General features: G+C 40.7%; 1 protein-coding gene across 5 annotated transcripts; it reads right to left on the bottom strand.

Annotated features, from left to right (window-relative positions):
• Positions 1–2,557: 2,557 nt before the first annotated feature.
• Positions 2,558–460,370, bottom strand: LOC134210992 (band 7 protein AGAP004871). Of its 5 annotated transcripts, XM_062687488.1 has the most exons (8): positions 459,974–460,370; positions 441,666–441,905; positions 441,572–441,592; positions 35,814–35,923; positions 19,531–19,603; positions 19,356–19,438; positions 4,410–4,669; positions 2,558–4,302 (listed from the first exon to the last, which is right to left on the bottom strand). In XM_062687488.1, the coding sequence occupies exons 2-8, from the start codon at positions 441,871–441,873 to the stop codon at positions 4,002–4,004; spliced, it is 1,056 nt and encodes a 351-aa protein (XP_062543472.1). In that variant the 5' UTR covers positions 441,874–441,905; positions 459,974–460,370; the 3' UTR covers positions 2,558–4,001. The 5 variants fall into 5 exon arrangements, with proteins under 5 accessions (XP_062543472.1, XP_062543473.1, XP_062543475.1 ...); XM_062687489.1 differs by lacking the exons at positions 441,572–441,592; positions 441,666–441,905; positions 459,974–460,370 and adding exons at positions 299,270–299,287; positions 366,675–367,597; XM_062687491.1 differs by lacking the exons at positions 441,572–441,592; positions 441,666–441,905; positions 459,974–460,370 and adding exons at positions 60,976–61,008; positions 157,314–158,274.
• Between the last annotated feature and the right edge of the window lie 24,434 nt (positions 460,371–484,804).

Raw genomic sequence — 484,804 nt, 5'->3', positions numbered from 1 at the left:
CTATGGTTTAGGGTGATTTCAGTGCAAACGGCACTGATCGTTTAATTCATTTGGACATTTTGAAGGATAAATCCAGCACCGTTCAATTGGGTCATAGATCCAATTTTAAATTTGTTCAAAACAACGGTACAAAACATTCTTCCCATCTAAAAAAGTAGATGCTGACTAATGGCAAATCAAAGATCCCGCATCCTTTCCAATCCCCAGACCTCATTCCAATTAAAACCCATGGGATCCTTGCACAAAATGTTCGAAATCACACGATACAGGACTCAAACCATTGAATATCATGAAAAAGTGACGGTAGATTTTCTCGGAAACGGTAGATCTTCTGCGGAAAACTGTAAGAGAGTAGAACAGGCGGAAGATGTAGGGATTGAGACGGGTATGATAAAATAAATATAAACTGAACAAGAGGGCATATACATTGGACATGAGTGCCAGATGTGTGAGTGACAGATGAGCGGAGTTAGCCTTCAGTTTTGTGATGTATTTCGCGGGAAGAAGTAATGCTTCCGAGCTGCTGCGGATCGGGCAGCAGCTGGAGACGGCTGATTCGGATGAAGCCGTCTCCTCCGAACACGACACCCAAGAACTGGCAAAATCAATAGGAAGACCTCTTCAGAGCGTTATTGTAGCAAACAATGGGCTTACGAATAATTATTTTGCCAATGTTGTGAAAAATATCATCCGGAATTGCAGAAAAACGAATTTTACTCAGTCAGCTTGCAAATGTTTGTTTTTATTTCGTATGTCAAACGGCGTATTTGACATTTCAAAACAACAAATTATGTTCTGTTTCGTACAATACAACGGTCGACGGGCAGGGTACGGAAATCATCGTGCTATCGTGATACCAGCGTGATTCTGGGTGACAGACATATGATTTTATGACAGTGATATTGGTATCATATATGTGTCACAAGTAGTAAATCGAGGAGGGCCGTTTGGCCGAAAACAATTCGGCCGAATGCCATTTGGCCGGAAGTTGTTTGGGCGAATATATCATTTGGACGAACAGACCATTAGGCCGAACCAAAGTCATAGTTCGAAAGGCCGAATAGGTCATTTGGTAGAATAGGTTATTTACCTGAACAGGTCATTTGGCCGAATAGGTCATTATGGCCAAATAGGTCAATTGACCGAAAATGTCATTTGGCCGAAACAGTCACTTAGCAGATAGGGCCATTTGACTGAAAATGGCGTTTGGCCCAAAAGTGAAAAGTGAGAAATGAGGAGCGAGAGTGAGGCCTTAAACTTCTATCTTCTCACTTTTCACAGTGAGAAGTGAGTAATGAGGAGTAAGAAGTTAGAAGTGAGAAGTGAGTCGTCTGACTTCTTTCTTCTCACTCCTCATTTCTTACCTCCCACCTCTCTTGTGTGAAAGTGCGAAATGAGATGTGAGATATTAGATGTGAGAAATGATGAGTGAGAACTAAAAAGTGAAACGTCTCACTTCTCACCTCTCATTCATCAATCCTTCTCACTGCGAAAAGTGAGAAATGAAAAGTGAGAAAAACGAAATGAGAAGTGAGACGCATTACTTTTCACTCGTCATATTTCTTTTCTCACTTCTCACTGCGAAAAGTGAGAATTTCGAAATGTGAAGTGAGAAGTGAGAAATAATGAGTGCTAAGAGAGAAGTAAGACGTCTCATTTCTCATTCATTATTTTTCACCTCTTACTTCTCACCGTGAGAAGGGGAAAAGCGAAGTGTGACGCCTCTATTGTCATATCATATTTCTTACTTCCAATTTTTCGCAGTGAGGAGTGAGAAATGATGATTGCGAAGTAAGACGTCAAATGACCTATTCGGCCGAACGACTTATTCGGCCGAATGACCTATTTTTCCAAATAACCTATTTGGCCAAATGACGTATTCGGCCAAATGACCCATTCGATCAAATGACCTTTACGGCCGTATGACCTGTTCGACCATGTGGAATTCGGCCAGATGGGTTTCGGCAAAATATGTTCCGGCCCAAAGACCCTTCCTCGTTGAAGACCCATAACTACATGAAAAGATACCAGAAGCATCCGAAGATTCCATATCGACACATACAGGGAAGTGCATATCAAAAAGTGCTCTAATGCTCGTCAGAAGACAATCACCAACTTGGAAACACTTGGATCTCGCAATCACAAAATAATTTATTTAATCGACTCGCTTCCCTTAAAATTAAAAACATTTGAACGAAAGTTTTCCCAACCGGATCGCTCAGCAGTTTCTTGTATGCTTTCCGAGCCTACTTGAAAGATTCCGACCATGCTCAATGGCTTATGTTCCAACTTCTTCTGCACTGCTTCCTGTGCTTAGCCTAATCTGAATTTCATTTCTACAGAACGCAAAGGGCAAGTTGCTTCGAAAGCTTTCACAATGTGCAACGTTGTAGTATCAACGGCATCAAGATGGTAGATATCCATGCAATATTGTTTGATAGCAACTCAGTATTAAGACCCAGTTGGTTGAACGAGGATTTCCTAAAACTCAAGATCTGCGAAGTAGTATTCAAGTGGTCAAGTGGTCAAAGTGGCCAACGAGTGTTTTTATCACCTCTACCACCTTTAGCAGATAAAGGTTGGATGATTGCCTATGTTCAGTAAATTAAGATTTATGCTACTTAAGTATTCCATCTCCATCAAGCTGGAGCCTCTAAGATTGATAATTCAGCTTCACCAGATGATGTGATGAGCATTAGCGTCACTGCCGACAATTAGTGGAAGCGGAATGTGGCCGAACAGCCAAGGAACGATTCTAGATTTGGAAAATTATCCTCGAAGTTCTACACGGCTATTTGGTTTTAATTATGAACTATTGTAGGTTGCACCAAGCTGCTACATTACTTGAAAATTTTAACGATTTATGTTGAATATCTTTCTTGCAAAAATACACACAAAATGAATATATTTCTTGCAAAATTTTAAAAATCTAATTTCAAATCATCAAATTGTATAGATGTATCTCATTCATAGCAATATATTATGAAGAACGTATCTGAACACCCATAAAACACATCTTACAAATCTGTAAAAATAATAAAATTTTAGTGTACACAGTTCTGAAAAGTTAATTTTTCATGCAGATACTGTATTAAACTAATAAACAAAATTACAAGATGAACCAGCTGAAAATGATGCTGAAAATTTCGACAATATAGATAATAATAATTCTGAGATTTTAATACAACGATAGTATTGAAATCTTTTGCAATCAAATTTTTAAGCAGATTTAACTAACTTTCCTTGGGTGTAATGTTACAATCACATCGCTCAACTAAATGGAATAATATTTACTATTTTTTGCAAGTGAAGATATTCCTCTAAAAACTGAAAAAATATAATTTTCAGTACTACTCCACAGATGATATGAACTCTACGAATGTTCGACCATCAAATCGATGATCTCAATTACATTAAACAAATAGAAAAAATAGTAGCGAAGCAGATATCTCTGTGTGCACTGTCAAAAACCATCAACCGAAGCAAGTGTGTGATGGATATTCATCGCTTAAAAAATGTTTGATAAAGTACGTATAACAGATTAGAAAAGTGATCATAAAAATCGAATAAAGAAACATGTTGTCAATATGAAACCATTATGTCGTAATAGAAAGTCCATTTCATCAAAACTCCCGAGTTCCTTCGACATCCATTTTTTTTTCTCAGACAGTTTCTACGCGATATAAGAGTAAGAGGTTGCTACATGTGTATGATTCTTCGTTTGTTGAAGTTGATGCTGCATCTCAAAAGTTTCTCCAAACGAAAGAGCGAGATACCTACTGCCATAACACTACACAGAAATAGTTATAAAACTGTTAGTCTCTTAGCTACAACAGCACTCCTTTTCAATAGAAAAAGTCTCACTGTAAAATGAACGAGTCGATCCGAAAAACATACCAAACATGTGAAGAAAAACCTTCCGACCTCTTCGACTGTGGGTGTCTTCGTTTTGTTCACTCCCAGATGTTGCTGTTGAACAAACCCTACCGCCGCCCGCCAGCTTACGAGTGCGAATGCGACGCTTCATAGCACTCCTTGGACTTCATGAAGTAGGTCAGGATGTCGATTGGCAGCGGGAACACGATGGTGGAGTTCTTCTCCGCCGAGATGGTGTTCAGTGTCTGGAGGTAGCGCAGCTGCAGGGCAGCCGGTGAGTCGCCAATTACCTCGGAGGCTTCACGCAAGGCGCGGGATGCCTTCTGTTCACCCTCGGCGGCAATCACCTTGGCGCGGGCTTCACGGGCGGCCTCCGCCTCGGCAGCCATAGCACGTTGCAGTTGGACGGGTAGACGGACGTCCTTGCTGTAAGAGTTAGTGGAAAGGTCGAACATCAAAGTTACGGTTAAATACATTGTAATCGTTTCAGTGACGTGTGCGAAAGATATGGAAAGGGGTAACGCAGGACTTACATTTCCACACGTTCCACTTTGATTCCCCAAGCCTCGGTCGCTTCGTCTAGCGACAGTTGCATGCTGCCGGAGATTGTCATTCGTTCGCTGAGAATTTCATGCAGGTGTCGGGTACCCATCGTATTACGGAGGGTTGTCTGTGCCAGGAGCCGGGTCGAGTGATGAGCATTTTCCACATTGGCAATCGAGACCGTGGCGTTCGAGACACGGTAGTAAACAACGGCATCCACCGACACCGTCACGCTGTCCTTCGTCAGTACCTGTGCGACGAGAGAGATTGAAATGGAAAGGGTATGTGTTATGAGCTGTTGAATTCATCATTGTGATGAAGGGGCAATTGTAAACGTTGACGTTAAACATGAGCTATAGACACATTCCGGCGTGACGTTACAACAAAATCGAACCACCTTAATGTGGACCTTGTGAGGATTATAAAAATATTTCTCTAATACAATCTCGATTGTGAGTGCGATTGTTACCTAAGTGTTGTCTTAATATTTTCACCCAATTTTAATGCTTTGTAGATTTTGCTGTCATTGTAACGAATATTCTCTAGTTTTATAATATTGAATAGGTGTTTGGGAATTTTGAAAGGATTATTAAAGTATTTAATGGAAGGTTCATGAGTTCCACGGATTTAGAAGGGAATTCTAAGATATCCTGAAGCTACATAAAATTCTACGTGAATTTCTCCGAAATTTTGGTCGTAGTTTTAATTTTTATGATTTTTATGATTATGTATACTGAGATTCCGAAAGCATTCTGAATCCATTTCACTTGAAATAATTCAAACAGTTTATAAAAGTGGTAAATTCCCTATTCATATATGTTAAGATATAAGTTCTACGACTGTAAGGTCGAAACAGGGATGTCTTCCTGTGGCAGAATTATATTGAATAGCGAAAACAAAAAGCTTCTTAAGAACTTGATCATTTGTGTTGCGGAATAACTTCCGATTGACTCGTAGATTTTCGAAATAATGATCGTTCGAAATTTCATTGCCGGATTTATGTTCATGTGCTCATTTTGATGTACTTTTAAAATTATGCAGTCTTTTGCGAAGCGGATTGGAGCTGGTAGTGTAATAGATCCGGAATGTTTATATCTTTAAACAATTATGTTTCTGAACTTGGAACAATTAGAGGAACTTTCTAATGTATACAAAATAAGGTGAAAGCTTAAGCGTGACAAGCTATGAAAATAGAAAAAAAATTTAACGTAAATGTCGATATTGGAACCTTAGAAAAAGTGCTTCCGAATAACGGCTTGAATCTATCTAAGAGCAAGTTTGAAACAAACGGAAATCACGCTATACCACGGATGGAAAAATTTTATGAAATAGTAATTTGAGATGAGTATCAGTTTTTGATCAGCCTCAACTAAATCTTTTAAACAACGCTTGAGAATGTTACGATTATTTAATTAAATCATAATATTTAAGTAATAATTTCATAAAGACCAAGATGTCAGATGGAAATATTAAATATAGATATAAATTAATGTCCCAAAATTGAACACATTTTGGAGTTAAAATCTCCCAACTTAATCCAATTATCATGTTCCGTTGGTTGAATAATCCAATGCATATATGCTATAGTCTTATCTTTCCATTGTCATACATCAATAAGAAGATTACTGCGTTTAAAATTCACAATTTCGGCATGAGCTTATTGTGTATCCATTCTCAGATTTTTAACGAACACGTTAACGAAGCAGGATTTGAAAAGTAACGCGTTGTAAGGCTTACCTTCATAAACAAACTGATCCCATTAAAATATCATTTAAGTATCGGTTTCTTCGACCAGGAAACTAGTCTAAGAGTAAAATCAGCAGTGATTCAAATCGTTCGGGGCTGTCAGTTTGAATATGAATCTGAAACATTCATTTTCCCAGCAGCTGTTCTAGATTCATTTTTTATACCAGTCAAATCTCAAAAAAATAAAACTGGTATAACGCTCCGTTCTATTTTCTGCAGATTTGAACCACGATTGAATCACACGTTTAACACGAGATGAACGAGACTATCCATCAGCATAGGCTTGCTTGGCAGTCACGCATCTTCCCGCACTGCTAAGGAACGCCTCCCAGAATATTTAGAAGTAGTTTTCAAAATTTAAATTGCCCCTTATACCGGGCAGATACATCCATTTAAAGAAGACGTTACCCCTCCTTTCGCCTAATACCGAGCAGACGGGTTCATCTAAAGAAGGCATTATCAACTACTTTCGCCTTATACGGGCAGATGCATTCATTTAAAGATGGCGTTACACCCTCCTTCGCCTTATACCGGACAGACGCGTTCCTTTGAAGAAGGCATTATCAACTCCTTTCGCCTTATACGGGCAGATGTATTCATTTAAAGATGGCGTTACACCCTCCTTCGCCTTATACCGGGCAGACGCGTTCATTTGAAGAAGGCATTATCAACTCCTTTCGCCTTATACCGGGCAGATGCATCCATTTAAAGAAGGCGTTACACCTTCCTTCGCCTTATACCGGACAGACGCGTTCTTTTAGAGAAGGCATTATCAACTCCTTTCGCCTTATACCGAGCAGATGTATCCATTTAAAAAAGGCGTTACCCCTGTCTTCGCCTTATACCGGGCAGATGCATTCTTTTAAAAAAGGCATTATCGCCTTATACCGGGCAGACGCGTTCATTCTAAGAAGGCATTATAAACTACTTTTGCCTTATACCGGGCAGATGCTTCCATTTAAAGAAGGCGTAACCCCTCCCTTCACCTTATACCGGGCAGACGCGTTATTTTAAAGAAGGCATTATCAACTCCTTTCGGCTTATATAGAGCAGATGCATCCATTTAAAGAAGACGTAACCCCTCCCTTCGCCTTATACCGGGCAGACGCGTTATTTTAAAGAAGGCATTATCAACTTCTTTCGCCTTACACCGGGCAGACGCATTCTTTTTAAGAAGGCATTATCAACTCCTTTCGCCTTATACCGGGTAGATGCATCCATTTGAAGAAGGCGTTACCCCTCCCTTCGCCTTATACCGGGCAGACGCGTTCTTTTAGAGAAGGCATTACCAACTCCTTTCGGCTTATACCGAGCAGATGCATCCATTCAAAGAAGGCGTAACCCCTCCCTTCGCCTTATACCGGGCAGACGCGTTCTTTTAAAGAAGGCATTATCAACTCATTTCGCCTTACACCGGGCAGACGCATTCTTTTTAAGAAGGCATTATCAACTCCTTTCGCCTTATATCGGGCAGATGCATCCATTTTAAGAAGGCGTTACCCCTCCCTTCGCCTTATACCGGGCAGACGCGTTCTTTTAGAGAAGGCATAACCAACTCCTTTCGGCTTATATAGAGCAGATGCATCCATTTAAAGAAGGCGTTACCCTTGTCTTCGCCTTATACAGGGCAGACGCCTTCTTTTAAGGAAGGCATTATCAGCTCCTTTGGCTTATACCGAACAAATGCATCCATTTAAAGAAGGCGTAACCCCTTCCCTTCGCCTTATACCGGAAAGACGTGTTCTTTGAAAGAAAACATTAGCAACTCAGTTCGCCTTAAAACGGGCGGTAGATACGGTGGGGTTTCAGGTTTTGAAACCCACACCCGAGTCGAACCCGTACCGGATGGGTTCGGGTTTGAAAAATTAGTACAATATCGGGTTCGGGTCGGGTACGGGTTTGAGAAATAAAGTACTGCAAATTATTGAATTCAGTTTTGTTAATTGTGAGGCTAGTTTGTTGTTTGGGCTTACTTTTTTTTTCAATTTAAAAAGAACCAGAAAATATCTGATAATATTGAATTTTTCGGGGAAAATTTTGTGCGGCCTAAAATAATTAAATTATGTTGGGTTCGGGTCGAGTACGGGTTATGTCGGGTTCGGGTTTGCATTAAATACAAAAAAAAGCCCGGATTTCATGTAATTAAGCAGAAATCGGTAATTATTTGAATGATAATTATTCTAACTGAATTCCGCCAAATGGCATTCCGCGGAATGATTTTCGGTGAAAAGGTACATTCCGCGAAATGGCTTTCGGAAAAAAGGTGCATTCCGCGAAATGTGTTTCGGAGAGTTGATACATTCCGCGAAATGTCGTACCGCGAAAAAAAAAATCCGCGAAATGGTTTTCGGCGAAATAGTATACAACCGTTTTGGTGTATGAATGCGTCATTTTATCTACGGATCAATCCACTTTGCAATTACGGCGCCTTTCTTGGCAGCAACATAATGATTTCATTTAATTGAAAATTTGAAAAACATGGATGGAACACTGCTGGGGAAACCAGCGAATTTGTTTTATTTTGCTCCAGATTCAAACTAGATTAAAACCTGTCCACGTTCAATTTCGGACACCCATCTTCCAATGCGATTTTTTAAAATTTTCACAAACCGCAGAGAAGATCAATTTCCGCATAGCCGAATATATCCGCTTTATATGATACATTTAGGGGCCGCACACTAATTACGTAAGCACTTATAGGGGGAGGGGGATTTGACATTTTCTTACGTTCCATATAAAAAAATGATTTATATGAGAAAAATATACATGAAAACCCCAGAAAAATTGCTTACGTAATTAGTGTACAGCCCCTTAGCACGTTTTCATTTTCGTCCAATTTGATAAAATGGCAGAAAAACATTTGGACATTATCTCAGTGTCCAAAATTTAACGTGGACAGGCTTTAGTGGTCAAAAATTTAGAATGAAACTGAATGATTTCACTCTAACAAATTCAGAACAATTTTTTAAGCCAGCGATGGAATTAGCAGCGGCATTGATTTTAGATTAGAAATCGGGAAAATGTTGCCAGGGGTCCTACTCAATTTGGCTACCCTACTTGGACTTAACATATTGCAACAATAATTTCGATGCTCGAATTTTCTTTTATAGAATTCAAAATCAAAATCGCCGCCGACATTTTTGCATCGGCGCACCGCCGTTTAAAATTTGTCACGCCGCTGATACAAAATGTTCACGCCGATTCAAATTTGAAGAAGTCCACAAAATTTTCAGTGGAAATTCCGAAGATTCAGTGGAACTTCCGTATAATTTCCTGATAGATCTTTACAACATCACGTTGAAACTGAGAATGTTTCGCGAAGATACCAATAATTTCCATGAAAATTCCATACAATTTCTTGTTCAAATTTCAAAAAGCTTTCCGTAAAAACTAAGCAAAACTCCCTGTGAAAAATTGCGAAGCATTTCCCGTGGAAATTTAAAAAAATCTCATTGAAATTAAATTTTTGAATGGCAAAAAGTCGTTCCTCAGAAATCCATTTGGCTGAAAGCCACAAGGCTGAAAGTTGTAAGAAAGAAGTCTACTCGAGCAAAGATTGAGAGCAAATCAATAACTTGTTTTAATGTTGTGAAATCATCGATTATGTTTACTTAATTTGATAAGTTTTTGGACGTTTTAACGGTTAAAATAACAAACGTAGGTATAGCAGAAAAATCTTACTGTGAATCAAGTAAAAAACTATTCTTGTTGTCGATGAGAGCAAATCAAAAACTATTTTTGATATTGGTTTCCGATAACAAAATAAGTACACAGTTTGATGTCATATCATTCAATTTAGTAATCTCCAGCAATATTTGTAAACAAATCTTGAATCAATTTGATGTCAAAATCAAAATATGTTATTTGGCCAAGAATGTCATTTCGTCGAATAGTTCCTTTGGCTGAAAAATCGGTTGGCCGAATAGCGTAATAGCCGAATATGCTCTTTGGTCGAAATGGACATTCGGTGGAAAGTGTCGTTCGGCTGAATTGATCATTTTGGATATTTAAAAAAAATAACGGGAGAATATTTTGTGCTTCGCCTAAAAAAAAATATGAACTTTCTTAGAAATTTTTTCAAGCTTTTCCAGAATGTTCATTTGGATTTTCAACAAGAACTACTATCAAGTTTCCAGAACTCTTTAGAATTACCAAAAGGAGCCCTTATTGGATTTACCAAGAAAAACTGTTTGGAATTTACATGAGAATCTCTTCAGAGTTTTCACGGGAAGTTGTTCCAAATTTCTACAGGAAAATATTCGGAATATCCACGGAAAGTTCTTATTGAGTTTCTGTTGAGTATTCTTTGAAATTTACACAGAAAATTGTGACTTGTGAAAGGGACGCTTTAACGTTGACTTTGTCAATCTAGATTATTTAAGACGGGAAGTTTTTTTAATCCTTAACAAAAAGTTCATCACTAGACGGCTAGTTTGGTCTAGCCAACTTTAAAACAACGGAAAAATGCTCGGAATTTTTGAAGATTTTTTTTATTTCTTCAGAAAATTCTTTCTATTTTCGATAAGAAATTCTTGGGAGATTCCATTGACCGAAAGCGACAGACGGCCGAACTGGTAACTTGGCCAAAAAAGCCGTTTGCTAGTAGGTCATCTGGCCGAAACGATCGTTGGCAAAAAATGCCGTTTAGCAGAAATGTTTTTTTGACAGAATGGTCCATTTGCCCGAAAATGTAATTCGGTCCAACGGGACATACGGTCAAATATTAATGACACTGAACCTCGGACTTAACGGGTAATATGATCAAAAATGGTCACTCGTTTGGTTAAATAGACTTTTTGTCAATTGACCATTGTCGTGTGACTTGAGAACCTCTGATCACCTAAACCCAAAAACATAAACAAACCCAAACACCATCCAATACAAACCGATCAATGCACTTGAAAAGTGCAAGAGAATGAAATTACATTCATATGCAACATATGTGGCTCATCGCTAGTTGCTATCTATCTATCCTTCCTTGCCCCGCGTGAGGTTCGATACCAAGCGCACTTGAAACGATAGGCGTCAAATTGCACAATCGGGTCCGAAAGTGCACCAAATTAAACTGACTCAGTAATGAACATTTTTGGTAGTCACTCCAGCTGTCTCGTTCTATCATACATAGGCATTGGGATAATCAAATTGTGAAAACTCTATTTAAACCATTGAACGACAAAAATAAAGAACACTCTTTCCAACCGAGAACTCTCTGTTAGTCATTCGGTCCGAACCGGAGGTTACTTTTCGACGCCCTCCTTAGTTTGGATACCGACTCGATTAATAGAAAGCCTATCCCGTAACACGGTAGATCACTTTGACGTAGTGTGTTGCGGTGTAAGATCTACCAAACAGAGCCCTAGCTTAATCCATTTTCTAGCTAGGGCAATGAGTTGTGGTAATTAAGGATTCATCGTATTTAGTCCCCGCTACCAACAGCAGTCTCAGAAATAAAACATAATTAATGTTACCTTGCAGACAGTTGAAAGACTCGAATTCCTCTTGTTTGAGGCTAAACTGTATGCAGCAGAAACAACTTTTCAAGCAATTAGTTAAATAACCTCGGTATCCGTCCCTAGGCTAAACTGACTGCTGGAAAAATCGAGTTAGGGGTTTAAATACGTACTAACTCTTCTTGAACTGGTGAACAATGGTAGTGAGAGGAACACACGGAAGTTCTTATTACTGAACAAATTCTCTTGCTTGAAATGGTCTTGTAGACAGAGCTAAATCCCGGGTTTGTAGCTTTACTGGTGATATTCTAGTGGCTAGGGTTCCGATGCATGGCCAAAAACAGTATTACTGTTCTGTTTTCTCAAGAAAGGATTTATTTCCTACTGATAAGGTGCGCGCCTGCAATGGGATTGCTGCCTGTCAAGGGTCTAAATACCGGGACCTTGTCATGGTACTATTGAGAAAACAAAACAACAACTGTATAGAAACCGATACTGCATTGCTTATCAATAGTAATGTAGTAATTCGACATGCACTTAAACACTAAGGATACGGGTAACGCTACAATAGATCTAATAACTGGTCGCAGTGGCACACCCGAACAGGAAAAAAAAATAGAAAGCCTTCTCCAAAACACCGTACTCGCTACACCATTTAACAAAATTCCTTAGCTTATTTATTTTTGAGTCGATACTGGCCCTTAGGCCAAAAGACATCTAGCCAAGCACCATTTAGCAAAACTAAACGTTTAACGGAAACTGTTATCAGGTCAAGACTGGTTTGACCGAAAATGTAGTTTGGCTGAAAGCAAAAAGAAAATTTGGCCAGACTTGTAAAAAGTTATTTGCACTAACAGTTCATTTAACTGAAAATGACGTTCGACTGAAAAAGTCGTTTGACCGAATGTGGATCATTTGACCAAAATTGCCAGAATTGTCATTTGGCAGAAAATGCCGTTTGGCCCGAGAATGACCTTTCTGCAATCTTACTTACTAACTTACTTACTGACTTCTTTGAAAAGTGTCGTTTGGCTCAATTGATCATTTTCACAAAAAGACGTTTAGCCGAATAGGTCATTTTGACAGGATGACCAGAAGGGTTGATTTGCAGAAAAGACATTTTCGGTCCAAATGTCCATTCCTACCAAACAGCATTTTCGGTCAAATGATCTATTCGGTTAAACGACTTTTTCGGCCAAATTAACATTTCGGCTGAATTTCCATTTTGGCTGTATATAAATTCGGTCAAAGTGCATTTTTGGCCAAACCATTTTCGACCTGATAACAGTTTCGTATAAACGTTCATTTCGGCTTAATGGGAATTGGATGACTTTTAACTTAAAGGCCAGTATCGACTTGAAAAGTAGAGGTTAAGAAATTTCTTTCAAAGGTCGTTTGATAAAAAGGCCTTTTCAACGTAAATGTCATTAGGCCAAACCGATAGATATTTTTGACTAAATTACTAAATTAATTTTTAAATTTTGCCCAACGTTTCGTTGCTCTTTGGGTCTGTATTGCGTAACGCGAAAAACGTTGTTTTTGAGAACCCCCCACCCCCTCGTAACAATCTGTAACAATTTCCAGAACTACCCCACCCCTATGCGTAACGCGTAACAAACAGTTTATTGAGAAAAAAAAATTGGTAGGATTTAAAACACGTTACAATAAATTATTATGCATTAGTATATTTTATGCTATTTTAAAGAAAATAAACATTTTTCAACATTTTAAATTTATTTTCTATGCAATTAATTTGTTACGCGTATTACAATATCCCGAAGGACAACCCCCCACCCCCTATTGCGTTACGTTATATTTGAACAGACCCTTATTGACATTTGGCCGTATAACCTGTAGACCCAAACGATATTTTTGGCCAAATGACCCATTCTGTCAAACGACCATTTCGGCCAAACGGCATTTTCGGTCTGATGACATATTCGACCAAACGACCTGTTAGGGCAAACAACTTTTTCGGCCAATTTACCAGTTTGACCGTATGTCGCTTTCGGCCAATGGAATTTCCCAAGAATTTCTTTTGGACAATACACTAGTCGTTCAAAAGCTGCAGCATGTTTTCGTTTCAGTTAGCGAATGCCATTCGATAACCGCGACGCATTCTTGCCGTCAAACAATTGTCAGGCGACGTCCGACGAAATGGAAGTGCACCTGATTGTGCAGCGCAATGTAGATCATAGACTTTGACATCGTTTTGAAGTTCAGCTTTCCGAAAACTGCAAACTGATGTAACTATTGAATTGCAGTTAAAAGCATTGCAGTTAAATTACTTTTGGTTATCAAACGTCTACTGTACAAAGAATTTTCAGTAGAAATCCAATAATTTCTAACAATTTTCCGTTGAAATCCAAAGATTTTTTTCATTGAAATCTACATGTTGAACAATCCTTTAGAAATTCTTTAGAAGTTTACTTATGGAGAATTTCTCGTGAAAATTCCAGAAAATTTTCCTTGAAAACTCCTTACAGCCTATCGCGAAGATTCTTAAGAATTTACTGTTTACTGTTATTTAGTATTTAGAAAATTTGGAGAAGAATTAAAACTGCATTTTTGGACATTGGAGGATGGAGGTTAATTAAAAATCGCGATTAATTCATGTGTTTCCTAGGAAAGTTTCCCCACAAGTCATTCCAGGAATTTCTTGAGAAATTCCTCCGAGAATTCCTCCGCAAGCTCCTCCAGGAATTCCTTCATGAAATCCTCCTAGACTTCCTCCGAAAGTACCTCAAGATATTCTTCTGAAGCTTTCTCAAGAAATCCCTTCGGCAGCTTCTCCAGGAGATTCTCCACAAAATCCTCCAGAAATTCCTCCGAGAGTTTATCCACAAGTTTCTCCTTTAATTCTTCTAGAAGTTCCTCTAAATATTACTAAAAAGTACCTCCAGGATTTCCTATAGAAATGCCTACAAAATTTCCTCCGAAAGTTTCTACAGGATATCCTTCAGAAATTTCCACATGAATTATAAATAGTTTATTTAAAAATTTCTTCGGATTTTTCAAGAATACCTCGAGAAGTTTCTCTAAGAATTTCTCTGGAAGTTTCTTCAGAAATTTTTTCCAAAAAATACTCAAAAAAATTCCTTTAGAAGTTTCTATAGGGAGTCCTCTAGAAATTTCTACAGGAATTCCTTCGGAAGTTATTACCAAAAATCATTCGGAAAATCCTCCGAAAAATCCACTAGGAATACCTCAGGAATACTTCCTGCTTTGGAAGCTCCTCCAGGAATTTTTCCGGAAGTTCATACAGGGATTGCTCCCGAAGCTGCCCCAGGCATTCCTCCGGAAGTTTCTCCAGCAGTTCCCCCCGAAGTTTCTTCAGTAATTCCCTCGCAAGTACCTCCAAGAATTCCCCCAGAAATTCCTCAAACATTAACTTCGGAAGTTTTTATAAAGAATTCTTCAGAAATTTTCGGAAGTTCCTCCGGAAATTCCTCCGAAAATTCCTCCAGAAATTCCTCCAGAAGTTCCTCCGTAAGTTCTTCCAGGAATTCCTCCAGAAATTCATAAAAAATACAAAAAATCATTAGGAAAATCTTCCGAAAATTCCTCTAAAAAATCTTCCGGGAATTCCTTCGGAAGCTCCTCCAGGAATTCCTCCGGAAGTTCCATGAGGAATTCATCCGTATGTTCCTCCAGGAATTCCTCCGGAAGTTCCTCCAGGAATTCCTCCGGAAGTTCCTCCAACAATTCCTCCAGCAATTCCTCCGGAAGTTCCTCCAGCAATTCCTCCGGAAATTCCTCCAGCAGTTCCTCCGGAAGTTCCTCCAGCAATTCCTCCGCGAATTCCTCCAGAAATTTCTCCGGAAGTTCCTTCATGAATTTCTCCGGAAGTTCCTCCAGGAGTTCCTCCGGATATTTCTCCAGAAATTCCCCGGGAAGTTCATTCAGGAATTTTTCGGGTAGTTCTTTCAAGAATTCCTCCGAAAGTTCCTTCAGTACATCCTCCGGAAGTTCCTTCAGGAAATCCTCCGCAAGTTCTTTCAGAAATTCCTCCGGAAGTTCTTTCAATAACTCTTCCGGAAGTTCCTTGAGGAATTCCTTCGGATATTCCTTGAGGAATTTCTGGAGAAACTTGCGGAGAAATTCCTGGAAGAATTTCCAGAGGAAGTTCCCTGGAGGATTCCCTATAAAAACTTTCGGAGGAATTCCTGAAAGAACTTCCGAAGGAATTCTTGAAGGAATTTCCGGAGGAATTCCTGTAGAACTTTCCAAAGTCTTCCTGGAGGAACTTCCAAAGGAATTTTTGGGGAACTTTCCTCAGGAATTCCTGGAGGAACTTCCGAAGGAACTCCTGGAAGAATTACGTCTGAAGGAATTCTTGGAGAAACTTCTGAAGGAGTTCCTGAAGGAACTTCCGGAGGAATTCCTGGAGAAACTTCCGGAAGAATTCCTGGAAGAACTTCCGAAAGAAATCCTGGAGGAACTTCCGGATGAATTCCTGAAGGATTTTCCAAAGAAATTCCTGGAGGAACTTCCGGAGAAATTCCTGGAGGAACTTCCGGAGAAATTCCTGGAGGAACTTCCGGAGGAATTGCTGGACGAACTTCTGGAGGAATTGCTGGAGGATCTTCCGGAGGAATTGCTGGAGGAACTTCTGGAGGAACTTCCGGAGGAATTGCTGGAGGAACTTCCGGAGGAATTGCTGGGAGAACTTCCGGAGGAATTGCTGGAGGAACTTCTGGAGGAACTTCCGGAGGAATTGCTGGAGGAACTTCCGGAGGAATTGCTGTAGAAACTTCCGGAAGAATTGCTGGAGGAACTTCCGGAGGAACTGCTGGAGGAATTTCCGGAGGAATTTCTGGAGGAACTTCCGGAGGAATTGCTGGAAGAACTTCCGGAGGAATTGCTGGAGGAACTTCCGGAGGAATTTCTGGAGGAACTTCCGGAGGAATTTCTGGAGGAACTTCCGGAGGAATTTCTGGAGGAACTTCCGGAGGAATTGCTGGAAGAACTTCCGGAGGAATTGCTGGAGGAACTTCCGGAGGAATTGCTGGAGGAATTTCCGGAAGACCTCCGGAGGAATTGCTGGAGGATTTTTCGGAGAAATTCCTGGAGGAACTGCAGGAGGAATTTTTGAAAGATTTTCCAAAGGATTTTTTTGTAGAAACTTTCGAAAGAATTCCTGTAGAATTTTTTGGAGGATCCCCTATAAAAACACCCTAAGGAAATTTTTAAGGAATTTCTGGAGGAGTTCCTGGAGGAGCTTCCGGGGGAATCCCTGGTGGATTTTCTGGGGAAATTCCTGGAGGAACTTCCAGGGAATTACCTGGATGATCTTCGGGCGGAACTCCTGGAGGAACTTGAGGAGGAATTACTGGAGGAATTTCCAATTCTTGGAGGACCTTCTGGAAGAATGTTCGGAGGAACTTCCGGAGAAATTCTTGGAAGCACTTCCGGAGGAATTCCTGGAGGCACTTTAAATTTCTTACGATTCACCTTTTGAATTTCTTGCTATATCCAACGGAAATTTAAAAAAATGTCTTGTGAAACTTCCTTGGAATTTCCGTTGAAATATCTTTCAATTTTCGATGAACATTCGTTAAAATTTCCAATTGAAATTTCTTTCATTTTCTTATGGAAATTCCCAAGAAAATTCCTCACGATTTCCCATGCCAACCCCTTACAGTTTCCCATGTCAAACGTTAACAGTTTTTCATAGTAACTCCTTGCCAGTCCTTTTGGAAATTTGTTACAATTTCCCATTGATGTTCTTAACAATTTTCTTATTGAATTTTCTTACAATTACGTTCACAATTTGCCATGGAAATTTCTTCGAATTGCCCTATGAAATTTTAAACAATTTACTGTTGATATTCCTAACAGTTTCTCATGGGTATTCCTTACAAATTCTCTTAAAAGTTCTTTAGATTTCCCCATTGAAATTCGTCACAAATTTACTAGCAGTTTGCCAATTGAAATCTCTCAAGTGTTCTTATAGAAATTCCTCTAGAAATTTCAATCGAAATTTCATACAATTCTCCATGGTTTCTCATGGAAGTTCCTCTCTGTTCATGGTTTTCCATGGACATTCCTCAAATTTTTTCATGAAAAATCCCATAACGTTTTCTCGTGGAAATTCCTAACAATTTCACATAAAAATCCCATATAATTTCCCTTAGAAATTCCTTTCTATTTTCAATAGAGATCCCTTGTAATTTGCCATTGGTATTATTTAAATAATTTCTATGGAAATTTCATACGATTTCCTATGGAAATCCCTAACAATTTTCGATAGAAATCCCTATCAGATGCTAATGGAAATTTCTTTCAAATGCCCGAAGAAATTCCTTCCATTTCCTGTTTAAATTCCTCGCTATTTCGTATGGAAGTTCCTTACAATTTCCCCTGAAAAATACTTACAACATTTTCACGAACATTTCTTACAATTTCCCAGGAAATTTCCTTAAAGTTTTCCGAGGATATTCTTTTGAATTACCCGTTGAAAATCTTTATAATTTCCATAGAAACATACTTACTTTTCCCATAGAAATTCAACATATTTATTTAAGTTTTATCTCCTTGAAATTTTCAATGGAAATTCCTTGCAATTTCCAGTGGAAGTAAAAATGAATAATCATTTCCTCGTGATTTGTTTATTTTTTGACGCAAACCTGTCCGCAAAGTTTGAGATTGTTCAAATGGTGCGGACAGGTTTGCGGTTTACTTTGCGTTTAGTACAATCCGCAAACTCATTCCGGATGCATTGTGCGTTGCTACGTTTGACTGCATGTATGCAAAGTAGCTGTCAAATTTCCGGATTGCCTTCCGGATCCATTGTGCGCCGGCCTTTAGTTCTGAAAATGTATTGCGAGAGCTTGGCTGGTGGCCCGGTGCTGGTAATTTGATTTAATCAGTACTACTAAGCTACGAAGGACCTCTGTCGTCCTCCGCAGCTTAGCGGAAAGCTCCTGTCTAGCGTACTGGGGTCGTGGGATCAAAGCCCACCGAAGGGGCGGTTACCCTCCAATACCTTTTCCGAACTAAATCTATCACATGTTGTGCATATGCACAATCGAGTTTCAGACATAGTAAGTATATGATTGTTTGTTTCCAAAAGCCAAACGCCTACTCCCTTGCAATGTTAATGAAACATTGATCACAATTCGAAAAGTTTTGACATCTTGATGCAACTTTATCGTGCTTTGATGTTTTTCCAATGCCTTTAATGAAAATGAATAGAAACAAGGTGCTTTTTGGAAGATGTTGCGTGTGCTACTTGGGGTAGTTATAATGGTAAGGCGATGGCGTAGCCAGAAAATCAGAAAATTGGTCTGGGGAAGGGTTGGTTTCTGAACATTTTTTTTAATTTGAGAGGGTTCAAAAAAAATTTCTTCTAAACATTTTGTCTGGTTTTGACCACCTAAACAATGTTTAAGAATATGGCAGTTTTATAATTCCTACAAATTCCGAGGTATCTGGCCAAAAATGGTGGTAACAACTTTCAACTATCACTTCGTAACATCGGATTTCCAGAGTTTGCTTCAGTAAATTGTCCCGTGTCACCTAGTTATGGCCAAAAATAGCCGGCAATTTTTCTATACTTAGCCTACGAAACATCAAGCACTCGCCGCAGGCTGACGCATCCCTTCGACAATTTACTGACCATCAGACATTCATCAGAAGTGGAAATTCACTCGGGATAGCACATTCCCTCATCAAATAACGCGCCCGTGGAATTGACCGACATTCGATGTGTTGAATGCGTGCGTGGTGCGAACTTACCTCTTGCGGTGGGACGTCATAGGTGCGGGTACGCAAGTCAACACGTGCGTACGCGTCAATGCATGGCAGGATGAAGAAAATTCCTATCGAGGGATGGGAAAACAAACAATTTGTCGGAATTAGGTTTGCGTTTTGCGGTGTGACCTAGAAGGGTAAATGGCTCGGTAACACATACCTGGGCCTTTCGCACCACCATGAACCAAACGACCTAGACGAAATATAACGGCACGCTCGTATTCTTGCACGACCTGGAAATAGATGTATCGAAATTGTGAAATTAGAAACGATTCTTGGTTTGTAAATATTTGTTTACTGGGTAGATAAAATTATTCCATTTCCGTTATCCAATGCCCTCCCGTATTTGTCAAATATGTGTATTTCCGCCCTATGTGAATAAACAAACGACATTAAAAGAAACAATACATATTCAAACGACCATAAAGGCAACAAAAAAGGAATCGATTTGAATCAATTGCGTCCCATTAACTTTTTGCTAAACTGTATCGTCATTTGCAACACACTCGATGTTGAAAAATCTTCCAATCAATTTACTACGATCGAAAACTTACTCTCGTGGCTGGAAAAACTTGTGCATTCGAAAGTTTTTCGAAGTTTAGAGATGGTCCCCTCGGAAAATCGAAGTCGTTATAGCGGCACCCAGTTTAATTAAAACATAAAACTTTCTCCCCAAGTCAAGCCAAACTCATGAATAGGCAACCAAGTGTGTGTGGTCCCGCAAAGCGAAGTACTCGTTTTGCTGTTTAATGTGCTGTTGCCATGGCCGGGAGGTCTCTGTCCCAAAAGAGCATAGCGAAACAGCTTTGCAGCTTGTATTATAAATAATGTACAATTTCAGTTCATAGCCACAGAGCGGCGATACGATATGGTGGATATTCTACAGAATATACTGCTGTAGTAGCCATCGTTGTTTTCCCTATACTATTGCACTGTGGCTTTGATCTACTTTATTTCGAATTTATTAAAAAACTAAGTAAAAGTAAAAATTAAGAAGAACTTCCAGAGGATTTTTTGTAGAATTCCTCGTAGAAATAAAAAAAAACCATTGATAGTCCAGAAACATAACCATTAAAATCCCAAATAAATCATCCGTGAGAATTAAAAAAAAAACTCCATGTAAATTATGAATAATTTGTGTATGTGTGTTTATTCCGAAAAATATAAAAAGCATACGTACAAATGTCAAACAACTCCATGTAGAATCTCTAAAGAATTTCCTATGTAAATGTCAAATAATGTTCCGTGGTAAATTCCGGTTGAAATCCAAATAATTTCTCGTTGAAATTAAATATTTGAATGGGGAAAGGCCGTTTGACTGAAATTCATTTGGCCAAAGACCACAAGGCCGACTGTGTCAATAAATCATTTGACCAAATTTAATCTGGTAGAAAGTCATTTGGCCGCAAATGGCCTAACAGGTGTTTTTAGCTTGAGCTTTATAAAACCAGAAAACGTGATTAACCAGAACAATCGTAATTGCATGGGACCAACAATGAAAAGTGCCATTTTGAAAAGAGCCAAACATAAATAATTCGGCCGAAACCCACAATGCCGAAAGCGGTTTGGCTGAATATGTCATTTACTCGAAAATGTCGTCTGGCCGTAAAGGTCATTTGACCGAAAATGTCGTTTGACTGCAATAGTCGTAGCCAGAAAGATCAATTTGACTGAAAATATCTTTAGTCCGAATTGGACATACCGCCGAAAATGTCGTTCGGCTGAAGAATCGTTCAGTAGAAAAAGCCGTTAGATCAAAAAGGTCATTTGGCTTAAATTGACGTCTGGCAGATTAGGTCAAATAGTCAAACAGATCGAAATTTTTGGTCATGTTGTCCGTTCAGCCTAATGACATTTTCGGTACAATGGTCTTTCCTGCCAAACGAACAATTGGGCTGAACGGAATTATCGGCAAAATGGATTGTATGACATTTTATTATTTTTCGATGATGCATTTTAATAATTAGGGTAAAACTTCCTATCGTTGTGGTATGTCCTAATATTGCGGTAGTGTTAAAATAGTCCATTTTGGGTATGATAGCATCAAACACAATTGTGGATCCGCTAAAGCTCTTCGAATTAACCACTAGAACACATTTTGTTTCAAAACACCCATTCAAAATGATGAAAAATCAACATCTTTCTTCATAAAATTGAGTCTTTTGAGCCTATTATTGCGGTAGTACTAAGGTCCTATTGTTGCGGTATCGCTCTCCATACGAAATACAGCCAATACCGCAACAATAGGACTGATCTTCAAAAAATATCGCAACGAAAATGTGTCCTACTATTGCGATAGTTTGTTTTTATTGTGACAAAAATAAAACAACATAAGCTTGGCACAAATGATATAATGTTCACCCTATTCGACTACTGCAGTGTGTAAAAAGATATTAGTTCATTTTTGAATATTTTTCAAAACCAATTTTGTTTTGACGCGTTACCCCTCTATGATAGGCCGTTTTACCCTTATTGGATTGTTTAATAATGCACGAGGAAAGCATAATCTCTGCTAGGTGGATTAATCTAGGTTTTTAGCAATCCTGTCGGACAAATGCGCTATTTTAAAAAAGGCAATATCATCTCCTTTCGCCGTATACCGGGCAAATGTATCCATTTAACAACGTTAACAACTCCTTTCGCCTTATACCGAGCAGACGCATCCACTCAAAGTAGGCATTATCTCCGGGTGCGGTCATTCAAAGATGGTATTATCTTCTTTCATTGTTTTAAATCACATTCCAAAAGAACTTAGCCCGGATTGCGTGTAAAAAAGCAGAAATCGGTAAATATTTCAATAATAATTATTCTAATTCAATTTTGCCAAATGGCATTTCAGAATTCGTTTTCAGTGAAAAGGTATATTCCGCGAAATGTCTTTTGGAAAACCCAGATTAATCCACCTAGCGGTGATGATGCCTTTCTCGCTCGTTCAAAATGGTTGATAAACATATCATATACCTATGAAAAGTCTAAAATAACACTAATTGGTGAATAATACTTATTTTTCACATTTTCACATTCTCGTAAATAAAGATAGATAAATAAAGATAGATTGAATTGAAAATTCACATTTGTTTATACACATTGTAATAATTGCTGCCGGATGCAATTTGTTGCAAGCAAATCGGATGAGGTTAAGTGCCCTGAAAATGTGATGAGGTTGAGCAATTGCACAAATCGAGTTTCAGACATAGTATAAAAATTTGTATTTTGGCCATAACTTTTGAGCCCATTCCCAGTTCGACCTGATTTTTAATGTGAAACAATGGGACAGGATTCCCCGTTCAAATAATCGGTTCAGGATAAGATTTCGACAAATGAGTTAGATTTTTTTTGCACACACACATTCTTCTGAAAATTCCGTTTTGAAGCCAGAATCCAGCTGAAATTTTTGTTTTAAATAATATGATTCTTCATATAGATAAAATTCAGTTGACCATCCCCGTCAAAAATTGTATTTCGTTTCATTGTTTCAGTCGAGTCTTTGGCTTATTTAAGGTCAACTTTCCCAAAGAAAATATGGGTTCTTTGAAGCCTCTAACTATTAAATCGAAAACAAAAACCAGCCGCTGCAAACTAATAGGCCTGGAGACACTTGCGCTTCGTCGGACTAATCTGCAAAGGCTGTTTGTTTTTGATATTTTAAAAAACGTCGTGCAGTGTCCATATTTATTGCAAAACGTTACGTTTTGCGCTCCTTCTCGGCATCTGCGTGAACGCGATCTTATCATGATTCAGCGTCACAGGACGTCATATGGTTTTAACAACCCTCTGGAAAACTGTTTTCGGTCGTTTAATAGTGCAAGTGCTGTTTTTGATTTTAATGTGTCTAAACTAGTTTTTAAGAATAGAATAAGAAATATTAGAAAAGAAGCAGTCTGAGGAGTTTTTCATAATTCAAGACGAAGAAATAAATAAATGAAAGCGAAATAAGAAAAACCGAAAACGTGTGCACGTGTTAACCGATCTGAAAAAATCACTCGATGTTCGACAGACAGACAGCACTTTTTCGATTTTGTTTTAAATTCAAAAAATACTTAAGCGAATAAAAATTTTTGACGGGAAAGGTGAATTTTGCTAATGAGTAGTTCCGTTTTGTCATTATCATTCAAACACTTTTCAACAAGATTTATGAATTTGATCTGATTTAAAAAAAATCTGATCAGAATTCTACTGGGGTTGCTTTTCTTTATATGGAAAGCATTTCGCCATAATTATGAATGTATGGTTAAAATTGATTATTTTGATTTCTAAACTGATCCAAAACTATTTATCAGATCACTCTACAGGTAAACTATCCAAGTACAAAATCTGATAGATTACGCGTGACAGAGCTAGTGTTACCAAAATCAGCATTTTTGAGCTCATATTGTGCAATAATTTACATCGTAATGATTACATACCTGATATACTATCAGAAAATCGAAAATCGTTGCTTGCCTTCGGGTAATTTGTTATGGATTGTGGCAAGGATGTTTTCGATCATTAGTATTGTGCCTTGCAACAAAATGACAACTTTCGTGATCATTTTCCAAGGCTCTCAAAGATGTGAAAAATTTCTCCGCAGTACAAATAGCACGTGCTATCCAAGCATTCACCGCCGGAAAGTACCACGTGGCGGCCAAATTAAAACAAATATCGAATTGGCTTTTTTTCTGGAGAGTGGAGGTATGTTGTTCTTAGGCGACTATCTGGCGCGTACTTTTCGTTGCGACCAAAAATGAGCGGAGGAGTAGATTTTTTTATGAGCGGTACAGTAATATAGGTTTGATAATTTAGTAGTTTGTCAATAACTCATTCCAGAGGTTAAATTTCAAACGTGATATGTGGAGGACTTCTAAAGCGAAGGTTTTTACAACTCTGCCTAATGTTTGTTTCTATTGTGCTAATGAATCAGTTATAGCGCTAGTTGTAGTAACTTATTATACAGACTGATCGAAATTTTGTTATCATTTAGTATTAGTAACTAATGCTTAAACTCTATTATTAGTTGAATCAAAACAACAAACTATTAGGCAGAGCTGTAGAAAAATATTCGCACTAGAACTCCGCTGTAACACGTTTTGACATTTAACCTCTGGAATGAGTCATTGTAGTTTGTCAATGGTCGAACTAAGACTATTAAATGATCTAATACATACTTGGATTATAGAAAAGTTTGGATACTTTTCTACTGACTTCCTAAAATAAAATTTTTTCTCCGAATCCTTCCAAAACTCAGTTTCTCCTACATAATCCGAGTGCTTTACAAACGAAATTAATATCCTATGGAAAGAACCACGCGAATAAGGTTGATATAGCCATTTAAATGCTAGTGTTCGGAATATGAGTCATTTTCGGGACTTGAGTCAAAACGGTTTATATTTTTCAACGTCCGATTAAATGCCACCGAACCAAAGCACAGCACCCGGTGCGTTACCGCACGTATGCACAAGCAGCCGATGTCTTGATGCAGTGAAATAGTTATTTATTGCAAATCGCGTAGCCTCTTGTTCTTCGAACACTGCCCTCTCAAGAAACAAAGATAGTTCAGGGGTAACGTTATAGGCTCTCAACCAGAGGATTTATGTTCGGTCCTCTTGTAGCCATCTTATTTTTTTCCAAACCCATATTTTCTAGGAATGTGGTATAATATTACGCATTGTAAGAAAAGTTTTGAATACTAGAAAAATCAAACAAAATTTTTGTATTTAACATTTTCCATGCTAATAATCAATGGAACCTAATGCTGTGTATTGTTTATATTTATATTCATGACATTTCTATAATTGAATCCATCTGATTATTTGGGATATTTGAAAGAATTCAGGTCTGAACTTCAGATGATGGAGGAGGTAGGAAATGAAACATAAATGCATAAATTGAGAATCGATATGTACTCAACATTTTTCTTTAATGATTGTTAGCAGAAACAAAATAGCTTTTGATTTACCTTGGTAGTAATCAAACTTGCCCACCGAGTTTCAATAGAGAGTAAACATAAGTGGAAAATTATATTCGATTGCTTCAATGCACAAAGAAAAGATGCCTTACTGAATAGAAAAGACATAATTTTCAATAAAATTAGAAGTCTGCGAGTTTATGGGGCAGCAGACGCTATATCCAAGGAATTAAGACCGAGTTTCCTCTGCGCGTTATTTCCGCGCAGACATCTAAATTTTTTTTTCCGTGGTACTCATGAACCAGTTTCCCCAAATCTCATTTGCTCGGATCAACATTCAACCCAGCTGAGCTAAAAATAGAACATTGCCGCACGCAATGCGATGTGTGTTGGTAATGCTTCATACGGCAATATTCATCCGACGGCAAGAGACTGAAGCGAATGCGCATGCGTCCCACGTCTTCCCGCACACCAGCTGCGCTCCCATATGCTGATTGAACGCCACAAAGAATGATGCATATGCGTAAAAATAGAACAGAAGCACGGCTTGCCGCTGATGCTACGATGGTTAAGCCGACCGATCCACAGTGGCGGAAATCCAGACAAAACCTAAAACAAAAATCGTTCTTTCGTGAAGCTGATATTATTTTAATTTTGCACATTTAGTCAAGGATAATTCCTCAGTTTGTTAATTGTAGTTGGTAAATTTAATTTTTGGTGACTTGGCTCAAGTTGATGCTGTAAAGTATCTCCTAAACATATATGTATGGGAAAATTAAATTTGACTAAATTTTTTATCGGGAAAGATTCGGAAAGAACTGATATCACGCATTGAAATATATATTTTGTCTACTTAACAGTGGTTAATTTGGCGAATTGCGCTTTGCTGCACCAAAGCGGAAAATTTACTGTTTCAAGGTTAGAATTAAGACGCTACTGTGGCTGCAGATCCTAAGTCATGGGCTTCCGTAAGTCTTTGGATAGCATAGCATATGTCGGAACTATTTATATTTCAAAATGAATTCAGCGTTACAAGATTACTGTTGCTAATTTTAAGCGCAATCGTAGGTTTAGTCGAGCATTTGTATGGGGGACCACCACTGCGCGACGGCACATTGCCATTCCTTCTTTTAGGCGCATTCGTACGGGAGAGCGTTGAACGTGTTGAACAAAGCACGATGCTTTTGAAATTGCTACATGAGGATTATTTACAGGCTGTTATATAGGGTATTTGTGCTTTTCTTAGCGCTTGATAGCAAAAGGCATGAGAAAAGTTATGTCTAACGTTTAGCAGAGAAGATGATTTTTAATTAATGAACGGATATCCTATCCTAAAAAGTTTTGCATTGATTTCCTCGCATCATAGTGAATCTACTTTTATCTCCAATAAATGAACAGCGTATCCAAGCGATCTAAATAGTTTATATATTAGAGCATCATTACTAGGTGCGAGTGTTTTGATCACCCTCGCTGCTCTGTCATTTTAGTTTAGTCACTCTTTTCGCACCGGTCGCTATTTTCGGTTATCATTTTGGTGGCTGCATTCCGTACCGGTAACGTTTAATAGTTCATCAAATAGCAGAGCTGTTTATCGCGCTACCAAATTTGATCACCTGTCCACTGCGCTACTGTTTTAGCAACGCGTTTAGTAGCGACTGATAAAGTGTCAAGTAATGATACTGCGTTGCTAAACGGCTTATACTCACCACGGCATCTTGTTCTAAGTCAATGTATTGAAACTGTACATTTTAATAACCAACGAGAAACATTAATATTTTCTTTTCTCAATCCATTAATACTTCCAGTATAGGAAACGATACCCTAGCAAGATGAATTCTGTTGCTTATAGAGGCAATGAATATATGCCCAATTCGATGATTTATATTTGTACGTATCTTCTCACATCTTATGTGTATCGATGGTACAGTGGTGTAGTAACCGCTTCCCGTTTCAGAGGTCACGAGTTCGAATCCAGAGTAGAGCGTTTTGCTTTTTTTTGCACGTTAAAACAGTTTTTTGGCCATAACTCCGAAGCGCAAAGTTCGATCGATCTAATTTTAAATAGGAACCAATGGGACTGTATTCCGCGTCAAGTGCAACTTGTTGCGAGCAAATCGGATGATGCTAAATGCCCAAAAACGTGTCTCACATTTTTGTACACACACACACACACACACACACACACACACACACACATACATACACACATACAGACATCACCTCAATTCGTCGAGCTGAGTCGATTGGTATATAACACTATGGGTCTCCGAGCCTTCTATAAAAAGTTCGGTTTTGGAGCAGTTCTATAGCCTTTCCGTATATATAGTATACGAGAAAGGCAAAACACACACACACACACACACACAGAGACAGACACACACAGAGACAGACATCACCTCAATTCGTCGAACTGAGTCGATTGGTATATAACACTATGGGTCTCCGGGCCTTTGTTTGTTTGTTTTGGAGCGATCATATAGCCTTTACCGTATACTTAGTATACGAGAAAGGCAAAAAATGGTATGATTTTCAATCCCATAGTCCGATATGGCCAATTTTCAATAGGAAACAACAGGACAGGATTCTACGTCGAATGCAACTTGTTGAGAGTAAATCGGTTAAGGATATGTGCCCGAAAAATGAGTGACATTTTTTACGCGATTTTTACGTATGAATTTGTATTTTGGCCATAACTTTCGATCCCATAGTTCGATCTGGCCAATTTCAAATAGGAAACAATGGGACAGGATTCTGCGTCGAATGCAACTTGTTGCGAGCAAATCGGTTGAGGATAAGTGCCCGAAAAATGAGTGACATTTTTTACGCGATTTTTTCGTATGAATTTGTATTTTGGCCATAACTTCTGATCCCATAGTTCGATCTGGCCAATTTCAAATAGGAAACAATGGGACAGGATTCTGCGTCGAATGCAATTTGTTGCGAGCAAATCGGTTGAAGATAAGTGCCCGAAAAATGAGTGACATTTTTTACGCGATTTTTTCGTATGAATTTGTATTTTGGCCATAACTTCTGATCGCATAGTCCGATCTAGCCAATTTCAAATAGGATACAATGGGACAGGATTCTGCGTCGAATGCAACTTGTTGCGAGTAAATCGGTTGAGGATAAGTGCCCGAAAAATGAGTGACATTTTTTACGCGATTTTTTCGTATGAATTTGTATTTTGGCCATAACTTTTGATCCCATAGTCTGATCTGGCCAATTTCAAATAGGAAATAATGGGACAGGATTCTGCGTCGAATGCAACTTGTTGCGAGCAAATCGGTTGAGGGTAAGTGCCCGAAAAACGAGTGCCATTTTTTTAGTACTATTGCGCCCACACACACACACACACACACACACACACACACACACACACACACACACACACACACACACACACACACACACACACACACACACACACACACACACACACACACACAGACATCACCTCAATTCGTCGAACTGAGTCGATTGGTATATAACACTATGGGTCTCCGGGCCTTCTATAAAAAGTTTGTTTTTGGAGCGATCATATAGCCTTTACCGTATACTTAGTATACGAGAAAGGCAAAAAGGTACATTCCGCGAAATGTGTTTCGGAAAGTTGATACATTCCGCGGAATGTCGAACCGCGAAAAAAAATCCCGCGAGATGTTTTTCGGCGAAATAGTATACAACCGCAAAATGACCTTTTCGATCAATGACCATTTCGGCCAAACGACCTATTAGGGTAGACGGGGTTTTCTCAGCCAAATTACCAGCTCGACCGTATGTCGCTTTTAGCACAAGAGAACCCCTCGTATATCTCAAGAATTTTCTGATGAAATTACGAATAATTTTCTGTCAAAAACATTTAAAATTTCAAAGAAAATCAAACAAGAACAGTTTCCAGTGCAAATTGGCCTTAATTATCGAAGCTTCTTTGAAAATTCTAAAGAATTTTCCGGGGAAGTTTTTATGAATTTCCCGTAGAAACTTCAAAGTATTTTCCGTGGAAATTAAAAAAAAAACATTATTCTAAATATTTTGGGAAGGCTTAGAATATATTCCTGAAGAATTTTATTGGATTGGTGAGTTTCGATTTTTTTGTTCAAGTCTTGAAAATATCTAGGAGAAATCCAAAAAAAAAAATAAAAAACGAACACAATGAAGAAATAGCAAAACTGACTTTCATCGTGATGCTTCCGACCAAAATGATGAGAAATGCCGCCTACCGCGACATTCGGGCCGGCGCACAGCTCTATGTATTTGTACCCTCAACCTAGGATCCCTTAACGGCAGTCGTGTCCTTGACGCACTTACTGGCGGTCATAGTGAAGCCCACAGAGCTGGCCTAGCGAAGCACGGTACTGACGGTGGATTGTGTTCTTATCTGCGTGCGGCTTGGAATGTCGCCAACGGCTACCAGCAATATATCGTCGGCATGGACGAAAATGTTAATGTTCGGGGGAATCGGATGACATATATCGTTAATGGTGATAAAGAACGGAGCCCTGGGGTCCTCCAGTCTCCGCCGGAAAGTCCTCGAACTTTGATTCCCGATAAGGGAATGAAAGGAGCGCCCTGTGAAGAAATTCCGCGCAAAAAAACAAGGATGTTGCCGAAAAATTAAGCTCCCTCATCTGTTCAACGTGGAAGACGGTTCAAGTCCTGTTGAAGGTCTTTCAGATTTCCAAAGATACCAGATCGCCGTGTTTTCCTTCGTTGTGAGCGTCCTGGACAACGTTTTCCAAGTATGTGTCCGTACCTTACCCTAGGCGGAACGCGTACGGCCAGAATCTGGTTTTACCAACTGCTTCTAGTGTGCCACACAGCCACTGGTTCACCCACCTTTCGTCGACCCTGGACACACTAGAGGTCATCGGGATTGTTCGGTACTTGTGATATTCTGGGAGAATATGCTGTTCTGAGGAATGGGGATGACCAACCTTCTTCGCCACTGATCCAGGAAGGTTGGTCAGCTAATATTCGGTTGACAAGACCATCTCTAGGAACTGGATCGTGGTGGAAGGCGATAGGTTTTTGAGTGTAAAGTACCCAATCCCGTCGGGACCGAAGGATTTCTCATTCTTGTTGGAGAGGGCGAATGACAGCTCGGCAGCAGAAAACGGTACACAATGGAACAACTCTGAAAAAAGACGGTCAAAACCACTTTGAGATGTTTAATACAGATTTAGATCCATGATTTGTTCATAAAGTTGCCCGACAACATTAAGAGCGTAAAATTCACTTTTAGGTTTTATTGCGATACCCGAGCAAAAAAAAATTTCTCCGATCTTTTTTTGTTCGATTTTTTGACAGTGTTCTAGAATATTGTGTTTTGAGAAACTTTGCTGAAGATACTATATGTTTGCCTCGTATTTTGAAGGGTTGAATCTTTGTTTTTCGATATTACAATCCAGAACTACTGTTAAAATTCGATTTTCAATATTTATAAACTAAATATACAACATATGGACCCGTTTTGTATCACAAAACATTGAATGGCACTAATTTACGATAATCTGCAGATAGTATTGTGGGTTTGATTTAAATTTCTATCAAATGGAACAGTTTAATTGAAAAAATAGGCCAATTTCATGATAAAATATCTGCCTTATAGGCACATTTTGGCAGTTAGATTTGCGTTATTCTGAAAGCTTTTTTTTATACAGATGAAGCCAGTGGCTAAAGCTCAGTTGGGTCTGATGAGGCTCATTGATTTTTGTTCCAATTTTTAAAGTGTACTTCTAAAAAAAACATATTGTATTTCAATATTAGACCCAGTTTGTACTAAGACTTTTAAAAAAAGGTAAAATTGCTAGAGCTCCCGCTCACAAATAACATTCTTTTTCCCTGAAGATATGGAAGAGAGAAATATGTGCTCAAACATGATAAGTAAATAAAAGATAAGCACTGATTTTCTTGTGTCAATTTTATTTGCTTTGATTGTTTATCAAGCAGTTATTTCCACATTATCGATTAACGTTAAGATGCAAGTAATTTAATCAATCATGTATTATACGAATACTGTACCGATTTTCGGCTGTATCGTCATTTATTAGACAATTTTTAGAAATATTGGGGATGTTTTAACTCTCATTTCGCCAAATTCACTTCTGAAACTCATCGATTTTGTTTGAAAACAATGTTTTAAAAAGTTGACCAAATTGGGCACCCGTACACTCACCCAACTAATAGTAAATACAACAATAAATAGATCCACAATAAGGTCGATGGAATGGATATATGTTGAGAATTTTTTTAATTTCTTTATTATAGTGATATGTTGAGAAAGAGAAATATTCATCGAAAACTAATATTATAAAAATTGGAACAGAAATCAGTGAGCCTCATCAGACCCAACTGAGCTTTAGCCACTGGCTTCATCTATATAAAATATGCTTTCAGAATAACGCAAATCTAGCTGCCAAAATGTGCCTATAAGGCAGATATTTAATCATGAAATTGACCTATTTTTTTCGATAAAACTGTTACATTTGATAGAAATTTTAAACAAAACCACCATACTATCTGCAGATTATCGTAAATTACTGCCATTCAATGTTTTGTGATACAGACCGGGTCCATATGTTGTATATTTAGTTTACAAATATTGAAAATCCGTTTTTATATTAGTTCTGGATTGTAATATCGAAAAACAAAGATTCAACCCTTCAAAATAGAAGGAAAACATATAGTATCTTCAGCAAAGTTTCTCAAAACACAATATTCTAAAACACTGTCAAAAATCTGAATAAAAAAAAATAACTCAATTTTTTGTTTTGCTCGGGTGCTTCATTCTAACACAATAGTGGATTTTATGCCCCAGATGTTGCCGAGCAACTTTATGAACACGTTCTATGATCTATAATCATAAATCTAAAACAGTATCAAACGTCTCAAAGAGGTTTTGACCGTCTTTTATCAGAGTTATTCCATTGTGCGGTAGGTTGAAGCCAGAACTTTGTAAATCCGGAGGATCTGAGGTTGTGAGGGATGAAGTACTACCAGTGATTGTCCGCTTCACCCGGTGGAGTAGTTGTTTACTGACGCCAGCCCGGCAAAATACTCCCCAAGCGTGTTGGATACCTTGGGGCGATACGACCAGTTGTAACGAGGTGGATGGGGAAGATCTTTACTTGCCCCTACACTGCCAAAAATATCTATATAAGATATATGTGTCGCTGTTATACATTTTTGCAATAGCTCCACCCTAATATAATCGATATAGAACCACACATAAATTATATAATTGCTAATTCGAGACCACTCATAAATTTTATATGGATATATATTTTATTAGTAGTTCGCGTGGAGAATGGTTATCCCAACTAACATTTTTGGTGCTAAAAGCTTCAACTTCTAGCCTTTGGCTGTATAATATTTGAATAAAAGCAGCCAATGCTGAATAAAGAAAAGCCTCCACAAATAATCCCTTAAACTTCAACTCGACTATTACCCAAATACCTATCAGCTAGTCAGTGTGCCGAATATATTCAATCTTTTATCGTTTATGCAGCTTTCATATAGTCATAAAACAGCTCTGTCTGAATTAGCAACAAAGCTTATCGGTTAAGAGCTCATGTATGTAACTGAGTTGCTTGTTAGCAACTTCCCATATTACGGTGAGTAGCATTCACAATGAAAATGTTTTTGCTGTTGTTATAGCACTAACAATATAGCGTAATGGCGCTATAAATGAACTAACGAAGCTTTTAGGCAGCTTCTGTACCTTTGAAGATTACACAACGTTTAAGTAAACCTATTACTGCTTCTTTTAATATCATATCAGTATGGAACGTCAAAACCGCTATGTTTACATTTGATTTTTTGTTGCCGGATCTGTGTATGAGCTATTGATTTCTGTAATGCAGCTACAAAGATATTCACCTGCTCTTATAGCAACTGACAAAGCGTTGTCATTAATGCTAGCAGATAGCGTAAGAAAACAAGCCATTTAGAAGCGATATTTCTGTTGACGGCTACTGTTAAACGATTAGCAGCAAAGTAGCATCTATACAGGTCGAGAAAATGTTGCCTAAAAACAATTTCAGGGATTGATGATGGATAAAAGTTAGCCAACAGAACATGCTGATAGATGTTTGAATAATGGTTGAAATAATGCTGAAAGCATAATTTTTAAGCTTATGTGCTGAAAGCAGCATGTAGGCCTCTTTCTAACGTTTATACAGCATGAATCTGAAAATAGCGTTAGTAAAACAACCTATAGGGTATGCGAAGAAGCACATCCATAATTTTCTTTGTTATTTACATATGTCAAAGTGACGGTGAAGACAGAGCAGCGGCCATTGAATCAGGAGATCAGGAGTTCGAATCTAGGTAGCAACAAAATTGATATTTGAGTTTTCACAAAAAAATTATAATTGAATAAACTCCCGAAATTTACTCTCCTCTCAAATAATATTTAATCAAATTGAATTCAGTGGCTGTATAAAACTTATTTAACAGATTCAAAAAATCTGAATAAGCGCCATTGAAGCGAATTATATTACTAAATGGTTTAGTAAAGATTGAGAAAAAATGTGTAACATGCTGTAAAGTAGTTGTGCAGACACGTCAAAAACAGCTGAATAGATTCGCCAGATTTGCTGGTAAAAGCATTGAATAGAAGTTCTTGATCATATGTATAGCACACATATTCAGCTTGAAGCCGTATAGACGAGTTGAAATAACATTTACATTGACATTAAATGTTAGTTGGGATGTGTGCGCTGATATACATCATAAGTTAAATCTATGGATTTTTGCCAATAAATATGTGTGGATTTTTGGTAGTGTAAGAACGTTAACTTTCCCCCAAAGTACTGCAGTTAATTGAACCGGATTGATCGAATCGTCGGTGGCTACCATAATATTGGAGGATTTCAACATTCTCCGTTGATTGCATCCAGCGTTACGCATCCAACGATTTGGTTTTACTGACATTGATGTCGAAAACTGCCAATGTTCGCTAAGGTGGTTGTATACTCCGCATATCAAAGTGCCGTTGGGAGTATAACGCTATCGGTCAATTCGAAGTCATTTAGGTCCTTCATGATGATAGGCTGCCAGGCACAGTTGCTCACAGTCTGGTTCAAGTTTGGCGCAGCACTTTGCATAAGATGGCCTCGTACTGTGCCTCGACGATTTTCAAATGCACTCCCTTACGTCTCCGGGTGCCCCACATATTATCGCGAGTCGAGGTTGAGCTTTCCCAGAGACAGAGGGACTCTTTGAATTCGTTGAGTAGCTCAAGAATGATATGGAGCGTGACAATGTGTTCCACATATGATCTTTCGACACGAAATTTGACCTGCTAGTACCGGAGAGACGCATCAATTCTCTCCTGAATCCGGTCTAGGGTCAACATGAATAACACGTTCAGAATAGTACGCAGTAACATATTGCCTCACCAGTTATCACATATAGTCAGGTCACCCTTCTAAGGCACCTTCTGAAGCAGAGGGAAAAATAATGGTGGTAATGATATGGAAATGCTAATAAACTTAGCAGACATGTTCATGACAGAATTAGAGGCCTAAGTTTGAAAGATGATATTAGCATTTCCATATATTTTTTAATCCGTATATTTATTTGGTAGGCACTCTGTGTTCTTAGCCGCTACTGTGCCGTGATCTACTGTGGTACTCTGCTGTACAGAATCAGAATCCACACAGAATCTATTTTTTGATGTCCATAATTCGTTATCGTTGCCAGTACATATCATCGTGAGTCCATTGTGTTCATTTGTCCATGTGGTGAATCCAGTGATCGTTGCTTTGTTCGGTTGCCATTAATCTAAGTACGTTGGAGGAATGCCTCCGAGAAGAACAGTTTTGTCAGTCGTCATCAGACAGCCGTGTCGGTGAGGCGCGTTCCCCAAAACGCCACTGTACGGACCGCGCTTCTGGGGACTGACGAGGGTTTGGTGGAGGGGCTGGGAATCGAACCCATGACCATTCGCTTATAAGGCGAACGTGTAGCCAACTACGCTACGGCCCCCCTGCATTTCAATATAATTGTAAATCGTTTAACTTTACATAGAAGTAATACACTCATATCATTAATAATGGTGGTAGTTAATTTGAATCCAAGTAGAGAAGTATCGATACCAATGGTCATATTGAGCATAAAGATCTCATCGTATCTTAACCATTGTGCACCGTCGTTTTCACCATATTCGCTACTCTGAAAATACGCTTTCAATAGAGTAGCAACTTTCAAAACCGAGGAAATTTTTTATGAATTATATAGTACCTACTATCCAACGATTTCCTGTTCACCGAAAAAAAAACATTGTTTCTGTTTGGATTACCTACAATGTTTTGCCGAGTGCTTTTGAAAGCTTTACCAAGCTGCATATTAATTGCTTCCACGCTTCATTAGAGTTACAAATGGGCTCATTGGACCAAAACAAAATATGAAAGTCCTTTCCTTAACCAAGTGAAATTACAGTTTGAGGCTCAAATGCGACACAGTTATTTCCGCTTGACAAGCAAACGAACTCCCAACGCTTCGGGTGTGCCATTGGAATGGAAATGAATTAATAACCTCCCGGTCTCTATACCTACCTTGAAGCACACCAGCAAGCTAAAGGGCATCGTCAGCACCACCAGGACCCAAGAGAGAAAGATGAGAATACGGCCGCACGTCGAAGCTTCCCCGTTGGAGTCATCCTCGGCTGCAATGGAACGGAAAAGAAAGTTTTCTTCAGAAGGATACATCGAGGAGCGGGCAATAAATGTGGCATAGTTGTCGTCAGCTTGTGCGAAGTTTAATTGCAGCGCTCGAGTGGAATACGTAATGGTGAGCGAGTTGAAAGTTTTAGGTGAAATTTTTAATTTGCGCTATAATAATGTTTGCTGCAAGGCCGGAATGTGAAATTAGAGTTAGACAACTTGGAAAAATGTTTGCACTAAATTAGAAATGTGTGTTCATGAAACAACTTTTCGATGATCAACAATGTTAGGTTATTATACACTAAGGTCATTTATTGTACTATTAGAATAGATTAACTAGGGTAAATGTTCCCATATTGATAACAACCCGTAAATTCATCACAACCGTCGATAAACCAAATTAAAAATAGATTTCATCATAATGTCTCTCTTCAAATATTCACAAAAATGAATGGAATCCAGTCTTAATAGTTCAGACTATTATTTGAAATTTTGTTTAAGAAATGTATCAGTCCACGAGAAGTAAATCAATAAAAACAAAATAAGAAATCACATTTATTCACATTTTCCCATCTCCAAACTTAATTATTATTAGCAAATGTATCTTTTTTCACAGAGGAACAGAGCCGCCCGCAGCTTAGTGTTCATTAAGCACTTCCACAGTTGTTAACTGCGAGGTTTCTAAGCCAGGTTACCATTTTTGCATCCGTATATCATGAGGCTAACACGATGATACTTTTATGCCCAGGGAAATCGAGACAATTTCCAATCCGAAAATTACCTAGACCGGCACCGAGAATCGAATCCAGTCACCCTCAGCATGGTCTTGCTTTGTAGCGGCGCGTCTTACCGCACGGCTAACCTAATATTTCATAATTCAATTATAATAGACAGGGAGTTCGAAGCGTATCATTAGGTTCAAAATACATCATTACTGATGTGATAGATATGCCATATTCCTAAGTGCCTAATTTCTTTCTTTCTTCATATTTACGAAATATGCAATGTACTTTGGCAAACTTAGCATAAGTGTGTTCGAAAAAAAAAATATAGCATCATGGTAGGATGCAATACGAAACTGCCTTCTCTTACCTGAAAATGTACCATTGATGTACCAGTGGATCTGGGTCAGATTGTAGAATGCTGGAGGTTCAATGCCGTAGTCCTAGTCAACTGAATCCAACAGTGTTCTTCCGAATGGCTCCAGTGACCCTGTACAACGGATGGAGAAAAGTCGATACCCTAGCTTTGATCGACGAAGGATCAGCTGTAACCTTGGTGAGCAGGAATCTAGCGAAATTGTAACGAGCAGATGGACCGATAACAACCACAGCGAATGTATTGGACGAATGGCATACAGCAGAAGGAAAAACAATCGAAGATTGTGAAGATCAAGATTTCCGCCAGAGGTTCCACGAAGCTGTTTGATCTAGTTGATGCTCGGACAGTGGAGAATTTACAGCTGGAAATTCCTTGCTACGGAGAAGCATCTCTACAGGTGCTCATAGGATTTGACAACTTGCACCTGATAGCTCCACTTGAGTCGAAGGTTGGAAAGTCGGGAGAGCTCGTAGCTGTTCGTTCTCAACTCGGCTGGACTGTGTATGGTCCTCGTCTGAGGATAGGAGCAAAATTGAGAGTGCTCAGAGGGCAAAGATTGCGGCGGAGTCGCACTGAAAGCAAGAGCTCGGAGAGTAAAAATGGCGGCGGAGTCGCACAAAGCCTGATTGATCGTGCGACAGAGTCTTCAGTCTGTATAGGGAAGCCGCCTGGCAAAGCAGTGGGTGAAAGTTCTGGAGAAGGAGGAAGGTATGTGCATGTCGAATGTTCAGTACCACATTAGTATGTAGCTACAACAAGCCGATGGCTGAGACAAGAAGTTAGGAGTAAACTACGTGCAGTTAGGAGCCACCACAGGATTTACGGGTGGGGGAATATTGCCGTGGGTAATTCCGACGGGTCTGAAAGGGTGAATGATGCGAACGCGACCGACCTAGGATGCGGCGAACGCGTTTCGTTGTCGTTTAGCGTCTTTAGCGTCACCGCAGCACATACAGTGCGGGACGGCCACAACAAGAGCAAAAAGGAATGAAGGAAAATGTTTTTTTTCTCCATCGTATATGAAATTGCGTGTGACTGTTCATTGTGAAAGACTGAATGTGAGAATTTTTTTAGTACTGTAAATGTCTGTGAGTAAGTACATGTAGTACAGAAGTGTTATTTATGTAATTTGCAGATCATTGCTGTTACTAGAGCCCAAGCCCAAGTCCTGGTGTTAGGTGGGACGCTCCGACGAGACAGGAGGTTTGCGCAGGCCCAATAAGCCGCTAGGTAATCCAATAATTATGTACAATATAAGAGATGATGCGACTCGCTACACTCGGCAAAGACCTAGGCGACGAATAAAGGATCACGATTGGAAGCTTGGAACATGGAACTGCAAGTCGCTAGGTTTCGCAGGTTGCGACAGGATGGTCTACGATGAATTACACTCCTGCAACTTCGACGTCATGGCGCTGCAGGAGATTTGCAGGACAGGACAGAATGTGTGGAAAAGTGGACATCGAGCGGCTACCTTCTACCAAAGCTGTGGGAAACGAGCGGGAAACCGGCTTAATAGTGCTAGGTAAGATGTGCCATTATGTGATTGGGTGGCAGCCCATCAACGCAAGGATGTGCAAGCTGAGGATTAAAGGCCATTTCTTCAACTATAGCATCATCAACGTGCACTGCCTACACGAAGAGAGACCCGACGACGAGAGAGAAGCGTTCTACGGCCAGGTGGAGCAGACATACGATAGATGCCCACTGCGGGATGTCAAAATCGTCATCGGTGACATGAACGCACAGGTAGGATGGGAGGAAATACATAGAGCGGTCATCGGACCGGATAGTCTGCACACCGTATCGAATGACAACGGCCAACGATGCATAAACTTCGCAGCCTTTCGCGGAATGGTAGTCCGGAGCACCTTCTTTCCCCGCAAAAATATCCACAAGGCCACATGGAGATCACCTAACCAAGAAACGGAAAACCAAATCGACCACGTTCTAATCGGCGGTAAATTCTTCTCCGACATCACGAACGTCCGCACTTACCGCAGTGCGAATATTGAATCCGACCACTACCTCGTTGCAGTATCCCTGCGCTCAAAACTCTAGACGGTGGACAACACGCGTCGGAGTCGGACGCCGCGGCTTGACATTGGGCGGCTACAAGACGATAGACTAGCCCAAGAATACGCGCAGCAGCTGGAAGTGGCACTCCCAACGAAAGAGCAGCTCCAGATGGCTGGAAAGACATTCGATCCGCCATTGGTAGCACCGCAACCGCTGCACTTGGCACGGTGCCCCCGGATCAGAGAAACCACTTGTATAACGGCGAATGTGAGCAGTTAGTAGAAGAGATAAATGCAGCATGGGCGAGATTGCTGCAACACCGCCCGAAGGCCAACGAGGCACGGAATAGACAAAACTCGATTTCCGGAGGAAACAGCGCCAGCAGGAAGATCGACACCGTGAAGAGATGGAGCAACTGTACCGCGTTAATAACACACGAAAGTTCTATGAGAAGTCAAACCGTATACGTGAGGGCCACGTGACACAGCCTGATATGTGTAAGGACATAAACGGGAACCTTCTTACGAACGAGCGTGAGGTAATCCAAAGGTGGCGGCAGTACTACGAAAAACACCTGAATGGCGATGTGGCTGGCGAAGATGGCAGTATGATGATGGACCTGGGAGAACACGCGCAGAACATAATTTTACCGGCTCCGAATCTCCAACGCTGCACGCTCCACCACGGACCAGGTGTTCGTTATTCGCTAAGTACTGCAGAAATGCCGCGAATACAACGTGCCCACACATCATCTATTCATCGACTTCAAAGCCGCATATGATACAATCGATCGGGACCAGCTATGGCAGCTAATGCACGAACACGGATTTCCGGATAAATTGACACGGTTGATCAAAGCGACGATGGATCGGATGACATGCGTAGTTGGAGTTTCTGGAGCATTCTCGAGTCCCTTCGAAACCCGCAGAGGGTTACGGCAAGGCGATGGTCTTTCGTGTCTGCTATTCAACAACGCTTTGGAAGGGCACGGCAAATGCTGGGTAAAGCGTACCATTGGTACTTCGCGTACCTGAAGGAATAAAATAGACCCCATCTCGCGGTCCTTAGCCTCTTACCCAGCAACTCCTATCCCTACCTCCCGCGGTGCTGGCCGGGATACGAGCAACCTTAGGGAAGATCGGGTAACCAACCCCGGTGGGAACTATGGTCGTATGCTGACAGGGAAGGGGGTTTGCTCCTCTCCGGAGGTGCAAATCTTATTGAGCGTCTGTTCTCCATGTCAGGATCGGCTCACAACAGCGTCTGTTCTCCATGTTAGGGGCGGCTGATCATCGTCCGAGTGCCAGCGAGGGACTCTAAGTGAAACTGTGCACCATGGTCCACCGGAAATAAGGAGAAATGGTCCTCCGGAAATTTATGGTGGTTTGGTGTCAGGCCCTGCAAGCCAGCCTTTAAAAAATCATAAGCAACGAACAATCAACAAGAGAGTACGGACCGGAACCATCGGCGAAGACCACTGCGACGAAAAGGGACTAGCGATTGGAAACTCGGTTCGTGGAACTGCAAATCTCTCAACTTCATCGGGAGCACACGCATACTCGCCGATGTGCTCAAGGACCGTGGATTCGGCATCGTAGCGCTGCAGGAGGTTTGTTGGAAGGGATCAATGGTGCGAACGTTTAGAGGTAATCATACCATCTACCAGAGCTGCGGCAACACACACGAGCTGGGAACAGCTTTCATAGTGATGGGCGATATGCAAAGGCGCGTGATCGGGTGGTGGCCGATCAATGAAAGAATGTGCAGGTTGAGGATCAAAGGCCGGTTCTTCAACTTCAGCATAATCAACGTCCATAGCCCACACTCCGGAAGCACTGATGATGATAAGGAAGCATTCTACGCGCAGCTGGAACGTGAGTACGACAGCTGCCCAAGACACGACGTCAAAATCATCATAGGAGATTTGAACGCTCAGGTTGGCCAAGAGGAGGAGTTTAGACCGACTATTGGAAAGTTCAGCGCTCACCGGCTGACGAACGAAAACGGCCTACGACTAATTGATTTCGCCGCCTCCAAGAATATGGCCATTCGTAGCACCTACTTCCAACACAGCCTCCCGTATCGGTACACCTGGAGATCACCACTGCAGACAGAATCACAAATCGACCACGTTCTGATTGATGGACGGCACTTCTCCGACATTATCGACGTCAGGACATATCGTGGCGCTAACATCGACTCTGACCACTATCTGGTGATGGTTAAACTGCGCCCAAAACTATCCGTCATCAACAATGTTCGGTACCGACGACCGCCGCGGTACGACCTAGAGCGACTGAAGCAACCTGATGTCGCCACTGCATACGCGCAGCATCTCGAGGCAGCGTTGCCGGAAGAGGGTGAGCTCGATGGGGCCCCTCTTGAGGACTGCTGGAGTACAGTTAAAGCAGCCATTAACGACGCAGCGGAGAACAACGTCGGGTATATGGGTCGAAGTCGACGGAACGATTGGTTCGACGAAGAGTGCAGACAGATTCTGGAGGAGAAGGACGCAGCGCGGGCGGTTGCGCTGCAGCAAGGTACCCGGCAGAACGTGGAACGTTATAGACGGAAGCGGAGACAGCAGACCCGCCTTTTTCAGGAGAAGAAACGCCGCCTGGAAGAAGCGGAGTGCGAGGAGATGGAACAGCTGTGCCGTTCTCAAGATACACGCAAGTTCTATCAGAAGCTCAACGCATCCCACAAAGGCTTCGTGCCGCGAGCCGAAATGTGCCGGGATAAGGATGGGAGCATCTTGACGGACGAACGTGTGGTGATCGAAAGGTGGAAGCAGCACTACGAGGAACATCTGAATGGCGCTGAGAGTACAGGCAGTGAAAGTCAAGGCAGCGGAAGAGATGCCTACGTCAGTTCAGCGGACGATGGAAGCCAACCAGCCCCCACCTTGAGGGAAGTTAAGGATGCCATTCAACAGCTAAAGACCAATAAAGCAGCTGGTAAGGATGGTATCGGAGCTGAGCTCATCAAGATGGGCCCGGAAAAGCTGGCCACTTGCCTGCACAAACTGATAGTCAGAATTTGGGAAACCGAACAGCTACCGGAGGAGTGGAAGGAAGGGGTTATATGCCCCATCTACAAGAAAGGCGACAAACTGGAGTGTGAGAACTTTCGAGCGATCACCATCCTTAATGCCGCCTACAAAGTGATATCCCAGATCATCTTCCGTCGTCTGTCACCATTAGTGAACGAGTTCGTGGGAAGTTATCAAGCCGGCTTCGTTGACGGCCGCTCGACAACGGACCAGATCTTTACTGTTCGGCAAATCCTTCAAAAATGCCGTGAATACCAGGTCCCAACGCACCATCTGTTCGTTGATTTCAAGGCGGCATACGACAGTATAGACCGCGTAGAGCTATGGAAAATTATGGACGAGAACAGCTTCCCTGGGAAGCTTACCAGACTGATCAAAGCAACGGTGGATGGTGTGCAAAACTGTGTGAAGATTTCGGGCGAACACTCCAGTTCGTTCGAATCGCGCCGGGGACTAAGACAAGGTGATGGACTTTCGTGCCTGTTGTTCAACATTGCGCTAGAAGGTGTCATGCGGAGAGCCGGGTGTAACAGCCGGGGTACGATTTTCAACAGATCCAGTCAATTTATTTGCTTCGCGGATGACATGGACATTGTCGGCCGAACATTTGCAAAGGTGGCAGAACTGTACACCCGCCTGAAACGTGAAGCAACAAAAGTTGGACTGGTGGTGAATGCGTCAAAGACAAAGTACATGCTTGTGGGCGGAACCGAGCGCGACAGGGCCCGCTTGGGAAGCAGTGTTACGATAGACGGGGATACCTTCGAGGTGGTCGAGGAATTCGTCTACCTCGGATCCTTGCTAACGGCTGACAACAACGTTAGTCGTGAAATACGAAGGCGCATCATCTGTGGAAGTCGGGCCTACTACGGGCTCCAGAAGAAACTGCGGTCGAAAAGATTCGCCACCGCACCAAATGTGTCATGTACAAGACGTTAATAAGACCGGTAGTCCTCTACGGACATGAAACATGGACAATGCTCGAGGAGGACTTGCAAGCACTCGGAGTATTCGAGAGACGGGTGCTTAGGACCATCTTTGGCGGTGTGCAAGAAGACGGTGTGTGGCGGCGAAGAATGAACCATGAGCTCGCCCAACTCTACGGCGAACCCAGTATCCAGAAGGTAGCTAAAGCCGGAAGGGTACGATGGGCAGGACATGTTGCAAGAATGCCGGACAGCAACCCTGCAAAGATGGTGTTCGCTTCCGATCCGGCAGGTACGAGACGGCGTGGAGCGCAGCGAGCGAGATGGGCAGACCAGGTGCAGAACGACTTGGCGAGCGTGGGGCGTATCCGAGGATGGAGAGATGCGGCCTCGAACCGTGCATTGTGGCGTCAAATTGTTGATTCAGTGTTATCTGTTTAGATGTTAACTAAATAAAAAAAAAAAAAATTGGAAGGGGTAATACGAAGAGCAGGGATTAACACGAGTGGTACAATTTTCAATAAGTCCGTCCAGCTATTTGGCTTCGCCGACGACATAGATATTATGGCACGTAACTTTGAGAAGATTGAGGAAGCCTACATCAGACTGAAGAGGGAAGCCAAGCGGATCGGACTAGTCATCAACACGTCGAAGACGAAATACATGATAGGAAGAGGTTCAAGAGAAGACAATGTGAGCCACCCACCACGAGTTTGCATCGGTGGTGACGAAATCGAGGTGGTAGTTTATGTACTTGGGCTCACTGGTGATTGCCGTACTTTGGACTCCGCAAGACACTCCGATCGAATAGAGTTCGCCGCCGTACCAAACTGACAATCTACAAAACGCTCATTCGATCCGACGATCCGACGGGCACAAGAAGGCGAGGTGCGCAGCGGGCAAGGTGGTTCGATCAGGTGGAAGATGACTTGCGGACCCTCGGTAGACCGCGTGGTTGGCTACGTGAAGCCGTGGACCGAGGTGAATGGAGAAAACTCTTATATACCGCACAGGCCACTTCGGCCTTAGTCTGAATAAATAATAATAAATGGTGTTACGAGAGTTGTGATTAGTTTAAAAAAACACATTAATAAAGATTAAAAAAAAAGTTGTGATTCATTGTATTGAAATCCCTGCTTCGTCATTGACTTACATAAATTGTATTACCGTTCTTTACCGTAAGTTTGTTTCTTGATAGTTGGTAGATTTGTTTGTAATTGAAATTAATTGTTTATTTAGAATCGTCCGCTAGCCAATAAGCTCAGAGCAGAAGAAGGTTTGTTTATGGGGAAGAAAACTAGATTATATGTTTATTGTTTTATTTGTTTATGTTTAATTATCAATTATCAAAGAAAATATATTTTTAGTTGAGTTCGTTCACCAACTCACTTGAGATCGTTTTCTTGCACCCGCAGGGTGTAACAATAACCTACTAGCTTTTAGGAAAATTCTCATATTGTAATAAACATGTGGCTTCGTAAGAATTTTCGCAAAACCGTACACATTTTTTCAATTAAAAAACGTTAGAAATTTTACGGCCTCTGTGGCATAAATAAAAGTGTATAACTGTAGAACCACTGTAGACAATGCTCGAGGAAGACTTGCACTCGGAGTATTCGAGATATGGGTACTTAGGACCATCTTTGGCGGTGTGCACTAAGACGGTGTGTGGCTGCGAAGAATGAACCACGAGCTCGCCCAGCTCTATGGCGAACCCAGTATCCAGAAGGTAGCTTAACCCGGAAGGGTACGATGGGCAGGGCATGATGCAAGAATGCCGGACAGCAACCCTGCAAAGATGGTGTTCGCTTTTGATCCGGCAGGGACGAGACGACATGGAGCGCAATGAGCGAGATGGGCAGACCAGGTGCAGAACGACTTGGCGAGCGCGGGGCGTATTCGAGGATGGAGAGATGCGGTCTCGAACCGTGTATTGTGGCGTCAAATTGTTGATTCAGTGTTATCTGTTTAGATGTAGACTAAATAAATGAAATGAACTGTAGAAACATCATATTACTTTTTTGACTGATAAGAATGGGCAGTTGCTACTTACGTTATTGTTTTCGCTACAAAAGACACACTCTCACCTACATTAGTGCCAGTAAATCAAGTCCGTTCCTAGGTCCGTTCTATCAGATCTTCAAAGTGCGGCATCAATACAGACGTGGCATCTCACCTGGATTTACCCTACTTTAAAAGTGTGATAATAATGAAATTTTATACAATACAAATTTTGGAAGTCGCAAAATAGTTTTCAATTGACAATTAGGTGAGCTGAGTATAATTATTCTCATAGTTCTTGATTATTGGATGGGAAAACAATGTATCTTATGTGCACATGGCGAAGGCAGAAAGTTTCAAAATTGCAAGCACGGTTTGAAGATAGACGCACCAGAAAAATATTGGCACGGATGGCGTTTCTAACGTTTCAGCGGCAAATCAGCGAGTGGCTGATATTGGCGTCAGTAGTAGCTAATTGAGAAAAAAAAAACAATTGGAAACGGTGGTTCTATACCGACCCCGGGTCTTTCTCACAGATAATGTTGTCGGTGAATAAGCTACCACAGTACTACTAATGTTAAGGTAGACAATTATCGCATATTTTCGTGTAGTTCTGTTTTTCAACCCATATTGTGTTTTGACTATGTTTTGACTGCAGGAGATAGCAGCAAAACATTTTTTAACGTAAATTGTAAAATGTTACAATAAGTTCTAGACCAACATTTGAAAAGGGCGTAACAGCCAAAAATAATTCCTTCTGATTCTTCGTTTACGTATATAACTATATATGAAGAAAAGGTATCAGAAGGAATAAATTTTGGCTGTTACGCCCTTTTCAAATGTTGGTCTAGAGTTATCCTTATTGCTTATGGCCTTGGTTACATTGCATACTATTTCAAGACAAAATTTTCAAAACGACTTATCTGCTTTTGTAAACAAAACTTCCAACGACGATTTGACGAATCTGATAGCTCTCCCACGCAAACCAACACCATCAATAGGTAGGTGAAGGATTCCGCTACCTATTGATGGTGTTGGTTTGCGTGGGAGAGCTATCAGATTCGTCAAATCGTCGTTGGAAGTTTTGTTTACAAAAGCAGATAAGTCGTTTTGAAAATTTTGTCTTGATTTAGCTTAGATCATATCGACGGTTTCGTTAAATACAGGCACAACTCGAAATTTGTAAATGTTCAGAAACAACGTTTCAAAATGTACACTCAAAAAAAAGCTTTAATATTTGTGTGAATATTTCGAATTCCATGGATATTTCTGTATGTGTTGACACAAATGGATTAATTTTGTTTGTAGTATTCCGCAAAAAAAATCACTATATAGGGGGAAAGACGGCTTTGGCAGGTTTTGTTCTATTATTGGCAGGGGGTTATTGTCGACCAAATTTTATGAAATTTGGCCACAATATTCTTTGATATGCAAAGAATGTTTAGGCCAAATTTGAGCCTAGTCAGTCATAAAAAACCCCTCTGCCAATAATAGAACAAAACCTGCCAAAGCCGTCATTCCCCCTACATAATTTTGAAATTTTAATTGTAAAAAAATAAAAAATCGTTAAATTTTAAATTTAGAATATCTTTTGATATATTGTGGATTTCGACCTAGGTCTTTGTCAGGTGGAACGTGGAACTTCATTTTAATATGCGTGCTTTGCCATTACAAAAAAAATGAGTTGTGCATCACTAAACCGTCGATATGTGGTGTATTATTGAACGGCGCGTTATAGTGCGAGAGAAACCAAGGTGTGGTACTAACTGACCCCCATTTTATCACGCTCTTCTTGAGAGAATTATAATTAATGTCTTCCTTTTACAACATACAATGTTTGTGGCTTCACGAATGTTGTAGAAAAGTTCTCTTGGAAAACTTTGACGAAGACACGAAATTCGAAACTTAATTACTTTTGGAGTTTTTATTACTTTTTATGCTAACAAGCTTTAAATATGTTCATCATAAGCATACAAGTATATGGAGACGCATGATTCATTGATCCATCAACTACTTGTAACTAAACATTAGGCCGTTACAAATATTTAATTACCTTTTTGTCCTACTGGTCTCCGAAAGGTCGAGTGGGGAGGGGGGGTAATAAAATATTAAAATGAAAAAAATCGAAAAACTCCTCGGATTTGTTAAAGATTGTTTTGAAAATCCTCAAAATTATCCGAATTTTATTTTGTTGCCCCCTCAAAATATGATTTTTTGGCAAAAAAATCCGAGGCGGAGGGGAGACAATAGTAGTTTGTGCAACAAGTTGCAAAAAGGTGATTTTTTTCAGCACGAGTTGTACGTGGCTTGCCGAGTTGGATAAATACTACGAGTGCTGAAAAAATCGAGTTTTGCAACGAGTTGCACACGCTATTTTTTGCAATGATGAAAAATGGACTTAAATTTGATAGATCTGTACCAAAATTGTACAGTCTACTTTACTCCACATGATCATTCGTGCCAATAAATTATGTTGCCGCAGAAAACAATCAGATTCCATGTTACCGTGCCACATTGCATAGTTCGATAAGCCGTGAAGCGATAGATGTACTCGCTATGGAAAATTTTGATGTCATGTCCATCAAACTATTTCATTTATTACGCGACGGAGAAAATACACTATTTGAACACTTACCCAAGCTAATTCAGCAAAACGTAGTCATGTAACTACTGTTCTGATGTTGGTATTTCATTACAGCACCCAAATGAGTGCTATAATGAATATTATGCAACCCATTTGAGTTGCATAATGTTCATTAAAGCACCCATTTCGTTGGTATGGAAAAGTAGGCCGTTTTATCACTCAAAGACGAACTGTAAACCAGGTATTATGATCAGGAATTGCAAAAAATAGTTTTTAAATATTTGTATCGGCCTTATGTGTAAAAATAATAGTAGTTTGTGCAACAAGTTGCAAAAAGATGATTTTTTCAGCACGAGTTGTACGTTTATCTAACGAGGCTTGCCGAGTTGGATAAATACTACGAGTGCTGAAAAAATCGAGTTTTGCAACGAGTTGCACACGCTATTTTTTGCAATGACGAAAAATGGACTTTAATTTGATAAATCTGTACCAAAATTGTACACAATTGTACACCAAAATTTACTCCACATGATCATTCTTGCCAATAAATTATGTTGCTGCGGAGAACAATCAAATTCCATGTTACCGTGCCACATTGCATAGTTCGATAAGCCGTGAAGCGATAGATGTACTTGCCTTAGGAAATTTTTGATGTCATGCCCACCAAACTATTTAATTTATTACGAAGCACATAGGATACACTATTTGAGCGCTTACCCAAGCTAATTCAGCAAAATATAGTCATGTAATTACTGTTCTGATGTTGGTTTTTCATTATAGCACCCAAATGAGTGTTATAATGAATATTATGCAACCCATTTGAGTTGCATAATGTTCATTAAAGCACCCATTTCGTTCGTATGGAAAAGTAGGCCGTTTTATCACTCAAAGATGAACTGTAAACCAGATATTATGATCAGAAATTGCAAAAAAGATTTTAAATATTCTATAAACCAGATGCGCGGCTACAAAACAAGATCATGCTGAGGGTGGCTGAGTTCGATTCCCGGTCAGGTCTAGGAAATTTTTGGGTTGGAATAAAAAATATCATCGTGTTAGCCTCATTATATACGAATGCAAAAATTGTAACTTGGCTTAGAAACTTCGCAGTTAATAACTGTGGAAGTGCTTAATGAACACTTATCCGCGAAGAGGCCATGTCCCATTGGGTCATGTTATGCCAATAAGAAGAAGAAAAAGAACAGTGATGGCCATTTGCGTCATGTTACAATCAAAAATAACTTCTTCTGAGATTAAGGCCAACTAGAGGTTTCACAGGTTTGAAGCCAGAATACGGTAGATTTATTTCTGATTTGCATAGTAAGAAAAGGCTTTCGATTAAACATACGTTACATTCGCTTACAACAATGTTCGGTACCAACGACCGCCGCGGTACGACTTAGAGCGACTAAGCAACCTGATGTCGCCACTGCATACTTGCAGCATCTCGAGGCAGCGTTGCCGGAAGAGGGTGAGCTCAATAGGGTCCTCTTGAGGACTGCTGGAATACAGTCAAAGCAGCCATTAACGACGCAGCGGAGAACAACGTCGGGTATATGGGTCGAAGTCGACGGAACGATTGGTTCGACGAAGAGTGCAGACAGATTCTGGAGGAGAAGGACGCAGCGCGGGCGGTCGCGCTGCAGCAAGGTACCCGGCAGAACGTGGAACGTTATAGACGGAAGCGGAGACAGCAGACCCGCCTTTTTCAGGAGAAGAAACGCCGCCTGGGAGAAGCGGAGTGCGAGGAGATGGAACAGCTGTGCCGTTCTCAAGATACAACCAAGTTCTATCAGAAGCTCAACGCATCCCGCAAAGGCTTCGTGCCGCGAGCCGAAATGTGCCGGGATAAGGATGGGAGCATCTTGACGGACGAACGTGTGGTGATCGAAAGGTGGAAGCAGCACTACGAGGAACATCTGAATGGCGCTGAGAGTACAGGCAGTGAAAGTCAAGGCAGCGGAGGAGATGACTACGTCAGTTCAGCGGATGATGGAAGCCAACCAGCCCCCACCTTGAGGGAAGTTAAGGATACCATTCAATAGCTAAAGACCAATAAAGCAGCTGGTAAGGATGGTATCGGAGCTGAGCTCATCAAGATGGCCCCGGAAAAGCTGGCCACTTGCCTGCACAAACTGATAGTCAGAACCTGGGAAACCGAACAGCTGCCGGAGGAGTGGAAGGAAAGGGTTATATGCCCCATCTACAAGAAAGGCGACAAACTGGAGTGTGAGAACTTTCGAGCGATCACCATCCTTAATGCCGCCTACAAAGTGATATCCCAGATTATCTTCCGTCGTCTGTCACCATTAGTGAATGAGTTCATGGGAAGTTATCAAGCCGGCTTCGTTGACTGCCGCTCGACAAGGGACCAGATCTTTACTGTACGGCAAATCCTTCAAAAATGCCGTGAATACCAGGTCCCAACGCACCATCTGTTCGTTGATTTCAAGGCGGCATATGACAGTATAGACCGCATAGAGCTATGGAAAATTATGGACGAGAACAGCTTCCCTGGGAAAATTTACCAGACTGATCAAAGCAACGGTGGATGGTGTGCAAAACTGTGTGAAGATTTCGGGCGAACACTCCAGTTCGTTCGAATCGAGCCGGGGACTAAGACAAGGTGATGGACTTTCGTGCCTGTTGTTCAACATTGCGCTAGAAGGTGTCATGTGGAGAGCCGGGTGTAACAGCCGGGGCACGATTTTCAACAGATCCAGCCAATTTATTTGCTTCGCGGATGACCCAAGTAGCGCACATGTTTCACATAGGTTACCGCAACTGATATGTGACCAGTCACAATTAAGTTGCTGCAACTATTTTCGTCTGACTTGTGCTGCTCGGGGACATGGACATTGTCGGCCGAACATTTGCAAAGGGTGGCAGAACTGTACACCTGCCTGAAACGTGAAGCAACAAAAGTTGGACTGGTGGTGAATGCGTCAAAGACAAAGTACATGCTTGTGGGCGGAACCGAGCGCGGCATGGCCCGCCTGGGAAACAGTGTTACGATAGACGGGGATACCTTCGAGGTGGTCGAGGAATTCGTCTACCTCGGATCCTTGCTAACGGCTGACATCAACGTTAGTCGTGAAATACGAAGGCGCATCATCTGTGGAAGTCGGGCCTACTACGGGCTCCAGAAGAAACTGCGGTCGAACAAGGTTCGCCACCGCACCAAATGTGTCATGTACAAGACGCTTATAAGACCGGTTGTCCTCTACGGACATGAAACATGGATAATGCTCGAGGAGGATTTGCAAGCACTCGGAGTATTCGTGAGACGGGTGCTTAGGACCATCTTTGGCGGTGTGCAAGAAGACGGTGTGTGGCGGTGAAGAATGAACCATGAGCTCGCCCAACTCTACGGCGAACCCAGTATCCAGAAGGTAGCTAAAGCCGGAAGGGTACGATGGGCAGGACATGTTGCAAGAATGCCGGACAGCAACCCTGCAAAGATGGTGATCGCTTCCGATCCGGCAGGTACGAGACGGCGTGGAGCGCAGCGAGCGAGATGGGCAGACCAGGTGCAAAACGACTTGGCGAGCGTGGGGCGTATCCGAGGATGGAGAGATGCGGCCTCGAACCGTGCATTGTGGCGTCAAATTGTTGATTCAGTGTTATCTGTTTAGATGTAAACTAAATAAATGAAAATGAAATACATTTGCTTACAACTCGAAAGTTCAAGTATTAAATTAAAGCCAATTACTTTTGCTTTGTTGTGCATATGAGATTGTCTGTCTCAATTTTTCCCTTGTGAGTTGAAGTTATATCAAATATGACTAAAAAAAAATAATGAAAACTTCTATAACTTTTCATTTTTTTTAGTTGCAACAGTTTGCAAATACATGCAAACTGTTCTAGCCCTTGGAAAATTGAAAAAATCCCAAGGAATTACAAAAGGTTCTCCTGTGGAACTATAGAAACATTTCCGAAGAATTCTCCATGGGGAATTCAGGAGCATTATTTATGCTCATATTCACGACATCTGATAGGAGAATAAAACATACACGCACATAACATATGTGTAACTCGGGTTCAAAAAGATGTACCCAAGTACAGATACAGTACAGTACAGTACAGTACAGATACAGATGCTAACTTCACGTTCATCATTGGCCCGCTTGTCCCGGGCAATGATCCAGTATGGGATTATTGCTTACTTCTAATTGAACTCGTGGATCTGATTCTGTCTAAATCGTTCTCAGAACAAGATTTGTTCCGATTACAAAAGCTGATTGAACATCACCATAGCTCATACGTACATTTGTTTAATGATACTTTGAAACCAAAGCATCACTTTATCCTACACTATCCAAATGTTATACGGCAATGTGGACCAGTTAATAGAATGATGTGCTTCAGGTATGAAGCGAAACATAAAAGTCTAAAAGAATATGCTCATGCTATCTCATCACGAAGTAATATCGCTTTTTCTTTAAGTATTAAAACATGCCTACAATTTAGTTACGCTCTGCACAATAAAACATTCCTACAACCAGATCAGGAGAATAAATTTACTAATCAAGTGTTAGGATCAAGGCCGTATGTTGGTAAAATTGTTGGAAATTGCCCATTCTCTTCTAATGAAGTTGTCCAGTTTGCACAAAGTGTGAATTTCAAAGGCGCGGACTTCAAAGTCGGTAACTTTGTAGCAACAAACTGTAACCATGAACTGAGAATACATGAAATTGAAGAGTTTGTGAAACATGATAATGAGATTTACATAATATGTCGAAATTGGGCTGTAGGAGATTATTCAAAATTCTTTCTTGCATACGAGGCAATTCATCGATGCGAAACAATGAATGTTATTGAGCTTAAAGTTGTTGTAGGAGCTCCGTTCGGTATTCACGAGGTGAACAATAAATATTTGTTCAAAGTGAACAGTCAATTTTTGTGAATAAATAACACATAATGTATTAGTATTAAGGTACATTTAAGCTTATTCTGTTTGTAACTAATTACAAAAATAAATGTTATAAAACTAACAAAAACAAAATTTTTCTTTATTTCCTATACCACAAAGGTGAAATTTCACACTTTGATTCTACTTTTTCTCTCGATGACAGCTGGCGGTCTTCTCATCCCATATGAGGCAAAGCCTAAATACATATATAGAACAGTCCAAAATACGTTCGTTGCTTTATGATTTCAATTGGGGTTCAGTATAAACTTCTTAGTTTAGTGTATAAATTTTATAGTACTGCTTTGTGGAATTTGTCAGACATCAGTTTATTATTTATAATTAATATTATGAATCTCTTAATGCATCTCATTATTCTCATAATGTGGATATTGAAATCTATTTCAATATTCATAAGGTATAGTTATGGCGTTCATAACCAGCTTTATAGAAACATAAGGTATTTTAATGGATAAATTCATCCAGATTATGAATTATTCTACAAGGAAAAGATAGATTCATAATGTTATTACATGATTTTATGATCAATTCATATGGACACATCGGGATAAAATTAAACCTGTTTCATAAGGCGTTTTATTGACTTTGTTATATTATGCTTATGGCTAAATTTCAAAAGGCATGTTATTGGATTTCTTATGTTCATTTGGCTGAGTGTAGAGAACATCGTAATGCCAAAGGAATTATACCAGTTCACTTTCGAAACACGGAAAAATATATTGTAAACACAATCAAACCTTACACAGTTAGATGACTTTACTCATTAATGGGTACTGTTTTCATGTTGATATTATTCCCACAGTGAAAAAGTCACCCTTTCTCTCAAAAATGCCTCCCCCATTTTAATGAGGAGACATTCTACTTTGAAAATTTTGGTTAATTTACCCAAATTCCTCTGTTTGATCATTACAAAATTAGATTTGAAAGAACAATTGATTTTAGTTCAATCAAAGTTAATTGCCTATATTCCGGGTATTAAACCACCCGACTTGGACATTAATTTACAATGTTCTGAAAACTCATACGTGAATATGTACATAATGTGGAAGATTTTTGATTTGAAAAATGTATTGGAGGTAACCACTTTCCCTTCGATGGGACTCGAACCCACGAGCCTCAGTATGCTAGACTGGTGCTTTAACCAACTAAGCTACGAAGGACCTCCGTCGGCCTTCGCACAATTTACGATGAAGAACTATGATACACATCCAGTTCATCACACACATCCAGCAAGAAGATTAGTGTTTACTCGGTGAAGCTATTAGCATTTTTCTGCAGTGTGGTTTGAGAAAATTTCGTTTCTTTAACCCTAGAAAAGTAATAAATTCACCCATACAACACTCCAGCAAATAGCTAATAGCTTTGCTTAATTCTATATTAACTGAATTAGTATCACGGTTCTTCACCGTAAATTGTGCCATTTAACTGCAAATCACTGTTTTTCGATGCTTCTGCATACATTCTCCCATATAAACTTTCAACGAGTTTAGCACGGTCTAAACGTTGACCGATTTGGCTGAAATTTTATCCAGAGCATCAGGGCATCAAATAGAATCGCCCATCAAGAAATTTGAAAAAGTGTTTTGACGTAGAATTACGTCTTTCGGTAAGATAGGGGGGTCATTAAAAAGTTTCAAATTTGGGACCTTCACGAAAAGAGGTCAGGAAGTAAAACTCAATAACTCAGCCGTTTTTGAACGGATTCAAGCGATTTTGGTATGAATCGTTCAGTTTACTCTCTAAGATTTTATACTATTGTAAACTATTGTATAACTATTGTAAACAATTGATTCAATGCATTTAACAATTGAAAATCCGATTTCGACAGGTAGTGTTAAAATTTTACTTTTACCGTAAATTGCCTACATTTCGGCCATATCCATCCATAATGAACATGCAAAAACATATTGAATTTTGCCACTATCGAACTAAACGTAATTCAACGTTCAATTTGCTATCGTATCTTAATTACAACCTTCTATTTTTTTAGCCATTTTACCGTACAGGTACACAAATTGTCCGAAAAATAGATCACTGACTTTCGGGCGGATAGACCCGATTCACGAGCAGCAACCGAAGACCGCCTACTGTGGCCATCCAGCATTGCACAATGTCAATGAGAAAAAATGTCCATAACGCGAATAAATTCAATATCTCGGTTCCCTTAATCAGCCCTTGATCTGAATGAAACTCAAAGGCGTTCAACAATAGCATTTATTTTGGCTAATAAAGGCCTAATTTTGTAAAATTAATCTTTTTTGATACCCTAAAAACGAGTGAGTTATATGTATGTTTGATGCTTCAAGTACCATATATTTTATTGCATAATTCGAAACACGGCTACGTAGCACATTCAAAGTGAAAAACAGGCTTTTTCGTGTGGACGAGTCGCCAAGTAATATACAATTAATGTGACTCAAATTTTGAGTTAATTTATTTGTCAGTGCAGGGCCTAACTTTTATACCACTTTTTAGTGCCGTGTCGTTTTTCTCAGATGACAGAACGATGTTCCCTATACCAGTTAAACAACTTTGGCGAGAAGCAAAAGGGGGCCAACTTTTTGCAACGGTTTCGCTTCGAAGTTGCACTTATGTTATGTGATACACGCCTTTGAGCATGCTGTAACTTGAATGGTTATTGTAATCATAAACCAGATCATTCTGTCATAAAAAAAAACTTAGAAAAACAATTCGCACGCGAACAAAGCATAAGTCATCCTCAAACATCATATCATCGACTTCCGACAAGGGCCTGCCCAAAAGGATAAGAAACCTTGTTGTGACATCGTCGCGCCAGTTGGTGGCAGGTTTGCTTTCGCCTGGAAAACTTCCTAAACCCATCCGCCGCCGCTGTCGCCTTCCGACTGCCTTCCCCGAAGCCCGGAAATGGAAAGCTAATAACTGTTGCCTTCAATCAACCCACGAAGGGGACTTTCTACTTTTGCACGATTTTCGACTTGGGATAAGAAGACACTTTGATGTTTCAGGAAATAATTCGTCTTATCACGAGTCTCATTGGCACCGCAACCGGGAGAGTGTTACAAGTGCCACTTAATTGTCGGGGAAAAACAAACACCAGCTTTCAAAGGGGAGTTTCTTTGGAGATGTTTTGTCCAGTGGCTACTGGTACCAAGGCCATTTGAGGGGAAGTGGCAAAAGTGAAAAGAGTATTTAATTGGCGATAAAATTTTATTTCCGCGACTTTCGGGTAACCAAGAATCTTCCAGGAAATAAAAATGACATTTGGTAAATAAAGAAACCCCAATTAAAAAATGATGGAGTTTTTAATTGGTTCCGGGGGAACGTTTTATTACGCCACCAAACATGATTTTGGTTTTTTTAGGGTTGAATAAAAGTTGCAAATTGCTACGACTTGAATTTTAATTTTAAATGAGGCCACTGCAAAAACGCTACCAGCAAATACTACTTCAGGAAATAATTTTACACTTATTTGGAAATTAGGATGAAAATCAAAGGTACGTTTTATTGAATAAATTGAAGCTATAGCCAAAAAGTACCTTTATTTTACATATTCTAATCCAAAGAAAAGCACAGCAAGTTTTAAATTACAACCAGAAAATGTTTTCGTTCGATTAGAAAGCTATTTAGAGTTATCCAGAGCTTGGGGAATGTCATTAGATCTTCACTTGACATAAGACCCCATTTAATTACACCACTTGAGTGTTATTTTAAAGTTACGAATTTAACCTCAACAGTAGTTTCGCGTAAGTATCTCTGCTTACGGGTCCGCCACCACCGTTTTTTGGCCCTTCATACAGCAGTGAATTGAAATCAGTATGGTATTTAAATTCGACTGTACTATTAGGCGGAGCCATATGCAGAGCAAGACTCAAGCTAGGATGGGGGATAACTACATACATACATACATACATATGAATTTTGACCTCAACAGTAAACAGACAAAGTGTTTCTGTTCATGTTTCTCAACTATCTTGAATAGACATTTCATTTTTATCTTAATTAATCCATTCCATCAAAAACAAGCTGTAAGCCATAGATGATCTTAGAACATTAGCTTCTTTAAAAGCGTAGAAAGTTCATGGAAAAATGTACCCGACCATATTGCGTATATCTGGCTAATAGCTCACGCAAGTACACAATCTCTACTTGATCAGTGCATTTGCTGATGAAGAATATGTCTAGCTACCAGACAATTTAAAAACTCACGCTCACTCTAATGCGAACGTGCACTACACACATGTGGAAGTGTTAGATTGACAAATGGATTTTGAGTGCTTCGACTATGCGTCCGATTTGGGAATCTCGGGCTCATTCAGTAGCCGCTAAATTACGAAGGCCGACGGAGGTCCATCGTTGCTTAGTTGGTGAAAGCACCAGTCTAGCGTACTGAGGGTGGTGGGTTCGAGACCCATCGAAGGGAAGTGGTTACCTCCAATGTATTTTTCAAACCAAAATCTTCCACATAATGTACATATTCACATTTGAGTTTTCAGAACATAGTAAATTAATGTCCTAGTCGGGTGGTCCAATACCCGAAAAAAAGGCAAGTAACTTTGATATACTGGCAAGCAATTCATGGGGGAAATGATAACGGAACCCCAAATCTTGGTTTTGTTTTGTAGCCACGCATTTTGCCACACGGCTAAGGAGGGCTCCAACTTCCAAGTATATGTCGAGAATTGATTCTTATTTTCGATAAAGCCGTCTAATCAAAATCATTGGATGGCAACTGTTTCTAGCATGGAGCTGATTTCAAGCTAAATTAGTGCAAAAAACATTGTGGAAAAATGTCTTTGTAAGCCTAGATCCCTCCTATGCAACGGCCAAACATAAACATTTTTTCCCTGACATTCAATGTTTCAGAAATTGTTCTTCAGAAATTGAAGATTTTTAACACCACCGGAAATTTCTATAAGGATTCCTGCGGTATATCATTCTGAAATTATTTCAAAATTACATGTAAAATTTGTTCAGAAATTAAGCAAGATTTTTTAATTCCACATAAACTTTCTCTAAAAATACAAACTCTAGAATTTCTTCACAAACTTTTTGAGAATTTCTCCAGTAAGTCCATTTGGAAATCAACACATTACTTCGAAAATTCATTCAAGAGTTTATCCAAATAATCCTCCAGGGATTCAAGCCAGAAATTTCTTTGGAAATTTCATTAGTAAATACTCCAGGAATTGTTTCATGAAACCGTCCAGGTCCTCCTTCGGCCACAAAAATTTCATCATTAATTCTTCTTATAGAAAAATATCCCGGTGCCACTCATTGAATTTTCTAAGGAATACCTTGAGGAATTTTTGGAGAGTTTCAAAATAAGTTTCTAGAGAAATTTTCGGAGCAAACTCCGGGGAATTCATGGAGACATTTTTGAACGAATTCTTGAAGTGAATTCCGTATGATTTTTTTAAGTGAATACCTGAATATGATTCGGGGGAATTTTCAAGGTAAATTCTTAAGGATATTCAGGGGAATTTTTGAAGGAAATTAGCGGAAGAAATTCAGAAAAGTTTTCTGGGTGATTTCTTGACGAACTGTTTGGAATTTTTCAGGGGAATTTCGGCAGTAATTTATGAAGATGTGTAGAAATTTTCCATATAAGAGTTAATGACTGAAGTTGTACTTTTGAAATTGATGTCGTTCGGCGGTTGTTATGTTATCGATCATTTAGTAATTTGCGTTCGAACATTTAGTAGAGGCTAAATTTCAAAATGTGTTGTATGGTGGACTTCTAGTGTAAAGGTTTATCTACAACTCTGCCTAACAGTTCGTTGTTGATTTTCACTAATAACGGTGCTATAGCTCAATAAGCAGTAAATTATACTAAATGATTGCATTTCTGTTATAATATAGTATAAGTTACTGCTACTAGCGAACGCAGATTACTAAATGATCGATAACATCCTTGTGCGCAACTTTCGGGTAAATTTCTGTATGAACTTCCGAAGGAACTTTCGGAGAAAATCTTGTAGGAACTTTTGGAGACACTCCTGGAAGAACTTCCGGAAGAATTGCTGAAGGAACTTCCGGATCAATTCTTGGAGGAACTTCCGGAGGAATTCCTGGAGGAACTTCCGGATGAATTCCTGGAGGAACTTCCGGAGGAACTTCCGGAGGAATTTCTGGAGGAACTTCCGAAAGAATTCCTGGAGCAACTTTCGAAGGAATTCCTGGAGGAACTTCCGGAGGAACTTCCGGAGGAACTTCCGGAGGAATTCCTGGAGGAACTCCCGGAGGAATTCCTGGAGGAACTTCCGGAGGAATTCCTGGAGGAACTTCCGGAGGAATTCCTGGAGGAACTTCCGGAGGAATTCCTGGAGGAACTTCCGGAGGAATTCCTGGAGGAACTTCCGGAGGAATTCCTGGAGGAACTTCCGGAGGAATTCCTGGAGGAACTTCCGGAGGAATTCCTGGAGGAACTTCCGGAGGAATTCCTGGAGGAACTTCCGGAGAAACTCCTGGAGGAACTTCCGGAGGAACTCCCCCATTTGGGACACACCTGATTTCTACTGTCTACCGTTTCTACAAATTTTTCAAACTGCATTTTACATTCCTTATGGCATCAAATCAAAACAGGAGTCCAAAGTATTAGTAATAGAAATAGTTGTTCAGTGATTTTTTAGAATTTCAAGGAGACAGAAATTGTGTCGCCTAAAACGGGGTGGACTGTGTTGACTGTGTGGTACTGTGTTTTACGCTTTCCCAACCAGGGCTCTTCGATCAATTTGCCATAGATACGATGTAGTTTTTCGCTAGTATTTGTTAATATTTCTGGATACTGTCGAAAGTTTAGAGTTGGTTATTCCTTGGTTTTTACTGTCCGATCTGTTACATCAATATATCAATCAACTAAGTTTCTGAGAAAAAATATAAAAAGGACATACATGCCCTCAAATAATTCGGATTATTTCTGGTATTCGGTAATCTGAACATGCATTTGAAATTTGAACCAGTTTTCCAAAACTTAATTAGTTCTCCCATCGAAAGCTGCCAGATCAATATTTCACGAAGTTATGGTCATTCGAATTTGGTAAAATTCTGCCTGTCCCGACCATTCTGTCCAAACCCTGTAGATTAAACTGTGGTAATACTACGTTTGAGCTTCCTGTAAAATTCGGTATATTGATTTTGAAAAAGCAGTTTTATTTGCTTCTATCTGTACATGTTATGCTCATATTATTTGAATGGTAAAATAAACCGTATGCCAATAAAATCAACTCTGGAATTCGATCAAGGTGATTATATCTATATTAACATAAGTGCTTCGATTCGTCTGATGCAAACAATCAAATAGTTCCATGTTCTAATATAGTCATAGTACATGTGGATTGCGGATATATCATATGCTGTAAAAAGTAATAAGTGGAGAACCACATGATTACGAAAATATGGTTTTAAAAAATTCATATGATGTGCGATACGAAATCAAATGAAACGGATGAAAATAATGTACGGCATGCAATCTTTCGGAAATCAAATTACCTGCTCAGGTTGTGTAGTGGGTGCAACAATACTGGTCCTTGCTGAATCTACATAGACGATTAAGTTGCCTGTGAATAGCACAAACCGGATGGAAGTTGACAGCGAGCAAACATGCAACGACTACGAATAGAATCTGGAAAACTAGACGACGGAATCGAACTGATTCGTGTTGCAGGTGGAACATCATTTGAGAAAGCTTCCACGCCCAATCAGACGATTTGGCTGAAATTTTCAGTTCAGGAGCAGTACCAATAAACTGGGTTGTCTATTCAAAATTCTCGAAATTCATATACAAAATTTACGAAAATAATAACATACTGAAACCATACTGGCTACCGCACTTCAGCTTCTCTTATTTGATAAAAATGAAAATCAAAAGCGTTTAATTAAAATTACTTCTGCTACTTCAAATGATTCGCTTTTTATTTCACCTTTAGTTTATGCTATTTGAATTTTATCTCGCCCTAAGACGTAACGAAAATATGAACAAGTCTATTATACACACTAGAAAAATAAAATTGTGCTAAACTTCATGCGAAGGGGTAGGTTCTACTGTTCTAGTTGTTGACGATTGAAGGATGGTACAATGAATCGAAAGGTAAAACAAACAATCAAGGCAGTTGCCGTTTCTATAATAGCCCGGATGGCTGGATCTCCTCATTGAAGATTCAATTTCGAATTGCATTTGAGGAGGCAAGGCTGAGTGTGGAGAATGGTAATCTACTCATAATGGTGGCATGCAATGAATTTCAAGTAGAACTAAGTGAAAATCGTGGTGAGAATAGAAGAAAGAGAGTAAGTGAGGGTGGAGTGGTTTGGAATCAGAAAAAAAAACTTTTGACCGAGCAAATCGAAATAGTAGAAACGAAAAGGAGAATAACCAGAACCGGAAGATGCTCCGTCCTGTCCTGTCACCAGGATTCGACGAGGGCCAGGCTTTTCGACAGGGACACATCGCCGCCGGGACTTACCATAGAGCAAGAGGGACTTTTTCATTTTAACATCTATAAAAAAGACAGCAAGTAAAAAAGATGGAAGAAAAAAAGAGAATGAATTAGTCGATGTGATGGTTTGATTGGTTCGATGATTGTTTCATTGGACTAAATGGGAGCTATGTGATATTCGACTGATTGGTAGTTTTCGTCTTACTATTCATTAGAAATAATTGTGATGGTCATTGTAAACATGGAAACAATGTACGGTGATTCAAAATGAAAAACGAAGGAAAATGATTGATTGGCATGCGTGGAAAGGCTTGCATGCTTAATGCTTTAACAACTTAGTTTCAAAACTAATTGGAATAAAATGGAAATCAATTGGAGGGTTTGAATGTGTGTATAGTGTTGTACTGTTTCTGGCATGTATCTAACAGTCGCCTAACTAAATATAGATGGCATGGAAATTGTTTGTACATACTTATCTGGATTTATGTTTGATTCAGATGAGGATTGCAAACAGTCCACACCTTAGTTTAATCACATGAGTTATAATGAGTTATAATAATTTGTTTCGATAGATTTTCCTGTTGAAATGATTTTTTTTTATATATTTTTCAGTTTTCCTATTCTAAGTCATGTAGCATATATGCAATATATAACATCCCAAATTAAATTATAAAAGATTTGGTACAAGAACTGTCGAGCTCTTAGCACGACATATTAGGGCTTTATTGATCTGTCCTATTTGGATTTCCAAATTATTACAACCCCAAATACTAATAAATTCTTTATTACTTGCATTTTAGCCTCAACTACTGGAGATCGAATATCGATTTAAACAGGTAAAATTTTAAACTGTTTCATGATATCAAAGAACATTCAATGCATTTAGTGATTTATAATTAATGAATCTAAAGCACGCTATACCGAGAAAGGGATAATTAACCAGATACCAAGCAGCATAGTTCCAACACATAAACGGGCTCCAACCTTGTGACAGTTGTACCGTGGAATGTTTGTTCCGGAGCATTTGTCATTTCCTACACCACCTACATACTTCACGTGTTTCAGTAAAGTGCTACAAACACGATAATCGCACACGCCATCGCCGACTGCACCGTAATTGTGGTCTTCGTATCTGTATCAACGGTGGCTGTCGTTGGCAACACCCGCAACGATTCACAGCGTGATACCTCTGGTTCGTTCCGTTGAATGCATTCGTGCAGTTTCATAACTTCAGACTGCAGCTTCATAATAGTCCAGCATGGGTTAATGATGGTGATATAAGCTGGAGTGGAATGGGACACCTCTGCATGATGAATGTTGAAAACTTCAGAAGGCAGGAGTGTGGGACTACAAAAACGATTGAACCTAATTTGACTTGTATTGGAAAAAAAATCGTTAATTTTTTTTCCATTAGCCGACTGATTAAGATTGTATTGTCATCATCCCTCTAAGTAGAGTATTTAAAATTTTGCTCTCTTGTTGTGAAGTGAGCCTATCTATTCAAATATTCTCAAATTTCCGTGAGAATAGGGACATAACTTCTGATACAAAAGTCACCACGAGTGATATCGTCAAATGGCAGGCGACGACGATAGCAAGGCTAGCGGAATCCAACAAATGATTGCAAAAATCAACTATCCGCCATTCGATGCCGAGGACATTGAAACGTGGTTTCTTTGTGCCGAAGCTGGCTTTACTGTGAATCAAATGAGGCACGATAGAATGAAGTACAATACCGGAAATACAACGCCTAACTTATTTGTTATCAGGCATAACACTTGGCGATCAGAAAACCATTGTGATTTTTGGTAATACGCGTCGTTTGGGGGGCTTAGGCTGTATCGACAGTGTCCTATCTAGTAAGTGGCTACGTTCTCCACCGAGTACAGTGCATACGATTATTGTCGCAATGCGAAAGGCAAGTCTCGACGAACAAACTACGGTTGCTGATAAAATGATGGAAGCCCCATGTAGCGAAGTGTCCGCAGTGAAGTATTCTGAACAGCCAGTCATGACATGGTATCGACGCTTTATCACGTCACTTAGATGAAGCGTTGGCGGGATATTTCAGAAACCATGATCCTGAACGAAACCATTCGTGTATCGTGTAATCGTCTCTTTCATTCGCGATAAAGAGTACCATGCATAGAATGGCATTAGGGTTAAAATATGCGAAAATCAAGAAGTTTGTAGCGAAAACACGCTCCGTGCATTTTTTCGACCCTGTACACTTGTACATGAATTAATTAGTCAAGTCCAAACCCAAGGCAGTTACGAACTGAGCATTTATGCGAGCACAACTCGAGCTCGAAATATTTTTTTAGCGCTTTGTCACACAACACAATGAGCACTTTTGCAAGCACCACTCGCGCTCAAAATATTTTTTAGCGCTTTCTCACACGCACTGAGCACTTTTGCGAGCATCACTCGCACTCACAATATTTAAAATAGTTTTAGCGATTTGAATACGCACTGAGCACTTTTTCAAGCACCACTCGCGCTAAAATATTTTTTTGTAGTTTTATTGGGCATTTTTATTTATTAACATTGATCAGTCCATCCTTAATTTAAAAGACAGTCAGATTATCTGGTGAATAGAACGTAAGTTCTAAATTATGCCCGGCAAGGATCGCCAAATGTGTGGCCTCGTGCCGTCGGAAAAGGACCAGCCGAATACGTTAGGTAATTATCGGGAACAAGATAGTACTTACGTATTGTCCGTAACTAATCAGGGGAAAAACTGGTTGCTTTGCAAACGTGTTGTAATTCATGGCCTACTGACGCTGAATTCAAATAATGCCTCGTTGTTAGCGCGGTTGCGTATGGCGAGTCACGTGAGACGTAAGATCGCTAAGATAGATATCGGCTATGGATATTATGCATATTATTCACTGCCAAACGAGAATTCAAATAACTATAAATTCATGGCACACAAAATCTACAAGCAAGCGCTAGACTGGAATTCGGCAGGACATTGCAGCAGAGCCAGACCCAGGGAAACTCAAAGCTTCAGCCCAATCAGGTTGTACGCAAAGGTGACATAGAGCTACATAGCTCTATGTAATGGATATTATTGGAAATTTTAGTTTATGTGTCTTCAGTACATTGATATTTCAGTATTCTTTAAATCCCAGTATTAACCCTCTCTTGAATCTCTAGCCGACCTCCGACGACCGCAACCGATGCTGAAGGTTTACAGTAGCAACCGTTACCGACGCCATCGTTGCATTGCATTCAATTCCCTACAGATATTTCCGCTCTGCGTCCGTTGAACTGAATCGAAACTGAGCGCCCGCACGAGGCTTGACTTTGCGCCCATAACGATGTGACTTATGCTGATCCCATTCTTTTAATAAACTATATTTTTGAATGGATCAATCAAGGAAACTCATATTGCACGCACCGCATCAAAGCAGCGTCACTGCATATGTATATTACGTGTCGTTTTGACGGAGCGGGTCTGATCTATGACGGCGCCACCTGTTCATTTCATAGCGGAAGTTTTTTCGTACTCGCGCCGCGCGAGTTATATCAGATTACGCCATTTATGATCATAAATATCATGAATTCAGTGTTGGTAAAAACTCAAAATCTCTAAACTCATGGATGATTCAAATCAAGCGTGAGTTGAAACGCACCCAACTCAGCACCTAAAAACTGGATGAGTTGAATCACCCATTTGAATCATCGTAGATTTTCTTTTGTTCTCCTTCGTTAAAAACAGTGAATTGACGTTGGTCGCATAAAATATTAGACACTGTTTTATGTATAAGTAATAAATTGCCCCCAAATTGATTTCAAATGCGTTTTTAAACCAAAATGAATTTTTGGCAAATGAGTGAAATTATGCATTTTAGCATGAAAAATTCAAACCAACACTGCTCGCGCGTCAATTTGTTCGGGATTTCACGGGAAGCGGATGCAACATCCTCGGTAGCAATAAACCACTGTGGCAGCGAGTTCTTGCAACTGCTACTAGCGCAGCTACTGTCGGCACCCAAGCTAGAATTAAGGAGAAGCATCCGCCATGAAGCCAGTCGAAACCCCCTTGGTTCAAAATGGAAAAGCATATCGTTAAATCTAGGGGATTTCAACGCTAGGTGGTCATCCTACAAGGGAAGTCAGTGTAGACGCGAGCGCTGGATGCGACACGACAAGAAATTTGAAAGTTTATTGATAGTAATTATTATTCCTTCATGTGAGTAACGTCAAACGTCGCGTCTAATCTGACAGACACCTAACAAGCAGTAGAAACGAACCAAACGTTTCCCAGAACGCACACACTACAGCAGCAATAAACATTCCGAGCGGCTCCACTGGCACCAGCAGACGTGTGCGAAAAGCTGCAGTCAAGCAAAACGCCTTCAAGCTCTCTTCGATTTTCAATAATGCGTCTTCCGATCAATGAGAGCCGCCAAACCAAAATCTAAACATTGCGTCAAAATGTCGATCGCTAACGATGGCCGCCAATAATTTTCCACAAAATACCGAATCACCGACGCAACCGAAGCAAATACATTTTCAGCAGTTTTACTGAAACCGCTATAGCTGCAATCGATGCGAATCTACTGCAATCAGTTGTTTGATAATTTCTCTCCAACTATCTCTGCGGAATCTCTGAACAACGTCACCGATGGTAATAATTTTCCCCTGCCTATAAACGCCACTGATATCGCTACGTAACCATTGCCAATAACTGCCATCGATACTCGAGTTTTCAATGGTGGTGTAGGGGGTGAGTGCTAGTAATGGACCCCGTGCGTATAATGGACCCCCTGAACAAAACCCCAATTTAAACGCTGGAATCAACTATTTTCTGCAAACTTCCGTCGAAATGAGTTGCTTCATATAACAGGACAGCAGTTCCATACATTTGTTATGGTCTGGGAAGCGGGAATTTAGTAATATTAACTAATTTGTCAGTGTAAATACACTAAAGGGTCCATTACTAGCACATAAGGGGGGGGTCCTTAATAGGCACAAGGAACATGTGGGAAAAGAACATGTAAATCAATATACCATAATACGTATATAAACAAACTCGACGTTGCGTATTATGGACCCGGGGGTGGCCATAATAGGCATGCTAGCTACAGTATTTTAAAATGCATGCTTCAGTATAGTAAAAATGAATGTTTTGGCTAGTCTTATGTACGAATCACGTTGCTGATACTCGTTGCTTGTCATCTAGTGCAGCAGATCTACAATTCATCAATTAGGTGAGCCAGCCAAGGGCTGAAAGCCTCCTTAATAAAGATACAAAAAAAAAACAATTTATCAAGAGGTTCGCTTTAGCGGAGCGACTGAAGTAAATTTCAGTCGTTAAAGGGTCCATTACTAGCACTCACTCCCTAGTAAAAATTAATGTTTTAGCATGTTTTATGTACGAAACGCATTGCTGATAACTGTTACTTGTAACCTGGTGCTACAGAATGGCAATATGTCATGATTCTGACTCTGCCGAAGCGATTGAAGTAAATTTCCGTCCTTAAGTGGTCCCACGGTGCGCCGGTAGACCGTTATTATAAAATAAAAATGTCCATCAAAACCAAGTACAGGGCTCGATTCCTATGGTAATTCAGCACCTCTGGACCATTTTTTTAAAAAATCCCTAGGAGGAATCTCGAGAAATCTTGATTTAAACTTTTTTGTTAAGAAATTTCAAAAGAATCCATATAAGAATCCAAAAATATCACCAAAAACCCTGATTAATCCACCTAGACATAGACATCACTTCTATTCTTCTTGTACCTGCCGGGTCGGAAGTAACCACCATCTTTGCAGGGTTGCTGTCCGGCATTCTTGAAATATGCCCTGCCCATCGTACCCTTCCAGCTTTAGCTACATTCTGGGTACTGGGTTCGCCGCAGAGCTGGGCGAGTGCGTGGTTCATCCTTCGCCGCCACAAACCATTCTCTTGCACAGTGCCAAAGATAGTCCTGAGCACGCGTTGCCGTTATTAGAACTATAAATATTTATAGCTGACTTATCTTACCAAACAGGCTTAAGTATGTTTTTGTATGTCCAACTTGCACGAGTTTAGTATAAGTGTTGCTTTCCATGTTTAATAGAATGAAAGGTAAACATTAATTTTAATGTTGTGATTATGTTCACAATTGAGAGAAGTTAGACCCGAGTTCGTGTAGAATAATAGTAGTTAGAAGCTGTTATACTCGATCACAGCACTTATTAACCGATCTTTGCTGCCAAATCTCGTCAAAGTTCTATATGGACGGACTAGAAAAGCATGTTTGATATGTAAGCCAAGGCCTCTTCCGAACTCTGAAGCATGATAATTCAAGATATGGAACTTTGACGTGAATGGAAGCTACGGCTTTTTCAGCTGCTAGCAAAGCCATCAATTGCTTCTTCAAAACCATGCCCGAGCTTCAAAGAGCTGTATCCTGCATTCACGATTATGAAATCATTCAACCTGATCATTGAAATATTGATTAGAAAACTGTTAATGTTTAAGCAGAGTAACCGTAATCCAAAAGATCGGGATTTTAGTGAACCCTATGCAATTTGTTGATGCCTTATCTGTATTTATCTGTATTCACCCACAAATTTACTCAACATAGCGCTTCTCGAGAAACTTGAAAATCGTATTAACAATTCCGAACTAGATGTGTAGTGGCAGAGATGAGCAAAAGTTATTTTTTTCTTAATTAAAGTATTTTTAAAAGTTCAAAAATTCAATATTTTATCTTCGTCGTTACCAAAAACCAGAAGAATATGCACACAGCTTGTTATTTTTTTCTTTCTCTTGTGCATTTTTCCTTAATGTTTTCTTTGGTTCTCGAGATGTCATTCGATATGCCGAGCTCACTCTTGAAAATCGTACTTTTCTACGGGGATTTGTGAAAGTGCAATGATAAAAAGCATATCCTTACCGCCATCTTTGGAGTCATTACCGATGATCCTTTTGCGGGGAAATCTCATAATTTGATAAAGCTTCACCAATTCAACTGTTGCGGCATCTGACGAAGATTTGTCCTGTTATATAATGCTAAACAACTAAACTACTTTAAACAAATCTTTAAGTTGTTGGTTTTTTTTCACCAATTTCTTCCGTACTCCAAGTTTGATCTTTACTTATGATGCTCGAATACATTTGTGAATACAATAATAAAAAAAAATTTAAAAATTATGAAATAAAAATATAGTACAAACTTTAATCTTAATAGAATACTAATTTTCCAAGGATTGGATCATACTTAGAATGTTCTCGCCTTTGGCATTTAACAAAGAATCTGCAGCCTGCACAAGATAGATGGCTTCAAGCCATACAAGAAACATACCTAAGTCAGTTTGGTGAGTTTAGTCAGATGTAAAAATTTATAATTGTCATAAAGGCAACAAATGCAAACTGGTTGAAAACAACTTGGACCACTTTTTGGACCGCTTTGAAGGTATTTTGGGGATATTATTGAATTAAAATATGAATTCTTTTGAATTTTCTTAATAAAAAACTTCAAAGCAAGATTTCTCGAGATTCCTCCTAGGGATTTTTTAAAGAATGACCACAGGAATCGAGCCCTGTACTTGGTTTTGATGGACTTTTTTATTTTATATCAACGGTCTTGGTGGCGCACCGTGGCCATTACTAGCACTCACTCCCTACGGGGCTGTCCACAAACCACGTAGACCGAAATTTCACTTTTTCAAACCACCCGTCCCCCCTAGTAGACTTTTGTAGACTTTTCCGAACCCAACAAACAAACAACACGAAACAAAAACAAACAAACGAACAAAATCCAATTAATTTAATTACTGTTGAATTAAATTCCTCATAGAGGTGCGCCATCATCGCCGACACTTTTACATCGACACGCCAACGACAAAATCTGTCACGCGTCTGACCTATAATTTTCAACACCGGTTCAAAATTGTGAAAACCGAAGAATTTTTTGAATTTCGAAATATTTTGAGTTAAAATTTCGAGAATGTCAAGTCTCCAATAAGTTTTGAGTGAAAATTTCGTAAAATTTCCCAATTGATAACCTCGAAAGCTTCCAGGTAATACTCCAAAGAACTCTTCGTGATAATTCCGATGGTTTTCTCGAAAATTCCATGCTGAATAATCATCTATTGAAATCCCCAGATTTTTCTTCTGAATTCCAAAAGTTTCCCTGTTAAAAAAAACCCGAGTAATTTTCTGTGAAAATTTAAAACTATTTCCCATGGAAATTTAGAATGGTTTCCTACGACGTTTTTTAATTTCTCTTGCAAATTTGGAGCAATTTTTTGAGGAAATTAAAGAAAATCTAAAGGACAATCCAAAGAATTTTCTGAATAATATTCGCTGTAAATCATGGAGAATTTTTAGCAACAATTTTTGTGAACTTCTCGTAAAAAATTCGATTTTTTTTTCTGAAAATTAAAAAGCCAAATTTAACAAAAATTGAAATTTGTTTTGTGGGAGCTCAAACTGTTTTTGGTGGGAAATTCAAATAATTTCTCGTAGTAATTTTTAACAATTTATTTTGAAATTCCGAAAATTTTCCATTAATAATACCAAAGAATTTGCAATAGAACTGCCGAAGAAATTTACGAAGAATTCTCCACGGGCATTTCGAATAATTTTGCTTATATGTCCAAAGTATTCCTCGCGAAAATTCCGAAGAATTTCCGAAATTAAGAAAAAAATCTCGGGGACTTCCCATAAAATTTCCAGTGAATATTCTAAAGGGTTTCTAGTGGAAATTTCGGAGAATTCCCCTTACAAGTTCCAAAGAATATTCCAAAATGCTTCCTATGTAAATACTAAAAAAAAATCCATTGAAAGGCGACATGATTTCCATAGTTTGCAAAGAAGTTCCTGCCGAAAATTGAAAGAAATTCTAATAGAATTCGGCAATAAAATCCAAGTGAAGATTTTGGAAAATTTTCGAAAGTTTTTATAGAATACTTTGAAGAATTTTCCTGTTCAACACTAAAGAATTTCCTGGTGAAATTCATGATTGTTTTAACCGTAGTTCAGACTTTTGCGTGCTTTTTCTTCATTGAAATTCATAACATTTTTATGGAGAAACGCAAGGGATTATTTTTGTAAAGTCATGCAATAAACGGGAAAATCCTAAAAAAAAATAGTGAACTTTGCATAAAGCTGCTGTATAAATTCTTAAAAAAAAATAAAAAATAAAAAAGTATATGTAGACTTTTGGTATATTCCCCCGCCCTCCTTTGTAGACTATCGTAGACTTTTTTGAAGCCCCTTGCTCCCCTCAAGAGTCTGCGTGGTTTATGTACAGCCCCTACTCAATACGAAATCAACGCACAACTGTCATTTTTATTATTTCTGCTTTGTTATGCTATATGTTGTTGGCTGGCATGAGGTTTTTATTAATCTTCTTCGCTTGAGGTTCAACAACCGATTTTCGAGGAGACATTATCACCAACGGACACCTATCATCTGCTGTAAACCATTTTTTGAATTTAAAATTCTTCTAAATATCCTAGATTGAAAATATTATTTATTTGCTGAGTATGAAAAAACATCTACCGTGATTTGGAACCTATTCGCGAAGTCGAAGCAAAATTCTTCACACAAACAATGACAGTTCTTTATGGGTTTTTACAGTAGAGCAACAGAGAGGAGGGGATGGCGGCCATGTTTCACTCAAACTCTGACAGATAGCAATGGGATTTCCCATAGGAGGGAAGAGCAGAATTTGCTTCGACTTCGCGAATTGTCAATAGATGAATGAAAAACCGTGACAGATGGATAAACAAAATCAAATTCAAGGCTACTTTGATAAAAACTATAAAAAACTTTTCACTGTTCAATATTATGGCTAGTGTAAAAAGCTCGATAGAGAAGAGATGAACACCATTATTCTCGAACATAACCACAAAATGATTGAATCAGCAATGAAAAATATTTTTTGAACTATCGATCTTATTTATTTATTCCAAAGCAGTCAGTTCAACACCACCTCCATACTATATGATACTTTCACTTTATTACTAAAAATGTTTAAATTTCAAATTGTTCTACGAAGGCACATTTTTTATAGGAAATGTGTTTTGCATAAGAAACACAGCTGAAGAGCAGAACCAAATTATTCTTCTTACAAAGGCATAATCCCTTGTATATATCACAAAGAACCATGGCTCCGTAAAGTGTTATATATGCCTGAGCCTACCAAATAAACGAACTTGAAAAAAAAGGCATAATCTCCGCATTGAAACGAATACGGTGCTCAAAAACGGTATTGACCCTTCTTACCCAGTGACCCATCTAGCTCCACCTTACCCTATGCTCTGCATAGCAACTATAGAAAAAAATGTTTTTTTGGAGCTCTGAATCAAGGCTGACAATAGTCATTCTTGTCGTATGAAGAAAGCGAAAAAAAATTAGTCTTCGTCATAACATTGCACGACGCAACACCTATTCGTTTTCTTCGCGCCGCATGCGTACCACGACGATAGTCGCGCAGCCAAAAGTTATGACGATTTTCGTCGTCACTTCTTCACACAATTGATTGCACGTCACTAGAGATGGCCTGGTTAAAAACATAATAGCGTCTCAAATAAACAAATAGTAAGAACTTTGGTAACATGAATATATCGATAACATTCATAACGCTTTCATACGTTGCTTCAAATTCATTATTACAAAGAATTAGTAAAAATCTTCGCATGGCAGCTGCCGCCTGAAGAATAACGGTATGAAGTCTTCGTTCTTCGACGTCGTCATGACGATTTGGTTATACGACGAAAGCTAACATCATGCGCGTCATTGACGATGTGTAGAGTAGCAATGAAGACACTGCAACTCGTCGCTACTGTGGCATTTCGTGCTATGACGATGACTACGGTGGAGAATCAAATTTCGGACGCACTCAAACTTCGGACGCTTCAATTCGTATGGGAAATTTACTGAAATATTTCATCGAAATGTTTCGTCCAGCTGGGTAGAAAGGACTTATAGTTTTAGCTTGTTTTAGTATAGTTACATTCTAATAAGACATGTAAAAACAATGCAACGAAATGATTGAAAGACAGTCTGTGCTGTGCAGTGAGAATTGTTTTCAATTATTCTTCCCGGTACTGTGTAATCTGGTGTCCGAAATTTGAATCTTTGTGTCCGAAATAAGAATCCAACCCCGCCGGTGTCAGAGGTTTGATTCAAACAGAAGCCGGACATTTTCATAAATTGCAAACATTCTTCGCAATATCTTGCACATATTAAACACGTAGTCCAAAGATGAATACTTTACTTGATGATTGCAATGGAGATTTAAACAATGTGATTAAAAATGTGAGTAAACTGGATGATTTTATATCAGAAAGTGCTTAAGCGTCCGAAGTTTGAGTTTGCACGGTACATATTGTCAGCCCTGACCTCTGAATGTTCCCGGAAGTGGTAAGAAGCTGTGTTCTTGCGATTCGTTCATGAATAATAGTGTGATATGTTGCATGCATTTCTACTTGATACAAGTCTTGACACAGGGTTTCCGAAATCTGTTCTAGGTTTTTACGGATATGTCATATAATTCCAAAATGTTGAAAATTGATCTTTACAAAAAATCAGTTTTATGACACGATTCGTAAAAACAAAAATGAAAATTCATATGATTGATGCCATATTTGTGCACATTCGGATGCATGTTCTTACCTACAGCCCGAATCAAGCGACCCTCTAAAACTACAACAATTGATGGTATGTTTCTGAAGAGTTCAAGCTAATTTGTTGAGAACTGATTTAGCAAGAACAAAAAAATCATCGATATTCCGAATTTTTTTTATTGTTATCATCAAGAGCAACCGTTTCAACGAATCACGGTCCGTTTTTTCAGTCAGTTCACATTTTTTGTCCTTGCCCGATAGTTTGGCATGACTTCTATTTTCAACTACACTAGATGTACTTTTATCAAGTCAAGTGAATGTTTCCTGATAAAATGATTAACGGTTGTTAATCGAGTGAAGGTTCGATACAGCATTTGAAAACTCGAAATATTGAATTCGAAAATTGTATTGTGCAACCACTACTAGCTTCGGCTAAAATTCGGGTTCAGGTAACTTCTGGGCTTTTAAAAAAGGTGAAGTAAAATTGTTAAATTTCCGTCGGGATTTGTAAAATCCAGATAGAAACATCTCAAACAACACTTGCGGGACTGCAATCGCAATGGTATCAGTATATACATCGTTACAACAGATGACAGATTTCCAAGCAAAATTTCTAAACGAAACTCAATAGCGTATTTGCGAAATAGTTCTTCATCGTTCTTCCCTCTACTGTTGAACGTGTATAAATTCTCAGTGATGGTGACGCTTATTTGCAGAAAAAATCGACCAATATGCACTCTGATCTACAATAGTACGAATGCATAAAACTTTTTGACGACATTGCTTTTTTACGTTTGATAAAAATAGATTGAATATGTCTACGTACCAGACTGTTATTACATGGCATACAACAGACAAGAGCGCAGTTTCGTCCCCGTGGCTTTTGCTTTGAATTTGAACCCGAACGTCTATATTTTTGCCGTCCTCGTTCTGGTGTTCGTTATTTCCAATAGTGGTGATGATGATGGTGTCATGATGTCTAGTCTGGTCGAGCCACAAACAGTGTTCTCTTTATATTTACTTTTCACATTGTACACCATTCTACATTGCTGGCGAACAACAACACACTCGACTGATGTTGCTTCTGCTCCTGCACAAGGACAGACATTGTTGTTTCAGTTGGTCTTATATGGAGGGCTACATCAACTCTTAATCTCCATGTTTCCTTGCCACTGTTGTTAGGCAAGAAAGAAATTCTCTTTCGACGAGGCTTCTCAACTACCACCTCCATCCGACGGGGAAACTCAATGGAATGTTCGAAATTGAGTTACATGCAAAAGAGCTGGGGGTTGCTGTTCGTTCAAAATTTGGACTCAATTTTAAGTTTCTTTGTTCCAAGAGATTTGGGTTGATTCAGCGAAGAAGAAAAGAACGAAATTCAGAACTTTGATGTTAGGAAAACTGCTTTATTTACTATTTAATGGAAACAACATTATTTGTTAAATGGAAGCTAAAAATAGCAACCGTTGGTTACATTTTACCACAATGCGTGATCAGTTCTAAAAATGACACAAATTAGAAGTATGATCGATTTCCATACGATATATAAAAGGTATGTTTATTAATGTTAATCAATTTACGGAGATTATGTATAATTTTCATCAACATTCAAGAACATTTAAGGACTTCAGGAAAATCCAACGGTTATAGAGGTTTCTTACGTGTTTCAGAAATACTCACGAGCAGTCAAGAAGATCGTATGGAAATTTCAAGGAATTTAAGGCAGATGTCATTGACATACACTTTTATATTCCAAGTCTTCCCACTTTGATCCTAATTCAGAACAAAGACCAGCTAATGAGAAATGTACCGCTCATGTCGTATTTGTTCTTTTCAAATCCGTAACTCAACTTTCTGAGTCCCACTGCTTGATGGCATTCCCCAAAAAGTGGTTTTCTTATTGTCTTTTGTTCACGGCTATGATTCCGAAGCAGGGGGAACATCTGCCATATCGGTGTTGCACTGTTAGATTATAGGTCGCCGTTTCGCGCTATCCTCGCACAGCTTCCGCAATGCCAACGTGCCTCCGTCGGTGCTTGCAGTTCTCGCTATTTATAATTCGCAAACTACTTCGAACAGCCATAAGGATCTGGTTTCACCACGGTGCAAACAAAGCAAAAACACAACCCGGAATCGAGAGAAGTAGCTTTATTTACAGCCAACCCGACATGGGCTATAGGAGCGCTACGATATGTGCCATGTTGGTTGGTTGTTGCATCGCGCTCGTTCCATACAATGGCGCTGTGGTCTCGTTTTCAATTCGCTGCATTTCCCGTGGGATGAGCACCGTTGTCCTCCAACCTACACTTTTTCGGCGAACTCACGACCAGAAACAAGCTCCATCTCTATTGTGCACGCTCGTTGTTGTGTGTTTGTTTGTTTGTTCGGGACGGAGTTTGGTATAATGGAACCCACTCCAATTGAAATGACGGGCGGTGTGGTGGTGTTGCGATGTGCAGCATAGCTACAAATATTCTCTGGTCCGGAGAAAAGATCGCAGCTCGTTCCGGTTCACGACGTTTGCCGTAGTCGTTGTTCACACGCTTCGGCTTTGAATTCTGAGAGCTGCTCAGCGCCACTTTCTGTGGCGGTGATACGGCTGTGCTAAAAGGGCACATAATGAAGATAAAGAATGCTATTTATTGGGATTGGGAAAATAAAATAAATTTAGCGATTTCCGCATTTGGTTTTTCAATGGGTTCGCGTCTGTGTAGACTGGGTTCTGAACATTGTGTATCAGATATGGAATTTGACGACGTAGATTTTGGTGTGAGTTCGATACCGATGTTAAACTTTTTAATGTCGCAACTTTAGAAACTTTTTATTGGCTACTGTTGCAAATACAATATTCAGAAGCATGTTGTAGGCCTTTATTGAATAAACGCATGTAAATCAGAACAAAACGTCGATAGTCAAACGGTTAAGAAATATATCTCAAGTATCAAGAAATTAAAACCCATAATTTGCAATGTTCAAATATATCAATCTACCTGACCCCGTCTCGCCCAAAAATAATAAATTGACAGACGTAATTTCAAGACTTCACAAAGAGGACATAATGTGCGATGAATCGATTTATCGATGAGACATTATTTTGTTTCAGAATAATTAAATTAACCAATTTTTGGAATGACTGTGAGGTTTAACCTTGGGTTCAGCCATAAATCATCAATCAACATTGACCCATAGGGCCGAGCGATTGGCAGACAAACCAGTCCCGACCATCCGAGAAAGCACGGTAAGCGTCGAGAAAAACGAGTTTGTCTGAGTTGGCCCACCGTGCATCGTAACAAAAGTGAAGCAATCAGTACACGTTTCACCGAAGAAAGCATGATCCAAATCAACACTACAAGTCCTTCCTCTGCGAAGGCTTTTCTGTAACATAATTGAATTTTCTCGTCGCCCTTTTTCCGACGTGGTCATGAGCCTTAGAGCCCTTGACGGGATTATCCTACAATCAGATCCTCCAGGAGTTGGTTTGTCGCCTGCTTCAGATGGCTACAACCCGACAAACAATCTACCATTCCTGGACCATTTGTGAGACATCTACACGTCAGGTACATGAAGCATACTCCAACCCTTCAATTACATGTCCAGTTTCAGTCAGCAGTGGGCCACTCCAGCATCGAGAAATATATTCATCCAGAGACAGCAAGGCTTTCTAGATGGGCAATGAATTCGCTTAAAAATGTAATTACTCTGATTCGCTCCATCAATATGGATTCTTTCATCGGAAGGAATCGTCGATCATCCGTTGCTTGCTGTAAAATCCGTTGGCCGTTCTGCAAAAAGATTGCCTTCATCAGTCGACTGTCCGTGACCGGACATTTTGGTCCTTCGAGCCGGATCAGGTGGATCCGATTTCAGTATTTTGCAGACGCAACTGTGATCTGGTAATCAGCCCATTGTTCATCGTACACTTCCATCTTTGATCAACAGAGTTCATTAAAACAATTTCCTGCCTGCCATTATGAGAGAAACTTGTTGATGGAGTGTGACACCGGTGCATGCGCGAGCATTTGCTCGTTTGATACATATAAAGAAAGATTTAATAGTTGTAAACTTCTACCAGATCAACGAAGCTTTTTTGTTATTTCTGGAGAAACTGTAAACGTGTTGATAACGAATAAAGCTAAAAGATTATTTATCGATTTGAGAGGAGCTTATCAGCAACTTGTTGTATTGGAAGCTTCAAAGAAGTTGATGGTAATAAACACTCATAAAGGTCTGTATGCGTATCGTAGATTACCATTCGGAGTTAAACCAGCAGCAACAATTTTGCAATCGGTTATGGACAAAATTTTACAGCGAATCCCTAATGTTCAGGCTTACAGCGGTGATATATTAATTTGGGCTGAAACGGACGTGGAGCTTTTGAACACAATAAATGTCGTGTTGAGGAGGCTATTCTTTCAGTTAAATTTAATGCCGAGAAATGCGAATGATTTTTAAAGTTAATGCCGAGAAATGCGAATGGTTTGTTTCCCAAGTGGAACTTTTGGGTCACATTCTCTTGGAGGCAGGAGTTTTTCCGAATCCGGAGAAGGTGAAAGCGATTACGGCCGTGCCAGAGTCGAAAAGCAAAACAAAATGAAAGCATTTCTCGGCATGATAACGTTTTATACTATCACAGTGACATGCGATGCAAGTGATATCTCGGGTATATTGAGCCACACAGTGAACAATAGAGAAAAACCCTTATTTTTTGTAAATACGGGGTTTTCTCTATAATATAATTTTTATAAATATGTAGTAGGACAAAAAGTATCTAAAATTACGGATCACAAACCTTTATTAGGTATATTTAACAATAAAAAGGGAGGACCATCCGTGATATTTTCTACGACTCTCTATTTTCGATTTTAGAATTTTACACACGGCAGGTAAAAAAAATCATTCAGCAGATTGCTTATCAAGATTACTTTTAGATCAAGATATGAATGCTGCAGACTTAGAAAAAAGTCAACGTAGTTCATTTAGTCAATTAAAGTATCTGGTTGACGATCACAAAGTTAACCTTAATCCCAAGATAATCGAAAAAAGGTTCATTAGAGATCCGGTTTAATCTAAAGTTTTAACCTTCGTGAAAAACCGATGACCAAGCCATGTAAAAGACACACTTTTAAAATATTTTTATGCAAAAAGACATGAACTTGATATTGAATCAGGATGTCTTATATTTGGAGAACGAATTGTCATTCCCAATACTCCTAAGTTACCGTCTCTTAAATTACATTAAAATGAAACAAATTGCGCGAAAGTATTTATACCACACCCGTGGTACGGACATAGAAAACTATGTTTGGTCATCAGGTATCAGGTATCAGAACGTCGGCTTAGGAGGCACGTCACTGGCCTGTCTCATCTTTTACCTGACGGAAAAGGAAGTGAAAAAGGGAAAGGAAGAGGAAGTGAAGTTGGAAAGGAGAATGGAACAGGTTTTTGGAGAAGGAGGATACATTCAATAATACATACATACGATACATTTTGTAAAACGCAATGAAACGCGAAGCATAAAATATACTGGATAAGTCACACAATGCGAATGAATATGATATACCATTTATAGGAAAGCCAATTATGAACACATTAAACTAGGGACTATAGAGAGGTGTCACAAAAACATTGAGGACGTAACAATGGATGAACACCAAAGACGAAACACAGAGTGCACTGTGAAAAACGCATAATGCGAATCCATATAAGTGACAATTTGTTGAAAAACTAAGAAATAACATATTCATAACCCCATTCTTATTACCCCAAAGTTGATATCGATCAAGAGTAGCCGATTATCTCGGAGAAGCAAAACGTCAACTACGCCATAGCTCCGGTTAGCGCAGCGAGGGCTAAATACTGTGAAGGGGGCCCTGGTGCTTCACAGGCTCCGTTTTCGGTTAGGTTCTTATTAGACCCCCCTAACCATTAATTCGTGGGGCCCTCCTTAGCCGTGCGGTAAGACGCGCGGCTACAAAGCAAGACCATGCTGAGGGTGGCTGGGTTCGATTCCCGGTGCCGGTCTAGGCAATTTTCGGATTGGAAATTGTCTCGACTTCCCTGGGCATAAACGTATCATCGTGTTAGCCTCATGATATACGAATGCAAAAATGGTAACTTGGCTTAGAAACCTCGCAGTTAATAACTGTGGAAGTGCTTAATGAACACTAAGCTGTGAGGCGGCTCTGTCCCAGTGTGGGGATGTAATGCCAATAAGAAGAAGAAGAAGAAGCCATTCATTCGTAGGCACGGTAAGCATAAAGCCGCATCACACCAAGAATTAGGGGTCATCTGTATGGTGGACTTTTACCACTGGAACAGGCAATCCGTAATGTTATTCTTAGCCAGACACCAGCTGCCGACACCACACGGCTATCTAGTCCGTAGAGAGAAGTTGACATTGCCTTTACGTCAACTCTCAATGTAGCCGAACAGCCATAAGTTTGGTCATGCAAACAGTGTCAAATATTAGGGACTGATAGAACACCGAGAGTATATGGAAATTGGCCTAAAACATATCAACCATTTGAACGAAGGCACATTGACACATACAACTTCAAGACATATTGCGAATCGATGAACATTGAACATATGTTCAGCTCTCCAGTACCCAGCCAGTAACGGTTTAGCAGAACGGGCCGCACAAACCACAAAATCTGTGTTGAGAAAACTAATAAAAGAGAACGGTTCCTGTTCATCATTACAGATCGACCATGAAATCAACAATTTTTTGTTTCACCACCATCAAACTCCCACGACAGAAGATAATATAATCCCCAATGAACGTATTTTTTCATTCATACCACGTTCAGAATTCACAGGGTTTAGAAAATTACAAACAAGTTTTAGTTATTTAAATAACTCAAAAACGCATCCCCAATTAAAAAATAATAGCAAACCGTCTAAGACGAGTTAAGTAACTCCATTTAATTCCACCAATTATTTCGATATCTTTGCAGATACGTGTTTCGACCACACAGTTGTGGTGTGGACGGTTGAATACATTCCACTAAAAAGAACTTAAGATATTTTTTATGATAATAGCAAAGTCATTTACACGTACAAATCAAACGGTAGAGCTTTCCACACAGAAGCAATTATAATCAAAAAAAAACTACACTGGATTCTGTTTTTACACGTTTACACTTTCTCAATTTTATATCCATCCTAGGTGCTTAACGCATAACAATTACCATGTGATTTTTTTTAATTATTCAGTTTTTGCCTTTCTCGTATACTAAGTATACGGTAAAGGCTATATGATCGCTCCAAAAACAAACTTTTTATAGAAGGCCCGGAGACCCATAGTGTTATATACCAATCGACTCAGTTCGACGAATCGAGGTGATGTCTGTGTGTGTGTGTGTGTGTGTGTGTGTGTGTGTGTGTGTGTGTGTGTGTGTGTGTGTGTGTGTGTGTGTGTGTGTGTGTGTGTGTGTGTGTGTGTGTGTGTGTGTGTGTGTGTGTGTGTGTGTGTGTGTATGTGTGTGTGTGTGCGCAAAACTACTCAAAAAATGTCACTCATTTTTCGGGCACTTATCTTTAACCGATTTGTTTGCAACAAGTTGCATTCGACGCAGCATCTTGTCCCATTATTTCCTATTTGAAATTGGTCAGATCGGACTATGGGATCAGAAGTTATGGCCAAAATACAAATTCATACGAAAAAATCGCGTAAAAAATGTCACTCATTTTTCGGGCACTTATCCTTAACCGATTTGCTTGCAACAAGTTGCATTCGACGCAAAATCCTGTCCCATTGTTTCCTATTTTAAATTGGTCAGATCGGACTATGGGATCAAAAGTTATGGCCAAAATACAAATTCATACGAAAAAATTGCGTAAAAATGTCACTCATTTTTCGGGCACTTATCCTCAACCGATTTGTTTGCAACAAATTGCATTCAACGCAAAATCCTGCCCCATTGTTTCCTATTGAAAATTGGCCAGGTCGGACTATGGGATCAGAAGTTATGGCCAAAATACAAATTCATACGAAAAAATCGCGTAAAAAATGTCGCTCATTTTTCGGGAATTTAGTCTCAACCGATTTGCTCGCAACAAGTTGCATTCGATGCAGAATCCTGTCCCATTGTTTCCTATTTGAAATCGGCCAGATCGAACTATGGGATCGAAAGTTATGGCCAAAATACAAATTCATACGAAAAAATCGCGTAAAAAATGTCACTCATTTTTCGGGCACTTATCCTTAACTGATTTGCTTGCAACAAGTTGCATTCGACGCAGAATCCTGTCCCATTGTTTCCTATTTGAAATTGGTCAGATCGGACTATGGGATCAGAAGTTATGGCCAAAATACAAATTCATACGAAAATATCGCGTAAAAAATGTCACTCATTTTTCGGGCACTTATCCTTAACCGATTTGCTTGCAACAAGTTGCATTCGACCAGAATCCTGTCCCATTGTTTCTTACTGAAAATTGGCCATATCGGACTATGGGATCGAAAATTATACTAAGTATACGGTAAAGGCTATATGATCGCTCCAAAAACAAACTTTTTATAGAAGGCCCGGAGACCCATAGTGTTATATACCAATCGACTCAGTTCGACGAATCGAGGTGATCTCTGTGTGTGTGTGTGTGTTTTTTTTTGTTTTCCTCCTAAACAATGGAGGGGCAATCTGCTCAACAGACATCCTGGGTTGACCAGGAAGTGCTGGGTTAGGGGCCACCTCCAATGAGGAAGGCAGGACTGCATCCCCGACCAGCTAAACCGTTTCCATTGCCGCCAAGCCCATCGTCCCTTCGGTACAACCAGAAAGTAATGCTTCAAAGGGGGGCCAGTGCATGACGCACCCTCGAGGTTAGCTGCGTGTCCTTGCAGCATCGAACATCGTGACTCGCTTTTTTAGAAGAACACCATGGTATCGTGCCAGCGCATTGCCGGCTTTCCAGGTGGCCTTACCACGCCCTATGTCCTCGGAAGGTGGGCAGGGTCGACTTCGCGCCTGCTTCCCTCTGCACGACTGGTATCAAGAATGATGATGTCGCGTGCACCCCAAATTGACCTTTCTGCGATAGGGCCTATTCGCCAGCACACAGAGGGACTTGCCGACACGGTGCCTACGCCTGCCCCAGCCTTGACGAGGACCCCTTTCCGTCCTCGGGCTCGGAACCCGCCCGGTTGACCGACGCCGCGAAAGCGACGATACCATGTTGTTCTTCGCGCGGCCACTTGTTCGATAAAAGGATCGAGTTCGACCACAGAGCATGACCACCGGTATGACCCATGAAGCCAACTCCGATCCCTTGGACCACCTCTTATTTGCGCCTGAACTAGCCATCCTTGAGTCCACGCGCCACCTTCTGTGTAGCTCCGAGACGATTTGGGCGATAGCCGATAAAACGGCGTTCCAGCCAACTTCGTCTTTACACATCCTCCAAACTAGGTTGTCCGGGGTAGTGTCCAGACCACATGTGGCAAGCATGTGGTCACGCATTGCGCGAAAACGTGAGCACACGAACAACACGTGTTCCGCCGTTTCCTCTAAACCTGCGCACACCAAACACTCGGGCGAAGCCGAGCAAGCCAACTGCTTTACCTGCACTTTGATTTTGCAGCACGCTTAAACGCCGGACACATCGAACCCCCATCTTGCTGTTCGCAGCTTTGCTGGAACAAATCAAACAATTGGGAGGGTTCGTGCAGCATTGTGCCTTATGTTCCTCCAATCCGCAGCGTCGGCAGAGATTGCTTCTGATTGATTGACTTTGCAGTCCCATTGCTTGTGCCCCGGTTCCAGGCACTTGAAGCAAACTTCGGGTTGCTCGTATATGCCCACAGTGCATACCGACCATCCCACCTTGACGCTCCCTAATTTGACTACCTTGGAGGCGTCCGTGGCAGGTAGCCGAACCAATGCTACCTGCGTTCCTGCCGGACCTTTCCGTAGCCGAACGGCTGCGGTGGTCGTCTCCACTTCACACTGTCGCCGCAGTGCCGTGACGAGCTCTTCGACTTCAGTGATCTCGTCCAGGTCTTTAACCCTTAGATTTACCTCCGTCGTGAGTGCCCTCACCTTGACCGTCTCGCCTAGGACCTCCTCCGCCAACTTCTTGTAGGCGGCGCCCTTTTGCGAGACGCCCCGCTTCAGCTCGAGTATCATCTCGCCCATCCGGGTACGTCTTATTCGACGTACGTCGGCGCCGAGTTCACCGAGCTTGACGTCACTCCTCATCGCCTTCAAAACATCCGAGTACTTAGCCTCGTCCGCTGTGATGACTAGGGCATCGCCCCTGGAGCGATTGGCGCCTACCCTAGACTTCTTGCTACCCTCATTCGCCTGGGCCTTCTTTTCGGCCCTTGACGTCTTCGGTTTCCTCTTGTTCTTGACCAGGGTCCAGGAGGCGTCACCCCCCTCTATTTCCCTGGTCTGGTGCGGCTGAGAACTTTCAGCCTGCCATAACCCCTTACCACCGTCTTTCCTGGGTGGACGGACCTTTCCAGGTCCTTCCTCCCCCGGTTTTGGAGGTACCTGGCCGGGGTTCAGCTTCCCAGCACCACTATCCTAGTTCGTAACCCTCCGCGTTTTGGAGCGGCCCCCAGGAGCTCATCCCTGGAGACTGTCTCCCCGTTTTTGTGTCTGCTCCGTTGGAGCAGTCACCCCTGACGTACCCGCAAATACTTGAGCCTCAGTCTGGGTAGACTTTGGCACCACCGTCTTCGCTGGCACGCCTTCGGTCGATTCGACCTTGCCCGAGTCCCCGAATCCTTGGGCCTCAGTCTGGGTGAACCTCGACTCCACCGATTTCACGGGTTTACACTTGGCCGTCCTGACCGCCCTCTCCAGCTTGGCGTCCAGCATCGACTTTCGAAGTTTCTGCAAGCTCCTCTTGAGGTCCTTGCTGATATTATGCTTCGATGACGCAAAGTCGATGATGGCGTCCAGCTGTTCCGTCGCCACCTCGAAGGCCGAAAGCCCATCGCGTTTGCGGTTCATCGCCTCCACAAGCCATGGGCCGTCAATAACCCCTACCGGCGTTTTTATAGCCGAGAGGAAGGTTGAGTGACCCACGCTGGCGCTGCGCACTGAGCTGCCGACTATTGCCTCTGGCCTCCTAGGCGGAGACCTGAACAACCCACCTCTTGCGAAGGGGTTGTCGCCTACACTACTACCACTAATTGAAGAGTTGACTTGGTTTTCCATTTTGGTCCCGAGATGCTCGGGAAAAGAGGTCCACCACGCCAGAGCCCAGCATGACACGGTAAGGGACAATTACTGTGGAGGGTGCCCAGGTACCCCACAGGCTCCGTTAAAGGCCTAGCTTATTATTTCACCCCTGGCCATGCATTCCCTCGGCACGGGTCGCTTGACGCCTTGGGATTAGGGGTTAGGGACGATGGTCCCGGTCTAACTCGCAGTGGCCATGGGGAGGGGTCGTCAAGCCCTTGGACAAAGTCCCTGCTGCCCCCTGTGTGTGTGTGTGTGTGTGTGTGTGTGTGTGTGTGTGTGTGTGTGTGTGTGTGTGTGTGTGTGTGTGTGTGTGTGTGTGTGTGTGTGTGTGTGTGTGTGTGTGTGTGTGTGTGTGTGTGTGTGTGTGTGTGTGTGTGTGTGTGTGTGTGTGTGTGTTTTTTTTTTACGAGGGTTAAAGGCCATCAAAAATCTGCGCGACAGACACCTCGAGCATCCACACTATGCTCGAAGGCGAACAGGGATGGGCTCCTCCCGACCTGCTAAAATGTGCCTCCGGATAAACCGGGTCCCTTATCCTCCTTGCCTCGATCCCCAGGACCACTGGATGCTGCGACTACTTCGGGGGCTGTGCTCATGCACTTCTTCTAAAATTCCGGCCCCTAGCTTAGGCTAGTTCGCCGACTGGCTTGCTGAGATCCACTGCTACGTCTCGATCCCTCGGCGGTCGTGCCGCAAACTTCCTCACTCGAATCCTCCTGACTTCCCCCGGCGTCGAGGGTGGTCCACCAGTTCCGGTGAAGGAAACTTCCGCACTGATGGTGCCCCTGACTACCGGCGGCTATCGCAGGGGACGCTTTCGCGCATTGCGCCGACTTCGTCTTCGGGTTGCAGAGGTGGTCCGACAGTTCCGGTGGTGGATAACGTCCGCACTGGCGGTGCCCTACAAGCACTTCCTTCTTCTTTCTTCTTTCTTCAGCAGGTTGACGGTTCGAGTGCCGAGGTCGGTCCGACGATTCCGGTTGGCAGAAGACTTCCGGTTCGCTGGCGCCCCGACTCGAGACCCAACACTGCTCACTGTGCTGGATTTTGCTCCAAACCGACGCTTACTTGCTGGTCCCTTCTCCATCGACGCTGCAGCTCTGACATTATTTGTGTCACGACTCTGGTTACCGCATGCCACGTACCTTCATCGCGACACATTCGCTCTGCGATGTTGTCCGCCCTTATGGCAGGCATTCTCCTACGTGCCTCCGCAAACCTCGGGCAGTCGAATATCACGTGCTCTGGAGTCTCCTCTACGTCGATACACGCCGGGCAGAATGGCGATGACGCATGGCCACACCGGTGCAAATATTGGCGGAAACAACCGTGTCCGGACAGGAACTGTGTGAGGTAAAGTTCACCTCACCATGCTCCCTGTTCACCCACGTCGACACATTGGGGATGAGCCGATGGGTCCACCTTCCATTATCCGCATTGTCCCACTCCTGCTGCCACTTCACCATAGAGTCCAGTCTCACCGCCTTCCTCACATTTCTGGTATCCCTCCGTTGGTAGCACTCGATGTCCTCTGCTAGGGTTATGCAGACTGGAATCATCCTGCGATAACGCAAACTGCCTCCGACGAAATAGTTCGGTACGCACTCGCGACTCGAATGGCCATTAGACGAAACACGCTATTCAGCTTCCTCCGGTTACGTTTCGTCTTGAGCGCAGCTCCCCAGGCTGGAACTCCGTACCTTAGTATCGAGGATGATACTGACGCAAGAAGACGCCTACTGCTGCCTTTCGGACCGCCGACGTTCGGCATGATCCTTGCTAACGCACTGATCATTTGAGCCGCCTTTCACAGGAATAGTCCACGTGGGTGTTGAAGTTCAACCGGTCATCAATCATCACACCTAGATGTCTCAGAGTCCGCACCGACGGGATGTCGTGCCCTCCAATGGTAATCTGCATCCGCTGGATTACTTTGCAGTTGCTGACCAGCATCACTTCCGTTTTGTGATGAGCCAGCTGCAGCTTGACTCCATTCATCCAGGTTTCTACTGCGTCGGTCGCTTCCGCCACCAGCATTTCCACCTCCTCCAGTGACTCACCGGTTATCGTTAGGACAACATAATCCGCGAATCCATAAATCTTTATACCTTTGGGCAACTTCAGTGTCAGCGTTGTACATCACATTCCATAACGGGACTAGTATAGACCCTTGTGAAACGTCCGCCGTAACCCTGACCGACTTCTGCCCCGAGTTTGTGTCGTAAACCAGAATCCGGTTCTGGAAGTAGCTCCTAAGAATCTTACACAAGATCCGGCGATAGCCTCCCAATTGGCACTATTGAACGTGTTTTTACGTCAATCGTCACTACCGCGCAGAACCGATTGCCGCTCCTCTTCTTCTTGTATGCCCTCTCTGCATCTTCAATGACTTTCTGATTGCATCCACAGTCGATCTGCCTTTAAGGAATCCGAACTGTTTTTCCGATAAGCCAGTCTCGCTCTCCATGAATTGTGTAAGCCTCATTAAGGATAACCCTTTCCAGAAGCTTCCCCAGTGTATCCAGCAGACATATGGGCCTATACGATGCTGGATTCCCCGGCGGTTTTCCTGGTTTCGGCAGCAGCACCAGTTTCTGGATCTTCCACGTGTCCGGAAAATTACCGTCTACTAAACACTTCTGCAGCACCATCCTGAACAGATCCGGGAACGCCAAAATCGCGGATTTTAGAGCCACATTTGGAATTCCATCCGGACCCGGAGCTTTTTTCAACTTCAAACCTTTCGCCACTGATAATAGCTCGTCATTGGTGACTTGCATACCTGCAGCGGTTACTCGGTCTTCATCTTCGTACGGCGTACGCGGCCACGTCGTAGAACCATGCTGCGGGAAAAGACCGTCCACGATGATCTTCAGCTTGTCTGGACACATTTCGGCTGGCGTCGCTGGACCCCTGATCTTCTTTGTCACAACTCGATAAGCGTTACCCCAAGGATCAGCGTCAGCTTCCTGGCACAACTCCTTGAAGCAGTTAGACTTGCTGATTTGGATCGCCCGTTTGAATGCCGCTCTAGCTTCACGGAAAACTATCTTTCGCTCCTCTCTGACCATTTCAGACCGTGCCCTCTGAACGTGTCTCCTAGCTCTGAGACAGGCAGCGCGAAGGTTAGCAAGATTTTCGTTCCACCAGTAACTTGCCGTCGGCTATTCGTTGGCTCAATTTCCTCGGCATCGTCGCATCGCAAGCCCTCGCTAGCGTTTCCGTCAGTTGGTCTGCGTCAAGGTTTGTAGCGTCGCTGTTCACTCGAAGTGCTTCGATAAAAGATCCTTATCGAAGTCCTTCGTCTTCCATCTTCGCCAACTAGACCTTGTCTCCCGTCGTACCGTCGGCGTTCGCGTTCCAACACTATATCGGATCGCCTGGTGATCGCTATGGGTATATTCTTCACAAACTCTCCAGTTCATGTTCCTCGCCATCGACGGACTGCAGAACGTGACATCGATGATGGACTCCTGCCATCTCTGCGGAATGTACTAACGATACCTTCGTTGCACAATCTTACTTCCAGCTTAGCCAGCGCCTCCAGCAAACTGTAACCTCTGGCGTTAGTCAGTCTGCTTCCCCAATCCACTGCCCAAGCATTGAAATCGCCTCCGATGATCACTGGATTTCGGCCGATCAGCTTCTCCGTGAGTGAGTCCAGCATCCGGTTATACTGCTCCAAAGTCCACCTTGGGGGTGCGTAACAGCTACAGACAAAGATCCCGTTAATTTTGGCGATTACGAAACCCTCGCTTGAACTGTCTACCACCTCTTGGATAGGAAATCTGCCCATCACTTGGATAGCCGCAATCCCCGTAGCATCCGCCACCCAGTTGCCGTTGTCAGAAGGAATCCGGTACGGCTCAGCAATAATTGCCACGTCGCACATTGCTTCTGTTGTCGACTGCCACAACAGCTGCTGTGCGGTGTCGCAATGGTTGAGATTCAACTGGATGATCTCCATTAATCTCGGCCCGCCATCGCCTTCTTGTAGGCAGGGCATTGAAAGCCACCCGTCATGTGGTCGTTTCCATCCTCCGGTTTGCAGAGCAGGCATCTTGGTTGCTTTGTGCAGTCCCTAGCAACGTGTCCTTCTCCACCACATTTCCTACAAAGACCGGATCTGTCTGGGCCACTGCAGTTTCGCGCCTGGTGTCCAAATGCCATACATTTGAAGCATCGCTCCATCTGTTTGGTGATTCGAGGGGTGAGTCTCAACGGACACATAGACCATCCGACCTTCACCTTGGCCACCTCCACCATTTTGTTGGCGGCATCTACCGGTAGTCGTATCGCTGCTATTTGTGTACCACCGTACGCTTTCCTCAACCGAATGGTCATCTGAACTTCGCCCAGCATGCATTGTGAGATCAGTGCATCCCTCAGTTCGTCTATCGTGGTGATCTCGTCCAGGTCTCTGCATTCGACCACGGCCTCCTGCGTTAAAGCCCTTACGTTTCCTTCACTACCTAAGGAATTGGCAATGAGCTCCCGGAAGGCCGAGCTCTTGACCGTGGGATCCTTCTTCAGCTCGAACAGCAATTCCCCCTTCTGAGTACGCCTAGTCCTCACCACTTTTCACCCAAGTCCTTGAGCACCGGGTCTTCTCTCACCTTCCGTAATATCGCTGCGTATGTCGTCTTGTCGCTCACTTCGACTATCAAGGCGTCCCCTTGACCCGCTCACGAGAAGAGCGATGTTTTCTTTCTTCTTCTGCTCCTTCTTCTTTTCCACGTACTCCTTCTGCTTCTTTCTCTTCTCTCGCTGACTTTCCACGGTTTGCCAATCACCGTTCTTGACGCCTTCCTTCAGTACGCTAGCACTATCTTGCACGTTCCGCTGCTTCTTCGGGATTTCCTGCTCTCCTGGTGAGTCCCTACTTCGCTTCTCCGTGCGAGGATTTCGGGGGCTCATTGGCGTCTCGACTGTTGTATGCTCCGCTGCATCTTTCAGTGCTTTTTCAGCTGCTTCCGCTCTTCTTTTGAGCGCGCTCTGTTCGTGCTCGGCAGCTTTAACGGCGGATTTGATGCTCGTCACTAGAAGCTTGATCTTCGTGTGAACATTGTGCTTGTCCTTCACGAAGTCATAGAGCTCGTTGACTCGCTTCCGCACCTCCATCAGGTTGGACCTCCCAAATTGTAGATCCTCCTGAATAGCACTACTTTCCGATTTTGGGGTGGACACCCTATTTCCGGATCCTAGCTCCTGTTGGCCTGCCTGGTTCTCAGCAGCCTTGGCCATACTGCTGGTACTTGCTACTGCTGCCTGCGCCATCACTGGAGATCGCTGCAGCCTCCCACTCTTTGCGAAAACATTCGCACCGCCTGCTCCTTCGTTGATTGTAGAATTTGTTTCCATGTAAAAAGGGTCCCCCCTCCGGGCCGTTATCTCTTCCTGTTGTAGATAGTCGCCTCTTGTGATCCCATGGGTGCCTTTGTAACAGTGAGGTCCATGCAAGGGTTGACTCCGGTGCCTTATAACACCGTGTTCAGAGCCGGATCGGCGTAAATCAGGAATGGTGCATCTGAACCTACTACCCACCGGTATAGGTGACAAGTGTTGAGCGTTACCGGAGGCCTGCCAGGTTGTTTACCGGGACGGAGGCAGACGAACCATTAGCCTGCTTGCCATTTCAAAAGATGTCACTCTTTTTACTCAGGAAACAGAATAGCTCGACTGTCAGCCCATATACGCCTAATCCTATCCAAAAACCGAGAATCGTCCAATGTCGTTTGCCGTGACCAGTATACCATAATCAGGATCTTACTGGCATCAATCCTGATGTGCCGGTTGGCACACCTGTTGGGCTTGTGTGCTTTGAGCGGCGCACGGTCGCTGTGATAGGGCCTGCTTGCAAACACATGCAGCTTTTTATAGAGGTTCAACAGAGCCCACTGTCAAACCCCACCACGTTCTAGACAGGCCCCCTAACTCGCAGTGGCCATGGGGAGGGGTCGTCAAGCCCTTGGACAAAGTCCCTGCTGCCCCTGTGTGTGTGTGTGTGTGTGTGTGTGTGTGTGTGTGTGTGTGTGTGTGTGTGTGTGTGTGTATGTGTGTGTGCGCAAAACTACTCAAAAAATGTCACTCATTTTTCGGGCACTTATCCTCAACCGATTTGTTTGCAACAAGTTGCATTCGACGCAGAATCTTGTCCCATTGTTTCCTATTTGAAATTGGTCAGATCGGACTATGGGATCAGAAGTTATGGCCAAAATACAAATTCATACGAAAAAATCGCGTAAAAAATGTCACTCATTTTTCGGGCACTTATCCTTAACCGATTTGCTTGCAACAAGTTGCATTCAACGCAGAATCCTGTCCCATTGTTTCCTATTTGAAATTGGTCAGATCGGACTATGGGATCAGAAGTTATGGCCAAAATACAAATTCATACGAAAAAATCGCGTAAAAAATGTCACTCATTTTTCGGGCACTTATCCTCAACCGATTTGTTTGCAACAAGTTGCATTCGATGCAGAATCCTGTTTCATTGTTTCCTATTGAAAATTGGCCAGATCGAACTATGGGATCGAAAGTTATGGCCAAAATACAAATTCATACGTAAAAATCGCGTAAAAAATGACACTCAATTTATGGGCACTTATCCTCAATCGATTTGCTCACAACAAGTTGCATTCGACGCAAAATCCTGTCCCATTGATCCCTTTTGAAATTGGTCAGATCTGACTATGGGATCAGAAGTTATGGCCAAAATACAAATTCATACGAAAAAATCGCGTAAAAAAATGTCACTCATTTTCCGGGCACTTATCCTCAATCGATTTGCTCACAACAAGTTGCATTCGACGTAGAATCCTGTCCCGTTGTTTCCTATTGAAAAGTGGCCAGATCGGACTATGGGATCGAAAATTATACCATACCATTATTAAAAAATCGATACAAAAATTTTCCCTCATTTTTCAGGCACTTTTCCTTAACCGATTTGCTCGCATTAAATTGCATTCGACGCAGAATGTCTCATATTTTCTTATTGAAAATTAGCCAAAACGGACTATGGGCTTAGATGTTATGGTTGAATTACTATTTATTGTGAAAAAGAGTTCAAAAAAGTCTAGCTCACTTTCTTAGCATTTAGACTTCATCTATTCCCCAAGCAACACAATTTCAACAAATCTGGTTGCAGTAACCATATTGTGACTGAATCCGGTCATATATAAGTTACTGTGATTGATGTGCAATATGTGTGCTTCTCAGGTCTTTTGCAACAGATTGCATTCGACGCAGAATCTTGTCCCATTGTTTCCTATAGAAACTTGGCCGGATCGTACAATTGGGTCAAAAGTTATGGTGAAAATACTAATTTTAAAACTACTAAATAAAATGCCATTTTTTGCTCTTATGCTCATCCGATTTGTTGCAAACAAATTGCGTTTGGCGAGATTTTTTTTATGCATATAAACAAATATGAAAAATAAGACCAATCCACATATTGGTGTTATTTGAAATTTTTCCAAACCTTTTGAACGAACGAGAAAGGCACCATCACCGCTAGGTGGATTAATCTGGGTTTTTAAATAAGTTCCAGAGATTTTGGTTGCAAAATGAAGTCACACGATCAAAAAATAAAAACATAATTCTGTATACTAATTTAACATATTTAACAAACATAGATGTGGATTACAAGCCCACAAAAACCAGCTGAAAGCCGTACCGCAAAAACCGTTCGTTTTAAAACATAGCATACACGGTGAAACAGGACAAAACTGCGGGCATGATAGAACAAACTGCAATTTTCAAAGTAGGCTTTTTGCGTATCAACAATCAACGAACGGCACTCCAGTATATCCAAGGTGAAAGAAAGAGACATCGAAGCATGCGATGCTGCTCTGTCTTATGCAATGTTGTTCAGTAAAGTTTGACTTCCACCGATAGGTTCGCTAGTGTTTCAAAATCATGGAAGGACCACATTCCGTGGCGAAGATGCCTATATGTTATGTGCTGCGGGTGTCCCAACGATATAAAACAGGAAGCAGAGGAAAAAGTAAAAACGATCAAAGTATGATCTACATTAGTAACAACTCAAGCCTTGCGACGATCAACTAGAATTAGCAAATCCAAATATAGAAGTCTAAACGTAGGACATTTTATTAAAAAAAAAGAATACAAAATAAAGAGAACTAAAATGAAATCCATAGTACACTAACATATTTTGAATGTATATAAAATGATAAAATTAATTGAAAAATGAAGTTAAAATAGTAGCTTATTAAGTATATAAAACTGTTTGTATATCAAGCAGTGTTTACTTAAAAACCTAACTGGAAAGACGTAATAATATAGCCCAAGTAATCAGAACGCCTCATAGTTGTAGAATCCCTGTCATAGTAGTTCTCGGTCGTAACAAGAACCTTCAATCGGATTCTGTTTAGAATCTCAAACATAATTCTAAACGAACTCTGTTTGAAATTTCAAACATATTCCGAAAGGATTCTGCCCCGAATCTCGATCGGAATTCTGTTCAGAATCGAGAATGGATTCTCTTCAGAATCGCGAAAGGATTCTGTTTAAAATTCTGATAGGATTCGGTTCAGATTCCCGAACGAATTCTTTTCAGAATTTCAAACAGATTCTGTTTCGAATCCCGAACGAATTTTGCTCAGAACCTCAAACGAGTGCTGCTCAGAATCTTAATACAATTTTCTCAAAACTCCTACTTCGTTATTTGATGTTAAAAGTTATAATGAACAATAAATCTCGAAAATAAAAAAACCTAAAAAAAATTATAAAAAACAAAATTACAGAATCGGTTGCCACATGATCATTTAGGAAAACAGCATGGAATATGTTCTGCCAACTGAACCGAAAAGATGCTATGGCGAAAAAACATTTTCTCATGTCAAGTCCGCTACTGCAAAACCAGTACTATAGTCTAAAAGTCAGATGCGGCGATACAATCTGTAGAATGAAATGTCCTTACAAATACAGGGGTTAGACAAAAAGGTTGAGATAGGCGAAATTTTGTTGAAGTTCAAATCAGCAGAATATTGCGAAGAGTGATCCGATTTTGATGAAACCGGGACCATTGGACGCGGACACTCTTCTAGTATACAGTTCCCATGAAAAACCTGAGATAGTCTCTTGGCCACCGGAGATGTTCCGGGTTTTTTGAGGGTATGTTAAAAATGCATTTTTTATTGTGCTTGTAATTTTATGTGACGTTTACTGTCATTATGTTTCATGCTTTCCCCAAAAACTAGAACTAATATGCTGACCAATGCAGGCTGCAGACCGAAAATCCGTTGGGTATACGCAGAGATATGGCAATTTTCGTGAAAACGGTGCGGAATTGGCCTAAACAAATAAATGTCACTTTGCCAGAACACCCGGAACCTGTTACAAATTGGCCAAACAGTCTTACAGCCCTCAAAATGTATCTTTAATAAAGATCCTATATTCATCGTCTTGGGAAACATGAATTTTGACAACCATATATGCATGGTTCCAGATGATGCCAAAACCGGCCCCTCCTGGAAGGTCCATGGAACCTGCTATAAGGGTGGCACTGGACACTATTATTTTGAAAACGTTTCTGTGATCATCGTCTCGCAAAGCCATGAAGATAGATACCCATATATGCATTATTCCAATCTGTTATGTTCATTATGTTCCCGAAACCGTTTTTACGGAAATGGCCATATCTCTGCGTAGTTTTTTATGGATTCTCGATCTGCAGCCAGCATTGGTCGACATATTAGTTCTAGTTTATGGAAAAAAAAAACATAAAACATGATGAAAGCAAACGTCACGTAAAATGACAAGCAGTACAAAAAATGCATTTTGAACATACCATCGGAAAATCCGGAACATCTCCGGTGGCCAATGGCCAATCTGAGATTCTGCATAGGGACAGTATATTAGAAGAGTTTCCGCGTCCGATGGTCTCGGTTTTATCAAAATCGGATTTTTCTAGGCAAAGTTATGCTGATTGGAATATCAACAAAATTTTGCCTATCTCAACCTTTTTGTCTAACCCCTGTACATATTTTATTTGAAAAAGATTACCAGGAATAAAATATTTTGTTCAAATATACAATATTCTGTAATATCAAGCTCTATCTGGTAAAAAGGCGAAGGTCGCAAAAGAGAATTCTCTTCGTCGACCTCCCCTCTTTTAAATAAAAGTGACAAGCAGATGATTTCTTCGCGCTTTATCACATCAGAATAAAGTTTTCTTTCGTTCTTTTCTTTCAAACATGAAATTGGTTTTTCACAAGCTATCTTAGCTTCTTAAGTATCACAATTAAGACAAATTTAGTACAGGGAAGATCAATTTTCAGAATTCAACAGTTTGAAATACGATCTGTGGAGCCTGCTTTTATGACAAAGACAAACACAAACTCAAGATCCGAGGTACCGAAAAAGCTATTCACTACTGATCATTCAAGTTTGGAGAGGAGAAGGGTACAAAGTTCATTGCTATCCTCAAATGAATTCAAAAATGAAAGGTAGCTGTGTAGTGTGTATAAATGCTACGTGTGGAGTCATGCTCTCGACTTCAAGGTGCATCTGAGTCATTCGTGTAATTCTTCCAAAGCATATCCGCTCTGTTCCGATTCGCGACTGCACCACCTGTCCGGAACAGAACAGGAACAGAGTGATATTAGAGACACAAAAATGCAACTGTACTGTACGAAAAGCAGACCAGATGGAACAGGAAGAAACATAATCATAAATAAAATTTCTTCAAGCTACGATGTTTTATATTAAACCTAGTTAAGTGAACAATGAGTTCTTCTCTGCCTTCCATATCGTTAGTAAATAATTGATTAAACCACAGCAGATCATTTTTTCTTGCTCTATAGACATAAATGACCATAATTCACAAGATGCCACCCAAAAATGTCATATTAATCCATTTTTCATCGCTAGTCCAATCCGAAGAATATAGGTACCGAGAGCAGAACCCAATTATAGATTCCATTGTTGTAGCTTTTGTTGCCAAGTTGCTGCAGTCTCATACGGCATTCGCTGTAAACGCCCTCTAGCGAGAACAATACAATGGGACACATATGTAGTAGTACATGACCAGATTTCGATGGCGAGATATCCATTCCATTCTCGGGCTGTACGTTGGCTACAAAGACGTCACGTGTCTTGAAGGCAAAATAGCACACGAACAAACGGGGTGTACCAGCAGCAACATTCACCCCTCTTGCAGCCTCTCCTCACATAGGTCAACCGATATGTAACCATCGCATCACGTCAGCAAGGATCGTGGTCTCTTCCTTGACAAAATATTAGAATTTCGCCAATCACACCATTAGTATGCATTAAGCCTCGTGCTGCAACCAAACGCGGCGTTTTCCAACCAGGCGATAAATTTCGGGACAATTGCTTTGAATCTGCATACAGCCATGCGTGACGACGTCTGGGTGTAAGTTTGTGTGTACTTTGGTCCAGAGGACGGATCCGAGCAAAGTGGCGTGAGAAATTACGCTTCATGTTCGAGCTTTATGATGGCAATGTCACGCAGTGGCAGACAATAAAGCTAGATTTTAAAAATAAATAAGATTTCGATTAAGCATAAAGCTCGAGTCACCGAATATGTGAACTTCTTACTTATAGGCTTATTTTCTTACAGCGATGCAAATGAAAGGTGAAAGAAGAATATGAAAGACAAAAGAATGAAATAAATTCAGGACACCAACTTAAAAACATCCAATTAAGGTCAGGACTAAAATTTGCGAAATCTTTTAATTTGACTCAAATTTGGTAAAGTTTGATGTGGTCTTTAAATAAAGGCCTGCATGACGAAGATCACTCCGCTTCATTTTGAACCATCCAGCATTGCACATTATAGCAAATTTAGTTCCCGGAGGATGAAACGCCTGTCATCAGCGGTGCAATGGCACTCTACTCACCATTGTTTTTGGTACATTGGTTTTTGATACCTGATTTATGGATGGTATACCCTAATTCAGCTGCACATATTGGGTGATAGGCTCGTACGTAATTAGTGCTAATTATCGGCAATTAACTTTTCCTGACGAAAACTTGCCATTAGTTTAGAGAAATCTGAACAGCAGGCTTTGCCGCGAACGGTTTACTGTAAAATTTTCTGTCACGATTTTTGTCCATCTCCTAATTTGAGTGTTCTTTTACATTTCGAGTGGTCCGAATAACTATTACATGGTGAAGTTACAAAAGTGTAGTGGATTATGACAAGATCGCAGGTTTTGATCAAAAGCTGCAAGGATTACAATGCAAACAAAATTTAGTAATTGTCTCAAGATTTCCGGATAAATTTTCACTCAGGATATATGAAACATTTGAGGAATTCCAAGATTTCTCCGGAAATTTTTTTCTCTGTGGTCTGAAGAATTAAAGCTGGATGAAACTTTAGGCCCGTACTTTGCATTCTGGAGGATTGGAAAGGTGCTGGAGTGCAGTTGAATCAAGGATATGATCTGCCGAAAAACTAAACTTCGTTAGTGCGAAATTACCGAAAAATTGAGCTACAAATATGGTAAGTCCGTTCCATGACTGTACCTATTATTTAGAACTGATTTAACCTTTTGTAAGGCATACGAAACTCGAAAAATTACGATCTGTTCGTAAAAACTTTTTCTCAAATTCACGTAGTGCATTCTTATTTAACCTCAAATTGAGATAAAATAAGAGTTGCTGATTGACATTAGCTTTCCGATTACTATCAATGCCTTTGAACAACCGTGAATATCTCCTTATTTCCAATTTTAATTCCGTATCTTTTCTACTTTCCTTACGTTAAAGAAATTATATGACGCGGGCGCTTAATCCAAAATTCAAATGAACAATCGCTCACTTTGAGCGATTGATTGTTTATCCTCACGAAGGATGAACAATTTAACAAGATTAGGAAATGTTAATACTGTTGTATAGAAGTTGCATAGGTCACATCACTTTCCATGGTGCATCCCGATCTATGTTACTGATTACCCCACCCAACTAACACAACTTCCTTCCCGTGGTAATTGTGGAGATGCAGAGGTATTCTCGGTCTCTAGTAGCAACAATAACCACACACAAACTTTCCTTCCCTTTCCCAACTGACTGTAAGGACTTGGCCGGCGCCGTTATTGATCAACATTTGCGAGCTGCTGAAACGTGCACTTCGAGAATAGATGGTAAATCCCAACCACTATTCACTTGGATCGAAGTGCAATTTGCACCAGTTCTGATCAATCACGGAGTAGCAACCATTGATATGTACAGTCAGTCTAAGCTAAGCTAAGCTAAGCGAAAACTTGCCATTAGTTTAGATTTATCGAGCCTTTTGTGTTTGTATACCTATTTTGTGTCGAAAACTAGCACGTCAATACGTCTGAAGTTTTGTTATCATGAATTAAACGAAATAAAAACAAGAACATTGAACGCCATATATTGCTTGACTAATGGATAGATGTATAAGCCATCTCTTCAGTCCCCTGATATAATCATCAAATCAAGCTACATCCCCACACCATTAAAACAATGCTTGAAAAAAAACTTTCCATGAAAATGACAAAAACTAGAATCGATTCCTATAAAGAATAAAACGAGTACTGGTCCGTCCTCCGGTCACTATTCCTGAGACGCTGTGACATCTGTAGATAAAGCGACGCAAAGCTTCGCGCGAAATTCTATTTATAGAAACCTTTTATGGTGGAAAAGCTTGTGCAAAAGCTTGTGTGGTGGAAAAGAATTACATATGCTTAATTTTTTAAATTAAGGAAAAAAAGTAAAGAATAGAGGAAAATTAGCAAATATATCCCTATTATGATCTATATTTTAATAAGTTGATTGTATAATGTATCACGCGCCTCCATGAACCTCCACGCTCTTCCGAAACTAAAAGCAAAAAAGCGAACGAGTTTCAGTTTCAGCAAGCATCACCACTTTATTACGGATGTGAACGTAGTCACTATTATCGATCTCTATTGCAATTTTGAGAATAATCAAGACGAATGAAGGTACCTCTGAATAAAATATATGTTTCCAAGGCATGATTATTTTATTAATTAAGTTTAACTAGTCTAAAGTAGGATTTCTAAAGCAAATACCCTGATAAAAAGATTTTTTACCAAATTTATTCATTTCATTCTTCATCAACATTCAAGAATAAACTAAAAAAATGAAAAAACAATAAAACGAACAATAACAAATCAATACACTACTTATTCGTGTTAGCACTGTTTCGCTTTGTAGAGTTGATATTTATGTATAGTCGACATTGATCCTGCGGTTGCGATAATCTGAACCTCCACATAATACATGCAACTGTTACACTTCTCACTAGGTAAGAATGTGACGAATCAATAACCGGAGAACAGGCCAGGTAAGGACACGGCAGGAAACGATTGAGCGGAAGTCTTCAACCGTGAATTTATAAATCGATTTCCTAAACAGCGCTCACGTAACCGTTTCGACACTGAACGTGAATTCTAATCCACAAATGGGTCACCGAGTATGAAACTCGATACCACTCGTGCAGGGAATTGTGTCATGTGATTTCGCTGCCCTTGTTCGGAGAAAAGTTTAAAGGAAGCTCCGTTTGCATTAATCCCAATTTTGGCAAAGATTTCCTGACCTGCTCCACTTTGAATGGATATACAGAAGTTCTGGAATGCCGCTGCCTCTGCTTATTGTCTGTTTCTTTTTTCTTTAGGCAGGAACTTTATTTATTACTGTAAAATATTTGCTTCGTAAGAGTATGACTGTAAAAAGCAGTGTTTGGAGAATGAAATGTAGACTGTGAACAAGTTCAGTGCACTAATATTTGTATGTTACCGAGTTTCGGGAAAGTTAACAAAAGGCTATAGGATCGCTTCCAAAACAAAGTTTTTATAGGAGGCCCGAAGACCCGAGAGATAATGATATCTATAGGAGTTGGCTTAGCTGTGAATGGTGAGGTGATATCTTCACCGCTTTGCATTATAGACACTTGAGGTTTCATAGACGAGCGGAGACACGGTTGAGTAATTTAAATTTGGTGTGTTTTTTCGTTTTATCACAGTGTACCACGCAAACATGACGGCACACGCTCTGTTGCTTGGTTTGCAATCGTGGCGTGAGGCTCGTATTGCTACAATAACTGGCAGTTCGTTTGGCTATAATCGGCTTCTCCTCAGCGCGTCCATGGAATCTACAGTGTTGTATATACTTTGCATGCATCAAATTACATTCGAAAGGTATCAGGTATCAGAACGTCGGCTCCAGGCGCACGTTCACCTCAATTCGGGAGATTTGTGCCACAGCCTTTGTCATCACGCACCTGACGGAAAATGAAGTGAACAAAAAGGGAAGGAATATGGATGGGGGGAAAATGGAAAGTTTGGGAAAGGGACCCTTCAAAAGGGCATAAAACCTAAACAACACGTACAAAAGCATATAGCATTACCACAACGGCTTATGAACAACAGAATACTTTGAAGGTTCAGGTTTCTGTAGTCAATTTCACTTAGTAAGTGTTTACCGAATATTTGGAAACGCAGTTGCGCGTGAACTGGGCAGTTGCATATCAGACGATAAGAAGTTCCATAATCGGATTCACAACCATCACAGACAAAAGATTCAACGCGTTGAATATTTGTCATGTGATAGTGGAGTCGGCAGTGATCTGTCAAGGATTTGACTAAGACACTGCAATTCTGTTTAGACAGATTAGCTAAATAGTTTGCTACTATCGGAGATGGCTCTCGGATATACAATTTTGTTTGTCGACATGAATCCAAGCTACTCCAATATCGTTTATGCTGAGTGGAAGCCCAAGAGCTAATCAAACGCTTCACCCAACACTTAGATATTAGAATAACTGGCTCAGGACCAAAAAAGTCTTGTGATGCTCCATTGTGAGCTAACTTATCAGCCAATTCTTTTCCAGCTATGGAAGAATGGCCAGGTGCCCATAGATGTAACGTATTAACTGAATTTAGTTCCTCAATATGAGTTCGACATGCGATTACTAACTTCGACCTTGAGTTGGCCGAAGCGGGAGCTTTCATAGCTGATTGGCTTTCTGAACAGAAGTATATTACTTTTCTTATTATGTGTTTCTGTAGTGCGGATTGCACTCCACACATAATGGCAAATATTTCCGCTCGAAAAACAGTACAGTGTCTACCCAGTGAGTTGGACTGTTCCAATCTTGGCCCGCACCTGCATCCGCTCTACCTTCAAAGAGGGAGCCGTCAGTATAACAAACGATGCTGTCCGACATATTTCTCTCCAAATAGCCAGATTTCCACGCATCCCGCGAGGGGAATTGTGTTGAAAATATCCTATAAGGAAAACTACTAGCGAGTGTGAGATCACTAGGAGCCAGGACAGTTCTGTCCCAATCAACCATGAGTTGTAACAACGAAGTGTGTGTAGAACTGCGGTTTACAGGATTCTCTTCCATGAAACCGAGAACCCATAATCGGTATGTACAAGAAAATGCTTCTTGTTTGAGATGTATGTGTAGTGGGACCAAGTCGAAGAGAACCTCGAGTGCAGCCGTGGGAGTCGAAGAGAACGCACCAGTCATTGCCATTGGGCACATCCCTTGAAGATGGCCTAATTTAGACTGAATTGTCCTCGCTGCATCCTTTTGCCACCACACAAGACATCCATAAGCCAAAAATTGGTCTCACAACAAAGTTTTTATAGGAGGCCCGAGGACCCATAATGATATCTATAGGAGTTGGCTTAGCTGTGTATGGTGAGGTGATGTATTCTCCGCTTTGCATTATAGACATTTGAGGTTTCATAGACGAACGGAGACACGGTTGAGTAATTTAAATTTGGTGTGTTTTTTTCGTTTTATCACAGTGTACCACGCAAGCATGACGGCACACGCTCTGTTGCTTGGTTTGTAATCGTGGCGTGAGGCTCGTATTGCTACAATAACTGGCAGTTCGTTTGGCTGCAATCCGCTTCGCCTCATCTCTTCCATGGAATCTACAGTGCTGTATATACTTTGCATACATCAAATTATATTCGAAAGGTAATCCTATCCCAATTATTTCCTCTTTGAAGTGGGCCGGATTGGACTATGTGTTCAAAAGTTATGGCTAAAATACAATTCCTTTTAATGCAGTGTTGAGATAAGTAGTATGTGCATTTAGTTGCAAAAATACTACTCAGGCTGCATTCTGTCCTACAAAACCGTGGCGGGCCTTGTAGCACGCTGTACAATGTCACAAAGTTTTGCCTACTGGGTGGAAGTAGGCACAGATGTCCCCCCTGACTAGCGCTGAACTGGCTCTGAAAATGCAAGTGTCAACCTTCGCATGGCCTTCCTGCAAACCGCAAGTCATTAATAACCGTGGGATCACAAAGGCATCTACTCCAGCAGGATTCGACGGCAGCTGCAAGACGGACCCAATTACCACGATCCTTTTAAATAATTCTAAAAAGTTAAATGGACAGAAAATGGTGGTGATTACCGATGTTACGGACGTAATCCTGTCCTTTCTGGACAGCAACTACTTATAAGTATAGTAGGGATCTAAAACAGGCCGTACTGACCATCTGCGCTGTAGACGTGGAGGCGAAGTTGGAGTGGTATTACATTAATAAAGGAAAAAAAAGTTGGAGTGGAAGACCCTACAGGGGGATAGCAAGGAGATGGAATATATGATCCGCCTCCTTACTGAAGAGAAGGAGTTGGCTGTGCCAGGCAGCGAAGATCAGAGTGGAGGCTGAATTGAAGATTCGCCCTCTCACTGAGGAAAAGCTGCTGACAGACAGCCAGACTGCGGAAGGCAACTGATATTCGCCGAGGAAGGAGATTGAACTTCACCGCAGTCAAGACCTGTCTTGGAGAGAGGTCCCCAGCCAACACAAACTCGCATATGCTAGCGAATAAGTGTACAAGGTGGAGGCGATATAGGCGCATTCCTCAATTTGACTGCATGCAAAATGTATGTATATGGCCTCCACTTTGTACACTTCTTCGCTATGATATACGATCTTGTGTTTGCTGGGGTCGTAAGCCCCAAGCCGTAAAAGGTGTGGCAAGTGAAGCGAACCAGGTTGCGGCAAAGAAGAATATAGTCCATGTTAGAAAGGGTGAGCCTTGCAATGGCCGTGGCCATCTGGACTTGTGGATGGTACCCCATCCAGAAGGTATTGGCATCTCCTGACGATGCGTGTTTTCGTTATAGCAAAGGTAAACGGTGTTTACTCTAGGTAGTACTCTACTCTAGGGTAGTCAATAGACTTGCAGGTAATCAGGTATCAGGTATCAGAAAAGGAATCTTTCTTTCTTTCTCCTTCTTTCTTTTTCTTCTTCCTTCTTGTTTCTTCCACCTTTCTTCTACCTTCTTCCTTCTTTCTTCTTCTTTTTGATTTCTTCCTTTTTCCTTTTTCTTCGTCCTTCTTGCTTCTTTCTCCTTCCATCATCCTTATTCCTTATTTCTTCTTCCTTGTCACTTATTTCTACTTTCTCCTTCCTACTTCCTTCTTTTTTCTTCCGTTCTACTTCCTCACTTCGCACTACTCACTTCTCATTCTCTACTCCTCATTCGGCGTAATGGCCATTCGGTATACTTAATGACCGTTCCGTCCAATGGCCATTCGGCCTAATGACCATTTGGCTTAATGACCTTCGACCTAACGGCTTTCGGTCTAATGACCTAGCATCGGGTTTGTACTCATCATTCAATTTACTTCGCCTTCCTACAGTTTTTTTGCATATTGAATTGAAGCATGCTTTCTTCATTTCTTCTATACATTCTTCACCACTTTAGGTCGTTTTAAAAGGTGCTCCTTCATAATGCCCCAGTCTTTTTCTATTGAGCGCAGTTTCGGAGTGTTTGAGGGGTCTGGAGTTTTCGGCATTCGCCTTTTACCACTCCAGCATGTCCTTTGTGTAGAAGCATGATGCCAAATCCGGCCAGAAGACCGCGCTGTAAGCCGTCTCCTGAAGGCTTGTCCATTCATGGTGCTTGTGGTGACGAAAAGTGTACTTTGCTTTCCGCAAGTGGAAATCGCTTGCCAAATTACGATCTTCTTGGCGAACTTCGATATCACACATCACACTTTTCATTGGCAGTCACATATATCTCGTCATTCATTACGCAGCAGTGTGATTCAGTTTTCTGCTAGTCGTATAACTTTCGGTCACGGCTTTTAACAACCGTATTTTGTTTTTCTTCACGGTTTGGATACTTCTGATGTTTAAACGTACGTAGTCCCGCTCAAATTTGTGTATTCTGCACAATTTGCTCTCAAGCGCGCAGTCTGAACAGACGAGATATTAGGTACTCAGGTACTGTGCATTAATCCCAACATCTCCCATCTTCCATCATGTGCAACGACCAACAAGGGAATTTCCTGACAGATAAAACCGAAGTGGCTGCCAGGTGGAAGCAACACTTCGAGACTTTGTTGAATAGTGGAAGTGACGTTGCATCGGTGAGCAGAATAAATATTAGCTACGATGGACAAGCTGTGGAGTCGCCTACACTAGATGAGGTTAAAAAAGTTGTTAAAGAGCTGAAAAATACTAAGGCTGCGGGAAAGGATCAGCTCCCGGCTGAACTTCTCAAACATGGCAGTGAGCAGCTTAATGAAGTTCTGCACCATATTATGTCGAAAATATGGGAAGACGAGGAAATGCCTGCTAGCTGGTTGGACGGCCTCATGTGCCCGCTCTTTAAGAAAGGGCACAGACTGGAGTGCACCAATTACCGAGGAATAACCCTCCTTAATTCGGCGTACAAAATTATGTCCCGTATTCTGTTACAGATTGAGACCGCTTGAAGAGTCCTTCGTCGGCGAATACCAAGCAGGTTTTCGTGAGGGCCGATCAACGACGGAGCAAATGTTTACCCTAAGACAAATCCTTGATAAATTACGGGAGTACAACTTGCAGACACATCATCTGTTTATTGATTTTAAGGCGGCGTACGATTCAGTGAAATGGTATGAATTATGGCAAATTATGCTTGAACATGGTTTTCCGGTGAAACTGATACGGCTGATTCGTATAACGTTGGACGGAACGAAATCAAGTGTAAGGGTTGCGGATGAAATATCGACGTCATTTGTTACCTTAGATGGATTAAAGCAGGGTGATGCACTCTCGAATCTACTGTTCAATATAGCGCTCGAGGGAGCGATTAGGAGAGCTGATGTGCAAAGAAGTGGTACCATTATCACGAAATCGCATATGCTCCTGGGATTTGCGGACGATTTCGATATTATCGGGATTGATCACCGTACCGTGCAAGAGGCTTTTGTGCCTTTTAAGAGGGAGACAGCGAGGATTGGACTCACGATCAATACCAGCAAAACGAAGTATATATGGTCGCTGGCAATCAACGTGGGTTCATTAGTGGTGGTGGTAGCGAAATGGTGCTAGATGGTGAAAAGTTTAAAGTGGTGGAAGAATTTGTGTATCTTGGAACATTAGTGACGTGCGATGATGATGTTACCCGCGAGGTGAAAAGGCGTATTGCAGCTGCAAATAGGGCTGCAATTATGGACTTTGTAACCAGCTTAAGTCCCGTAGTCTGCAAACGAAAACAAAACTCACGCTGTATACTACTCTGATTCTTCCGGTGGCTTTATACGGCCATGAAACATGGACGTTAAAGGAGGGTGATCGGAGAGCTTTCGGAGTGTTTGATCGTAAGGTGCTTCGGACAATACTCGGCGGTAAACAGGAGAACGGTATTTGGCGGCGCCGGATGAACCACGAATTGTACCAGGTGTATAAAGGGCTGGTTATTATTAGGCTTATTCAACACGGCAGACTACGGTGGGCTGGTCACGTTGTTCGTATGCTGGAAGAACGTCAAGCGAAGATAATATTTAGTAGAGAACCCGGAAGAGGCCGCAGGCTTCGTGGAAGGCCACGTACACGATTGCTTTTTGCAGTTGAAGAGGTCCTGAGAGCGCTCAATGTTCAGGGCGACTGGAAGCGATTGGCCCAGGATCGAGTCCAGTGCAGAAGGATACTCCATTCGGCGTAGGTTCATTGAAGAGCTGTAGCCCATCAAGTATCAAGTATCAAGTAAGTAACTCCCTGCATCGTTTGCAAGTCCCGTATTATCTGAGTAGACATTGGTCATCAGTCAATTGAGGTGTCAGCGGGTGTTCTACAGAGATCGATCTTTAGACCGTTTCTGTGGAATATCAAGTATGACGGAGTATTTAGTTTAAATCCCCGGCCGGTGTAAACAGAGAAGGCTTCAGGGACGACGTTGTAGTAGAGGTCGCGGGCGACACTCTCGAAGAGGTTGAACTAAAATCCTCTCATACGATTGGTGGAGTAGATGAATGGCTTAACTCAAAAAGGTTGGAGATAGTGCACCACAAGACCGAGGTTGTCGTGGTGCGTAACATAATTTCGTGACAATATCTAATTTTAGATTCTGATTTGACATCCAGTATCAGCTCTATCAAACGTCTATTTTCGATCAATATGAATCCCTTTCTGAACAATTTTGCTGTTTGAGAAACGTAAAAACATCCAATTTGATTATATGTGACCTGAATTGACCTTTCCCGTCAAAAATGTTATCCCGTTCTATTGTCTCAGTAAATTCTTTGACTTCTTTAAGGTCAACTTCCCTAAAGAACCCCTGTTTTTTAAGCCTCTAACTACTTTTGAAATTTTAGATTATATGATAAGAAAAAAGCACCTAACTGCAGGATTCTTTTTATTCTTGAACGTGCACATTGCACGTAATATAATTTACATAGATAAAATAAAATACTGAGATTAAAAAAGATTTTTTGACAATTATTTCAATTTTGCACAAGAGATGATTATTTTATACTATCACATTGCCTAGAATACAGTGCAATACATTGTTCGTCACTCCCACCAGAGAAGCATACTATCCATGGTTCACAAAAGAATCCAATTCTCGAATCGAGACAAAAAGAGAAAGTGGACGGGAAATAAACTCGATAGCACTGATGGCAACATACGTTCAAAAATTAATGGAAAATCTACGCCTGAGTCCCTTTTCAACCACCACCGATCCATAGTGCCCACATGTCCATTCAAGCTGAAGATGATTTCCTCCCATATCGCTACCTATGCTATGGTTCAGCAAGCGCTGGCTGTCCCACAACAACGGCTATTGTTAGTTGCAGTCTGCTGACGGTGATGACGATGACGACATGGCTGGTCAGCATTCGAACCCTCCTCCCCATCCCACTCTGCACCATTTATCCTCCGGACGTATTTACGGTGCTTTCGACAGGGAGGGGTGGGGTACCGAAAATCGATACATGGGAAAATGACATAGACTTTTGTGTATCGTATTGTCTTTTTCCTCACGAGAGGACGGAATCGGAATCCATAAAACGAAAGTGACCGGTTCTTGATCGGGGGGCGCCTTTCTCGCGTGGGGCAATCAGAAACAGAATGCCAAATGGCAACTGTGTGGCCGAAGACTCGGAATTGTGCGATGTGGTTCTTATTGATGGGAATATCGTTACAGCTAATCGAAACGGCATTTCCATAGATTGCATTATGATAAGCGTCATTATCGGACTCATTTATCGCCGCGTAGGCTGAGATGTGGGTAGGATGTGGTGAAAGCGTTATTATCAGTAGTTATCTTTTGTACGGAATTAACGTCAAGATAATTGGTAATAATCATAACACGGATTGGCGGTTGCATAATGGAATGTAATTCAATTTATTTTGGATATTTCGAAATTCCAGATATTTCAAGAGTTCGTGCTCTTGAAGGTAACAGCGGATTCTCAAAATCTTAACACTAGACGAAGTATAATGGAGACCCGTGGTAATCCACTACAATTGTTGATAAGCAATTTCAACACACGGCGAAACATTCTGTTCGTAATTCCCCCTCTTTTAAATCAAAGTGACGATCAGAGGGTTTGTTTGCGCTTCACCAGCTAAGAACGATAACATAGAAACGTTGCGTTCTGGGGTATCAAAACGGAAGCAAATCCGCTACTTATTATGTTTATTCAAAGGGGTTTAATCGATGATGAGAAAACACTGCAGCATAGGGCAGTATAATACAAACATTTCCATAGATCGTCTTTGGGGTCGCAGAGATGAACATTTGATAGAGGGAGGTAATATCCCCTAGCTGAACAAATGTGACTACAATTTGTGTGGGTATTTTTATTCACGGGACAAATTATCAAATACGGTTAGATGGTGTCATCCAGAGATTCTGGATCGCCAAATCGCATCGTTCCGCTCATGTACCAAAAAATCATTTCGCTCAACAATGCGTTTAAAGCCAATTCACAGTTTTTAACGAAGGAGAATAAAAGAAAACCTCCGATGATTCAAATGAATGATTCAAATCAGCTATGAGACTTTAGGTTCTGATTTGGGTACGTTTCAACTCACGCTTAATTTGAATCGTCCATGCATTTTGAGATTTCGAGTTTTTCCCAACACAAGTCAAGTCGTTCTGTTATTGAAGAGTTATAGCAGATTTTTTTTCATACAATTTTTCATCACACTTCTAGTCTTCCAAGCAATCCAAGTGCCATGCGATGCAGTAAAATAAATAGTTACCCAAGAGCCCAATCAAGAGCTGGTTTGAGGTACTTATTTCAAATGTATAAAACCCAACCTAATTCATCGTGTAGTGATACTGCCTTTCTCGCATTTAACCAAGACACCAACCTTATATGGCGCTTATATGGTTCGACGTTACATTTTCTTAATAACTTTTAAATGCAATGGTCGATCGTTATCAAATTCAATAGTGATCAACAAGGCTTTGTTACCTATCGAATGCAACTTGTTGCGAGGAGCTTGAGCTTGAGCTTGATTGACTGCTCGTAGTTGCTATTCCATTATGACCAGATCAGCTGTTCTTGCACAGAGAACCAACAGATGTTTGCTTGGGACTAGCACACATCTTCAATGTACAAGTACTGGTGATCTCATTTGTTAGGTCATACTGGCGCCTGCCACGTCAGAATGCAAGTCAATATAGGGAAGGGGGAGGAAATGATGATGCAATCACTCGCCCACTGCAAGCCGAATATACCTCTGCACTTGCCACGAGTTCATGCGGAATTTGTTGGAATTTCTGGGTTAGGTTGGAGAGGCAGAGGTCCGTCTTGGTTAACGAGCTGCCAATGTGATAGATAGGAGAAGGTAACTGATGGAATTTCTAATTGGATGAAGGAAACGAGCTCTATAGTTCATTTCCAATTCTATCAGATTACTGATAGAATACTCAAGTTGAAGGTATAGGAATAGTAAGCGAAACGGCATGGAACGGCGATTGCTAGAACATGATAAAGATACAAAGATACAAAGTAGGAGAATGGAACGGACCTGGGATTGAACCCATGACCTCCTGCGTATGAGGCAGAAGCAGTAGCCATATGACTACCAAGCCCACTTCTCTATCGAATGCAACTTGTTGCGAGGATAAGAAAAACATTAGACAACTTTTCATCTAGCAATCGATGAAAAGTTGTCTAATGTTTTTCTTATCGTTTGTGCACACACATACATACACATATACGCACGGACATATAGACATTTGCTCAGTTCGTCGAGCTGAGTCTATTGGTATATAGGGTATCTGTTCCCATATTAATAACAGCCCGTATATTAATCCCAACCGTCGATAAACCAAATAAAAAATCAATTTATTTACAATTTCTCACATCGTATGTACACAATAATGAATGGAACACATTCTTGAATGTTTGGAATATTATTCAAGATTTTGTTTAAGTAATGTTTTAATTCACAAGAATCAAATTATTAGAAGATAAAATTATAAAGCACTTTTATTTTCATTTTCCTACCTCTGAGCTGATGGTTTGATGCAATGCTCCATTGCTACTAGCAGATTCATCTGTTTTCACACCGTTATTTTCCACTCAATTTCAAGCTAAAACAATTCTATCCCTTCAACATTCACTTCACAGCACATAAAGCACATCGCATTTTCACTATGAATCTAATTATATTTATAAAACCAGAGCGATTTCCTATAAGTTGATATAGGTTTATTTCGAACAACGTCTAAATTATCCTGGTCCGTATTCCAAACTGTTTACATGGCTTGCAGTACTCTCAAGGGTTGCCGACCTAGATTTTTATTTCAAAGCGCTTGAATGAACTTTCACTGTGAAATTCAACTCTTATGTTTGTAAAATAAATTATACCGAAAAGATAAATTATGACAAACACAAAATTGAACTGATAAGATTGAAAACTGCAACAAAAACAGCAATTGTGTAATTATATTTCAACTCAGATACAAAACATTGAAGAATTCGGCATCACTGCAATCATATCGTTACGTATACACACAAGTAATAGTGTGCGTATTTTATGTTGGAAACAGTATTATTGATATAGGTACAGGCATAGGATTAACTGTTTTTGAATGTTATTGAAATAGGTGCATGGCGGTGATGAGGTTTTTAGCTAAATACTTCTATAATGTGATGAAAATTCATTTTTGAAGTTACCAAATTGTTTTCAATTAAAAATTACATGAGCCGAGCATAATTATTCTCATGTTTCTTGATTATTGGGTGAGAAATCAATGCATTTCATATGCGCATTGCCTTATTGTTATTGATATAGGAACAGATACCCTATAATACTATGGATCTCAGAGGCCTCTATAAAAACTACGTTTCTGGAGTGAAATGGTAGCCTTTCGGTACAACTTTGTTGTACGAGAAAGGCAAAAAGGTGGGATTCTCAATCCATACCGTTCGAAATCCAAAACATAATTCACTCGCGTTTTCGAAGGCACACCACTCAATACGAAAGCAACGCACCACGGCATACAAAAACAAGACACCATCGACACGTACGTAAACAACAATTTTCACTGTAAACAATTGACGTCACTGCTATCGCTGCTTGGAACGAAGCAAGCCAACGCTCTACGATTTAGTTGGCCTTCTTTTGCACTCGTTCATACTGCGATAGCAATCAAGTCATTTTTGAACTGTCATTTTCTTTACCTTGATTCTGTATACCGTGGCAACGCACAACTGTCATTTCAACTATTTCAGGCATGCTGCGATGCAGCAGAGTTGGAATGAAGGGATGACAGATGTGCGTTGTTTCCGTATTGAGTGGTAAGCCCTTGAACACGCGAGCAGGCTTAAATTTGGATTCCGGGAGGCTTGTCATCGAACGGAACCTCACGGTTTTTAACTTCATTAAATAAAAAAGCAAACGATATCGTAATCTCCGATTTGAGAGCTAGTTCCGGAGAAAAGTCGTGTTTTAGGAGATTGCGAGTTCATGAGTTCAAATTTATGAGTTGCTCTGCGGCGATCTTCAAAATGTTGATTGGGACTGGTTATATGCGAGTCAGAATGTTAATGAAATGGCAAGTAAATTCTGTTTCATCGTTCAACAATGGTTGCAAGCAAATGTTCCTGCTCAACGGCGCCCAAAGTCACCGACTTGGAGTACCTCGTAACTAAGAAAGTTGAAAAGGGAAAGAAATGCCAGTCAGCGATAGCATCGTGTGCAACGGACTCTCGAGAGCAGACTCCGTTTCCAACGTGCTTACTTACTTACCGCAACTTAAATTCGGAATTATATAAGGCCCACGTTATGAGAGTACAAACCAATCTCAAACGTAATCCCAAAAGCTTTTGGAAGTTCGTTAACAGTAAAAGGAAAAACTCATCTATTCCAAAGAATGTGGTGTATGACAACGCTGAAGCGAAAACATCTGCGGAATGTTGTGAACTCTTCGCTAGATTTTTTGAATCCGTATTCAATCAAAGCTCTGCTACCGATGCCGAAGCTGAATCCGCCTCGCTAGACGTTCCTTTGGACTTGATTAGCCTAACAACATTCGTGGTCACCCCCGCAATGGTCATCGCAGCCGACAAGAAGCTAAAAAGCTCTCTTTTTCCCGGTCCAGATGGGATGTATTATTTTGTCGCTGTTCCTCTGTTTTTGCCGAGCCTCTCGCTTCTTTTTTCTCCCGCTCACTCGAAGATGGTGTCTTTCCGGAGATTTGGAAGCAATCCTATATGTTTCCTGTCTTCAAAAATGGTAACAGAATGGAAAACAGAAACTACAGGGGGATAACTAGCTTATTAGCTGCGTCCAAGCTAGTCGAAATAATCGTTAGTGAGGTGATTTTTAGTAAACCGAAGAATTACATCTCAACAGATTAGCCCGGTGTTTGCCAGGAAGGTCGGTCACTATGAATTTGCTAGTTTTTACTAACACCTGCGTGAATCCCATGGAAAGTAAGGCTCAAGTAGATGTTATTTACACCGACTTAAAAGCAGCCTTTGATAAAATCGACCACGGCATGCTGCTGACCAAACTTTTTCGTCTCGGTAGCTCCACAAAGTTTTCATCATAGTTGAGCTCTTACCTAACTGGAACGAAACTACAAGTGAAAATTGATTCCTCTGTTTCATCGTCCTTCTGCAGATCTTCTGGTGTACCCCAGGAAAGCTACTTGGAACCATTGTTGTTCACGTTATTCTTCAACGTTGTTGCTGCAAAACTTGGATTGCAAAATCATTTATGCTGACTATCTGAAAATTTATTTGGTAATTCTATCGGCTAACGATTGTCGCCGATTACAAAGTTTGCTGGATATCTTTGTTGCCTGGTGTCATCGGAACCGACTTATTATCAGTGTTCCGAAATATTCCAATATTGTTCGATTACCGGATAGACGGCACGATACTTGAAAGAGTTGAGATGGTTTCCGATCTTGGAGTCAGGCTGGATCCAAAGCTGACATTCAACTCTCATTATACTGCGATAATTTCCAAAGCAAATCGTCAGCTTGGCTTTATTGCTAAAATTGCCAAAGATTTTACCGATCCATATTGCTTCAAGTCTCTGTATTGTGCGCTTGTACGACCTATCCTTGAGACCGCTTCTATTGTGTGGACGCCAAATGATGTATCGTGGTCCCTAAGGATTGAACGTGTTCAGCGGAGGTTCATTCGGATGGCATTACGCAGTTTGCCTTGGCGTGATCCAATGAATCTTCCAGCATACCCTGATCGCTGTAAACTGCTTGGTATGGACACCCTAGAAAGAAGAAGAAGAGTGCAGCAGGCAACATTCGTTGCCAAGGTACTGAACAACGAAATTGATTCTCCGCAGTTGCTTGCGCTACTGGACTTCCGCGCAATTCAACGTCCTCTCCGGCAACGATCATTGCTACAGGACCGATTCCATCGAACAGCATTCGGCTACAATGAGCCGCTATCGTCGATGATCCGGACATTCACGGTAGTACGGTAGTACGATTTCGATCAAACAACCACTCGCTTCAAAAATAAGATTTGTCGTTCGTCATTGTTGTAGGAGTAATTGTTCGTGTGGTATTGCAAAAAATGTATGTTTTTTTTATTCATTAAGACATTGTAGTCAGATGGATCAGTACTAAATAAATAAATAAATAAATAAATTTTTGGTCCGGTCTAGGATGTTTCCGGGTGGGAGACATTCTCGACTCCCTGGGCATAGTGTATCCATTATGGTGGTTCAAAAAATCGCCTTGGTAAGCGACTAATTATTTCTTTTGAACGACGCCATATTTATGATGATACAAAAACGGAAAAGCAACGCGTGTCTTATATTAAAATCTACGATTTATACACATTTTTGAAAATTTTAGTGAGCAATTGTCCTCGCTGGGGAAGGGGGTATCTGAAACTGACCAAAACCTGTCCACTTGGTATATAAACACTTACTACGCAAGGAACATCAGCAGCGGAAACAATCCTCTACCACTACTTGTCCTATCCTTCAGGTGGTGGATCAACCGGCTTAGGAACAATCCGTCGAATGACTTTTTGTCAAATTACGTTTAGTCGAATGACATTTAGTCGAACGATCTTTTAATTGGATGGACATTTACTGCCGCTAACAGAAATTTAGTTGAATGGATTTTTTTAAAACTTTATTAAAGCGTTTTTTTAAATCTACAGATAGTTGAATGGACATTTAGTCGAATGGAAGTTTAGTCGAATTCTAAAAGTGAATATCAGCACAAGAATTTTATTTAATAAACTGGATAGTTGTTGGTCAATGGATTTTTGACTAAATTTCCCTTTTAACAAAACGAAACGTGGCTCTTTTAATTGAAAGGTAATTTGTCTCCTAGTTCAAATGAGATTTAGATGATTTTTTTTAGAAAAAATAACAAGTTAACAAAGAGATACACCAAATATGAGAATGTAGCTTTGTGACTGAAGCTAACAAGACAAATCGCCAATACATGAAAAAGTTGAATTTTAAATTCACCTAAATATTCATATCTGATAGCCATCATACTAAATGACAAGTATTTGAAAAATGCTCCTTGCCCTCCTTTGTGGCTGCAGATGGCACTTTGGTGCGATTTGGTTGGTGAGCAAATACCATCTGTTCTATTTTTTGACACAAGTTCAAAAACCGATGATATCAATGTTATTTGACCAATACTTGATCGTAGTCGGCTTTTGGATATTTCGCTGAATGACATTCAATCGAATGTCAATCAAAAGCGGGAGGGTGTGGGGTAAGAGTATTGTTTAGTTATTGATCAACTAAGTGTATCTTCTGAACCCCTTGGCCGATTTCTACCGAAGTTGGAACACACATTTTTTATCTTAAGGAGACGACGAAAGGGGGGTGAAAAAAAAAGAGCGAATCAAACTGGCAATTCCGAGCAAGGCCGGATACATACAGCTAGTTAGATATAAACAAGAAGAGTGAATTCTATTTCCATTCATAATAATCAGAGTTTGACCCAAAAATTGCGCAATTCAAGTCATTAGTTTGGTAATACATCCCATAGATTACAGCAAGCGGTCTGGAGGAACTCCATCTAATAAGCAACATAAGCTGCGCGTCAGGCCGCGGTCGATCCAAAAGCGGATAAGAATCTTTCATTGCTAAAAAGTTGGTTACTTTTACTAAAAAAAATGAGCTACAAATTAATTATAAAAAGATCATTTACATGGCAAAATAATGAATTGATCTTTGGGAGCATGATAGCAGCATAAGAAGCGTGTTGGCAATTTTTCGCAGAATTTGGCATGGAAACGTGCTCCGAAACAGCTAGTCCTGGGTGGAATATTCTCAGTCATTGGAAGGAGAATGATTGCATGACCGCCTGACCCGAATGATAATAGAGGAAACATTTTTTTAAACCACAAAACAACTAAAACTAACAATTACCTGGCAAGAATTTTTAAAGCTTTTCTTCGTGGCTGAACGACAGCTTTTGCCAAGCTCAACACTAAAAAAGTAGTGCGAAAAGCATTCAAACGATTATATTTAATAAAACATTACAATGCTTAAATAAAACTCTCACTGCGGATCTTTTATGTCAGGAATTATAAAAAAAAACTCAAAGGTGCAGCCCAATCGGGTTGTACGCAAAGGTGACGTAGGACTACGTAGCTATTCGAAATTGATAGTATTTGCCATAATAATTTGTGTCGTTTTATTAACATTGAGCAAACTGCTCGGAGGCCAACTGAATCAAGAAGTCGAATAGTTGTTCCCAGTTGGATGGACTTTGAGTCTTTAACCGTGGAATTAACATGACTCATTGGCCGCTGAAGCCACTCGACTGGCTTCGCGGGCGAAGACCAAACGTTGCATATAAATATATTTGTGTTTGGTTTCACGCCACTTCTGATTCTGCTTATTTCTCCTTTATTTCGGCCATTTTTTAGGATGGTGTCCTCCAAAAAGGTCTTTATGTATACAAAAGAAGGTTGAACCGACAATCCGATATGAACTTTCTTTAAAGTGCAAAACTCAATCGTAACTAGCAAATTTGAAAGCACGGTGGAGGGAGATGATGCAGTAAATTTGAACGGGTGGAATCACTAACATCAACCAAGCTACCACGCAAACCCGATGCCGCCGAAACAATCCATTTTCGCAATTAACTCTTTCTTTCCATAAAATGCTGGTCCTGAGAAGAAACAATATTTTTTTTCCAATGCGTCTTTCCAATAACTAACTGCATCCAAACGCTTGACAGTCAGTGTTGAGAAACTCACTCATATGAGTAAAAATTCCTCACTCATTGCTCATTTTTTCCGTGAGTACTCACGCGTGAGTTACTCACGACCTGTGAGTACTCACAAGTGAGCAAACGTGGATTTGCTCACTCACGAGTGAAGAATTTTCGCTCATATGAGTAATCCAATAAGATTAGTTTTTGTTTCTTCCACAATGTAGATCTCAAGTTTTGGTCAATTCTGGTAGTTGCCAAGAAGTACGTAAAAATTTGTGGCATGAATTTATGAAAAAACTAAAGAATTTATCAAATTATACGAATAAGAAATTGCTAATGTATTGGGAATTACTATCAACATGTTAATTAATTGCATAATAATAAATTTCGAAAGTATGTAGTGCAGGATTGTTACGACTGCGCGGATTTGGCGCATATGGCGCGGCTTTAGCTTCGGGTGAAAACTAAGTAAATAAAATTATGGATCCAAAATAATTGAGAATAAATGTGTTGAAGTCAATATTGAGATATAATTTACGTTTGAAATCAATGTTTATACATGTTTGCCTTTTTCGTACAGCGATATATTCACTTCAAAGAGGTTCTTTAGTAGAAGGCCCCGAGACTCATTGTGATTAATACCAATTCTAGGAACTTTTTTCAAATAGGCGTAACTCTATTTGACCTTGAAATTTGAAACGCTTAGTATTCTCTCAATTCAGCACATTTCGTTTAACTAACGTTACTACCAGATAGATCGGAATCTATTCTTTCTGTTAGGCACATAAGTTCACCAAAATAGTATAATTGAAGAGCACAGTCGCCGTTCCAAAAATCAAGGTCAGAATCATGTACGCCCATTTGAAAAAAGTTCCTAGAATTGACGAATATATATGATGGTTGTGTGCGCGTGTTTTTGTGCATATGCGTGTGCTTGTTTATGCGTGTGTGCGTAGGTTTGAATTTGCGTGTGTTTGAGTGCGCGCATATGTGTACGCGTGTGTGTTTATGTGTGCGCTTGTTTGGGTATGTTTGTGTGTGCGTGCATGTGTGTTTGTGTTTGCGCGCGTGTGTATTTGTGTGTGCCGTGTGTGTGTTTGTTTGTGCGCGTATGTGTTTATGCACGTGCGCTTGAATGTTTATTATATTGCTTAAACTCTATGCAAGTTTGTCTTTCAATTCATAATCTAGACAAATTACATAATTTATTGTTGTAGGGGAAAAGATGGCTTAGGCATTAAATTTTAACTAAAAATTTTAATAACAATAATATAAAGAACATGCAAAACAGTCACCATATCTTCAAAGCGAAGGGTTGTCATACTAATGGCGATTTGTTCACTTAATTTTGGTACAAGTGTGCCTAGAGCGGCAAATAAGAATGGTATGAAGAATACTAAATTACCAATATAGTCCATTATGGCGCTATGGTGTCACAAAAGGTAAGAAAGGTAGTAAAGAGACATTCCGAGAGGTGTCTCAACGTATGATGTAATCTCGGATGTAATATGCAATAGACCATGTCGAAATAAGGTAGTTGTAGGTAGATAGATAGATAGGTAGGCTCTTATATCAATAACATTTGCAAATTGAACAATTTTGGGTTAATTTGTGTCGTTTTAAGCACTGCTAAAAAAATCTCAAAAATTCTTTGTTACTAATTTGGGTGCAAGGAACGAATTCAAGGAGTGGTAATCCTAATATGCTAGAAATCGTGTTTTGATTTCAGAGTTTGTAAATAAAGTTTTGAAAAATGTAATTCAAATAGTTGACAACTGTTAAATTTGTGTAATTTTTCGATTAATGCACCCCTTGACTTTCGCTTTTGGGCCTTTTGAGACGCAAGATGCTGTCCGTTGCGTAATGTGGAGAGATTCACGAAGTGAACTATATTGTTAATCTACTATACATATCTGATGGTATTAAAAATCGTTTTTTATATAACGCACTTCAAGTGAAAATAGTCACAATTTTAGTGATAAAAAATTACATCTCACGTGTATTTGACACTAATTCAGTTCTGGGTCGTGCGGATTTAAGTTCATGCCGCGTAAATGACGCGGATCTGGTTTTGGCCGGCGTGGAAAATATTTCAAGGTCCCCATAACAATCCTGAATGAATATATAAAAAATATTATACGAGGTTACCGCTCCATGAATTCATAAATTGATGCGAATGTTATTGATATAGGAGCATGGTATTAAGAATGAAACGATCACTAAATATTACATTACTAAATATTACGATTACAAAAATAAAGGCATTTATTTGTTGTTTACAACAATTTTATTCATTAAATAAGGTGGTTTGAAGTATTATCTTTATTTATTATATTTACTTTTAGCCATATTTTTAAACCCCTATACCGTAAAAATAATAAATTAACGATTTTCTACTATTCGAAAAATACTGTAGAAATGATCAATTAAGAGTCGAAATACATATACATATCTTTATACGAAAACACATTGACAAAACTAGAGAATATACAGATCTCATATTTTTTGAATTAACACATTAAAGGGAAGATCCATTAATTACGTAACGCAAAAATTGGGCATTTTCAACCCCCCCTTCCCCCTATGTCACACTTTTTGTATGAAACATCTGAAAATTTTGTATGGATCGTCACACTTCGACCCCCCCCCCTTAAGCGTTACGTAATGTGTGGATGCTCCATACTGTTGAATTTAGCCAGCTTCGAAAATGATTTTGGTCTTGTTTGTAAAAGTGCTAAACAGTAAAAGCCGGCATCTTTAGTTCTCATGCTGCACTGCACGAACAGGTATAAAATAATAATATACTTACGGCATGATACGATCATTTAGTTCGAATTTGACTCATTTATAATGAATATTTATTTAATAAAATACTTGATATAAAACATTTTAGAGTAAAAACAATTGGCTATACAATCACATTTTAAAACTCGGCTTCTGAAAAAATGAGTAAAACTTGAACCACAGACAAAAAAACATAATACATTGAACATTCATTCATCAAATCCATCGTCTTTCAAACACTAACGACATCTGTTGACTTCAGCTAGCTGGGCTAATCACGAACTAGGTAGCGGTAGTGAGCAAACGTCAAAATAGAGTAAATTCGATGCACACGCCACGAGTGATCGATTGGCCAACTAATGATTATTTGAATTGACCAGTAAATCAGTGAACGATGGAAATTTGTCGAGTGTTATGTCTGTTTGTCTGTGCTTGAACTAAATGATCGAACCACGTCTGGTGGTACAGAAATTTATTGGAAAATTTAAATAATATTGAAGGCTTTGACTATAACGCATGTCCCTTCTTCTATTTTTATATTCGTAGTCTACGCACCCCAAACACAAACACAAACCAAAATACAAACACGCAACTAAACACAAACACGCACCAAAACATAAACACAAACACGCACCCAAAACATGAACACGCAACTAAATACAAACACGCACCTAAACACAAACACGCGCATAAATACAAACACGCAACTAAACACAAACACGCACCTAAAACATAAACACACAACTCAACACAAACACACACCCAAAACATAAACACAAACACGCAACTAAACACAAACGCGCACCCAAAACATAAACACGCAACTAAACACAAGCACGCACCTAAACACAAACACGCACCCAAAACACAAACACGCAACTAAGACAAGCACGCACCTAAATACAAACACACACCAAAATACAAACACGCACCTGAACACAAACACGCACCTAAGCACAAACACGCACCCAAAACATAAACACACAACTAAACACAAACCCACAACTAAACACAAACACGCGCCTAAATAGAAACACGCACCCAAAACACAAACACGCACCAAAATACAAACACGCACCAAAATACAAACACGCACCCAAAACATAAACACGCAACTTAACTCAAGCACACACCTAAACACAAACACGCACCTCAACACAAACCTGTACACGTATATTTCATGATCTTCAATTGACTTAGGAAATTCGCATTTTCAATTATTGCTAACCTTACAGTATATTTTTTAATACACCTATTTCCTCACTTACTCACCAAAAAATCGAATGAGTAGTTTTACTCACTCAGGCGTGAGTTTACTCACGCGTGAGTGCTCACCATACCTGTGAGTACTCACGCGTGAGTAGAACTGGTTCAACTCATATGAGTGAGTGAGTGAGGATGGAACGAACCATGCTCACTCATTTCCCAACACTGTTGACAGTACCTTGCGTTGAAATTGTCCGACCGCCTTCAAGCTGTTGTGTCCGCTCCGCTGCATCGAATGTCGAACCGAATCCCGATCAAAACGGCTCGCGCGCGCCGAATAGCAGCTTTCTTGTATTTAATAAATTAAGCCCGTTAGCCCCGCCCCTTTGTGATCTAATATGGGTGTAAATAAAATGTGCACTCATAACGATTAATGAAGGGGCGGGGCTAATGGAATTACTTCATTAGATATAAGAAAGCTGCTTTTGACGCGCGCGAGCCATTTTGATCGGGATTCCGCAGCAGACAACGGACCTTTCGGAGAATGACAAATTCTAAGAATCTTATGAAATTTTCTCGCAAGATTCTGAATTTGGTTATGAGCTGTTGGTTATCTAAGATGCGTATTGTTGTGAAGAGTAACAACATAAATTTGACTCAAGACGAAGTTTCTTCATATTACCAAACATTATCTCTTGGCATCTGTCTGTCCGAGCGACGTTCACCGATGGGTGGTTGCTGTAGAAAGTTTCCACTGAGGTGGCGTCTTCATTGATTTTATACAAAAGCCACCATTTTATACAAAAGAAGGCTGATCCGACTATCCGAAATAAACTTTCTTCAAAGTGCAAAACTCAATCGTAAATAGCGAATTTGATAGCGCGTCGGAGGGAGATTATGCAATAAATTTGAATGGATGGGATCACTAACAGCAACCAAGCTACCACGCCAAACCCGATGCCACCGAAACAGTCCATTTTCGCAATTAACTCTTTCTTTTCATAAAATGTTGGTCCTGAGAAGAACCAATTTTCTTTTCCCAATGCGCCTTCTGTCCAATAACTAACTGCATCCAATCACTTGCCGACACCTTTCGTTGCAACTGTCCGACCGCCACTTGATGATTTTTCGCTAAGCCTCCAAAAGTTGAAATAAATGTTCAGCATTGCCACCCACTCCGTGCTGCTGTGTCCGCTCTGCTGCATTAAATGTCGAACTGCTCTTTGTGGGATACCGATTAAAATTCCTCGCGCGTGCCGGACAGCAGCTTTCTTGTATTTAATAAATTAAGCCCGTTAGCCCCGCCCTTTGTGATCTGATATGGGTGTAAATATAATGTGCACTCATAACGATTAATGAAGGGGCGGGGCTAATGGAATTACTTCATTAGATATAAGAAAGCTGCTTTTCGGCGCGCGCGAGCCATTTCGATCGGGATTTCGCAGACAACGGACCATTCGGAGAATGACAAATTCTAAGAATCCTATGATTTTCTCGATTCTGAATTTGGTTATGAGATGTAGTTTATCTTAGATGTGTATTGTTACGAGGAATAACAGCAAAAATTTCACTCAAGACGAAGTTTCTCCATATTACCAATTATTATCTCTTGCCATCTGTCTGTCCGAGCGACGTTCACCGATGGGTGGTTGCTGTAGAAAGTTTCCACTGAGGTGGCGTCTTCATTGATTTTATACAAAAGAAGGTTGATCCGACTATCCGAAATAAACTTTCTTCAAAGTGCTAAACTCAATCGTAAATAGCGAATTTGATAGCGCGTCGGAGGGAGATGATGTACTGAATTTGAATGGATGGAATCATTAACAGCAACCAAACTACCACGCCAAACCCGATGCCACCGAAACAGTCCATTTACGCAATTAACTCTTTCTTTTCGTAAAATGTTGGTCCTGAGAAGAACCAATTTTCTTTTCCCAATGTTCCTTTCCAACTAACTGACACCACAATTTGTAATACATTTTCAGCATCGGCACTGGCGGTGCGGGATCGCCACAGTGCAATTTTTATGGTCAACCTTTTCTTCATATGAAATTCTGGTTTGTTGAGGTTGAATGATCTGCAGCAACACATCGAGCACCACCACCAATGCGACACTGCCAATAATATCTATATAAGATATATGTGTCGCCGTTATAAATTTTTGCAATAGCTCCACTCTAATATAATCGATATAGAACCACACATAAATTAAATAATTTCTAATTCGAGACCACACCTAAAGTTTACTTGGAAATATATTTAATTAGTAGTTGGCGTGAAGAATGGTTATGTGTGCGCTGATATACATCATAAGTTAAATCTATGGATTTTTGCCAATAAATATGTGTGGATTTTTAGTGGTGGATGGATTTCCTTTGAAAATGTCATTAGCGCCTCCGTGATGCTGTGTCCGCTCCGCTGCGATCGCTTTGATGCGTCTGCTCTGCGTAAAATCTTGTTCAAACTGAGGATTAGATCCAAACCCGCAAGTGATTGATTTTTGATGTCTGTGCTAGTGATGCATGTACGTGATTGGTTGGTTGACCTATTTCTAAACTTTTTATCAATTTTCGATAATAAATAGTTAAAATTCAGTATTTTCATATAAATAGAAAGAAGCGTTGACTCATCCTTGATCGAATGGTCCAAAAAAATTGAAAATCCATCGATAAACGGCTTAGATATTAAAGTTTAAAGACTATCATATTTTCGTGACGGTCCCCGATTTTCGCAATTGTAAAGTGTACCCCAATATAGAAAACACAGACGTAGTCCTACGTCAAAAAAGCTTTTCCGTACACTATTAATTATATGAGTGTTTTATTTCTACGTGAAGTTAAACGAACTTTCATGCACATGTACGTCTAAGTTTGGAAGATGATATTACCATTTCTATATCATAGCTTTTCTCTGTTTATCCGTGGAATCTTCCATTTTTGCAGCTTGTTTTTGTTTGAGGAAAAAACAACTTACAAAAATGATGCAGTCACAGCAGTGCTAAACTTTGTTCTAAAGTTACATCAATATATTACGTACTATGGCTAGCGAAACAGGAATTACAAAAATCGCAGCAAATCACATACAGTCAACTTCGACATCTCGATGTTCCATACCTCGATATCTCTCCTTATATCGATGGTTTTCTCGATCCCTTCAATCCTATGTCCAGGGAAAAGAAATGGGTTCGAGCTGGCTTTATTATTTCATGTCCTATCTACAAGAAAGAGCATGAACTCGATTGTGCTAACTATCGAGGTAGAACATTCCTCAACATCGTCTACAGGTACTCGCTCCAATTCTATTTAGCAGACTGCGCCCGTTTTCGCCTGGTTTTCAAGAAGGACGATCCCTAACGGACCATATGATTGCTCCGGACAAACATCATACCTATTAAAATTTCTAGGCTGCAAGACTATCCATGGGCAATAAAAAACACATTAAAAACAAAAAAAAAATACGTTCATAACAACGTTGTTTTTCATAACAACGAGCTTTTTATCAAATACCCATTTCAATGCTTCTTCCATTCCTCGATGTCTCCCTACCTCCATGCTCACCTTAAATATCGAGATGTAGAGAGTCTATTGTAGATAATTAGGTGGCGAATAGAAAATGATGCTAAATGATGTTTACAAAAAATGGATCCAAGCCAGTGTCGATGTCTATGAACGTGACATTTTAAACATTTTAAGGTGGACATTAACAAATAGGAGACGTTTTTCGGTAGCTGTTACGATAATGAACTGATTCGGGGGGCTACAATCGATGGTAAATTTCTTTCAATAAGCCCCAATTTCGGGGGGCGCCGGTTCTGATGATGCATTTCAACTTGCTTTACACAGCTGTGCGAAAAAAATATGGTTCCCAACATGAAATGTGCGATAACAAAGCATTTTATCAAACCCCATCGGTGGGGGCCTCCTATACGAATCAGTTTTTTTTCCAACTTGTATACAAGTGCGATAGTTTTGTTTTCATGGCTTTTTATGATTCGAAGAGGATTTACCTACCTCTCTTTTATCGTTGTTCGTTATCTATTGAGAGCGATTTCTGCAAACCCTGTTTTTAAGGCAACCTGTAATTCAAAAAGGTGACGCGCGGCTACAAAGCAAGACCATGCTGAGGGTGGCTGGGTTCGATTTCCGGTGCCGGTCTAGGGATTTTTTTTAAATGGAAATTGCCTCGACTTTCCTGGGCATAAAAGTATCATCGTGTTAGCCTCATGATGTACGAATGCAAAAATGGTGAACTGGCTTAGAAACCTCGCAGTTAATAACTGTGCTGAATGAACACTAAGCTGCGAGGCGGCTCTGTCCCAGTGTGGGGATGTAATGCCAATAAGAAGAAGAAGAAGAAGAAGAAGAAGAAAACATATTGAGTGGAATAGACCCTTTTCGTTACATAACATAAACTGTAACATTTGTATGATGTGTTGGCTTATAATCCCAGTACAATAAAAAATAAAAGGTTCAGGAATCATATAAAATTCTGCGATCACCTTTTAATTGCTCAAATAAAAGCATTCATAATACATACTATTAGCCTCTAATAACTGTGGTACAATGCAGTTCCATCAAGCACATTTCCTCCGATAAATGGACACGAATACACCGGCTGCCGTGCAGTCAATTAGCAATGTCAGGAACTAGCCCCTAAGTTACTTTGTGGTGGCCGGTGCATTAACGATTGTACGACTAGCGCCTAATGACATCCACTACTTCACCACTTCTTTCCGCAAAGCCCCAACACATATGCGACCCACCCATTCCGAACCTTCTGTTCCTAATTTGATTGTAGGGTCGCGATGTGAAAGAGTGGTTTGGTATGCACCGTTGAAACGAGGTAGCAGCAACGACTATCAGATTATTTATAAGAACCACTTGTTATGTTTAAAATAATATTAGTAACATATCTCTAAGGTTAGTGATTGGTGCACATTTTTGACTGATTTCTATTTTTTAGATAAAACTTGCTCTTCAACAGCTGGGACTAATGAGAGAGCATTATGAGTGGAAGGCTTGCTTATAAATGTTTCGGAAATCTCATTCTCTTAATGACGTCTCACGAGATTTCAAATTATTTGTACCAGATAATGTATAAGCATAGTGAACAGTGCAAATAATGCGAATGAAGCATATTAGACCACCCTCTTCCATGAAAATTGCTTGTGCTGCTGTGAAAATTAATCCCATGCACGATGGTGCATGGCTATGTAATTTTCTGCCACACATCACAAGCGACCTCCAACTACAACGACGCCGACGACGTTGACGGACGCCAGAAAGTCGCCCATAAGCCTCCTCCATATTCTGCTTCGCTCTTTTGCAACAGGACGGGACTCCACTTGAAGACATGCCTCACGCCAGCAGCGAGAGTGGAGTGTGTGTGCTTTGAATGGGTTCGTAGTGCCGCTTTCGAAGTGCCAACAGAGATCGAGTGTGGCATATGTGTGGCGATGAGTTACTTTTGGCCGGTCTATTTATAGCTTGCAGTGACACAGACGCGAACTTTAGAGCAAACGACTTTTGGCTGCACAAGAACGATAACCGGGTTTTCTCGGTGGATGCGGATCAGGAAATGGAAAGTTGAACGTGGTAAGAATTTTTGAATGTTATGAATTTGAGAAACGTGGCTTGAATGCTCGTATGTAGGTTAGTCTGTTATGCGAATATCAGTTTATTGTAACAGAATAATTGCTTCTACTTTTTAACATTGAGCTTGATTGACTGCCCGTAGTTGCTTCTCCATTTTGACCAGATCAGTTGTTTTTATAATGAGAACTAACATTTATTTACTTGGGACTGGCACTCATCTTCAATGTACAAGTATTGGTGATCTCATTTGTTAGGCGACGCCTACCACGTCAGAATGCAAGTCAATGTAGGGAAGGGGGAGGACATGATTAAGCAATAATTCATTCACTGAAAGCTGAATATACCTCTGCACTCGCCACGAGTTCATGCGGAGTTTATTGGAATGTTTTATTGGTTAGGTTCTAGGGGCAGAGGATCGTCTTGGTTATTTAACGTGCTGCCAAGTGATATGAAAAAGCAATTGATGGAATTTCTAATTGAATATAGGAAAACAAGCTTTTTTGTTCATTCTAGCAATTACTGTTGAAGGTATAGGATAGAAATGGAAACAGTATGAAAGCCCATTACCAGTTCTAGCGATTGCTAGAACATGAGTAATATAAAGAAGCATACAAAGTAGAAGAATGGAACAGACCTGTGATTGAATGCACGACCTCCTGTGTATGAGGGTGAAGCGGTAGCCATATGACTACCAAGCCCGTTAATAATTGCTTCTACTTTTCAACATTGCTATAAGACTAAGATGAAAACACAATTTGTCAACAATAAAGTTAGAGTGAACGTCTCAAATGAATCTCAATGGCTTGAGAATGCTTTCCGGTTCATAAAAATGCGAACAATGCTTGAACTGTTCTATCTTCCAAAGTATTTCGAAGCCGAAATTATGCTTTTATGACCTCAAATGAATCTCAAGAGCTTGAGAGTGCTTTTCGCTTTATTTTTTTTGTCTTTATTAGCGAGACTTTCAGCCCTAGGCTGGCTCATCTCGATATATAAAATAATGCGAATAATGCTTGAAATGTTCTATCCTCCAAAGTACTTCCAAGTCGAAACTATGCGTTTATGATCACAAATGAAACTCAAAGGCTCGAGCTCACGGATGGTTTTCGAATAATCGAAATTGTGAATAATATTTTAAATGTTCAATCCTCCAAAGAATTTCGGACTTGAAACTATGCTTTTATGATTTCAAATGAATCTCGATAGCTTGAGAATGCTTCCCGGTTAATAAAAAATGCGAATAATGCTTGAAATGTAATATCCTCCAAAGTATTTCGAAACCGAAACTATGCTTTTATGATCTCGAATGAATTTCAAGGGCTTGTGGATGCTTCTCGATTCATACAAATTCCGAATAATGATTGAAATATTGTATCCTCCAAAACTTGCGCATTAGACTGGCCCAGGAAGCAAAAAGTTATCGAATTCCACGGGACACCCTCCAGGATTGTGTCTTTGGGTGAGAAAATCAATCTCTCAAAATTTCAGCTCAATCGCTTGTTGCAAAAGCTGGCGCAATTGATTTAAAGTTTGTATGGGGATTTTAGTCAAAATATATAGGAAAAGACACTTCCGTCACTCATTCGATCTGAAAATTGGTTCTGATTGCTCGATTGAGCTCAAAACTGCAAAAAGGGCAGTTGGTATGCTACAGAACAATTTCACAGAACATTGTATGATGATTAAATGAACTTTTATATAGTTTTCAGCTGATACGATTCGATCAATAAACCCAAAAATACTCAATTCAGCTCCTAATAAATCATCTTACTCAAACCCCACTTTCCCCTTCTTCTCTCATTAAAAAACACAACAACAAAATTTCTAGCATAGGATGCAATGCAATCTCCTGGGTTATTTAAATGAGATAAAGGTGAACATCTATTGCATTTGAAAAGCCATTGAAAATTGCACACCAAAATAAACTTGTCTCAACATCATGGTTTTAATACCGTAACAATGATGTAGAATATGGGTTCCCAAACTGTGGGTCGCAAAAGATTAAACGTGATTCATACTTTCGTTTCTATTCCGTGCCACAAATTTCTACAAGCTTTTAGATTAGGATCTAAGTAATGAATGGATGATTAGAGAACAACAAACTTACGAAAACAATAACCTCCTTTTGTTATCCGAGATTTTAGAAAATAAAATTCAAATCCAATTCAAATACAATCCAAATTCGTACATTTAATCCAACTTTTAGTCTCGCGTATTAAACAGCATTAATCTGAACTTAAGCATATTGATGTTGACCTTCCTAGCAATGACTTGCAAATAACATTTATCTTAAATTTCGCAAAATCTGAGATATTATACATACCCAAATGAAAGACGCGTAAACTAGTACTGCTACCCAATAACTCCAAACTAAACTTATGCATAATAAATTCGAGCTTCCGAATTGCTTTGTGAAATCCGGCAACCTTATTAATTTGGCAAATTCCAAAATATCTGATCCTACAGGTAATCCCCCTATAGGTACTAAGTCAGTGCATTCCAAGATAATTTTTTTTTTTTTAACTATTTTTATTTGTTAATTATCTAATACATGCATTCATCTCTTAGACTAGGTGTTCCGTGTTTTCTTAACACTATCATCCTTATTTGCTATGTCATATTTTTAGTTATTATTAATACATTTCAATTGCCTCTGGCAGTTAGAATTTTTCCTCTGGTTGAATTGAACCATGTAGGAATTACAATGTTTTCAACTTATACTAAGGGTACAAGGAGCTAATCGTTACAATAGAAGATTGCAACGATTTTGTCTAAAATTGTAAATTATTTTGTAGGACATTTGTTGTAATGTCTCAATATTAGAAATTCTATGAAGATCATTGGTACTATACCACAGAGGGAACTACAGAATCATTTTCAAAATTTTATTTTGAATCCTCCATATTGGCACAGCATACAACATGGCTGGTCTAAAAATTTGTTTGTATATCGAAAGTTTGTTCTTAAGACAAAGCTTTGATTTTCTGTTTATAAGTGGATATAGACACTTAATATATTTGTTATGGGTTGAATGCATTCAATGTGACTTTTAAAAGTTAATTTTTGATCCAGCAGAAATCCTAAATATTTAGCTTCGCTAGACCAATTGATTGGAACCCCATTCATAGTGACAAAATGTCTGCTAGAAGGTTTCAAATAAGAAGCTCTCGGGTTATGTGGGAAAATAATAAGTTTTTTGGAAGGAGTTTTGGAAACATTTGGGGAAATTTTTCAAGTAAGTAAGCAAGTAAGTGGAGAAAATATCCAAACTTTTTTGCAATCTACTACAAATGACACGAAGGCTTCGCTCTTTGGCTGAGAGACCTGTGTCATCTGCAAACAAAGATTTTTGACACCCTGGTGGTAAATCAGGTAAGTCAGAAGTAAAATGTTATACAATATGGGCCCCAGTATGCTGCCTTGGGGACACCAGCCCTTACAGGTAATATATCAGATTTAGAATTCGGATAGTTTACCTGCAGTGAGCGATCTGATAAATAATTTTGGATCAGTTTAATAATGTACAGAGGAAAATTAAAATTCATCAATTTTACAATCAAACCTTCATGCCAAACACTGTCAAATGCTTTCTCTATATCAAGAAGAGCAACTCCAGTCGAATATCCTTCAGATTTGTTGAGCCGAAATAAATTCGTTACTCTTAATAACTGATGGGTGGTTGAATGCCCATGGCGAAAACCAAATTGCTCATCACCCAAGATAAATTTGGCTTTCCGAACAGTTTTGTAGCATAGAATATTTCTAGACCAACATTTGAAAAGGGCGTAACAGCCAAAATTTATTCCTTCTGATTCTTCGTCTACATATAAAGCTGTATATGTGGACTAAGATTCAGAAGGAATAAATTTAAGTAATCAATGCTCGCAGGAATTTAAGATTTTTTACCATTAAACCATTTTCCGTTGGTCTTCCATACGTACCTCGTAGTTCCACAAACTTTTTTCGGCTACCTTTCAGACACGTCTTATGGTTTTCTAAGCCACATACCATTTTCCGATGGTCTTTGAGATGCGTCCTGTGATTTTGGAAACAATAAAACCATTTTCCGACAGCCTTCAAGACGCTCCTTGTGATTTAGCAAACCACAAACCATTTTCCGACGGTCTTCGAGACGTGTCTTGTGATTTTGCAAACCACAAACCATTTTCCAACGGTCTTCGCGACGCGCTTTGTGATTTAGCAAACCACAAACCATTTTCTGACGGTCTTGTGATTTAGCAAACCACAAACCATTTTATGACGGCCTTCGAGACGCGCCTTGTGATTTTACAAACCACAAAACAATTTTCCGACGGTCTTCGAGACGCGCCTTGTGATTTAGCAAACCACAAACCATTTTCCGATGGTCTTCGAGGCGCGCCTTGTGATTTTGCAAACTACAAACCATTTTTCGACGGTCTTCGAGACGCGCCATGTGCTTTTCAAACTAAAATATATCATTTTTTACAATTTAACCACAAGAATTCAACTCACCTCATGAAATCAGTGACAGGGTCCATAAAGTAGACTGGCAGGATCGCCAAAAATGTGTGGCTCAAATGGCCGGAACGAAACTCTGTGACCGCGACTCTCCATTGATGCGTTCGCCACGGAGATCTGACTACAAGGGGCAGAGTCATGGCTTGCTGCTCGCCGATTGACACGCTGAGGTGTGAATCTACATATAAACATACGCTGAAGGCATCTTACTCAAACCCTACAGAACTCTTTATTAACTTCCCCCAGGAATTCTACCCTATAAAAGTTCACTTGCGAATTCCTCCAGAAAGTCTTCCAGCATTCCCTCAAAAAAAAATATTCCAGAAATTCCCCAGGGATTTTTTTAACGACTGCCTCTATTGCTTTTCGAGCTTTTTTCAAGAACTTTTCAAGATATTCTATAGAAAATTTCAGGAACAGAAATTCAGAAATTCCTCTATCCTGGTGGATTGTTTGTAGGAATATCCAAAGGAGAACGTGAGCGATTTCCCGAAGCAATTGCTCTAGGTTTTTTTGAGGAATGTTTGGATAAATTCTTTGGGCGTATTTCCAATGGAGACATTTTAATTAATGATTGTAAACCCCGAAGATTTTTTTTTATGAATTCCTAAAGGAATTTTGAGTAGATTCCTCGATGGATGAATTCTCGAATGAATCCCTAAAAGAGTTTCTGAAACAGAAGTATTTTCAAGGAAATCTCATAAAATATTTCTAAAAAAAATCTAGATGATTTTCTAGTTTGATTTTTAAAGACTATGTAATTTTCAAAATCAAATCAATGAAAGTTTTTTTTGAGTGATTGGAGGATAGCGTATATAATGCTTTATAAAACCATCAAAGAAATTGACTCTTTGAGTATTATAAGTATTTTATCACATGTGTACGACGAAATTCAATCAAATATGAGTTACTGCAACCAATTCGATCTGAATTGTGCTGCTAGGGATTAAATCATGGGGATTATAAATAATTGTACTAATCTCCCCTACCAAACAATTTAACGACTAGTTTTACCATACCTTTCCTTTACGATCGATGTTGTACTACTCACTGAAACGACTTTCTTGGCGAACAAAAGCAAACATAAGCAATAATTATGGTTATTACTTTTGCCGATTTATAACTCCTATCCCGAAGTTTACATAGAAGCCCGAACCTGCTGAATAATTCAATCAAATCAGCCGGAAGAACAATAAACCGAGTAACGACGCACGCTAATTCAAGGCAAAAGCTTTGCTTCCACCCATTGATTTACACGCCCATTATTGCGGCTCATCGGCACAATTGCCACGTGGAGGTCTCAGGACTAGCTCGGATAGAACGATACGCCCATCCGGCGGGCTCAGCACAAAACCTCACGGACCGCCATAAAGCCGTCCTCCCGGTTCGTTCTCCCTGAGGCTTATACCTCGTGGGGACGCAATAATTGCAACGAGCTAACGTTTCGCCAAAGCTTTATCCAAACGCTCTGTTTAATTATTCACTTAATTACAAATTTCTTCCTCCGGCAGTGTGCGATTCCCTGGAGAGCGATCAACTCGCATACTGGCACGAAATGAATCGTTAGCTCTACTACTGCTATCTTCGGTGACACCGCACCGGAGTCATCTTCTATTGCCGAAGGAAAAATTGTCGACCATTCCGAAATGATAATTTATTCAGAAGCTATCGTAGATATGCGAAGTTTTCCATTTAGCCATGGTTCGATGGGTGGCAATAGGGATGGCGAATAAAATTTCGGATACGTTCCTACTAATGTGCATTAGCTGGAATATTACTAAGCATTATGTTGTGGGTAAAATCAAAATTAAATAATCAAATTCACCATGTTTTCGCTTCGATGCTTTGCTTTTCTCGCGCTAAGTTTCACAGGGGCGAACTGTATTGATCGATTTCTTTTCGTCGATGTTTTCTTTTTATTATTGTAGCGAATTGCGCTAGTTTGTCGATGATTTAATGGTTTGGTGCGATTAAGGATGAATGTATCTTGCACCAGAATCGATAATCACGATTGTAGTTTTTGAAACAATTGAGTTATTAACAAAATATAAAATCGATTAAGAGAAATCGATCAATACAGTTTCGCCCCTATGAAACTAAGCGCGAGTTTTCATCAAAAACATACTGTTACGTAATTTACGTGTTATCATTCTCCAAATAGAAAATGATTGGCACCCCCACTGAGCAAACAAGCAACAGCGTTCCTAGGAATGATATCCACACCGATTACCATTTTCGATTTGATTTGATCACGTTGAAAGCGACACGCCAACCAGCCATATTTTTTCAACCTTTGCCGGTTCATTCAAGAAACTTTTTCCACCGCCCGGAAGACATGGTGGGTGCACGTGAGTCTCAAAACTGCCAGCAGCCAAGCAGCAATTGGATCCATTTGGGCCAGAGTGTAAATGAAAATCTGGAATGCAGGAACATAACGGAGGCTATGGTGGCGATGGTAACGGTTGAGGGAAACCATTTCGTTGCTATTTTAATGACATGCACATAGGATCAAGTTTTATGAGAGCGCAAGAATTTGGAAAAGTCTAGAGCAAAGCAAAATAATCTGATTCCCGTACGTAGTATGGTGTATTTTTGGCTGTAGAACCCTCTCTGCATAATGATTTGTTTTAGTGGAACAAATATGGTTTTGATAAATATGCGAAAAGTTCTTTTGCTTCTGATTTTCTTGCTCTATGTTTAAGCTTGAATTTTTCATCACTCTTTGGATGTTTCTTTGCTTGTTGAATAAAGAAAACTAATTCCACAAACAACAATATAAACAATCGTTAAGAAAAATGTTGACTGCAGGATTCAATATTACACATTTCATATGACATAATTGTTCTTCAAAAAATATTTTCGTCTATTCCAATCATTGCTAATTTTCAAAATCTCCATTTTAGCACCATTTTGTGTCGCATCCACATCGATATCAAAAAGGTTCACTCGTTCTAAATAATTAGTCGTAACAACATCTAATATAACTAACATTTTAATTAAAATATCTTGGTGAAAATCACTGCTAATTAATTATCGTCACCACAAAGGGTCCCTTGTTTTCGTTCACCCAGCCAGTGAGCTTTCCGTCAAGTTCGCCCGACAGAGCCATTTCAAAATGTGACTTTGATGATGATTTATTCCAATGGCGTTCCAAACTACACCAATTCATCACGTTATGCCTGTTCAGGAGGCGTCCGCACAAGAGCGAGTCTTGCGGAACGAACCACGCGCTATACGCCAGTTGCTTTCGTCCTTTATTTCGGTGGTAGACGCAGCATGATTACGTACACCATGGAACACCTTCAAATTTTAACGAAAAACTGAACCAATCATCCTAAAAGCCGTTCGCTCAAACTCGGTCTTGATGAATCGCGCTCTCCTGACCGTGGACTTATTTCTTATAGCTGCCGGCATCTGATCACAGGCACCGCTTTGTGCACAATGCGGATACGCAGCACTCCACTTTAATAATATGTACTTGAGCTAACGAAGAAATTTTCCCAAGCAATTTATGGGAATTGATCTTGATACGACGGATGTGGGCCACAACTGTTGATAGGAACATGGATTGGAAAACCACTCTGAGGCGGAAATCATGGGAAAACGGTCTGAAAGTGGGCTCACATGTTGAGTACGTATTACGCTTCAAATCAGAAAAAACGGAGAGAATTGATTTCTAATAATCGATTTCCGAATATAATCTATATAGAATTTTGTCAAAGTTTCAAACATATTTAAAATTAATCTATAATATAATTGACTATAGCTATTAACTATCACAAAATGACTTTGTATGGCTTCGGGATCAATATAGCTTGTGTCAGCACGAAATGGAAACGCATGGTGGATCACGCTACATACTTATGTTTTTTTTCATTCTTTATTTGAGTGATTTTTTCACCAGGAAAAGTTCATCGCTTAACTTACAGATGAGGATATGGTACAAATCTGTTAAAAAGGATTTTAAATTTCCTAGACATGATAATAAAGACAATAATAATTATATTTTGAAAGTTCTTCAAACTACATCTTGAGGAATAATCTGATCTGAACAAAGATTCGTTTACCATTATATTTTGTTAAACTTTCCTTTTCATACTATGTTCCTCAATATAAGGAGAAACAAAATATTCTACGTAAGAAGCTGATTTTTGCCACACCAAGCAACTAAATCTGGGAAGCTCTCGATACATGACCATGCGGCGGTCTTTGTGTATATATGTATACCTATATGCAGTTGTCTGGGATAGATGTTGCTGAAATATAAATCATAGAAGTTTTTGCCAATTAAAATGTCGAAATCTTATTATGCGTACCTACTTGTTCTTCTCGATAAAGCAAGATTTATCGCTTTCTCTGAGGCACTGATTTTGCAGTATTAACGTTTTTCTAGATTGAACGAAATATTTTGCAGTCCATGCATTATTCAATTCGACTGCTGCAGTGCTGCTTGATTAAAATCTTGTTTTACTTTTATTCTGATACAAACGTGCGTGGAAATGCTATAACTTCAAACAAGTTATATACAGGCATTATTTTAGTGTACGTACTATTGAAGCAAAAAAAAAATCGAATGCGAATTCCTCCAGAAATAACCACAGGATTTTTTTTTCTTTGTTTGGGATGAACCACTACGTCCATTTCATTGAACTTTTGTAGTAGGGTAATTGATCCGATAGTCGTAGATGTTCCTATAGAGTTGCGGTAGTGTAGTTTCTGTCAAATATACGCAATAAACGCAGCGACCCACATTATATATCTATTTGTTAACCTGTCATTACGTGAAAGAGACGATAACACTTTGGGATTTCTTAAATAATCGGTAAAGTATCACTGAAATACTATAATTTTTCTCAGCTTTGTGCCTATAGTTGTAGTGTTCCTATAGTTACGAGTCCCGTATGAAAACAATGGGATTCGCAACTATAGGAACACGAATTAAAAATATCGCAACTATTGGAACATTGCACCAATAATTGGAGGATTCATTTTAGGTGATAATGACGGGAGCTACTGCTATTGCAATACTTTATAATCAAAATACAAATTCAGAGCTTTCGGACGCACCATTGAGGTAAGCGAAATAATGTATAGTTTTTGTGCAAGCGAACAAATAGTGGTGGAACGTGCTTAGTTCCTCCACTATTGGGTCTTTTACCCTATACCCGTGTCATTTGTTTAGTGCATGTCTTTCTGCTTCATTTCTATTGAGAAGAAATGAAGTAGGCGTTTTTTATTCAGATATTATCTCAAGCTTAATGTAAGGCCTCTTTAGATGTACCTTAAAGAAATGGCTTATACCTACTCTCAAGGGCGCGCCCCTCAATTAGTTTCGGCTCAACAATAAGTGGGATAATACTGATTTTGGCCATGCATATCGGTACTGTAGTTCAAACATATTTGTGTTTCTTCTTATGACTTCCGTTTTCGTTTTCGTACAGAGATCTGATTTCATTGCGTTTGGCATTTCGGAATCTCACCTTTACACAGAGCTCTAATAAGTCAGAGGGTTCAGTTGATCCACCAAATTCGGTTCCGCTTCCTAATTAATCAGCGCTCTGGAGCTTGACGATTTATGTCGTCGGCTGCGAAACCAGCCTAAGACTTAGTTACGTTTTTATAATTTACTCCATTGACTCCATCCAAAAAAAGAAAAGATGAAACATCTAAAAGCAAATTATAGTCGTTCCATACTCTTCCGACCATCACTCATAAGTATTAACAAGAACAGTAAGAACTAGAGCACAGTGTGGTAAATCTTCCTCCGTAGTGCACCACGAAAAAGTGCCTACCCAGCATTACAGGCTCCGTTAACTGCCTGGCTAATTGTTTCACCCTCGAGGCCATTCATCCCCTCGGCACGGGTCGCCTGACACCTTGGGATTCGGGGTTAGGGACGTCATATTGTCAGTTTCAGTGTTTAACCGAGCCTGGCGATATGACCGGATTTACACCGTTACGCACTACTTCAGAGTATCCATATCCCAGCGTAACGGGAAAACGACAAACTTCAGTATATTCTCCAGGAAATCTTTTGAAAGCTCCTTCGGATATCCCCACAAACATTCCTCCGTCGAATAAGACGTACCCGGACGGGCGAGATGATCCTCGAGCTGAAGCGGGGCGTCTCGCAAAAGGGCGCCGCCTACAAGAAGTTGGCATAGGAAGTCCTAGGCGGGACGGTCAAGGTGAGGGTACTCACGACGAAGGTGAATTTATTGGTTAAAGACCTGGACAAGATCATCGAAGTCGAAGAACTCTTCACGGCACTGCGGCGACAGTGTGAAGTGGAGACGGAAAGGTCCGGCAGGGACGCAGATAGCATTGGTTCGACTATCTGCAGCGGACGCCTCCAAGGTAGTCAAGTTAGAGAGCGTTAAGGTGGGATGGTCGGTGTGCCCTGTGGGTACATATACGAGCAACTCAAAGTTTGCTTCAAGTGCCTGGAACCGGGGCACAAGCAACGGGACTGCAAAGGCCCTGATAGAAGCAAGCTCTGCCGACGCTGTGGATTGGAGGGACATAAGGCATTTTTTTTCTTGTTCGCATTTCTCCTTATTTGTTGTTTATTTACTTATTTATTCTCAGCCACGTAGTAGTTTGTTATGTATCGTCTTTATTTATTCTTGTGTTGCCAGTAGCTGAGAATTGAGTGTCCATTACTGTGGGGTTTGAGTTTGTTACCATCAGCGTGTCGATGCCATGAATCGGCCTCATCTGGTCAGACCTCCGTGGCGTGCACACGGAGAGCTGCTGTCTTAACAATTCGTCCGGCCTTTTGGGGCCACACATTTTGGCGATCCTGCCAGGTTATTTGTTGGACTCTGACGCTTATTTCAAAAGGTGAGTTGAATTCAATTTGTTAATGTGCTAATGTGTGGAAATATTTGATTATTAAAAATCACAAGGCAATGGGGTTGTATTGCTACAAAGCGCGTGTGGAAGAACGCTGCAAAATGGATTGTTGTTTGAATAATTATAAAGAGGGTGTTTCAAGACCGCTGGTAAATGGTTTGTGGTTTTAAAAATCACAAAGCGTGTCTGAAAGACCGCTAAAAAATGGATTGTGTTTTGAAAAATCACAAAGCTTGTCTGGAAAATCACGAAGCTCATCTGGAAAGCCGCTGGAAAATGGATTGTGGTTTGGAAAATCAGAAAGCATGTCTGGAACTGGAAGGCCGCTGGAAAATGGATTGTGGTTTGAAAAATCACAAAGCGTGTCTGGAAGACCGCTGGAAAATGGATTGTGGTTTGAAAAACCACAAAGCGTGTCTGGATGACACCTGAAAAATGGAGTGTGGTTTGGAAAATCACAAAGCGTGTCTGGAAGACCACTGGAAAATGGATTGTGGTTCGCAATACCACAAGGCGCGTTTGGAGACTGCCGAGAAACTTACTTATGGGACCTGTACACCTCCGGTGGTGCAAATGGCCGACTTGAAAGATCTCCTTTCTGAGCGTTGCCCGGCTATCGCTTTAACCTGTTGCCAGGTTAGATTTCGGTCGACTTCTTTTATTTCTTAATTGAGGCTTCGCTGCCATGAGCTTCTGGGTCTGCCTCTGCTGCGATGTCCCGCTAGGTTCCAGTCTAGTGCTTGTTTACAGATTTCGTTTCCGCCCCTTCGTAGAGTGTGGCCGACCCAGCCCCTGCCGAGAAAAGAACTGACAATCTAAAAAATCCCAAGGTGGGTCATGGAAGCATTGATTTTGGTTAAAATAAATATAGTTTGAAATGTATAACTTGGTGACTTTAGTGTACATGAGACTATCAGTTAAGCTAGTTCTAACGAAATCTGAGAGATATGGAGATCTATCGTATGCTACAAAGTTGTTTGGAAGGCTTAATATATTAGCTTGAAGTTTATTTTGGAATTTGCTAACTTAGTAGTCGCAGCGGATTTACCCGTTGGATGAGATATCCAACATTCATGAGGCTCAAAAACGTTGCCAGCATTCACAAAGTCATAAGTTTGGAGTTATTGGCTAATAGTACTGGTTAACATAAGTCTAAAATTTAGGTACATACTTATGTTATCTCATTTAAGTATGATATCTGCGAAATTTTCGATAAATATCATATCCTAGGCCAGATGTTCCCAAATTACTTGTACATGCGACCCACCTAGCAGAATCGCATATTGCCTGCGACCATCCTACATTGGCTTTTAGAATTTGGATAAAAGTGAGTTCGCATTAGATTGAACAAACCATTATGAATTGCTTCGTATCCCTCCCATCATTATATTACCTTGAATGGATTGAAAATTATTTGGAATTAGAACGGATTTATATGGAATTTGGATTAGATTTTGGTTGGATTGGTTGGAATGAATTTGAATTGGATTTGAATTGGATTTGGATTAGATTTTGATTTGATTGGATTTGGAATGGATGTGGAACGGATTTGGATTGAATGTAGAATGGATTTGGATTGGATTTAATTGGATTGAATGTGGCTTGGTTTTTTATTGGAATGGATTGAATTTGGATTGGATTTAAATTGTTTGGATTTCATTATATTCAACAAAATCTCAAAATTTATTGTTCTTCATTCACTACATAGATCCAAATCTAATGGCTGTGGTAGGTTTGTAGAACAAAATAGGGATAAAATTATGAATCAAGATAAGTCTTTCGCAACCCATCATTGATCAGCCCACGACCTGGGAGTCGCGGCCCACAGTTTGGAAACACATGTTTTAAGCGGTTGTAAGGAAGTTTAACATCGATATGTTGAAGGTCAGCTTGCTTTTATTACTATATATGAAGCTGATAGTTTGATTTTATGGACGGTATAAGATATTAGGATTATTGCTACAATATAAAAATTTTCTTGTGAGATACATACCACAACACTAGGTTCCAATTTAGCTAAACACTCAAACTATACAACCTATTGACTTGCATTTCGTTGTTCTGCTTTTTATTTTGCAAGTTTATTTTGGAGTTCAGTTTTCAAAGGAAGTTATCGGTTTCTCAAAAGCAATATGTTCATCTTCGTCTCGCATAAATAACTTTAAAAAATTGCGTTCTATGCTAGAGATTTTTTTTTGCCTTTTTAATGAGAGAAGAAGGGAAATGTGGGGTTTGAGTAAGTTACCATCAGTGTGTCGATCATTGCGCAGCAAGCCATGACTCGGCCTCTTCTGGTCAGATCAGACCAGGAATGGGAGGCCACCGGCTTACTGGTGGACTCAAGCAATTGCGAACCTGCACCGCGCGTGCCCACGGGCACGGAGACGGATGCAGCGAGCACGCACAGAAAAGGAGTGTGTTGAACGACGGGTGGCGTTCGTGGGTGCTAGAACCGCTCTGAAGACTGCGATTAGATCAAGCAAACAAGCCTGCTTCGAGGGCCTGTGTCAAAGTGCCAACGCGAATCAATGGGGTGACGCCTAGGGCGATGCCCCCACAGAGCGGTCTCAAGAGATGCTCGAGAGGATCATCGCGGGGCTCTTCTCACGTCATGATCCAAGTCCCTGGGCTCACTTTCTGGAGCTGCCAGGGGCCAGGGTGGCCGACCAGGGAAGAGTAACCATGGTGGAACTTGCGGGGATTGCACAGTCCCTTAGTGTAGGTAAGGTACCAGGGCCGGATGGTATTCCGAACATGGCCATCAAAGCGGCCATTGCTGAGGCTCCCGAGATGTTCAGATATGTCATGCAGAGATGCCTGGACGAGGGAGTCTTCCCTGAGGCATGGAAAAGGCAGTCCTATTGCCAAAGGTGGGAAAACCACCGGGGGATCCGTCGGCATATAGACCAATATGCCTGCTTGATACGACAGGGAAAGTGCTCGATGAAGATCATCCTCAACAGGTTGTTGATACGCACGGAGGGTGCGTAACCAGTAACCAGTTTGGCTTCCGAAAGAGAAAGTCGACCGTAGACGCTATCTTGTCGGTTACCAAATCCGCGTAGATAGCCATCCAGCGTAAAAGGAGGGAAGTTCGCTATATTGTGCAGTAATGACTCTCGATGTGAGGAATGCATTCAATAGTGCCTGTATATAACACTGTGAGTCTCTGAAGCTACCATTCCATCAATATTTTATCAAGGGTATCGAATCTCTTTGAAAAAGGATTTTCTTGACGGTTTCTTAGATAAGACGAACAAGAAAATTTCAATTTTCAAAATCTCAGCCAGGGCAGTTATCGACGTAGAGGCAGATTTCAACCTTGGCTTGGAGATCGTTAATAATTCAGTGTTCTTCCCCTTAAGATACAAAAAAAATAAATATGTTCTACAAGCATTGCATGTATTTATTTATTTATTTATTTTTGTCTACGTCTTCAACATTTGTTGCACAGACTGCTGTATCTTAAATCTAATGAAATGATCATAAACTTATTATGGAAAAAACATCATAACAACATAATAACATAATAAAATAAAACATCACTAAGAAACATATTCATTGGAAGTAGTCGCCAAGGTGTTCCATTAATTCAAGGCTTCCAGATATTATTTTGGCGTTGAATAAATTCACGGAAATTGAGTTCATCCGGCCAGGTTGAAGCGCGCATGGCCAGTTCTTTCCATCTACTTCTCAAGACAACTTTGAATGAGATAAATGTAGTTGAAACATTGACCCAGGTTCACCCCCATTTAACCCACTGTCACCCTCGACGGCGGTATATTTAAAAATAATAACAGGTTTTTCTATAAATAAAGCTAATGGAGCTAAAAAATGCTCACGTGAATTTAAATGGTTTGGTGACCCGTGGTTTTAAAGCAAAACATTTTTTTTTTCAACTTCAAACAACTGCGTTCCTAATTTTTATATTTCAGTTCGCTAGATATACAGCAGGGATAAAAGCTCCCTCCTTGCTCACCTCTCGACAATGTTCACTGCGTAAAGGACGCAGTCGTCGCGTGTTGGAAAATTTAAATGAAGCATGATTGTGTTAAGGTGATAAGATGTGGTGATATTTTTCGTACGGCTAGCGGTACCGTCTAGCGCCGCGCACTGCCGCCTGTAGAAAGGAGCTTTTTTTCTCCCATTTGCATAAACTAGTGGAACGACGAAGAAACCACATAGCGGTGTGTTTTTATTATTCATGTGCGGCGCAAATGGGTAGTGCCCAATGAGCTAGAGCGGCTCACCTGTTGCTAGATTTTAATGGTGACTCTTAGCGGAGTGGTAAATGTTATTCTTGTATAATCGCACACCTGAAGTGTGCTTTATGGCGAGTGTCTCCGTTCGCAGCTGTATATCCAATGTGGTGTCATTTTTTGGGTAATAATTACATCCAATGGTAGAGACAAAACACTTCGCTAGAACACGTAGAGTCGTTTTAATAATCAATAAATATCATTTGCACGTACCAATGTTCACGTGAGACCTACATCAATATTGAAACACGTAAAACCGATGGGTTATTTGAATAAGAATATGGAAATAAATATGCCATTATGTAGACTGCAAGGTCCAAACTCATACTAAAGTTATGTTTATTTTTAAATGCAAAATGAAATCAGTTCATACAATTGAAACAAATTTACAAACCTTAGAAACCAATCGTTTGATGCGATTTTGGATGTTCTTCTAGTGCCACATGCCTGAAGGGCAGCACAAAACGGCGAGCTGCCTTACCCTGGCCTACATATGCGATTGCGATACATATATAGAAATAATGGCCAATAATTACGGTCGTTAAAATGAGTGTAGCTATAATCGAATTCATTCATTTTCACCCATTTCGCAGTTGCTGCTAGTTGCGGCGGCAAATATAGACTTGACCGAGCCAATTTTGGTTCATGCTGAACAAACTATAATAATAATCGCTTTAAATGCTAAGTGTTATCAAGATAGTACCAGCTTCGTTCACCTCGAACGAGTTCAAGCTCTTTGAGGAAATTAAACAAGTAGTTGCAAATACCCGGGGCTGCAATCTTCATTACTGGCATTGCATCGGACAACAAGCAACATCTCTTAGATATAGTACATCCTTTGTCCGCGTTCTATTGCAAAACTTTCGTGGAAGAAAGTTTTGTGCCAATGAACCTAGGTAGCATGTCAAGTGTTCTGGTAACACTCAACAACGAAATATGGGATTGCATAGCATTTACATCCGCGGAAATAATTATTACGTTGAATGTTCAATGAGCAGAGATACTTTGAATTTGACTTTTTCACCGGGGCTTATAAAAGTTAAAAGGTTTGAAACGGGTGTACAAATTTGAAATGATGATGCACATCTGGCGGTTTTGTTAAATAGGAGCAACTGCATCAAGAAATTATTCGAGACTGACTATTTACTTTCCTTAAATTGTTAGTAGCGCATTAATTAATATAAGAAGAATGTCTTTAATTACGTTTATTTCGATTTTTCATCTTTACTTAAAATTGTAGGGCTCAATCAAAATTAATTGCCTATATTTCGTGTATTGGCCACCCGACATGGTCATTAATTTACAATGTTCTGAAAAACACAGATGTGAATAATTACCTACATGTGTACACTATGTGGAAGATTTTGATTTGAAAAATGTATTGGAGGTAACCACTTTCCTCCGATGGGACTTGACCATATTACCCTTCGTACGCTAGTACGCACAGTAAGAAAAGAGAAACGATGATACCCTGCAGTATCACACACCGTAGCTGGTCGGACGCACGTTGGCAAACGAGCCTTTGCTGTGTGGATGGATTCGTCGAAAAGCTGAAACCAATAAAAACTGAAACATTAAAGGTAAGAGAAAATAATTTACATAACTATTCATGCCCGAATCATCTAAGCAAGATACAGTATTCAGAAGGCCTATTTTTGAAAACTGTACAGAATGTTAGACAAAAGTTCCTATCTAACGTAATTATAACAAACATTCTTAAGCAGTTTTATCCAAGCTATACATAAGTTGAAAATGGAAATGTCTGAGAAATATGACTTTGCGAAACCCTAGAACTAATGTACAACTCAAACTGAACTTAATGTCACAGTTATGAAATGTTACGAAACATGAAATTGCTTGCAAATATGTGATCTGATGATCCTAACTGTATTTGTTATCTTTTATACGTCATTTCTTGGCAAATTTTTTGGAAGACAGCGGTCACCACATTGACCGATGTGGTGACCGCTATCTACCATGACGTGGCAATTGGACGGATTTTCACACAGAATGAATTCTTGAATAACGAGTTTGATGAACTAACGGACTGGACGAACTGGACGGAATGGACGGACTGGAAGAACTTGGTGTGACGGATCCGGACTTCGAACACCAGAACATCAGAGCTTGACGGACTAGACGACCTTGACGGACTAACGACTTAGACGAACGGAGTAGCAACCATTGATAATAAAATTATTTTGAGCTTTTAGTGGAATGTCTTTACTTGTCATAAGACAATTCCGTTTAATTTCACCACTTGATTGTACCTTTGACAGATACGTATTTCGACCTCAACAGTAAGCCCGTCTCCAGTGTCTCGTACTTGAGTACTTGACTTTTATTATTGTCATTGCATATCGCAGAGAATTTTCATTATCATATTTTTTTTCAACATAATTCACCCATATGTATGAAAGCGAAAATTAGCAAAGCTGTGGAATAAACTTTCGAAATTCACCATTTTCACTGATATTCCCGACCGAGAAGGACCATTTAGTGGACATTCAGACGTCACAGGAAATTCCCACTTTTGATTACATAATCACTTCCCCGCTATGGATGGTTTCGAAATAAAATGTGCAGCTCTGGGATAAACTTCTGGAATTAATAATTTTAACGAATGTCCCAAATTTTCCGGAGAACCGTTTTGAAATTATTGCCGATGAAAGAGGACTTTCACTGTCGATTACAGATGTAAGATGCCATTAATAATGTTTTCTAAAAAATTGATTGTAATTAGCTTTTGGTAGGTCACAGAGGATTTTCACTATTGACTTCACTCACAATTCACCGTTATGAATGCTAACAAAATTGCGCAGCTCTGGGCTGATTTTTAGGATTAACCTATTTTACAGATGTTCGGATTTCCTGAGGACCGTATTGTGGTCATTTCGGGTCACAGAAGACTTTCACAATGGGTTGTACAACTTACTTGATACTTGATGGGCTACAGCTCTTCGATGAACCTACGCCGAATGGAGTATCCTTCTCCACTGGACTCGATTCTGGGCCAATCGCTTCCAGTCGCCCTGAACATTGAGCGCCCTCAGGTCCTCTTCAACTGCAAAAAGCCATCGTGTACGCGGGCTTTCACGAAGCCTGCGGCCTCTTCCGGGTTATCTACTAAATATTATCTTCGCTTGACGTTCTCCGGCATACGAACAACGTGACCAGCCCACCGTAGTCTGCCATGTTGAATAAGCTTTATAATATCCAGCCCTTTATACACCTAGTACAATTCGTGGTTCATGTGGCGCCGCCAGATACCGTTCTCTTGTTTATCGCCGAGTATTGTCCGCAGCACCTTACGCTCAAACATTCCGACAGCTCTCCAATCAGCCTCCTTTAACGTCCATGTTTCATGGCCGTATAAAGCCACCGGAAGAAACAGAGTAGTATACAGCGCGAGTTTTGATTTCGTTTGCAGACTACGGGACTTAAGCTGGTTACGAAGTCCATAATAAGCCCTATTTGCAGCTGCAATACGCCTTTTCACCTCGCGGGTAACATCATTATCGCACGTCACTAATGTTCCAAGATACACAAATTGTTCTACCACTTCAAAATTTTTACCATCCAGCACAATTTCGCTACCACCACCACTAATGAACCCACGTTGATTGCCAGCGGCCATATTCGTTTTGTTGGTATTGATCGAGAGTCCAATCCTCGCTGTCTCCCTCTTAAAAGGCGCAAAAGCCTCTTCCACGGCACGGCGATCAATTCCGATAATATCGATATCGTCCGCAAACCCCAGGAGCATATGCGATTTTGTGATAATGGTACCGCTTCTTTGCACACCAGCTCTCCTAATCGCTCCCTCGAGCGCTATATTGAACAGTAGATTCGAGAGTGCATCACCCTGCTTTAATCCATCTATGGTAACAAATGACGTCGATATTTCATCCGCAACCCTTACACTTGATTTCGATCCGTCCAACGTTATACGAATCAGCCGTATCAGTTTTGCAGGAAAACCATGTTCTTGCATAATTTGCCATAATTCGTTCCGTTTCACTGAATCGTACGCCGCCTTGAAATCAATAAACAGATGATGTGTCTGCAAGTTGTACTCCCGGAATTTATCAAGGATTTGTCTCAGGATAAACATTTGATCCGTCGTTGATCGGCCCTCACGAAAACCTGCTTGGTATTCGCCGACGAAGGACTCTTCAAGCGGTCTCAATCTGTTAAACAGAATACGGGACATAATTTTGTACGCCGAATTAAGAAGGGTTATTCCTCGGTAATTGGCACACTCCAGTATGAGCCCTTTCTTAAAGAGAGGGCAAATGAGGCCGTCCAACCAGCTAGCAGGCATTTCCTCGTCTTCCCATATTTTCGACATAATATGGTGCAGAACTTCATAAAGCTGCTCACTGCCATGTTTCAGAAGTTTAGCCGGGAGCTGGTCCTTCCCCGCAGCTTTATTGTTTTTCAGCTCTTCAACAGCTTTTTTAACCTCGTTGCACATGACGGGAGATGGCGCTGTCTTTCTCCGCACGCCATTGACAGACTCGTAAAACCTCCGCATATCGTTCTGCTCCATTTTTTCCTGCGCCTCGCTAATCACTTGTTCTTCATATTCTTTCTTCTTCCTGCCCACCGCACATCATTATCGTTCGTTTTTCGGCTGATCTTGCTTCCTTGTACCGATCTCTATTCGATCGGGTACCCGACACCAACATCCGGCTTCTGGCAACGTTCTTGGTTGTATAAACCTTTCGCTAATTCAAACAGTTTCGGAAATTTGCTTTGAGATGAATTGCCCAGGGTCATTTATGGTCATCTCAGAAGACTTATACAATTTATTGCGCACACAATTTGCCCGTATGGATGGTTACGAATAAAATAGCGATGCTCTGGAATGATTTTTATGAATCGGCCACTTTCATGGATGTTCCGGACCTTCCAGAGGACCGTTTCGGGAGCATTTGCGGGTCGCAGAGGACTTTCACAATTGATTGCACAGACATTTCGTCGGCATGATTAATTATGGAAAAACAGCGAAGCTGTGGGATGTATTTTCGATGTATGGCCTCTTTTACGGATATTCCAGATCTTCCGAAGAACCGTTTCTGGAACATTTGGGTGTCACAGAAGACTTTAAATATTGATTGCACCCACAATTTTCCAGAATGAAAAAATCACGAAGCTCTGGAATGAACTTTTGAATTTGGTCATTATACGGATGCTCCGGATCTTCCGGAGGATCGTTGCTGTAGCATTTGAAGGTCACAGAAGATTTTCAATTTTGATTGCATTCCTTAATTCGCCAGGGTAGATTATTTCGAAACAATCGCGAAGCTCTGGGATGAACTTTTGGACTATTTTTACGGATGCTCCAGATCTTCTGAAGGACCGTTTCTGGGACATATGGAGATCACAGAAGACTTTCACTATTTATTGCACCCACAATTCGCCAGGACGGATTGCTGCGAAAAAATCGCTAAGCTCTGGGATGAACTTTTATAATTGCCCACTTTTACGGATGTTCCGGATCTTCCAGAGGCTTTCCGATGACCGCACAAGGAATAGAATTGCCAAGAAATGACGTATAAAAAATAACCAAAACAGTTGGGATCATCAGAGCACATATTTGCAAGCAAATTTTATGTTTTATAACACGAAACTTGACAATTAGTTCCCAAATTAGGAAGCTCAAATAGTACCTCTTTAGTATAGGTTCCCGCGGACCAGAGATGTCAATTTGGATGAATCTAGGGACCTACAGCTTTCGTTTGATGCCCAAAGATCGAAAATTGGTTGAAATTTGAGTTTTTGTGATCGTGATGAAATCTTGGGTCCAAATGGACCCTAATACACAATGTGTAACTTTTTTCTAATGCTTAGGAAAGCTTTGATCACCGCGTGACTTTATCGAAATTAATTTATTGGCTTTTTTTGGTGATAATTATACTACTCAAAGTGAAAGGGAGTAGATGAAAGTAATGAAAATACAGATTCGAATGACACCGCAAGCGAGCGGCAAGTGTGGAATGAATAGAAACTGAAGATTAGCAGAAGGCCATAGGAGAGAACAAGCATTGTTGGCCCTCTGCTAATCTTCAGTTTCTGTTCATTTCACACTTGCCGCTCGCTTGCGGTGTCAATCGAATCTGTATCTTCATTACTTTCATCTACTCCCTTTCGTTTTGAGTAGTATAATTATCACCAAAAAAAAGCCAATAAATTAATTTCGATTTTTTCTAATGCATTTGAAATGTTAAAAGAGGCGTGCAACATTGCTCTTGTCCTCACAATTGTCTATCTCACGCTTCCACAGGTCTACCGATGACAATTATTCGGCATTTAATAGTTGCATACTTAACTGGTACTGTAGCCTGGCATCCTTCTGACATCATCTAGAATAAAGGGTGCGACCTGCGGAGCTTGCCTAGAATGCGGTGGAGTTTGACAGAAGTGTGATCTGCCAACGGCATAAAGCAGCTTCTGATACGTAGCGGTCGACTGAACAAGAAATGCGTTGCCCCATCAGCTATCCCTAAGATATCATCCCCGGCTAGGTATAGCAGCAATGGTAAGGCAGCATACCTTAAAACAAGCAGGCAACCCCGAAAAATGGAATCCAGTAAACATCCTCTAAAATCGATACATAACATGGAAATATTAAACGGAAACTGATTGAAATCTTGGTATCTAAAACTAGTTAGAACCTATATGAATTGACTTCCTTGCTGCAAAAGCTGACGACGGTTATTGAACCACATTAGGAGGTTCGATATCGAGGTACAGAAGAACGCAGCAGATCCAACTGCGGGCACTTTAATCAAGTGTCATATTTACTAAGGCGGAACATGGGTTTGGTTTCCTAGGGCTTGGTAAGTAGCAGCTACGAGTTGATAGTTAAGGGCTCCCCAACTACACTTTGATCAATGCAGTTTTCATACCATAACCAATAATCGGTAATTAGTAGTTTTTTTGCCCTGCCATTGGGAAGGAGAACCCCCGGGAAACTTCCAACGACAACGACCTAAGACTAGTAAATTTTACCGCAGTCAGAAGAATGACTATCTGTAGTACCTGTAGGCGGCTTATGAAAAAAAAACAATCCCACCGGAAGGAACTGGGGTACGATGAAAAATTGTTCTTAGAGTCAGAGGATAGCTTGTGCTGTTTTTAAAAGCTAGATCATGACGAGAAGATGACATCCTTGGTTGCAAGCCGGACTTTTACGTCTGCGTAGCCAGCTAAGGTACCGCAGCTTGCAGACACGACTAATAACTAGCTCTGTACAAATTGTTGATTATCTAATCTCCCTATAGGGCCAGTCAACCGATAATGAAATTCCGATCAAACGTTTATTTGGCATAATATCCTGTCGACATATTTCGGCCATTTGACCACATGTCTATAGAAGAAATGGTATACCTACATTCAAATAGTTTAGCCAACATTCAATCGTCATTCAAATAGATGTTTGTCGATCAAATTGTGTAGATTCGGCGACACTGCGCATGACCATAACTGAATCTAATAAAGGTAATAATGATCTGGTAGGCATTTTTCAAATAATTTAGGCAAAACATACTTTTGCATATAAACGATAAAGACGGATCCATAAAAAAACTGAAAAACGAACCATAAATAACACCTGAATGTTCCTTAAAATGCTACCATAAATCCATAAAATAGTGAATGAGATTCCACAAAGAATAATTTTTCGATCCATAACTAAGCTAAAATTTAGCCATTAATTGGGAAATATGTTCCATTAACATGGTCAAGAAAAACAATACAATTCTTGCTATTTTCCCATGATAATATGACAAATGATCCATAAATCTTTGGAAAATGATCCATAAAAACTATATTTTGATCCATAAAACTTCAAATTTGCGCATTTTTTTATCGTGATGATGATCCATAATTTCAGTAATATGATCCATAATTCCGGCCATTTGATCCATAACTTCGTTCAAATGAACCATAGTTTTGGTGATATGATCCATAAGTTTTGATAAATGATCCATAGATTTTATAAAATGTGTGGATCAAATAATATAGTTTCATTGGCCTTCTTTCCAAGCATTATGGATCACATTATCATAATTATGGATCATATGATCAAAATTATGGATCATATGGCTGAAATAATGGATCATCATCAGGATATAAATTGCGCAAATTTGAAATGGATCAATAAATAGTTTTTTTGGAGCATTTTTCAAAGTTTTATGGATCATAAAAATGTTCTTTATGAAATCTCTCGAACTATTTTATGGATTTATGGTAGCGTTTTATGGAACATTCAGATGTTATTTATGGATCGTTTTTCATTTTTTTATGGATCGTTTTTCCACATTGAACGGTGCAAAGTAAAGGGCTGCCAATAATTTACAAACCATTTTTATTTAATAGAAGCATATTAATTAAAAAGTATTATCAGAAAAAAAATATTTAAGCTCTTTAGTGGAATGCCTGCAACTGTCTAAGACGAGTTAATTTCACCACGTTTTGTTATCTATGTCAAGTACAAGACACTAAAGAAGGCCTCACAGTTTAGGTTGTAATACGTATCTGTAAAGATAATCAAACTTAGTGGAATTAAATGGAAAGTACTAAACAAGTCTTAGACAGTTGAAGAAGTATTATGAAAGAACGCCAAAGTGTTCGGACCGCAGCTACTCCGCTTCCCGATTATGGATCAGTTTGATCCTCTTAAAAACAGTCATCAAGATTCAAGATACCTGTGAAACCTCAACCCTTCCAATGCACAGTCGTCTACCAACGAGGAAAGTATTCTATTCTTGTATTCTTGTATTCGTTAAAAAAAAATCGAACGACAGAATTTATTTCCCCAGAAATAGATTAATCTCCTCGGTCTCCGCAAACTCATTCCGTCCGACAACAATGGTAAACCAATTTCCCTGCCTCTCACGTCACGCACAACTGGAAACTATTCTCTGTGGAAAAGCTATCGTATCCGCCTGTGCGTTACCGCCCTACAGAAACACCACGGAAACCAAATTTCCTCAGAAACAAGGCCCGTAAAACCTTAGTCAGGTAGGGGAGAGTCGCATGAAATGCAACTTCAAGGTGAATATACAACAATGCCAAAAGAATCCGCGATCGACGGATTCTCTTATAGGAACTTCATTTCTTACTGGTTTTGGACGCATTTGCTCAAAATTACAAGCGGAGTTCCACAGTAAGCAACGCGCCGCGGTTTTTATACGAATCAAAAAATAAAAATAACATTCTGGTGTTTCCGACGACGTGGTTGTTCCTTTCGAATATGAAACTCCGCGGGGAATTTCGTGCAAATTTGCTGTTGTGAACAACAGCTGAGCAATGTATCGTATTCACAGCACCCCACAATTCTTGAAAGCATAGGCAAAGCATCAAATCACACACAAACTACATTTCTTGCCACGGACTTTTTGAGATTTTAAAGTCATTTTTGCTCACAGATGAATTTTGCACCTTTCTCCTCTACTGCTTTGTGGGTGACATTTGATTTTATCAAACTTTGTTGCATTTCCCCAGCGAAACCGCCTGTCACCGTAATACGGTACTTACGGCTGTAACACGTTGGCAACCGGAGATGGAATGCTCGGTCTCGCCTCTTACCGCCGAGCCTGCGTTCGGTGGGGACGGCGACGACAACGTCGGCGGTGGTCTTAAAGCGCTGCACGTGCGCTACCTTCCATCAAGCCCGCGAACAACCACAATAAAACGCAAGGAGATGATGTTGATTTTGGGTCCTTCCGAAGAAAATCCCTGCGCGGGAACGTAATCCTATTTGATACACGGTATTTTCCCATGATGGGTGGCGGTTGGTGAGGACAACTAAGACGGTGTTGCGCCTTGGTACCCCTGCTCGACGGCACCGTTTGCTATTTGGCTTTGCGTTTTCGGTGAGTTTTTCCCTGCTCTAAACAGGTATTTATTGCTAGTTGCAAAAATAAATATGTAAATACCTGATGGGAAATTGTGCTCACCATGTGAAACGTAAATCTACGAAGCTGGGGAGAGCTGGGTATTTTCATCGCAAACAAAAACCATGCGGGCAGTTATAGGTTGATGCTTGGTGCTATGCTTGATGCTGGCTTACATTGTATACCTTAGCTGAGAGTCAGCAAACGACTGATTTACTAAAGTTTCAAAAAAAAAATCAAAGAAAAAAGAAGACAACAATCGATCTCGAACAAGGATCTTTGTGAGAGGAAAATGTGTCCCACTACCTAGGCATTCCTTACAGGATAACAATTATCTTTTTAATCGTAATCGGATTTGGTCATGATAAAACAATGTTAGTCGGGTCGGGTCAAATATATCCAAAAACGTAGACTCTGGTATTCTGTCTCCTTCCAAAATCGAATATCGGTCCTCGGGCACTTGAGATGTGCCTGGTTTACCGAGGGTTCAAAATGCATTTTTTTATGCTTGTCATTTTGTGTGACGTTTAATTTTATCGTGTTTTATGATTTTTCCAGAAACTAGCACTAATATGCCGACCAATGGTGGCTGAAGATCAAGAATCCATTAATAATACGCCGAGATATGGCCATTTCCGTAAAAACGGTAAAATTTCAAAATGATCGGAATAATGCGATTATGGGTACATTAAGTTCTCTTTTTACGGCACTTATGGAGGGGCCGTAAAAAGAATGTGACGTAAAAAGAAGTTTTGGTTAAATTACTAGTTTTTTACTTAATTAATTGATTTTTTGACAATTTTAAATACGATACATAAGCATAGCAATCCAAAGACCCAAATTGGATATGTTATTATCACATGTTCTAGGGCTTCCAAGAGTTCCCTGGAGTTCAGGTTCAGGTTAACATCTATAGGTATTTTTGATATGGTACATGCTCTCAGCGGTCCAAACATCAATATTGCTTGCGATTGTTTTATCGAATTGAACATGCCTTCAACATCTGTCCTATTCCAAGCCATCCAAGAATTCCAAGAATTGAAGTACAGGCCTGTAGGTCAATACGAGTAATAATGAAAGATCTATCTGCTCCTTTCAGAAATGCAACAACAGAATCAAATTGGATAGGAAAGAAATGTACGTTCCATTCCGGGTCATTCGAGAATTCCATACATTGGAGTTCAGGTCTTAAGGTCAATATGCATAACGAAAGATCTATTTGTTTTTTTTTTCTGAAATGCAACATGCTCTCAACATGTGATCATTTGAACCAAATTGGAAATAGCTTGAATGCATGTTCCATTCAAGAACATCCAAAAATTTCAAGAATTGGAGTTCAGGCCTTAAGGTCAGAACGCGTAACGAAAGATCTATTTGCTTTTTTATAATTTGAACATGTTCTTTGTGATAATTTGAACCTAATTGAATATGAATTGAATACATTATTATTTCCAGGCTATCCAAGAATACCAAAAATTGAAGTACAGACCATAAAGTCAATACGCGTAACGGAAAATCAATTTGCTCCTTTTAGGAATGCAACAGCCTCTTAGTGATCATTTCAACCAAATAGGATATGAATGGAATTGATGTTCAATTCAACGCTATCCAAAAATTCAATGAATTGGAGTCCGGGCCTTAAGGTCAATACACATAGCGAAAGATCCATTTTTTCTTTTAAGAATTCAACGTGCTTTTAGTGTTTATTTAAATTAAGTAGGATTTGATTTCTTGTTTAATGCTTATCCAATTTGGTTGTATGGATTACTAAGAGCATGGACCATTTACAAAAGAGATAACAGCCCTTTGGGTACGCATGACGAGATCAAGACCAAAACTTCAGTGAATTTTTTAATGAACTGAAAAAGAACAATTGTTGAATGCTCATTAGAATGGGGCATCATGGTCAGTTTTTCAAATCAATGGTTCTAGAGGTTTCAGTTCATCGTAAATCATGTGGCACATTGTGTTAAAGTATAACCCAAAGGATGCCGAAAAACTTTGCTGAAGAAGGTACGTTGCTAGAACGTTGCTAGAAAGTTATAACCCTTCGAAGATTGCTTGTTCAAACCATATGCAAAAAATCGATTATTCTGCCAGCACTGCCGAACTACATGGACCAATAATTCAACTGAATGTTATTTCGAAATCATTGATCTTATAGGGCTGGGATGCTAATTGGGGTTATTCGGAATCATTTCTCAACGTTAAAATCAAGTCAAGAATAAATAGCCATAAGTAGCCTGGTAGTGCTGGCAGAAACATTGATTTCTTCCATATGGTTCGAATAATTAATCTTCGAAGCGTAATAACATTTTTTGTAGACGTTCCAGCAACGTACCTTCTTCAGCAAAGTGTTTCGGAATATTTCATACTATATGCTAACGAAATGAGTCACGTGATTGACGATACATTGAAGCCACTAAGAGCAAAAATGTTAAAAAGTACGATTTCCCATACTAATCTCCATATAAATTTAAAACGCGATCCGGAAAGCGAGGACGCAACAAATTGAGCTCATATCTTGCACAGTTGATTGGGGTCTTAAAACGATTCAGAAAAACCTTGATCCCACTTGATTGGATGAAGTTTGCCTTTTTCCATACAACTGCGCTTAGCTCTAATGCTCATCCAATTCATTTCAATTCATCGCAATCAGCATAAACGATCAAAAAGGGTAACAGATCTCAAGGAGCTAAAACCATACTTCAGATAATTCTTGGTTGAACTGAGATGCAACAATAGTTGAAAATGTATCCATTTTTTTTTCTATGGATAACAAGGGCATCAACCATTTTTAAAAAGTTATTAAAGACTTCTGGTTATGCGTGTAAAACTAAAGTTATGTACTCCAGGGAATTCTTGAATGACTCTTTACATCAGAAAGGGCACAAACTATTGTTAAAAGAGAAAACTGTTTTCTGTTTGCTACGCGTGTAGACCTTAAGACCCATATTGCATGGAATTCTTGGATGACTTGAAACGGAACGGTTATAGAAGGCGGCTCCAGGCGTAAATATTAAAAGGAGCATGAAAAAGGTCCAAGGTCTATATTCTAGTGATTCTTGGAGCACCTAGAGGGAAATAGCTATTGAAGGCATATTTAATTTGGTTCAATATATCAAATAGAGCATGAACCATTTTCAAAAAGAGAAAACAAACCTTTGGTTACGTGTGTGAATTTCAAGGTCTATACTCCAGGGAATTCGTGAATGGCCTGAAACGCAAGGTTATTGAAAGTGTCAAATAGAGGAGGAGCCATTTAAAAAATATAAAACATCTAGTAACGCATGAAGACCTCAAGGCCTCTACTCCAGGAAGCTCATGGATGACCTGGAAAGGAACAGCTATTGAAGGCGGATCCAATTTGATTAAACAGAATAAAACAGGACATGAACCATTTTCAAAAAAAGATAACAACCCTTTGGCTACATAAGTAGACCTTAGCGCTTATACTTCAAGGAATTCTTGGATGACCTGAACAGAACAGTTATTGAAGGGGTATCTATTTGGTTAAATGTAGACCACAAGACCTATACACCAGGAAATTCTTGGATGCCCTGAGATGAAACATTTATCAAAGGTATATCCAATTTGATTCTACATATTGGAAAGGGTATGGACCATTTACAAAAAGCGGTTACAACCCCTTAATTCCACATGTAGACCTTAAGGCCTCGACTCCAGGGAATTCTTGGACGATCTAGGACGGAACGGTTATTGAAGGCGTATACAGTTTTATTCAACGGATTATAAAGGGCATGAAACATTTAAAAAATCAGTCAGGTGGTGCGTATAGACCTTAAGACTAGACCTTTTTCAAAAAGAGATAGCAGCCCTTTGGATACGCGTGTAGACTTTAAGACCTATCTTTCGTACAATTCTTGGATAACCTAGGACGGAAGAGTTATCGAAGGCGAGTCCAATTTGGTTTCCTGCATCAATAAGGGCATGAATCATTTAAAAAAAAAGATAAAACCCTTTGGTTATGCGTGTAGACTTCAAGGCCTATACTCAAGGGAGCTCTTGGATGAACTGGGAAGGAATTGCTATTGAAGGCTTATCCCATTTGATTCACTAGATCGAATAGGACATTTTAACCATTTTCAACAAGAGATACTCAAGCAGCACACATGTTCCATATGACCAGATTCAGTCACAATTAAGTTGCTGCAACCAAATTCGCTTGACTTGTGCTGCTCGGGTAACAGCCCTTTGGTTACGCGTGTAGACCTTAAGGCCTATACTCCAGGGAATTCTTGGATGACCTTAAACGGAACAGTTATTGAAGGTGAATCCAATTTGGTTTCCTGCATCAAATAGGAAATACACCATTAAAAAAACGATTGAAACTCTTTGGTTAAGCGTGAAGACTTCAAGGCCTATACTCAAGGGAATTCTCGGATAAACTGGAAAGGAACAGCTATTAACGGCGTATCCAGTTTGGTTCCTGCATCAAATAGGGCATGAGCCATTGTAAAAAAAAGACAAAAACCCTTTGGTTACGCTACGCGTGTAGACTTTAAGGCCAATTTGGCTTCCTGGATCAAATAGGACATGAACCATTAAAAAAGATAAAAAAAAAACTTTGGTTACGCGTGTAGTCTGCAAGGCATATACTCCAGGGAGTTCTCGGATGACCTAGAAAAGAACAGTTATTGAAGGCGTATCCAATTTGGTTCACTAGATCGAATAGTCATCGAAAATTTTTGGATGACCTGAAACTGAACAGTTATTGAAGACATGTCCAATTTGGTTTTATGGATCAAATAGGACAAGAAACCAGTTTTTGAAAAAGATATCAACCTTCTATTATATGTGTAGATCTCAAGGTCTTGGTTACGCATGTAGACTCCAGAGAATTCTTGTATGACCCGCAATGGAACACTTGTTGAAGATGCAAAACAGGTACTTTCATTTATTTAGTTAACATCTAAACAGATAACACTGAATCAACAATTTGACGCCACAATACACGGTTCGAGGCCGCATCTCTCCATCCTCGGATACGCCTCACGCTCGCCAAGTCGTTCTGCACCTGGTCTGCCCATCTCGCTCGCTGCGCTCCACGCCGTCTCGTACCTGCCGGATCGGAAGCGAACACCATCTTTGCAGGGTTGCTGTCCGGCATTCTTGCAACATGTCCTGCCCATCGTACCCTTCCGGCTTTAGCTACCTTCTGGATACTGGGTTCGCCGTAGAGTTGGGCGAGCTCATGGTTCTTTCTTCGCCGCCACACACCGTCTTCTTGCACACCGCCAAAGATGGTACTAAGCACCCGTCTCTCGAATACTCCGAGTGCTTGCAAGTCCTCCTCGAGCATTGTCCATGTTTCATGTCCGTAGAGGACAACCGGTCTTATAAGCGTCTTGTACATGACACATTTGGTGCGGTGGCGAATCTTTTTCGACCGCAGTTTCTTCTGGAGCCCGTAGTAGGCCCTTCCAGGGACTTCCACAGATGATGCGCCTTCGTATTTCACGACTAACGTTGTTGTCAGCCGTTAGCAAGGATCCGAGGTAGACGAATTCCTCGACCACCTCGAAGGTATCCCCGTCTATCGTAACACTGCTTCCCAGGCGGGCCCTGTCGCGCTCGGTTCCGCCCACAAGCATGTACTTTGTCTTTGACGCATTCACCACCAGTCCAACTTTTGTTGCTTCACGTTTCAGGCGGGTGTACAGTTCTGCCACCTTTGCAAATGTTCGGCCGACAATGTCCATGTCATCCGCGAAGCAAATGAATTGACTGGATCTGTTGAAAATCGTACCCCGGCTGTTACACCCGGCTCTCCGCATGACACCTTCTAGCACAATGTTGAACAATAGGCACGAAAGTCCATCACCTTGTCTTAGTCCCCGGCGCGATTCGAACGAACTGGAGTGTTCGCCCGAAATCTTCACACAGTTTTGCACACTATCCACCGTTGCTTTGATCAGTCTGGTAAGCTTCCCAGGGAAGCTGTTCTCGTCCATAATTTTCCATAGCTCTACGCGGTCTATACTGTCGTATGCCGCCTTGAAATCAACGAACAGATGGTGCGTTGGGACCTGGTATTCACGGCATTTTTGAAGGATTTGCCGTACAGTAAAGATCTGGTCCGTTGTCGAGCGGCCGTCAACGAAGCCGAACTTCCCACGAACTCGTTCACTAATGGTGACAGACGACGGAAGATGATCTGGGATATCACTTTGTAGGCGGCATTAAGGATGGTAATCGCTCGAAAGTCCTCACACTCCAGTTTGTCGCCTTTCTTGTAGATGGGGCATATAACCCCTTCCTTCCACTCCTCCGGTAGCTGTTCGGTTTCCCAGATTCTGACTATCAGTTTGTGCAGGCAAGTGGCCAGCTTTTCCGGGCCCATCTTGATGAGCTCAGCTCCGATACCATCCTTACCAGCTGCTTTATTGGTCTTTAGCTGTTGAATGGCATCCTTAACTTCCCTCAAGGTGGGGGCTGGTTGGCTTCCATCGTCCGCTGAACTGACGTAGTCATATCCTCCGCTGCCTTGACTTTCACTGCCTGTACTCTCAGCGCCATTCAGATGTTCCTCGTAGTGCTGCTTCCACCTTTCGATCACCACACGTTCGTCCGTCAAGATGCTCCCATCCTTATCCCGGCACATTTCGGCTCGCGGCACGAAGCCTTTGCGGGATGCGTTGAGCTTCTGATAGAACTTGCGTGTATCTTGAGAACGGCACAGCTGTTCCATCTCCTCGCACTCCACTTCTTCCAGACAGCATTTCTTCTCCTGAAAAGGCGGGTTTGTTGTCTCCATTTCCGTCTATAACGTTCTACGTTCTGCCGGATACCTTGCTGCAGCGCGACCGCCCGCGCTGCGTCTTTCTCCTCCAGAATCTGTCTGCACTCTTCGTCGAACCAATCGTTCCGTCGACTTCGACCCATATACCCGACGTTGTTCTCCGCTGCGTCGTAGTAATATGCCATGGAAAAGTTTGTATTTGTTGTGCCATAGCTTAAACCGATTTATAGTTAAACGGTTTTAAGATTTAACTATCATTTAACGGTCTTATAATTAAAATCTAAAATGTTACATTCTACGGTTTTCCAATCATAAAGTGAACAAACAAACATTTATATATTATTTTTAGCCCAAAATCTATGCTGCATGAACTTTTGCCATGTCCATTTCAAAGCTAGTCATATAATTAAGATAGGCATCCCTCATTTCGCAAAACTCTCGTTGGTCACATTACCCTAGCATTTCTCCATTATTAAAGGTTATAACTGTTATTGCCATCCGATTAGGTGTGAGTATATGGTAGGAGGAACTCAAATTAGGCGTCCCCTCGAGAGACCCATCCGGGGCAGCTTCAACAGAACATAAAAAGTTACCGACACAGAGAGTGGAACGTAAACAAAAGGGGTCAAACTGAGATTAGTATAGGTTCGTTAGTGACCTGGTGTAGAATTGGAGCTTGTGGAAGTTTATAATTAGATTTGTCATAGTGCACTTGTTTTCACCAATCATTCGTTCGAGTGTAAACAAGGGAGACCTTCACAGCTCGAAATTAGTTCCTGTGTGGCATAAGAAAAATATGGGGATGGGTCTTACCTTCAACCATGACCGCACTATCCTCTGGCATACTACCGTTCTCCAGTCTGGTAGAGCGGCCCGCTTCGTGCTGGTTGGCCGTAGTTATTATCCTTTGTTCCTGTCGTCTATATTCCGATGTTTCCTTATTTGTCCGATGATTTGTTAAAACCACTTATCTTCAACCCTCCTTGCAGCACTACGGTCCGGGAAACGATGTATCCAAATCAATATTCTATAAACACACCCCCATTATCATTGAGAAGCACACTACTTAAGGGTTAGGCACACACGTTATAGACAACAGACTGAATATCTTCTGCTGTATGGCCATAAATTCAAGACACGATTGCTGGAGGCGATTGCGATATCTGCTGCCTAGTATCGATCACATTGACGGCATCAGTGCATTTCCCATTCCGAACCCGGCCATTTGACGGAGTATAAAAATAGCTTTGATAGCACTTTAATCCTTAACGTCACTCGTGACTAACTGATTGCTGAAATGTCTACATAAAGAGAACTACCATAGTGAATGGGTCTTTTTCACCGTGACCCCTAATTGGGAAGGGTGGTTGAACACATTTCTACCCACCCGACATAAAGGCACAATGCCTTTAAGTGGATCAAATCGACTTCATACGCAAATGATTTATTACAACCAGTACTTGGAGCTATTCCAATTAGAGAGTGACTTTTTCTTTAACCAAAAAAAATCTACTCATCCTTCTACTTCTTAGGATTTTTTCACAACAATGATCTCGAAAGAGGGTCATCTACCACAGATCTAGAACAGATATCCAACTGAGCCTTTCCCGAGCGGGAAAATAACCCTATTTTCTCACGGGCCGTAACTCACATTTTTTCCAACTACAATCCATTCTCTTCCTTCCCACAGCTATCAACAAAAAGCACGGACGAAAAAATCACTCGAAGTCCCGTTAAATGTCCTGAAAATCGAGACCAACACACACGAGGACCAGCTGGCTCCAGCTTCGAATGTAAACTAAACGCACCATCAAAGGCTAGCTGAGCTTTTCCACATGCCACAGACCAATCCGGGGATCCCTGCATGCATTGATATCATTACTGGTTTTCCCATTTTCTCTATCTCTCAATTATCCTTTCCACCTCTATGCAAAACACAAAGGAAAGAGAACCGAGCTTTTGAGAATAAAGCCATGCCAATGAAAGCTTCGTCTCACGCTCAGCCCCAGCAAAAGCTTTTGAAAAGCTCCTCCTGAAAGAGCGACCCCACGCAACTAGGACACTGCGATACGACAAAGTGTGGAAAAAAGCCCAAAAACAGAGAACTACTCCAAGAATCGAGAGTGAAAGCGTAGGGTACGGAAAAGCTTTTGCATGGTCCCGCACCGTTGCAAAACTGTTGATAGCAAAGCTGTTTCATCCCAACTCAGTGGTGGCGCTTTTCCTTTCCCTCCATCGACGGCGGATGGCAGCCGGAAAGCCCTCGGTTCCAGCTGATACCCGCCGCCATCGGCCTGGTGGGAAAACAAATCAGCATTGACGTGTCTTCCTCGTGCCTTGCGTTGTTGCTGTATTCGATGGCGCGGAGCTTGTGTCGGTACATTGGGTGCGTGCTGAGGAAATGCTTATTGCTCTTTGTTGATGCTTTCTCGTGCAGACGGGCTGAATGAGGAGCGGTTCCCGAAATTCAAAGTTTGGCGATATAAATATTTATTTTGCTTATTATAATATTTTTCATGCAATCAGCCATTCACAATAGACGTTAGACTTGTGTACCAATATAATTTTTAATTTGAGTCGACATTACGGTGGTTTGTATATCGACTGCAACGGGAAAAATGATTTTGAAGTAAGAAAAACTACACCAAAAAAAGGAATCTTATAATTTTTTATAAAGTCTTGGCATACACAGATTCTGTAAGGTTTAAATACAAAAATATATTTGCATTGTACTAAATTATTGCATTAAAGTAATACAGATTCGTGAGATTTGATTATAATGATTGTTCAAGAATCTTTCAAATTTATATATACAAACATTTTACACATTTTTTTTAAAGTTTCACAGAGCTGTACAGAACTGTATTAATATCTGTCATCCTCTGGTTGGGTGTTATTATTTGCTAAATTGTAACTAAACATTAAGCAAGGATGTTTTTTTAGAATAATGGATTAACGAGCTGAGAGAGTTATTCTGTTCACATCTCAAGGTTTGATTATAATTGCGATGATGATAATGATAACGATTATGATAATGTCAATAAATTGGAAGATGAAAATAACATAATAACAGAAATCTTGTCAACTGTAGGTTAGTTGGTTGGTTGATTTGGTAGACCATTTAATTCAAACTCCAGGACAATTTGGAGATCCTTTAACATCTTATATGCCTGAATTTGAGATGCAAATCAAAGATAAATACTCGGAAGCCATTATGAAGTTGATACCGTGGCTGAGGACATCATGGAAGACGTGGTTGGTTCGGTTGACCATTTGTTTCAAACTCCAGGAAGATTTGGAGATTCTTCAACATATCATATGTCTGGATTTGAGATGAAAGACAAATACTCGGAAGACATGATTGGGTTGATATTACGGCTGGGGACACCATGGAAGTCTTGAAGTTGATTCGGCAGACCATTTGACTCAAACTCCAGATCAAACTCCAGAACAATTTGGAGATCCTACCACATCTCATATGCCTGAGTTTGAGATGCAAATGAAAGAAAAAAAATACTCGGAGAACAAAATGAGGTTGATACCGATGCTGGAGACATTTTCGAAGTCGGTGTTGATTCGGTAGACCATTTGATAAGAACAATTTGGAGATTAAACAACATCTTATATGCTTGGATTTGATATGTAAATTAAAGAAAAATACTCGGAGCACATCATTGATTTGAAACCGGGGCTTGGAACATTATGTAAGTGGTGGTTGATTCGGTGGATCATTTGATTAAAAAAACTTTCAGGGCAACACGGAAAACATAGAACATCATGATTTATTATCATACAGGTGTTAGAGAAAAAGGTTGTGATAGGTAAAATGTGGTCGGAATTCCAATGAGTATAACTTTGCGTATAATAATCCGATTTCGATAAAACCGGGACCACCAGAAGCGGACAGTCTCCATGAAAAAACCCAGATTAGCCTGTTCATGCAAAACAACGTATTAATAAATGTAATCATATAATAAATGTAATCATATAAATGTATTTGTAACCCACTGTGATTCGTTCTAAGCATATGAGAAATAAATAGTCTACATACCTCCGCCATGGCAGGACGGTTAGAAAACAACCCGGTCTTATTTTATTATAAAATTACACAACGTAGGAATATCGCAACCCGTGCGCGATCATTGGCCACCGGAGATATTTTCCGAAAATTGTTGTTCAAAATTCATTTTTCTACTGCTGGTCATTTTATGTAACGTTTACTTTCATCATGTTTTATGCTTTCTCCAAAAATTAGAACTAATATGCCAACCAATGGTGGCTGTATATTGAGAATCCATAAAAGCTACGCAGAGATATGGCCATTTCGGTGAAAGCGGTTCCGGGAACATGATGAAATGATAACAGATCGGAATAATGCAAATATGGGTATCTATCTCCATGGCTTTGTGAAACGATGATACAGAAACATTTCCATGATGAAACTATCCACTGCCACTGATATAGCAGGTTCCTAAGGCCTTCGACCAAGGGCCGATTTTGACACCATCTGGAAGCAGGTGTTCTGCGAAAGTGACATTTGTTCGGGATATATGGTCAATCCCGTACCGTTCTCACTGAAAAGGCCATATCTTTGCGCATACCTAACGGATTTTCAATCTTCAAGCAACATTGTCCAGTGCATTTTTAACATACCTTTGGAAAACCCGGAACTCTCTCCGGTGGCCAAGGACCTATCTGAGGTTTTGCATAAGGACTATACTAGAAGTGCTGGCGCGTCCGATGGTCCCGGTTTCATCAAAATCGGATTATTCTACGCAATGGGATGCTCAAAATTAGCAGTTATTGAAGACTTAGCGTTTATTTGAAGGCTCAAGCGCTCGAAGGCATAACGGAGCCGAATATCAATTGAAATTTTATTACAATTTCATCACTTGCTTCTTATGTTCGTATGTTAGTGTTGGGGAGCCGAAAAACTCGCGGCTTGGTCGAGGTTAAGGAGTATATATAAAAAAAACTTGGATGGGGTAGGGGCTTGGGATTTTATTGGTGTACGTAGGTAGCGTTGATGCAGTCTTCCAATGATGATTGGTGTGGTGTAGAACAGGGACAAACTGCAAGGATACAAGCAAAACGTTTCTACCGAGCGGAGTGGGAGAATGGGTGGACATGGCCCTATGAATGGGGGGAGAGTGAATCAAACAATGACATTGATGCGCTTCAAAAAAATGTGAACAAGGGCCATGTAGTCAAGATCAAGCTTTCCCAACACATCTCTAATGTCCCCATTTTCTGGTTTCCCTCGGGCCCGGAGGGATACATGTAAATTGGACCTGGCAATACCGTATTCGGGACAGTTCTAGACAACGGGATTAGTATCAGGACAGCCTGCCCCACAACCGCATCGATTGCTGTCTGCGAGCCCTATTCGAAAGGAATGTGCGTTTAGTGAGTAGTGGTTGGACATTACCCGACACATTACCTTAATAAAGTCTCGGCTAAGGTCGAACCCCAGAATAAACAAGTTGTGTGACCCCTTCTTAGTATATGTTGGCTTTTCAAGTAGTTCTTGTAGCTGTCGTGGCTTTCAGGTAGTCTATGAACTTCTTCTTGGTATATGTTTGTATTCCAAGAAGTTCTTGTTGTTGTCATGGGCTCCAGGTTGTCTGCGAACTCCATAGGTTCGAGGTCTGTGGATCTGCCACCGTAATGGAGAGAGTTTTTGAAGAATAAACAAGTTGTTTGACGTTTTCTTGGTATATGTTTGCATTCCTAGTAGTTGTTGTTGTTGTCATTGGTCCCAGGTAGTCTACGAACTCCATAGAGTCAAGATCTGTGGATCAACCTCATAAATGGAGGCAGTTATCGAAGAATGGACAAGCTGTGTGACCCCTTCTTGGTATATGTTGGCTTTTCAAGTAGTTCTTGTAGTTGTCGTGGCTTTCAGGTAGTCTACCAGCTCCATAGAGTCAAGGTATGTGGATCAACCTCCGTAATGGAGGCACTTATTGAAGAATAAACAAGTTTTACGACCCATTCTTGGTATATGTTTGTAATTTATGTAGTTATTGTTGTTGTCGTAATTTCCAAGCAGTCTACGAACTCCATAGAGTCAAGGACCACAGATCAATTTCCGTAATGGAGACAGTTATCGAAGAAAGTACAAGATGTGTGACCCCTTCTTGGAATATCTTTGCATTCCAAATAGTTCCTGTTGTTTTCATTGGCCCAGGTAGTCTACGAACTCCATAGAGTCAAGGTCTATGGATCAACATGCGTAATGGAGCCATTTTTTTTATGAATAAACAAGTTGTGTGATCCCTTCTTTGTATATGCTTGTATCCCAATTAGTTTTTGTTGTTATCGTGGGCTCCAGGTAGTCTACGATCTCCAAGAGTCATGGTATGTGGATCAACCTCCGTAATGAAGACATTTATTGAAGAATAAACAAGTTGTGTGACCCCTTGTTGAAATACGTTTTCATTACAAGTTGTCATTGGTTCCAGGTAGTCTACGAACTCCACAGAGTCAAGGTCTGTAGAATAACCTCTGAAATGGAGGCAATTATCGAAGAATAAACAAGTTGTGTGGTCCCTTCTTGGTATCCGATTGCATTTCAAGCAGTTTTGTTGTTGTCGTAAGTTGCACGTAGCCTAAGAACTCCATAGAGTCAAGGTCTGTCCTACTTAATGGAGGCAGTTATTTGAAAACAAATTGTGTGACTCCTTCTTGGTAGTTATTGAACATTAAACACTTCATGTGATTCCTTCTTGGTACGGTAATATCCTGATTTTATCCCGATTTCAGGGTTTTCTTGGATGACCATGAACCTTTACAATGGACGCATTTTGTTCTACGTACCACAAAGGGCATGTACCACTTTTGAAACAATCCAGAAGATCTCTTCCCAGTAAACCACATATCGTAAATGAAATGATAAATTGCATCGCATATGTTGCTATTTTCTTTCACATTCGCTTATGACTGCTTATAAAGATGGCTAAAATATGAATAATATTGTATATGATACCTGCTTATGCAATATTTACGATTTCGTTTATGAAAGTCATAAACCTGTATAAACAATATCAGTTTAATCGGATCAAATCGGAAATATCGTTTATGTATACAAATATTGTCATGCAAATCATATACCGATGTGCGTTGTACGTATATAGCTTCCACCTTCTGCGTGTTGAGCACTGAACCACTGAACCTTACCGATTAAATTAATTTCAAAATTACTTACTTCACTCCATTCGATCTGCCAAAATTCCGATTATTGCCGGTGTAATTTTGTGCTGCCAACTAATTGAGCTGTAAGCACAGTTCGAAAGTAAACACGATGAAAGGCATTACTGATGTTGACATTTCAGAATCGTTTATACGTGGGTTGAATCGTTTGGAATGATGCGCAATCGTTGTTATGTACAAACATTATCAGGATAATCATAAGTTGTTATCATATACGATTCAAGCCACATTTGTACGTACAACAACAAGGCATCCGAATCGTATCAATGTAGTTCATATCGTAGACTGAGACTCTTGTCAATAATAAATCTCCGTCTAGATTATGATTGTCAAAATTTTGCTGCTTTTCATGAGTTGCTGAGTAGCGCAAGGGTAGAGCACCAGCCTTTAGTTCCAGAGGTCAAATGTTCGAGACAGGGTTGTTACCATTTATTTTTTCAAATATTCACTAAGTCGTATAAATGATCATGAAAATTCGAGAAAGTCCTTATTTAGCACGTACCATGAACCATGAACCTATGCAATGGACGCACTCTATTATATGTACCACAAAGGACTTCTTCCACTTTTGAAACAAGCCGAAAGATCTCTGGTTACGCGTGTGGATCTTAAGGCCTATTCCGGGGTTTTTTTGGGTGACCATAAACATATGCAATGAACGCGTTCTATTCTATGTAACACAAAGGGCAAGAACCACTTTTGAAATAATCAGAAAGATCTCTGGTTACGTGTGTAGATCTTATGGACTATTCCAGGGTTTTCTTGGATGACCATGAACATATGCATGGTTACATTCTATCCTATGTATCACAAAACACAGGTCCAAGCTCCAGGTTCAAACACAAAATTAGATTTTGCTTGTAGTTTTCATATCTTTGTTAGGGTATTTGATCCGATAGTCTAGGTTGTTCCTATAGTTGCGGTACTGCAGTTTTTGCCAAATATACGCTATAAACGCAGCAACCTACATTGTATATTTGTTGACCTGTCATTACATGGAAAAGATGAAAACAATTTGGGATTTCGTGAAAAAACGGTAAAGTATCACTGAAATACTTTAATTTATTCTCTGCCTTGTACCAATAGTTGCGGTAGTGTTCCCACAGTTGAGTCCCGTATGAAAACAATGGGATTCGCAACTATAGGAACACAAATTAGAAAATATCGTAACTATGGGAACATTGCAGCAATAATTGTATCTTCCATCTCGACACACCGGATCGTACCATCTCCGATCCCCCGGAGGTGGCCAATGCTCTCGGGGAATATTTCGCTGGTTTAGTCTCCGTCATCCACTATCCAGCTCATTTTCAGCGGACTGTTGCAAGCAGATCTTCGTCTATCTCCAACTTTCGAGTTCCTCAGAATTCACAAAATGCCGCCTTTAATTCTCCTTTTTTCGTTCCTGAGCTGTCGTTCGCCCTCTCTACGAGTAACGGAAAATCATCAGGTCCCGATGGGATTGGTTATCCTATGATCAAAAACCTCCCTCCCTGCGCCAAAATCCAGTTTCTGGAGTTGATCAACCAAGCATGGTCTGATCAAACCTTTCCGGACTAGTGGCGGAAAAGCATCGTTGTACCCATCCCCAAGAACAACATTTCCTCCCGAGATGTCACAAAGTACCAGCCTATTTCACTAACATATTGGGTCCCCAAGGTCGTTGAGAAGGTGGTAAATCGTCGTTTGAGAGATAAATTAGAAGCCGATGGTAGGTTCGGCTTCCACCAACACGCGTTCCGACCGGAATATGGCACGGGAACATACTTCGCATACCTGGGAGATATACTTCAGAACGCCTACAACGACGGCAAGTACGTGGATATTGTTTGATATCTTTAAGGACTTCAACAGGACTTGGACCCCTTACGTCCTCCAGCAGTTGAAAGAGTTGGGATTTTCCGTCAACCTCCTTGCTTTTGTCCGTAATTTCCCCAGAGGGCGCTCTTTTCAAGTTATGATTGGTAATCATAGTTCGAGGACCTTTCCGGTGGAAACAGGAGTTCCCCAGGGATCCGTTCTAGCCGTCACGTTGTTCCTCGTGGCTATGAACGGGGTGTTCCGTTCACTTCTCGCCAACATATGTATCTACACGTATATGTAGACGATATTCTGTTGGTTTTCGTTGGTGACAGTGCCGTCCTCCGGTGGGCTAACTCAGTAGGTTTTACTATGACAGCCAGCAAATGCGTACGAGGACACGTCTGCAGGTGGAGACATCAACTATTTGGGCCGAGCCTTAAATTGGGTGACCACCCCACCCCAACAAAAAAAATTGTGAATGTTCTCAGAGTGTCCATTGACCGGAGCTTCTTGTTCCTCCCGCACTTCCGCGAAGTCAAAGTAAGTTGTCGGACCAGCGACAACCTGGATCGGACTTTGTCTAAGCCTCATCGAACCAATAACAGGAAGCTCTGGTTAAAGATCGGAAAGGCTATTATTGATAGCCGCCTATTCTATGGCCTTGAACTGACCTGTATCGCCCACCGTAACCTCATCGAAACACTGTCATCGACTTTCAATTCCTACGTCCGTGCCGCCTCAGGATTGTTACCCTCAACATCAGCCGAATCTGTCTGTACTGAGGCAGGCATTCGACACCGTGCGCTGGCGGCCATCTGCCACAAAGCTCTGTGTCGCAGCCACCTCCGGGGAATATAGGATCCCTCTCCTTAGAGAAGGGGACCGGATTTTGCGCAAAGTGGCCGGATATTTATTTATTTATCATCAGACTAAGGCCGGAGTGGCCTGTGCTGCACATAAAAGACTTCTCCATTCAGCTCGGTTCAAGGCTGCATTTCGCCAACCACGCAGTCTGCGGAGGGTCCGCAAGTCGTCCTCCACCTGATCGATCCACCTTGCCCGCTGTGCACCTCGCCTTCTTGTTCCCGTCGGATCGTTGTCGAGAACCATTTTCACCGGATTACTGTCCGACATTCTGGCTACGTGCCCGGCCCACCGCAGTCTTCCGATTTTTGCGGTGTGAACGATGGATGGTTCTCCCAACAGCTGATGCAACTCGTGGTTCATTCGCCTCCTCCACGTACCGTCCGCCATCTGCACCCCACCATAGATGGTACGCAACACTTTCCTTTCGAAAACTCCCAGTGCGCGTTGGTCCTCCACGAGCATCGTCCAGGTCTCGTGTCCGTAGAGAACTACCGGTCTTATAAGCGTTTTGTAGATAGTCAGTTTGGTACGGCGGCGAACTCTATTCGATCGGAGCGTCTTGCGGAGTCCAAAGTACGTACGATTTCCAGCCACTATGCGTCTCCGAATTTCTCTGCTGGTATCGTTATCGGCGGTCACCAGTGAGCCCAAGTACGAATTCTTCAACCACCTCGATTTCGTCACCACCGATAGAAACTCGTGGTGGGTGGCTCACATTGACCTCTCTTGAGCCTCTTCCTATCATGTACTTCGTCTTCGACGTGTTGATGACTAGTCCAATCCGTTTAGCTTCGCTTTTCAGTCTGATGTAGGCTTCCTCCATCCTCTCAAAGTTACGTGCCATGATATCAATGTCGTCGGCGAAGCCAAATAACTGGACGGACTTCGTGAAAATCGTACCACTCGTGTCAATCCCTGCCCTTCGTATTACTCCCTCCAAAGCGATGTTGAATAGCAGACACGAAAGACCATCACCTTGCCGTAACCCTCTACGGGTTTCGAAGGGACTCGAGAATGCCCCTGAAACTCGAACTACGCACATCACCCGATCCATCGTCGCCTTGATCAACCGTATCAGTTTATCCGGAAATCCGTTTTCGTGCATTAGCTGCCATAGCTGGTCCCGATCGATTGTATCATATGCGGCTTTGAAGTCGATAAATAGATGATGTGTGGGCACGTTGTATTCGCGGCATTTCTGCAATACCTGACGTATGGCGAACACCTGGTCTGTGGTAGAGCGTTCACCCATAAATCCCGCCTGGTACTGCCCCACGAACTCTCTTGCAATTGGTGTTAGTCGACGGCATAAAATTTGGGAGAGTACCTTGTAGGCGGCGTTCAGCAATGTGATTGCGCGGTAGTTGCTACAATCCAGCTTATCGCCCTTTTTGTAGATGGGACACACGACACCTTCCATCCACTCCTGCGGCAGAACCTCATCCTCCCAAACCTTGGTAATCACCCAGTGCAGCGCTCTAGCCAGTGCCTCACCACCGTGTGATCTTCTATGTTGTTCGTAATGGTTGTTTTTAAAGGCGGCTTATTGGGCCTGCGCAAACCTCCTGTCTCGTCGGAGGGCCGTCGTGTCAGGGCTGTTTAGCGTCCCACCTAACACCAGGACTTGGGCTTGTGCGCTTTGAGCGGCACACGGTCGCTTTGGCGGAGCCTACTTGCGGATTCATGCAGCTTTTTATAGAGGTTTAACAGGGCCCACTGTCAAACCCCACCACATCCTAGGCAGGCGCCACAACTCGCAGATGGCCTGGGGAGGGATCGTCAAGCCCTTGGACATAGTCCCTGCTGCCCCGTGGCCGGACATGTGCACCATATTTTCAGCAGCAGCCGAAGGCTCGCGTTTTAAGTCATCCGTCTCGTTGGGTGACGAAAGAAACTGGATAAGGAAAGCTGTACGATAAAACTGAGGAATTTGCTGGATTGTCACAACTTCCGGATACCTTCGGAAGATTAAGGGGACCACATCGGCAACCTCAAAGAACAGCAAATCATCTCCCGGCTCCGAACCGGACACACACGGCTCTCGCATAACTTCGAAGGGAGCCCTTTTCATATAACCTGCGACGTCTGTGATGTTCGCAACACCGTGGAACATTATGTCTGTCGATGTCCCAAATATCCGGCTCTCAGGGATACCTTCGAGATATTTGCTAGCATCAGGGATGCACTAACCGACAACGCTGCTCGCATCGCCGATCTCATCTCTTTCTTAAAAGATGGGGGCATATACAAACTAATTTAACGGCTTCACTGGGACCCCGAGATCAATCTTGGGAGAAAGTTCCCATAACTCGAGGCTTTCGGGCATTCCATGGTTACCCCTAACAGCACCGTTCTGACCAAATTCGAAACTCATCTATGATAAGTGTGCTGCTCGGGACCCCAAGGCTATAAGTCCCCACCCCTTCAGTGACCGGGTTGCCCGGGAACCCCAATCCGGGTTCTGAGTTCCTCGCAACATTAACCTCCGATTTCAACAAGGTCAGCTGGGGGGCATCGCACTCCCCCAGTTCCATTACTGCCTCACTCGCATAGCCATCAATTCCCTGGTATGTTTACTGCAGCAATGCAAGATCGAATATGCTGAATTCAACAATGTCAGTGCTCTAGAGCTGTTATTCAGCGTTCTGATATTGTTTAATTCATTCTCCGGCGTTCTGTATACTTGCTATTACGGTCGCAAATATTGGAACATTTTCGGAATTTCACTTCCATTTCGAATTCGGATGGCCAGAGGGAATAAGAGGCTTGACCGCGACATTTGGGGTGAGTCTCCTGCCTCAAGCCATTTAAATTATCTCCGGAGAGCAGCGCACTCAACGTCACCTGGACCTATTTTATTACTACCAAGGTTTACCTGGATTCTCCGTACTTTCTTTCCTATAGTTAGAATTTTATTGTCTGTTGTGTTACGTCATAGTTTCCTCTCATCGACCATTAATCATTAATCACGTCTACTCAAATTTTAAAGTGTTAGTATTAACATTATGATTACCGGGTGAATACAATGCTGATAAATCGGACAACGTGTACAAATGACTTAGGGATTGAATTGGACCGTGGATTAACTTTTGTTAATCACACAGAAAAAGTGATTGCGAAGGCAAACGCAATGTTTGGAATGATCAAACGTCTTGGACATGATTTTGATGATCCCTATACTATAATCGCCCTCTACGTCGGACTGGTCCGTTCAAGTATAGAGTATGCAGGCATAGTTTGGCAACCGTATTACGAAACACACAAATCAAGAATCGAAAGCATACAGAAATTTGTGCGCTTCGCGCTTCGAAATCTGGGCTGGAGAGATGCTTTACCCAACTACAACTCGCTATGTATGCTGGTTGGGCTCGATACATTAGAAACCCGGAGAAAGGTAGCTGACGCGCTCTTTTTAAAGGATATTATTGACGGAAAATATGTGTCTCCTTACTTGTTAGGACAAGTTACTTTTTACGAGGGAAGAGTAGGTTTAAGATATTCTCGACAATTTCAAATTCCCAACAGATTTCAGAACTATGCTAGAAATGAACCGATGTATCGTATGATGTCTCTGTATAATGCAAACTGTGAACGTTTAAATGTAATAATGTCTAGAGAACAAATCAAACATGTACTTAGTCATAGTTTTTAGTTGAATGACCAATGAATGTATGTATTTTTAGAATAAGATAATGGGCATGCTGCCTACCATCAAATAAATCAAATAAATCAAACACAGACAAACAGACGTAACACTGAGGAAATGCCCATCGACCATGAGCTCAACTGTCGTTTTAAACTCAACTGCTTGCGAGTTTCACATCCAGCGCATCGTATACCTTTGTGTTTTACATCTAACACTAGCGCCTTCTGTTGACATCGTCGTGGTAATAAGTTTAAAAATGTTAATATTAAGTTCATTTGAATTAAAATTTGCCATTGGAAGGTCCCACGGTTGGACCTGAGGGTGTTTTGAAAATCCTCAAAATTATCCGAATTTTATTTTGTAGCCCACTCAAAATATTATTTTTTGGCAAAAAGAATCCGAGGGGGGAGACAAAATAGGTTTTGAATATTTGTATCGGCCTAAATAAAGGAACAAAAAGTTCTTGAATTTCGAGTTTTTAGAAGTAACATTATTTAAGAAGAAACAGCTTGTTAAAGATAATTTGATGCGCTTTCATGAAATAAAAATCCGTGAAAATTTAGCCGAATTCCCATAAAATGTAAATATCGCGTGACCTCTCTCAATGAAAATGAAAATCGCAGAACGGAAGAGTATATCACCAAAATTGCATTTTACAGAATCCGATGCTTTACTCCCACAGTTGTAGCGAATAATTAAACACCCCTAGACACAATATTTTGTATTGCCTAGATGGTTTCTGGAAGAGATGGTTAAGAGATTGGTGAAAATCGATTTAAAAAACGACTGAGATAATAGCCATTTGAAGGTTTAGTTACATACAGCAATGTTTGGCTCGAATGTATCTGCGTAAGTATTTTCAGTGAATGTATCCTAGTGTTAAAGATTACAACGTGGTAGAATGCAATTAAATATTACTAACTCGTCTTGTGACATTCCACTAAAAAGCTCAAAAGTTTTCTTTCAAAATAAATATTTTTGTTATTAATTTTATCAATTATTTGATTTATTTTCGGCATTAAATTCTAAGCTAATTGTAGTCTAGAGTTTATAACTGTTTTTGACATATTATGACTGTCCTACATTATTTTCCGACAAACGAACCTCAATTTATTCCAAAAGAAAAAGATTAAACCCCAAGAATAAACGTAAAAGAAATCGATTCGACGAAAAACCATTTCCGTTGCAAACAAAGATTTGTTTTGCGCAAAATGTACGAGTAACTCACCAACGAACACCATTCCACTGCCAAGCAAACCATAAGCCAATATTAACCATAAGGAAATTAAATCTCCGAACGATAGAAGATTTTCCCCCATGGTTCTAACTCGTGGATAAAACGATAGCGTCTTGCGAAACAGAGCTTGCCACAATCCACCTTCAAATAATCGATTATGTATGACGCTGAATTTTTCCCCAAATGGATCCTGTCGCGAAATCGAATGGCTCGTCCAAGCAATGTTCAACCATTCCCTCAGCAAATAATATCTGAAGCGATTAGTTGATTTGTCAATATTTATCGGATGCGTACGGAACACTTCGGCTTCCAAGCAGCTCCGTAAAATGGCATGACCCTTAGGAGCTGAGCCGTTTTCTCGCAGATCCCATGTGACTGCCGCTGATGACGTCAGAGCTTTAGGCAGAGTTTTCAGCAACGAATTCCTATTGTAATTGGGCAACGAAAGAGGGATCCTGGCTTCAACGAAATCATCGATGGTATCAATGTGACTCTCATACTTCGTGGTGCCCATGAAAGTTATCAGTTTTGCCAAATATCCTTGACAAAGTGTGAATAATAATACGGAAACAGCACAAAGGCTCAATCGTTCGATATATCCCATTCTATGTCCGGCGACTGACGTGCCAAAAATTGTTGTTTCTAAAACATTTCTAGGAAATAGTTTTGACAAATAACTATTCACTGCAATAAAAACTACACCAAGCGTCAACAGGAATAACCAAAGGTTGTCATCGAATGGTTTCATGAGATGATTAAAGTAGCGGATTGTCTGTTCTGGAATCAGTAGGCAGTTGCCACTTCTTATTGGAAGGACAAGCAAATCCACTAAAATAGCGGTTGATAAGTCATTGTATAGAAACAAGTTAATTCTCTCCATTTGAGCTAAGCGCAACATCACATCTCTACTACCACATTTCCACCATACGCATGAGGCATTCACTTTAGCACAAAATGATAGAACAGCTTCCGCTGTCGATCCATATAGTGTACTTCCGCGAAACAATATGAGCGGTATGAATTCGGTGACAGCCACATTGAATGGGTATCCAGCCAAATCGGCAAGGTGGTCCGAAATCAAGATGGAGACAACCGAGTCTAAGCTGTCCCGATGGTAATTGATAACTCTAGAAAAGTAGTGCAAATCAATCACAAGTTCAACTTGTGCTGTATTGGCTACATACAATATTTGTACAGAGTTCGCAATGCCCAAGCTAAGAGCAAATTTGGTATACGTGCTCATTACTGGCATTAGCTCGAACGACTCCGTCGATTGAATTGTAATAAATATGAACTTCCCAAAACGGTTCCATGATGGAATTCTGGGTAGGAGATAAATGATCTGTTGAACTTTAGCTTGGCTTTCACTGCTGTCTAGTTGAATCAAATAAATAAGGCAACGGCGCACAAGGAACGGGAAATTGTCCTTTGTGGAAAACACTACCGGACTGTGCAGAATAGAAACTCCTTTCGCGTATCGTGTGATTAATTCGTTCCACAGGTGGTTTGATTTTTCGGTTGTTACGACGCAAATATCACCAAAAAGTAGGAGCGGGTCGCGATGCTGTAATTCTGTCGTAATATTAGTAAGGTTTTCTGCGAACATGGTGATACTGAGTTCCTTCCCGTTGCTTGTTGAAATTGGTAATCCGAACAGCAAGAACACGATGAAAAAAACCATCATTCGAATGATCTGACGTGGTATTGACATGGAGTAGGGAATCAATATGGGTTTTATAACTTTGTATCTATTTGTATGACAGCTTTATTCCAGTCTGCCAGAAGGTGCATTTTAATAGGTCCCTGAAGAATAATGTCCGGTTTGTTTGTAGGCATGACGTGATGTTCGTAACCAAACCATAACATTTGTCGCAGTCCTGGTGGTGAATTATTGAAGCATAATTGTGTACACCATCAATTATTGTAGCACAATGGTCTTCAGGTAAACATGATATGTATTATCTCATCGAAAACATCATTGTTAATCCTTTTGGGTGTATAGATAATATTCCCATAGAAAGGTTTATTGAATGTTCTTTGTAGCTTTGAGCTTGAGTTTGATGATCGCACAAATTGTAGTTGCCGTCGACTAACACCAACGCTTCCGGGCCTCTTGAAAGGATCCTTCTATGCCCCTTGAAAGGAGGCTTCCGAGCCTTTTGAAGGAAGGCTTCCGAGCCTCTTGAAGGGAGGCTTCCAAGATTCTTGAAAGGAGGCTTCCGAACCTCTTAAAGGTAGTCTTCTGAGCTTCTTGGAAGGCGGCTTCCAAGACTCTTTAAAGGAGATACAGATACAGACTTCCGGGCTTCTTGAAAGGAGGCTTCCGGACATCTTGAAAAAAGGCTCCTGAGCCACTTGAGAGAAATCTTTCGAGCCTTTTGAAAGGAGGCTTCCGGGCCTCTTGAAAGGAGACTTCCGAGTCTCTTGAAAGGAGACTTCCGGGCCTCTTGAAAGGAGCCTTCCGGGCCTCTTAAAAGGAGGCTTCCGGGCCTCCCGAATTTAGGCTTCCGGGCCTTTTGAAAGGAGGCTTCCGGGCCTCTTGAAAGGAGGCTTCCGGGCCTCTTGAAAGGAGGCTTCCGGGCCTCTTGAAAGGAGGCTTCCGGGCCTCTTGAAAGGAGGCTTCCGGGCCTCTTGAAAGGAGGCTTCCGGGCCTCTTGAAAGGAGGCTTCCGGGCCTCTTGAAAGGAGGCTTCCGGGCCTCTTGAAAGGAGGCTTCCGGGCCTCTTGAAAGGAGGCTTGCGGGTCTCTTGAAAGGAGGTTTCCGCGCCTTGAAAGGAGGCTTCCGGGCCTCTTGAAAGGAGGCCGACCGGCCTCTTGAAAGGAGGCTTCCGGGCCTCTTGAAAGGAGGCTTCCGGGCCTCTTGAAAGGAGGCTTCCGGGCCTCTTGAAAGGAGGCTTCCGGGCCTCTTGAAAGGAGGCTTCCGGGCCTCTTGAAAGGAGGCTTCCGGGCCTCTTGAAAGGAGGCTTCCGGGCCTCTTGAAAGGAGGCTTCCGGCCTCTTGAAAGGAGGCTTCCGGCCTCTTGAAAGGAGGCTTCCGGGCCTCTTGAAAGGACCCAGTCAACATTTATATACGTATAGCTAATGATATAAGTAATAATATACAAGCAAACTAATTCGTATATAATGCACAAAATCGCTATATACCTACTAAAGTGGAGGCCATATACATACTGAAAAACGATTTTCCCGAGTTTTCTAAGGCATCAATACGATTCGGTGAAAATAATTAAAAAATAAATGTAAACAACACTGTCTCGTACATTCGACCACTGGATCTGAAGGCAGATGCTTTACCCATGTACTACTCAGCAACTCTTGAAAAGCAGTAGAGTTTTGACAATCATAATCATACAGTATACGATACATACTACATTGATACGATTTAAGTACCTTGTTGCTTTACGTATAAATGCAGCTTGAATCGTATTTGAAAACAGATTTTGATTATTCCGATAATTATCATACATAATAACGATAATGCAGCATTGCAAACGACTCTGCATGCATGTTAACAATAATGAAATGTCAGCACCAGTAGTGATATACATCCCTTTGATAACTCTCGATCTGTTTCATTCGGATGTTTTTAGTTGTTTTAGTCATTGTCGGGGAGTGATAATAGCGTAGAAGTGAAAGTTAGAATTCAAAAATATCGGATAGAGTGGAGTAGGTAAGTGCAAATGAAAATAATTTCATCGAAATGTGCAGTGCAGTGGTCTTTGATAAACGCTCTGAAGTAACAAAATATATAGGTACATCGCATATGAATATACGATTAACATGACAACACGCGTATGTATAAGCGATTTTTGTGATTCAATCCGATTACACTGATATTTTTTATACTGATTTATGACATTTTTGAAAACAGTCGCATATATTCCATTCCTAGGTATTATTTACGACAGTAATCATATTTTGACTATTTTTATAAGTAGTCATATAAGAGTGTGATATAAAATAGCAGTATATGCGATAAAATTTCTCCTTTTATATACGATCTGTGGTTGACTGGGGAGGCTTCCGGGCCTCTTGAAAGGAGGCTTCCAGGCCTCTTGAAAGGAGGCTTCCAGGCCTCTTGAAAGGAGGCTTCCGGGCCTCTTGAAAGGAGGCTTCCGGGCCTCTTGAAAGGAGGCTTCCAGTCCTCTTGAAAGGAGGCTTCCGGGCCTCTTGAAAGGAGGCTTCCGGGCCTCTTGAAAGGAGGCTTCCGGGCCTCTTGAAAGGAGGCTTCCGGGCCTCTTGAAAGGAGGCTTCCGGGCCTCTTGAAAGGAGGCTTCCGGGCCTCTTGAAAGGAGGCTTCGGGCCTCTTGAAAGGAGGCTTCGGGCCTCTTGAAAGGAGGCCTGGGCCTCTTTAAAGGAGGCTTGGGCCTCTTGAAAGGAGGCTTCCGGGCCTCTTGAAAGGAGGCTTCCGGGCCTCTTGAAAGGAGGCTCCTGGGCCTCTTGAAAGAAGGCTCCTGGGCCTCTTGAAAGGAGGCTTCCGGGCCTCTTAAAAGGAGGCTCCCGGGCCTCTTAAAAGGAGGCTCCCGGGCCTCTTGAAAGGAGGCTCCCGGGCCTCTTGAAAGGAGGCTCCCGGGCCTCTTGAAAGGAAGCTCCTGGCCTCTTGAAAGGAGGCTCCTGGCCTCTTGAAAGGAGGCTCCTGGCCTCTTGAAAGGAGACTCCTGGGCCTCTTGAAAGGAGGCTCCTGGGCCTCTTGAAAGGAGGCTCCTGGGCCTCTTGAAAGGAGGCTCCTGGCCATCTTGAAAGGAGGCTTCTGGCCTCTTGAAAGGAGGCTCCGGGCCTCTTGAAAGGAGGCTCCTGGCCTCTTGAAAGGAGGCCCTGGCCTCTTGAGAGGAGGCTCCTGGGCCTCTTGAAAGGAGGCCCCCGAGCCTCCTGAGAGGAGGCTCCCGGGCCTCTTGAAAGGAGGCTCCCCTGCATCTTGAACGGAGGCTTCCGGGCGTCTTGAAAGGAGGCTTCCGGGCCTCTTGAAAGGAGGCTTCCGGGCCTCTTGAAAGGAGGCTTGGGCCTCTTGAAAGGAGGCTTCGGGCCTCTTGAAAGGAGGCTTCCGGGCCTCTTGAAAGGAGGCTTCCGGGCCTCTTGAAAGGAGGCTTCCGGGCCTCTTGAAAGGAGGCTTCCGGGCCTCCTGAAAGGAGGCTTCCGTCCTCCTGAAAGGAGGCTTCCGGGCCTCTTGAAAGGAGGCTTCCGGGCCTCTTGAAAGGAGGCTTCTGGGCCTCTTGAAAGGAGGCTTCTGGGCCTCTTGAAAGGAGGCTTCCGGGCCTCTTGAAAGGAGGCTTCTGGGCCTCTTGAAAGGAGGCTTCCGGGCCTCTTGAAAGGAGGCTTCCGGGCCTCTTGAAAGGAGGCTTCCGGGCCTCTTGAAAGGAGGCTTCCGGGCCTCTTGAAAGGAGGGTTCCGGGCCTCTTGAAAGGAGGCTTCCGGGCCTCTTGAAAGGAGGCTTCCGGGCCTCTTGAAAGGAGGCTTCCGGGCCTCTTGAAAGGAGGCTTCCGGGCCTCTTGAAAGGAGGCTTCCGGGCCTCTTGAAAGGAGGCTTCCGGGCCTCTTGAAAGGAGGCTTCCGGGCCTCTTGAAAGGAGGCTTCCGGGCCTCTTGAAAGGAGGCTTCCGGGCCTCTTGAAAGGAGGCTTCTGGGCCTCTTGAAAGGAGGCTTCCGGGCCTCTTGAAAGGAGGCTTCCGGGCCTCTTGAAAGGAGGCTTCCGGGCCTCTTGAAAGGAGGCTTCCGGGCCTCTTGAAAAAAGGCTTCCGGGCCTCTTGAAAAAAGGCTTCCGGGCCTCTTGAAAACTTCCAGGCCCCTTGAAAGGAGGCTTCCGTCCTTCTGAAAGTTGGTTTCCGTGCCTTTTTTAAGGAGCCTTCTGAGCCTTTTAAAAGGAACCTTCCGATCCTCTTAAAAGGAGGCCTCCGGGACTCTTATAACGAAGCTTCCAGGCATATTGAAACGACTCCTCCAGGCCTCTTGAAAGAAGTCGTCCAAGCCTCTTGAGATAAGACTTCCAAACCTCTTGAGAGGCGGGCTTCGAGCAGCTTGGAAGAACGCTTCCGAGAAGCGTAGAAAGATGCTTCTAATCCTCTTGCAAATTTAACGAAATAACCGACCTTTTCGAAAATAAGCCTTTATGCCTCTCAAACGAAGGCTTCCGAAAATTCGAATTCTAGATTTTCTAGATTTTAGTTAAGAAGCATCGATCTGGTAGATTGCATAGAAGATTTTTCTTTTAAATGTGTACATTTGTTCGATGTTTTGTTCCGTATCCCTTGGTTGTGGAGGGCAGGATTCAATTGGCTTTGATTTACTGATCACTATACGTATTATGTACAAGACAGTTTATAAGTTTTGAAATTATAAAAATACAAAATTATCCAAACAATATGTTTTGGTTGGAATTGTACTACGTCCGCCATTACGCATTTTTATCCGAGGTACCCCCTGGGGTACATGTACCCCAGGTTGAGAACCGCTGGTCTAGACCGTAGCTGAGTGTGTCGCAATAGCCAAGATGAATAGTGCTTTCTATTGTATCCGCTATGTCCCACCAGGGTGGCCATTAGAACAGATCAACCAGATGATCAGGAAGGGGTTATATGCCCCATTGTACACAGTAGATTGTTAATGCAGTGTCATTGACGATACATATTTTGTTTCTTGAGTTGTTCACATAAAAACCTATATTTGCATTTTTTGAATTTTTGGGTTGGAAATAAGTATAAAGACAAGATAAATTTTTCAAAAAACAAACACTTTATTGACTTTTGTTCGATTAATAAATGTCTTCAATAATGTGTAGCATCGCCTTTTCTCATTATTACTTCTTCCAAACGTCGAGGCATTGAAGTTATGAAATTTTTCAATGTATTCGGATCCATTTTAGACCATTCATCTTGAATTGCCCTTTTCAGTTGGCCAGCCGTTTCATAAGTCTTTCCATGATTGAAAACATTATGTGAAAGCATCCCCAAACGTTCTCAATCGGATTGAGATCCGGGCTGCAGGCAGGCCACTCCAACACAGGGATGTTCTAATACTTCAAAAACTCTTTGGTCGATTTGGAGGCATGACAGGTAGCATTATCTTGTTGGAAAATCATGTTTTCATCCATTACATTTTCGGAAAACGGAATGAGAACTTCTTCCAAAAGCTGGCAATACATATCTGAATTCATCCGCGTCGAAATGAAACAGACTGGTGTTTTACCCGCCAAGCCCAGATCATTACCGTTCCTCCACCAAAGTTTCGTTTCTCTTTTCTTGGTCTCTCTTGCCTTCTGCCATGCCAGCGGCTACTAAAACCATCTGGTTCATCAAGGTTAAACTTGTTATCGTCACTAAAAAGCACGTTTGACTATTCTTCGTCCCAAAAACGATACTTTTCAGCGAAGGTAAAACGGGCTTTTTTGTGACGAGGCAGAAGCCTTGGTACAGGCGTCGCTGATGTAAATGAAATATTGGGATCCTCGTTTAAAACTTGACGAATCCGACGAGCAGAAACAGACAAACCCATTTCCGTTCTAATCTCTGTCGATGATAACTTCTCGTGGATCGCCATCCGTTTTATTCCCCTTTTGATGCGCGGTGTCAGGATGGATGGGCGTCCAGATCGCTTCTTCGTGGCATACTTTTTGCCCATACGGAGGTAATTATGTACAACATCCTTGCTCCTGCCAATCTTGATGCCGATTTCACGCAAGCTCAACCCTTGCTCTCGAAGATCGCCTACTCTACCCTTCTCAAAGTCGGTCAGCGGGCTGTTTTTCGGCATTTTTCCTTTAAGTTGCGAAAGTAATATAAATTGGAATGTAAAACATCATTTTCGTTTCCTGTTTACCTTATGTTCTTTATTTCAACCTTCTCGAACAACACTTTTCACTTTTGCATGAAACAAGCCTCCACGAAACGAAGCAAGGTGACGAAAAATACTGTCTTTATACTTATTTCCGGGCAAGAAAACAAAAAAAAGCGAAAAATTTAAAATACAGATGATTTTCATGGAAACAACCCATACAGAATATGCAATTCACTAATACATTCACATCGACACGAAGTAAGCTGGGGTAGCTTACACGGTAAACCTAAAAATAGTAAAATGTACGTTGTCTTTATACTTATTTCCGGCAGTGTACAAGAAAGGCGACAAACTGGAGTGTGAGAACTTTCTAGCGATCACCATCCTTAATACCGCCTACAAAGTGATATCCCAGATCATCTTCCGTCGTCTGTCACCATTAGTGAATGAGTTCGTGAGAAGTTATCAAGCCGGCCGGGAAGTTATCAAGTACATACGACAGTATAGACCGCGTAGAGCTATGGAAAATTATGGACGAGAACAGCTTCCCTGGGAAGCTTACCAGACTGATCAAAGCAACGGTGGATGGTGTGCAAAACTGTGTGAAGATTTCGGGCGAACACTCCAGTTCGTTCGAATCGCGCCGGGGACTAAGACAAGGTGATGGACTTTCGTGCCTGTTGTTCAACATTGCGCTAGAAGTTGTTATGCGGAGAGCCAGGTGTAACAGCCGGGGTACGATTTTCAACAGATCCAGTCAATTTATTTGTTTCGCGGATGACATGGACATTGTCGGCCGAATATTTGCAAAGGTGGCAGAACTGTACACCCGCCTGAAACGTGAAGCAACAAAAGTTGGACTAGTGGAAAATGCGTCAAAGACAAAGTACATGCTTGTGGGCGGAACCGAAAGCGACAAGGCAGTGTTACGATAGACGGGGATACCTTCGAGGTGGTCGAGGAATTCGTCTACCTCGGATCCTTGCTAACGGCTGATAACAATGTTAGTCGTGAAATACGAAGGCGCATCATCTGTGGAAGTCGGCCTACTATGTGCTCCAGAAGAAACTGCGGTCAAAAAAGATTCGCCACCGCACCAAATGCGTCATGTACAAGACGCTAATAAGACCGGTTGTCCTATATGGACATGAAACATGGACAATGCTCGAAGAGGACTTGCAAGCACTCGGAGTATTCGAGAGGCGGGTGCCTAGGACCATCTTTGGCAGTGTGCAAGAAGACGGTGTGTGGCGGCGAAGAATGAACCATGAGCTCGCCCAGCTCTACGGCAAACCCAGTATCCAGAAGGTAGCTAAAGCCGGAAGGGTACGATGGGCAAAGCATGTTGCAAGAATGCCGGACAGCAACCCTGCAAAGATGGTGCAGAACGACTTGGCGTATTCGTGGGGCGTATTCGAGGATGGAGAGATGCGGTCTCGAACCGTGTATTGTGGCGTCAAATTGTTGATTCAGTTTTATCTGTTTAGATGTAGACTAAATAAATGAACCAGATGATCAACAGACTATCGTCCAACCTAGTGGGTCGTAAGCCGATGATAATCATAGGAGGAGATTTTAACGCTCGGGCAGGGGAGTGCGGCAGCCGCTACACCAATCGAAGGGGTCAAGCGTTATTAAAGCCGCTAGCGTAGATCGATGCAGTACTAGTCAATGATGGTTCCGCTAAGCACGTTCAGAAGGAACAGGGTCGAGTCATGGATTGACGTAACGTTTATCAGTCCTATTTTTTTGTTTTTATCAAATTATCTGATAGTGGCTGAAAGGCAGTATACCGAAATGTCATGCAGAGTCGGAAGTAAATTATAATTGCCTACATTGATATGGATTGAAAAGTAAAGATAAAAAAAATAAAAAATTATTTATGTATTGAAACATTGAGCACTGTGAATAACTTGTTGCAAATCATCAATGCGATGGAAAGTTATTGGTCCGTGCAACAACATTGTAGTCAATTTCACGCTCGATTCTCAATAGAATAAATGTCCCATTCAAAAATTGATATGCTCCACATATCTCCATTCTTACGAATCATCAAGCGAGCGTAAAAGCTTTCTTGAATGAAGAAACAGAAAAGAAAGGAAATATATTCATCGCGAATGTGCTGTTTTACTTTATGGTTCTGGTATGCATTTTCTCCCTTGTTCAATGTTTCCTACTCCCGCACCGCCAAAAAGTCACAATCTTCCAGCAGGTTGTGGCTCACTGTTTTCCGTCTAACCCGTTGCAGTGTGCAAAGACTCCCAGACAGGCCGGTGTGGTGCACGAAAACATTCCATTCGGAAGCACACGAGCGTAAAAGTTGCTCTCAGTGTCAGTGGTCTGAAAACATTCTAGACTGGGGAAAGCATAAAATGAAAAACTCATCTCCCGAATAACCGAAAGAATCAAATCCAAAGCGAACCGAAAGCTGTCGTCTGACAAAGTGAGTCAGAATGGCTTTCCGTCTTGGTTCCGACCGGGCCGTTTCGTTCAAAATCTTAGACTGAGTCATAGTTTGTGGACACATGTCACAAATTGGATCTCTTACCAACAAACACCAAATGAAGTCTAGACTGTAAAAAAATAACAGCTTTTTGTTTTGTATTTAAAGTCTATGCTCCTTCCGAAGATACATTCGTTAAAAATTGATGACCCACCCTACAATGTGTGCAATGTGAAAACAAAAAGGACTTTCAAGCTGATTTTTTCTACTTTGCTCACTCGCTGACAAACGTAGGACGACCATTGCTCTTTAGCACAGCATACATCCTGAAGCGGGCCACCCGTAACATATTTCATTGTATTTATCTTCCTAAGTCTTGCCGGTTCGGGGCCGGCACTGACGGATGCCCAACTTCCCGTTTTTCTTCGGAATCAGCAGCCCGGAAAAAAATCGTACAATTATTATCTGAGCTTTTCACGTCCCATCCATGCGTGGCCATGAACGGAAGAAAACGACCATTCGTACTTTGGGGAATGATGTTTAAAATACTCCACAATTTCGAGGGATCACTTACTGTGAAATTACACTAAACTTGAAAACTGTTGACAATTAACATACCCTTCGTGATAGAATGATAGATAATTCATGTTCAATTATGCTGACTTTTACGTAGATATGTTTTGAAGAATTCATTTTGATCATTTACCCTCTAGAGAAGCTTGGAAGTTGAATACCACGAGAAGGACCCAACCCAACAAAACAACCAACACTTATAATGTAGACGGAGCGGTTGGTACAAGATGTCCCCGTTCTGTAGCTTAGTTGTGAAAAGACCATAAGAATTGATTCCCACAAGTATTTTCAATAAGCACACTAGGCCTGGTCGCTTCTAAAGCTTCGTTTCGTTATGTGAAAAGTAGTAAATCTTTCTCATGAGATGATGTGATTGTGCAGAGTGAAGTGAATTTCTGTTTACTTAAAACAAAGTTTGATATGTGGTGAGCTAGATTGCATTCCAATAAACAGGCCGTTGCACAGTGGGGAAAAAGCGACCCAAAAAGGTACCTATTTGTTGCGGCTACTTGCTGCGGCAGAGAAATACCCTTCCTTAAGGGAAAATTCACGACAAATCGAATGGTGCTATTTTCGTTCGCCGGAAATTATGGGAACTGGCCGTTTTGCCCCATTTATCCCTAAAAACATTTTTTTCCTATGGCAGCTATACTTAAAACCCGATTGGGGACAACTACTCGTATGTTTTCTAATGTTAATTTTGTAGAGAATATGTCTGGTATATATTCCGGCCCTGTAACGTGACTGGAAGGGGCTATTTTGCCCCATTTTCCTCTAATAAATGCATTTTTTCTATGACAGCTACTCTTTAAAACTAATTGCGGCTTATTACTCCTATGTTATCTGATGCTAATTTAGTAGAGAATAAGTATGGTATGTATTCCGACCCTGAATCATGACTGGAAGTGACTGTTTGGCCTCACTTTCCTCTAAAAATGCATATTTTCTATGACAGCTATGATTTAAAATCGATTGCGACTAACCAAATCTATTTTTTCTTATGATAATTGTGTGGAAAATAAGTATGATAGGGGAACTGTACCGGTTTTGGCTATGTTCCTAATTTGGCCAATTTTGCGAATAACTAAAAAAATAAAGCAATTCGCAAGGGTTTTATTAGTTCCAATAAAAGATATATCCCTCACGCTTCAACGCTGCTTTCAACTGATCGATTATTTTTAAAAAAAAATTATTTTTCAGGGTTGGCTAAATTAGGCACTAAGTTGGCCAAAACCGGTGCATTTCCCCTATATATTCCGGCTCTAGATTACGACTGGGAGGGGCTGTTTTGCCCCATTTTCCTCTAAAAATGCATTTATTCAATGCAGCTACTCTTTAAAACCATTTGCTACCAATTTTTGTTCTTGTTTTCTTATGCGAAATTTGTAGAGAATACAATGTTATACGTTCCGGATCTAGATCGAAACTGAAAGTGGCTGTTTTGCCCCTTTTCCCTCTACAAAACGCATATTCCTATGACAGCTACCATTTAGAACCGATTGCGACTATTTATTTCTATGTTTCCTGATGGTAGTAGAGAATACGTATGATATATCTGTTTTGCCCCATTCTCCTCTATAAAATCATTTTACTATGACAGCTATGACAATAATATTTAAAATAATCATAGTTTACTCCTATGTTTTCTAATGTCAATTTTGTAGAGAAACCGTATGATATATATTCCAGCCCTGGATCGTGACTGAAAGGGGCTGTTTTGCCCCATTTTCCTATGAAAAATGCTTTTCTTCTATGACAGCTACTCTTAAAAACCAATTGGGGCTAACTACTCTTATGTTTTCTAATGTTATTTTTGTATGGTATTTATTCCGGCCCCAAAACATGACTGCAAGTGGCTGTTTTACCCCATTTACCCCTAATAAACATATTTTGTCTATGGCAGCTATACTTAAAAACCGATTGCGGCTATTGTGTCGCCAGCACTAAATTGTATTCCGACTTCCGACGTTTTACTTCCGAACTTACTTCCGACATCATGAACGTCAGAACATAATTTGAATTTGCTACCAAAACATTGTCGGAAGTGTGGAAATCGACTTTCGAACCTCAATTTGGTGCCAGTGACGTTGTCAACGACAAAACAAGCTCGATTTTGTGACAGATGACACCGTGCAGTGCTGCATATTTTTTTATTTTTCCGTTTGAATCTCGTCGGAAGTGGGCCTTGCTGCCAGTTCATCATCGTCATATAAACAGTTTTGATCTAAATGCACAATAACTACTCTTATGTTTTCTGATGCTAATTTTGTTGAGAATGCATATGTCATACACTCCGAATCCAAATCTCAACTAAATGGGCCCGTTTTGCCCCATGTACCCTAGGAAAACTTCCTCTGTTATTTCTTGCTGATTCGCAGTAGTGAATAACAATTGATCAACAATAAGGGTTGCAATGTTTAGTTCATGGGTACTGAAAAGATAGGACTATAGGACATCTGGAACGGAATATGCACAATATGTATTTTCTTAAAAATGAATATAAAACTTTATTTTTCTTGGGGGAATATGGGACTAAACAGTCACTTTCACTCAGCCCGGAATAAATACCATACATATTTTCTACTTAGTTAGAATCAGAAAATATATAAATAGTTAGCTACAATTGATGTTGAATATTAGCTTTCATAGTAAAATGATTTTATAGAGGAGAATGGGGCAAAACAGCGAAATCCAGTCATGATCTAAGGCATGCATATATATCATACGTATTCTCTACTACCATCAGGAAACATAGAAATAAATAGTCGCAATCGGTTTTAAATGGTTGCTGTCCTAGAAAAATGCATTTTGTAGAGGAAAAAGGGGCAAAACAGCCACTTTCAGTTTCGATCTAGATCCGGAACGTATAACATATGTATTCTCTACAAATTTAGCATAAGAAACCAAAAACAAAAGTTAGTAGCAAATGGTTTTGAAGAGTAGCTGTCATAGATTAAATGCATTTTTTAGAGGAAAATGGGGCAAAACAGTTGCTTCCAGTCGTAATCTAGAGCCGGAATATATACCATACTTATTTTCCACACAATTATCATAAGAAAAAATAAAATTCGTTTATCGCAATCGCTTTTAAATCATAGCTGACATAGAAAATATGCATTTTTAGAGGAAAGTGGGGCAAGACAGCCACTTCCAGTCACGATTCAGGGTCGGAATACATACCATTGTTATTCTCTACTAAATTAGCATCGGAAAACATAGGAGTAGTAAGCCGTAATTGGTTTTAAAGAGTAGCTGTCTTAGAAAAAATGCATTTACTAGAGGAATATTGGGGCAAAACAGCTTCTTCCAGTCACGTTACAGGCCCGGAACATATACCAGACATATTCTCTACAAAATTAACATTAGAAAACATACGAGTAGTTAGCCGCAATCGGGTTTTAAGTATAGCTGCCATAGAAAAAGAATGTTTTTTAGGGGTAAATGGAGCAAAACGGCCAGTTCCCATAATTTCCAGCGAACGAAAATAGCACCATTCGATTTGTCGTGAATTTTCCCTTAAGGAAGGGTATTTCTCTGCCGCATCATGCAGCCGCAATAAATAGGTACCTTTTTGGGTCGCTTTTTTCTCCACTGTGCGTTGTTTCAACTTTGGCACTTCTCGATTCGGTTTTAAATTTGGAAAAGCATGAGTGGGGGATAATTGAACACTCAACAGTCAACAAACATTTTCGAAATATTTGACGATGATTCCGTGGAAATATCATCGGAACATAACGTTTCACTTTCGAAAACTGGTGTTCTATCCAGATAGAACAGCAGTTTTCGAAAGTGAAATGTTATGTTCCGTTAAGATTTCTACTGAAATATCGTCAAATGTTTTGAGAACGTTTGTTGAGTGTTTTATTATCACCCACTCATTCTTTTCCAAATTCAAAACCAAATCGAACAGGCGAAGCATGTACTACATTCCACTATTGACACGGATCCCTATGTTGTCAAGAAGTTGACACAGTTATTACTGGATGGCTTGGAAAGTCGTTTTCAGGAAGAGACGAAAACGAGATCATATCTCAGGTCAATTATCTAGACCCCCGGTCCGAAAAACATGGGTTTAATGTGGACGACAGTTCAATACGACTTATTTGCTTTTGTAAACAAAGATTCAAAGTAATCGGATAGCACTCCCTCGCAAACCAACACCATCAACACGTAGGTGAAGGCTTCAGCTACCTGTTAATGATATCGGTTTGCATGAGAGTGCTATCAGACTCAAATCTACGTTTGAATCTTTGTTTACAAAAGCAGATACGTCGTTTTGAAAATATGGTCAGAAAGAAGGTCGAAAGACAAAAGGTCGAAGGAGACAAAAAGTCGAAAGGGACAAAATATCGAGAATTTCAATGAATTATTGGCAGTGGCTGATTTTCTACCCGCCGCTATCACATCCAGGCGCAATAGTATATGCGCAAAATAGCCAGCAAGAGTTAACCACCTGAAGTTTGTATGGCGAAGGACATCTAACTCGGGTTTTCTCAACAGTAGGAACTTTTCACGAAAAACTATTTGGTACCAGTTATGTAGGAAGGTGTCCGCAACTACGCCTACCAAACATTTTTTCGATGAAGGTGCTTATTTTCGAGATATTAAACATTGGATGCCTTTCGCCGTACTGATTTCCAAAAGTTAAGTCTTAGTGTGCCGCTGTAAGCACGCTCAAAGCAGTCGATTCATTGATGTGACTTAGGGTAAAGTAGTATTTCGGCGATATCACACATTTCCGTCAGTGTATGCAGGACAAGTGAAAAATCTGTTGAATTATTCTCTGTAAAGTAATAAAGCGAGTAATAACAGGAATACACAACACAATACTTCATTGAATGAATAAAAACAGATATTTTCCACAGCACAAACAGCTATATTGACTTTGAATTATATTTGACTTCAGGGAATTGAAAAAAAAGCTCTTTTAGTGGCATGTATTGACCTGTCATAAGAATCAGTACTAAACAATTTATTCCACTACGGTCATCTTCATTGTCTCGTACTTGACTCGACTTAAAGCTTACAGTTGAGGTGGAAATACGTATCTGTAAAGATTCCACCACGTTGTAAAGAAATTAAATAATAGTGAACTCGTCGCATAACAGGTTCAGGAAATTCTTTCAAAGCTCGATGAAATGCGTTTTCACCTGTCAGACCCCGATGGCAGCGAAATTTGCTATCGAATGCCTTTGCATTACATGCATAACCAATAAAATCGTGAACGACTACTTCGATCAATATTAAAAAATAATAATAAAACTAATCAATAAATAAACCGTCGTAATCCATCTGATTTAGGCCTTTTTAATGATGAACTTATCTTTATGAAAAAACGAGCAATGGGTAATGTTTTCAACATAACCGCGAGTAGACGTAGGTCTTGTATAAACGTAACGTATTTACATTTAACTTTTAACTTTTGGATCTATGGAGTTTGATTATAGGTATTGATATTAGAAAGACAACTTCCATGCTGTGTTGAATTATTAGCAATTTGTGTATTCAAAACTTCTGGAAATAAAACTAATAATTAAATACATAATAAGAATTGCTTTGTTTCTAACTATTAAGCCCTTATTTACTCAAGCAAGTGTAGGGCATTTATAGATCTCTTATTGATGATAGTATTTGAAGTTAAACAATTCTATTTATAAAATTTTCAGACTTGGGCAAAATGTGCTATTTTTGGGGAACTGTCCCGTTTTCCAAACAAAGAAATGCAGCACCAATTTCGTTGCTTTTTTTTGCTACCATGCGTGCTTACTGATGAAAAAAATCACAACAATAAGAAACAAGTCAAGGAGCAGTGACCGTACTATAATAGAGGAGATACTGCTAATACATCAAATAAAAAATGATATAATGTTTTGATTCCAAACTCCATGTCTACGTCAAGTTTAATGATACAATTTTTCAGAAAATAAAAAACAAAGTATAAGATAAAGTTTATTTAAATATTCTTCTGGAAATTATTTTTTGCGGACTTTTTTTAAAACATGTAATTCAGCAAAGTTTTCTAATCTAAAATGGATATTAACACTATTGCAGATTGTGCATCTTTAATTGCTAATACCTTCTGCAAATAAATGAAAGTAATTATTTTAATCAAATTTTTATTTTCATCAGTGTAGTTGATTTTTTTTATATGAAATCAGAAATGTTTTAATGTACATGTCGTGTAGTACCAAGCACAACTTAACATATGGTCAGTCATATGACATGACTCGTACTCATCCCGGGATCATTTGAATTATGAAACCAATCACCTGAATGAGCAGACCAAATCTCTCTAATTTTATTCTTCTTCATCCACCACCGAACTCCGAGCGATGCGATGGGCGATTGCATCCATCGCAACCGACACCATTGCACGCGACCATCATCAAGCACAGAATGACAAAAAAAATCGCCCACTTCTTTCATGCATATTCGCAGACCCACCGGCAGTTCTACCGCTGGTGACTGCATGCTGTCGCTGTGTAGGTAAACACAGCGAACGAACGAACGAAACGAAAAATGCGCGAGCTAAAAGCACGTCAGTACGCGCTGCTGTCACAAATTGTAATGACTCGCACGCGGCACTGCTTCTTTTATACACAAAGAAAATCTTCCGACGGACCCGAAGGCCTGACATACCGCATTCTGATGTCCGTGTTAGGAATGCACGGGATTGGTTACATATGAAATTTTTGCTGGCTTTGACAAGAATTGAAATTTTCAATAGCTTATCGTTAATAATCTTAAGTTTCAGTGAAATAGGCAAAATGCTGGAAAGTGTCCGAGTCGATTGATATATAAATCTTCAAAATCCATCGAAAGATAAAGGCGCTAGCGCTATCATTCAAAATATTCCCTTCCAGCGTAACGCTCTCGATTTCCAAAAATCTAAATGACACCCAGTATAGTAAAGAAAGACGTAAGTCCAACGTCAAAATACTTAAAAAGGACTATTCTAAAATCTCAATGAACTCATTCGGTTTTCGTGTCGAATGATTTACAGTGGGTCCCGATTTTAACAGCCCCCTGATGATTTTAGGGCTGATAGGGACACTGATAAAATTGGGACATTTTTTCAAAACTATTTTTTTAAATATTTACATCAATAATAACATTTATTAGTTAGAAAATAAGTTCTAAAATATGAACGACCATAAATTACTTGCGAGAGGGAAGGGGGATGTAAAAACTCTGATTCTTAAGGTCACTCCTGACAGAATCCAAGTTTCAAAGTGCTCGCGTTTTCGGGGGCACACCACTCGATACGGAAGCAACGCACAACTGTCATTTTCATTTTTTCACGCATGCTGCGACGCAGCAAAGCTGAATAAAAAAAAATGACAGTTGTCCGCCGTCTCCGTATCGAGTGGTGTGCCCCCGAAAACGCGAGCACTTTGAAACTTGGATTCTGTCAGGAGTGACCTTAATGACATGAAAGCTGCCAGTTCAAATGTTCAACGGTAAGTATTTGATCTATATTGACATAAATGACACAAATGGGGCCCTCCTTAGCCGTGCGGTAAGACGCGCGGCTACAAAGCAAGACCATGCTGAGGGTGACTGGGTTCGATTCCCAGTGCCGTTCTAGGCAATTTTCGGATTGGAAATTGTCTCGACTTCCCTGGGCATAAAAGTATTATCGTACTAGCCTCATGATATACAAATGCAAAAATGGTAACCTGGCTTAGAAAACCTCGCAGTTAATAACTGAGAAGTGCTCAATGAACACTAAGCTGCGAGGCGGCTCTGTCCCAATGTGCGGATATAATGCCAAGAAGAAGAAGAAGAAGATGATGACATAAATGACACACCCATAAAATAAAGCGTTATAACGGTACTGTGCTCCGAACATAAAACGAAGTAGTGAGTTCGTTTCGCTAATCAAAGCGTCGTCAGTTCCGTTTCAACCATTATTCGTCTTATCGCTGTGTGTAAGATGCTCAAATGAATACACCATCGCAGAGGTCACACGTAGGTTTGTGTTTTTGATAGTGAAGTGTGATTAGTTATTTTGGCGTAAAGCTAAACTACCAAATGAGTTCTTTCAAAGGTTTGTAATTGCTATACAAACAATAGATTCTAGTTAGTTTTAATTCGCAAAAATCAATAGATTCAAATTATGACACCGAAGCAAGCAAACTTCGAGAGAAAGAAGCGTAGCTCTCTTACTCTTAAGGATAGAGTAAAAATTCTTCGAAACCTTGAGGACAAGGGAACAACTAAGGCAGAAATCGCTCTAAAGTTCAACATCCATCCCACAACTGTACGCAAAATACAGAAAAATGCGGAATCTATTCTTCGAGCTGACTCCAACAAGAATTGTCCCCGAACCAAAAGATTAGGGTAGCATTGCATTTTTCCTCGATCTTTTTCATGAAGAAATACAGCGCCGTAAATTAACTGCTCAATTATTGATCTACAATGCAGATGAGTCCGGCCTGTTTTTTATAAAATGCTTCCATCTGAAACACTCCTTGGCTCAAGTGAGGGAAATGCACCGGGTCGTAAGAAAATCACCTTCATGCCCTGCTGTAATGTGACAGGAAACCATAAGGTACGGATGGTGATTATTGGAAAATCTCGCAACCCCAAAAATGCCTGGATGACACACGAATTATTTAAAAATTGGGTTTTCAATGAGTTTGTGCCGTGCGTAAGTTTGCTGCTGAGCAAGACATTCCTTCAAAAGCTATATTGCTATTGGACAACTGCTCTGCTCATCATATGAATGATGAACTCAAAAGTGATGACGGCATGATCGCTGTATACTTTTTGCCTCCAAATGTTACTGCCATGATTCAGCCCATGGACCAGAACGTCATTCAAAACTGCAAACTTTTGTATCGCGAGAAGCTTTTGCTCCACGTCATGTCTCATGATTTGGAGGATAACATGGATCTGCGCTTAAAACAGATCTCCTAATCCACAACAGATCTTGTAATCCAGCAAGCTTGGAGGAAAATCGGTGTGATTTTTGAGAACAAACTGGTATAATGCTGAGGAGAGGTATGCAAGTAATGCACATACCGATGATGACATTTTGAAAATGGTTCTGGATGATCAATCAGCGATGGAGGAGGAGCTGGAACAGCAGGAACCGGACAACTCAGGAACCGCACCGGAGTGTGAACCACCAACTTCAACATCCCGCGATCTCCCTCCTCAATAAAGCTACAAAAAAAACATCCCGCGATCAAGGAAAAACGCCTGGAGCTATTAACGATATTGAAGCTGTGCGCATGTTCGACAAAATAGTTGACTGGGCACATTCCTCAGACCTTTCGATTGACGATGTCATCTTTCTGTGACGTATTAGGGAGATTGCAATGAAAAAATCGTTGAATAAATAATGCTTAAGTAAATTTTCTGATCAGTAAAATTTCCATAAATTTTCAAAGAACATTGTATTCTTGAATCATTTTTAAGTTTCGCCATGACTGTTTGCTGGAATCTAAAAAGCAGTTTTACCCAAGGCATCAAAAATACCAAAGTTTGTTTGAATGATAACACGATTATTGATAAATGAGTGGTTTCCAAACATACAGATAAGATAATTTTCTATCCAGTTATTAATTCTAACTATCTTTGATTTTAACCATTAAGTATTCTCATTCTATGAATCTTTTTTAACTCACCCAGAACCATCATGATATATTTCATGAAATCCTCTTTATAGAATAATCCTGTTGTATAAGAAAAGTCCTAATTGCCTTGATCAACATGATCGATCAAGCTTTCTTTTTTTGCATACCCGAACTATATCTCCTTTTCCATAAAATGGGGTCATCCACAAATTATGTAAAGGTTGATGTAGGAAGGAAGGGTTTGTGTTGATTTATAATCTATACATTTTTACGGACTGTATGAAATAACCCTGCAATTACAGGGGAAAGAACTACAAAAACACTACGTAATTTTTGGATGACTCCAGCTATCGTAATTTTGGAACGCTCCAACAAATTCTATTATCAAGCAATACTAATTGCCATTAAAAGTACTAAGTATTTAATAATATTTTTTGTTCATACAGGCTGATAAAATCGGGTGCAAAAAGCTGATAAAATCGGGGGCTGATAAAATCGGGTCACCACTGTATTCTAAAATATCGCGTACACGAACATATATGATCAACTAGATCTCGGTCAGGTTTTTGAAATTTCTGCCGAAAAAAAAACTGCCCGCACAGGTCCAACGGTGCCAGTTTAGTTAGGAACAGTACTATGCAACCATCAATGTGAGATTTCTCGGTGTAGAAGTCTGGACGTTAGTAAGTTGCGGCTGTATCCATAGCCTCCCGGGGCTCAGAAACCTCAAACCGCATTGAGAGTGACGTTCATGCGTCTGGTACCAAATGAAATGTGACCCACCTAGAATAAAATTATAAAATTTCTTCAACGATTGTATTGATAAACAATGTACTTAAAACATAACTAATGTTAGATTTCTTAAAGTATCTTGTATTTCACGTGGAATATATATGAATGTATATATAATATATATGAAGTCTAATTGAACACACTTCCTTCTACTATTATGATATTATTTATCTTTAGATATCAAACGTATTTTTTCATATTTTTTTTTTAATTTCAGTTATGCCGCATTTTTTACATAAAACCAAACACTATGTATTATGCTCAAACGATCTGCTTTTTATTTCTACTCGGTGCAATCTTACAAGGAAGCCAAAATATGTGTTCCTGTTTGCAAATTTGAGCATTGGAATAAACGCTCCGTGCCATTGATCAAAACCCAAAATTTCATCTAACGCATTATCGAACATCATATCTTTTTTATTTTCGTACAATACCATACTATACGGATCGAAAACTCATGTTAAAATTGATTTTAAAGTGGTATACTTTTCGTTACCACTTAAAATGGTAACGTGACGTTACAACGCATTGAAAACACTGTTTTTAGAAAACCTCGCGTTGTAACGTCACGAAATGTTGATGTCGAATAAAACGAACTTAGTCCATATATTAGGCATATTACCCAGTAGGGTCATCCATTATCCTCATATATTTGAAGGGTGTTCATTATTTTGGAGTAAAATATCGACCAGAGAAAACAACTAACCATGTCCATGTGTAAGTCGAGGTACAAAATCACGAATTCACGCGCGTTGTAACGTCTCGTAGCACATTGCATTCCAGAAAGCCATTTTCCTACACATATTCAGTATTTATATATCTATTCGATCCGAAATTTTATAAGGATTCAGAATTTGGAATAATATGCATATGTTTACTGATGTTTTATGCCAGCTTTCTTTAAAAGAACATTAAAAAATACGTCAAAACGTTGTGTCGGAATGTGTCTATTACAAATTTTGTCGAATGGTAAACAACTCGACAATGTTTTACAAATTCAAGCCGTCTCAATTTATTATTATTTTCTAAACTTATCAATATAAGATATGCAAACTGAGATCTCCTGTTATCGTTACGCAGTTTCACCAATCCAGAGATGGCGAGTTCGATTATCGACCCCAGTCTAGGAAGCTTTCGGGTAGGAAACATTCTCGAAAATCTGGGCATATTTTCCATTGTACTTGCCACATACACAGGATGCATAGTCAGGCTTTGTCTTGCCAATATTTTAATTAATAGCAGTGGACAGAACACTATGATTAAAAGTAGGCCAAGTTGTGTGGAAAGTCAAGAAATTTAATGCCATTGAACGAAATGCAAAATTTTATTATTATTATTATCTCTTAACATGACTTTGTAATAGCTCATTGAGCAATTAGGGATAATTCAAATTTAGCATGCACTCACCCCATTAAAGTTATTCAACATAAAAAAAATGCTTACAAAAATAGACCATGTACCAAGGACATCTCCTCGACCCACCTGTTCTGCACTGGGAAGCACACCTCTAGTGATTTCCATAACTAACTGTTCGTGCTAAAGTGTTTATTTTAAACCGCTTTCAAGGCAGGTACATGCACCTGTTTGCTTCCAACATAAAACTAGTACACCATTGTATCCTGTTGATTCTCGTCACTTTTTGCCTGTCACCGTCACTCCACCGTATAAAGCGAATCAGCATTTATAGCGTCGCATGCATGCCCACAACAGAACCGGCCCGCTTTATCCGATGAATGACGATGGAAAATCGCACGCGAAGCAACCATAAATTAATATTGTTTAGCCAAGGGAAAGAAAAGTGTGACGTTAATGGGTGGAAAACCATCCCTTCCTCCAACCCCACCCCGGGTCGCTGCGTTCGGTTTGTAAAATTATTGCTGACAAATGGGAAACCGCACTACCACACCGGCGCGGCGAGCAGCACCCTATCGACCGGAACTCACTCGAATCGATAAGAAGGCGAAACCAATTCCTACGTTGTAGGCCGTAAACCATCAGTAGCGAATCGAATCTGGGTTAAGGTCCCTCGATGTTGTCGTCTTGTCGTCACATCACAATCGGCCAAATTAATGCCAAAACCGTTGATTATTAAGATGAAATTGGGTCAATGTTGGGAAGTCGGTTCTTGACACGTGGGTTGCGGATATGGTATCGAGCATGACAAATAAGTCGTGAAATCAACGACCAGAAACAGCTAATTGGCTTATGCATTATAAATATTACTTGCCGTTGCTTTTTCTCGAACCATTTTGTAGTCAATGTCCAGCCGTACTGGATCATCTCAGTACAAAAATTTTATCCAAGTATTGTATAGGTATGTGTTGTACTCACCTGTAATGATTTAGAATAGAAGAAGAATACGTTATTATTTTTCAGTAACAAAAAAGAGGCTTAAACAAGTCTGATATGTATATGTACTACATATAAGAAATACAATGTACCTAAATGAAATAATATTTATAAAAAGAGTAATAAATTTAATTTAAATTCGTTTTCTTGTTTTATTTACGAGATAAAAAATTTTATGATGAAACCGGAATACTATGAAAATCAAAATCCAATTTTTCAAATTAAATGGTTTTGTATGAGATTTTTTTTTAATTTTGATCTTCTTTATATATACACTCCCGGCCAAAAGTTTGGGTTCATCCTTTACGAGCAGATCTTGCATTGTTGGTATTTGGAACAAATCGTTTTGATTTTTTATCTACTAAAATATTACCTTAAGATACACGTTTTTCTTATATTTATGTCACTGCCAGAAACACGCCAAGACGCCAAAAGGAAACAGTGCACGTAGTGGAAGGACTTCCTTGACTCCATCAATTCGGCCCAATCCAGCGCCGAACTATGGGGGAAAGTCAATGCGCTAAGTGGCAAGCGTAGATCTTCCCCCATCCACATCGATTCGCAAGATCGTTGGCCAAGGGAAACACGTCGATCTAGTGTTCCTGTATATTTCGAAGGCGTTCAACAGCGCTTTTACGGGCAGCAGGGACTATGTCCAAGGGCTTGACGATCCCTCCCCAGGCCATCTGCGAGTTGTGGCGCCTGCCTAGGATGTGGTGGGGTTTGACAGTGGGTCATGTTAAACCTTTATTAAAAGCTGCATGTATCCGCAAGTAGGCTCCGCCAAAGCGACCGTGTGCCGCTCAAATCGCACAAGCCCAAGTCCTGGTGTTAGGTGGGACGCTAAACAGCCCTGACACGACGGCCCTCCGACGAGACAGGAGGTTTGCGCTGGCCCAATAAGCCGCCTAGAAAACCAATCATTACGAACAACATAAGAGATAATGCGACTCGATATAATCGGCAAAGACCTAGGCGACGAATACAGGATCACGATTGGAAGCTTGGAACATGGAATTGCAAGTCGCTAGGTTTCGCAGGTTGCGACAGGATGATCTACGATGGATTACATCCCCGCAACTTCGACGTCGTGGTGCTGCAGGAGATTTGCTGGACAGGACAGAAAGTGTGGAAAAGCGGGCATCGAGCGGCTACCTTCTACCAAAGCTGTGGCACCACCAACGAGCTGGGAACCGGCTTCATAGTGCTGGGTAAGATGCGCCAACGCGTGATTGGGTGGCAGCCAATCAACGCAAGGATGTGCAAGCTGAGGATTAAAGGCCGTTTCTTCAACTATAGCATCATCAACGTGCACTGCCCACACGAAGGGAGACCCGACGACGAGAAAGAAGCGTTCTACGCACAGCTGGAGCAGACATACGATGGATGCCCACTGCGGGACGTTAAAATCGTCATCGGTGACATGAACGCACAGGTAGGAAGGAGGAAATGTATAGACCGGTTATCGGACCGGATAGTCTGCACACCGTATCGAATGACAACGGCCAACGATGCATAAACTTCGCAGCCTCCCGCGGAATGGCAGTCCGAAGCACCTTCTTTCCCGCAAAAATATCCACAAGGCCACATGGAGATCACCTAACCAAGAAACGGAAAACCAAATCGACCACGTTCTAATCGACGGTAAATTCTTCTCCGACATCACGAACGTCCGCACTTACCGCAGTGCGAATATTGAATCCGACCACTACCTCGTTGCAGTATGCCTGCGCTCAAAACTCTCGACGGTGTACAACACGCGTCGAAGTCGGACGCCGCGGCTTAACATTGGGCGGCTACAAGATGGTAGACTAGCCCAAGAATACGCGCAGCAGCTGGAAGTGGCACTTCCAACGGAAGAGCAGCTAGGCGCAGCGTCTCTTGAAGATGGCTGGAGAGATATTCGATCCGCCATTGGTAGCACCGCAACCGCTGCACTTGGTGCCCGGATCAGAGAAACGACTGGTATGACGGCGAATGTGAGCAGTTAGTGGAAGAGAAGAATGCAGCATGGGCGAGATTGCTGCAACACCGCACGAGGGCGAACGAGGCACGATATAAACAGGCGCGGAACAGACAAAACTCGATTTTCCGGAGGAAAAAGCGCCAGCAGGAAGATCGAGACCTTGAAGAAACGGAGCAACTGTACCGCGCTAATAACACACGAAAGTTCTATGAGAAGTTAAACCGTTCACGTAAGGGCCACGTGCCACAGCCTGATATGTGTAAGGACATAAACGGAACCTTCTTACGAACGAGCGTGAGGTGATCCAAAGGTGGCGGCAGCACTACGAAGAACACCTGAATGGCGATGTGGCAGACGAAGATGGCGGTATGGTGATGGACCTGGGAGAACGCGCGCAGGACATAATTCTACCGGCTCCGGATCTCCAGGAAATCCAGGAGGAGATTGGCCGGCTGAAGAACAACAGGAGTGGATGGAAAGTGTCGTGTGTCCCATCTACAAAAAGGGCGATAAGCTGGATTGTAGCAACTACCGCGCAATCACATTGCTGAACGCCGCCTACAAGGTACTCTCCCAAATTTTATGCCGTCGACTAGCACCAACTGCAAGGGAGTTCGTGGGGCAGTACCAGGCGGGTTTTATGGGCGAACGCTCCACCACGGACCAGGTGTTCGCCATTCGCCAAGTACTGCAGAAATGCCGCGAATACAACGTGCCCACACATCATCTATTCATCGACTTCAAAGCCGCATATGATACAATCGATCGGGACCAGCTATGGCAGCTAATGCACGAAAACGGTTTTCCGGATAAACTAACACGGTTGATCAAAGCGACGATGGATCGGGCGATGAGCGAAGTTAGAGTTACAGGGGAATTATCGAGTCTCTTCGAAAACCGCAGAGGGTTACGGCAAGTTGATGGTCTTTCGTGTCTGCTATTCAACATCGCTTTGGAAGGGGTAATACAAAGAGTAGGGATTAACACGAGTGGTACAATTTTTAATAAGTCCGTCCAGCTATTTGGTTTCGCCGACGACATAGATATTATGGCACGTAACTTTGAGAAGATGGAGGAAGCCTACATCAGACTGAAGAGGGAAGCTAAGCGGATCGGACTAGTCATCAACACGTCGAAGACGAAGTACATGATAGGCAGAGGTTCAAGAGAAGACAATGTGAGCCACCCACCGCGAGTTTGCATCGGTAGTGACGAAATCGAGGTGGTAGAAGAATTTGTGTACTTGGGCTTACTGGTGACTGCCGAAAATGACACCAGCAGAGAAATTCGGAGACGCATAGTGGCTGGAAATCGTACGTACTTTGGACTCCGCAAGACGCTCCGATCGAATAGAGTTCGCCGCCGTACCAAACTGACAATCTACAAAACGCTTATTAGACCGGTAGTCCTCTACGGACACGAGACCTGGACGATGCTCGTGGAGGACCAACGCGCACTTGGAGTTTTCGAAAGGAAAGTGCTGCGTACCATCTATGGTGGGGTGCAGATGGCGGACGGTACGTGGAGGAGGCGAATGAACCACGAATTGCATCAGCTGTTGGGAGAACCATCCATCGTTCACACCGCGAAAATCGGACGACTGCGATGGGCCGGGCACGTAGCCAGAATGTCGGACAGTAACCCGGTGAAAATGGTTCTCGACAACGATCCGACGGGCACAAGAAGGCGAGGTGCGCAGCGGGCAAGGTGGATCGATCAGGTGGAAGATGACTTGCGGACCCTCCGTAGACTGCGTGGTTGGCGACGTGTAGCCATGGACCGAGCCGAATGGAGAAGACTCTTATATACCGCACAGGCCACTTCGGCCTTAGTCTGATTAAATAATAATAATCAACAGCGCTTGGACCCCACTAGTGCTCAAGCACCTGGTGGACTGAGGTTTCACTGGTAACATCCTAGCTTTTGTGCACAATTTCGTCACCCGCCGGTCCCTCTCCGGGTCTTTATCTGAAATTCCGCCTCAAGAACCTTTCCAGGGGAGACTGGGGTCCTGCAGGGGTCTTTTCTGGCAGTAGCTCTGTTTCTAGTTGCTATGAATGGGGTCTTCAATGGCCTACCCAAGAACATCTACATCTTGGTCTACGCGGACGACTTCCCGCTTGTGGTAGTCGGGGACACTCCGGCGCGAACGCGTATCCCAACCCAAGCAGCGCACAATGGGGAAATCCGATTTCAAAGGTGGAAAAAATTGATAACTTTCTTGACGAACAACTTACAGAAGAGATCAAGAGCTTATTCGAAAGGGAATTTTGCAAAGAATTCAGTGAGTGCTGTTTCGTGGACATGTAACGCTGCTGTATGTAGTTATTGAGCTCGTTTTGCCCTAATGCCCCATATATCGCGTGTTTCCAAACTATTTGTCATTTTATCTTTAAGACATTGTTCTAAAATTGTGTTTATCTTTTCACTGTGGATCCATAGAAGGGCACTAAATATATTTTGTTGGTAAAAGTTGGAAATTTAAGGGATTTTGGGGTCAAATAAGCATCAAAGTGCATTTTATGTGCAATTTTCATGTATTCTGTAAAAAATAGTAATATTTGCAGTTAAGTGTTGATATTATTGTCCCAAAGTGTTGAACAGATATTGACAAATGTTTGCTGAACGAAAATTAATGAAATAAATTGTTTCACAAATGTTTTATTTGATTATTTGTTGAGTAAAAAACGATTTTTAAAAACTTTTGAATAACACCGATGCCATACATTTCCAAACCATACCTGATAGCACTACTAGACAAGAATAGTCATCTGTTATGAGTCTTGATGTGATCATAGATAGGAGGTGATGGGAGATACTATTTTTTCTTACCTTTCTGCCCAAATTCCCCTATAAAATAATATAGCTCAATGATTTCGAGCAAGGAAATGATGTAGTAATGTTAAATTAGTCGATATTTTCCAATGATATAATGAAAATAACAAATAATCATATAAGTCATTAAAAATATTGAATTATAGGGGATTTAGGGGTCATACAGCTCATTTAATGTAATTTTTTATTCAAAATGAGATAACATTTTTTACAGACGACACACATAGAAGATTAAGGGCTTATTCGAAAGGGAGTTTTCCAAGAAATTCAGAGAAAAATGTTTTGTAGACGTGAGACACTTCTGTATGTAGTTATTAAGCTCGTTTTGCCCCAATGTCGCATACATCACAGTTTCTCATATTTTTCGTGCTTTTATCTTCCAAGTATTGTACTAAAGATGTGTTCTCCTCTTCATTATAGATCCATTCATACCACTATACATATTTTGTTGGAAAAAGTTGGAAATTTAAGGGATTTTGGGGTTCAATAAGTACTAAATTGCACTTTACGTGAACTTTTCATGTATTCTGTGAAAAATAATAAAATTATTATTATTCTCCCAAAATGTTCTGCAGACATTGATAAATGTTTGCGAAACAATAACTAATGATGTTAGTGTCGCAAGTGTTTTGTTTTGTGATTTATTGGGTAAAACACGATTTTTTAAATGCTTCTGAAAAGCGCCGATGCCAATCATTCCCAAACCATACCCGTTTGCACAACTAGATAAGAGTAAATATATTAGTCGATGTGACAATAGATAGGAGTAAATAAGAAATATTCTTTTCTCATGACGTTTCACCCAAATTCCCCTTATAAAATAATATAGCTCAATGATTCTGGGTTAAGTAATGATGGAGTAACATTGATGCTGTAGATTTTGCCAAAATTGACCATATTAGGAGCTACTTCAATACTTACATGTTTTTAAACTACCGTATATTAACCCTAAATGATTATTTGACGTAATATAGTGCAAATGATTTCTTGGGTATTATTTTTTTTTACAGAATACATGAAAAATTCACATAGATGCACACTGATGATTACTTGACCCCAAAATCCCTTAAATTTCCAACTTTTTCCAACAAAATATGTATAGTGCTATGTATGAATCTATAATGAAGAGAAGAACACATCTTTAGTACAATACTTGGAAGATAAAAGCACGAAAAATATGAGAAACTGTGATGTATGGGACATTGGGGCAAAACGAGCTTAATAACTACATACAGAAGTGTCTCACGTCTAAAAAACATTTCTCACTGAATTTCTTGGAAAACTCCTTTTCGAATAAGCCCTTAATCATCTATGTGCGTCGTCTGTGAAAAATGTTATCCTATTTTGAATAAAAAATTACATTAAATGAGCTGTATGACCCCTAAATCCCCTATAATTCAATATTTTTAATGAATTATATGATTATTCGTTATTTTTATTATATCATTGGAAAATATCGACTAAATTAACATTACTACATCATTTCCTTGCTCGAAATCATTGAGCTATATTATTTTATAGGGGAATTTGGGCAAAAAGGTAAGAAAAAATAGTATCTCCCATCACCTCCTATCTATGATCACATCAAGACTCATAACAGATGACTATTCTTGTTTAGTAGTGCTATCGGGTATGGTTTGGGACAATACTATCAACACTTAACTGCAAATATTATTAATTTTTTACAGAATACATGAAAATTGCACATAAAATGCACTTTGATGCTTATTTGACCCCAAAATCCCTTAAATTTCCAACTTTTACCAACAAAATATATTTAGTGCCCTTCTATGAATCCACAGTGAAAAGATAAACACAATTTTAAAACAATGTCTTAAAGATAAAATGACAAATAGTTTGGAAACTCGCGATATATGGGGCATTAGGGCAAAACGAGCTCAATAACTACATACAGAAGCGTTACACGTCCATGAAACAGCACTCACTGAATTCTTTGCAAAATTCCCTTTCGAATAAGCTCCTGATCTCTTCTGTAAGTTGTTCGTGAAGAAAGTTATCAATTTTTTCCACCTTTGAAATCGGATTTCCCCATTGTGCAGCGGTTAGTGCAGCTCATCGGTGGTCTCGTCGGTCGGAAACTCGTCAAGGTCCTCGGAGTCTCCATCGACCGAGGACTGACCTTGTTCCCTCATTTCCAAGCGGTCAAAACGGCTGCAAATCAAGGATCAACTTTGTTAAAACTTTACCAAGACTACATACACACTTATTTTTCATTTCTGCAACTCGGCAACAATTCGCACAGCCGTGCGCCAACAAAATAAATAACCTTTTTTTATGTCTTTATTATCGAGACTTTCAGCCCAAGGCTGGCTCGTCTCGAGATAAAAAAAACTGATATTTCAGCAAAAATGGCGTTTGTTAGCTGATTTTCGGCAAAATATTTACTGATTTACAGCAATTTTGACAGAAATCTCGGCAAAACACATGTTTGCTGGGGCACTGCTGTGCGAATCTCGTTGAAAGTTCAACATTTTGCTGAGATGCCAGTAAAAAAAAATCAAGTTTGTAGGACGAACAAGGCCACTCGGTATTTTTATCGGCCAAGTACTGATTGACAACAGACTGCTGTACGGACTAAAACTGACTTGTGTAGCACGTTGTAAGCTTGTCAACATACACTCCCCAGTCTTCAACCAACACCTCCGCATAGCTTCCGGACTTCTTCCTTCCACACCCACTGAGGCTGCCTGCGCCGAAGCAGGAGTCCTTCCATTTCGTCATTGTGTGCAAGCGGCTATTTGCCTAAAAAGCGACGCATACGCTTCCGAGGAACCCTCTCCTTGTTCAAGGGGATCGGATCATGCACACGATGGCCGGTGTCAGTCTCCCCCCGGTGGCTAGGGTCCACTGGCATGGAGCGAGGAGCTGGCACTCCTCCACAGCCAACATAAACAGCTCCATTGCGAGGCGCTTTAAAAGAGGGGACAACACGGAAGCTCTTCGAAGATCGGTCGCCGAGTTGCTAAACACCGAGTTTAGGGACCATGAGCATCGATACACTGACGGTTCCCTTTCGAGAGAAGGGGTCGGCTTAGGCGTTACTGGGAGCAACCTAACGGTCTCGGACAGCCTTCCTGCATAATGCAACGTCTTCTCGGCGGAAATCGCAGCTATGTTGATTTCTGCTACTACCCCCTCCGACAAACCGGTCCTAGTTCTGACTGATTCCGCCAGTGCCATCGCTGCGCTACAAAGAAACCACCCTAAATACCCATGGATTCAGGCCATCATCGCTAGTGAACAACGATGGACAACCTTCGCCTGGATTCCCAGGCACCGTCACTGTGTACATTCTGGCTGGAGTCGGTCATCAAGGCCGGCGTTTCACAACATCGGTTCCCTCAGCTGACGTTAAAGCCTGGATCAAAAAGATCGTCAGCCAGAATTGGGAAAACCAATGAGCTGGGTCCAGAACCAATCAATTGCTGAAGGTCAAGGGATCAATGGCACCTTGGAACGACATGCTCAGTGTTAAGGACCAGTAAGTAATCTTCCGCCTCCTCACCGGCCACACCCGATTCTCACATAATTTCGGCGGAAGGCCCTTTCGCATATCTGTCCTCATATCCAGATCCAGCATGGACTTTCCGGTTACCCCAACCTGGATATAAGTCCCATCCTCGGAGGTGTGTGAGCCTCCCTGGTCTTCCCAGGGCTGTAAGTTCCCGAGCTCGCATTCCCCATGTCTGCGTTTCCTCCCCAACGTCGCTCTTTATCTTAATACCAACCGACCAAGTCCTATGTAGCAAGAATACGAAAGCTGTCGCTCTCAGATTGAGCCACGCTTTCTGCGATTTTTTTTCTCATTTGTTTTTAAATGCAATCTGAATATTGCCATGGTTTAACTGACTTCTTGGACCCTGGGGGTACCTCGTACTAAAATGAGTAATGGCGAATGTATTACAATATTAAAAACTTGTTGAGCACGAGCATGATGACAGTGCATTTCGTGAATTTATGACAAAAGGCCGAAAGGACAAAAGGTCAAATGACGAAAGGTCGAATGACGAAAGCTAACAAATTGATAACGAGTTGGGCGTATTCCAAAGGCTCAGAAGTGTCCTTTCATGATACTAAGAAGCTTACTTTTACTTGGCTCGGAAGCCACTCTTCAGAGATTTCAAGAGGCTTGGAAAAGGCTCCGAAGCCTTCTTTCGAAAGGCTTGGAAGCTTCCTTTCGAGAGACTTGGACCTCGAATGGCTTGGGAGCCTCTTTAGGAGGCTTGGAAGCCTCATTTCGAGAGGCTCGAAAACCTCCTTTCGAGAGGCTCTGAAGCCTCCTTTCAAGAGGTTTGGATGTTTCCTTTTAGAAGCTCAGAAGCCTTCTTTCAAAAGGCTCGTAAGCCTTTAAAGAGACTTTAGGTCTCCTTTCAAGAGGCTCGGAAGCCTCCTTTCAAGAGGCCTGGAAGCCGCCTTTCAGGAGGCTCGGAAGCTGCATTCCAAGAGGCTCGGAAGCCTGCTTTCAAGAGGCTCAGAAGCCTTCTTCAAGAGGCATTCAAGAGGCTCGGAAGCCTCCTTTCAAAAGGCTCGGAAGCCTTCTTTCCAGAGGCTCGAAAGCCTACTTTTAAGAGGCACGGAAGCCGCCTTTCAAAAAGCTCGGAAGCTGCATTTCAAGAGGCTCGGAAGCCTCCTTTCAAGAGGCTCAGGAAGCCTCCTTTCAATAGGCTCAGAAGCGTCCTTTCAAAAGGCTCGGAATCCTCCTTTCAAGAGGCTCAGAAGCCTCCTTTCAAGAGGCTCAGAAGCCTCCCTTTCAAGAGGCTCGGAAGCCTCCTTTCAAGAGGCCTCGAAGCCTCCTTCAAGAGGCCTGGAAGCCTCCTTTCAAGAGGCTCAGAAGCCTCCTTTCAAGAAGCTCAAGCCTCCTTTCAAGAGGCTCAGAAGCCTCCTTTCAAGAGGCTCCAGGCCTCCTTTAAAGAGGCTCGGAAGCCTCCTTTCAAGAGGCTTGGAAGCCTCATTTCAAGAGGCTCGGAAGCCTCTTTTTAAGAGGCTCGGAAGCCTCCTTTCAAGAGGCACGGAAGATTCCTTTCAAGACACTAGGAAGCCTCCTTCCAAGAGGCTTGGAAGCCTCATTTCAAGAGGCTCGGAAGCCTTCTTCCAAGGGCCTCGGAAGCCTCCTTTCGAGAGGCTCAAAGCCGATTTCAAGAGGCTCGGAAGCCTCCTTTCAAGAGGCTCGGAAGCCTCCTTTCAAGAGGCTCGGAAGCCTCCTTTCAAGAGGCTCGGAAGCCTCCTTTCAAGAGGCTCGGAAGCCTCCTTTCAAGAGGCTCGGAAACCTCCTTTCAAGAGGCTCGAAAGCCTCCTTTCAAGAGGCTCGAAAGCCTCCTTTCAAGAGGCTCGGAAGCCTCCTTTCAAGAGGCTCGGAAGCCTCCTTTCAAGAGGCTCGGAAGCCTTTATCCGAGGAACTCGGAAGCCTCCTTTCAAGAACATCAGAAGTCTCTTGTCAAGAGGCTCAGAAACATGCTTCCAAGATGCTGAGAAGTTTCCTTTAACAGAAGTTTCCTCGGAAGTTTCCTTTTAAGAGCTTCCCTATAATATAAGTTCAGTTTGAAACCAATATCGATTAATTTTAACACACGCATATGACGCAATTAACAATTAAGTAAAAATGTTAGATAGACAAAAATGAAAATTCAAACTAAATTGTTGCAACAAATTAACCATGACAATACGAGTTTACATTTCATTTCGAGATGATGTAACTTTCAAGATGAAGATGAAACAAAACTAATACTTATTGTGTGGCACACAATTCTCGTTTCAACAACAGAACCCTCGGGAAAACCGCATAAAAAGTTTCACATTTTTATCCATGAAATCTTCCTTTGGCTGTCGCTTCAAACTCAAACTGGTGCCATGGGAAATCCAAACGAAGTAAATATGCAGCACTATGCTAGCGGCAGAACATACAACTTTTAATATTGTTCCTTCCTGGCTACCAAGCAAAAAATTTGAAATTGAGTTCCCTTACTCGTATTATGTATGTATTATGTATGTATGTACTGCTGAAAGACTATTGTAACGTACGATGCCGTAAGACTTTCTACCGAGTAAACCACTAGACATTCCTCTTCACCCACAGCATCCGTGTAGAAATAGTAAGGAAGTTGTAAACATTATGCAGATTATGCTATGGGTGACCACTAACTTTTAACAAGTTTTGTGTGCTTATTCGAATGCTCAACAATACAATTTAAAAGCCATAACGCTTCTTATTTCACCACTAAATTTTGCAATTAAAAAAAACTTTGGAATGTTAAACTCTTTTGTAGCATCGAATTTTAGTTTAATTAGTAATAGCCCGGAACAAACACAGATTCAAGCATAAATTTCACTGAATATGATCGGCAACATATAATCTTATAGACAAATCTAGACAGACATTTGAAAAGGGCGTAAAAGTCATCATTCCAGTTGGTAGACTTCTTTATACACAGCTTTATACATAGACGAATCATTGGAATGATTACATTTTGGTTGTTACCCCCTCTTCAAATGTTGGTCTTGAAATAGTTATAAAGAAATAAGTAAATAACTGCTTTTAAATTTAAGCCAAAACGCCCCTTTTTCTGCGCCATGGCGATAGATACAGCCTTGAAGAATGTTCTACAATTTAATAAAAGCACTAGAGGCCAAGGAAGAAAAATGCAAAACAGATCTACGTGCCGGGTCGCCTGCTGCCAAGATGCTTGCTGCAGCTTCTCAACTTCGAACAGAAATTATGGTGAGTAATTTTTCTCCGGGATAACAAATATGCCGCAGATGCAAACTACATGAATCATAGTAAAAAGAGGAATTCTACAGCACGCTTTCAATCAGACAGGTGTTTATGAAAAATGGGGAAGCTTAAGATGTTCAATTAAGTTTCCAGAGTTTAATGAAATATTCTTCTCCAAAATTTTCGGAATGTGTTCTCCTAACATTCCGAAAATTTTGGACCAAGAACTTTTGAAACAAACGACCAACCAAACGGTACTTATGAACACTCGACATCAATTATATGCTGTCAATAATGGCACAAGACTGGAAATTTCATCGCACATCGGTTTCACTAGTTACCATCGAGGCAAACCCAAACAAGCGGAACTGTGTGCAGCAGCAACATAATGTACAATAACTGTCACCAGCTGTCAATACTGTTCTGGCTGATGTTCAAAAGTCGGTTATTCGATTTCGTGCTTCCGCCCACTTTTGTGATTTCCGATTCATTTTGTTCCGCATGATCAAGCAAAGCCCTGCTCTCGAGAAAAGCTCACAATCACAATTTAGTTCATGATGCCACCCAAATGAGATGAGGCATTTTCAAAAGCAGCTTTGAGCTAGAAAGAAAACGGTTATATTCAAGGATTCTCGATAGAAAATGAAAGAATCGGCAACCCATAATAATACCGAAGCCAATCCGGAACAAACATTTGAAGAAGCGTATCAAATGCGTTTTCTCCTTCGATCTCTCAACCACATGGCACACTATCTGTCTATGCCAGGGCGAAAGGATGCTTTTTTACGATTTTATTCCGTTTTTCGAAACCGGAACGCAAATGAGGAATAGAGGACGGAGGGAAGGCACGTCGTCGGCTAATGGAAGTAGGATGTGAGGGCAATTTATCTCGATTCTTGTTTTCCGCACCGACTGCTTCGTGAGTGTAACTATAGAAAAGCGTAGCAGTGACAGGTCTGTGGACAAGAGCCGGAAGAAACCACCAACGAATAAATTATTTTTAAAACTACTAAGAATGTCATTAGGCTTAACTTACTTATTACCATGCGTCTCCATCCACACGTGGAAAATAAAAATTAGGTTTACGTCATATAGGGTAAGACGGTATAATATGCCCCCCTAAGGCAATACCTATAAAAACTTTTTACTTTTCCACATAATTTATGCAAACTTTGTGTAACAAGTCGCAAATGCACTACCTGTGAGTAGTCATATAAAAATATTACTGAGAACACGTAAAAAAGCTTTTTTGAAAAATCGTGAAAAACTGGATTTCAAAAAGTACCTGAACAATACGCCCCACCGTAATCAAACACGTTTCATAGCCCTTCATTAGTATTTTATCTATCCCATAATAAAAAGGTTACAAATCCTTATGTGCTTGACATTAAAAAACCAACATTAGTCCATTTAAGCAGGAGTGAATTACATTTCAATATTGTCCATACAATTTGGAAGCAACTGCTGCAGGCTCGCTGCGCTTGTGTACAGTTGGTAAGGGCATACCGTCCTGCCTACACTGGGGCGTTTTGGCCAGTGAAACATGTTTTCGAAAATCGTTACATTTTTCAAGATGGAAGCAATTTTATATCATATTAACCACTGAGAAAAGTTATTTTGTTGCCCAACTGAGTGTTCCAGTGCAAGTTTTTCGGACAGTATGCTAGAGTCGCTCCAGAATGTTGAGCAAACAAACATGAAAAGTTACATCAAAACAGTAACTTTTTGTATTTTGCTATTACTTTCATTGTGTAATAGAAAAATACTTCCACATTCACATAGTATGATGGTTTTACAAATATTTATAGGTTCCAATTGATTTTTACCCTTAGTTAGGAATAGCTTTCTAGAAATCAAAGGGGGGCGTTTTGGCCAGGTGGGGCGCATTATACCGTCTTACCCTACAATGTTGGACAAATGTATTCCAATATTATAGTTTATTGAAGAGGGTTTCAACTTTTTTTTAGATAGATATCTTTATAACTTAGTCTTCTTGAACCAAACATGTTTTCCGTATCCATTCAAGAGTCGAAAATGTTTCATATATGCTATAAACAAATATTTAAATAAATAGTAACGTTTTGTCTTATTTTCGGTCACTGATGTATGGCTGTGCTTAGTGCGACTCGAAGATTGGTGTACGTTCATGGGTAGCAATGGAACGTCTAAAAGATGCGACTGAAAGAAGGAAATAAAGTGTTGGAAAAAACGAATCCGGTCACAATGGACGAGCTGAATAGTAAGCAGTCCGGTGCGGGTGCGCAGGAAGAGTTGTCTAGCCGCGTCATGAATGGATGGATAGTGTTCTAATTGATGATTATCATGCAAAAGGCGTTGCTTTGCAAGCGAAGATAGCTGCAATTGTTTGCTGTGCTAACAATGGAAAGCTTTTTAAATAATTACATTTCCTTCCACTCGTTTGTTGGACCCCTTCTGGAAAAAAGCGTTGAAATGAGAATTAAGGGTTTGCGATAACACACTTTTTCCTAACGAAACGAAACGAAATTTAAAATGTCTTTGTTGATTCGAAACGAATCGAAACGAAATATAGATTTACTTTCGAGATTTTGAAACGATACGAAATCAAGATCCATTGAATTCGAAATTTTACGAGACGAAACAAAATTATATTTTTTTTTTCCGCGGATTTTTTTTTTATTTGGTTTTACATTATATAGGGTAAATGATGTATCTTGGACAGGCGCAGGACATTCATTAGAAAATATATCGAGATTGAATAGTATTAAACAATTGAAAACCACTGCGTTCATCCATATACATAACCTATGATTAGTCTTGTGTCTCCATTGTCCAATTTTTGAGTAAATTACGTTTACTAGGTGTAAACTGTGATATACTGCGAACTGAAATATTTTCTTTTTGGACATCAAATATATAATTTCGACATGGAAAATGCATATATTTTGGACAGAGTCATTTTCTCATGATTTAAAAATGGCCACCTACAGATCTCAATGGTATGACTTACCTACACGTATCCACATTCATTTAAATGCATTTATTTGCTTAACTGACATAGTTTAAAGCAGAAATTAACATTGTTTCGCAATCTTATTGATAACATTGAAAACAGCCTGAATGTTGGCAATTAATGGTTCATCCATGTACTGTACATGGGGTGACCAAAAAATGTCTGATGAATAAAAACATAACTTTATTTTGGACACTCCTTTTTCATCCGTCTCAAGTTCATGTTAAGCGATTGGAATATGTTAGTATCTCAATTACAATCAAACTTTGGCCGCAGGACCTCAAGATTGCCGTTTGAACCAATTTAAACGTGTTTCAGGTGCATGTTACGAAGAGTCCTATAATGCATGTTCTCCTGCATACTGGCGTCCAGCAGGCACTTTGGTAGATAGCTTTACATTTCAGATAATTTTAAAGATAAATAATAGTTGATTTGTGAATTCTCATCAGGAGCCGCTAGAGTTGAGGTAAAACTATGCAATGATCATACTTACGATAAAAATTTCCCTACACATTATCTAAAATTGATCGAAGAAGCTCAGGCTTGTCCAAAATATGTACATGTCCAAAATATATCATTTACCCTACGCAATTCTAATTTAATTTTTTGAAGTAAAATATCTGTTTTGCAACCAATAGAGCTATAACTACAGAAGAAGCAGTCTATGATAAATTACCGCGTCCCCGTTTATATACTATTGGCGATAAGGCGATATCCCAGCATTTGTGTCGCTTTCAAATGCATTCATCGTGGAGCGAGTGGTCTTGGTCAATTTTTTTTTTATCAATTCAGTTTTATATCAGTAAGTATGTAAAAATATAGAAATTGTTGTATGTTTGTCCTTGTATATGTGTGTGCATATGAGGCATTCAAAAAGCTCACGACTCCGCAATGTTCCTTACATATTGTACAAATAGCAGGCGTCGGAATTCTCACTCATATGAATAAAAACCTGCGATTAATCCATTTAGCGGAGTGTGATTTTTCATGGTCCCCCTGTGAGGAAGTATTCTCACACAACATTTTTATCCGGATAGAATAGCGGGTGATAAATTCGTGAGCGCCAGATCGCCGGATAATTTAATTTTAATCCACAAATTTTCCTTCTCGTCGCCTCATCGGATAAATTTTACAAGCAAATTTACAAAAATTTAGGACCGCAACGGGATTCGAACCCAAAACAATTTTAAAATGTTCAGAGTGCCCACTAAAACCACACCACCACATGAATTGATTGAAAGCGAACGGAAAAACTCCTGTATTAAACCTTTTGCTTATCGTGGCGCATCGTTAGATTCAATCAGCTTGGAGTGGCAAAGCAAGCGGCATTTGTTGATTTTCGCGAAGCATGGGAAGAAGGATAACAATTTTTCGCACCATCGCTTGTGCCGGAGTTTATCGCACTGTAATTTATCCGGATAAAATGCATGGTGGAGTGATCAGTTGTCGCGTGAGTGAGTGAGAAATCCGAACCCTGACAAATAGTAAAAAATAGCGTAGCTTAGCTTGATTAATTGTGCACATCGTAGTTGCTAATCATGATTGGCCGAGAAACAGCGAATTTGCATAGCTTACCATTTGAATAATCTTCTTGGGATAAAAAAAATCAGAAGGGTTATATGCAAGATACGACCGCCCGACGTAAACTACGTAAAACAGATCATATGATAATTATTTTGGTTAGAGCCTAGAGGGATTGAAATTTTGACTTTTGCGCTTATCTATGCTTGAACGATAACATTTGCTGTTTTGATGAGCCTCCTACATTTTCAACTGAATTGGTTATAATTTAACTGAGTACGAGAAGTTTGAAGTTTGTATGGAAATTACTATAGAAATCGCTCCGTCTGTGAAAGATCGTTTCGTGAGGCGGATCATTAACTATTTAGGGGGGATCCCCCAGGGCTGGACACCTCTCAATATCGGACACTTCTTAAAACGATACTACTTGCAGAGGTCCCTCCTTCATCTTATTAAGTACAAAAGGAAGCTATTGAAAAGGCTTCTAACGGCAAGGAATATCAGCTCTTCATGTGATAAACGTTGTACCAAATTAGAAGTTGAATAAAAATTCTTCACACCTGTTTTGTTACACTTACTTCAATTCAATTGTTTCTTCTTGCAGAGAAAGCCACAGAAATTAGCAGAAACAAAAATTGAAGAGGACATTGAAAAAGGTGGGAATTTGGATTAGGATGTAAAAAATTTAGCTGAAGAGTCAAATAAGCTTCACTAAATTTTTTTAGTATTTACAACTTAAAGCACCTGAAAAATATTACTATTCTTAATGGTGTCATTACTCATGTAACAGGAACTTAGTCACATTTGAACATGATGCAATAGTGTCCAGTAGGCGACATTTTTCTGAACCGTGAAATTGTTCACCAAAACTCATCGTCGCAAAACGTGTTCAAATGACCAAATATAGTTTGTATGAATCATCAATGGTCAATGGTCATATTTTGTGTATCTTTCTTCTATCTATTTTCCTTTGAGACAATATAACTCACGAATAGGATGACCGATTTGCGAGATTTCCTTACTAATCGATTCGTATTGGGATCAGCTGTGTTTCTATATGTCAAAGGTTAGTAAATTTTAAAGGAAAAGTTGGGAAAATTGTCATAATACAATATTAGGGCGAGTTTGGAGAAAACCTAATGCGATCGCTCGAAAAATTATCTAGAGTACGGCGTCGCAATCAACGCAGAAAATGACATTAAACGTAAAAACCCGAGCAACGCAGGGTACGTTCTGCTGGTAAGGTATAAAAAGAAACATAATCCGGATAGTTAGAGTTTTTTGTTGTTAAATGGCTTATGTGTCCGGAACTTGAGGATATCCCCCTAAATATAATCAACCCGAAGACATCGCAGAATATTTCTAAATCTGTAAGACGGTTGTTGTTGCGAACCGATCGGATTTTCGTAAGCAAAGTTATAAAGAAAATAAAAATGCTCATGTTGAAGGGCCCTCCTTAGCCGTGCGGTAAGACGCGCGGCTACAAAGCAAGGCCATGCTGAGGGTGGCTGGGTTCGATTCCCGGTGCCGGTCTAGGCAATTTTCGGATTGGAAATTGTCTCGACTTCCCTGGGCATAAAAGTATTATCGTGCTAGCCTCATGATATACGAATGCAAAAATGGTAACTTGGCTTAGAAACCTCGCAGTTAATAACTGTGGGAGTGCTTAATGAACACTAAGCTGCGAGGCGGCTCTGTCCCAGTGTGGGGATGTAATGCCAATAAGAAGAAAAAGAAGAAAAATGCTCATTATTGATATGTTATTCTTTTACGTGCTCAATTAAATTTTCCACGATTTAGTATTTCCTTAATAATTTTTCTTGCAAGCAGCAAATTGTTTCGCAAAGACGATTCATTCACTTGCTAAATTTTCTATGTTGTCAACGTTCTCATATATTTTTAGATATTAATGAGCAACGTTGCAAAACGGTTTTCCAAAAAAAATTACTGTTTGCATAGTAATTCTCATACAAATTTCAAACCGCGCGTGCGTGCTTAGTCAAATTACAACCAATGGGATGTTGGATATACATATGTGGTCGGAAGGTAGCGAGGTTCGTTTTGGTAAACGTTTTGTGTAGTGTAATGTGTAGTTTTTCCGTAAATCATGTTCGATCGCACACCAATCCATTTATGTTTCGATCAAAATTGACGTAACTCACTATATGAAAATGGTTGGATATGACAATTTAAAATTTTCATTTAAAAACCCCAAATTTATTATTCCGCAGTGGAGATGATGCCTCTCTCCGAATGTTATTCGACTTAGAGTGATTAATACATCTCATAGTTAATTGCCTATTAAATGGCGATTAAATGCTTTTGAAGTGTTGTTTTAAGGGGTGCTGCCTAAATAGTAAGATAACCTTGTATAAAATTGATTATCAATTTTAATAATCACCTCTTGCTTACATGAACATGTCCAGCATCTGTAGCACTTTTTCATAAACACTACTTTTTTTTGCTCCGACCGTGGTCATTGCTCTAGTTCTATTGTAGCCTACTTTTTGTGCGAATCACCGCACAAAAGTAGAGCGCAAGAACCAACCGCAGAGGGCGGTCGTAACGAAATTCTAAAACTTTACTGAGTTGGTAAAGAATTTGAATTTTCAATGATTTTACTTTGATAATCAATAGATACAATGGGCTTGAATAATTGCTGGAGAGTTTCCGATTCGATTGATAATAAAATCTCGAAAATCCAATGAAAGATAAAGGAGCTATTAACGTTTGAAATCTTACATGATTTCGTGACGGTCTCGAATTTGAAAATTTTCATTTGTCACCCTGTATCCGAGTCTTCCCCATAGACGTAGTTTACGTCAAAATGTACTTGCTTCGGAGTTTCCAATTCATGATTAATAACGATGTCGGTCAAGTCCTTACAGTCATTTTAGGATTAGGAGAGGAAGTTTAGTTTCCCGAGCACATGAGGCACAACAACTTATGTCCTGCATAATCATGGACCATACGTAGACCGCATCTGTTATAATTGAAGAGAATAAGTGGTATTGTAGCGATGGTCTCACTAATAGTAGTCAACTATAAATGGACAGTCTCATATACTGTTTCAACAGTAGCTCAGATGGTAAACGGCCAAACTACCATATGAGTAATGGGCGGTTAAGTATAATTAACATTTAAATCTGGTCGTTTTTCGAACAAAATTTTCGATGTACCATACATCAGTTGGTAGATGTACAATTCAAGAACTATATAATTACACATTGACAGCATGTTACGTATTAACAGTAAGTGTTGATGTAGGGTTGGTATGGCGAATCAAACTTAAAATTGTATGCTAACAATGAAGTGAATAGTGACAATATATCTACACATATGTAATTTTGACTGCATGGCATGTCGTTTTTCATTATGCGGGGTGTCTTATACTCGGACTTATATACAACCGAATTTGATCACATTTGCTGCATTACCAAATCGGGAATCGTTGGCTAGTTGAAAAGATAATTCATGTGAAGCCACCTTGATAAGCGACTAAACGAAGTTATTTTGAAAACCCGAAGACGAAAACCGTGTTTCAAATCAATCCGACGCATAATCAATGTGCTTCGTTTAATAAGCCTCTACAACACGATCGATTCTGCACTACATAATTTTGTGCTCTTCGATGCAGACATTATTTTTTTAATCTCGTATTCTCCCGCACTAGCTAGCATGACCAACATCAACACGATCGATAGCACACTGATTAAAAAAATTCTGCTCGCGAGGCAGATTTTTTTCAGTTTGCGTTTCCGTCCCGCGACCTGCAGCAAAACGATCGATTCTGCACTCATACTGTGCAAATAGTCAAATAATATCACAGAGTTCAAATTTAAATCTTGGAGGCTATGTACATTTCGAAGATTCGCCAAATATTGACTGTTGTGTGAAGTACCTTCAATCCTCTGAAGTTTTTATTCTTACTTTTAGGTAAGATTCTAATTGTTGCTTGAACGTAAAAGGTTGCATTATGTTTTCATTAGGGCCATCCTAACTCTTAAGCGGTGCTTACTCATTAAACCTGGGTTGAGGCCTAAGCGGAATTGAAGAAATTGGCCTTTAATAAGAAAGAGGCGCTGAAAAAACTTCACAAGGACCCTAGGAATCCACGCCACGACTTTGACGCTTCAACAAAGTTATACTGATCTGATTTATATCCAATTAAATTTACACTCTAAGCCTGACGTTTTAAATATTGAGTCGGATTACTTTTGTAAAACATAGGTTAGAATAGTTGAAGATACTTTTCGTTTTCTTTTAGACATTTCTAACAAAACACTGAAGACGTTTCATAGAAGAAAACTAAACACGTATTTGTCGACTCATAATGGGATTACTACATATAAAACATGGTTCAAGTTCAAATTTGTTTCGAAATTCCGCGAAATTCCGTTAAATTTCGTTAGAAGCTATTTTTTTCTGGCGAAATTTTTGAAATTTTACGAAACGAAACGAAATCAAGAAATCAGATTTCGCCATGCTCAAATTCCGCGAAATTCCGCGGAATTTCGTTTCGAACCACCTGAAACGAAATTTTTCGAAATACCGCATATGCTTAATGAGAATGCTATCTTGAAGGTACATAAATTATTGGATTTAAATTTTTAAACTTTATTTTATGTTTAAATTTATCTGTACGCCAAAATTATGCGGAAATCAAACTAAAGGTGACATTTTCCCCATGGATTAAAGTTACTAGAATACAAATCTATTGATCCAAATCTCTTATCATATCCACAATTCAACGGGAAGGGTCTTGAGCGCTGAACGTTGGGTACAAAATGCTTCATTCTATAACCAGATAAAAACAGAAGCAACTAATAAAGTTGCATTTGTTAGTTAGCATTTCTGAAGAAGGTCATCTATAAAGTTACCATAAAGTAGTAAAATGATTGTAGTAATACTAACTGGTCTGGAAGCTATACTTAGAAATAAATTCAGAGACACAATGTGCCAGATAAAAGCACTTACTTTGGTCTCCATAAGACACTTCGAACGAATTTAGTTCGCAGAAATACGAAATTGAACAAAGTCGCAAAGGTCGTTAGGCTGATTTTTCTATTAAGTATTGAGCTTAAATTCAAATTGAATATGAAGTCTTTTAATACAAAAAATATTGCGGCTTTTTAAAGCCTTTGTTTCCTTTAAATTGTTTTGGGAAATTTCAATTTATCGTCTATCAGGTACTTTTGCTAACATGTGCAGCAACTACACCTCCTGCCACCTAAATCTCCTTCAAATAGACGGAACAAATTTAACAACCACATGTAGAGTTCTTCCCTACTTCCAGCTTCAGTACGACCGAACATTAGGAAAGTGAGCCTGGCACATGGCTTCTACACTTGCAGCACTTGATATACTCAATAGGACAAACACTTGCCGGCTCTTGCTGTGTATCGTCTGCTGTGTAGCTGTTGCGAGCTGTTTTACATTGACTCAAGAGATGTCGTCGGGCGGAGCTCCAACCAGAAAAGCGGGACGAGTAACCGACTGCACTTGCGACAATTTCTGATGCCTCTTTGCTCCTGACGTCAGTTGACATTGCCGCCCGCCACCACCGGTTCCTGGATAGGAATATGATGTAAATGTGCAGTGCTACATATTGATGCACATTCCTTTGCACCACTTTGCCTTCGCTCATATTCACCATGCTCCCCCGGTGGGTCTCTGCCGAAGGAGTAAATATTTGCCCGTCTCTTATGTATTATTTGCCCATAAATGTTTGCTTTAATTATCTCCTGCTATCCTTCGTAGAATGCCGTCACTGGCACCCGATGCGGGCGATGGTGGCATTTGTGAAAAGTGATTTAGTGGAGAGCTGTCCTGGAAGTGCACTTGCGGGTTACTCAGGGAAATTTGGCACAGTTGAAATCTGGTGCAGTGGATGAGTGCGGTTGAAAAACCACCCTACCCAACCCTGCATTGACTGATGTAGATGTGGCTTCGGCATTAAGCTCACGTCAGTGATTTCCGCCGGATTTTGGGTTTTCTGAAGTCAAATGAGGATATTTCGACCTTGCGCATTTAATTTAAGAGCTTCATATAATTTTACATTGTTTTAAAGTGGACATATACAAACCAAGTGAAAGAAGCATTATCACGTTTGATTGAAGTAGAAGATTGTTCAATTGATGACCCAAAAGATTTTCAACGAAAACATTATTCGGAAACCGGATACTTGCAAGTTGCAAGCAGTTGACCATTGTTCTAGTGTTACAATCACATCTTGCATGTTAAGTGTTTTCTGCCATGTATAATACAAGTGAGGTTTGGTTGGTTTGGTTCTTTATTATAGACCTTTTAACCGTATTGATTATTCGGGTCCGTTAAAAAAGAAAGGAGGAATACAGAGTTAATAATTCATTTTATCATTGTCACTGCTTTCTTTGCTTGCTGCATTGGCTGTTTCTCGATTGGCTTCGTCATGGTGATCCAGAATTGCGTCCTAACTATAATGATAATGAGTGTGGTCCGTTGGTATGCTGGTGTAAACTTCTAGCGTTTGGGTAATGGTGATAATCTGGTCTTCATTCACGGTTGTTTATTTTGGTTCGTTGATGTGGATACAGCGGTTAGTATAGAGTTCTCTATAAAGCTGGTGTGGCAGGTTTGCTTAGAGCAATTTCAGCAATTTTGCATCTTTTAAGAAGTTGATGGTTTTTCTAACGTTCTGGCGTCGTCTCCTAGTAAAACGTGGAGTGAGGATCCAAGTTGGTGTTTTTGTCTTTCTTGTTCGTAGAGTCGGCAATCTATCAGAATGTGTTCAATCTGTGATCCTGATGCCGCAAGAAGCACACATGGGTGGATCTTCTTTCTTTGCTAAGTGACCGTGCGTGAGTTTAGTGTGCCCAATTCTTAGCCTTGTGATTACTCTACCGATGAATCTGTCGCTATTGTAGGAAGAAGGCCATTCAAAAGGTATGTTTTGATCTGCCTTAGTTTACTGGTGTTGTTGTGCCATGTATTGCACCATGCAGTTGTTATGCGTGCACTTGTTAGTCGTTTGAAATCTTCGAGTGGGGTTTTTATATCGATGGGAGTATTTCGAGATGCTCCTTGTTTGGCTAGCAGATCCGCTTTCTCATTTTCAGTTATATTTACATGAGCTGGTACCCAGCATAGCGTTGTGCTTCCATGCTTCTCTTGTAACATATTTGTGATTTTAGCTATCCATGGGTGATGCGTGTTCTTATTTGCTACGGCCTCTATAACACTTCTTGAATCGCTGAATATGACGTTCAGTCCTATATTGCAGTAATCTAAAGCTGTTATAATGGCAAATGCTTCCGCGCTGAAAATTGATAGGTGTGAGGGTAGACATATGGATGTGTTTATGTTGTTGGAGTGAATTCCGCATCCGACGCCTTGTGTTGTTTTTGATCCATCTGTGTATATGTGGTTGTGGTGTTGATATTCAGTGTTACAGAGTTCCTTAAATTGAATTTGTTTAGCTTTCGGCGGGAGTTTGTCTGGAATACCTGTGTTAACTAATTTTGGCTGTTCTTTCCAGGCTAGTAGGTTTGAAGGATTTTCACTCTCAATTTCAATGTATGGTATGTAGTATTTGGTCATCATATTTCTTGTTTCTTCTACGATATGAAGCTCTGGAGTTAAAATTCCTCTGGCTAGCTGTCTTGTTGTATAGTTGATGATTTTTTCAGTCGTTATGAGATGCAGTGGAGGAGACCACTTTCTGAAAGAATACTGTCTATAGGACTGGAGTGGAAGGCGCCGGTAGCAAGGCGAATTCCTTGGTGATATAGGGTTCCATTTTGCATACGTTGTTTTTATTAGCACGCGTTGTTATAGTAGCTCCGTATAATAATTTTGGTAAAATAACCATTTGTAGAATATGTAGAAGGCATTTTCTATCAGCCCCGAAAATGGTATTGCTGAGACATCTCATTATATTAAGTCGTTTTTGACCTCGTCTCGTGTCGTTTTAATGTGAAGATTATAGTTGAAATTTTTGTCGATCCAAACACCTAGTAACTTTTGATGATTAGTGAGTGGAATTTCTTCGTTATTCAGAGTTGGGCTGGATTGATTGTTTACTTTCCTTCTTCTTCCCGTATGCATCACAGCTGATTTGGGGGCTGATATTTCAAAACCAGTAGCGTCGATCCAGTTTTGTATGGAGTCTAGGATTTTTGGACTTTTGCGCGAGTCCATTTGGCTGATTTAGAGATAACTGCTATTGTTATGTCGTCTGCGTACATTTTATGAATGCATCCTTTGGTAGAAAGTCTCTTACGCTGTCAACGGCGAGTAGGAAAAGGTTACGGCCAGTACTGATCCTTGTGGAACGCCGTTCATTTGAGTTTTGATATCTGATAGTTGATCTTCGTATCTCACTTGAAATTCTCTGCGTTCTAAAAAAGTTTGCAGAATTTTGCCATATTACCGGATATCCCTGCTTTTGCTAGCTTTTGCAGGATTAGACGACGCCAGGTTCTATCATATGTTTTGGATAAGTCCAAGAATATGATTTCTGCATGTTTTTATTGTATATGCAATCTTTTCCGAAGTTATCGATGAGAGTGAGAACGTCTGTTGTCTGGTGTCCTTTTCGAAATCCATATTGTGAATTTCCAAATATTTTGATTGATTCTAGATGTTCCATTAGACGTTTGTTTACCATTCGCTCGAATAATTTGAGTATGCAACTCGATAGACATATTGCTCTAAGGTTCTTTGCTGTATTTGGACATTTTCCTGGATTCGGTATTGGCATAAGAATCGATTTTCTCCATGATTCTGGAAAGATACCACAGGTCCATACGTTGTTGAATGCCGCGAGCAAAATCTTTTTAATGTAAAATGGCAATTGTTTTAACATTGCGTTGTGTATTTCGTCCGGGCCTGGTGAAGTACCTGTAAGTTTATCCAGCTGCACGAGAAGCTCATTCATCGAGTATGGTATGCATAGGCTTGAATTCTGGTTGCTTTTGAAGTGAATTGGATTTTTCTCTTCTTTCTGTTTTTTCTGTATGAATTTTGCGGAGTATGTTTCGTCGGAAGATTCTTTGTAAAAGTGGTCAGCTATGTGGTTTGCGATGTCAAGCGGCTTCGAAAGAACTTTATTGTCCGCAGCAATAGCCCATGTTCTTGATGGTGAGCCTTTCTTGGATATTGATCGGATGCGGTTCCAAATCTCTTTAGTTGGTGTGTTTTCGTTGATCGACGAGGCAAATCTTTCCCAAGTTTTCCGTTTTTCATCTTTAATGATTTTTTTGCATTCATTTCTGGCCAGTATAAATTCGTCATGAATTAATTGGTATGTTGGATCATCTGGTTTAATTTTTTGCTTCTTCCTCAAGGCTTTTCTCCTCTTCTTAACCGCGTCTGCAACGGTTGAGTTCCACCAGGGTACTGACTTTGGGTGGGCCTTCGTAGAAGATTTGGGTATAGATTTAGAGGCTGCTGTTTGTATCGCTTCTGTTATTCGTTCTATAGAGTAGTTAGTGTTTGGAAGAATGAGTTTCTCAATTTCAGCTTCATAAGTGCTCCAGTCAGCATTTTCAATTTTCCATCTAGCTGTGCGATTTCTGGTTTGTTTTTCGGTACCTATGATGATTGGAAAATGATCACTACCGTGCAGGTCGTTTGCTGTTGTCCAATTTAGTTTGTCGGCTATTTCGGTGGAACAACTGGTCAGATCAATGCAAGAAGTTGGGATCATGTTATTGTTATAGTTTGCTGAATGTATGAAAGTAGGGGTTTCATCATTCAAGATTGTTAGATTTCGATCGTTTACTGTAGATTCGACAATTTTTCCTCTGGCATCATCTTTTCCTGATCCCCATCGATTGTGGTGGGCATTGAAGTCACCAGATAGTATGAATGGTTTAGGTAGTGTGTCCAAAATAGTTTCCAATTCCTTTTTGTTGATTTGCTGGCTAGGTGAAAGATATATGCTACATACAGTCATCTTTCGCGGTATATTGACCTCCACTGCTACCGCTTCAAGAGTTGTGTTTAGTTGCACTGTTTTGTAATTGATCCCTGACTTGACTGCAATAGCTACTCCGCCTTGACCGGACGATTGGTGGCGGTGTATTATTTCATACCCAGTAAGGTGTATGTTTCGTGTTGGGTTTGTTCGGGTTTCCTGTAGCGTAATGATGTTTGGATTATATTTGCTGATTAATAACAAAAGATCTTCAAATTGGCTTCCGATTCCGTTGCAGTTCCACTGCAGTACTTCTGTTATTAGTGATTCATCGTGTAGGTTATATTTATTTGGGGTCATTTGGCAATGATGTGGGAAAATTACTTTATGAGGATTCACAATCGGAGTCCGGGAGCACTGTGCGTGTATTTTCATGTGAATTACCTTGGCTATCTTTATAGTTCCTTGTGTTAGGTCTCGTTGTGCTATTAGCACATATCTCTGCATCGTGTTGATCTGGTCTATTATTTTTTTCTTGTTGGGGATTGCTCGGTTGAATTTTGTTTTGGAACTTGTTCTCAGAATGTGCCTATGTTTCTGAGATTCCTTTTTCTGCTTTTGTGAGCACTCTGTTTCAACTTGCTTCAACAGCGCTTCGTATCCTTGCTTGGACCGTTTCCGAGCTGTTATCTTCTCAGTGTAAAGCATGTAAAATTTCCCAAATTTTAGTTTCAGAGAATGAAATTTTTCGTGGATTTTTTGTTTCGTCCTCCTTATCTTTTCTCTTTTAATGCTGTCTTCTAGTGTATCTGCCAGGTTTTTGATTCGATCATCTCGCATTTTGATGTCTTGCTGGTGTTTTTCTTCTAGGCTTTTCGTTATGGCTTCAACAAAGTTCTGTTTTTTATTGTCAATGACAATTTTCCGTGCTTCTTCGAACGAAATTTTCCGGTCTACTTTAACTTTGATTATGTTCGTTTCGTCGATCCATTGAGGGCATTTATTGCTTGTTGAGCAATGGTCGCTCGTATTGCAGTTGACACATTTTTCTGTTTTTCGCAATTGTTGTCGTGGTATGCCTCGCCGCACCTGAAACAGATTTGTTCGGCGGTACATGAAACGGCAATGTGACCGACTTTCAAGCACCTAAGACCCCTTCGCGGTCGGGGATCATACGGCCTCGTGGGGACCTTCATATACCCAATTTTGATACCTCCCGGCCCCCTTGGACTGTTGCTAGTCAACAATAGCGCGGCGGTGTTTCTCAAATCTCCGTTAACTTTTTCATAAGCCGACGTACACCAATAACTCCCTGTGATTTGAGTTCTTCTTCGATTACTGTTTCGTCTTCATCAATAACTTCACGGCACGAAACGATTACGCGACACTTATTCAGGGAGAGATGTTCTGTCACAGCAACGGGTGTATTGTCACCGAGCTTGGTAAGCTTCATCAAGTTTTTCGCTTGTTTCTCATTTTTGTGTGTACAATGACCTTTCCGTCGCGGGTTTTTTGATTTTTCCACTTCACCACAGTAACTAGACACTGTTTTTCAATTAAGAATGCGGAAACCTTTTCCAGGTTTTTCGATTCTGATGCACTTGCTATCACTAGAAATTTCCCATTTGTCGGAGGTTGGTGCCCCCCCAACGAGGGGAAGCTGTTTATGCCGCCTGTCGGCGGCATTTTCTTAGTTTACACTAGTTCAAGTATAATATTTTGATAAACTTCTTCTTAGTATCATACATTTGACACAATTGAACGCACTTGTTTTGTGTAGATTTTTGCTGAATGGATACGGTTACGGTTTGTGTCACTGCACTTGAAATACGAAACCGATTGCAATAATTGAACAACGATTCGCGAAAACGTCTTACCTCGGCAGGTGATCGAACGGTTCTGACAAGTGAGGTAAACTAAAACATATCAAAACAATCAATACATTTTTTTTTAAATGAGCGGAATTCAAGTGTGGTTGACTGAATTTTCAAAAGGAAAAGCAGTACCGTAATTCGGGGGACAAGACCATGCTGAGGGTGGCTGGGTTCGATTCCCGGTGCCGGTCTAGGCAATTTTCGGATTGGAAATTGTCTCGACTTCCCTGGGCATCCTCCTCCTTTTTTTCCTCGTTTGTCGGGTGAAGATCACTGCGTCCAGATTTTAGGACTATTGTGATATACCCTTTTGCTGTGAAATACGCAAGTTATCTCAGTAACATGTTTGTCACTGAGATACCTTGGTATCGACTGAACTCAAGACCATCTATTATTGATGAATAGGGATCCTGAGTTACAGTATGTGACTCCCCCATTCTGGCGAGACTAGCTTTATGAAGCCAACCACGTCCTTGGGGGATAAGATCCATATGTCAGCAGGCCCTAAAAAGGGCTTGCTGAGAACTTTGAACCTACGTTGGGTGAGTGCACTGCAATAGCAGAGGATGTGTTCTCTCTCCTCGTCACAGAAGCGGCAATTTGAGGTTTGAATTGCTCTTTTGCTTTTGTAGATGGTATCTGCAGGGGCAGTGTCCAGTTATTAGACCGGTGTAGATGTTGAGATCCCTTTTGTTGAGACCTAATAGTTGTTGGGTTTTCTTGAGGTTAATCGTTACGAGCCTTTTGGATTGGCTCGTATGGGGAAGTGCATTCCAGTTTGATGTGATTTGACTGACCATATATTTGTTCAGTTCCATTTTTACAGAGCAGTCTGAGATCCCGCAGAAGGGCTCAGGGCAAATGAACCTTTCATTAGATCCATTCCTGGCTAGCTCATCAGCAATCTCGTTTCCCTCTAGACCCGTATGTCCTGGGATCCAATATAGGTAGACTCGATTGCGTATGGATAAGTTTTTCAAAGCCAGAATGCATTCCCACACTAGCCTTGAGTTACAAGTGTAGTTATTAAGCGACTTAAGTGCCGCTTGGCTGTCAGAGAAAATACATATTTTTGCAAATCTATACTTTCTCCTCAGGCATAATAACACGCATTCTAATATTGCATATATTTCCGCCTGAAATATCAGGGCCACTGTCCTAAGTGGACAGACATTTTTGTTGTAGGGCCATAGATTCCGGATCCTGTCAGATTATTCATTTTCGAACCATCTGTGAAGAAATTTATAGAGCCTGTTGGAACGTTGGGTCCACCTCCTTCCCACTCCTGGCGGGAAGGAATGAACACATCGTAAGGTAAGTCATAATTGACTACCGTTTCCATCCAGTCACTACAAATTCCTATTGCGGGATTTATGGCAAATTCATTTAATATGCTGAGGTGACCCGTAAGGTCTCCCGACAGCAGTGTTTTTGTTCTCTTTAACCTTAGAGCACTTTTTCCGCTTCCAGCTTTATGAATTGATCTAACCGGGGCAGGTGAAGCATTGCGTCTAGGGCCAAAGTGGGTGTACTACGAACTGCACCAGTGATGGCTATGCAAGCGGTGCGTTGGATTTTGTTGAACTTAGCCCTTGCAGCAGCCTCATTAGTTTTAGGCCACCAGACAAGGGAAGCGTAAGTTGTCCTGGGACGGACAATGGTTTTATATATCCACATGATCATACTTGGTTTTAGGCCCCATCTTTTACCAAGGGTTTTGAACAAACCCAAAGTGTATTGAGACCTTTCTGCACAACTGATTGGAGATGAGAGTTCCAATTAAGCTTTGCGTCGAGTATGACACCTAGATATTTTACTTCACTTGAATAAACTAATGTGTTTGATTCAAGAATAGGGGTATCAGTTGTACCTTTCTCCGTTTGGTGAAAGGGATAATGGAAGTTTTTGTAGGATTTATGCCTAGTTGATACTATTGACACCAGGAAAAAGTGTGATTTAGGGCAGATTGCATTCTTTCCACGATAACACTTTCGAATTTGCCTCGTACAATAATGACAACGTCATCAGCATATCCAACCACTTCGAAGTCTCTTCTCTCTAAGCTGTCTAGAAGCTCATCCACCACCAGTGACCACAACAAAGGAGAGAGCACTCCGCCTTGCGGACACCCCCTTGTTGCTTTAACAGTGATGTATGAACCGCTAAGCTCAGAGGAGATTTTCCGATTAGATAGCAGCCCGGATTTGACGCCAATCGTTAGGTATGTGCCCCAAAATCAGACTCGCCTTAAAAATCTCAACCAAGGGTGGAACCAGTGTTTTCTCCTCTTTTGGATCAACGCTGGAAATATTCCATCCATGCCAGGAGACTTAAATGGCTCGAAAGATCTCACAGCCCTCTCAACCCTGGCCCGTGTGAAAGCGCCCTTTGCTACCTTTATTGCGTCTTTTTAGACCCAGAAACCCATGATTGGATCTCTTGTGGATCTGAGACAGCAATTCCAGTGCCTTGGTCGCCGATGCTCGACTCAGGGGATTGAATCAGGGAAGTGGATCTTTAACAATTCGCTCAGTGTATCGCTAGGCTCTACAGTGAGCGAACCATCCGTCTTTCGGAGGCTACCCACACCATTGGAGTGGTCTTTTGAAAGAGTTTTTTGGAGTCTGGCCACTACGGGTGTATTCTCTATGCTTTCACACATTAGAATCCACGATTTCCGTTTGGCTGACCTTATTTCTTTGTTGTAGTTCGTCAGGGCCTTTCTGTATAGGCTCCAATCGCCGGTTCGCTTAGCACGATTGAACTCCCTACGCGCAGTTTTCCTAAGCTTCTCAAGAGTTTTATTCCACCATGGAACGTCTCTACTCGAACTAGTTGATTTAGTTGGACAGCTCTCTTGGTAGGCGTTAAGGATTTTGTTTTTAATGGATTTGGACGCATCTTCCAATTGTGTTATGGACTTGATGTGACTTTCTATGATGTACTCTTCGGGTCGTAGGATAGCTGAGTAGGATTCCCAATCAGTTTTCTTAGGATCTTTAAACGTTTTTCCATCGTTAGACCCTTCCCATTCGAAGATGATGTGTTTATGGTCTGACATTGATATTTCTTCAGAAACATGCCAGTTTTTATTTTATCAGAGATAGACCGACTACATAGAGTCAAGTCCAAAACTTCCTGACGAATGGAGTTTTCAAACGTGGGCTTGTCACCAACATTACAAATGTCAATGTTCTTGGAAGAGAGAAACTGTAACAGGTACTCACCTCTGGTGTTTATATTGGTACTTCCCCATACGGTGTGATGTGCATTTGCGTCGCACCCTATGACGAAGGGGATGTTGTGTCGGTGGCTGTAGGCTACGAGCGCAGCTATTTCTGGAGGAGGGATTTCGTCCACGTCACCTGGGAAGTATGCCGAGACCACCAAGATCTCTACTCCCTCTGGCGGAAGGTACCTCCATCCTGACCGCTACGATGTCCCTTTTATGAATTCTGAGATTGGAAAGTATTTACAGTTGTTATGTAATAAAATAGCCGCTCTAGGAGAAAGCTGGCTGTCATCATATACCAACTTACATGAGTGTTGTGGAATACCTTGTATTCTGGATTTATTGACCCATGGCTCTTGAATGAGGGCCACGGTTAAATTCTCTTTGGTGAACCTCCGACAGAGCACACCCGTGGCGCTCTCAGCATGGTGGAGGTTCACTTGCAGAACTTTAGTCGCCATTTCCGGGGTTCCTGCTTTTTCCGGACGACGACTGTCCGGCTTTGGATGTTGCGGATCATCAGGATGTCGTTTGGTATTACAGTCTGGGTTTCTCTCTTCCCTGTAGCAACCTGGCCCGCCAGTTTCGCCTCTGTGGTCAAACTGTCGCTTTTGCACCCCTTTGCCCTGTTTAGATACCTTTGGTTTGGTACCACTAGAGCAGGGGGTCGCATGTAAGCTTCGAGCTTTTCCTTTAGAGGCGGACAGACTAGCCTTTATGGTGCTTTTGGGGTGAGATTTACTAACCTCGCCTGAACCGGAGGCTTCCTCAGATTTCTCTTGGGTCGGCCTTCCAGTTAGCCGAACCTCGCTTGAACAGGAGGCCTCCTCAGATTGCTCTTGGGTCGGCCTTCCAGTCGGATTGGCGGTAGCGGCAGTCGGTTGATCTGTAATCTTCCTTAGTTGGATTTCACCAAATCGGTAGTTGAGGGTGTATTTGGACTTCTTCAACTTTTCCATCGACGCACCCTCTACTGTGAAGATCCATTCAACATGAATATCTTTCAGAATGGATCGTTTCACAATACGCCAATTAGTTGTTGTGATGTCATTTTGGCTTTCTATGAGAGCCTTTATTCGGTCGTCATCATAGCTGGAGCTTTGTGGGAAGAATGCTCGGACCATCTCTGGACGTGGAATCGCCACTTCGTCCATTGTCATCAGCTCTGCACCTTCCCAGGGTTTCATGGATGGGGATATTCTCCTTAACCATTCAGCAGTCTCTTGATCCTTACAGATTCACCCTTTTTTGTTTGGGGTCCTCTGTGGCGGATTTGTCTAGATCGTTTCTCGAGCGTTTTGAGGAAGTGGGCTCGCTCTCCTTATTCAGGATTATGGACAAGGCCTCATTCCGGTCTTTTCCCTTCTCCCGGAGAGTTCTAAGCTGCTTCCTCTGCGAGCGTGTGAGTGTGGGGATTTTCTTTCTCGGAGCACCCTTGGCTTCCGTAGAACCCTTGTTATCTTCGGATCCTTTGCTACTTGCTAAAGATTTTTGGGGGTTGATGATGATCCTTATACCATCATCTTCGTTATCTTCCATGTCCAACAGGTTGGAGTCGGTCGATGAGGGGGTTGTAGATCTGGATCAGCTTTGTCGAAACATGTGCTGCTCCGGGAGATAGGCGTTGAGGGCAGGATATTTCCATCTTCTCCTGCGAACTACTGAGTAGCTGGTCTTCAGTAAGGCCAAGCTGACTCAGAGTATTCTCTACCTACCCTATTCTACCCTTGCTTTATTGTTTTTTTTCCTATTTATTTCGAGTTACTACACTGAGAGCAGCTTTGCAGTTAAATATACTATATTGAGGGGTTAAATTAAATGCACAACGCCACTAGATTTGTGCAGACTACATACCACATTTATATCGAATACATTGTGTGTTGATTTTTACTATGGCCACAAAGATGTGCAGGGCAGTAAGAATGACCACGGATTGCAATTATTTTAACAAAAAAATTGTATTTGATTATACTATGCAAATTTTTGAAATAAAAATAATTTGTAGTTAAATTCTCTGGCTTCCAATGTTTTTGTTTGCGTTCTAAAAAGCGAGATTTTATGCCAAAACTGCATTTATTTTCATAACTTTTTATTTACTGAAAATTATCATTGTCAGACAAAGAAGAATGTATGGGGGTATAACTGAAAATTAGCCATTCATTAGGTGCCTTAAAGTTTTAGCCGTTTCAACATCCGGATGACAAAGGTACTGAAATGGACCGGGTCCCTCGGAAGCCTGTTTCGTCACCAATAGGTTACATTCCGTCAAATGAAACGAACCCCTCGGGAGCATCCTTCTCTCCGTCTTTACGGCAGCGGCAGCAGCTATTGAAGTGCCAAATACTAATTCCCCGATGCTATGTTGGTGCCCAGATTCTCAACGTTGATGTCCTACAGAGCGAACTTTCGGGTCAGTGTGAATCGGTGTCGGCCTTGAAAATTTTCGAGAACGTCCTACGCAACCGCAGCACAACGAATCCGGCATTTCATGTCTGTAGGGCAATAGGGAACAAAAAAATTGCGGATTTTCATCCAGATATGTTGCCAATATAGAGCAGTAATGAATACTAACCTTTGATATAGAATTTCCAATTATGTTTTTTTTTATAATCTGACGAATCTAAACGAACTAAAACCTAACTAAAACTTTCCAGCAAATCGAATGCAAACCTTGTTGCAAACTCAAGATGGCGATTAAAATATTGACAGCTTTGCAAATTTTCATCACTATGATTTGTTGTTGTTTTAATCGCACGTATGGTAAAATTAACAACATTAGTGTTCATTCAACAACATATTTAATTATCTCGAATACATTTTAAAATAGTAATTTTAAATGCTATCCTGTGGTTAGAAATACCTCAACATTGTTTTCAGTGTACCCACAAACCATATTGATATTATACCAATTAAACTCATCTATCATAATTCATGTAAATTCAATGTGCGGCAAATCTCAACCTCAACTGCTAAAAGGTATGATGCTAATTTTCTGACCATTGTGATTCGTGAAAATCTTTATTTTCTCTTTGTAATCTTGACAATTTCGAGTGGATCTCAACACCCTATAAGACAATCAGTTATGAACTGCGCTTCGTTCTTTCATATTATCGACATTGGCCCAGTTCCGAATGAACCACATTATCATTCCACCCTTTCTCTCACAGTATCTAACGGTGAATCAGACACTTTTTTTTCGTTCCAAATAATATCCTACTAGGCATAAGGTTTAAATTTCCAATGAATCCCAGAGTCACTCTACCTGAAATATTAAATAACATATTAGTAGTATATTAACATATAGGTTCTAGAGTTTGTAAAGTATTTCAAAAACTTTCGAAAGCAAAACAGTGTTTTAAATGACGTATGGCATATTGGGTACAAAGCCACGGTAACCAAAATAAAATCCACGGCAAACCTGATTAGAATCTGATAGAACCATAAAATCTGTACACAGCATGTGTCAAAATTTAAGCGTCACAGTTGATTTATAGCCAGCGTAAAAACCTGGTATCAAAGTTACCCCAAATTGAAAAATACAAAAAAAATCTCGATAAAAAACATTTTTAAAACAATTTTAAATTTCATGAAAAACAGCCTTATACGTTCTACATGTAGCAGTTCTTGTTTTAAAAATATAAAAAACAGCTATGATTTCACAAAACAGTTGAAAAATTGATCAATGTTCCCCGGACTACGGTACACAGTTATTCGACTTTTGGGTAGAAAAAGAAAAATGATCATTTATACAGTATGATGTGCGTTTCTCAACCAGTGGTCTAGGGGGACCGTGACACCATACCAAGGGAGCCGTGAAACCTTTGGGGCCGGTCAAAAATTACGTCTATGGTTTTAAAGGGGGAGGGGTCCGAGTTTGTGACAGTTTGTTACAGGAGGAGGGAGGGGGTTGGTCTTATGTGACGTCCATCCACAAGAAATGCCGAATACCAGGTCCCAACGCACCATCTGTTCGTTGATTTCAAGGAAGCATACGACAGTATAGACCGCGTAGAGCTATGGAAAATTATGGACGAGAACAGCTTCCCTGGGAAGCTTACCAGACTGATCAAAGCAACGGTGGATGGTGTGCAAAACTGTGTGAAGATTTCGGGCGAACACTCCAGTTCGTTCGAATCGCGCCGGGGACTAAGACAAGGTCAAAGACTTTCGTGCCTGTTGTTCAACATTGCGCTAGAAAGTGTCATGCGGAGAGCCGGGTGTAACAGCCGGGGTACGATTTTCAACAGATCCAGTCAATTTATTTGCTTCGCGAATGACATGGACATTGTCGGCCGAACATTTGCAAAGGTGGCAGAATTGTACACCCGCCTGAAACGTGAAGCAACAAAAGTTGGACTGGTGGTGAATGCGTCAAAGACAAAGTACATGCTTGTGGGCGGAACCGAGCGCGACAGGGCCCGCCTGGGAAGCAGTGTTACGATAGACGGGGATACCTTCGAGGTGGTCGAGGAATTCTACCTCGGATCCTTGCTAACGGCTGACAACAACGTTAGTCGTGAAATAAGAAGGCGCATCATCTGTGGAAGTCGGGCCTACTACGGGCTCCAGAAGAAACTGCGGTCGAAAAAGATTCGCCACCGCACCAAATGTGTCATGTACAAGACGCTTATAAGACCGGTTGTCCTCTACGGACATGAAACATGGACAATGCTCGAGGAGGACTTGCAAGCACTCGGAGTATTCGAGAGACGGGTGATTAGGACCATCTTTGGCGGTGTGCAAGAAGACGGTGTGTGGCGGCGAAGAATGAACCATGAGCTCGCCCAACTCTACGGCGAACCCAGTATCCAGAAGGTAGCTAAAGCCGGAAGGGTACGATGGGCAGGACATGTTGCAAGAATGCCGGACAGCAACCCTGCAAAGATGGTGTTCGCTTCCGATCCGGCAGGTACGAGACGGCGTGGAGCGCAGCGAGCGAGATGGGCGGACCAGGTGCAAAATGACTTGGCGAGCGTTGGGCTTATCCGAGTATGGAGAGATGCGGCCTCGAACCGTGCATTGTGGCGTCAAATTGTTGATTCAGTGTTATCTGTTTAGATGTTAACTAAATAAATGAATGAATGAATAATTGGCATCCATGGATCGATATTCAGTCATAAATCATCGACTCATGGAAGTTTGATTTAAACTAAAAATGACTTTGGTTGAATCTTTTGACAACTTCTGGTCAAAAATTTCTTGCAAGATGATGGATTATGAAAAACCAATCTCATAATTTTTATTTTTTTTAACAGGTGGTCTATAATGGCAGCTTTTATCAAGTTGGACATAGGTTCAACCGCATTTATTTACTAATTTTTGAAAAATAGTACATGACATATATTTAATACTAAGAGTATCTTACTATTATTATTATTTTTCTTCTTTGGCATTACATCCCCCACTAGGACATTGGTACCTTGCAGCTTAGTGTTCATTAAGCACTTCCAGTCATTAACTGCGAGGTTTTTAAGCCAAGTTACATTTTTTTTTTATTCGTATACAGTAATATCTCGATTTTATCATCCCCTGAGTTATTTTCAATTTTTCAATTTGTCTTACAAGAATCAGCTAATGCCTTAGGAAAGAAATAGACGTGAACGGAACCCATAATTTCTTGTCGAAAAAGCTTACAAAATGAAAGTTATTTTACAAAAATCATGACATTTTGTTTACAAAATTTAAAAAAAACACATAGAATTTCATAAATTTTTGGGGTGACAAAATCGAGTCGAAAATGTGTTAAAACGGAACATGATATAATCGGGTCGAAAACGTGATAAAATTTAGGGTAGACAAAATCGGTGAGTGACAAAACCGGGTCGATACTTTATATAATTAAATAATTTATTAATTTATACAATTCTGTAAGCTTTTTATGCAGATAATGTATTAAAATTATACAAATCAGTGAGATTTCAATACAACGATTGTATTGAAATCTTCCGAAATTGTATATGCCATATCATTATACAGTTTCTGTAAGGTTCTTATGCAGACCTGTATTAAAATCTGCCATCCACTGGTTGAGTGTACGTGCAGCAGCTGGAAGTGGCACTCCCAACGGAAGAGCAGCTAGGCGCAGCGTCTCTCGAAGATGGCTGGATCCGCCATTGGAAGCATCGCAAGCGCTTCACTTGGCATGGTGCCCCGGATCAGAGAAACGACTGGTATGACGGCGAATGTGAGCAGTTAATTGAGGAGAAGAATGCAGCATGGGGAGATTGCTGCCACACCGCACGAAGGTGAACTAGGAACTATACAAACGGGCGCGGAACAGACAAAACTCGATTTTTCGGATGAAAAAGTGCCAGCAGGAAGATCGAGACCGTGAAGAGACTGTGAAGAGCAACTGTGCCACGCCAATAACGCACGAAAGTTCTATGAGAAGTTGAACCGTTCACGTAAGGATCACGTGCCACAGCCTGATATGTGTAAGGACATAAACGGGAACCTTCTTACGAATGAGCGTGAGGTGATCCAAAGGTGGTGGCAGCACTACGAAGAACACCTGAATGGCGATGTGGCAGACGAAGATATGGTGATGGACCTGGGAGAACGCGCGCAGGACATAATTTTACCGGATCTCCATGAAATCCAGGAGGAGATTGGCCAGCTGAAGAACAACAAAGCCCCTGGGGTTGACCAACTACCAGGAGAGCTGTTTAAACACGGTGTGAGGCACCGGCTAGAGCGATGCAATGGGCCATTACCAAGATTAGGATGGAGGAAGTTTTGCCGCAGGAGAAGATGGAAGGTGTCGTGTGTCCCATCTACAAAAATGGCGATAAGCTGGATTGTAGCAACTACCGCACAATCACATTGCTGAACGCCGCCTACAAGGTACTCTCCCAAATTTTATGCCGTTGACTAGCACCAATTGCAATGGAGTTCGTGGGACAGTACCAGGCGGGTGACTGCCGAAAATGACACCAGCAGAGAAATTCGGAGACGCGTAGTGGCTGGAAATCGTATGTATTTTGGACGCTCCGATCGAATAGAGTTCGCCGCCGTACCAAACTGACAATCTACAAAACGGTTATTAGACCGGTAGTCCTCTACGGACACGAGACCTGGACGATGCTCGTGGAGGACCAACGCGCACTTGGAGTTTTCGAAAGGAAAGTGCTGCGTACCATCTATGGTGGGGTGCAGATGGCGGACGGTACATGGAGGAGACGAATGAACCACGAGTTACATGAGCTGCTGGGAGAACCATCCACACATGCTTACACATGCGCCACGTACCATAAATTTTGAGCAGATTCAACTGTCGATGTCTTATTGTGATGGAAGATGATTTTGGTGGACTGAAAGAACATCTTCGTCTTGGTGTATGCAGACGACTTTCTGCTATTCGCTACCAGCAAGCTTCCAAGATCTGATCGATTCGGTTGAAAAATGAGCCACTAAGACGGGGTTTGAGATGTTCGCTGGACCCACGTTTGTACTTCAAAACACCAGCTAACTCGACAGGCCATAGCAATTGAAAGTATCAACATCCCTTCTAAAAACTGTGTGAAGCTACTCGGCCGCTAACGATCGCATATCAGTTCCATCTTTGCTGGGTTACCTATTCATATTTTATTTTATTTTTATTTTATTTTATTTTATTTGATTTCATCTGACAAAAAATGTCTTAATGAAATAGGGATGGGGAAAAGCCTATTTGAGATAGCGATGTGCTGTACTGTATAAATAAATAAATGTGCTGTACTGAAAGAGGCATAAAAACAGGCATAATAATGGTCTTAATGTTAAAATAAATGCATCTTTAGATTCATCGTCCAGTACTGATTCCGTTGCGTAACATACGCACCAGCCGTAGTCGGAAGGCGTTGGGCGTGGAGTTGAAGTCAAAGGCACTGTAGTACTCATTGAAGCGTAATGACATGTACCGAACAGGATCGTGCAGTCCATAATTTGCAACACGTGGTGGAAGGTAAAGGATGTTTCTGGTTCGTAGTGGTCGTTCTGGTGCATACATTTGAAGAGCAGCAAGCATTTCAGGAGAATCGATTTCACCTACAAGAATTTTCGCGACAAAAACAGCTTGAGCTATTGATCTTCTACGCTCCAGAGTGTCTAATCCTAGTAGCTGACATCGGTGTTCATAGGGCGGTAGGTTAACAGCGTCGTTCCAAGGAAGATGACGTAGGGCGTAGCGAACAAATTACTTTTGCACGGCTTCCAGTCTAGATATCCAAACTCTCTGATACGTGCACCAAATAACTGATAAAATTCGATAATCGATCGAACTAGTGAGCAATACAGTGCTTTCAGGCAAAAACGATCCCGAAATTCATCGGCGATCTTAAAGATAAATCCCAATTGTCTATTAGCTCTAGTAACAACATCCGAATAATGCGTTTTGAATGTAAGAGCTGAATCAATAGCATAATACCAAGATGTATGCTGTATCAACACGCTGCAGTGTTAAATCGTTAATTGTGTAATCGAAATGAATTGGGTTTTGCTTTCGGTAGTAACTAATCAAGTTGCATTTTTGGAAACTCAGCGTAAGGAAGTTTCTACTACACCATTCGCTGAAATCGTTGATGAACTGCTGTAGCTGCTGATATGGGATGACTGTGCGGGCAGTATTCTTTAAGGCTAAGGAGAACTGCACATCAAGAACAAACACGTCTAGAGCTAAAAATCCGAAATTTCAATGACCTACTACCCTAGCCATAACATACAACCAATCGGTACGAATAGTTTTCGAACACCAATGGAACAGAATCGTCATATTTAACGCGTTTGCGTTAAACGTAAAATTAGGATTCATTTAGCGGTCTCTGAAAACCACCAACCTTCAGGTTTAGTCCCAGCTTTAACTTTTTGTCCTACTGGTCTCCGAAAGGTCAAGGGGGGGGGATAATAAAAAATAAATATTAAAGTGAAAAAAATAAAAAATAAACTCCTCGAATTTGTTAAAGAATATTTTGAAAATCCTCAAAATTATCCGAATTTTATTTTGTTGCCCCCTCAAAATCTTATGTTTTGGCAAAAAAAATCCGAGGGGAGAAGACAAAATAGATTTTAAATATTTGTATCGGCCTAAATGAAAATTATTAAAAATACATATCAACGTGTTCTGTCTTACTGTCTACTGCCACGACTGCCACTTGAAGCAGTCTCCCCGATAAGAAAGTAAACGTGATCTAATGAGTCTAATGTACAACTCGTCTGAACAACCAACAATATAAATAAATGTAGGTCAGTTATGCTTGATTTATGGTACTCCATCAACGAGAAGACAGTTGCTCCTACCGAGAAAAGCTGAACTTTTGCCGTCGGGAAAACAAAGAGATAGGGAGGAGGGTGCAGAAGAACACACCTTGCCATTCACGCCCCCTAGATCGTGCCGTTCAGCGAGATAATTGCTAAAAGAGGAGAGTCCAACATAATCTGCTTCAACATTCTCTAACTCAATATTTGAAAAATGGTAAAATAGCTATGAAAAAACAGTCGTGATTTGCTGGTTGTAATTTTAAAAAATGGATCACTTTTTACTTGGCTCTCCGCTGGCACTAAAAATAAAAAGACAATGGACATCAGTTGTGGTGCTCAAGTCACAATAAACAAATAAAAACTTAATTCTTTATATAGGGTAAAACGTCCTATCGTTGTGGTATGCCCTAATGTTGCGGTAGTGTTAAAGTAGTCCATTCTGGATATAATACCATTGAAAACAATTGTGGGTACGCTAAAACTCTTCGAATTAACGACTAGAACAGCTTTTGTTTGACAAAATTTCGTTCAAAATGATGAAAAATCAACATTTTTCGTTAAAAATTTGAATCTTTTGAGCCTATTATTGCGGTAGTGCTAAGGTCCTATTGTTGCGGTATCGCTCTCCATAAGAATTACATGCAATACCGCAACAATAGGACTGACCTTCAAAAAATATCGCAACGATAGGCAACTGCGTCCTATTATTGCGGTAGTTTGTTTTTATTGTGATAAAAACAAAACAACATAAGTTCAGCACAATTCACATAATATTTACGAAACTATAGTTAACGAGCATCCTATTCAACTACTACAATATAGAATTCGACCAACAGGTAATTTTTGAAGAATTTTTGTAATTAATTTCATTTTGAAACGGTGCTTAACCCCTCCATAATAGGTCGTTTTACCCTAGTGCATCAAAAGACTGTATTTCGTCTAATTATAACTGATCGGTATTTGACACTCGGACCTCCGAGATTTCTATACCGAAAATAAAGTGATTTCATAATCTTTCGATAATCTTTGGTAATAGAAAATTATAAACGAAAACTCAATTATTAAATCTACTTGATGAATTACTTTTTTCCTACTTCTATGCTTTATAGACAACATCCCCTTTTTGTGTACCTTGCAGCCGGTACAGACTCACTTTGTCTCGTGATTGGTGATGGCCTTTTCGTTTGGTATTTCCTCTGCACTCGAGCGAGAGGAAGTCGGCGCGATTTTGATTGAATGCCCCGAGTGGGGGTTGGGTTAGTAGAACATTCGAAGGACGCTGCAGAGAGATGAATTTGCGCCCGGAGTGAGTGAAAGGACGGCAAGGAAGATAGGAAAATCATCATCATTCATCCGGCGTCGTTTCTGTTGGACGTCACCTTGGGTGTAGTCAACCAGTAGCATAAGACTGTGCCACAATTGAAGAAATAAATTTGTTCTTAAAAGTAGCAATTCAAAATTTACTATTCAACGGATGTTGTTCTCTTTGGAACATCAAATCAAATTCATCAAGACATAAAATTGTTAAAGACATGGTCTTCGAGTTGTCATTTTTTAATTCAAATTTAAATTACGAATTGGAACAGAGCCTAGGTACAGTGGAGAGATTCAATTCCAATGCCAATTGAAGCGCTTTCCGTTCGTTTCCCGGAATACTGGAAAGTCAAATGCCAGAACCTGTTACCATGTCACAACGATAGATCAATTAAAGCGGAAAGAAGATGCGGATTGATTGATGACAGTTCGCCGGGTCGGTTTCAAATGGTAGAATTGGAATGAACCAAAACTGAAAGGACAGCAAAGGCTCAAATAACCAAAACATTTGCGACGAAGCATCCCAACCAATCTAAGGTAATATGATTTGAAACGAGGGACAACCGAAAGGTATTCCTTTGTGGGATTCAGCTGTCCACATGAATTATTGATACAACCCCATTTAACATAAGGTTCAACTAACCAACGAAATAACAACCCAACAGTGAGTACCATCCATATCCATTATTTCCCTTTCACGTGTATAGTGAACTGGTGAACACAGGGAGCAAAATACAAAAAGTACATCTTTTGTGTCTGTGACGGGTAACACCACTTTCCTGACACTAGCGTCGAACGGTGCATAAACGTTCGTCAAAATGAATATTCATGTCAATTTTTTATCATTATTTTCCTTATTGATTTTTTTCCTCTCGGCATTATACAACTCCGTCAGCAGCAGAGTAGTGCCATGCAAACATGACACACACGCACTCACACACTTCAGCTTTAGTCAGACTGTGTTAAACGTGGCAGGCAGTAGGTCAGGAGGGCCACTAGTTGTCAATTGCCTGACGCCATATCACCATACCCTGGACGGCGGGGTGAAAATCGTTCTTATTTTGAGAAAAAAAATCAAATCTATTATTTATGAGATTGGAAAATATCTACTTTAGGCCTTGCCTTTATTATCATATATTTTCGTCATCTTTTTATTGGCCTTAAATCTCCAACTGGGACATTGCCGCCTAGCAGCTTAGTGTTCATTCACTACTTCCACCGTTTCATTCTTGCATTTATATATCCATTTTGCACTTATATATCGTAAGGCGAACACGACGATGCCAGGGAAATCGAGAAAATTTCAAATCTGAAAATGTGCTTGATCGGACCGGGATTCAAACAATGCCCCCTTCAGCATGATCTGTCCCGAAGCCACGCATCGTACCGCTCGACTGAGTAAGGAGTATTAGTTTTCAAAAATTATCATTTAATTGTAACACAGTGTGAGGGAAAAGTTTTAAATTAGAAAAATTGAAACTCCATAGAAAAAACTCCAGAAGCATATCGATTCTCACAGAACTTTGGAATCAAGTTGTAAATCAGTGGAGACGTTATATGTCGATTACAAGAAAAAAAAACAAACATCCACACAAAACATCTGCAGTAGAAAAAAATTTGAATTTTCAAACAAAGTTTACACATTTTTCTCCGCTGTTCTCAACAGAGGACAAACCGTTTCCGATCGGGTTGCCGATAGAAGATTGATAGCCAGCGAAGCCGTGGTGGCGCTCCCATTCAAGCAATCAGTATATGACCAAACCCAGCGGCCATGGCCGGACGGAGAACGAGGCGGGGCGGGCGCGTGACAAGCGGAAATTCGAGCAACCATGACATGAGAGGGCAGCAGCCGGCACATCGGAATAAGTGATGTTCAACGTGATGCCGGCAAACGAGCGAGGATTTTCATTTCATTCATTCGGAGTATGTAGTCGGGGAATGTCATTTTGTGGTTAGCCAGCCCTGACGTCCTGTCTGTCTGCCTGTCTGCCCGCATGCGGAACAGGATGTTTTTTGTCATCATTTATAAAGTGTTATATTAGCTATTTATGGGACTATCAAATTGATATTCAATCCGGCCCGGACTTGCCGGGGGATTGAGAGGAGGAGTAGTCTGACATGATGATCATAACAGTCCACAACTAGCTAAACCAATTCAATTAGGTAAAAAATCATTATCATAAGCAGATATTTTCCGGTGTACCTACCTATTTATACTTATGATGGTCGCACACTCCGTGTTGTCGTGAGCAAAACCGAATGTAATATCTTATTCCAGGTATCTCGTTCTTGGGCCACCAGTCGTCAGTCTCCCCGCACGCGCATCTTCCTCGATTGCACACAGCCAGCGAGTGCGGTGTCTTCCCCGGAGCCGACGTTCTTTTCAAGGTTCTCTGCTAATGAGTTTTTGGTCACTCTTTCGGCATACGTACTACATGTCCAGCCCACTGTAGTCTGCTGTATTTTATCAGCCCGCCTCATGTCTGCATTTTTGTACACTTGGTGCAACTCGTGATTCCTGCGTCTGCGCTATTCGCCATTTTTCTACAACGCCGTCAAGTATTGAGCGCAGTATTTTCCGCCAAAAAAACACTTCGAGAGTTCGATAGTTTGCAACTTTAACGTCTATGCTTCATGGCTGTGGAGGGCGACTGGACTACCCATGATCTCATGTAGTTGACGTATCAACCATTCGAAATTTCAGCGAATTTGACTTGTTACGCGTTTATGACGGTAATTCAACTTCTGCAACATCGATACGTTGCTTGTTCCAAACCTCATTCAAGTTCTTACGGGTTGAATTTGTTTAAATTTGCGATGTTTATACCTGAATTATTAGAAATACATGCGAAAGTGCAATAGTTGTTACGTCAACTATGAAATCATGGGCAGTGGACTAATCAATTATGTGACCAGAGCTACACCCAACCGGCGGTTGTTAGATTTTCTAACAATTTTGTATAAGAATCTAACACAACCTGTATAAGAACTGGGCTTATGCGAAATTGTTCGATTCTTATACAAAAAATGTAAGCTCTCAAACAAATATTGTTAGAAAAGCTTACAAAATTGTTAGATTCTTATACAATACTTGTATGAGAATCTAACAATTTCGCATATGCCCAGTTCTTATACAGGTTTTGGTAGATTCTTATACAGAATTGTTAGAAAATCTAACATCCGCCGGTTGGGTGTACTTTTGTCCATGTCAGTAGGCTATGAGTCATTGGCTGGCTACGCAAATCCTACTACTACTACTAAGGAAGTCCTACTTGTAGCCGCAGCACGTCTTTTCACCTCGCGGCAAACGTCATTATCACATGTAAAGAGTCTTCCAAGACACAAGACATATGAATCGTCGACAACCTAAATCTCATCTCATCCATTTCCAAGTCGGGACCAACACCATTTGAACTGCCACGTTCTCTGCCAGCGACCAAGTACTTAGTTTTAACAGAGTTTATGATCAGTCCTATTCTTTCAGTCTCCCGTTTAAAAAGGCACGAAAGCCTCTTCCCCTGCTCTATGTAGGGTTCCACTATTGTACTATGACGTCATAGTGCATGATGGGCACTAAGCAAGGAAACGGGGAGACATGGTAGTCCTGTGAGGGAGACCTTGGAGACGGTCGTACGGACAGGAGGAGTGAAAAAATATGTGGAAGAATCTGGATTCATGGCGTTTGCTTAGGGCATTCCCTCCAAATGTTCATTTTACAAAAAAAAATGTGTTAACTATACAACGAACATAAAATTCTACAGTGATTTTTATATCATGTGCCTATTTTTCTATTCATCTTTATATGGACCTTCTGTCCATCTTCTTCATTGGGCACTAGTGGTGCTTCTTGCGCTATGCTACAAAACAAGTTTCAGAATTAATAACACTTCGGTTCATTGCTGTTACGACAATGTTTCTGATATGTTGCAGAACACTTTGAGCTCAGCTGAGGAGTATTTTATTTTTGACAGTCCCCTGCATGTTCCGTATAAGGTACAATGAAGTTACAAAGACAAAGACTGTTGTTTATGTAGTACACTTACAACAGAATCTCCAAATAGAAATGATGGTGTGACGGTTATAGTAGAAGGTTACACATCTCAAGGTCCATGGTTCGATTCCCGGTTGGTTTTTGTGTTTTTGTTTTCATTGTAGCTGTAGCATTGTAGCCACCTCCACCTCTTGCGCTTTTTGTGTCACAAAGAAGTTCCAAATACAACGCGTTGTGCATAACTCAGACCTTTAGTAAGTCACACCACAGTTGTTGTTACTCACTGAGAAACAAGTAGTGTTACTTGGTTCTAATATGCTATAGCTGATAAGTTATCAAAACTTATCTTGAGGCTAAATTTGAGCCTATCGTTAAGCCATCACATTTTCCTTTCAGAAAATGCGTTTTAAAGTACTGATATTGTGTTGCATCTTTTAATTGATTTCCTACGACGAATTGTTACGACGATCACAGGAGAGCTATTTGAACACGGTGGTAAGGCACTGGCTAGAGCGCTGCACTGGGTGATTACCAAGTTTTGGGAGGATGAGGTTCTGCCGCAGGAGTGGATGGAAGGTGTCGTGTGTCCCATCTACAAAAAGGGCGATAAGCTGAATTGTAACAACTACCGCGCAATCACATTGCTGAACGCCGCTTACAAGGTACTCTCCCAAATTTTATGCCGCCGACTAACACCAATTGCAAGGGAGTTCGTGGGGCAGTACCAGGCGGGATTTATGGGTGAACGCTCTACCACAGACCAGTCTTTCGTGTCTGCTATTCAACAGCGCTTTGGAAGGGGTAATACGAAGAGCAGGGATGAACGCGAGTGGTACAATTTTCAATAAGTCCGTCCAGCTATTTGGCTTCGCCGACGACATAGATATTCAGCTTCACTTGTATGTTGGGCAGCAGGGACTATGTCCAAAGGCTTGACGATCCCTCCCCAGGCCATCTGCGAGTTGTGACGCCTGCCTAGGATGTGGTGGGGGTTTTCAGTGGGCCCTGTTAAACCTCTATAAAAAGCTGCATGAATCCGCAAGTAGGCTCCGCCAAAGCGACCGTGTGCGGTTCAAAGCGCACAAACCCAAGTCCTGGTGTTAGGTGGGACGCTAAACAGCCCTGACACGACGGCCCTCCGACGAGACAGGAGGTTTGCGCAGGCCCAATAAGCCGCCTTTAAAAACAACTATTACGAACGACATAGAAGATAATACGACTCGATACAATTGGCAACGACCTAGGCGACGAATAAAGGATCACGATTGGAAGCTTGGAACATGGAACTGCAAGTCGCTAGGCTTCGCAGGTTGCTACAGGATAATCTACGATGAATTACATCCCCACAACTTCGATGTCGTAGCGCTGCAGGAAATCTGCTGGACAGGATAGAAAGTGTGGAAAAGCGGGCATCGATCGGCTACCTTCTATCAAAGCTGTGGCACCACCAACGAGCTGGGAACCGGCTTCATAGTGCTGGGAAAGATACGCCAACGCGTGATTGGGTGGCAGCCAATCAACGCAAGGATGTGCAAGCTGAGGATAAAAGGCCGTTTCTTCAACTATAGCATCATCAACGTGCACTGCCCACACGAAGGGAGATCCGACGACGAGAGAGAAGCGTTCAATGTGCAGCTGGAGCAGACATACGATGGATGCCCTCTGCAGGACATCAAAATCGTCATCGGTGACATGAACGCTCAGGTAGGAAGGGAGGAAATGTATAGACCAGTCATCGGACCGGATAGTCTGCATACCATATCGAACGACAACGGCCAACGATGCATAAGCTTTGCAGCCTCCCGCGGAATGGTAGTCTGAAGCACTTTCTCCCCCCGCAAGAATATCCACAAGGCCACATGGAAATCACCTAATCAAGTAACGGAAAACCAAATCGACCACGTTCTAATCGACGGTAAATTCTTCTCCGACATCACGAACGTCCTCACTTACTGCAGTGCGAATATTGAATCCGACCACTACCTCGTTGCAGTATACCTGCGCTCAAAACTCTCGACGGTGTACAACACGCGTCGAAGTCGGACGCCGCGGCTTAACATTGGGCGGCTACAAGACGGTAGACTAGCCCAAGAATACGCGCAGCAGCTGAAAGTGGCACTCCCAACGGAAGAGCAGCTAGGCGCAGCGTCTCTTGAAGATGGCTGGAGAGATATTCGATCCGCCATTGGTAGCACCGCAACCGCTGCACTTGGCACGGTGCCCCCGGATCAGAGAAACGACTGGTATGGCGAATGTGAGCAGTTAGTAGAAGAGCCAACCCAGCAAACATTGGAAGCGAGTGAAGCGCTCATTCAGCCAAAAATAGTCTTCTTCAGCTAAAAACTGGCTTATTCAGCTTCACTTGTATGTTGGGCAGCAGGGACTATGTCCAAGGGCTTGACGATCCCTCCCCAGGCCATCTGCGAGTTGTGGCGCCTGCCTAGGATGTGATGGGGTTTGACAGTGGGCCCTGTTAAACCTCTATAAAAAGCTGCATGAATCCGCAAGTTTGCTCCGCCAAAGCGACCGTGTGCCGTTCAAACGCACAAGCCCAAGTCCTGGTGTTAGGTGGGATGCTTAACATATCTAACACGACGGCCCTCCGACGAGACAGGAGGTTTACGCAGGCCCAATAAGCCGCCTTTAAAAACAACCATTACGAATGACATAGAAGATAATACGACTCGATACAATTGGCAACGACCTAGGCGACGAATAAAGGATCACGATTGGAAGCTTGGAACATGGAACTGCAAGTCGCTAGGCTTCGCAGGTTGCTACAGGATAATCTACGATGAATTACAACCCCACAACTTCGATGTCGTAGCGCTGCAGGAAATCTGCTGGACAGGATAGAAAGTATGAAAAAGCGGGCATCGAGCGGGTACTGTGTGACTCAAGTAACGAATAAGTACAGGCTTACCCCTCGCAATAAGTGTGCAGGGCGCTGAATCTAAGCGCATCGCTGAATGTCGACATAATCAGCACAACCAACTCTTGAGTGGCAAACAACTCATGTCGACCACAGTTTCGCGGCACACTCCTCGTACGACGCTTCAACAGGTAAGTCACCATACTCGTGAGAATCCACACAGTCTTCTGGTGATTCCTTTTCCCCAAGCCAAACGAGTACCCACATTTTGGCGATCCTGCCAGGAGTCAACGCTTATAACGAATAAAACAAAATGGCTCCACTCGGAATAGGTATTATTTGGGAAAGGAATCACCAGGCGACGCGAAAAAATCGCGTCCCGAAAACAATGTGCTTTGTCCACAATTATAAAACATGTCCACTAGCGTGACCGGATGTCCGCAGCCTTGCCCACGGCGCAAGTAGGCAAATGTTTTTTTCTCATTTCATAAATAATGGTCATAAAACATGCTCACTAGCGTGACCGGATGTCCGCAACCTCAAAATTCTGTTAAATGTCCTCCAGCGTGACCGGATGTCCGCAACCTTGCCCACGGCGCAAGTAATCAAGTTTTGTTTCATCCCTTGAACAATGTGCTTTGGCCACAATAATGAAACATGCCCACTAGCGTTACCGGATGTCCGCAAGCTTGAAAATTCTGTTCGTTTAAAAAAACATGGCGGCGAAAAAAAAAATGTCCCCCTGCGTGACCGGATGTCCGCAACCTTGCCCACGGCGCAAGTCGTCAAGTTTGTTTTATTCCAAGAACAATGTGCTTTAACCATAATCATAAAATATGTACACATGAAAGAGTCCACAAGCGTTACCGGATGTCCGCAACTTTGAAAATTTTATTGTTTGAAAACACAAAAAAAAATATTTAGGGAAAATGTCTAGCAGCGTGACCGGGTGTCCGCCACATTAAAATTTGTGCCATAATTGAAAACAAAGTAAGCCATCAATGACAACCCTCGTTCCTCTACAATGTATTGTCGCAAAACAAAACAAAAAAAAACAAGAGATTCTAATGATCTCATACATGTCGCAGTTTTCAGAACGTGCAAACAACGAGTCACAGACGATATGGAGAGCAACGGAAAATACGTTCGTGCCCCGAAGTACCTGGATACAGGGTCACCGTTGGACGTTGAAGAAGCCGACCATGAACTGTGGGAGGAATCGAGATCAGATCCAGAAATTGAAGATGACTACAGCAGCAGCGAAAGAAGTTACAACTTTAGCGTTACTGACGAGCATCCATCGCCGACAGATAAGCCGACGTGCCCGGATGCAGACAACAGTGAACCACTCTCTACATTATCCGAAGATGCCGGTAACAAGTGTCTCGTGACTAACGAAGACCGACTTCAAAGGATGGAGAATGTGCTCTCCGGAATAACAAAAACACTGGATTCTATGCAAACAGTGCGACGCATTCCTAATGATGCCGAGGAAGATTGGTGCACGTACGTTCCACCCTACGACCGATCTCAAACAGCCATGGCGAGCGTTCGTTGGGATAATATCAAGCCGTTTCCTACAGGTGTCGCTGCAAATCAAATGTGGGAAGAATGGAACCGCTACATTGAAAATTTTGAGATCGCGGCCTCCCTCAGTAACGCTATCGACCCAGTCCGGAGAACGCAACTGTTGTTTCTTTCAATGGGATACGAGCTTCAAGGAATAGTAAGAGCCGCCAAGCTGAGGCCAAGCTTGAAGGATGCGAACTGCTATCGCCGGTTTGTCGCAAACATTGGAAACTACTTTCAGTCGATGACCGACACATCGGCGGAACACGAGGCCTTTTCAAACATGAAGCAGCAGAGATCTGAAACCGCCATTTCTTTTCATGCCCGCCTTATGGCGAAAGTCAGACTATGTGGATACAGCTCGGTAGACCACGACCGGTTCAGTGCGTGCGCAACTGTTAAAAGGCTTAAGGAACAAGGACTTGGTCAAAGCGGCGAGAACCTACGGACACGCCACCAATTATATTGTGCAGGCGGCAACCAGAGACGAGGCTTATGAGGCGGAAACAACCGTGGTGGAGCGCAACGAGGTACAGGCACTGAGCCGCATGCACCGAAGACAGTTGGAACAAAGCTCAATTAGGAAACGCTCGCGCACAGATGACAGAGGAGACAGACTACAGACAAAGCGCTTTCGAAGCAACCAACAAATGGATAGACGGGATACACAGGATCGAGGACGTCGAAGCCGCTGCCGACGATGCAATGGTCGAATGCATTCCAGTTTACCATGCCCAGCGCTGAACAGGAATTGCAATTCTTGCGGGGAACGAGGCCACTATGCAGCCACTTGTCGAAACAATCGAAACAATCGAATTCGTCAGCTAGACATCAAAAGAAGTGTATCCCCGAACCGTGACATTCATTCGGATGAGGTACAGGTAATGAACCCATAATCAGATCATTCAAATAAAATCGGTTATAACATTGGCCCAATTAGTTTTCATTCCTTCATTCACATTTCCTCCTATTGCAGTACGTGAACACACTATCGTTTCAAGACGTTTTGGTGAAATGTCACATTGGTTCGTCAAGCCCCATACAACTGCTCATAGATTCGGGCGCGGACGCGAACGTCATTGGCGGAAAGGACTGGTTTCGCCTAAAGCAAGAGTATGAGTCAGGTATAGCTTGTTTCGAGATTGTTAAGCAATCTAATCCAAAGTGTCTCCATGCATATGGTACACAAGCACCAATGGCTATAGAATGCACATTTGAAGCTCAAATCGTTACTACAGAACGCGTTATGCAACCTATAACAGCGACATTCCACGTCGTACTCAACGGATCGAGATCACTTCTTGGCCGTGCAACTGCCAGTGACATGGGACTGTTGCATGTCAGTACGGACGTCAATCAACTAGAGAACCCGTAAAAGACGAAGACTTTCCCGAAAATGCCAGGAGTATATGTAAAGTTCAGTATAGACAATACAGTAGCCCCAATAAGAAACGCTTCGAGAAGCAGCGAGAAATCGTCTTGAGGATATGGAAGCGCAGGGGATTATTGAGAAAGTCACATCTGCACCAAACTGGATAAGCGGAATGTCGGCTGTACCTAAGGGAAAAGACGATTTCCGCTTAGTTGTAAATATGCGGGGTCCGAACAGAGCAATCAATCGTGAGTACTTCCGGCTCCCTTTGCTTGAGGAGATGAAGGTCAAACTCCACGGTTTCAAATATTTCACTAAACTCGACCTCAGCAACGCGTTTTACCACCTCGAACTTCATCCCGAATCTCGCGAGCTCACCACCTTCCTAACGGAGAATGGTATGTATCTGGTTGTTCTTAATCAATACTACTAAGTAAAAGCAAAAAAAAAACGGGACGAATCGGTCTCCTAACTTACACGCCACGAGATCACTTCCCAATCTCACTTTCTTTCAGGTATGTATAGATTCACCAGGTTGATGTTCGGGTGAATTGTGCACCCGATGTCTTCCAACGGAAATGTCCTGAATCCTAAAACCTGTAAAGAATAAAATTATTTACATCGACGACGTCCTAATCTTCGCAAATTGTCTTGAAGATTTACGGAAAACCGTTTGTGAAGTGCTAACCATACTGAAGGCAAATAACCTAACGTTGAATAGCGCCAAGTGTGAATTTGATCAAACGCGCTTAAAATTCTTAGGTTATGAAATCGATGAAAACGGATTTCACGTTGATGATATCAAGATAAGGAGCATACGCAACTTCCGTGAACCAAAGACGGTTTCCGAGCTACGTAGCTTCTTGGGACTGGCTGCATTCATCAGTCCGCACGTACAGAATTTTGCGGATATCACTAATCCCTTGTGGGAAGTCATTAAAGCTAAGCTATGGATATGGGGGCCTAGACAAAGTGCGGCATTCAAAGCTGTAAAAGATCGCTCGAGGTGATCCAAAGGTGGCGGCAGCACTACGAAGAGCACCTGAATGGCGATATGACAGACAACGGTAACGGTATGGTAATGAACATAGGAGCTAGGCAGGACCGGATTTAGCCGGAAGGGGGCCCCGGGGCCGACGGTATGTGGGGGCCCCAATATGCACAAAAAAGGTTGGTTTTGGTACATAAGATTTGTGGGGACCCGGGGCCACGGCCCCCCCGGCCCCCCCATAAATCCGGCCCTGGAGCTAGGACTTGCGACCTTCGGCTCCGAATCTCCAGCAAATCCAGGAGGAGATCGGCCGGCTGAAAAACAACAAAGTCCCTGGGGTTGACCAACTACCAGGAGAGCTGTTTAAACACGGTGGTGAGGCACTGGCTAGAGCGCTGCACTGGGTGATTACCAAGGTTTGGGAGGATGAGGTTCTGCCGCAGGAGTGGATGAAAGGTGTCGTGTGTCCCATCTACAAAAAGGGCGATAAGCTGGATTGTAACAACTACCGCGCAATCACATTGCTGAACGCCACCTACAAGGTACTCTCCCAAATTTTATGCCGCCGACTAACACCAATTGCAAGAGAGTTCGTGGGGCAGTACCAGGCGGGATTTATGGGTGAACGCTCTACCACAGACCAGGTGTTCGCCATACGTCAGGTACTGCAGAAATGCCGCGAATACAACGTGCCCACACATAATCTATTCATCGACTTCAAAGCCGCATATGATACAATCGATCGGGACCAGCTATGGCAGCTAATGCACGAACACGGTTTTCCGGATAAACTGACACGGTTGATCAAAGCGACGATGAATCGGGTGATGTGCGTAGTTCGAGTTTCAGGGGCATTCTCGAGTCCCTTCGAAACCCGCAGAGGTTTACGGCAAGGTGATGGTCTTTCGTGTCTGCTATTCAACATCGCTTTGGAAGGGGTAATACGAAGAGCAGGGATTAACACGAGTGGTACAATTTTCAATAAGTCCGTCCAGCTATTTGGCCTACATCAGACTGAAGAGGGAAGCTAAGCGGATCGGAATAGTCATCAACACGTCGAAGGCGAAGTACATGATAGGAAGAAGTTCAAGCAAAGACAATGTGAGCTACGAGCTACCCACCTCTAGTTTGCATCGGTGGTGACGAAATCGAGGTGGTAGAAGAAATTGTTTACTTGGGCTCACTGGTGACTGCCGAAAATGACACCAGCAGAGAAATTCGGAGACGCATAGTGGCTGGAAATCGTACGTACTTTGGACTCCGCAAGACGCTCCGATCGAATAGAGTTCGCCGCCGTACCAAACTGACAATCTACAAAACGCTCATTAGACCGGTAGTCCTCTACGGACACGAGACCTGGACGATGCTCGTGGAGGACCAACGCGCACTTGGAGTTTTCGAAAGGAAAGTGCTGCGTACCATCTATGGTGAGGTGCAGATGGCGGACGGTACGTGGAGGAGGCGAATGAACCACGAGTTGCATCAGCTGTTGGGAGAACCATTCATCGTTCACACCGCGAAAATAGGACGACTGCGGTGGGCCGGGCACGTAGCCAGAATGTCGGACAGTAACCCGGTGAAAATGGTTCTCGACAACGATCCGATGGGCACAAGAAGGCGAGGTGCGCAGCGGGCAAGGTGGATCGATCAGGTGGAAGATGACTTGCGGACCCTCCGTAGACTTCTGCACCCCAGAACCAATTTTTTAAAACGAGACATAATTGAGGTGCCAATTACCGATGAAATAACTGAGGTCGATGTGGCCTACTTTCCGGGTGATGCTCCTGAGGCGCGAGTCATTTGTGCAATACTGCAGAGAAAATAACAAGTCATTCATCATTGACCGTGATGCTAACGCGCAACACACTGTGTGGGATAGTACAAATATCAACAGTAGAGGTGAATGATTACTAGAATATCTCTCATAACAATTTTTATGGTTTGTGCTTAACGTAAGAACGACACGACACTCATAAGAAACGCGACGCGAGACAAGACATAACACTTATAGTATATATCTCTCATCCAATAATATTGATGTTTACAATGGTGGTAATAAATCAACATTTTCTAATACATTTAGACAACAGGTCTTAGATCTGACGCTGTGCAACGGTGCGCTTTGTGAAAGAATTGCAAATTGGCATGTCTCTAAGGAAGCATCATTGTCAGATCATAGAAATATAGAGTTTGAATGCGTTTGGGAAAATGAACGTCAATTTCAATAAGAAACGCTAGAAAAATGAATTGGGACTTATTTGAACAATATTTAAATTCTGACCCATTTACATGATATGGAAAGATTTTTTCAGTTCTAGAACTGGAACGTTAAACATTAAGATTTCAAATGCTTTCAACAACAGTTATTCTATCAAACAGTCGTCCTCTAAAAGGACCGTGGTGGATCTTTTTGGAAAAACTGCGGTAGACTTCTAGTAAACGGATACGATATCGAGTAGCTCTTAGTTTGTCCTATGCGCTTTTGATAGGGTTTTAACTATATGAATCGTCGATCTGCAACCGGCTGTGACCGCTATTGAATGAGGGATGAACAACAATCCTCAAGCTTGACTGGTCCAGGCATGATTTACCAGATCAAGGAATGCTATTTTGGCGTTAGAGCGAAGATTTTTCATCATCGGAAACGCTATTCCATATTGGAAAAGTTAGCACGTCCTGCGGGTTGAATTATGAAGTCAATGAAGACCTCCCTCCCACTGCTTTCTTTTGGCGTCTTGGATTAATTACCATTCCGCACTCAGTATTATTGTTTGTAGTTTTCCAGCTAGCAGTATTGTGCAAGCCCTGCGATAAGAATATTTTATTCATTCTATATTCTTTTTAAACATTCATTAAACATGGTACATATTCAGCTGAATATAATTTGACTAATTGGCGATCGGCAAGCCGTACTTGGAACTGTCTAGTTACGACAAAAAAAGTGTTTGCCTGCAGTGAAAAAAGCGAAGCTAAAACTTTACGTTGGAACTATTACACATACACTTAAATTTGCATAAACAAATTTGAATATTGAAAACCGTCGAATGATCGAGTACCCCGTCGTCCAACAGAGCCGCCAATCACGAACTGAAAATTAAACACGATATCAAATTGAATTTTCGTGTGGCCTACCGTCAAGCCACACAGCACCGTAATCAAGTTTGCCAGAATCGGATTTGAAAGCGGTTGAAAAATAAATTGATTTAATATGATTATCGAACCGGAATATCGAAACCAATCCTCCGAAGCGGCCCGTGTTCCCCGAGCCACAGTTCATTCTTTCGGGAACGCAAAGGTAGGCGGCCCTCAGTACCTTACACCCTATCGAGCTTCACCGTCATTTTTCTTCCGCAGTATTTACTCACCCGGCAAAGCCCATATTTTCCTCTGATTCCTACCCGGGCAGAAGCCATAAACAGAATAACAAAACATGATATGGATTTGATTGATATAAGAGATAAAAGAACAGGCAACAATATCAAAAATTTGCACCGAAATATCATTTAAATATCAAGATATGCTATGGATAAGAACAAACTAATGGCACATGATATTGATCACTTCTTACAAATAGCATAACTTGATCTCCTCATGATATTTTAGTGCAAATTATTGATATTGTCGTCTGATCTTTTATCTCTTATATCAATCATGTCCATATCTCATTTTGCTATCTTATCAACATTTGATATTATTGAGCTATTTTCATCTACTCGGGTAATGAAAACAGACAGCTGGCAGTCGTTAGCGTTTCCACATTTCAATTCCCAGTCAAGCGTACAGCAGGCTGGGACCAGCAAAAAATGAACAATAGAAAACAGTCAGTGATGGGGATGGGGAATTTGAACGGGAAAAACTCGATATCGAGAGAAACCAGACTCCTTCGGAAAACCGTGTAATTTGGTGAATTTGAATAATTGAGTGATAGGCTGCCTGGTAAACAATGAACAAGGAAAACTAGGAAAAAAGCAACGAACGAAATTTGAACAAGCTACTGAAAGCCGATAGAAGCTGTATGAATATTTTATTTCATCGTTAATCTTGTATAACTCTTATTACCGGCTGTACAACCAACTAGGGTATTGCTGTTTCGTAGCTTAGTGTTCATGAAATAGTTCCAGATTTTACTAACCGCCAGGTTTCTAAGCCAAGTCACTATGTAATTATTAATCCTAAAAATGTCCTTTAGCCATTACTACTTCGTAGTCACGCATCTAACCACTGATTTACACGAGTAGATAAATCTAGGTCATTCACACATAAGCAATTAATAATTCACACTTGATATGCGACGGTGCTAGACGGAGTGAGTAGACGGGTGCGACGTCACTCAGACCGTCACACGCATCGTAATAAATTGGGGCCATTAGTTAGTGAATAAGTTACTCAGTGAACAAAAAAGTTCTATGACTGAGTACAGTTGATAACTTAATAATGCTCTCACAGCCACGACGTAGTAGGGAAATGGGAAGAAATTAGGCAACTACAAAGACTATTAATCAATCATAAACCACGTGATTACAGCTTTATGATTCTACGAATCGTTTCTTTAATGTTTATTTCTTAATTCAACCTATTCGTATTACAATTTAGTTAATTTGTATTGATTGTAGTTCAACCACAGTAACGTGATGATTGAAGAGAAGTATTGGGATGATTGAAAGGAATCTTGACTGCTCACAAACAATCATTAGTTGAGATGTGATGTACTAAATGACTTAAGGTTATGAGGTATCTAGCACTCGAAATAATGTCATAAAATTCCGTAAATATTGTTACAAATTCATTAAACTTTCCAATACAAACAATTGTAAGATCACAGTAACTCCTATGTTTCTATCACAGTAACTAAATGTTTGTGCAAGCTAAGACATTTAATCCCTGGTCATAATTGTGGAATGCTATATTCGATACAAGAACCATCTCCAAATCCATTAATACCAAGATCACATAGAGTGCTGCAAATATCTGTACACATAGTGCATTATCTACGTGATGCATGTCTTAGAGTAGAGTCGAAGTCTTTGAGAGAACGCAAGGCGGGGATTCGGGTAGCTAAACCCGCTTAAAACCGTTTATCAAGCTTTGCCAGACGGGCTCTGTTACTGACGCTGCTGTGCCAAGCAACAGACGCCCAATCCACGGGGACCAAAAATCCATCAACGCCAGCTGAAAAGTGCCCGGACAAGTTGTAGGCAATCGTGAAAGGTTTCTTTCCAAATCACGTTCGAACAACGTGGCCAACAATATTGTCGGGTGTCTGATGGCTAGCTTGCAAACGCAGAGAAGTACCAGTGAACGAAGAAAGCCCATGGTCCAATTGAGATTTCAAACGGGGTAAGAATCCACATTCCTGGGATTTTTTATATGTATTTTTTTTACAAGAAATAAAGCTTTATGCGCTAACCCAGTATACATGTACCCAGTGTGAGAATCCTCCAGCTGCAACTGACCTTACCCTCTAAACTCTCCTTGGGCTCCAACCCCATAAGTTCCCCCGGGAGTGCCTTTCAGTATTACTTCTAAGGAATAGCAGTGCTTAAGGTCACTCCTGACGGAATCCAAGCTCCAAAGTGCTCGCGTTTTCGGGACACATCACTCGATTCAGAGGCGGCGCACAACTGTCATTTTTGTTGATTTAGCTTGTGAAATAATAAAAATGGCAGTTGGGCGTTGCTTCCATATCGAGTGGTGTGCCCCCGAAAACGCGAGCACTTTTAAACTTGGATTCCGTCAGGAGTGACCTTAACGTACTCGTCGTAGGCCGGAATAAAGGATCAAATCCTATGGAATTGTATATTAAAGACACACGTTCAAAATATGTAAATCTCACAATTATGAAGTTGATTCTTGAGAGCCATGGTTTACTGCTCATGTACTTTCACTATCACCTTTCTGGTTAAAATCTGAAACTAAATAAAAGAACAAAGTTCGTGGTTTGTCCAGCAGTGTTCTTTTTATATTTAAAATCTATTTTATTATAATTATTACCTACTAGTTGAGCGTACCCGACCTTGCTCGGGGTTGTATTATTTTGCATTGTAAATTTCCATTTTTGCCTTTCTCGTAGTTGTACAGATGTTGTACCAGAAGGCTATAATTTCACTCCAAAAGCCAAATTTTGATAGAAGGCTCGGAGACCCATAGTGTTATATACCAATCGACTCAGCTCGAAAAACTGAGTAAATGTCCGTCTGTGTGTGTGTGTGTGTGTGTGTGTGTGGATGTGTGTAGCCCCGGGAATTTTTTAATGTTAAACACGTTTCATATAGGGGAACTGTTCCGATCGCCATCTCACTGTACATATATCCATCTCATCGCTAAACAAAGAAATACGGCACCTAATTCGTCGCTTCTTTATGTCAACATGCGTGCTCACTGCTGAAAAAAATCACAAAAATATTACACAAACTAAATTCCTTTCTATTGCTTTGTTTTTGATGGATGGAAATAGGAGCTATGAGATGAAGTGGCGAACAGTTCCCCTAGAAGGACTTGACTGATTCGAGTGCAACTAGTTTCATTCGACGGAGAAACTTTCCTAGTTGGACACTATTGTTTTTGTTTGTAAATAACTCATTCAATTTGAATAATATTTCTATTTTTCTTTTAACAAATACGCTGTTTACATGCCACTTTAAGTCATTAATCAATTTAGCCGTGACGCAATCAATTACTCTCATAATTGAGTAATTCTTAAGTACCGTGATATCTAGACCAACATTTGAAAAGGGCGTAACATCCATAATTTATTCCTTCTGATTCTTCGTCTACATATAATGCTATATATGAACCGATGCCAGCGAAAGTGGTACATAAACCATTTTTGTCGATTTTGTGTTTTTATACCAACAGCTTCTGTTAGCAAAGATCTAGTAAGGAAATAACGAAAAAGTGATTTTTGGCAACTAAATCTGGAGATGTGCACAGTTTATTTTCTGGTATATATCACAATGGCCATTTCGTTGCCAGAAAAAGTGGTACATGTACAGTTCCACCCACTAAAATCAGCTTATTTAAAAGAAAATTCGGCAACATGACTGTTTTCACAACATATTTTAATCCTATTTTGAATTTCAAGATAGTTTACTGCCGTTTAGAATGATTTTAAAAATGTACATGTACCGCTTTTACTGTCAACGTTTTTCGGTTTCTGTTTCCTTGTGTTCCCATTAATAGTGGTACATGTGCAATTTGTTCCAATAAACTTGAAATTTGTCATTAACTTCGCTTATTTGTCTCTACTATCTTTAGGCACATCAGTCATAACATGTTGGTACAGTTCAGTTGCAAAAAATTGCAAATGTGAATTTTCGATGTTTTTGGGAAAATGCGGTTCCTGAAAAATTTACTAAATGTAACATGTACCACTTTCGCTGGCACCGGTTCATATGAGGACGAATAATCAGAAAGAATAAATTTTGGCTGTTCCGCCCTTTTCAAATGTTGGTCTAGATATAATCGCATCAGACACAATCCACGCACTTCTACACCAAGGGACCAAAATTTCAAACTAAAAATTAGGCTCCAATATCTGTAGGACAGGAAAACATACATATTGAATTACAAGAAAAACATTTCTTCCACTGAAAAATGTTTTCGGAACATTGTTTAATAGCCAATCAAAGTAGCAGACTTTTAGTATAAAAAAAGACTCCTTAATCATTTTTTTTACAAATGTGCTCTATCGCGCCTATTTGGGTGAAAATGTATTGATGAATACGTAATTAAATACAGTTTTTAATGATCTTTTTGTGTGCACATTGTATTGCTTCGAAAATTTTAGTTTACATGAAATATTTGTACTTTAAAAACAGTGACATTGAAATATGGTGTCGCGTTACGAAAATAGTCGTATAATTAATACTAGACAAAAAGTACACACATTAGAAAAGTAATATTTCGGATTCTCTTAGTACTCGTCAAGAGCTTTCTTTTCGTGTATTAAGATCCAAAATCGGACCATTTTCCATGAAGTTACACTAGGTACAAAAATATGGTGTTGCGTTACGCGAATTGAATGTGCTTCTGTAATAAGGGATAAAATGCTTTCGGTTTATTGATACAGTATCACAATGGTTTCTTTCAAGTAATTTAGGGCTTGTACATGAATAGCGTAACAAAATTTGGGGTGTAACCGGGTGTGTCATTTGGTAACTCTCCATACTACAAAAAATAGGTTACCACACAAAAATGTTACGGAGTAGTGGGAAATTACAAATGTTTGGTGTTTGGTGACCCCTTTTGGGTTGTCCGTTAATAAGTCACGTGAAACTGAGTTTTTTTTTTCGAATAAATTGTGAGGCTTTTTTAATCCTCTCTCTTTTCCACGCAATATCACCATGCCACTCATATGAGTAAACCGAGTAAACGTAACTAACAGTTTGCTGACGAACATGGTTTTCTTCTACCATGTCACGAACCGTCAAACTTGTTTGTGGATGCCAAGTATGATTATACTTTTTTCAATGGTTCGTTTATTTGAAAGACTCATCTGACGTGAAGCGTTACGGAGCCGCAATCTTGTTTTTTAATACAAGTTTTATCTTGATTCCTAAACATATTTTTAGCTTTGAGGAATCGAAAGACTCGTGTTGTTTTTCTCCATTTAATTTGATGATTTCTAATATTTTAGTTAATTTTCCTTTCGTTCGCTCTCACTAGCTCGGCATTTTTTATTCTTTGACCAAGATCGTCACAGCCAAGTATTGTCTATCCGGAATAAATTTTTACCGCTTTTTATACCGAAGTTGGATTTTTCTCCAGATACAGGCAACTTTCCCAACTTCGGAAGTAGTGCGCTGGATTCGCCTAAAGATGCGCTAAACAACGCATCAATTAGTTTGACAAATAAAACTTCGGAAGAAAGTTCGGTTCGGAAGTCTCGACTTCCGAATTCTAACTTGGTGCTACGCCGACAATATGTCAGCGCTCAAAGAAGATGCCGTGAACATACGTCAATTTAGTCGACATTTCATCTTAAGAACTTTAACAGATATTTTCACAGTCAATATCGGTGAAATAATTTAAGAGCGTTGGTCACCGGTAGTCGAAAATATAAAGAATAGCGTCAGGCAAAAAACTTCACCAAACCAATGCAAGAATAAGGGTCTATCGAAAAAGGTTAACAAAGAGTTGCTGAATGATAAATTGAAAAAAAAAAAAAAAAAAATTCCATTTTATGTTAATCGAGATGAACCAGCATTGGGCATATTATAGACATATTATATCATATTAGACATATTATATCAGGCATCCTAATAAACTTCGCTTTGACCTGAATGAATATACAATAATAAGACAATTATTTTACACTAGGATATAAACACTATTTTCAAAATTGAGTATTTATTTTCTAAGTAGTGTTGATGATAGCGTAAAGATTGAAAATGTAGTTGAAAGTAGTGCACTCAGAGCACGACGCATACGTTCTTGTGATAAACATTGGTTGAGACATGAGACGTATTCCAATCTTTTCGGAAATAAATAAAATGTTGAAAACAGGTAACGTTCCAGTAGAAACGTAGAATAAAAAACGACAGAAATATTCCTCTTCAACATTGCTGAGCTTCTTGGGCCATCACCACCTTTCAAAATGGTTAACGTAGAAAAAAGGCAATATAGAACTTTTCAGTGTAATAAAACTCACTTCTGAGGGATCGATCGTCTGACCACGTACTTAAAAACCGATCCGGGTCATACTTGGGTGTGACTAATACAAAAATAGGAAAACCCATTACCATTTAATTTGTTTCTAAAACTGAATATGTGATACGAAAAGAATTGGTTCAATTCTATATTTGTGCCGGTTAGTCCCTCAAACTTTAATAACTGAAACTCCAGATCGTAACCACCAACTCGAACTACATTTAACGATAGATAATGTGATAATATTCTGTGTCGAATATAACATGTCGCATCGAAATCGGCTGAAATTACGTTACGTAATTATACGTAATTTACGTATTGGCGATTAAAGGTTGCATGAAGAAGAAGAAGTCGAAGGATGATATTTGAAAAATATTGCACGGGGAAGCATACGGGAAGTTTTTTAAAACTCTTCTCAAAAATTCTAGGAGCAAATTAATTAAAAACGGTTAGCAGTACGGGGTTGGACTTTTCTTATACTGTGTATCAAGTATGATATCATAAAATAAAATTTGAAATCGAAAAATTGCGTTTATTATGCAGTAGAAGGCAAGTCCAACCCCGTACTGCTAACCGTTTTTAATTAAATTGCTCCTAGAATTTTTGAGAAGAGTTTTAAAAAACTTCCCGTATGCTTCCCCGTGCAATATTTTTCAAATATCATCCTTCGACTTCTTCTTCTTCATGCAACCTTTAATCGTCAATTGGGTTGTTGAGCAGAGAAAAATATGAGGTTTTTTATAGTTTAACATAAAGAGCAAACTTTTCTGATCTCCAACATATTTTTATTTCGTTTGTAAACCTTTTATTTACATTTTTATACAGCAAGCAATAAGCCATTTCAATCGATAGAATGACACTAACATTCATAGAATGACAGTTAGCCCATGCAGCATAAGAACAAATTTTTAGTCCCATATAAATTTAAAATGCAAATTAAAAATAGTTCCGGGGCTCCAAAAATTCTGAAAAATTGGGGTTAGGCTCAGTTTTTTATGCAGATTCAGAATATGTAAAAACATATATACCCCTAAACAACCCAATTCTATCAACGATAAACACGTTTGCGTAACGCGACACCATTTGCAGGAGACTGTTTGTCGATCAGCGTAACGCAACGGTGTTCATATCAATTCAGTTATTTTCATTATAATTTCCGTTTTTTCCTGCGATTTTAATTCACAGCCTCATTTCTGTTGATGTATACGAGAAAAGCTTAGAATAAATCGAGACTCCAAACCATATACCAGAGCTGAAAAACGCAATTGCATTTCAAAATGCGAAAAAGTGCAATTCAGCGATGGTGTCGCGTTACGAAATGCAGCGCGCTATATTTATCATATTCAAAGCGAAAAATCTCAAAATAAATATTCTATCAGAAAGAAAATTTAGTGAGGATAATTTTACACCTGTTTAATCATATGTCCCCGAGGCTAATTTTCGAATGCAGACCTAATTTCTCGCTAAAAGTCGGCTCCTCATGGTGTCGCGTTACGCTGGAATGTGTCATCAAAGCTTTTAACCGCCAAAATGTAGGCAATTTACGTTGCATTTACCATACTAATTCGAATTCAACACATTGAATAGAGAAAGGCATAATCACCACTGGTGGATAAATTTGGGTTTTTTGTTTTGTCTTTATTTGAGAGGTCTTCAGCCTTAGGCTAACCTCTTAGCAACTGTCAATTGTTGAGTTTATTTCAGCGCCGCACTCTAGATCATGTTTTGGGCGATCGCAACGCGCCCCAATATTGTATTTTGACATTTTTCTAACTTTTCCCGTCAAATTTGCAAACCCTTTTATATATGCTGTGCTGAGCCCAAGCCGAATCTGTTAGTGAGGAAATATTGCAAATAGGTCCACCCGTTCGTGAGTTAAATTGCCTCAAAGGAAATGCAAACTCAAGGCAAAGCTTCCTTGGACTGTAAACCATTCCACCGATTCGTTTAACTTTTAGTTAAAGTTTGACAGTCCCATGGTTATTCCGCTGAGGTTAAAAATAACCCTGCTCCAGAGCATGATTAGATTTCACAGTTCGATAGTTAAACTTTGTTCGTGAGAAAATTGGCACCAATTTCATTTTGTTCCATATAGCTATCAATCTGTCAAAACTCAAATGGATCAGCTTCGGGGCAAAATTTGAACTACGATGGGAAATAATCATCGAACTGTCAACTTTAAACTAAAGGTTAAATGAATCAATGGAATGGTTCGCAGCCGTTGCTTCCTGAAAAAAATTCTAATTTATGAAAGTGAGCCTTGACTCCACGTTCTGCGGTTACGTCCTCGCCATAAACTGAACACAATTGCGACGTTGGTATCTGGCGCTTGCGTTCCTGTCGATAATAAACGACATTCACATATCTTCCGCAGCAGTGTACTCTGACGCTTATGGGCCGCTTTCCGCAGTGGCGGCCTGCTACTGCTCCATGCGCCAACCTCGCTGTAGGATGTCGGCTATCCTGGTAGTCAAACTTGTAACAACGCTCCACTGTTCTGCGTTCTGGCACATTTATCCGACGATATTATCAGTGATCGTGTCCGTCCATTCCGCATGCCTCCATCATCACAAGTGGTTATTGACGACTATCAGCTCCGTTTTATGATGGACTAGCTGTAGCTGATCCTCGACGAGACTGATCGAATAGGCTGCGGTCAATTCAATTCCCTCGATGGACTCTCCGTACACGGGCATCGTTACATAATCGACGAATCCTACTAGCTTGAGTTCTGGTAGAAGCTTCAACCACAGCGCGCCATCGTGGACTCAGCATTAATCTCTGCGGGACATCTGCCATGATGAGGGTGCTAGCAAAGCATTCCTCTGTCTCGAATATCAGTACTCGATTCTGAAAGTGACTTACCAGAAATTTGATAGCCCTACCAGCGCTCCCAGCCGAAGCAACGAGTTCGCAATCTCCATCCAGCAGGTACTGTTGAACCCATTCCGCACGTAATATGTTACTACTGCGCAGCCCTACTTTGTGGATGACTCCAGTATTGAAAAGATTCCTTCTTCAAAAATTTCTTCAGGAATTTCATTACGATAACCTCCAGTGATTCTTCTTAAGGAATTTCTTCAATAGTTCATCCAAAAGGGTGTGTAATTCCTAGTGCGAATACTAGCAGAAACCCTGAATAATGCCTTCCTTAGCCTGGCACCTACAAAACAAGACCATGCAGAAGATGACTGGAATCAAATATGGTACGGCGTTGGGTTTTTTGTACTGCTCTTGTTTTATGACACAGTAATGCACAAAATTATGTGTCTACTTAGAGACCTCGCAATTAATAACTATTTCCTAAAGGAGGATTTTTTCTTTATTTGTGGGGGATGGATTTCTCAAAATTCGTGCGAGAGGAATTGTCCTGATCTTTTGGAGGGGCAATCCCCAAAATTTCTGAATAAGTATTCCAGAGGAATTCTGTAAAAATAATTCTTGCAGGAGGGTTTCTGAAGGATAAATCCTATAAGGATAAGGTCCTATAGCAAGAATATTCCCTAATTCTTGTATAATGAGCTCCCAGCAGGGTTTGATCCAAAGGAGAATGATAAAATCTCTCACTTATCATGTCTGTATACACTCTCGATAGGTCGCATATCGTGAGAGACGTTTTTCGGTAGCTGTTACGATAATGAACTAATTCGGGGGGCTACAACTCATGATAAATTTCTTTTAATAAGCCCCAATTGCGGGGGGTGCATGCATTTACACTTGTTTTACACAGCTGTGCGAAAAAAATTATGGTCCCCAACATAAAATGTGCGAGAAAAACGTGTTTTATCAAACCCCCTCGGTGGGGACCGCCTATCCGAATCAGTTTTTTCAAACTTGTATATAAGTGCGATAGTTTTGTTGTCATGGCTTGTTATGATTCGATGAGGTTTTCGCCTCTCTTTTATCGTTGTTCGTTATCTATTTATTGAGAACGATTTCTGCAAACCCTGCTCATTGTTAATTGGTTAAAGAGCTGTTCATGACCGGATACAGGCCGATTGCACTATCGAACGTCGCCGCTAAAATTATGGAGCGGCTTGTCAACAGGCGGCTGACAGACTTTCTTGAAAGCACCGGAAAGCTCGAACACTGGCAGCATGCGTTCCGGTCCGGACGCAGCACGGGCACCTACCTTGCTGCACTCGCGGAGATACTTGGCACCGGCAAAGGTAAGCATGCGGAACTGATATCGCTGGACATTTCCAAGGCGTATAATAGGACGTGGACCCCTGGAATATTAGAGAAACTGGCGACTTGAGGGATTTCCGGAAACCTCCTCCTTTTCTTCAAAAACTTTCTGCTCGACCGCACGTTCCGGGTCCAACTCGGGGCGTCTTCATCAAGAACCGTTATAGAGGAAACCGGGGTCCCCCAAGGATCCGTTATCGCTGTCACCCTCTTTCTGGTGGCGATGGAAGGAGTATTCTCCAACCTCCCGAAGGGCATACATATCCTTGTGTATGCGGACGACATTGTCCTCGTAGTCATCGGCAAACGGCTCAAAGCACTTAGGAGGAAGGCCCAAGCAGCAGTGCCTAAGGTGGCAGAGTGGGCCCATGCATCCGACTACCAAATGGCGGCCAACAAAAGCGTTTGTGTCCACATTTGCGACACAAACCATCGATTACCAGACCAACCCATCACAATAAACGGAAGCTCCATCCCAGCGAAAAACAGCGTGAAATTTCTCGGAATCACCGTAGACCGACATTTGAACTTCAAGAGGCATTTCGAGGCCACCCGCAACGCATGCAAATCGAGGGTAAATATGATCCAGCTAATCTCTAGGAAACGTACACGAAACGACCGTGCCACCCGAATCCGTGTCGCGGACGCGGTCATCAATAGTCGGTTAACATACGGGATCGAGTTGACGTCCTGCAATTTCCCAGAGTTAGTCCGAAATCTCGCGCCGGTCTACAACAAATCCATCCGGTCCATCTCCGGACTGCTACCCTCCACTCCCGCGGACATAGCGTGTGTTGAAGCCGGCGTACTACCGTTCCGCTACAAGGCTGCCTCAGCACTTTGCACCAGGACGGTCGGGTACCAGGAGAAAACAAAAACTGCAGACGGTACCTGCAGCCTCCTGGACAGAGCAAACGAGGACCTCCAACAGCAGTGCCAATTAAAACTCCCCGCCGGACTCCACCGGCTCGGTGCAAGACCGTGGGACAGCACCAAAGCAAACATCGACATGTCCCTGAAGAATACCCTGCGAAAAGGACCAAACCGGATTGGATGCAAGAAAAATACGGCTCGCACTTCATCCGATACACGGACGGCCCAAAAGCCGCGGGCAAAGTAAGTATCGGCATCGAAACCGACGAAGGAAACTTGGCATCCTACCGCCTGCCGAACTTCTGCTCGGTCTTCACCGCTGAAGTAGCCGCCATCTCTCAAGCCATCACCCTGCCAAGTCCAAAACCAACAGTCATCGTCACCGACTCGGCTAGTGCGCTCTCTGCGATAGCTGCCGAATCAAACCGTCATCCCTTCATCCAAGCAGTACAGCAAGCACTCAACCAAAACTTCACCCTGATGTGGGTCCCCGGCCACGCTGGTATCCAGGGCAACGAAAATGCCGACGTACTAGCGGCCATCGGACGGAGTAGCCCATAGATCTGCCGCAGTATCCCCTCAGATGACGCCAAACTATGGATCAAAAACCAAATAGCCGCAACTTGGGCAGGAGATTGGAGAAGACAACGGAACGTGTGCCGAATGGTCAAAAACTCCACCCTTCCCGGCGAAGATCTGCCTAACCGTCGTGAACAAATGGTGCTGTCCCGACTGCGCACCGGTCACACGAATGTTACACACAGCTTAGCATCTGGAGACTTCCACCAAAACTGCATCGTTTGCCACTGCCGCGTCACCGTGTGTCACATCTTCAATGCCCGGAGACGAGCCAGCCTCGGGCTGAAAGTCTCCTTAATAAAGTCTATAAAAAAAAAAAAAAAAAAATCTTCAATGGCTGCCCATTGTACCAAGAACCCCGAAATTTCTACGCCATCACCAATTTTGCAACCGCACTAAGCAACGACGAGCTCAACGAAAGGATAACCATAAATTTTTTGAAAGATTGTCAACTATACAACAAAATATGAAGACCCTGCAACGAACCCTGACAAATCTCAAGGATAACGAAACACAACTCCAAACCTCGCTGAATCCCTACTGACCCCGCTATGAAACTGGACAACTCTTTCGAAAATATGGAACACGCATCAACAAGTATTGGAAGCCCAACCGACCCCGCAATGAAACTGGACATTCTGTAACCTACACCAACTAAGTTGGAATTTTGAAAAACTAGAATATCAAATTACATCGGAACCCTGGTTCTGGTACGCTCGAAATAAAATTAGAATAAAAAATTGAAGCGACACCCCTCAGGCCCCTCTGATACTACTAGAATAAGCAATTTGCCAGGGCACCCTTCGGGGCCCTACAAAAAACCAAAAACAACAATATGTAAAAAACCATGTATTATCTTTTTTGCGAAAAGAGGTGAGCCAGCCTAGGTCTGAAAGCCTCTAAAATAAAGACAATAATAATAATAATAATTATTCGTTATCTATCGAGAACGATTTCTGCAAATCCTGGCTCCCAGCATTTCTGAAGAATTTCATCAAAATATCTAGTAGAAAATCCACGAAAAAGGAATTCCTGGGTTGAGGTGGGATGGTTGGCGGCAGTTCTTTTTCTTTTGGGAAAATAATTCCCTATAATTCCTGATGTGGAATTTCTAGAGATGGAAGAACCCAGAATGATCGGAAAATCAATTTCCTAGAATTCTTTCGGCAGGAATTTTCTAAAATTTATGAAGAATTTTTTTTATTGTCTTTATTAATGAGGTTTTCGGCCCTTGACCGGTTCACCTCATAGCATTTATGAAGAAGACTTGTTCATAATTCAAGAAAAATTACAGTCTGATATGGTCAAAAGTTCCAAAAAATCCATGAAGGAAGAATTCTCCATAATATCTGAATTTGTCAAACAGGGTTGTCTTAGAAATGATACCAGTAGGATATCCTGGTTTGGTACCAGTTATGTAAAATTAAACGCAAAATAGATAAGTTATACAAAAAATTTCGTAAAAGTAATAATGAAAATCATTGGAATATGTACCAGGTTGCGCGGAATAAATATTCGCAATGTTTAAAGCATACTCGATGCGAATATATTCAGAGAAAAATTTATCAGCATCAAAACAACAGCAAAGAGTCATGGAAAATATTGAAATCTTTGTTAAAACCTAGTTCTTGTAAACCGCGATCCATAACTTTTAATAATGTGCCATTAGAAGAGTCAGAAGAAGTAATTGCCTCTAAATTAATTGATTATTTTGTGGACAGTGTTTCAACCATTAACCGATCTATCGAGTTAGTGGATGAACCTGACGAAATAAAACAACCAGTCAACAGTAACTTGAGATTCGAAAGTTTTCACCCCATAATATTTCAAGAACTTGAAACGATTTGTTTTAATTTAGGAAAAACGGCTGGTATTGATAATGTTAATGCTAAAATTATACAAGATTGCATTCATGTCATCGGACACAACCTGCTGGACCTGATGAATGAATCATTGCAAACTGGGCACGTGCCGCAAGTTTGGAAGGAATCGTTAGTGATTCCAATTCAAAAAGTTGCTGGAACGATTAAAGCCGAAGAGTTTCGTCCCATTAACATGTTGCACACAGTAGAGGAAATTTTAGAAATTGCTGTGAAAGACCAGCTGCTTATGTATTTAAATAGTAATAGCTTGTTAATACCGGAACAATCGGGATACCGGGAGGGGCACTCCTGCGAAACCGCTCTGAACTTGGTATTAGCTAAATGGAAAGAAAGCATAGAGCGTAAAGATACGATTGTTGCTGAGCTCTTGGATCTGCAACGCGCTTTCGAGACAATTTCTAGGAGCGCGCTTTGGAACTTCGGGTTCTTCATACAATTGCTTTGAAAGCTATTTGTCCGACAGAACTCAACGGACTGTTTTTAATTATTCTGTATCTTGTCCCGTGGAGAACACTCTCGGGGTGCCACAGGGAAGTGTATTGGGACCCCTATTGTTTATATGTATATTAATGACATGCAACAAGTTTTACGTTTTTGTGATATTAACTTTTTTGTAGATGATACTGTGATATTCATTGCAGCTAAAGACTTAGAAGATGCGATTGAACGCTTGAATGAAGATTTGTATTTTTTAAATAGATGATTGAAGTACAAACAGTTGAAATTGAATATTAGTAAAACAAAGTATATGGTTATTTCGCGTAATCGTTCAATAGATAATGTCTCTGTGAAAATTGACGACGAGAACCTTGATCGCGTACGGGAAATTAAATATCTTGGCGTGATTATTGATGATAAATTGAAATTTGACCAACACATTGACAATGTCATCAAGAAAATATCCAAGAAGTATGGAATCCTCTGTCGAATGAAAAACGAATTATATATTGCTAGCAAAATACAGTTGTACCATCTCTCCTCACTTGGACTTTTGTCCTTCCATTTTGTTTTTAGCAAATCAGACACAAATATCGAAATTGCAGCGTTTGCAGAATAAAATTATGCGTTTGATTTTGATATGAAGCAGATTCACTTCCTCAACTGTTTTGTTGGATGCTTTGCAGTGGCTCTCGGTGAAGCAAAGAATTGTGTATTTGACAATGGTGTTCATTTTTAAAGTAATTAACGGATTGCTGCCTCGATATTTGTGTGATCGAATTGAAAGAGGAAGTGACATTCATAGATATAACACTAGAAACGCGGAAGATATAAGAACACCTTATTTTTTGCATGGAGCTTCACAAAGTTCTTTGTTTTTTAAAGGTATCAATTATTTCAATTCGATGCCTACACATATCAAACGTGCAACTACATTATCACAGTTTAAGAGACTTTGTGTTTCACACGTAAAAGCTGCCTTTTAAGCAGCTACTTTGTTGACTTTTATTATTCAAAAAAATTTGTATCTTGACGATGTTTGACCTATGGATTGTTTGTTTGGACAATTGTGTTTTTTATTTATTGAGGCACTGATAAACTGTTTTGTTGGCCTCGATGATGATGATGGATTTTATATATATATATTGACGTAATTGTAATTTGACCTTTTTTTGTGTAGTCTACAAAAGTTTGAGTCTCGCGCGCGCAAAGCAGATATGGATGATTTTTAAAACTTATGTAGGTACAGACTTGCGCATTTTCAACTGTTTGAATGATTCTTCGGATTAGTAATGGGCTATTTGGTAGAGTTTTGTTCCCGTGGTTAATACCGAAACTTTTGATATCACAAGTTTTAGTTTTGTTGACGACTTAGATTATTAATTTTATTGATGCTTACGAGTGATAAACGTTAAGTGGTCTTATATAAACATGAAACGCGATTCTTGGGGGAACTTTTGAAATCTGTGCGAGAGGTATCACAAGTTTTGCATTTTATAGTATAAACTCGAAGTATCACTACCGATGCTTATGAGAATCTGTAGATGAAAACAACAGTTTTTTTTTCTTAATTTACCTTTTTTGCTGGATAGTAATGAAAAGTTATGTAATTCATATCTGTGATGGTTATCGAATCGTTTTTGTTTTTGCAAATCTGATTAAATTGTTATTATATCGTTCAATTAATTATCTTAAAGATAAATCGTCTAGCTCAAATCTTTGTAGGGTATGTGGCGGGACCATCATCATCAACTGGAGCTCGTTATTATTTCTAGCTCTTTTGTGTGAAATAATTCAATGGTGGTTTTGTCATTTCCAGAAATGCTACGCTGATCATCGTATCGCACCATCTGATGGCACATCAAAATGTCTGTCATCAGTAATAAAATCAGTTTTTTTAAGAACATACCATAACCGGTAAATCAGTGGCGCAGCGAGAAAATTTTGTTGTGTGAGAAGGGGGGCGGGTATTTCTGTATTGACTTCGATTCAACAACTAAGAGTTATATTTCGGCCCGACATTGTGTACCGCGTCGTTCAAATACAATGATCCAGAATCTCTTCTAAGCTCCTTTCGAGCAAGTAAAATAATAAACACAACGGATCGTTCTCTAATTTTTACAAATAATTAGAAAAGACTTGTTCCTACCGACATAGAAAGAAAATGATATTCTTTCAACATTTATTGCATCTCAGTTCATACAAGAATTCTCTGGAGTATAGGCTTTGACCTCCTCGAGAGCTGCTAGCTTTTTGCAATGGTTTATGCTGATTGTGGTCCATAGAATTGAATTGGATGAGGGTTCAATAATTTTCCCATTTCAGTTCACCCAAGAATTCCTTAGAGTTTAGGTCTTTTGAAAGGTCTGCACGAGTATCTAAACGATTGTTATCTCTTGTTCAAAATGGCTCATGCGCTTTGTTATCTATTGAACCAAAGTTTGTGTGCCCTCGAAAATAATATTATGCCAGGACTTCGCCCAGGATGCGCCCTGTTTGCTGCTAGATCTTTCCAAAAATGGTTCTTGCAGTATGTGATCTATATAACCAAATTGGATAAGCCTTAATCAAGAAGTCAAATGCTATTTGATTCAAATGAACACAAACAGCGGGGGCTTCCTAAGCCGTGCGGTAAGATGCGTGGCTACATAGCAAGGCCATGCTGGAGATGGCTGGGATCTGTTTTCTCTATGCGAACTACTTAGTTCTTTGAGTTTCTAAAAATGCCTTCAAAAATGTTGACATTTGAATCTCAATCATGTTTGAAATGTAGAGATTTTCCATCTTCTTCTATCTTCTTCTTCTTCTTCTATATACATAAAAATGAATTTCTGTCTGTCTGACCCTTATAGACTCGGAAACTACTGAACCGATCGGCGTGAAAATTTACATGCAGAGGTTTTCAGGGGAAGGTTCTTAAGATGGTTTGAGACCCCTCCCCCTTTTGGAAAGGGGGGCTCCCATACAAATGGAACACACATTTCTGCTTAACTTGAGAACTAATCAGAGAATAAATCAATTTTAGGCGAAACAAAGTTCGTCGGGTCTGCTAGTAAAAAATAAATTTAAGTACGGTTCAATTAATTGTCCGTGTCCCATAGCAATATATACAGTTCAAGAATATTATGTCAAATTTTTGGAAAGATTGCTCGAGTTGGAGAAAAATAAATGGGACAATTATGCAAATAAGGGCAATGCACAACAAATCAAAGGGTTTTTAGTGAAAAAATTCTAAAGAACGCACTTCATAGATTCACATTAATTAACCAGCGTATCTCTCATAAACTCCACGATTGTAGAAAAAAGGGGCTGGGGAAGTGAAGGGGGAGTTAACAGTTTACATGATCTATGATTTATTTTTTTGAGAGTCAGTGCTCACTACGAGGAAAAGAAGATTAAGAATCTCAATACTAGACCATGCAGTTTAAACATGATCCCTTTCCATTCATTAGTGGAGATTGTAGGAGGGTTGCATTCATGACGGGATGGGCGGAAATCTATTAAATTTATTTTCAGAAGTATGAACCTTTTTATAAATTTATGTTTACCGAATGCATTTACGGACCATTTTGAATTCTGAAAATAACATTAATTGCGAGATTGACGTTTTAAAACGTTGTTTAAACTTGTCCCGCATCACGCATTTCTATTTGCCCCGGTGGGTTGAAAATGTGGAGCAATTTCAAACGACCAAAACACAAAAATTAAAACGGGTCTTCCATCGATTTTTCATAATCATCATGCTTATTCAACGTTGAATGATTACCTAGCGTGAAAATTTGATGAAAAAACTCATACAAACATCATTTTGAGACCTGTTTCATTGACACGTAAAAAAGTTAGTTTGGATTATGCAAAGAGCGAAAAATAAACAATGAAAGGAATTTTTTTAGCAGTTGCAATCTTGCGGGAATGGCAGTCAGAAGCTGTGTTCAGGGGAATAGTTTGTTGAAAAAATAATCAAGGCATTCGATCATTTCCGATCTAAAATACAGCTTCTGTTTCAACTTGCCCCGTGGTACTTTACATCACGTGCCGTAAAAAAGAGACCGTAAATTGAAGAAACGTATTTAGAAGCGCCGTGAAAATAGGTTTAAATGTATATGTTGCCCACAATATTGAAAATCGCGAGTTTTGTGTTGTTTTTACAAGGTGTCACTAGCGATGATGGTGAGATACTCGGAGACGAGGAGATATCGGTGATGGAGGCGTTACTGCCGTAATCTGAAAAAGTAACGTATGCGCCATTTTACAACATCCATGTTTTCCATTTTTCTGTTAAAGAGTACGATAAGTACTACTCGTTAACACCATTTTTGGAAAATGGTGTATACCGTCGTCGGGGGTGACAATGGGTCAAATGGGATTGAGAATGGGTCACTGTTTCATCTACTTAGAATGCTTATAGAATGGATTCAATGTATCTGAGGGCAAGAAGATTTAAATATAAGAGACCTTTTTGAACGATTTTGCTGTACGACCTCCAGACTGTTGGTAAGAGCGATGACCCATTCTCATCCCAGATCCATGGTCACCCCCGATGGCGGTACCTCACTTTGCCATATTACGGCAGGTTAGGTGCAATCGAGAGCAGGATTAATAGAGTTTAGTTACTTATAGCACCGGGGATTTTTTCGGCTTTGCAGTCACTTCAGCAATTAAAACGAATGTTTTTTCTTTGCCCAATGTTTGCCCAAATTTTTCAAGGGTTAGAAAAAAAGATGGCATAGCCCATTGAAACGTCGGGCAAAGAAAAAAATCGTTTTAATTGCTGAAGTGACTGCAAAGCCGAAAAAATTCCCGGTGCTAAATCCAAACAGTCGAGAGCATCCAGTAAGTTACTAATAGCTTACCACAAAACATAGGTGCTATTAGTCAGCAACGGAAAGACGATCCAGAAGTGGTGACGAACCCGCCGTAACTATAGCGTTCTCTTCTCCTCGAATGTACAGAGGGGTGCTTACCCTAATAAAAGATGCCATCTCCTCCGATAAGACCTGGAGGAAGATAGAGGAGCGAAGAGAAGCCAAAGCCGCGATAGAGCGATCAAAAACCAGAGGAGCCAAAGTCTTAGCCCGTCAACGATACGCGGCTCTTGAGAAGGAAGTTAAACGCTCATGTCGACGGAACAAGCGAGCGTGGTCAGACTCTCTGGCCGACGAAGGAGAGAGAGCCGTTGTAACCGGGGGCATTTGCCTCCTCTACGATATCTTACGACGCTTAAGTAGGGCGAAGAAGAATGCAACGATGCCTGTGAAAGACGCGAATGATCAGTTATTGTCCGACCCAACTGACCAGCTGAAACGCTGGTTCGAGCACTTCGAACAAGTTTTTCAAGTGCCAGCCAGGCCATCACCACCTCGGCATGATCTGCCTAGGATCCGACGTATAACACGCGTCAATACCGAAGCTCCATCACTGCTAGAGATTCAAATAGCCATCCAAAGCATGGAATCGAGCAAAGCCCCAGGGGTCGATTGCATATCAGCCGAGATGCTCAAAGCTGACCCCATGGCATCCGCTCAACTACTGCATCGTTTATTTCGTAATATCTGGGACACCGCAACTTTCCCGGTCGACTGGATGCAAGGTATCTTAGTGAAGGTGCCCAGAAAGGGTGACCTGACTGTATGCGATAACTGATGTTGCTGTGTACCGTTCTCAAAGTTCTATGCAAAATTATCCTTATCCGAATTCAGGAGAAGATCGATGCGACTCTGCGGTGGCAGCAAACCGGATTCCGTGCCGCAAGATCCTGTGTGGACCATATTGTCACGCTTCGTATCATTCTGGAGGAGGTCAACGAATTCCAAGAGTCCCTTTACTACAAAAAAGCTATCGACCGTCTCAATCACGAGAATATGTGGGGCGCCCTGAGATGCAAGGGGGTTCCTGAAAAATCATCGGCTTCATCGAAGCACAGTACGAGGCCTTTTCGTGTAGAGTGCTGCACAATATGGTTTTGTCCGACCCTATCCGGGTCGTAGATGGTGTGAGACAAGGATGTATTCTATCACCGTTACTGTTTCTAATCGTAATCGACGAGATTCTGGTAAATGCGATTGACCGTGAACCAAACCGCGGGCTGTCATGGCAGCCTATAACCATGGAGCACCTAAACGACTTCGAATTGGCTGATTGGAAGCCAAATGTCGTCAGACGGTACCAAGATCGACATAGGCGCACGGATCAAGAAAGCAAGGGATGCCTTTGCGAGTTTAAGAAATATCTGGAAAAACAGGCAGATAAGTGAACGCACCAAAATACGAATTTTCAACTCTAACGTGAAATCTGTGCTGTTATACGCTAGCGAAACATGGTGTGTATCAGTGGAGAACACTCAACGGCTGCACTGCTGCTAACCGCAAGTCGAGCACATCTGTATATGGAGGCCCATATACAGATGTGCTCGACTTGCGGTTAGCGGCAGTGCAGGTGTTCATCAACAGATGCCTGCGGTATATAATTCGGGCCTGGTGGCCTCACAACTGGATCTCAAACAACGAGCTCCATCGTCGTTGTCACCAGTGGCCCATAGCACAGAAATTCGGGATCGAAAGTGGGGCTGGGTCGGCCACACTCTACGTAGGGCGGAAACGAAGTCTGTAAACAAACATTAGACTGGAACCCAGCTCTTGGCGGCGAAGCTTCAAAGAAGAAATAAAAGAAGTCGACCGAAATCTAACCTGGCAACAGGTTAAAGCGATAGCTGGGCAACGCTCAGGATGGAGATCTTTCAAGTCGGCCCTTTGCACCACCGGAGGTGTACAGGATTCATAAGTAAAGTAAGTAAGATATATTTTGTGCCAGCGCCTGATACAACTTTTAAATCCTTGTCTTTATTTAGGAACGTGCTTGAGGGAAAACTGTGTATTGATTCTCTTTTCTAACTTTCAAAGAGAGCTTATTTTTCGTTTTATGCAAATAGGCACAGTCTCTAACTTGCTCCATATTTTTTTCAACAACATAAACTACGTTGAGCTATTTCTAGTTTCTTTTCTCATGAGATGCCATTCAGTTATTCAGTTTTAACTCGCAAACTGACGAATGATTTATTATAATTTTTGTATTATTCAATTTATTTAAGCTTCATTAATAAGCTAGAGACAAAAAAAATCCCGAGACCCCTCAAACTCATCGAACTTGCGCAAATTTCAAGTTAGTTTTACTGAAATAATAACGATAAAAGAACTCAATAAATGGTTGAAAGAACGTCAGAAACCAGTTCCGAAGCGAATGCAAATTAAAAGCTTTTTAAGCTGTTATAGTCCCATCCAAATAAATATTACAAACATTGTTGTTTTGAATTTGAATCGAATCAGATATAAAATCTCGTTGATATTATTTTATGGCTCAGAGATAATAGGAATGTATTGGGTTCTAAAAGTTCAAGAAAAATTGTTTAGCTCTTCTTTAGTGGAATGTTTTCACTGTCATAAGACGAGTTTAGCACAATTCTACAGACGCTGAAGCCGACCTTACAGTTGAGGTCGAAATACGTATATGTAAAAGTATTACGAGGTGGAAGAGTTCTAAAAGTTGTTAAAAAAAATGGTTAATTCCGTGATAGAAAAAAAATGCTTTAGAATTCTGAAGAGTCTATTCAGATTAAACACGATTTTCATCTTTTTAGTATCAAGTAATTCAACGTAAATATCGCCGTCGTCGGGTTGACAATTAAGTGCAGACGAAGGCTTCATAACGCAAGTATGAAAAACGAACACACGCATCAAACAACACAGCTTTATTCATCAAGCTGAGTCAAAGGTGTATTTACATTTCATTATCATTTAGTATTTAGCCAATATCTCATGCCACAACTCAGCTTAATATACTAAATGATAACCCTTATTATCTAGCGTTTCACTCAATGAATATTAGACAAATAACAATGTACTGTTAGACAAAGTTGTAGAAGAAACATAGTGCAAACTTCATAATACAACACATTTCGGAATTCAACATGTGGCATAAATTATTGGCTAAACACTAAATGATAACGAAATGATAAGTTCAAACCCTGGTGGGTCTTCTAGCAAATTTTCGGAGTTTTCCTATAGCCCTTACTCATACTTTGTTCACGATAAAAGCCAAAGTTAAAATGAATATTTCAAAATCACTTACATAACCAAAGATCCGTATTTCATACATACCTGAAAAGAAACGAAATAATTCTTAATCGGATTTCCACATATAGAAGAAATATTATTGATATCTATTCAAGTTATCACATTCGCCAAATATGTCATTGAGATAACTTATGTCATTGACATGATTAAGAATCAACAAATGTCACTACAAGTATTGCTTTCGAATGACTATCCTAAAAATACGACGCATGGAATATTAAAATTCATTATCTCATTACTAATGTAAAATTCATGTCAGCTCAACTTGAGGGCTGTTTGCCAGCTACTAATAGTACCCGGACTGCACCGAGTACCGCCTACCAGAACTCCGAACCCCCAAATTACGCCACCGGAAAGCTGTGAACTCACATCACATAATCTGACCATAGGCCATATGGAAAATGTGAATCCTAAATGCACACAAAAACATTCCACCCGAACAAAGCACCCCCATTCTAAGCTTGCTCGCCAGCCCGTCCTTGCCAGCAAGCAGATCAACCAGACAGTTTCGAGCTCATTTTCAATTCATTACGACGAGTGCTCGTGTTTGTACTTCTGTTTGGATTCACAAATAAACCCCTGACGCTGCTATTATGCCGACCCGAATTGCGGGCCCATTCCATTCTATGAGTAGGATGGGTCCATATAAAAGGGAAGACAGTATTGTTCAAATGTCATTTCGTTCTCACGACATGGTGAGAAGCATTTGTTTTTAAAATGTATAAAATTCATCACTATTTTATTAGGAGTTTAGTAGTCGAGTTCTGATCCATTTGAATTCATTGTTTTGTTCGTACATGTCTTAACAGATGCATTTGAGATTGTAATAAAACGATGGTTTGTCCTTTTTTGCCCCATTGCATCCTTTTGCGCCTTGGTCATGAAACCACAATTGTAAAACCCCATTACCCAAGCTGCTCCTCGTGTTCCGTGCTCCAATCTGAATTAGAGATGATGGCTCTCTGTTTTTCGCACTCCATCGAAATCTGAAAGCGATTCCAGGACGGCCAAACTCTATTATCATTCCGCTCGAGGGTAATTTAATTTACAAATATTTATGGCTCGCAGCTTTTGGAATTATAATGGAAGCGAATGGCCGCCACAGCAGCCAGCAGCATCTCGCTCGCACCCAGATCCTTGAACTGGCTGGTCAAGTAGTGGCAGCAGCCGTAGCAGTAGGGCTCCTGTTCAGCACAACGACGTCGATGCTTTGAATGAAATTTTGTTGACGTTTGAAGTTTATCTCCTAGCTTACGATATCTCAATAAGAGCTCCGACCGCAACTTGAAATGAGAGGTGGGTTGCGGTTGTCGGTTCTGTAGCTATGCTTGAAACATCGGCAACAGAAAGATGAGTGGTACAAGTGTACAACGTTAGGGCAGATATGACGATGCTGTGGGCTGACGCAATACTGTTAGTGCGTTAAGTGCAAACAAATTTTTCGGTTAAAAGAAACTTCAAGTGCTTTAAAACAAAAGATCAAACGAATTTCGTAAAGAATGAATTCATTTAAATAACATTCAATGGAATTAATAATTTTCAGTGTTTTACCCAAGTAATAAAAATTCTGTATCATTTAATTGGCTGTACAGAACATAATATGCATAGATAGCTAACGATATTTTCTTATTTATGCTAATAATAATCAATATCGATTATAAAAAAAAATCTTCAGCATTTTTGAGAACCTTGTGCAAATAGTGGCCCGGTCTCAGCGAGAATTACTCATTTAGTCATTTATGAAACGAACAATTTAGTATAACTTGGTTCAATTCAAACAAAATTTAGAACACGTTTAATCTATTCATAGGAAACGATTATAGAGACGTTGAGAGGGTCATTTGAAATCCGGGAGGTTATGGAGATTGTGTATTGTTTAGAAAACAACAAATTCAGTATGACTTCTGAAACCCTTAGACATATTTCAAATTCCTCATTCTTTAGTTCATCCAAGGATCCTTGATATTGAACAATTTTCCAAGACTCAATTGACCGAATTCAAAAAAAAATAGGAAATCATCGATTATAATTTGTTTATTCTTTTCTTTATTTGGTAGGCACTGTGTTAAGGGTATGCGATAACACACTTTTTTCTAACGAAACGAAACGAAATTTAAAAGGTCTATGTTGATTCGAAACGAACCGAAACGAAATATGGTTTACTTTCGAGATTTCGAAACGATACGAAATCAAGGTCCATTGAATTCGAAATTTTACGAAACGAAACGAAATTTTATTTTTTTTCCGCGGATTTTTTTTTTTAGTTGGTTTTACATTATATACGCAATTCTAATTTAACTTTTTCGAAGTTAAATATCTGTTTTGCAACCAATAGAGCTATAATTACAGAAAAAGCAGTCTATTTGTGATAAATTGCCGCGTTTGCCGCTATATTTTATTCAAGACTGGAATCAAGGACCACTCCCATTCTTGATTTCTGATAGCATTCCAGATAAGGATCTCAAAAGTAAAACATGAGTATCACTAGTGTCCAATCTACGAATTACACTGTAATAATGCTAATGCTATGCTAATTCTAAAAGGCGATACTCCAGCATTTGTGTCGCTTTCAAAGGAATTCATCGTGGAGCGAGTGGTCTTGAATTTGATCATTTTTTTATCAATTCAGTTTTATATCAGTAAGTATGTAAAAATATAGAAATTGTTGTATGTTTGTCCTTGTATATGTGTGTGCATATGAGGCATGTAAAAAGCTCACGACTCCTCAATGTTCCTTACATATTGTACAAATAGTAAAAAATAGCGTAGCTTAGCTTGATTAATTGTACACATCGTAGTTGCTAATACTAATTGACCGAGAAACAGCGAATATGCATAGCTTACCAATTGAATAATCTGCTTGGGATAATAAAAAGTCATTGTACTTGCTTCGGAGTTTCCAATTCATCACCAATAACGACGCTGGTCACGTCCCTACCCGATCAATAATGCATAACAAAATTATAACAAAAGGAGTTTTTTATTTCAGAAAAATATTGTAACAAAATGTGTTATAAATTTTGCTGGTTAGTTGTTAAAATAACAAAAATTATATCAAAAATACCTCTAGCCATAACACAATTGAAACAGAGGTTGATACCTTCATATCAACATTATAACAAACGTGGATATAATTTTTCTGTACAAGAATCTACTTTCAAGGTAATTGCCTACATCCCGGATACAAATCTGGTACGCTACCACGATGGATTTCCATCCATAATGTAGGCAATTAACTGTGTTCCTTATTGTAGATCCAGTTGAAAACCGAACTGAGCTCTCGCGACAATCGCATTTTCTCCCATTTTTGGATGTCGCAACTGCATCGCGAGTAGTGCGCATCTATGCCATAGCCGTGCGCCATCCTGCGCACCACTCGCGATGCAGTTGCGACACTTGGAAATGGGAGAAAATGCGATTGTCGCGAGAGCTCAGTTCGGTTTTCAACTGGATCTACAATATGTATTAATATCAGAGGAGCGACATCCAATTTTTTGACGTAAACTACGTCTAAGGGGAAGACTCGGATACAGGGTGACAAATGAAAATTTCCAAATTCGAGACCGTCACGAAATGATGTAAGATTTTGAACTTTAATAGCGCCTTTATCTTCCGATGGATTTTGAGATTTATATATCAATCGATTCGGAAATTCTCTATCAATTTGTTAATTATATTGAAACTTTGGGTTATGAAGGTTAAAATAGGGTATCGGATCATTCTGGCAGCACCTCTTTTCTTGTCCGCAAGAGTCTCGTTTCGGCCGTCGCCGTTCAGTGCGGTTGGCTTTTGACTCTCCTTTTGTGCGGTGTTTCGCACAAAAGTAGAACAATGGAGCCGGACCAGTGACCGCGGTCGAAAGAAATGTAACAAAAATGCGTAATGTAGTGCATGGTGTATAAAAGTGATCCAGATAGGGGCATGTTTGTGCAGGCATGAGACGATCAATTGTTACCAATGCCAATGCCCTTGCTAGTAATGCAATCAATTTATATTAAAAAACGACTTTGGAAAATGCATTTTTTTTGCAAACTGAAAACTAATAAGGCCGTTACATATATTTATTAAAAATTATGGTCTCCGCAAAGTCAAGGGGAGGAGGTAATCTTCTTCTTCTTCTACTGAATCGAGCGGCATGAAAATTTGAATGCAGAGGTTTTTGGGGCCGGGGAAGGTTCTTAAGATGGTTAGAGACCCCTCTCCTCTTTGAAACCTGGCTCATATACAAATGAAACACCAATTTCATCATAACTCGAGATCAAGCAAATGGAAACAAATCTGGCGTGTGGAGGTTTTGGAAGAGAAGATATGTTTCTGTGGTGGTTTGTAACGCCTCCCCCTTCTGGAAAGGGGGGCTCCCATACAAATGAATTAAAAATTTCTGCATAACTCGAGAATTAATCAGAGAATAAATCAATTTTAGGCGAAGCAAAGTTCGACGGGTCTGCTAGTAAAAAATAAATATTAAAATAAAAAAAAATAAAAAAAACTCCTCGGATTTGTTAAAGAATGTTTTGAAAGTTCTCAAAATTTACCGGAATTTTTTTTTTGATGCCCCTCAAGTTGTTATTTTTGAGCAAAACAATTCGAAGAGGGGGGGGGGGGTGTGGTTGAGACATATTTAAAAAAAATATTTATATCGGCCTAATAATATTTTGTCCAATTAAATGCGCGCCTGAATCAGAAGGATTTAACTTTGATTCAGGAAGTGTGAATGCACTTAAGATATTTTTATAATACGTGGGTGCAATAATGCGGTACTTATTGTACACGACGAAAGCTTCGGAACGCATACTATCTTGAAACGGGCTATATGAGATACAATAGAGCTATCACCTTCTTGCTCGCTGATTCAAAAGTTGCAATGATATTAATAAAATGTTTGCGCGAATATTTTACCCATAATGACACTCAATGTTGGTAGAATCATACTCGAATCTGAATCATCTAGGTTTCATGCACGAGCTAACTCGCTTGCGATTCTGTAGGGGAAGCATCGCGCTTGAGTTTCTCGGCCAGAATCGCATCGCTTCGCTCACTCACCGAAAAATGATTTCGTTCTAAAAAGCATCAAAACGCAATCGAGACGTATGTTTTGTTTATATATAGTTATTATTAGCCATTGTTTTAGACGAAAAATAGTTATTTCAATGCATTCAACAATGAAGAACACGTAAATATCATGCAATGATGCAAATTGCGATTCAAATCATGAGCAAATCTCTCGGCCATAATTGTGATGGGATTTGACTCACGCATGGTTTGAATCGCCGATGAGATTTGAGATTTTCAGATTTTACCAACACTGGTGACACTGCCAGACAGTAGGAGTTAGAATGTAATAACACACACACTATCTTTTCCCGTCCGCGCACCACAACCAAATTAATTGGGTTTTGGTACATGATTGACATTTTATGATTTCTAGTGATGCACGAAAAACAAGATATGCCCATGATTGGAATGTTTTTGAATAATAAATGTTGCAAACGGAAAAGAGAATGCTTCCTTAGGGCTTCTTCTATTGAAATATTTCATCAAATGCTTCAAAACCCAAATGTAGGCAATTCGGATCCAAGAAAGGCATCATTACCTCTGAAGACTAAATTTGGGTTTTCATAGTAAATTTTTTAAACAATTGTCGTATCCAACAATTTTCATATCTTTAGATACGCTAGTTTTGTTCGAAACCAGTAACATAAGTAATCAAATGAATTTTCTAAAAATATTCATGTATGATGGCACTACAATCCTCAATGAACAAAACTGCCTTACGTAGTTTACGTTGGGCGGTTGTGTCTTGTACATAACCCTTCTGATTTTTACTATGGATTTTGACAGGTTTGCCTGTTCGTTCTTTTCTGGGGGATAAATTTATCCCCCAGTGTCAAATTACCCCAATACTGATTTATTTTGCAATAGTATGTGCGTGAATTTTGAATGTTTACGTTTTTACAGGAGAATATGATGCAAAACGCCCATACCACTCAATAATGCAACATGATACAATCATGAGAAAATAGAGAAAAATTTAACGAGTTATCAATTAAAACAATTTTACACTCGATTCCATGCTTCAAACTTAAGAATGTTCAACTTATTTGCTCAATTATTTAGAATGCTAGTTGCACAAGGTACTGTCTATGACTTTGTTCGTTTTATATCATTTTCACCCTCGCAATTGTTTATGTTGCATTCGCAGTGCACTCGTATTGGTGATTCAGAAAAGATGTGACAAAGATGGCGTAGCTTGTCATCCCCGTGATTAATATCGAGCGGGTTCAAGTTATACTGAAGGTGATTACCTCCGATTTTGTTTCCAATGTCTACAAAAAATGTAGGCAATTATTTTGTAAAAATAATCATAACTAATGTTGTTATAATTTTGATATGAAATAAAACTGGCCGAAGACACATTTTTATCGAATTATCTAATTATAACACACGTTGTTTTAAATAACAACCATTGATATGATTGAGATATAATTTTGTTATGCATTCCTGATCGGGTACAGTCAATTTAGGATTAGGAGAGGAAGATTAGTTTCCCGAGCACATGAGCACAACAATTTATGTGTATTATACTCGGACTTATAGTAATAACCCGATTTTATCACCCCATTGGTGAATTTTGAGGCAATAAAATATTTTCAATTTTTAAATTCATTTTACAAATAAAATTCAGTGTATGCCTTGGAAAGGTAAAATGCGTGTACGGTACCCGTATTTCTTGTCCAGAAGACTTCAAAAAATTTTGATAGATACTCAGAAATTATTTATAATAAACCACAGACGATTAAAGTTATTTCATGAAAATCATTATTATCTGTAGTATTATTTACAAAAATAAAAAGAACGACTAAAATTTTTAAATTTTTTTGGGGTGACAAAATCGGGCCGAAAACGTGATAAAATCGGGGGTAGACAAAATCGGGGATAGACATAATCGGGGAGTGACAAAATTCGAATTTGATCACATTTGAGTTGCTGCATTACCAAATCGGGTTAGTTGGTTAGTTGAAAAGGTAATTCATGTGAAGCCGACGTAAACGACTAAACGAAGTTATTTTGAAAACCCGAAGACGAAAACCGTGTTTCAAATCAATGTGCTTCGTTTAATAAGCCTCTACAACACGATCGATTCTGCACTACATAATTTTGTGCTCTTCGATGCAGACATTATTTTTTTAATCTCGTATTCTCACGCACTAGCTAGCATGACCAACATCAACACGATCGATAGCACAATGATTGAAAAAATGTCTGCTCGCGAGGCAGATTTTTTTTCCAGTTTGCGTTCCCTAGACTATAGCTACCGTCCCGTGACCAGCAGCAACACGATCGATTCTGCACTCATATTGTGCAAATAGTCAAATAATATCACAGAGTCTGAGCTTTTTATTCTTACTTTTAGGCAAGATTCTTATTGTTGCTTGAACGTAAAACGTTGCATTATATGTATTTTCCTTAGGGCCTTCCTAACTCTTAAGCGGTGCTTACTCATGTGCTTAAACCTGGTTTGAGGCCTAAGCGGAGGTAAAGAAAGTGGCCTTTAATAAGAAAGATGCGCTAAAAAAACTTCACAATTAAATTTACACTCTAAGTCTGACGTTTTAAGTATTGAGTTGGATCATTTTTGTAAAACATAGGATAGAATAGTTAAAGATACTTTTCGTTTTCTTTTAGATATTTCTAACAAAACACTGAAGACGTTTCATAGAAGAAAACTAAACACGTATTTGTCGACTCATAATGGGATTACCACATAAGCGTTAATAGAAAACGCGAATGATCAGTTATTGACCGACCCAACTGACCAGCTGAAACGCTGGTTCGAGCACTTCGAACAACTTTTCAAGTGCCAACCAGGCCATCACCACCTCGGCATGATCTGCCTAGGATCCGACGTATAACACGTGTCAATACCGAAGCTCCATCACTGCTAGAGATTCAAACAGCCATCCAAAGCATGAAATCGAATAAAGCCCCAGGGGTCGACCGCATATCAGCCGAGATGCTCAAAGCTGACCCCATGACATCCGCTCAACTACTGCATCGTTTATTTCGTAATATCTGGGACACCGCAACTTTCCCGGTCGACTGGATGCAAGGTATCTTAGTGAAGGTGCCCAAAAAGGGTGACCTGACTGTATGCGATAACTGGCGAGGCATTATGTTGCTGTGTACCGTTCTCAAAGTTCTGTGCAAAATTATCCTAGCCCGGATTCAGGAGAAGATCGATGCGACTCTCCGGCGGCAGCAAGCCGGATTCCGTGCCGGAAGATCCTGTGTGGACCATATTGTCACGCTCCGCATCATTTTGGAGCAGGTCAACGAGTTCCAAGAGTCCCTTTACTTGGTATTCATTGACTACGAAAAAGCTTTCGACCGTCTCAATCACGAGAATATGTGGGGCGCCCTGAGACGCAAGGGGGTTCCTGAGAAAATCATCGGCCTCATCGAAGCACAGTACGAGGCCTTTTCGTGTAGAGTGCTGCACAATGGGGTCCTGTCCGACCCTATCCGGGTCGTAGCTGGTGTGAGGCAAGGATGTATTCTATCACTGTTACTGTTCCTCATCGTAATCGATGAGATTCTGGTAGATGCGATTGACCGTGAACCAAACCGCGGGCTGTTATGGCAGCCTATAACCATGGATCACCTAAACGACTTCGAATTGGCGGATGACGTTGCTCTACTCGCGCAACGGCGCTCAGATATGCAGAGTAAGCTCAACGACCTTGCCGATCGCTCCTCCTCGGCAGGTTTAGTCATCAACGTCAACAAAACCAAATCGTTGGATGTAAACACGGTGACTCCTTCCAGTTTCACAGTAGCCGGGCAACCAGTGGAGAATGTTGAAAGCTTTCAATATCTTGGTAGCCAAATGGCGTCAGACGGCGGTACCAAGATCGACATAGGCGCACGGATCAAGAAAGCAAGGGCTGCCTTTGGGAAAAAAAATCAGAAGGGTTATGTACAAGACACAACCGCCCAACGTAAACTACGTAAGGCAGTTTTGTTCATTGAGGATTGTAGTGCCATCATACATGAATATTTTTAGAAAATTCATTTGATTACTTATGTTACTGGTTTCGAACAAAACTAGCGTATCTAAAGATATGAAAATTGTTGGATACGACAATTGTTTAAACAATTTACTATGAAAACCCAAATTTAGTCTTCAGAGGTAATAATGCCTTTCTTGGATCCGAATTGCCTACATTTGGGTTTTGAAGCATTTGATGAAATATTTCAATAGAAGAAGCCCTAAGGAAGCATTCTCTTTTCCGTTTGCAACATTTATTATTCAGAAACATTCCAATCATAGGCATATCTTGTTTTTCGTGCATCACTAGAAATCATAAAATGTCAATCATGTACCAAAACCCAATTAATTTGGTTGTGGTGCGCGCGAGTAGTAAACGTTGCGGACGGGAAAAGATAGTGTGTGTGTTATTACATTCTAACTCCTACTGTCTGGCAGTGTCACCAGTGTTGGTAAAATCTCAAAATCTCAAATCTCATCGGCGATTCAAACCATGCGTGAGTCAAATCCCATCACAATTATGGCCGAGAGATTTGCTCATGATTTGAATCGCAATTTGCATCATTGCATGATATTTACGTGTTCTTCATTGTTGAATGCATTGAATTAACTATTTTTCGTCTAAAACAATGGCTAATAATTATATATAAACAAAACATACGTCTCGATTGCGTTTTGATGCTTTTTAGAACGAAATCATTTTTCGGTGAGTGAGCGAAGCGATGCGATTCTGGCCGAGAAACTCAAGCGCGATGCTTCCCCTACAGAATCGCAGGCGAGTTAGCTCGTGCATGAAACCTAGATGATTCAGATTCGAGTATGATTCTACCAACACTGAGTGTCATTATGGGTAAAATATTCGTGCAAACATTTTATTAATATCATTGCAACTTTTGAATCAGGGAGCAAGAAGGTGATAGCTCTATTGTATCTCATATAGCCCGGTTCAAGAACGTATGCGTTCCGAAGCTTTTGTCGTGTACAATAAGTACCGCATTATTGCACCCACGTATTATAAAAATATCTTAAGTGCATTCACACTTCCTGAATCAAAGTTAAATCCTTCTGATTCAGGCGCGCATTTAAATGGTCAAAATATTATTAGGCCGATATAAATAATTTTTTTAAATATGTCTCAAACACCCCCCCCCCCCCTTCGAATGGTTTTGCTAAAAAATTACAACTTGAGGGGCAAAAAAAAAAATTTCCGGTAAATTTTGAGAATTTTCAAAACATTCTTTAACAAATCCGAGGAGTTTTTTTTATTTTTTTTTTTTCATTTTAATATTTATTTTTTACTAGCAGACCCGTCGAACTTTGCTTCGCCTAAAATTGATTTATTCTCTGATTAATTCTCGAGTTATGCAGAAATTTTTGATTCATTTGTATGGGAGCCCCCCTTTCCAGAAAAGGGAGACGTTACAAACCACCACAGAAACATATCTTCTCTTCCAAAACCTCCACACGCCAGATTTGTTTCCATTTGCTTGATCTCGAGTTATGATGAAATTGGTGTTTCATTTGTATATGAGCCAGGTTTCAAAGAGGAGAGGGGTCTCTAACCATCTTAAGAACCTTCCCCGGCCCCAAAAACCTCTGCATTCAAATTTTCATGCCGCTCGATTCAGTAGAAGAAGAAGAAGATTACCTTCTCCCCTTGACTTTACGGAGACCATAATTTTTAATAAATATGTGTAACGGCCTTATTAGTTTTCAGTTTGCAAAAAAAATGCATTTTCCAAAGTCGTTTTTTAATATAAATTGATTGCATTACTAGCAAGGGCATTGGCATTGGTAACAATTGATCGTCTCATGCCTGCACAAACATGCCCCTATCTGGATCACTTTTTATACACCATGCACTACATTACGCATTTTTGTTACATTTCTTTCGACCGCGGTCACTGGTCCGGCTCCATTGTTCTACTTTTTGTGCGAAACACCGCACAAAAAGGAGAGTCCAAAAGCCAACCGCACTGAACGGCGACGGCCGAAACGAGACTCTTGCGGACAAGAAAAGAGGGTGCTGCCAAAATGATCCGATACCCTATTTTAACCTTCATAACCCAAAGTTTCAATATAATTAACAAATTGATAGAGAATTTCCAAATCGATTGATATATAAATCTCAAAAATCCATCGGAAGATAAAGGCGCTATTAAAGTTCAAAATCTTACATCATTTCGTGACGGTCTCGAATTTGGAAATTTTCATTTGTCACCCTGTATCCGAGTCTTCCCCTTAGACGTAGTTTACGTCAAAAAATGAAATATCTGGAAAAACAGGCAGATAAGTGAACGCACCAAAATACGAATTTTCAACTCTAACGTGAAATTTGTGCTGTTATACGCTAGCGAAACATGGTGTGTATCAGTGGAGAACACTCAACGGCTGCAGGTGTTCATTAACAGATGCCTGCGGTATATAATTCGGGCCTGGTGGCCTCACAACTGGATCTCAAACAACGAGCTCCATCGTCGTTGTCACCAGAGGCCGATATCAACAGAAATTCGGGATCGGAAGTGGGGCTGGGTCGGCCACACTCTACGTAGGGGCGGAAACGAAATCTGTAAGCAAGCATTAGACTGGAACCCAGCGGGACATCGCAGCAGAGGCAGACCCAGAGGCTCATGGCGGAGAAGCCTCAATAAAGAAATAAAAGAAGTCGACCGAAATCTAACCTGGCAACAAGTTAAAGCGATAGCCGGGCATCGCTCAGGATGGAGATCTTTCAAGTCGGCCCTTTGCACCACCGGAGGTGTACAGGATCCATAAGTAAGTTAATAGAAAAAGCTGTATAACATAAAAATGTAAAATCAAAAAGCTGTATTTTATGATTTTGTTCAGCGGCGCAGCCAAATTTTTCGATAATAAAAAGCATGGTTCAAGTTCAAATTTGTTTCGAAATTCCGCGAAATTCCGTTAAATTTAGTTAGAAGCTAGTTTTTTCTAGCGAAATTTTTGTAATTTTACGAAACGAAACGAAATCAAGAAATCAGATTTCGCCATGCTCAAACTCCGTGAAATTTCGTTTCGAACCACCTGAAACGAAATTTTTCGAAATACCGCATATGCTTACTCTGTATTTCTTAACCGCTACTGTGCCGAGATCTACTGTAGTATTCTGCTGTACAGAATTCACACAGAAACTATTTTTAGATTTTCCATTACCATTATTGTTGTCGTTGCCAGTCCATCTCATCGTGAGTTCATTGTGTCCATTTGTTCATGTCGTGTATTCGATGGTTGTTGCATTGTTCGGTTGCCATTTATCCGGGTAACGTTGGAGGAATGCCTCCGAGAAGAACAAGTTGTCAGTCGTCATCAGGCAGCCATGACGGTAAGGCGTGTACCCCAAACGCCACCGCATGAGCTGTGGATCCGGCGACTGACGAGGGTTTGGTGGAGGGGCTGGGATCGAACCCATGACCATCCGCTTGTAAGGCGAACGTGAAGCCAACTACGCTACGGGACCTCCCCTATATCGATAATAATATTTTCACGGTTTGAACATCTATAATAATATTATCACTGATATGGAAATGCTAATATCATCTTCCAAACTTAGACGTATACATGTTCATGATAGAATTAGAGGCGAAAGTATAGAATTGATAGTTCCGTTAGGATACGGCAGGCATGAAGAATGTTTTTATAGAAGTCGATTTGAAAGGGCAATATTTGTGATGGCACATATCGCACGACCTTCCTTCTGCCAAGCTCCCGTATGAAGGGGGAGGGAAGAATATCAGTGTGGAAGCTGATATATCTCCACTGGCCAGGGGGCCATTGCATTGGCATGAAGCCATTTTGCATAACGGCATTTAGCATAGCCTTATTTGGCATGAAGGGCAGTTGGCATAATTTTGAAAAGCATCAAAAGTGATGATCATTTGGCATAACGGACTTTTAATGTATTTTCTGTGTGCTGAAATAAAGCCACGATGGTGAAAATAACTGAAAGCTTAAATCAATGATGAATGTTACCCCTCCATCGGAATCATGGTTTTCCAAGTGAAAAGCAATGATTGATGTGTTTCCTTCTGGATGGTGGATGTGATTGCTGCTTGACCACGTTGCTACCACGTGGATTGTCCTTTCTTGAAAAATAGGCGTTTGCCCGGAATAAGGCATCGGTGGATATGATTCCTTCACAGAAAAAAATAATGAAAAGTAATCGACGCGTAAGTAATAAAGGCGTGGAAAATTACACTATTCTGGCCGTACATGGATCTTTTCCAACAAGTTCGGCCTAAATGTATGCAATTTACATAGCATTATGACACTTATTCGTATAAAAAGTGACATAATGCAATAGAAATTGCATACATTCAGGTGATAATATCGTTTAAATTTACGCTCTTTTTGGCATTCCCTTTATGTGCATTACTTTCGTGTAAATTTCAACAACTTTTTCTATCTGTGTTCTTTAGAAATAAGTATTTGACCAGAATAAGGGGATTGTGGGTTCGATTCCTAGAAGCCCTCCTTAGCCGTGCGGTAAGATGCGCGGCTGCAAAGCAAGACCATGCTGAAGGTGGCTGGGTTCGATTCCCGATGCCGGTCTAGGCAATTTTCCGTTTGAAAATTGTCTCGACTTCCCTGAGCATAAAAGTATCACCGTGTTAGCCTCAGGATATACGAATGCAGAAATGGTGACTTGACTTAGAAACCTCGCAGTTAATAACTGTGAACTTGTATGGGGGGCATTTTCATTTGTAGACCAAAACGAATCATCTTTCAGCTTATTTTCCATGGTCTCTAAAGAAAAAACTTCTCGTGTCTTTGCGAAAAGCGAAAGATCTTTTTGGCCACCCCCGGAACATCAGTGGGTTCCCCGGGGGAACCTGTAGTAGAGAATTTTTTTGTTTGCAGGCCAAAACTAATAAGTCTGTAAAACACAACAGCCTTAATTTCCACTCCAATATCTTCAGAGGGTGCCCCAACAAACAATTATAGCTGAACAAGCAAGTTTTTTAGCTGAAGAAGATTGTGTTTGATTGAATAAGTATTCGATCAGCTACCTATGTTTATTGGGGCCTCAGAGGAACCTCTTAGGGTTGACATTTTCCGTTTGTAAACCAAAAAGAGCCATGCGACAGCTTATTCTTTATGGTTTCTAACGAATAAGCTTCTGGCTTATTTGCAAAGGACGGAAGTCCTCGTTGGTTACTCTCGAAACCTCACGGAGTGCCCCGGAGGTCCCTGTATGCAGGCTAGAATGTACCTTGCAATAGCTTTGTCGTCATGGTTTCTCACAAATAGTTTTTTCATGAGCTTCTAAAGGCTCCTCACATGCCCCGGGAAACCTGTAGAAGAGGACATTTCCGTTTTAAAACCCAAACGTGTCATGCTGCAAATAATTTTGTACGATATCGCACAAATAAACTTCTGATTAGTCTTTAAAGTTCGAAAGATCTCATTGGGTACTTCCACTAACCTCACGAAGTGCGCAGTATGAGCCAATAAGAGGGGCGATTCTGCTTGCAGATAGAAAAGTATCATGTGATAGTGCATACTTCACGATTCCTCAAGAATAAACTTCTGGTGCCTTCGTGAAGTGAAAATGACCTCTTTGGTCACACCCGGAATCTTACGGAGGTACTTGTATGAGGAAAACGTGTCATGCGTCAGCTCTTTTTTATGCTCATTATTATCACCAGAGACCTCTTTTGAATGATTTAATTTTTTAATTTAATTTTATTTTTTCCGTTAATTAACTTCAAAGTCACATAAAATCTATTATTTTCATAAATAACAATTCACTTAAATTTTATTTGTTTTTTTTTTCTAGTTTGGCTAGAACGATTTTTATTATCTTCCTCTGTCTCCGCCCCCCTCAGAGTTTCGTGGTCAAATGATTGATTAATTAATGTTGAACGTCTTAGGGGAAAATGTTACAAAGTTAAAAGACTTCATTATTCCATTTATTTCCAATGCAAGAATAGAACTAGTTGACCCTGCATAGTAGGCGAAAATGCGCGTTTTGACCTACCCAGGCAAAATTGCCATACGAATCTTAATTTTAGTTTTACACGATTTAATCAACTTTATTCGTAATTTTCGAATAAGGAAATATCATATAAACCCGTCAGAAATGATAACCAACATACCTGTTGAAAGAATGAAGAAAATCCATTCAGCTGTTTTTGAGTTATGCGGATATGAACACAGACCATTTCATCTTTATTATAAAGAAGATATAGTGGAAGCAAAAGAAATAGTGAAGTCTTTTTATTTTGTGGTCAAATTAATTGAAGGAGATCTCAATTAACAATACATAATAACGTTTTGAATATTATTTAAAAAGTCTTCATGGAAATTGATGAGATTTGCGATTTAATAAATTTATTCTTTAATTGTTTTATTCTCCACATCCCTCTATTATTAAAAAATCGATGGAACAAAAGAAAAAAATATTATTTGTTTCGGCCTAAATTAATAATTGTAAAAACCATCACTAATGAATAATTAAATTTTTCTCACTTTACACACTAATCCGAAATTTATTTGTGGACCATCATTAAAAATGACTTGTAGCATGACAAGATTTGGTCTGAAAATTGAAATGTGCCCTTTTACAGGTTCTCGTTGATCATCATGGTGTTCCGAAAGTTGCATATGAGTAGAGGTATGCACCGGTCTGAAAATCGTCGGCAGCAGCTTTTGACATAATGTTGGTTGACGGCGGCGTTTTTGGCGTCACGCCAACAGCAATTTTGGTCGGCGGCGGCGTGAATCGGCGTGTTAGTTTTTTAATATTTTTTCTGAATTCCCTCAAATATTTGTCTGATTTTTTTCGCGATATTTTCAAGACATTAACATAAGAATCTTTCATACTTCAACAAACAAATCTAAGGAACTTCCTCAAGAAATTCCCAAAATATTCATCAGGGTTTTTTAAAGATTTTCCACGGGAAAGCGCATCTGCATTCCCAAAAAAAAAATCGGAATCGAAATGAAAATGTTTGAAATTACTAAGAGATATTATTAAGAAATTCCATGGGGAATTTGCCGGCATTCTCACCTAAATTCTCTAGAATTTCCATGGGATTTTTTTTATTTTCACGGAGAACTGTTCGGCATATTTACGGAATTTTGAAGGAATTTCTTCTTGTATCTACGGAAAAATCTGTGTGTTATCCATTCAAAAATTTTCTGAAATTCCACAGCAAATTGTTCTTTAAGCGGTACGATTGTTTGGCCGGAAGACATTCGATGGAAACTCCATTTGGCTGAGATATTTAGACGAATTTTATTTGGCCGAATTGAACATTGAATTCGGTCTAATCAAACATTTCATTCGGCTAAAGGCGATATAATACCAAACCGGTAATTTGGCCGAAGCAGCCGTTCGCTTTACCAAATCGTTTAGCTAAATCAGTCATTTGGGCGAAAATTTTATTTTGGACAAAATGGTCGTTTTGCAGAAATGGCCATTTGCCCAAAGAGGTCATACAGCCAAAAATATCATTTGCTGAACGGGTTATGAGGCCAAAAATGGCCGTTTTAGAATTGTTTCGCCAAATAAATTCAAATTTCATAGCTTTATTAGCCATATCCGTCATGGCAATCCATTCAATCTAATTGTAAATACGGCCGATGATCTTTAACTTGATGGACTCCACCAAATACCGATTATTAACCAGCGAGAAGATTCAGTGTACATTGGTTTTTCGAAGGCATGTGATAAAGTTATCCACAGCCTTGTTGTCTTGACGCTGAGCCGCCTTTTCAGCCGTGTATTGTCAACTGGATTCAATCATATCCAACTTCTAGGATAGCCTTCATTAAGATTTTTGGCTCCAAATTCAACGAAACTAAGATATCTCGGGACATTCCACAAGAACTTAGAACCTCCCATTTATGTTTTATTCATCAACGACATTTGTGATCATGCGGATGGCTTGGAAATGTATTGTGCCTGCTATACTTTAATGTGTACCTCAAGCTGCTAGTAACCTATAAGGTTAGTTTTAGGAAATTTTCAATTCCAAATATTTTATTTCCTAATTGTTTTCTTTTATTTGTAGAATCTTGAAATTTTAATTTAAACCACTTTCAATCATTCATTGAAATATATATTTTTGACCAGAACCTCCAATTTTTGTTAAATTAAAAATGCAAAAAAATTAAAAGTACCTCATCTAATGGCGGTTTTGAGCATTAGAGGGTTAATCAAAACTTATCCAACAAATCCATATACAAAAATGGCAACAAAAAATACATGTAGCTTACATGATGTACGGTAATTCCCGAGAGAGTGAACATTTTACACCACCTCTTTCAACCACAATCGAACAGCCCGTAGCCCACAGTTGATTTGAACGATACAGACGCAGGCTAACAGAACGCACCAAAAACGAAACCGATACACCGAACAAAATTCTGCTGCGGTACAATTCGAGCAAATGGAATAAACACGTTCACATCCGGGTGTCGAATCTGTAACGTGTTGGTAGCGGAAATTCCCTAATGGCATATTCAGTAAGTTCTCCATTTAGGTACACGGGCATGGCTGGTCCATTTCTCGGTTTGATCTTCCTCGATTAGTCCAAATGGCACATCATGGGCATAAGAGTGTTTGAATACCCAAACGAAATCATTCGACAGCTTGTATGAATAGTCCAACACAATAAATCAATAATTGTGAAAACTCTTCCCATGGCACTAAGTTGAAAGCTAGGTCAAATTCCATCAAGAACGTAGAGCCACGAAAGAAGAAGAACACATTCAGTCAGGTACAGCCCTAATACAACATTCATTAATAATAAGCATCGGGATGCTGTAGCGCGGGAAAGTGCTGAAGCAATGTGATTTGTTATACGGGGCTTTACCGCATCAATCTACCGTACACCCGCGTGTTGTAATAAGCAATAGCGATATATCGTTTTCCGACTCTCGAGGGAAGATTCATGTGCTCCAATCTGTCACTATCGATGTCTGTCGGCCAAAGTGTTTTATTGCTCGATCGCAATAATTGTGACTGGTCGTTGATTTATGGGTTATGTGAGGAAAAGTGGAAATCAATAGCCTCTCTCTCTGGTTACGGTGACTGCCGTCGTTCGTATGTTGGGTGCCTCTGCATGGTTGGAAAAGACGGACGTGATTCGGCTGGGAGACATCACGTCATTTAGTTACGGACAATAAACATTTTGTTAACATTGCTGAGAAGGCTATCGCTTCAGAATTTTATACACGTGAAAAATTATGTTGCATGTTTTTAAGACAACACGCCACTAAAATACAAAAATTAAAACAATATTCGATTGACTGTAAATTTTCGTACACTGACAGGCATTTTTGCTTTCTGATTGACAACTAAACCACTTTCCATCACATGTTTCCGAAGCAGTACAATTTCGAGGATTAAAGTTAACTGTTATTCTCCATCAATATCCTGGGGAAATGCGACATGTCAATCTATTTCGAGTCCTATGGAAAACAACTCTCTTTTTAATATCGTACTGCTGCTGACAGTAAGCCATTATTATTCTATCAGCATCGTTCGCAAAACCTCTGTCACTGAGTAGCTGAACTCGGCAGCAGTAGCACCGTACTAATGCGACTAACGACGCACATTGTTGTGATCGGCTGACTTTAGAACGATGGCACTGGAGTGGAATGAAGTGAAGGCAATTCTCCAATTAACATAAACGATTCACATAACAATGTGACTTCCAGCATCAGGACCAGTAGTTCAGCAGAAAAGGCTGGTTAATTTAAAGCAGTAGAGGTTATGGAATGGAAAGGGATCGTGCAATCGTTTCTTACGGCTTTAGCAATTATTTTTGAATATATTTTTTAAATGATATACGTTCGTAGATATGTTAATAACATGTCAATCTTTGTAATAAATGAACTATATATAAATCCATGCAATGCCCACCATAGTTCATATTCCTAGCACAGCTATAAAAACCGGAGATAAAAATATTGTTTCGTCAAATCTTTACCAATTTTACGTAAAATTGCAGCTCCCCCTCGAATATCTGTATGCACTCCAATTTCGATTTTTTTATATGAGAAAAATACAAAATTGTATCTATCTTAAAACAACTATATATTACCTATTATTCAAGCGGCTGATTTATAATACTGTTTTGCATTAAGGACATAGTTGGAAGAGTACCACGATGGCAGCCAATATGGCACCGGACCTTCCACGGGTCAACCCCACACCTCCCGCACTCCTCACCCACCAACATTCGAATGCATCGAACAGCATCGAACGAAAGTGCAATATCCAAATTACTAACCTGCATATTTATTTACTTCCTGTGATAATTAACATGTTTCTTCATAGAGTCCTATGTATTTCGGTCCGAATTATATCATAAATCAGCAGTTTCGTGCCAATTTAATAGCCGTTCGCGATTTGGTGGGCTTATCCTGCACTTCACTTCTTCACAAAAGGCATTGAAAAAATCATGAGCAGCCCGAAATGTTGATGGAATGCCAAATAAACATCACTTTTTGAAATCAGTCACTTATTTGAAGCGAAAACTAAATAAAAACTGCTATTTTTGACCGCAAAAAAACAACTAAAAACGGATCGCGGAGCGAATGTAAACACCGGAACCGGCAGCAGCAAACTAATATTTAGGGTGGCTCAAAAATTATTTTCCTCCGCCACGCTCAGTCGAATGTTTCATATTCTGGGTGTCTTCCGATAGTTTGAGCTGGTTTGAATAGGGGCTTACCGTGCACAGGTCGTTTCAGGTTTGTATGAGAGTTGATATGGCGGGGTTGAATTTTACATTATTCTGATTGTGGCGCTTCGTCATTGGGATCTGGCAAGGGAGGAGATCATATGATTGGATGAAATATTCAAGAGCTTTGACTCCGTAGACAATGCATATTGAATTGTCGTCCCGATAGCTGGGAGTCAATTCTAATCGAGCTTGCGAATCCTTAGCATGATAATTAGGCTTCTCAGAAAGCATCAGTGAAACGTGTAATTCAACAAAATAGCCAGAATTTGTCTGTGATATCTATCGCACCAGGAGCAGATACTCCATACAAAAAGTGTGACATGGGAGTGAGCGGGGTAAAAAAATTCTATTTTCGCGTAATCAATGGATCTTTCCCAAGGTGTGGTTTTCATTCAGCTATGTGCATGGGTTCTCTTTTCCCCAGCGTTTGGAGGAGAGGTACTGTAGCCAGTGTAATGAAATGTTTAGTTTCTCATACCAGCTTTCATTCAAACTTTAACCGGCTTGTGCCCAATCAGCTTTTGTTCAAATCGGCTTTTGGAAGACACTCGGAGCATGGGACGGAATCGATTGAGCGTGGTGGAGCTGGGTCGTTTTTTGAACCACCCTACTAATATTCTTTGTTTTTTTATAAATACGACACCAATACTACTACAGTATATGACAGTTTTTATTGTACCAACACTTTCAAACCTTTGTTTTGGTACTCAACCCACCTTCACCTTAAAACCTTGCAAAAGCTGTTTGAAATTTTAGAACATACAAATTTGGAGCATTTTAATACAATCAATATATTGAAATTTCACAGTTTTGTATTATTTAAACACAGTATCTGTATAAGTTTGACGGATGTTGGTGTCGGGTACCCGATCGAATAGAGATCGATACCAGGAAGCAAGAGCAGCCGAAAAACGAACCCACCGCAGAAAGAAGAAAGAATATAAAGAACAAGTGATTAGCAAGGCGCAGGAAAAAATGGAGCAGAACGAAATGTGGAGGTTCTATGAGTCTGTTTCTCGTGCGGAGAAAGGCGGTGCCATCTCCCGCCATGTGCAACAACCAACAAGGGAATTTGCTGACAGATAAAACCGAAGTGGCTGCCAGGTGGAAGCAACACTTTGAGCCTTTGTTGAATAGTGGAAGTGACGGAGCATCGGTGAACAGAATAAATATTAGCAACGATGGACAAGCTGTGGAGTCGCCTACACTAGATGAGGTTCAAACAGTTTTTAAAGAGCTCAAAAACAATAAGGCTGCGGGGAAGGACCAGCTCCAAGCTGAACTTCTCAAACATGGCAGTGAGCAGCGTTATGAAGTTCTGCCCCATATTATGTCGAAAATATGGGAAGACGAGGAAATACCTGCTAGCAGGTTGGACGGCCTCATTTGCCCTCTCTTCAAGAAAGGGCACAGACTGGAGTGTGCCAATTACCGAGGAATAATCCTTCTTAATTCGGCGTATAAAATTATGTCCCGTATTCTGTTCAACAGATTGATACCGCTTGAAGAGTCCTTCGTCGGCGAATACCAAGCAGGTTTTCGTGAGGGCTGATCAACGACGGATCAAATGTTTACCCTGAGACACATCATCTGTTTATTGATTTCAAGACAGCGTACGATTCAGTGAAACGGAATGAATTATGGCAAATTATGCTTGAACATGGTTTTCCGGCGAATAAGGTGCTGCGGACAATACTTGGCGGTAAACAGGAGAACGGTATCTGGCGGCGTCGCATGAATCACGAGTTGTACCAGGTGTATAAAGAACTTGTTACGCTTATACAACACGGTAGGTTGGACACGTTGTACGTATGCCGGAGGACGTCAAGCGAAGATAATATTTGGTAGAGTCCCCACAAGAGGACACAGGCTTCGTGGAAGGTCGCGTACACGATGGCTTTTTTTGCAGTTGAAGAGCACCTGAGGGCATCCAATGTTCAGGCCGACTGGAAGCGATTGGCCGCGGATCGAGTCTAGTGGAGAATGTTACTCCATTCGGCGTACACTGAAAACCAAAACTACACAAAAGTGGGTTGTTTTCACTCAAAACCAAACTCAAAATTTGAGTAAAATGACTTTTCTGGCACTAGGTAGTTTGCCTTTAATCCCCTGTAAATAATTCACCCAAAGTTGAGTTTAATTTATCCAAAGCTGACCATGAACAACTCAAAATTGAGAATATTGAATTTACTCGAATTTGGGTTATTGGGCTGAGCCACCCCGGTGAGGTGTTTTGACAACAATCATGGGAAAGAAAGGGAAAACTACCTAAATTTGAGTAATTTTTCTCTGCGATATTCTCATCAGTGCGTACATTGAACTCAAAGTTTGGGTTGATTTATCTATCCGTGTAGGTTCATCGAAGAGCTGTAGCCCATCAATTATCAAGTATCACGTCCTCACAGTCAATTAGATAAGGAAAATTAGATCGGCACTCATTACTACAAGATACCGGGGAATCCTGTTTATCTCCCTGAGCGCACTGGAAAGGAATAGTATGTTGGTTGGGATGGAAATCGCCTTCGTAAACTTAACGACGCCATATTCATGGTGATACAAACGCGGAAAAGCAATGCGTGTCTAACGTTTTCTTCCCGAAGACTGATTTGATGTCTTAACTACTTCGCGACTAATAAAACATGCACTGTACTTACTTGCCCGATGGCTACTGCAAACTACTGAATATCGCGTCTGTTTCAACCGGAGCAAAGGGCAATAAAGGCGCAAATACTATTTTAGTATATCAGCAGGTATTCAAACTAATAAAACTCGGAACAAATCCAAATTTTTCATAATTGGTGACTTCAATGTCAAACACTGTTCATGGAATAATGCTCAAAGCAATTCCAATAGTAAAATTTTATTTGTAGATTGTTCTGCGGGATATTATACTATTCAATATCCCAATGGCCCAACATGTTTTTCTTCCAGTCGAAATCCTTCTACAAATGATTTAGTTTTAACGGATTCAAGTCAGCTGTGTGGCCAATTGGTAACTCATGCTGACTTTGACTCTGATCACCTTCCTGTGACGTTTAAAATCTCACAAGAAGCCATTAATAATCCAATCAGCTCTACTTTTAATTATCATTGAGCTGATTTGGATTTATATAAAACGTATATCGATAGGAATTTTGATGTTGATATTCCTCTCGATATCAAATTTATTTTGATAATGCTCTCGTATCTTTGACAAATTTAATTGTCGAAGCTAGAGGCATTGCAATTCCTAAATGTGAAATTAAATTCAACTACATTATTATTGACGACGATCTTCAGCTACTGATCCGTCTTAAAAATGTGAGGCGAAGGCAATACCAAAGAACTCGCGATCCCGCGTTGAAAGTTATTTGACGAGATTTGCAAAATGAAATTAGAAAAACCTTTCGCTGTTCTGAGAAATACCAACTTTGAGAATAATGTCTCGAAGTTGGATCCCAGGTCGAAACCATTTTGGAAATTAACGAAAATTCTTTTGAAAGAAACCTTAAAAGCCAATTCCAGCGCCTAACGAGGGAAATAAAATTTTATTAACAAATGGCGAAAAGGCTCAAAAACTTGCTCAGCAGTTCGAGAGTGCCCATAATTTTAGTCTGAGTCTCACTAGTCCAATTGAGGATCAGGTCACGCGGAGGTTCGAAGACATTCTCAATCAAGAGAATGATTTTGACCCTTCGTTGGGAACTAATTTGGATGAAGTGAGATCTATTACTAAAAAATTTAAAAATATGAAAGCCCCGGGTGATGATGGTATTTTCTACATACTTATCAAAGAACTTAATGACAGCTCTTTATCTTTTTGGTTAATTTATTTAGCAAATGTTTTAAATTGGCATACTTTCCAGATAAATGGAAAAACGCCAAAGTTGTTCCAATTTTGAAGCCGGACAAAAATTCAGTTGTGGCTTCTAGTTATCGCCCAATCAGTTAGCTTTCTTCGATAAGCAAACTGTTTGAAAAGATTATTCTAAATAGAATGATGGTTCATATTAATGACAATGCTATTTTTGCTGATGAGCAATTTGGTTTTCGCCATGGGCATTCAACCACTCAACAGTTATTAAGAGTTATGAATTTAATTCGGCTCAACAAATCTGAAGGATATTCGACTGGAGTTTTTCTTCATGATATAGAGAAAGCATTTGACAGTGTTTGGCATGAAGGTTTAATTGTAAAATTGATGAATTTTAATTTTCCTCTGTACATTATTAAACTGATCCGAAATTATTTGTCAGATCGTTCACTGCAGGTAAACTATCAGAATTCTAAATCTGATAAATTACCTGTAAGAGCTGGTGATCCCCAAGGCAGCATACTGGGGCCCATATTGTATAACATTTTTACTTCTGATTTACCTGACACCAGGGTGTCAAAAATCTTTGTTTGCAGATGAAACGGGCCTTTTAGCCAAAGGGTGAAGCCTTCGTGTCATTTGAAGTAGATTGCAAAAAAGTTTGGATATTTTCTCCACTTACTTGCAAAAATGGAAAATTTCTCTGAATGCTTCCAAAACTCAGGTTATAATTTTCCCACACAAGCCGAGAGCTTCTTATTTGAAACCTTTTAGGTAGCAGACATATTCTCACTATGAATGGGGTTCCAATCAATTGATCTAGCGAAGCTAAATATTTAGGACTTCTGCTAGATCAAAAAATAACTTTTAAAAGTCACATTGAAGTCATTCAATCATTTTGATTTACAAACATATTTTTAGACCAGCCATGTTGTATGCTGTGCCAATATGCACTAGTTGCTACAATACCAGAAAGAAGGCAGTTCAGAGGATTCAAAATAAAATTTTGAAAATGATGCCTCCGTGGTATAGTATGAATGAACTTCATAGAATTTCTAATATTGAGACATTCCAATAAATGTCCAATCAAATAATTTCCAATTTTAGACAAAAATCTTCTATTGCAACGGTTAGCCTTGTACCCATAGTACAAATCAGGTTAAGTTTAGTTTAAGTTAAAAACATTGTAATTCCTACATGGATGAATTCAACCAGAGGAAAAATCTTAACTGCCAGAGGCAATTGAAAGGTATTCACAATAACTAAACATGTAACATAGCAAATAAGGATGGAAAGGGTGGTAGTGTTAATAAAATACGGAGTACCAAGTCTAATAGATGAATGCATCTTCTTCTTCTTCTTACTGGCATTACATCCCCACACTGGGACAGAGCCGCCTCGCAGCTTAGTGTTCATTAAGCACTTCCACAGTTATTAACTGCGAGGTTTCTAAGCCAAGTTACCATTTTGCATTCGTATATCATGAGGCTAACATGATGATACTTTCATGCCCAGGGAAGTCGAGACTATTTCCAATCCGAAAATTGCCTAGACCGGCACCGGGAATCGAACCCAGCCACCCTCAGCATGGTCTTGCTTTGTAGCCGCGCGTCTTACCGCACGGCTAAGGAGGGCCCTAGATGAAGATGAATTGTATGTATTAGATAAATAGCAAATACAATTAGTTAAAAAAAATTAAAAAACAAGACGATGGCTGTCTTGCTTTACATGACTATCTTGCCCCACTTTCCCCTATGTAATTATTTTCTACCTCTTGGATGTCAGAAAGGCACTAGCTTGGCCGCTATTACCAATCGAAAATACTGGATAGAGAAGATAAGTAATTTGATTTTTTTTTATTTTGATTTTTTTTATTTAATAATTAAGTAATTGAGAATAATATGTGAATTACGTATTTAATGATGAACATATTGCACATCCTTAAAAAGTATATTCTCATTGGAAGTACACCGAAATTGAAAAGAGATTGGAAAAGAAGAGGAGGTTTTATGCGTTTGGGAGAAGTGTTTCAAATGAATGCCACTCTCAGGGGCCTTAACCTGCTCTAATCAATAAAATAAATAAATAATAAAACACCTCTGTCTCCTACAATTCATCCGCAAATTGTTCTTTAAACTTATCTAAAAATGTGTTTGTGAAATCCCTTGGCGATTGCGACGGAAATTCCAACGGGGTTACTACGTGATTTTCTCCTAAAATTTCTGCGGAAATTCCTTCCGAAATTTCTACGGTAAATACCGTGCAAATTTGAACCTCGAACTTTCTCGGTGCTTTCTGATACAGACTAGAAATCATGCATTTTTAATCATACTGCTTAAACCATTATTTCAACAAAAATATATAGCCCATACGTTTGAGTTTAATTTGTCCGAATAGTAATGTAGAATAGGTACTTGTAATTCGCGAAAATATTCGGCCACTGTTAGATTTAAACTTCGAACAGCAGCTGCCATATTGTATTCATATGTCGGACACCCTCATTCAAACTTCGGACACTTGATTACACAGTAACGGGAAGAATATTTGCACATAAATAATTCTAACTGAATAGTGCGGAAAGACATTTAAATGTTCTATCTTCTTGGATTTACATGGTTTACTATGATGAAACTACATCGAAATAGCAGAAACCATGAGTAGTTTTAATCCACATTGATAAAACGTTTCGTTGAAATATTTCAGAACATTTATATAAATAAAAAAAACATGCAATACAAACGTGTTCGAAATTTCAGTGTGTCTTATAATCTGCTTCCTGGAGTAACATTAAACTCAATAAGCAGACTTACTTACCTAGGGGTCCTGTGTATCCTGGAATGTGCAAAAGGACGTAAGTGAGTGTTATAATTTTGTGAAAGACAAAAAGGGACAAACGACATAAGGTCTATTTCCACTATATTTTTTTTTATTTTTTTGGATCCGAATACCCAATGTTTAGCTTCACAGTTTTGAAATAATATGATAATATTCAATCAAATTCCAAATTCGTTCTCACGTATAAGAAGCATATCAAACTGGCGCCAACGGCGTTGCTTTTGCCTCCAATTATTTTTCTACTTCCCTTAGTCTGGGTCCCATTAAAATCTACAATCTATCTTTTTTCCCTCATCGCTTCGCATTCTCAAGGGATTAACAACTCTTCTGCCAAGCAAAAACTGGCTCACCCCCCGCGTGTACATAAAATAAGCCCATGAATGGATATTTATGTGCGGCGCTAAGCTCGGGTGTCATTCCGAAGCTCCACCAAGAAGTAAAAGGGTACTTCTCAAAAAACGGCTCCCCGCCTATAGTGAACACAAGTAATCAGCCAACTCTCCTTCCGTTCTTGTTTTTGGAGTTCTGCTTAACTCCCCTATTAGCACTGAAAGCATTAAGTCAATGATAACTGTAGGGCTATGTACCGCCGTTGCCGAGAATACGGTAGCTACTACATTGTTACTACTTTTGAGACACTTAAACTGGCACAGGAGATTAAGAGCGAGATTCCCCAGGATTATACTCGTCCGCTGACTGATTCGCCCGAGTCGTCCCGCAGTTGTGACTTGTTGTTGCCACCACCGTCGTCGGGCGTCGTCGTTTCATCATAGCAAAACACGTGCACAGCAAGTCGCGGAAAAACCTAACAACAAAGGCAATAAAAGGAGAAACTTTTTGCCGAGATCCATTCATGAAATAACCTCTTCTCAGTAGTACTGTTGCCATTATCGTAGCAAGGGATTTTTCTCTGGAGGATAGTCAATGAAAGAAGTTGTTTATGGGTTGGCGGAAATATGTGTGGAGGGAAAGAGAGGAAAAGCTGTGAGCGGGTTGAGTTGAATCATGGCCCAGATCGGAGTTTTGGAAGAAGTTCGTTAGGCAGAAAAACATTATCCCATTCCTTTTTTCTCACTTCTCGTGTCTTACTGTATACTTCTCACTGTGAAAAGAAGGAAGTAAAAAGTGAGTAGTGGGTAATATAGATGTTTGTACTATTTCTGTTTTTTACTTTCTTATTTGACTTAGGATTGGTACCTTTAAAAACGCGAGCTGAAACAACATTGGATTCCCAAAAAAATCGTCCTTAACCCTTTCAGGCCCACCGGGTCATTTATGACCCCAATAGAACAATGGATAAAAGTGAACACTATCTTCAGCAAAATTGCTTGAAATTAACTCTCCTGAATGGGCGGTCAAGGCACTACGACAACACGGTGAAGTTTGGGAAGAGAAAATATTACGTATATCGGATTTTACTGTTTCAAAATAAGATTTTTATTCAAACGTATCCATAGAGTTATTGTGATGTAAAATAAACTATTTTTTATCTTCCTTGGACGTCCTAGGCCATCTAAACTATCCTTGAGCTCAAGACTTGAAATCTACAGCTGCAAAAAAGCGTTTTTTTTGTTACTCACCGTTTATTTGAGTATTCAACCGCGTTTATTACATCTCATAGAAGGTGATAAAAACACCGCAAAGTAGTTCTGGGATATTCTGGGTTATCCAAACTATTCTAGAGTTTGGGACTTGATCTCCCGAGAGGTACACGGATATCGTGAGATAGTTCTGAGATATTCTGGGTAATCCAAAATGTCCTTGAGCTCGGGATTTGAGATCTACAGCAGCAAGATATTCTTTTTTCAGTACTGAAAGCTTCAACATGCATTCAATTACATCCAATACTTCTTTTGGGTAGTCAACAGATATCGTAAGATAGTTTTTAATTATTCTGAGCAATCCAAACTGTCCTTGAGTTGGGAACATGAGATCTACAGCTGCAAGAAAATCGTTTCTCAGTAATCAAAGCTTCAATATGCATTCAATTTTATCCATTACACCTCTTTGGTGGTCAACAAATGCCGTAAGATAGTTTTGAGATATTTTGGGCAATCCAAGCTGTCCTTGAGTTAGCAACTTGAGATCTACAGTTTTTTCTACAGTTTTCAGTACTCAAAGTTTCAATATGCATTGAATTATATCCATTATATCCTGTCCTTGAGTTCGGGATTTGAGATCTTCAGCTGCAAGAAAACATTTTTTTCAGTGCTAAACGAGTACGAGTTTTTTAAATGCTTAAGGTTACCTGAAAAATCTACTGCTGTGGCTGAACTGTTCTGAACTGAACAAATAAATAATTGGATAACCCAAGATGTCCCAAAACCATCTAACCATGTCTCCTGTTCTTCACTAATATATTATAGATATGGTTGAATACATATCCAAGTTTGAAGCGACGAAAAAATCTAGGCTGTAGATTTCTAGTTCTGAACTTAAGGACAGTTTGAATAGCCCAGGATGTTCTAAAATCATCTGGCTATATCTCCTGGTCTTCTGGAATATGTTACGGATATGCTTGAATACATACTCAAGCTTCTAGTGCCGAAAAAAAAACTAGAGTGGTGATTGTAGATCGCAAGTTATGAACTCAAGGACGTTTTTTTTTGCTGTTTTTTCCTTTTCGGGTGTGCCACTGCGACCAGTTATTAGATCTATTGTAGCGTAACCCGTATTCTTAGTGTTAAGTGCATGTCGAACTACTCCATTACTATTGATAAGCAATGCAGTGTCGGTTTCGATTAGACCATTCAAAGAGAGCAATCATTTAAGGCGCGCCCCTTATCAATTGGAAATCAATCCATTCTTGTGAAAACAGAACAGTAATACTGTTTTTGGCCATGCATCGGAGCCCTAGCCACATCCTTCTAGAATATCACCAGTAAAACGCTGAAAACCCGGGATTCAGCTCTATCTACAAGACCATTTCAAGCTAGAGAATTTGTTCAGTAATAAGAACTTCCGTGTGTTCCTTTCACTACCATTGATCACCAGTTCATGGAGAGTTAGTGCGTATTTAAACCCCTAACTCGATGTTTCCAGCAGTCTGTTTAGCCTAGGACCGGGTACCAAGGTTTTTAACTAATTGCTTGAAAAGTTGCTTCCGCTGTTTAGTTTAGCCTCAAACAATAGAAATTCGAGTCTTTCAACTGTCTGCAAGGTAACATTAATTATGTTTTATTTCTGAGACTGCTGTTGGTAGCGGGGACTAAATACGATGAATCCTTAATTACCACAACTTATTGCCCTAGCTAGAAAAATGGATTAAGCTAGGGCTCTGTTTGGTAGACCTTACTCCGTAACACACTACGTCAAAGTGATCTACTGTGTTACGGGACATCGTTCGACATGCACTTAATATCAAGGATACGGGTTACGCTACAATAGATCTATTAACTGGTGGCAGTGGCACTCCCGAACAGGAAATAAAATACAGACAATCAATAGACAGGCACTTTAAGCGGAAAATGTCAATATAATCAAGGCATATTATGTTTGTTTGCACGCAATTACCTTTCGCCCTGTCATTGGTACGGAAAGCCATCATTCCAACGATAATGGTCTGCGACTTGTAACCTTTGCTGCTGCTAGAGAGATGGCAATACGCAGTATCTACTTCGCACGTAAGAATATCCGCGAACACACCTGGCAACATCCGAGTGGAGACACTTGCTCACAGATAGACCACGTGCTGATCGACGGACGACATTTCTCGGATGTTTTAGATGTAAGGTCCTTCAGAGGTCCGAACATCGACTCGGATCACTACCTTGTAGTTGCAAAAATTCGGGCGCGACTCTCCAGCGTCACGAATTCACGAAACAACAGAACGATGCGTTTCAATATCCAACGCTTGTCAGTTGAAGGAGTTGCTGAACAGTACCACCAGAAGCTGGACGAGCGAATAGGAGATGCCACCGGATCTGGCGACGTCAACAGATTGTGGGAACATATCCACGAAGCTGTGACTACAACAGCGCAGGAAGTGTTGGGCACTGCACAGCGACGCCAACGAAATTGTTGGTTTGATAAGGAGTGCCAGCGAGTGACGGACGATACAAATGTTGCTGGGAGTCTAATGCTAGTGGCTCGTACCCGTTCCAACAGAGAGCGGTACAGTGTAGCAAGGGCACAAGTCCACCGCAGAGAAAAAAGGCAACACGAAGAAAGTGTGATAGCTGAAGCGCAGGAGAACATGAATAGAAACGATATGCGGAGGTTTTACGCAACTTTCAATGGCGCACGGCATAAGACTGCGCCAGTGCCCGTCATGTGCAATGACCGAGAGGGGAATTCGCTGACAGACAAGACTATGGTGGCAGCCAGGTGGAAGGAGCACTTTGAAAATTTGTTGAACGGTGAAAATGAAGGTGTATTAAGGAGCATGATGAACATAGTCGGCGACGGTCAAGCTGTGGAACCACCAATGCTGGACGAGGTTAAGAAGGCTCTAAACGAGCTGAAAAACAGTAAAGCTGCTGGGAAGGACGACATCCCGGTCGAGCTTCTCAAACACGGAAGTGAGCAGCTGCATCAATCAATCCACCACATTATCCAGAAAATATATGGGAAGATGAAAAACTGCCTGCCGGCTGGTTGGATGGCCTCATTTGCCCAATCTATACGAAAGGGCACAGACTAGAGTGTGCCAATTACAGAGGGATCACCCTTCTGAACTCGGCGTACAAAATCCTGTCGCGTATCCTGTTTAACAGACTGAGACCGCTTGAGGAGTCCTTCGTCGGCGAATACCAGGCAGGTTTTCGTGAGGGCCGATCAACAACGGATCAGATGTTTAGCCTGCGGATGATCCTTGATAAATTCCGGGAGTACAACTTGCAGACTCACCATCTGTTCATTGATTTCAAAGCAGCGTACGATTCAGTAAAAAGAAATGAGCTGCGGCAAATAATGTCCGAACATGGTTCTCTGGCGAAACTGATTAGACTGATACGTGCAACGCTGGATGACTCGAAATCAAGTATCCGGATTGCAGACAAAGTGTCAACCTCGTTCGTGACCTTAGACGGATTGAAGTAGGGTGATGCACTTTCTATTTTACTGTTCAACATTGCACTCGAAGCCGCTATTAGGAGATCTGGCATGTAGAGGAACGCCACTATCATCACACGGTCGCATATGCTCCTGGGTTTTGCGGACAACATCGACCTTATTGGAATCGATCGCAGAGCAGTAGTGGAGGCTTTTGTCCTACTGAAGAGAGAAACGGCGAGGATAGGCTTAACCATTAACTCTACCAAGACAAAGTACATGGTGGCAGGTAGAGATAGAGGAAGACCTAGTGGTATTGGTGCAGAGGTAGTGCTTGATGGGGATGTGTTTGAAATTTGTTGAAGAATTTGTTTATCTTGGAACGCTTGTGACATGTGACAATGACGTTTTCCGTGAAGTGAAAAGACGTATTGCTGCTGCGAATAGGGCCTTTTACGGATTACGTAACCAGCTTAGGTCCCGCAACATGCAGACGGAAACGAAATTTGCTCTATACAAAACTATGATTCTACCAGTGGCCCTTTATGGACATGAAGCATGGACATTAAAAGAGGCGGACCGGAGAGCTTTCGGGGTTTTAGAGCGAAAAGTGCTGCGTACAATACTCGGAGGGAAACTAGAAAATGGTGTGTGGCGCAGACGCATGAATCATGAGCTGTATCAAGTATACAAAAGAGAAAATATTGTGAATCGTATAAAATACGGCAGACTTCAGTGAGCTGGTCACTTAGTGCGAATGTCGAAAGAAAGAATAGCGAAAAGAATATTCAACAGAGAACCAGATAGGGGCCGGCGACTTCGTGGAAGGCCATGAACACGCTGAATGCACGCGGTGGAATCGGACATGGGGACCCTGAACGTTCGGGGAAACTGGAGGAACATCGCCCAAGACCACGATTATGGAGCTCTACGATACACCAGGCATAGGTGTTTCGACGCTGTAGTCAACCAGGTATCCAGGTAGGTACCATCGTCAATGGTAAACAAATGAGTGAGTCTATGAAGAAGAAAACTGAGTAAAGAGCTGAGCAGAATGGATACGTTTGCGTGCGTTTTGACAGTTTTACCATGGAAAAACTGTCAAAACGTACGCAAACGTATCCATTCTGCTCGGCTCTTAAGCCATTCTACGTTTTGAATAATAAAGGTGAATATTTTAATGTCTGCCTGTACTAATATACTCCAAATTGTTCAAGTTCAACTTTAACAAGCTGTTCTATATCAAGAATTTAAACTTTTCAGGCAAGAGTGAGAAAAAATATGGAAACATCAAAAGCACTAAACATACATTGAGGTGACTCAAAAAAATTCAAACGAGAAACTATGATACTCATTTAATTCTTACAGACTTAATACAGATTGTAATGTTTTTTTGTAATTGAAACAAGTTTTTGCTATTTTGAGCGACCTTAATACACATATGTAAAGCAGCAAATAATAATTTTTCACCCTTCCTTGCTACACTATAGAAAGTTATAATGTCGTTGTGTTCCCTGACGTTTAGTGATAAATAAAGGGAGACCAACCCGGATGGCTACGGGTAAACACGGTGTGATGACGCGATAGATGAACGGACGGATGCCGCTGACTGCTGTGCCAGGCTTGGAGAAGAACTGACTGGAAAACAATTTCTCAAACTGCCGCCGCCCGGACAAAGAATAAACAACTTGAGCGATCTTACGACAGCGCAGAAATTTTGCAATCTCCAGTGAAAAAGACAGAAGTGGGACAAAATTTTCAGACAACGGCTTGCCTATCTAAAAGTTTGCCTTCTGACTCTATCCACCGACAGGTTGCTATGCCGTAGTCGGAGATTCGCCCCCCAATATATCACCCTCTCCCATTGTTGTTTTTCATTCCACCGATCGCTGTCCACCCCCACCGGCCCCAACGACGGCATGGCGTCAACGAACGGCCATCAAATTCAACGAAGCCAGCACTGAGCACTTACAACTCTCGCTCGTGGGACCAAGGAAAGATGTCGCTGGAAGCTCGGAAGCGGCAAGAAAATTTATTTAACGTCACTAAATTACAACTTGTCGGAAGTGTAACGAGTAGTTTTGTGGTGGCAGTGGCGTCGACGACTGATTAAAATCGTGACGCCTCGGGACTCTGGAGTGAAATAGTGCAATGAGAAGACGAAATTGATTTTTTCGCTCCTTTATACGAATCGAATTTCATGTGGGAGTGGTCAAATAAGTAGGAATGCAATACATCACCCGATCGGGAAGTATACAAATAGAACAATCATCATCTCTCTTATATTGTATTGTTCTTTCTCTTTTTAATGGCCTTTATAGAACTTGCATCTCCTTACTCAAGGCCACAGTATTTCAAATTAAATATCACGAAAAGTAATTTCAGGTAATTTTTTAACGAATTTCTAATAGAAAGTAAGTGGTCGTACAAACTATTGAAATACAGAATCTATGAGACAAACAAATAATTTATAAGACCAATCCGAATATCAAATTTATTCATAAAGAAACCCTTACTCAGCAAAACATAATTGAAAATCAAAAACAAAGAAATCTTTCTACATCATCTTGACTTTATTTGTCTTGTTGACTATAGTTGTATTATATTGCCTCAAATGGAGTGGAATCTTGATATGACTACAGCCAAGCTACATATGTCAGAGCAATTCTTGCGTTGGCCAATTTCAAGATGTTTTTCGCCTTACGGTGCGAAATTTAGGCCATCGCATGCATCTTTAGCACAGTAACTTCTATGAAAGATTGATTAACAGTAGGTGAGCACGATTCGAGTCATTTCTCTTCTTTGTCTCATTAGATTTATTTTCTCATCGTGTACCATCGTTCATCCAGACCATGCCATGTGCCATTTATGTCGTGAAATTCTGGAATCAAGGGGAAAATAACTTGAAATGGAATTTCGCACACAAAAGCCATTTCGACAACACCACCACGACTCCGTTGTGAAACGCAGATCTGCCATTTCATGTTCACAGTCGGTCCTAAATCAATCACAGGAATCAGTCAAATTGCTTTCCCCCAGGAACAAGCAGGAACGGGTTGGCCATTTACGATTTCCGAGTGTCGCAAATCATGAAAAATTGATTTATTACCATCGCCGCCCGTCGTTCCATGTGAAGCAAAAGGGTCCGGTCTGCCAGATAGCACAAAGGTTACGACACGGATTCCGACGCCGCATACAAATTGTTACTACTCCACTGTTGTCGTTGTTATGTACACGGGTCCCTGATCCTACGGATAGATTCTCTTTCAACAGCTCCTCCTGCACAGTGATCCTGGAACTGGAACGCTGCCAAGAAACCTGTGCACAAAATTAGTTTTCAAGGCGATTTTTGATTGCGTTGAACTTTGATGCATGCGATTTCGAATTGGAGTTAATTACCCATCACAGAAGTGTGAATGTATCTAAACATGTGATGATGCCTTTCAATTGCATAACGCAAACTAATAAAAAAAACATGGTTTGCATTTTTGCAGACTCCCATACAAATCAAACACAAATTTCTGCATATGGTATGTGGAGATTTTCGAAGGCAGAGGCTCTCTAAAAGAAGGGGTTCCTATACAAATGAAACATACCGTTTTGACTCAAATTCCGAACATGGCTCATATCCCGAACACTGGCGTTTTAGCGCCCTAAAACTAAAGTTTTCATTGGTTTTCCATACTGAGGATCAAGATTGCAAAAGAACTCAAGCTTCTATGGAGAAAATTACATAAATAACGCCAAAATGGCCAAAACGCGGTACATTGTAAAAATAATCAGTTTTCGAAGAGACGAAGTTTGACGGGACTGCTAGTACTGTACCGCTCATAAAAAAAATCTACTCATCCGCTTATTTTTAATCGCAACAAAAAATGAGCGCCAGATAGTCGCCGAAGAAAACATACCCCAAGAAAAAGAACTACTTTGATATTTTCGAAAATTTCGTCGCCACCTAATGGATTGTGGCGATGAATGCTTTGATAGCTATAGCTTTAATGCTTTTTGTACTTTTAAACCCTAGAAAATCGCTTTTTTATGAAGTTATGCGAGAAACTGGTCAAATTAGGAACATGGCCAAAACTGGTACAGTTCCCCTAGTAGATGTTTATCTGAAGGTATGTTTTTCTTAGGCGACAACCTGGTGCATATTTTTGGTTTCAACGAAAAATAAGCGGAAGAGTAAATTATGAGCAGTACAATATTTATCTCTCTGTACATGATATTTTCCAGGACGCCACCATTTTGTATCGGCTCGCCGCTGCCATTTTTTGACCGCGCCGCTGGTGAATTTCAGGCGTGCCGTAGAAATAATTTCATTGCCTTAGACTGAGGGTTTATTTTACAAGCATTTTCGCACGACCCAGTAGACGTGCTTAGTAGTTGCCAAGCTACAACACGGGAGTGCACTAGTACTGAAGTAGGAAGCCAGAGGGTGGTTTTGGGGATTCACCCTCCTCCTTCAATTTGTTAGAAGAAAAATTCCGTACAAACCTTTATGCATTTGACAGAGCCGTAGCGTGGACTCCCAGCGCCCTTGGCGAAACCGTTAATGGGCGCCCCTTACTTTCGCTCAGAACAAATAGGGTAAAAGACCCAATAGTGGAAAAACTAAGCTAAGCGTTCGTTTCGTTTATTTATTATATTTTATCCGAAAAGCGTTCTAATTGCAGCAGCATCCATCATTGTTACCTGAAATGGTACCTCCAATTATTGGTGCAGTGTTCCAATAGTTGCGATATTTTTTAATTCTGGTTTCCATTGTTTTCAAATGGGACACGCAACTATGGGAACACTACCGCAACTATTGATGCAAAGCCGAGATGAAGATAAGGTATTTTAGTGATACTTTAACGATTTTGCAGGAAATTCAAGACTGTTTTCTTTTGTCTCGTCCAATGACAAGTCAACAAAATGATGGACTAGATGGGTTGCTGCGTTTAATACGCATATTTTGTAGAAACAACACTACCGTAAATATAGGAACACCCATGACTATCGGATCTTTTACCCTAGCATAATAAGAGGTGGGATATTTTTAAAATCAAACTTTTTTTGCGTGGTGGATTTAATAAATTTGTATTTGTATTTGTATTTCATTCCTCGGACTGTGTTGTATACATGAAATTCTTAAACCTAATGGTGGCCAAACAATAAGAACATTAAAGACGGCTCAGCAAGCGGCAGCGAAATCTGGATGTAGAGATCTTGAAATCAAATTCATCGGACACTTCTTTGAAGCGATGGATCATGGCGACAATGGAACTGTTTGCAGCGTAGTTAGTAGCTTGTGGCTCCTCGTGTAGCAGCGCTAGCGCTAGAAGCGTCCGAACAGGTGCGTATAAACTGATCCTCGACAGCAACTCAGGAGCATCGTATTCAGATGATAAAAGCTTGGCAATGAAAACACACTGAGCCACATTCCTCCGCTTGGCAAGAGTATCCAACGCGAGTAGACTACAGCGACTAGCGTAAGCAGGCAAGTTTAACGGGTCATTTCATGGAAGGTGGTGCAAAGTATATCTGACGAATCTTCTTTGGACAGCTTCGAACCGAACACTCCATACAGCCTGGTAGGGATTCCAAACAACAGATGCAAACTCTAGTATTGAGCGTACCAGAGAGCAGTACAGTGCTTTGAAACACAACGGATCTTGGAACTCATTGGAGATTTTAAACATGAACCCATGCTGGCGATTGGCTCTATCGATGGTATTTGAGAAGTGGCGGCTATAGGTAAGCTTTTCATCCAAAACAACTCCTAGGTCTTTAACATGATCAACCCGTTGAAGTTGAGAACCAGCAATACTGTAGTCAAACTGGATGAAATTAGTCGTTCGTCGGAAACTTATGACACAGCACTTTGGAATGCTCAGAACCATCATATTCCGAGTACACCAGTCATGGAAGATTTCGAGAAGGTTCTGTAGCTCATAGCAGTCAGTGAGGTCTCAGACAACTACATACATTTTAAGGTCATCGGCAAACAACAGCAGCATACATTCACGTTGCAGTATAAGGGTTACATCGTTTATAAAAAGCGAGAATGGCAATGGTCCAAGGGTGCTACCTTGTGGAACTCCAGAAAGGTTCGAGAAACAGTCGGACGAATTGTTTCCAATACTGACCGACATTTGGCGTCCAACCAGATATGATCTGAGCCAAGTGCATAAAGCAAAAGAACAGCCCATTTTTTCTAGTTTTGCAAGCAGCAAGTCATGACTAACTTTGTCGAAGGCAGATTTTAGATCGGTGTAAACGGCATCTAGGGCAATTGATCCGATGGTTGTGTGTGTACCATTAGTTGCGGTAGTCCATGTTATGTCATATGTAAGAATTAATCGCAGTAGTCTACATGATCTATCGCTTGTTTGACATGTCAACACACTATTCAAAGAGAAACAGCCACACAATTCATCCAAAATAAGTAATTATCATTAAAACACTTCAATATTTTACGCCTTTGCACCAATAGTTGCGGTAATGGTCCTATAGTTGCGAGTCCTATAGAAAAACAATGGGATTCGCAACTATTGGAACATAAATTAAAAAATACCGCAACTATTGGAACACTGTACCAATAATTGGTGGTTTAATTTTAGAGTACACTTATGAACATTGTTACGATGGTTTGCCAACTGCAAGAAAAGCAAGTCCAATAGCTTTTGGATACACCCACAAGGTAAGCGAAACAAAATATATATCAGTTTCAAGAGCTAAAACAGTGAAAGGAAGTGCTTAGTTCCTCCACTATTGGGTCATTTACCCTATTTGGAATTTTTTACACATGTTCTCCATGCAAAACGAAGTAAAACTGGTAAGATTCATTTCCACAGAGCGGCCGGAAAAGAAACCATGCTGATAGGGGCTGATGTAATTTTTGCAGGAAGCGAATATTCTATCGTTCATCAGCGACTCGAACACTTTCGACTCCACTCCGAGTGATGCCACGGTAGTTCCTCACATCACGTTTGTCGCCTTTCTTGAAAACTGGGAACATAGTAGAGCATTTCCACTGCACAGGAAATTTACTCTGCTGGAGTGATAGGTTGAATAGTAGACAAAGTGGAACAGCTAGAATATCAGAGCATTTCTTCAGCACGGCCGATGGAAGAACGCTAGGTCCAGGAGAAAATGATGATTTGGTCTGACGTATCGCTGACAGAACCATTTGAACGTCTATATCAAAGACATCCACATCCACTACATTACTAGGTACTCCACTCACAGCTCTATCAGTGTCATCCTGAGAAGGCGAATAGCTCGAGAATACACTTGAGAAGTGTTTAGCGAAAAGGCTGCATTTCTCCTCAGTATTCAGCGCAATGTCGTTATCGAGAAAAACACTTGATGGCAGTCCAGTTTCCTTCCTTTTAGAATTCACGAAAGACCAAAACTTCTTAGGGCGTTGTCGGAGATTTTGTTGCGTGAGATGAACATAATGTTTGTAACGAAGTTTATTATACCGCCAATAATCATTGCTGGCAATGTAGAAGTTCCGTTTTGTGAAGGCACACCGTCTATAGGTATAAGCGCGAAGAGCTCTAGCGCGCACTCTTTTCAGGTTGCGTAATAGAGCATTAGTCTATTAGTGGCACAACGGCGTCCGGAGCCTCAAGGACAGTGCATTCATGCAGTGAATAATCATTGATAAACACCAAGTCGAAGATGTTTGATTGACAGTTGGAAATTCTGTTGATTTGGCTGAGTCCAAGAAAAGCAATTCCATCGACTAGTTGGCAACTAGCAGGTGTAGTTGTAGACGAAAGCGGATCAGGACACGTATATACATGGTGCGAGAGAGACCAGACAAGTCCTGGTTGATTGAAGTCTCCAAGCAGAAGAACCACATCCGATGATAAGGCCAAAGCGGAGGCAAATTCTGTAGCACCAAGATGAAGTTGTATTACACTGCAATCATGTCGTCGGTCGGGAGGAATGTACGAGGCACCGATGAAAACGCTGCGTCTAGAGAGACTTATTTTGGCCCAAACAGTCTCAATTGAATTGAATTGTCCGACGGCGATCTGGCAGGAAATAAGCTCATTGGAAACAGCAACTAGAACACCGCCACCACGCACGCGAGAGCTATTAGATATACTGCGATCCACTCTATAAACGACGAAGTTGTCACCGAAAAGTTGGAGTGAGTTGATTCTCCCATCAAGCCAGGTTTCGGTGAACACATAAACATCATACTCGCCATCAAGCACAGCCAGATAAACGTCGTCCAATTTGGTAGAAAGTCCTCTAGTATTTTGGTAATACACTCGTAGACTCCTAGTGGGAGCGGTGTCCATGACGGAAGTTGAAACCGAACTGAAAAGCGGCGAATTTTCAGGCAGCGACAGATCATTAACGTGATTATACTCGCCTGGTGAAGCAGATCGGAAGTCCCGTATACCATCACCGACCACAGGACCGGGACGATGACGATGGCGGGTTGCATTAGAAGGCACGACTGGGTCGAGAGGCTCAGGGACTTCCTTAGTACTTATTACAGGGTTTCCCGGATCCAATGTTGCAGTAAATGATGATAGAATGCTTGTTTCCGATGCAGGAGCACTGACAATACAGTCGAATGGTATGGTGTAGCTGGAAGCCGGAGAAGCATCATGTACCGAAAGTATATAATTAAGAGGATACTCGCCTGAGGTTGGAGTGCGGAAACCCCCTACGCCACCTCCGGCTTTTTAAATTCATTAAGCCTCTACAACCTGCATATGTTCCAGTAGATAGGAAGTAAGGATAATTTAAAAGCCCAGAACATTTCTAAAAATCCCTTTTCTACAAATTTTAACGACTTTCTTGAAGATTAATTAAGTTCTACGCAAAAAACTAGATTTAGTAGTGCTCAAGGGTTCTAGCTAGTGGATCTAGCTAGGCCAATAAAATCTACCTCTCAAGTATGCCAATCAGTGGTTGGATCACTATCGGCCGTAGTAGAAGGTAGGAATAGCGGTTGGTCCAAGTTGTATCAAGAACCAACTCCGGACCTATTCGGATCAAGATATATCAATTCCTGGAGTGGATCTATCGGTAGTTTGGTATCATTGGCTGACGTGGTTAGGTATATAAATTCCAACTTTGATGCAGATTCTCGTATTCAGCCATGTCTTTAGATAAGTGACTTTTTAAAAGTTTTACTAGATTATATAGACCCAAAATAAATAATCAAGTTCAAAATATCATCGAATATACAACGGCTTTGCTTGTTTTATCACCATCATACAAGTGTCTGGTTGATGTCACTGGATCAAATGGGATCATTATGGTTCGTTTTTGAACCTCAAATAGTTTGCCTGCATAAAATGAGAGAATTTATCTGTTCCAAACAAACTTCCTATCACTATTTCTGTATAACGGCTTAGTTTTCTTAGTCACGTCACAAAATTATACGCGTTTTTACAGTCTACTCTGTGCTTCGCCTTTGGCGTATTGAAGTTATCATTCTTGAAGAAGCTTATTCCATTCATCTTTTCATTTGTATTTCCAGTTCCTTTCTTTTTTTCACTTCCTTTTCCATCAAGTAAATGATAAAAAATGCAGTGAAGATGGTCCCTGAGCCGACGTTCTCTGTATCGGTTATTATTGGCGTAAAAGGGCCTTTTGGTTTACCCGCAGTGTGTCTTTAGCTGACAGATGCAATATTCTTCCGTATAACGGACGATATGACAGCATTTGATCAGCCAACAGTAGGCCATGACTTGGCTTCTTTCTTCATTCGGACAACCAACGGGTACGGACGCAGCTAAGCGAGGCCGCACAGAGGGAATCGTTTGTTAAAAGCTTGAATCTGAAACACTTTGTACGGGTTTTTACAAGGTTTGTTTTTAGCCAATTGGGACCTTCAGTATCAATAAAACAATGAGATAATCCACCAAAAAATCCAAAAAAGTCAAAGAAAATTCAAGTGGTATCCAACCGTGTATAAAAACCCTGATGAGATTTGTCATCAATTCCAATAGTGGAATTCTGAATTTCGGCGCCCCCCTGAGGCCTGATGCCCTTGGCATTTGATAAATTTAAAATTTTGGCTGCGCCACTAGAAAGAACACTTATTGGGGGAACTTGAAATTCTCGGAAGACCTGAATTATATTAATTATAAAACACATTATCCAACAGTGATAACAAACCGTTTGGACACGCCCTTAAACCTAAAAAAAACTATCATCTCTCAAGTAGGGCAAAGCCTATACTCCAGGTTTTCTTTTCTATGAACTGGGATACAATAAATGTTAAAGGAATATTCAGTTATATTTGCCTTTCTCATACAACGAACTTCTTCTATATATGTAGATTCAAGTATTTCCCAATTATTCGAGAAAAATGGAAAACAATCCATTGAGCTTATTATTTCACTTGCTCGAAAGAAGCTTTGGAAACGAAAAGATTCTGGATCACTGAATTTGAACGACTCGAGACATAAGGTCGGACAGAAATACAATTCTTAGTTGCTTAAGAATTTTGGGTATTTCCTTTTCTTAAATTCCTAAAAAAAAAATCCTCTCCCAAGTATTCCGCAAGATTCCTTCTACAGAAATTCTAGGGAACTCATACTATAAGAATACAGGGTTATTCTGGAAAAATTCATTCAAATTATGAGAGTTCTTCCTCCAAGGATTTAAGAGAATTATGGCCTCTTGTAGACCATAATTTTTCTTGAATTTTAAACAAGTTCTTGCTCAGGAATTTTAGAAAATCTCTGCTACATGAATTCTAGATGACTGATCTTCCAAGCATTCTGGGTCTTACCATCTCCAAGAATTCTGGGGAATTTCTTCCTCAGGAGTCCAGAAGTTCTAAGGACTTACCACTCAGGTATTATGGGGAATTATTTCACCAAAAAATCAAAAGAACTGCAGCCTACACACTTAAAATTCTAAGTTTACCGATTGCCGAGAATCCAACAGCCGAGATATTGGTAATAATTTCGGTAAACTTTTAAATACTGACGAAATTTCGGTAAATAAATTGCCGAATTTCGGTAAACAATATTACCGAGATCTCAGTTGTTGGAATCTGGGCAAAAATTTTGCCGAGGTTTACAAAATAATTTAAGTGTGTGCCCTTCAACTCAACCCAGGTATTTCTTTTTCTTGAATTCTCTGGAAATCTTCCTCCCAGATATTTTGGAGAAATTCTTTTACAGGAATTGTGAACGATTCTTATTCTAGGATTTTTGAAGAAATTCTCCTTTAGAAACTCTGGGAGAATCCTCTTACATAAATTCCTTCTACAGAAATTCTCCGGAATACTCATTCAGGAACTTTGGCTAATTTACCCTCTCTCACGAATCCCTCAACCAGAAATGAAGAGGTATTCCTTCTTCAGGAATTTGGAGGAATCCATTTCTCGATGGTCCTGATGAATTAATCAACTAAGCGCAAATATTCTAGATAATTCTTCTCTCTGGTGGAATTTCTCCCTCACAAAATATGAAGAAATCGTCTCCTATGAATTATAGACAAAATTATTCTCCTTGAATTCTGAGGGGTTCCTTCGATAGGACTTCTGAAAAGTTTCGTCTACGAGACCTGACCTGGAAAGGGTGGGCTACTGCGCTGCCGTAATCTGGAAAAGTGACGTAACAGCCATTTTACAACATGCATGTTTTCCATTTTTCTCTTAAAGAGCTCGATGCGTAGTACTCGTTAACACCATTTATGGAAAATGGCGTATTAGGGTTTTAGTACCGGGAGAACCGGTACCGGAATTCCCGGGAGTACCGACCAATTTTCGGTATCGAAATACCGGTACTAGCTTAATGAATGTACCGGTATTTTAGGTTCTAAGGAAAAAGTTTTTGTTAAAACTTCCGATGGTTAAAGCCACATTATTTAAATGCAGCAGCTAGTGAGAAAGATATTAATTTTTTTACTAAAATTTCAAACATCTGACAATATAGGTAATAAATTATAGAGGACGATTGTCGCTGCTATCTGTCAAAACGTACTCATTTTTCCTTCGTTGACATCCTTGCCAGCAAAAGATGTTTCGCCAGTGACGACAGCGACAATCAATTAGGACAAACGTCAAGCGTCCGATGACGCACCTCAAGACAATCAAACCGCAACGACATCGTCACATCCCAAAAAAATCGTCACACTTCATCAGTACCCGCTTGTTCTTGTAAGATCGATTACTGCACCAGGATTCGCAAAGATTGTAAGACAAGAGTTAACTTACAACGACTCAGAAAAAGCTGAAAGGAGAATACTTGTCAATGCTTCATGATTCACTAACAACAGTTCGCCCTACTTCTGTAGACTCAGAAAGAGCTTTCTCTGTTTCTGGAAGCTTTGCTACTAAAATACGATCCCGTATGTCTGACGAAACATTGAATATGCTGTGCGTTTTGAAAGCATATTTCAAGGATAAGGACAAGCCCCAGACAAGTGTTGAATACATACAAAGCAATGAATAAAGTTTGAATCGTTACCAATAAATCCTGACTTTTTATTGATTTTAATGATTTTCGAAAAAAAAATCTTCCAGTACCGGTATTTTCCCGGTACTCCCGGTACTGAGGGGTTCAGTACCGTAGTACCGGGACTCGCCAAAAGGGGTCGGTACTAAAAATCCTATGGCGTATACGTCACTTTTTTAGATTACGGCAGTGCGTCGATACACCTATGCTTGGCTTATTGTAGAGCTCCGCAATTTCGTTCTGGGGCGATGTTCCTCCAGTTTCCCCGAACGTTCAGAGTCTTCAGGTCCATCCCAACGACACGCAGACGAAATTTTTATCCAAGAATTGTGGCGGGCTTTATTTTCCAGATTTTGCTTTTACTTTCAAGAAGATTTCTTGAAGAAATCACTGGAGGAACCTTAGGTGATCTTCTCTTGATATTCCTTGGAATTTTGAGTCGTGCCGCCGATAAAAAATTGCATTCACGCCACCGCCGACGCAATGGTCTACTAGACCCTTGTGCTCAAGCGAGTGAGGGTTATCCGGGCCCTCTTCCCCTTCGTCCGAAACTTTCACACCGAACGCTCCTTTAGGGTTTTAATCAGAAAGACAGCACTCAGATCATTCCCAGAAGACAAGTGGGTACCTTAATGGATATTACAAGGGTACCTTAATGTATTATAACAAGAGTCTACGACTACGTATCGGGCAGGCGATCATTTGCCGAGGCAGGCATCCTACTCTTTCGGCAATGTGTGCAGGCAGCTATTCCCCAAAAATAGTTGTTTCCCTACTAATTTGAGCTACCCTACTGCACATAGTATAAATAGTGTAAGCTACGATCATTTTCTTCAAGTCGAGTCAAGTACGAAACACTGAAGATGACCTTACTGTATTGTACAAACTCGTCTTATGGCAAGCACAATTTCTTTATTACAGGCAGACTTGCAGCAGACAGAATTTCAGTGTTGCATCTTCTCGGTTGCAACAAAATCCAATCCCAATTCAATCCGAATCCAATTCAATCAAAATACAATCAAAATCAAATCAAAATTCAATCCATATGCATCTAAATCCAATCCACTATAAACCCAATTAATGCAATCCATATCCAAAATCCAATCTATATTAAAGCCAAATCCAATTAAATACCAACCCAAATCCAAGTCCAATCAAAATTCACTCTAAATCTAATCCAAATCCAACGCAAATCTGATTCCAAGCGAAATCTAATTCAAGTATAACACAATTTAAATCCGATCAAACTTCAATCTTCAATCCAACCAAAATTCAATCCATATGCATCTGAATCAAATCCAAATTTAAATTAAATCCAATCAAATACAAGCCCAATTCAATCCAAATCGAATCCAAAGTCATTTCCAAATTTAATCCAAATCCAATCTGAATCCAATACAAAACAATCCAAATTCAATTCAAGTACAACCCAAATCCAAATCAGTTCCAAATCCAATCTACATTAAAGCCAAATCCAATCAAATGTGAATCCAAATCCAATCCAAATCCAATCCGAATCAAATCTAAGTCCAATCAAAATTCATTTTAAATCTAATCCAAATCCGATCCAACTTCAATCCAAATCCAATCCAGGTTCAACTCAAATCCAATGCAATTCAAATCTAATAAATCAAATTCAATTCGAAGCCAATTCAAATCTAATCGAAATGTAATTCAAATCTCAATCAAACCCAAATCCAATATGAAACCCATCCAAATGCAAGCGAAATCAAACCCAAATACAATCCAACTAAAATCCAAATGCAATCCAAATCCAATCCAAACGCAAATCAATCCAATCCAAATCCAATTTCAAATCGAATCCAAGTCCAATACAAATACAATTCAATTCCAATTCAAATTCAAACTACAGTGAACTCTCCCTAACTTGATGCTCTGTAACTCGATATTTTCTCTTACTCGATAAAAACAAAGTCTATTGTATTTAGTCTTCTAGTCTAGTTGTCAGAAACAGTTCATATGCATGATATACACGGGCCATTTGATATATGTCGGGCCATTTAACCGAATATCGATTGACCGAACACCAATTAGCCAAACGCCGTCTGGCGAACCGGGTCATGTGGCAGAATGCCGTTTGACGGAAAAGATAGAGAAACATTTAGATTGCGAATAGTGAAAAGTGAGTAATGAGCCGTGAGTAGTGATTACATGAAATGCACAGCGAGAAGTGAGACAATAAGAAATAAGACGTGAAATGTAGGAAGTGAACTGAGAAATAGGAAGTAAAAGTAAGAAGTGAAAGCGGCAAGTGAAACGTGAGAAGTAAAAAGTGAAAATTGAGAAGTGAACAGTGAGAGTGAGAAATAATAAGTAATAAGTAATAAGTGAGAAGTGAAAGGCGAAAAGTAAGAAGTAAACAAGTGAGAAGTGAAAAGTCAAATGTGTAAATTGAAAAGTGAGCAATGAGAAGTAAAAAGTGAGGAATAAAAAGAGAATAGTAAAAAGTGAGAAGAGAGAAGTAAAAAGTGAGAAGAAAATAGTGCGAAGTGAGAATTTAAATGTGAGAACTGAAATGTGAGAAATAAGAAGTGAGAAGGGTTATTGCACACATCTCACTCAATTCAAACATCTCATCTTCAACCCTCAGCTCTCACCTTTCAGTTACCCACTTCCCACTATTGACCTCTAACATCTCACTATTGACTATTCGGCCAAATGACCATTTCGGTCAAATGACCCTTTTGGCCAAAGGACATTCAGCCAAATAATGCTAAATCATATTTCTACACTCAAAGAATTTTTTTTTTTAATTTTGGAAAATAAAAAAAATGTTTTACATATCTCGATACCTACCTAACTCGATGGGCCCTTCTACATCGAGTTCAATATAATTCATTCCAAATCCAATGCAATTTTCATCTAATTCAATTCAAACTCGAGTCAATCGAAATTCAATCCAAATCCAATCCAAAGCCAATCAAAATCTTATCCAAATCCAATAAAAATTTAATCCAAATTCAATCCAAATCAAAATCAAATCTAAATTAAACCCACACACTCAGTTTTATTTCTACAGCTCGGCAAAATCCGCACAGCCGTGTGCCCAGTCAAATTAAAACTGATGTCCCGGCAAAAATGGCGTTTGTTTGCTGAGTTTCGGCAAATTATTTGCTGATTTCCAGCCAATTTGACAGAAACCTCAGCTCAAAACATGTTTGTTGAAGCTCGGCTGTGTGAATCTCGGTAAAAGTTTAACAAATGGCTGATATCCCGGTAAAAAAATAGGTTTGCAGATCCAAACCAAATCCAATCAAAATTCTTTCCAAATCGAATCCAAATCACAAATAGATTACAAATCCAATTCGAACCTATTCCAAATTCAATCCAAATACAATCAATATTCAAATTAAATATAATTCACATACAATGTAATTCGTTCCAGAATAAACAAAAAGTCCTCTACTCGCACTGGAAATTGAAATAAATCCTCGTGGTAATACACACTCCAGAACAAACAAAATGTGTCGGATCCCTACCAGCCTACTTTGGGACGAAATATGCCTCGAAATCCTTCTCGATCTGGAATAAACAAAAAATACTCTCTCCGCAATAAACAAAGCGCCTCTCAGAATTTTATTATCACGGAGTTGGTGTGGGAAATGGTATATTGTTGTGCATTTCTATTCACGTTTTGCTGTACGTCTAACAATCGCAGAGCACAACAGAAAGGTTAAGTTTGGTTTAGAATCAGAAGCCACTGCTAATAACAATAACTTTCATCCCATATCAAACCAGTTTTCCAGCTTTTATATGCTTTTATTTTATTTCAATATAATGTAGTTTCGAGGTGTTGTAGTTTCCACGAGATACGAGTTTTCGTGCTACGAAAATGTATGAGACTTCCGAAAGGTCAAGTCCAACAAATTTTATCCAAGTGAATTAGCTTTCAAAACCACTATGCACTGTCAGAGCCACACCGCCATGGGACGAGTTAAGGGTTAGCAAAACGGAACCTTCGTCGATGCCCACGCCAGCATATGAGCAATCTTGGAGGAATTCTCACAGTCTGAACGACCATCGGTCACATGAATAAGTGACAAGAGAATCCTTTATTGTCAAAGTGCCACTCTTGTTCGATCCGGATTTCGGTCCAATCCCGCTTAGTGGAATGCGAAAAAGTAAGGAGGTTTTTTTTTCAGTCAGATCCCAAAATAACACCACGGCCCCTCTTCACTCAGACGTCACAACGTGGGTCTGCGTTTGGTCCTGGGTCGTGCTGTGGACTCAGAGCGAAAGGTTGCGTACCCATTTCATTTTCACTCCATATAAAGAGGGCTGCGGCGTGCGGAAGCTGTCGGGCCACACCGACCAACTCATCATTCGAACCGTACGTATGACTCTACCATGAGAAATGAATGGCCCTTCGAATCATACTCCAAAGCGAAAAGGCGGAGACACTTTCGTCACGGGCAGAAGACTATACGGAAAAGGGACAATATTTGAATTTTTATGTGCGTAATATTTCTCTCGGTAATCTCTTCGGCAGTTTCTTTCGCGTTCGACACTTCGCCAGTGATAGGATTCCACCCAAGTTGTCTCTCGGTTTGACTTGGCAGCGGGGAACAGGCTTTCCGTACGATAAAAGTTTTACGGCTTAGGATAAATCGAATAAGCATCGGCTACCGGAAAAATGAATGAATATTTAATAGGATTGTTATAAAATTAATTTGGTTTTGCAATGGTTGAATAATGGTTTCATCCGGACTGTGACGATAACAGTTATGGTCGCTTTACGAAAATTCAGAAGAGGAAGAAAAGTTAAATAACAAAGAATGAATACTTTTCTCGTTTCCTTTTCTGCCTGCGGTTGTTTTTTTCACTTTCTAGAAGTTTGGGATTTCTTCGGATTAAGCACACCAGTGTGTATTTGGGTAAATTGATGAGAGATATGAGCCACGATACTTAAATTTCCTTTATTTGCTTGAAACAGGGGATAATAAATCCATACGTAAGCATAAAATACGTTTCGATTTGGCTTAGACGCTTTTTGGAGCGAAATCATTTTTCGATGAATAAGCCAAACGATGCTATTCTGCCCGAAAAACTCAAGCGCGATGCTCTCCCTACAGATTCGCAAGGAAATTAGCTCGCGCATGAGACTTAGATTATTGAAATTAGAGCATGATTTAATCAACACTGGTTCTAAGAAATCTTAAACTGTTATACCATACGTTTTCCCATTGAAGACAGATGGCTTTTTTCAGTATCGCAGTACATCTTCTCCGGGAATAGCTGCCTCCATTTCTTTTTCGCCGTTGTTCCTTGTTTTGCTTATTTATCTTAACCTACCTTAATCTACCTTAACATTATCTTCTATACTGACATGCCCTGGAATACAGCAAAACAACACTAAAGCTTCCAACCCCCAAAATTATTACCCTTCGACTTTGTTTGATTGATAGCTATACAGAAACGCCTACATTATTATTCACCATGCTTTTTGCCACTAGCATGACAGGCTCATGATAGTTCAATCACCCCCAAGCGACTTAATTCCAAGAAGTGACTGCCCAAAATTCAAATCCCTTCTTGCCATTGTTGAAGATTTTGTCAGCTTTTTGTGTAAACCGAACAACTATTTTCCCTACTAACGAGATAAATTATTCTCCTCCCAGAGCACTTCCCCAGCAGACGAATGACAAACCCGCCGAGAATGGGTGATGATGATGGTGATGACGACGATGGCAACAGGAGTCCAGAACCAACCAACGGCCCCTAACACGGTCTGTCGGTGGCAGCAAAATGGTTAGCTGCGGTTGTTCACTCCAGCAACTCTTCGGATCACTACTTTATGGGAGCAAACTTACGCCGTTCGTTCATAATTGAGCTTTCACTGGTACTATAGGACTTGGCATAAAATGGTATCGAGATAGGGTACTACGAGTAGACATTCTTAAGAAGCAAAAAAAGGAATTGTAGGCACTCACCTTCGGAATGGCCCGAGTTTTCTTATTTTTTTATTCTCACAAGTAGTTTTTGAACAATTTGGTTTTCAAAAGATAACGCACTTTTTCCAATTTGTATAAATATATCAACGGTTTATTTTTTTATTTTGATGAAAGCAAAGCAATCATTTGAAGAGAATTTTTAAAAATTTCGTCACAGTTCGTTAATCAGATTCCTATACCGATCGTATTGAATCCTTCGAAGAGTAACACAGAAGGATATTTGCATCCTCGACGGACGCGATGAAGGTAAGAAACGGACGTCGTGGAAATGGCTTTTCCGAGCGAGACACTGGATGCTTGCTGGGGTGGTACTTCCACGCTGATGGTCGGTCGTTACGTTTTCCAATTTGCTTCGTACAACACTGGTAACGTCGCAAAAAATGGCGATAGTAAAAATTATATTGCGGTTCGGCAGTAACCCACCGTCGAAGCCCTGCATCTTAGTCATCCCTAATGCCAGGGCAAACAACAAAATCCCATTCTTTCTGCTGAAGACGTTGTGCATCGGTGTGCGGTGGTTACCAGGGAGATTCCTTGGAGCGGAAAATCGTTAAATTCTCATTTTTATTAGCGTTAATGTTTATTACGAGCAATTTGCGCCGACTATACAGACCGAGTAGGCAACCAATCTGTAGGTACAGCGAAGGCTGTCCCCCCTGATCTTCCGACCAGCCGAGTCAGGAAACCTGTTTCCTCGGACAAATGTAAGCCGGGTAAATTGGATCCCGAAAGCGAGCCGCGTCGCGTCGGTCGGTGATGGTGGTGTTGCGTTCATATTGGTCGCCGGACGGTGATTTGGATGGTGATGTAATTCAGCGGATATTATGTGGGTGAGTTGGAAGTCCGACTGATACATGAGGCAAGTAGCCATCAGCTAGTTGATTAAAATTAGATGGAATTATTAAAACTACAGGAGTGTTAAAAAAATGGCATCGCAGCAGAGTTGGATGCGACTAAAGTTTAGAAAGCTTAAAATGTCACATTGCTCCATCTTTAACATTGGAAAAGCAGTAAAAGCTCAGATACGTGAGAGTTGCAATGCAATAGCTAATTAATATGTGTTTCATGTTTTTTGGTCTACCAAAAAAAATCTGTAGGAAGAACCTAACATAAAAACTAGACATATACAATACTGTAAGATTCTTATACAAATAGTATATGCAAATCCACAAATTGTGCAAGCTTTTCTAACGTTACCTATGTGGGCAGCTTAGAAGTCTAGAAATGTCAGGAAAAATAGGAACCACTCAGTACAATTTTAGAAAAATGCCCATCGTACAGGCATGCTAGATGATGGAGACGCATGGTGCGTTGAAACCATAATCCCTAATTATTCACTGTCGGTCGACTGCGTGTTTACCACTCAACGCAGAAACTCATCAACTTGTCTCGTAACCACTCGATATCGTCCAAAAAAGGCGGATATCATTGAGTGGCATTGACTGTCACTAATACGTGATACAATGGTATATGTTCCTTATTTGACTCAGTTTTCATCCCCCCAAATCACAAACCAATCTATTTATACATTATCTCATTGCATTAAAAAAAATAAAAAATACACTACTGTAATGAAAAAATCAATATTTCCTGCACATGTTTCACTCTAACTTTCAACCGCTCCCATATACGGGTTGGGCTGCAAGTCTCCAAGGCATCGCTCGAATTTATGAACCATTCCAGCTGATTTATGAACCGCATCTTGGCCCGAGGGTCGAGTTTTTCTTTACACTTGGCTACCCCAAGATTACCCCCTCGTGGGTGCCGCTCTCGAGTGGGTGGAGTTGGGTTGATTCCGCTTCATAATAAAAGGGAGCTCCGCTCTCTATATATATGTACAATGTGTAGTATTTGTTGTGGCGGCAGCATCGCCCATCGTCGACGTCGTCATCGTCGCTGTCGTCAGTGGAAAATTGATGGGGCGGATGATGACAGCAAGTCAATGGGAAATAATTATCAACGGGTGCGCAGCGCACTTTCCGCGTAATAGCGCTGAAAGCTGGGGAAAGAGTAACACGACTAATTGCTTTTCACTGAGTTCTTCTAGCACGTAATAAGGATAAGGTTTCTTTGCGTTAATGAATGTCTCATTAATTTTACGAATTTTGACAATGCTTTTAAATTTGAAGAAGCATGCTTTAATTACCGTTATGAAGCTAAGTAGCGTAACAGCTGCTTCAACTTAAGTTTATTTTTATTGCGAAGGGGTTTATACCAAAAACTCGATCATAATATACTTAGCCCACGAAACATGCATCAAGAGAATTCTAGCTGTTTGCATAAAATTCGTTGAACAAAGACAACTGACAACAACATTCATTACTTTCTGGTCAACACAGAAGTACATAAAGTAGCTATAAATGATTCTGGTTGTCGTCCGGCTAATTGGTCATATTAGTTACTGAAATCATTCTCTTATACAATCTCTACATGAATGACGAACATTTTTCATGCATTCCTGGGTGTTTCATAGAATTTTACTCATAATTACCCGAGCAGAGGAAAATAGCTCATTAATATCATATCTTGATAAGATAGCAAAATGAGATATGGACATGATTGATATAAGAGATAAAAGATCAGGCGACAATATCAATATTTTGCACTAAACTATCATGAGAAAATCATGTTATGTTATTTGTAAGAAGTGATCAATATCAAGTGCTATTGGCTTGTTCTTATCCATAGCATATTTTGATATTTAAATGATATTTCGGTGCAAATTTTTGATATTGTTGTCAGTTCTTTTATCTCTTATATCAATCAAGTCCATATCATGTTTTGTTATGCTGTTCATGGCTTCTGCCCGGGTAATGGCTCATCTAGCAAACATTCCGTTTTTACAACAATAAATTCTTCACCCACAATTTCCCTATGAAAAAACGCCATACATATACGTTTTCCGCTTAAGCTCTCCTATGACAAAAACTAATTGATCCATCGGCACTGATTATCGCAGGGAACCGCGGCCAAGCCGTTGTCTGTGCTAAGCGAGCAAGAAAAAACATCATCATTAATACGTGACATAACAAGAGCCTCAACGCAACTCCCGGCGGGGGTGCAAATAACGCCTGTCATATCGGCAATTACGCAACTAATCATGGCATCGTTATCATTATCCCCATCGTCATCGTCATCCGCGCCGTTGTCATCAAAGCCGTCGTCGATTTATCTATTAATCTATCTTGGTGTCGGCGACCCCTTCCGTCATAAAAGCGTATCCCATTAGTCTGGGTCATTGATTGCGTATACGATACCAGATACTATAACTTGAACTGATCAAGCGAGAACATTTGTTTTAGGTACTCAATTCGGATTTCTATAATAACAGTACGATTCGTTTTTAAGAAGTATGCGGGATTTTGAGAATCGTTACCGTCCATATGAACATGTTTAAGGAGTATAAAGAATGAAGTATGAATGTATGTACTATTTTTCCTATTTTTATTCCGTTGTTTTTGCCTTTCTCGTACGTAGAGGCTATAGTACCATTGCACGCATAACTTTCCCATATTGGTATGGATTTCATATCAACAAGCTTTTACAGGATGACTTCAAAAATAAAATTGATGAGAGGCTCAGAGAGCCATAGGATGTATCATGGGAGTGATTCAAATTTAGACCTTTTTCTTCCCTATGCTTAAACGATTGTATTTACTATTTTAATATACTTCCTAGATTTTTAGCTAGTTTCGATGTAATTTGAATGTGCACGCCTCATTTGAAGTTAGTATCGAAATTACTATGGAAATCGCTACTTATGCGAAAGACCGTTCCGTGAGGTGGCTTATAAATTCATTGAATGTAATCAACGCATCAACTTCATAACACTCTTCCCAAATTGAAAGTCAGTTGTTTTTGCGAAGCTATTTGACTTCAGTAAGTAAAGCTTTTATAGCTTTATTCTCATAATTGATATTGATGCTATTCTTTTTCATGTGTGTGTAGTAAGGTGGCTCAAAAAACACATTTCAATTTTTTTTGCCTTTCTCGTATACTAAGTATACATAAAGGCTATATGATCGCTCCAAAAACAAACTTTTTATAGAAGACCCGAAAACCCATAGTGTTATATACCGATCGACTCAGTTCGACGAATTGAGGTGATTGAGGTGATGTCTGGGTGTATGTATGTGTGTGTTTGTGTCTGTGTGCCTCAACTCAAAAAAATGTAACAAAAGTGTCACTCATTTTTTAGGCACTTGTCCCATTGTTCCCTATTGAAAATAGTCCAGATCGAACTATGGGCTCAAAAGTTATGGCCAAAATATTTTTTTAACAAAAAAATCGATTAAAAAATTGTCACTCATTTTCAGGCATTTATCTTTAACCGACTTGCATGCAACAAGTTGCATTCGACGCAGAATTCTGTCCCATTGTTTCCTATTGAAAATTGGCCAGATCGGACTATGGGCTCGGAAGTTATGGCCAAAATACCACTTTTTATAGAAAAAATGAGTAAAAAAATGTCACTCATTTTTCAGGCACTTATCCTTAACCGATTTGCATTCAACGCAGGATACTTTACCATTGTTTCCTATTGAAAATTGGTCAGATCGGACTATGGGCTCGGAAGTTATGGCCAAAATACCACTTTTTTATAGAAAAAATGAGTAAAAAAATGTCACTCATTTTTCAGGCACTTATCCTTAACCGATTTACTCGCAACAAGTTGCATTCGACGCAGAATACTCTCCCATTGTTTCCTATTGAAAATTGGCCAGATCGGACTATGGGCTCAAGAGAAATGGCCAAAATACTATTTTTATAATGCACGAGAAAGGCACCATCACCGCTAGGTGGATTAATCAGGGTTTTTTTTTCGAAAAAAAAAATTCTTCTGAAAATTTTGTCTCTGGGGGGGGTTTATGTCCAAAACCACATCCGTGGCCACGCCACTGCCAGAGACTCTCACAGTCTTCCACAGAGTCTCCGGTCATTGAAAAGATCATAGAGCGCAATACATCAAACCTCATGATTCTCCATGGATAACATTTTTTAGTTCTTGATTCTACTTCTGGCAACTCCTGGGATAATCCGGAACTCGAAGGAAGCGGTTTTGAAGTTTGTTTCATAAGTTTGAAGTTCGTTACCAAAGTTGTTAGTTGTACGCACATTTCAACTTTTCGAAATCAGATAGAGAAAAAAACCAATCATTGGTTTGCCCTTAATATAATTTTTAACCTTATTGGTCAGGTTTCGGGCACCCGGAACCGGTTCCGGGGTAGACCTATGCGCCGATTGCAATTTAATCGGTGGCGGCGTGACGTCGTCCCACCATTGCATTGGTGATCGGTGGAAACGGTGCGGAATTTCCCGCATCATATCCTTAAGAAATTCCTTCAGGAATTCCACCCAAAGTTCCTTCAGCAATTCCTCCGGAAGATCCTTCAAGAATTACTCCGAAAAATCCTTCAGTTCCTTCATATCTGAAAAATCCTTCAGAAGTTCCTTAAGAAATTATTCCGGAAGTTCCTTTAGGAATACCTCCGGAAGTTTCTCTAGGGATTTATATTGAAATTCCTTCAGTAATTCCTCCAGAACTTCCTTCATCAATTCCTCCAGAATTTCCTTCAAGAATTCCTCCGGAAGTTCCTTCAGAATTTCTTCCGGAAGATCCTTCAGGAATATCTCCGGAAGTTCCTTCAGGAATACCTCCGGAAGCTCCGATTTTTTTTCCGAAAATTCTTTCAGGAATACATCCGGGAGTCTCGTTTTGACCGTCTTCCAGTGCGGTTGGTTTTGGCGCTCTACTTTTGTGCGGTGATTCGCCTAAAAGTAGAACAATAGAACCAGTGCAGTGACCGCGGTCGAAACAAATGTGTAGTGTATAAAAAAGGGCTGCAGATCCGGAAGACGTGCGCATGTTTGTGCTTGCAAGGGCTGATCGATTGTTATCAAGGGCAATGCCCTTGCTTATATTGTGATCTAGCCCATGTAAATGCTCAAACATGTTCAGCGTCAGATTTATTGAGGGGAGGTAAGGTTTTGATAATCCGTAAATTTAACACGCACGCACACACACATTCACATTATACACACATATATATACACAAATACATACATATACTGGTGGACATGAGTGTTCGTCATGTTTTCATAGTAGCTCTATTAAAACATGACTAATACTTTTGTCTATCAGTGTAGACATATAAACACACATACACACTCATACACATACACGCTCATATACATCATACAAAAAACACGTACACGATTTTTAACATATATTAGGTAGCTATATTATTGGAAGCGTTTGGTACGGGAGGTCCACGCTTTCTTCCTTTCCCCTCGATTCCAAGCTATTGAGTGACTTTAGGTATCCCGGAGGTCGCTCAATATCTAGGAGTCATCTCTGCGGTACATACTGCGTAGTTGGCCTGGCCATATGAAAAGAAAAATTACGGAATTCAGAATTCGTCATTTTACAGGATGCTTTAAAAGTATTGGCTACGCATGTATGAGATTAGATTAGATTAGAAAGTTCGTTCAGGAATACATCCGGCAGTTTCGTCATGAATACCTCCGGAAGTTCCTTTAGGAATTCCTATTGAAGTTCTTTCAGCAATGTCTCCAGAAGTTCCTTCAGCAATTTCTCCAGAACTTCCTCCAGGAATTCCTCTGGAAGTTCCTTCAGAAATTCCTCTGGAAGTTGCTTCAGGAATTCTTTTGGAAGTTCCGTCAGGAATACCTCCTGAAGTTCCTTCAGAAATTCTTCCCGAAGTTCCCTCATGGAATACCTCCGTAAGTTCCTTCAGAAATACCTCCAGAAGTTCCTTCAGGAGTTCCTATTGAAGTTCCTCCGGAAATTCCTTCAGAAAATCTCCGGAAATTGCTACCGAATTTCTTTTGGAAGTTCCTTCAGGATAACCTCCGGCAGTTCCGGCATGAATTCCTCCGAAAGTTCCTTCAGCAATTTCAGAAGCCCCTTAAGCAATTTCTACGGATGTTCTCATAGCAATTATTCCGGTAGTTCCTTCAGGAAATTTTTCAGAAGTTCCTTCAGGGATTCTTAAAGGAACTTCAGAAGCAATTTCTGAAGGAACTTCCGGAGGAATTCCTGAAGGAACTGCCAGAGAAACTCCTGAAGGAACTTCCGGAGAAAGTCTCGAAGGAACCTCTGGAGGAGTTCTTGAAAGAACTTCCGGAGGAATTGCGAAAGGAACTTACGGCGGAATATTTCAAGGATTTTTTCGGAGGAATTCCTGAAGGAACCTCCGGAGGAAATGCTGAAAAAACTGCAGGAACTTTCGGGGGAATTCTTGAAGGATCCTCAGGAGGAATTCCTGGAGAACTTCTGGAGCAATTTCTGAAGGAACTTCCGGAAGAGTTCCGAAAAAGAACTTCCAGAGAAACTTCTGAAGGAACTTCCGAAGAAATTCCTGAAGGAACTTCCAGAGAAATTCCTGGAGAAACTTCCGGAAGAACTCCTGTAGAAACTTCCGGAAGAATTCCTGGAGAAACTTCCAGAAGAATTCCTGAAGGAACTTTTGGAAGAATTCCTAAAGGAACTTCCGGAAGAATTCCTGAAGAAACTGCTGGAGGAAGTCCTGAAGGAACTTCCGGAGAAATTCTTGAAGGAACCTCTGGAGGAGTTCTTGAACAAACTTCCGGAGGAATTGCTGAAGGAACTTCCGGAGGAAAATTTCAAGGATTTTCCAGAAGAATTCCTGAAAGAACTTCCGGAGGAATTTGCGTTCTTGAAAATTGAGTTCTTGAAAAAACTTCCAGAAGAGTCGCTGAAGGAACTTCCGAAGGAATTCCTGACGGAACTTCAGGAGGAATTCTTTGCAGAAACTTTCGGAGGAATTCCTGAAGATGCTTCCAGAGGAATTCCTGAAGGAATTCCCGGAAGAATTCCTTAAGGAACTTTAGAAAAAAAACTTAAGGAACTTAAAGCATTCATGAAGGAACTTCCGGAGGAATTGATGAAGGAACTTCCAGAGGAATTCCTGAAAGAACTTCGAAGAAATTCCTGAAGGAACTTCTGGTGGAATTCCTAATGGAACTTCCGGAAGAATCCCTAATGGAACTTCCTGAGGAATTCCTAATGGAACTTCTGGAGGGATTCCTAATAGAACTTCCGGAGGAATCCATAAAGGAGCTTTCACAGGAATTGCTGAAGAAACTTCCGGAGGAATACCTGAAGCAAATTCAGGGGGATTCCTGCAGGAACTTCTGTGATTGTGGAATAAGGTTCAAAATTATATTAGAGGCAAACCTGTGATTGTTTTCTCTCAATCTGATTTCGAAAAGTCGAAATATGCGTACAACTAATAGATTTGGTAACGAACATATAAAACAAACTTCCTTCAGGAATTCTTCCGGAAGTTTCTCCAGGAATTTCTCCGGAAGTTCCTTCAGGAATTCTTCTGGGAGTTTCATAAGAAATTCCTCCGGAAGTTACTTTAAGAATTTTTTCGGAAGTTTTTTCAGGAATTACTCCGGAAGTTCCTTCAGAAATTTCTCCGGAAGCTCCTTAAGCAATTTCTACGGATGTTTCCATAGCAATTATTCCGGTAGTTCCTTCAGGATTTTTTTCAGTAGATCCTTCAAGGGTTCCTAAGGGAACTTCAGGAGCAAATTATAAAGTAACTTCCGGAGGAATTCCTGAAGGAACTGCCAGAGAAACTCCTGAAGGAACTTCCGAAGAAAGTTTTTAAGGAACCTCTGGAAGAGTTCTTAAACAAACTTCCGGAGGAATTGCTGAAGGAACTTCCGGAGGAAAATTTCAAGGATTTTCCAGAAAAATTTCTAAAAGAACTCTGGAGGAGTTCTTGAAAGAACTTCCGGAGGAATTGCGAAAGCAACTTACGGAGGAATGTTTCAAGGATTTTTCGGAGGAATTCCTGAAGGAACTTCCGGAGGAAGTGCTGAAAAAACTTCTGGAGAAATTCCTGCAGGAACTTTCGGAGGAATTCCTGAAGGATCCTCAGGAGGAATTCCCGAAGGAACTTCTGGAGCAATTTTTGCAGGAACTTCCGGAAAAATTCTTAAAAGAACTTCCGGAGGAGTTACGGAACGAACTTCCGGAGGAGTTCTGGAAAGAACTTCCGGAGAAATTCCTGAAGGAACTTCCGGAGGAATTCCTGAAAGAACTTCCGGAAAAATTCTCAAAATAACTTCCAGAGGAATTCCTGATGAAACTCCCAGAAGAATTCCTGAAGAAACTTCCGGAGAAATTCCTGAAGGAACTTCTGGAAAAAATCCTGAAGGAAAAATTTCCGGGGAAATTCCTGGAGAAACTTCCGGAAGAATTCCTGGAGAAACTTTCGGAAGAATTCCTGAAGGAAGAATTCCTTAAGGAACTTCCGGAAGAATTCCTGAAGGAACTGCTGTAGGAACTCCTGAAGGTACTTCCGGAGAAATTCTTGAAGGAACCTCTGGAGGAGTTGTTGAACAAACTCCTGAATTTCTGAAGGAACCTCCTAAGGAAAATTTCAAGGATTTTCCAGAAGAATTCCTGAAAAAAAACTCTGGAAGAGTTCTTGAAAGAACTTCCGGAAGAATCGCTGAAAGAACTTCCGGAGGAATTCCTGACGAAACTTCTGGAGGAATTCTTGCAGGAATTTCCGGAGGAATTCCGAGGAGGAATTCAATAACTTGATTCAAGACTTACACAGAGTCTCCGGAATTGGTTCCAGGTGTCCTGGGATGTTTGGATCAACTAAATCAAACGGATCAAAATTGATAGTAGAAATCTAAAATTTGTTTCAATATAACTTTTGCAAAAAATGGCGATGATTGATATGCCTCATGATACATTTCGAAGTATTCTAATATATATTCCCGGTCAGAGCCCCGGGATTAGTTCCTGTGCGGCCACCATGCTTCCAAATTCGTTCAAAAGCATCGCAAATAAGTTTTCTTCGCGATACGGGTATAGAAAGACGATATTGATGCGAATTACAAATATAAAATCGGGCATCGAGCGGCTACCTTCTACCAAAGCTGTGGCACCACCAACGAGCTGGGAACCGGCTTCATAGTGCTGGGAAAAATGCGCCAACGCGTGATTGGGTGGCAGCCAATCAACGCAAGGATGTGCAAGCTGAGGATAAAAGGCCGTTTCTTCAACTATAGTATCATCAACGTGCACTGCCCACACGAAGGGAGATCTGACGACGAGAAAGAAGCGTTCTATGCGCAGCTGGAGCAGACATACGATGGTTGCCCACTGCGGGACGTCAAAATCGTCATCGGTGACATGAACGCTCAGGTAGGAAGGAGGAAATGTATAGACCGGTCATCGGACCGGATAGTCTGCATACCGTATCGAACGACAACGGCCAACGATGCATAAACTTTGCAGCCTCCCGCGGAACGGTAGTCCGAAGCACTTTCTTCCCCCGGAAGAATATCCACAAGGCCACATGGAAATCACCTAATCAAGTATCGGAAAACCAAATCGACCACGTTCTAATCGACGGTAAATTCTTCTCCGACATCACGAACGTACGCACTTACCGCAGTGCGAATATTGAATCCGACCACTACCTCGTCGCAGTATGTCTACGCTCAAAACTCTCGACGGTGATCAACACGCGTCGGAGTCGTCCGCCGCGACTTAACATTGGGCGGCTACAAGACGGTAGACTAGCCCAAGACTACGCGCAGCAGCTGGAAGTGGCACTCCCATCGGAAGAGCAGCTAGGAGCAGCATCTCTTGAAGATGGCTGGAGAGATATTCGATCCGCCATTGGAAGCACCGCAACCGCTGCACTAGGCACGGTGGCTCCGGATCAGAAGAAACGACTGGTATGACGGCGAATGTGAGCAGTTAGTTGAGGAGAAAAATGCAGAACGGGCGAGATTGCTGCAACACTGTACGAGGGCGAACGAGGCACGATACAAACGGGTGAGGAACAGACAAAACTCGATTTTCCTGAGGAAAAGCTGCCAGCAGGAAGCTCGAGACCGTGAAGAGACGGAGGAACTGTACCGCGCTAATAACGCACGAAAGTTTTATGAGAAGTTGAACCGTTCACGTAAGGGCCACGTGCCACAGCCCGATATGTGTAAGGACATAAACGGGAACCTTCTTACAAACGAGCGTGAGGTGATCCAAAGGTGGCGGCAGCACTACGAAGAGCACCTGAATGGCGATATGGCAGACAACGGTGGCGGTATGGTAATGAACCTAGGAGCACGCGCGCAGGACATGCGACTTCCGGCTCCGAATCTCCAGGAAATCCAGGAGGAGATCGGCCGGCTGAACAAATCCCCTGGAGTTGACCAACTACCAGGAGAGCTGATTAAACACGGTGGTGTAGCACTGGCTAGAGCGCTGCACTGGGTGATTACCAAGGTTTGGGAGGATGAGGTTCTGCCGCAGGAGTGAATGGAAGGTGTCGTGTCCCATCTACAAAAGGGCGATAAGCTGGATTGTAGCAACTACCGCGCAATCACATTGCTGAACGCCGCCTACAAGGTACTCTCCCAAATTTTATGCCGTCGACTAACACCAATTGCAAGAGAGTTCGTGGGGCAGTACCAGGCGGGATTTATGGGTGAACGCTCTACCACAGACCAGGTGTTCGCCATACGTCAGGTATTGCAGAAATGCCGCGAATACAACGTGCCCACACATCATCTATTTATCGACTTCAAAGCCGCATATGATACAATCGATCGGGACCAGCTATGGCAGCTAATGCACGAAAACGGATTTCCGGATAAACTGATACGGTTGATCAAAGCGACGATGGATCGGGCGATGTGCGTAGTTCGAGTTTCCGGGGCATTCTCGAGTCCCTTCGCAACCCGTAGAGGGTTACGGCAAGGTGATGGTCTTTCGTGTCTGCTATTCAACATCGCTTTGGAGGGAGTAATACGAAGGGCAGGGATTGACACGAGTGGTATTTTCACGAAGTCCGTCCAGTTATTTGGTTTCGCCGACGACATTGATATCATGGCACGTAACTTTGAGAGGATGGAGGAAGCCTACATCAGACTGAAAAGCGAAGCTAAACGGATTGGACTAGTCATCAACACGTCGAAGACGAAGTACATGATAGGAAGAGGCTCAAGAGAGGTTAATGTGAGCCACCCACCACGAGTTTCTATCGGTGGTGACGAAATCGAGGTGGTTGAAGAATTCGTGTACTTGGGCTCACTGGTGACCGCCGATAACGATACCAGCAGAGAAATTCGGAGACGCATAGTGGCTGGAAATCGTACGTACTTTGGACTCCGCAAGACGCTCCGATCGAATAGAGTTCGCCGCCGTACCAAACTGACTATCTACAAAACGCTTATAAGACCGGTAATTCTCTACGGACACGAGACCTGGACGATGCTCGTGGAGGACCAACGCGCACTGGGAGTTTTCGAAAGGAAAGTGTTGCGTACCATCTATGGTGGGGTGCAGATGGCGGACGGTACGTGGAGGAGGCGAATGAACCACGAGTTGCATCAGCTGTTGGGAGAACCATCCATCGTTCACACCGCGAAAATCGGAAGACTGCGGTGGGCCGGGCACGTAGCCAGAATGTCGGACAGGAATCCGGTGACCCTAGTAGCACACATGTATCACATAGGTTACTGCAACTCTTTTATGACCAGATTTGGTCACAAACAAGTTGCTGCAACCATTTTTGTCTGACTTGTGTTGCTCGGGGAAAATGGTTCTCGACAACGATCCGACGGGAACAAGAAGGCGAGGTGCACAGCGGGCAAGGTGGATCGATCAGGTGGAGGACGACTTGCGGACCCTCCGCAGACTGCGTGGTTGGCGAAGTGCAGCCATGAACCGAGCTGAATGGAGAAGTCTTTTATGTGCAGCACAGGCCACTCCGGCCTTAGTCTGATAATAAATAAAAACAAATATAAAAGTAAAAATGTCCCAAATGGCCACCCGACAGACTTCACTGAGATTCCGTACCGTTCAAAACCGTTGGACCGACATGGCCAATCGATCGATCCTCTGAAACTATGATAATTTTGGTTTATGTCTGAAAAATTCAAACAAATCGGTCAAAAAGTGAATGAATTAGAGCAAAAACATCACCAAATTTTTTTTAATCGTTAAAGAGGTTGGGGATGCAAAGGTTAATCAGGGTTTTTCCCTTTATTATTTATTAGATGCTCTGGACAAAATTTCAGACTAATCGATCAACGTTTGGGCGGACTTAACTCGTTGGAAGTTTATTAAATGGAAAAATATTTGCAAAAACATCGAAAAATTGTGATTTGTTGTTAAAGGGCATCATTTACGATGAAGAACTAGATATTATGATATTCATTCAGTTATTGTTGAATTTAGAGCCAGTTCGCGAGAAGCGCAAATTTTGTGAGCTTTTTCTGCCTAATTAACACTTTATGTCAAATGGTTTACATGATTATAAAATTGTTTACATTCGGAGAACATGCAATTTTACGAGAAAAAATTGTAAATTTTCCAAAAGAAATATTTTTCACCAACAGATCTAGGATAAGAAGCTGAGCCCGTAGGGCAATAGAGCTTTATGTACCCGGCATTTCTCGGAATTGCCAGTTTGGTTCTCAGTTTTTTTTTTCACAATCAGAAAATAATAAAACCAATTAGTCAACAGGGTAACTGTTTTACTTATTGATACTTCATCATTTGATTAAAAGAAGTCTTTTGGAAACATTGACTGATATTGAAGAAGGGATCGTGAGTTTGGAAAGCCTTATTCCTGGCAAACGTCTATTTCTTAAGAAGGAAAAACATCCACCGATGCTTTATTCCGGGTAAACGCCCATTTTTAAAGAAGGGATCACACCTACCATTGTCTTATTCCGGGCATATGCCCACTTTTGAAGTAGCAATCACATCCACCATCTAGAAGCAAACACATTAATCATTGCTTTTCACTAGGCAAACCATGATTCCGATAAAGGGTAACAATTATCATTGCTATATACCCTGATGCTGGCAAAATGTAAGAACAGAGGAAATGGGGTAAAATAGACCTCCAAATATAAATGTCACATAACTAGATGAACGTAACCGCCCTTCTTCGATTTGATTATTTCGAACTAACTGGGAACTGTTGAACGGAGTATTCGCAGATCTCCAGATTTATTCTTGAGATATTGTTAGTTTGGTTCAAAAATCTCCAAAGTGTTGTATTTTTACGATATTTCCAACGTTTTCAGTGTGATTCACTATAATTTTATACACATAAGTTGTGCGCAATCCAAAACGAAAATAACAATGAAAAATCCTCCTGCCTATAACACTGGTCATATCTGACAAACGATTGGTTGTAGTATTTTTGTATTTCATCAAACTCCTGTATGAAGCATGAAGGGCCAAAAATGGGTGGGATGGTTCCATGAGCAGAGACACTGATGCGAGATGCACGGGACATGTAGAGAATCTCCTTCCAGAAGAATGTTGGTACAAATAATAATAAAATCAAGCCCTCGTTTCAAAAAAGACAGGAACACCGTCTTCGACCATAGACTAGACTGGCCCAGGAAACAAAAAGTTGTCGAATTCCACGGGGCACCCCCAGGATTGTGTCTCTGGGTGAGAAAATCAATCCCTCAAATTTTCAGATCATTCGCTTATTGCATAAGCTGGCGCATTTGATTTGAAGTTTGTATGGGGATTTCAGCCAAAATATATCGAAAAATACACCTCCGTCACTCATTCGTTCTGGAAATTGCTTCTGATTGCTCGATTGAGCTCAGAATTACAAAAGCGGCAGATGGTATGCTACAGAACAATTTCGCAGAACATTGTATGACGATTGAATGAACTTTTATATAGTTCTGTTTAGTTGCTAAATTGCCCCACGGGTTCACTTTTTTATCCTAGATCTGTTGATGACAAATATTTCCTTTGGAAAATTGTCATTTTTTCTCGTAAGGGAGCATCCATAAATTACGTAACGCTTAGAGGGGGGTTGTCGGAAGTATGACGATCCATACAATATTTTCAGATGCTTCATACAAAAAGTGTGACGTAGAGAGGAGGGGTTGAAAATGGCAAATTTTCGCGTTACGTATTGAATGGATCTTCCCCAAAATTGCATTTTCCTTGAAAGTAACCTTGTAAACTACTTGGCATAAAGTGCTAATTAAGCAGAAAAAGCATGCAAAAGTTGAACAAAATCGGACAATCACTGCCAAAGTTATTGTATTTTTTCGATTTTTGCGATTTTATACATTTATTTTTGAAGGAACGTTTTACCCCACTTTCTCTTCTTGTAAAAATCTGAAAATTTGTAAAAAAAAATGTCTTCTTTAGCATATTGCTGAAATCCTCTTAAATAAAGACAATAATAATAATAAACTGGCTCTTAAATACAGAAGTTGTTCATGATCTGAAACCTCCTTCTTCTTCTTCTTATTGGCAATACATCCCCCACTGGGACATTGCCGCCTCGTAGCTTAGTGTTCATTTAGCACTTCCAAGGTTATCAACTGCGAGGTTTCTTCGCCTTGTTATCATTTTTGCATTCGTATATGCAACACGATGCTACTTTTATAACCAGAGAGGTCGAGAGAATTTCCAACCCGAAAATGTCCTAGACCGGACCGGGAATCAATCCCAGCCACCTTCAGCATGGTCTTGATTTGTGGCCGAACTGCTGTGGAAGGCCATTGATCTGAAACCATACCATTTTGTTTTTCTAGCAATTGATCAAGTTCGTCCACCCTGGACTGCCTGCTCCTGCTTTATTGATGTAGGCGGTACACTTAGGTAACGATAGTGCAATCATGTCACCATTCAATCACCCTGGTATGTCAAACTCAAGCATCACCGGAGTCCGGATTGATGGCGCTACCTGAATCAAATGGACATCGGGATCGATGTAAATTATTGCGAATGCTCTTCCTTCCCAAATCCATTACAGTTAAACTGCGCCCATAAATCCTCCGGTCTCGGAGCGTCAACTCCACCGATCGGAACCGAAGAAACTCCCGACAGCGGACAGTAAACAACGCCATAAATCAGGCCAACGCCAGTGCGCCATATTTCGCAACGTCGGACGAACAAATAGCCCATTTCCTCATACGTCAAAGGTTAACGAGCGAACGCAAATAAAATTAATGTAACTGGAGCGCTCCAGTTTGTGTCGCCAGTCGACTGAAGAGAACTCAGTCGCTGGAGTTTTTTTTCGGATGTCGTGCTGCATTTGCATCGTGGCCCCGTTTTCCGAATATCCTTTGGTTGGTTATTTTTTGCGTCAGTTTATGGCCACCTGAAGGTGAAGAATGTAGTTACCTCTCGATTTTCGACTCTCGGATTCGTCTACCATGGCGGGGTCGCATCTGCTAGATTTACTTACATGGCTTCTATTTTTCAATTTTCTCCTTGCAATCTGGCTCGCATCATGGTACTAACAGGGATTGAATATATTCCGTGAGATTTGGAGTGAGGATGGCTTCCAACAACCCGACGAACGAGCCTAGCCAATCAACGGTAAAGAAGACCTTATGTGCGTCAAATGCGAACACAGCTTACGGGTTCATGACTTCGAGTCGAGACGAGACACATATGATTAGCCACGTGCAGAAGTAGGTACATAAGGCCGTGAACTTTGGCCACGCTTTTGTGTGCTAAACTTCGTCGAGGGGAGAATAGGAAACATTGGGTGACAAAGTGATGGGTACTCCAAGGGTGGAAAAAGATTGAGTAAGTGCCACTCCATCACTCGGAAACGAGTCTTTTAAGGCTCCTTCTCATTGCAGCAGTGGGCTGGATGAATAATATAGAGTGACAATTTGGAAAATTATATTAATTATACAAGTTTACGGAGTGAAGAAAGTGTCAAGAGAGATTTTCAGCTTGAGATTGGATCATTTCCATGGTTTAAAAAAAACAGATAAATCCACCTATCGGTGATGATGCCTTTCTCGTTCATGGTACTAACATGGTACTAAAAATGTATCGAGAAATGTTTATTGGGGAGGTCAATTAATGACTTAGCGCTAAAAAATGTATATACGGTACATTGTGTAATTATCCTTCTTTATCATCAATTCATTCCAGGGGCAGTCAAAATTTGTACATGTCAAAAATTGGCAAAATATGTAAAATAACATTTTAAAAGTAAAATTGTAAAATCAAATCAATCAGAAGCCTAAATGCGTTTATTTTATATAGATTTGATGCCAAAAATACCAAAAATGAGAAAGTGAAAGTTTGTGTCTTATCCAGTCGTGTTTCTCCAATCTCCAGTAAGCGGATCGGCCGGTCGTCGAAATTTAGTTTTGCTTTGTGCGGAAGGCAGGAACTACAAGAATCGGATCCTAAACGCGTATGGTACCTTCCGTTGGGTGTGGTTGATAACCCAAGAAAACCCGATAAACTGCGAATTGTCTGGGATGCAGCCACCGCAGGACATTGCGATTAAGGAGAACTATTATGTCGACGACTATCTGGAACTATTATGTCGACGAAGCAGTTCAACTGGCTTTTGAAGTAAAAACAGTCCACGACCGAGCAGGATTTTAAATAAGACATTAGACGTCGAACTCCACCGAAGTGCTTAAACGAATCGGCGAACAAAATTCTCAAGCAGTGAAAGGCTTTGTAATGGACAAAGGAAGCCAGCAAGAACGCATTTTAGGAATGGTCTGGTTGCCCACCGAGGACATGTTCTCGTACACGACAAATTTCCGTAGCGATTTGAAATGCCTTTTCGACTTAGCAGTCATCCCTACCAAACGAGAGGTCCTGAGGCTGGTAATTTGTCTGAGGCTGAGGCTGAGTCTGTTCGATCCTCTGGGTCTCGTTGCATCGTTTGTCGTCGAGGGAAAAGTCATTATCCAAGAAATTTGGAGGGCAAAGGTCGGTTGGGACGAAAGTATCCTATCCGATATCGTTCCTCGATGGCAACAGTGGTTGGAGGTACTACGGACCCTGCATAAAGAAAAGATTCCCAGATGCTATTTCCCAAGGAACAGCAAGGTAGCCTACGAATCACTCGAACTACACGTCTTCGTTGACGCGAGCGATCGCCTACTTTAGAATCATCGATAAAGGACATGTTCGATGCTGCTTAGTGGGAGCAAAAACTAAAGTAGCTCCTCTGGAACAACTCTCCATCCCACGCTTGGAACTACAGGCAGCTACGATTGGAGCGCGGCTACACCGCGGCCACACCGTTTCAATCAAACGACGATTAATATGGAGCGATTCTCGAACTGTTCTCTCGTGGCTCCGGTCAGATCAAAGACGATACCAACAATTCGTGGCATTCCGTGTCACGGAGATACTAGAGGAGCCAAGCGTGGTGATTGGAGATGGGTGCCGTCCAAACAGAACGTGGCGGATGAAGCCACAAAATGGGGGAAAAGCCCTAACTACATCGAGAGCTGCCGCTGGTTCAAAGGTCCTGCATTTCTATACGAGAACGAGAGTCAACGGCCTGTGGAAGACTTCCTGGCGAAGGAATGCACAAACGAAGAGCCGCGGAACGCCCACGTAAACGTGCAGATTTTGGTCGAGCCGATTATACAATTCCAACGATTCTCTAAGTGGGAGAGGCTGGTCAGAACTGTAAGTAGCATATCTACAAAGGTTCTACAGCAATTGTCGAAAGAGTCGGCTACCACGTCTCAGATATAAGAGTGGTTGTACGGAAAGCTACGAAAAGCTGTAGTTGGTGCTCAGTATACCGAGCTCTACATCAGGTGCCAAAAATGCCTCCCCTACCGTTGGCCCGGATCACACCCTACGTGAGAGCTTTCACATTCGTGGGACTCGACTATTTCGGGCCTCTGACGGTTCGCATTAGAAGGATGAATGTCAAGCGGTGGGTAGTCCTGTTTACCTGGCTGCCCACCAGGGCAATACATTTGGAAGTGGCAGCTTCGTTATCAACGGAGTCCTGTAAACAAGCTATCCGAAGGTTTATTGCACGGCGAGGAGCTCCGCAGGAGATTTATTCGGACCAGGGGACTAATTTCCAGGGAGTTAGTGGTGAACTGGCCAAACAAATACGGTGTGTTAACCAATCTCTTGCTTCCACCATCACCAACCAAAGGACCCAGTGGAAGTTCAACCCACCGTACGCCCCTCACATGGGTGGCGTGTGGGAGAGGCTTGTACGCTCCGTCAAAAAAAAACTCTACTGACCGATAGACATCCCGATGATGCTTTGGCTACTGTACTTACCGAAGTTAAATTGCTCGTTAACTCCCGACCACTGACCTACCTACTCCTGAACAGTAAAACGAACGATGCCCTTAAGCCCAACCATTTTTTGCTCCTGAGCTCCAGCGGGGTAGTGCAACCAGCTACCATGCCTACGGAAGAAGCAGCCGCTCTTCGTTCCAATTGGAATGCCATCCAAGTTATGCTGGACAACTTCTGGAAGCGTTGGATTAGGGAGTATCTCCCAGTAATGTCACCTCAATCCAAATGGTTTGGAGAGGTGCGAAATGTTCGAGTCGGCGAGCTAGCGACAAGGAGCGAAACAGCTGGACGCGAGGAAGAATACTTCGTGTTTATCCAAGGAAGGATAGGCGAGTGAGGCGAGTCGACGTACAGACTACAAAGGAAGTTCATCAACGACCTGTATCAAAGCTGAGGATCTTGGTATAGCTGGAGGTTCTGGCAGCAATACGGCTGGGGGTATGTAGCGACTGAAACCACGTCGTTCAGTATCGCCCTGACAACTTCGCTACCAACTGTTAAAACGAAATGAAATCACTGGCACCAGTGTGTCGTTCTATCTATACACATATACCTAAACCTATAACAAAAACAACAAAACGAGTCGTAAACCACAAACGTGAAAAAGTTATTCTTGCTGAAATTTCTATAAATATCTATTTCTAAATTCCTTAAAATCGTAGGTAAATATAAATTGAATTTGTCAAACCTATTGTAAACTAAAATTAAGTTATTTATAGCACAACACAAAACACGAAAGATTAAATTGTTACGAACGACGGTAAACTAACGAAGAAAACTAAAACTGTAAGTCACCTAAAATTAAAACGAATTCATGCGAAATCAATAAACTCTATTTTGTAGCTTAAAGCTTACTCCACTAAAACCGAGTTCGACTAAAGAGGTTTCGAAATTCCGTCCCGTAACAGTAGAAACCGGTTGCCGGTATGACAGACATTATCCAATTGAACGGAGAACTAACGTCCAAGAGATTAAAAATATTCCAAAAAAATATTATAACCTATAAAAAGCAATGAGACACTGGATCATATGAATAAAAAGTAGCAAAACTCAACGCTTGTAGTATCTACTCAAAAATGAAGTCCACAAAGAAAACTACATGTTTGATACGAATATTTTTTTTCCGAACTTATGGCGTGTGCTACTAAGCCGAACTAAGCCTTTACTACAGTTTACTGACATTTACTACATGCAGAAACGTCAAAACCAAATAGACCCCATAAGGACGATGATGATTTCATCATTTTTTGCAGCTAATCGACAAAAATACATGTCTGTTTTATTTGTTTTCCTTAAATTGGACTTCTATTTCCAAGAACAAAGCCGATTCGCTTCGATTCTGATGAATAATCTGCATTTGAAACATAAGTAGCAACGTCTTGAGCAGACTACAAGAAATCAGTAGTAAACTCTTCTTTTTATTCATACCGAATCAGTCAGTTGTTTGTAGTATGTTCGAAATATGTAGTGTAGTAAAGTCTCTTTTATTCATACGAACATGTTCCATAAGTGACGTTTACTACTCAAAATGTAGTAAACTCGAACTTACTACTTTTTATTCATACGACCCACTGTCACTGCTAGGTGGATTTATCAGTGTTTTTATTATCTCAGCTGGAAAGTCAAAAAATGTTTTCTCAAACTTGATCTTTCAAATACTTATCAATAACTTTGAGCATCTTTGATGTTCGTATCTGCCGTAAAACTTCCCAACCTGAGGCACAGGAAACCCTTCTTCCCTATTATAACCATCATTGACCTGTTCCTCCTTTCGGTTTTATCCATAAATTTCACTTTTATAGACAGTCCAATTACATTTTCTGCAATTATCTCACCCACCGTTTTCCCGATCCGCCCCTCGCCTAAAAGTTCCAGCTGCAAAGATGATTGCTTTTTTCGCAGCATCTTACTCACGCCGGCTGACCTTTTCTCTTCGTTATGTTTTCATTTTGTTTGCCCGCCAAATATCCTCGGGGGCCAAGTTGGGTTGAAACGCTAGCCCGGTATCATCCGAATCGGCAGACCATCACACAGGCTCACTGGAACCTATTGCCACCAACATCGTCACCTCACAGCGGCCCACAGTCGAGTGTGTTTGTTTTCGTCGTTCCAGGCTCGTGTACTATGCCTTCTACGTATTTCTACTCTACTTACTCGAGCAAACGGCCCGCGGGTGGTTTCAAGATTGGAAATTGATGTTTATTCAATTCACGTTTACTGCAAGATGGAAGATATACGTGATTACATCCCACCCAAACATTCTGTGGGTAGAACCAATCGCCCGGGACCTGGTGTCTGGGTCTGATCTACACGTCGCAAGCACACGCAGTTCTGAGTACGATTGGTAAGGATAAAAAGGAAAACACCCAGAAAAATAGAAAAGATTTTGGTTTTCATGCTTCAGTGAGTGCATTGAAGGTCCATCCTGAAAGACTCGATGCCATTGGGACAGACATCTTCAAAACTCATTTGTGCTCAAAATAATGCTGCTCGGTCAAGATACGGGCGGGCCAAATTAAAGACCTATTTATCATCGGGGATTAAAATCTTATCCAATTTATCTTTTTTCTCCGCCGAGAGTAAACGGAATTAAACGTGGATCCGAGCGCTACCATACGCTTGCTGATTTTTTTTGTTGTAGTTCGCTCGTTCGTTCCTTCCTTTGCGTTTCGGAACGGCCGGTATGTGAAAGTCTTTCGCTGGAATCCGCAGGCTTTAGCAGCGGTGCAGCATCTAGAACAAATACGCCGAATAAGCGCCAACCGGAAACATTTACAGCAACGTAGAGAGCAAACACAAAAGTGGAGGAAAAATCCCCTGGCGAAAGAACGTATGAATTTACATTACTGTGGCGCACAAAGGCAAACCAGCGGCGTGTGCGGAGTTGTTTACAATTTATACGCAACGAATATATCAGATAGTAAAACAGCAACATGGTACGTCAAAGTTTATCTTTCCAGCAAAAGAGGAACATATCAGCCACATAAAACAATGTTATATTATAATAACCACCGCAGAGGTCTATTTGTTGTAAAACACAAGCAAGGAGACGCATGGTTGCACACTATGACGTCTTTTAGCTGTTGGCCCTATCATAGATAGGTACATACAAAGTATTAAGGTTCCTCCAAACATATGCGACGTGACAAGCGCGACGCGATTGTCACACTTGGCGACTACGATTCTGTAGCCGTTCGTGTGGAAGCGTGAATGGAACATTGCCTGCAACAAACCCAACGATAAAATCGCGTAGATCTGGTGGAGCCTTTAACCTTTCAAACTAATCCCTCCTAGAAATTGTTTTTCTGTAAAGTAGACAGCTTTCATTCAACGAGCAACGAACATTCAACGAACACAAACGTGCCTCGCTGTAAAACATCAGGCACTACACCAGCGGTGCTCAACCTGGGGTACATGTACCCCTGGGAGTACCTTCGCTAGCCTTAGGGGGTACCTCGGAAAAAATGCTTAATGGCGGACGTATTACAGCTTTACAATTTCAATCGAAACTTATTGCTAAAGTTTTGATAATTGTGTTTTTTTTTTTAAACTTTGTCTTGTACATAATGTGGCGATCAGTCAATCAAAGCCAATTTAATCCTGCCGTCCACAACCTTAAATCTAGAATCTAAAGGTTCAGAAGCCTCCATGTGAGAGGAATGAAGCCTTTTTTCAGAAAAGCTCTATGCTTTGTTGCAAGGGGATTAAAAGCATCATTCTACGCTTCTCGGAAGCCTTCTCGCAAGCAGCTCAAAGGTTTTTGCCTTTCTCGTACAACTAAGTTGTACCGAAAGGCTATCATTTCACTCCAAAATCGAACTTTTGATAGAAGTCCCGGAGACCCATAGTGTTATATACCATTCGACTCAGCTCGATGAGCTGAACAAATGTCTGTCTGTCCGTGTGTGCGTGTGTGTGTGTGTATGTGTGTGCGTGTGTGTGTGTGTATGTGTGTGCGTGTGTGTGTGCACAAAATGCCATAAAAAACATTAGCCAAATTTTCACATAGAAACTCTTAACCGATTTTCTTGCAACAAGTTGCATCCGACAGAGACTAAAACGCTGTTGATCACTATTGAATTTCATAATAATTGCAAATTGCAAAAAATAGATAATATTAAAATAGTGATGAACTATGTCACATAGAACAATAATGTGTTATGAAAAATGCCTTGCATCTATGAATATGTTATCCGTGGCTTCCCATTAAGAGTTTCATCGTACTATAAAGATGCTCGTGTTGCACGCATTTATGCGTAACTAGTTCAGTTTCATAGTACTATGAAATTGTCCGAAAGTCTAAATTCGAACATAGGAAATTCGAGAAACTTTTGGCAGCGCCATCTGTCGTCTACTAGTGTAAATTTTCTATCATAACATTAGACGGTGTAACTGTTTTGCCTTTCTTGAACATCATCGAGGTGTAAGCGTAAAGGCTACATTTATTACCTTTTTGCGCGAGAAAGGCGCCATCACCGCTAGGTGGATTAATCTGGGTTTTTTTTTCATTATGTTCAGAAGCTTTCTTTCAAACGGTTCGGAAGCCTTCTTTTAGGATGCTTGAAAAACTCCTTTCAAGATGCTTGGAAACCTCTTTTCAAGAGGGCTGTAAGTCTCCTTTCAAGAGGCCCGAAAGCCTCGCTTCAAGAGGCCCGGTATCCTCTTTTGAACAGACTCGGAAGCCTCCTTATAAGACGGTCAAAAGCATTTCTTAAAAAAAAACTCGAAATACTCCTTGCAAGAGGCTCGAAAGGTTCTTTAAAGGGGCTCTGAAAGCTTTTTTCGATAGGTTCGTAAGCCTACTTTAAGGACTATTGGAATTCTGCTTTAAAGAGTCTCAGAAGCCTCTTTTCAGTAGGCTCGGAAGCCTCCTTTCAAGAGGCCTGAAAGCCTTTTTTTAAGAAGCCTGGAAGCCTGCTTACAAGAGAGGCCCAGAAGCCTCGTTCTAGGATGCCCGGAAGCCTACTTTCATGAGGCTCGGAAGACTCCTTTTAAGAGGGTCGGACTGCCGTAATCTGGCAAAGTGACGTATAAGCCATTTTCAAGTTTTTAACAGAAAAATGGAAAACATGTAGGTTGTAATTTGGCGTATACGTCACTTTTTCAGATTACTGCAGCGGAAGCCTTTTTTAAAAAGCTTGGATGGCTCCTTTCGAGAGGCTCGGAAGGTTCCTTTCAAAAGACTCGGGAAGCTCCTTCCAAGAGGCTCGGAAGCTTCCTTTCAAGATGCAAAGGAAGCCTTATTTTAAGGTGCTCAAAAGCCGCAATTCAAGAGGCTCAGATGCCTCTTATCAAGAGGGGAAAAATCCTACTTTCAAGAGATTCAGAAGCGTTCAAGAGGCTCGGAAGCCTCCTTTCTAAGGGCTCGGAATTATTCTTTCAAGCGGTACCTCAATTAATGCAAAAGTTCGAAGGTTGAGAACCACTGCACTACACTATTGAACTCTTAAGCTTTGATGACAATAAACGAAATTCTGCCTAAATTTACCATTTTGTGATATAGGTTGGGTGTACCAATCGTCGCCATACTTAAGAGATCTTTTTTTTAATAAACAAAAGAAATGTGGTTTCCCTTTCTACTCCTTAGAACAAATGCGAAAATCGCATTTAAATTCGTGATAGTCCCCATAGTTGCCTAATAGTATATTAGGAACGCATGTACCAGTTGTAGCACTATTCTTAATTTTGGTTTTTATTATGGCAAATCCCATTGTTTTCTTATTGGATTGGCCATAATGACACCACTAGTGCGACAACTAGTGCAAAGGACGACAAAAATTGAGCAAAATCAATTTTTACAATTATGTTTTGTTTGTTTTGAAGAAGATTGAAAGTGTCGACATCTAAAACAGTGTGAAAAATCAAAGTTCAAAGCAAAGTAATTAATAAATGATGAACGATTCGTTAGGATACAATTTCCAGTTGTGTTCACCACGTTTCTGTTGAGACGTCTCACTTCTCACTAATCATTTCCCACTTCTCACTTCTCAAAGTGCAAAGTGAGAAGTGAGACGTCTTACTAATCACTCCGCACTAATAATTTCTCATTTCTCACTGTGAAAAGTGAGAAGTGAGTAGTGAGACGTCTCTTTTCTCACTTCGCACTACCCACTTTTCACAGTGAGAAGTGAGAAATGATTAGTGAAAAGTGAGAACTTCTTCACTTCTCACTGTGAAAAATTAATAGTGCGAAATGAGAAGTGAGACGTCTTACTACTCACTTCGCACTACTCATTTTCACAGTAAGAAGTGAGAAAAAAAAACGCCTCACTTATCACAACTCTTTTCTCTCATCTCACTGTGAAAAGTGAGAAGTGCGAAATGAGTAGCGAAACGTCTCATTTCTTATTTCGGACTACTCACGTTTCACAGTGAGAAATGAGGAGTGAGAGGTGAAAAGTGGACGTTTCACTCCTCATTTCTCACTTATCACATCTTACTGTGAAAAGTGAGAAGAGCGAATATAGAAGATAGTTGTCTCTTTTCGCAGGGAGAAGAGAGAAATAATGAATGAGAAGTGAGCGTCAAACGACCTATTCGGCCGATAGACCTATTCGTCCAAATAACCAAATAACTCTTTTGAAAAGAGGCTTCCGAGCCACTCGTGATAGTTGGCTAAAAGAATTTCGAGTCCCTCGAACGAAAGATTCTGAGCAAGCTTCGAGCCTCATGAAAAAAGATCTTTCCAGCCTCTTGAAATGAGGCTTTGGGCATCTTGAAATGACATTTCTGAGCCTTTTGAAAGTAGGCTCCTAAGATTCTCGAAGGAAGAATTCCGAGCCACTCCAAAGGAAGTTTTCGAGCTACTTGAAAGGGGGCTTCCGAGCCTTTCAAAAAGAGGCTTCCAAACCACTTGAAAGCCTTTTGAAAATTGGCTTCTATGCTTCTTGAACGAAGAATTCCGAGCCCCTCGATTGGGTTTCCGAGCCTCTTGAAAGGAGGCTTCCGAGCCTCTTGAAAGGAGGCTTCCGAGTAGGGCTTCCATTCCCGGAATAATATTTCCCGGGATTCCCGATTCCCGGGATTTATGTAACAGTTTCCCGAATTTCCCGGGAAATGAACATACTAAAATATTTTGTAATAATTGTCTTATTTTTGGATTTTGGGGTATCAATTACATTTCTTTACAAGCATCATCTTACTATCTATTTCACTTTTGAAGTTTAAGAATTTAAGTTATAACTAAAAATGCTACAGAATCATACGATGCATTCCAACACGTGTTGAAGAGAGGCGAGACAAAGAACCAGTTTGTATGTATCGTTCTTTTATTCAGTAGGTTCAAACGTCGGTAAGCAGAGCTACCAATGTTCGCCGATATTCAGGCAATTGCAGTGACTTCTTTGGCAGGTTTATCCTATTATTGTCAAAGGTTTTTTAAGACCTTTTTGATTCAATTCCCGAACAGACTCATATTCCGTTTATATTTTGAGATATTTCTGAAACATTTCATTTCATTTTTAGGTGCTGTTCGGCATTTCAAGCATATTTTGACTGAAAAAAAATTATAGTCAGGATCATTAAGGTCAGGGCGGACAACTGTCATTTTCATTTTTGTTGATTCATTCATTTCATTTTCATTGCGTGAAATAATAAAAATGACAGTTGTGCGTTGCTTCCGTATCGAGTGGTGTGCCCCCGAAAACGCGAGCACTTTGAAACTTGGATTCTGTCAGGAGTGACCTTAAAGTACGACAATCAAGCACTCGACTGAAAGCTCTTTTTTATTTCGAATGGAAGAATTTTCATTTCAAATATTTCATTCATCTGCTTTAAATACAAAATGTGTTCAAGTGGACGTACAAGAATAAAAATGGTTTATCCTTCAAAGTTGACCTGAAAATTCTATGCTAAAAAAAAAGTCGTTGAGTATAAGAATAGTTCAAGTTAGGAATATTTTGGCGATAATAAAAGAGAATCTCTCGAAGCCGTCGTTGTCCAAAAACTGAAAAAAAAATGCGGATGCAACCTGAAAATTTTTTTAAAAAAATTATGGAAAAGTAGCACATAGCGGAGCTCATCAGGACACGGCAGATCTTACTCTCGAGCCAGAGCGTATGCTAATACTTATGACATGGCGAACGTTTTGTAGAAGGAGTTAACGCTTTTCGAACTGAACAAAAACTTTCTCAGGATTTCAACAACTCTTTTATCATTTGAGGACAAAATAGCAAGCATTCCTGATGTCAAAAGTATATTTTCAAAATCATATTTTACGACAAAATTTAAACTACGATTTTGAATTAGTTTCAAGAGTTTTTTTTATTTCCCGGGATCCCGGGAAATCCCGGGAAATTATTATTTCATTTCCCGATTCCCGGGAAGTTGATTCCCGGGAAAAATGGAAGCCCTACTTCCGGGTCTTTTGAAAGAGGACTTCTAACTCTCTGGAAAAGGGGGCTTATGATTCCTTTTAAAAAGGGGCATCTGAGCCTCTTGAATGAAGGCTTCCTATCTGTTTTGAAAGGGGGCTTCCGAAAAGTGGCTACAGAACCACTTCAAAAGGGGCTGACTGAAAGAAAAATCCCGAGCCTCTCGAAAGGAGGTTTCCGAGCCTCTTAAAATTGAGCTTCTGAGCCGCATGAAAGGGATTTTCGTATCCCTTGAAAAAAGGCATTGAGCATCATTCCGAGCCCCTTGAAAGGAAGTTTCCGAGCCACTTGAAAGGGGTTTTTACCCGATTCTCTTAAAAGTAGGCTTCTGAACCTCTTGAAAAGGAGGCTTCAGAACCTCCTGAAACTGGGTTTCCGACCCTTTTGACATTAGGCTTGCGAACCACTTGTGGGGGTTGGCTGAAAGAATTTGGAGCCCCTCGAAAGGAGGTTTCCGAGCCTCTTAAAAGAAAGAGGACTTTCGAGCCTCTTGAAATGACATTGTTGAGCCTTTTAAAAATAGGCTTCCAAGCTTCTCGAAGGTGGAATTCGGACCCCCTTTAAAGGAAGTTTCCGAGCCACTTGAAAGGGGCTTCCCAGTCTCTTGAAATAGGGCTTCTGTGCCTCTTGAAAGGGGGTTTCCAAGTCTTTTGAAAAGGGGCTTCCAACTCTCTTGAAAGGGGGGCTACCGAGTCTCCTGAAGGGGGCTTATGAAAAAAAGAGGTTTCCGAACCACTTGAAAGGGGGCTAGCTGAAAGAAGAATCCTGAGCCCTTCGAAAGGAGGTTTACAAGTCTTTTGAAGGGGTCTTGGAAGGGGATTTTGAACCGCGTACAAGAAGGCTCCCAATAGTTTTTGCCTTGGAAAAAAGCCTTTATCCTTACCTCCAATTTTAATATTTCAATATTTTTTTTGGCTTGGGAGGAGGCTTTTGAACCGCGTAGAAGAAGGCTTCCAAGAGTTTTTTTTTGGAAAAAAAAACCCTCTATGCCTCAAGGCTTCTGACCTTCAAATTTAATATTTTAGTTTGGAAGTATATTCTTAACATATTCCATAATTTTGTTTTGATTAAGTAGATTGTTTTTGAAGATTTTTTTTGATCTTTTATCCCACAGCCCTTTACATACTGTGTTGGGCGTGGACATGATTCGATATGTTTTAATTTACTAATTGTTAGGCATATTATGTAATACAAAGTCTTGGAATATAAATTTATACAATTATTAAAACTTTACCAATAGTTTTTTTTTATTGAAATTGTAATACGTTCGCCATTACGATTTTTCGTCCGAGGTACCCCAAGGGGTCAGCGAAGGTACCCCCGGGGGTACATGTACCCCAGGTTGAGAACCGCTGGGCTAAAAGAACAATTCAAATTTTTCAGCATGATATCTTGATATCCTATCCATTGCGCCAATAGTTGCAGTAGTGTTCCAATAGTTACGAATCCCGTATAAAACCTATGGGATTTGCAACTATAAGAACACGAATGACAAATACCACAACTGTTGAAACACTGCGCTAATAATTGGACGATTGATTTCCGATAGCAATAAAAGATATTGAAACAATTATGGCACGTTTTGAATAAAACTGAGATAATGAATTATCAGATGCACCGTATAACCGTATAACCGAAATTAGAACTTGGCATAAGACAAGTTTGTTCAATTCCATTTAATTCCACCACTTGATTGTACCTTTGACAGATACCTATTTTGACCTCAACAGTAAGACCGTCTTCATTGTCTCGTACTTATTTCGACTTCAGTTCGAGTACTTGAGTCGAGACACTGAGGACGGCCTTACTGTTGAGGTCGGAATACGTATCTGTTGAAGATACAATCAAGTGGTGGAATTAAATGGAATTGTACAAACTTGTCTTATGACAAATAAAGACAATCCACTAAAAGCTCAAAATAGTTCTCTTAGAGAAATTAATATTGGAACGTTGTTAGTTCCTTCTCTATTAGGTCTTTACCCTAATTCATGGCTGCTGCATACAGCTTTACGCACAAAACAAAAACAGCTCCATTTGTAGAGCATGGTATAACCAACTCAAATGGAATTGGTTGGTTCACCGATTACTAAACAAGTTATTGAAAGCCTCGGAGATGACCGATTTAAAATAATATTCTCCAATATATAATAGTCAATATATAGTTTTTACACCGCTACCAGATGTCTAAATTAGTTAGGATTTAATTAATTGTATGGGGTCTCCAGTGGCCTTGCGAGCAAAGGCGTAGAATTGCCAATCCGGAGATGGTGAGTTCGATTCTCGGTCCGGTCTAGGATGTTTTCGGGTTAGAAACATTCTCAACTCCCTGGGCATAATGTATCCATTGTACTCGCCCGCCACACAATATACTAACTCATGCCATGGCGGGCAAAGAAAAGCTTTCAATTGCGAATAGAAAGCAGGCAAAGTTCCAGTTGGAATGTAGACCCATTGAAGAAGAAGAAGAAGATGAGGAATGTACAATAAGCAAAGCATGTTGCAGGAATATTGAACAGTTCCTCCACAAAAAATTATGTTTCACATCGAGCAAATAGAAATAATCAAATAATTAGCACTAGCGGGGCCCTCCTCAGCCTAGCGGTAAGACGCGCGGCTACAAAGCAAGACCATGCTAAGGGTGGCTGATTCCCGGTGCCGGTCTAGGCATTTTTCGGATTGGAAATTGTCTCGATTTCCCTTGGCATAAAAGTATCATCGTGCTGGCCTCAAGAAACCTCACAGTTAAAAGCTGTGGAAGTGCTAAAATGAAAAGCTACCAGAAGGCAATGTCCCAGTGGGGGATGTAATGTCAATATGAAGAAGAAGAATTCCCAAGTAACAATTCTGTGACCGTTGGGTTTTATATGAATTTTAATAAGGTTTTATTGTTGGAATAATTAAAGCCTATTGTTTTATGGTTGCCATAAACAATGCTAACGAACAAAGGTTTTATATCACTCTTGAGATATCCATGAAACACTCATAAACCATGTTTTAAAACTAAACTTTTTGTTAGGTTTAAAGTTTAAATAATAGTTTTATTATTGCTTTCAAATGCGTCATAAAACCAGTTTGGGTCACTGCTTTAAAACTATTCAACGTGTTGAACGATCTTTTCGCCATGTTGAATTTGGAAAGCAGTGTTGCTGTATAACTTATACGTGAATTATGCCATAAGACGCATGATGAGGTTAGCAAATTTTTACCGACATAATGTGAGTGACATGTGTGTCTGATAAACTTAAGATGCTTCTCATTTCCCAAGTTTAAAAAAAAAAAGTTAGTTTTGATTTAGATTTGGGAAATGAGAAACAAAAATGTGAAATGCTATTAAATATATGCATTTAATTGACTTGCGGCTTTTCATGAAAAGCCGATGCGCTAAAGAATCATTTTAATTCACGATGATTTCGAGTTTCCGATTTTTAAAAAATACGAATGGGTAATATTCCATATATTCGCAGGTTCACTAATTTCAGGAAATTACTAGCATTCGTAAATTTCTTATACGGATTCGCAAATCTGCCGAGAACTTTAATTTCCACAGATTTGGCATCGTTGCCCGTAGGATGAAAAAGTGCTTCCCGCCTCAGCCACTAGGCTGCGTGTTATCGAACCGAAAGCCATCTGTTGTAGGGAAGTGTAATCTTGACAAAGTTTTATAACAAGTTTAAAACGGTCATGAAGTAACCAAAGAGAATTATTGAGGTTATCACAAAAGCCATTGAGCTATTTATCGTCAGATTTTTTGTTTTCATAAAAAGGAATGTCGCCATGTTGAAATTATGATCAATGTCATAGCCGTGATTGAAAAAATACATCAATTACGATCAAATTGATTATTCATTAGTGGAAATAAATTATTTCAGAGGTTTTCTGATAGAAGTACAGTTGCTTTATTGAAAACTATTTGAAATTGAAATATTTTGAGCAGTTTAGAAAATTATTTAATTTCCTATTTTCATGTGATTATTCGATAATTTCGTGGCGCGTTGATTTTAAGCTTCTACAAACTCAATATTCACGATAAATTTGGTTGCGCATGTCATTCTGTTGTATGAACTACTTAAACAATACTTCATTTTCAACATCAACCATTTCAAGTAAAATCAGAAGCTTCATTTTCCACACATAATGGGACTTTGTTATCTGGTGAAAATAAAAACAAAGGCAATGGAATGACAATAAATTTAATCCATAATATAAAATTGAAACAGTTTTATTGTTACTCTTATGATGGTCACGACAACCTCTTATAGAGTATCAACAAATTCAATACAATGTTTTATTGCAGTTTTATTACTACTCTTAATACGGTTTTAATAACTTCTTCTAGATTGGTCCATTAGGCCGGAAGGCTATCTTAATGATATTAGGAAGGGGTTTTGGTGGAGTTATTAGTTTTATTAGCAACTGGTCATGAAAACCTCTTATAGAGCATCCCAAGTAACATTTTATGATTTATCATGCATTTTCGGCTTGGAAATTGTCTCGACTTCCCTGGGCATAAAAGTATCATCGTGCTAGCCTCATGATATACGAATGCAGAAATGGTAACTTGGCTTAGAAACCTCGCGGTTAATAACTGTGGAAGTGCTTAATGAACACTAAGCTGCGAGGCGGCAATGTCCCAGTGGGGGATGTAATGCCAACGAAGAAGAAGAAGAAGATTAAGTAGTTCATACAACAGAATGATATGCGCAACCAAATTTATCGTGAATATTGAGTTTGTAGAAGCTTAAAATCAACGCGCCTCGAAATTATCGAATAATCACATGAAAATAGGAAATTAAATAATTTTCTAAACTGCTCAAAATATTTCAATTTCAAATAGTTTTCAATAAAGCAACTGTACTTCTATCAGAAAACCTCTGAAATAATTTATTTCCACTAATGAATAATCAATTTGATCGTAATTAATGTATTTTTTCAATCACGGCTATGCCATTGACCATTATTTCAACATGGCGACATTCCTTTTTATGAAAACAAAAAATCTGACGATAAATAGCTCAATGGCTTTTGTGATAGCCTCAATAATTCTCTTTGGTTACTTCATGACCGTTTTAAACTTGTTATAAAACTTTGTTGAGATTACACTTCCCTACAACAGATGGCTTTCGGTTCGATAACACGCAGCCTAGTGGCTGAGGCGGGAAGCACTTTTTCATCCTACGGGCAACGATGCCAAATCTGTGGAAATTAAAGATCTCGGCAGATTTGCAGATCCGTATAAGAAATCTTCGAATGCTAGTAATTTCCTGAAATTAGTGAACCTGCGAATATATGGAATATTACCCATTCGTATTTTTTAAAAATCGGAAACTCGAAATCATCGTGAATTAAAATGATTCTTTAGCGCATCGGCTTTTCATGAAAAGCCGCAAGTCAATTAAATGCATATATTTAATAGCATTATTATTTTGTTTCTCATTTCCCAAATCTAAATCAAAACTAACTTTTTTTTAAAACTTGGGAAATGAGAAGCATCTTAAGTTTATCAGACACACATGTCACTCACATTATGTCGGTAAAAATTTGCTAACCTCATCATGCGTCTTATGGCATAATTCACGTATAAGTTATACAGCAACACTGCTTTCCAAATTCAACATAGCGAAAAGATCGTTCAACACGTTGAATAGTTTTAAAGCAGTGAATGACGCATTTGAAAGCAATAATAAAACTATTATTTAAACTTTAAACCTAACAAAAAGTTTAGTTTTAAAACATGGTTTATGAGTGTTTCATGGATATCTCAAGAGTGATATAAAACCTTTGTTCGTTAGCATTGTTTATGGCAACCATAAAACAATAGGCTTTAATTATTCCAACAATAAAACCTTATTAAAATTCATATAAAACCCAACGGTCACAGAATTGTTACTTGGGATGATAAATCATAAAATGTTACTTGGGTTAGCACTAGCAAAAACAAATATAAACATGATAAAATTCAATTTTGTATGTGAGACAAGCACCACCTTTGCTAGCTAGATTAATCTGCATAATCGAATATCAAACAATCCAAATCCTCAAAATCCTTTGAAACGCGCCTAGACACGCCAACCATGCGTGCTAAAGATCACTGAGCCGCATGAAAAAAGAAACACGGCGGAAAAGCTTCACATTCACGACAATGAATTTCCGCAACCCGTGACAGGTTGGTGGCGACGAGCGACGGCGTGCGACACACCAACAACGGCAGTAGCTATTGGTGGCGGCAGCAGAGAGGAATGTTCGCTGGAAAAATAAGCACAATTCGTGAGGCGACATGGCGGAAGAAAAAAAAAGGTATAAATGAATACAAATATGTATACAAACAGGTTGAATACATTCACCTACATCTAGCTTCTAGGAGAGCACCTACATCCACCCAGTCAGCGCAGTGGCCAACACCGCAAAGAGACACGCTACTAATGCCCTCCTACTATAGGTGAGCATTTACTACAGTACAGTGCACATGCTGATGTTGGCGGTTGACTGAGGGTTCTCCCCGTTGAGGTTGTTCCCAGGTTGAGCAGTTTAATTTACCAACAACTTCTGCAAAGTAATAAACGGAACGAGCCGGCTGTGCATTACGCGGTTCTCTATTTATCCGATGCAGCAAACGTGCCCTGGGTGAAATTAGGTTTTTTAAACCTGCCTGGTGCTTTCAAGTGGACCAACCCTGCAGTGGACAGCGTAGCGCCTACGACACAGCAGATGTGGTACAGAGGATGTACGAACAATACATATTGGTAAAGTTTGCTATCATCGGACGATCGAATAACACGTCCAGTGGTGTTTTACTTTTGCCCTAGTAAGAAGCTCCAAACACGTGTCTACTAAGAGTTATTATTTTCAAAAAAAAAAACTATTCAAGGACCACAGTTTGTTCGTTCTATAAAGCATCGTTAAATATTAATAATATAGAATATATATTAGAAAACTGCATATACTATCTCAATTTTTAATAAATTTACAAAATGTTTTGGAGAAATTCAAATAGTTGAATTTGCATTAGAAATGAATTTACATGATATGGTCGAATCGAGGCTCTGCTAATCAGACCCATTGATTGAAACCATTTAAACAAACTAATAATTTATTCTGCTTAGAAGACCCCGACCATATACAAAGTCCACATGTGAATCTATTATTAGTGTAATCCTTCCATTTGAAAAAAAAGAAAATAGCAATTGTTATCTAATGAACTTGTTTTCGAACAGAGAAACGAACAAATAAAAAGACTTTATGTAGGTGTGTACGAAAAACCAAACTGCTTTACACTCCCATAACTTTTCATGACACGCATTGCTACTTACATTAATTAGCTCTCGTCTGGGAATTCCGCCGTCCCACCAACATCCAATCTAAACAAACCCATGTATAAGGAAAGTTCAGAAAAAGTTGAATCACTTTCCCAAACTCCCTCATGTTTATGACCTTGGCGAATATTTCATTCCCTCACTAACTGGTAACTCACCAAACCGCACAGGATAGGGCAGCGAATATACCAACTAGAGCTGTGCGCCGCCGCGCCGCGCCGCGGCCGCCGTCGATTTTTATGCGCCGCCGCCGCCACCGTTTTTGACCGGCGCGCCGCTGTAATTTTTTGACCGCGCCGCCGGTGAATTTTGAGCGAGCCGTTGAAATAATTTAAGTTCTGTAGCCTGGGGGTAGTTTTGGGAATTTATCCTCCTCTCCAATTTGTTAGAAGAAAAATTCCGTTTACCCTTATACATTTGAAAAATTTCGGCTGCGCCGCTGAAAAGGACATTTACTCTCAACCGTCTCTTTATGTTACTTTGATGTTAGGATGCAAATAGATTTTTTGTTAAGATTACTTGTTTTTCATTTAATTGATCTTCGAATTCTTTTAAATATGATACATGGCAATCTGCGCAAATAAATCGATTAACTAACTATGTTATCGCCCGGTTCGTTTCAGGTCTTCCAATAATTTCCTAGAGAGATCTCAAAGCGTAAACTAATATCTTACGGTCTATATATCAATATTCCTAGTGATTTATGAATGATTTATTTTTTCTTTTTAACGAGACTTTACCCAATAGAGGGTATTCGTCTCTCAGAATCAAATTGGATATACATTCAACATGTGTTCCATTACAGGTAACCCAAGAATTCCGCGATCTTAACCCGAGTAGACGAAAATAGCTCAATAATATCAAATGTTGATAAAATAGCAAAATGAGATATGGACATGATTGATATAAGAGATAAAAGATCAGGCGACAATATCAATATTTTGCACTAAAATATCATGAGAATATCAAGATATGTTATTTGTAATAAGTGATCGATATCAAGTGCCATTAGTTTTTTCTTATCCATAGCATATCTTGATATTTAAATGATATTTCGGTGCAAATTTTTGATATTGTGGCCTGTTCTTTTATCTCTTATATCAATCAAGTCCATATCATGTTTTGTTATTCTGTTCATAGCTTCTGCCCGGGAAGGTTTATACGGGCAATGAAAGATCTATTAGCTCCTTCTTGAAATTTGACTTCTTGTTTAAGGGTTATCCAATTTGGTTATTTGGATCACATAGAACATGAACCGTTTTTAGACATATCTAAGATCCAATAAGGCGTAAACTCAAGGAAATTCTCGGAAGACCTGCATTAAAATAATTTTTAAGCGGATATCCAATTTGGATGTATGGAATAAAAAGCGCACAAATTTTCAAGGCTTCCCCTAAGACGCTCAATACTAATTAAGCATCCATTGTGAAAAAGAGATAATAGCCTTTTGGGTACGCGAGCAGATCTTCATGCCTAAACTCCAGGGAATTCTTGGATGAACTGGGATGGAAAACTCTCATCAAATTTAATTTTATGGACCACAGTCAGCATAAACGAATAAAAATAAAACTTGCAGCCCTCAAGGAGCTCAAGGCCTATACTTCAGGCAATTCTTGTATGGACTGGGATGTATATTTTTTCTTTATAGGTAGGGATGAGTCTTTTCTAATTATTATAAAAATTGGAAAACGATCCGTTGCGCTTAAAATTGTATTTGCTAAAGAGAAGACGTGGGGCCCAAAGTCGGGCAGAAACATAATTCCTAGTTGCTTAATCGAACGAAATTTTAGAAAATATGATTTTGTAACTGATGACAGACATGATGTAATGTGCCATCAATTTGTTCGATACGGTGAACAGCATAGCATTTCTGACAATGACATAATCATCGTTGAGCCATTTCGTACATAAGAGAGCTAGAAATATTTTTGAGCTACTTTTTTACATAACTAGTCATATAACGCCCCTGGTGGTCATATGGCTACCACTTCTTCCTTATACGCAGAAGGTCGTGGGTTCAGTCCCAGGCCTGTTCCATTCCTCCTACTTTGTATCTTTTCATATATTTCTCATGCTCTAGCAATCTCTAGAACTGGAAATGGACTTTCATACCGTTTCCATCTTCTAGCCCTATACCTACAACTTGATTAGTTCTAGTAGTTAACTGTTAAAATTCGAAATGAGTAAAAAAAGCTCGATTCGGCATCCAATTAAAATATACCAACTGGTCAAACACGGAGTAGCAACTACGAAATGCATGGCCATCATGCTCGTGTTTTTAACATAACTGGTAATCCAGGTACATTTTTAGCTAACCCTTCCTAGGAAATTTCTTCTCCCGGAACTCTGGAAAATTCATTTCTGGGATTCTGCAATTTCGGGAACTCCGCCACCAGCGACTCTTTCTGCAGAAGTTCTGGGGATTCAAGACTCCTCCAAGAAGTCGGGAGTTCCCACATTAAGAGTTTTGAGGAATTGCTCTGTTAAAAATTTTGGATTATTTAAATTAGAGAAATTCTTTTCCCAGAAAATTTTCAAGATTCTTTCTTCAGCAATTCTGGGAAACTGGTATTTCAAGAATACAGGGTTATACCTTCTGTAGAAGTTCTTGAGAATTCCTACCCAGGAGTTCTGATCATTTATTGCTTCAGAAATAATGGGGAATTCTACTTCCAAGGATTTCGGGACTTTGGCCCCTGCAGACTGTTATTTTGAAGGGGAAGGGTCGTTTTGCTGAAACTTATCCAGCCGAAAGCCATTTGGCCGAATACCATCAGGCTGAAAAGGTCATTAGGCCGAAAGGGTCGTTTTGCCGAATAGGTCACTTGACCGAAAGGGTCGTTGGGCCGAAAAGGTCATTTGGCCAAAAGGGTCATTTGGCCAAATGGGACAATTGGCAGAAAAAAAATTAGCCGAATAGGTCATTTGAAAAATGAGAAATTAGGAGTAAGAAGATAGACGTCTCAACTCTTATTCCTCATTTCTAACTTCTTACTGTAAAAAAATGAGAAGTGCGAAGTGAGACGTCTCACTACTCACTTCACGCTCCTTTTTTTTCATAGTGAGACGTTATAAACAAGGAATGAGAATTGAGACGTCTATCTTCTTACTCTTCATTTCTCTCTACACACTGTAAAAAAAGAGGAGCGCGAAGTGAGTAGTGAGACGTCTCACTACTTACTTTACGCTCCTCACTCATTTTGCGCTTCTCACTTTTTACAGTGAAACGAGAAAAATTAAGAGTGAGAAGTGAGACGTCACTTTTCTTATTCCTAATTTCTCACTTTTCAAATGACCTATTCGGCCAAATGACCCTTTCGGCCAAACGACCTTTTCGCCCAAATGACCCTTTTTGTCAAATGACCCTTTCGACCAAGCGACCCTTTCGGGCCAATGACCCTTCCGGCCAAACGACCCTTTCGGCCAAACGACCCTTTCGGTCAAGCGACCCTTTCGGCCAGATGGGTTTCAGCCTAATGGTTTGTTCAGCCTAGTGGCCAAATGGCTTTCGGCCGAATGAGTTTCGGCCAAACAACCCTTCCCCGTTATTTTTCTTTAATTTTTAACAATTTCTCTATGACTCTAGGAAATTCCTGCTCCATGAATTCTGGGAAACTGATTTACCAATCATTCTTACCATCTCAGGTGGTCTTAGAACTTGCCCATTCAGGAATTATGGGGAATAAATCCACCCCAAAAATCTAAATAAATGCAACACCATCGCCTCCCTTCCAGCAACGCAGGTATTCTTTTCTCTCACTGAAAATCTTCCCCAGCTATTTTGGAGAAATTCTCCTCCAGGAATGCTAGGAAATAAAGAACTCTAAGGAACTCTAAGATTAGTATTTTTGGAGAATTCCTTTTTCAGAAGCTCTGGGATATTCCAATTCTAACGCAGTGTTCCATCTCTTTGATTTTAATTCATTGCCAGCTATTCTACAACGACTTTTTGCAGCACACTTTCGAGGCACAAATTAACACAAAAATTGAAGATTGATATGTCCTGTTTAATTGTATTGACGTGTTTCTTATGAATTCTGATTGCTGTATTATGAACATATTTGTTTGTACATATAATAATTAGATTTGGGGTACATTTTTATCCTTATAGTCTTGAAACATAAGAATTAAATAAAAATAAATAAATAAATAAATATTTTTCCTTCAATAATTCCTTCTACAGAAATTTTCCTAAATCTCATTTAGGATTTTTGCCCCTCCAAAGGTTAGGGCAATTTCTCTCGCACGAATTTTGTAGAATCCTTCCCCCAAAAATTAAAATGAATTCCTCCTTAAGGAATTTGGAGGAATTTATCCTCCGAGAACCCCGGCGAATTATTCACCTCATCCTAACTCTAGGGAATTCCTTCCTCTCGAATTATGAGGATATCTTCTCCTATGTTTTATAGGAAATTTCTTCTTGTATTCTGGGGAATTCTTTCGATAGAACTTCTAAAATGTTTCTTCTTCAAGAATTCCTGTGAAATTGTGGGAGGGGGAGTGGTTTATACTCCCAGTTTTTAATTAACTCCAAAAATTCCATATCTATGAGTTTTAGGGATTTCCTTGTCTAGAAGTTCCAAGGGATGAATAATACGTGTCCCAGAATTTCTGTATGGGGAACTCATGGAAAATTTCCATTTCCATGTATATATTTGTACGGTTTTCTGACCTTCAGGAATTTTCTCATCTGATCTTTTTTGTTAACATTACATCCTCCATTTGAAAATTTTTGTATCGCAGCTTGGTGTTCATCAAGCACTTCTACAGTTTCTAACTGCGAGGTTTCTAAGTAGATTCACTTTTTTTGCATTCCTTTGTTTTAACACTAACACGAGGATGCGCATAGGTATACGGAAGAACGGATCCAGTCACCTTGTGGTCTTGACTTGTGGCCGCCAAGCTAAAGAACTAAAGATTTTTGATAATATTTTCACTAGGAATTAAGATTTATGAAGAGGTTTCAAGAAGAATTTCTGGAGAGAAAGTAATGAAATTCCTAAAGATTTTTTTAAAGGAATCTTAGGTGCATTTTCTCATTATATTCCTGAAGGATTCTTTAACAGCGTACAATATAAATTACGCTTATTGCCATTAATGCACGAGACATGCAAATAATATTACAAAAAACAATTGTTCTTCAACACCGAAGAAATTTTGAATCGCGCCGATCCGAGCCGCCGCCGCCGCCGCCGAGAACCATCGTGGCGTGGCGCCGGCTAAGCCGCCGCCGCCGAAAGAAAATTGCGTTCACGCCGCCGCCGGTCCAAAGTGGATCGGCGCACAGGTCTAATACCAACGGAGAGAACATAGAACACGGAAAAATAACAGGAATTTATAGAAACATTATGGTAGTCATCTTCGCTTATTTCATTTATAATGTTAAAATCTAGCTATTTAACATCTTGGATATTTAACACAAAATTTATAATTAATTCAATAATGTTTTATAGCGGCATATATAATTGGGGCCCTCCTTAGCCGTGCGGTAAGACGCGCGGCTACAAAGCAAGACCATGCTGAGGGTGGCTGGGTTCGATTCCCGGTGCCGGTCTAGGCAATTTTCGGATTGGAAATTGTCTCGACTTCCCTGGGCATAAAAGTATCATCGTGTTAGCCTCATGATATATGAATGCAAAAATGGTAACCTGGCTAAGAAACCTCGCAGTTAATAACTGTGGAAGTGCTTAATGAACACTAAGCTGCGAGGCGGCTCTGTCCCAGTGTGGGGATGTAATGCCAATAAGAAGAAGAAGAAGAAGATAATTGTTCAACATGACATTACTCATAATATTTTTCCTCTTCTTTCGACTTTCGAGTCATTATTTTGCAGATTACATTTTGATATTTAGCTTCAATGGGAGCAGAGCTATTTAGAGCAAGTTTCAAAGCAATTAGAATAGGGTATCCATGTATCCATTGGTAAAGAAGTGCGCAGGTCCAAAACACATCGGCGGCGTAAATCATCGTGCCAGTTTTTTATTGCGCTTGCTTCTTAAAAAAAATTGGATTTTTTTTAGATATTTTTTTAATTTATAAAAGGAAGAATACTTCTGAATTCGCCGGAAAAATCCAACGAACTCCCTAAAAAAATTCCAAAACAATAGATTGGAAATTATTTTCCCACGGGAAGTTATTTTGAATTTTCAAGAAAAATTCTTTGGAATTTCCTTCAAAAATGCCGCCGTAAGTTTCTCCAGGAATTCCTCCCAAAGATGCTTCATTAATTCCTCCGGAAGTTCCACCAGGAATTCCTCTGGAAGTTCCTCCAGAAATTCCTACGGAAATTTTTCCATGAATTCCTCCAGAAATTCATCCGAAAATTTCTCCAGGAACTCTTCAGGAACTTCTCAAGAAGTTTCTCCCGGAATTCCTCAGGAAGTTCCTCCACGGATTCCCCAGGAAGTTCCTCTAGGAATTTCTCGGGAAGTTCTTTCAGGAATTCCTCTTGAAATTCCTACAGGCATTCTTCAGAACGTTCCTCCAGGAATTCATCAGGAAATTCTTCCAAGAATTCCTCAGGAAGTTCCTCTAGGAATTTCTCGGGAAGTTCTTTCAGAAATTCCTCTTGAAATTCCTACAGGCATTCTTCAGGACGTTCCTCCAGGAATTCAACAGGAAGTTCTTCCAAGAATTCCTCAGGAAGTTCCTCCAAGAATTCCTTCAGATATTCATTCAGGAATTCCCCCGTAAGTTCCTCCTGAGTTTTCTCCAGGAGTTCACCCGGAAGCTCCTTCGGGAGTTTCTTCGGGAATTCTTTCGGAAGCTCCTTCAGGAATTCCTCCAGCAGTTCCTCCAGGAATTCCCCCAGATGATCATCCAAGAACTTTCTAGAAGTTTTTCTAGAAGTTTCTCCAGGAGCTCCACTGGAAGTTCATCCAAAAATTTCTTTGAAAGTTCCTCCAGAAATGACTCGTGAATTTTCTTCAAGAATTCCTCCGGAGGTTTCCCAACGGAATTTCTCTGAAAATTCCTCCAGGAATTCATCAGGAAGTTATTCCAACAGCTCCTCCACGAATTTCATCGAAACCTTATCCAGGAATTTCTCCGGAAATACCTCCAGAACTAATTGCAGAAATTTCTCTAAAACAATCTCCAGGAATTTCTCTGGAAGTTCTTACAAGAATTCCTAAAGAAGTTCCTCCATGAATTTCAGAGGAAGTTCCTCCAGGAATCCCTCTGGAAATTTCTCCAGGAATCTCACTAGAAGTTCCTCCAGGAATCCCATAACAAGTTCCTCAATGAATTCCACCGGAAATTCCTTTAGCAATTCCTCCGAAAGTTCACCAGGAATTCCTCCAGAAAATCTTCCAGGTATTCCTTCAAAAGTTTCTCCAGTAATTCCTCCAGAAGTTTATCCAGGAATGCTATCGGAAGTTCCTCCAAGAATGGCACCGGAAGTTCCTCCGAAAGTTCCTCCAGGAAAATCTCCGGAAATTTCTCCAAGAAATCCTTCGGAAGTACCTCCAGAAGATCTTCAGTAGTTTCTCCAGGAATATCTCCAGAAATTTGCTTGGAAAATTCCGGGTGGTCCTTTAACTCCTTGAAAAATTACCCATGTAATTTCTCCTGAAATTCTCCCTGAAGTTGTGCTCGACTTGTACTACAAATATCATCAATTGTAGTACAAGTCGTGCGCAAAAGCAGTGATTTTCAAAGTCCCCACGTTCAAACCAAATGTCCAAATTGATCACAAGAAGCACTCAATCAGACTGATAAAGCTATACAATACAACGGCTTTTATCGTCTGATGCTTATTATTACTCCAAAATTTTTAAATCTTTGATGAATCATTCATTTTTTTAAAAAGGCTTTATTACAATCAAAACATGTAATTAAGCCATTAATTGCTTTTTGACCTCTTTAATGAACTTTTCTTAATACTTTTTATAATGAACGAGAAATGCATCATCGCCGCTAGGTGGATTAGTCTGGTTTTTTTCTTTCTGTTTGTTTATTGTTCTTGATGATAAAAAACACCACACAAATACTTGCCTAAAAATAGTTTAAAACATTTAAAAATATTGTGAAACAAATTGAATACACCTACATAGAGTAAAGCGGTATATTATGGAGGTTTTCAGTACAGTATCAAAATAAGATTGGACTGTACTATACAGTAGTAAAATAGAATGCTTTTTACGTCTTGCCTCAGAAATATTACAGAAATATCAGTTATATTTTTTAGATGAGCGATAACATTGTTATGCTTGTATATGTAGCAATGATTTGATAGGTAGGTCATGTTGCAAAAATTCCAAAAAACAACCCTTCGAAAACGAGCGAGTTTGACCCAATCCAAAGTAAAGGAATTCCTCAAGTATGGGTAATACCGAATTCACATGAGGCAAGAAATATGTAAAATGTTTCAATTCTTTGTTTATGTAATCATAAAAATTAGATTGCAGATAAATCCTCGAAATGTGGGTATTGCAGATAATTACCCGACTAGAAGAGCATAACAAAAACTGAACATAATCCCAACACAATGTGACATTTCTCGCTTAACTTTTCAAAAGGACCTAAGTAACATTTTTTTCATGAATTAATTTGAGTACTGCAATCAAAAGCTTTCATATTGGTCTGTTGATTGCGCCATTCAAATTAATTCATGAAAAAAATGTTACTTAGGACCTTTTGAAAAGTTAAGCGAGATTTATAATATTTGTATAAAATTTTGTTCTTAGTAGCCATTTTCTTTCTAATGGTGTAACAAGATTTTATCAGTTGACGAGTTTATACTATCCCATTTAATTCCACCACTTAGACAGATACGTATTTCGACTAAACATCGACCCGACTTTATTTTAACAACATCCTTTACCAAGTTTCTAGCAAATTTTGTTGAGGAAATTAAGAATAAAATAATATCATATGTTGATATAATTTTGATATGACATTCTAGCCGGGTGAACAATAACTCCACTGAATATTTTACTTTTCGTTTCTATGCTCTGTAAACAGACACATCAATCCCTGGATTTGCAATACATTAATTTGTGTTGACTTCAAGCCCATAATAAGTTATTTCAAGCTGTATGAGGTTTAATGTTCTAAACATCCGATAATTATCTATTTTCTGATAGAAAGTACACCCTTTCATTACAACCTGTTGTACGAGTAAATAAAAATAAATAAATTCGAAACATACGTATTATTTCCACCCTAACCTACAAATTGCACTAACCTGCAGTATACATGGACGATCCCGAAGCGGTGGTATCCGGTCGCCGCATCGAGCTGGCGCGGGAATTACTGTTATTAGTGTTGAACTGGAGCATTTTGATCGGATGCGTCGCCGGATTGATAGTGGGTGCCATTCAACACAATCCTAACATACGGGAGTGCAACCTGCGAAGAGTAAACCAGTGGTGTGTGCGGCGAACTATTGTGTGTGCTATTGCTCTCTAAAGGACCACTTCCTGCGCCTCGTGGTCAGCAGCGGTTGGTCGGTCGGCTCTCCGCAGCAAATAACCGGTTGGGATGCTCTCGGGGATACACGCTGAGCTCTAATTTATTTTAATCACACCTCGGTTTCCCACGGTCCATCTAACACGTGTGCGGTTGGACGTAATTTACACGGCCGTTAAATATTCATCAGGACCCAGATTTCGAAAGCGCGCAAAAAATATCATTCACTGATATCACACCACGAGGTGGGATCAACTTTAACACCCGTTGAAAGGCATCCGATTCACTTAGGGACTTTCGAGTCGGCTTTTATCACTCCACTTAAGCCTCCACTATCACGTAGCGCTTCTTGAAAAGTTTCCCGAGAAAACTTTCGCCACTAGAAGATGCAGAAGAATTGAACAAACGCGCGCCCAGAAACGAACACAAATCCACCAACAAACTGCAACACCTATAATACACTGTTTCACCTGGCGTAACGTTTCACCGAACTCAGACACAGTGGGGTTGTTCCACTTCACTTGGCAACACACCTAGGGCGGGCGAACTCTAGGTTAAGACCCAACGAACGACGCGAGCTACCGAATCTACCCAAAGCAACCAGTACCAGTACGACAATACGAAAGGAACGAAACTCGGTAAGGAATCTGCGTACATACAATATTCATGCACCTTTTCTCGGTAAAAGATACGAACGTCAACTAACTGGCTGACTTGACTGCCAGGCTGGTTCCGGTCGCCGAAATCGCAATCTACCAACTTTGCCACTATGGCAGGATTGCTAGTCGTTCGGTGGATGGCTGGCTGGCTGGCTGGCTGGATGGACGGCCGTAGTACCTACCAACATTCATATTGTCGTGGAGAAACGGCTCACCAACCGAAAAAAAAACCATCGACAAGAGTAAAGCAACGTGCTTCCCCCGAAAGGACGAAGCCCAGAGCGGGAGCGAAAGAGAGCAGTGACGAGCTTATCTATCCTTTTGCAGTCGACGCTTTATCGAGGAGCCTTAGTCGGATATGGATGAATTGTGGGAATGGTGGGTGGTTAGAATCGAATGGTTCACAATGGCGCTATGCAGAAAGAAAAAGTTAACAATTAGAAAGAAAAAAGGAAAATAAATGAAAAAAAGGCAATAATTAGTTTAATTGTCTCTCAAATGGCATAAACGAGCTTTTTTGTCTTCATTAAAGAGACTTGCAGCCCTTGGCTGGCTCATCTTTATAAATGAGCTTAATTTTCTCACTCTGTAAACAGTTTTGACGGGAATTTTAAACATTTGAGAAAAATTCCGCGGCCGGCCGGTAAATAAATTCATTAATTCTTATGCTACTTTGACAGTTAAGTTTCTGGTTCACTTGCTGGAGATGAGATTTTTGAAAGAAAATCGAATTAACGCTTACACAGAGTTTTGTAACAGTTCAGAGCTACATTTTAAGACTAATTGCACATCAGTTTATTATATTACTAATATAAAATAACGGTCTACAACCGTGCGAGTCATGTTCACGAGTCACCTAATAAATCTGTAAGTAGCAGAAAAAGCTACAAAATTTGTAAGTTCGTTGAAATTTAGCTTGCTTCTTCACTTCTCTGCTTACTTTGCATTCATCAGGGAAAGAGGTTCGGTTGTGGGCACCCTTTTGTGTTTGGTCCATAATTTTAGTGCTAGTTGATATAATGCCAAAATTTGTATAACCGTGAAAACTATAGACGTACAATCTTTGACCTTACTACTTGCGAAGGGGGGCAGCAGGGACTATGTCCAAGGGCTTGACGATCCCTCCCCAGGCCATCTGCGAGTTGTGGGGCTTGCCTAGGATGTGGTGGGGTTTGACAGTGGGCCCTGTTAAACCTCTATAAAAAGCTGCATGTATCCGCAAGTAGGCCCCACCAAAGCGACCGTGTGCCGCTCAAAACGCACAAGCCCAAGTCCTGGTGTTAGGTGGGACGCTAAACAGCCCTGACACGACGGCCCTCCGACGAGACAGGAGGTTTGCGCAGGCCCAATAAGCTGCCTAGAAAACCAATCATTACGAACAATATAAGAGATAATGCGACTCGATATAATCGGCAAAGACCTAGGCGACGAATACAGGATCACGATTGGAAGCTTGGAACATGGAATTGCAAGTCGCTAGGTTTCGCAGGTTGCGACAGGATGATCTACGATGAATTACATCCCCGCAACTTCGACGTCGTGGCGCTGCAGGAGATTTGCTGGACAGGACAGAAAGTGTGGAAAAGCGGGCATCGAGCGGCTACCTTCTATCAAAGCTGTGGCACCACCAACGAGCTGGGAACCGGCTTCATAGTGCTGGGTAAGATGCGCCAACGCGTGATTGGGTGGCAGCCAATCAACGCAAGGATGTGCAAGCTGAGGATTAAAGGCCGTTTCTTCAACTATAGCATCATCAACGTGCACTGCCCACACGAAGGGAGACCCGACGACGAGAAAGAAGCGTTCTACGCACAGCTGGAGCAGACATACGATGGATGCCCACTGCGGGACGTTAAAATCGTCATCGGTGACATGAACGCACAGGTAGGAAAGGAGGAAATGTATAGACCGGTCATCGGACCGGATAGTCTGCACACCGTATCGAATGACAACAGCCAACGATGCATAAACTTCGCAGCCTCCCGCGGAATGGTAGTCCGAAGCACCTTCTTTCCCCGCAAAAATATCCACAAGGCCACATGGAGATCACCTAACCAAGAAACGGAAAACCAAATCGACCACGTTCTAATCGACGGTAAATTCTTCTCCGACATCACGAACGTCCGCACTTACCGCAGTGCGAATATTGAATCCGACCACTACCTCGTTGCAGTATGCCTGCGCTCAAAACTCTCGACGGTGTACAACACGCGTCGAAGTCGGACGCCGCGGCTTAACATTGGGCGGCTACAAGATGGTAGACTAGCCCAAGAATACGCGCAGCAGCTGGAAGTGGCACTTCCAACGGAAGAGCAGCTAGGCGCAGCGTCTCTTGAAGATGGCTGGAGAGATATTCGATCCGCCATTGATAGCACCGCAAACGCTGCACTTGGCACGGTGCCCCCGGATCAGAGAAACGACTGGTATGACGGCGAATGTGAGCAGTTAGTGGAAGAGAAGAATGCAGCATGGGCGAGATTGCTGCAACACCGCACGAGGGCGAACGAGGCACGATATAAACAGGCGCGGAACAGACAAAACTCGATTTTCCGGAGGAAAAAGCGCCAGCAGGAAGATCGAGACCGTGAAGAAACGGAGCAACTGTACCGCGCTAATAACACACGAAAGTTCTATGAGAAGTTAAACCGTTCACGTAAGGGCCACGTGCCACAGCCTGATATGTGTAAGGACATAAACGGGAACCTTCTTACGAACGAGCGTGAGGTGATCCAAAGGTGGCGGCAGCACTACGAAGAACACCTGAATGGCGATGTGGCAGACGAAGATGGCGGTATGGTGATGGACCTGGGAGAACGCGCGCAGGACATAATTCTACCGGCTCCGGATCTCCAGGAAATCCAGGAGGAGATTGGCCGGTTGAAGAACAACAAAGCCCCTGGGGTTGACCAACTACCAAGAGAGCTAAACACGGTGGTGAGGCACTGGCTAGAGCGCTGCACTGGGTCATTACCAATATTTGGGAGGAGGAAATTTTGCCGCAGGAGTGGATGGAAGGTCTCGTGTGTCCCATCTACAAAAAGGGCGATAAGCTGGATTGTAGCAACTACCGCGCAATCACATTGCTGAACGCCGCCTACAAGGTACTCTCCCAAATTTTATGCCGCCGACTAGCACCAACTGCAAGGGAGTTCGTGGGGCAGTACCAGGCGGGTTTTATGGGCGAACGCTCCACCACGGACCAGGTGTTCGCCATTCGCCAAGTACTGCAGAAGTGCCGCGAATACAACGTGCCCACACATCATCTATTCATCGACTTCAAAGCCGCATATGATACAATCGATCGGGGCCAGCTATGGCAGCTAATGCACGAACACGGTTTTCCGGATAAACTGACACGGTTGATCAAAGCGACGATGGATCGGGTGATGTGCGTAGTTCGAGTTTCAGGGGCATTCTCGAGTCCCTTCGAAACCCGCAGAGGGTTACGGCAAGGTGATGGTCTTTCGTGTTTGCTATTCAACATCGCTTTGGAAGGGTAATACGAAGAGCAGGGATTAACACGAGTGGTACAATTTTCAATAAGTCCGTCCAGCTATTTGGTTTCGCCGACGACATAGATATTATGGCACGTAACTTTGAGAAGATGGAGGAAGCCTACATCAGACTGAAGAGGGAAGCTAAGCGGATCGGACTAGTCATCAACACGTCGAAGACGAAGTACATGATAGGAAGAGGCTCAAGAGAAGACAATGTGAGCCACCCACCGCGAGTTTGCATCGGTGGTGACGAAATCGAGGTGGTAGAAGAATTTGTGTACTTGGGCTCACTGGTGACTGCCGAAAATGACACCAGCAGAGAAATTCGGAGACGCATAGTGGCTGGAAATCGGACGTACTTTGGACTCCGCAAGACGCTTCGATCGAATAGAGTTCGCCGCCGTACCAAACTGACAATCTACAAAACGCTAATTAGACCGGTAGTCATCTACGGACACGAGACCTGGACGATGCTCGTGGAGGACCAACGCGCACTTGGAGTTTTCGAAAGGAAAGTGCTGCGTACCATCTATGGTGGGGTGCAGATGGCGGACGGTACGTGGAGGAGGCGAATGAACCACGAATTGCATCAGCTGTTGGGAGAACCATCCATCGTTCACACCGCGAAAATCGGACGACTGCGATGGGCCGGGCACGTAGCCAGAATGTCGGACAGTAACCCGGTGAAAATGGTTCTCGACAACGATCCGACGGGCACAAGAAGGCGAGGTGCGCAGCGGGCAAGGTGGATCGATCAAGTGGAAGATGACTTGCGGACCCTCCGTAGACTGCGTGGTTGGCGACGTGTAGCCATGGACCGAGCCGAATGGAGAAGACTCTTATATACCGCACAGGCCACTTCGGCCTTAGTCTGATTAAATAATAATAATACTTGCGAAGAAATCATGTTGATTTCGTCGATTTGAAAATCTCTATTAGCAATTTCGCAAATTTGACTCGAGACCTCTTTCCTATGTGAATATGTACGTTATGTGGAAGATATTGATTTGAAAAATGTATTGAGGTAACCACTTTCCCTTCGATGGGACTCGAACCCATGACCCTACAGTACGCTAGACTGGTGCTTTAACCAACTAAGCTACGAAGGACCTCCGTCGGCCTTCGCAACCTAGCGGCTACTGAACGAGCTCGAGATTCCCAAATTGGACGCATAGTCAAATCACTCGCAATCCATTTCTCAAGCCAACACTACCACATGTGTATAGTACACGTTCACATTAGAGGAGCGTGAGTATTTAGAATGTCTGGCGGCTGTACACATTCTTCATCAGCAACAGTACTGATCAAGTGAGGTGGTGTAAGCATTTGCCAGTCGGTCGTCAAGCGCAGACCCGACCGCATTGCGTAGGCAAGAGCACGCAACTCAGGTTCAGTTCAATCAAAGTTAATTGCCTATTTCCGGGGATTAAACCACCCGACTTGGACGTTAATTTACAATGTTATGGAAACTCATATGTGAATATGTACGTTATGTGGAAGATATTGATTTGAAAAATGTATTGGAGGTAACCACTTTCCCTTCGATGGGACTCGAACCCATGACCCTACAGTACGCTAGACTAGCTTGACGACCGACTGGCAAATGCTTACACAACCTCACTTGATCAGTACTGTTGCTGATGAAGAATGTGTACAGCCGCCAGACATTCTAAATACTCACGCTCCTCTAATGTGAACGTGTACTATACACATGTGGTAGTGTTGGCTTGAGAAATGGATTGCGAGTGATTTGACTATGCGTCCAATTTGGGAATCTCGAGCTCGTTCAGTAGCCGCTAGGTTGCGAAGGCCGACGGAGGTCCTTCGTAGCTTAGTTGGTTAAAGCACCAGTCTAGCGTACTGTAGGGTCATGGGTTCGAGTCCCATCGAAGGGAAAGTGGTTACCTCCAATACATTTTTCAAATCAATATCTTCCACATAACGTACATATTTACATATGAGTTTCCATAACATTGTAAATTAACGTCCAAGTCGGGTGGTTTAATCCCCGGAAATAGGCAATTAACTTTGATTGAATCGAAACCTCGGTTAAAATAAAGACGAATGAATGAAAATTACCCAGATTTAAAGAAAATGAGTAAGTTATTTGGGGTCTTTAAATTCCCTTGCGAGCAAAAGCGCAGGAATGCCAATCCAGAGTTCGATTCTCGGTCCGGTCTAGGATGTTTTCAGGTGGAAAACATTCTCGGCCCGTAAAAATACCGTATTTTCCAGTGAAAATTAAGATTCATTTCTTGAGGTAATTTTTAAGTTTAAGCGGATATTCCGAAATATTTTCCGTGGAATTTTAGAATGGTTTCCCACGATTTTTTTTGAAGTTCTCTTGCAAATTTTATACAATTTCCTAAGGAAGTTTAAAAAAATCTTATGGACATTCCAAAGAATTTTCCGAATATTTTTCCATGTAAATTATGGAGAATATTCAGTTGAAAAAAGAATTTTCCGTTTAAGTACTCCATTTTCCTTGAAAATTCTAAAGAATTACTTATAGTTTCTGCCGTAAATCGAATTCGAAATTTTTTATAGAATACTTCGGAGAATTTTTCTGCTCATCACAGAGAAATTTCCTAGTGAAATCCATGATAATTCTAAGCTCAGACTATTACTCAAGTGATATTCATTAGATTTTCAAAGATTGAGAAGAAATTCAGAGATTGTTTCGTTAGGTTCTAGAGAAAAATTAAACAAGTAAGTGAACTTCGAACAGGGCTGTATACACTGTTTTCGTAACAAAAAAATATAAATAAAAAAGTCTACATAGACTTTTGGTCCCCCTTCGTAGACTAACGTAGACTTTTTTGAAACCCCTCCCTCCCTTCTTAAGAGTCTACGTAGTTAATGGACAGCCCCTTTGTAGCCACACGTCTATTGATATTTTATTTAACTCTTGCCGACTATTGCCCATAGTTTGGATTTACCATTTGGCCAGCATTATACACTACATACTTCAAATCTACCAAAAGAGCAGATCTACGTGGATTATAAAAGTATTTTATGTCTTCCAAGCTTCCTTGACTTTTGATCTTGATGTTGTACATGACCAACAAAACTTTTTTCGGGGTCTCAGCGATAATTTGGAGTTTGAACAGCTCCTTAGGGAAAAATATCATAATTATATACAAATTTCAGTATTCTGAAAACATCAACACTCAATCAATACTCCAAATATTTCTTTAGTTCTAATCTTGGTCGCCTGTATCATCAACAACGCGTTGTAAGGGCTATATATTTTAGATCATGGGACATTACTTCACTATTATGAACATTTATTCCCAGCACATGTATGATACTTCAAACTATTATTGAGTTCAATTCTTGAAGTGGTCATGGTAAAAGCACACAGACATATGGTGAAATGAACCAAATTTGGAAGTCGTTTATTGTAAGCATCAAATAACATATGGTTTGATTTATGTTTTGTTCGAATAACTTGTAACAGATCCAATACATATGGATCATATATGACCCAAGACGAAAATCAGCTGTCAAAAATCAGTTTTAAGAGATAGAACCTTGCTTTCTTCAGCAAAAATGTTCAAAATTAACTGCTCTATCCAGGAAAAATATTGCGCGGTGATCTAGAGCATCCAAACTATCCTTGAGTTGTAATTTTGATGTTCTTAGGAATCAACACCATACTTTACCATATTCTTGTTATATATTTTAAATTGAAATGCTTAATGATAAAATACTGCGCCTGCCCAGCGCTCTAACAGAGCTTTTTCAATATCTACGATACTCCAAACCGTCCTTGAGTACAGATCTTAATGTTCAAATCGAGCAACATGAAGATCTACGATGTTCCCTCTATTTATATGAGTTGGAATAGCACCACAGTACCTTGTAACACAATAACAGACACATTACAGCCTTCACTCGACATCTACGACTCTCAAAACAATCCTTGAGTACAGATCTTAATGTTCAAATCGATCAACATGTAGATCTCCGGTGTCTCAGCTATTTATATCTATGAGTTGGAATAGCTCCACGGGACTTCATTACACCATCACAGACAAACTACAGAATTCGTTCGTCATCTACGACTCTCCAAACTATCTTTGAGTACAGATCTTAATATTCAAAACGATCAACACGAAGATCTTCGATGTCTCAACTATTTTTATGAGTTGGAATAGCTCCAAGGTACCTCGTAACACCATTTTAGACACATTACAGAATTCGTTGAACTTCTACGATACTCCAAACTGTCTTTGAGCTCAGATCCTAATATTCAAATGGATCAACAAGAAGATCTTTGATGTCCCCACTATTTTTATGAGTTGGAATAGCTCCACTGTACCTCGTAACACCATTACAGACACACTACATACTTCGTTCGACATCTACGACTCTCCAAACTATCCTTGAGTACAGATCTTAATATTCAAATCGATCAACATGAAGATCCTCGATGTCCCTACTAGTTTTATTAGTTGGAATAGCTCCACGGGACTTCAATATCTACGAAACTCCAAACTGTCCTTGAGTACAGAACCTAATATTCAAAACGATCAACATGAAAATCTCCGATGTCTCAACTATTTTTATGAGTTGGAATAGTTCATGTATGGTATCGTAGATATTCTGGGAATGTTATGATTTGTATATACTGGTGTATTTATTTATTTATTTATTTAATTATAATTCATCTGACAGCTTAGTCTTAATGAATGAAACTCAAACTAACGGTTACAATAATAGTGACCTCTTCACCCTATTTTTAAAACGTTCGGGTGCTTCGCAAAAGTCAAAAAGCTCCTCAACCTCTGTAAATGTCCTGATCATTGCAGAGACTGGTTCATTGTGCCCAAAGAACGTACGATGAAATCGATCCTGCAGTAGTGATCGTTGTCGAAGAGGTCGTTGAATGGCACGAATGGATCACGTGGCAAGTGGATCACGCCATGGTAAATGACGCAGGGCCATTCGAATAAACCTCCGTTGGACACGTTCAATTCTCAAGTTCCATACAACGTCATTCGGAGTCCAGACAATAGAAGCGGTTTCCACGATAGGTCGCACCAGCGCACAGTACAAGGACTTCAAGCAGTGTGGATCAAAATTTGATTTCGCAATTTTCGATATGAAACCCAGCTGGCAAACCTTGGCAATTATCGACGTATAATGGGCGTTGAACGTCAGTTTTGGATCCAACACAACTCCAAGATCAGTAACCTCCGTAACTGTTTGAAGTGTGGTTCCATCAATACGGTAATCAAACAATAATGGGTGTTTTGAACGATGGAAGGTCATAACAGAGCACTGACAGTCAATTTGTTCTGATAGCACCAGGTAATGAACACGTTCAACAAACTTTGCAGACGATAACAGTCATCAACTGATCGTACTATTAGATATATTTTCAGGTCGTCTGCATAGATAATTCTGCAATCCAAACCCAATTTCGATGCAACGTCGTTGAAGTAGAATGTAAACAGCAGAGGTCCCAAGTTGCTTCCTTGGGCACTCCAGATAAGTTGCAGAAAGGGGACGAAACGCACGAGTCAATTTTCACACGGAGTGTTCTGCCAGTTAGGTAAGAACCAAGCCACGAAGTGAGTTTGGTCGTTGCTCCGAGGCGCGATAGTTTGGACAACATGATGTTGTGGTCGATCTTGTCGAAAGCAGCCTTCAAATCGGTGTAGATAACATCTACTTGAGCCTTATTCTCCATAGCACTAATACAAGTGTGAGTGAGTTTGAGCAGGTTTGTAGGCATAAAACCATGCTGATCGGTAGAGATGTAGTTCTTCGATTGGCTTAGAATAACATCACTGATAATTATTTCGAATAACTTTGATGCTGCAGACAAGTTGGTTATTCCTCGATAGTTCTTGACATCCTTTCTATCACCATTTTGTATACCGGAAACATTTCTTTCTTGTAGGGGCCCTCCTTAGCCGTGCGGTAAGACGCGCGGCTACAAAGCAAGACCATGCTGAGGGTGGCTGGGTTCGATTCCCGGTGCCGGTCTAGACAATTTTCGGATTGGAAATTGTCTCGACTTCCCTGGGCATAAAAGTATCATCGTGCTAGCCTCATGATATACGAATGCAAAAATGGTAACCTGGCTTAGAAACCTCGCAGTTAATAACTGTGGAAGTGCTTAATGGACACTAAGCTGCGAGGCGGCTCTGTCCCAGTGTGGGGATGTAATGCCAATAAGAATACCGGAAACATATAGGATTGTTTCCAAATGTCCGGAAAAATGCCGTCGTCCAGTGATCGATTAAAAATGGAGGAAAGCGGCTCAGCAAAAACAGCTGCACAACGGCAGAACACAACAGATGGGATGCCATCAGGACCAAAGGAAAAGGAACTTTTCAACTTTTTGGCAGCAGCGATAATCATTCCAGGAGTAACCACGAATGTTGTCAAATTAAGAAGGTCCAGAGGTACATTTAATGATGCAGATTCAGCTTCGGCGTCTGTTGCTTGCACTGGCTCGAACACTGATGCAAAGAATTTGGCGAACATTTCACGACGAATTTTTCCTTTTGCTATTGACAAATTTCTAAAAATATTTCGGATTACGGCCTGGATTAAGACTGGTTTGTACCCTCATAACATGTGCCTTATACAGAGTTGAATTCAAACGACGGTATGCATTACTGGCGCGCTGGAGGTTGATTTTGCTCTCAGCAGACTGTTTTGTACGATGCTTCCGTTGACTGGCATTTTTAACACGTTTTAGGTTCCGAAAAAAAGGTGTACTCCAGACGGGCGAAAATGGACGACGTTTTGGAGGTACGTTTAGTTGTAGCCATTTTTGAACGATATTACAGAAACTGTTTTAATGATGTCTTATGGGGCTTCTCAAACTAGCATACAAGCTCGGGAGCCTATGGATTACTCTGTTGATCTTGTAGACCGCCAATATATGAACTCAAGAATGCTTTGGAGTGGGTCCGCGACGTTATGCATAAGGACGTTAGGCATAAGTACGTTAGGCATAATGGACGTTAGGCATAACAGACGATAGGCAAAATGTACGTTAGGCATAATGGACGTTTGGCATAATTCTGCCTTCTTTATGTCATAGGCTGTTCTTTGGGTCATTTTATGCCTAACATACTTATGCCTAACGTCTTTATGCCTAACGGGGTATAACCGCTTTGGAGTACCGTAGATATTCTGGAAATGTTATAATTCTCATATACTGGTGTAATGATGTCTCATGGGGTTTTTGCAACTGATACATAAGCTAAGTGGCCGTTGCATCAATCTGTTGGTCTTATAGACCCCCAATAGGGGAAGTGCACCGGTTTTGGCCAACTTAGTGCCTAATTTGGCCAACCCTGAAAAATACATATTTTTCCAAAATAATCGATCAGTTGAAAGCAGCGTTGAAGGGTGAGGGGTATATCTCTTGTTGGAACTAAAAAAATCCTTGCGAATTGGTTTGTCTTTGGAGTTATTCACAAAATTAGCCAAATTAGGAACATGGCCAAAACCGGTACAGTTCCCCTATCTGAATTCAAAAATGGTTTGGAGTACCGTAAATATTCTGGGAAAATTGTATTTTACATAAACTGCTGTAATGATGTCCCATGAGGCTTCACCAACTAACAAATAAGCTCAGAAACCTATGAATCACTCTGTTGGTCTAGTAGACCTTCAATATCTGAACTCAAGAACAATTTGGAGTACTCCAGGAACTCTGAGAATGTTGTGATTTGTGTATAGTCGTACACTGGTATAATGATGTCCCATGGGGTTGCTCCAACTATCACACAAGCTCAGGACCCTATGAATCACCCTGTTGGTGTTGTAGACCTCCAATATCTGAACTCAATAATGGTTTGGAGTACCGTAGCTATTCTGGAAATGGTGAATTTCTTATATACTGATGTAATTATGTCCTATGGGGCTTCTCCAACTAACACACAAGCGCGAAAACCTATGAATTACTCTGTTGGTCTTGAAGATATTTAATATCTGAACTCAAGAATGATTTTGAGTACCTGAGGAACTCTGGGAATGTTGTGATTTGTATATACTGGCGTAATGATGTCCCATGGGGTTGCTCCAACTATCACACAAGCTCAGGACCCTATGAATCACTCTGCTGGTGTTGTAGACTTCCAATATCTGAACTCAAGAATGGTTTGAAGTACCGCAGCTATTATGGTAATGTTGAATTTCTTATATACTGATGTAATGATGTCCCATAGGGGTTCTTCATTTAACACACAAGCTCGAAAACCTATGAATCACTCTGTTGGTCTCCACTCTGAAGATCTCCATTATCTGAACTCAAGAATGATTTTGAGTACCTGAGGAACTCTGGGAATGTTGTGATTTGTATATACTGGCGTAATGATGTTCCATGGAGCTTTTCCAACTAACAAACAAGCTCGGGAACCTATGAATTACTCTGTTGATCTTGAAGACCTCCAACATCAAGAATAGTTTGGAGTACCGTTGATGTTCTGATAATACTGGTATTTGATAAAAATAGTTTAATTATGTCTCAAGTACTATTGCCAGCTTCATATTAGTATTGAAGCCCCGTAAAACGCTTTGTTTTTTATGTAGATCATCAAGATCTGAACTCAAGGAAGGTTTGGAAGCCCTAAGAGATTACAAAAAACATATTTACCCCCATATTTCTACTTTTTAATCGTTTGCATCCATTTTTGAAGCAGTATGTTTAAAATTTATGTTGAAATACGACGAAAAAAAATCCGTATTGAATCGGTTAAGGAAATCCTAGCGTGCAAATTTATGACAAATGTTCAGCTTCTGATTTTTAAGAATTTAATGGTGAATCGAACATTAGCAATTATATTACTCAAATGTCCAGGGAAAAAAGAGGAAAATAAATATTATAAATAAGCAATGATTTGTCATAAATTCAAGAATTTTGTAGAATAATGACTTTGAGGGAAAAACAGTGTTTTTATGCACTTAAAAGCTTGAAAATCACTTTAACATGATCAAAACATGAACGGAACGAATCGTAAAGTTCACAAGACTTGAAGAGCACACCAAAAGTTGATGCGATCCTATATGAGTGCGAATGAATGCCTATGTGAATCCTAATACAATCGAAACCACTCCAAACGGCTTGTTGAAGTTTCAAAGACAAAGACAAAAAAAAGCTTTTATGCAGCGCATCTCAATTAATCGTTCCAATAATTAGTAATCGATTCCACCACCTTTTCTTGGTTTATAACCCAAATTTTGTCTCAAAATCGTAAGCAGCTGAAGCCAAAACACATTTGTGAGCCATTAAACAAAAAAAACTCAGTCCGAAACTCTGCATTAAAAATTAAAAAAAAAAAATATTATTTTGGCTCATTCAACGAAATTTCGGCATTTACGTCCTCAATGCTTTTCCTTTAGACACCAAAAAAAAATTCTACTTACTACCATCAGTCTAAGACATTGACATCGCAGACATTGACATCACAGACATTGACATCAATAAAGAAATAAAAGAAATCGACCGAAATCTAACCTGGCAGCAGGTTAAAGTGATAGCTGGGCTACGCTCAGGATGGAGATCTTTCAATTCGGCCCTTTGCACCACCGGAGGTGTACAGGATCCATAAGAATGTGTGGACCATATAATGACCTAATTGTTTGGAATTTCCACGCCAAAATGCTTCGGATTCTTCTTCTTCTTCTTCTTCTTCTTCTTCTTCTTCTTCTTCTTCTTCTTCTTCTTCTTCCTCTTCTCCTTCTTCTTTTTCTTCTTCTTCTTTTTCTTCTTCAATGGCTCTACATTCCAACTGGAACTTGGGCTGCTTTTCAACTTTGTATTCTATTAGCATTTCCTTAGTTATTACTTGAAAGCTTTTCTATGCCCGCCATTGCATTAGTATGTATCTTGTGTTTGGCAAGTACAATGGATCAGGGAGTCGATAATGTTTCCAACCCGAAGGTCGAACTCGCCAATCCGAGAACTCGCCATCTCCGGATTGGCAAGACTACGCCTTATGAAAAAATGTTGGCGATGGCGTGAAGTCAAAAACTTTTGGTGGCGGCGCTCACCTCTAAAAGATTGAAACAGTGAGCTTCTGACATATAGGTACCGTACCGTGATTTGCAACAGCGGGGTAACTTGCAACACTTGCGTTTTCCACAAGTTTATTGTTTTAAAAATAAAAATAAACAAAACCATCAATTTCTGTCATCACGTGGCCCTTGTTTGCATTTATTGGTGATTAGATAAAAATGTAACTTTTTTTTCAATTATTTAATGTCACTATTTTATCAATTGAAAGTCGAACGTCGTAAATCCTAAGCTCTAAGCTCGTGTAGCAAATTGAGAATAATTTTACCAAAATCGATCCTCTCTCCAGTTACAGTATCTAATTAAAAGTTTTTTTTAGTTTTTTTTTTTTCGAAATATCGTCTTTTTGCTTTGAGTGACTTGCAACAGTTGATACACAATAATTTCATTTTCCAAAAACTGTTTTACTCATTAGAGAGGTTTTCGTTAAATGGCTTATGTGTCATGTCATGCACTGGGGAATCTTTCCCTATCTAATTATACGTCTAATCCTTAGTATGAGGTATCATATACGAGTAGAATGAATAAATCCTTGTATCCTAGAATTATGGAGAGAGAAACCCAAAAAGCGTTGCAAGTCACCCCGTTTGACGGCACCACCGCAATTTCAAAAATCGTCAGAAAATAGTTTTTTTTTTCTCAGAAACAATATAAGGGAAGTGACGGCTTCGGCTGAACTGCGAGGTTTCTAAGCCAAGTTACCATTTTTGCATTCGTATATCATTAGGTTAACACGAATACTTTTATGCCCAGGGAAGCCGAGACAATTTCCAATCCGAAAATTTCCTAGACCGGCACCGGGAATCGAACCCAGGCACCCTCAACATGGTTTTGCTTTGTAGCCGCGCGTCTTACCGCATGGCTAAGGAGGGCCCATAGTCTCAATATTACCGAATAATTTCAGTGGAATGGCAGTCAGTCAGAAAATAGTACTGGAGTACAATTACTCGGAGCTGAAAGTTAACAAATTTCAGATGACTAAAGGACTAAGAGGATGAGAGGACTAAAATTTTCGCCACCAATACCAAGCATTTTCGTCAAGTGTGCAATGTATACGAAAACAAACTGCCGGTGGGATTTCAGAGAGCAGAAAATCGAGAGAAAGTACGAACAGCACGCGAGCAACAATAGCGATGGACCACACAATCCGACGCATGCGTTCATCCCCTCTGGCCCAAATGCTAACACGCCACCCACAATCATCAACAAAGCAACAGCAAATCCACTGGTGTATCCTTTATCAACTCGCCGTGCGCTCTCGTCGGTGGTGTATACGAGATGGTTCCCCGCACTCGACTCGACGGCACTCGGCATGCCGTGCTATAGACTTCATATAGGTAGCAGGTGGGTGTGGATGGTTCAAGCATCAAACCCGCAAAGCCTGAATCTGTAAGCAGGTTATTGTCACACAAGAGGGCTGTGACCCAAGAAAATAACCATTTTATGTGTCTTCAGAGTAGCATCACAATACACACTTCTCTTCATCATCCCGATTGTGCTGTAGTAGGTCCCAGCTTTGGGCAGGGACATCCATGCCTATAGACAGGCACACACCTGATGCCTCCATTCGAGGCTGTTTTCGATTGCTGTCTATCGCAATCAAATCTGGTTCTCCGTCACGACAGCAGCCTCGGTACAATGCCAGTGGGGGCGGTTGCCGTGCCCAGGCCGCGTAGATACTCGTGTTAGGACAATGGCAACGCAACAAAGCCTCGAAGGCAAAGAGACGGATTTTCCACAAGTGAATCGAAATTCAGCCTGCCAACTAGCCGTGATGTAGCAGGTCTGAATTTGGGACTGTGACAGGCAGGGTCGGTTTAAATCGTGGTCGAGTCATATAGATTGCAAATATTGTAAACGTTTTTGAGAAAGTTTGAAGAAATATATGTTGTTTCTTTTCAGCAGTAATCTTTATCCATACCGATAATCGAATTTGCCATCTCTGAAATCTAGATCTTGAAAAAAAAATTGACAAGAGAAGAGTAACCCTCGAGCTTAGAGCAACATATTCAACTAAGTAGAAGAAAGAATTGCTTTCAAAATCAGAAAAAGAATGAACGTAACTTTGTCAATTTTTGCCATATATGATATATATGGGCATTTCTCTTATGTGTCTGAAAACGATTCGAATAACATTGCACTATTCCAAATGCATGGTAACTGTTTAGGGAATGAACTGCCACTAGATTGGAAGTAACCCCGTTGATCCCCGTATGCTCATTGTACCCCGAATTTTGACACTGTCAAATTCACCTAGTCTGATGGGGAACAACTATAAACAATGTATTTAAAAACCTTAGAATGAAGCTGTTGTTTTCATTTATCTATTTATTATTCGTTTTCTTCATCTGACTTGGCGTATTAATAAACTTTTATTAATAACAAACAATAATATTGTGAAAAATGTGGACTTTTATATTTTATAAACGACCAAATTATATGCGGTAAGTCGACCCTGGCTCTACACAGAGGTAACTACACATCATAGCTCCGTCTGCTTTGGTGCCTCTGGCCTACCGAAGAGAAAAGCGTGCATGCAGCATAAATTCCGATGAATATCAACAGGATATGCGGTGCAAATACAGAAATAGCAGCCAGCAAACAATAAGCGAAATCAAGCTCAAACTCGCACGTACATACATACACATCGTTGCTGCTCCTGCTCTTCTCCATCCGCCCCTTACTGGGCCTACCGGCTGTGTTTGCTCATAAAATAGCTAACTAAATGAGCTTGGTATTGCAAGGTGTAGGTACCCCGACGGAGATTTCCCGTTGAATTTTGTATACCACTGGTAAATTTAATGGCACACAAACGTTACCTCACATTCGGCTCCAATTTGCATTGTGTTTGACGAGAATGCCAGCCAGCCCCCAACATCTGCGGCTAACAGGTTGCGAGATAAAACGATTTCTGTGTTTTGTTTCGTTGTTTATACATAAAATAGAGTCGGGCTCGTCTTTGCACCCAATGGAACTTCCGTTTAGAGGCAATATACTAGAATACGTTTTGAAGGAAAAAGTTGTCTCTGTGTAGAGAGCTGGATGGAAGCTTTTTGCCGGATTGCTTGAATGGCTCGTCATAAAAAGTTACTGCCTTGTCCCGAATGTATTTGAATAAATATGCAGGAACGATGTTATACTATCCACGATCGTGCGATCGTTCAATTTACTTCAAAAATATGACCGAAGTTAGGTTTGGATTAGAAGCATAGAATACGAATATTTATTCCATAGCATAGCATAGCATAGCATAGCATATGTGATTGTACTAATCGTGGGTGGCTATAGGTACAATGCTCAATTCAAGCTCCATCCGGAATAAGGGCGAATGTCGCAAGAGAAGACTCTCCCCGTCGACCCCCTCTCCCTTAAACAAAAGTGACAAAGGATTAGAAGCATAGAATACGAATATTTATTTCAAACTAAAAAAATATTTTTGTTGATTACCTACTAATCTATCAGACAGCAGAACGGAACGACATAGAAAAATCATCGACGTTTAAGGTTCTCCCAAACACACGCTACGTGACTATCGCTGAGCGTCTGCGATTGTCTATCGCATCGATATAAAAGCGTCAGTGGAAACTGGCAAGCAGCGACAGAACAATAGAGTCGCAGCAACAGTTTGAGTTGCTATGATGACCTGACCATGTAGGAGAATATACAAGCTTGTTAGCAGTCGATAACCAACATGGAGACGCATGGTTTTTTATAATCATCTCACGAAGATTTCGGTGCTTGTGCTTGTTTTTTCAAAAAATCCACACTGATTCCGAATTGTTGCTTATCAAATATAGGTATCACCAACTACTGAGCCTTCTCCCACCCTTTCAAGATGATTAAGGCATATGCATATGCCCATTATTTTGAATTGGCTCTAAATAATAACGTTGAAGAGCTACGTCTATACTTTCTTTTACAAAATCGTTTATTAGGATGTTGGCTTTACAGAAAAATAACATTTGTTGTTATAATGTTTAATTGATGTTATGTACACCGAGATTTTGTTCAGAAAACAAACAATTTAGTGTAACTTTCAATTCCCAGGACCGATTTCAACCAAAATTTGTACACATATTCATTATGAGGAGACGAGTATATGGGAGGATAATTGGGAAAAGGGAGGGTCTGGAGGGAGGGAAATTGTTCAGAAACTTCAGAAATTCAGTGTAACTTCTAGACCCCTGAACCGATTTCAACCAAATTTGGACACTTTTCCTATAAGGAGACGATTATATTGAAGGGCAAGTGGAGAGAGAAAGAGGGATGCAGATAGGGGTGCTGTTTAGAAAATGAAATGTTCAGTTCTGTGTAACTTCTGCAACCCTGACCCGATTTCAATCAAATTTTGTACAAAGATGGGGAAAGCAAAAAAAAACAAAAATAAGACTAAAACTAAATTAATGAAACGTAAAAACAAAACGTTTAGAAAAATAAACAATTCAGTGTAACGTTAATTTTACCTCATTTCATTCATGGTGATTTCATATATACTAATGCTTTAATGGTGTGCTCTGATTGCTTGCATCCAGTCTTCACGAAAACATGAACCGCGTTTAAACAAGTGCAGTTTTCCCGTGTTTAAGTTCGCACTCAAACATGCATACTAGATCCGAACCGAGTTCATCATAAACCGAACCAAAATCGCACCCAGTTTGAACACGAGTGTGCGCCCAAGTTCAAACACACGGGTTTGAACATGGAAGTTTAAACATCAGTTTACACACAGCATGCTGTTCATCTGTTCATATTGGTCAAGTGGTTTCTCTTCTTGAGTAGCGGTGACGGCCTAGTGGTAACTCGTTTGGCGTTCACTCAGGGCACTAGTGTTTGAATCCTTGTCTTTGGATTTTTTTTAGAAATGGCACATGAATAGTTTCAGTTTTATAAATGGCACTTTTCAGCGCTTGTCGGGTGGTGGAATAGCTGAATAAGATACTTAACCGCCTACCAACAGTTTGCGCTTGGTCCGATATCTCAATATCACAACATTTTTTTATTCAACATTTTGCATAACATCTTCAGAGATTATTCGTAATGTTCATAACGACTGAATATTATGTGCATTTTCCCGGTAAGACAACCGGCAGCCTCCAGTGTAATGATTATTGAAAGTATCCTTGCGTTTATGTTCTAAACGAGGTAAAATACACAAGTCTATGTTTGTCTGTCTAAAATGTAGCCCCTAATTATTTTACATCCGTTACATATGCAAGCATGCATTTTGTTTTGTTAGATACGATGGGATTTGCATATCGTGAATAAAATATAGATGTTGATTCCAAAAAGTTCAAAGACATACTTTTAGTGGGAGAGAGTTAAGAACTGGTTGTTAATCAAAAATTCAAATTGATAGAAATTTAAAAAGATAGTAAGACCCCATACTCCCTACTTCATAATGTATTCTATATTGCTATGTATAAATAATACGCCGATGACATTATACAATGCAAAGAAAATTTACAAACGATGGAGCTCCAGGTCAGAAAAGAGCCCACAAATCCTTAAACATAAAAGTCCTATAAACATGGCTCTCATAAAAGATAAACTCTTAAGTTATTACAATCTAAAAAAACGAAACTGGAATTAAGGCCCCGTTGATCATAAGGTTCTTCAAAAAGGTCGAAACCTCTCTCTCCCTGGAATAAAGAAATCTCTATGCAATCCAGAACTTCAGATTTCAGTATGCTTCAGATTCTTGGTATGTTTATCAAGTACCACAGCGAAGTAAGTAGAATAAATTATCCCCTTATAAACGTGTCAGAAAAATCTTATTCCAAAATTTTAAAAATATGAACTAATCAGTTTTTTGGTGATTGCAGAATCCCGAAATCCTAAGAAGAATTGCTTTCAGGACCTCGAAAATAGAACAAAAAACTCCACTCAGAGCAGATTCGAACCTAAGACGTCGTGAATGAAAGGCCTGAATCAAGACCTCACCTCTATAAACGCTTCGTTATGCAAGTGAAAAAAATGTGCACAACATGTTTCAATTTTTCAATCATACTTTCATTGAAGTTTGGTTAAATTCTCTTATTCGAGATATAAATAACAAGGCTGGGAAACGTGAAGAATCAACAATAGTTTCCCTAGCAACCCGTTCATTCATCCAAACGAAGCATTCTCGTGTTCAAGCGCACATGTTTGAACCCAAGTTTAAACTCGATGTTTGAACATTGTACATTGCGCCTGGGTGTATCGGAGTTCAGGCTCGTGTTCAGATTGCTATGTGCAAGTTCGAACATAGCAAGCAATGTTTGATTGGGTGCACAAACTTACGTGAACATCTCACACATGTTGCACCTTGAAGACTGCTTCCATCAAATACGTTTTTAATTCATCTAGATACTCTAGAGTTTCTCATCTTCAAAAGGTTCTCATCGGATGTAATTTTTCTAATTTTTATAAGTATAGATCATGCGTTACATTATTTAAAATTATGTTGTCGCAAAAGCCTTACTATTTATTCTCTAAGCTAAACCCCATGCGAAGTGATCGAAATAGAAATTACCTCATTCCACAGCATCGATCTACTTATTATAGTCAATCGCTGTTCGCTCGAGGCGTTGTATATTGGAATCAGTTGCCTCTAAAATTAAGTCTAACGTTTCAATGTCCAACTTTAAAAGGGACCTTAAACAGCATTTGGCAGTGTAAATTAGTTAGATGAGGAAAAAAACTGAAAACATGAAGTCTAATCATCGTATATATGTATTATTTGTGGTAGTAATTGAAAAGGCTTGCAGCCTTATGTTCATTTCATTTATTTAGTTTACATCTAAACAGATAACACTGAATCAACAATTTGACGCCACAATACACGGTTCGAGGCCGCATCTCTCCATCCTCGAATACGCCCCACGCTCGTCAAGTCGTTTTGCACCTGGTCTGCCCATCTTGCTCGCTGCGCTCCACGCCTTCTCGTACCTGCCGGGTCAGAAGCGAACACCATCTTTGCAGAGTTGCTGTCCTTAATTCTTGCAACATGTCCTGCCCATCGTACCCTTCCGGCTTTAGCTACCTTCTGGATACTGGGTTCGCCGTAGAGTTGGGCGAGCTCGTGGTTCATTCTTCGCCGCCACACACCGTCTTCTTGCACACCGCCAAAGATGGTCCTAAGCACCCGTCTCTCGAATACTCCGAGTGCTTGCAAGTCCTCCTCGAGCATTGTCCATGTTTCATGTCCGTAAAGGACTACCGGTCTTATTAGCGTCTTGTACATGACACATTTGGCAAATCTTTTTCGACCACAGTTTCTTCTAGAGCCCGTAGTGGGCCCGACTTCCACAGATGATGCACCTTCGTATTTCACGACTAACGTTGTTGTCATCCGTTAGCAGGGATCCAAGGTAGACGAATTCCTCGACCACCTCGAAGGTATCCTGGTCTATCGTAACACTGCTTCCCAGGCGGGCCCTGTCGCGCTCGGTTCCGCCTACAAGCATGTACTTTGTTTTTTACGCATTCACCACCAGTCCAACTTTTGTTGCATCACGGTTCAGGCGGGTGTACAGTTCTGTCACCTTTGCAAATGTTTGGCCGACAATGTCCATTTCATCCGCGAAACAAATAAATTGACTGGATCTGTTGAAAATCGTACCCCGGCTGTTACACCCGGCTCTCCGCATGACACCTTCTAGCGCAATGTTGAACAACAGGCACGAAAGTCCATCACCTTGTCTTAGTCCCCGGCGCGATTCGAACGAACTGGAGTGTTCGCCCGAAATCTTCTCACAGTTTTACACACCATCCACCGTTGCTTTGATCAGTCTGGTAAGCTTCCCAGGAAAGCTGTTCTCGTCCATAATTTTCCATAGCTCTACGCGGTCTATACTGTCGACTTGAAATCAACGAACAGATGGGACCTGGTATTCACGGCATTTTTGAAGGATTTGCCGTACAGTAAAGATCTGGTCCGTTGTCGAGCGGCCGTCAACGAAGCCGGCTTGATAACTTCCCACGAACTCATTCACTAATGGTGACAGACGACGGAAGATGATTTGGGATATCACTTTGTAGGCGGCATTAAGGATGGTGATCGCTCGAAAGTTCTCACACTCCAGCTTGTCGCCTTTCTTGTAGATGGGGCATATAACCCCTTCCTTCCACTCCTCCGATAGCTGTTCGGTTTCCCAGATCCTGACTATCAGTTTGTGCAGGAAAGTGGCCAGCTTTTCTGGGGCCATCTTGATGAGCTCAGCTCCGATACGGTGTCAGGCCATTAGGCCGAAGATCGTTAGGCCGAAGACCATTTGGCCGAAGGTCATTAGGCCGAATGGCCATTAGGCCGAATTAGAAAAAAGAAGCAAAAAGTAAAAAATGAGAAGTTCTTTCTTCACCTTACCCCTTCTTCTTTCTCCCTTTTTGCATCTTCCTTCTTTTTTCTTCCATCTTCCTTTTTCCTTCTTTCTTCTTCCTTCTTCCTTCTTCCTTCTTCTTTCTTCCTACATCCCTCTTCCTAATTTCTTCTTCATTCTTCCTACTTCCTTCTTCCTTCTTCCTACTTCCTCCTTCCTCCTTCCTTCTTCCTTTCCCCTCCTTTCTTCTTCCTTCTTCCTTCTTCATTCTTCCTTATTCCTTCTTCTTTTTCCCTCCTTTCTTCTTCCTACTTCATTCTTCCTTCTTCCTTCTTCTTTCTTCCTTCTTCATTCTTCCTTTTTCTTTCTTCCTTCTTCCTTCATCCTACTTCATTCTTCCTTCTTCTTTCTTTCTTCTTCCTTCATCCTTCTTCCTTCTTCATTCTTCCTTCTTATTTCTTCCTTCTTCCTTCTTCCTCCTTCCTTCTTCCTTCTTCCTTCTTCGTTCTTTCTTCTTCTTCTTCCATCTTCCTTCTTCCTTCATCCTTCATCCTTTTCCTACTTCCTTCTTCCTTTTTCCTTATTCCTTATTCCTTATTCCTTCTTCCTTCTTTCTTCTTCTTCTGTATCTTCTTCTTCCTTCTCCCTTCTTTCTTCTTCCTTTTTCCTTCTTCCTTCATCTTTCTTCCTTCTTCCTTCTTCCTTATTCTTTATTCCTTCTTCCTTCTTCCTTCTTCCTTCTTCCTTCTTCCTTCTTCCTTCTTCCTTCTTCCTTCTTCCTTCTTTCTTCTTCCTTCTTCCTTCTTCCTTTTTTCTTCTTTCTTCTTCCTTCTTCCTTCTTCCTTCTTCCCTCTTTCTTCTTCCTTCTTCCTTCTTCCTTCTTCCTTCTTCCTTCTTCCTTCTTCCTTCTTCTTTCTTCCTTCTTCCTTCTTACTTTTTGCTTCTTCCTTCTTTCTTCTTTTTTCTTCCTCCTTCCTTCTTCCTTCTTTCTTCTTCCTTCTCCTTTCTCCCTTATTCCATCTTCGTTTTTACTTCTTCCTTCTTCCTTCTTCTTCTTCCTTCTTCCTTCTTTCTTCTTACTTATTGCTTCTTCCTTCTTCTTTCTTCCTTCTTCCCCCTTTTTTATTCCTTCTTTCTTCTTCCTTCTTCCTTCTTCCTTCTTTCTTCTTCCTTCTTCCTTCTTCCTTCTTCCTTCTTTTTTCTTCCTCCTTCCTTCTTCCTTCTTTCTTCTTCCTTCTCCTTTCTCCCTTATTCCATCTTCGTTTTTACTTCTTCCTTCTTCCTTCTTCTTCTTCTTCCTTCTTCTTCTTCCTTCTTCCTTCTTTCTTCTTACTTATTGCTTCTTCCTTCTTCTTTCTTCCTTCTTCCCCCTTTTTTATTCCTTCTTTCTTCTTCCTTCTTCCTTCTTCCTTCTTACTTCTTCCTCCTTCTTACTTCTTCCTTCTTCTTACTTCTTCCTCCTTCTTACTTCTTCCTCCTTCTTACTTCTTCCTCCTTCTTCCTCCTTCTCACTTCTTCCTCCTTTTTCCTTCTTCCTTTCTACTTCTTCCTCATTGCGCACTACTCACTTCTCACTCCCCAGTTGTCATTCGGCCTAATGACCATTCGGCCTAATGACCATTCGGCCTAATGGCCTTCGGCCAAATGACCCAGCATCCTCCGATACCATCCTTACCAGCTGCTTTATTGGTCTTTAGCTGTTGAATGGCATCCTTAACTTCCCTCAAGGTGGGGGCTGGTTGGCTTCCATCGTCCGCTGAACTGACGTAGGCATCTCCTTCGCTGCCTTGACTTTCACTGCCTGTACTCTCAGCACCATTCAAATGTTCCTAGTAGTGCTGCTTCCACCTTTCGATCACCACACGTTCGTCCATCAAATCCCGGCACATTTCGGCTCCCGGCACGAAGCCTTTGCGGGATGTGTTGAGCTTCTGATAGAACTTGCGTGTTTCTTGAGAACGGCACAGCTGTTCCATCTCCTCGCACTCCGCTTCTTCATGGCGGCGTTTCTTCTCCTGAAAAAGGCGGGTCTGCTGTCTCCGCTTCTGTCTATAACGTTCCACGTTCTGCCGGGTACCTTGCTGCAGCACGACCACCCGCGCTGCGTCCTTCTCCTCCAGAATCTGTCTGCACTCTTCGTCGAACCAATCGTTTCGTCGACTTCAACCCATATACCCGACATTGTTCTCCGCTGCGATGGCTGCTTTGACTGTATTCCAGCAGTCCTCAAGAGGGGCCCCATCGAGCTCACCCTCTTCCGGCAACGCTGCCTCGAGATGCTGTGCGTATGCAGTGGCGACATCAGGTTGCTTCAGTCGCTCTAGGTCGTACCGCGGCGGTCGTCGGTACCGAACATTGTTGATGACGAATAGTTTTGGGCGCAGTTTAACCATCACCAGATAGTGGTCAGAGTCGATGTTAGCGCCACGATATGTCCTGACGTCGATAATGTCGGAGAGGTGCCGTCCATCAATCAGAACGTGGTTGATTTGTGATTCTGTCTTCAGTGGTGATCTCCAGGTGTACCGATACGGAAGGCTGTGTTTGGAAGTAGGTGCTGCAAATGGCCATATTCTTGGAGGCGGCGAAATCAATTAGTCGTAGGCTGTTTTCGTTCGTCAGCCGATGAGCACTGAACTTCCCATTAGTGGGTCTAAACTCCTCCTCTTGGCCAACCTGAGCGTTCAAATCTCCTATGATGATTTTGATGTCGTGGCTTGGGTAGCTGTCGTACTCACGTTCCAGCTGCGCGTAGAATGCGTCCTTATCATCATCAGTGCTTCCGGAGTGTGGGCTATGGACGTTGATTATGCTGAAGTTCAAGAACCGGCCTTCGATCCTCAACCTACACATTCTTTCATTGATAGGCCACCACCCGATCACGCGCCTTTGCATATCGCCCATCACTATAAAAGCTGTTCCCAGCTCGTGTGTGTTGCCGCAGCTCTGGTAGATGGTATGATTACCTCTAAACGTTCGCACCATTGATTCCTTCCAACAAACCTCGCTACGATGCCGAATCCACGTGTATTGTAGTGTACCAAAAAAGGTAAATTTTTGTCGAACTACTCGTTGTCTGTTTTAATGTTAATTAATGTTTCGCGTTGGACTTCCAGCGTGTGGCGCTTTTTTTGGTACGGGCTGGAATTTCGGAGTCGACGAAAAGGGTTTACGGCATTTCGTTTGGAGGAGTTTTTTTTGTGAGGTCCGTGCGCTCGTCAAGGCCCGCCCTTCGGGGTAGCGAAACGAAGTGTGGTGAAGTTTCGTACGTAAAGTAAAGCGAAAAGTGAACCGTCGATCGCCAATCAATCGACGGTGGTCTAAACGTTCCAAACCCTACGGACCGTTCGGAGAGCTCGGCATGTGGATGGAACACACAGTGCCGGATTGGAACCGAAGGCGGGCTATGCATCACGGGCATAGCCGTAAAAAGCGAAGCCGTGCGGAGGTACGTTGGCCCTTGTCCGGAGGGGAAAATCAACCCGGGAAGCGCGACATCCGTCATCCCACTTCGCAACTCCAATTCGGCCATACCTGCACGGGCTCATCAGCTGCGCACCATCCTGCAGCTAGGCGATTCTTCTGTCGCCGCCATCGTCAAGGACAGCTTCGCCGCCATCGCCACGAACAGGTTCGACGCCATCGTTCCGAACCGGTTCGCCGCCATCAAGCCGGCGAAACTAAGCAAGTCGACGAGGAAGAAAACCTGCGCAGGTATGTGACTAGTGTGTAGACATGGTCATGATCTAGATAAACATTTCCATTTCCGTACCAATTCCAAATGTGTTCAACCCGAAACAAATAAACCCCATGAATTTTAAGTAAGAAGATCGAGTAGTTTTTTAGTTGGAGTAATCGCTGAGAGATCATTCCGTTCGCTTTTCCGTTCCGTTCCGTTGACTACGTTGATCACTTGCTTTGCATAATTTCTGCCGGGATTTGTTGGCGGGTTGGAAGAGTTTGAGGATAACGTAACTTGGGAGGTGGCCAAATTGGTGAATCACTTGGTGCAGAGCAATATTTTAAGTTTCAGCCAGCGACCGTTCGAGTGGCCCCTGAGGAGAGAAGTCGAGTATTAGTCGGGCAAAAGAACCTCGAGCTGAAGCTACGAACGGTTACAACCGGAGGAGTGGGAGGAAGGGGTTTTATGTTCCATCTACAAAAAAAGGCGACAAGCTGGAGTGTGAGAACTTTCGAGCGAACCCCATCCTTAATGCCGCCTACAAAGTGATATCCCAGATCATCTTCCGTCGTCTGTCACCATTAGTGAATGAGTTCGTGGGAAGTTATCAAGCCGGCATCGTTGACAGCCGCTCGACAACGGATCAGATCTTTACTGAACGGCAAATCCTTCAATAATGCCGTGAATACAAGGTCCCAACGCACCATCTGTTCGTTGATTTCAAGGCAGCATACGACAGTATAGACCACGTAGAGCTATGGAAAATTATGGATGATAACAGCTTCCATGGGAAGCTCATCAGACTGATCAAAGCAACGGTGGATGGTGTGCAAAACTATGTGAAGATTTCGGGCGAACACTCCAGTTCGTTCGAATCGCAGTCGAAGGTGTCATGCGGAGAGCCGGGTGTAATAGCCAGGGTACGATTTTCAACAGATCCAGTCAATTTATTTGTTTCGCGGTTGAAAAGGACATTGTCGGCCAAATATTTGCAAAGGTGACAGAACTGTACAACTGCCTGAAACGTGAAGTAACAAAAGTTGGACTGGTGGTGAATGGTTATCTTGGCTAGAGGTTTCCAGTTAGCCTTGCGCGTGCAGAATCCGGAGATGGCGAGATCGATTCTCGATCCGATCTAGGATGTTTTCAGGTGGGAAACATTTTCGACACCATGGGCATAGTGTATCCATACACTTTGTCATATAAAATACATACTAATGCAAAGATGGGCATAGAAAGCTTTCAATTAATAACTTGGTTAGAATGTAGTGCTATGGAAGAAGTAGCTTGCGATGCAATTACAAGATTGACTGATTCACCGAAACCGATTGCTAAAAACTGTAAGCAAGTTTTCAATAGTAAATATCATACATAAATATTGTAACACACTGGAGTCGGTTTTCACGTGATTTTTTGCAATCTTAAAGTGTGCCCCAATATAGAAAAGACAGACGTAGTTCTACGTCAAAAAATCCAAAATCAACAGTTTAAAAGTTATTCTATTTTGATCGTGAAATCGACGAAATCAAAAACTGAAAACGTGAAAAAATTTAGAGGAGTTTGCGTGGGACTGTTTACTTATTTATTTGTAGGGGAAGGGAGCTAGACTGCTGTCATGTCTTAGGGGCCCCATACACGCTCCGACATGTTGTACAACTGTTGTACAATACAAAAATTGTCAAAAATCTCAATCATATTGATAATATTCACATTTCAAAAAAGTGGTGATATTCTGTTGCCGGAAAACTCATGAGGCAAAACGCCAACAAAGCACCACGCGTCGGCGAATCAGCATTCTGATATGGATAGTGCGTGGAGACACAAGTACATTGTTGGTTACTGCCACTAGGGCGTTTTGCTGTTAGATGTTTCTTCAAAATGTGGAAATTTTCGGTTTTTCCGACCTTCCCATACTATATTTTGAAACTTTTGTCACCTAACCTACATAATTTTAGATATAATTTTGTTACGGCCAATGACGGTAAATATGAAGGAAACCACAAAAGGCGTTTTGTCTCGAGGGAGGGGGGGTCGTTTTGGTGCTTCTTCCCCTAACTGGAAGCTCTTAGTGAACAACGCACCACGCATCGGCGGAACAGATTTCGGAAAATGCGTGGAGACGCATAGTACATTGTAGTACAAGGGCGTTTTGCCTCACCAAAATGTTAGATGTTTCATCAAAATGTGGAAAATTTCGGTTTTTCCTACCTTCCTATCGATAGTTTTAACTCTTTTTTCACCTAACCTACATAATTTTAGGTTACGAACATCTCAAACACGATACATATGACGAAATACAGAAAAGACGTTTGCATCGGGTGGAGAGAAGGGGGGGGGGTGTTTTGGGTGTCTTCCCCTAATTTGTTTTATTTGAATCCCTGCGGAGAACTGCCGAGAATAATGAAGGAAAACAGTGCAAAACGCACCCACAGCACAGGACAAAATGACCTAACTCATAAATTCACTCATATAATCTTTTCTAAAACATTGCTGAACGAATATTACCATTACAGTTCAATCACAGATAAACAGACAAAACACATTGAACATTTACTAATCAAATTCATCGTCGTTCACACTAACGACATCTGATGATTATTTGAATTTTTAGTTATTAATTATCGAGATGCAATGGAAAATTTGAGCAAAATCCACTTTCAATTAAATATAACTATTTGCGATTCAGTCATCTCTGATTCTGTCATCCGGTTGATTTTCGTTAAATCCCGCCAGTAACATTAGGTTTTTCCACCGATTTTATAGATGGTTTTCAAGACTGTTTATAAAACTTAAAATGTTACTAGGGCCTTTAAGACAAAACAAACAACCATGCGTCCGCTCTTAATTCACATGCGATTGAGTCACTTTGCACGAGACGAGCCAGCCTCGGGCTGAAAGTCTCGCTAATAAAGACAAAAAAAGTCACTTTGTGCCACCATTCGGCCCATTTTAAAACATATTTTGAATGCGTTAGAAAGTCACAAAAATCTTGTTGTTTTGTATAGGATATTATTGTAAAATATAGCTGGTTTTGTAAATTTTGCATCTGCGCGTAGAATGGGTTCGGTATTCTTGATTATATTGAGGAAAACGTCGAAAAAGCTTAATTGGTGCTGCATGGTGAATTGTTCTCCTCTAATTATAGTCTTGATTCAACCGACGACTCGTTCGATGGCCGCAGGAGACTTTATGGCTGGATGGATTGACGACCAGCGACGACCAGTCCATTTTTGTTGTATAGCAATATGTGGTCCATTAATCTATGATCCATATTTAATGCTGAACTGCTGTTGGGTCGCATTTAAAAAATAATGGTGAAATACTGTAGCCCAAATACTCATGTAGGAAAATCCCCTTTTAGCTGGCAGCTAAATTTTAATAATCTTGCTTTTTTCTACCATTCCGTCTACTAAGTTTTTTTTTAATCTTGTTTTTTGTTACCTTCCTCTCCAGTATCCTTGCGAGCAAAGACGTAGGACTCCCAACCGGGAGATGACGAGTTCGATTCTCGGTCCGGTCTAGGATGTTTTCAGGTTGGAAACATTCTCTACACCCTGGGCTTAGTGTATCCATTGTACTTGCCAAACAAGATACATACTCATGAAATGGCGGGCATAGAAAAGCTTTCAATTAATAACTGAGGAAATGCTAATAGAATACTAAGTTACAAAGCAGGACAAGTTCCAGTATGAATGTAGAGCCATCGAAGAAGAAGAAGAAGATCTACTATTATGATACTTTTCTCTCTTAACCTTCACAACTCTAGGTCTAGTTTTGTTTGTGTCAACCACTATAATACCTACCCTAACAGCGCACATGTTCAACAAAAATTGTTGCATATTATGTGTGACCAGAATCAGTCACCTTCAAGTTACTGGACTGCATCTGTGCTACTTGGGATTTGGCACTTTGGTCTGAGGGTATGGGTTATTGTTATTCGGCTTCTTCGGCAATGATTATTAGTACTGAGTACTGAGGGTCGTGGGTTCGAAGTGGGAACCTCCAGGAAAGTGGTTACCTCCAATACATTTTTTAAATCAAAATCTTTTACATAATCTACATATACACATCTGAGTTTTCAGAACATTGCAAATATTTATTTTGGTTTTACTTTATATTCGTGAATTTCAAATTAATTCAGTTTTTCACTATATCCAAAATTCTATAATTCGTAAAATAAGCAAAAGCGATTCTTTCCGGAAGCCTCGGTAAGGGAAGATCCTTAAAGTACGTCACGCAAAACTTGGCGATTTTCACCCCTCCCCCCCTCTTTGTCACGCTTTTTGTTACAAACCCCTAAAATGTTTGTATGGATCATCAGCAGAACCCATCTCCCCTTCAGTTTATCTTAATTTTGATAAAATTCTTACCGATATACGTTGAAAGCAATGTCGAGATCTGAGCTGTTAGAGTCCAGCAAACAAAAAAAATAAACTTAAATTTGATAAAAATTTACCATTTCTGTAACAATTATCGAAGTATCGGTAAAGTTTATTTAAATTTGGATCAAATTCTTACCAGTTTTCGTTGAAAGCTTTGCCGTGATCTAAACAGTTGAAATCTCGGCAAATGTAAAATTTTGTGTAGATATATTGCTCCCTGATACTTAACACCCAAATCTATCTATCTATCTATCATCTTCTTCTCTATCTATCTTCTTTTCAACTTTTTCTATCTTCTTCTATTCTTTTTCTTCTTCTCTTCTTTTCTTACGTATTTGCATAACTCAAAAACGGCTGGATGGATTTTCTTCATTCCTTCAGCAGTTACATTCGTTATAGTTTCCGACGGGTTTATATGATATTTCCTCATGCCAAAATTATTAGCAAAGATGAATAAAACGTGAGAAACTGAAATAAAGAATCGTATGGAAACTTTGCATGGGCAGTTCACAATTTCGCCTACTATGCAGGACAACGTCTGCCGGGTCGACTAGTCTCAAATAAATAAAAATCACAGCCGTTGACACAGAAGGACATCGGTTTATAGTAAAATGAATCTGAATAGCAGACGCAAAAATATCACACGACAATGCCAAGGAATCGCGAAACAAATGATAAAATATGTGAAACATTTTATCGCCTTTCACATCTATCTCCGATCGTTTTGGGACCAATTTCTTGCATTAAACATTTCCATGCTTCTCGTTGAACCCGTACTGACTGTCAGTGAACTATCTCGGAATTCTGGATTGCAAGGTGGATGGAAATACACCTAATACGATGCGAAAAAAAATCGAAACAGAGTCACTCGAACGAGAAACGTGCATTTGCTAGCGAATCACGTACCGAAACTTTCATCAAGACATCTGCTTCCAAGCGAAAGTTGCCACTGGACTGTCTGTTAGTCTCCGCAGATGGAATTTCTGCTCACCAACCGTACCGAGCTGGAATGTACGAGAACTTCTACGTAGTACTACCAGCAAAAGTAGCATCATCAATGAATAGAACGAAAAAAAAGACCGACATATACAAGGTGACACAAATGCATACCCGTTGGCTTCAACTGGTGATTTTTATCTTGTTCCGTTCGTGGAGGAGTTGGTGACCATCTGCCAGCGAAATGGTCCTGAGTCGGTTTAGTTGTTTTCGTTCTTCGAAAACAAAGTTCTGGCAGCTGCGTTTCAATTTATGACAATGAAGATCAAAATCGGTAAATTTATGTTTCACCATTCGGATGGAGAAGTTGGTCGGAAACAATTTAACTTTGCCAGTTAGTTTAGTTGTGGAAGGATCTTGCGGCAAGATAAGTAAAATCATATGGCTGTAGGAAAAATTGTTATTTTCGATTGGGTTTTAGTGGGATGTTCTCCATCACGAAAATATGATATTTACACAAATTTCTTGGACAACTCAGTATAGTTATAAAATATATTGAAATTTACAATGTTTACCATGTGAATAGTTTTCAGACCATTGAAAATTAATGACTATGTAATGATCATGTCGGGTTACTAATACCCGAAAAAAATTGATTGAACTGATATTGAAATTGCTATGTTTGGTTCTACTTTCAGAACTGGGTTTCGTATGTGATAAAGGTACTGTGTTGGAAATTGTTAACAGAAGCGTAATAATAACCCCGGAATAAAACGCCTTTGATTGAGGTTATTATTTTCCTCCAATACATAATTGTGAAGTGTTTGGCTTTGGTTTGATAAAAGGCTTAGCTCAAATATTGTTGCATGATTTCAGTGTATAGTTGATTTAATTATTTACCATTTAGTTGATAGGTTAAACTAATAATTTGGGTTATTCATACGACGGAATTTTGAAGTATTCATGAATAATAAATTAAACAATATCAATCATTTTTTATCAGTGTCAATATTTGGGTGTTTTCGTAGTCGTGTACCAGAAAAATCCACATCAGACAGTTACCGTTTCACCAAACACAGTATTTTTTCCTTGGCGAAGACACCATCCCCGCGTCGAAACGTCGGACAAATATATATTTGTTTATCTTTGAAGACTGTGTAGCCTTTCTTAATATCGAAATAATAGTTATATCATTTACTTTGCAGGATCACATGTAGCTGGATGTAGCTTCTTTTTGCCTTTCTCGTATACAAAGTACACGTGAAGGCTATATGTTCGCTCCAAAAACGAACTTTTTATAGCTTTTAGAGTTGATAAATTATCGTTATCAGTGTTTATATTATTCATATGTCTACCAACTCACCGCTATGACAGATAAGAGATCTGTCACTCCATAACGTACTTGTTAAAACAGAGTTTACTCACTTATAGATACAATGCTCGTAGAGGTGCGCTAACGGTCTCCCCAGGTACGGTGACTCCTTGGCCGGCTTACTCCGGCTAAAATTTCGCAAAATTTCGGGCGCTACTTTCCAGCGAATTTACGAAACAACAGAACGATGCATTTCAATATCCAACGCTTGTCAGTTGACGGAGTTCCTGAACAGTACCATCAGAAGCTGAACGAGCGGTTAGGAGATGCCACCGGATCTGGCGACTTCAACAGATTATGGGAAAATATCCACGAAGCTGTGACTACAACAGCGCAGGAAATGTTGAGCACTGCGACGCAAATGGTTGATTTGATGAGGAGTGCCAGCTAGTGATAGACGAGAAAAATGTTGCTAAGAGTCAAATGCTAGTGGTTCGTACCCGTTCCAACAGAGAGCGGTACAGTGTAGCAAGGGCAAAAAGGAAACAAATCCACCACAGAAAAATAGGCAAATGAAGAGAGTGTGATAGCTGAAGCGCAGGAGAACATGGATAGAAACAATATGCGGAGGTTTTACGCAACTGTCAATGGCGCGCGGCATAAGACTGCGCCAGTGCTCGCCATATACAATAACTGAGAGGGGAATTTGCTGACAAACAAGACTATGGTGGCAGCCAGGTGGAAGGAGCACTTCGAAGATTTGTTGATCGGTGAAAATGAAGGTGTATTAAGGAGCAGGATAGACATAGTCGGCGACGGTCATGCTGTGGAACCACCAACGCTGGACGATGTAAAAAAGACTCTAAGCGAGCTGAAAAACATTAAAGCTGCTGGGAAGGACGAGATCCCGGTCGAGCTTCTCAAACACGGAAGTGAGCAGATGTATCAATCAATCCACCACATTATCCAGAATATATGGAAGAATGAAGAACTGCCTGCGGCTGGTTGGATGGGCTCATATGCCCAATCTATAAGAAAGGGCTCAGACTCTAGTCTCTAAGAGTGTGCCCAACTCGGCGTACAAAATCCTGTCGCGTATCCTGTTTAACAGACTGAGACCGCTTGAGGAGTTCTTCGTCGGCGAATACCAGGCAGGTTTTCGTGAGGGCCAATCAACGACGGAATAGATGTTTAGCCTGCGGATGATCCTTGATAAATTCCGGGAGTACAACTTGCAGACTCATTATCTGTTCATTGATTTCAAAGCAGCGTACGATTCAGTGAAAAGAAATGAGCTGTGGCAGATAATGTCCGAACATGGTTTTCCGGCGAAACTGATTAGACTTATACGTGCAACGCTGGATGGCTTGAAATCAAGTATTCGGATTGCAACCTCGATTGTCAACCTCGTTTATGACCTTAGACGGATTGAAGCAAAGTGATGCACGTTCGAATTTATTGTTCAACATTGCACTCGAGGGCGCTATTAGGAGATCTGGTGGACCGGTACTATCATCACATGGTCGCATATGCTCCTGGGCTTAGCGGACGACATCGATCTCATTAGAATCGATCGCAGAGCAGTAATGGAGGCTTTTGTCCCACTGAAGAGGGAGACGGCGAGGATAGGTTTAACCATTAAGTCTACCAAGACAAGGTACATGGTGACAGGTAGAGATAGAGGAAGACCTAGTGGTGTTGGTGCTGAGGTAGTGCTTGATGGGGATGTGTTTGAAGTTGTTGAAGAATTTGTTTACCTTGGAACGCTTGTGACATGTGACAATGACGTTTTCTATGAAGTGAAAATACGTATTGCTGCTGCGAATAGGGTCTTTTACGGATTACGTAACCAGCTTAGGGCCCGCAACATGCAAACGGAAACAAAATTTGCTCTATACAAAACTCTGATTCTACCAATGGCCCTTTATGGACATGAAGCATGGACATTAAAATAGCCGCACCAGAGAGCTTTCGGGATTAATGTCGGAAGAAAGAATAGCGAAAACAATATTCAACAGAGAACCAAATAGGTGCCGGCGACTTCGTGGAAGGCCACGAACACGCTGGTTGCACGTGGTGGAATCGGACCTGAGGACCCTGAACGTTCGGAGAAACTGGAGGAACATCGCCCAAGACCAGGGATTCAATCCTAAAGAGAAAGAACAAGTCTCTCACTTATCATCTCTGTATACATATGCGATATGTAGCATACCGCGAGAGATTTTTCTCGCAAGCTGTCATGATAGCGAACTGATTCGGGAGGCTATACCCCATGATAAATTTCTTTTAGAAAGCTCCAAATGCGGGGAGTACTGGCTCCGATGATGCATTTCAACTTGTTCTACACAGCTGTGCAGTAACCAACACGAAAGGAGCGAAAACAAAGCGAGAATCACCATTGTTCAGAGGATGCTGCCTATCCGTTTCTGTTTTTTTCCACTTGTATGCAAGTTTGATAAATTTGTTATCATTGCTTGTTATGATTCGGAACAGTTTTTGCCTCTCTTTTATCGTTGTTCGTTATCTATTGAGAGCGATTTCTGCAAGCCCTGCCCAAGACCGACGATTATGAAGCTCTACAATACGCTGTAGCCAAACAGGTAGGTAACACTCACCAAAGGGGCGAGCTGTAGTTTACTTTATTGTCTACAAGAAAGCTGCTTTTCGCGCGCGTGAGCCATTTCGTTCGAGTAGAGATGTCGTAAAATCCCGATTAATCGATTAGTAACTAATGGATTACTCTCGATTCTTGTCGATTATTGAATCTATTATTCGTTGGGTAGCAATTAATTCAAAATTAATCGAAGTAATCGATTGTTTTGCGAAATCTAGAGATGTCGTAAAATCGATTATTCTCAATTCTTGTCGATTATTGAATCGATTAATCGTTGGAAAGTAATCGATTACCGTGAGCCCCTGACAATTTGAACGGTACCTTATTCATATTAGGTACCTGGGTTAATTTTTTAATTTGAACTTCTGGTTACTCCATGAATATCAGATAAACCGGTTTCTGTCTGCTCTTTTTGCTGTTTTGTTTTGATTCTGCGTTCCGTTTTACAATGTTCCTTTATTATTTTCTCGATCCCAAGTGGTAAATGACGCTTGAACACAACGATGAATCGATTAATCGAAGTAATCGATTAAATTGTGAAATCTCTATGTTTGAGATGTCACGAACATTTTATTATTATCGACGGCGTTCGGGTCGTGGGGTCGTCGTCGTCAACATCAGCAGCTCTCAAGTGAAATTTTCCAAACTATTGAGTGGTTGCTGTTAGCAATTCGAAAGTCGCATTATTGGAAATTAATCGGTTCTTCTATACAAAAGAAGGTTGAGCCGAGACGAATTTTGTTCAAAGTGCAAATTAATCGCTTTGCGACGGCAGAAAGTTTCCGTCGGTAGCAGAATCATGCGCCCGTGTCTGAGGGAGACACTGCAAAAATTAATTCTCATGGATGACATCAGTAGCAGTCAAGTGAAACTTTCTCTCAAGATTCTCATTTGGTTTTGCTGCTGTTTGTGATAAGGAAGACGTATTATTGAACATAAATCAGTTTTTTTTTCAATACCAATTTTCTATACAAAAGAAAACTGATCCGAGAAGAAATTTGTTTGTGTTTGACTGTGTTTTGTACATTGAAGAAAACAGCCATTTAGTTACGTCAGAAACATAGCAACGATGTCTTTATGTTGTCAAACGTTTACCTTGCGGTCGCAAGATTCAAACTATTTAGTGGTTGCTGATAATGATTAAAAACAAATCGGTTCTTTTCAGGACCACTATTATATTCGGAAGAAAGTAAAAGGCTGTACTGTGACTGAAGCAAATTCATGGCATCTAGTGAAATTTTCTCGCAAATCTGAAAAATTGAGACTGAAATTCGATAGCGTCAGTATTGGTCGGAGCGGCGTATTATTGAAAATAAATTGGACAGTTGATAAAAATACCCAACATAATCGCTTGGCGATTCTGTTGTGTTTAACAACCTAATATTTACATGACACTACAATTAGCATTACACCAAAAGGTTTTTCGTAGTTTACTTCGGGTGTTTATGTCTTGTACCTTAGATTAATAATACATAGATACACCACTCAAGGTGAACATCGGGCAACAAAATAGCAGCGCTGTTCACACAACTACTGGTCATTGGGTGAACTAGTTGCTCCCTGCTCATTTCACGCTAACAAGAAACAAATCGAGAGTACTTTTTCAATTGAGACTATTGGTTGAAAGGATGTGTTATATTTTTCTAATGTCGAATTATTAACTCCCATTGCAAACGTAGATTAGCAGCAGTTCCAGCATAACTTCTGTTGATTTTTTTATTTACAGAGGTTGAATTTAGTTTAGCACTAGTCTAAACCCCAAAACACGTAGTTTTACACTGTGTTATTTTACAGTTTTGCACTTGATTCACCAATACAACTATGTTGGAGTTGCCAAAACCATATGGGTGAAATAAACAAGTAGAAGGGAAAACAATCCACAAAAAACAATCGTTCTATAGCTAGTACAAAATACCTAAGAAATTTGTTTGGCAAATTTCAGAAATTTCAAAAGGAATTCTTTCTGGAATGGTTTCAAAGTTCTTCTGGAATTCGTTCGAAAATTCTTCCATTGATTGTTTTGAGAGTTCCTTAAGGAATTATTTTGGGAGAAGTTCCAGGAATTCATTCAAGAATTTTTCCAGAAAATCATTATAAAATTCGTATAGATTTTTTTTTGTGAATTCTTTCATGAATTCTTTCAGAATTTTTCATGAAATTTCTTCGGAAATTCTTCCAGGATTCTTTTCTTGAATTATTCTATGTATCCCATGTATCCTTGTTGAATTCTTCCAGGAACTCATTGGGGAATTCTTTCAGGCATTCATTCATAAATTCTTCAAGAATATTCCAGGCTATGTTATAAATGTCATTGGCATGTCACTTGACTTATTCATTCAGAGCTTTTGTAGAAGCCTGACTCACTTCATAATTTTTATGAAGCCATAATCCTTGAGTAGCCCAATATTTTTGTCGAAAAGTACATGGCTTTAATAATAAATCTGTGGTTAGAGAGTGGAATCTCTCCAAAATGTCACTTGCCATTTGACATAATGTAATTTGAATTACATTTTGCCTCGCGCCTCAGATTACGATTTAATTGCTACAAGCTCGTCATCATTACTGAACTGTTGAAAAACTATAGCTGAAAAAAAAGTTCTAGAAAAAATATTGAAAAATATGTTTTACAAGGAATTGATGGTTGATTTTCAAAAGTAATTTGCAGAAACAGCTCCTGTAAGATTTTCAGGAAAACACCATTTAGACATCTCAGGAATATCTGCAATATTTTTAGAAAAAAAATGTATGAATAGGAATATCAATTAACCACTTGAGCTAAACATTTTACCTCGTTTTATTGTCTCAGTCAACTCTTTGACTTATTTGAGGTTAAATTCCCAAAGAACTCAAAGTTTATGAAGCCTCTAATTATTTAAAAATCCGAAAAAAAAAAACGAGAAATAGGTTAATTTGTGAACTAGCCTGATGTTGGTTCAAAATCGAACGAATGTTCAGCCAAACCTAAAAAACAACATTTTGACGATTTTTAGTTTTAAATTTTGAAAATAGTAAGAGACATTAAAAAACATGGGTTCTTTGGGATAATTGACCTTAAACATATCATCGGTTGAGCGAATAAAAACAAGAAGGGTCAATTAGAAATTCGGGACAAATCTTAGGTACATTTTGCTGATTGGAAGCCAAAACACATGTGATAGGTCGTTTGGCTCGAACTCACAATTGTAACCAACCAGGATGAATGAAGACTGCATTCCTTCTCGAATACAACTTGTTGTGAAGAAATCGGATAATGATAAGTACCCAAAAGTGTGTCTCAATATGTTTCCATATATGGAAATTTTGAACTATTTTACTTCTTACTACATGCGAGTTGTCATGTTATGAAATCTGATGTGAGTCCTGGAGGTTTAAGTAAATTTTATTATATTTTGAGTTGCTTTAACTTCAATTAGGGTAAATGGGTTTGACCGTGCAAGTGTTAAATGTCAATTTGAATGCTTCCGACTGTTCTGTTTCTGAATCCCGAATGTTCTGTTTCTGAATGTGCACCCCACTGTGTTTAGTTCACCCAACGACCGATAGAGTGTTGTTTCCTGTGGATTACAAGCAGGGATGCCCCAGTGAGCAATCTATGTATTAATTATCTAAGCTTGTACACAACCCTTATGATTTTTGACGTTGGACAACGTCTTACCCGAAGGTACTACAAAACCTAAAATTGGGTACCGTCACGAAATCATGTAAGATTTTGAACGTTGATAGAGCCTTTATCTATCGATCGATTTTAGGGATTAATATATCAATCGACTCGGAAGCTCACCAGCAATTTGTCAATTTCGTTGAAACTTTTGATTATTAACGATAAACTATTGAAATTTGTTTGTCCTACCCAGTAAAAATATCAGAACCAACCAATCCCGTTCGTGCATTCCTAATACAGACATCAGAATTATGTAAGTTACGGGCCTTTTGACCCACCGTTTCATTTTCTGCGGGTCTACAAAGGCTTCGTGCTTGCACATGATTTATGTTCGATGATCCACAGTGAGTGGTCAACGAGTACACGGAAATCGGCAGAACTTTGGCGTTGGTAGCGGTCCGAGCATCGATGACAGTGGTTTCTGTACCTGTAGCGGTTCGAGTTGCTATCGTCGGCGTCACCGGAACACCAGTGGAATTTTCTCGCACTGTGAACAAAACTTGTCTCGGATTTAGTCCTGAGAAGAACCGATTTATTCCCAATAATGCGTGTTTCGAATCACTAACAGCAACCCCAAGATAGTTTGGATTTGCAAGAAAATATTGGCTTGAGAGCTGCTTGTTGCGAGAAAGCTCCACTTGGGTGCTGCTGAAGCTGAAGACGGCGACTATTAGACCCACACCGTGCAACCTCAACACTCACCAAAGGGGCGGGGCTAGAGGGTTTTCTATAATAACTAACTATAGGAAAGCGGCTCTCTCGCGCGCGAGCCGTTTCGCTCGAGTTGTCGCGGAAAGCGGGGAGAGGTTCCAGCACCAGAAAGGAAGTAAATTTTATTACCACCGACGGCGTGGGTCGTGTAGTCGCCGTCATCAGCATCAGAAGCTCTCAAATGGAACTTTCTCGCAACATTCGGACCATCGGATGCTTGTTTCGCTTCGATGATGTCTGTTGCAGTCGTGGCAGCAGCACGGTGGAGTAAATTTCTACAATGGTGGCATTTGAAGTACCCTCGACTGGCAATCAATGAAGACAGCAAAAAAGCCACAATTTTCTTGTAAATCCAAACAATTGAGTGTTAGTTGTTGTTTAGTGATTTGGAAGGCGAAATACTTCAAATAAATCGGATCTTCTCTGGACCACCATTCTATACAAGGAAAAGTTAAGCCGAGACGAGTTTTGTTCAAAGTACAAATTAGTCGCTCGGTGACGGCAGAAAATTTCCGTCGGTAGCAGTTAAGTGAAATTTTCTCTTAAGATTCTCATTTGTTTTTGCTGCTGTTTATGATTAGAAAGGCGCATTATTGAAAATAAATCAGTACTTTTCGAGACCAACTTTCTGTACAAAAGAAAGCTGATCCTAGAAGAAATTTCTTCAATGTACAAAGCACAGTCACTTAGTAACAAGAATTACCAATAAGTATTAATTCTACCTCAATTCTATAAACAATAAATTCTGGTTCCATTATTGTTTGGGTTTAAATTGAGTCGTAAGAAATATATAAAAAACATAGTGCCATTCAGAAATATAGACAGTACAAATTTTCGAGCCTAGTGCCCATGATCTCATAGCCATAAAAACCATTAAAAAAATCTACAAATTTGACTTACTACGCGTTTATTATAGTAATTTAATCGCTGTAACATCCATACGTTGCATGTTTCAAACCTCATTTAAGTGCTTAAGGGTTGAAATGTTTTAGGTTTGCGATGTTTGTCCTTAAATTATCCCAAATACATGCGAAAGTGCAATGCACATTGGGCCACGGAGAGGAGCTAGCCCGACAAAATACCTTGGAGCTTAGGGGATGCGTAATTTTGAGTTGGTGTCTTCGGAAGAGTGTCGTGTTTTGAAAAAATATGAAGCCCAGCGTCGAGCATTAGTTCAAATTTTCGCCGCATAGGTGGCGCTGCAATACAAACTTTTTTGTTTTACGGTTTAGAGCTTTGGTGTCTTCGGCAAAGTTGTAGAACGTGGAAAAATAATTGTAGTTGCCGAAGACACCTAAGCTGTATTCCTTCTATTTGCAGAGATATAGTAAAAATTGTAAAGTTTCATCTTTTTTTCGATTTTTTTGGACTATTTACGAAAAATGTAAAAACTAACATATTAAAACCTAGTAGTCTGTCACAGTTGACAGTGCTCATGGTTTATGCAAGAGTTTTTGATATTTCATCAAGCTGAAAGAGAAATATTAACCTGAATATTGAAACATATCATGTTTTTTTGGTATCAAATATATTAAATAGTTTTAAAAAATAAAAAAAAATAAAATAAAATAAAAAAATGACTAATCTACAAACAATTATGAAAATGCTTCTATTTGCACACTTCAATAGTTGTTGCACTGATTCTGGGAAGAAATCTCTGGCCGTTTGAGGAAACTGTTTTCTCGACAATTGTTCGTATGGTGATACTGGATACTGATATACTAATTAATGTATGGTATGTATAAACTGATTAAAATAACTTACCTTGAGCCATATCGATTATCGGATAAAAGCAAAAAAAAACACATTCGCTATAATGTTTAACAAGAAAACCATAATTAATGAAGATGAAATGTTTTGATTTTTAAATCTCACCTGCATAACCCTTGGTAAATATGTATACTAAGATCAAGAGCATACGCTCTGCCTACTACGATTCTTAATCTATATGGCAAATTAATCTTGTGGCAAATATTTGCAGAACACGTTATCGTGCATCGATTATCAATATTAACTATGATTGGGTTGTTTAGGGGTATATATGTTTTTACATATTCTGAATCTGCATAAAAAACTGAGCCTAACCCCAATTTTTCAGAATTTTTTGAGCCCCGGAACTATTTTTAATTTGCATTTTAAATTTATATGGGATTAAAAAAATGTTCTTATGCTGCATGGGCCAACTGTCATTCTATGAATGTTATTGTCATTCTATGAATGTTATTGTCATTCTATCGATTGAAATGGCTTATTGTTTGTTGTATAAAAATGTAAATAAAAGGTTTACAAACAAAATAAAAATTTGTTTGAGATTAGCTAAGCATGCTTTTTATGTTAGACTATAAAAAATCTCATATTTTTCTTTGCTAAACAACCCAATTGAACATCCTAGTAGTAGGACTGAATTTATCGTAAACAAATATATATGACTAAAAATGTCAATCATGTTATGCGTTTAGTTGCATTAACTCATTGAAATCGATCTTTATCCGATGATTTGTACTGTATGTTTTGTTACTCGATAAAAATATGGACTACTCTGATCGGTTCCTTTATCTTAATATGATAGTTTAATGTTTCGAATTCAATAACTTCCCTAACTCTATGATACTTTTATACCAAGTTACAGTAAAAACAACTCAAGCATGGACCATAACCATAATCAGTTGTGTAAATCAGTTAGTTCTGCCGCGTGTGATTAGCTTTTTTTTTGCAATTTTGGGTAAAATAGTGCGAGAAATATAAAAATCAATGAAATTTTACAATTTTAACTATATCTCAGCAATTTGAAGACATAGAGCTTAGGTGTCTTCGGCGACTACAGTTATTTTTTTACGTTCTACAACTTTGCCGAAGACACCAAAGCTCTAAAACGTAAAACAAAAAAGTTTGTATTGTAGCGCCACCTATGCGGCGAAAATTTGAACTAATGCTCGACACTGAGCTTCATATTTTTTTCAAAACACGACACTCTTCCGAAGAAACCAACTCAAAATTACGCATCCCCTAAGCTCCAAGGTATTTTGTCGGGCTAGCTCCGCCCCGTGGCCCAGTGTGCAATGGTTGTTACGTCAACTACGAAATCATGGGCAGCCTAGCGTTGATCACATGGCTATTTGCGTGTGAGGCAGAAATAGTAGTTATCAAACCATTTGGGCTCCTAAGCAACTTAAAAAACATTTTTAAGTTGTACGTAAATAGAATTTTTTTATTTACTTTCAATGCAGTTGCCTTGGCTTAAATTTAAAAAAAGCGTTGATCAAAAAAACTAAATTATTCACCTAGCAGTAATGGTGCCATTATCGAATAATTTAAAGAATATTATTTTCTTCTTCTATTTTGAGCCTATTTTCAACAGGAAATAATGGGACAGGTTTCCTCGTTGAATTCAACTTGTTGTCGGTTGAAAAACATGCCAAAAAGATGAGAGAGGTTTTTGCGCACATACTGATTTAGCGCCATTTCTATAATATAAAAATCCTGATTGACCTGACCTAACCTGGCCACAAGTTATGAACCCATAGTCCTATCTGGTCATATTTCAACATAAATGGGACAGGATTCCCTGTCGAATGCAACTTGTTGCGAACAAATCGATTAAGAATAAGTTTCTAAAAATAAGAGTTTTTTTGCGCACATACATACTCAGATACTCCTTCCTGTGGTTTTTGTGGAGACGCAGAGGTAAACACGGTCTTCAAATAGCAAAAACCACCTACTAATATTCCTTCCTTCTTCCTAACTGACTACAAGGACGTGGCCGGCGCCGTTATTGATCATTTGAATTTTAGAGTCACTGAAACTTGCACACTGAGAATGCTTGAACAATCCCAGTCAATCATTCAGTTGATTCTTTGTGCAATTTCACTGATTCTGGTCAATCACGGAGTAGCAACCATAGATATGTGTAGTCAGTCAAAGCTAAGCTAAGCTAAGCCAAGCCTAGGCAGTCGATAAAAGTCGTAAAATATAAATCAAAACCAGCATGGCTGGATGCAATATATTTGAATAAATTGTGAACCAATAGCAGTAGTAAAGGGGAGCCTAATGTATAGGTACCGGTACCTACTTGTTTGCATATTTGTTCACACATGAACGGCAACTTGTTTTCCGAACACGCGATAAAACTTTTTCGCGAGTTCCATGTGCAAATCGTCCAATGAATAAACTGTGAAACTCAGTACCCAATAAAAAAAGGCACCAGTTAAATTCAGTTCCGAATCCGATGGTTGTGGGTTTGGTGGCAACAACGAAGGGCAACCGCACTCCATAACGTACCTATACCACGGAGCGTTGGTAGACGGAACAGAGAAGTGATCGCAATTCAATAAAGTTAATTGAATTTTTACGACACGAAGCGAATATTGAATTGAATTAAATAGGACCAGCATCAACAGCAGTGGAAATGACAAATTGAGTGAAACTCTCGGTGGTACCATTTTTGCGATCTACTCACCTTAACAAGGTATAGTTATAATTACGTACGGTATTGTTATCATAATTGACTTTGCCTTTGCTTTTATATTTATCTTGATCACGATATATTGATTCACGAATAGCTCGTTCTTGAACCGGAATTTAAATATTAATACCATTAATAATAAATGTGTAGCTCTTGTATGATCCTACAACTTTGTTTCATGCGATTAAAAAAATAATACCAACGATTAAAGCAATCGTTATTTTCCATAAAGTGTTTCTATTTTTCACTGGGGTCACTTTTTACGTGGACGGATAACGTGGACGTGGACGGTTAAATTCTCGGTCTACCTCAATTTCTATATAATTTTAAATATCACCTGATTTTTTTGGTTTTTTTGTGGATTTTTTCATTAGGTCAACTCAACGCTTTGATAAATCCAAAAGCCAGAAAGGTGATTCAAAACCTTCTGCATGTGAAGCATAGAACGGTAGCCTTTTGACAGCCTACCTCCTAACAAGTTTCTTGCCCAAAATATATTACACAAATATCAACATCAAGTTGAAATGCAGATTATGATTCGTATGTATGTAGATGAAGAATGCAACCCCATCAGTATGCAGTATGCAATCAAAGTTTATTTGAATTTGCATCAAAATAATACGATTGCCATGTTGTTTTGCTTGTTGATTCACCGATCCTGATTGAGATGACTCCATCAGCATTCGATAAACAAATTCATGAGCTTTTAATATTAATGATTTGAAAGATAAACAATCCCAGTTCATAAACAAGCAAAATTTTCTTGACTTCCGTCGGAACGGATGATTATATGGGCTGGATGTTGTGGATGATATCCATTGGTTGTTGTCAACCCTCTTTTCAACAACAATCAATTATCCTACCCCGCCGGAAACCACTTCCCACTTCCCGTCGTGGTCCGATGACTGTCGGAAAAACTTCCCATCTGCCATCGATATCGAAGGGATAGAGTTTTGCTTTATGAAATCATTCCCACCAGCATTTCCAAACAAATATTCGATATCTATAGTCACACAAATTCACACATACATACACACGCACATACACAAACATCCCATCAACACCGACGACGACGACGACGATGGCGAAGGCGGTGGTAAAACTAAATTGTAACGAAATGTGGTAAGTGCGGGTGGTGGTTGGTGTCGATACGGATGGTGTGGCACCACATGGAAAATGCTTTTGTGTTCTGTGTGACCTCGATCTATGATTGCATATGTATTGTACGACGACGGCGGCGGTGCCGACGTCCGGTGTGTCGAATCCATAGCACCATCATCGGAGAAGGATCCGCATCACGCTAGACTCAAACCCACTCAATTAAGATTTGGTGATATGGAAAACGGCTTTCCTCTCAGTTGTTGTACGATTCTTGACACCCTCCTAGCTAGCGGCGTAATGATGACTACGGGATACGTTTGTACACATATTTTTACCCGTCGACAGCCGGGGTGTGACGCCCACACTTTTTCCCCAGGGTGGCCAAGCTAGCCTCCCTTGATTATGGCACTGTGCTGTTAGCGACATCCGATACCCAGATAGGTTTTAGTGCGATTCACTCTGGGACCGAATTTTGTTTCCATTGGAAAATTACTCCATTATATTTATTATTATATTGTCCATTAATATTTCTAAATTCAAAATTGTTTCTAGATTTAGCTTCGACTTTTACAAATTAGATTCTAGATTTAGCTAAGACTTAAGCTAAGAACAAACCAGAGCATTAGTGATTAATCATAGATTTAATCGTGATTAATGAATAATGAGTTATTTAATCATTATTCATTAATCATAATCATACAAAGAATATGATTTAATAACAGGGGAACAAAATTTAACTTTTTGCGGGTCCTCAGAACCAATTGATGTGTCTCCAGTCAATTTTGGCTTGCTGAATCCGAATCTGTCCTCAGATATACTCTGACACGTCCAAATTTTGAGATATAGCTAGATGAATGTCGCTAATTTGAAGAAATTGGGAGTTTTCGAAAGACTGTCATGTAGTATATAAATAGAATTTTAGGTCAATCAATACCCGAAACGGTATAAGCATATCTGATCTAATAATTTATCATCAGATTTGCACGTTATAATTGTTGTCTATTCGGTTTTCCTTGGATTTAAGTTCAGTGAATTTAATGTTCCATGCAAGTCCGTTTCAAAAATTTGCATGCAAACGCCATCTCCAACAGTTTGAAGCCACAACAAAATTCAACAACATGCGGGCAGAGGAACTGGGATATGAAAATGTAGAATAAAATATAGAGATACTAGTCAGTTTGTAAATATATGTTTCATTCGATTTTTAATAAAATATCAATTATTTTTCCTTTTATGCTCAGCTCATGTGTCCCTTTTTACATTATGCATTACCCCAACTTGAATTCGCTCCCAAAAGCTCATTTTCGAACCGATTCTCAATCTATTGGAATCAAATTAAAGGTATGGCTTTCGCGGATGTTGTTACAGATAGATTTTTGCAATTTGGTTCCATTTCGGTTCCCAGGAATCGATTTTGAAGGAACATAGATTCTTAGGCCAATTTTTGACATGAATTTTTGCCTTTCGAAGGGTGATTTTGAAAAGCTCATAAATTTGCGTAGCAACAATCTCAATAGAATGTAGCCATTGTCCATTTATCCATCACTGCTAGAGATTCAAACAGCCATCCAAAGCATGAAATCGAATAAAGCCCCAGGGGTCGATCGCATATCAGCCGAGATGCTCAAAGCTGACCCCATGACATCCGCTCAACTACTACATCGTTTATTTCGTAATATCTGGGACACCGCAACTTTCCCGGTCGACTGGATGCAAGGTATCTTAGTGAAGGTGCTCAAAAAGGGTGACCTGACTGTATGTGATAACTGGCGAGGCATTATGTTGCTGTGTACCGTTCTCAAAGTTCTATGCAAAATTATCCTAGCCCGGATTCATGAGAAGATCAATGCGACTCTCCGGTGGTAGCAGGCCGAATTTCGTGCCGGAAGATTCTGTGTGGACCATATTGTCACGCTCCGCATCATTCTGGAACAGGTCAACGAATTCCAAGAGTCTCTTTACTTGGTATTCATTGACTACGGAAAAGCTTTCGACCGTTTCAATCACGAGAATATGTGAGGCGGCCTCATCGAAGCACAGTACGAGGCCTTTTCGTGTAGAGTGCTGCACAATGCGGTCCTATCCGTTTTATGCTTGATGGCACAAATCTCCCAAATTGAGGTGAACGTGCCCCTGGAGCCGATGTTCTGATACCTGATGCGGTCCTATCCAACCCTATCCAGGTCGTAGCTGGTGTGAGGCAAGGATGTATTCTATCACCGTTACTGTTCCTCATCGTAATCGATGAGATCCTGGTAGATGCGATTGACCGTGAACCAAACCGCGGGGTGTTATGGCAGCCTATAACCATGGAGCACCTAAACGGCTTCGAATTGACTGATGACGTTGCACTCCTCGCGCAACGGCGCTCTGATATGCAGAGTAAGCTCAACGACCTTGCCGAGCGCTACTCCTCGACAGGTTTAGTCATCAACGTCAACAAAACCAAATCGTTGGATGTAAACACGGTGACTCTTTCCAGTTTCACAGTAGCCCGGCAACCAGTGGAGAATGTTGAAAGCTTCCAATATCTTGGTAGCCAAATAGCGTTAGACGGCGGTACCAAGACCGACATAGGCGCACGGATCAAGAAAGCAAGGGCTGCCTTTGCGAGTTTAAGAAATATTTGGAAAAAACAGGCAGGTAAGTGAACGCATCAAAATCCAAATTTTCAACTCTAACGTGAAATCTGTGCTGTTTTACGCAAACGAAACATGGTGTGTATCAGTGGAGAACACTCAACGGCTGCAGGTGTTCATTAACAGATGCTTGCGGTATATAATTCGGGCCTGGTGGCCTCACAACTGGATCTCAAACAACGAGCTCCATCGTCGTTGACACCAGAGGCCGACAGCAACAGAAATTCGGGATCGGAAGTGGGGCTGGGTCATGGCGGCGAAGCCTCAATAAAGAAATAAAAGAAGTCGACCGAAATCTAACCTGGCAACAGGTTAAAGCGATAGCCAGGCAACGCTCAGGATGGAGATCTTTCAAGTCGGCCCTTTGCACCACCGGAGGTGTACAGGATCCATAAGTAAAAAAGTAAATTTGTGCATTTACATGGACCAACACAATTCCTGGTTATTTCACGGCCCGGTGTCCCTCCGGAAGACCCGGAACGTCCGTAAAAGTGGTCAATTCATGAAACTAGAAAAGCGCGGTTTTTTTTTTCAAAGTTTCCCATTTCCGAACGCTGAGTAACAAATTATTATGGTGACTCATTTTGATGGACCTGGGTGCCCACCGGTGGTCCTCCAGAAAATCCGGAACGTCCGTAAAAGTGGTTAATTTATGAAACTCATCATAGAAGACCGCGGTTTTTCCAAAGCTTTTCATTACTGCGGAACTCGCGCGGTAATAGGAACGCTTCTCTGACCGCATTTGACTCGTATATTAGTACACGGTTCTTCCCATGATCCTGTACAGGCATAACGAGAGCGCAATAACATCCAAGCTTGCGCTGTTGAATGCATTCTTCACATCAAGTGTCATCAACGCGTAATATCGAATACCTCGAGATTTCCGTTGGAACGCTATCTCAGCGGTCTCAACCACTAAGTTGATAACGTCCAACGTGGACTTGCTTTTACGAAATCCAAACTGATTGCTTGATAGGCTGTCCATACCTTCTGAGTACGGGGTCAGCTTGTTGAGGATGATCCTCTTCAGCAACTTCTGCCTTTTCCATTTATCCGCTCGTCAAGGCATCTCTGCATAGCTAGCCTCAACATGTTCGGACTTGCTACTATTGCTGCCTTGAAAGCGCTGTTTGGTACTCCATCAGGCCCTAGAGCGTTTTTCGTTGCCAGGCAGTTCGCATACCACCGTGAGTAACTCTACATTCGTCAACGAAGCCAGCACCCTTTGGTAGGCGTCACCCCATGGCTTTGCGTTGGCTCTCTTGCAAACTTGTTGTCGAAAAGCGCTCTCTTGCTGCCCTTATGGCCGCACGGCGGTCCACTCTTCCCTTCCCGGTGCAGGCACGTTGCATTCTCCGTCTAGCCTTAAGGCAGGTTGATCGGAGGGCTGCAATCTCGGCACTCTGCCATTTCTCGGCAGGGCTTTCCTCGGCTCGCACGCGCGTTATAGAACAATGCATCCCCGCTTTCGACTTGTGACTCCACCTATGAGTGAGTAACACCATCAAACTACCGGCGAGTTATGTTACGCGTTAAGAGTGTCGTTTACAATGCTCAAAAATGATCTCTCAAGCTATATGAGTATATATACTTTATTGCTCAGTGACGTCACGCACGACTTTTGACAGGTACTGGTCCTGTTGTTTACAGACGATTACATTTCAATTATTATATAACTCTATCATTCTTTGGTTTATCTGATCGATTATTACCTAAACTTATCGATAATTACTAATATTTGAATGCGGAATTTACGAAATGTCCTAAACATCGTGAAATATGCAGATTTAATTTGGATCAAAAAAAATCTAAGTCCGAAACGTAAACAACAGGACCAGTACCTGTCAAAATAGTGAGGTTAGGTTTGCCGCGCGCAATGACCTCTCACACTCATCAAGCCACTGAGTGCCGACACTGTTTCATAGTCGTATTAGTGGGTGTGTATTTTTTTTATAAAGGGCGTAGTGGTTAGTATTTGAGGAAAAAGGGATATGGACTGTTCGGCCACATTGAGAGTTGACGTAAAGTCACTTCTCTCCACGAACAGCCTAGATAGCCGTGTGGTGTCGGCAGCTGGTTATCTGGCTAAGAATAACATTACGGATTGCCTGTTCCAGTGGTAAAAGTCCACCATACAGGTGACCCCTAATTCTCGGTGTGATGCGGCTTTATGCTTACCGTGCCTACAAATGAATGGTTAGGGGGGTCTACTAAGAACCTAACCGCAAACGGAGCCTGTGAAGCACCATGGCCCCCTTCACAGTATTTAGCCCTCGCTGCGCTATCCGGAGCTATGGCGTAGTTTACTTTTTGCTTCTCCGAGGTAATCGGCTACTCTTATTTAATCTCAACGTGAGGTTAAATAAGAGTGGGGTTATGAATATGTGTTTTACTTAGTTTTCAACAAATTGTCACCTATCCAGTTTTCCGCGAGCGGTAATGGCCGCCAGCTTGCCTGCGGGTTAGTCTCTGATTTGACATTTCTGGAAGTCAACTGCACCCACCTGATTTGACATTTCTGGAGGTCAACTGCACCCACCGCTCCGAGCATTCTGACCAATGTGGCATAAAAGAAGGTGCTGATTAAGTGAATTCAAGCCTTTTTATATACCACATTGATCAAAATGCTCGAACGGTGGGTGCAGTTGACCTCCAGAAAAGTCAAATCAGAGACTAACCCGCAGACAAGCTGGCGGCCATTACCGCTCGCGGAAAACTGCATATGGATTCGCATTATGAGTTTTTCACGGTGTACTCTGTGTCTCGTCTTTGACGCTCGGCGTTAAACGCTACTTTTGTTAAATCTCAACGTGAGTGTGAGGTTATGAATATGTGTTTTTCTTAGTTTTTTGAACAAACTGTCACCTATATGAATTCGCATTATGCGTTTTTCACAATGTACTCTGCGTTTGTCACCTATATGGATTCGCATTATGCGTTTTTCACAATGTACTCTGCTTTGCGTCTTTGACGTTCAGCTTTGGCTACTCTTGTTCAATCTCAACGTGAGTGTGGGGTTACAAATGAATCATTTGTTTGAGAAACTGCATAAGTCCATTTTACACTATTTCGAGAAAACAACAAAAAACTGTTTTTGAACAAATTTGCACCGATTCTTTCGATTTCTTCGATACAGATCAATATTTTTTGGCAAAACTCAGCACCCTGGGGCACTTTCAATGCAAAAAATGTAAGCAGTACTCCACAATTGCTTTTCAAAGTACGTGGACATATGTAGTTTCTCAAACAAACGAAATTTTTTTCATACATTCCTGAACAAAAATTTTTTTTTCGTATTTTTTGCCAGAATACGTATTTTTGGACAAGGATTCAGAATATATAAAAATCTCATTTTGGCCAAAAATGTTACATATGCAGTTTCTCAAACAAACGGTTCAAATATGTGTTTTACTTAGTGTTTCAACAAGCTGTCACCTATATCCCAAGTAGCACACGCAACATCTTCCAAAAAGCACATTGTTTCTATTCAGTTTCATTAAAGGCATTGGAAAACATCAAAGCACGGAAAAGTTACATCAAGATGTCAAAAACGTTCGAGTTGTGATCAATGTTTCATAGGCGTTGCAATGCAGTACGTGTTTGACAGTTGGAAACAAACAACCAAAGAATACTGCACTTTATGTTGCAAACACGAAACAAAATCATCAAGTTGCATATTTTTTATCATGTAACTTCAATGCGTCTTTCAAAATTTATTTGTTTGTTTAAATTAAGTTGCAGATAAGTTGAGTGTGTCTTCTTGTTTAATTTAGCATTGTTCAACGTTTTGACAACTAACAATTTTTCCCGGTGATGGTGCAATCAAGTAACAGAAAACCCGAATACAAAACTTCATAATCGTATGGTTTTTATGGTGAGTCAACATGCAGTCCCTTCGAAGTGTTGAATGGTGCTGTGGTAGAGTGAAGGACTATCAATCACTAGATCCATAAATCGAATCCAGTTTTATATTTTTCTTTTTTTTCGCTGTAGTATTCTGCAGCATTATTGCAACTTTACTGCAATCGAAGGATGTTTCCGTAGGCTTAACCTCTTGCGCTTTTTAGATTGCAAGAGAGTTATGTTTGATGGCACATACGCAAAGATTGTTTCTTGCCGAATAGTTGCACAGTGAAATGTTCAGTAGTGAAACAATTTGTGCTGCTTGGGATGGATTCGCATTATGTGATTTTTACAATGTACTTTGTGTTTGTCACCAATATGGATTCGCATTATGTGTTTTTCACAGTGCACTCTGTGTTTCGTCTTTGACGTTCGTCCATTGTTACGTCCTCAATGTTTTGGTGACACCTCTCTTTAGTCCCTAGCTTAATGCGTGTGAGTCTAAATAATTGGCTTTCCTATAAATGGTATATCATATGCATTTGCATTGTGTGACTTATCCAGTATATGTTATGCTTCGCGTTTCATTGCGTTTTACAAAATGCATCTTATGTATGTATTATTGATTGTATCCTCCTTCTCCAGAAACCTGTTCCATTCTCCTTTCCAATTTCACTACCTCTTCCTTTCTCCTTTTCACTCCCTTTTCAGTCAGGTAAATGATGAGAAAGGCCAGTGAAGGCGATGGCACAAATCTCCCAAATTGAGGGGAACGTGCCCCCTGAGCCGACGTTTTGATACTTGATACCTGAGTGCCGACACTGTTTCATAGTCGTATTAGTGGGTGTGTATGAAGGGCGTAGTGGTTAGTATTTGAGGGAAAAGGGATGTCGGACTTGTGGCAGGGCCAGCAAACAATTATTGGAACCAAGCAATGGTTACATTCTTTTGCTCAATGCGGGCTCGTTCTTATTCGATATTGAAGATATAAAGTAGGAGAGGTAACATCTATATGCTCGACTATTTTTAATCACTTACTGGCTTACCGTTTCGATGGCAACCGTTTATGAAGGCCCATCTGCTTATAAAAGCATGCATCCGGAAAAATTTCAACAATGTTGATGCTTATCCAGTTTTCCCGAGCGATAACGACCACCAACTTGACTCTGGATAGTTTCAAATGACGTTCCTCTGGAAGTCAACCACACCCACTGAGCATTCTAAACAATGTGGTAAATTAAAAGCTGTGGATGCAATATATCCACACTTCCTATTTGCTGCATTGCTCAGATTGCTCCTTCTCACTTCTTTCTTCTTCCTTTAACTTTTTATTTCTTTTCTTTCTTTTCCCGTTAAACTTCTACCTACTCTCTTCTCACTTTTCGCATATCACTTCTCACTCTTCACTTCTCACTTCTTATTTCTCCCTTCTCATTTCTCACTTTTCACTTTTCTCTTCTCATTTCTATCATTTCACTTTTCACGGTAATAAAATTAATCAGTTCAATGCGTGTTTTCTCTTGTTTCGGACAGCAGCTGACTGGCAGCAGCAGAGGACCGGTCGTCAAAATTTAGTTTTGCTTTGTGCAGAAAGAAAAACGATCGGCCGATCACCGAAATTTTGTTCTGCTTTGTGCGGGTGAGTAAGTAAATCAGAAAGTGAAAAATTAGTTCGCATCCAGTTGTGTAGTGCGGTCGAAAATTAAAATAATTAGCGTTTCTTCGATTGTTTTTGTTTTAAATCAAACTACACGCTATACACGGCAGACCGTTTACTAAAACGAACCCTGCCACACTCCCTAACCCATATATTCAACATCCCAGTGATTGCTCGTGGAAGTGCAGATGACTCGTCGGCTTCTATCAAAGCGAGTATCACGTAACAAACATGTTTCCGAAACAATTCCAAGATTTGTGATACCCATATTGTGAATGTTTCTTTGGAATGAGTTTGTGGCCTTTTTAGGCCCTCCGAGAAAATGTTTCAGGATGACCGTTCCAATTGCCATCAACCCTATGGTCTCAACTACATGGAAAACATGTTTCCGGAACAATTCCAAGAATTTTGATACCCATATTGCCGGGGTTTCTTCAGAATGAATTTGTGGCCACTTTAGGCCCCACGGGAACCTGTTCCAGAATGACCGTTCCGGTTGATATCCATGCAATGGTCTCAACAACATGAAAAAACATGTTTCCGGAACAAGTCCAAGAATTTTGATATCCATATTTCAAGGGTTTCTTCTAAATGATTTTGTGGCCACTATAGGGCCCACGAGAACCTATTCCGGGATGTCCGGTCCTCATACATTCTGAAGTCATAATCCCCGAATTTTCTACGAAACTGGTAACTAGGGCCCTCCTTAGCCGTGCGGTAAGACGCGCGGCTACAAAGCAAGACCATGCTGAGGGTGGCTGGGTTCGATTCCCGGTGCCGGTCTAGGCAATTTTCGGATTGGAAATTGTCTCGACTTTCCTGGGCATAAAAGTATCATCGTGTTAGCCTCATGATATACGAATGCAAAAATGGTAACCTGGCTTAGAAACCTCGCAGTTAATAACTGTGGAAGTGCTTAATGAACACTAAGCTGCGAGGCGGCTCTGTCCCAGTGTGGGGATGTAATGCCAATTAGAAGAAGAAGAAGAAGAACTAAGGATACAAGACACCAACATTTGGTTTCTATAACTTCAGCATATCCATTTTTGAGACATGGTCTAGCAAATCCGGAATTCCGGTAACCAGGTGATCCTTAATCTGACGAAGTTATAATCATACCAAGAACGCGGGTACCCGTTTACTCTGTCGGTTAGTTACGGGGTAAAAATATTTAGAAGCGCCCCCCAAGCCACCCCTTACTGGGTTTCCATTTGGATATCACCCAAACCTAAATTTTGCCGAGTTTGAAGATGTCACGGAGTTTCAAGTTCATGCGATGCTTAAATCCCTGAAAAAAAATGTCACTTCACTGATCAAAAGGATCAAAACGTAAAAGGTATCCGGGTACCCTGTCGGTAACATAAGGGTTAAAGCGAATTGCTAAATAGTCACTATGGTTGTAGCCCTCATTTACCCTGCAGAACATAATGAAAATGGTGGAATTGGAAAATGGTGTACAGAATCGAAAAGGTTGATGCCTTGGTGATTTTTGCAAATGGTCGTCCGTAAATAAAGCTTTTGGAATATAATGATAACACCGTGAATTCTCAAATTATACAACAAGAGTTCTGCCCCAGCGTGCAATGGAGTGAATAGTGGTGCTGGCTGGTCTTATTGTTGCTGATGTCGTTTTCGTTGTCGCCCCACCGTCGTCATCAAACTGGATGCTGTTATCGTTATTCGGCTGTTTGTTTGTTTTGTATTCTCGAGGTCGTCCCGCTGAGGTTAGGACTCACCAACACAGGATGGATTGCTCCCCGGCCGGATGGGCAAACGGGTGAAATTTGGCATTTTTACGAAAATTGCTCGTCGCAGGTTGTGCGGTGTGCTTCTCATATAACATGCTCTATTACTTTCGGGGGGGTGTGGGTAATGATAGATTCGGATGAATTGCTGTGCTGATCTGTTTTGATGGGATAAACGACGGTAGCAGTTCGGATGGATAAGCCATTCCGACAGTACGTGTAGGTCTAGTAATATAATATTTTGCGTGTCGAAACTGGTCTGGTTATATCCAGCAAGCAGCAAGGACGCACACATTTTGTTCAACACCGCTTCACATTATCCAACTGGTTTGAATTACTTAAAGGTAACATGGGAATTGAATCAAGTTAAGCATCGAGTTCAATATCTACAATCACATACAACTTTAGATATAACTTTTGTGCATTAAGCTGCACAATGTATACAATATTTTCGTAGAAAAAGATACCATAACTTCTTCGAAGTTGTTTCCGTAAAAAATGCTAACAACTTATATTTCAAACAGAGAAAAAACGAATAGCAAAAGATTTCCATGTTCGTAACCATCGTTCGTTCAACTTTCAACCAGTTCATCAATGCCTCGTTAGGTTACACTTCCCGAATCGCAATGCAAAGTTTCGGAAGAAGTTTCTGACTCTGGCAGCCACTAAACTACACATAACAGATGATGCTTCAGCAAAATTTTACCAGAACGTGGTGAGATAGCAATTAGTGACAGGCATTTCGAACAGGCGCCTACGAGAGTCAGTTCGGAAAATCATTTCACTTCACCGAACAGATATGCATGTCATACATCTATCTAGCGACCCACAGTTTGCGTATCTCTCTACGTGCATGATGATATTGATTTTCTTCCAGTTGTAGAGCCTGTCATTCAATTATGATGAAGGTTGGTCCACCTGGCTTCCGTTCATTCACACGAGATCTGCTGCTGAGGCTAAGTGGAAAACCTACCAGGCAACGACGACGATGATGGGATAAGAATAACTCGTAGATGATAGTAAAAAGTGTGCCGGATGGAATATTGATAAGTCCCATAGGTAGGATGCCATCGGTGGTCATCGAAGGGGGTTCGGGTTTTTATACAATCATTTGCATCTGCTCTTTGATAGAAAATCAATTTTGATGAAATCTGAAGTGTGCCGTCCTTCTTAAGTTTTGCCTATGCTCCGAAAATTTAAGTTTTGCGAATATTAAATTCTTAGTTAACCATTTTGTTTTGCACTGGATATTGAGGTAGTTCAAGAAATCGATTTAATCACACCGTTCATTCAATTCTACGCTTTATGCCTGTGAGCTCCAAAAATGTTGTAAATAAAAAAAAATCCTGCTAATCCAGAAAATCCTTAGCATGACCCACTGCATCGCAACCTGATTCTTTCGTTACAGTTATTATTTATGGATTTGATTGAAAAATGAATCAAAGCGTTTGCTCACCAAACTTCGGTGGAAAGATAGTTGTGTGGAATGAAGAAACAATTCCATGAAATTTCCTATCATCGTGGGAAATCGGTCAGCAACAGAAGTCGAAATAAGTATCAATTTAATTTTATAACTGTCGTACACCCCGTGTAGATAATGGATGCCCTACCACCATCTTAATTATGGCCCGAAAATAAAAACTCAACTTCAACACTAACGAGTTAGAAGGTATCTACCTAACAAACCAAGAACACCCCATATTAATTATTCTAAAGGCTAGACACCCCAAATGAATACACCTTGTGTTATTATTGTTTTCCAAGTACGTTATTAACGGAAATATTAAGATGATCAAAACTTGTTAAATTACGTGCACATATAGATATTTTAGAGGAGAATTGATCCAAAAATAAAAGCAATTTGACTTTATTGATGTGCGATAGTCTGTTATTGTTGTTGTTAATGATAAACAATTGATTTACTTTTAGTATTGTCTTCTTCTTCCTTTTCTTCTTCTTCTTCTTTTTCTATAACTCTACATTCCAACTGGAACTTGTGTGGCAAGTACAATGGAACATTATGCCCAGGGTGTCGAAAATGTTTCCCACCTAAAAACATCCTTGACCGGACCGAGAATCGAACTCGCCATCTCCGGATTAGCAATCCTTTGCTCGCAAGGCCAACTGAAGTCCCTAGTGTTGCCAAAAAATGAATTTCAAAATATTCGTAGAGAATGTATGCCTTTTCAAGAACATGCTTTGATAATCCTTTGATGTTTTGCAATCGTGTGTATGCTCACTCAAGAATTTACGATGCTGCTAGTTGAAATTTAGCATTAGCATTAGCATTGTTACGGTGTAATTCGTAGATTGGACACTAGTGATACTCATGTTTAACTTTTGAGACCCTTATGTAGAATGCTATCAGAAATCAAGTCTTAGACAAAAATAACAAAAGCATGAGGATTACTACTCCCAGCCACGCCCATCTTCACCGTAACTAGAGAGAGGAAGGAAGTGTTGATGTGGTACTTACTTAACGAGAGGAGACCGACTTAGCGACACCCTCATAAGTACCACGGAGTTGGACGAGGAAGGTATTCGTTGGGTCAGGATTCGCCTGTAGCTGGCAATGTAACTGTGGTAGATCTTACCCCGTAACACACCACGTAAAGGTTTCTACCCAGTGTTACGGGTTACGATGCAGCTAGTTGAAATTGAACTATAAGATGCTATTGCGGCTCTAGAGCGGTGTACCGTCTGGGAATACGGGAATACCTGCTGATACCAAGGCTGATAACTCATTGTTCGACAGTGTTTGCAAAAAAAAACTGGACACCTAATAAAAATGATTAATTATTTGCGAGCGTCTTAGCGGAAATGTTTACATGGTTAAACGACTATTTTCTTCCTTAGTGGAAGTAAAAGGGAGAAAATAGTCGTTTAACCTAATAACAAATTTATATTTTTTAGAATTTTCTCTACATTTTTTTGAATTGGTGAATGATGAGGGATCAAACACCCTCATATTGAGTTAACAATTTTATATCTAAATATCTTAAAATGGTAACGGAATGTTGACATTTTCATCAGTACATATAATTTAGCATATAATTTTAGGAGAAATTATTCACGAGTCCACTTGGAAAATCTTTAAGAGGGTCCAAACACACTAACCGTCCTTTAAAACAGGGCGTAGTCAAGTCTCCCAAGAGATTCATTCTGATTATCTACAATGACTCTGCATTCCAATCGGAAATTGGCCTGCTTTTCGTTCAATGTTTTATTCGCTTTTCCACAGCATTTATGTGCCTGCAGTTACAATGTCCTTTGTGTGGTGAGCGCAACGAATACACAAGCCCAAAAAGTCGAAAATGTTTCCGAAAATATCCTAGACCAGAATGATAATCGAACTGATCAACTCTGAATTGCCAATATTACGTCTTAAAAAATAACGCAGATGTTGAATTGTAAGTTTTTTAAATTATTTTATATGTCTTTCATTCATTACTAGCAGAGCGTGCCCCGCGTTTAGGGTGGTCTAACCGGTAGTACCGAAGCCGGTAATACCGGTATTACCGGCCAATTTTGAATACCGAAAATACCGGTATTAGAAAAGGAAAAATACCGGTATTTCCGGTATTTCATATTTTGCTGTCAGTATGAAAAATCTCGAATAGTTTTCACTTACATTTATTAGCTCAAAAAATGAATGCGCACATGAATGATCCTTAGCACAAGTAAACATCAGTGACGACGTTCGCACGCTAAACCAAAAAATCGATCATTATCCATGCTCAAACGATTCTATGAGCTGAAGGGGCCCGTTAAAAAAAAACTCTGATCGACTTGAACCTTCAATCCAAATTCAACTTCAGTGATGATGATTTTTTGGCGGTAGGTGAACCTCTCATAGGTGGGCCCTCGAACCTGTTCAAGCTGCTGTGGAACTACTCTGCCGTGATTTCTGCACTATGGAGCTCCAATTTAGGTTATTAAATCAAGCTACAGAAATTGCCGTCAACTTATTCAATGTTTCAAAGAACGAATCCGAGAGACGATCAGAAAATGCCGATTTGTTGGCTTTTTGAATAATTCTGTCGTAAAGCTCGATTGATCAGAAACGATTTTGATATTTTCTTCAAGACATCCAGAGCTACATTGATTAAGCAAGCGGACGAGATCTTGAAGCGTCTAATCATTCCTGATGCGATCGTTGAAGCTAAGACAACGACCACACCTGACGATCGGTACGAAGAACATGCCTCTATGGATGATTTTTCTGGCTTATCGGCTAAAGAACAACTCGTGAAGAGATTTCAGCAGATCAAAACACTTGCGTTGCCGGTGGCAACTACGTTGACGTTGCAAGCAATCCGTAAATAGTTCTCCTACTATGAATCTGGGAATTAAGGGATGACACTGATTTTTTACGCTATTGGAACCTTTTGTCTAACTTCGGTCGAACCAGAGCAACATTGCCAACAACATCTGCAGCTGGCAACATTACATTGCCAACCAAATCCGATGCGGATGGGGAGATAAATCGCTTAGTGTGTTATGTCTACTTAAGTTTTACTTTACCCGACCCGACCCGGCATTCTCATTGGGTTTCCTTACAACTCACCCTATTATTGTGCTTTCAAAATTTCCGCGTCAAATTTGCAAAGACTTTGTATATACAAACACAGAGCTGGTCTCCAGACAATTCGGTTAGTTAGAAAATCTTGCAAATCGGTCCATCCGTTAATAAGCTATATTACCTCAAAGGAAATGCTTGGCTCATTCCTTGTTATGCTCTATGGACAAGCCGAGCATATATTTCTTCCATGTCTCGTCACATGACATGCTTTAAAATGCTAGAGTGTCCCACCTTCACCGGTTTGTTCTTATATGAAGTTGTTAAGTTTACATTAAGTTGACGAGCTCGGTGGTCGTGTGGCTACCGCTTCTGTCTTATAAGCAGGAGGTAGTTGATTCAATTCCAGATTCCTCCCTTTCCTACTTTGTATTTCTAATTAAGTTCTTTCTGTGTTTCACGTTCTACCAAAACGATTCCTACTGCTATAACCTCCCACACTAACAATTCCAAAACCTCCCGTGACATTGGAGCCCGCGTTCAGTAATGTGATTGCGCGGTAGATGCTACAATTCAGCTAATCGCCCTTTTTGTAGATGGGACACATGACACCTTCTATCACTCAGCTTATTTCCACTCCTGTGGCTGAACTTCCTGGTAGTTAGTCAGCCCCCATCCAACCAGCGGATGGCAGATTTTAATATAGTTCTGCTTATGAACCTTACTGTATACAAATCTTGTATTTTAAATTGTGTATTTTCAGAAGATCTGTATACAACCATTGAACTGAATAAGTCTTACAATTTTGTGTTATTTTAATATAATATCTATAGTATCCTACGCGCGTACTTCCAGGAACGTCACCATACCGCCATCGTTGTTCAGGTGCTCTTCGTAAGGCTGCCGCCACCTCTGGATCACTCACATTCTCCGTAGCTGAAATTTCAAAAACATTAGGAGCTGTCGATCCATCGATAGACTACCTCATGTTTTCATTCAACGATGTGCTGACGTATTAGGAATTTAGGATTGCCGGTTTGCCGGAGTGCCACAAGGCAGTCACCTAGGGCCGCTGATTTTCATTATCTTCGTGATCGACTTATGGTGTAAACTTCGATTTCATCGCCTCATGTTCGCCGATGATTTGAAAATATTTCGAATTATAGATCATAGACCGATTGTCTTGCGCTGCAACAAGATTTATATGTCATAGCCAACTGGTGTTGTTTAAATGGTATGAAGATAAATGCGTCGAAATGCAATTCAATAAGTTTTACCAAATGCAGAACGCACATAAACTTTCGTTTCTCGGCCTGTGGAAACGAACTGAAAATTGTGTGCTCCATAAAAGACCTGGGAGTTACGTTTGACTGCAAGCTGAATTTTAATGAGCATATTGCAACGACTACTGCCAAGGCTTTCGCCGTACTAGGCTTCATGCGTCGGAACGCTGCTGATTTTGATGACGTTTACTCCCTGAAAAGCTGGAATTGCTGGGCACGAAATCCAGATGTCCAACGCAGTTTTGTTCATTTTGCCCTCAGGCGATTGCCATGGAATAATTCTTTCAGGTTACCGCACTACGAAGAGCAATGCCAACTGATTCGACTCGAAACCGTAAAATCGAAAGGTAAATTTTAAGTTAGCATATAAGTTTTAAACCAGTCTGTACAGTTAACACTGAAGATGAAGATAAATAAATAAATCACCTCACACTCGTTCGTAAAAAGCTTGTAGTAAAATGTTTAGCCGCGGCGTTCGACTTCGACGAGAGTTTATAGCGCAGGCATACCGCAACGAGGTAGTGGCCGGATTCAATATTCGCCCTGCGGTAAGTGCGAACGTTCATGATGTCGGAGAAGAATTGATTGTCGATTAAAACGTGGTCGATATGGTTTTCCGTTTCTTGTTAGATGATCTCCATGATGCCTTGTGGATATTTTTTCGGGGAAGAAAGTTCTTCGGACCACCATTCCGCAGAAGGCTGCAAAGTTTATGCATCGTCGGCAGGCGTCATTCGATACGGTATGCATAATGTGACCAGCAAGCGTCCTGCGAAACGAAACGCAACGCCTATCTGTATTACGTCTCTGGCTTGGATTTCAGCCCAAAAAAATATCACAAAATATTTGTAAGACTGTATAAATTGGTATAACTTTGGAAAATGAAATTGAAAAATGAAGCGAAATATACTGAACATTGGTTTGAGTAAATTTTCTGAAAATCATGTGTTGCCGAAAAACAGGAAGAGATAGTTTCATGTCGTCAGAATTGTCGAGTCTTATCCTCTCCTTCAGAGCGATGTTGAATAGTAGATGAAAAAGATCATCGCCTCAGAACCGTAAGCGCGAACTCTTTCAGTTGTGACCAAACCACAAACCTCTTTAAACAAATCCCGCGTATGCGCCAACACACCAGGAGGGAGTGATAAGGAACTGCAATTAGGTAGGCCTGCCCAGCTGACTTCCTCACGGTGGGTTTTGGACGAATGAAGTCAACTACTCACCAACTGACCAAATGGCAAATAACGAACTTGAAAGAAACCTGAATAAAAAAAACAAACCTTAAACTTTGGATCTCGGTTGGAAGGAATTAAAGCGTGAGCATAACTTTTGGTTTCGGTTATCTATTGTTCCCCTTACAATTGGCTTCTCACTTCTCTATTAAACTTGCGCAATTTACTAAACCTAATCTAACCTGTTTGTAGCTTGACTACCTCGATGCTCGATCGCAGACTAATGGCGGCTAGCTGGTGGTTCAGGAAGGACGGTGCTGTTCGGTGTTAGTCCGATCAAGCCACGAGGCTGGCGATGGACGATGAGCCGGACGACGATATGCCAGATGACGATGGGCCAGACGACAATGGGCTGTGGAGGTAAGGTAAGTGTGGTTTCACTTGGACGGGCTGCGAGAGCGTGTAGGATGGCCAATCCATGCCGGTCGATGAAACGTTCGACGGCGTGGAGCTTGAGGAAGGGTATGGCTGAAGACTAACGATTTTGTGGCTTCTGGGTCTAAACGTGGCAAGCGTCTCGCGTACTAGTTCGCCATCGCCAATGGGCGAGAGCGGGTTCGGTGAATCCGTGCACACACCAGCACACGGCACGAGCTTAAGAGCGACACCACAGCGCACTCGAAGAAAGATGTCTGATACCTGCGTAGACCGCCCAAAAAAACACTTCTATAAGCTACTAAGCCACCTGATAATAAACTGACTAATTACCTTAATTATTTACGTTTGACAACTCTTTTGCGATTTATTTTGAACACCGTTCATTGTAAGTAAGAGGCATTTATTTTTATCCGTGTCTATATATAATCAACGGCATGAATACCGTAGTAGATGACAAAGAAAAGCATTGGCCAACTGATGAGGCTTATCAGATCATTAGCTTGTTTACGTAATTTGATATGCAAATAACTGTTATACGCGGCACGAGTAGGGCTGGTGTCTCAACTAGAAAGGGTACGCTAGTGAGCAGTTGTAGTGTTCATAGCCGCCAATTAATAGCATCAGTATCTGTGCTTCATTGGGAGCACAGGTTACCAAATCAAACTGTTACAAGATGAACGACGTTTGTGCACGTAATATTCACATTTTTTAAACCTGGAGCTTGCGTGAGTAATTTAACTTTTTATAGTAGGTACTTCTGTGTGTTACATATTTGCGCGGTACAATTGTTCCATTGCTTCGCGATTTCGATTTTACTGCCGGCATCTTCATTACCTCCAAAAAATCAAAAATCATCCTGGCCAGAATGGTGGATCTCAGAAATAGTGATTTTTCGAATAAGATCCGCGCTCTCCCACTTCTAAATTCCAAGCCTCGGGCCATTTCACCTTCGATCCCATTAGACTATAATGGCTCTAAAGATCGCTTGATAACTCCTGCTGAGAAGGTCGCCGAAATAGGTCATCACTTTGTCAGCTCACACAACTTTCGACAGAACATCGTCAGTCCACTCGAAGCAGCCGTTAACAAGCATGCTAGCAATATCCATCTTACTCCCAACGTCTTCTCGGAGGAGTTGGTGATCTCACCTGGCGAATTGACGTCCTATATCAAATCATCTAAAAACATGAAGGCCCCAGGCTTCGATAGCATCCTGAATCTAGAGCTCAAACACATGAGTGTTCCGTTCTTCGAGCACTTTTCGCTGACCAGTCAGTGTCTCCGGCTTGTAAGATTCGCCATTTCGCACTATCACTGAGAGATTGCCCGACGCGATTCCCAACACCATGTACTCACACGACTGGCTCGAATGAAAGTCCCCAACGTACTGACTGCCTTGATGCGGGTGTCCGAGAGCAGAGTCAAATATGATGATGGATCGGTGCTGTTCGTTAGACCTGTTCGTGCTCCTCATGATATTAGGGATGTGCATACCACATCTTCCCCCTCTCTGGTAAAAGTTAAAAACAAATAACATGTTGAAAATAAGACCAAACAATATTTGTTAGATTTTTCATATGGCAACACAGAAAAAAAAACGTTTTTTTTTATTAAGAACAACTTATTCGAATTACATTGGTTTTCTCTCTGATTCTTCAATAACTTTGACGTAATCTGACAGTTACGACGGAACTTTCTTATCCCGACAAGGACGGCTTGACGATGCATCCGAGGGCTTCCCGGCTGATGTATTTGCTGTAACTGTAGAGTTGGTCTTCTCATTATCTCGCCACTTATAAACCTTTCTTGACTGCGATACATGACGTTTGAGAGTTTGGTCATTTTCATCACATAGTACCAAACTTCCATTTTTTTCCTCCGTTACAGTGTATCTCTTGTCACCAAACCTAGCATCTCCTTTGACCCGTGCTTGACGCTCAAGGATCACGGAGTCGCCTGGTTTAACCTTACTTTTCTTGCGCCCTTCGCTCGTCTTCCCGTATCTTCGCCTTCAATTTTACTTCACAGTCCCTCTTCTCCAAAAGCTTATCATCATGACGAGACTTTCCGCGCTCAAGTAATGGTAGTCCTCTCCGTATTTTCCTGCCAAGCATAGCCTCTTCTGGCGGAATCTTAGTGACTGAATGCGCACCCGCATTATAGGCCTGAACTGCAGATTGCAACTCCTCAACGTAGTTGGTTCCTTCCGAAAATGAAGTTGACATTGCTTTATTGACAACTTTCATGAAGCTCTCAGCAAGCCCATTCTGCTGTGGGAAGAATGGTGTTGAAAAGATCACTTGGATACCCGCTGCGCACAGAACGACTTATATTGCTCTCCGTTAAATGGGGGCCGTTGTCAGGCATAATTGCTCTAGGGAATCCTTCCCAATTAAACACATCCTCCAAAACTCGTTTGGTATATTCAAAACTTGTAGATTTGACGGGACGAGCGATTGCGTATCTGGATCTTAGATCTATAATAACCAAGATAGAAATGCCGCCAACTTTGGCGTATGGACCATTAAAGTCAACAGCTATTGTATCCCATACGGTTTTGGGTGCAAAACTGCGTTCCATAGGGGTTCGTCTTTCGGGTTTCCCATTTATTGCGCAAGTTGAACACGATTGGACCCAATTTTCGGCATCAGTTGCCATTCCTGGCCACCAAACACGCTCGCGAAGTATACTTTTAAATTTAGCAGACATCGGATGACCTGTATGTGCAACTTGAAGCGTTTTCTGTCGAAGTTTTTCTGGAATAACAGCACAACCTTATTTAACCAAAATCCCATCTCGAACGTATAAATCACTGGCCACTGCTTTGTAGCGATTCAGATGGTTCGACCAGTTCTCGGATTCCATAGCAGTTATAACCTGCTGGAGCGTTTCGTCTTCCGCGGTATACTTTGATATTTCATCTTCTGTCATAAATAAAATTGGGTTTGCTTCGAGGCGAGCAATCTCCCAAGGGCTGTTTTCCTCATCGAACGGGTGATCATTTCCTTGGTACAACCTCGATGAGGGATCCGCTATGTTGTCCCGGCCTTTAACGTATTCAACTTCGTAGCTATAAGGACTTAACCTTAACGCCCATCCATCCGCTCTAGTTAAGGCTCGTTTTGAGTTCTCACGAGTTCTGTTTAGAATAAAGGTAATCCCTTCGGCATCTGTTCGAAGAATAAAATGCCTTCCCAACAAAAAGTATGCGAAGTGTTCCACCGCCCATACAGCTCCTAGGGCCTCACGCTGGTTCTGGGCATACTTTTTTTCTGTGGTCGAAAGCGATTTCGAAGCAAAGCTGATTATTCGCGATACACTATGTTCATTCTCTTGAACCAAAACGGCGCCGAGTGCCGTCGGAGAAGCGTCCGTATATAGAATGGTCTTGTCTTGATCACAAAAATAACCCAGCGAAGTAGTGCAACCAATAATACGATTTTTAATCATCTCAAATGCTTCACTTTGCTCCACACCCCAGCTCCAGGCTCTCGCTGTCGTTATGGTCCACAACGGTGCGGAAATCTCAGCAAAGTTTTCAATGTAGGGACTAATGAACGAGGCTAATCCTAAGAAACTTCGCAGCTCTGAAACGGTCGTTGGCGGGCGAAAATTTCGCACATCCTTCACTTTTGCCTCCTCGATATGGAACCCTTCTGCGTCCAACTCATGTCCCAGGAACGTAACGCGAGTTTGATCAAACTGACACTTGCTTGTGTTCAAAGTTAAATTATGCCGTCTTAGGATTTCCAGTACCCGAGAGACTGTTTTCCGAAGTTTTTCCAATGTTTCGGCGAACAGGAGAACGTCATCGATATAGACAATCTTGGTTTCAACTGGCTCCAGAATACGATACATTTCTCTCTGGAATATCTCTGGAGCGCAGTTTACTAAACATTAATCGTGTAAAACGATACATACCACATTCCGCTAAGAAGGTAGTTAAATCGCGAGACTCCTTACATAATTCGAGGTGATAGTATGCGTTTGAAAGGTCGAGTTTGGAAAAGTACTTAGCTCCATGTAACTTAACTTTCATTTCATCGATGAGAGGAAGACGGAAATATTCCCGTTGGATGGCCTTATTTGGTGCCCTCATGTTTATTACCAAACGAAAATCATCCTTTCCTTTGGGTACTGCCGACATACCGCTGATCCATGTAGGTGCCGATGTCACCTTTTCTATTATTCCCTGTTTCTCCATCAATTCCAGCCTTGAACGCGCTGCATCGCGGAAAGCTGCCGGGACGTTATAGTATGCATTCTTGAGCAGTGGCACTGATTTATCAACGCTAAATCTAATTTTGACCCCAGGTACTTTCGGAAAAATTTCGCATGTTGTCACCTCCTCGCAGTTGCTTATTGATGGTCCAACCTTCAACAACTCCATGTCATTGGCGGTTGAGCGGCCTAATAGGGATCGTCTGCCGTCCTTGACAACCAAGAAATCAGCTGTTACTGAAGGCTTGTCGTAACCTACAACTTGAATCTATGCCCTGAAAGCGCACTCTATCGGCATAGGGGTTTTCGAAGCATATCCGTGTACGTTTTTGTCAAACGGATAGTGAACTAATTCATAGCAAGCAGTTCCTGCAAGATACTGTTCCTTGAGAGTTTTCCAATCAGCGCCCCGACGACATTCACGTCCGCTCCAGAGTCGATCAAAATTTGATCGAATTCGATGAACCAAGTGAGCAATCAACAAGCACATCTCCCAATGAAAGAGCATACACCTAAACAATAAAAATATTGCTATTGAAACACGCATTGGAAGTAATTTATTTTCTCATTAAAGTTAACATTTACATTTCAGTTATCCATTACCTGATCACTGACTTTTCTCTCAACAATGTTCGGTTCCACTTGTTCATCTCTGATATTGCTCACCGCCTTTCTGCGACATGTGACAGCAAAATGTCCTTGTCGACCGCAGGAGTTACACGACTTATTCATTGCCGGACATGGGCCATTCTTGTGAATCGGGCGATTGCATCTTGAACAACGTTCACGCCGTGATGCATAAAAAGCATTTTCATTCCTGAACCTCTTAGGCTCAAACGACGATCCTGATCCTTCATTTCTGGTTCTCTTACGCCCGAAGGCCCAGAACCAACCTGTTGAGTAGAAGTATTCCATCGGCTTCGATGCATCCCTGCTCCACGGCTCTGTACTCTATCGATTGATAAAGTATTGTGATTATCAGCTGACGTTTCCCTGGCATAAGCTTCGTCTCGCGTCGCCGCTTGTACGATAAAATTGGTTTCATGCCCATACGTTCTTGCCGCCTTGGCGATTTCTCGATTCTGTAGTCCTTTCAACAGTTGAGCACGGACAAAACGTTCTTGGTCAGTGTCACTATACCCACACAACCAAACCTTCTCTCTCAAACGCGCATGGAAACTTACAGCGGATTCACCTTTCGCCTGATGCATACTGGCAAAAGCTTCATGTTCGGCGGATGTATCGGTCATGGATCTGAAGTATTGATCGATATTTTGCACAAATTGCTTATAGCAATCAGCGCTATCTAAGCTTGGACGTAGCTTAGCAGCTCGCACAATTCCTTGAAGTTCCTCTCCCATTGACAAGAATAGCAATTGTACACGTCGGGCAGGATCACGCGCATTGGACAACGAGGCGGCTATCTCAAAGTTTTCTATGTACTTGGTCCATGTCTCCCACATTTTGGTAGCCGGAATTCCTGCCGGAAGGGTTTAATGTTGTCCCATCTGATGGTTGGTTCACAGTAGTTTTGAATTTTTGATGCAACTTGCTCAACGCAACTGGACTGATCCTTATGCGCCCGAGCCACGACGTTCGGTTCATATCTTGATCTGTTGGATAGCTCTGCAACGGTCTGCTTCAACTCCTTGATTTGCTGCATCAGTTCTTTCTCATGTCTGGTGTGTTCAATGGGACTATCGTTAATATCGAGATTACCATATTCATCAACACCTTCGATTGGGTCGAACTCTGTTGAAATAAGATTGCTGATCCTGACGTATCGCCCAGCACTCGATGACTCACTGTACTGCTCAATAGCGCTTTCGGAATCCGAATCACTGTCATGTACCGAAGGGGCACGCACAAACTTTCCCGCACTTTGCATTTTTGAACACTAACGAACGACTTTCTGTTTCTTCGCAAACTTGTTATCACCTGTTACTATAGATGAACTGCATATTGTGAAATAAAAATACATAAGGACTTCACGATAACTTACATTTGGTTTGATATTTCCTTGAAACTATCAACTAAGTGATATCGTTGTGGCCTCGTGATCCTTTCTTTTTTTTCGTTTTTGATTTTTGCTGCAACTCACAATATATTCCTCATTCTGTGTGAAAGTTTTAACACGATATTGCTTGTCAGTAGATTTCAAGGCTTTCCCTATGACTCATTAGCGACATATACTTACGTATTCTTTAAAACAGAATAGTGAATTAACTTCTCCCAACTTAGCTATTCAATTTCCTGTGAAAATCCAAATTACATTTCTCAATAAAAATATGTTTACATAACGAAATTTCTAATAAAATGCCGATGGTAACGGTCGTCCCAAACACGCTAAACTCTATTTTTTTGTCATCCCGAAAAACACAAAATTATACAGAAGTAAACTTGTCGGTTGTCTCCTTCATCTCACTTTCTTCGATATAAATGCTAGTGTTGGTCGTCTAACATGCTCAAATAGTTGTGTTGATAAATGATAGAGCTAGCGGCAGTCCCGAACACGCTCAACTTATCTTATGGGTAAATTTTAATGCCAGCGGTCGTCCCGAACACGCTCAACACTTAGCGTGGGTACCTCAAACTCGCACTCAATTAGTAAACAAAGTAACCTTTTAGTGAAATTAGCGGTCGTCCCGTGCTCGCCGTGTTTTACAAATACCAATGCTAGCGGTCGTCCCGAACACGCTTAAATTGTCTTGTTGAAGCCAGCGGTCGTCCCGAACACGCTTAAATTTATGTTGTTTCTAAATTTTAATGCTAGCGGTCGTCCCGAGCACGCTCAAACTCATGTTGTTGATAAATGTTAATGCCAGCGGTCGTCCCGAACACGCTTAACTTTTGATTAGTGCAGTCATTCCAAACTCGCACAAACTAGTAAACAAAATTACTTTACCTTTGATTAGTGCGGTTATCCCAAAACTCGCCTTAAATTTATATAGAAACTTACATTTTATTGAAAACAGCGGTCGTCTCGCACTCGCTTTCTCCGATACAAATGCCAAAGTCAGCGGTCCTCTCAAGCGCGCTCAAATTGTCTTGTTGATACATGTTGAAACTAGCGGTCGTCTTGAACACGCTCAAACTCATGTTGTTGATAAATGTTAATGCCAGCGGTCGTCCCGAACACGCTTATCTTTTGATCAGTGCAGTCATTCCAAACTCGCACAAACTAGTAAACAAAATTACTTGTCAATAAAATAAACGATCATTACATACTATTTTAAATCTTCTGTCGACCTTCACGAAATTTGTTTTATTAACATCCATTTTCACTGCAGTAGATATAACAGCTGATCTCAGCGGCGCACACGACAAATAAATTTAAAAAAAAATGCTCGCATTATCCGCCATTCAGTTCGCTGACAGGCTTACGTACGATTAATAAATAGCAAATAACAGATAATACAATAATGTCTCGCATAATATAAACCATTTGTTATCGTTTGTAATTTAATGATAATCTGTGCCCTCGATGTTTTGTCAACGATTATTATCTCACATAATATAATAAAACACTGAATAGTTTACATGTAATTTTTACCAAAATGATTAGATGACGCCAAATTATGTTACCATTATTATTACGACTTGGCCCAGTGTGTTGTTGCCGCCGTGAAAATTAAATTGAAAATTGAAAATTAGCACAACGGATCTGTATATACTCTTCCGCTTGCCTTTTCCCTCAACAAGTTCTAAAAAAAACTACCCTGCTTTTGGTATGATATATGTTTGTATATAATCCTACTCACTCATGTGTATGCAGGATATATTGAAGAAAAAAAACAATTTGTTTCACTCATACAACTGAGAAGCGAAGAAGATTTAGCAACATCAGGATCATGAGAGAAGCAAGCGCATACTCGCTACCATATAGGTACCAGCGGGGTAAAGATTTTTTTCTTCATTTCATGCTTGCATGTATGAGTAAAAGAGCACACCATATCTCATGTTTCGGGCATAAAAAGATTAATTGAAGGCTTTTGACTTACCGCTCGGCAGCTCATCCATAAGAACAAAATGGTTGTTGAGGCTGAACTGAAAATTAGTTGTTCGTCAAACCTTTCCTTCCTGCGAAATCTCACCAACAGTGAAAATTCACTAATTCCCGCTAGTTGCACAGAAAACAAGATTTCGGATCACTGAAAGAAAATTAATTTTCTTAAGAGGCCACAACGAATCGCAAATAGCTGTAAGTTTTCAATTTTGCATCACTTTGTAATGTCGTGTTATTTTTCTGTTAATATCGATACACTGCTCCTGGCAGGATCGCCAATGTAAGATTCGCCATTTCGCACTATCACTGAGAGATTGCCCGACGCGATTCCCAACACCATGTACTCACACGACTGGCTCGAATGGAAGTCCCCAACGTACTGACTGCCTTGATGCGGGTGTCCGAGAGCAGAGTCAAATATGATGATGGATCGGTGCTGTTCGTTAGACCTGTTCGTGCTCCTCATGATATTAGGGATGTGCATACCACACACGGCTCAGCTACTTCCCATCTTCCTTTTAGTCGGCAAAAGTCATCCCTTTTCCGGAAGCCTGGGAAGGATCCTTCCCCCTTCTCTCAGGGTTATCCAAAATGTTCGAAAAGGCAATTCACAGCCGGCTACTTGAGTCTACCGAACATCACAACATCTGAACATTCCGTGTGTCAATCAGCGGAGCAAGTTCCAATGCGCACAACATTGTCGCAGGCGTCCCGCAGGGCAGTATCCTTGGGCCCCTGCTGTTTAACCTGTTCACCTCTGTTCTCTCTTCGCAGATGACACCTCCAGCGCTAGTGGCAAAACTCCAACGGTATCAATGCGGTGAAGACCAAGGTCACAGTTTTCCCCCACTCTAAATCCCCTTAACATGTTCCGCCTGAGGACTGTAAAATCATCCTCAATGGCACGACTGTGGAATGGGCCAATAAGGCGCCGACATCAAGCTTATTTTCCAGTTACAGGTTAACAAGACGGTGACGAAGTGTAACGTCTGCTGAAACTACTGTACCCTTCGATCAACCGTCGATCGTCATTGCCCCTGAATAATAAGTTTGTTGTCTATCAACAAATCAGCCTCCTTGTGATCGAATACGTCTGGGAGAGCTGCGCTAAACCTTATCATCTGAAACTCCAACGTGTACAAAAAATGTTCCTGAGGATGATCCTCAGCATTCTTCCCAGCTTTCAAAACACGAACATCTAAGGTCCACCGTCAGGCCGGTATTAAAACCCTTCACGAGCGCTATGGTGAAGGTCAAGATCAGTTCACGGCACGTTGCTTAGCTTAGAATAACCAAAAATCCTGGAGCTAATCCCCAACTAGGTTATCAAATTCAAGTTGTAAATATTTAGTGTACATAGTAGTTAGGTCACAGAGCAGACGTTGATCTTCATTCGTGCACTTGTGTAAAACTTTGTACTGGTCATTTTGAAGTGTGTCGTTATGCCCCCGATGCGCGGTGCTAGTGTGCTGATAAATATGGAGGAAATTTTCCGTGTTTTACTTTTTAGCACTAGTGTTCATTCCGAATTTCCGCTAGGTGGTAGCACAATATTGTTGCCCTAGTAACATTTTAGTTTTATGCTGGTTTTATAACACTCTTGAAAAGTAAATTATGGTTTTCAAGAGCGTTATAAAACTTAAAATGTTACTTGGGTGATGTAGTGTAAGCCAACGTGAGATTGAATTTGTATGTCGGGCAGCATGCGTTGGTGGCGCTGAGGTTCAATTTGAATTTTTACACACGTTTTTCACGAAATTTTGTTCGAACATCCATGTCTGTTCTCTGTGGTTGAGCTATCAAATTTGAAAAAAAAACGCGGTGCCTCTTCAAGGCCGTTTTTAAAAAGACAGGGTCACCGTCTTCGACCAGTGGTCGCACAGACTGAACACTTAACATCTAGCATCGAACAACGGACAGGACATTCACACAACACCCAGTGGACCAGTGGAGAACTTTTCGCTTTACGAAAAGTTTTCTCCTTACTGGGGCGGGAATCGAACCCACACTCCACAGCACATGCGTCTAGACGATTGACGTCGCTAACCGCACGGCCACGAAGCCCACAAACTGTTAAACTTAAACTGAATTTTAAACAAAAGAATCAAATTACACAAGATGTTTACAAAAAATCTCAAGATGAAGGGCTAAGCAGACCATGATAGGTACAATCTTCTCCTCCACTATCTACATACATCGTGGTAGTATAGGAGAGGGGCATTGTTGATATTGCCATATTGCTTTAGTTGAAATCATTTTTACGCTGTTTTTTTGCTTGTTTGTGGCTTTTGTATTTATTAAAACATTGAGTTGACCTCAAGTTAACCAAAAATTCGAAGAAAAGACAGGCGTTATTTAAAAAATTGTGGAAATTGATAAATCTATCCGCGTAAAAAACGAGTCAAGTTCTAGTTTCAATTACTCAATCGACTGTTCATTGGTGTCTTGATCCCCAATCCTCCAGAAGGCAAAATGTTCCGGTAATGCTGAACCATGTTTGCTCATTAAATACGGCAACGATTTGCACATCATTTCAGTCGAGGCCACCCCACCGTATGAGCTGTGTGTGCACCCAAAACCAATTTGCTACGTCAATGTTTTCCTTCTCCGACAACAAACACGTCGTCAACCTTTTTTAATGACTGCAATCAACCTTGCCATCCATAAACCCCAAGGTTCATTAATCTACAACCCAACGGCCCCGCACCATGCCCATCCGAAGCCCATGTGGAGTAACAGCTGTCGTCCAGAGTCCGGATAATTTCTGGACCGCCAACCAAAAAACAAAAAAAAACTGCGAACAATCCTACTGGTATCGTCCCCATTGGAAGGCTTACACTACTCACGTAACATAAACGTGAATGGCTTATGGTGCGATGCGGTTGTCGGTCGCTCGGATGATTCCAAGCGCCGACAACGGATACAGGATTAATTTCGTCGGGGAAATCCAACTGCGGTTAGGAGATAATATAGCGGCCCGTCTGAGCTCTATTCGGAGATGTTTCTCCAACTTGTGTCTATAGGATTATGGGTAAATCCCCTTTTACTTTCATTACTGCGGTCCATGGAAGGTAGATGGGACGAACATTGATTGGAGACTATCAAGAAAGGTTGAATAAGACACCATTGAGGGAAGCTCACAGAACAATTTCAGCATAAACATCATAACTCGTTTCACGGCTGAGCAATTATTCAAGATGATTAGGATATTCAGGCCGAATAATCGTTAGATTGAATCAGCCGTTGGATCGTAGGTCATTCGTTTCAAAATGTCGACAAATAAAAAAAAACTTTTAAAATAAAATTCAAGCATTTTAAAATATTGATTAAAATTATAAAACAGAAAACACATACCGTTCAACACTATATTCGTTTAATAAGGGAATACATTAATCTACAATAGCTACTCTACCAGCATAATTTATCTAACTTTTTTTATTATCTGTCTCTCGAAAAGGCAAGACATTAAATATATGTCTTACTGTACATTTATTTAGAATTTATAGATCCTTTTATTGGCATTAGCCCCGAAATGTTTTCTGTATTGCTTTCAGCTGGTAATGATGGCCATTGACCAGTCTCTATTAGACACAAGTATAAATGGACATCATAATTCACAAAAGGCACCATGAACATGTATGAAGACATATAATGAATAGACGAGTGTCGTATGTTATTATTCATCGTCCGACATTCGACAGGACGCATTGACTCCGATGTGTTTCTTAGTACTCGATGTTATTCTCTGCCCTTTTATCACCGATCATCAATCAAAAAGCAAATGTACTCACCATATTTACGAACAGTGGTATCTGGAAAAAAAAGCGTACGAAACACCATTAGCACCATTTTGTCCGGAACCACAACCTAATAATCAATGCTTACTCCTCATTAGTACGTTCCGATATTCATCGTCTGTCCGCTGGAATGATGCGTTGCCGCCAACTGTGGCAATACTGATGGTGTTAATTCCGCCACTCGTCTCCGTGGGCGCAACCGCTCTGCCACCTCCTCTTCCGATACCACCGCCAGGACCACCACCCCCGCCACCGTTTATAACCGGTGGTCCCATTTGATCCAAAGGCACCATCATGGACGAGGACGCACCGCACCACTTTCGCTAGCCTGCAAAACACGATAGATCAAAGCGTCCATCATTCACCTATCAATACAGGAAGCCAGTTAATTAGATGTTTGATGATTCTAATTTCCCAGCCAGCCAGAGGACAAAGTTCTACGGTTCCAATAATTTCACCCAGTCACCCACTTATTTAGCGCGGAAGTAGCCTCCTTGAACGTAAAACAACTACTTATTTAATTTAATATAACTTTAAGCTGTCTGAGAATGCAGTTGTTTCATTTGTGGAGTTGTTTAAGTGGAGGAAAGCACTACAGAATGCTTCACGATTTAGGATATGAATTTCAAACACGAAAGAATCATGTAACAGTTTCGCTTCTCCAAGCTATAACTATCATATGCATCTCATCAAGTTCGAGAGTGGGAAGTAATTGTATTTGATTATTATTTCTAGAACAACATTTGAAAAGGGCGTAACAGCCAAAATTTATTATAATTAACATTAAATTATATCTTATAATATTCAAGCATGATGGTACTACATTCCTCAATAGACCAATCTGTTTTAAGTAGTTTACGTCGATCGGTCGTGTCTTGTTCATAACCCTTCAGATTTTTTGTTCTGCTGCAGCATGCCCGGGAATTATTTTCGTATGTTGTGGTCATCGAATAGGTACGGGATACTGGGTAGACTTGATGCCGTTTTATGATTTCTGTTGTATAACAGCCAAAAATAAATAAACATACGCGATTTCCACACAGACTCTCTAAGAAATATAGTATTTCACTTTACTGATGTATGACAGTCCTTAAATTATTGTTGTTATTGATACACAATCGATTTTTTGGAGTGCGGTGAAAAATCGACTTTTAAAATATTCGGGGGAAATTGATCCCTCTCCAAGAAAAGGGGATCAAGTCTACCCAGTCTCCCCTAAAGAGTTCAAAAATTAGTTAATCTTCTAAACTTCTCGAAGGAGCAAATTCTATTGTGGCAATACACTCTCTTCGAGACTAACAGAATCAAAAACATATTTTGTCTAGTATACATCACCTGAAATTGACTAGGGTCCACTAGGGTCACTCGGCCACGTACAGAAGGAGGGAAATGCGTCACCTATGTATACACTCCCGGCTAAAAGTTTGGGTACATCCTTGAAAAGTATAGGCAAAAATTGTTGGCCGTATTTTTGCCGTCTTACATCCGATTTAAGGTATTGTTAACTCAGTACCACATAGATTATGAGTAGATCTGGCATCGTAGGTGTATGAAACGAACAATTTCTATTTCTTATCTATTAAAATATTACCTTCGAAATCGACCACGTTCTAATCGACGGTAAATTCTTCTCCGACATCACGAACGTACGCACTTCCCAACTAACATTTAATGTCAATGTAAATGTCTTTTCAACTCGTCTATACGGCTTCAAGCTGAATATGTGTGCTATACATATGATCAAGAACTTCTATTCAATTATTAAACCAGCAAATCTGGCGAATCTATTAAGCTGTTTTAGACGTACCTGCACAACTACTTTACAGCATGTTATACAATTTTTTCTCAATCTTTACTAAACCATACTTGTAATATAATTCGCTTCAATGGCGCTTATTCAGATTTTTTGAATCTGTTAAATAAGTTTTATACAGCCACTGAATTCAATTTGATTAAATATAATTTGAGAGAAGAGTAAATTTTGGAGTTTATTGAATGTTTTTTTTTTTGTGAAAACCGAAATACCAATTTGGTTGCTACCTAGATTCGAACTCCGGATCTCCTGATTCAATGGCTGCTGCTCTGTCATCACCGTCACTTTGACATATGTAAATAACAAAGAAAATTATGAATGTGCTTCTTCGCATACCCAATAGGTTGTTTTACTAACGCTATTTTCAGATTCATGCTGTATAAATGTTAGAAAGAAGCCTACATGCTGCTTTCAGCACATAAGCTTAAAAATTATGCTTTCAGCATTATTTCAACCATTATTCAAACATCTATCAGCATGTTCTGTTGGCTAACTTTTATGCATCATCAATCGCTGAAATTGTTTTTAGGCAACATTTTCTCGATCTGTATAGATGCTACTCTGCTGCTAATCGTTTAACAGTAGCCGTCAACAGAAATATCGCTTCTAAATGGCTTGTTTTCTTACACTATCTGCTAGCATTAATGACAGCGCTTTGTCAGTTGCTATAAGAGCAGGTGAATACCTTTGTAGCTGCATTACAGAAATCAATAGCTCATACACAGCTCCGGCAACAAAAACCAAATGTAAACAATGCGGTTTTGATGTTCCATACTGATAAGCTAGTAAAAGAAGCAGTATAAGGTTTACTTAAACGTTGTGTAATCTTTAAAGATACAGAAGTTGCCTAAAAGCTTCGTTAGTTCATATATAGCGCCATTACGCTATATTGTTAGTGCTATTACAACAGCGAAAACGTTTTCATTGTGAATGCTACTCACCGTAATATGGGAAGTTGCTAGCAAGCAACTCAGTTACATACATGAGCTCTTAACCGATAAGCTTTGTTGCTAATTCAGACAGAGCTGTTTTATGACTATATGAAAGCTGCATAAACGATAAAAGATGAAATATATTCGGCACAAACTGACTATAGCTGATAGATATTTGGGTAATAGTCGAGTTGAAGTTTAAGGGATTATTTGCGGAGGGTTTTCTTTTATTCAGCATTGGCTGCTTTTACTCAAATAGTATACAGCCAAAGGCTAGAAGTTGAAGCTTTTAGCACCAAAATTGTTAGTTGGGTTACCGCAGTGCGAATATTGAATCCGACCACTACCTCGTCGCAGTATGTCTGCGCTCAAAACTCTCGACGGTGATCAACACGCGTCGGAGTCGTCCGCCGCGGCTTAACATTGGGCGGCTACAAGACGGTAGACTAGCCCAAGACTACGCGCAGCAGCTGGAAGTGGCACTCCCAACGGAAGAGCAGCTAGGCGCAGCATCTCTTGAAGATGGCTGGAGAGATATTCGATCCGCCATTGAAAGTACCGCAACCGCTGCACTAGGCACGGTGGCTCCGGATCAGAGAAACGACTGGTATGACGGCGAATGTGAGCAGTTAGTTGAGGAGAAGAATGTAGCATGGGCGAGATTGCTGCAACACCGCACGAGGGCGAACGAGGCACGATACAAACGGGCGCGGAACAGACAAAACTCGATTTTCCGGAGGAAAAAGCGCCACTTAACTCCGCTAGCAATGATGGTTCGCTGTAGTTGCATGTCCGAAAGATTGTGAAACTATTGAGAACTTGAGCTACAGGTCCTAAGCCCTGGTAAAGGAGGAAGGTTGCGATGGCTGTTATTCATGGCCATCGTGTAAAGCAAAAATGGATAAACCCCAATGCCAAGGTGTTATGCGACCCGTGCCGAGGGCTGAATGGTTGAGGGGGTTCTAAACATGCTCAACCGCGAACGGAGCCTGGGGTGCACCAGGGCGAACACCCCAGTAAGCAGCCCTTACTGCACTACGGCGGGGCACTGGTGCAGCGGACATTTATTTCCCTAGCTACTCGTGGGACCAAAAATGAGTACAAATTCTACAAACAACCCTCAAGGTGACGACTGCCTCTCTCAGTCGTGTGAAAGCGAAGTGGAGAATACTCTGAGTCAGCTTGGCCTTACCGAAGCCCAGCTCTCAGTAGTTCGCAGGAGAAGATGGAAATATCCTGCCCTCAACGCCTATCTCCCGGAGCAGCACATGTTTCGACAAAGCTGATCCAGATCTACAACCCCCCTCATCGACCGACTCCAACCTGTTGGACATGGAAGATAACGAAGATGATGGTATAAGGATCATCATCAACCCCCAAAAATCTTTAGCAAGTAGCAAAGGATCCGAAGATAACAAGGGTTCTACGGAAGCCAAGGGTGCTCCGAGAAAGAAAATCCCCACACTCACACGCTCGCAGAGGAAGCAGCTTAGAACTCTCCGGAAGAAGGGAAAAGACCGGAATGAGGCCTTGTCCATAATCCTGAATAAGGAGAGCGAGGCCACTTCCTCAAAACGCTCGAGAAACGACCTAGACAAATCCGCCACAGAGGACCCCAAACAAAAAGGGTGAAGCACCATCTGGATCCGAGAGAGCGCGCCCAACAGTCCTCAAACCGCGCGCCTCAGAAAAACGTGTCTGGACAACAAAACCCACCCATGAGGAAAACAGCTGGTATCAGCTACAGTGATATGGCCAAAAGCGTGAAGGTCGGGATAATACCCAAAGACTTTCCCACCGTCCAACTCACTACAGCCCAGCTAGACCTTCTACAAGAAGCACTCCTGCTCAGAGTAGTTCAACAGCGAAACGAGCCAATAAAACCCAAATTCAACAACCTCATCTACAAGTCCGGTTACATGGTTCTAATCTGTAAGGATCAAGAGACTGCTGAGTGGTTAAAGAGAATATCCCCATCCATGAAACCCTGGGAAGGTGCAGAGCTGATGGCAATGGACGAAGTGGCGATTCCACGTCCAGAGATGATCCGAGCATTCTTCCCACAAAGCTCCAGCTATGATGACGACCGAATAAAGGCTCTCATAGAAAGCCAAAATGACATCACAACAACTAATTGGCGTATTGTGAAACGATCCATTCTGAAAGATATTCATGTTGAATGGATCTTCAGAGTAGAGCGGGCGTCGATGGAAAAGTGGAAGAAGTCCAAACACGGCCGCAACTACTGATGTGGTGAAATCCAACTAAGGAATACTACAGATCAACCGACTGCCGCTACCGCCAATCCGACTGGAAGGCCGACCCAAGAGCAATCTGAGGAGGCCTCCTGTTCAAGCGAGTTCGGCTAACTGGAAGGCCGACCCAAGAGAAATCTGAGGAAGCCTCCGGTTCGGGCGAGGTTAGTAAATCTCACCCCAAAAGCACCATAAAGGCTAGTCTGTCCGCCTCTAAAGGAAAAGCTCGAAGCTTACATGCGACCCCCTGCTCTAGTGGTACCAAACCAAAGGTATCTAAACAGGACAAAAGGGGTGCAAAAAGCGACAGTTTGACCACAGAGGCGAAACTGGCGGGCCAGGTTGCTACAGGGAAGAGAGAAAACCCAGACTGTAATACCAAACGACATCCTGATGATCCGCAACATCCAAAGCCGGACAGTCGTCGTCCGGAAAAAACCCCGGAAATGGCGACTAAAGTTCTGCAAGTGAACCTCCACCATGCTGAGAGCGCCACGGGTGTGCTCTGTCGGAGGTTCACCAAAGAGAATTTAACCGTGGCCCTCATTCAAGAGCCATGGGTAAATAAATCCAGAATACAAGGTATTCCACAACACTCATGTAAGTTGGTATATGATGACAGCCAGCTTTCTCCTAGAGCGGCTATTTTATTACATAACAACTGTAAATACTTTCCAATCTCAGAATTCATAAAAAGGGACATCGTAGCGGTCAGGATGGAGGTACCTTCCGCCAGAGGGAGTAGAGAGATCTTGGTGGTCTCGGCATACTTCCCAGGTGACGTGGACGAAATCCCTCCTCCAGAAATAGCTGCGCTCGTAGCCTACAGCCACCGACACAACATCCCCTTCGTCATAGGGTGCGACGCAAATGCACATCACACCGTATGGGGAAGTACCAATATAAACACCAGAGGTGAGTACCTGTTACAGTTTCTCTCTTCCAAGAACATTGACATTTGTAATGTTGGTGACAAGCCCACGTTTGAAAACTCCATTCGTCAGGAAGTTTTGGACTTGACTCTATGTAGTCGGTCTATCTCTGATAAAATAAAAACTGGCATGTTTCTGAAGAAATATCAATGTCAGACCATAAACACATCATCTCCGAATGGGAAGGGGTCTAACGATGGAAAAACGTTTAAAGATCCTAAGAAAACTGATTGGGAATCCTACTCAGCTATCCTACGATCCGAAGAGTACATCATAGAAAGTCACATCAAGTCCATAACACAATTGGAAGATGCGTCCAAATCCATTAAAAACAAAATCCTTAACGCCTACCAAGAGAGCTGTCCAACTAAATCAACTAGTTCGAGTAGAGACGTTCCATGGTGGAATAAAACTCTTGAGAAGCTTAGGAAAACTGCGCGTAGGGAGTTCAATCGTGCTAAGCGAACCGGCGATTGGAGCCTATACAGAAAGGCCCTGACGAACTACAACAAAGAAATAAGGTCAGCCAAACGGAAATCGTGGATTCTAATGTGTGAAAGCATAGAGAATACACCCGTAGTGGCCAGACTCCAAAAACTCTTTCAAAAGACCACTCCAATGGTGTGGGTAGCCTCCGAAAGACGGATGGTTCGCTCACTGTAGAGCCTAGCGATACACTGAGCGAATTGTTAAAGATCCACTTCCCTGATTCAATCCCTGAGTCGAGCATCGGCGACCAAGGCACTGGAATTGCTGTCTCAGATCCACAAGAGATCCAATCATGGGTTTCTGGGTCTAAAAAGACGCAATAAAGGTTGCAAAGGAAGCTTTCACTCGGGCCAGGGTTGAGAGGGCTGTGAGATCTTTCGAGCCATTTAAGTTTCCTGGCATGGATGGAATATTCCCAGCGTTGATCCAAAAAGAGGAGAAAACACTGGTTCCACCCTTGGTTGAGATTTTTGAGGCGAGTCTGATTTTGGGGCACATACCTAACGATTGGCGTCAAATCCGGGCTGTCTTCATTCCGAAGGCAGGCAAGAGAGATAAAACCAACCCCAAAGCATTCAGGCCGATAAGTTTATCCTTTGTAATGCTCAAAATTATGGAAAAGGTACTATGCGAGTACATAAATTACAAATTTATGAAAGCAATGCCTTTGTCAAAAAACCAATTCGCTTATCAAAGTGGAAAATCTACGATCTCGGCACCACATACGGTAGTTCAAAAATCGAAAAACACTTAATGCAAAAGAAATTGCTCTTGTAGCATTTCTTGATATTGAGGGCGCATTCGATAACGCTTCTTATTCGTCTATAGGGTCAGCAATGTTGAGGAGAAAATTCGACCCATGCATTGTTACCTGGGTACATGCTATGCTAGCTAATCGGAAAATCTCCTCTGAGCTTAGCGGTTCATACATCACTGTTAAAGCAACAAGGGGTGTCCGCAAGGCGGAGTGCTTTCTCCTTTGTTGTGGTCACTGGTGGTGGATGAGCTTCTAGACAGCTTAGAGAGAAGAGGCTTCGAAGTGGTTGGATATGCTGATGACGTTGTCATTATTGTACGAGGCAAATTCGAAAGTGTTATCGTGGAAAGAATGCAATCTGCCCTAAATCAAACTTTTTCCTGGTGTCAAAAGTATCAACTAGGCATAAATCCTACAAAAACTTCCATTATCCCTTTCACCAAACGGAGAAAGGTACAACTGAAACCCCTTTTCTTGAATCAAACACAATTAGTTTATTCAAGTGAAGTAAAATATCTAGGTGTCATACTCGACGCAAAGCTTAATTGGAACTCTCATCTCCAATCAGTTGTGCAGAAAGGTCTCAATACACTTTGGGTTTGTTCAAAAACCCTTGGTAAAAGATGGGGCCTAAAACCAAGTATGATCATGTGGATATATAAAACCATTGTCCGTCCCAGGACAACTTACGCTTCCCTTGTCTGGTGGCCTAAAACTAATGAGGCTGCTGCAAGGGCTAAGCTCAACAAAATCCAACGCACCGCTTGCATAGCCATCACTGGTGCAGTTCGTAGTACACCCACTTTGGCCCTAGACGCAATGCTTCACCTGCCCCGGTTAGATCAATTCATAAAGCTGGAAGCGGAAAAAGTGCTCTAAGGTTAAAGAGAACAAAAACACTGCTGTCGGGAGACCTTACGGGTCACCTCAGCATATTAAATGAATTTGCCATAAATCCCGCAATAGGAATTTGTAGTGACTGGATGGAAACGGTAGTCAATTATGACTTACCTTACGATGTGTTCATTCCTTCCCGCCAGGAGTGGGAAGAAGGTGGACCCAGCGTTCCAACAGGCTCTATAAATTTCTTCACAGATGGTTCGAAAATGAATAATCTGACAGGATCCGGAATCTATGGCCCTACAACAAAAATTTCTGTCCACTTAGGACAGTGGCCCACAGTATTTCAGGCGGAAATATATGCAATATTAGAATGCGTGTTATTATGCCTGAGGAGAAAGTATAGATTTGCAAAAATATGTATTTTCTCTGACAGCCAAGCGGCACTTAAGTCGCTTTATAACTACACTTGTAACTCAAAGCTAGTGTGGGAATGCATTCTGGCTTTGTAAAACTTATCCATACGCAATCGAGTCTACCTATATTGGATCCCAGGACATACGGGTCTAGAGGGAAACGAGATTGCTGATGAGCTAGCCAGGAATGGATCTAATGAAAGGTTCATTGGCCCTGAGCCCTTCTGCGGGATCTCAGACTGCTCTGTAAAAATGGAACTGAACAAATATATGGTCAGTCAAATCACATCAAACTGGAATGCACTTCCCCATACGAGCCAATCCAAAAGGCTCGTAACGATTAACCCCAAGAAAACCCAACAACTATTAGGTCTCAACAATAGGGATCTCGACAACTACACCGGTCTAATAACTGGACACTGCCCCTGCAGATCCCATCTACAAAAGATCGGAGCAATCCAAACCTCAAATTGCCGCTTCTGTGACGAGGAGAGAGAACCATCAGAACACATCCTCTGCTATTGCAGTGCACTCACCCAACGTAGGTTCAAAGTTCTCCAGCAAGCCCTTTTAGGGGCCTGCTGACATATGGATCTTATCCCCAAGGACGTGGTTGGCTTCATAAAGCTAGTCTCGCCAGAATGGGGGAGTCACATACTGTAACTCAGGATCTCTATTCATCAATAATAGATGGTCTTGAGTTCAGTCGATACCAAGGTATCTCAGTGACAAACATGTTACTGAGATAACTTGCGTATTTCACAGTAAAAGGGTATATCACAATAGTCCTAAAATCTGGACGCAGTGATCTTCACCCGACAAACGAGGAAAAAAAAAAGCGCCAGCAGGAAGATCGAGACCGTGAAGAGACGGAGGAACTGTACCGCGCTAATAACGCACGAAAGTTCTATGAGAAGTTGAACCGTTCACGTAAGGGCCACGTGCCACAGCCCGAAATGTGTAAGGACATAAACGGGAACCTTCTTACGAACGAGCGTGAGGTGATCCAAAGGTGGCGGCAGCACTACGAAGAGCACCTGAATGGCGATATGGCAGACAACGGTGGCGGTATGGTAATGAACCTAGGAGCACGCGCGCAGGACATGCGACTTCCGGCTCCGAATCTCCAGGAAATCCAGGAGGAGCTCGGCCGGCTGAAAAACAACAAAGCCCCTGGAGTTGACCAACTACCAGGAGAGCTGTTTAAACACGGTGGTGAAGCACTGGCTAGAGCGCTGCACTGGGTGATTACCAAGGTTTGAGAGGATGAGGTTCTGCCGCAGGAGTGGATGGAAGGTGTCGTGTGTCCCATCTACAAAAAGGGGCGATAAGCTGGATTGTAGCAACTACCGCGCAATCACATTGCTGAACGCCGCCTACAAGGTACTCTCCCAAATTTTATGCCGTCGACTAACACCAATTGCAAGAGAGTTCGTGGGGCAGTACCAGGCGGGATTTATGGGTGAACGCTCTACCACAGACCAGGTGTTCGCCATACGTCAGGTATTGCAGAAATGCCGCGAATACAACGTGCCCACACATCATCTATTTATCGACTTCAAAGCCGCATATGATACAATCGATCGGGACCAGCTATGGCAGCTAATGCACGAAAACGGATTTCCGGATAAACTGATACGGCTGATCAAGGCGACGATGGATCGGGTGATGTGCGTAGTTCGAGTTTCAGGGGCATTCTTAAGTCCCTTCGAAAACCTTAGAGGGTTACGGCAAGGTGATGGTCTTTCGTGTCTGCTATTCAACATCGCTTTGGAGGGAGTAATACGAAGGGCAGGGATTGACACGAGTGGTACGATTTTCACGAAGTCCGTCCAGTTATTTGGTTTCGCCGACGACATTGATATCATGGCACGTAACTTTGAGAGGATGGAGGAAGCCTACATCAGACTGAAAAGCGAAGCTAAACGGATTGGACTAGTCATCAACACGTCGAAGACGAAGTACATGATAGGAAGAGGCTCAAGAGAGGTCATCAGAGCCACCCACCACGAGTTTCTATCGGTGGTGACGAAATCGAGGTGGTTGAAGAATTCGTGTACATGGGCTCACTGGTGACCGCCGATAACGATACCAGCAGAGAAATTCGGAGACGCATAGTGGCTGGAAATCGTACGTACTTTGACTCCGAAAGACGCTCCGATCGAATAGAGTTTGCCGCCGTACCAAACTGACTATCTACAAAACGCTTATTACACCGGTATTTCTCTACGAAAACGAGACCTGGACGATGCTCATGGAGGACCAACGCGCACTGGGAGTTTTCGAAAGGAAAGTGCTGCGTACCATCTATGGTGGGTTGCAGATGGCGGACGGTACGTGGAGAAGGCGAATGAACCACGAGTTGCATCAGCTGTTGGGAGAACCATCCATCGTTCACACCGCGAAAATCGGAAGACTGCGGTGGACCGGGCACGTAGCCAGAATGTCGGACAGTAATCCGGTGAAAATGGTTCTCGACAACGATCCGACGGGAACAAGAAGGCGAGGTGCACAGCGGGCAAGGTGGATCGATCAGGTGGAGGACGACTTGCGGACCCTCCGCAGACTGCGTGGTTGGCGAAGTGCAGCCATTAACCGAGCTGAATGGAGAAGTCTTTTATGTGCAGCACAGGCCACTCCGGCCTTAGTCTGATGATAAATAAAAAAATATTACCTTAAAATACTCATTTTCTTAAACTTATGTTGTAAAAATATGTTGATTTTTTGTCGAAATTAGGCCCAAAAAATTTGAAATAAAAAGTGGAATGGAACCCAATTTTAATCATCTTTGAGAGGCATTGATGATATTTCGGCGGAATCAGACCGCATCGTGCTTTCGTGCTGTGCGGTTATTTTCTTTATTTGCGGAAGGAAGCTTTTAATACTACCCGAAGCTATTGTAATTTCAACAGTGCTTCTCAGCGCTAATTGTACCTACTGATCCCGTTAGGGAAGATCCATTAATTACGTAACGCAAAAAATGGGCATTGTCAAACCCTCTCTCCCCTATGTCACACTTTTTGTATGAAGCATCTGAAAATTGTGTATGGATAGTCACACTTTGTTCAACCCCCCTTCCCCCCTCTAAGCATTACGTAATTTGTGGACACTCCCTTACGATCTTTGCTTGGGCCCGTGTCTTCGTTCTACGTTGGACCGTTTGCGGAAGTAAAATTCCGACAAGCGGTGGTAATCCTGCAAGGACACCGTTCTTCGAAAAAAAAACTCTTAGAAGGTCATGTCTCCACACTCAGAAATGAGCATGAATTAAAACAAGAGGAAGGGTGAGTCTCTGAATTCTCCACTTCCTTCTAAGAAACAAGCCCAAGCAACCAAAAGTTCGGATTAGACTTGAGGATTGAACTAAGAAGTTCACAATTAGTTCGAATATAGCTCCATTGTTCATGAACCGAACTTAACTCTCAATCAATACTATTAATGAACTTGAAAGTTCAAGAAAGTTGCTTATTCCTCTTCATCTGAACTTTAAAGTTCACTTTATGCTACTTAAATTATTGTTCCGAACTTCTAAAAAGAAGTTCGGTTCAAGTACTAACCGCACTTCTAATCAGCTTGGAAATCAATATCATTCAGAACTATAAAGTTCACACCACGCTACTTTGGAACTTGTTCCGAAGTTCTAATATCAAGTTCCACGATAGCACAAACCGAACTTGTTGTCAGCACAAAAGTTCACAAAATATTTGTTTACACTTCACAAGTACAAAAAAAAATCTGGATAATACCTTGTAGGAACTTGAGCATAGGCACACTGCTAAAAAAAACAAAACAAAGTCAAACTGTTCAAAGCCGCCTATCAGGTCCACATGAACTTTTTATAAACTTTAAAGTTCAGAATCAAGCTCCATACGAACTTTTTGTGAACTTTCAAATTCAGAATCAGTTCGGTATGAACTTTTTGTGACATAAAGTTCACATTTAGTGCCACCTTGGCATTATACGAACTTTCTAGTTCACATTTTATCCTAATTGAACTTATGGTGAACTTTGAGACAAGTGTCATATATGAAAACAACTCATGAAGTAAAATTTTGCCACTTTACATGTCGATCGTATGGAGCAGTGGTACGCATCCCGGATTATAAGAGGAAGACTGGAGTTCAATACTTGTGGTAGGCGCATCGTCACGTGGAGTCTCGCATCCTAAATAAGAACAGCATCTACATTCTAGCAAACAATCATTGAAAAAAAAATTAAAATAGTTCTTCCAATACATCGCCTTGTGGTTTTTATTTTATTTTGTAAAGTACACTCTAAGTTCCTTTGGCTAGCTGAATAGCATGCTATACAGGACTCTCACCAAACTTTTTGTGAACTTTGATGTCCACTTTACAGCTTGAAAATAACTTAATGTGAACTTGATAGTTCGATTAACTACTTAAAAAGTGAGCTGAATAGAACTCTATCCAGAATCCCTCTTGGAGCTGATTAAGCCAGAAATGTACTGTTATCCGAACTTTTGGTTGCTTGGGAAGGTTTCAAGACCGTCCTGCCAAAGCGCGGAAAAAATAGAAGGAAGCTGGCGACTTCAGATATTCCTTCTAACTTCAGCATTCAAAACAATTCTTCTCCTATCGAACTGAGCAATCAGTTCGATTTGATTCATGACGAAATTGAGCAAATCGAATCTACCTCTAGCCCATGTGATTTGATCCATGCGAAAAAGCAAAGGATTCCAATTGTGGAATCTGTTGCCGAGTTTTCTGGCTTTAGGAATGAGATTTTGAGTAACCTTCATGGGATCAAGGTTTCATTTCAGATTGCCAGAAAGGGTGACTGCCGCGATTTACCGGGATCCTTTGACGATCGCAAACGTCTTCATCAGTATTTAACTGAGAAGCGCCATAGAGTCTTCACATACGATGACAAAACTGAGCGATTGTTCAAAGTCGTCTTGAAAGGTCTCCCCAGTGATGATAAATCACTGGATGAGATTAAAATTGAAATTTCTCAATTACTTGGATTTTCACTAGTCCAAGTAACTTAGATGGAAAAAAATGTTGGGGTTGTATACATGACACAACCGCTCGACGTAAACTACGTAAAACCAAATATAGAACACTGAACCAGTTATTCCACCAATCATCCCATCGAAACCACTACTGATCAGCTGCCCCTAACATGGAGAACAGACGCTGTTGTGAGCCGATCCTGACATGGAGAACAGACGCTCAATAAGATTTGCACCTCCGGAGAGGAGCAAACCCCCCCCTTCCCTGTCAGCATACGACCATAGTTCCTACCGGGGTTGGTTACCCGATCTTCCCTACGGTTGATCGTATCCCGGACAACACCGCGGGGAGGTAGGGATAGGAGTTGCTGGGTAAGAGGCTAAGGACCGCGAGATGGGGTCTATTTTATTCCTTCAGGTACGCGAAGTACCAATGGTACGCTTTACCCAGCATTTGCCGTGCCAATTGGTGGTAGTAGTGTAGGCAACAACCCCTTCGCAAAAGGTGGGTTGTTCAGGTCTCCACCTAGGAGGCCAGAAGCAATAATCGGCAGCTCGGTGCGCAGCGCTAGCGTGGGTCACTTAACCATCTCCCAGGCTACGCCGGTAGAGGTTATAGACGGCCCATGGCTTGTGAAGGTGATGAACCGCGATGGGCTTCCAGCCTGCGAGGTGGCGACGGAACAGCTGGACGCCATCATCGACTTTGCGTCATCGAAGCATAATATCAGTAAGGACCTCAAGAGGAGCTTGCTGAAACTTCGAAAGTCGAGACGGTCAAGGTGAGGGCACTCACGGCGGAGGTGATTCTAAGGGTTAAAGACCTGGACGAGATGACCGAAGTCGAAGAGCTCGTCACGGCACTGCGGCGACAGTGTGAAGTGGAGACGCCCACCGCAGCCGTTAGGCTACGGAAAGGTCCGGCAGGGACACAGGTAGCATTGGTTCGGCTATCTGCAGCGGATGCCTCCAAGGTAGTCAAGTTAGGGAGCGTCGAGGTGGGATGGTCGGTGTGCCCTGTGGGCATATACGAGCAACCCGAAGTTTGCTCCACGTGCCTGGAACCGGGGCACAAGCAATGGGACTGCAAAGGCCCTGACAGAAGCAAGCTCTGTCGACGCTGCGGATTGGAGGGACATAAGGCACAATGCTGCACGAACCCTCCCAATTGTTTGATTTGTTCCAGCAAAGCTGTGAACAGCAAGCACCCCATGCCACCCCATGGGGGGTTCGAAGTGCCCGGCGTTTAAGCGTGCTGCAAATTCACAATGCAGGTAACGCAGCTGGCTTGCTCGGCATCGCCCGAGTGTTTGGTGTGCGCAGGTTTAGAGGAAACGGCGGAACACGTGTGATTCGTGTGCCCACGTTTTCGCACAATGCGTGACCATATGCTTGCTACATGTGGTCTCGACACTACCCTGGACAACCTAGTTCGGAGGATGTGTAAAGATGAAGTTGGCTGGAACGCCGTTTTATCGGCTATCGTCCAAATCGTCTCGGAGCTACACAGAAGGTGGCGCGTGGACTCAAGGATGGCTAGTTCAGGCGCAAACAAAAGGTGGTCCAAGGGTTCGGAATCGGCTTCATGGTTCATACCGGTGGTCATGCCCTGTGATCGAACTCGATCCTTTTATCGAACAAGTGGCCGCGCGAAGAACAACATGGTATCGTCACTTTCGCGGCGTCGGTCAACCGGGCGGGTTCCGAGCCCGAGGACGGAAAGGGGTCCTCGTCAAGGCTGGGGTAGGCGTAGGCACCGCGTCGGCAAGTCCCTCTGTGTGTTGGCGAAGAGACCCTATCGCAGAGAGGTCAATTTGGGGTGCACGCGGCATCATCATTCTTGATACCAGTCGTGCAGAGGGAAGCAGGCGCGAAGTCGACCCTTCCCACCTTCCGAGGACATAGGGCGTGGTAAGGCCACCTGGAAAGCCGGCAATGCGCTGGCATGATACCATGGTGTTCTTCTAAAAAAGCGATGTTCGATGCTGCAAGGACACGCAGCTAACCTCGAGGGTGCGTTGTGCACTGGCCCCTTTTTGAAGCATTACTTTCTGGTTGTACCGAAGGGACTTTGGGCTTGGCGGCAATGGAAACGGTTTAGCGGGTCGGGGATGTAGTCCTGCCTCCCTCGTTTGCTTTTGGAGGTGGTCCCTAACCCCGCACTTCCTGGACAACCCAGGATGTCTGTTGAGCAGATTCCCCCTCCATTGCTTAGGAAGAAAAAAAACTTGCTTTACACAGCTGTGTAGTAACCAACACGAAAGGAGCGAAAACAAAGCGAGAATCATTATTTTTCTGTGGGGGCTGCCTATCCGATTCTGTTTTTTAGTACAGTAGCCGTTCGATAACTGCAAAATGTTTACTTTTCAGTTAACGAATGCCGTTCGATAACTGCAACGCATTCTAGACGTCAAACGGTTGTCAATCGACGTCAGATGCAATAAAAGTGCATCTAAATGTGCAGCGCAATGCAGCTGTCATTGAGTCTGACATCAGTTTGAAGTTTAGCGGCCCGATAACTGCAAAACTGTTGCAACTATCGAATTGCAGTTAAAAAGCATTGCAGTTAAATGACTTGCAGTTATCGAACGTCTACTGTACTTGTATACAATTTTGATATATTTGTTATCATGGCTTGTTATGATTCGGGACATTTTTTGCCTATCTTTTATCGTTGTTCGTTATCTATTGAGAACGATTTCTGCAAACCCTGAATGAGACAGTATTGAATATAAATAAACTACAGTGTGTGTTCGATTTTGTGAACAAATTTGAATCGAAAGTGAGAAAAATTGCTCAAGAAGAATGCGTTAAAATAGTATCCCACCCTAAATCCGGCCCTGAATAGACGACAAAAAAGTGATATTGGCAGTGTTTTTAGATTTAAAACGTGCATTCGAGACAATTGACAGAGCAAAACTACTGATGCTATTAAAGCGGATTGGATTAAGTGGAATAGTGCTGGAATGGTTCGAAAGCTACTTAACGTCTAGACAGCAGATGACGATATATAATGGCGCAGTGTCAAATCCTGTTAGTGTTGAGTTGGGGGTCCCACAAGGTAGTGTCTTGGGTCCATTATTGTTTATATTGTATATGAATGACATAAAAGAAACCCTAATTGTTGCTGAAGTGAACCTGTTCGTGGACGATACAGTGTTGTTCGTGATAGCTGATAGCATTCAATTTTAAACTTGTTTGTACCGTTCTGACTCATATTCTGAACACTGGCGTTTAAGTACTCTAAAACTAGAATTTTCAGTGGTAATTCGACGGAGGATCAAAACTGTACATCAACTCAAAATTATATAGAAAGAATTACGCGAATAGTATTTGAATGGCCATCTTAAAGCGAGTGTTCGGAATATGAGTCACGTTTACGATTTGAGGTAAAACGGTATCAACAGATACGCATTTCATTTTCTACTTGAAAATTTCTTCAGTGTTTTGTTGTAGTCGATAACAAAATACTGAAGAAGTTTTCAAATAGAAAACGGAACACGTATCTGATAATACAAACGTGTTTAAAATAGCGGAAGTAAATGGAAGAATTGTAAAATCTTAAAATTGTATAATGTTTCCCTTAGACGCTCAAAAATAATTATTCACTAAACTGTTTGTTATAGCAATATTAGAGTAAGTTAATTGCAAGCACTCATTACCCATTCAAGTATTTACGGTCATATTGAAGAAAAAGATTAACATTCTTACTCAAGGTAAAGTTTATTTCACCCAAAATGTTATTCTGAAATTATTTTTAAGCATTCTTGATGCACAAAGAAGGGAAAAAATCACAACCTCACAGCATTATTTGTTCTGTTCATAAATTCCACCCTAATAATACTTTGTTACCTCACTAGAGTGCCCAACAATTAGGGCCGCAGCTGTAATAAGACTTTACGTTTCAATGTAAATAATTCATCGGCCTATGGATCAATATCATCATGTCATATTCATAACACTTTCTGCATACCTCGCATCTGTGGAGTCCCATGCGAAGGTAAATGTGATGACGATTGTAGTTAGACACGTCTTCATAGTCATATATTACATCCCAAATGAAATTATGCTTACTCTCAAAATAGAGTTAGGCCATGGCAAATGAAAGTTTTTTTTTGGTTAGGCCATGTCAATGAAAATTTTTATTGGGTTTTGAAAATTTCAGTAAGGCCGTTACAAATATTTAATTGACTTTTTGTCCTACTGGACTCCGAAAGGTCAAGGGGGGGGATAATAAAAAATAAATATTAAAATGAAAAAAAAAATCAAAAAACTCCTCGGATTTGTTAAAGAATCTTTTGAAAATTATCAAAATTGTCCGAATTTTATTTTGTTGCCCCCTCAAAATATTATTTTTTGGCAAAAAAATCCGAGGAGGAGGGAGACAAAATAGATTTTAAATATTTGTATCGGCCTAATTATAATCGATTATGATTTATAATTAATATTAGTTGCGAGATATTTGACTGGATTTGCATTTGAAGACAAATTACTTTCAATTCTATTACTAGAAACGTTGACGAAAGATAATCCTTGGTTTTAAACTATATTTCCGCCAAGTGGACATTAAGTCCAAATATATCCGGTATTATAGTCACGCTCTAAGGTCACAAGGATTCGGTGCGACATTTTGGAGTTCCTTCACAAATCACGCACACCATAGGTCATGTAAAGCTAATTTGCATGAACTGTTGTTGGCTTGCGAAAAAATCAACGTGAAATTGGTCTTTATCTTTGCTCCATGGATTCCTATTTCATCAGTGCTGTACTATCAAATTTTCACAATCAACAAGTCGTCAAATTGGACACCTAAGCGCACTGTTGCTGTTTTGCTCCAAAAAATGAACTGCCGTTTATCACGAACACGTGTTTGCTTTCAATGGGCCACGTTTATAATCACTTTGCACGAACGGAAGCAACAGGGCTGGGCGCATTGCTAACGGCTATAGAACCACCGTGGCGAAAAAAAGTATACACAAATTCTGCTTACCTGCGGCACTCAGCTTGACGCAACTCTGGAAAGCCCTTTCGCTTTCAACTCGTACACACCGAACCCGGTCCTAATGGGGAACCCAATGGGGCTAACCCAGGCAGTGAACGGTCACCAGGACACCGACTATACGCCAAGAAACTGGAGGGGCAGTTAGCATAAGTGCTCTCAAAAGCTTTCGCGAAACGTGTTTTTACTTGCAGATAGAAAGCTGCACGGCTCTAAACGCAAGGATATACCGGACGGATTATCGAAATGCCCACAGCGTGAATGGTGGCTTGATTTATGCGAACGGAGGCAGCCCGAATTTGCTACTGAAAATGCTTTTCAATTTTTCCGAGTGCCGCTCCTGGTGGTGGTGCTGCTGCAGTCAATCGAAAAGTATACAAGGAAGGTGCAATCGCTGCCGCAGACTTTCCATACAGTCAAGCTGAGCAAGGTCTTATGATATTACCGTTTATGTAGGGTGGAGAACCGGACAGTGGCACTGGGTCGGATGATGTGGTAAATTATAAATGCCATATACAGGCTCAAACGGATGTGTGTTATTATTGTACATGCGGTAATTTCGAGCAATGTGTGTATGCGATATATTATTTGTAATTTCACTATCAAACGTTTCGCCTACACTTCGTCGGCAATCCGAATGTTTGATTTCGAGCCAACAAGAGTTATCTGCCATAGCTATTTTCTATTCACAATCGTACTCTGTTTTGAAATTAATGAAAAGATGGTTATTGAGCAAGTTTTACTCTCGGAATGTATCAATCCAAATCGACCCTCAAGGAAACCTGATATTCGCTGACGAAGAACTCCTCAAGCGATTTTAGCCTATTATGTAGAATGCGCGACAGTATTTTGTAAGCCGAGATCAGAAAAAAATCGGAGGTTGTGCATTTTCTTATAGATCATATAGATCTTTCTTTTGCAACCAGACAGTAGTTAGCTCTTCATCCTCCCATATTTTTTGAGTAGTGATGTGGATCGATAGAAGCAGCTGCTCAGTACCAAGTTTGAGAATCTCGACCGGGAGCTGGACCATCCTAGTAGTTTCACTACTTTCATCTCATTTTGAGCCTTATCCAGCAATTGTGGCTCTAGATCTTGACCATCGTCGACCATGCTTATCGTGCTTCTTAATACACCTTCGTTATCACCTTTCAGCGAATACTTGAAGGGCTTCTTCCATCTGGCGGACACCATAGTCTCGTCTGTCAGCAAATTTCCCTTTCGGACATTGTTCACTGGCGCAATGTTCTAATGCGTGTCATTGATAGTCGCGTAAAATTTCCACATATTGTTCCTTTCCATATATTCCTGCGCTTCGTGCTGCCTTTTTTATGCGGTGGATTTTTTTCTCTTTTGTCCTTGATACACTGTACCACTCTCAGTTGAATCCGGTACCAACCAGTAGTATCTGACTTCTTGTAGTTTTTGGTCTGTAATTCAGTGGCACTCCTCAATAAATCAATTTTTTGGCGTTGTTGGCGTCGCGGGATATTTCCTAACAGTTCAGTTCTTTGGCTGTTGTTTCAGTTTCATGGGTATTCTCCCACAAACTGATGTTGGCATCCGTTCAGTCCTGATCAATTATGGCAAGGATCGCGTCGTGCAACAGGTTGCTGAATATCCTACTTCCTGCATAATGGCGTTTTTGATAATGCTCTCAAGTCCCTTTCGCTTTCCTGCCGAAGCAGGGACACTCTCCACCACGTCACTTCTTGTGCTGGTAGCGACCAAGATGAATACACCACTAGGTGTTACAATCTGCCAAATTCACGATTCAGCCATCTTGGATTTTAGTATGGGAGAACCAGCCGGTTTGTTTATGTTTTGCACCGAAAATGAATTTTTCACCCCCGCCTTCTTCTCGTCCATAAATTGAGCACATTGAAACACCTAGCTGTGTATTCATCTTGGTAGCGACATTCTTCTACCAAAGTTGTGTAATTGTCAACTCGTTATTATTTATTTATTCAGATTAAGTCAGCAGTGGTCTCTGCAGTACATTATACCCGTAACGCTGGGTAGATACCTTTTCGTGGTGTGTTAGGTGGTAAGTCCTACCATAGTCACATTGCCAGCTACAGGCAAATCCTGATTCAACGATACCTTCCCAATATCCAACTCCGTGGTACTTATTCCTTCTCTCCCTAGTAACGATACAGACACGTTTATATCCAGGAATGTTAATTGTAATTCTTTTGTCATTTGGAAACTAAGGACTATATTCACTTCGATTTCTGATAGCAATCTGGACAGAGATTTCAAAGGAAACATGAGTATCACTAGTTTCCAGTTTACAAAGTATACCGCAGCAATGCCATACCTTCGTGTTTTCATATATTCGTATTATATTTTTCATATTTACAAGTGTTTTATACTTTCATAATTTATTATTTTTGTATCTTCATATTTTCATATTATTATGTTTTAATATATGTATTTTTTAATTTTTTATATATCAATGTTTATCATATTTTCAAAATTCTTGTAATGTAAAAATACTTTATATTTCCATTACATTATTATCATATTTAATATGTTATGTTTTGATAGTTTCAAACTATTATAATTCATACTTTTGTATTTTCATATTTATATAATTTTCATCACACTTTAATATTCTAATATTTTCACATTATCATATTTTCATATTCTTATATTTTTCCTATTTTTATATTTTTATAATTTCAAATGCTCACATTATGATGCTTTTATATTTTTATATTATCATGATTCCACATTTTCATATTTTTATACTTTTTCAGGTTTAAATTTCAAATTTTCATATTTTCATATTTTTAATCTTTTGTATTTTCATAATATTTTACTTCGTTTTTCATGTTATCACATAAATTTATTTATTATATTTTCATTTTTTTTGTCTTTCTTACATTTTTATACTTTCATATTTTCATAATCTCATTTGCATATTTACATATTTTCATATTTTCGTATATTAGTTATTTATTTTTATTACTTTCATGTTTTCATGTTTTAGATTATTATTTTTGTGATTTTGTCATATTTTCATAATTTTATTCTTTCATATCACTATTTATATTTCAATGTTTTTAATATTTCCATATGTTATATGGTTTTATGTTTTCATGTTTTTACATTTTCATTTTTTTTTTATATTTCTTGTTATTATTTTTTTATTTTCAAATAGCAATTTTCAACATATTTTAATGTTTCAACACCCCCCGAAAAGTTTAGGACAGGATAATTGTGTTTTCTTATTGATACTTCATCATTTAATTGAAAGAAGGAAAATTTCATTGGCAAACATTGACTGATTTTGAAGAAGGGATCAAACCCATAAATCGCCTTATTCCGGGCAAACGTCTATTTTTAAGAAGAGATAATATTCATCATCCAGAAGGAAACACATTATTCATTGCTTTTCACTGGGCAAACCATGGTTTCGTTGAACGGTTGAGTTGATCGATAACTATACATTACCTCTCCCCCACACATTACAGGGCTGGTAGCGACTGAAGCCACTCAAAATAGAGACTTTAGTGACCAAAGCTGACGAAAAAAGGGACCTAATTTCCAATTTCAGTTGCAAGTTCGATGAGACGAAATCAGGCGTTTTTGGGTCGAAGGGGAATAATTTTTTCGTAATTTGTGGCGGAAAACATCTTCCACTCATCACTCTTTTCTCTTAAAACGAACTCAGAAGAGAAACGAAAATCGTACTCGCTAACTTTTATCTACTTAGTGACTAAGTAAATTTGTATTGCCCCATCTTTTACCCCACGGAAATTTTACTCAATATCTGTAAAAAGCAGGACAACTCAAAACTATGAGTAGTCTGCAAGCAAATCAAATTTTTACGCCACTGGAAGTGAGCGAAATATAGTTATCACTCTTAACATTTGTTTTTCTTTTCTGAAAATTATTTCTCGGCGAAAATCTACGTGAATGAGCATCCTCTTCTCGTGAGAATGAGTGAAAATTTCGATCATTGGATTAGCTGAACACCTACTTAAGAAAGATGCAGAGAACTCTACGATTTGTCATAGGTGAAACGGATGTTTTTAGAATTTTTAATGCGATGGGAACAACAGTACGGATCGTTTTAGTAGAAAAAAAACGATACAAAAATTATAGAGATTCATGTACAACGAGTCTGGGATTGAACCCTCGACCTCCTTCTTGTAATGAAGACCATGCTGACTTGCTGTGCGTATTCATGAACGATTTTTGCTATGGAATACGACAGCGCATGCAATATTCAAAATTGAGGAGACTTGATGATCGCCTTTCTATGATATCTACACTCTAAAAAATCATCACGTCATATTTACGTGAAAAATCACGTAACTCGTCTGTCTTGAACAAACGACGATTGTTACGTGACGTTAGTAATGCTCACCTGAAATTCACGTAACTTTTACTAAAAATCTTGGCGAATATGACTGTATACCCACGTAAACAATTTAAGTGAGATTGTGTTAGTGTGATTGCAGCAGGTATCTGGCAACCCCAATCCTACCCACTACGTTTGACAATTGCCAACATCTTTGAGTTTCCCATTGTTCTATTGAAATTGGGTTTCCCACTGACAATTCTATTTTGTAAACAAACCACTATTCCGAAGTGATTTTTTCCAAATAGACGTAATTATTTTTCATCATTTTTCAAGAACTTGTGCGAAAGTATGAATGCGAGGTGCTATTTCAACAAGAATAGTGATGCCTTTAACAAATTTTCATATTTCAATCGGCGCCAAGCGCTCTACTTCACCAAAATATCACGATATTCAAAATACATTTTCAATGGCAGGTTTCAACGATTATGATTACGCCTTCGTATTAAATTAATCGATGATTTTGATGCTGGCATCAGAAACATGGCCGCTTCGCAGACCCCTGGATTGCAGCTTCTTCATTTGCGTAAGACCTGCATTGTAAACAAGAATGACAGATACATAACCTAAACATAATGCTAGGCTTCGCGGAGGTAAGTGATATTTCAGGTGCATCTTGGTGGATATTTTCCGTGCTTGCAATATTCCTCTTTGGAAAAAAACAACGGAAGTTGGTTAAAATTTATTAGATTCGTTGAAAAATGATGTGGAAGAAAAGAAAGCTGCATGGAAGTCTAGAGCTACAGTTTTCCGATCGCGTTAGTATAAAATTTGTAGACTTTGTTCCACTACTTTTTGGTTAATTAACAGCGGCAATATTAGCAATTTTCGAGCAAGAAACTGGTTTTAAAATTCTCAGCGATTCTCATTGACATCATTTCTCAACAAATCTGATAAATTCCATTCAACATCCGCCGATAACTTTTTTTTTCTTCAAAAGTGTTTCTGCGGTAACTCCAAAGCGCAATGACCAAATTACTGCATTTCAATGTATCAATGCATCAACAACGCGAAAAAGATTCCCTTTTATGGGCAGTCCCTGTTCATTTTTGTATTCATTCCAAAATCACTATATTGCAATGCATTTCAAAACATGTAGTGGTTACCTGCTGTCTTGTAGCTTTACCTAAAATTTCACGTAACCAGTACGTACAAATCACGTCAGGTTCACCTGATCAAATACGTAACTACTTTCAAGCTTCACGTCATTAGTACTGGAAGATCCAGTCAGAGTCACCGGATAAATCACGTAACTCAAGGAAACTAAAATTTGTTCAGGTTACTTGTCATTCAGGTCACTCTTACGTGAAAAGTATGGTGGATGAGAACCACATTCGTTTTCAGGTAAATATGACGTAAAGATTTTTCAGCGTCTATGATACTCAATAAATATTTTTTTAGAGCAAACCCTTCATCACATCTGTCAAATCTACAAAAAAAATAGCCGCTTGAGAACAAATTAAACTTTCTTGAATTTTTTAGACAAATTTTTATATGGATGCCCAATGAGGGAAGTCTGCTCAAATTGAGGCAACAACTTAAAATCCAAATATCCTGAAATTGTGGTGGAATGATGGCATTTTTATCAATGAAGGTCATTTAGCATATTTATGGATTTGTGCTGTGAAAAAATGATAGCATTTGGTCATTATTGGGAGAAGTTGTTCTAATTTTGCGTGGCCACTAAAAACATCTTTAGGAGGAACAAAACACAGTAAATAAGGTTGTCAATTAAAAAACGATCTGTCTAGAGGATCTATTATAAAAATACGCTATAACAATACTACTTTAGTTCTTGGTATAACAGGGGAGAATCAAGTCTCCCCACCATCCCCTACTGCATAAAGTTTGAGTTAAATAAAAATCGAAATCGACAGGTCTCCTGCTTGCATGACTGTATACCGTATACCAATTTATAAATCGTGACGGAAAACATCTTTAATTAGCTACTGGTGAAATGCCAATAAAAGCAGCGAGTTACATGGCTGGCGAAGTAACAGAGCGATCATTTTTCCAAGGTCCGTAATTTCATTTCCTCCATAAGCAAAGTATCTTCCGATGGATACATGAAGCCTTATAAAAAATCTCAGTCAATAGTTTCAAAATAGTTGAAAATAGTGACTTTTTGCGAGAAAAAGTGACTTTAGTGACTAGAGGTCGAAAAAAGAGACTTTTTAGTGACTAGCCCGAAAAAAGTGACCAAGTCACTAAAAAGTGACCCGCTACCAGGCCTAACATTACCTCCCCTTTTCCATACCTAACCCCCCTATCGTCGTCTCCTTAAGATAAAGAATGTGTGTTCCAAATTCGGTTGAATGCAGCCAAGGGGCTCAGAAGACACACTGAGTTGAGCGATAACTAAACAATACTGCTCCCCCCACACCCTCCCTCTCTTACGAAGAGTATCCCTAACCCCTCTATCATCATCTCCTTAAGATAAATAATGTGTTCTCAAATTTGGTTGAAACCGGCCAAGGGATTCAGAAGTTACACTGAGTTGATTGATAACTAAACAATACCCCACCCCCCACACCACCCCTTTTACGAAGAGCATCCCTAACCCCACAAAGATTATGTGTTCCGAATTTGGTGGAAATCGGTCAAGGGGTTCAAAAGTTAAACTAAATTGCTCGTTTTCTTATGAATACCCCTTCCCCTCACCATCCTTCTTTTCCACAGCCCTAGTAACATTTTGGTTTTATACTGGTTTTATCACACTCTTGTAGAGTAAATTATGGTTTTTAAGAGCTTTATAAAACTTAAAATGTTACTTGGGAGTGCACCCCTCCCTATCGTCGTTTCCTTAAGAAAAGAAAGTGTGTTCTCCTTAAAGTAAAAAATTTGGTTGAAATCGGTCAACGGGTTCAGATGTTATGCTTGAGTTTTAAGAAGAAGAAGAAGATGATGTATCATCAGATCTTTTCCATTTTGACTGGTGAAACCTTCAACAAAATTGTTCACGACGATAAGTGCATTAGGAAGGAGAATAATGTAGCTCCTTGGGGTGGATTGACCACCGGGTGGACATTCAGGTGATCCGTATTTAGGAACACGTGCGAAATCACCATTTAATAATCATATCATAATAATAATAATCATCATCATTCGTAATCGTAGTAGGTATGACAGAAAAATCGATGCTGATTGACACTTGCTCGATCCCTGGAGGCTACCTACTGGTTCTCCGGGAGATCCGGAACATCCAATTAGGTGGTTAATTTCAGTAATTCGCCCCAGAAAGCGGCGAAAAGCTGCGCAAAATCAAGCATCACTTATTGACCCATGGTGGCCGGAGTTCCGGAACATTCAAAGAAGTGTGCAAATTTAAGTAGGGTATCTGTTCCATTATTAATAACATGCTCCTATATCAATAACATTCGCAGAACAGGCAATTTAGGCTCAATTTGTGTGGTGTTTTGTTGTTATCCTGCGTGCTCACTGTTGAAAAAAATCACAAAAATGAGAAACAAAACATTTTGCCCACCATTTCTTTGTTTTCGAATGGTATTGATTTGGGTACATGGTATGAATTCAAGGAGCAGTTCCCCTAATTTGATCCAGAAAGCTGCGACTTTTTTTAACCGTTTGTTGTAGCAACGCCAAAGCAAAAATCAATGCAAGCAAACTTGCTGTTGGTCACCTTCTGATCCTACAGGATCCTGCATGAAATTGTGATTTCGCACGTGTTCCTAAATACGGATCATCTGGATGTCCACCCTGTGACCAATGCACCCCAGTGAGCTAAATTGTCCTTCTTTCTAAGGGGCCCCACACACGCTCCAACATGTTGTACAATTTTGACTCCGCCCCCAGGAAATTTGGTTCGGTCGGAGTAAAGTTGGACCGTCTGTGGGCAAGTTGTACGACTGTTGGACAATACAACTTGCCCACAGACGGTTCGACTTTACTCCGACCGTACCAAATTTCTTGGGGGTGGAGTCAAGGTTGTACAACATGTCGGAGCGTGTATGGGGCCCCTAATGCACTTTATTGACGTGACTACTTGAACACGATACATTTAGAAGAATCGTCTCTGCGGCAAACCCAACGCAGTGAGCCTGGCCCTTCGACGTTTGTGTGTGTGTCATGTGTGTCATACCACTGCACTGCACAGTGGCTAAAGGAAGATTCCCCTATGTCTCACTTTTTGTATGAATCATTCGAAATTTTTGTATGGATTGTCACACTTCAGGTAACCCCCCCTCCCCCTTTAAGCGTTACGTAATTTATGGATGCTCAAAAATTGTATTTTATCGCATTTAGTACATTTATTATGTGATTTCGAGTAGGGGAAGAGGCCCCAAAACGCCCGCCCCCGGAGGCAAAACGCCTTTTGTGATTTCCCTTATATTTACCTTCATTAAGATGGCCGTAACGAAACTAGATCTAAAATTATGTAGGTTAGGCGAAAAAAGTTTCAAAATAGTGTATGGGAAGGTCGGTAAAACCAAAATAATAAATAAGGAACATCTAACATTTTGGCGAGGCAAAACGCCCTAGTGGCACTAACCTAAAATGTACTTGCGTCTCCATGCACTATCCATACCAGAATGCTGACTCGCCGACGCGTGGTACTTTGTTCCCTAGGAGCTGCCAGCTAAAAGGCGTTTTGCCTCATGAGTTTTCCGACAACAGAATATCACCACTTCTTTAAGTGTGAATGTTATCAATATGATTGAGATTTTTGACAATTTTTGAATGGCATCAACTAGCTATCTTGTATAAATGTTCCATAATGTAAAAATAACCAACCATGAATAGCGTTACAAATAAGACAATAAAGCAGTTTGTGATTTCATTACTTTTGTAGATTTATTGCTTTTTATGCCAACAAGTTTTGAACATGTTCGATGTATAATCATACAAGCAAATGGAGACGCATGGTGCATTGGTTCATCCTGTCCATCAATCCCTTGCTTGTGATGGGTGATTGATTTCTACCTTGCTTAGTAGGAAATGGTTTTTGATAAAACATTCCTTACATCCAGAGTGAATGTAAATAAGAGTGGCGACACTGTCAGAATTGGAACAGAATTCATCTGTCATTCCCATACAAAATCGTGTTTCAAACGAGCAGGAGACCTGTCAAATGCGGCACATGTCGCCACTCTTAATTACATACACTCTGCTTACATCCGCTTACAACTCTATACAGTTCAGGTATTAATTAAAAGTTCATTACTTGTACTTTGTTATGTATATGAGTTTGACTGCCACAATTTGCCCGTTGTCAAGTATCAATTAAATTAAATACAGTCACAACAGCCATCAAACGACGTATTTTAATATTATCTATCTAATACTTTCTAGAACATGCAAAAAATGTAGAAATGAGAATAAAAAATATTTGATGAAAAAAAAAACATTTGTTGTCAGCATAAAACGTAAAAAATCTCCAAAAGTAATGGAATTACGAACTTAATGTCTTCGACAAAGTTTTTCAGGAGAACTTTTGTTACAACTTTTATGAAGAATCAAACCTCATATGTTGTGAAGTGGAAAAATAAATTTTTCATCTCACGTTTAGGAGGATTGATCAGTTAGCTGAATACATCCAAAGAAGCGCATTAACTAACTGATAAAATGTCTCGAAGACACCATTGCGCTAAATTTTATAATAAAGGAACTATTAAATGAACGCGCTGAAACCCGATGTTGTAAGCCTCAATATTGACAAGTAAAATTATTGGGCGTCATCTAGCTCAATGATTTCCAGGATGCTTTTTTGTACTGGTTGCGTTTGTGTTCGATTAGATTAAATTAGGAGTGGTCTACAGTACATTAAAGTTGTCTCCATTCAACACAGTACAATGGTCCGATTCAGCATTTAAGCAGGAAAAAACTATTTTCCTGCGTTCTCATTCATTTTAGACACTTAAAGTCTTCAGAGAAGTTGGTTGTAATGATGTATGCTATATAGTAAATGTGAATGTAAATGCTATATTTTTGTGGCAAAAAGATGATTAGAGTAGTCCCCATTAAAATTAAAATCTGAAGTCAAACCTTTCAATTAAAAGCCTCACGTGGTTGTGCCCTTCAGAATACTTGTAGACAACCTTATTTTGAGAACCATTGCAGAAGACACCATTTATCTCATTTAAATTTAGCTCACATTTCACAATCTCGTTAAATTGAAAACAAAAAAAGTTATGGTTTAAAAAAATGTTAGAAGTTAAAATTTAATTTAGTGAGCCAAATTCAAGTGCCATATAAATGGTGTTTTGGTCAATGTTTCTCTAAATTAGGTTTCCTATATGTTTGCTGAAGAAATAGGAAAATAGTTTTTTCCTGCTATTAAAATGTTAAACTGAACCATTGTGTTGTACGTCGCCTACTTCGCAGTCTACGGAGGGCTTGAAAATCATCTTTCACCTGATCGATCGGCCTTGCTCGTTGTGTATCTCGCCTTCTTGTGCCCGTTGAATCGCTGTTGAGACAGGAAAATTACTCAACATTCTAGCTAGATGCCCGGCCCACCGCAGTCGGCCGATTTCCGCGGTATGAACGATGGATGGTTCTCCCAACAGCCAATGCATTTCGTGGTTCATTCGCCTCTTACATGTACCGTCTTGCATCCGCTTCCTACCACATATGGTATACAGCACTTTTCTTTCGAAGACCCCAAGCTCGAATTGGTCCTCTACGAGCACTGTCCAAGTTTTGTATCCGTAGAGAACTACCGGTTCAATGAGCGTTTAGTAGATAGTCAGTTTTTTACAGTGACGAACTCCATTCAATCGATCGCTCACTAATTACTTGATTTCCCGACCACACAAAACAGTACAAAAAATTCCGATACTCCCTCACTCGTTCGGTGTGCTTAACGAAACACGATAGGACGCGCACTCAGTACACCAATAGTTCCTCTTGACTAAAATAAAATAAATAGAAGCATTCCATGAAAAAAATAAGATATTGCCAATAAAGAAATCACTGTTAAAGTAATAAATATAAAATAATACAAAAACCGCTTTCCATAAAGACAACAATATTTCCCATGAAAAATACAAAACTTACATAAATATTCAAAATTAACAATAATTATTGCTGAATTTTCCACATCATGATTTCTTTTTTACAAAAAAAAAATAAAACTCTCCAAATAAAATGCAATAAAAGTAGGGGGAAATCCCTGTGTCGAGCACATAGCCCATTTAACGAAAAACTCTCTATAGACTAACGCAAAATGAACTCCCCCAAGAAATTATGACGTTTGAGCGGGTCGCATAATGAACGCAAAATGAACTTTTGTTCGAGAAGACGACCCGCTCAAATGTCAAAATCCATCGGGTGAGTGAATTTCATGAACTCCTGCACAGGTCTATTATGTTTGCTTGAATACCATACAGATAAAATATGATCTTTGATGATTAGGGTGGCTCAAATTAGTATGGGAAAAACTTTTTTCAATTTTTTTGATGGCCACCCTCTTATTCGGTTCTTTTTGATGCTCTGGACAAAATTTCAGCCAAATCGGTCAACGTTTGGGCGGTGCTAAACTCGTTGAAAGTTTATATGCAAAGATGTATGCAGAAACATCTAAAAACACTAATTTGCAGCGGAACTACATAACTTACGATGAAGAACTATAATACTCATTCAGATCTTGGTGAATTTAATACAGAATGTTATGCAGAAAACAGCGAGAAGATTAGAGTTTGCCCGGCTAAGTTATTAGCATTTCTCTGAAGTGTGGTTTGAGCAAATTTCGTTTCTATTACATTTGAAAAGTAACAAATTCACCCATACAACACTCCAGTAAAATGCTGAAATCTTTGCGTAATAAACTCTAATCTTCTCGCGATTTTCAGCATAACATTCTGTTTTTAATTCTACAAGAACTGAATGAGTATCATGGTTCTTGATAGTAAATTATGCCGTTCAACTGCAAATCACTGTTTTTGGATGTTTCTGCATACATTTTTCCATATAAACTTCCAACGAGTTTAGCACCGCTCAAACGTTGACCGATTTGGCTGAAATTTTGTCCAGAGCATCAGGGCATCAAACAGAACCAAACAAGAGGGCGGCCCATCAAAAAATTCGAAAAAGTGTTTTTTGAGCCACCCTATTGATGATTCATACTAACTATATTTGACCATTTGAGCACGTTTTACGACAATGTATTTTGATGATGAATTTTGGTGAAAAATTTCACGGTTCAGAAAAGTGTCCCCAGGTACAATAAAAAAACAAATCATGATCGTTCTTCTAAATATGACTAATATTGACCATCTCCACATAATCAGAATACATTCGATTGATTTCACAGCACTGTTGTAGTGGAAGTTTCCAATTTGTCTATGGTTAACTAATTTCATTTTGGGGTCGTACACTAATTACGTAAGCACTTATGGGGGGAGAGGGGTTATGCCATTTTCTTACGTTCCATATAAATAAAAAATAATTTGTATGGGAAAAATATTACATGGGGGAGAGGAGTTGAAAAACCCAGAAAAAAAACTCAAAGGTGCAGCCCAAACGGGTTGTACGCAAAGGTGACGTTGAACTACGTAGCTGTATGTAATGTACAGGTTTTCGACTTTTCTGTGCGATGAGACCAAAGCAAGCGTTATTCAAGCCAAGTGTGAATCAGCTTTCGTTGTTTATCCTGTGATCCTGAGATTGAGTGAACATTACGAGCCCTGATGATATATATATATAATTTTTAAACCAACATTTGAATTAAGAGAAAATAAGAGTAAAAATTGTTCGATAATTGTATATCGATTGGAATCATTGGTAAATACTACTATTGAACTTATTTTCATACATAACACGAAAACACAATGCCAAACACCCGATTGAACTTAATTGTGGACAATAAATTGGTATTAGCTAGGTTTACATTAAAATGATAATTGCTTGGATTATATTGTCAAACAATTCCAAAATTTGAAAAGTTATCGTCGATGACAACTCGCCTACTTTCACACCTGAGTAGTTATCAAATGATATTTCCAATAATTATCGTATGAGAATGGTTCAGCACAACCCTGGCTGATAGTGTACCGCTACAACCATTACCGACGCAAACTGGAGCAGAGACTAAACACTCCCACTAAGTCAGTTTAAGACCTCGGTAGCTTATTACAGTAAAGCACACCGGAAAAGCTGGACTGTCAACGGCGTTTGGTGGTCATCCTATGGAGGAGGTCAGAATAGACACGACAATGCAGTTTGAAAGCTTATTGATAATAATTATTATTTCTTCACGTAAGTTGCGTCGGACTTTGCGTTTACTCCGGCAGACACCTAGGAATCAGCGAAAACGAGCTGAAGAAAGTTTCCCAGAACGCATCCACTGCAACAGCGAAGAAGATTCCGAGCCCCTGTACAGTAGGGTGCCAATGGAATGTATGGGAAAAAATTGTCATTGAATTTCAAAAAAACAACATTGCTAACAAGTTTCATTACCCCAAAATATGACCCCATGCAAAATTTGAGCTCAATCGGACATGATTTAGGGGTGCCTGTGTCGAGATCTAATGTTACTTTAAAAGAAAAAAAAAGATTTTTTTTTTGTTTTTTGATGCCAAAGGACTCCAACTTGTTCTTCGGTTTACACTTCTTGCATTTTCATGGGTACAAAATTTCAAAACTTTGATGAATTTTAGGCACCATTAAATCATGTCCGATTGAGCTAAAATTTTGCATAGGGGGATATTTTTGGCTACGAAAACGTTTTCGTATCGTCCGGTGTTAAAATTCGATGAAAAAAATGGTCCCAAAAATGTTCTAAGAGAAAAAACCGATTCCTTTCAAAAAACAAAAAAAAAATGAAGTAACATCAGATCTCGACGTTTCATGCATTTTTAAGTAATTTGGCATCAAAAACAAAATTCGATTTTCGGCTTTTCCTTTGGCCCCCAATGGAAAAATTTTCATGAGAAAAATTTCAAAACTTTGATGAATTTTAGGCACCACCTTGTCCGATTGAGCTCAAATTTAGCATGGGGTCATATTTTGGGGTAATGAAACTTGTGAGCAATGTCGTTTTTTTAAATTCGAAAATGTCATTTTTATTGGCACCCGAGGAATGAACCGCGGAAATCCCGAAATTCGAGTGAAAAAAATTGCATAGAAAGCGATGCCTGTAAAAATAACCGCGTAAAAAATGACTTCAGTGTACATCGGGTATGGAGCGTTGACTCTTCCTTGATCGAATGGTCCAAGAAAATTGAAAATCCATCGAGAAACGACTGAGATATTAACGATCAAAGTCTATCATATTTTCGTGACGTTTTTCGATTTTTTGCAATCGTAAAGTGTACCCCAATATAGAAAAGACAGACGTAGTTCTACGTCAAAAGCTTTCGTAATTAGTGTACGGCCCCTTGCTGCCGTTAATCTTATCTTAAATAAATACATTTGGTTATGTATTTTAAAATATTAATATAATGCTACAGATATTTCCGGAACCTCCGATCAAATGCTGGTGATAAGTGGAAATGAATCTACTTAGCCAAACTCTAAATGTTCACAATAACTATATTTTGCACCCAGTGCGATTATAGGCCTATGGATGCCACTCAACTTCCTGTGCGATACCGGTAGCGAAAGAGAGCAGCAACACAAAAAGTCAAGTGAGCCCGGTGCTTGTTGAGGAACTGCAATTGCACCAACAGTTGCAGACCCAAAGCAAACAGCTTGCGAAAAATGAGGATGGAAAGAGAGTGTGAGAGATTCCTCTATAGCAGACCTGACTAGCTACTACAGTGGTACCTACATAGCCCAATAAACACATAAATCACTTTTTCACCAAACACATTGGCACTACAACCAATACCGGTCAAAAGATGGGATGAGCTGGAAGGATTGGTTACAGGAGGAATGGGATGGACGTGGATGAGGTTCTGCATTGGACGTGAAACTTCAAAACATGATGTCTCTACAACGTGGTAGAACAAATTAGGGGGTACGAATTATTGAGAAAAAGAATAATGGGAGTCAAAAATGCGTTGTGCATTTTAATATTATTTCAATCACAAAATTAGAAAGGTTAGTTGTTGCATTCCTTACGCTAAGTGTATGCAAGGATAGGTTCCAGAAACACAGTTTGGATAGAAAACTTGAAGAATCTAGTCCTAGTGCGTAGCAACCGATTAAGCTTGACAAAATGGGCAAAATATTTGTGTTTTGTTCATAATTAGTAATGGTTTTTACGCATTGACCCAACAACATGTGCTTCGGTAAGGGATAAACTACCACTCAGAGTTCGCCAGAGTGTGGGACTCGTTCAGTCATGACTGGTCCTACGCACCAAACCCTTCTTGGGCTGTTCATCCCCTTCTTCTAACTATTCTTCTTCTTCTTCAAAGGCTCTACATTCCGACTGAAACCTGGCCTGCATTTCAACTTAGTGTTCTATTGTCATCTCACAATGCTTTCATTTGATCCACATGGCCACGCTTGAGATCAACCGATGAGTGCATCTTATGGTTGTTGAAAAAATTAATTTTGCTCCATCTCCATCTGCTAAATTTGCTCATCTGATTCTTTATCATGTTCTGAGAGTCCTCTGAAAATTTTAGCTCATTTGGATTAAAACTGATTTAGCACAAGCTGTTTCAAGTTTGCATGCAAATTAGTATGGGGAAATTTATTTTTTTCTTTATACTGATAATGAAGATTTCTCATAACGCGCAGGTTTAAAGAAAACCTACAAAGCTGAAAGGAATACTCAAGAGCTTTCACTCAGCAAAAACCGCATCTTAATTCATCGTTTCAATAATAAGTAATCGAATTTAATCTATACCGTGGTTTTCTGGAGCTAATTGCGGAGCTCCTCAACAGGCAACATTGTTGCTAGTGGCGCGAAAGATAGCACACACAAATTCAGGCTAGGGTAACGGATGTATTTTGGACCGGGCTCATATTTTGGACCACCTAGCTGAATTTTACATTTATATCAAGCAAAAATAAATAAAACATGCAACATTTATATTTTATTGCAAAAAAAACTATCCATAAGGTATCTCCTACATTTGTTTCTTATAAAATATAACAATTATTAAGAAAATTTTCACGCATTTACCCATTCCGGCTGGATTAGACCAAAACCAAGACGACATTGTAAAATTGAAGTCCACTTTCAAAAGCTGTAAGTTTATTTGTACATAGATTTAAAACATGTGAATGATGTTGTTGATTTATTAAAATCTAATTGAAGCAGTTTCATATTTCGAGCAAAACATTTTAAGTTTAAAAACAGTATTCTGAGGCATGTCCAAAATAGGTTCATTTTTCATTGAGCTCAACATATTTTCGACATATCTTCTTTTTATGTTCTAGATTTCTTAAACTTTTGTTTTTACCAACCATTTGTTTCTTTAGTATAACCTCCCTATCCAAGTTACATTTTAAGTTTTATACCGGTCTTGAAGAACATAATTTACTCTTCAAGAGTGTTATAAAACCTGCATAAAACCAAAATGTTACTAGGGTAGTGCATTGCGGTCCATTTCGACCCAACCACACCCAAAAAAAACCGCTGTAACTTTGTAACGCAACAAGATAAAAATCTGAAAAATTCTAACTTTTCCTAACTTTTGGAAACTGAGAAAATCAGCTTCCATCGACATCTAGGAGAGGCGCTACAAAAAAAGTGACACATTGGGGTCCATTTGGACCCAAGATTTCATCACGATCACGAAAACTCAAATTTCAACCGATTTTCGATCTTTAGGCACCAAACAAAAGCTGTAGGGTCCAATAACAAGCCCATGGGGCGATTCATCCAAATTGGCCACTCTAGTCCCCGGGGAACCTGTACTAAAGAGGTTCTGTTTGAGCTTTTCAATTTGGCACCAAATTTTCGAGTTTCGTGTTATGAAACATAAAATTGCCTGCAAATATGTGCTCTAATGATCCCAACAGTATTTGCTATCTTGTTTCTGGGGAAGATTATCTCTCTAACGGTCATCGGAAAGCCCTCTGGAAGATCCGGAACATCCGTAAAATTGGCCAATTCTAAAAGTTAATCCCAGAGCTTCGCTATTTTTTCGTAACCATTCATTCTGGCAAATTGTGGGTGCAATAAATAGTTAAAGTCTTCTGTTACCAACAACTGCCCCAGAAATTGTCCTCCGGAAAATCCGAAATGTGACCCCCAAATGTCCCAGAAATGGTCCTCCGGAAAATCCGGAACATCCGTCAAATGGCCAATTCCAAAAGTTAATCCCAGAGCTTCGCGATTTTTTCGTAAATATTCATTCTGGCAAATAGTGGGTGCAATCAATAGTAAATGTCTTCTGTGACCTTCAAATGCTACAGAAATGATTCTTCGGAAGATCCGGAACATCCGTGAAATGGCCAATTTCAAAAGTTCATCCCAGAGCTTCACGATTTTTTCATAAGCATCCATTCTGACAAATTGTACGTGCAATCAATAGTGAAAGTCTTCTGTGACCCCTAAATGTCCCAGAAACGGTCCTTCTGTAGATCTGGAACATCCGTAAAAATGGCCAATTCCAAAAGTTCGTCCCAGAGCTTTGTAATTTTTTCATAATAATATATCCTGGCGAATTATGGATGCAATCAATAATGAAAATCTTCTGTGACCTCCAAATGCCACAAAAACGGTCCTCCGGAAGATACGGAACATCCGTGAAAGTGGCCAATTCCAAAAGTTCACCCCAGAGCATAGCGATTTTTTCGTAACCATCCATTCTGGCGAATTGTGAGTGCAATCAATAGTGAAAGTCTTCTGTGGTCTACAAATGTCGCAGAAACAATCCTTCGGAAGATCTGGAACATCCGTAAAAGTGGACAGTTCCAAAACTTCAGCACAGCGATTTTTTCGAAACCTTTCATTGTAGCAAATTAAAAGGGAAAGTATTCTGTGACCTCCATGTGCTTAAGAGGCCGAGAGATCCGGTTCATTCGTAAAAGTGGTCAATTCCAAAAGTTTATCTCAGAGCATCCCGATTTTTCGTAACCACGTATCCTGGCGAATTGTGTTTGCAATCAATAATAAAAGTCTCCGGTACTGTACGGTAATGGTACTCCCCCTCCCCCCTAGTAGACTTTCGTAGACTTTTCCGAAACCCCTCCCCCACCCCCTTGAAGTCTACGTAGACTTTTCTAATTTTACAAAATATCATATGTGATTGGACAATCAAAATCGGAATCAAATTTAATCCTCTGTCCACAGTCCACAGCGCTGTTCACAGCGCACCACTGCTTAAAATCTGCCACGCATCTGACCTATAATTCTCCACGCCGGTTCAAATTTGTAGAAAACTGAATAATTTTTGTAATTTCGAAAAATTTTGAGTTGAAATTCCAAGAATGTCAAGTCTACATTCCAATAAGTTTTTCGTGGAAATTTTCGTAAAAGATGAAATGAAATTTTAGAATGGTTTCCTACGTTCTTACAGATTTGGAACAATTTCCTAATGAAATTTGAAAAAAAAAACCTATAGACATTCCAAAGACTTTTCCGAATAATTTGCGGTGGAAATTATAGAGAATTTTCAGTTGTTATTTTGGTGAATTTCTCTTAAAGATTTCGAATAATTTTTCATAAAAATACAAAGGCTTTCTTACAAAAATTGCAAATATTTTTTCTGCGGAAACGAAAAGAGTTTTTGGTGGGAATTTCAAATAATTTCGCGAGGAAATTTTTAACAGTTTCTTTAGTAACTCCGAAGATTTTCCATCGATTATTCCAAAGAACTCCCATATAGTTTTAAGCCATACTTCAGACTATTACATCAGTGAAATTCATTAGATTTTTCTAGAGAAATTCAACAGATTATTTCGATAAAGTCTTGCACAAAAATCTGGGAAAATCCTAAAAAAAATCAAACAATAGTGAACTTTGCACAATACTGGTATAAATGGTTTCCCAAAAAAATAAAAAAAAGTCTACGTAGACTTTTGGTATACCCCTCCGTCCCCCTTCGTAGACTAACGTAGACTTTTTCGAAACCCCTCTCTCCCCCTCAAGATTCTACGTGGTTTATGGACAGCCCCTGAAGAACCTCCAAAGGAGCATCTGGAGAATCTTCGGAGGAATTCAAAGAGGAACGCCGCCACGCTGCTGTCGCTGGCTAATGATGATCTGTTACGCTAACTGTTGGATTTGGCCTCTTTTACGGATGTTCCGGATTTCTATTATTGATAAGAAAATTGTCAATAAAAAAAATCACGAAGCTCTGAGATAAACTTTTGGAATTTTACGAAAGTTCCATATCTTCCGAGGGATCGTTTCTGGGACATTTGGGGGTCACAGAGGATTTTTACTATTGATTGCATCCAAAAAAATTTTTGCACCCAAAATTTGGTGCCAAATTGAGAAGCTCAAACATTACCTGTTTAGCACAGGTTCCCCGGGGACTAGAGTGATCAATTTAGACAAATCACCCCATGAGCTTGTTCTAGGAATCTACTGCTTTCGTTTGGTGCCTAAAGATCGAAAATCGGTTGAAATTTGAGTTTTTGTGATCGTGATGAAATCTTGGGCCCAAATGGACCGCAATGCACAATGTGTAACTTTTTTCTAATGCATTAGGAAGGTTAGAAATTACTGTTCATACCGCATTTACTCTGCTTGCCAATGCAACGGAGTTCCGCGTTCTACGATTATGTTTCGATTGAAAAAAGAAATTGCAATGAGCAAGGAAGAACCGGGCAACCCTCTACTATCAATGGCGCAAATGGACATTGATTACATTAAAAATACTGCAGGGTAGGAGTGACCAAGTGCATACGTCACGACCATGGGCCGCATGTTTATTTTGTTTTGATGATGCTGTACCGAGTGGTACTGAAATTGATATTAGTTTCAATACCATTGGCTGGTAGATATTGCTCCAAGCTTTTGAGTGCTTATAAAAGTGTATTGCTCAACAATGATTTAAGGATAAAAAAGCATTTAGCTTGAGATTACTAATTTAATCTAATAGTAACATAACTTGGCAAGCAATTCAAAATTATTCGAGTGGTCCAAAATATGTTCAATAGTTGGTCCAAAATTAAATCTCACATATCTTCAGAATTTATGATAGTTTGGTTCTTTCGGTGGGATTTACAACATTTTTACCTACAAATCCTACCTAGCATTCACTACTTTCTAGTTGCATAGGGAATTGATCAAGCATTATTACAAAATCTAACTTTTATTCGAAAAATTGTTCGGCTATCTCTTAAAGTGATCCAAAATACCTCCCTTACCCTACTATGTTACACTGCACATTCCAGTTATGCCCTCAATGAAGTTTAACGATCCTGACTAAAGATTTTCAACCTGTATTAAAATCGATTTCTAATTATTGGAGCGATTAATCAACATGTGGTTTTCGTTGGGTGAAAGCTGTTGAGTATTCCTTTTAGACACTTCCGAAACACTGAGCTGAGAGAGCCAAGCCAAACATTACCTACGATGCAGTGAACAAGTGTAGACGGACGCTGAATGATAAGTCAGTAACCGTCAACCGTCAGTAACTTGAAGTGTGGATGATCCAAAACTGAGGTTTCCCGACAAACAAAAACTCACCAGATACACCGGTGGACTGCACAAGATCAATACTCCAATACTCCGACGGCGATGAGTTCCACGTTGTAGTCTCACGTGATCGTGTGTCCCAGTTGGCTCTGGTGAAGGTTACTCAAATCTCGGGGAGAACAATCTATTGTATCCGTGTACTCGCTTCTCAGGCACCGTACAACACGCACGAAGTTATCGTACGGACACTTTTGTTACCCCAAGGCCTTCTACCACGGAATAGAAGGCCTTTTTTCTGTTTTCTATGATCTCCAATCTCCAGCATCATCGGACATATCAAGACTACCACACATTAGCACGTCGCACGACGGCAACGCCATTAGAAGCCATTTGAGCTTCTTCAGGAATTCATTTGGGCTTCTTCAGGAATTTATATAGAAATTCCTCCAGAAGCTCCTACGAGAATTTCACTGGGACCTCCTCAGGGAATTCTCCGGGAGGTCCTCTGATGATGATGATGGTCCAGCTACATACCCCTACAAAGGTTTCAGCTAGACGAGATTTGTCTATAAGATGAATTCTCCAAGATTTTTTTCCGAGAATTCTTCTGGTAGTTTCACTCCGGGGGTTCCTTTGAAAATTTTCCCGGGAGTTTCTTCAGAAATTCCTCCGGAAGTTCCTTCGAGAATTCCCCCAAGAGTTCCTACGGAAATTCATTCGGGAGTTTCTGCGGGAATTCCTCCAGGACTTCCACCAGTAGCTCTTCCAGAAAATCATTCAGGCTTTTATCAGGAAATCACTTTGGCTTTCTTCAGAAATTTAGCTGAAAATTCCTCCCGAAGTTCTTCTGATAGTTTCTCTGGGAATTCCACCGGGAGCTGCTCTAGGAAATCTTCTAGGAGTTCTTCTGAAAATCCTCCGGGAATTCTTACGAGAGCTCCTCCAGCAGTTCCTTCGGGAATTCCTCCGGGAGATCCAACTGCAGTTTCTACGAGAATTCCGCCGGGAGTTTCACCGGCAGTTCCTCCGGGTGTTCCTCTGAGGAGGAACTCCCAAAGTTATTTCCGGAGAAACTCCCGGAGGAATTTCTGGAGGAATTCTCGGAGGAACTGCCGGTGAAACTTCTGGAGGAATTTCCTGAAGAACTACAGGAATAATTTCCGGAGGAATTCCTGGAGGAACTCTCGTAAGAACTCCTGGATAAACTCCAAAATGAACTTCCGTAATAATTCCAGGAGGTACTCCTGGAAGAATTCTTTAAGGACCTCACGGAGGAATTCCCGGAGGAACTCCCACAAGCAGCACTTCTGGAGGAATTCCCACAAGGAAGTCCTAAAATAATTCTTGAAGAAGTTCCTGAAGGAATTCCCGAAAAAAATACCAGGAAGAGTTAATGCAGAAATTCTCAGATGGAATCCTGAAAGTATTTTCAGATGAATTGCTAAAGAAATTACCGGATGAACTCCCAGGGGTTTGATCTCAAGAAATTCGTGGAAGAACTATTCCCGAGCAGCACACATGTTGCACAAAACTTGCTGAGACCCATACGCAACTGAATTTAGTCACATATGAGTTGCTGCAACCAAATTCGTCTGGATTGTGCTGCTAGGATTGGAAGGTATCCTGGAGGAACTCCGGAAAGAATTCTAGGACAATTCCGCGGAAAAATTCCCGGAGAAATTCCTGAAGGAATTCCTGGAGAAGTACCTGAAGGAATTCCCGGAAAAATACCTGGAAGAATTTCCGGGGAAATACTTGGACGAATTCCTGGAGAAATTCCTAAAGAAATTTCTAGAGAAATTCTTGATGGATATTCTGAAGAAATTGCGGAAAGAATTCCAGAATAAAATTATAAAGGATTTCGCTATTGAATTTATGGAGGTATTCCCGGAAAAATTCCTGGAAGTTATCCCGGAGGAATTAAAGGGACACATGTTTAAAGGACGGCACGGCAAATGCTGGGTAAAGCGTACCATTGGTACTTCGCGTACCTGAAGGAATAAAATAGACCCATCTCGCGGTCCTTAGCCTCTTACCCAGCAACTCCTATCCCTACCTCCCCGCGGTGCTGGCCGGGATACGATCAACCTTAGGGAAGATCGGGTAACCAACCCCGGTGGGAACTATGGTCGTATGCTGACAGGAAAGGGGGTTTGCTCCTTCCGGAGGTGCAAATCTTATTGAGCGTCTGTTCTCCATGTCAGGATCGGCTCACAACAGCGTCTGTTCTCCATGTTAGGGGCGGCTGATCATCGTCACAGTGCCAGCGAGGGGCTCTAAGTGAAACTGTGCCACATGGTCCACCGGAACTAAGGAGGAATGGTCCTCCGGAAATTTAGGGGGTTTGGTGTCAGGCCCTGCAAGCCAGCCTTTAAAAAATCATAAGCAACGAACAATCAACAAGAGAGTACGGACCGGAACCATCGGCGAAGACCACTGCAACGAAAAGGGACTAGCGATTTGAAACTCGGTTCGTGGAACTGCAAATCTCTCAACTTCATCGGGAGCACACGCATACTCGCCGATGTGCTTAAGGACCGTGGATTCGGCATCGTAGCGCTGCAGGAGGTTTGTTGGAAGGGATCAATGGTGCGAACGTTTAAAGGTAATCATACCATCTACCAGAGCTGCGGCAACACATATGAGCTGGGAACAGCTTTCATAGTGATGGGCGATATGCAAAGGCGCGTGATCGGGTGGTGGCCGATCAATGAAAGAATGTGCAGGTTGAGGATCAAAGGCCCACACTCCGGAAGCACTGATGATGATAAGGACGCATTCTACGCGCAGCTGGAACGTGAGTACGACAGCTGCCCAAGCCACGACGTCAAAATCATCATAGGAGATTTGAACGCTCAGGTTGGCCAAGAGGAGGAGTTTAGACCGACTATTGGAAAGTTCAGCGCTCACCGGCTGACGAACGAAAACGGCCTACGACTAATTGATTTCGCCGCCTCCAAGAATATGGCCATTCGCAGCACCTACTTCCAACACAGCCTCCCGTATCGGTACACCTGGAGATCACCACTGCAGACAGAATCACAAATCGACCATATCGTGGCGCTAACATCGACTCTGACCACTATCTGGTGGTTAAACTGCGCCCAAAACTATCCGTCATCAACAATGTTCGGTACCGACGACCGCCGCGGTACGACCTAGAGCGACTGAAGCAACCTGATGTCGCCACTGCATACGCGCAGCATCTCGAGGCAGCGTTGCCGGAAGAGGGTGAGCTCGATGGGGCCCCTCTTGAAGACTGCTGGAGTACAGTCAAAGCAGCCATTAACGACGCAGCGGAGAACAACGTCGGGTATTCGGGTCGAAGTCGACGGAACGATTGGTTCGACGAAGAGTGCAGACAGATTCTGGAGGAGAAGGACGCAGCGCGGGCGGTCGCGCTGCAGCAAGGTACCCGGCAGAACGTGGAACGTTATAGACGGAAGCGGAGACAGCAGACCCGCCTTTTTCAGGAGAAGAAACGCCGCCTGGAAGAAGCGGAGTGCGAGGAGATGGAACAGCTGTGCCGTTCTCAAGATACACGCCACATCTACAAGAAAGGCGACAAACTGCCCAACAAACATTCACTAGTTGAACTATCATCAGTGTGATGATTTAATTCAGCGCTGTGTTGAATTATGTCTGTACTATTCATTATCACAACATCTGTTCAAGCTTTGTTCACACAATTTTGGCGAAGTTATACAACTACAACATCTCATTTTGAAAAACAACTTTATTAACTGATTCGTTAAACCTTTAATATGCATTTTACTAAGCCTCAATTCAGCTACATGTGAATTCTTCGAAAATAATAACGCATAGAAGGTAACATCATCAAGATCTCCAATGAGCGTATTTTGAAGCAATTGCTATTTTCATATAATCATTTTAAAATTTTCCTAAATCGGGTCTCGAACTGCTGTCATTTGATCATCCGCCGGTAACGTTGTCATCCGCGCCATCCTTGATTTGTTAGATATGGCTCACTCAATGCATA

The sequence above is a fragment of the Armigeres subalbatus genome, chromosome 2, assembly GCF_024139115.2.
Source record: "Armigeres subalbatus isolate Guangzhou_Male chromosome 2, GZ_Asu_2, whole genome shotgun sequence".
Classification (NCBI taxonomy): domain Eukaryota; kingdom Metazoa; phylum Arthropoda; class Insecta; order Diptera; family Culicidae; genus Armigeres; species Armigeres subalbatus.
The sequence above is the reverse complement of the archived record's forward strand: the minus strand, read 5'-3'. Positions and strand labels throughout refer to the sequence as shown.

Bases quoted from the DNA above. Each gene is read 5' to 3' on its own strand.
- LOC134210992 (XM_062687488.1), bottom strand. From the start codon at position 441,873: ATGATGGTGCCTTTGGATCAAATGGGACCACCGGTTATAAACGGTGGC. The intron at 441,593-441,665 runs GTAAGCATTGAT...TTTTTTTTCCAG, and splicing joins TCGGAACGTACTAATGAGGA to ATACCACTGTTCGTAAATAT. The intron at 4,670-19,355 runs GTAAGTTCGCAC...CTCGTCGCACAG, and splicing joins ATGACGTCCCACCGCAAGAG to GTACTGACGAAGGACAGCGT.